The 568,255-nt window shown below is 43.5% G+C and overlaps 17 protein-coding genes, 3 long non-coding RNA genes, 29 other non-coding genes and 1 pseudogene across 87 annotated transcripts; 27 read left to right on the top strand and 23 right to left on the bottom strand.

The window, feature by feature from the left end:
• Window positions 1–108: 108 nt before the first annotated feature.
• TRNAN-GUU (transfer RNA asparagine (anticodon GUU)) lies at window positions 109–182 on the top strand. The gene has a single exon. It is a non-coding gene; the product is annotated as a tRNA-Asn (tRNA).
• Window positions 183–22,882: 22,700 nt separating this feature from the next.
• LOC137211260 (neuroblastoma breakpoint family member 6-like protein) lies at window positions 22,883–29,320 on the bottom strand. Its single transcript, XM_067713550.1, has 5 exons — window positions 29,143–29,320; window positions 26,996–27,098; window positions 24,693–24,928; window positions 23,700–23,751; window positions 22,883–22,928 (listed from the first exon to the last, which is right to left on the bottom strand). Exons 1-5 carry the CDS (start codon window positions 29,318–29,320, stop codon window positions 22,883–22,885), a joined length of 615 nt encoding a protein of 204 aa, XP_067569651.1.
• Window positions 29,321–36,861: 7,541 nt separating this feature from the next.
• TRNAV-CAC (transfer RNA valine (anticodon CAC)) lies at window positions 36,862–36,934 on the top strand. The gene has a single exon. It is a non-coding gene; the product is annotated as a tRNA-Val (tRNA).
• Window positions 36,935–42,888: 5,954 nt separating this feature from the next.
• Window positions 42,889–42,962, bottom strand: TRNAN-GUU (transfer RNA asparagine (anticodon GUU)). Its single transcript has one exon. It is a non-coding gene; the product is annotated as a tRNA-Asn (tRNA).
• Window positions 42,963–43,646: 684 nt separating this feature from the next.
• On the top strand, window positions 43,647–43,718 carry TRNAH-GUG (transfer RNA histidin (anticodon GUG)). Its single transcript has one exon. It is a non-coding gene; the product is annotated as a tRNA-His (tRNA).
• Window positions 43,719–58,657: 14,939 nt separating this feature from the next.
• TRNAG-CCC (transfer RNA glycine (anticodon CCC)) lies at window positions 58,658–58,728 on the bottom strand. Its single transcript has one exon. It is a non-coding gene; the product is annotated as a tRNA-Gly (tRNA).
• Window positions 58,729–69,495: 10,767 nt separating this feature from the next.
• On the bottom strand, window positions 69,496–69,567 carry TRNAH-GUG (transfer RNA histidin (anticodon GUG)). The gene has a single exon. It is a non-coding gene; the product is annotated as a tRNA-His (tRNA).
• Window positions 69,568–70,253: 686 nt separating this feature from the next.
• TRNAN-GUU (transfer RNA asparagine (anticodon GUU)) lies at window positions 70,254–70,327 on the top strand. The gene has a single exon. It is a non-coding gene; the product is annotated as a tRNA-Asn (tRNA).
• Window positions 70,328–75,501: 5,174 nt separating this feature from the next.
• On the top strand, window positions 75,502–86,692 carry LOC137211257 (uncharacterized). Its single transcript, XR_010936990.1, has 3 exons — window positions 75,502–75,577; window positions 82,865–82,948; window positions 86,651–86,692. It is a non-coding gene; the product is annotated as an uncharacterized lncRNA (long non-coding RNA).
• Window positions 76,283–76,355, bottom strand: TRNAV-CAC (transfer RNA valine (anticodon CAC)). The gene has a single exon. It is a non-coding gene; the product is annotated as a tRNA-Val (tRNA).
• A 5,377-nt stretch (window positions 86,693–92,069) lies between the features above and the next one.
• On the top strand, window positions 92,070–92,142 carry TRNAV-AAC (transfer RNA valine (anticodon AAC)). The gene has a single exon. It is a non-coding gene; the product is annotated as a tRNA-Val (tRNA).
• Window positions 92,143–97,904: 5,762 nt separating this feature from the next.
• On the bottom strand, window positions 97,905–97,978 carry TRNAN-GUU (transfer RNA asparagine (anticodon GUU)). Its single transcript has one exon. It is a non-coding gene; the product is annotated as a tRNA-Asn (tRNA).
• A 3,671-nt stretch (window positions 97,979–101,649) lies between these two features.
• TRNAH-GUG (transfer RNA histidin (anticodon GUG)) lies at window positions 101,650–101,721 on the bottom strand. Its single transcript has one exon. It is a non-coding gene; the product is annotated as a tRNA-His (tRNA).
• A 7,528-nt stretch (window positions 101,722–109,249) lies between these two features.
• TRNAV-CAC (transfer RNA valine (anticodon CAC)) lies at window positions 109,250–109,322 on the bottom strand. The gene has a single exon. It is a non-coding gene; the product is annotated as a tRNA-Val (tRNA).
• Window positions 109,323–118,507: 9,185 nt separating this feature from the next.
• Window positions 118,508–118,580, bottom strand: TRNAV-CAC (transfer RNA valine (anticodon CAC)). The gene has a single exon. It is a non-coding gene; the product is annotated as a tRNA-Val (tRNA).
• A 4,927-nt stretch (window positions 118,581–123,507) lies between these two features.
• On the bottom strand, window positions 123,508–128,585 carry LOC137219262 (uncharacterized). The gene is made up of 2 exons (XR_010941044.1): window positions 126,596–128,585; window positions 123,508–126,439 (listed from the first exon to the last, which is right to left on the bottom strand). It is a non-coding gene; the product is annotated as an uncharacterized lncRNA (long non-coding RNA).
• TRNAN-GUU (transfer RNA asparagine (anticodon GUU)) lies at window positions 126,477–126,550 on the bottom strand. The gene has a single exon. It is a non-coding gene; the product is annotated as a tRNA-Asn (tRNA).
• Window positions 128,482–128,553, top strand: TRNAQ-CUG (transfer RNA glutamine (anticodon CUG)). The gene has a single exon. It is a non-coding gene; the product is annotated as a tRNA-Gln (tRNA).
• Window positions 128,586–134,049: 5,464 nt separating the features above from the next.
• Window positions 134,050–134,213, bottom strand: LOC137220272 (U1 spliceosomal RNA). The gene has a single exon (XR_010941584.1). It is a non-coding gene; the product is annotated as a U1 spliceosomal RNA (small nuclear RNA).
• A 4,631-nt stretch (window positions 134,214–138,844) lies between these two features.
• LOC137220261 (U1 spliceosomal RNA) lies at window positions 138,845–139,008 on the top strand. The gene has a single exon (XR_010941573.1). It is a non-coding gene; the product is annotated as a U1 spliceosomal RNA (small nuclear RNA).
• A 5,484-nt stretch (window positions 139,009–144,492) lies between these two features.
• Window positions 144,493–144,564, bottom strand: TRNAQ-CUG (transfer RNA glutamine (anticodon CUG)). The gene has a single exon. It is a non-coding gene; the product is annotated as a tRNA-Gln (tRNA).
• A 1,931-nt stretch (window positions 144,565–146,495) lies between these two features.
• TRNAN-GUU (transfer RNA asparagine (anticodon GUU)) lies at window positions 146,496–146,569 on the top strand. The gene has a single exon. It is a non-coding gene; the product is annotated as a tRNA-Asn (tRNA).
• Window positions 146,570–153,761: 7,192 nt separating this feature from the next.
• On the top strand, window positions 153,762–153,834 carry TRNAV-CAC (transfer RNA valine (anticodon CAC)). Its single transcript has one exon. It is a non-coding gene; the product is annotated as a tRNA-Val (tRNA).
• A 9,901-nt stretch (window positions 153,835–163,735) lies between these two features.
• Window positions 163,736–163,808, top strand: TRNAV-CAC (transfer RNA valine (anticodon CAC)). Its single transcript has one exon. It is a non-coding gene; the product is annotated as a tRNA-Val (tRNA).
• Window positions 163,809–173,020: 9,212 nt separating this feature from the next.
• TRNAV-CAC (transfer RNA valine (anticodon CAC)) lies at window positions 173,021–173,093 on the top strand. The gene has a single exon. It is a non-coding gene; the product is annotated as a tRNA-Val (tRNA).
• A 10,573-nt stretch (window positions 173,094–183,666) lies between these two features.
• Window positions 183,667–183,739, top strand: TRNAV-CAC (transfer RNA valine (anticodon CAC)). The gene has a single exon. It is a non-coding gene; the product is annotated as a tRNA-Val (tRNA).
• A 3,545-nt stretch (window positions 183,740–187,284) lies between these two features.
• TRNAV-CAC (transfer RNA valine (anticodon CAC)) lies at window positions 187,285–187,357 on the top strand. The gene has a single exon. It is a non-coding gene; the product is annotated as a tRNA-Val (tRNA).
• Window positions 187,358–197,439: 10,082 nt separating this feature from the next.
• LOC137220341 (U1 spliceosomal RNA) lies at window positions 197,440–197,604 on the top strand. The gene has a single exon (XR_010941643.1). It is a non-coding gene; the product is annotated as a U1 spliceosomal RNA (small nuclear RNA).
• A 1,482-nt stretch (window positions 197,605–199,086) lies between these two features.
• Window positions 199,087–204,524, bottom strand: LOC137219261 (uncharacterized). Its single transcript, XR_010941043.1, has 2 exons — window positions 202,545–204,524; window positions 199,087–202,352 (listed from the first exon to the last, which is right to left on the bottom strand). It is a non-coding gene; the product is annotated as an uncharacterized lncRNA (long non-coding RNA).
• Window positions 203,926–203,999, top strand: TRNAN-GUU (transfer RNA asparagine (anticodon GUU)). The gene has a single exon. It is a non-coding gene; the product is annotated as a tRNA-Asn (tRNA).
• A 6,538-nt stretch (window positions 204,525–211,062) lies between the features above and the next one.
• TRNAK-CUU (transfer RNA lysine (anticodon CUU)) lies at window positions 211,063–211,135 on the bottom strand. The gene has a single exon. It is a non-coding gene; the product is annotated as a tRNA-Lys (tRNA).
• Window positions 211,136–213,008: 1,873 nt separating this feature from the next.
• Window positions 213,009–213,080, bottom strand: TRNAG-UCC (transfer RNA glycine (anticodon UCC)). Its single transcript has one exon. It is a non-coding gene; the product is annotated as a tRNA-Gly (tRNA).
• A 2,276-nt stretch (window positions 213,081–215,356) lies between these two features.
• Window positions 215,357–215,428, bottom strand: TRNAE-CUC (transfer RNA glutamic acid (anticodon CUC)). The gene has a single exon. It is a non-coding gene; the product is annotated as a tRNA-Glu (tRNA).
• Window positions 215,429–230,865: 15,437 nt separating this feature from the next.
• HJV (hemojuvelin BMP co-receptor) lies at window positions 230,866–235,231 on the top strand. 5 transcript variants are annotated; one of them, XM_067727569.1, is made up of 4 exons: window positions 230,866–231,035; window positions 232,306–232,492; window positions 232,907–233,469; window positions 233,970–235,231. In XM_067727569.1, exons 2-4 carry the CDS (start codon window positions 232,396–232,398, stop codon window positions 234,591–234,593), a joined length of 1,284 nt encoding a protein of 427 aa, XP_067583670.1. In that variant the 5' UTR covers window positions 230,866–231,035; window positions 232,306–232,395; the 3' UTR covers window positions 234,594–235,231. The 5 variants fall into 5 exon arrangements, with proteins under 5 accessions (XP_067583670.1, XP_067583671.1, XP_067583674.1 ...); XM_067727570.1 differs by having other exon boundaries at window positions 232,288–232,492; XM_067727571.1 differs by lacking the exon at window positions 232,306–232,492 and having other exon boundaries at window positions 230,872–231,035; window positions 232,907–232,943.
• Window positions 235,232–246,104: 10,873 nt separating this feature from the next.
• Window positions 246,105–250,305, top strand: TXNIP (thioredoxin interacting protein). Its single transcript, XM_067727563.1, has 8 exons — window positions 246,105–246,642; window positions 247,175–247,247; window positions 247,354–247,501; window positions 247,716–247,818; window positions 247,952–248,208; window positions 248,310–248,466; window positions 248,580–248,731; window positions 248,861–250,305. The coding sequence occupies exons 1-8, from the start codon at window positions 246,393–246,395 to the stop codon at window positions 248,894–248,896; spliced, it is 1,176 nt and encodes a 391-aa protein (XP_067583664.1). The 5' UTR covers window positions 246,105–246,392; the 3' UTR covers window positions 248,897–250,305.
• Window positions 249,387–274,817, bottom strand: POLR3GL (RNA polymerase III subunit GL). Of its 4 annotated transcripts, none has more exons than XM_067727566.1 (9): window positions 274,681–274,810; window positions 271,527–271,689; window positions 265,172–265,339; window positions 264,702–264,831; window positions 263,775–263,843; window positions 263,388–263,444; window positions 263,074–263,147; window positions 262,836–262,949; window positions 249,387–253,934 (listed from the first exon to the last, which is right to left on the bottom strand). In XM_067727566.1, exons 1-9 carry the CDS (start codon window positions 274,707–274,709, stop codon window positions 253,881–253,883), a joined length of 858 nt encoding a protein of 285 aa, XP_067583667.1. In that variant the 5' UTR covers window positions 274,710–274,810; the 3' UTR covers window positions 249,387–253,880. The 4 variants fall into 4 exon arrangements, with proteins under 4 accessions (XP_067583667.1, XP_067583669.1, XP_067583666.1 ...); XM_067727568.1 differs by lacking the exon at window positions 249,387–253,934 and adding an exon at window positions 262,026–262,540 and having other exon boundaries at window positions 271,527–271,730; window positions 274,681–274,817; XM_067727565.1 differs by lacking the exon at window positions 249,387–253,934 and adding an exon at window positions 262,026–262,540.
• Window positions 271,704–276,809, top strand: ANKRD34A (ankyrin repeat domain 34A). 3 transcript variants are annotated; one of them, XM_067727562.1, is made up of 4 exons: window positions 271,704–271,779; window positions 272,616–272,664; window positions 273,328–273,453; window positions 274,379–276,809. In XM_067727562.1, exon 4 carries the CDS (start codon window positions 274,495–274,497, stop codon window positions 275,983–275,985), a length of 1,491 nt encoding a protein of 496 aa, XP_067583663.1. In that variant the 5' UTR covers window positions 271,704–271,779; window positions 272,616–272,664; window positions 273,328–273,453; window positions 274,379–274,494; the 3' UTR covers window positions 275,986–276,809. The 3 variants fall into 3 exon arrangements, with proteins under 3 accessions (XP_067583663.1, XP_067583662.1, XP_067583661.1); XM_067727561.1 differs by lacking the exons at window positions 271,704–271,779; window positions 272,616–272,664; window positions 273,328–273,453 and adding exons at window positions 273,490–273,830; window positions 273,934–273,997; XM_067727560.1 differs by lacking the exons at window positions 271,704–271,779; window positions 272,616–272,664; window positions 273,328–273,453 and adding an exon at window positions 273,490–273,830.
• Window positions 276,810–278,277: 1,468 nt separating this feature from the next.
• LIX1L (limb and CNS expressed 1 like) lies at window positions 278,278–297,706 on the top strand. 2 transcript variants are annotated; one of them, XM_067727551.1, is made up of 6 exons: window positions 278,278–278,664; window positions 287,228–287,391; window positions 289,882–290,022; window positions 294,469–294,564; window positions 294,867–294,944; window positions 295,499–297,706. In XM_067727551.1, the coding sequence occupies exons 1-6, from the start codon at window positions 278,373–278,375 to the stop codon at window positions 295,739–295,741; spliced, it is 1,014 nt and encodes a 337-aa protein (XP_067583652.1). In that variant the 5' UTR covers window positions 278,278–278,372; the 3' UTR covers window positions 295,742–297,706. The 2 variants fall into 2 exon arrangements, with proteins under 2 accessions (XP_067583652.1, XP_067583654.1); XM_067727553.1 differs by lacking the exon at window positions 278,278–278,664 and adding an exon at window positions 281,956–282,154.
• Window positions 297,707–300,043: 2,337 nt separating this feature from the next.
• Window positions 300,044–307,922, bottom strand: LOC137219255 (gonadotropin-releasing hormone II receptor-like; annotated as a pseudogene).
• Window positions 300,715–302,470, top strand: RBM8A (RNA binding motif protein 8A). 4 transcript variants are annotated; one of them, XM_067727559.1, is made up of 6 exons: window positions 300,715–300,855; window positions 301,134–301,193; window positions 301,324–301,398; window positions 301,578–301,714; window positions 302,009–302,145; window positions 302,257–302,470. In XM_067727559.1, exons 1-6 carry the CDS (start codon window positions 300,789–300,791, stop codon window positions 302,300–302,302), a joined length of 522 nt encoding a protein of 173 aa, XP_067583660.1. In that variant the 5' UTR covers window positions 300,715–300,788; the 3' UTR covers window positions 302,303–302,470. The 4 variants fall into 4 exon arrangements, with proteins under 4 accessions (XP_067583660.1, XP_067583659.1, XP_067583658.1 ...); XM_067727558.1 differs by having other exon boundaries at window positions 301,321–301,398; XM_067727557.1 differs by having other exon boundaries at window positions 300,736–300,892.
• Window positions 307,923–308,105: 183 nt separating the features above from the next.
• On the top strand, window positions 308,106–313,878 carry PEX11B (peroxisomal biogenesis factor 11 beta). 2 transcript variants are annotated; one of them, XM_067727554.1, is made up of 4 exons: window positions 308,106–308,323; window positions 309,085–309,200; window positions 309,609–309,810; window positions 312,672–313,878. In XM_067727554.1, the coding sequence occupies exons 1-4, from the start codon at window positions 308,106–308,108 to the stop codon at window positions 313,075–313,077; spliced, it is 942 nt and encodes a 313-aa protein (XP_067583655.1). In that variant the 3' UTR covers window positions 313,078–313,878. The 2 variants fall into 2 exon arrangements, with proteins under 2 accessions (XP_067583655.1, XP_067583656.1); XM_067727555.1 differs by having other exon boundaries at window positions 308,169–308,265.
• Window positions 313,879–313,966: 88 nt separating this feature from the next.
• Window positions 313,967–330,534, top strand: ITGA10 (integrin subunit alpha 10). Of its 5 annotated transcripts, none has more exons than XM_067727548.1 (30): window positions 313,967–314,790; window positions 316,318–316,429; window positions 316,629–316,738; window positions 317,334–317,425; window positions 317,652–317,766; window positions 318,479–318,606; window positions 318,765–318,913; window positions 319,564–319,714; window positions 319,917–320,082; window positions 320,221–320,294; window positions 320,525–320,669; window positions 320,898–321,046; window positions 321,268–321,411; window positions 321,551–321,751; window positions 322,052–322,182; window positions 322,918–323,084; window positions 323,181–323,323; window positions 323,753–323,866; window positions 324,063–324,148; window positions 324,303–324,444; window positions 324,594–324,686; window positions 324,837–324,913; window positions 325,073–325,162; window positions 325,597–325,681; window positions 325,852–325,965; window positions 326,226–326,306; window positions 326,453–326,566; window positions 328,138–328,233; window positions 328,510–328,623; window positions 328,934–330,534. In XM_067727548.1, the coding sequence occupies exons 1-30, from the start codon at window positions 314,739–314,741 to the stop codon at window positions 328,997–328,999; spliced, it is 3,501 nt and encodes a 1,166-aa protein (XP_067583649.1). In that variant the 5' UTR covers window positions 313,967–314,738; the 3' UTR covers window positions 329,000–330,534. The 5 variants fall into 5 exon arrangements, 4 of the variants coding, with proteins under 4 accessions (XP_067583649.1, XP_067583650.1, XP_067583651.1 ...); XM_067727549.1 differs by having other exon boundaries at window positions 313,979–314,790; window positions 321,548–321,751; window positions 322,079–322,182; XM_067727547.1 differs by having other exon boundaries at window positions 313,994–314,790; window positions 321,548–321,751.
• Window positions 330,535–332,575: 2,041 nt separating this feature from the next.
• On the top strand, window positions 332,576–350,281 carry ANKRD35 (ankyrin repeat domain 35). 3 transcript variants are annotated; one of them, XM_067727518.1, is made up of 15 exons: window positions 332,576–332,959; window positions 338,281–338,411; window positions 339,193–339,281; window positions 339,653–339,717; window positions 340,539–340,596; window positions 340,789–340,859; window positions 341,178–341,284; window positions 341,945–342,129; window positions 342,756–342,793; window positions 342,959–344,173; window positions 344,216–345,013; window positions 346,716–346,805; window positions 347,055–347,120; window positions 347,696–347,796; window positions 348,337–350,281. In XM_067727518.1, exons 1-14 carry the CDS (start codon window positions 332,921–332,923, stop codon window positions 347,756–347,758), a joined length of 3,015 nt encoding a protein of 1,004 aa, XP_067583619.1. In that variant the 5' UTR covers window positions 332,576–332,920; the 3' UTR covers window positions 347,759–347,796; window positions 348,337–350,281. The 3 variants fall into 3 exon arrangements, with proteins under 3 accessions (XP_067583619.1, XP_067583618.1, XP_067583620.1); XM_067727517.1 differs by having other exon boundaries at window positions 342,959–345,013; XM_067727519.1 differs by lacking the exon at window positions 347,055–347,120 and having other exon boundaries at window positions 342,959–345,013.
• PIAS3 (protein inhibitor of activated STAT 3) lies at window positions 347,778–372,148 on the top strand. 8 transcript variants are annotated; one of them, XR_010941040.1, is made up of 15 exons: window positions 353,247–353,404; window positions 355,358–355,775; window positions 355,935–356,019; window positions 356,256–356,306; window positions 356,543–356,633; window positions 357,106–357,240; window positions 357,460–357,565; window positions 358,139–358,212; window positions 358,347–358,507; window positions 359,495–359,628; window positions 359,709–359,877; window positions 360,026–360,159; window positions 364,960–365,073; window positions 370,025–371,485; window positions 371,859–372,148. XR_010941040.1 is itself a non-coding variant. In XM_067727523.1 (15 exons), the coding sequence occupies exons 3-15, from the start codon at window positions 355,361–355,363 to the stop codon at window positions 361,255–361,257; spliced, it is 1,860 nt and encodes a 619-aa protein (XP_067583624.1). In that variant the 5' UTR covers window positions 353,310–353,404; window positions 354,944–355,056; window positions 355,358–355,360; the 3' UTR covers window positions 361,258–362,182. The 8 variants fall into 8 exon arrangements, 6 of the variants coding, with proteins under 6 accessions (XP_067583627.1, XP_067583623.1, XP_067583621.1 ...); XR_010941039.1 differs by having other exon boundaries at window positions 365,944–371,485; XM_067727523.1 differs by lacking the exons at window positions 364,960–365,073; window positions 370,025–371,485; window positions 371,859–372,148 and adding exons at window positions 354,944–355,056; window positions 360,387–360,424; window positions 360,991–362,182 and having other exon boundaries at window positions 353,310–353,404.
• NUDT17 (nudix hydrolase 17) lies at window positions 359,301–365,003 on the bottom strand. 4 transcript variants are annotated; one of them, XM_067727532.1, is made up of 8 exons: window positions 364,548–365,003; window positions 364,165–364,348; window positions 363,896–363,921; window positions 363,666–363,758; window positions 363,332–363,430; window positions 362,967–363,103; window positions 362,446–362,598; window positions 359,301–359,864 (listed from the first exon to the last, which is right to left on the bottom strand). In XM_067727532.1, the coding sequence occupies exons 1-8, from the start codon at window positions 364,734–364,736 to the stop codon at window positions 359,861–359,863; spliced, it is 885 nt and encodes a 294-aa protein (XP_067583633.1). In that variant the 5' UTR covers window positions 364,737–365,003; the 3' UTR covers window positions 359,301–359,860. The 4 variants fall into 4 exon arrangements, with proteins under 4 accessions (XP_067583633.1, XP_067583635.1, XP_067583637.1 ...); XM_067727534.1 differs by having other exon boundaries at window positions 364,165–364,312; XM_067727536.1 differs by having other exon boundaries at window positions 364,692–365,003.
• POLR3C (RNA polymerase III subunit C) lies at window positions 365,146–381,625 on the bottom strand. Of its 6 annotated transcripts, none has more exons than XR_010941041.1 (15): window positions 381,358–381,625; window positions 380,190–380,356; window positions 379,003–379,258; window positions 378,707–378,892; window positions 377,586–377,674; window positions 373,673–373,999; window positions 371,421–371,501; window positions 371,132–371,183; window positions 370,717–370,777; window positions 370,116–370,266; window positions 369,263–369,364; window positions 369,099–369,148; window positions 368,519–368,668; window positions 366,883–367,022; window positions 365,146–365,331 (listed from the first exon to the last, which is right to left on the bottom strand). XR_010941041.1 is itself a non-coding variant. In XM_067727529.1 (15 exons), the coding sequence occupies exons 2-15, from the start codon at window positions 380,334–380,336 to the stop codon at window positions 366,941–366,943; spliced, it is 1,623 nt and encodes a 540-aa protein (XP_067583630.1). In that variant the 5' UTR covers window positions 380,337–380,356; window positions 381,358–381,625; the 3' UTR covers window positions 366,780–366,940. The 6 variants fall into 6 exon arrangements, 5 of the variants coding, with proteins under 5 accessions (XP_067583630.1, XP_067583631.1, XP_067583632.1 ...); XM_067727529.1 differs by lacking the exon at window positions 365,146–365,331 and having other exon boundaries at window positions 366,780–367,022; window positions 373,673–373,783; window positions 373,895–373,999; XM_067727530.1 differs by lacking the exon at window positions 365,146–365,331 and having other exon boundaries at window positions 366,780–367,022; window positions 373,673–373,765; window positions 373,895–373,999.
• Window positions 381,626–381,650: 25 nt separating this feature from the next.
• On the top strand, window positions 381,651–442,358 carry RNF115 (ring finger protein 115). Of its 3 annotated transcripts, none has more exons than XM_067727539.1 (10): window positions 381,820–381,957; window positions 382,376–382,495; window positions 401,674–401,732; window positions 405,622–405,664; window positions 413,784–413,995; window positions 434,907–434,957; window positions 436,132–436,204; window positions 437,140–437,233; window positions 439,755–439,870; window positions 441,072–442,358. In XM_067727539.1, the coding sequence occupies exons 3-10, from the start codon at window positions 401,716–401,718 to the stop codon at window positions 441,201–441,203; spliced, it is 738 nt and encodes a 245-aa protein (XP_067583640.1). In that variant the 5' UTR covers window positions 381,820–381,957; window positions 382,376–382,495; window positions 401,674–401,715; the 3' UTR covers window positions 441,204–442,358. The 3 variants fall into 3 exon arrangements, with proteins under 3 accessions (XP_067583638.1, XP_067583640.1, XP_067583639.1); XM_067727538.1 differs by lacking the exon at window positions 382,376–382,495 and adding an exon at window positions 402,597–402,648 and having other exon boundaries at window positions 381,885–381,957; XM_067727537.1 differs by lacking the exon at window positions 382,376–382,495 and having other exon boundaries at window positions 381,651–381,957.
• A 7,458-nt stretch (window positions 442,359–449,816) lies between these two features.
• CD160 (CD160 molecule) lies at window positions 449,817–455,581 on the bottom strand. Its single transcript, XM_067710381.1, is given in 6 exon segments — window positions 449,817–449,977; window positions 453,558–453,599; window positions 454,434–454,691; window positions 454,694–454,744; window positions 455,395–455,457; window positions 455,566–455,581. Coding segments are annotated over 6 exon segments (591 nt in total).
• Window positions 455,582–473,434: 17,853 nt separating this feature from the next.
• PDZK1 (PDZ domain containing 1) lies at window positions 473,435–516,028 on the top strand. Of its 2 annotated transcripts, none has more exons than XM_067727512.1 (9): window positions 473,435–473,605; window positions 500,278–500,489; window positions 501,495–501,741; window positions 503,487–503,623; window positions 504,886–505,081; window positions 507,277–507,473; window positions 512,742–512,966; window positions 513,640–513,930; window positions 515,542–516,028. In XM_067727512.1, exons 1-9 carry the CDS (start codon window positions 473,473–473,475, stop codon window positions 515,593–515,595), a joined length of 1,692 nt encoding a protein of 563 aa, XP_067583613.1. In that variant the 5' UTR covers window positions 473,435–473,472; the 3' UTR covers window positions 515,596–516,028. The 2 variants fall into 2 exon arrangements, with proteins under 2 accessions (XP_067583613.1, XP_067583614.1); XM_067727513.1 differs by lacking the exon at window positions 473,435–473,605 and adding an exon at window positions 482,935–483,008.
• On the bottom strand, window positions 514,051–557,039 carry GPR89A (G protein-coupled receptor 89A). The gene is made up of 15 exons (XM_067727514.1): window positions 556,846–557,039; window positions 548,412–548,471; window positions 546,886–546,989; window positions 542,279–542,385; window positions 541,011–541,112; window positions 538,033–538,153; window positions 537,307–537,387; window positions 529,880–529,989; window positions 527,798–527,886; window positions 526,775–526,867; window positions 520,144–520,239; window positions 518,423–518,512; window positions 517,428–517,493; window positions 515,510–517,288; window positions 514,051–514,269 (listed from the first exon to the last, which is right to left on the bottom strand). The coding sequence occupies exons 1-14, from the start codon at window positions 556,885–556,887 to the stop codon at window positions 517,082–517,084; spliced, it is 1,368 nt and encodes a 455-aa protein (XP_067583615.1). The 5' UTR covers window positions 556,888–557,039; the 3' UTR covers window positions 514,051–514,269; window positions 515,510–517,081.
• Between the last annotated feature and the right edge of the window lie 11,216 nt (window positions 557,040–568,255).

Here is a 568,255-nt window from a genome sequence, read left to right as displayed (position 1 = left end):
TTGTCCGAGCCTTCGGAGCCGTCGTCGCTGTCCTGCGAAAGGCGGGTGGCTCCGCCTACCTTGGGACTGCTTACGTTCTACATAGATGAAAGAGGATGTTTCCCCCGCGTCTCTGTGGCGCAACCGGTTAGCGCGTTCGGCTGTTAACCGAAAGGTTGGTGGTTCGAGTCCACCCAGGGACGCCTTCGTGGCCTTTTCAATATGTAATTTAAGGGTTTGCAGTTATTTCTGCCTCGTACATCATTTCTACGTAAACTCAGAAGAAGGCCTCCTTTACTTTTCTTGTCACCCGTGTCTTGTCCACAGCAAGAGAACCTAAGCCAAGATCACTGCTGCTCTTCTGATCCTCACAGAAGACCCCCGAAGGACACAGGTCACCTGGAATCCAGGATTCCTGGAAAGAGGGTAGAGTCATCAGCTCATCGTTACCCTCTGGGTTCCTTTTAACAGTGAAGTTTTATCCATTGTTTGTACTAGTATTTATTGAACCCTTTACATATACCTTTGAAATTAATTTGTTTCTATGCTTTTATTATTACAAACAATTCTGCACTCATCATTCTTGTACACATGTGTATGGGTGGAGTGCCAGAAGGGCAACTGTTCTATAAGAGAGTTTACATGGTTTTACATATGGTTCCATTCTCTCACCTTACTTTGTCTTATTAGCTATAACTCTTTTGTTATTTCAGCGACTACTTTAAGCTTTATAGCATACATTTCTACCTTATCACAGCCTGCCTTCAAGTGATGTCATTCCTCTTCACATTTCTCACCTGCCTGCCTTTACGCTATTGCCCTTATGCATTTTACTTTGCATATATTATAAACTCCAAATCTAAGGTTTTTACTTTTCTTTAAACTGTCCCATGTTTTTGAAGATATTTAATTGATAAGAAATGATCTTATATATTTTCCATGCAGATATCATATCTTTTGTCCTTCATTCCTTTATGTACACCCAGAATTCTATCTGGTGTGAATTTCCTTCTTCCTGGAGGACTCCTTTAACATTTCTTATGGTGTGGATCTCCTGGTGATGAAGTCTTTCAGCATCTGTATGTCTATAAATGTCATTATCACTTTTATTTTTGAAAGATATTTTGTGAGGAAGACACATAGAATTCCATGCTGACTTCTTTTTCCCCTCTCAGTTCTTTAAAGAAGTTGCTCCACTGCCTTTATTTTTGTTTTTTGTATGTAGCATGTCTTATTGTTTTGGCTGCTTTAGTGATTTTTCCTTTTCCTATGGATTTGAGCAGTTTAATAGTAATGTGCTAGGTGTGGCTTTCTTCATATTCTTTGTGCTCAGGGTTCATTTGCCTCCTTGGATCGGTGGCTTTACAATTTTCATTATAATTGGAGTATTTTCTGTCTAGTTTCTTCAAAATTTTATTCTTCAAAAAACTTCTGCAGGTCATTTCAGGGACTTCAAATATTCCCACGATAGGCCTTTTAAAATTGTCCTAGCTAACACAATCATAGTAGGGGACTTTAACACCCCTTTCACCAATGGACAGATCATCCAAAATGAAAATAAATAAGGAAACACAAGCTTTAAATGATACATTAAACAAGATGGACTTAATTGATATTTATAGGACATTCCATCCAAAAACAACAGAATACACTTTCTTCTCAAGTGCTCATGGAACATTCTCCAGGATAGATCATATCTTGGGTCACAAATCAAGCCTTGGTAAATTTAAGAAAATTGAAATCATATCAAGTATCGTTCCTGACCACAATGCTATGAGACTAGATATCAAGTACAGGAAAAAAAATCTGTAAAAAAACACAAACACATGGATGCTAAACAATACACTACTAAATAACCAAGAGATCACTGAAGAAATAAAAGAGGAACTCAAAAAAATACCTAGAAACAAATGACTATGAAACCACGATGACCCAAAACCTATGGAATGCAGCAAAAGCAGTTCTAAGAGGGAAGTTTATAGCACTACAATCCTACCTCAAGAAACAAGAAATATCTCAAATAAACAACCTAACCTTACACTTAAAGCAATAAGAGAAAGAAGAAAAAAAAAAACCCCAAAGTTAGCAGAAGGAAAGAAATCATAAAGATCAGATCAGAAATAAATGAAAAAGAAATGAAGGAAACAATAGCAAAGATCAATAAAACTAAAAGCTGCTTCTTTGAGAAGATAAATAAAATTGATAAACCATTAGCCAGATTCATCAAGAAAAAAAGGGAGAAGACTCAAATCAATAAAATTAGAAATGAAAAAGCAGACGTAACAACTGACTCTGCAGAAATACAAAGGATCATGAGAGATTACTGCAAGCAACTATATGCCAATAAAATAGACAACCTGGAAGAAATGGACAAATTCTTAGAAAAGCACAACGTTCCGAGACTGAATCAGGAAGAAATATAAAATATAAACAGACCAATCACAAGCACTGAAAGCCAGGACCAGATGGCTTCACAGGTGAATTCTATCACACATTTAGAGAAGAGCTAACACCTATCCTTCGCAAACTCTTCCAAAATATAGCAGAGGCAGGAACACACCCAGACTCATTCTACGAGGCCACCATCACCCTGATACCAAAACCAGACAAAGAAAGAAAACTACAGGCCAATATCACTGATGAACACAGATGCAAAAATCCTCAAAAAAATACTAGCAAACAGAATCCAACAGCACAGTAAAAGGATCATACACCATGATCAAGTGGGGTTTATCCCAGGAATGCAAGGATTCTTCAATATACACAAATCAGTCAGTGCGATTAATCATATTAACAAATTGAAGGAGGAAAACCATATGATCATCTCAATAGATGCAGAAAAACTTTTTTTTTTTTTTTTTTGCAGTACACAGGCTTCTCACTGTTGTGGCCTCTCCCGTTGCAGAGCACAGGCTCCGGACGTGCAGGCCCAGCGGCCATGGCTCACGGGCCCAGCCGCTCCGCAGCATGTGGGATCTGCCCGGACCGGACGAACCCGTGTCCCCTGCGTCGGCAGGCGGACTCTCAACCTCTGCGCCACCAGGGAAGCCCAGAAAAACTTTCAACAAAATTCAACACCCAACAACAACCAACAAGAATCCAACAACACACCATACACAATGATCAAGTGGGGTTTATCCTAGGAATGCAAGGATTCTTCAATATATGCAAATCAATCAATGTGATAAACCATATTAACAAATTGAAGGAGAAAAACCATCTCAATAGATGTAGAAAAAGGTTTCAACAAAATTCAACACCGATTTATGATAAAAACCCTCCAGAAAGTATGCATAGAGGGAACTTACCTCAACATAATAAAGGCCATATATGACAAGCCCACAGCCAACATCGTTCTCAATGGTGAAAAACTGAAACCATTTTCACTAAGATCAGGAACAAGACAAGGTTGCCCACTCTCACCACTGTTATTCAACATAGTTTTGGAAGATTTAGCCACAACAATCAGAGAAGAAAAGGAAATAAAAGGAATCCAAATTGGAAAGGAAGAAGAAAAACTGTCACTGTAGATGACACGATACTATACATAGAGAATCCTAAAGATGCCACCAGAAAACTACTAGAGCTAATTAATGCATTTGGTAAAGTAGCAGGATACAAAATTAAGGCACAGAAATCTCTTGCATTCCTATACACTAATGATGAAAAATCTGAAAGAGAAATTAAGGAAACACTCCCGTTTACCATTGCAACAGAAAGAAAAAAATATCTAGGAATAAACCTACCTAAGGAGACAAAAGACCTGTGTGCAGAAAAGTATAAGACACTGATGAAAGAAATTAAAGATGATACAAATAGATGGAGAGAGGGCTTCCCTGGTGGCGCAGTGGTTGAGAGTCCGCCAGTCGAGGACACAGGTTCGTGACCCGGTCCGGGAGGATCCCACATGCCACAGAGCGGCTAGGCCCGTGAGCCATGGCCGCTGAGCCTGCGCGTCCGGAGCCTGTGCTCCACAACGGGAGAGGCCACAACAGTGAGAGGCCCACACCGCAAAAAAAAATAATAATAAAATAAAATACAGCATTGTTTCTCATCATCAAAAAAAAAAAATTAAAAAAAAATAGATGGAGAGATATACCATGTTCTTGTATTGGAAGAATCAACATTGTGAAAATGACTCTACTACCCAAAGCAATCTAAAGATTCAATGTAATCCGTATCAAACTACCACTGGCATTTTTCACAGAACTAGAACAAAAAAACTTCACAATTTGTATGGAAACACAAAAGACCCCGAATAGCCAAAACAATCTTGAGAATGAAAAACAGAGCTGGAGAAATCAGGCTCCCTGACTTCAGACTATACTACAAAGCTACAGTAATCAAGACAGTATGGTACTGGCACAAAAACAGAAATATAGATCAATGGACCAGGATAGAAAGCCCAGAGATAAACCCACACATATATGGTCACCTTATCTTTGATAAAGGAGGCAAGAATATACAGTGGAGAAAAGGCAGCCTCTTCAATAAGTGGTGCTGGGAAAGCTGGACAGGTACATGTAAACATGAAATTAGAACACTCCCTAACAGCATACACAAAAATAAACTCAAAATGAATTAAAGACCTAAATGTAATGCCAGACACTATCAAACTCTTAGAGGAAAACATAGGTAGAACACTCTATGACATCACTCACAGCAAGATCCACCTCCTAGAGAAGGTGGAAATAAAAACAGAAATAAACAAATGGGAACTAATGAAACTTAAAAGCTTTTGCACAGCAAAGGAAACCATAAACAAGACAAAAAGAAACCCTCAGCATGGGATAAAATATTTGCAAACGAAGCAACTGACAAAGGATTAATCTCCAAAATTTACAAGTAGCTCATGCAACTCAATATCAAAAAGACAAACAACCCATTCCAAAAATGGGCCAAAGACCTAAATAGACATTTCTCCAAAGAAGATATATAGATTGCCAAAAACACATGAAAGGATGCTCAACATCACTAACCATTAGAGAAATGCAAATCAAAACTACTATGAGGTGTCACCTCACACCAGTCAGAATGGCCATCATCAAAAAATCTACAAACAATAAATGCTGGAGAGGGTGTGGAGAAAAGGGAACCCTCTTGCACTGTTGGTGGGAATGTAAGTTGATACAGCCACTATGGAGAACAGTATGGAGGTTCCTTAAAAAACTAACAATAGAGTTACCATACAACCCAGCAATCCCACTACTGGGCATATACCCTGAGAAAACCATAATTCAAAAAGAGTCATGTACCACAATGTTCATTGCAGCTCTATTTACAATAGCCAGGACATGGAAGCAACCTAAGTGTCCATCAACAGATGAATGGATAAAGAAGATGTGGCACATATATACAATGGAATATTATTCAGCCAAAAAAAGAAACTAATTGAGTTATTTGTAGTGAGGTGGTTGGATCTAGAGTCTGTCATACAGTGAAGTAAGTCAGAAAAAGAAAAACAAATACTGTATACTAACACATATATATGGAATCTAAAAAAAAAAAAAGGTTTTGAAGAACCTAGAGGCAGGACAGGAATTAAAGACGCAGACGTAGAGAATGGACTTGAGGACACGGGGAGAGGGAAGGGTAAGCTGGGATGAAGTGAGAGAGTGGCATGGACACATATACCCTACCAAATGTAAAATAGATAGCTAGTGGGAAGCAGCCACATAGCACAGGGAGATCAGCTCGATTCTTTGTGTCCACCTAGGGGTGGGATAGGGAGGGTGGGACTGAGAAGCAAGACGGAGGGGATGTGGGGATATATGTTTATGTATAGCTGGTTCACTTTGTTATACAGCAGAAACTAACACACCATTGTAAAGCAATTATACTCCAATAAAGCTGTTTTAAACATTTTTTTAAAAGAAGTTATCGTTTTTCATCTTTAAAGTTTTATTTTGGCCATTTTTATATGTTCCACTTTTCTACAACTCTTTGGAATGTGTAACACAGTCATGATAAATGTTTTAAAGTCCTCTCTGTTGATTTTACCATCATGTCAGTTCTCGTTCAGTTTTGCTTCATTGACTATTGTTCTCCTTATTCATCATGTTTTCCTGCCTCTTTGCATGCCTCACATTCTTTGATTGGATACCAGACATGGCCAAAATTTACTTTCTTGTGTATTGGTTATTTTGGTATTCCTATAAATCTTCTTGAGTTTTGTTCTGGGGTAGAGTTAAGTGACTTGTAAACAGTTTGATCCCTTTGAATCTTGGTTTTATTATTTTTTAGGTAGGTCAGTCTAAGGCTGACTAATCCAACTAGTAAGTCACAACCTTCTTTGGTTGTTCTTCTCCATGGCTTTTATGAGTAGTTCAGTCTGGCTGTGGGGAGAGAGTACAATTGCCTGTACTGTGTGAACACCAGGCACTGTCCCATGATATTTTTCAAAGTTTCTTTTTTTGGTCTCAGACATATCTCCACAAGGATGCTTGTTTCAGAACTCCACTCACTACTTGAAGGAAACCCTTTCCAAATGCCTGGGTTCTCTCTGTTCATCTCTCTCATCACTAAATCTGTCCTATGAACTCTAGCTCCCTTGTTCCCCATGGATACTCAGCTTCATCGCCACAATCCAAGGAGTTGGCCTCAGATCCCCTCCTTGTGCTCAGCCTGGAGACTCTGAAAACAGTAAGCTGGGCCAATGGCAGGGCTCACCATATTTGTTTCTCATCTCTCAGGGATTTCTACCCTTTATTGCCTGATTTCCAGTGTCTTGAAAACTAATATTTTATGCCTTTTGTCTTTTTCTTTTTTTGGGGACAGGGGAGAAGGGTAGGGTCATGTTTCAGGCAGAAAAGTAAATCTCATTTCTGTTACTCCACCTTTACCAGAAGCTGAAGGCTGCTCTTCACGTGTTCCTAGTTTGACTTCAATAGGAGGTGGGCCACTTTATAGACAAATATATTTTTACAACTCAGTGAAAGATCCTTTTTCTTCATAGTCTTTCTAGTACAACAAGCTTTCTATAAATCTATCTGATACTCTTACAACAGGTGCTGGACTCCTGACTCAACTAAGCAGGGAATATGGCAGAAGGACAATGTGGACGTTACCCAGAGGTACCATATTGCATATGTTCAGCTGATAACTTACAAGATGTTTAGAAAGTCTTTCAGTAGTTGTTATGGGTTTTGGTGGTGACCTACTAAATTGGGTCCAGAAAAGATTGACCAAAATGACCCCAGGTTGCTTCCTGCCAAGTAGCTGATCGATTGGAGGGGAATAACCACTGGTCCCAGACATTTATTCATCTTCCCTTCCCTTTGTGAATTGCTGTTTGCCTTCTTGGACACTCACAATCTGTGGACTGGTCACCTTCCTACTCAGAGTTGGGTTAGTAATCCAATAGCTGTCTCTATATGATTCCTTGACAGTGTGTGTCTATTTCTGAAAAAAAAAATGTTCCATTTGAGACAGAACGTTGGAAGCAACAGAATCCTGCACCTGACAATGCTTCTGGTGCAGACCTGGATACCAAGAGTTGTTGGCTCACCCTCTCTTGGTTCTTCTGTTGAATCTCATGAGCACACATGAGCTCCTAGGCTTTTATACTCTAAATCCAGTTCTTGAACATTCTCTCTACTCTCTTTGTGGGTGTTTTTGTCTGTCTGTCTCACTCTGGCCCTCATACTCTAGACTGCCCCAATCCACCCACATTCTTTTCCTCCTCTTCAGCTTTCTAGGACCTTGTGTTAGAATTCCTTCAATCACTGAGCACTTATTAGGTGTTACTAAGTGTCAGGCCCTGGTCCAGGAGAGATGCTGCATCCTGAGCAAACTCAAGGTCTCTGCCTGTGGCGTCCCCTTCTGGAGGCATCAAAAAGTGTGGGAGCATAATTTGTTCAAGCCCTGTAGTTCCTGGCTCCTCTGACCACCTGGGCCTAAGGGCACCAGTGGTGTTCGACACAAAAGAAGCATAAAGAAGAATGGAAAAATGGATGAATCCAGATCTAGAAGGCAGGTAACCAAGAACCAAACAAAAAAAAATTTTTTTTTTAAATAAACAAGCCCTTCATGAAAACAGCTGGTCTTCAGTGACAGCTCCTTACTTCCTGGAGAAGATACTTCATGTGTTTTACATTTCTTCAAGTGACATGATGGCTGTTCTCACCAACATACTCTAAAGGTACTCCCACGTCCTCTTAACCTGTTAACCTATGGCCACTCTGTAATCTATAAAAATACACACCAGCATTATATAAAAACAGGGTTTTGTTATTTCCATCTTAATTAAAAATTCTCCAGGCAAATATTATACTTTAATTAATTTAATATCAGTCTAGGCGCTTAAAGATTATGATAGATCTTAAAAACACAAATTGAGCTGAATCATAATAGAGAAATGAATGTTGGAATCATATATTGAATGATACCTAAAAACATTTACCCCCCAATTGTAAGTGGAATAATTTTTACAATGATTTCTAGAATTATAAGAGTTAATTTCCATTTAAAAGTTATTAAATGGTATATTTAATTTACTGGAACACATAATTTTAAATTTTATAAACTTAAATATTTATTGGAATTAAAGTTCTCTTATTGGACAAGTAAAACCAGTAGAGGAAAATTAGGCAATTCAGTGTCATGAAGATTTAGAAGAGAACATAAATCCAAGGTGTGTATAAACTACTCTGCTACCAATATTTTCTACACTATTAGAAAATCTGAAAGACAGAGTAAAGTAGTTTTTAGACCAAATTTGTTAAACCAGTGTGATGCATAAAAGGAGTTATCTCTAGAAATATGACATGACATAAATATTTTCTATGCTATTATGTCAATTTTTAGAATTCTTTAAAGTCTTTAAAATTATTTGAGATTCATCTTTATTATCAACTTAATTTTTTTTCTTATACCTGGCATGGAGACCACTAATTTATCTAGACCAGTAATTTATCTACTTTTTAATTTCCCCTGATTTACATTTCAGCAAGAAAGAAAGTTCAGGGATCTGTGAAGGAGAATAGAGAGAAAAGGGTCAAAAATGTATTTGAAGAAATTATAGCTGAAAATTTCCCGAACCTGAAGAAGAAAGCAGATATCTAGTTATAGAAAGCACAGAGGGTCCCAAACAAGGTGAACCTAAACAGACCGACACCAAGACATATCATAATTAAAATGGCAAAAGTTAAAGACAAAGACAGAATTATAAAGGGAGCAAGAGAAAAACAATGAGTCATACACAAGGGAACCCCCATATCAGCTGATATTTCTGCAGAATATTTGCAGGCTAGAAGGGAATGGCATGATACATTTAAAAGTGCTGAAAGGGAAAATCTACAACCCAGGATACTCTACCTAGCAAGCTTACCATTTAGAATTGAAGTAGAGATAAGGAATTTTTCAGACAAGAAAGAAAGTTCAAGAAACCGCATGGACACCGTCCACTGGGATCCTAGAAATAGAAGCTCAGTGACTACCCATTTTGGAGAGAGGCACAATGGAATATGTTCTGCAAACCAGGATGCCTCTGTTTGCTTGGACTCAGACTGGACCCGGGACCAGATCAAGGCCAGGACAAGACAAGACTAAGTGCCATTGTTGTCACAGAGCAGCCACTACCACCCCCTCCCCCCCACCCCCACCAGCACTGATGCAGTCAATTCTGGGAAGCTCTTCCAAACTTTCCCCTCCCTTTAACGCATTTCCCATCTGCTCCCCTCATCCTCCTACTACAGGAAACATCCTTCAACTTTCTGTCTGGTCAGAACTCTTTTTGCTCCATACAGGGCACAGAGATCCAGGCAACAGCCAAGGGGCAGCTGCACTTCCCTGAAGGGCCTTTCCCAAGGTAGGCGGTTCCAGCGCTCAGGCTGACCCAAGACCCCACTGCCCGCCAAGGCAACCGGGAAGAGACCGGAGGGCAGCCGGTCCGGGGGGATTTCTGCTAGCACAGAACGTGCCTGGCCTGCAGTTGGGGGAGAGCCGAATAAAACACGACCTAAAGCTTCTCTACAGCCTGAAGAGAACAGATTCCAGGTTCCTGAAGGGGCAAGAGGGGCCTCCTCGCGAGGACAAAGCCTTTCCCTGGTTTTGAAGGATAGGTCCCGCAGAAGCTGGTTTTGAGGGAGATGCCAAAGGAAAGGAGCAACAGCAGCCCCACCAGTGATCTTGAGTTTTAATGTCTGCAAGTTACTCCAAAAGGTGTCACAGTTCATATATATGGAGAGAGAATGAGAAAGCAAACGTGGGAAAATGTTAACTCTGCGCGGTTAGGTACAGAATATACGATGTTAGTATTTCAATTTTTTGGTATGTTTCAAATGTTTTATGTTTTTGTTTTTTACTGTTTTGGGAACTCAAGTTCCAGGTTCTCTTTGGATGAAAAACTCTGAAAGCAAGACATTAAATTCCTGAGATGAAGAGAGAATGAAGGCGAGGGGCAGCTCAGCCCTGGCTGTTCATCACATCTCACCTCCTCCAGCCTGGGCGATGCCGAGAATCCTGAAGCAGGATCTCACTGGAGTTTAGGGACTCAGTGCAGAAGCACTTCTGCATCTGGACCTTGTGGCAAAACACAGCTGTGGGGTTGAAGAGGAAGACTCCTTTGATTGGAGACGCTGAGAAAAGAGCTTCCCTGACCGGGAATCGAACCCGGGCTGGAGCTGTGAAATTGCAGAATCCTAGCCACTAGACCATCAGGGAGCCACACTGGAGCCCGAATTTCGCCTCTCCAGGTGATAACTATGAAAGTAGAGGTTAGGTTTCAGAGATGTAGAATTGGGGGTTCCCAGGGCCCAAGGCTGAAGGCAGCTCTGCAAGTCTCCCAGCCTTTGCCCCACTGCTCATCACCTTTCACCTGTGCTGTGCTGGGCGACGCTTTGGGCACTGAGGTCAGGTCGCAAGGTAACTGGCTGGGTTCCATCCTGGTCTAGCTTTAGCGCTGTGTGCGGCAGAGCCAAAGTCATGCTCTCTTTCTGAGCCTCAGTTTCCTTATGAGTCAGGTGCTGACTTGGTTTTCCGCGGGTGATGAGCAATTCTGTCTGCTTCCTTATCTCTGACCTGGCTCCGGGGCCTCTCCTGATAATGGCATGTATACCGGCTCCTTTTTGTGCTGCGACAACTCAATTCGTGGAGTCTGAAGTTCTTTATCTACCCATCTTTGGCTCCAGCCCCCGGTGCAGAGTTGGGTTCGGTCTCTTTTGTTCTGTCACTCAAATCATATTGTTCCACAAGTGTGCTGAGCTGTGGGAAAGCCAAGTGTGCTTCACAGGGATGAACTCCTTGGTTTTCAGAGACGTGTCAGTGTGTAGAGGAGATTTAGGTGCCAGATGAGATGAGGGGATTTCTGGACATAAAGGTAACCTGAAGTTGGCTTTGTCCTGTGCTGTCCTTAGAGAAACTGTTTGTGGCTTGGTCTCCAAAGTGACTCAGACAAAGGAGGCCTTGTTCGTAGTCCTGAGTAGGCTTTCAGGTGGTAACGGAATTGAAATTGAAATGCATTGAAATGCATTGAAAATGCAGCTGCGTCTGCTGCCTCACCCCATACCCCTAGCCTCCTTTTTGTTTTTAAAATGTGAATGTAACTCGGAAAAATCAAACTGTTTCCGCCCGGTTTGGAATCGGGGACCTTTCGCGTATAAGGCGAACGTGATCATCACTACACTGCGGAAACAAGCCAGATGCGTGAGTTTAACGATACATCTGTGAAAACTGTAGGTCCTGCCACCACTGTTCTGGCCACCAACCTTTTAAACTGAAGAATAAACCTGGAAGCACCAGTGGTCCCTCAAGCAAGGAGACTGCGGCTCCAGACAGGCCCTGGTTAAGGTTCCTCGCCTTCCCGGAAGCGAGGACCATGGGACACTGCACCCCCCCACACAAGTTTGACTTTGGGATGCTGCATCCAACGTAGGGTCTCCAGTTCCACAGCTATGCCCCCGGGTGCAGGAGTCGCCTACGCTGACTCCTCAGCTCCCGGAAGCCGCAGGAGCCGCGGGCTAGGTGCCTCTGAGCCTCAAGCGCCGCCCAGCAGTGTGCACGCCTGATTCCCGGGCTGCGGACTCGAGCTTCGGTGGTTCTTTTCACGGAGCCAGCGGTCAGCGCTCTCGGCTCTTGGAAATGAACCGTGCTTGGAATTCAGGGAACCGTAGGAACGTCTCTCCCCGCCCTCTCCTCTGCTCAGATGCTCCGGATCTTCCCGCTCTTTCCTCTCAAGCCCTTTTGCCTCAGCGCGCTTCTCGGGTTATCCAAGGTGATCTCTCCGGTATCCTCCAGGCGAAAGGGATTCCTCCGGTTTCTATCTCTGTCGCTTAATTCTTTCAATTCAATTTAAGTTCAATATTTTAATCACGCATTTATGTTTTAGCCACTATGTAGCAAAGGCTATGCCTTAGGGCATTTGGCAGTTTTAAAACATGGAATGAACGTATAACATATCAAAACTTGTGCGAAACAGCTTAAATCAGTGCTGAAAGGGAAATTTAAGGCCCTAAAGGTTACATTAGAAAAGAGGTATATAGATGTTTGGATGGAAACAAAGCACTAGAATGAGTTTCCTCTTATAGGTATTAAAAATAGCACTTTTAGGAAACTGATTATTGTAAATGTTTAATTTTGTCTCATATATAGTTGGCATTGGAAGTTTAGCCCTTCCTTGAATGTATACTGCAGATTTTTAAAAAAGCAAGTTATATATTTATTATGTTTAGTGTGGTTTGAAATACCCCCTTTCATATGTTTTAAATAAAGTGAAATTTATGTGAAAAGAAGAGAAAAGAAAAGAGGTATCAAATCAATAACCTAAGGTCCCACATCAAGAAACACGAAAAAGTAAAAGAAATCAAGCAAACAGAAGGAAGAAAATAATACAAAGCAGAAATCAATGACATTAAAAACAAAAAAGCAATAGATAAAATCAATAAAATGAAAGCTGATTCTTTGAAGAGATCAATAAACTTGACAAAGGAAAAAGAGAGAAGACAAGTACCTAGTATCAGGAATGAATAGAGACTACAATCAGTACAGATTTTGCAGATATCAAAAGGATAATAAGGGAATATCATGGAAAACTCTACACAGATAAATTTGACCACGTAGATGAAATGGACAAATTCCTCATAAGTACAAATTACTACAACTCACTCAATATGAAACTGATCATTTGTATAGCTCTATAACTGTTCAGGAAAGTCAATTTGTAATTTAAATATTCCAAGGAAAGCAATCCCAGACCCAGATGGTTGTGCTGGAGAATTCTACCAAAGGATTAAAGAAGAATTAATATCAATTCTATACAATCTCTTCCAGAAAATAGAAGAGTAAAAAACACTTCTCAATTCATTCTATGAAGCCTGTATTACCCTGACACCAAAACCAGGGGGAAAAAAGTTCAAAAAGAAAACTATAGCTATCTTACATAAATATATTAATATCCTACAAATTTCCCTCATGAATATAGATGAAAAATCTTAACAAAATATTAACAAATAGAATTCAGCAATATGTACAAAGAATTACACACCATAACCAAGTGGGGTTTACACCAGAGATACAAGGTAAGCTCAATAGTCAAAGAAAAAAATAGTTTAAATGCTCATAGCTATTATCATACTCAATGGGGAAAAGATGAAATCTTCTTCTCTAAGATTAGGAAAAAGACAAGGATGTCCACTCTACTACTTTTACTCAACATAACATTGGAAGTCCTAGCCAGAGCAATTAGGTAAGGAAAAGAAAGAAAAGAAATCCAAATTGGAAAGGAAAACGTAATACTGTCATTATTTGTAGATGAACTGATATTTTATATAAAAAACCCTAAAGATTCCACAAAAAACTGTTAGAACTAATCAATGAATTCAGTAAAGTTGCAGGATATAATCACAATACAAATAATACAAAAATCTGCTGTTTCTATACACTAATAGCAAAAAATCACAAGGAGAAATTAAGAAAACAATCCCATTTACAACTGTATCAAATATAATAAAATACCTAGGAATAGATTTAACCAAAGAGATGAAAGACCTGTATACTGAAAACTATAAGACACTGATGAGAGAAACTGAAGAAGACACAAAATAAGTGAAAAGATACTCCATGCTCATGGGTTGGAAGAATTTACATTGTTAAAATATCCATACTACCCAAAGAAATCTACAGATTCAATGCAAACCCTATAAAAATTTCAGTGGCATGTTTTACAGAAATAGAACAAACAAACCTAAAATTTGTATGGAACCACAAAAGCTCCCAAATAGTCAAATCAATCTTGAGAAAGAAGAACAAAGCTGGAGGTATCATGCCCTCTGATTTCAAACTATATTACAAAGTTATAGTAATCAAACAGTATGTTATCAGCATAAAAACAGACACCTAAATCAATGAAACAGAATAGAGAGCCCAGAAATAAGCACACAATTAATTTATGACAAAGGAGCCCAGAATATACAACAGAGAAAGGACAGTCTCTTCAAAAATGGTGTTAGGGCTTCCCTGGTGGCACAGTGGTTGAGAGTCCGCCTGCCGATGCAGGGGACACGGGTTCGTGCCCCGGTCCGGGAAGATCCCACATGCCGCGGAGCGGCTGGGCCCGTGAGCCATGGCCGCTGAGCCTGCGCGTCCGGAGCCTGTGCTCCGCAACGGGAGAGGCCACAACAGTGAGAGGCCCGCGTACAGCAAAAAAAAAAAAAAAAAAAAAAAAAAAATGGTGTTAGGAAAACTAGAGAGCCACATGCAAAAGAATGAAACTGGACCACTATCTTACACCATACACAAAAATTAATTCAAAATGGATTAAAGACTTAAAAGTAAGACCCTAAACCATAAAACTCCTTAAAAAAAACACAGATGGTAAGCTCCTTGACATTGACCTTGGCAATGATTTTTTGAATTTGACACAAAAAGCAATGCGAACTCAAGCAAAAATAACAAGTGAAACTACATTAAACTAAAAAGCTTCTGCACAGCCAAGGAAACCATCAATAAAATGAAAAGTTAACTTACCAAATATTTGAAAATCATATATCTGTTGAGAGATTAACAGCCAAAATTCACAAAGAACTTACAGAACTCAATACCAAAAAATCCCCCAAAATTCCAGGTAATAATGGGCAGAGAATCTGAATGGACATTTTGCCAAAGAAGACATGTAGATGGCCAAGAGGTACATGAAAACGTGCTCAATATCACTAATTATCAGAGAAATGCAAATCAAAACCACAATGAGCTATCACTTCACACCTGTTAGAATGGCTTTTATCAAAAAGACAAGAAATAACAAGTGCTGGTGAGGATATGGAGAAAAAGAAATCCTTGTGTCCTGTTGGTGGGAATGTAAATTGGTGCAGCCACTATGGAAAACAGTATAGAGGTTCCTTAAAAACTAAAAATAGAACTACCAGATGATCCAACAATTCCACTCCTGGGTATATGTCCAGTAAAAATGAAAACATTACTTTGAAAAGATATGTGTACCCCCGTGTTCACAGCACCCCCACAGTAGCCAAGACGTGGAAGCAACCCAGGTACGCATCAACAGAGTGTTAGATTAAGAAGATGCAATGTGTATGTGTGTGTGTGTGTGTGTGTGTATATACACACAATGGAATATCACTCAGACTTTAAAAAGAATGAAACTGCCATTTGCAGCAATGTGGTTGGACCTAGAGAATATGATGCTTAGTGAAATAAGTCAGACAGAAAAACATGAACACTACATGATATCACTTATATGTGGAATCTAAAAAAACAAAACAAATGCATATGCAAAACAGAAACACACACAGATACAGAAAACAAACTTGTGGTTACCAAAGGAGAGTGGGAAGAAGGGATGGACAAATTAGGGGTATGGGATTAACAGATACAAACTACTATATAAAATATTTAAGCAACAAAGGTATACTGTATAGCACAGGAAATCATATCCATCATCTTGTAATAACCTATGATGGAGTATAATCTGCAAATATACTAAGTCACTATGCTGTACACCTGAAGCTAACACAACATTGTAAATCAACTATACTGCAATAAAAAAAAAAAAACCTAACAAACCACAAAAACAGAAGTATGGGCGATGGAGATAAGCCGGTGTAGACTAGGGCAAGGTGTTTGATTTTATTTTAAATGCACTAAGCTCATTTCTCCCTAGAAGCCCCACTAATATTTAAAATATCTCAACTAGAAAAAATGGCTATGATGGCACGATTCCTTAGTGGAAGCTACAGACTGCTTGAGAGCAGGCGTTTCACATTTGGGAGTAGCTTCTGAGCATGCTCAGACATGGGGCCCATCCAAGGTTCCCAGTGGCCTGGCTGTAGGTTTGTTCACTGTGGGTTTTCCTTCCCTTCTTCGGATCGCGTTGCGCTGGTAAGTCTTCAGTAAATCATGCTCTGTGGCTGCAAATAACGGTCGCAGTCAGTGCTGGGGTTAAAAGCAAACCCAAAGACTCAGTTCCTGTCAAGATAGATGGCAGACACTGTGGTTTGGATTGAAGGACTACAGGCACAATACAGACTTAACCTTGCTGGTGTGTTTCCTTTAAGATTTTCGACGAAAAGTATTCACACTATTTTGTTGCTTTGTTCTTCGACCACTTGCTTCCTGACAGGATGCAGCAGGAAGCACAAATACTACGTGCTGATCTTTCCAAAAATGTTTAGTTTGATCAGAATGTAGGACACTGAACAAGATAATTAGCCTGTCCTCTTCAGAAATTCAATGCCATCAGAAACAACATAAACAAAGACATCAGGAGAGAGTTCCAGGTAATAAGGACCAAAGTGTAATTTAGAAACTTTAATTAGAACAGGGGAAGATACCAGTACCACAACACACACACTTAATTCTTAATCTCTTGCTCATATATATGTATAATATAGATGCATATATTAAATGCATCTGTATCTACATACAGGCACATGCATATGACATTTTTAAAACAATTGTAAAATTTATACCTGGAGCATATATTAGATAATAGTATTGAATTAGTATTAATGTCCTATGATTTGGTAATTGAATTGTATCTTGGTTACATAGAATGATGCCTTTAACACCAGGAAATACATGCTGAAGTATTTAGAAGTGGGCATTTTGTCTGCATTTATTAAAGCAACATGAATGGGTGGGTGGGTGAGTGCAGACAGAGAAAAGGAGCAAATGAATGTTAATTGTTGTATTTAGATGAGCAGAATAGAGGTGCTCATTGTATGGGTCTTTCAAATTTTCTGTAGGTTTGAAATTTTTCAAAGTAAATAATTGTGGGGGAAAATGATTGTAAAACACAGGAGGCTGTGAAGAGCTGAGTCCTGGACTAAAAATTGGTTCTCAATGTCTCTCTCCCTTGCAGAAGGGTGTGACAGTGCTCAATGCCACCCACTCATACAAAAAAATGTAAGTCAGAAGTGTGCTGTACAAACCCACCTAAAGGATCCCTTCCTGCCACCCAGGATTTGTCCTCCTTACATGAATCAGCTTTCTAACCCAGAAGTCTGGTAAGTTGGAGGCTACTTTATATGTTTCAAAGCTTCTGAATGTGATGTCCTGATGTTATATTTGATAGCAAAAGACAGACAGAGGGTACAAGGAATTTATTTTTAGAAAAAAAAATCCTAATGAGAGTGGAGATATTTGAAAGCTACCAGTTCCATCTAGGTATGTTATTTCTCTCTCTGTGGGCCCTAAACAGAGACCTCTAGGATGGAACTTTTGCTAGAGTGTATCGGAAACACAACAGTGAACAGTAAGCTCTCAGGATCCTTCTCTGGCAGAGATTCTATCACTGCGTCCTTGGGTCCCCCGTTAGGTGGATATGTACGAGACCACGGCTCTGCTTACAGATGCCCAACTGTGGGGGCAGAACTTTTTGTCTGAGTATCTTGGTTCCCAGAGGGTGAGAGAGACACAATTAATATTTTCTTTGTAATAGCAGGTGTACAATAATATTTAATTTTGGAATGAAATGATGCACTCAGACCTGGTTTCTATCACTCTGGGGTATAAATGCAGTGGGCACTTTAAAGTTTGAGTTTCCTGCTTTAAGCTGAAGAAAGAAAGCTTTATAATTTTGATTTGCACAAAAAGATGATAGCCAACAGAATGTATATAAAATAGACTCTATTCTAGGATCTTTATAAACCCCCAACCTTCAAGGAAAAAGGACATGTGCTGAAGAGCTGACGAATGGTCTGCAGTGACACTATTCTGGCTTATTCTTCACCCAAATCCTTGCCATCTTCTTCCAGCTGCTGCTGACTCCAGTTATCCACAGGATGGGGGTGGGAAGGAAAAAGGATTAGGGCTTCTCAAGATTATCTGAGAATCTAGGTATTGGTGTCCCTTAGGCAGTTATCACATTTGCAGGCTGAAGGGCTGTGATTTCTGTAATCAAACTATCCATTTGGAGTAAAAGTCTGGAGTGGCTGTGAAATCTTGCTCTTCCTTTCAGATTTGGACTTTTGCTTGTTTTGTTGTTTTTCTCATCAATTGGGGAAATGTTTGTGACTACGCTTTGTTGAAATAAGACAGAACGTCTCATAGTTCCAGCATTAGTTGTTACCTGAAACAGAAAACGGAAACAAAAACTGAGAATTTTCTATCAGGTTCTGCTGATACTAAACTGAGGTTTGATTGAGAGCTAAGAGAGGAAAGAAGTCACGTGCCACCTGAATGCAGCTGAGTGGATAAGCTATGGTGGTAAGCCTACAGTCTGGAAAGAGAAAGTTGTGCTAGCAGGTTAGAGGGAAAGTCCTCTGAAAGATACTGTCTGCACTGTGGTGTGGAACTTAGGCCCCCACCAGCTCAAAATACTGATAGCCCTGCTCAAAGCTGCTGCACCTTTAAGCAGATTTTAGCTTTAAGCAGCTTTTAGCTAGATCCCTACCACCTCCTCCTCAGTATCAGTTTACTCTCCATTCTACTCTTGTGGAGAAAAATGAAGGCCTTTCACACCTCTCAGGAGAGATGTGCCTAGCTTCAAGCATGCACATTCAGAAACAGGAAAGAGAGGATATTTTGAATGGAAATCTGGCTCCTAAATCCATGTCCGATTCCTTTTAAATAGGAGGGTGGTGCCAAGGGAACAGCCCTGGAATGTGAAACCAGGAGGCTCTCAGACACCACCTGTGTGATGTGATTTATAATAAGAAATGTATATTTGGTCTTCATCTCTGTTTCTGGCATAGAGCTCCTAAAACCCTTGGAATTTCCTAAGTGATGGAGGGATAAAGGTTATTGTGTTATGTTAATGAGGTAACCTTTGGAAAGCAAGGAATGTGGGGGGCTTGTTGCCAGGAAGGTCCACCTTGTGATTAGAGGGTTGGAACTTCCAGTCCCAGCTCCTGACCTCCTGGGAGGGTTTTTAGTGCTGTGAGAGCTTCCGGGTTGGTGAACACATGGAGGTGCTGGGAGAGTGGCTTGCTCTGCGAGGGCGTGGAAGCTCCACACCCTTCCCCGCTGCCTTGCCCTATGCATCTCTTCCATTTGCTGTTCCTGAGTTATATCCTTTCATAATAAACCGGTAATCTATTGATAGTAAGTAAAATGTTTCTCTGAGTTCTGTGAGAAACAATTCTAGGAAATTAATCGAACCTGAGGAGGGGGTGGTGATATCCTCTGATTTCTAGCCAGTCAGTCAGAAGTACAGGTAACAACATGGGCTTTCAACTGCCCTCAGAAATGGACAGGGTATGGGGGTGTGAGGCAGTCCTGAAGGCCTGAATGCTTAACCCTTAACCTGTGGAAGGGGAAATCTCCCTTACCACGTTGGAATTGGTACCAGAACCTATATACCATTCAGGTACAGTTCCTTTGCCCATGAGGAAACAGTAGGTCAAGAGGTTAAGTAGTAACTAAAGCCACATGACCTGTAAATTGAGAAACCTGGGACTGGAATCCAGGCTTCAATAATAGGGTGAATTTTGTAACTAAGTGGTGGATTTCCCAGAGCTACTCATTCCTGGAGCCTGGAGTCTTGGGGACCTGTAGAGGGAGCACCTTTCTAGGTTGAAAAAACTATGAGAATTCTCGGTTGTGAAATAGTTTTGGTCTCCCCATCATCATCTTTTGTTTCGATACCCAGATGTGGCAAGAGAAAAGAGAGATCTGAGAGTGGTCTCACCCTGTGGGTTTTGACCACTTACCTCTGGAATATGACTCAGGTGAGCCAGAAGGCTCTGATTTTCTTTCCTGATGTCTGTTTTCATTGTACAGCTGGGCAGTGGACTCCAAGATCTGCCTGTAGAAGTGAGAAGTGCATCCTGTTCCAGGAAATAATCACAGTTTAGACAAGTTACACACATTTGCTTAAGAGGATGCTTTCTGCAGTTCCTTGTCCTGTGCTTCTGTCTTGGCTCAGAACAAAACCGGCACTCAAGGGTTGGGACTTCAGCGTGATGGGGCAGAAGCTTAACTTTCACATGGCCCTTAACAAATGCCAAAACATTCATACATATTATCACACCTAGCGGCTGCAATTAGAAAGAAACCTTTTCCCATTAAATAGCTGCTGCTTTGGTGTGGGAAGGGGCCAGGTCACTGTCCCAGCACAAGACTGTGGAATGATAGCCTCTGTGTGAATGCAGTCTAAGAGGAGGATGTGGGAACAAGAACCACCTTGGGGACCATGAAGAGTAACCACGACAAAAGGAAGGGGGTGAGGATGGCAGCCGTGGAGACCCTCACTCTGCTTGAAAAAGAGCTCAGAAACCTGAGTTCTGCTGAATGACGATCACACAAGAGGAGAGGAGCAGAAAGTATACAGCACAGGAGTCACAAGAATGGCTTTGGAGGTCAGACAGCTCTAGGATGGAGGCATAGCTCAGCCTTGGGGCAAATCTATCAGAGCCTACTTACTCACCTATCAAGTAAGAATAATGGTACCTGCCTAGCTGGGCCATTTATAAGAAGTAAGTGAAGTAAGGTATATCAAAGCTCTTGAAGTCTGTGAAGCCCTGCACAGGAGACTGGTCCTTAGAGAGATACACATGGCCAGAAGGAGGCAAACTTGGGCCTCCCCTACCATTTCTTTGGTCAGGAATGCTGAGATGATGTTCCAGCTTTTCTGGAAGGCAGACATTGATGAAAAGGATTTCCTTCAGGTGCTGGCACAGGTTCTGGATCTCATCTACTGCAGCCATTCCCCCAGGACATGGAATGATGTAGAAGGTGGGAAATCCTTATCAGTAATGGGGTGGCTGGGGCCTCTCAGCAAGACCCCTGCCTTTCACCATTCTTCTGCCAATTCATCTTCTCATCAGGGAGCGCCAGGTAGCTTCCTTTAAGAGCCCTTAGGCTTTCAAACAAAGCGTGGCCCAGGGCCAAGCTCACTCCATACAGCCACCTCCTACACAAGGATCTGGGAAGTATAAGGGAGGTTGACACAAGGTGGGAAAACACTGAAGGCCTCTGAGTAGGTCTTGTCTAGCACTGGGAAAGGAGTGGCCCCCTCTTCAGTATGACTTTGTGGGTACTAGAAAGGTATTCCTCTCTCCTAAATACCTCTCCCATCTGATTTATGACTGAACATCTTTAAGAGATGGCAAAGACCTCCCTCTGCACCACAGGGTGAAATGGGAAGCAGGAGTGAAGATACCTTTGTAAGGGAGTGGACTGAGTAACAAAAGACACGTACTTATACCCATCTCTGGCAAAAAGACAAAACCTGATGTGGTTTATATTGCTATGAAAAACTCAGTTAACAGTGAGCAAATTAAGATAGTTTCATGCCTAGAAGAGAATATAAAACGTATTGTCCTCTAACAATCCAAACTTTTGTCCCCAAAGGAAAGTCATTCAAGTAGAGGAAAGGAGATGAAAGTTGAGGTCTTAGTGTGCACACACACACCAAGGAGTCTGTTAACCCAGGGGCTCTTACTCATGGAGGAGCTTCACTGGCTAGTTTGGGTTGGTTTTTTGGAAAGGGGCATGCTAGTGGCATTGCTGCTAGATTCAGCCATTTCTCTAGTAGATATGCTAGTTGTTGGTTTAGATTAGAATACTGCACTGAGACTAAACCCACAAACAAACAAAAATAACCCCACCAAATCTTGTGTTGCACAAAGAATGGGAACCCTGGCCATTTACCCAAGTGTTGCCAAGATCAGAGCCTTGGCCTTAGGGACACCACCGATATTCTAGTACTAAGATGGAACCTTATGGGGAGACGAGCCACCCGAGGGGAGATGGACACTGGTGCTTGAACTCAGGAACCATGATAAGTGGGCCCCAAATATGGGCAAGACTGCCAATATTCTTGGACAGCTAGAAAAGCCTAAGGGACACTGTTCCGGAACTATAAATAGCAAGAATAATTCAGAAAAGCTAAGATGCTTCATCTTAAAGAAGGAAGTTTATTAGACAGATTCCGTGCATGTGTTGAAAGGTGGCAGAGAGTTTGCCATGATCCCTTCACTCTCTGCACTCTGGTTTGCCTGGGGTTCCTCAGCTTGCATATGCCAGTGGGGGACAGAGGGACGGAGGTGAGGAGTGGACCAGGAACAATGCAAATGACCAGACTCACCAAGGAGTGAGTAAGTTTTTGTACTTAAACCTTGGACCCAGAACTGTGTTCAGCCTAATCACTTTTTCAAGGTTAGTTTTTAGGGACTGCCTGCAGAGATGATCTCAATCAGCGTAGACAGAGGTGGTGAGCATGTAAAAGCTACCGGAGCTTTATTATTTAGTCTTCTGGTTGTTGGGGGTTATTCTCTTTAATTGGGAGTACTCACTGGCTACATCCACAGCAGAGGTCGCCTCCTGCACATCACACACAAAGGCATTGCTGCTGGGAGGCTGGTGGGAGTCGTGGAGACTGGAATGAGTCAGATACCTTTCATCCAGTGAGTCCTCCAGGACTTCATTCACTTCTTCCTCCTGGAGCCCCCTGCTGAGCCTGGGTGGGGAATGGAGAGGAGGGAGGGTGGAGGGCAGGCGAGACAGGAGATTAAACTAAGGCAACCTGGAACCACAGCCTCCCAGCTGGTCCTGATCTGAAGCTCATGGAAGAGGCACCAGAAACCAAAGGGGCCATCCTCTCAGAGAGAGAAAGCATAACAATCCACTTCTGACTGGGGTTATAGTGTGCCTGGAGTTGGGGTAGGAGAGAGAGCAGCAAGTGTTCAGTGTACTGACTTCATAACGCGGATGAGGAAGTAGACTCAACGACTTCTCTAAAATACACTCTGACACATCGAACACACAGAGACCTGTAATATTGGCTTTAAAATGCTGTGGACAAATTTTATGTAATAGTATATGAAGGAGTCCATTGAATAATGGCTGCTGAGGCAATGTAACCTCCTAGGGCTCTTGCAGCTTTTAGACCTCTTTCTCTCTCTCTCTAAATGTTTGATATGATTGACTTTATTTTTCAAGATATTTCTGGCTATGAAACATCTGCCAACATATCTCAGGAAACTGTGCAGAAACCAGATAGGCATCTCACTTTAGCTTTTAACCATGCAGGTTTTTAGAAAATAGAAACCAGGGATCTCTGGCTGGTTTACCTTTAGGTCAGAATGACTTAGTTAACTTAGCTTGAGGAATTACTAAGAAATGGTAACTAATACAAGAACTGCAAAGAGAACAGAAAACATGGATTAATAGGACGTATCATTGTATGATGAACGAATGAAATAGGTACAATCAGCAGTTTCTGGTTTCTCCTGGATCTGGGACCTTTGGTCTCTGGGTCTCTTGCTTCTGGAATCCTCTCTAGATTTCACCATTCCATTATCAGCCCTTTCATCATTCAGAGTTACCTGGGTGCTAGTGGCTCCTGTCTGTCTTCATCCTTCCTATCATGATGATTTCCTGTGAACCAAAAATAGAGACGGCTAGTAGGAAATTGAGCAGGTCCCATTTCATGCCTTACAAATACAAGGGCCTATCTGACAGAGCCATAATACCCTACATGTTTGTTTTTTGTTGTTTGTTTTTGGGGGGGTTTACTTTATTTATTTTTTTAGAATTTTATTTTTTTTTTTATACCTACATGTTTGTTCATAACGCTCTGAAAGAATTATTCCAGGAGGGCTCAGGTCGTGTCTTTAGAGGAGTAGCCTGGCAGGCTTTCCTGAGCAACAATGAACACTGTTGCTGGTGTGGTGAATCGTCCCCATGATGCGTCCTGTTCCCCAGCACACAGGACACTTGCCCGGCTGTATTCTGTACTTCTTCAGCTGTAACCTTCATTTCCCCCACCAACTTGGTTGAGGCACCATGGTTGTGAGTCCCATTATTCCTCTCACACAGATCCTGCAGCAGCCACTGAGGAGTAAATACTTTAGGAGAAACCACCTGTTTCTAAGCAACTGACTGGACCAGGGGACCTCTGCATGCACAGAACCACAGGCCTGTGCTGTCTCCCTCTCTACCCCTGACCTCACTGGGCGGCCCTGAAGGAGCTGTGTACCCTCCAGGAAGTGTGAGGAATACACCTCATGTTCCTCAAAGTTCCCTGACGGTTGTTGCTGAGGTGTATCTTGCAATCATAATAAGAACCACAAGGGTTGGTCCAGCCATAACACTGGCTCCAAAACGGGAAATGTCTGTGGGGGCTTGCCTCGGGCCCAGGGGAGGACCCCCAGCTTTATCTAGCTGACAGCGTCACTATCCTTTGGCTGAGACTGGCACAAAACAGCAGGGCACCTGGCTAAAAAGTCACACTTAGAGTCGTGGAGGCACGGAGTCTTATGTGAAGCTAGGGCCTTGGGAGGAGCTAAGGGTCCTCAGACACCTGTAAGCCAACTTACCAGTGGTGAGTTTGCTGGCAAGTCTCTCTGCCAGCTGGCTTCCTTGGGCCAGTAGCTCACAGAATCTCTGTCTCTGGTAGTAGGTAACGTCAGTGCTCCTGAGGAGACTCTCAAAAGACTTGACTGTGTCCTTTGCATGCTGCATGAAAAAATAACAGACACCTTTCCCTTCCTGTAGCTTCTGTCGTAAGTGGGTCAGTTCTCGGGCCTGAGCCTGAATTAGGGGATCATATCTCCTAGAGTGGGAAAGAAAAGTAAAAGTGAAAGTCATGAATGATAAGTTATGGGAATTTCAGCAGAGATATCTCTTAGATTACTCGTAAGAAATTCCCCATGTTGAATTCTTGCACAGGTTGTGTCCCTTGCCTGTGACAGAGGGAATGAGTAAAATAACATTGGGTTTGTCTCTTTCTTTTTTATTAATTTTGCTTTAAAAAGAAGCCCTTTCAGTTCCTCACTTCAGTCCACATCCATTTCAAAGTCATATGCAACATCAAGCATTATGCAGAAAGTGTGTGTGGGCGGAAGTCAGGTACAGAAGTATTGGACAGGTACATCTGATACTAATTGAAAGGATGAAAAGAAAAATCAGTGAGAGGGTCAAGATGAAGAGCATTCCTTTGAATGACAAGAAGATAAGCCATAATTAGTAAGGAGGCACTTAAGAGTAACAATTAAAATTCTGAGTAACAATTGCATTACTCTATGCGGGATTTCACAGTTTTCTAATTATTGCACAAATATTTCTCATAGATTCCAATCTAGAATGTGAGCTCTGTGAGGCTGGAGACAGGGCCGTATTACCCAACTTAACAGTACACAGTAGCGTGTATACACCCAAGTAGGCAATCAGTTAATACTTAGAACCACGTAATCCTAATGCTAGACTAGACATTGTCATCTACCCCATCTGATGCCTGAATCTCCTCACCACTAAGTGATCTTCTACAGATTGTCTTTCAAACTCTATTCCTTAGAGTTCCTATAAAGTGTCAGAGGAGGTAAAGGCAGAGACCAGGGAGAAACAGGGCTCCAGACCTAGGCCTCCTTCAATCAAATATCTCTGCTTTAGTGGGTCTTACACAATTGAGCTTCTCAGATTTCATTTTAACCAAGGTTAAAAGACGTCTTAAATGCCACAATCTACCCTATGTTTGAAACTCTCTAAGGATGGGCAATGCTGGTCCTTGCAAATTAATAATTCATTTTGTAGGCAACAGCTGCTCAATTATCTATCTACTCAATGCCCCTCCCAGTTAACACTCCACATTGTCTGATACTTAGAAAAAAAATATCAAAGTTGGGGAGGAGAAACATTATTATCATGAAAGGTACTTCGGAAAACTGGAAATTAGGAGTGTCTTCTTGCCAGCCATGGCCAAGCCCCGGGCCTGTCAAGAGCAGAGGTCCTCGCAGTCCCCAGGCTGCCACCCCCCAGGGGCCTAGTCTTACAGAGGCCCAGCCCTGAGGCTGCATAACCTGGGGCAGCCACCATCAAGAAGCCCCTCTCAGGGGTCAGGACTCCTTTGCCAGCATGGATTCCTTAAGTCGGGACTACATAACTAATAAAAACCAAATCTAGGGCTTCCCTGGTGGCGCAGTGGTTGTGAGTCCGCCTGCCGATGCAGGGGACACGGGTTCATGACCCGGTCTGGGAGGATCCCACGAGCCGCAGAGCAGCTGGGCCCGTGAGCCATGGCCGCTGAGCCTGCGCGTCTGGAGCCTGTGCTCCGCAACGGGATAGCCCACAACAGTGAGAGGCCCGCATACCGCAAAAATTAATTAATTAATTAATTAATTTAAAAAATACCAAATCTAATATTAAAAAAAGATGACAATCACCACACTTATAAAAAGTAAGAACAAGTATAATAATTACAGCAAATATTTGTTGAGAGCTTCACATGTGTGACAGAGGGTTCTAACCACTGGTAATCATGCATTTAATCTTCATAACTCTCTGAGGTAGACACTGTTCGTATTTCCATTTTACAGATGAGGTAGCTGAGGTAACTGAGATGCTGGAAAGTTAAGTACATTTGCCCAAGGTCACACAGCTAGAAGCCACATTGCTAGTATTCCAACCCAGGCATGTGTCTCCATTTGATTCATACAGTATTTGAGGGAGAATCCAGAGGCCTAACTAGTCCACCATCCAGTTCCCACAGCCCCGCAGGCTGTCTTTGTCTAGTTCTGGGCCTGCCGTGTACATTTCTGCCCTTCTCCTTGCACAGATTTGCTCTTTATTCTATCAGCCTGGGCTTCCCCACTTCACACACTTTCCCACACAGCTTCCTCCTTACCCAAGCCTTGCAGCCGGTCTCATCTTCTCTGCCAGCTCCCCCTCCTCAAACAGCACTTCCTCCTCCAGCACAGATTCAATGAGGTCTTTGTACTCTTCACACTCTGGGGAAACAGAGACGCTGCCTCAGGGGAAAGCTGGACAGGCTGCTGGGTCACTCTCTTCAAGGGAGGAGGCAAGGTCCATCCCGGGGACTGATGTAACCTCGGTAGCAGGCTCTACGCAGGGATTTCCACATCTGATTCCTCAGCCTCCCCATGTTAGAGCTGAGGAAAGAGAAGCTCACAGGCAGGTACAATAACTTTCTCAAGATGATTCAACTGGAATGAAGCAAAGTCAGAATTCACATACCCTGAGTTCTGACTCCAAAGCTTTACCAAGCCTTGCAGCCTCTTAAGTAGAATATTAACCTGGGGCATGGAGTAGGAATTTCCCGTGTTTGGGGGAAGGCTCCAAGGACTGTAGGGCTGACAGTTGTCCCACACTGAGAGTTTCCGTAATCCCCCAATATTTCAAAGATTTAAAAAATTTTTTATTTATTCATTTATTTTTGGCTGTGTTGGGTCTTCGTCACTGTGTGCGGGGTTTCTCTAGTTGTAGTGAGCGGGGGCTACGCTTCATTGTGCGGGCTTCTCATTGCGGTGGCTTCTCTCATTGCGGAACATGGGCTCTAGGCCGGCGGGCTCAGTAGTTGTGACACACGGGCTTAGTTGCTCCGCAGCATGTGGGATCTTCCTGGACGAGCGCTCGAACCTGTTCTTAACCACTGCGCCACCAGGGAAGTCCCTCAAAGATTTTAAAGTTTATCTGGAGACAAACTCTGTAAAAATGTGTATGAAGGGGAAAAGTCTGAAAGACACATGCTCAAAAGCTAACGGTGCTGTGTGTTAGTCTGGAGGCAGAACTAATACACAGTGTTTGCCGAGGCCCTGTTCTAGTAGATTTTAGAGAATTATCATCCTGTAATCATCACCACTACCTGAGGAGGTAGACACTAGTCCTATTACCATTACAGATGTGGAAATTGAGGCAGAGAGAAGATAAACAACTTGGGTTTAAATCCAGGAAGTCTGGTGCCAGGGTACATGCTCTTAATCACTGCACTGTGTTACCTTTACACGAAGATGTTGGACAATATCTTTCTTCTTCTGCAGTTTCAAAAAAAGCTGTGTTATTATTATAATAACTGATACTAAAAAACCTAACATTCAAGGCTTCCCTGGTGGCGCAGTGGTTGAGAGTCCGCCTGCCGATGCAGGGGACACGGGTTCGTGCCCCGGTCCGGGAAGATCCCACATGCCGCGGAGCGGCTGGGCCCGTGAGCCATGGACGCTGAGCCTGCGCGTCCGGAGCAACGGGAGAGGCCACAACAGTGAGAGGCCCGCGTACCCAAAAAGCAACAACAACAACAACAAAACTAACATTCCCACACTCCAAAGCTTGCCTTTTCACTTCGTTGACAAGTAGGCTTTAATTTCTACTTTTCGGCCCATGTCAGTAAGTTGGATAGCAAATTTTATCCCCCATTGGTTTATTGAAGAATAATGGTAGAAATTTGAAAGCAAACTCAATTTCAGGGTCAGTAAGAATCCTCCCCTTATATCCCTGTCCCTCTCGTGCCCTCGCTCCCCTGTTCCTCAGTCACTACAGCTCCATCCTCCACTCTCTGTTACTGATGTTCTCATCTCCAGATATCTGTGGTTCACTTGGGAACAGAGAGCTTTAAACTCCTTTAAGGTAGGTGGGGTCTCCTATCACTTCTTTCTCCCTGAGTGCAGCTAGAACTGTGCTTTGCAAATGGGTGCTCATAAAAGTTTGAATTAAATCCTGACATGTTTAAGCCAACAAGGATCTGACACGTATTCCTGGCAGAGAAAAGAAAGTTTAGTGCCTGAACCGAGATCTCAGCCTCTATTCCTCCATACACTCCCACTGCAAACTTTACTCCTTTGTGCCTCAGTGTTTCCATCCTCTGCAAAATGAGGGTAAACTACCCACTTCCACCATTCTAGGAGTATAGTAAGGATGAGATTTATTTGATTTGATTGGATGAAGAAGAGAAAAGAAGGTCTGGAGGGTGTTTAGGTGCTTAGAGGGAAGATGGACAATCACGTATCACTTTGGTGACTGTGAACCCATAGGACTTACTGTATTTCTGCAGCTGTTTGGCCAGGGAGTAGGCAGTAGCTTGGGACATGAGGAATTTCTCTGTGAGGTCTTGAAAGTCCTGTTTGCTTTTTTCCAGCTGGGAGCGCAGATACTGGTTGGTTTCCAGGATGCTCATTTCACTTCTCTGACCAGAGAAAGTGGTGAGAGATACTGCCATGCTGAAGCTTATGGTGGAAGAAGTAGAGCCAAAACCTGGGGAGAAGAAACCCAAACAAATAATAAATTAAAAACAAGTGATGGATTCTGGTGATGGCCCCACTGCCTGGTAAATTACTAAAATCACTGAAGCATACAATTATATTGGGTGAGTTTTATAGTATGTAAATTATACCTCAATAAGGTTTCATTAAGTGAAAAAATGTATTTAAACAGGTGCAAAGAATGCAGATGTAATTCATTACTTAGTTCAGGCCAGACTTTGTCAGCATTCCACAACCGAGAATCCTTAACCACAAAAATAAGGCACAAGATGCCAAAGCTCAGAGGTCAGGCTCTGACAAGAGTGCCCGAGGGAGGACCCAGTGTGCAGGTAACCAAGCGGCGTCACAGTAACAGAAATGGAAGGTGGCGCTGTCATGGAACCTTGGGAGCCCCTGTCTTCTAGTTGCCTAGGCCACACTGAGACTCAAGGCCACCGGGTCTGTTCTGAAGGTCACCCCTGATGCGGACACCCGCTCAGCAGCTACTCTCAGTATCTTGTACTGAAACCACAGGTCTGTCTCTTTCAAAAATTTAATACTATTTTGTACTGTTTATTCTTGCAAGCATAGAAAACACCAAGGAATCGAGATTTTCCCAAATTCTTTCATTGTCTTAAGGACTGTCATGAAGACACTTTTCTTACAGAAAAATTGAAAACTTTTAGTTATATTAAGGGGGTAAATACACAGTCGAAATTATATTATTATTTTTAAAGGAATAAAAATGAAGTATTAGCCTAACTAGCAAGGAAAGGAACAAAAATGTGCAACTTCAAAGAAAGCAGAGAAAAGAAAATAATAAAGCAAAAAAATTTTAAATGATGAATCGAATGGTTGCAAAATGTTGTGAATATACTAAAAATCACTTAACTACATACTGTAAAATGGTGACTTTTTGGTATATGTAAATTATATCTGAAAGCTCTAATAAAAAGAAGGAGTCAGTAAAGAGAAAAGCAGTAGAATGAAATACACTTTAAAATCTGGTTCTTTTGAGAAAAAAATAATGAAATACAGTAAAATTGGCAACGTTCTGGAAAATTTAATCAAAGAAAAAGGAGAGAAAAAGAAACTTTAAAAAGGAAAAGGGATAAAATAAATATGAAAAAAATTTAAATTATAAATGAATACTACCTGTCAACCCTTACACAAATTTTAAAATTTCAAAAAAAGAAAAAGAAAAATTGAAAACTTTTAGATAGTCTTGGTGCTCTTCTTTGATTCTCTAGTTTTCTCCACACCATTTTAATATTGTGGGAAAAAATCCTGAGTATAATACTGTGCTCCGTGTGTGCATAATTAATTTATAAGGATTACCAGCCAGATTGTGTCTTATTTACCTTCTTGCTGGAGACCAGTGTTATGGTGGCTTCTTTTCACTCACTAGGGAAGCATGGTGGCTTCTCATTAAACTTGAAATCAGGTTTGACCTCCCTGCCTCCAGTCCCGCCCTCCTCTTCTCCTGTAGGTTGCTTTGTGTTTTAATCTGTATATAAGATGTCGTGCTTGTCACTTGTAAATGTCGTCCTAGCGCCACAGGGTTTCTTTCCAACTTGTCAAAGTCACTGAAATACTTTTATGTTTCTTTGAAAACATGCAGTGGCCACCTAATTTGGGATGACTTGGAAATGAATGCTGTTCCTTATGCCCAGAGCAGTTTTCATAGAACTCTGACTGATAGTTTGTGTTGACCCAAAGCTATTGACCTGTGGTTGTATTCTCAGCCAGAGCACAGTAAACATCAAGATCATGGGTCTATGGTTGTTGGTGGTGACCACAGCACTCCTGAGCAGTGGGATCTAGTGACATAGAAGCTGAGGTTTTAAAGAGGGGCACAGACAGGCAGGACAGAAAGTGATCTCCTGACCTCTGCTTACTTCCTAGGTATCAATTCGTCCCTGGTTTTGTGAGCCTGAGACTAGGGCAACTCCCCTGAAATATCTCTTCTCGTCAGCTGCCTAGCTTTTCCAGGCTGATGGCCTACACATGTGGGACCACGGCCACCTCCATAAGTTCTACTGAACATTCATGACAAAGTGAAGGAAGGAGGACAGACTACCCAACCCGCTCGCCACCCTGCTTCTAGCCTGTAGTGTTGGTGTGTGAGATGTCCCAAATTGTATATGACTTCAATCCCTGTAAATGTATTTTAGCTTATTTTATGTCTTAGTGTCTAGTCTCCTGGAGAATGTTCTCAGTGCACTTGAGAGAAATTCTATTCTGCTCTTGTTGGGTGAAGTGTCTATAGGTGTCTGTTAGGTCATATTATTTAAATCTTCTGTCTCCTTCTGCTCTTCTGCCTGGTTGTTCTATCCACTGCTGAAAGTGTGGTATTGAAGTCTCCAATAATTATTGTTGAATTGTCTGTTTCTCCCTTTGATTCCGTCAGTTTCTTCTTCATGTATTGTGGGATGCTGTTAGATGCACTGTGTTTAAATCTATTACATCATCCTGATGGATTAATCCTTTTATTGTTATAAAATATCCCTCTTTATCTCTGGTGACATTTTATTGTTGTAAAGTCTCCTATGTATTTTGTCTGGTGTTAGTATAGCCACTCCAGCTTCTTTATGGCCATTATTTGCAGAATTATATTACATTACATGGCAAAAGGCACTTTGCAGAGGTAATACAGTTGACCTTAAAATGGGGAGATTATCCAGGTGGACTGATCTAATCACAGGAACCCTTTAAATCTGGGTCAAGAGGTCAGAACTAGGGAGTTGGAGAGAGTCCAAGCTTGTGAGGGATTCAGTGAGGCTTTGCTGGCTTTGAAGGTTGGGGGAGCCACAGGCAAAGAAACAAATTCCTCAGTCCTACAGCTTCATAATTACTGCTACCTACATACATTCACTGACAACTTTAAAAATGCATTTAGAATGCGTGCTGTACAGATTCAGACGGATTCCCACTGCCTCTGACCACCCTTGTCTTCTTTCAGGTTACTGCATCTGTCGAAATTCGGGGACACAACTGCCAGGGCTTTGTTCAGCCTCTTCTCTTCTCTCACGTGTGTATGGCCCTCTGGAGCCAATGACACTGTTGAGGGCTGGGTGCTGAGCACAGGCTCCTGGTGTGCTTGGAAGCCACAGGCTCCTGATACATCTAGACTCTGAACACCACTCACCTGGAAAGCCCAGTACCCTCCTCTAGCTTCCTGTCAGCAATAAATAGATTAGTACATTCAAGCCTTGCCCTTCTGTGCACCCCTGAGGCCATGGCCTCTAACATCTCAGCCACTTTTGGATGGATATGTCCCACCCCAGGGCTACTCTCCTTCCTGGAGGTTCACTTCCTTCATCCCTACAGCACATTGAGAAGCTACTGGTGACCAGCCCAAGGGCCAGCTTGCAAATCAGGGTTAAACAGTGACCTGAGGATGCTTTGTCTAGATCAGCCAGAGGTGTAGGTGAATATGCCAAGGAGATTAGTTCCAAATGTTCTACACTACAGAAACACCCCAGAACCGACTTCCCATGGAATAGACAACCTGGAGCAGCGGTTGTTTCACCTCAGGCCAAGCACTAATCCCTCCAGGATCACAACCTGGCCCCCAAGGCTGCCAAGCTACTGTTTAGACAAACTCTTGAATATCTTTTATTCCAAAATCACGGCTGGGTTCTCCACAGTTTCTTCAGTTGACAGCATCATTGCTCCTGGCTGCTAGGTCTCTGCATGGAACAGACTTACCTGTGCAATAAACAGTCCAGCAGAGGTAGTAAAAAGGGTGACTCTTCTAATCTTGCATGCACAATGAAGATTCCCACACATGCTCTGCAGAGGCAGAAAATAAACTGTGGCAGAGTGAATGGCAAACACATACCTTGGCCAGGAGTCAACACTGGGTACTGCACATGAAACCGCAGATACTGCCATTGAACTACGGATGTTCTAAATTCAAGGTTGGGTGCAAGCTCATAACACTCCCAATAGTTCACGTTCTGCAACCACCATATCTGGACTTGGGGACACCACAGCTCCCAACTACACTGAGAGCCCCTGTGGTTTGGGAGCGTGGTGTGGAAAGAACCAACTGGACCAGAACTGCAACTAGGATCCTGTTCCTCCTCAAGGCTACAAGTTCCCACCTGGGGTCTGGAATCCAAAGCTGTGCCTGTACAAAGGTCAGGGTGCTCCAATGACACCTCTGAGACTTGACTACTAAGAATTCCCCAAGCCTAAGTTCCATAACGTTCCTCTAGCGAGTTTCCCTAGAGGGATCTTCAGGGGCCTCCATCCCAGCTGCCAGAGAACTGAGTTGAATGAATTCAGAAGTCAGAAGTTCAGGCACATCAGAGGACTGCTGTTGGTCAGTTACTCCTTTGATTAGTGTGGTCCAGATGCTTTCAGGACCTTGGCTGATAGCTGAAAAGCAAACATTCCAGTGGTGCAAACCTTTGGAATTTTGTCTTCCAAAAAAGGAGGCGGGGGACGGGAGGCTCCCAGAGTGAGACCCAGCATCTCCAGTATCATAAAGGACGACGGATGTGGGAACGGGGACGGCCTGGGTGGAAAGGCTTTCTAGGAAGGCCCCAGGGCTCTGAACGAAACTCCGGGTCTTTCCCCTAAAACCTGCGACAATTGCAGCTTTCCCGCCTTAGTTGATGACCCGTATGCTCAGGCCAAACACACATCTCTTTTACGCCGGTCTTTCTCTCACACCACACTTCCAATTTGTCAGAAAATCGTATTTTTTCTTTGATTAATTGAGCACTTTGATCCACACATATTTTTCTTGGTCTGATTTTGGTCCTCGACTCTCCTGAGAAAGGCGTGGAGATCGATTCAACTCGCGACGCTCGGTCAGCCCAGGGTTCAGGGTTTGAGACCTTTAACCTCGGGAGCGTGGGGCCGGGCCGCGCTTGAGACTTTTCTTGGCTCCGCCGGTCCAAATCGGCCTCTTCCGGGCCTGTCCTCGAGGGCCGGGGGCAGGGCCGGGCCGCCTCCGCGGGGCCCCTCTCGCCGGGTCGGGAGCCCCGCACCTCGCGTGGCATCGGAGGAGAAGCTTCGGGCGGCGTGGGTTCATTGGCCAGCGGCCCGCGAGACGCAGGGGCGCGGTGCGCGCGGGCGCACACGGCGACTTTGTGGTTCTCGGGCACCCGCTGCCCTTCCGGCTCCTCTCGTTCTCCTTCGCGGGCAGTAACCTCCGGGCAGGAAGACACAGGTAGTAGAAGGGCAGCCTCTCCTTTAAGTCCTGTCTACTCAGGACCCAAAAACGGTCTTGAAGAGACAGAGGGAGAGGTGGAAACAGATTAAGGGAAAAGAAGAAATCCTATGCGAATTCCTCATCTAAACGCACCCTGAAGATGAGGTCGTCGTCCGCAGGGACCGGGTCGTGCCGGCGCTGGTGAAGGTGAGTCGAGTTCCCCTGAGCAGTTGGCGCCAATGCAGACAACCTTGGCCAGGCGGCCAACGAATAAGCAGCCCCTCCGCCTCCCCAGATGGGCAGCACTTGATGGCAACCCAGATGGGTTGTTATGTGGACTTAATAAGTTCTTGCACAGTAAAGCCCCGAGGAACAGTGCTGGTCACACAGTGAAGCTCCGAGAAATCTGGTATTATTTCCACTTCTAACTGTACCACTGCTGACTTTCAACATTCCCCAGATAAATTAGTGTTTAATGGTTTAACTGATCTCTTCTGCCTCATATTAGTGACCTGAATCTGGAAAAGTGTTTGGTTTTGATGTTGATCTAAGTGGTGATCTAACTGCAATGGGGGACTGGATCCAACTTCATCAGTTTCTTGGACCTTGGACAGGCATGATGATTGTTCAGCTCACGGTAGACAATATTTTGCACATGCTTCCGGCAAGAAATTTCAATATACAGTCAGTTAAGTATTATAAGAAAAGTTCAAGTGTGTACCAGTGACCCAGTCTTTTTGGTTGCTTTTGTTTGTTTGTTTTGTTTGTAAGAAATAAAGGAGGGAAATATAATTTATCTGGAAGTTGTAGAAGATTTCCTCTCTCGGTTATAGTGCAGTGCTTGTAGCAAAGCAGCACTGACCCTGAAAACAACCAAATAAAGGCTGGCTTAAAGAAATTCTGTTTGAGGTCGTTGGAGAAATACCTATGCACCTAGGACCCCCAGGATCAGCGGGAGAGAGAGAGAGAGAGAGAGAGAGAGAGAAGCTTATTGGAATGAAACTGATTCTCTACCTTTTCCTCTTAGCGCATTTGCCAGTTCTCGGCAAGGCACAAGCGACTGGGAAGCTGGGGACAGAGCAGCTGCTGAGGGTCAGGGACAACAGCAACACTCTTAAGTAGTGTCAGAAATCTGGCAATCAAATAAAAGGAGGAGGAGGAGGGCAAGGAAGAAAGGAGGGGTGGAGGAGGGGAGGGGAGGGGGAAAGGGAGGAGGAGAAGATGGGGCAGGAAGAAGGGAAGGGAGATGAGAAGAAGAAGAAGAAAGAAAGTAATGTGGGCTGTCCACGTATTCAGACTTAAGGAGCCAATATCCTGGAGTGGCTTGATGAGTGTGTTGGATGCTTTCTTCAGGATTTCCCCTTAAGACATTTGCAAATTAAGCCATGCGCATGTATGACGCTATGAGGGCAAGCAGAGTGTGGCTGAAAGAGAGTGGAATTTCCACCAGTATCGTGGTACGAAGGAGATAAAAATGGAAGTTCAGAATTCCTCAAGGGGCAGGACCCAAGGAAACACCTCAGGGTCTCAGGTGGGAGCCCTAGCCGTCTAGAGCATGGCACTGTGAGAAAACTAGCCCTGGGCTGAGACTTCCCTGCAAATCAGCTCAGTCAAGGACTGGATTGAGGTGATCTTCCCCTCTGCTGCCTGCTGGGGGAGAGGGTGCACAATCTTCAGAGAAAGATAACATCATGACTCTATCATTTTTCACACAACAGGTTCATCCTTCAGTCACAATATTCTAGGATTATAAAGGAACAGAAGCAAGGAAAGGTGGAAGATGACTCAACAGATGATTGAGATATTGAAGTGAACAGGTAGGAACCTAAAGCGATATGTTTTAACTGTTCAGAAAATAGATGACAGGATCAGTCTTTTTCACCAACGGTAGAGAATCTTTTTTTTTTTTGCGGTACGCGGGTCTCTCACTGCTGTGGCCTCTCCCGTTGCGGAGCACAGGTTCCGGACGCGCAGGCTCAGCGGCCATGGCTCATGGGCTCTTCCCGGACCGGGGCATGAACCCGTATCGCCTACATCAGCAGGCGGACTCGCAACCACTGCACCACCAAGGAAGCCCGGTAGGGAATCTATTTTAAAGAACCAGTGGAAATTCCAGGAGCTGGGGAGTCAGCGGGGGCGACTCCTGCTCTCCGGTGCTTACTTGTGGAACTGGAGACACTGCGTTGGATGCGGGATCCCGAAGTTAAGCGAGGGCCTCTCAGGAGTTAAGTCTTTTCGCTTGAGGGGTCGCTGGTGCTTCCCGGTTTATTGTTCGCTTTAAAACGTTGGTGATCGTGATACTGGTGGCAGGATCTATGGTTTTCATGGATGCAGCTGATAGCTCTCAGCACCGTTTCCGTAGTGTAACGGTTATCACGTTCGCCTCACACGCGAAAGGTCCCCGGTTCAAAACCGGGCGGAAACAAATGTTCTTCCTTTCTGAAACTTGTACCTTCCCTTTCAAAAAAGCAAAACGGCCGAAAGGCAGGGGCTGAGGCAGCGGGCGCAGCTGCATTTTCCATCCCCAAGGGACAGGCCAGGAGTTCCGTTGCTGCCTGAGAGCCTGCTCAGCGCCAGGAGCCAGCCCTCCTTTCTCCGCTCTGAGTCACTGCGGAGTCGAGGCCACAGCCGGCTGACCCAAGTGCGCAAAGGACAAGGCTGACTTCGGCTCATTTTTACATCCGGAAATCCCCTCACCTCCGAAGCAGGCGCCTAAATCTCCTCTACACGCTGACACCTATCATGTCTGAAAACCAAGGAGTTCACTCCTGCGAAGCACCCTTGGCTTTCCCACACCTCAGCACACGCGCGGAGCACGTTGCGTGACAGGCCAAAAGAGCACGAACACGACGCCGCCCCGGGTGCTCGACCAAAAGACACGTAGATGAAGAATGTCACGCTCCACGAACTGAGCGGGTCGGGGAGGCAAAGGAGCCGGTAACGTGCAGTTATCAGGGGAGCCCCCAGAGCAGGGTCACAGATCACGAAGTAGACGGATCCGCTCATCACCCGCTGAGAGCCCAAATGGGCCCCTAATTTAAAAGGAAACTGAGGTTCAGAAAGAGAGCATGTCCTTGCGTCGGCCGCACGTAGAGCTAAAGTTAGACTAGGATGAAACCCAGCCAGTTACCTTGTGGCCTGACCTCAGAGTCCAGAGTCGCCCAGGTCGGGAGAGCTGAAGGGTGATGGGCAGCGGGGCAGCGACTTGGGCGCCGCGCACTACCGCGTTCAGCCTAAGGGGCGCTGGGAATCGCCTTCTTTTCTGCTCGGCCCTTCTCAGAAATTCAACCTTTACTGTCACAATTTTCAAGTGGAGAGGCCAAATTTGAGAATCTGTCTCCTGCGCGGCTCCCTGGTGGTCTAGTGCCTAGGATTCGGCGCTTTCACCGCCGCGGCCGGGTTCGATTCCCGCTCAGGGAAACCTCCTTTCGTGGAAGAAGAATCCGACTCTCTTTTCCTCCTTCATCTCAGAAACCTGATGGTTTCACAGTTTTCATTCAAAGACATCCTGCGATTTGAGTTCCAAAAACTCATTAAGACATTTGAAACATACAGAACACTTGAAATACAAACGTATATTCTGGACCTAACCGCGCAGAGTTAACATTTTCCCACATTTGCTTTCTCACTCTCTCTCCATATATACGAACTGCGACCCCTTTGGAGTAACCTGGAATCCGTTCTCTCCAGGCTTGTAGAGAAGCTTCAGGCGGTGTTTGATTCGGCTGTCCCCCAAGTGCAGGCCAGGCACATTCTGTGCTAGTAGGAATCGCCCCGGACCGGCTGCCCTCTGGTCTCCTCCCGGTTGCCTTGGCGGGCAGTGGGGTCTTGGGTCAGCCTGAGCGCTGGAACCGCCTACCTGGGGAAAGGCCCTTCAGGGAAGTGCAGCTGCCCCTCGGCTGTTGCCCGGCTCCCTGGGCCCTGCAGGGGGCAGAAAGGTGAAGGATCTTCCGTGTGGTGGGAGGATGAAGGGAGCAGGTGGGAACTGCGTTAAAGGGAGGGGGAAAGTTCTCAAGAGCTTCCCAGAATTGTCTGCATGGGTAGACAATTTTGTATGCATCACAAGAGTTTAAGAACTTCTGTCTAAACACTACTTTATGTTGTCTTCCGGATTTTCTAATGATGTGGAAAGCATTGCTGGCACAGTATTCTAGTGTGTACACGTCTTGGATTTATTTTCTCTTCAAAATGCTCATGACACTGAACAGCCTAAATTTCCTCTTCTGGTTTTACTGATCCAATAAGCAAAGTTTAATTCCAATAGCTATTGAAGTTTGTAAAATTTAGGACTATGTGTTCCAGTAAAATACATTTGCCCTAGAATATCTTTTAAATAAAGATTATGTCGCAGAATTCTGTAAAATCATAGTGAATTAATTATGTCAGATACAATTTGGGGGTAAACCGTTTTAGGCGTCACCCAATATATGATTCTAAAATGCACTTCTCTATTAGGATTCGGTTCGAGTTGCCATTTTAAGATCTATTGTTCCCTTTAAGTTCTCTGGCTGATATTAAATTGAGTTAATTACTATATAATCTTTGCCTGGAGAATATCTAATTAAGACAGGAAAAACAAAACACTGTCCAACTCAGTATAATGCAGCCGCATATTTTTATAGACTGCAGAGTGGTCAAAGTTTCACAGGTTAGGAGGAGTTGTGGGCATCTTTAGGGGATGATGGTGAACGCAGCCATCATGTCCCCTGAGGAAGAGTAAAACCCATGGCATAAGTGCTCCAGGAAGTAAGGAGCTGTCACTGGAGACCTGCTGTGTTCCTGAGGTGTTTGTTTACTATTATTATTTTTAAAATTCCCGGTTCTTGGTCACCTGCCTGCTAGAAATGAAGTCATCCATTTTCCCATTCCTTCCTATGCTTCCCGTGTTTCACTCACTGCTCCTGCCCTTAGGCTCTGGCAGGTGGACGAGCCTGACTGTGTTCCCACTGGGCTGCCCCTTTTGGATGCCTCAGGTGCAGGTGCAGTGGCACAGGGACTTTGGGTTTGTTCACAATTCAACATCTCTCCTGGAAAGGGGCCTGGCACCTCATAAGCACCGAATTAAGTGCTTGGCGATTGAAGGCATTCTAATGCAAGGTCCTGACACGCTGAACAGCAGAAGACAGTGGGTAAGATTGGGGGCAGCCTAGAGTATGAGGGACAGAGAGAGACAGAGAGACACAGGCACACCAAGACAGAGAGTGAGTGAGAGCAAGGGGGGTGGGGAGAAAATGTCCTATCAGATTTAGCATGTAAAAGCTGAAGAGCTCGGTTTTCTGCTCATGAGATTCAAGAGAACAACCATGGGAAGGGAAGGGAAGGCAAAAACACTAAGAAGCCAGGTCTGCACAAGATGCATTACCAGGAGCAATATCCTGTGGTTCCAACAGTTTGTCTCAAATAGGATAATTTTTGTACAAATAGCCCAACACTGTCCAGGAATCATATAGAGACAGTCACGGTCATGTTCATGCATGCTGGTGATATAGCAGGGAGGCCAGTCATTAGATTGTGTGCATCCAACGAAAGCAAAAATACAATTCAGAAGATAAGGGAAGAGGAAGAAATGTCTGGGACCAGAGGCTTCTCCCCCCTCCAGTCCATAAGCTGCTTGGCAGGAAGATATCTGGGGTCATTCTCGCCAGTCTACTATGGACCCCAGTAAGTAGGTCACCACCGGAAACAATTACAGTTGTTGGAAGACCTTCTAAACATCTTGGTAGTTTAGGTGCTGAATGTATGCAATAGGGTATCTCTGGGCAGTGCCCACATCGTCCTTCTACTGTACCTCTGGTTTACGTGAGTCAGGAGGGCAGCACTCTGCTTGTGACGTGTCAGTTAGCGATGCAGAAACTTTGTTGTGATGGCAAGAGTATGAAGAAAAGGCTCTTACTCTGCGTTAGAAAAATACATTGGGATACAAATCAGCCCACCTCCTATTTAAGTCAAGCTAGGAACACATAAAGAATGCCTTCAGCTTCTGGCAAAGGCGGAGTGATAGAAATCAGATTTACCTCCTGCCTGAAATCTCACCGCCGCCCAAACCACTATCCCCAAGAAATGAAAAAGATAAAAGACATGAAATACCAGTTTTCCAGACACTGTAAACCAGGCAGCAAAGGACAGCAACCCCTGAGAGATGAGACACAAACAAGGTGAGGCCTGCCACTGGCCCAGCTTACTGCTTTCAGAGAGTTTCCAGGCTGGGTGGGCACCAGGAGGGGCATCTGAGGCCAACTCCTTGGATGGTGGAGATGAAGCTGAGTGTTGGTAGGACAGCAAGGAAGCGAGAGTTCACAGAACAAAGATCCAGTGATAAGAGAGATAGACAGAGAATCCAGGGTTATGAAAGTGTCTCCCTGGAGCACTCCGCAGAGTAATGATTGGGGTATGCTTCTGAAGAAACGGCCTGAGGCCAAGGAAAGAAACTATTAAAAAGATCATGGAAGAGTGCCTGGTGCTCACACAGGACAGGAATTGTACTTGCTTCCCCCAGCCAGACTGGACTTGGACTACTCATAATTCGTGGGTCATTGGGAAGGACATTCAGGAAACTCTTGTTTCAGTAGAGGGAATAATGAGCCCTAGAATGACTGACCCCCAAAATCATGAAAGCAAGATCCAAAGGGATCCAACTGTTTACAAGTCGCTTAACTGTACCCCAGAACAAAACTCAAGAAGATTTAGAGGAATACCATAATAGCCAGTGCCCAAGAAGGGAAACTCTGACAATGTCTGGCATCCAATCAAAGAATGCCAGGCATGCAAAGAGGCAGGAAAACTTGAGGTGTGAGGAGGAGACTAATCAATCAAAACTGAGCCACAACTGACCTGATGTTAAAATTAGCAGAGAGGACGTTAAGACAGTTATCATGACTGTGTCGCATATGTCCCAAGAGTTAAGTAGAAATGTAGAACACATACAAATGGCCAGAATCAAACTGTAGACATGGAAATGATAACATCTGATATTATGTAATTCACCAGATAGAATTAATAGCAGATTAGGCATTGCAGGGGGAATTTTAAAAAAAAGAATAAAAAAGGATCGGGGAACGTAAAGCCATGAACGACTGACGGCATCCTAAAATGAAACTACATACAAAAAATGTTTTTTAATGAACATAGCATCACTGACTGGTGAGGTATGTTTAAAAGGCCCAATATAGGAGTAAGTTGGAGTCCCTGGAAAGACCAGAAGAGAAGGAACAATTTTTGAAGAAACACTGACAGAAAAATTTCCAAAGAGCCAAATGAACACTATGAGTGCAAGAAACACGAAGCAAACCACACTTAGCCACATCGTAATTAAACTGAGCATGACTCCATTGAAATAGAACAATATCTTCAAAGCAGTCAGAGGGGAAAGACACAGTACATACATAAAACAAAAATAAAGACTATGTCAGATTTCTCATCAGGAGCAGTGAGAAGACAGTGGAGCAACATCTTTAAAGAGCATGGAATTCTATGCCTCCTCCCCAAGAAATGTCTTTCAAAAATGAAAGTGAATAATGACATCTACAGACATACAAATGCTGAAAGAATTCATCACCCGCTGACCCACACTATAAGGAATGTTAAAGGAGTCCACTGACACCAGATGGAAATCTGGAGGTACACAAAGGGGCGAAGGACAACAGAAAAGGTATCTGCCTGGGAAAACACGTAAGATTTTTCTTATTATTTAAGTCTCTTTAGAAACATGGGACCGATTTTTCTAAAGTAATAACGGTGGATTGTGGGTTTAGGACACATGCAAAGTAAGATGCATGATGACAATAGCACAATGGCCGGCAGGGAAGAAATGCGAAGAGGTGTGGCATCGCTTGAAGGCAGACTGTGGTAAGTTACAGAAGTCTGTTATAAAGCCTCAAGCAGTCGCTAAAATAAGAAAAGAAAGAGTGAGACCTAATAAGCCAGCAAAGGAGCGGAACTGGAAGCATATACGAACCATGTCAGCACTATGTGATCGAGCAACTGCTTCTCCAGGACTCTTCCCTCTAAGAAGACCTTGTACAAGGGGCCAAAGATACCGTACAAGAAGGATGACTGCAGCATTATTTGTAACCGTGAAATCGTAGAACCAACTTAATTTCAGAAGTATATGGAAAGGGTTAAATAAATACTAGTACGTGCAAATAGGGACGGAAGAAAGTCCATCGTGAAAAGGAATTCATAAACTAACGAAGACAGCCGTACTCTTTCGAGGATTTCCAGGGATCTCTTCCGATCGCACCTTATGTCCTCGTGTTGTGAACACGACACGGGGGACAGAAGGGTAGTAGTGGAGGAACCTTTTTCGACCTTTATGGGAGAGGATGTGCAGAGCAGAAAGAACCATGAAGCCTTTACTTTCTAAAAGAAGCGGAAGAACGGCGTCCCCGGGTGGGCTCGAACCACCAACCTTTCGGTTAACAGCCGAACGCGCTAACCGATTGCGCCACAGGGACACACGTGCAAAATTTCTCTCTCACCTCATAGAAATCAAACACCGCATCCGCGCCAGGCGGAGTCACTCGCCTTTCGCAGGACAGCGACGCCGGCTCCAAAGCCTAGGACAACCGCAGACGTGGAGTCGATTCAGCGCGTTCTTCCCGTGGAAAAGCCGAGCGTCGGGCGATTCCGAAGGCAGAAGGGCAGCCGAGTGTCCCCGCCGCAGATGCCAGCGCCCCGGAAACGTCCCCGGACCTGAGCCGAGGGGTCCCCGAGGGAAGATGAAGGCCAGGTTTGGCTCCGTGACGACTCCCCACTCGCTCCGCGCGCGCCGCCCGCCCTCCGTTCGGCCGCGGTCGTTGGGGCCGAGCCGGAACCAGGGGCTGCGGAGGGTTGGTCCAAAGGGGCAAACGCGAAGACGCGGGAAAGAAGCCGGCGAGGTGGGCACGAGGACAGCTTGACTTCCCAGGAGGCCTGTGCAGAGGCACGTGCCGGATTTGGGGAGATGAGAATTGGGTTTTGGTTTGGTTTGGTTTGATCATCATGTACCAGAATTGAGAGGAAGGGAGTGGAACACGGAGAGCGGGCATGAGAGAAGACTATGAATATCGACATTTGTCCAGGTACAGCGCAGTAATTGGAATGATTTTACGTCAACATCGTAAGAGCAAGAATTCTTGCCGCCGCGGGGACCGTGGCGCGCCGTGATCGTATAGTGGTTAGTACTCTGCGTTGTGGCCGCAGCAACCTCGGTTCGAATCCGAGTCATGGCAACCTCCTCTGTCTCACGCGGCACGGCGGCTCCCCTTTTACTTTGTCTTGAAATTTGCACCGGCCTGGAGGCCAGAGAGCACTGCTTTCCCCAGGCCACCTGGCGGCAGGAGGTCAGGAGAAGGGAAGGAAACCCCACCCAGGCCACTCACCCCGTTTCTGAGCAGAAGGAAACCCAGGCCAGTGGTTTCTCTTCGGTCCTGCTCCAAAATAGGGAAGCCCGACAAGGAGCCTCTTTTGCTGTAACTGGTGAAAAATGTTGTTTCTGTGTTACTCAAAATCTGCAGGATCTTAAAGACCAGATAAAAAATTTTATCAGATAGGCGACTCCCCCTTGCCTAGACCTGTTTTGCTGGTTTAATCTTGGCTCCTGGGAATCTCTGCTCCGAGGACTTTTTCAATCCTTGGCTATTGTTCCCTTTAGAGTCACCGAAGTAACCTCTCTAGTGCCTTTCTATACTCTCAAGGATTTTAAGTGCCTGTCGGCAGCCACTCAAAAGACAAATGGTATCCATCAGGATTGGACAACTGGAAGACCTTAACAGTCACCGCAGAAATGATGATAACGGTGACTACAGCACCCTCCGCCCTGACGACCCAGCTAGTGGACACCAGCGAATATGTGTGATTCTTCTGCCTGACTGCATCAATGCTGGTACCCGAGAGTACCGTTAGACTGAGAGCATGACCAAAAGCGGAGAATTAGTAAAAATCAGACACAAATGGAGATCACACTTGAAACTTCCCTAGGCAGACAAACCCGTTTAGTCATACAAGGAAGAGCTCATTTAGCTTATTTTGCAAAACAAGTGAAACTCACCTTGGGCCACTTCTTGTTTATGCCTCTGAAAATCATAAACAAAGCCTAAAACTGTTCACCAAAATTGATGGGAGGTAACCATTTTAACCAATTCCCTATCACGAGGAAAACTCTAATGTTATAACCTGTCACTGCGAAGGACAAAACAGCCACTGCCCCCTCATGAGATAAGTTGCTTTCTAACAGTGTAGCACCTCTGAGCCTCCTTCCATATTCCGTTGGAGTGCTCCCAGTTCCTGAACGGTAAAGCTTTTTGTGCACAGTAAACCTTCACTAATTACTGTTTCGGTGATCACGGTTGGTTTAACGTCTGCTATATCTGAACTTTGACGGTGCCTCGACATTTTCATCCACCAGATTGGACCAACAAGGGAACTCCACATCATGCTGCTGTTGTCCCATTGCCTGGACTTAGTGACTACCCAGTCAGTCACGCAGAACCATTAAAATCATTGCCATTGTCCTCTGTTTTATTTGTTAACAGTCACTGTCCAGACTCCTTTCACTTTACCTTTGCCTCTTCTAGAATGTCATGGAAATGGGATCATAGTGCACACACTGTTGCCTGCACACCTCTTCATCTTTGCACAACGTCTCTGACTTTATCGATTGTTGAGTACAGCAGATGTCATTCCTCGTTCATTGCTGAGTTGTATTCCATGGCAGTAACATAGCACAGTCTGTTTACCATTCACTCGATAATGAGCATTTGAGCTGTATCCAGTATTGGCTATTGTGAATAAAGCTGCTTTGAAGAGTCTTTCCACAAGAGATCTTGTGGACGTAGGTTTTCATTTCTCTCGGTGAAGAATAGCTGGTACCAGGGAGTAGTATATGCTCCACTTCATAAAAACCACCAAAGCCTTTTCCAAAGCAGTTGTACCATTTTATGTTACCACCAACAATATGACGGTTGTGCTTATTCCACATCTTTGCCAAGATTGTTGGTGTTTCCTCTCCTTATGATTTTAGCCGCGCTACTAAGAGTAGTGGTATCTCAACATGGTTTTAATGTCCGTTTCTGTGACAGCTAAAAATATTGAGGACTCCTGGTATGCGTTTTTGGCCATGTGCATATCTTCCTTTCTGAAGTATCTGTGCATATTTTTTAACCCATCTGAAAAAAAGTGGGGTTTTTGAACTTTGAAAAACTTGTTACTGGGCTGGAGGAGCTCATTATACATTATAATGACAGGCGGTGAGGATTGTCAGCTATGTGTTGTGAATATTTTCTCCCTGTCTCTAGCTTGCTTTTCCATTTTAGTGGCCTCCTTGGATGAGAAGATACGGCTAACATTGATGAACTCTAATTTATCATTTGTCTTTGTTTTATACATTCTTTGGGTCCTGGTTAGTACATCTTTGCCTACCACCAAATCATGAAGAATACTCAAAATGCCTTACACCTTTAACTTTTATGTCTTGGTCTATGATGCACTTCAGATTGACTTTTGTCTCTAGTGTGAGATAGAAATACAGCTGCCCCCCCCTCCCAATATGGAACCTATTTCCTTTCCCCACTGAACTGCTTTTCTTGAAAACTCATTCACTAATTGAGCTATGGGTCGGTTTCAAGTCTCTGAACCCAGTCCATTTTCCAGTTGTGTACCCTGATGCAACTTGCACACTGCTGGTCTATGTTGGGGGGGGCGGTCACAGTAACTCGTAACGTCAGGTAGTGCAAGTCTCCCCATTCCGTTCTTTTCCACACAGAGCGATACATTTTGCAACATGTAATAACTCAGGTTACCATCCCCCAGGTCAAGATATGCATGCCATCACATCATACTTCTCATTTCCTTGGGGGACACAGGCCCTCCCTCCCATGTACTGGCTGCCCCCTTGTGGCCAAAGAGCCTCTATTTTACTCTCTGGAGATAACAAACGCCCAGTTGCCTGCAGGGCAGCTGAACCAAGCCAGAAAGATCTACAAGACTCAAAACAGTCGGCATTTTTGGATGCAGGGCCGGGGGCGGGGGGTGGTGGTGAGGGGGCGGCGGGAAGTTAGCTCACTTTTCAGGCCTTTGGTCTTAGAGAAAGTTTCCTTTAGTCTTTCCTAACTGTGGAAAGTACAAAGCTTTGTGCTGCTTAACATTTCCTCTTCTTTCTAGGCAGAGAGAGTCCCACGGAGCATACCTAATTTGCGAAATTGTTCGCTGGGTGCGATGTTGAAAACTGGAGGCTGAGGGAGAGCTCTATCATGTTTTGTTTTGTGTGAATAAAAGAAAATGAGGAAGAAGCGGAGATACAGAGAGGGGAATAATAGGCTGGATCCTGAAAAGCGATCGTAGGGTCAGGCCCTGGATGTCAGATTTTGGAGAAAGAGAAGACATTGATGAGCATATCCAGGGAAGGACTTCGTTGGAAAGAGCAGACACTTAAGGCTATTTTATGACGTTTTCCATTCGTTTATATGTACTTCTCCTTTCCCATTGTTGTAGGTAAGGCACAGGTGAGCTTGATTCGTTCGTTGCTTTTTGGAATGCATGCTTAAACAAAAGTGACTTCCACACTTCAAATATTCATCTGTGAACCTCCTAGACTCCTCTTAGGCGCCACCACCTGTGCATTAAAAGCAAAATGGGTCCAACCTGGGGACTCTACCTGGGAAAGTGCAATTAATATTAAGGGGGTGGGTGAGAGAGAAATGAGACAGTCTCAACAGTGGTTGCTTCCCTTACTGCAGTGGTTTTCATATATGCTCCACACCCGATCGATCAATCCTTTCCTCAAGTCCTTTCCTCCTTTTCTCAAGCAGTTGAGAAAAAGAATTCAGTGAGTTGCATCCTGGAAATGCATGGATTTCGTGGCTAGGGAAGTTCAAGTATTCCCAAGTGGGAAGATTGGGGACTGCCTACTCACTGGTACCCGGGCCATCGTTGTCTGCTGTGTCCACTTGGACTGGACAAGGGGACTCCACTCGCCTTCGCCAGCCAGGGGTAGGACACGGTTCCAGAGGTGGTCAACTTCATGGTGACTCCAGATCCTGAGGCCTCATAGGATTTTTCTTCACTTTCCCTTTCATGTCTCTTCTGCCTGCCCAATAAGAGAGGATTCACTGCCTTTCTCTCTGTCAGGACCCTTTTGGGGATCCCTTGTGGACAGGACTGAAGTGGGCCTCTGGTTCCCCCTAGGTGTCCCTCCTGGCTTGGGTGTCTCCGGAGCTCAGGCTGGCCCAGTACGGAACCCCCGGCTGGTGGGACCGCGGGCAGCCCAGAAGGCTGCACTAGCGGTGGTGGAGGTGCGAGCCCCAGGTGGCAGGCGCCACAGTCAAACCCTATTCTTCCCTGTGCACCTCCTCCTCGGGGATGCACGGGGCAGCTGGAATAAAGCGGCCCCTAAAACTTCTCTGCCGACTGAATCCAAAGAGGCATGAAGTCCCAGAAGCAGGGAGAGGAACCTCACTGAGCAGACTCAGACTTCTTCCCGGCTGCCTCTCCTGGGCAGGCTCAAAAGAAGCTGATGTCGAGGATGGAGCCAAAGAAAAGGCTTCATGGCAGAAAACCCTGCGATCTCGAGAGACATGAAAGTCTCAAATCCTAACGTCTAGATGAGCAGGGGGCCAAGTTGAAATCCACCCCTGTGCCCTGAACAGGAGAGTCATCTGCATGAGTTCAGAGGCCAGGAACAGGAGCGACTGTGCCCATCTCTGGTTCTCAAACGGGGGCGATTTGGGCTCCCACCCTCACCCCTGGACCCCTCTGTGACACTGGGCCTTGTCTGGACACATTTTTTTATTGTTAAGACTGGGGGAAGGGGGACGGAGAGTTTCCACTTGGCCTCCAGTCAGTAGAAGCCAGGGGTGTCACTAAACATGCTTCGGTCCTCAGGCGGAGCCCTCCCCCACAAAAAATGATCCCGTCCAAAATACCAACACTGTGGAGGTTGAGAAACCCCGGTGTAGATCAATGTCCACACACTTGAGAGACGAGAAAACACGAATTCCTGACTACTGGGATGTGGGGTCTGAGGAAAACTGTGGCATCAGAGAGAACTCCAAGATCGCTGACCTGGGTATAGAGAACGATGGAGTTGGCATGGACTAAGGCGGGCAAACTGCAGGTGCAGCAGGTTGTAAGGGGGAAGATCTGTTATCAAAGGGCACTCGGGTCCTCTGGCCCATCGCACAGCAAAGCCAATCAACGGACACCAGGTAGTGGTAAGGAAAGTACAGCGTTTATTGCAGGGTGCCTGAGCAAGGAGAACGGGCAGCTAAAGCTCAAAAGACCCAAAATCCTGGATGGCTTTCAGGACAGTATATTTAAAGGCAGTGTGAGGGAGAGGGTCTCAGGGTGCATGATCAGCTTCCACACAGTTCTTTGGTTGGTTGATGGTGAGGTAACAAGGTGAAGTTTCGGGAATCAACATCATCAATCTTCTGGCTCTAACTGGTCTGGGGTCTATGTGCTTGTGGTCAGCAGTTTCCATCTGGTGGGGAATCTGGGTTCTGTAAAAACCACTTGGGAATGTGCATCAAACAGTGATATCTATGTTCTTCAGGGAGGAACTACAGGTCCCGTGGCTCTGCTATATGACTGATATATTGTGAAAATTCTTACCAGTTCTCCTGCCCGACTGCTGTTCTTTGTTTCTGCATGTTTTCATTCCTTTAATCATTAATTCTTGGGCCAGACTTTTTGCAACTCAGGGAAGGCTCAGGAGACTGAAGTTTTTCTTTACGGAGAGCTGGGGACACGATGGGATGGGTTAACCGACAAAGCCCATCCGGGGATTGCTCGGCTTTAGATCCGGAATCCAATTTAGCGCCTTGGAGCCTGGCTTAAAAGGGTTTTCCATCCAAGCCGTCTCCGTTGCTGCATCCGCCTGAGTCCTTTTGGACAATGGAGATGCCGGCTCTCGGTGCGTGGCCCCTTCTCACCCCGGGCACATTCCCTCCCGCCTCCTCCCGGCCACCGTGCCCCTCGCACGCTCCCCGGGCCTCGCTGACCTTCTCTCCACACGCGGCCACCTCACAAAGACGCGTCACAAGGCTAGTTCTCAAGGCTAGGTGCGGCCGGGATGAGGCAACTCGCTCGGGACTTGCGGACCCGGCAGGCCCCGCGGGCGTTCGGGCTCCTTTTTTGGAGGAAGCACGGAGGGAACGGCCTTAGGGAACGATTTCTGCAACGACGGATGACCCCTCCGGAAGGCTCAAGGCCTTCCAGAGCAAAGGGAAAAGGTCACTGTAGTCAGCAGCACGAGAAAAGCCATCCACCAGCAGCTCCCTGGTGGTCCTGTGGCTAGGATTCGGCGCTTTCACCGCCGCGACCGGCTCGGGTTCGACTCCCGGTCAGGGAAACCTTTTGGGCAGCTTTCCATCCCCTGAATTGTGTTGCGGCGTGTGCCCCACACCGAGGAAAACCAGAGTGGCCGATTCCCAGGGCACCTAGGTCGTTCTCATCTCCAGGGCAGCCCTACCCCACCCGCGCCCGCACAGCGCCACATCCCCTCATCTCCACCGCACAAGTGGCTTTCCAGGGCCTCCGAGCATCTTGCTCAGGTTTACACAGCCCTGCAGAGGTTCAACTCCCTGTGGGGTGCAAACCCACGCCCGTTGCCACCCGGGGCGCAGGTCATGTTGAGTTCTGAATAACCGAGAGAGGCCAAGCCGAGTCTTGGTGTTAGCATCAATAGATGCCCTGGATGAAATGCTTATTAGGCGCTCGGCAGAGGTGCCTGGAGGCGATATCCACGAGGGTTGAGAGGAAGGTGAGCGCTGGGTCGGATCCTGGTGGTTGTTCCACTTGTAGATTAGGCGGTGTAGGGAGTTAACATCATTTAACTGACGTAACAAAGGCAGCAGGTGAAGTATGCGCAGAATGGAAAATTGTAACACTGCTGCCGTAAGCAGAAGGTAGGAGTAAAAATCAACACCGCTACGTCAAAACGATGCTACCCACCACAATCAAGTCCCACCGTTTCTACAATGGCTGTTGCATTTATACCCTGCACACTCTCCCAGGCACTGGGTGCGTTTTGCCTTTTCCTTTCGACGCTCACTCCGAAGACCTGTTGGGATAAATGTTGCGTCCACTGTAAGGCAACAGGAGAGAGAGCGAGAGCGTGGCAGGTGCTGCGGACGGAGCCCCAGAGGCAGCAGGTGGCGTGTGTAGATGATGAGACAGCGCAATGGCTGCGGGTCGGTGGGTTGGGCGCCACTGCTGAAAGGCGGTCAGTCTTGTAGGCCGGGCAGTGGCATCTCCTGTGTGTTGGGTAGGCGGGAGTGGGCGATCGGTGGCTTTTCGGAGATCGGTTTGGAAGAACAGCGAGGGGAGGGGAGGGGAGGGGAGGGCAGGGTGTTGACCGTGCCTGCGGGGTGCATGCTCATAGTTACCGGGCACGGGAGAGACTGTGGTCACGAAGGTAGTTTTCCCAGGACGAGGCTCGTCTACTGCACTCGGGGCGTGCTGATGTAGGGATTTGTGCTGATGAGAGATTGCGTTCGTGCTCTCCCCTGATACCTCTCGGTTCATGACAGACGACGTCTCTTCCGTGGTGTCTCGCTGCACTCCGCTCCCCGGGCGCAGGGCGAGAGGCGCAGCCCCAGCCAGCGCTCCACAGCTTGGGAAATCGGGTCTGCACCCGCATCTTCCGGGCTTTCCTGTTAAGTGACCTAAGTGTATGGATGGGTCCTATTCTTGAGCCACGCCTCTTGTCTGTTTACAAGTGCGGGACGTGCCTTCTCCTCCAGCCTGCTGCCGACCACGCGCGTGTGTGTGCGCGCGCCGGGACCCGCCCACTGGGCCCTGCTCTGGTCTGGGCAGTTCCCGCAGGCTGGCCGGCAGGCAGGCATCTGCAGGAGAAAGGCCACGCGGCCGCGGTGTTGCGAAAGCGTGGGAACGTCGCCCGAAGGCCTCGCGCTCCACAGTCCCTTGGGGTCCAGATCGGAAGGAGGCACCCCTTCCAGGAACAAGGAGGCCCGAGGCTTGCCTTCGCAAGGAGGCTCCCGGAGCCGGCGCGCAGTATCCTTGCCTAGGCTAGCCAGCCCTTCTGGCCTTCCACCCGGCCTGGCCTTTCGCCTTCTCCTCTTCCGCCCCAGCCGTGTTCCTGCGGAGAGTGAGCGCTCCCTCCACCCGCCCCTCGGCGCCCCCCGCCCACCCCACCCCACCCCACCCCACCCCACCTCATCCCACCTCATCCCACCCCAGCCCTCAGAAATGATCTAGCTGCCTCTCCGGTGCTTACGGCGGGAGTTGGATCAGTGTTTTCCTGCAACGGGAGGAGAGAGAACCTGCGGCGGCAGGAGGCAACCCGTTCCCTTGCTGGTTCTCTGGGCTCAGCCCATCGAGGGGACTAGCTCAGGGGCCTGGGTCTCGCGCGGCCCGAGGAGCCGGCCAAGTTGGCGTCTCTCCCACTGCTCCTCAACGGGAACAGCAGGAATATCCTGTGGGGTCCACTCTTACCCAGAAGAGGCACCCGGGAAATCATCCAACACAAGGCCGGACGCTGCGTGATGGACCACTTGTGAGCAACGCTTCCGTCGGTCTGTCCTTCCCTCCTAGGGCTTTGGGGAGCGGAGAAATCATCTAGGACGACGCGCTCTTCAGCGTCCTGTCTGAGACAAAAGAGGGAAGGAGGGTGTCTTCCTAGAAGGCAGCAGCGCGAAGCCTGTGGTCGCAGAGAGGCTTGTGGAGCAAGCGCGCCCTCACTCGACCAGGGTTATCCAGCTGCTGCGGAAAACTCACCTGGCTGAGGCCTCCTCTTCCCCCTCCTCTCCACCTCCCCCTCCTCCTTCCCCTCCTCCTCCTCCCCTCTTCCCCTCCTCCCCTCCTCCCCTTTCTCCTCCCGTCCCCTCCCCCTCCTCCCCTTCCCCCTCCTTCTCTTTCGTCTTCCCCTCCTCCTCACCCCCTTCGTCTTCCCCCTTCTTTGTTTTCTACCTTACCTTGAGTGCCTACCTTTCCTTGTGTCAGGGGACCTCTCATCTCCACCACAGGTTAAACATTTCCTTGGGTAGTTCTGAGCTTCAAATAAGGAATTGTGTGTAACAGTGCCACGAATGTTCAGTAATGGTGACCTCTTATTTTTATCAGTAACATCATTTGAATCATCAGAATTGTCTCTTTTTTAACAAGTGCGTTTTCATTGTCGGAAAATATTAATATACATTTAAACCTTACATACTTGTTGAATAATAAATTGGTTCTGCCATTTTATTATGAAAAACAGTGTGTGGAGAATATTCTTACGATATATCATTGGCAATTCTGTAGGACACAGACTGTTCTTTTATCCACTCTGTAGCCAATCTGTTGATGTTAAATACCTTTTACAAAACTTTGCCAGCAATCAAACCCCCGGGGGGCGAATTGCCATAGCTCGTTACCATCTCAGTTCAAGGGCTCTGGACAACTGGCATAATACCCCAGATTAGCTGAAACAGAGATTTTTTCCACCCAGTGCTCTATTCTGATCTCTTTGTTTTCTTCTGTTCTTAGGTCACAGCCTCCCAATAAAATGGTTGGCAACACCACTGTTGCTTGGGGAATGTTAATGCTACCATTGTTCACATGCTGGTCTAGCCAATATTGTGGTTGGAGTCAGGGCAGAAGAGATCTGCCATGGGCCCCACTGTGGCCCTCTTCTGGCCGTGCCTTCTTCCATTAGGCAAAGATTATATGGAACCAAGGAGACGTTCCCAAAATGTGCAAAGAATCCCAGAATCCCTTGCCCAAGTGTCTTTTAGTTCATGTGTAAAATTTTTGGATCTTTCTTCTTGGCATTGTCAAACTGAGGGCAAAAGTCACTTGTGTGTGTGGTTTTTTTTTTCCTTTTGTACTCAGACCTAGAGCTTGTGGGCAGTGCAGTGTCAAGAGGCTGCTTTTAGGGAGAGCTAGTGGATATAGCATGGACGTGTTCGAGGTGCAGGACAAAACCTGGTTCCAGCAGGTCAGTAGGCAAGCAGTGGTGGAGGGCCTCACTATGCTTCATTTCTCTGGTGTGTCACTCCAAGAAGTCCAGGAATTCTAAATTCATCCTTGGTGATTATAAAGGTATAGTTTTCAAAGTAAGAGAATACAGTCTACTTCAATTTCAATGAAGAGGGCTTTTTGTTGTTGTTTGTTTGTTTGTTTTTGCGGTACGCGGGCCTCCCACGGCTGCGGCCTCTCCCGCTGCGGAGCACAGGCTCAGGACGCGCAGGCCCAGCGGCCACGGCCCACGGGGCCAGCCGCTCCGCGGCACGCGGGACCCTCCCGGACCGGGGCACGAACCCGCGTCCCCTGCATCGGCAGGCGGACCCCCCAACCACTGCGCCACCAGGGAAGCCCTGTTTCTCTGTTTTTTAAAGCTTCATCAGTAGCTTTAAAAAGCATAGACTCAAGGTAGATGGCAAGCGTGCCACTAACGCTTGCAGGTGCCAGTGCAAAAAAAAAGGAAAAGAAGCCTCAAAGTTGCTTACACTCTGAGGTGAATTGCCAAGAGAGCTTATTTCATCTTCTGTTTGGGCACAAGGAACACAGAAGCCAAGTTTTAATCCCAGGCTAACTTGAGAAGTCTTATAGGAGGTCCTCCCTACATTAAGGTGGGACCCCAAAGTCTTAAGCCCTCAGGGGTAAGGGTCATCCGATCTAGTCCTGCCCCTTCAAATCCCAGGGCTCTTTGGACCAGGCAGGCTTGGTGCCACAAACAGTGTAAAGAATAAGAAAGTTTTAAAGTTCATGAGAAATAGTAGCCACGGACTCAACCTCTAGCGGATTTAGCCTTGAGTACTCGTAGCCTGGGTAGTCTGGGAAACCATAAGACATCAACTTGGTGTGTTGTTTCCCAGCTGCTAACGAACCCCAGGAGTCTATCAGAGGAGACTATATTCAGAGGAAAATATATTCATCCTAGGGCTGTAGAGGTATCCACAAATAACATTTCAAGAGAAGCAATTAGCATCTAGAATTCAGTTTTAACACATAAGAACGAAATCTCATGCATCTGGAATTTTAACAACAATTCTATCAATCCTTGTGATGACATGAAATTTATATTAAAGCAGGTTGAGAAAATTTAAGCATAAAACTCTCTCTCTCTCTCTCTGTCCTCTTGGGCCTCCTCTCTCCCCACTTTCATGTGAAAAGTGCATCTGCATTATACTATAACCAGACCTCCTCAGAGATGTAAAGGCCCCATTGACTGCAGAGATTGTCCCCTCACCCCACCCCCGCCCCCGCCCTCATTTCTTCAGACACTAGCAATGTAACTTCTTAAAAGATTAGCATTCTTTCCCAACTTCGTAAGTGGTCAAGTGACTTCCTGCTTGCTTTGTACATGCTTACCTGGACTATGTATCTTTGGTGAACTTTATGTAAAATGTCAGTATGTCATTTGGATGTATGACCTTTTGTCTCAGTAATGTACATGACTGTGCCTTCCACTTCTAACAGGCAGAACAGTTCTCAGAGCTTCTGAGAGTCTCTCTGCCAGGTTATAATCCTCAGTTTGACTCCAATAAAATCCTCTTTTTTCTTCTTAACTTGATTGTTAATAGAATTTTTGTCGACACTTGTATCAAAGCAGACATGAAAATGAAAATTAGAAAATATTCTGAATCAAACAAAATGGAAAATACTGTGTATACACACAAGGTGCAGCTAAACCGGTCTTTAGAGGACAATACACAGATTTAAATGTAAATTATGAAAATCAGGACTGATCGCTAGTGAGCTAAATCTCCACTTCAAAAAGTTACAAAAAAGGATAACAACAACAACAGAAGCAGATAAGTGCAGAAATTATGTAGAAAACCAGGAATTTAAGAATTAGAAGTAAATTTACAGAAGCGAAAAAGTAAGTGGTTGCCTCTTTGAAAAGACTACTAAAACTGATAAAACTGTTAAGAGACAAGAAGGCTCCCCACACGTGTGCTTCTGAAGACATGTGCAAGAAGGTTCACTGAAGTACTGCATGTACTTATAAAAACATGTAAACTACCCAATGGTCCTCTGAGGGGAAAGGATACATAAACTCTGGTTTATACTTTCCGTGGACTGTTCTACAGCTATTAAGATGAATGAACTAGTTCTATCTATCAATATGGATAAAACTGAAAAACAAAGTTGAGTGAAAAAGATCAAGTGACAAAAGATGACATAGTATGATGGTGTTCATATAAATTCTTAAAACAAAAAAATAGATGGATATATTATATATGTCTTTAATCATTTATTGTCATGTACCAAAACATGTAAAGAGATGTCACACCAGCAACAGGAGGATGGTTATTTCTAGAAGGGAAATGGGAGAATGGGGTAAAGTGATTAAGGAGGTGAGGAGAAGTTCAGCAACATCTGCAATATTTTTAGTTCTTATGAAAATTCTTAAAAGAACATGGCAAAAGGATAACATCACTTAAAATTAGGTGAGGGATGCATATTTATTTTTTGTACTTTTCGTAGTTTTGAAATTTTAAAAATTTTTACAAATATTTTAAAGAAATAATAGCCCAGAGTGGGAGGCGAATGTGGGACTGACACAGGAGAGTGTTTTCTTAAATACTTCCAGTGCCTCTTCTTAGGCATTGTACGGCTCTTAAATGTCAGCAGAGGTCTCCAAAATCCTTGAGAGCTAAAAAAGTTATCTCAAACCCCAATTTCACGGTTTGTGGAAATTCTAAATAAAAAGAAATATACATAGATTTAAAAAAAAGAGAGGAAAGAAGGAAGCCATTACTACTGAACTCGAAGACATAAGGAAATGATAAATGAATATCATAAACACATATATGACAACTGATTAAAAATTTAGAGGAAATGAACATATTCCAATAGTGAGTTTAGGGAAATAAAATGGACTAGTCCTACAAGCATTACATTTTTTAAATCAGAATTTTTAAATCTTCCTTCAAAGAAAGCTCCAGGACCAAAAAAAAGTTCATTAGAAGAAATGACTCCAAAGCAAACAAATTCTAAAAGAATTAAAAGATGGCACATTTCTCCAACTTTTTTTTATGAGTTTATGTTGAAGCCAACAACCCCCCCACAAAGGCAATGTGAAAAATATAAATTACAGACCTGTCTTATTGCTGCAATGTTAAAAAAAATACTGAATCCAGCAATACATTTTTTAATTGTGAAAAATAGGTCTTATCCTGGGAAAACAGTTGATTATCATTAGAGAATAAATTAATCTAACTCACCACATTAACAACATAGAGGAGGGAAATCATAATCACTAAAACAGAAGAGGTATTTGAAAAAATTCACCATTGATTTAACTTTGAAAAAAAAACCCTTTAGCATAATAGGCTAGAAGAGAACAGCACTAATCTGCTAAGGGTAGCTTCCGAAACAAAAACAAACAAGAAACCTTCAGCAAACATTATAGTGGGTAATAAACCCCTGGCTCCCAGCCCCCCACCCCCGTTACCAATCAGGAACCCTCAGGAATCAGACAAATAGGCCTCACTCTGACCACATCTTTTCACCATTGTGATGGAGATCTTAGCCAGTGAGGAAAGGCAAGAAAAGAGAAAAGGTATAAGAAGTGAAAATGAAAAATGACTACTATAATTATTTACATGGATGAAAGGTGAATTACTAGAATTATTAAGAGAATTGAGTTTATTTGGTATATACAAATATTTTAAAATCAGATTAAATTGGAGGATTCAATTGGATTAAATTGAGGATTCAAGAAACAAAGGTATTAAAAACATTTTAAATGTTCAACAATTATACCACACAGTTCAATCACATGCACTGGGGAGGGGACAGGGGAATGAAAGGTGACTCCTACCTCCACAGTAACCAAAATCATTTCAATGTGAAATGAAACCTAAAATGATTTTAGTTGGTGTTATATAGCAGGGTATTTCCATGATCTCAGGGGTAAGCAAGGAGTTTAAAAATAAGATAAAAAGACCAATTCTTCAGTATGGAGTTTCCTTAAAAAACTAAAAATAGAATTGCCACATGACCCAGCAATCCCACTACTGGGCATAAACCCAGAGAAAACCATAATTCAAAAAGACACATGCACCCCAGTGTTCACTGCAGCTCTATCTACAATAGCCAGGTCATGGAAGCAACCTAAATGCCCATGGACAGATGAATGGATAAAGAATGGATATATACAATGGAATATTACTCAGCCATAAAAAGGAACGAAACTGGGTCATTTGTAGAGACGTGGGTGGATCTAGACACTGTCATACAGAGTGAAGTAAGTCAGAAAGAGAAAAACAAATATCGTATATTAACGCATATATGTGGAACCTAGAAAAATGGTACAGATGAACCGGTTTGCAGGGCAGAAATAAGAGACACGGCTGTAGAGAACAAACGTATGGACAGCAAGGGGGGAAAGCGGCAGGGGGTGGGGTGGTGGTGTGATGAATTGGGCGATTGGGATTGACATACATACACTAATGTGTATAATGGATAACTAATAAGAATATATCATAAAATGTAGGAAAAAAAGACCAGTTCTTAACGAAGACTGATCAATTGGACTACATCAAGCATCTCTGTTCATCAAACCACAGACTAAAGAGTAAAAAAGACACGTCACAACTTGAGCGAATGTCCTTGCAGTCAGCATAATCAACTGGTACTGAAGATATTTAATAAATTCTTACAAAACAAGAAAAAAAGACCTGTAGGAAAATCACCAAGGTCTTGGGGGTGGGGATGGGGGTGGGGGAGAACCTATAAGAGAAAATCCAAATGGTTAACAAATATGTAATGGTGCTCAAGTTCATAACGAATAAGGGATATTAGAAGTGAAATCCCAATGAGGGAACATTACAGATGGCGAAGGAGAAAGAGGAGGGGGAGGGAGAGAGAGGGGAAAGGGAAGGAGAAGGAGAGGGGAAGGGAAGAGGGGGATAAGGAGGGGAGGAAGTGGGCCAGGAGAAGGAGGATGAGTAGGAGGTGGAGGACACTTGCAGGTAGAAAGGTACCGACTGGCCAGCGAGGTGGTTGCTGCCGTATCGTACTCCCTCACAGCCCCAGGGCTCTGCAAAGTCCCCATTCAGACGCTCCTTAACGTCTTCCGCTCAGGACTGCCTTCGGGTGTTAATTCTCATCTTCGTACTCCTTGTGGCCAGAACTACGACGTCATTGGACTTGTGTGTGCAGCAGGCAAAAACCAAGGGTGAAAAGTCTGGGCCGGAAAAGAGATCGAGAGGAGACACTCTGCACTGGCCGGGAATCGAACCCGGGTCTCCCGCATGGGAGGCGAGAATTCTACCACTGAACCACCAATGCCCCTTTCCGTGCAAGCCTCTGACGGCTCTCCAGAAAGCATCTCCAGGGCGACCGAGGGACCCGCGGCGGCAAAACAAAGAGGTTCCAAAATGGGCCTACAGCGTTGTCTTTGAAAGACAGAGCTCACAGACCGACAGGCACTCGGAACAAAGCCTTGCGAAAAAGGCCTACAAGCAGGCAACAGCATGAAGTGGGAACATTCAAATGAAAATATCAAAATATCGGCTTCGTCAGCTCACACCACAACTCTGAAAAAGGCTCTTTCTAACCGTACAACAGACCCCTGCCGAAAAAACATCGGAAATTCATCCAGATCCCTTGTTTATGACCCTATACCTGCAACTCTCAACCTCAAACTCTTACCTTAGAGAGTCTGAGAAAATAATCCAACTTGCTAGGTTAGGCAAGTGAAATTCTCATCCAGGCAAGAAATAAGAAACAGAAGCAGAATTAGACTGGAATGAGAAGAAGGAAAGGGCCAGAATCAAAAGAGAGGTAACGAAGAAACACACCGTTGTTTTGTACAAGAATAGTGAGTCATTTTTGTAACCGTTATAACAATAGTATGCGTCTGCTTTTTAAGGTGTTCAAAGCATTTGGAAGGATATGTGATATATCATAATTATTAAAAGGTTAATTACTATTGTTTGCAACCAATGTTTGATTATATGGGAGAATCTAATCTCCCAAACGGGACTCTGTGTTGTGCTGAGTTTTAGCATTCGTGACTCTGAGATGCATGTGGGACGTAGGCTTTGGTGTTTTGGTTATATAAGGAGCAGACTAATTTTTAGAATAGTGTCGAGGTTAACATATTGGTCCTTTGATGAAATTGAAATACAGAGAGATTTCTTTCCCAATTTTTCCTGGGGGAAATTACACTGAAGAAAGGAACCTGGCGGGGGGGCCCCCCCACATGATGGGACTTAGGAACCATTATGACTTTCTGAAAGATAGGAGCTGCAGACGTGCAGTCATGCTTCTCTTGCTGAGAAGCCAAGCTAGGTGGAGGCTGAGTCAGAAACTTGAACTCAACAAGGAAAACGACCATCCCCTTGACCCTGAAGAGCTTTGGCTCTATCTGCCCTCTGCCCAACACCAAAGACACACGCCAGCTCTGGCCATCATGCTTTCATTTACCAACTACATCGGCCAGATCTACATGTATTCCCACACCCCTTTCTAAACTACAAACCTGCACTTTAAACCCACAACTCCTGAATCACAAATCCATGCCCCCTATGCGTCTCAGAGTCACAAATGCGAAAACTCAACACACCAGTGAGTTCCCTGTCAGCATCACACACCACCCTCTGCCTCGACAGGTTTGGGAGGCACCAAGCGATGGGGGGGGGAGCAAAGAGAATGACTGCATCGTCAGTGAGGAAATGAAGCCCGCAGTATTTTGATGTGAAAGCCACAGCTTGATGGTATTGCCTGACGTAAGCCTCCTATGCAAGCTTTTGCTCTGGGTATTTTCTTGTTTGTTCGTTTTTTAGTTTGTTCTGCATGTCTACCAAAGAGGCCTGTTGTTTTCAGAACTCTTTTCAAAGTCCTTCCCGAGCCTCTTCCAGAGGAATCCTAGTCGAGCTGCACAGGTGGAAACGTTGGTGGCTCAAGGGTAGAATTCTCACCTCTCATGCGGTAGAACCGGGTTTGATTCCAGGCCAATGCTTGCTTTTCTTCGGTTGCCTCTCCCCTTTTCCATGGGCAATATCCTTGGCATAGACAGGTCGTTCCTTGTCCTGAATTATACCAAGACCGGTAAACTCAGGCGTACCAAGGTTAGAGGCCCCACTCCGCAACTTCCTGCATCTCCGCACGATTTCCTCCCCAGAAACGTCCCCCTCCCTGGGCCCCTGAGGCCCCTCCCGTCACAGCTACAGTCCTTCAGTGACCTTCATTTCTTCATCCCCACTCCAAGTGCGATATAGCCCAAGAATAGGATAGGAGAAAGGATAATAGTAACAATGGTTTCAGTTTCAAGTATTCCAAACCGCAGAGATTCAGCAGACACACTTGGAGCTTCAAAAACATGCTCTCTTCACGGTATTGGATGGCTGCAAAAAAAAAAAAAAAAAAAAACAAATCCTGTTGAGGGCAACTTGTGTCGTTCTTAGTTTTCACTAGAGGGGACGGCGGTAAAGGGAGGCAAATGGCAAGTGTGCCCATTTAGTTAATTCCCAAGAAGACTTTAAGAAATTGCCCTCAACAGGATATGTTTTTGGTTTTGTTTCTTTGTTTGTTTGTATGTTTTGCAGCCCTCCGGCGGAGGTGAGAGGTCCTCTGGCACAAAGGAAGGTAGGCACTCAAGGAACCCCAGGATAGAAAACAAGACGGGGGAAGAGGAAGGGGGGGAGGAGGAGGGGAAGGCGAAGGAGGGGCGGGCAGAGGAGGCGGAAGATGGGGAGGAGGCGGAGGAGGGGGCCTCAGCCAGGTGAGTTTTCCGCAGCAGCTGGATAACCCTGGTCGAGAGAGGGCGCCCTTGATCCACAGGCCTCTGCGACCACAGGCTTCGGCGCTGCTGCCTTCTTGGAAGACACCCTCCTTCCCTCTTTTGTCTCAGACAGGACGCTGAAGAGCGCGTCGTCCTAGATGATTTCTCCGCTCCCCAAAGCCCTAGGAGGGAAGGACAGACCGACGGAAGCGTTGCTCACAAGTGGTCCATCGCGCAGCGTCCGGCCTTGTGTTGGATGATTTCCCGGGTGCCTCTTCTGGGTAAGAGTGGACCCCACAGGATATTCCTGCTGTTCCCGTTGAGGAGCAGTGGGAGAGACGCCAACTTGGCCGGCTCGTCGGGCCGCGCGAGACCCAGGCCCCTGAGCTAGTCCCCTCGATGGGCTGAGCCCAGAGAACCAGCAAGGGAACGGGTTGCCTCCTGCCGCCGCAGGTTCTCTCTCCTCCCGTTGCAGGAAAACACTGATCCAACTCCCGCCGTAAGCACCGGAGAGGCAGCTAGATCATTTCTGAGGGCTGGGGTGGGATGAGGTGGGGTGGGGTGGGGTGGGCGGGGGGCGCCGAGGGGCGGGTGGAGGGAGCGCTAACTCTCCGCAGGAACACGGCTGGGGCGGAAGAGGAGAAGGAGGAAGGCGAGGCCGGGTGGAAGGCCAGAAGGGCTGGCTAGCCCAGGCAAGGATACTGCGCGCCGGCTCCGGAAGCCTCCTTGCGAAGGCAAGCCTCGGGCCTCCTTGTTCCTGGAAGGGGTGCCTCTTTCCGATCTGGCCCCCAGGGGACTGTGGAGCGCGAGACCTTCGGGCAACGTACCCACGCTTTCGCAACCCCGCGGCCGCGTGGCCTTTCTCCTACAGATGCCTGTCGGCCAGCCTGCGGGAACTGCCCAGACCAGAGCGGGGCCCAGTGGGCGGGTCCCGGCGCGCGCACACACACGCGCGTGGCCGGAAGCGGGCTAGAGGAGAAGGCACGTCCAGCACCTGTGAACAGACAGGAGGCGTGGCTCAAGAATAGGACCCATCCATACACTTAGGTCACTTAACAGGAAAGCCCGGAAGACGCGGGTGCAGACCCGATTTCCCAAGCTGTGGAGCGCTGGCTGGGGCTGCGCCTCTCGCCCTGCGCCCGGGGAGCGGAGTGCAGCGAGACACCACGGAAGAGACGTCGTCTGTCATGAACCGAGAGGTATCAGGGGAGAGCACGAACGCAATCTCTCATTAGCACAAATCCCTACATCAGCACGCCCCAGTGCAGTAGACAAGCCTCGTCCTGGGAAAACTACCTTCGTGACCACAGTCTCTCCCGTGCCCGGTAACTATGAGCATGCACCCCGCAGGCACGGTCAACACCCTGCCCTCCCCTCCCCTCGCTGTTCTTCCAAACCGATCTCCGAAAAGCCACCGATCGCCCACTCCCGCCTACCCAACACACAGAAGATGCCACTGCCCGGCCTGCAAGACTGACCGCCTTTCAGCAGTGGCGCCCAACCCACCGACCCGCAGCCATTGCGCTGTCTCATCATCTACACACGCCACCTGCTGCCTCTGAGGCTCCGTCCGCAGCACCTGCCACGCTCTCGCTCTCTCTCCTGTTGCCTTACAGTGGACGCAACATTTATCCCAACAGGTCTTCGGAGTGAGCGTCGAAAGGAAAAAGCAAAACGCACCCAGTGCCTGGGAGAGTGTGCAGGGTATAAATGCAACAGCCATTGTAGAAACGGTGGGACTTGATTGTGGTGGGTAGCATCGTTTTGACGTAGCGGTGTTGATTTTTACTCCTACCTTCTGCTTACGGCAGCAGTGTTACAATTTTCCATTCTGCGCATACTTCACCTGCTGCCTTTGTTACGTCAGTTAAATGATGTTAACTCCCTACACCGCCTAATCTACAAGTGGAACAACCACCAGGATCCGACCCAGCGCTCACCTTCCTCTCAACCCTCGTGGATATCGCCTCCAGGCACCTCTGCCGAGCGCCTAATAAGCATTTCATCCAGGGCATCTATTGATGCTAACACCAAGACTCGGCTTGGCCTCTCTCGGTTATTCAGAACTCAACATGACCTGCGCCCCGGGTGGCAACGGGCGTGGGTTTGCACCCCACAGGGAGTTGAACCTCTGCAGGGCTGTGTAAACCTGAGCAAGATGCTCGGAGGCCCTGGAAAGCCACTTGTGCGGTGGAGATGAGGGGATGTGGCGCTGTGCGGGCGCGGGTGGGGTAGGGCTGCCCTGGAGATGAGAACGACCTAGGTGCCCTGGGAATCGGCCACTCTGGTTTTCCTCGGTGTGGGGCACACGCCGCAACACAATTCAGGGGATGGAAAGCTGCCCAAAAGGTTTCCCTGACCGGGAGTCGAACCCGAGCCGGTCGCGGCGGTGAAAGCGCCGAATCCTAGCCACAGGACCACCAGGGAGCTGCTGGTGGATGGCTTTTCTCGTGCTGCTGACTACAGTGACCTTTTCCCTTTGCTCTGGAAGGCCTTGAGCCTTCCGGAGGGGTCATCCGTCGTTGCAGAAATCGTTCCCTAAGGCCGTTCCCTCCGTGCTTCCTCCAAAAAAGGAGCCCGAACGCCCGCGGGGCCTGCCGGGTCCGCAAGTCCCGAGCGAGTTGCCTCATCCCGGCCGCACCTAGCCTTGAGAACTAGCCTTGTGACGCGTCTTTGTGAGGTGGCCGCGTGTGGAGAGAAGGTCAGCGAGGCCCGGGGAGCGTGCGAGGGGCACGGTGGCCGGGAGGAGGCGGGAGGGAATGTGCCCGGGGTGAGAAGGGGCCACGCACCGAGAGCCGGCATCTCCATTGTCCAAAAGGACTCAGGCGGATGCAGCAACGGAGACGGCTTGGATGGAAAACCCTTTTAAGCCAGGCTCCAAGGCGCTAAATTGGATTCCGGATCTAAAGCCGAGCAATCCCCGGATGGGCTTTGTCGGTTAACCCATCCCATCGTGTCCCCAGCTCTCCGTAAAGAAAAACTTCAGTCTCCTGAGCCTTCCCTGAGTTGCAAAAAGTCTGGCCCAAGAATTAATGATTAAAGGAATGAAAACATGCAGAAACAAAGAACAGCAGTCGGGCAGGAGAACTGGTAAGAATTTTCACAATATATCAGTCATATAGCAGAGCCACGGGACCTGTAGTTCCTCCCTGAAGAACATAGATATCACTGTTTGATGCACATTCCCAAGTGGTTTTTACAGAACCCAGATTCCCCACCAGATGGAAACTGCTGACCACAAGCACATAGACCCCAGACCAGTTAGAGCCAGAAGATTGATGATGTTGATTCCCGAAACTTCACCTTGTTACCTCACCATCAACCAACCAAAGAACTGTGTGGAAGCTGATCACGCACCCTGAGACCCTCTCCCTCACACTGCCTTTAAATACACTGTCCTGAAAGCCATCCAGGATATTGGGTCTTTTGAGCTTTAGCTGCCCGTTCTCCTTGCTCAGGCACCCTGCAATAAAAGCTGTACTTTCCTTACCACTACCTGGTGTCCGTTGATTGGCTTTGCTGTGCGATGGGCCAGAGGACCCGAGTGCCCTTTGATAACAGATCTTCCCCCTTACAACCTGCTGCACCTGCAGTTTGCCCGCCTTAGTCCATGCCAACTCCATCGTTCTCTATACCCAGGTCAGCGATCTTGGAGTTCTCTCTGATGCCACAGTTTTCCTCAGACCCCACATCCCAGTAGTCAGGAATTCGTGTTTTCTCGTCTCTCAAGTGTGTGGACATTGATCTACACCGGGGTTTCTCAACCTCCACAGTGTTGGTATTTTGGACGGGATCATTTTTTGTGGGGGAGGGCTCCGCCTGAGGACCGAAGCATGTTTAGTGACACCCCTGGCTTCTACTGACTGGATGCCAAGTGGAAACTCTCCGTCCCCCTTCCCCCAGTCTTAACAATAAAAAAATGTGTCCAGACAAGGCCCAGTGTCACAGAGGGGTCCAGGGGTGAGGGTGGGAGCCCAAATCGCCCCCGTTTGAGAACCAGAGATGGGCACAGTCGCTCCTGTTCCTGGCCTCTGAACTCATGCAGATGACTCTCCTGTTCAGGGCACAGGGGTGGATTTCAACTTGGCCCCCTGCTCATCTAGACGTTAGGATTTAAGACTTTCATGTCTCTCGAGATCGCAGGGTTTTCTGCCATGAAGCCTTTTCTTTGGCTCCATCCTCGACATCAGCTTCTTTTGAGCCTGCCCAGGAGAGGCAGCCGGGAAGAAGTCTGAGTCTGCTCAGTGAGGTTCCTCTCCCTGCTTCTGGGACTTCATGCCTCTTTGGATTCAGTCGGCAGAGAAGTTTTAGGGGCCGCTTTATTCCAGCTGCCCCGTGCATCCCCAAGGAGGAGGTGCATGGGGAAGAATAGGGTTTGACTGGCGCCTGCCACCTGGGGCTCACACCTCCACCACCGCTAGTGTAGCCTTCTGGGCTCCCTGCGGTCCCACCTGAGCTCCGGAGACACCCAAGCCAGGAGGGACACCTAGGGGGAACCAGAGGCCCACTTCAGTCCTGTCCACAAGGGATCCCCAAATGGGTCCTGACAGAGAGAAAGGCAGTGAATCCTCTCTTATTGGGCAGGCAGAAGAGACATGAGAGGGAAAGTGAAGAAAAATCCTATGAGGCCTCAGGATCTGGAGTCACCATGAAGTTGACCGCCTCTGGAACCGCGTCCTACCCCTGGCTGGCGAAGGTGAGTGGAGTCCCCTTGTCCAGTCCAGACCAAGTAGACACAGCAGACAACGATGGCCCGGGTACCAGTGAGTAGGCAGTCCCCAATCTTCCCACTTGGGAATACTTGAACTTCCCTAGCCATGAAATCCATGCATTTCCAGGATGCAACTCACTGAATTCTTTTTCTCAACTGCTTGAGAAAAGGAGGAAAGGACTTGAGGAAAGGATTGATCGATCGGGTGTGGAGCATATATGAAAACCACTGCAGTAAGGGAAGCAACCACTGTTGAGACTGTCTCATTTCTCTCTCACCCACCCCCTTAATATTAATTGCACTTTCCCAGGTAGAGTCCCCAGGTTGGACCCATTTTACTTTTAATGCACAGGTGGTGGCGCCTAAGAGGAGTCTAGGAGGTTCACAGATGAATATTTGAAGTGTGGAAGTCACTTTTGTTTAAGCATGCATTCCAAAAAGCAACGAAGAATCAAGCTCACCTGTGCCTTACCTACAACAATGGGAAAGGAGAAGTACATATAAACGAATGGAAAACGTCATAAAATAGCCTTAAGTGTCTGCTCTTTCCAACGAAGTCCTTCCCTGGATATGCTCATCAATGTCTTCTCTTTCTCCAAAATCTGACATCCAGGGCCTGACCCTACGATCGCTTTTCAGGATCCAGCCTATTATTCCCCTCTCTGTATCTCCGCTTCTTCCTCATTTTCTTTTATTCACACAAAACAAAACATGATAGAGCTCTCCCTCAGCCTCCAGTTTTCAACATCGCACCCAGCGAACAATTTCGCAAATTAGGTATGCTCCGTGGGACTCTCTCTGCCTAGAAAGAAGAGGAAATGTTAAGCAGCACAAAGCTTTGTACTTTCCACGGTTAGGAATGACTAAAGGAAACTTTCTCTAAGACCAAAGGCCTGAAAAGTGAGCTAACTTCCCGCCGCCCCCTCACCACCACCCCCCGCCCCCGGCCCTGCATCCAAAAATGCCGACTGTTTTGAGTCTTGTAGATCTTTCTGGCTTGGTTCAGCTGCCCTGCAGGCAACTGGGCGTTTGTTATCTCCAGAGAGTAAAATAGAGGCTCTTTGGCCACAAGGGGGCAGCCAGTACATGGGAGGGAGGGCCTGTGTCCCCCAAGGAAATGAGAAGTATGATGTGATGGCATGCATATCTTGACCTGGGGGATGGTAACCTGAGTTATTACATGTTGCAAAATGTATCGCTCTGTGTGGAAAAGAACGGAATGGGGAGACTTGCACTACCTGACGTTACGAGTTACTGTGACCGCCCCCCCCAACATAGACCAGCAGGGTGCAAGTTGCATCAGGGTACACAACTGGAAAATGGACTGGGTTCAGAGACTTGAAACCGACCCATAGCTCAATCAGTGAATGAGTTTTCAAGAAAAGCAGTTCAGTGGGGAAAGGAAATAGGTTCCATATTGGGGGGGGGCAGCTGTATTTCTATCTCACACTAGAGACAAAAGTCAATCTGAAGTGCATCATAGACCAAGACATAAAAGTTAAAGGTGTAAGGCATTTTGAGTATTCTTCATGATTTGGTGGTAGGCAAAGATGTACTAACCAGGACCCAAAGAATGTATAAAACAAAGACAAATGATAAATTAGAGTTCATCAATGTTAGCCGTATCTTCTCATCCAAGGAGGCCACTAAAATGGAAAAGCAAGCTAGAGACAGGGAGAAAATATTCACAACACATAGCTGACAACCCTCACCGCCTGTCATTATAATGCACATGGCCAAAAAAGCATACCAGGAGTCCTCAATATTTTTAGCTGTCACAGAAACGGACATTAAAACCATGTTGAGATACCACTACTCTTAGTAGTGCGGCTAAAATCATAAGGAGAGGAAACACCAACAATCTTGGCAAAGATGTGGAATAACCACAACCGTCATATTGTTGGTGGTAACATAAAATGGTACAACTGCTTTGGAAAAGGCTTTGGTGGTTTTTATGAAGTGGAGCATATACTACTCCCTGGTACCAGCTATTCTTCACCGAGAGAAATGAAAACCTACGTCCACAAGATCTCTTGTGGAAAGACTCTTCAAAGCAGCTTTATTCACAATAGCCAATACTGGATACAGCTCAAATGCTCATTATCGAGTGAATGGTAAACAGACTGTGCTATGTTACTGCCATGGAATACAACTCAGCAATGAACGAGGAATGACATCTGCTGTACTCAACAATCGATAAAGTCAGAGACGTTGTGCAAAGATGAAGAGGTGTGCAGGCAACAGTGTGTGCACTATGATCCCATTTCCATGACATTCTAGAAGAGGCAAAGGTAAAGTGAAAGGAGTCTGGACAGTGACTGTTAACAAATAAAACAGAGGACAATGGCAATGATTTTAATGGTTCTGCGTGACTGACTGGGTAGTCACTAAGTCCAGGCAATGGGACAACAGCAGCATGATGTGGAGTTCCCTTGTTGGTCCAATCTGGTGGATGAAAATGTCGAGGCACCGTCAAAGTTCAGATATAGCAGACGTTAAACCAACCGTGATCACCGAAACAGTAATTAGTGAAGGTTTACTGTGCACAAAAAGCTTTACCGTTCAGGAACTGGGAGCACTCCAACGGAATATGGAAGGAGGCTCAGAGGTGCTACACTGTTAGAAAGCAACTTATCTCATGAGGGGGCGGTGGCTGTTTTGTCCTTCGCAGTGACTGGTTATAACATTAGAGTTTTCCTCGTGATAGGGAATTGGTTAAAATGGTTACCTCCCATCAATTTTGGCGAACAGTTTTAGGCTTTGTTTATGATTTTCAGAGGCATAAACAAGAAGTGGCCCAAGGTAAGTTTCACTTGTTTTGCAAAATAAGCTAAATGAGCTCTTCCTTATATGACTAAACGGGTTTGTCTGCTCAGGGAAGTTTCAAGTGTGATCTCCATTTGTGTCTGATTTTTACCAACTCTCCGCTTTTGGTCATGCTCTCAGTCTAACGGTACTCTCGGGTACCAGCATTGATGCAGTCAGGCAGAAGAATCACACATATTCGCTGGTGTCCACTAGCTGGGTCGTCAGGGCGGAGGGTGCTGTAGTCACCGTTATCATCATTTCTGCGGTGACTGTTAAGGTCTTCCAGTTGTCCAGTCCTGTTGGATACCATTTGTCTTTTGAGTGGCTGCCGACAGGCACTTAAAATCCTTGAGAGTATAGAAAGGCACTAGAGAGGTTACTTCGGTGACTCTAAAGGGAACAATAGCCAAGGATTGAAAAAGTCCTCGGAGCAGAGATTCCCAGGAGCCAAGATTAAACCAGCAAAACAGGTCTAGGCAGGGGGAGTCGCCTATCTGATAAAATTTTTTATCTGGTCTTTAAGATCCTGCAGATTTTGAGTAACACAGAAACAACATTTTTCACCAGTTACAGCAAAAGAGGCTCCTTGCCGGGCTTCCCTATTTTGGAGCAGGACCGAAGAGAAACCACTGGCCTGGGTTTCCTTCTGCTCAGAAACGGGGTGAGTGGCCTGGGTGGGGTTTCCTTCCCTTCTCCTGACCTCCTGCCGCCAGGTGGCCTGGGGAAAGCAGTGCTCTCTGGCCCCCAGGCCGGTGCAAGTTTCAAGACAAAGTAAAACGGGAGCTGCCGTGCCACGTGAGACAGAGGAGGTTGCCATGACTCGGATTCGAACCGAGGTTGCTGCGGCCACAACGCAGAGTACTAACCACTATACGATCACGGCGCGCCACGGTCCCCGCGGCGGCAAGAATTCTTGCTCTTACGATGTTGACGTAAAATCATTCCAATTACTGCGCTGTGCCTGGACAAATGTCGGTATTCATAGTCTTCTCTCATGCCCGCTCTCCGTGTTCCACTCCCTTCCTCTCAATTCTGGTACATGATGATCAAACCAAACCAAACCAAACCCCAATTCTCATCTCCCCAAATCCGGCACGTGCCTCTGCAAAGGCCTCCTGGGAAGTCAAGCTGTCCTCGTGCCCACCTCGCCGGCTTCTTTCCCGCGTCTTCGCGTTTGCCCCTTTGGACCAACCCTCCGCAGGCCCTGGTTCCGGCTCGCGCCCCGGCGACCGCGGCCGAACGGAGGGCGGGCGGCGCGCGCGGAGCGAATGGGGAGTCGTCACGGAGCCAAACCTGGCCTTCATCTTCCCTCAGGGACCCCTCGGCTCAGGTCCGGGGGCGTTTCCGGGGCGCTGGCATCTGCGGCGGGGACACTCGGCTGCCCTTCTGCCTTCGGAATCGCCCGACGCTCGGCTTTTCCACGGGAAGAACGCGCTGCATCGACTCCACGTCTGCGGTTGTCCTAGGCTTTGGAGCCGGCGTCGCTGTCCTGCGAAAGGCGAGTGACTCCGCCTGGCGCGGATGCGGTGTTTGATCACTACAGGGGTGACAGCGAGGAGTTGCACGTGTGTCTCTGTGGCGCAACCGGTTAGCGCGTTCGGCTGTTAACCGAAAGGTTGGTGGTTCGAGCCCACCCAGGGACGCCTTTCTCTCGCCTCTTTTAGAAAGTAAAGTCTTCGTGGTTCTTTCTGCTCTGCACATCCTTTCCTGTAAAGGTCGAAAAAGGGTCCTCCACTACTACCCTCCTGTCCCCCGTGTCGTGTTCACAACACGAGGACATAAGGTGTGATCGGAAGAGATCCCTGGAAATCCTAGAAAGAGTACGGCTATCATCGTTAGTTTATGAATTCCTTTTCACGATGGACTTTCTTCCGTCCGTTGTTTGCACGTACTAGTATTTATTTAACCCTTTCCATATACTTTTGAAATTAAGTTGGTTCTACGATTTCACGGTTACAAATAATGCTGCAGTCATCCTTCTTGTACAGTATCTTTGGCCCCTTGTACAAGGTCTTCTTAGAGGGAAGAGTCCTGGAGAAGCAGTTGCTCGATCACATAGTGCTGACATGGTTCGTATATGCTTCCAGTTCCGCTCCTTTGCTGGCTTATTAGGTCTCACTCTTTCTTTTCTTATTTTAGCGACTGCTTGAGGCTTTATAACAGACTTCTGTAACTTACCACAGTCTGCCTTCAAGCGATGCCACACCTCTTCGCATTTCTTCCCTGCCGGCCATTGTGCTATTGTCATCATGCATCTTACTTTGCATGTGTCCTAAACCCCACAATCCACCGTTATTACTTTAGAAAAATCGGTCCCATGTTTCTAAAGAGACTTAAATAGTAAGAAAAATCTTACGTGTTTTCCCAGGAAGATACCTTTTCTGTTGTCCTTCGCCCCTTTGTGTACCTCCAGATTTCCATCTGGTGTCAGTGGACTCCTTTAACATTCCTTATAGTGTGGGTCAGCGGGTGACGAATTCTTTCAGCATTTGTATGTCTGTAGATGTCATTATTCACTTTCATTTTTGAAAGACATTTCTTGGGGAGGAGGCATAGAATTCCATGTTCTTTAAAGATGTTGCTCCACTGTCTTCTCACTGCTCCTGATGAGAAATCTGACATAGTCTTTATTTTTGTTTTATGTATATACTGTGTCTTTTCCCTCTGCTTTGAAGATATTGTTCTATTTCAATGGAGTCATGCGCAGTTTAATTATGATGTGGCTAAGTGTGTTTTGCTTCATGTTTCTTGCACTCATAGTGTTCATTTGGCTCTTTGGAAATTTTTCTGTCAATGTTTCTTTAAAAATTGTTCCTTCTCTTCTGGTCTTTTCAGGGACTCCAACTTACTCCTATATTGGGCCTTTTAAACATACCTCACCAGTCAGTGATGCTATGTTCATTAAAAAACTTTTTTTGTATGTAGTTTCATTTTAGGATACCGTCAGTCGTTCATGGCTTTACGTTCCCCGATCCTTTTTTTTTTCTTTTTTTTTAAATTCCCCCTTCAATGTCTAATCTGCTCTTAATTCTATCTGGTGAATTACATAATATCAGATGTTATCATTTCCATGTCTACAGTTTGATTCTGGCCATTTGTATGTGTTCTACATTTCTACTTAACTCTTGGGACATATGCGACACAGTCATGATAACTGTCTTAACGTCCTCTCTGCTAATTTTAACATCAGGTCAGTTGTGGCTCAGTTTTGATTGATTAGTCTCCTCCTCACACCTCAAGTTTTCCTGCCTCTTTGCATGCCTGGCATTCTTTGATTGGATGCCAGACATTGTCAGAGTTTCCCTGCTTGGGCACTGGCTATTGTGGTATTCCTCTAAATCTTCTTGAGTTTTGTTCTGGGGTACAGTTAAGCGACTTGTAAACAGTTGGATCCCTTTGGATCTTGTTTTCATGATTTTGGGGGTCGGTCATTCTAGGGCTCATTATTCCCTCTACTGAAACAAGAGTTTCCTGAATGTCCTTCCCAATGACCCACGAATTATGAGTAGTCCAAGTCCAGTCTGGCTGGGGGAAGCGAGTACAATTGCCTGTCCTGTGTGAGCACCAGGCACTCTTCCATGATCTTTTTAATAGTTTCTTTCCTTGGCCTCAGGCCGTTTCTTCAGAAGCATACCCCAATCATTACTCTGTGGAGTGCTCCAGGGAGACACTTTCATAACCCTGGATTCTCTGTCTATCTCTCTTATCACTGGATCTTTGTTCTGTGAACTCTCGCTTCCTTGCTGTCCTACCAACACTCAGCTTCATCTCCACCATCCAAGGAGTTGGCCTCAGATGCCCCTCCTGGTGCCCACCCAGCCTGGAAACTCTCTGAAAGCAGTAAGCTGGGCCAGTGGCAGGCCTCACCTTGTTTGTGTCTCATCTCTCAGGGGTTGCTGTCCTTTGCTGCCTGGTTTACAGTGTCTGGAAAACTGGTATTTCATGTCTTTTATCTTTTTCATTTCTTGGGGATGGTGGTTTGGGCGGCGGTGAGATTTCAGGCAGGAGGTAAATCTGATTTCTGTCACTCCGCCTTTGCCAGAAGCTGAAGGCATTCTTTATGTGTTCCTAGCTTGACTTAAATAGGAGGTGGGCCGATTTGTATCCCAATGTAGTTTTCTAACGCAGAGTAAGAGCCTTTTCTTCATACTCTTGCCATCACAACAAAGTTTCTGCATCGCTAACTGACACGTCACAAGCAGAGTGCTGCCCTCCTGACTCACGTAAACCAGAGGTACAGTAGAAGGACGATGTGGGCACTGCCCAGAGATACCCTATTGCATACGTTCAGCACCTAAACTACCAAGATGTTTAGAAGGTCTTCCAACAACTGTAATTGTTTCCGGTGGTGACCTACTTAATGGGGTCCAGAGTAGATTGGCGAGAATGACCCCAGATATCTTCCTGCCAAGCAGCTTATGGACTGGAGTGGGGAGAAGCCGCTGGTCCCAGACATTTCTTCCTCTTCCCTTATCTTCTGAATTGTATTTTTGCTTTCGTTGGATGCACACAATCTAATGACTGGCCTCCCTGCTATATCACCAGCGTGCATGAACATGACCGTGACTGTCTCTGTATGATTCCTGGACAGTGTTGGGCTATTTGTACAAAAATTATCCTATTTGAGACAAACTGTTGGAACCACAGGATCTTGCTCCTGGTAATGCATCTTGTGCAGACCTGGGTTCTTAGTGTTTTTGCCTTCCCTTCCCTTCCCATGGTTATTCTGTTGAAGCTCATGAGCAAAAATCCGAGCTGTTCAGCTTTTACATGCTAAATCTGATAGGACATTTTCTCCCCACCCCCCTTGCTCTCACTCACTCTCTGTCTTGGTGTGCCTGTGTCTCTCTGTCTCTCTCTGTCCCTCATACTCTAGGCTGCCCCCAATCTTACCCACTGTCTTCTGCTGTTCAGCGTGTCAGGACCTTGCATTAGAATGCCTTCAATTGCCAAGCACTTAATTCGGTGCTTATGAGGTGCCAGGCCCCTTTCCAGGAGAGATGTTGAATTGTGAACAAACCCAAAGTCCCTGTGCCACTGCACCTGCACCTGAGGCATCCAAAAGGGGCAGCCCAGTGGGAACACAGTCAGGCTCGTCCACCTGCCAGAGCCTAAGGGCAGGAGCAGTGAGTGAAACACGGGAAGCATAGGAAGGAATGGGAAAATGGATGACTTCATTTCTAGCAGGCAGGTGACCAAGAACCAGGAATTTAAAAAATAATAATAGTAAACAAACACCTCAGGAACACAGCAGGTCTCCAGTGACAGCTGCTTACTTCCTGGAGCACTTATGCCATGGGTTTTACTCTTCCTCAGGGGACATGATGGCTGCGTTCACCATCATCCCCTAAAGATGCCCACAACTCCTCCTAACCTGTGAAACTTTGACCACTCTGCAGTCTATAAAAATATGCGGCTGCATTATACCGAGTTGGACAGTGTTTTGTTTTTCCTGTCTTAATTAGATACTCTCCGAGCAAAGATTATACATTAATTAACTCAATTTAATATCAGCCAGAGAATTAAAGGGAACAATAGATCTTAAAATGGCAACTCGAACCGAATCCTAATAGAAAAATGCATGTTAGAATCATATATTGGGTGACGCCTAAAACAGTTTACTCCCAAATTGTAACTGACATAATTAAGTCGCTATGATTTTACAGAATTCTGCGACGTAATCTTTATTTAAAAGATATTCTAGGGCACATGTATTTTACTGGAACACATAGTCCTAAATTTTACGAACTTCAATCGCTATTGGAATTAAACTTTGCTTATTGGATCAGTAAAACCAGAAGAGGAAATTTAGGCCGTTCAGTGCCATAAGCATTTTGAAGAGAAAATATATCCAAGACGTGTACACACTAGAATACTGTGCCAGCAATGCTTTCCACATCATTAGAAAATCCGGAAGACAACATAAAGTAGTGTTTAGACAGAAGTTCTTAAACTCTTGTGATGCATACAAAATTGTCTACCCATGCAGACAATTCTGGGAAGCTCTTGAGAACTTTCCCCCTCCCTTTAACGCAGTTCCCACCTGCTCCTTTCATCCTCCCACCACACGGAAGATCCTTCACCTTTCTGCCCCCTGCAGGGCCCAGGGAGCCGGGCAACAGCCGAGGGGCAGCTGCACTTCCCTGAAGGGCCTTTCCCCAGGTAGGCGGTTCCAGCGCTCAGGCTGATCCAAGACCCCACTGCCCGCCAAGGCAACCGGGAGGAGACCAGAGGGCAGCCGGTCCGGAGGGATTCCTACTAGCACAGAACGTGCCTGGCCTGCACTTGGGGGACAGCCGAATCAAACACCGCCTGAAGCTTCTCTACAAGCCTGGAGAGAACGGATTCCAGGTTACTCCAAAGGCGTCGCAGTTCATATATATGGAGAGAGAGTGAGAAAGCAAACGTGGGAAAATGTTAACTCTGCGCGGTTAGGTCCAGAATATACGTTTGTATTTCAAGTGTTCTGTATGTTTCAAATGTCTTAATGAGTTTTTGGAACTCAAATCGCAGGTTGTCTTTGGATGAAAACTCTGTGAAACCATCAGGTTTCTGAGATGAAGGACGAAAAGAGAGTCGGATTCTTCTTCCACGAAAGGAGGTTTCCCTGAGCGGGAATCGAACCCGGCCGCGGCGGTGAAAGCGCCGAATCCTAGGCACTAGACCACCAGGGAGCCGCGCAGGAGACAGATTCTCAAATTTGGCCTCTCCACTTGAAAATTGTGACAGTAAAGGGTGAATTTCTGAGAAGGGCCGAGCAGAAAAGAAGGCGATTCCCAGCGCCCCTTAGGCTGAACGCGGTAGTGCGCGGCGCCCAAGTCGCTGCCCCGCTGCCCATCACCCTTCAGCTCTCCCGACCTGGGCGACTCTGGACTCTGAGGTCAGGCCACAAGGTAACTGGCTGGGTTTCATCCTAGTCTAACTTTAGCTCTACGTGCGGCCGACGCAAGGACATGCTCTCTTTCTGAACCTCAGTTTCCTTTTAAATTAGGGGCCCATTTGGGCTCTCAGCGGGTGATGAGCGGATCCGTCTACTTCGTGATCTGTGACCCTGCTCTGGGGGCTCCCCTGATAACTGCACGTTACCGGCTCCTTTGCCTCCCCGATCCGCTCAGTTCGTGGAGCGTGACATTCTTCATCTACGTGTCTTTGGGTCGAGCACCCGGGGCGGCGTCGTGTTCGTGCTCTTTTGGCCTGTCACGCAACGTGCTCCGCGCGTGTGCTGAGGTGTGGGAAAGCCAAGGGTGCTTCGCAGGAATGAACTCCTTGGTTTTCAGACATGATAGGTGTCAGCGTGTAGAGGAGATTTAGGCGCCTGCTTCGGAGGTGAGGGGATTTCCGGATGTAAAAATGAGCCGAAGTCAGCCTTGTCCTTTGCGCACTTGGGTCAGCCGGCTGTGGCCTCGACTCCGCAGTGACTCAGAGAGGAGAAAGGAGGGCTGGCTCCTGGCGCTGAGCAGGCTCTCAGGCAGCAACGGAACTCCTGGCCTGTACCTTGGGGATGGAAAATGCAGCTGCGCCCGCTGCCTCAGCCCCTGCCTTTCGGCCGTTTTGCTGTTTTGAAAGGGAAGGTAAACGTTTCAGAAAGGAAGAACATTTGTTTCCGCCTGGTTTCGAACCGGGGACCTTTCGCGTGTGAGGCGAACGTGATAACCGCTACACTACGGAAACGGTGCTGAGGGCTATTAGCTGCACCCATGAAAACCATAGGTCCTGCCACCAGTATCATGATCACCAACGTTTTAAAGCGAACAATAAACCGGGAAGCACCAGCGACCCCTCAAGCGAAAAGACTGAACTCCTGAGAGGCCCTCGCTTAACTTCGGGATCCCGCATCCAACACAGTGTCTCCAGTTCCACAACTAAGCACCTGAGGGCAGGAGTCGCCCCCGCTGACTCCCCAGCTCCTGGAATTTCCACTGGTTCTTTAAAATAGATTCTCTATCGTTGGTGAAAAAGACTGATCCTGTCATCTATTTTCTGAACAGTTAAAACATATCACTTTAGGTTCCTACCTGTTCACTTCAATATCTCAATCATCTGTTGAGTCAACTTCCACGTTTCCTGGCTTCTGTTCCTTTATACTCCTAGAATATTGTGACTGAAGGATGAACCTGTTGTGTGAAAAATGATAGAGTCATGATGTTATCTTTCTCTGAAGATTGTGCACCCTCTCCCCCAGCAGGCAGCAGAGGGGAAGATCACCTCAATCCAGTCCTTGACTGAGCTGATTTGCAGGGAAGTCTCAGCCCAGGGCTAGTTTTCTCACAGTGCCATGCTCTAGATGGCTAGGGCTCCCACCTGAGACCCTGAGGTGTTTCCTTGGGTCCTGCCCCTTGAGGAATTCTGAACTTCCATTTTTATCTCCTTCGTACCACGATACTGGTGGAAATTCCACTCTCTTTCAGCCACACTCAGCTTGCCCTCATAGCGTCATACATGCACATGGCTTAATTTGCAAATATCTTAAGGGGAAATCCTGAAGAAAGCATCCAACACACTCATCAAGCCACTCCAGGATATTGGCTCCTTAAGTCTGAATACGTGGACAGCCCACATTACTTTCTTTCTTCTTCTTCTTCTCATCTCCCTTCCCTTCGTCCTGCCCCATCTTCTCCTCCTCCCTTTCCCCTTCCCTCCCCTCCTCCACCCCTCCTTTCTTCCTGGCCCTCCTCCCACTCCTTTTTTTTTTTTTTACCAGATTTCTGACACTACTTAGAGTGTTGCTGTTGTCCCTGACCCTCAGCAGCTGCCCTGTCCCCAGCTTCCCTGTCACTTGTGCCTTGCCAAGAACTGGCAAATGCGCTAAGAGGAAAAGGTAGAGAATCAGTTTCATTCCAATAAGCTTCTTCTCTCTCTCTCTCTCTCTCTCTCTCTCTCTCTCTCTCTCTCTCTCTCTCTCTCTCTCTCTCTCTCTCTCTCTCGCTATTCCTGGGGGTCCTAGGTGCATAGGTATTTCTCCAACGACCTCAAACAGAATTTCTTTAAGCCAGCCTGCATTTGGTTGTTTTCAGGGTCACTGCTGCTTTGCTACAAGCACTGCACCATAACCGAGAGAGGAAATCTTCTACAACTTCCAGATAAATTGTATTTCCCTCCTTTGATTTCTTACAAACAAAACAAACAAACAAACAAAAGCAACCAAAAAGACTGGGTCACTGGTACATACTTGGACTTTTCTTATAATACTTAACCAACTGTATATTGAAAATTCTTGCTGGAAGCATGTGCAAAATATTGTCTACCATGAGCTAAACAGTCATCATGCCTGTCCAGGGTCCAAGAAACTGATGAAGTTGGATCCAGTCCCCCATTGCAGTTAGATCACCACTTAGATCAACATCAAAACCAACCACTTTTCCAGATGCAGGTCACTAATATGGGGCAGAAGAGATCAGGTAAACCATTAAACACTAATTTATCTGGGGAATGTTGAAAGTCAGCAGTGATACAGGTAGAAGTGGAAATAATACCAGATTTCTCGGAGCTTCACTGTGTGACCAGCACTGTTCCTCGGGGCTTTACTGTGCAAGAACTTATTAAGTCCACATAACAACCCTAAAAGATAATGTAGTATATCACCACCCCCTTGTTGCAGAGGAGAACACTGAGGCACTGAAAAGCTGAGCTAACCTTTTCAGGGTCTCACCCCCGTGACAGTGAGAGCCAGCACTCAGACCCAGGCACTTTGCCTCCAGAGCCCTTCCCCTTGGCCATCATGCTCACGGGTAACTGAGAAAACTTCAGTGAGATTTGCATCCCCTCCTTCTTGTTCAACCTCCAAGATTTCAAAGAGAAAAAGAAGATTGAAAGGAAGGCCTACAAAACACTCAGAACCAATTAATGCAATGAAGAAGAAGAGAGAGACTAAACAGAACCATTTAGTCTTCCCAAAGAAACAGACTCTATGCCTCTGGAGAGGATGCAATCACATCTCCAACCAGATGACTTTACGGGCCTTGATTTTCCTGATCTGAACTAGGGAGTTCCCAGAGGGGCTCCCAGAAAAAGGTGACAGTGCCTTCTGTGTTCAAGTTTAGAGGGAACAGCTAAGCATTCCTGCCTCCTTGACTTCAGGCAAGAGGAAGCGCTCCTCGAGGGAAAAGAGGTAGGGAGCACATCCCATAGAAATCAGACAAAAGCATGCTTTCCTAAGTTCATTAATGAACAGATCACTTTCATATTTAGCCATATCCATGTACCTTTGTCATTGATTACCTGACATTTTTCATGCTTTGATTCACATTTTTATTTGGAAAATTTATTTTTAAAATTAATTACCTCTCACTACCACAACTGAAATACCACTATGAATTGCCACAAGCAGGATGTAATTCTAAAATTAAATAAAAAGAAAACAGGTGTTATTATGGCTTATAGCAGAGTTAATAAGCAAAGCTCATGAGTTTGCACAAACATTCCTTGGAGGTCTGGGCAGGGGCGGCCTTTAGGGCAATCTAGAGCAGCACTGGGGCTGGAGTGACCGATGTGAGAAAACCCTGGTTGTGCCTGGTTTACCACTGCCCTATAGTAGCCCTTAGGGTATGGAATGCTTCTTCTTTTCCAGCCTGGGAACCATTAAGTTCCTCCTCTTAATCAGAGCTCAGAGACCACATAGAGATCAGTATAGACCCAGAAGCTACTGGTACTAGGGATGAACCAAATGGACTAGAATGAATATAATGTTGAGTGAGAAGTCAGGACCTTGAAATTTAAAAATCTTATGTGTACTGACTCGCTAGATGAATGACCTTGATCTGCATTATCTAATACAGTGGCCACTAGACACACGTGGCAACTGAGTGCTTGAAATGCCTGCCACTAGTGAGGAGATATTGAATATTTCTTTTTTTACTTCATAATATGTAATTAATTTAAATTTAAATACTCCCATGTGGCTATTGGCTACACTACAGGGCAGCACAGGTTAGAGAATAACCATTATACCATAATATCATCTGCTTTATTTCCCTGTAGCGATAAACAGATTTCATAAGATCTCACATCTAATAACAATTCTGAATGCCTTTTTCCCTCTGCTGAGATACAGTTGAATGTCAATTCAGCCGCGGGTACTCCAGGGTGGGGCCGGCTGTGCAGCTGACTTTGCTTCCTCATTAGATCCCGACACCTTCACCAAGGGAATAAGAGCCTCAGCCAGTCCTGCTCTCCCACAGAGGGGTCTCAGCTGCCTTGGCTAGTCACACAGCTCTACCCAGGTGGTAGAGCTTTCCTCCTTTCCTTCCACGTTTGATTATTATCGCTGCAGCACGGTGCAGGCGCCTATGCTGTATACTGCAGGGATTTCCTTGTTTTGGAAGGCAGCTGGGACGAGAGTAAGGCAGTCATGTCAGCAATTGCGGGACAGTGGTTGAATTTTTGTCCCATCCCCAGGACACTGCTTTTGATTCCCCAAAATGGAGATTTACTGAATTTTGCAAGGCTGATTTCTCTATTGCACAGACAAGACTGAAGAAATAGTATTATTCCTGAGCAGTCCATTGCAGAGATATTTTCCAATTTCTTTATCATTCTCCCGCTATTGGACATTTGGGTTGTTTCCAGTTTGGGCTCTTATGAATAAGCTTCTATGAACATTCTTATTATACGTGTCTTTGTGAGCACATTCCCCCCCCCAGCCCCCTCGCCCCACTTCCATTTCTGTTGGTTGAATACTTAAAGAAGTAGTTGATGGAACCTAAGAGGCAGGGTGGAGATTTAATTTTATAAGAAACTGCCTAAAGTTTCCAAAGTGGTTGTACCACTTTATAGTTACATCAACATGTATGAGAGCTCTGATTGTTGACACATATTCTCTCCTGGACCAAACTGTAGGTCAGGCTCCTCTGAACTCTCTTCTCAACTAGGTCTTGATTCTCAGACTTCAGGGTTTGTGTTTGCATTGTCCAATTTTAGCAAGAATCCTGCTAAGTCATTTTAAACAGACCCCTGCCATGATAGTCTCCTCCTCCTCCACCCCGGTACCCCAGCTGATGCTTGATCACTTTGGCCGGCATTCAGCAAGAATCCCTTAGCTTGGTTTAGCCATAATCTCCCCTTACTCCTGATGTTTCCTCTTAGTAATGTTCCATTCACTAACCCTCACCGTGCTGCTTGGCTATAAATTCCCACTTTGCTTTGTTGTATTCAGTGTAGAGCCTGATCTCTCTCGCTGTCTTACCACAAAACCGCATTGCAGTCGTCCCCCTCCGACATATAACGCATATTTCAGTGAGTTCCACAAACAATGCGTTGAAAGTAAAATGGGCCCAATCTGGGGGTAACACCTAGCCGGCTGAGGTGCCCCTGAGTGTGTGACATTCTCGGCAGTATATGGTTGTTTTGTCTAGTTTCCCCACACCCAAAAATCCTCACTTTAAAATCTCTGGGCAATCGTTTTCTTTGCTAAAACTTTTAAAGTGGTCTTACGCTAAGTGCATTAAAAAGAAACCTGTTGCATCCTTGGAATCCATCAAAAGCCAACGGAGAGACGTTCAAGTGCTACAAGTTCAAGTGCTGCCCATCTGGGGAAGCGGAGGGGCTGCTTATTCGCTGGCCGCCTGGCCACGGTTGTCTGCGTTGGCGACAACTGCTCAGGGGAACTCGACTCACCTTCACCAGCGCCGGCACGACTCGGTCCCTGCGGACGCTGACCTCATCTTCAGGGTGCGTTTAGATGAGGAATTCGCATAGGATTTCCTCTTTTCCCTTAATCTGTTTCCACCTCTCCCTCTGTCTCTTCAAGACCGTTTTTGGATCCTGAGTGGACAGGACTTAAAGGAGAGGCTGCCCTTCTACTACCTGTGTCTTCCTGTCCGGACGTTACTGCCCGCGAGGGAGAACGAGAGGAGCCGGAAGGGCAGCGGGTGCCCGAGAACCACAAAGTCGCCGTGTGCGCCCGCGCGCACACGCGCCCCTGCGTCTCGCGGGCCGCTGGCCAATGAACCCACGACGCCCGAAGCTTCTCCTCCGGCGCCACGCGAGGTGCGGGGCTCCCGACCCGGCGAGAGGGGCCCCGCGGAGGCGGCCCGGCCCTCGAGGACAGGCCCGGAAGAGGCCGATTTGGACCGGCGGAGCCAAGAAAAGTCTCAAGCGCGGCCCGGCCCCACACTCCCGAGGTTAAAGGTCTCAAACCCTGAACCCTGGGCTGACCGAGCGTCGCGAGTTGAATCGATCTCCACGCCTCTCTCAGGAGAGTCGAGGGCCAAAATCAGACCAAGAAAAATATGTGTGGATCAAAGTGCTCAATTAATCAAAGAAAAAATACGATTTTCTGACAAATTGGAAGTGTGGTGTGAAAGAAAGACCGGCGTAAAAGAGATGTGTGTTTGGCATGAGCATACGGATCACCAACTAAGGCGGGAAAGCTGCCATTGCCGCAGGTTTTAGGGGAAAGACCCGGAGTTTCGTTCAGAGCCCTGGGGCCTTCCTAGAAAGCCTTTCCACCCAGGCCGTCCCCGTTCCCACATCCGTCGTCCTTTATGATACTGGAGATGCTGGGTCTCACTCTGGGAGCCTCCCTTCCCCCGCCTCCTTTTTTGGAAGACAAAATTCCAAAGGTTTGCACCACTCGAATGTTTGCTTTTCAGCTATCAGCCAAGGTCCTGAAAGCATCTGGACCACACTAATCAAAGGAGTAACTGACCAACAGCAGTCCTCTGATGTGCCTGAACTTCTGACTTCTGAATTCATTCAACTCAGTTCTCTGGCAGCTGGGATGGAGGCCCCTGAAGATCCCTCTAGGGAAACTCGCTAGAGGAACGTTATGGAACTTAGGCTTGGGGAATTCTTAGTAGTCAAGTCTCAGAGGTGTCATTGGAGCACCCTGACCTTTGTACAGGCACAGCTTTGGATTCCAGACCCCAGGTGGGAACTTGTAGCCTTGAGGAGGAACAGGATCCTAGTTGCAGTTCTGGTCCAGTTGGTTCTTTCCACACCACGCTCCCAAACCACAGGGGCTCTCAGTGTAGTTGGGAGCTGTGGTGTCCCCAAGTCCAGATATGGTGGTTGCAGAACGTGAACTATTGGGAGTGTTATGAGCTTGCACCCAACCTTGAATTTAGAACATCCGTAGTTCAATGGCAGTATCTGCGGTTTCATGTGCAGTACCCAGTGTTGACTCCTGGCCAAGGTATGTGTTTGCCATTCACTCTGCCACAGTTTATCTTCTGCCTCTGCAGAGCATGTGTGGGAATCTTCATTGTGCATGCAAGATTAGAAGAGTCACCCTTTTTACTACCTCTGCTGGACTGTTTATTGCACAGGTAAGTCTGTTCCATGCAGAGACCTAGCAGCCAGGAGCAATGATGCTGTCAACTGAAGAAACTGTGGAGAACCCAGCCGTGATTTTGGAATAAAAGATATTCAAGAGTTTGTCTAAACAGTAGCTTGGCAGCCTTGGGGGCCAGGTTGTGATCCTGGAGGGATTAGTGCTTGGCCTGAGGTGAAACAACCGCTGCTCCAGGTTGTCTATTCCATGGGAAGTCGGTTCTGGGGTGTTTCTGTAGTGTAGAACATTTGGAACTAATCTCCTTGGCATATTCACCTACACCTCTGGCTGATCTAGACAAAGCATCCTCAGGTCACTGTTTAACCCTGATTTGCAAGCTGGCCCTTGGGCTGGTCACCAGTAGCTTCTCAATGTGCTGTAGGGATGAAGGAAGTGAACCTCCAGGAAGGAGAGTAGCCCTGGGGTGGGACATATCCATCCAAAAGTGGCTGAGATGTTAGAGGCCATGGCCTCAGGGGTGCACAGAAGGGCAAGGCTTGAATGTACTAATCTATTTATTGCTGACAGGAAGCTAGAGGAGGGTACTGGGCTTTCCAGGTGAGTGGTGTTCAGAGTCTAGATGTATCAGGAGCCTGTGGCTTCCAAGCACACCAGGAGCCTGTGCTCAGCACCCCGCCCTCAACAGTGTCATTGGCTCCAGAGAGCCATACACACGTGAGAGAAGAGAAGAGGCTGAACAAAGCCCTGGCAGTTGTGTCCCCGAATTTCGACAGATGCAGTAACCTGAAAGAAGACAAGGGTGGTCAGAGGCAGTGGGAATCCGTCTGAATCTGTACAGCACGCATTCTAAATGCATTTTTAAAGTTGTCAGTGAATGTATGTAGGTAGCAGTAATTATGAAGCTGTAGGACTGAGGAATTTGTTTCTTTGCCTGTGGCTCCCCCAACCTTCAAAGCCAGCAAAGCCTCACTGAATCCCTCACAAGCTTGGACTCTCTCCAACTCCCTAGTTCTGACCTCTTGACCCAGATTTAAAGGGTTCCTGTGATTAGATCAGTCCACCTGGATAATCTCCCCATTTTAAGGTCAACTGTATTACCTCTGCAAAGTGCCTTTTGCCATGTAATGTAATATAATTCTGCAAATAATAGCCATAAAGAAGCTGGAGTGGCTATACTAACACCAGACAAAATAGATAGGAGACTTTACAACAATAAAATGTCACCAGAGATAAAGAGGGATATTTTATAACAATAAAAGGATTAATCCATCAGGATGATGTAATAGATTTAAACACAGTGCATCTAACAGCATCCCACAATACATGAAGAAGAAACTGACGGAATCAAAGGGAGAAACAGACAATTCAACAATAATTATTGGAGACTTCAATACCACACTTTCAGCAGTGGATAGAACAACCAGGCAGAAGAGCAGAAGGAGACAGAAGATTTAAATAATATGACCTAACAGACACCTATAGACACTCCACCCAACAAGAGCAGAATAGAATTTCTCTCAAGTGCACTGAGAACATTCTCCAGGAGACTAGACACTAAGACATAAAATAAGCTAAAATACATTTAAAGGGATGGAAGTCATATACAATTTCGACATGTCACACACCAACACTACAGGCTAGAAGCAGGGTGGCGAGCGGGTTGGGTAGTCTGTCCTCTTTCCTTCACTTTGTCATGAATGTTCAGTAGAACTTATGGAGGTGGCCGTGGTCCCACATGTGTAGGCCATCAGCCTGGAAAAGCTAGGCAGCTGACGAGAAGAGAGAGATATTTCAGGGGAGTTGCCCTAGTCTCAGGCTCACAAAACCAGGGACGAATTGATACCTAGGAAGTAAGCAGAGGTCAGGAGATCACTTTCTGTCCTGCCTGTCTGTGCCCCTCTTTAAAACCTCAGCTTCTATGTCACTAGATCCCACTGCTCAGGAGTGCTGTGGTCACCACCAACAACCATAGACCCATGATCTTGATGTTTACTGTGCTCTGGCTGAGAATACAACCACAGGTCAATAGCTTTGGGTCAACACAAACTATCAGTCAGAGTTCTGTGAACAACTGCTCTGGGCATAAGGAACAGCATTCATTTCCAAGTCACCCCAAATTAGGTGGCCACTGCGTGTTTCAAAGAAACATAAAAAAAGTATTTCAGTGACTTTGACAAGTTGGAAAGAAACCCTGTGGCGCTAGGATGACATTTACAAGTGACAAGCACGACATCTTATATACAGATTAAAACACAAAGCAACCTACAGGAGAAGAAAAGCGTGGGACTGGAGGCAGGGAGGTCAAACCTGATTTCAAGTTTAATGAGAAGCCTCCATGCTTCCCTAGTGAGTGAAAAGAAGCCACCATAACATTGGTCTCCAGCAAGAAGGTAAATAAGACACAAGCTGGCTGGTAATCCTTATATATTAATTATGCACACACGGAGCACAGCATTATACTCAGGATTTTTTCCCCACAATATTAAATTGGTGTGGAGAAAACTAGAGAATCAAAGAAGAGCACCAACACTATCTAAAAGTTTTCAATTTTTCTTTTTCTTTTTTTGAAATTTTAAAATTTGTGTAAGGGTTGACAGGTAGTATTCATTTATAATTTAAGTTTTTTTCGTATTTATTTTATCCCTTTTCCTTTTTAAAGTTTCTTTTTCTCTCCTTTTTCTTTGATTAAATTTTCCAGAACGTTGCCAATTTTACTGTATTTCATTATTTTTTTCTCAAAAGAACCAGATTTTAAAGTGTATTTCATTCTACTGCTTTTCTCTTTACTGACTCCTTTTTATTAGAGCTTTCAGATATAATTTACATATACCAAAAAGTCACCATTTTACAGTATGTAGTTAAGTGATTTTTAGTATATTCACAACATTTTGCAACCATTCGATTCAGCATTTAAAAATTTTTTGCTTTATTATTTTCTTTTCTCTGCTTTCTTTGAAGTTGCACATTTTTGTTCCTTTCCTTGATAGTTAGGCTAATACTTCATTTTTATTCCTTTAAAAATAATAATATAATTTCGACTGTGTATTTACCCCCTTAATATAACTAAAAGTTTTCAATTTTTCTGTAAGAAAAGTGTCTTCATGACAGTCCTTAAGACAATGAAAGAATTTGGGAAAATCTCGATTCCTTGGTGTTTTCTATGCTTGCAAGAATAAACAGTACAAAATAGTATTAAATTTTTGAAAGAGACAGACCTGTGGTTTCAGTACAAGATACTGAGAGTAGCTGCTGAGGGCGTGTCCCCATCAGTGGTGACCTTCAGAACAGACCCGGTGGCCTTGAGTCTCAGTGTGGCCTAGGCAACTAGAAGACAGGGGCTCCCAAGGTTCCATGACAGCGCCACCTTCCATTTCTGTTACTGTGACGCCGCTTGGTTACCTGCACACTGGGTCCTCCCTCGGGCACTCTTGTCAGAGCCTGACCTCTGAGCTTTGGCATCTTGTGCCTTATTTTTGTGGTTAAGGATTCTCAGTTGTGGAATGCTGACAAAGTCTGGCCTGAACTAAGTAATGAATTACATTTGCATTCTTTGCACCTGTTTAAATACATTTTTTCACTTAATGAAATCTTATTGAGGTATAATTCACATACTATAAAACTCACCCAATATAATTGTATGCTTCAGTGATTTTAGTAATTTACCAGGCAGTGCGGCCATCACCAGAATCCATCACTTGTTTTTAATTTATTATTTGTTTGGGTTTCTTCTCCCCAGGTTTTGGCTCTACTTCTTCCACCATAAGCTTCAGCATGGCAGTATCTCTCACCACTTTCTCTGGTCAGAGAAGTGAAATGAGCATCCTGGAAACCAACCAGTACCTGCGCTCCCAGCTGGAAAAAAGCAAACAGGACTTTCAAGACCTCACAGAGAAATTCCTCATGTCCCAAGCTACTGCCTACTCCCTGGCCAAACAGCTGCAGAAATACAGTAAGTCCTATGTGTTCACAGTCACCAAAGTGATAAATGATTGTCCATCTTCCCTCTAAGCACCTAAACACCCTCCAGACTTTCTTTTCTCTTCATCATCCAATCAAATCAAATAAATCTCATCCTTACTATACTCCTAGAATGGTGGAAGTGGGTAGTTTACCCTCATTTTGCAGAGGATGGAAACACTGAGGCACAAAGGAGTAAAGTTTGCAGTGGGAGTGTATGGAGGAATAGAGGCTGAGATCTCGGTTCAGGCGCTAAACTTTCTTTTCTCTGCCAGGAATACATGTCAGATCCTTGTTGGCTTAAACATGTCAGGATTTAATTCAAACTTTTATGAGCACCCATTTGCAAAGCACAGTTCTAGCTGCACTCAGGGAGAAAGAAGTGATAGGAGACCCCACCTACCTTAAAGGAGTTTAAAGCTCTCTGTTCCCAAGTGAACCACAGATATCTGGAGATGAGAACATCAATAACAGAGAGTGGAGGGGTGGAGTTGTAGTGACTGAGGAACAGGGGAGCGAGGGCACGAGAGGGACAGGGATATAAGGGGAGGATTCTTACTGACCCTGAAATTGAGTTTGCTTTCAAATTTCTACCATTATTTTTCAATAAACCAATGGGGGATAAAATTTGCTATCCAACTTACTAACATGGGCTGAAAAGTAGAAATTAAAGCCTACTTGTCAACGATGTGAAAAGACAAGCTTTGAGGTTTGGGAATGTTAGGTTTTTTAGTATCAGTTATTATAATCATAACGCAGCTTTTTTTGAAACTGCAGAAGAAAGATATCATCCAACGTCTTCTTGTAAAGGTAACACAGTGCAGTGATTAAGAGCATGTACCCTGGCGCCAGACTTCCTGGATTTAAACCCAAGTTGTTTATCTTCTCTCTGCCTCAGTTTCCACATCTGTAATGGTAATAGGACTAGTGTCTACCTCCTCAGGTAGTGGTGATGATTACAGGATGATAATTCTCTAAAATCTACTAGAACAAGGCCTCGGCAAACACTGTGTATTAGTTCTGCCTCCAGACTAACACACAGCACCGTTAGCTTTTGAGCATGTGTCTTTCAGACTTTTTCCCTTCATACACATTTTTACAGAGTTTGTCTCCAGATAAACTTTAAAATCTTTGAGGGACTTCCCTGGTGGCACAGTGGTTAAGAACAGGTTCGAGCACTCGTCCAGGAAGATCCCACATGCTGCGGAGCAACTAAGCCCGTGTGTCACAACTACTGAGCCCGCCAGCCTAGAGCCCATGTTCCGCAATGAGAGAAGCCACCGCAATGAGAAACCCGTGCAATGAAGCGTAGCCCCCGCTCACTACAACTAGAGAAACCCCGCACACAGTGACGAAGACCCAACACAGCCAAAAATAAATGAATAAATAATTTTTTTTAAATCTTTGAAATATTGGGGGATTACGGAAACTCTCAGTGTGGGACAACTGTCAGCCCTACAGTCCTTGGAGCCTTCCCCCAAACACGGGAAATTCCTACTCCATGCCCCAGGTTAATATTCTACTTAAGAGGCTGCAAGGCTTGGTAAAGCTTTGGAGTCAGAACTCAGGGTATGTGAATTCTGACTTTGCTTCATTCCAGTTGAATCATCTTGAGAAAGTTATTATACCTGCCTGTGAGCTTCTCTTTCCTCAGCTCTAACATGGGGAGGCTGAGGAATCAGATGTGGAAATCCCTGCGTAGAGCCTGCTACCGAGGTTACATCAGTCCCCGGGATGGACCCTGCCTCCTCCCTTGAAGACAGTGACCCAGCAGCCTGTCCAGCTTTCCCCTGAGGCAGCGTCTCTGTTTCCCCAGAGTGTGAAGAGTACAAAGACCTCATTGAATCTGTGCTGGAGGAGGAAGTGCTGTTTGAGGAGGGGGAGCTGGCAGAGAAGATGAGACCGGCTGCAAGGCTTGGGTAAGGAGGAAGCTGTGTGGGAAAGTGTGTGAAGTGGGGAAGCCCAGGCTGATAGAATAAAGAGCAAATCTGTGCAAGGAGAAGGGCAGAAATGTACACGGCAGGCCCAGAACTAGACAAAGACAGCCTGCGGGGCTGTGGGAACTGGATGGTGGACTAGTTAGGCCTCTGGATTCTCCCTCAAATACTGTATGAATCAAATGGAGACACATGCCTGGGTTGGAATACTAGCAATGTGGCTTCTAGCTGTGTGACCTTGGGCAAATGTACTTAACTTTCCAGTGTCTGAGTTACCTCAGCTACCTCATCTGTAAAATGGGGCGGGGAGGTGGGGTGAGGAACCCTAAAGCTGAGCCTCTCGGGAGCCGCAGTTTCCTCCGCTGAGAGAGCACTGGTGGTTCCAGGTTCATTCTTTAGTTTACAAGGTTGGTGACTAGGATAGTAGTGGCAGGACCTGAGCTTTTCACGGACATAGGTTTGAACCCACACATAGGCGATTGTTTCCATAGTGTAGCGGTTATCACATTCGCCTCATACGCGGGTGGGAACATATTTCTTTTCCCTGACATTTATATTCCCATTCAACAAACTAAAAAGGGGGGCAGAAGGTGTGTGGCAGCGGGCGGACCTGCATTTTCCTTCGCCCAAGATACTTGGGAGGAGTTTCGTTACTACCTGAAAGCCTAATCTGCACTAGGAACCAGCCCTCCTTTCTCTGCTTAGTCATATTGTAGACCAAGCCACAGCCAGTTAATCCAAGGAGGACGCAGGACAAGACGGACTTCGGGGTACCTTTACATTCGGAAATCCCCTCACCTCCTCCTCTGGCGCCTAAATCTCCGCTACACGCTGACACGTATTATGTCTCTGAAAACCAAGTAGTAGTACATCCCTGTGAAGCACACTTGGCTTTCCCTCACCCCAGCACATGTGAGGAACAATTTGATTTGCGTGACAGAACAAAAGAGAACGAATTCAAGTCTGCACCGGGGGCTCGAGCCAAAGACCCAAAGATGAAGAATGTCAGACTCTGCGAACTGAGCTGGCCGAGGAGGAAACGGAGCCGGTAAACGTGCCATTATCAGGAGACCCTCCAGCGTCAGGTCAGAGATCAGCAAGTAGATGGACCCGCTCATCCCCCGCTGAGAACCAAGTCTGCCCCTGACTCATAAAGAATCTGAGGTTCAGAAAGAGAGCATGACCTCTCCCCAGACCTGGATTCCGGGTCTTCCCCTCACTACCTGCGGCGCCTGCCGTTCTCCCGCCTTAGATGACGCCAACTCCAGGTCCTAAGGCTCCGACCAAGAGTTGTCTCTCACGCAGCGTTTTCCTCAGACCCTACATGCAGTTAGTTAGGACCTCGTGTTTGCTTCTCAGTCCAGGTGGACTTTGGCCTTCACAGTCCCTCCTTTTCACGACTCTGGGCTTGGGCAAACGACTCTCATGATAAAGGCGGGGAAATCAGTGTAATGCTCGGCTCCCTCACCCTGAACTTCGGATGGGGGGTGGTGGTGGGCGACACTTGTGTTTTTTCCTGGGCTGCGTCCCTCTTCCGGGTCCGTCCTCGAGGCCAGGGCCGGGGCCGGGTGCCCTCAGCGTGCTCCTCTCGCCGGCTCTGGAGCCCCGCACCTTCCCTTGCGGCTGCAGGGAGGCTCCAGGGGCCACCTGATCGGGTTTGCGGGCCCCAGCAGCGCGGGTGTGTGTTTGTGGTCCCTCGGGGGCCCAATGTCCCTCCTCCCCTGTCGGGGAAAGGACGACCGCCCCCTCGTCCTGTCCACGTGGGACGGCAGCGCGCCGGACGCGACCGAAAGACCGAATCCGTTCCTCTGGCTGCGCGTGGGAGGTGAAAACTGGAACCTGGAGGGGAGGGAAAAGGGGGAAAACCTCATGAAATGTCCTGATCTAAAGCTATTTTCAAGTCCGCCTCTTTGGGGACTCAGCCCTCCAGCGCTGGCGAGGATGCTGCAGTCCGGTCGCACCCTCGACGGCACTTGGAGTCGACGCGCAATAAGGCAGAGCCCCGCGGCTTGGGGGTCAGTGCGCACGCTGCCCGCGCCTTCCTCGGGGTCGCAGCACTTGAACCTCACGTGTGAAGGAAACGCGGTGACCGCCACAACGAGAAAGAAGGAAAACAACGACTGGAGAAAATGACACGTGCTTCCCCACACTTGTAAAGCTTTACTTTGAAAGGAAACCAGACAGGGAGACACAGACACACAGACAGACAACGTTGCATTAAAGTCTTTCAGCAAAAAGAAAGTCGTCTGCCTGCTGGCCGTGTGCTGTGAGGTGAACACGAAACCCCCTCCAGACACCGGCTTTCTGGGAAAACCGCCTTTACCTCTTCGTCTTCCTAGGTTAAAATTCGCTCTCCATGACCTGTTGAACCGGAAAATTGCAAAAGGCAAATAAAAGACGTTCCAGACATTGTAAAAGGTAAAACAAAACTGTTGCTCAAGAAGAATGTCACGTACGCTGAGGGAGGAATGAACAGCCGTGAGATCGGCGTGGACCGCGCCTGCGTCCTCCGCGGCTTTCTGCTGGGCCTGGTCTTCAAACGAAGTCAATACAGGCCGGGAAGCGCAGCTCGGCCTGCGTTGACGTTCGATGTTTTTCCAACATTCAAATGACCTGAGACGTCAGCCTTTGCTACGGTTCCTGCTAAGCGTGAAAGTGTGATTAAAGTATTGGACTTCAGCTAGACGACTAGAATAAGCCACAGCGGCAGGAACCTGAGGAAGCCCGTTTGCCGGGAGACGCCGGAGAAGGGCTGCTACGAAAGGGCTTTCGAAGAAGGAGCAGAGGGGAGGGAGGGGAGGGCGGGTCCTATGGTTCCCGGGTGGATTCGAAGCATCGATCATTTCCGAGAGCCCAGAGCACTGACCGCCTGCGCCGTGAAAAGGGCCACCGAGGCGCGGGTCCGCAGCCTTGGAGTGGTGGTGTCCACGCTGCTGGGATGCGAGGTCGCCTGGGGCTCAGGCTCACCTAACCCCCGGCTCCTGGGGCTTCCGGGAGCTGGAGAGTCCGCGGGGGCGATCCCTGCACTCGGTGCATAGCTGTGTGTTGGATGCGGCATTGGGAAGTGAAGCTGTGGGGGCCCCAGGGACCTCGCTTCGGGGGAGGCGAAGATCCCTAAACGAGGGCCTCTCGGGAGCTTCAGTCTCCTTACCTGAGGGCTCGCCTGTGCTCCCAGGGTCTTTTGCTTTCGAAAATATTTGTGGCCAGTCGTGGCAAGAGATACAGTTCTTGAAAGTGTCCTTAAAAACCTGAGAAAGAGCTGTTTCCGTAGTGTAGTGGTTATCACGTTCGCCTAACACGCGAAAGGTCCCTGGTTCGAAACCAGGCGGAAACATATCCACTTTTTTTCTGAAACTAACATTCACGTTTAAACACCAAAAAACGGGGCGAGTGGGATGGATTGAGGTAGCGCGTGCAGCTGTATTTTTATCCTTCCGAAATACAGGAGGAGTTCCCTTATTGCCTGAAAGCCTGCTCAGCACTAGCAATCATCCCTCCTTTGTCTGCTCTGTGTCACTTTGAAGACAAGGCCACACACAGACCAAGAAGGGCACAGGACAAAGCCAAGTTAAGGTTATCTTTACATTCGGAAATCCCCTCACCTTCTCATGTGGCGCCTAAATCTCCTCTACAGGCTGACACGTATTTTGTCTCTGGAAACAAGAAGTTTATCCCTGTGAAGCTCACTTGCTTACCCCACCTCAGCACACTTGCGGAACACGTTGATTTGCGTGACAGAACAAGAGAGACCGACCCAACTCCGCACCAGGTGCTCGACCCAAAGACACGTAGACGAATTTCAGGCTCCAGAATTGCAGCTGGTAGGGCCACGTAAAGGAGTCCTTACACGTGCCATTATCAGGAGAGCCCCTGTAGTGAGCTCAGAGATCAGGAAGTAGACGGAATCGCTCATCAGCCTCTGAGAGCCAAGTCAGCACCTGACACATAAGGAAACCGAGGTTCAGAAAGAGAGCATGACCTTGGCTCTGCCGCACACAGCGCTAAAGCTAGACCAGGATGGAACCCGGCCAGTTACCTTGCGGCCTGGCCTCAGAGCCCAAAGCGTCACCCAGGAGAGGTGAAAGGTTATGAGCAGCGGCGCAAGGGCTGGGAGCCTTTCACAGCCGCCTTCAGCCGCGGGCCACTGGGAATCACCTCCTTTCCTGCTCTAGGCGTCTCAGGAATTTAATTTTTACTTTCAAAGTTTCCACCTGAAGACACTAAGTTGGACGTTTTGCGTGGCTCCCTGGTGGTCTAATAGTTAGGATTCTGTGCTTTCACCACCATGACCTGGGTTCAATTCCCGCTCAGGGAAGTGTCCTTTTGCTGGCATCCTGATTTTGTAGTTATGTATTCATTCCACTGTGTCACTTCCCAAAGTGGGGCTCTGATAGAGCCTCTATACTTTAAGGATTCCAGTGGATAGCATCCAAGGTGCTTTTTACTGAACTTTCTTTCTGAAATGTAACTCCGAAGAAAAACCAAAAAGTTTAGCTTTACTGTATCATAGAGATAAATTAGTATGTACCCAGTATGCTAGGTACAAGAAAAAAAATTCAAGTTGATAGTAAGGATAAATCTCGAATACTTTTAACACTCTAGAGAATTCTAATAATTAACATATGATTGTACAGAAAATGTTATATTTCTAGAGATGACTCCTTGTATGCATCACAACAGTTTAATAATTTCAGTCTAAAAACTACTTTATGTTGTTTTACAAATATTACAATAATATGGAACATATGGGTAGCATAGTACTCTAGTTTCACAAGTCCTGGATTTATTTATTTTCTTTCCTGGATTTATTTTCTCTTCAAAATTCTAATAACATTGAACTGCCTAAATTTTTATACTGGTTTTACTTGTTTAACAAGAAATTTTTAATCCAATAAATATTTAAGTTTATGAAATTTAAAATCATGTTTTCCAGTAAATTAAATATACCATATAATATATTTTAAATGGAGATTTACTATTATAAGTCTAGAAGTCAGAGTAACTTAATTATTCCACTTACAATTTGGGGTATCATTTACTGTATGATTGCAACATGCATTTCTCTATTATGTGTCAGCTCAACTTTTGATTTTAAGGTCTATTTTTATCTTTAAGTTCTTTGATATTAAATTAATTGATTTGTGGTCTTTGCCTGTATAATTGAGATAGAAATGAGAAACACTGTTCTACTATGACGCTGCCTCGTATTTTTATAGATTAGAGAATGGCCATATGTGAACAGGTTGAGAGGAGGCTCAGGTAACGTTTATGGGAGGTTGGTGACTGTGGCCATCAATGTAATTGCAAGAATTGTAGAACACATGGAATATCTGCTCCAGGAAGTAGGGAGCTGTCACTGAAAGCCTCCTGTTTTCCTAAAGTGCTTGTTTATTTAATAAAACAATGTTTCTGGTTCTAGGTTACCTACCTCTAGGCCTGAAGTCATCCATCTTACTGTTCTTCATTATGCTTCTCTTGTCTCTATCACTTCTAGAGCCCCTAGGCCAAGGTGGGCAGATAAGCCTGGGAAAAACTGCCAGGAACCAATTATGTTCCCGCTGCACTGCCTTTTTCGATGCTTCCAGATGTGGGCTCCACAGAGCAGAGACCTTGAGTTGGCTCATGATGCAGCATCTCTCTCCCCCTCCCCCTAGCAAGGCCTGGCATCTAGTAAGTGCCTAATAAGTGCTCACTGATTGAAGGCAATCTAGTGCAATGTCCTGAAAAGGAGAAGAAAGTAGGTATGTTGGTGGAGGCCTAGAGTATGAGGGACAGAGAAAGACAGACAAAGACACACACTAAGAGAGTAGAGAGAATGTCCAAGAACTAGATTTAGTGTGTAAAAGCCTCATGAGATTCAACAGAAGAACCCAGGGAATGTCGACCAGTAACTCTTGGCATCCAGGTCTGCACAAGATGGACTGTCAGGTGCAGAATCCTGTTTGTCACGGTGATTTGTCTCAAATTGGATAATTTTTGCAGAAACAGCCAAACACTGTCAAGGAATCATATAGAGATAGTCATTAGCATGCTAACACAGCCTTGAATAAGAGGGTGACCAATCATTAGATGTGTGCATCCAAGATGGCAAAAATATATTCATGAAGAAAAGGGAAGAAGAATAAATGTCTGAGACCAGTGTTTTTTCCCCCTCCTATCCATAAACTGTTTAGTATGAAGCAATTGGAAGTCATTCTGGTCAGTCTTCTCTGCACCTGAATAAGTAGGTCACCACCAAAAATAATTACAATTATTGGAAGACTTTCTAAACATCTTGCAAGTTTAGCTGCTGAACATGTGCAATAAGGTATCTCTGAGTAATGTCCACACTGGACTTTTGTTGTACCTCGGGCTTAGTTGAATCAGGAGGGCGCCACTCCCCTTGTCAGAGTATCATATAGATGTATACAAAGTTTGTTGTGATGGCAAGAATATGAAGAAAAAAGCTCTTTCATGGAGCTGGAAAAATAGGAATACAAATTGGCACACCTGCTACTGAAATCAAAGTAGGAACACATAAGGAGATGCCTTCAGCCTCTGACAAAGGTGGAATGACAAAAACCAGGTTTACCCTCCTGCCTGAAATTTCACCCTCCCCTTCTTGCCTGCCCCCAAAGGGGAAAAAGAGGCAAATACATAATGTCAGTTTTCTAGACACAGAAAATCAACAGAGGACAGCAACAGAGGACAGCAATCTCTGAGAGATGAGAAACAAGCTGGGTCCTGCCATTGGCCCACATTAATGCTTTCAGAGAGTTTCCAGGTTGGGCATGAGGAGGGCTATCTGAGACCAACTCCTTAGATTGTGGAGATGAAGCTGAGTGTTGGTGGAGGGCAAAGCATCTAGAGTTCACAGAACAAAGGTCCAGTGATGAGAGAGAGAGAGAGAGAATCCAAGAATATGAAAGTCTCCCTCAAGTACTAAGCAGAGTTCTGACAAGAGCATGCTTGTGAAGAAATGCCTGAGACCAAGAAAAGAAATTTTTGAAAAGATCATGGAACAGTGCTGGTGTTCACACAGGACAGGCAATTGTACTCACCACCAGCAGCCAGACTAGACTACTCATATAATTCATGAGCCTTTGGGAAGAACACTCAGCCCTAGAATAATCAGCCCTAGACTGACCTACCTAAAAAATCATAAAGCAAGATTCAAAGAGATCAGACCATTTACAAGTCACCTAACTGTACTCCAAAACAAAACTCAAGATAATTCATAGGAATACCAAAGTAGTTAGTATCCAGAAGGGAAATTTTGACAATGTCCAGCATCCAAGCAAAAAAATGCAGGGCATGCAAAGAGCCAGGAAAATACGATGCGAAAGGAAGAATGTAATCAATCAAAATTGCACCAGAACTGAAATGATGTAAAAATCAGCAGAGAGGAGTTCAAACAGTTATCATGACTATGTTACATATGTCCAAAGAGTTCATTAGAAGTGTGGAACATACAAAAATGGCAAAAAGCAAACTTTAGAGATGAAAACTATAACATGTGTGAATCAACAACAGATTAGACATTGCAGGAAAAAAGATTAGGGAACACAAAGCCTTGAACAACTGAAAATATCCAAAATGAAACTCCAGTTAAAATTTTTTTTTTTTTTTTTTTTTTTTACTGAACATAGCATAATTGAATCGTAGAGCAACTTTAAAAGGCCTAATATAGGAGTGTTTGGAGTCTCTGAAAATACCAGGAGAAATTTTTTGAAGAAACAATTTTGAAGAAACATGACAGAAAATATTCCAATCATAATGAAAATTATAAACCTGCCAGTCCAGGGTGCCAAATGAACCCTGAGCACAAGGAACATAAAGAAAACCATACCTAGTCACATTATAATTAAACTGCTCAAATCCATTGAAAAAGAAAATGAAATTCCCCAGTGCAGCCAGAGAGAAAAGACACAGTACATACAGAAAACAAAAAGATTATGTCACATTTCTCATCAAAAGCAGTGGAACTGAGAAGACAGTGAAGCAACATTTTTAAAGGACTGAAGGAAAAATAAAGTCAAGGTGGAATTCTGTGCCTCCCCCCCCAAAGAAAACTCTTTGAAAAATGAAGGTGAATGACAACATTTACAGACATACAAATGCTGAAAGACTTCATCACCAGCAAATCCATAATGCAAGAAATGTTAAAGGAGTCCTCCAAGAAGAGAGTTCACATCAGATGGAATTCTGGATGTACACAGAGGAATGAAGTCCTACTCTATAGCACAGGGACCTATATTCAATATCCTGAGATAAACCATAATGGAAAAGAATATGAAAAAGCATATATATATATATTTGTATATATACATATATATGTATATATATATAAACTGAATCACTTTACTGTACAGCAGAAATTAACACAACATTGTAAATCAACCACACTTCAATAAAAAAAAAGTAAATAAAAAAAGCAAAGGAATGAAAGGACAAGAGACATAGTATCTGCATGGGAAAATATATGATTTTTTATTATCAGTTAAATCTCTTTAAAAACATGGGAGAGTTTAAGGAAAAGTAATAACCTTGGATTTGTGGTTCATAACATATGCTAAGTAAAATGCATGACAACAAAAGCTTGAAGGCAGGCTGTGGCAAGTTACAGATATCTGCTCTAAAGCCTAAAGCAATCAATGAAATAACAAGAGAAAGAGTTATAACTAGTAAGCCAACAAAGGCGAGAAAATGGAATATATGCAAAGCCATGTATAAGCTATGATAGAATAATTGCTCTTCCAAGATTCTACCCTATAGCCATGTGTACAAGAATGATGACTATAGCATTACTTGTAATAGGAAAAGCATAGTACCAAATTAATTGCAAAAGTATATGGAAAGGGTTAAATAAAGACTAGTACAAACAGTGTAAGAAACTTCATTGGTAAAAGGAGTTTACAGGGTAAAGATGATGAGTCTACTCTTTCGTGAATTCCGGGATTCCCAGTGCTTTCCTCCAGAGATCCTCTCTGAGGCTCAGTGATTATCTGGACTTAGGTCCTCCTGTGTCAGGGGGCAGGAGCCTAGTAGTGGAGCATGGGAGAGGATGCGCAGACTAGAAACCTTGGTACATCCTTTACATTCTAAAAGGGTGAGACGCGTCCCTGGGTGGGCTTGAACCACCAACCTTTCGGTTAACAGCCGAACGCGCTAACCGATTGCGCCACAGAGACACGAGGAGTCCCTTCTCTTCAGGCTCACAGAGAGCAAGCATGCCTACCAAGCTAGGCGGAGCCTCTCGCCTTTCCCAGGACAGCGGCGCCGGCTCCAAGCCTCGGACAACAGGAGAGGTGGAGTCCACGCAGCGTGTTTGTCCCATGGGGAAGCCGTGCGTTGGGCGATTCCAAAGGCAGAAGGGCAGCCGAGCGTCCCCACTGCGCATTGCTCCACACCCGCAGATGCCAGCGCCCCGGAGACGGCCAGGGCCTGAGCCGAGTGGGGCCCAAGGGAAGCTGAACGCCCGGTGGGCTCTGTAACGGCTCCCGGCTTGCTCCGCCTTCACCCGACCATCTGCCCCGCAGGTTTAGTAGGTGTGCTCGGTATGGCAGCAGCGGGAAAGAGATCAGGTCCAAAGAGAAAAGGTGAAAAGCAGCGAAAGCAAGCAGAGGCATGGATGAGACAGCGAGACCTCCCAGGAAGCCTGTGAGGAGGTTCGGGCCAGATTCTGAGATGAGAGTTGTTTTTATTAAGTAGCAGAATGGGGAGGGAGAATCGGAGAAGAGCATGAAAGAGAGAAAAGCACGAACATCTGTAGGTGTCCAAGAATAAAACAGCAAAAGCAGTGTGAATATATTTATGTCAAGAAAGTCACCTGCAGGCCTGTGGTGCATTGTGATTGTCTAGTGGATAACACTGCATAGTGGCTGCAGCAACCTCAGTTCAAATCCAAGCTATAGCCAGGTAGTGTCTATGACCTGTCTTTCCATTTGCTTTTTTTTTTTAATTGACTATAGTCGATTTACACTGTTGTGTTCATTTCAGGTGTACAGCAAAGTGATTCAGTTATACATACATATCTATTTTTTTCATATTCTTTTTCTTTATAGGTTATTCCAAAATATGGAGTATAGGTCCCTGTGTTATACAGTAGGTCCTTGTTGGTTATCTATTTTATATATAGCACTGTGTATATCCCAAACTCCTATTTATCCCTCCCCCGCTTTCCCCTTTGGTAACCATAAGTTTGTTTTCTACCTCTGTGGGTCTACCTCTGTTTTTTATATAAGTTCATTTGTATCGTTTTTGTTTTGTTTTGTTTAGATTCCACATATAAGCGATATCATATGATGTTTGTCTTTGTCTGGCTTACTTCACTTAGTATGATAATCCCTAGGTCATCCATGCTGCTACAAATGGCAATATCTCCTTTTTTATGGCTGAATAATATTCCATCCATTTGCTTTTAATGCCAGCACCAGCTATGCCCCTTAGCAGTGGTTGGAGAGCAGAGTTTGGCACTGGCCGCAGAGCACGATGCAGTGAGGAGTAAATCCCACAGTGCACAAACCCGCGGGTGCCAGTCAAAGTGAAACCTAGGATGGTTCCTTGTCTCACTGTTGAGCAGAACATATCCCCAAAGTTGAAATACTGCCTCTCAAGGAACCTTGTCTATATCTTGCACTAACGAAATGACATGGTGATTGCCCTCTTTTCCGGTAAAGAATATTTGATATTTCAAATATCAGTGGGATTTTTTACACTAAAGGAGAATGAGTTTTTAATGAGTTTACAATAAAATGCAAACTAGTTGTCATGGTCTACACCAACCTGCCTTCATCCACCATGCACTGATTTTTATGGGAACAGTAAATCATTGAACTATATAGTTCACATAGTGTAAAAAGCACAAATCTTTAGGGCATAGGCACAGTTTATTGAAATTTGGCAAATGTAATCGCCACCCAGATCAAGTTATAGAAAATTGCCATCATCCTAAAAATGTCACTTGAGCCCCTTTCTAGGCAATTCCTACACTAGATCACTTAGTTAATTACTATTCTGAAGTTTATTGCAATAGATTACTATTGCCTGCTCTTGAAATTCAGATGAATGAATGTACATTTTTGGTAACTGACTTTTGTTTCATGCAACATTTTGTTCATTAAACATATTCATATTATATATATCACTTATTAATTTTGGTATTATTGGAGTAATTTTGGTGGGGGGGTGGTGTTAATTAGTGTTCTTGATGAATATTCTTGGTGTTTTGATGAATATTCATATCAATCTTTTTGTATACTTGTGCATTCATAGAAGTGTTGCAACTGCTGGGTCATGGAGTAGGTACAAGATGAACTTTATTAGAAAGTGCCAACAGTATTTTAGAATGATTTCAAACCAGCTATACTACAGATGCAATTGCTCCACACTTGTGTCAGCATTTGGAGCACGAATTCTTTTAAGTTACAGCCATGCTGGAGGGTGTGTAATGATACCTCCTTATAGTGTTAATGCTTATTTCCCTGATGAGTAAAAATGTCAATAATATTTTCTTATAACTTTTGGTCATTAAAATATCTACCTTTGTGATCCAGGAAGATCCCGGCTTAGCCTCAGTAAAAGGAAACAGGGTGGTGTGGTCGGTCGCTGCCATGCAGATGGATCCTCCAAAGCATCTCTCAGAGACAGAGACCCAGGCTCCAGGTGTTCCGAGTAGCAACAGGTTCAGATCCAATGACTGGCCCAGCATCAGCGGACATGCTGGGCCTCCCAGGCCTTTGCCATCTCCATGCACTCGTCAGTTGAGGGAGGGCGGAATATATTTTTTAAATATTCTCTTTCAATCCATTCATTCACATTCATTTCCCTGAGTAATTTGAGTTTCCAATTCATCTCACTACCACAAGGGAAAGCTGTTATCTGCGACATAAGCAGAAGGTAGGTGTAAAAATCAACACCAGAATATCAATAGGATGGTGATCTAGGTAAATGCCCCAACTTCTCCAGCTGCAGTTGTTTTGAATCCCCGTGGTCTCTACCAGGCAATGGGCACGTTTTCCCTTCTCCCTTGGACACTCACTCAGAAGACCTGTTAGGATAAATGTTATGTCCACTGCAAGGCAAGAGGAGGGGGAGCAGGGTGGACCAAGCCAGCAGAGGCAACAGTAGATGAGACAGCACAGTGGCTGCGGGTGTCTGTGATTCTGGAGCCGCTGCCCTAAGGCGGTCAGTCTGGTGGGCGGGCGCGTATGTTCTGCGTGTGTGGGGAGGGGCGGGGGGATTGGGAGATCTTCGCTAGAATTTCTTTGTGGAGAGTGGTTCGGTTCAGGTGGAGGGGAGGATGATGACCCTGAGTGAAAGATGGTGGCCTGTGGGGTATGTACTTAGAGTTACCTAGCAGGAGAAGTACCATGATCTTGAAGGTGCTTTCTCCAGGGCAAAGTCTTGTCCATTGCCTTCATGATGTGCTGACCTCTGTGATTCCCCTACTAGTGAGAAACTCGACTTCAGAATCTCTGCTTGATAATACCTAGATAGTAAAAAGTATATATTCGTTTATGTGAATTTGAAGAAAGAACAAGCTTAACCTGAGGGGTGGACATCAGAATAGTTTCAAGTAGCAGCAGGTGGATAGGCATTACCTGGAAAGTGTGTCCAAGGGCTTCATCCATGTATCAAAGTGTTTCATCCATACTTGGTTGGTAAAAATTTTCTATGTCGTAATCCTCATGATGATTTCACATCAAATAGCTATTCGTTAATGATTTGTGCGTTTCGTTCTGTTAATACACCTAAATAATTTCCTTTTTGGATAAAAATTAGCGGTCACATGTCTGAGAACCCAGTGTAGACCACTACCGGGTGTAAGAAAAGGGAAAGCAGACGCCAGGTGTAAAGGTAATGCCGTGACTCGGATTTGAACCGAGGTTGCTGCGGCCACAACGCAGAGTACTAACCACTATACGATCACGGCGCGCTATATTCCAAGTGACAACAACTACCCTTGATGTATGTCATATGACGTAAAAGGATTCCAGTCACTGCGGCGCTTTATTCTTGGAAATTGCAGGTATTCCTATTCTCTCTCTCATGCCCGAGCACCGGTTTCCCCTCTTTTCCTTTCAATTCTGATACAGGATGATAGAACAAAAGAAAACCAAAAACCAATTCTCATCTCCCTAAATCCGGCACGTGCTTTCTGGGAAGTCTCATTGTCCTCGTCCCCACCTCGCCGGCTTCTTTCCCGCCTCTTGCGTTTGCCCCTTTGGACCAACCCTCCCCACCCCCTGGTTCAGGCTCCCGCCCCACCGATCGCGGCCGAGCGGAGGGAGGGCAGCGCCCCCCGCGCAGAAGATCGGATGAAGGCGGAGCAAAGAACAGAAAGAACCATTACGAGCCCCTCGGGCACTCAGCTTCCCTTGGGCTCCACTCGGCTCAGGCCCGGGGGCGTCTCCGGGGCACTGGCATCTGCGGCGGGGACGTTCGGCTCCCCTTCTGCCTTCAGAATCGCCCGACGCACGGCTTTCCCACGGGACGAACGCGCTGCGGGGACTCCACCTCTCCTGTTGTCCGAGGCTTTGGAGCCGGCACTGCTGTCCTGGAAAGGCGAGAGGCTCCGCCCAGCGCAGAAGGAGTGATTGTTCATCCCGGGGTAAGCGGGGAAAATAATGTTCCTTTGTCTCTGTGGCGCAATGGGTTAGCGTGTCACGGTTAATCGAAAGGCTACTCCTTTTTAGGAAATACTCAAAGGCATTGTGGTTTTTTCCTACACCGAACATACTTTCCGGAAAAGGCTCCGCCACTAGGACTCTCCTGTATGTGTCTGGTGCATAAGAGGCCAAGAGCATCGAAGAAGAGATTGCCAGGACAAGTCACTGGGAGTCCAGAATTTCCTGAAAGAGTGCAACTAGTAACTGTATCTCTTCACATTTCTCTTCTGCCTGTCTTTATGGCTATTGTTGTCATGCATTTTACTTTGCATATGTTATAAACCCCACAATCCATCGTTATTTTAAAAAAATCTGTCCCACGTTTCTAAAGAGATTTAAACAAGAAAAAATCTTATATTTTTCCCATGCTGATACCATTTCTGTTTTCCTTCATCCCTTTGTGCACGTCCAGATTTCCGTCTGGTGTCCGTGTTGTTCTTCCTGGAGGACTCCTTTAACATTTCTTGGGATGTGGGTCTGCTGGTGATGAAGTGTTTCAGCATTTGTATGTCTGTAAATGTCATTATTCACCTTCATTTTGGAAAGACTTTGGGGGGGGGAGTCATAAAATTCCACCTTGCCTTTTTTGCCTTCAGTCCTTTAAAGAGGTTGTTCCACTGTCTTCTCACTTTCATTGCTTCTGATGAGAAATCTGACATTTATTTTTGTTTCTGTATGTACCCTATCTTTTTCCTCTGGTCCCTTTGGGGATTTTATTCTTTTTCAATGGATTTGAGCAATTTAATTATGATGTGACTAGATGTGGTTTTTTCATGTTTCTTGTGCTCATTCATTTTGTTCATTTGGCTCATTGGATCGGTGGGTTTATAATCTTTACTATGACTGGAATTTTCTGATATTGTTTCTTCAAAGATTGTTTCTTCTCCCTATGTATTTTCAGGGACATCAGTCACGCGTGTATCAAGTCTTTTAATGTTGCCCTACCACTCAATGACACTATGTTCATTAAAAACATTTTTTTTGACAGTGAGTTTCATTTTGGATCTTGTCAGTTGTTCATGGCTTTGTGTTCTCTAATCTTTTTTTTTTTCCTGCAATGTCTAATCTGCTGTTCAACCTGGTGAATTTATTGTCTTAGATGTTATAGTTTTCATCTCTAAAGTTTAATTTTGGCCATGTTCCATATTTCTAGTTAACTTTTTGGACATATGTAACAGTCATGATAACTGTTTGAAGTCCTCTCTGCTGATTTTTACATCATGTCAGTTGTGGTTCAGTTTTGATTGATTGATTAGTCTCCTCCTTATGCATCATATTTTCCTGCCTCTTTGCATGCCTGGCATTCTTTGATTGGATACCAGACATTGTCAAAGTTTCCCTTCTTGGGCACTGGCTATTTTGGTATTCCTATAAAACTTCTTGAGTTTTGTTCTGGGGTACAGTTAAGTGACTTGTAAACAGTTTGATCCCTTTGGATCTTGCTTTGATGATTTTTTAGGTAGGTCAGTCCAGGGCTGATTATTCCCACCACTGAAACAAGAGTTTCCTGGGTGTTCTTCCCAATAGCCCATGAATCATGTGTAGTCCAGTCTGGCTGGGGGGAGCAAGTACAATTGCCTGTCCTGAGTAAGCACCAGGCATTGTTCCATGATCTTTTTAAAAGTTTTTTTCCTTAGCCTCATGCAGTATCTTCATAAGTATACCCTGCTCATTACTCTGCTAAGTACTTGAGGGAGACGCTTTCATATCCCTGCTTTCTCTCTCTCCCTCTCTCTCTTATCACTGGATCTTTGTCCCGTGAACTCTAGCTGCCTTGCTCTCCACCAACACTCAGCTTCATCCCCACAGTCCAAGGAATAGACCTCAGATCCCCCTCCTGGGGCCCAGCCTGGAAACTCTCTGAAAGCAGTAAGCTGGGCCAGTGGCAGGACTCATCTTGTTTGTGTCTCATCTCTCAGGGGTTGCTGTCCTTTGCTGCCTGATTTCCAGTGTCTTGAAAACCAGTATTTCATGTCTTTTATCCTTTTTTTCCCTTTAGGGGTGGGGAAAAGGGGGAGAGTGAGATTTAGGCAGGAAGGTAAATCTGATTTCTGTCACTCCACCTTTGTCAGAAGCTGAAGGCATCTCTTTATGTTCTTATTTTTACTGCAATAGGTGGGCTAATTTATATTCCAGTGTATTTTTCCAACTCAGGGAAAGAGCCTTTTTCTTCATAGTCTTGCCATCACAACAAACTTTCTGTACATCTACCTGTTACTCTAACAAGGGGAGTGGTGCCCTACTGACTCAACTAAGTGGGAGGTACAACAGAAGGACAATGTGGGCATTACCCAGAGATACCATATTGCATATGTTCAGCAGCTATATTCTCAAGATGTTTGGAAAGTCTTCCAATAATTATAATTGTTTTCAGTGGTGACCTACTTAACTGAATCCAGAGAAGACCAGCCAGAATGCCTATGGATTGCTTCCTGTCAAGCAGCTTATCAGTTAGAGAGGAAAAAAACAAACAAACAAACAAAAAACGCTGGTCCCAGACATTTATTCCTCTTCCCTTCTCTTTATAAGTTTCATTTCTGCTTTGGTTGGATGCATACGATCTAATGACTGGTCTCCCTCCTATACCAGGGTGCATTTGCATGCCCATGACTGTCTTTATCTGATTTCTTGACAGTATGTGGCTATTTCTGCAAAAATGATCCCATTTGAGACAGATTGTTGCAACCTACAGAATTCTGCACCCAATAATGCCTCTTGTGCAAACCTGGATCCTTAAAGTTATTGGTTCAACTTCCATTGATTCCTCTGTTGAATCTCATGAGCAAACAAGAGCTCTTTGGTTTTCACATACTAAATCTAGGATGTTTCTAGGTTCTAGGATATTTCCCTGTCTCTCTCTTTGAGTGTTTGCCTATCTGTCTCTCTCTGTCCCTTATACTCTAGGCAGCTGTGGATCTTACCCACTTTCTTCTCCTCCTCTTCAGCTTTCCAGGACCTTGCATTAGGTTGCCTTCAATCAGCAAGCACTTATTAGGTGCTTACGGTACCAGACCCCTCTCCAGGAGAGATGCTGCATCAGGAGCAAACTCGAGGTCCCTGCCCCTACTGCATCCATATCTGGATGACTCCACATCTGGAGTCATCAAAAATAAGAATCACAGTGGGACCAAACCCCGTCATGTCTTTCCCAGGCTTATCCACCTTCCAGAGCCTAAGGGCACCAGCAGTGAGTGAAACAAGAGATGCATAGCACAGGGGAAAATGGGTGACTTCAGATCTAGAAGGCAAGTAACCAAGAATCAGGATTTTTAAAAAAATAAACAAGGACCTCAGGTAAACAACAGGTCCTTACTTCCTGGCTTAGATAGTCCATGTGTTTTACACTTCTTCAAGGGACATGATGGCTGCATTCACCAACATCTCCTAAAGGTTCCCACACATCTTAATCTTTTAACCTATGGCCACTCTATAATCTATAAGAATATGAGGCAGCATATTAAAACAGTGTTTTGTTATTTCTACCTTAATTAGAAATTCTCCAGGCAAAGATTACACATTAATTAACCCGATTTAGTATCAGTCAAAGAACTTAAAGATAATGATAGATCTTAAAATCGCAAACTGAGCTGAATTGTAACACAGAAATGCAAGTTGGAATCACATATTAGATGATACCTAAAAACATTTACCCCAAAATTGTAAGTGGAATAATTAAGTCACTATGATTTCTAGAATTATAAGAGTTAATCTTCATTTAAAAGATATTATATGAGGGGCTTCCCTGATGGTGCAGTGGTTGAGAGTCTGCCTGCCGATGCAGGGGACACGGGTTCGTGCCCCCGTCCAGGAAGATCCCACATGCCGTGGAGCAGCTAGGCCTATGAGCCATCACCCCTGAGCCTGTGCGTCCGGAGCGTGTGCTGCGCAACGGGAGAGGCCGCAACAGTGAGAGGACCGCGTACCAAAAAAAAAAAAAAGATATTATATGGTATATTTAATATACTGGAACATAATTTTTTTAAACTTTTATTGGAGTATAGTTGACTTACAATGTTGTGTTAGTTTCAGGTATACAGCAAAATGAATCAGTTATACATATACATATATCCACTCTTTATTAGATTCTTTCCCCATATATGTCATTACACAGTATTGAGTAGAGTGGAACACATAATTTTAAATTTTGAAAACATAAATATTTATTGGAATTAAAGTTTGCTTAAGGGATACTAAAACCAATACAGGAAATTTAGGGAGTTCACTTTCATTAGGATTTTGAATAGAAAATAAATGCAAGACTTATAAAAACTAGAATACTGTACCACCCATATTTTCCACATTGTTAGAAAATCTGGAAGACAACATAAAGTAGATTTTAGACCAAAATTATTAAACCACTGTGATGCATACAAGCAGTTCTCTCTGGAACTATGATAGGACATAAATATTTACTATGCAATTATACATCAATTATTAGAATTCTCTAGAGTGTTAAAAGTATTCGAGATTCATCCTAATTATCAACCTGAATTTGTTTTCTTGTACCTAGCATGGAGAGTACTAATTTATCTAAAGCGAAACCTTTTTTCTTTGCCTGACGTACATTTCAGCAAAACAGAAAGTTCAAGGAAAAAAAAAAACCCATGGTTGCTATCCACTGGGATCCTGGAAATAGAGGTTGGATCACTACCTCACTTTGGAGGGAGGCACAATGGAATATGTACAGTAAACCGAGATGCCTCTGAGCTTGGATTCAGACTGGACCTGGGACTGGGTCAAGGCCAGGACAAGACAGGATTCAGCACTATTATCATAGGGCAGACAACCAGCTGACAGCGGCCATGCAGGCAATTCTGGAAAGCTCTTGAGAATACTCCCCCTCCCTTTGACTCATTTCCCACCTGGTCTTCTCATCCTCCCACCACAGGGAAGGATTTTTCACCTTTGTGTTATGTCAGAAAACTTTACGCCTCCTGCAGGGCAACGAGAGCCAGGCAAGAGCCAGAGGGGCAGCTGCACTTCCCTGAAGGGCCTTTCCCCAGGTAGGCGGTTCCAGCGCTCAGGCTGACCCAACACCCCACTGCCCGCCAAGGCAACCGGGAGGAGTTCGGAGGGCAGCCGGTCCGGGGGGATTCCTACTAGCATAGGGCGTGCCTGGCCTGCACTTGGGGGAGAGCCGAATAAAACACGACCTAAAGCTTCTCTACAGCCTGAAGAGAACAGATTCCAGGTTCCTGAAAGGGCAAGGGGGCGTCCCTGCGAGGACAAAGGCTTCCCCTTGTCTTGGAGGACAAGTCCCGCAGAAGCTGGCTTTGAGAGACACGCCAAACGAAAGGAGCAATCTTGAGTGGAGATATCTGCAAGGAACTCTCATGTGGTGTCGCCATTCTTATATACGGAGAGAGAGTGAGAAACCCAACGTGGGAAAATGTTTACTGTGCACTTACGTATAGAATATAGGATGTTATTACTCTTGCAACTTTTTTGTATGTTTCAAAGGGTTTTGGTTTTGGTTTTTAATGAATTTTTGGAACTCGAGTCCCCGATGCTCTTGGGATGAAAACTCTGTAAATAAGTCTCCGGGTTTGTAACATGCAGGGAGAAAAGAGCCGAGGCGAGAGCTGGCCAGCCCAGGCTGTTCATTACATCTCACCTCCTCCAGCCTGCGCGATGTCAAGGATTCTGATCCAGGACTCACCGGCATTTGGGGACTCAGTGCAGAAGCTCTTCTGCATCTGAACCTTGAAATAAACACAGCTCTGGTCGGGGCAGGAAGAGGAAGACTCCTGCCAGTGGAGATGCTAAAGGGGAAAAAAAGGAAAAAAAGTCTTCCCTGACCGGGAATCGAACCCGGGCCGCAGCGGTGAAAGCGCTGAATCCTAGCCACTAGACCACCAGGGAACCATTGAGGAGTCTCGACTTCGCGTCTCCAAATGAAAATTGTAAAAGTAAAGATTACACTTCAGAGACCCGGATAGCTGGAACGGAGATTTCCCAGAAGCCCAGGGCTGAATGCAGCTGTGCAAGGCTCCCAGCCCTTGCCCGGCTGCTCATCACCCTTCACATCTGCAGTCTTGGGCGACGCTGTGGGCCCTGAGACAGGACACAAGGTCCGTCCTGGTCTAGCTTCAGCGCTGTGTGCTGCGAGCCAAGGTCAAGCTCTCTTTCTGAACCTCGCTTTACTCTTGAGTCAGGTGCCGACTGCGATGTCAGCAGGTGATGGGCGGATCCGTCCACTTCCTGATGTCTGCCCTGGCTCTGGGGGCTCTCCTGGTTAACGGCAACGGTACGGGCTCCTTCCCCTCCGCGACCAGCTCAGTTCGTGGAGCCTGACATTGTTCATTTCCGTGTCTTTGGCTCGAGTCCCCGGTGCACAGTTGGGTTCGGTCTCTTTTGTTTCGTCACGCAAATCAAACTGTTGCGTAAGTGTGGCGAGGTGGGGGAAAGCCAAGTGTGAAGGGATGAACTTGTGTGAAGCCAAGCCAGGAATGAACTCCTTGGTTTCCAGAGACATAACTCGCGTGAACATGTGCAAGAGATTCAGGCGCCTGCTTAGGAGGTGAGGGGATTTCCGGATGTAAAAATGAGCCGAAGTCAGCCTTGTCCTTTGCGCACTTGGGTCAGCTGGCTGTGGCCTGGACTCCGCAGTGACTCAGAGCGGAGAAAGGAGGGCTGGCTCCTAGCGCTGAGCAGGCTCTCAGGCAGCAACGGAACTCCTGGCCTGTACCTTGGGAATGGAAAATGCAGCTGCGCCCGCTGCCTCGGCCCCTGCCTTTTGGCCGTTTTGCTTTTTTGAAAGGGAAGGTAAAAGTTTCAGAAAGGAAGAACGTCTGTTTCCGCCCGGTTTCGAACCGGGGACCTTTCGCGTGTGAGGCGAACGTGATAACCACTACACTACGGAAACACGGCGGGTGCTACAGCTCAGTGACACATCCCTGAAATCCGTACGTCCTGCCACCACTATCCTAGTCGCCAACTTTTTAAACTGAAGAATGAACCTTGACGCCCCAAGACCTCTCAGGCAAGGAGTCTGCGGCTTCCGAGAGGCCCTGCTTTTAGGGTTCCGAGCCTGCCCCGAAGGGAGGACCCCCGAGCCTCCCACAGTCGGCCTTTGGGCTCCCGCACCGACCGCAGAGTCCTCGGATCCACAGCTATGCCCCCGAGTGCATGGGTCGCCCCCGCTGACTCCTCAGCTCCCAGAAGCCGCGGGAGCCGGGGGTTCGCGCAAGTGCCCTTTGGGCCTAAGGGGGAAAAGTAGAGAATTAGGTTCATTCCATTGAGCTTCTCTCTCTTTGGAGCTGATCCTGTGGGTCCTAGCTGCATTTCTCCAAAGCCTTCAAACAGAATTCCTTTAATCCACACTTGACTTTGTCGTTTTCAGGGTGAATGCCAGCTTGCTACAAACACCCCATCAAAACTGAAGGAGGAAATCTACAACTTCCAGGTAAATTCTATTTTCTTCCTTTCATTTCTTCAAACAACAACCAAAGAGACATGTCACTGGTACATACTTGCACTTTTCTTATAATACTAAAGGTATGTCTGACTATCTATGAAAAGCTCTTGCTATAGATACATGTGCAAGAGATTGTCTACCGTCAGCTAAACAATCGTCATGCCTGCCCAGGGTCCAAGAATCTGATGAGCTGGATGCAGTGCCCCACTGCCTTTAGATCACCAGTTAGATCACCATCCAAACCAACCAGTTTTCCAGATGCAGGTCACTAATATGAGGGAGAAGAGGTCAGCTAAACATTTAAACAATCGTAATTTGCTCTGGGGAATGTTGAAGGTCAGCAGTGGTACAGTTAGAAGGGGAAATAAAAGACTTCATAATAAGGATAATAGCAGCTTTCTCGAGCTTTACTGAGTGACCAGCACTGTTCCTCAGTGCTTTACTGTGGAATAACTTACTAAGTCCACATAACAACCCTGGAAGATAGTGTAGGACTTTACCACCCCTTATTGCAAATGAGAACACTGAGGCACTGAAAAGCTGAGCTAACCTTTTCAGGGTCTCACCCCCGTGACAGTGAGAGCCAGCACTCAGACCCAGGCACTTTGCCTCCAGAGCCCTTCCCCTTGGCCACCATGCTCACGGGTAACTGAGGAAACTTCACTGAGATTTGCATCCCTTCCTTGTTCAACCTCCAAGATTTCAAGAGGAAAGAAGTTTGAAAGGTAGGCCTACAAAACTCCCCAAACTAATTAATGAAATGAAGAAGAAGAAGAGGAGAAAGTGGAAACAGGACCTTTGGAGAAGCCACGACGTTAGACGCAGAGAGAATGACGATGAGCTTGTTAAACACATACTAACTGGAAACTATTTAAAGACTAAGAAGGACCTATCTTCCAACAATTGAAGGCCTAAACTTTCCCTTTCCGTTGCAGTCTCCACCCGAGAATACATTTCAAAGCTACCAGTATAGTATATACAGATGTGAATATGAAAATCATACTTCAACATTAGTAGTAAAGAAGATTATTTTTGAATTTTGTTTATTTTTTATACAGCACGTTCTTATTAGTAATGTTATACATATTAGTGTATATATGTCAATCCCAATCTCCCAATTCACCCCACCACCACGAACCCCTCTGCCACTTTCCCCGCATTGGTGTCCGTATGTTTGTTCTCTACAGCTGTGTCTCTCTTTCTGTGCTGCAAACCGGTTCATCTGAACCATTTTTCGAGGTTCCACATATATGCATTAATATACGATATTTGTTTTCCTCTTTCTGACTTACTTCAAGTAGTAAAGAGACTTTGAATGAGTTAGCTCACATGGTTCCTAATAAAAATGGGAAACAGTTATTAGGATGTTGTCATTAAAAAAAGACAGGATTTATAAAAGAGCCAGAAAAGAGAAGAGAGGAAACACACACACACACACACACACACACACACTCACACACACACACACAAAGACTGAGAAAGGGGAGTTTTCCCTTTCCTTGAGGAACAGAGAGCGGAAAGCCATCAAACACCTAGTGTGGACGGGTTAATCTCGTGACGTTCCGAACTAATCAGGTAAAGGGTTTTGGCTATGTGTGGAGGCTCCAAAAATTCTTCAGAGTTTAGTGGTGACGTGAATGTGGCGGCTGTTCTTTGTGGACGACCTGCCAGTGTCCTCCCTTTGGCACCTCTGAGTTACTTAAGCCTATTTGAATTACTTTCCTCATCAAAATTTCTCAATTTCATATACCCTCCCCCTTCCTTGACTCATATTGATTCTTAACAGAGCAAGATTTGATCATGAACACTTGCTTCTCTCTTTGCCGCAGTATGAACAGTGGAATGTCCGCTTAGGGTCATGGTTGTGAGCAACATATAAGTAAGTAGTCAGACATCCGATACTGAAGGGAGCCAGAAATCTGAGGACAACAAAAATATCCCAGTAACTACTTTGAACTTACTTTTCCTCCTAGCCCAGGACAAAGCAGAAGAAAAAGTATCAACATCACTTTAACAATAACCAAGTGGCATTAAACTTTTAAAAACTTAGGCATAATATTCATGAAGTACAAAGAGTGTACAGTTCCCAAAGGATTACCAGTGTACACCAACGTGAATAACTGATGAAGCAACCTGAATAACTAAGGTATGGAAAATTAGCAGACCACAATAGGCTTCCTCATGACTCTTCCCATGCAAGAGCTCAGAGTAATCACACACATACCCCTCCCAACCTCTCTGCCTGTTACTTTCACATAAATTGCATCACAGGGCATGCACTGGGTTTGTGGGCCTGGAGGATCATGGGTCTAACTTCTTTCACTCAACATTCTGTCTATGAAATTTAACCCTATTTTTCACGTAGTTCTTTGTCTCTGTGTGTAGTCCTTGTAAGTATATAACTCTCCATAGTTTTCTACTCTTGGACATTTCAGTTGTTTCCAGTTGAGGATATTCTGAAATGGTACGAACATTTTTTTTTTGTGACTTTTGGTGGACATACTCATTTTTCTACGGCACCCCATTCCAGCAGAATGATGCCAGTGTTAACTTCAAAAATAATACTTCTGGGGGCTTCCCTGGTTGTGCATTGGTTAAGAATCCGCCTGCCAAGGCAGGGGACACGGGTTCGAGCCCTGGTCCGGGAAGATCCCACGTGCTGTGTAACAACTAAGCCCGTGCAGCTCAGCTACTGAGCCTACACTTTAGAGCCCGTGAGCCACAACGACTGAGCCCTCATGCAACAACTACTGATGCCTGCACGACAAGAGCCCATGCTCCGCAACAAGAGAAGCCACCACGATGAAGAGTAGCCCCAACCACTGGAACTAGAGAAAGCCCTCGCCCAGCAATGGAGACCCATCGCAGCCAAAAACAAATAAGCAAATTAAATATAAAAAAATTATAAATATAAAAATATATAAAAGTTGTGGGGGGCTTGTTTTTTGTTTTTTTCCAGCAAAAAGTGTTTCTTCAGGAGTAGTGGAAGAATTGCAATTCAGGACAAGCAAGCTATAGAAAAAGCCATAGGCAAGTCCCACAAACAAAGGACAGGAAAGAACCTTACTTTACAGAGAAAGAGGAGGAGGTTGAGGGAGGTTGTTGTGAACCCAAGCCCATTGGAGAAAAGTGAAAGTTCAGGGTGATGACTGTTTCTCATTGCCAAGTTGCTGATTTCTTGCAGGAGATGCAACGTGCATGTTTTTCTGTTGGGACATGTAATCCATGATTCTTTCCTATTGATGCTGTTTCTTCTTGAATTTGTAATTTAAGCTGACACATGTTGGAACCTGAGAATGTTGGAATCATATATTCATATATATGGAATCACATATTAGATGACACCTAAAAATATTTACCAGAAATTGTAAGCGGAATAATTGATTCATCTGGTGTCTAGAATTACAAGTATTCATTCCTTTTTAAAGATATTAGTATATTTAATGTACTTGACTAGTATATTTAATATACTTCAGCACATAAATTTAAATGATTAAATGTTGAAATCTTACTGAATATGTTTTCTTATTTAACCGGTACAACCAGTATAAGAAATTTAGGAAGACCAACTTAACTCAGATGTTCAAGACAAAATAAAGCCAAGACTTACACACCAGAATGTTATATCACCATTATTTTCTATGTTATAAGATAATCCGAAAATATATATATAGTCGTTTTTAGACCAAAATTATTAAACCAATCTAAGTTTTCCAAGTAACCTCGATAAAAACACACCACAGGACATAAACATTTTAAATGTCATTATATATAAAATGTATAAATTATTTAAATTGCTTAAAAGTATTAAGGGTCGTCTTTGTAATCAATTTCACTTCATTTCTCACTGTTCTTCCCAGTAATCAAGACCATTAATTTAATCTACAGCTAAATCTGTTATAGTTCCTTGTCACCAATTCAACAACAAAATTTTTCCTCATATAAATACCACATTGACAGCATAAGTATTAATGCATTTTTCCCAGAAATTCTTAATTTTCTTATTTTATATTTACATAACTGATTATTACTTTTCTGAAATTAATTGGGAAATTAATTTTTTATTAATTTAAAGTTTTAGAGGCCAAATTTGTCTATTCTATCCCAAGGAATAGAAAGTATATTGTTTTGTTTCTGAGAAAATATATTTAAAGGGAAAAAATTTATCAAACTAGTGCGCATTATTTAAGGTGAAAGCAGAGGCAACAATATGTATTAACAGCAACTGACAGTGAGGGAAACAAAATGAAATAAGTCAGCCACATTAGGTCCTTGAAGGAAGCTCATTAATGAAAATCGGAGTACTTCTGTGATATGCTTTTGAGTCTCCAGGGTATGTATCTGTGCATGACGTCAGTGCTCCTCATCCATCTGTATTAAGGACTGAACTGGCTTACAGTTCTGGAAACTTTAACTCTTGACTTGTAGGGTTGTCACAAGTGCTCATGTTGCTGGCTTTTTTGCTTGTTTTTAATGATATAAATGTCTTTCCTCAGCTTTCTGTAGTCTGATTTAAGTAATCCCTAAAGGACATTTGTTTGAATTTTTTCAGTTATTTAGAAACTTGGGAATACCAATGAAAGAAAGCTGCCTATTCCATGCTAAAAATTCAATATTCTTCCTGTATTAATCCCCTTATTACTGTGGAGCTCCTTATGAGGGAACCATTGCATATTAAGATCATCCTTATTGTAGCTACTACACTTTTGCAGTTATTGACAAGGATTGCCTTGCCCCACGCGGTTTTTACCAAATAGAGGAAAGACAAGAGGTGGACAGCTTCTCACTGCTGCGGTGTCACATACCAGGAAATACCAGAATCCTCAGGAAAAGCGTCAGACAAGAAAGTCTCATGCTCCAGATTAGCTGTCATCTTCTACCTAACAGGGAATAGATCCCTGTAAACCACCCCCCAACAGGGATTATCCCCAGAAGTTCACTTCCTAAAATTAAAACCAGAATCCCGCACTGAGAGGAGAAATTAGTGATGCAAAATTGAGAGGGAGAGAGAGAGAGAGAGAAAAAATACCCTTGTCCAGTAACCACACAGTATGTAAAAGCCAAACTACTCAATTTCTGCACATGAGATTTAACAGAACAGAGGAAACATGAGCTAATAACTCTAAGGGCCCAGGTCTGAAGCAGGAACCTGTGGGGGGGCAGGATTCTGTTGGCTCCCACAATGTGTCTTACATGGGCTAACTTTTATAGTCACAGCCAAAAAACACAGAAACAAACAAACAAACAAAACACTGACAAGGAATAACATAGAAACAATTATTCCCATGCTAATTCCCCTTTTTATACGAGGAAGGACAGGCATTAGATTGTTTTCATCAAATTAAAAGTATAAGCAAAATTTGTAAATAAAAGAGAAAAGGGGAGAAGGAATAAATCTCTGGGTTCAGCGAGATTCTTCTCTTTGGATAAGTTGCTTGGCAGGACGTTATCAAAGAGGTCATTCTGGGTAGTCTTCTCTGGACCCTGTTGACTAGGTCAGCAGAGAGAACAATTACAGTTATTGGAGGATTTTAAAAATATTGAATGTTGAGCTTTCGAACGTATGCAATAGAATATCTCTGTGTAATGCCCACAATGTCCCTCTGTTGTCCTTCCCCTTAGTTATGTCGGGAGGGCACTGCTCCCTTTATTAGTTAGACTATCTTAGAGAGATGTATACAAAGATTGCTGTGTTGGCAAGTAAATGAAGAAAGGGACATTGAAAGACTGGAAAATAAAATAGAATATGATTTAGTCCCAATTCTGTGGAAGGAAAATTTGAAGGATTTACCAACATTAGAAACACTAAAGGTAGCACTTGCACTTCCAGGTCTCTACGCTATGGAAACACCTGCACGAGTGGTCAGAGGTGTGTGTACGATAATGATGGTTGCAGCATATTTGTCATCGTGAAACCATGAAACCAAGTAATACACAACCATGGAAGAAAGGCCTGTATCAAAAATAATGCAGAGGAGAATTATGATGATGAGTTCACTGCTAACATCATTCATAGAACAATTACTAACGTTCACAGATGAAAAGTTTAAGACACATAAAATATGACTTTCTTGTCCAAGTCTATAGACGTGGCCGAATAAAGACTATCCCACCAGACCGTGGATTCCTGGATCTCTTTCAGGAGGCCGTAAGTTAGGCAACTATAGAGTCCAATAGAGACGACAGACAATAGAGCTGGGAAGGGGAGTGTGGCCCAAGACTGGCAGCAGTCGTGAGGTGGACAGGACCCCGAACTGCATTAGGTAAATTTTGTGGGAGCAGCTGTACAGGTAATAATCAGCATGGAACACCGGGAATGGTAATCAACACGGAAAAGGCTGAATGAGTTCTAAAACCTCAACCACCATCCCTGGGTGGGCTCGAACCACAAACGTTCCGATTAACAGCCGAACGCGCTAACCCACTGCGCCACACAGACAGCAGCACGTGACTCTTCTGGACTCTCTGTGGAGTAGACACTTACTAATTCCCAGGATGTGCCGCCTTTCTCGCAGGAAAATTGTACCAGTTCCACAGCCTCAGAAAAACGGACGATTTAGAGCAGTTAATCACACTGGACCTGAGACTGGGTCAAGGTCAGGAAAAGACAACACTAAGCACTATTATCATAGGGCAGCCACCCATGCAGACAATTCGGACAAGCACTTGAGAATACTCCCCCTGCCTTTGACGCATTTCCCATCTGCTCCTCTCATCCTCCCACTCACTACAGGGAAGGATTCGTCACCTTTGTGTCCTATCAGAACACTTTACGCTCCCTGTAGGGCACAGAGATCCAGGCAACAGCCAAGGGGCAGCTGCACTTCCCTGAAGGGCCTTTCCCCAGGTAGGCGGTTCCAGCGCTCAGGCTGACCCAAGACCCCACTGCCCGCCAAGGCAACCGGGAGGAGTTCGGAGGGCAGCCGGTCCGGGGGGATTCCTACTAGCACAGAACGTGCCTGGCCTGCACTTCGGGGGGAGCCGAATAAAACACGACCTAAAGCTTCTCTACAGCCTGAAGAGAACAGATTCCAGGTTCCTGAAAGGGCAAGGGGGCGTCCCCGCGAGGACAAAGGCTTCCCCTGGTCTTGGAGGACAAGTCCTGCAGAAGCTGGCTTTGAGAGACACGCCAAACGAAAGGAGCAATCTTGAGTGGAGATGTCTGCAAGGAACTCTCATGTGGTGTCGCCATTCTTATATACGGAGAGAGAGTGAGAAACCCAACGTGCGAAAATGTTTACTGTGCACTTACGTATAGAATATATGATGTTATTACTCTTGCAACTTTTTTGTATGTTTCAAAGGGTTTTCCTTTTGGTTTTCAATGAACTCGTGTCCCCGATGCTCTTGGGATGAAAACTCTGTGAACAAGTCTTCGGGTTTGTAACATGCAGGGAGAAAAGAGCCGAGGCGAGAGCTGGCCAGCCCAGGCTGTTCATTACATCTCACCTCCTCCAGCCTGCGCGATGTCAAGGATTCTGATCCAGGACCCACCGGCATTTGGGGACTCAATGCAGAAGCTCTTCTGCATCTGAACCTTGAAATAAACACAGCTCTGGTCGGGGCAGGAAGAGGAAGACTCCTGCCAGTGGAGATGCTGAAGGGGAAAAAAAGGAAAAAAAAGGAAAAAGTCTTCCCTGACCGGGAATCGAACCCGGGCCGCAGCGGTGAAAGCGCTGAATCCTAGCCACTAGACCACCAGGGAACCATTGAGGAGCCGCGACTTAGCGTCTCCAGATGAAAGTTGTAAAAGTAACGATTACACTTCAGAGACCCGGAGAGCAGGAACGGAAATTTCCCAGAAGCCCAGGGCTGAATGCAGCTGTGCAAGGCTCCCAGCCCTTGCCCGGCTGCTCATCACCCTTCACATCTGCAGTCTTGGGCGACGCTGTGGGCTCTGACACAGGACACAAGGTCCGTCCTGGTCTAGCTTCAGTGCTCTGTGCTGCCGAGCCAAGGTCATGCTCTCTGAACCTCGGTTTTCTCTTGAGTCAGGTGCCGACTGCGATGTCAGCAGGTGATGGGCGGATCCGTCCACTTCCTGATGTCTGCCCTGGCTCTGGGGGCTCTCCTGGTTAACGGCAACGGTACGGGCTCCTTCCCCTCCGCGACCAGCTCAGTTCGTGGAGCCTGACATTGTTCATTTCCGTGTCTTTGGCTCGAGTCCCCGGTGCACAGTTGGGTTCGGTCTCTTTGGTTTCGTCACGCAAATCAAACTGTTGCGTTAAGTGTGGCGAGGTGGGGGAAAGCCAAGTGTGAAGGGATGAACTTGTGTGAAGCCAAGCCAGGGATGAACTCCTTGGTTTCCAGAGCCATAACTCGCGTGCACATGTGCAAGAGATTTCGGCGCCTGCTTAGGAGGTGAGGGGATTTCCGGATGTAAAAATGAGCCGAAGTCAGCCTTGTCCTTTGCGCACTTGGGTCAGCTGGCTGTGGCCTGGACTCCGCAGTGACTCAGAGCGGAGAAAGGAGGGCTGGCTCCTAGCGCTGAGCAGGCTCTCAGGCAGCAACGGAACTCCTGGCCTGTACCTTGGGGATGGAAAATGCAGTTGCGCCCGCTGCCTCAGCCCCTGCCTTTCGGCCGTTTTGCTTTTTTGAAAGGGAAGGTAAAAGTTTCAGAAAGGAAGAACGTTTGTTTCCGCCCGGTTTCGAACGGGGGACCTTTGACGTGTGAGGCGAACGTGATAACCACTACACTACGGAAACACGGCGGGTGCTACAGCTCAGTGACACATCCCTGAAATGCGTAGGTCGTGCCAGCACTGCCCTACTCGCCAAGTTGTTTAACTGAAGAATGAAACTTGAAGCCCCAAGAACTCTCAGGCAAGGAGACTGCGGCTTCCGAGAGGCCCTGCTTTTAGGGTTCCGAGCCTGCCCCGAAGGGAGGACCCCCCGAGTCTCCCACAGTCGGCCTTTGGGCTCCCGCACCGACCGCAGAGTCCTCGGATCCACAGCTATGCCCCCGAGTGCAGGAGTCGCCCCGCTGACTCCTCAGCTCCCAGAAGCCGCGGGAGCCGGGGGTTCGCGCAAGTGCCCTTTGGGCCTAAGGGGAAAAGGTAGAGAATTAGGTTCATTCCAGTGAACTTTTCTCTCTCTGGAGCTGATCCTGTGGGTCCTAGCTGCATTTCTCCAAAGCCTTCAAACAGAATTCCTTTAATCCACACTTGACTTAGTCGTTTTCAGGGTGAATGCCAGCTTGCTACAAACACTCCATCATAACTGAAGGAGGAAATCTACAACTTCCAGGTAAATTCTATTTTCTTCCTCTGATTTCTTCAAACAACAACAACCAAAAAGACAGGTCACTGGTGCATACTTGCCCTTTTCTTATAATACTTAAGGTATGTCTGACTATCTGTGAAAAGCTCTTGCTATAGAAACATGTGCAAGAGATTGTCTACCGTGAGCTAAACAATTGTCATGCCTGCCCAGGGTCCAAGAAGCTGATGAAGTTGGATCCAGTCCCCCACTGCCTTTAGATCACCAGTTAGATCACCATCCAAACCAACCAGTTTTCCAGATGCACGTCACTAATATGAGGGAGAAGAGGTCAGCTAAACAATCGTAATTTGTTCTGGGGAATGTTGAAGGTCAGCAGTGGTACAGTTAGAAGGGGAAATAAAAGACTTCATAATAAGGATAATAGCAGCTTTCTCGAGCCTTACTGAGTGACCAGCACTGTTCCTCAGTGCTTTACTGTGGAATAACTTATTAAGTCCACATAACAACCCTGGAAGATAGTGTAGGACTTTACCACCCCTTGTTACAGATGATAACACTGAGGCACTGAAAAGCTGAGCTAACCTTTTCAGGGTCTCACCCCCGTGACAGTGAGAGCCAGCACTCAGGCCCAGGCACTTTGCCTCCAGAGCCCTTCCCCTTGGCGACCATGCTCATGAGTAACTGAGAAAACTTCACTGAGATTTGCATCCCTTCCTTGTTCAACCTCCAAGATTTCAAAAGGAAAAGAAAATTGAAAGGTAGGCCTACAAAACTCCCCAAACTAATTAATGAAATGAAGAAGAAGAAGAGGAGAAAGAGGAAACAGGACCTTTGGAGAAGCAACGACGTTAGACGCAGAGAGAATGACGATGAGCTTGTTAAACACATACTAACTGGAAACTGTCTATTTAAAGACTAAGAAGGACCTATTTTTCAACAATTTAAGGCCTAAACTTCCCTTTTCCATGGCAGTCTCCACCCGAGAATACATTTCAAAGCTACCAATATAGTGTATAAAGATGTGAATATAAAAATCATACTTCAACAATAGTTGTAAAGAGATTATTTTTGAATTTTGTTTATTTTTTATACTGCAGGTTCTTATTAGTAATTTTATACATATTAGTGTATATATGTCAATCCCAATCTCCCAATTCACCCCAGCACCACGAACCCCTCTGCCACTTTCCCCGCGTTAGTGTCCATATGTTTGTTCTCTACAGGTGTGTCTCTCTTTCTGCCCTGCAAACCGGTTCATCTGTACCATTTTGCTAGGTTCCACATATATGCGTTAATGTATATTTCTTTCCCTCTTTCTGACTTACTTCAAGTAGTAAAGAGATTTTGAATGAGTTAGCTCACATGATTCCAAATAAAAATGGGAGACAGTTATTAGGATGTTGTCATTAAAAAAGACAGGATTTATAAAAGAGCCAGAAAAGAGAAGAGAGGAAACACACACACACACACACACACACATACACACAAACACACACACACACAAAGACTGAGAAAGGGGAGTTTTCCCTTTCCTTGAGGAACAGAGAGCGGAAAGCCATCAAACACCTAGTGTGGACGGGTTAATCTCGTGACGTTCCGAACTAATCAGGTAAAGGGTTTTGGCTATGTGTGGAGGCTCCAAAAATTCTTCAGAGTTTAGTGGTGACGTGAATGTGGCGGCTGTTCTTTGTGGACGACCTGCCAGTGTCCTCCCTTTGGCACCTCTGAGTTACTTAAGCCTATTTGAACTACTTTCCTCATCAAAATTTCTCAATTTCATATACCCTCCCCCTTCCTTGACTCATATTGATTCTTAACAGAGCAAGATTTGATCATGAACACTTGCTTCTCTCTTTGCCGCAGTATGAACAGTGGAATGTCAGCTTAGGGTCATGGTTGTGAGCAACATATAAGTAAATAGTCAGACATCCGATACTGAAGGGAAGCCAGAAATCTGAGGACAACAAAAATATCCCAGTAACTACTTTGAACTTACTTTTCCTCCTAACCCAGGACAAAGCAGAAGAAAAGTATCAACATCACTTTAACAATTACCAAGTGGCATTAAATTTTTTAAAAATGAGGCATAATATGAATAAAGTACAAAGAGTGTACAGTTCCCCAACCATTACCAGTGTACACCAACGTGAATAACTGATGAAGCAACCTGGATAACTAAGGTATGGAAAACGACCAGACCACAAAAGGCTTCCTCATGACTCTTCCCATGCAAGAGCTCAGAGTATCACGCACATACCCCTCCCAACCTCTCTGCCTGTTACTTTCACATAAATTGGTTCACAGGGCATGCACTGGGTTTGGGGGCCTGGAGGGGCATGGGTCTGACTTCTTTCACTCAACATTATGTCTATGAAATTTAACCCTATTTTTCACGTAGTTCTTTGTCTCTGTGTGTAGTCCTTGTAAGAATATAACTCTCCATAGATTTCTACTGTTGGACATTTCAGTTGTTTCCAGTTGAGGATATTCTGAAAAGGTATGAATATTTTTTTTTGACTTTTGGTGAACATACACATTTTTCTAGGGCACCCCATTCCAGCAGAATAATGCCAGTGTTGACTTTAAAAATAATACATTTAGGGGCTTCCCTGGTTGCACATTGGTTAAGAATCTGCCTGCCAATGCAGGGGACATTGTGTCAAGTCCTGGTCTGGGAAGATCCCACGTGTTGTGGAGCAACTAAGCCCGTGCACCCCAGCCACTGAGCCTACGCTCTAGAGCCCGTGAGCCACAACTATTGAGCTCTCATGCCACAACTACTGATGCCTGCGTGCCGAGATCCCATGCTCCGCCACAAAAGAAGCCACCACGATGAAGAGTAGGCCCCAATCACTGCAACTAGAGAAAGCCATAGCCGAGCAACGGAGACCCAACCCAGCCAAAAACAAAGAAGCAAAATAAATGTAAAAACTTTAGAAATATAAAAATATATAAAAGTTGGGATTTTTTTTTAGTTTTTTCCAGCAAAAAGGGTTTATTCAGGAATAGCGGAAGAATTGCAATTCAGGACAAGCAAACTATAGCAAAAGCCATAGGCAAGTCCCACAAACAGAAAACAGGAAGGAACCTTACTTAACAGAAAGAGGAGGAAGCTGAGGGAGGTTGTTTTGAAACCAAGCCCTTTGAAGGAAAGTGAAAGTTCAGGGTGGTGACGGTTTCTAATTTCCAAGTTGCTGGTTTCCTGCAGGAGATGCAAAGTACATGTTTTTCTGTTGGGGCCTGTAATCCATGATTCTTTCCTATTGATGCTTCTTCTGTCTGGGTCTGTAACTGACGATACTTCCTGTCTTTGAACTTGAGTGGTACCCCATGAGAGCTCCCACTTCTGGTCTCCCGACTTCATTTTAGTGACGTTTCCCTTTATTAGTTTTCAAACCTGTCACAAGGAATTTTGAATTTTCTAGTTTAATCTATTTTAATGTTTTAGGAGACTTACTATATCAAAATATTATCATTACAACCTGTGGCCCTAGCAACTTTCAAGTGTTCAGTAGCTACATGTGGCTTGTCCCTATCATATTGGAGAGCACAGGTCAAAGGTGTAGCACAGCTAAAAGTGCGATTTCTGGGCCACAGCATGTAACTGTGTATGGATGACCCTCAGCTGATGCTGCCAAATTTTCTTCCAACCTGTTGAACTTTTTAATACCCTTTCCAGAAATGAATAAGAATTTCCAGTGCTCTCCATCCTGTCAACATTTGGTTGTGTTTGCCCTTTTTTGTTAAAAGTAAGCTTTATTGAGGTGTAATTTACATAGTAAAATCTGCCAACATTAGATTATCCTACATTTTTTTCAATGATATCATTTCTGTGCAAAGCTGAATTTTGGTGCTTGCTGTGATAAAAAGCAAGGGCCATGCAAAAAATGAATGTGTAACGAGAAGCAAGGAGGCGATTGAGAAGGTTTCAGAGGCTGTGCAGTGCGCAGCATTAAGGTTATGATTCTGCCGTGTCAGAGCAGTGAAAACACAAGCCACGCTACTGAACTCTTGTCAAGGGAACACATAAGAATAGCCACAGCCACAGCCGCAAACCTACAAACTATAGAAATATATGTGAACCCAGAAAACAACAGCATTCCCCAGCGAAAGCGCTGTTGTCAGCCAACCTATCAGGAAATCATGGCAAATGGGAAGCACAAAGACAGAGAGAATTTGCAGGCAACCAAAGATGATTCGTTAATTAAATCAATTTAATGTTAGTCAAAGGATTAAAGTTAACTCTTGAACTTGTAATTTAAGCGGACACATGTTGGAACCTGAAAATGTTGGAATCATATATTCGTATATATGGAATCACATATTAGATGACACCTAAAAATATTTACCAGAAATTGTAAGCAGAATAATTGAGTCGTCTGTTTTCTAGAATTACAAGTATTCATTCCTCTTTAAAGATATTAGTATATTTAATGTACTTGACTAGTATATTTAATATACTTCAACACATAAATTTTAATGATTTTTTCAATGACATTGAAATCTTCCTGAATATGTTTCCTTATTTAACTGGTACAACCAGTATAAGAAATTTAAAAAGTCCAATTTAACTCAGATGTTCAAGCCAAAATAAAGTCAAGACGTACATACCAGAATATTATACCACCATTATTTTCTACATTATAAGATAATCTGAAAAAATATATATAGTCATTTATAGACCAAAATTATTAAACCAATCTAAGTTTTCTGAGTAACCTCGATAAAAACACACCACATGACATAAACATTTTACATGTCATTATATATAAAATGTATAAATTATTTAAATTGCTTAAAAGTATTAACGGTTGTCTTTGTAATCAATTTCATTTCATTTCTCACTGTTCTTCCCAGTAATCAAGACCATTAATTTAATCTACAGCTAAATCTGTTATAGTTCCTAGCCACCAATTCAACAACAAAATTTTTCCTCATATAAATACCACATTGAAAGCATAAGTAGTAATGCATTTTTCCCAGAAATTCTTAATTTTCTTATTTTATATTTACATAAGTGATTATTACTTTTCTGAAATTAATTGGGAAACTAATTTTTAATTAATTTAAAGTTTTAGAGGCCAAATTTGTCTATTCTATCCCAAGGAATAGAAAGTATATTGTTTTGTTTCTGAGAAAATATATTTAAAGGGAAAAAAATTCATCAAACTAGTGCGCATTATTTAAGGTGAAAGCAGAGGCAACGATATGCATTAACAGCAACTAACAGTGAGGGAAACAAAATGAAATAAGTCAGCCACATAGGTCCTTGAAGGAAGTTCATTAGTGAAAATCGGAGTACTTCTGTGATATGCTTTTGAGTTTCCAGGGTATGTATCTGTGCATGACGTCATTGCTCCTCATCCATCTGTATTAAGGACTGAACTGGCTTACAGTTCTGGAAACTTTAACTCTTGACTTGTAGGGTTGTCACAAGTGCTCATGTTGCTGGCTTTGTTGCTTGTTTTTAATGATGTAAATGTCTTTCCTCAGCTTTCTGTAGTCTGATTTAAGTAATCCCTAAAGGACATTTGTTTGACTTTTTTCAGTTATTTAGAATCTTGAGTATACCAATGAAAGAAATCTGCGTATTCCATGCTAAAAATTCAGTATTCTTCCTGTATTAATCCCCTTATTACTGTGGAGCTCCATATGAGGGAAACATTGCATATTAAGATCATCCTTATTGTAGCTACTACACTTTTGCAGTTATTGACAAGGATTGCCTTGGCCCACGCGGTTTTTACCAAATAGAGGAAAGACAAGAGGTGGACAGCTTCTCACTGCTGCGGTGTCACATACCAGGAAATACCAGAATCCTCAGGAAAAGCGTCAGACAAGAAAGTCTCATGGTCCAGATTAGCTGTCATCTTCTACCTAACAGCGAATGGATCCCTGTAAACCACCACCAAACAGGGATTATCCCCAGACGTTCACTTCCTAGAATTAAAACCAGAATCCCGCACTGAGAGGAGAAATTAGTGATGCACAAATGAGACGGAGAGAGAGAAAATCCTTGTCCAGTAACCACACAGTATGAAAAAGCCAAAATGCTCAATTTCTGCACATGAGATTTAACAGAACAGAGGAAACGTGAGCTAATAACTCTAAGGGTCCAGGTCTGAAGCAGGAACCTGTGGGGGGGCAGGATTCTGTTGGCTCCCACGATGTGTCTTAAATGGGCTAACTTTTATAGTCACAGCCAAAAAACACAGAAACAAAGAAACAAACAAAAAACTGACAAGGAATAACACAGAAACACTTATTCCCATGCTAATTCCCCTTTTTATACGAGGAAGGACAGGCATTAGATTGTTTTCATCAAATTAAAAGTATAAGCAAAATTTATAAATAAAAGAGAAAAGGGGAGAAGGAAAAAACCTCTGGGATCAGTGAGATTCTTCTCTTTGGATAAGTTGCTTGGCAGGACGTTATCAAAGAGGTCATTCTGGGTAGTCTTCTCTGGACCCTGTTGACTAGGTCAGCAGAGAAAACAATTACAGTTCTTGGAGGATTTTAAAAATATTGAATGTTGAGCTTTCGAGCGTATGCAATAGAATATCTCTGTGTAATGCCCAAAATGTCCCTCTGTTGTCCTTCCCCTTAGTTATGTCGGGAGGGCACTGCTCCCTTTATTAGTTAGACTATCTTAGAGAGATGTATACAAAGATTGCTGTGTTGGCAAGTAAATGAAGAAAGGGACATTGAAAGACTGGAAAATAAAATGGAATATGATTCAGTCCCACTTCTGTGGAAGGAAAATTTGAAGCATTTACCAACATTAGAAGCATAGAAACACTAAAGGTAGCACTTGCACTTCCAGGTCTCTAAGCTATGGAAACACCTGCACGGGTGCTCAGAGGTGTGTGTACAATAATGATGGTTGCAGCATATTCGTCATCGTGAAACCATGAAACCAAGTAATACACAACCATGGAAGAAAGGCCTTTATCAGAAACAATGCAGAGGAGAATTATGATGATGAGCTCACTTATAACATCATTCACAGAACAAGTACTAACGTTCAGAGATGAAAAATTTGAGGCACATAACATATAACTTTCTTGTCCAAGTCTATAGACTTGGCAGAATAAAGACTTTATCCCACCAGACCGTGGCTTCCTTGATCTCTTTCAGGAGGTCGTGAGTTAGGCGAGTATGGAGTCCAGTAGAGACGACAGACAATAGAGCTGGGAAGTCGGGGTGGCCCAAGACTGGCAGCAGTGGTGAGGTGGACAGGACCCCGAACACAGTTCGGTAAACTTTGTGGAAGCAGATGTACAGGTAATAATCAGCATGGAACACCTGGAATGGTATTCAGCACCGAAAACCCTGAATGGGTTCTGGGGAAAAAGAAAAAAGAAAAGAAAACTCTCCCACCGTCCCTGGGTGGGCTCGAACCACCAACCTTTCGGTTAACAGCCGAACGCGCTAACCGATTGCGCCACAGAGACAACAGCACATGCCTTTTCTGGACTCTCTTTGCAGTAGACACTTACTAATTCCCAGGATGTGCCGCCTGTCCCGCAGGAGAACGGTGCCCGTTCGAAAGCCTCGGAAAAACGGAAAGTTTAGAGCGATGAATGATGTTCTTTATCCTGTTTGAAACTGGTGCCTCAGGTGCCTTATCCGAAACTAAAAGGGCAGCAGAATGGCCTGACCCCGCCTTGCCCCTCACTCGCCTCAGATGCCAGCGCCCCCGGAGACACCCGGAGCCCGGGCCGGGACCCTCCGCGCCTGAACCGAATGGGGTCCAAGGATAGCTGAACTCCCGGTGGGCATCCATGACGGCTCTTCCGGTTTCCTCGCCGACACCCAATGAATGTGACTTTGCCCACCCTTCCGAGAGGCCTCCGGGGGCCCGTGTGGTGTTTTGGTTTCCGGTGTCCGTCACGCGATTTCCACAACGGCAGCAGTCGCCGTGATGGTCGCCCCTGCGTCCCCACGCCCAGAACAGGGTCTGGCACTCAGCAGGACGCTCCGGGTTTCCCGGCCATTCTGTGATCCCTCAACGTCCTTTCCACGGATTTCTTTTCTTCCTGTATCAGCCAGAGACCCCTTGTGGTCCTTGCACTCATAAACCTTGACTGACCTTGAAGTTCTCCTGGAGGAGCGCTTCGTGTTGTTTGTTGCCGCCCAGCTTCTTGATTTTCCAGAAGGAAGTTTCATCTTCTCCTCAGCCCGGTGCTGTGAACTTCCTCCTGGTAACAAGGGCCTCCTTCCTCCTTGAGTCAACTCTTGTCCAGTCCCTGGGACGTCTCCCAGCAACACTGGGCATCTTACTGACTCTGTTTTTTGGCCGACGGCTCTTTTCTTTTAATGCGAATTTTTCTGTTCTGTGTATTGGATAAGGGGAGGAATGGCTTTGGGAGAAAATGAAGAAGTAAAGGGGAAATGAAATAACGCAGATTATTATTTTGAGACATAGTGTGGACTTATACCTATTACACATGTGAATATTTAGTGTGGTGGTATTTTGTGTACATAAATACTGTATACACTGTCAGACAACTCGGATGCACGTGCTCTATGACCCAGCAATGAGTGCTCTTGGGTACCTGGGTATGTGTACACTTCTTTTAAGCCGTGCAACTTCTGGGTCATGATATATTAAGAAATTGGAATGAAACTGACTTGCCCACGCTGTGAGGAAAGAGTCTGTGACTGCCGAAGTGTCATAGCGCTGCCTTGTGGCCTCCACAGCATGTCGTTGATTTTGAGTCACCCCTGGTGAGTATGGCCTGGTTTGTCTCAGTGTTTGGTGTAAACGTTAATTTTTACTTGCGCGGTAAATCTAACAAATCTACAGTGGTAAGAAAAACTTAGCCCCCCTTCATCAGAAGTGTATGAAGAAGAAAAGGAGAGGTCTCCTGCCTCCCATGCCCATTCCACTGCGGACACACTTTATATATTACACGTAGGAGGTGGTGGCAGCTTTGGAGTGTCATCGGTGCTGTGTAGCCAAGGGACCCAGGAAGTCCCAAGTCCTGCCCTGACAATCGTCTGCCCTCTCTGGGCAATGGGAAAAGTGTGAAGGCGAAGAAAAGTAACACTATTATCTGCAGAAATTTTACCTCAGGATGGGACACTCTGGCAAACTGAGGCAGAATATGTGGTTTATGATGGAGACTTTCAGGGGCTCTTCCCTGGCCCGAAGCCCAAAGTGGATTTTACCTCGTTTTCTGAGGTGCAAGTGAACTGAGAGAAGTCAATCAAAGGAGAGGAGCAGAGAGAAAGCAAGACGGAGGACCACCCACGCGGGTCAACTGTATTCAAGTCTTGTCGGGACCGTAGAAGAAATGCCCTGGGATTATCGCTGGGACGCGTGGAGGCTAAATAAGTACTTCCCCATCTCTGGCGGCATAGAGCGAGCACGTTTCGAGCAGGTTCCATGGTGTAATGGTGAGCACTCTGGACTCTGAATCCAGCGATCCGAGTTCAAATCTCGGTGGGACCTTTCTGCTTAGTTAGAAGAAGGACTTTTTTACTCCTCAGATGGGACGTGCTTTCCCGCTCCCGCGTCCCGGAGAGGCGCGGTCCGCGCGGTCCACGCGGACGTGGAGGGCAGGTGAGGGGACGAGCCCGCGGCGTCCCCGCTGGACCCTGGCGACTCTGCCCGTCGCTGGCCACCGGAGGCCCCGGCCCCGCCGCCCAGGGGCGCAGCGACCGAGCCGGTGGCACCCCCTCGTCGGGTCACCCTGGGTCTCGGGGGCAAAAGGCAGAGGCTGCGCCCACTGACTCCTGCCCCGCGAGAGGGGTTCGCACCGCACGTCCTGTAACTAACTGCGCGCTGGTCCCTGTGAGTAAAGGGTCGCGGTGCGGGGCTGTGACGTCGCTGAGCAGCCAGGGTGACAGCGTCTTAGCTTTCGGGTCGAGGGTTCCAGACCTGGATGGGAAGTACTGTATTGTATTCAGGTGCCCTATTTATTATTCCGAATATCAATGGATCCTATCCCAGTTTATACCCACTTTATTCAGAACTGCTCGCTCCTAAGTCTCCGTTGGACACGAAAAGCCGCTGTTAGGCTAAGATTTGAACCTTCACTCCAGGAAACCTCGTCCTTTCTTTCCAAGCTCAGCCAGAAAGGGGAGCCCCGGCCGCGGATTCCGGCGTCTGAGGAGACCCCAAGTCCCTGACCCACGGCCGCCCGGCCCGGCTCCTCCGGGGCCAAAGGTGAGACGAGCCGGGGCCGCTCCGAGTCCGGGACCGGCCGGCGCCCCTTCGTCCTGCCGCGACTCTGCTCCACCGAGAAGACGCCCCAGGACGTGACCGGATGGAAACACTTTTGTCCTCTACTGCTCGGTAGAAACGTATGGATGAGGCTTGTGATGGACTTGAATAGCTAATTAAAACGTTCTCTTCCAGGTGCTAAGGAGCATCTCTCTGAGTTTGAGATTTTGGAACTTTCAGAGGTTACGAAGGACCGAACGACACAGCTGTCTTTGGAGGACTTGACGAGAAAGGTGTGAGGCCGGCGAAAAGATCCGAGGAAGGGCAAGAGCAGGAAAGAGGAGAGAATGACACAGAAGGGAGAAAGGGGCTGGAAGGGAGAGGAGCTGGGCGGGCACTGCAGCGGGGGCAGTCGCTGGGTTTGGGCGACCACAGCTCCTCACTCTGGAGCGCTCCCACCCTTTACCGACCTGCCCGAGAGCCCGGTTCCACCCCAAATCGCCAAGCTGCTTGCCTGGCATTTGTTCTTGCAAAGTTTCCTTCGCCGTTGGGTTTGGAGGGGTGAGGTGGGCTGTGTTGGTGTGCAAGCCAGTGGAAGTCCTGGCGGCTGCCTTGGAGACGACCGGCGGGTAGGGAAACACACAAACTCCACTCTTCCCTTTGCAGGCCGGTCTGCAGGGCCTGGGGTGGGAAACTGGAAAATCAGAGTCTCAATATTTATTTAGAGATAAGGAGATAAATAGCCAAACAGTAGGTCATGTGAGTTGAAAGTGGTTATCCCTGGAAAAAAAGAAATGTGGGATGGGATCAGGGGACTACTGTTTCCCATAACAAGTTTTGGGGCATATGTAACTTTGTACCACATGTATGATATTTTTAAAGTTCATTGCTTGTATTTTGAATATAAATTTTTATGTAGTCATATGTATCACTCTTTTAAAATTCTGGGTCTTGTGTCATGTGTAGAAATGTTTTCCACTGTAAAATCATGATTTTTATTTTTTTTACATTGGGGCATTCTTGAAGCAAGGAATTGGACCATTATTCCCCTTTTGATGAGCTGATCACATGAGCTAATATACTTGCAGATCCTCCCAGCCCAGGAGGTTACTGCTGGTCAGAGAGGATTGCTTTACTCTCTCTAGGAGGGTCCACAGCCACTCAAAAGTATCAGTAACTTAAATAAAATCCCACCGAGTCTTTATGCAGTGCTGTGCCCAAAACACAAGAGCTTACACTCAATGATTACATGTTAGTGCCGTGTGCCCAGGCATAGTCTACAAGTTTTACATGGGTTTACTCATTTGATCCTTTCAACAGGCCTATATCATATCATCGTCCTCACTTCCCACATGAGAAAACTGAGGCGTGGAAAGGTTAAGTAACTTGTCTCATCGCTCAGTCAGTGAGCGGGATTTGAAAGCAGGAATCTGAACGGAAGCCCGCCTGGCTCCACAAGATACGCTCCCAATCAAAGAGGAACAAAAATGGTAAAGATGCTTGACAAGAAATTTAAGTCTGTATATTTCTTTTGAAAAAAACACTAAGGAGGAGTCACGTAACGGGCATAAAACTGTCCTAAATATCCTCATGACCCACCTGCCTCCCAAACATCCTTCTTATCCCAACAGCTGCTCCCCGCACATCTCCAACTTAAACACAATTCCTGCCAGAACTAGGTTTTTCCTTCCCTTTATCTTTTCCTCTCACCTACGCCATACTTCTTCCATAGCTATTCTGTTCCTTCACTTCCAGGTCATTCATTTTCTTTAAATTTAAAAATGTTAAATATATATATATAAAGAAGTAAATAAGCAGCCATCCATAGTCCCACCTCCTGGAATTAACTGCTGGTAACATCTTTACGTATTTTTCTTCGATTCTATTTTTAAGTTACTCTAATTTTTGCAAAAATTATATATGCTTATTATGTAAAATTCAAATGATGCAGAAAATGCAAATATGTAAAATTTTGAAACATCTGAAATTCAAAAATAACCTCTGTTAAGGTAGTTAAATATTGATGGAGTCATTTTGGTATATCTATATCTATATTTGTTTTTATAAAATTGAGCTCTTATAGATTCTAGTTTTATTTTAAAGTATGCAATTTAATAGTGCATAAAGTTAATAGAAGAAAAAGATACAAAAATGAAGAAATTGCTGAAATTTCAATCAAATTGTTTACCACAAGAGAGAGACTTTTCTAAAAGAACCCTCTAAGGCTAATAATAATAATGATAATAATTAAGACATTAAAATTTGGAATGATTCTTCTTATTACTTTTTAAAATCAAATTTCTCGAGTTGTAATTTGAAAATAATACAATGCATCCATTTCAAGTTTGATGACTTTTGACAGATGAATGTACCCACGTAACCACTACCCTGTTCAAGAAGGAAGAACATTTCCAGTACTCCAAAATGTCCTCTGCCGTCGATCCCCCTACCACTTCCTGTCCCAGGAAATCAGTGATCTAGTTCCTGTCACTATGGATTAGTTTTGCCTGTTCTAGAAATTCACATAAAGGGAACCACAGACTATGTACTCTTTTCATCACTCAGCATGATGTTTTCGGGAGTAATGCATATTGGGGCCCTGTATCAGGAATCTGTTTCATTTCATCAAAGAGTAGTTAGTATTCCTTTGAATGAATATATCACAATTATATCCGTTCACCTCGTGCTGGACATTTGCATTGATGAACAAAGTTGCTATAAACAAGTCCCGTTTGTGGGCATATGTTTCATAAATTCCATATAAAATCTTTTCTTCTTTAATACGAATTTATTTTGTGAACGGATGTTACATCCGCAAATACAAAATGTATTCAAATGTTACAAAAACCTGAAGTACAGGCTTAGCTTTGATTGTTTCCTATCAGGACATACTTAATATAAGCCACACACTATGCTAGGTGTGTTATTAGATTATCTCATTTAATCTACACAAGTTCACGAAGTACGTAATATTATTTTCATATGACGCTTGCAAAATCGGCCTAGCAAATCGGAGTTGGCCCAAGCTCCAACAGAAGGCACCAGGACTGAAAAGGAGCCCTCCCCCGGAGCACCCCCCCCCCCCCCGCGAGGTTGGGCTCCTAACCCCAGAGGCAACCCAATGTCTTCGTAATAACCTCGCTATGTCTGATAGGCCTGGAAACCAATATCCAAGCAGTTCCTAGTCCCGGTATTTATTGTTCGGCTTCTTTTGGTCAGAAACTCCTCGATCCGGGATCCAGAGCATAATACTGTGGACAACCTTGAGACTAAGGAAATCTGTTAAAAACTCTAAAAACCCGTTCTCTCATCAGTAGGGCATTGAAAGTTAACTTTCGTCTTGGTTCAGCTATTTTATATTTGAGCAGGGAAAACGCCCGCTGCTGGGGAGAAGAGCACTTTTGTTTTTTACTTTCACTTCCAATGATCTACATACTCGACCTGGGTCCTGTGCTTTTCAGTTAGTTTTCTTTGGACCTAGTTTTCTTCAGACCTACCCTTAAGTATCACCCCTTCCCCCACCTCCATCTCCATCTCCACTCGCCCATCTTCACTCCCCCTCTCCCTGACAGCACCCCCACGGGTCGCAGAGGCTTCCGGAGCTGAGCGGATCTAGGAGTGCCGTCCCCGAGGTAGCCACGCGGGGGCGACAGTCTTTTCGTCCATGGTCCTACCTTGACTGTTTGGCCCAGCAGATTCTGTTTGCCAGGACTTCGTGGATCAGCAGTGACGGTGAAGCAAGGGAATACCACATCCTGGGAAAGGAGTTTGTGAAAAGCCCACAACTGCCAACGCTGGGCCTGGGGTTTTTTCCTAAACTGTAGTTCAATAGGGAAAAAACTAAAACTACTCCTTAGTAAATGAAAAAATGTTATGTACAACTCCTGCGGCTACTTAACGAAAACGGATGTGAAGGTAATTTCTTAACTTGCCAGGCCAGTGAAGCAGGTCTCGTGCAAACTGAAGACTGAAAGAGAACTGCTGTTTTTTGTCTATGCAAGTAAGTAGTGAGAAAAGGACTGAAAAGAAAGGCTAAAGGAAGGAAAAGGAACAGGACTGAGAAATACGAAGAGACTGCTTGAGACGGAAAAAAGGAATGAGTAGGCGGGTACCTACCGAAATCCCCAGCCATGATTGCAAACGATGCAGCTGATCACTTCAGAATATTAGTTCAGAATTACAAAAGCATGGAACCGGTCAGAAGCGCATCTATCTGCTCTTTGGCTTCTCACCACACAAACCGGTAAAAAACCGGTTACGCGGCACCCGATTATTTTCTTCGGGTTCGTTGGCGGAGTGAACGCTGACCTCCCAGTGGAGACCTAAGCTTTAACCACAGTTGCGTTTCACGTCGTTTACACACGAAAAGCGTTCCGCGTACCGCAAAGCACAACCGTGGTTTCGTACGACAACCCGAATTTTCGCCGCTCAGCGGTGAAAAACTCAGTACACCACATACAGGCGAGTCACGCAGGGCGTCGCCCTTTTCAGCGCAGTAACGGTGGGATCGTATTCCAGGGATAACCGCAACTCTCCCGAGACCAAATCGCGTCTTTAGTAACGCAGCTTCCGGCACTGTACAGAACGTACTGCTAACATCTAAACCCAAGCGCTGTCTGCAGCCGGGTCGCACTCACGCGATTCAGCACGTAACCGAACACCATAACTGGCCACACAGGCAAGTATGTCACAGCACCGCCCCGGCAACAACAGTTTATAAACCACGGAACTCGGTACACTCCGCCAGCAATATCCATAACTCTGTTTTTATACCTCAAATATCAGGGGAAAGCGCGAACGCAGTCCCCCACTATCACAAATTTTGCAGTCGAGTTTCCCACATTTGGGGAAATCGCAGGGGTCAGCAAATCCGAAGTGCAATGGATAAGCCTCACCCTGGGAAAACCACCTTCGTGATCATGGTATCTCCTCTGCCAGGTAAGTATGAGCTGAAGTCCCTTCGGCCCTGACACACCCTCAGACGCCTTATACCGTACACACACGGTCACTTTCCTCCCCGCAGCCCCGAGCCTTCCTGCCCCTTCCAGACAGCTGATCCATGCACTTGCAACCAACAGCCCTCGATTCGCTCCCATACCACGGGAGATCATGTGTCTTTCACCACCAGATCACGAACCAGCAGACCCTGCGCTGAGATATCTACATACGACACGCCCCATCCGTCAAGCCAACGGGAATTACCGCTCCCATCCAGCCCACGCCCCGCCCTACTCCGCGCCTCCCTCCTCCCACGCCGTCCAGCCAAGCCTACCAGAGGGCGGGCGCCCTCTGGGGGAAGTGACGTCGACCGCTCGCTCTTTTCCTCCCACCCGCCCCCACCCGCCCCCACCCGTTGGGGCCGTGCGCGCGTGGCTGGCTGCTTAATCTCTGTCCTGCCGAGCACCTGTCTGGCGGCCTGCTGAAGCCTGAGCACCTTTTGGGAACTGTAACGGCTTTCAATGCGCAGAATAGAGAACATTCAGGAGTCCAGGGGAAACCGGTTCCTTTCAAATCCAGTTGTCTTTGTGATGTACTATTGTGTGTACGTCTAGTAAAACGCATTAACCATTATGACTGGCGGTGAACTCTATTCCATTCTTGAAAGTTCAATTTCGTTCATCGGAAATTTCATTCCTTTTATTCCCCGTCTTCAGGTGTTGTTTTGACTCTGTCCTTGAACAGATTTGAACACCTATCTGCTACCCTCTGACTTCGGAGTCAAATACCTTCTTTAACACAGGTTCATTTGTTAATTATTTTAGGTCTAAGTAAAAAGAGAGTCTTTCATTTTGAAATGTCACTTTTCCATAAATTATTGTTTTTCATGTGTGCAGAGAGCATGGCCTAGGGGTCATTAACTTACTGAGCTCACTGGGCAGGATGTGGCTCTCATGCCAGGATTATTTTATTGTTTTGGGGCATATCTCATGCTCTGTTGCATATCTCATGGTTTTGTTGCTAAGCAGGCCTGCTTGGTTTTGTGGTTGAGCAAACCCGCTTTCTTGAGTGATCATTAACTTTCGGGGGTCTCCCATACTTTTTTCTTTACCAACAAACCCCTGGTGGGATTAACTATTTAATTACCTACTTTGTCCCTTTACTCTGTCCCTATCACTATCATATAAGTTAGTTTCAAGTTACCAAAATTTGGAGAGACTATTTAATAGCCTTTCTTTCTTTTTTAAAAAAATTTTATTTATTTTTGGCTGTGTTGGGTCTTTGTTGTTGTATGCGGGCTTTCTCTAGCTGTGGACAGCGGGGGGCTACTCTTCATTGCAGTGTGCGGACTTCTGATTATGGTGGCAAGGGCTCTCGGTTTGCGGGCTTCAGTAGTTGCAGCACTGGGCTCCGTAGTTGTGGCGCATGGGCTCTGTAATTGTGGTGCGCGGGCTCCAGAACGCGTGGGCTCTGTAATTTGTGGCACATGAGCTCTTTCACTGAGGCGCACGAGCTCGGTAGTTGTCGTGTGCAGGCTTAGTTGCCCCATGGCATGTGGGATCCCCTACCAGGCATGAAACCCACATCCCCTGCATTGGAAGGAGGATTCTTTACCACTGGACCACCAGAGAAGTCCCAGATCTGTATTTATTTTTGAAATCTTTTTTTTCACCTTAGGTCAAGGAATAATTGTATCATAGCAACCTACGATTGATTCTATCTGACCAGGTGTTTTAAAACTTTTTGAGATTTTTGACAGACTTCCCAAGTATCAAATTCTAACTAAAGTTCTTTTGACCTCCAGCTAACTTTGGGGTGCTTCAAAGGGCACCTGGAACATCCCAAAGAGAGATCCTAAACATACTGGGTTCATTTGATATGTTAAATTACATGGGAAACATTGTCCAAACTCGCTGTTGCCTGTGTCAGCTGGAATCATCAGGCTCTCCCCAATCTTATTGCAGCTGCCAAACAGATAGGAGAAAGGGTTTTGGGTTCTTTTGCTGTCTAGTCTCTCACCTTACTCTATGTCCAAAAAATCCCCTGTGGGAATACTCCCACCTCTAGGCCTTCGGGTCCTGACCCCTCCGTGACATTTTCCATTGCACCCAACTCCAATTCCTGTAGGAGTTCCTTTTTGCACCTCTAGGACCCTCTTCACTCCAGGCCTTGGCAGCCCATACCTTTACAGACTACCTATTGGGCTCGCCACTTCCAAGCAGCCCACATCCTAGGCTTTATAAATGCTCAATCTCAAGGAATACACCCCAACATAGGGAAACTTGTTATAGGACATAAGCTTTATAGACAACAGATCCTCCTCAAGGAGAGTCCTGGCAATGCACTGGCACTGGTTCAAACGTCCCCTATCGGGGACCCCTCACGCAAGGGACTGGGTCGACCTGAGAATTCTGGTTAGGAATTGATGGGAGAGTAGACGACGCTCAAAATCCCATTAGGTAAGAAGTGTATTCAGAGGACACTCCGACCCGCTTTCAACAGAAGCCTCCTGGTAAAATGTCTCTGGGACGCCAGACTTCATTTCTAGGAGTGCTCTCAGTTGCAGGTTACTCAGCATGGGAGGGTCCTCTTCTAAGCCAGAAGAAATACCTCTGGAATGTATCCTTAAAAACTGGAAAATTTTTTAAATAGATGGGCTGAAAAGGAAAATACTTAAACTCTACCGTAACACGGCCTGGACTTTATATAAGTTGGGGGGGTGGGGGTGGGGATGGAGTTAAATGGCCTGAAAATTGGTCTCTAAATTACAATACCATCTTGCAATTGGATCTTTACTGTCGCAAGATGGGAAAATGGACTGAGATTCCATATATCCAAGCCTTCATAGTCCTTTACCAAAAGCCTGCTCTATGTGACTCCTGTAATCAAAAGCCTGGGGAATCAGAAAGCACTCCTGACATTTTAGATGATCCCCTTCTAAGCTTCCCCAGCTCCCGGGGGTGGGGGTGGGGCGCGGGGAGCCAAGTTTCCCCTGCTTCTCCGGAGGCACCTACTTCTCCAGATCCTCTGACCAATCCCAAACTCCACCTTCCTATGTCCCTTTATATCCGCTGTTACCCCAGGAGGGAGAGACTAGTCACTTCGGAGTAACTCATAGTGGAACTTCCTATCACCCAGGATCGGGAAAAGGATGCCCTCTTAGGGAAGTGGCAAATGGCAAAGGGACAATCGGAGTACATGTGCCCTTTTCTTTAACCGATTTAGCCCAATGCAAACAGAGAACGGGCCGATTTTCTGAACACCCTAGTAAGTTTGTTGAAGGGTTTCAGGCCCTAACTGTGGCCTTCGATTTAACTTGGAAGGATGTCCAAACAGTCCTATCAACTTTCTGTGCCCGTGAGGAAAAACAGAATTGGGCAGCAGCACAGGGGCACACTGACCAGCTTGCCAGGGACCAGCCTGAACATTTTGTTATGGGTGGAGACACAGTCCCAAATCAGAAGCCTTGTTGGAGTTATAATTCCCGGGAGGGAACAGAAGCCAGGAAACACATGATACAGTGTGTATTAGAAGGGATGAGAAAGTGTATCAAAAAGCCAGATAAGGGCTTCCCTGGTGGCGCAGTTGTTGAGAGTCCGCCTGCCGATGCAGGGGACACGGGTTCGTGCCCCAGTCCGGGAAGATCCCACATGCCGCGGAGCGCCTGGGCCCGTGAGCCATGGCCGCTGAGCCTGCGCATCCGGAACCTGTGCTCCGCAACGGGAGAGGCCACAACAGTGAGAGGCCCGCGTACCACAAAATAAATAAATAAATAAATAATAATTAATAAAAATAATTTACAGAGAAAGGTAAAATTATGACTCGCGTAGTGATAACAAATGAACCTGTGTTAAAGAAGGTATTTGACTCCGAAGTCAGAGGGTAGCAGATAGGTGTTCAAATCTGTTCAAGGACAGAGTCAAAACAACACCTGAAGACGGGGAATAAAAGGAATGAAATTTCCGATGAACGAAATTGAACTTTCAAGAATGGAATAGAGTTCACCGCCAGTCATAATGGTTAATGCGTTTTACTAGACGTACACACAATAGTACATCACAAAGACAACTGGATTTGAAAGGAACCGGTTTCCCCTGGACTCCTGAATGTTCTCTATTCTGCGCATTGAAAGCCGTTACAGTTCCCAAAAGGTGCTCAGGCTTCAGCAGGCCGCCAGACAGGTGCTCGGCAGGACAGAGATTAAGCAGCCAGCCACGCGCGCACGGCCCCAACGGGTGGGGGCGGGTGGGGGCGGGTGGGAGGAAAAGAGCGAGCGGTCGACGTCACTTCCCCCAGAGGGCGCCCGCCCTCTGGTAGGCTTGGCTGGACGGCGTGGGAGGAGGGAGGCGCGGAGTAGGGCGGGGCGTGGGCTGGATGGGAGCGGTAATTCCCGTTGGCTTGACGGATGGGGCGTGTCGTATGTAGATATCTCAGCGCAGGGTCTGCTGGTTCGTGATCTGGTGGTGAAAGACACATGATCTCCCGTGGTATGGGAGCGAATCGAGGGCTGTTGGTTGCAAGTGCATGGATCAGCTGTCTGGAAGGGGCAGGAAGGCTCGGGGCTGCGGGGAGGAAAGTGACCGTGTGTGTACGGTATAAGGCGTCTGAGGGTGTGTCAGGGCCGAAGGGACTTCAGCTCATACTTACCTGGCAGAGGAGATACCATGATCACGAAGGTGGTTTTCCCAGGGTGAGGCTTATCCATTGCACTTCGGATTTGCTGACCCCTGCGATTTCCCCAAATGTGGGAAACTCGACTGCAAAATTTGTGATAGTGGGGGACTGCGTTCGCGCTTTCCCCTGATATTTGAGGTATAAAAACAGAGTTATGGATATTGCTGGCGGAGTGTACCGAGTTCCGTGGTTTATAAACTGTTGTTGCCGGGGCGGTGCTGTGACATACTTGCCTGTGTGGCCAGTTATGGTGTTCGGTTACGTGCTGAATCGCGTGAGTGCGACCCGGCTGCAGACAGCGCTTGGGTTTAGATGTTAGCAGTACGTTCTGTACAGTGCCGGAAGCTGCGTTACTAAAGACGCGATTTGGTCTCGGGAGAGTTGCGGTTATCCCTGGAATACGATCCCACCGTTACTGCGCTGAAAAGGGCGACGCCCTGCGTGACTCGCCTGTATGTGGTGTACTGAGTTTTTCACCGCTGAGCGGCGAAAATTCGGGTTGTCGTACGAAACCACGGTTGTGCTTTGCGGTACGCGGAACGCTTTTCGTGTGTAAACGACGTGAAACGCAACTGTGGTTAAAGCTTAGGTCTCCACTGGGAGGTCAGCGTTCACTCCGCCAACGAACCCGAAGAAAATAATCGGGTGCCGCGTAACCGGTTTTTTACCGGTTTGTGTGGTGAGAAGCCAAAGAGCAGATAGATGCGCTTCTGACCGGTTCCATGCTTTTGTAATTCTGAAGTGATCAGCTGCATCGTTTGCAATCATGGCTGGGGATTTCGGTAGGTACCCGCCTACTCATTCCTTTTTTCCGTCTCAAGCAGTCTCTTCGTATTTCTCAGTCCTGTTCCTTTTCCTTCCTTTAGCCTTTCTTTTCAGTCCTTTTCTCACTACTTACTTGCATAGACAAAAAACAGCAGTTCTCTTTCAGTCTTCAGTTTGCACGAGACCTGCTTCACTGGCCTGGCAAGTTAAGAAATTACCTTCACATCCGTTTTCGTTAAGTAGCCGCAGGAGTTGTACATAACATTTTTTCATTTACTAAGGAGTAGTTTTAGTTTTTTCCCTATTGAACTACAGTTTAGGAAAAAACCCCAGGCCCAGCGTTGGCAGTTGTGGGCTTTTCACAAACTCCTTTCCCAGGATGTGGTATTCCCTTGCTTCACCGTCACTGCTGATCCACGAAGTCCTGGCAAACAGAATCTGCTGGGCCAAACAGTCAAGGTAGGACCATGGACGAAAAGACTGTCGCCCCCGCGTGGCTACCTCGGGGACGGCACTCCTAGATCCGCTCAGCTCCGGAAGCCTCTGCGACCCGTGGGGGTGCTGTCAGGGAGAGGGGGAGTGAAGATGGGCGAGTGGAGATGGAGATGGAGGTGGGGGAAGGGGTGATACTTAAGGGTAGGTCTGAAGAAAACTAGGTCCAAAGAAAACTAACTGAAAAGCACAGGACCCAGGTCGAGTATGTAGATCATTGGAAGTGAAAGTAAAAAACAAAAGTGCTCTTCTCCCCAGCAGCGGGCGTTTTCCCTGCTCAAATATAAAATAGCTGAACCAAGACGAAAGTTAACTTTCAATGCCCTACTGATGAGAGAACGGGTTTTTAGAGTTTTTAACAGATTTCCTTAGTCTCAAGGTTGTCCACAGTATTATGCTCTGGATCCCGGATCGAGGAGTTTCTGACCAAAAGAAGCCGAACAATAAATACCGGGACTAGGAACTGCTTGGATATTGGTTTCCAGGCCTATCAGACATAGCGAGGTTATTACGAAGACATTGGGTTGCCTCTGGGGTTAGGAGCCCAACCTCGCGGGGGGGGGGGGGGGTGCTCCGGGGGAGGGCTCCTTTTCAGTCCTGGTGCCTTCTGTTGGAGCTTGGGCCAACTCCGATTTGCTAGGCCGATTTTGCAAGCGTCATATGAAAATAATATTACGTACTTCGTGAACTTGTGTAGATTAAATGAGATAATCTAATAACACACCTAGCATAGTGTGTGGCTTATATTAAGTATGTCCTGATAGGAAACAATCAAAGCTAAGCCTGTACTTCAGGTTTTTGTAACATTTGAATACATTTTGTATTTGCGGATGTAACATCCGTTCACAAAATAAATTCGTATTAAAGAAGAAAAGATTTTATATGGAATTTATGAAACATATGCCCACAAACGGGACTTGTTTATAGCAACTTTGTTCATCAATGCAAATGTCCAGCACGAGGTGAACGGATATAATTGTGATATATTCATTCAAAGGAATACTAACTACTCTTTGATGAAATGAAACAGATTCCTGATACAGGGCCCCAATATGCATTACTCCCGAAAACATCATGCTGAGTGATGAAAAGAGTACATAGTCTGTGGTTCCCTTTATGTGAATTTCTAGAACAGGCAAAACTAATCCATAGTGACAGGAACTAGATCACTGATTTCCTGGGACAGGAAGTGGTAGGGGGATCGACGGCAGAGGACATTTTGGAGTACTGGAAATGTTCTTCCTTCTTGAACAGGGTAGTGGTTACGTGGGTACATTCATCTGTCAAAAGTCATCAAACTTGAAATGGATGCATTGTATTATTTTCAAATTACAACTCGAGAAATTTGATTTTAAAAAGTAATAAGAAGAATCATTCCAAATTTTAATGTCTTAATTATTATCATTATTATTATTAGCCTTAGAGGGTTCTTTTAGAAAAGTCTCTCTCTTGTGGTAAACAATTTGATTGAAATTTCAGCAATTTCTTCATTTTTGTATCTTTTTCTTCTATTAACTTTATGCACTATTAAATTGCATACTTTAAAATAAAACTAGAATCTATAAGAGCTCAATTTTATAAAAACAAATATAGATATAGATATACCAAAATGACTCCATCAATATTTAACTACCTTAACAGAGGTTATTTTTGAATTTCAGATGTTTCAAAATTTTACATATTTGCATTTTCTGCATCATTTGAATTTTACATAATAAGCATATATAATTTTTGCAAAAATTAGAGTAACTTAAAAATAGAATCGAAGAAAAATACGTAAAGATGTTACCAGCAGTTAATTCCAGGAGGTGGGACTATGGATGGCTGCTTATTTACTTCTTTATATATATATATTTAACATTTTTAAATTTAAAGAAAATGAATGACCTGGAAGTGAAGGAACAGAATAGCTATGGAAGAAGTATGGCGTAGGTGAGAGGAAAAGATAAAGGGAAGGAAAAACCTAGTTCTGGCAGGAATTGTGTTTAAGTTGGAGATGTGCGGGGAGCAGCTGTTGGGATAAGAAGGATGTTTGGGAGGCAGGTGGGTCATGAGGATATTTAGGACAGTTTTATGCCCGTTACGTGACTCCTCCTTAGTGTTTTTTTCAAAAGAAATATACAGACTTAAATTTCTTGTCAAGCATCTTTACCATTTTTGTTCCTCTTTGATTGGGAGCGTATCTTGTGGAGCCAGGCGGGCTTCCGTTCAGATTCCTGCTTTCAAATCCCGCTCACTGACTGAGCGATGAGACAAGTTACTTAACCTTTCCACGCCTCAGTTTTCTCATGTGGGAAGTGAGGACGATGATATGATATAGGCCTGTTGAAAGGATCAAATGAGTAAACCCATGTAAAACTTGTAGACTATGCCTGGGCACACGGCACTAACATGTAATCATTGAGTGTAAGCTCTTGTGTTTTGGGCACAGCACTGCATAAAGACTCGGTGGGATTTTATTTAAGTTACTGATACTTTTGAGTGGCTGTGGACCCTCCTAGAGAGAGTAAAGCAATCCTCTCTGACCAGCAGTAACCTCCTGGGCTGGGAGGATCTGCAAGTATATTAGCTCATGTGATCAGCTCATCAAAAGGGGAATAATGGTCCAATTCCTTGCTTCAAGAATGCCCCAATGTAAAAAAAATAAAAATCATGATTTTACAGTGGAAAACATTTCTACACATGACACAAGACCCAGAATTTTAAAAGAGTGATACATATGACTACATAAAAATTTATATTCAAAATACAAGCAATGAACTTTAAAAATATCATACATGTGGTACAAAGTTACATATGCCCCAAAACTTGTTATGGGAAACAGTAGTCCCCTGATCCCATCCCACATTTCTTTTTTTCCAGGGATAACCACTTTCAACTCACATGACCTACTGTTTGGCTATTTATCTCCTTATCTCTAAATAAATATTGAGACTCTGATTTTCCAGTTTCCCACCCCAGGCCCTGCAGACCGGCCTGCAAAGGGAAGAGTGGAGTTTGTGTGTTTCCCTACCCGCCGGTCGTCTCCAAGGCAGCCGCCAGGACTTCCACTGGCTTGCACACCAACACAGCCCACCTCACCCCTCCAAACCCAACGGCGAAGGAAACTTTGCAAGAACAAATGCCAGGCAAGCAGCTTGGCGATTTGGGGTGGAACCGGGCTCTCGGGCAGGTCGGTAAAGGGTGGGAGCGCTCCAGAGTGAGGAGCTGTGGTCGCCCAAACCCAGCGACTGCCCCCGCTGCAGTGCCCGCCCAGCTCCTCTCCCTTCCAGCCCCTTTCTCCCTTCTGTGTCATTCTCTCCTCTTTCCTGCTCTTGCCCTTCCTCGGATCTTTTCGCCGGCCTCACACCTTTCTCGTCAAGTCCTCCAAAGACAGCTGTGTCGTTCGGTCCTTCGTAACCTCTGAAAGTTCCAAAATCTCAAACTCAGAGAGATGCTCCTTAGCACCTGGAAGAGAACGTTTTAATTAGCTATTCAAGTCCATCACAAGCCTCATCCATACGTTTCTACCGAGCAGTAGAGGACAAAAGTGTTTCCATCCGGTCACGTCCTGGGGCGTCTTCTCGGTGGAGCAGAGTCGCGGCAGGACGAAGGGGCGCCGGCCGGTCCCGGACTCGGAGCGGCCCCGGCTCGTCTCACCTTTGGCCCCGGAGGAGCCGGGCCGGGCGGCCGTGGGTCAGGGACTTGGGGTCTCCTCAGACGCCGGAATCCGCGGCCGGGGCTCCCCTTTCTGGCTGAGCTTGGAAAGAAAGGACGAGGTTTCCTGGAGTGAAGGTTCAAATCTTAGCCTAACAGCGGCTTTTCGTGTCCAACGGAGACTTAGGAGCGAGCAGTTCTGAATAAAATGGGTATAAACTGGGATAGGATCCATTGATATTCGGAATAATAAATAGGGCACCTGAATACAATACAGTACTTCCCATCCAGGTCTGGAACCCTCGACCCGAAAGCTAAGACGCTGTCACCCTGGCTGCTCAGCGACGTCACAGCCCCGCACCGCGACCCTTTACTCACAGGGACCAGCGCGCAGTTAGTTACAGGACGTGCGGTGCGAACCCCTCTCGCGGGGCAGGAGTCAGTGGGCGCAGCCTCTGCCTTTTGCCCCCGAGACCCAGGGTGACCCGACGAGGGGGTGCCACCGGCTCGGTCGCTGCGCCCCTGGGCGGCGGGGCCGGGGCCTCCGGTGGCCAGCGACGGGCAGAGTCGCCAGGGTCCAGCGGGGACGCCGCGGGCTCGTCCCCTCACCTGCCCTCCACGTCCGCGTGGACCGCGCGGACCGCGCCTCTCCGGGACGCGGGAGCGGGAAAGCACGTCCCATCTGAGGAGTAAAAAAGTCCTTCTTCTAACTAAGCAGAAAGGTCCCACCGAGATTTGAACTCGGATCGCTGGATTCAGAGTCCAGAGTGCTCACCATTACACCATGGAACCTGCTCGAAACGTGCTCGCTCTATGCCGCCAGAGATGGGGAAGTACTTATTTAGCCTCCACGCGTCCCAGCGATAATCCCAGGGCATTTCTTCTACGGTCCCGACAAGACTTGAATACAGTTGACCCGCGTGGGTGGTCCTCCGTCTTGCTTTCTCTCTGCTCCTCTCCTTTGATTGACTTCTCTCAGTTCACTTGCACCTCAGAAAACGAGGTAAAATCCACTTTGGGCTTCGGGCCAGGGAAGAGCCCCTGAAAGTCTCCATCATAAACCACATATTCTGCCTCAGTTTGCCAGAGTGTCCCATCCTGAGGTAAAATTTCTGCAGATAATAGTGTTACTTTTCTTCGCCTTCACACTTTTCCCATTGCCCAGAGAGGGCAGACGATTGTCAGGGCAGGACTTGGGACTTCCTGGGTCCCTTGGCTACACAGCACCGATGACACTCCAAAGCTGCCACCACCTCCTACGTGTAATATATAAAGTGTGTCCGCAGTGGAATGGGCATGGGAGGCAGGAGACCTCTCCTTTTCTTCTTCATACACTTCTGATGAAGGGGGGCTAAGTTTTTCTTACCACTGTAGATTTGTTAGATTTACCGCGCAAGTAAAAATTAACGTTTACACCAAACACTGAGACAAACCAGGCCATACTCACCAGGGGTGACTCAAAATCAACGACATGCTGTGGAGGCCACAAGGCAGCGCTATGACACTTCGGCAGTCACAGACTCTTTCCTCACAGCGTGGGCAAGTCAGTTTCATTCCAATTTCTTAATATATCATGACCCAGAAGTTGCACGGCTTAAAAGAAGTGTACACATACCCAGGTACCCAAGAGCACTCATTGCTGGGTCATAGAGCACGTGCATCCGAGTTGTCTGACAGTGTATACAGTATTTATGTACACAAAATACCACCACACTAAATATTCACATGTGTAATAGGTATAAGTCCACACTATGTCTCAAAATAATAATCTGCGTTATTTCATTTCCCCTTTACTTCTTCATTTTCTCCCAAAGCCATTCCTCCCCTTATCCAATACACAGAACAGAAAAATTCGCATTAAAAGAAAAGAGCCGTCGGCCAAAAAACAGAGTCAGTAAGATGCCCAGTGTTGCTGGGAGACGTCCCAGGGACTGGACAAGAGTTGACTCAAGGAGGAAGGAGGCCCTTGTTACCAGGAGGAAGTTCACAGCACCGGGCTGAGGAGAAGATGAAACTTCCTTCTGGAAAATCAAGAAGCTGGGCGGCAACAAACAACACGAAGCGCTCCTCCAGGAGAACTTCAAGGTCAGTCAAGGTTTATGAGTGCAAGGACCACAAGGGGTCTCTGGCTGATACAGGAAGAAAAGAAATCCGTGGAAAGGACGTTGAGGGATCACAGAATGGCCGGGAAACCCGGAGCGTCCTGCTGAGTGCCAGACCCTGTTCTGGGCGTGGGGACGCAGGGGCGACCATCACGGCGACTGCTGCCGTTGTGGAAATCGCGTGACGGACACCGGAAACCAAAACACCACACGGGCCCCCGGAGGCCTCTCGGAAGGGTGGGCAAAGTCACATTCATTGGGTGTCGGCGAGGAAACCGGAAGAGCCGTCATGGATGCCCACCGGGAGTTCAGCTATCCTTGGACCCCATTCGGTTCAGGCGCGGAGGGTCCCGGCCCGGGCTCCGGGTGTCTCCGGGGGCGCTGGCATCTGAGGCGAGTGAGGGGCAAGGCGGGGTCAGGCCATTCTGCTGCCCTTTTAGTTTCGGATAAGGCACCTGAGGCACCAGTTTCAAACAGGATAAAGAACATCATTCATCGCTCTAAACTTTCCGTTTTTCCGAGGCTTTCGAACGGGCACCGTTCTCCTGCGGGACAGGCGGCACATCCTGGGAATTAGTAAGTGTCTACTGCAAAGAGAGTCCAGAAAAGGCATGTGCTGTTGTCTCTGTGGCGCAATCGGTTAGCGCGTTCGGCTGTTAACCGAAAGGTTGGTGGTTCGAGCCCACCCAGGGACGGTGGGAGAGTTTTCTTTTCTTTTTTCTTTTTCCCCAGAACCCATTCAGGGTTTTCGGTGCTGAATACCATTCCAGGTGTTCCATGCTGATTATTACCTGTACATCTGCTTCCACAAAGTTTACCGAACTGTGTTCGGGGTCCTGTCCACCTCACCACTGCTGCCAGTCTTGGGCCACCCCGACTTCCCAGCTCTATTGTCTGTCGTCTCTACTGGACTCCATACTCGCCTAACTCACGACCTCCTGAAAGAGATCAAGGAAGCCACGGTCTGGTGGGATAAAGTCTTTATTCTGCCAAGTCTATAGACTTGGACAAGAAAGTTATATGTTATGTGCCTCAAATTTTTCATCTCTGAACGTTAGTACTTGTTCTGTGAATGATGTTATAAGTGAGCTCATCATCATAATTCTCCTCTGCATTGTTTCTGATAAAGGCCTTTCTTCCATGGTTGTGTATTACTTGGTTTCATGGTTTCACGATGACGAATATGCTGCAACCATCATTATTGTACACACACCTCTGAGCACCCGTGCAGGTGTTTCCATAGCTTAGAGACCTGGAAGTGCAAGTGCTACCTTTAGTGTTTCTATGCTTCTAATGTTGGTAAATGCTTCAAATTTTCCTTCCACAGAAGTGGGACTGAATCATATTCCATTTTATTTTCCAGTCTTTCAATGTCCCTTTCTTCATTTACTTGCCAACACAGCAATCTTTGTATACATCTCTCTATGATAGTCTAACTAATAAAGGGAGCAGTGCCCTCCCGACATAACTAAGGGGAAGGACAACAGAGGGACATTTTGGGCATTACACAGAGATATTCTATTGCATACGCTCGAAAGCTCAACATTCAATATTTTTAAAATCCTCCAAGAACTGTAATTGTTTTCTCTGCTGACCTAGTCAACAGGGTCCAGAGAAGACTACCCAGAATGACCTCTTTGATAACGTCCTGCCAAGCAACTTATCCAAAGAGAAGAATCTCACTGATCCCAGAGGTTTTTTCCTTCTCCCCTTTTCTCTTTTATTTATAAATTTTGCTTATACTTTTAATTTGATGAAAACAATCTAATGCCTGTCCTTCCTCGTATAAAAAGGGGAATTAGCATGGGAATAAGTGTTTCTGTGTTATTCCTTGTCAGTTTTTTGTTTGTTTCTTTGTTTCTGTGTTTTTTGGCTGTGACTATAAAAGTTAGCCCATTTAAGACACATCGTGGGAGCCAACAGAATCCTGCCCCCCCCCCACAGGTTCCTGCTTCAGACCTGGACCCTTAGAGTTATTAGCTCATGTTTGCTCTGTTCTGTTAAATCTCATGTGCAGAAATTGAGCATTTTGGCTTTTTCATACTGTGTGGTTACTGAACAAGGATTTTCTCTCTCTCTCTCTCCGTCTCATTTGTGCATCACTAATTTCTCTTCTCAGTGCGGGATTCTGGTTTTAATTCTAGGAAGTGAACTTCTGGGGATAATCCCTGTTGGGTGGTGGTTTACAGGGATCTATTCCCTGTTAGGTAGAAGATGACAGCTAATCTGGACCATGAGTCTTTCTTGTCTGATGCTTGTCCTGAGGATTCTGGTATTTCCTGGTATGTGACACCACAGCAGTGAGAAGCTGTCCACCTCTTGTCTTTCCTCTATTTGGTAAAAACCGCGTGGGCCAAGGCAATCCTTGTCAATAACTGCAAAAGTGTAGTAGCTACAATAAGGATGATCTTAATATGCAATGGTTCCCTCAAAAGGAGCTCCACAGTAATAAGGGGATTAATACAGGAAGAATACTGAACTTTTAGCATGGAATAGGCAGCTTTCTTTCATTGGTATACTCAGGTTTCTAAATAACTGAAAAAAGTCAAACAAATGTCCTTTAGGGATTACTTAAATCAGACTACAGAAAGCTGAGGAAAGACATTTATATCATTAAAAACAAGCAAAAAAGCCAGCAACATGAGCACTTGTGACAACCCTACAAGTCAAGAGTTAAAGTTTCCAGAACTGTAAGCCAGTTCAGTCCTTAATACAGATGGATGAGGAGCAATGACGTCATGCACAGATACATACCCTGGAGACTCAAAAGCATATCACAGAAGCACTCCGATTTTCACTAATGAGCTTCCTTCAAGGACCTAATGTGGCTTACTGATTTCATTTTGTTTCCCTCACTGTTAGTTGCTGTTAATGCATATCGTTGCCTCTGCTTTCACCTTAAATAATGCGCACTAGTTTGATGAATTTTTTCCCCTTTAAATATATTTTCTCAGAAACAAAACAATATACTTTCTATTCCTTAGGATAGAATAGACAAATTTGGCCTCTAAAAATTTAAATGAATTAAAAATTAATTTCCCAATTAATTTCAGAATAGTAATAATCAGTTACGTAAATATAAAATAAGAAAATTAAGAATTTCTGGGAAAAATGCATTACTACTTATGCTTTCAATGTGGTACGTATATGAGGAAAAATTTTGTTGTTGAATTGGTGACAAGGAACTATAACAGATTTAGCTGTAGATTAAATTAATGGTCTTGATTACTGGGAAGAACAGTGAGAAACGAAATGAAATTGATTACAAAGACGACCGTTAATTCTTTTAAGCAATGTAAATAATTTATACGTTTTATATATAATGACATTTAAAATGTTTATGTCATGTGGTGTGTTTTTATCGAGGTTACTCAGAAAACTTAGATTGGTTTAATAATTTTGGTCTATAAATGACTATATATATTTTTTCAGATTATCTTATAATGTAGAAAATAATGGTGGTATAATATTATGGTACGTAAGTCTAGGCTTTAATTTGTCTTGAACATCTGAGTTAAGTTGGACTTCTTAAATTTCGTATACTGGTTGTACCAGTTAAATAAGGAAACATATTCAGGAAGATTTCAATGTCATTGAAAAAATCATTAAAATTTATGTGTTGAAGTATATTAAATATACTAGTCAAGTACATTAAATATACTAATATCTTTAAAGAGGAATGAATACTTGTAATTCTAGAAACCAGACGACTCAATTATTCCGCTTACAATTTCTGGTAAACATTTTTAGGTGTCATCTAATATGTGATTCCATATATACGAATATATGATTCCAACATTCTCAGGTTGCAACATCTGTCAGCTTAAATTACAAATTCAAGATTTACAGTTAACTTTAATCCTTTGACTAACATTAAATTGATTTAATTAACGAATCATCTTTGGTTGCCTGCAAATTCTGTCTGTCTTTGTCCTTCCCGTTTGCCCTGATTTCCTGATAGGTTGGCTGACAACAGCGCTTTCGTTGGGGAATGCTGTTGTTTTCTGGGTTCACATATATTTCTATAGTTTGTAGGTTTGCGGCTGGGGCTGTGGCTATTCTTATGTGTCCGCTTGACAAGAGTTCAGTAGCGTGGCTTGTGTTTTCACTGCTCTGACACGGCAGAATCATAACCTTAATGCTGCGCACTGCACAGCCTCTGAAACCTTCTCAATCGCCTCCTTGCTTCTCGTTACACATTCATTTTCGCATGGCCCTTGCTTTTTATCACAGCAAGCACCAAAATTCAGCTTTGCAGAGAAATGATATCATTGAAAAGAATGTAGGATAATCTAATGTTGGCAGATTTTACTATGTAAATTACACCTCAATAAAGCTTACTTTTAACAAAAAAGGACAAACAAAACCAAATGTAGACAGGATGGAGAGCACTGGAAATTCTTATTCATTTCTGGAAAGGGTATTAAAAAGTTCAACAGGTTGGAAGAAAATTTGGCAGCATCAGCTGAGGGTCATCCATACACAGTTACATGCTGTGGCCCAGAAATCGCACTTTTAGCTGTGCAATACCTTTGACTTGTGCTCTCCAATATGATAGGGACAAGCCACATGTAGCTACTGAACACTTGAAAGTTGCTAGGGCCACAGGGTGTAAGGATACTAGTCTGATGTAGTAAGTCTCCTAAAGCGTTAAAATAGATTAAACTAGAAAAATCAAAATTCCTTGTGACAGGTTTGAAAACTAATAAAGGGAAACGTCACTAAAATGAAGTCGGGAGACCAGAAGTGGGAGCTCTCACGGGGTACCACTCAAGTCCAAAGACAGGAAGTATCGTCAATTACAGACCCAGACAGAAGAAGCATCAATAGGAAATAATCATGGATTACAGGCCCCAACAGAAAAACATGTACATTGCATCTCCTGCAGGAAATCAGCAACTTGGCAATGAGAAAGTCATCACCCTGAACTTTCACTTTTCTTCAAAGGGCTAGGTTTCAAAACAACCTCCCTCAGCTTCCTCCTCTTTCTGTTAAGTAAGGTTCCTTCCTGTCTTTTGTTTGTGGGACTTGCATATGGCTTTTGCTATAGCTTGCTTGTCCTGAATTGCAATTCTTCCGCTATTCCTGAATAAACCCTTTTTGCAGGAAAAAAACAAAAAAAATCCCAACTTTTCTATATTTTTATATTTATAAAGTTTTTACATTTATTTTGCTTCTTTGTTTTTGGCTGGGTTGGGTCTCCTTTGCTCGGCTATGGCTTTCTCTAGTTGCAGTGATTGGGGCCTACTCTTCATCGTGGTGGCCTCTTTTGTGGCGGAGCATGGGAACTCGGCACGCAGGCGTCAGTAGTTGTGGCATGACGGCTCAGTAGTTGTGGCTCACGGGCTCACAACTTCAAGGTTCACGGGAGGAAAAGTAAGTTCAAAGTACTTACTGGGATATTGTTGTTGTCCTCAGATTTTTGGCTTCCCTTCAGTATCGGATGTCTGACTACTTACTTATATGTTGCTCAAGCCATGACCCTAAGCTGACATTCCACTGTTCTTACTGTGGCAAAGAGAGAAGCAAGAGTTCATGATCAAATCTTGCTCTGTTAAGAATCAATATGAGTCAAGGAAGGGGGAGGGTATATGAAATTGAGAAATTCTGATGAGGAAAGTAGTTCAATTAGGCTTAAGTAACTCAGAGGTGCCAAAGGGAGGACACTGGCAGGTCGTCCACAAAGAACAGCCGCCACATTCACGTCACCACTAAACTCTGAAGAATTTTTGGAGCCTCCACACATAGCCAAAACCCTTTACCTGATTAGTTGGGAACATCACGAGATTAACCCGTCCAGACTAGGTGTTTGATGGCTTTCCGCTATCTGTTCCTCAAGGAAAGGGAAAACTCCCCTTTCTCAGGCTTTGTGTGTGTGTGTGTGTTTGTGTGTATGTGTGTGTGTGTGTGTGTGTGTTTCCTCTCTTCTCTTTTCTGGCTCTTTTATAAATCCTGTCTTTTTTAATGACAACATCCTAATAACTGTCTCCCATTTTTATTAGGAACCATGTGAGCTAACTCATTCAAAATCTCTTTACTACTTGAAGTAAGTCAGAAAGAGGGAAAGAAATATCGTACATTAACGCATATATGTGGAACCTAGCAAAATGGTTCAGATGAACCGGTTTGCAGGGCAGAAAGAGAGACACAATTATAGAGAACAAACATATGGACACCAACGTGGGGAAAGTGGCAGACGGGTTCGTGGTGGTGGGATGAATTGGGAGATTGGGATTGACATATATACACTAATATGTATAAAACTGCTAATAAGAACCTGCTGTATAAAAAATAAACAAAATTCAAAAATAATCTCTTTACCACTAATGTTGAAGTATGATTTTCATATTCACATCTGTATACACTATATTGGTAGCTTTGAAATGTATTCTTGGGTGGAGACTGCCACGGAAAGGGAAAGTTTAGGCCTTAAATTGTTGGAAGATAGGTCCTTCTTAGTCTTTAAATAGACAGTTTCCAGTTAGTATGTGTTTAACAAGCTCATCGTCATTCTCTCTGCGTCTAACGTCGTGGCTTCTCCAAAGGTCCTGTTTACTCTTTCTCATCTTCTTCTTCTTCATTTCGTTAATTAGTTTGGGGAGTTTTGTAGGCCTACCTTTCAATCTTCTTTTCCTTTTGAAATCTTGGAGGTTGAACAAGGAAGGGATGCAAATCTCAGTGAAGTTTTCTCAGTTACCCGTGAGCATGGTGGCCAAGGGGAAGGGCTCTGGAGGCAAAGTGCCTGGGTCTGAGTGCTGGCTCTCACTGTCACGGGGGTGAGGCACTGATAAGGTTAGCTCAGCTTTTCAGTGCCTCAGTGTTCTCATCTGCAACAAGGGGTGGTAAAGTCCTACACTGTCCTCCAGGGCTGTTATGTGGACTTAGTAAGTTATTCCACAGTAAAGCACTGAGGAACAGTGCTGGTCACTCAGTAAAGCTCGAGAAAGCTGCTATTATCCTTATTGTGAAGTCTTTTATTTCCCCTTCTAACTGTACCACTGCTGACCTTCAACATTCCCCAGAACAAATTACGATTGTTTAGCTGACCTCTTCTCCCTCATATAAGTGACCTGCATCTGGAAAACTGGTTGGTGTGGATGGTGATCTAACTGGTGATCTAAAGGCAGTGGGGGACTGGATCCAGCTTCATCAGCTTCTTGGACCCTGGGCAGGCATGACGATTGTTTAGCTCATGGTAGACAATCTCTTGCACATGTTTCTATAGCAAGAGCTTTTCATAGATAGTCAGACATACCTTAAGTATTATAAGAAAAGTGCAAGTATGTACCAGTGACATGTCTTTTTGGTTGTTGTTGTTTGAAGAAATCAGAAGAAGAAACTAGAATTTACCTGGAAGTTGTAGATTTCCTCCCTCAGTTATGATGGGGTGTTTGTAGCAAGCTAGCATTCACCCTGAAAACGACTAAGTCAAGTGTGGATTAAACGAATTCTGTTTGAAGCCTTTGGAGAAATGCAGCTGAGACCCACAGGATCAGCTCCAGAGAGAGAGAAGCTCACTGGAATGAACCTAATTCTCTCCCTTTTCCCCTTAGGCCCAAAGGGCACTTGCGCGAACCCCCGGCTCCCGCGACTTCTGGGAGCTGAGTCAGAGGGGGTGACCCCTGCACTCGGGGGCATAGCTGTGGATCCGAGGACTCTGCGGTCGGTGCGGGAGCCCAAAGGCCGACTGTGGGAGGCTCGGGGGTCCTCCCTTCGGGGCAGGCTCGGAACCCTAAAAGCAGGCCCTCTCGGAAGCCGCAGTCTCCTTGCCTGAGAGGTCTTGGGGCTTCAAGGTTCATCCTTCAGTTTAAAAAGTTGGCGAGTAGGGCAGTGCTGGCAGGAACTACGGATTTCAGGGGTGTGTCACTGAGCTGTAGCACACGCCGTGTTTCCGTAGTGTAGTGGTTATCACGTTCGCCTCACACGCGAAAGGTCCCCGGTTCGAAACCGGGCGGAAACAAACGTTCTTCCTTTCTGAAACTTTTACCTTCCCTTTCAAAAAAGCGAAACGGCCGAAAGGCAGGGGCTGAGGCAGCGGGCGCAGCTGCATTTTCCATCCCCAAGGTACAGGCCAGGAGTTCTGTTGCTGCCTGAGAGCCTGCTCAGCGCTAGGAGCCAGCCCTCCTTTCTCCGCTCTGAGTCACTGCGGAGTCCAGGCCACAGCCAGCTGACCCAAGTGCGCAAAGGACAAGGCTGACTTCGGCTCATTTTTACATCCGGAAATCCCCTCACCTCCTAAGCAGGCGCCTAAATCTCTTGCACATGTTCACGGGAGTTATGTCTCTGGAAACCAAGGAGTTCATCCCCGGCTTGGCTTCACACAAGTTCATCCCTTCACACTTGGCTTTCCCCCACCTCGCCACACTTACGCAACAGTTTGATTTGCGTGACGGAACAAAAGAGACCGAACCCAACTGTGCACCGGGGACTCGAGCCAAAGACACGGAAATGAACAATGTCAGGCTCCACGAACTGAGCTGGTCGCGGAAGGGAAGGAGTCCATAGCGGTGCCGTTAACCAGGAGAGCCCCCAGAGCCAGGGCAGACATCAGGAAGTGGACGGATCCGCCCATCACCTATTGACATCCCAGTCGGCACCTGACTCAAGAGAAAACGGAGGTTCACAGAGCATGACCTTGGCTCGGCAGCACACAGCACTGAAGCTAGACCAGGACGGACCTTGTGTCCTGTGTCAGAGCCCACAGCGTCGCCCAAGACTGCAGATGTGAAGGGTGATGAGCAGCCGGGCAAGGGCTGGGAGCCTTGCACAGCTGCATTCAGCCCTGGGCTTCTGGGAGATCTCCGTTCCAGCTCTCCGGGTCTCTGAAGTGTAATCTTTACTTTTACAATTTTCATCTGGAGATGCGAAGTCGCGGCTCCTCAATGGTTCCCTGGTGGTCTAGTGGCTAGGATTCGGCGCTTTCACCGCTGCGGCCCGGGTTCGATTCCCGGTCAGGGAAGCCTTTTTTTCTTTCTTTTTTTTTTTTTCTTTTTTTTCCCCTTCAGCATCTCCACTGGCAGGAGCCTTCCTCTTCCTGCCCCGACCAGAGCTGTGTTTATTTCAAGGTTCAGATGCAGAAGAGCTTCTGCACTGAGTCCCCAAATGCCGGTGAGTCCTGGCCTCAGGGTCCTTGACATCGCGCAGGCTGGAGGAGGGGAGATGTAAAGAACAGCCTGGGCTGGCCAGCTCTCGCCTCCGCTCTTTTCTCCCTGCATGTTACAAACCCGAAGGCTTATTTACAGAGTTTTCATCCCAAGAGCATCGGGGACTCAAGTTCCAAAAATTCATGAAAAACCAAAACCAATACCCTTTGAAACATACAGAAAAGTTGCAAGAGTAATAACATCGTATATTCTATACCTAAGTGCACAGTAAACATTTTCCCACGTTGGGTTTCTCACTCTCTCTCCGTATATAAGAATGGCGACACCACATGAGAGTTCCTTGCAGACATCTCCACTCAAGATTGCTCCTTTCGTTTGGCGTGTCTCTCAAAGCCAGCTTCTGCAGGACTTGTCCTCCAAGACCAGGGGAAGCGTTTGTCCTCGCGGGGACGCCCCCTTGCCCTTTCAGGAACCTGAAATCCGTTCTCTTCAGGCTGTAGAGAAGCTTTAGGAGGAGTTTTATTCAGCTCCCCCCGAAGTGCAGGCCAGACACGTTCTGTGCTGGTAGGAATCCCCCTGGACCGGCTGCCCTCCGGTCTCCTCCCGGTTGCCTTGGCGGGCAGTGGGGTCTTGGGTCAGCCTGAGCGCTGGAACTGCCTACCTCGGGAAAGGCCGTTCAGGGAAGTGCAGCTGCCCCTTGGCTGTTGCCTGGATCTCTGTGCCCTGCAGGGAGCGTAAAGTGTTCTGACAGGACACAAAGGTGACGAATCCTTCCCTGTAGTGAGTGGGAGGATGAGAGGAGCAGATGGGAAATGCGTCAAAGGCAGGGGGAGTATTCTCAAGTGCTTGTCAGAATTGTCTGCATGGGTGGCTGCCCTGTGATACTAGTGCTTAGTGTTGTCTTTTCCTGACCTTGACCCAGTCTAGGTCCAGTGTGATTAAGTGCTCTAAACCGTCCGTTTTTCTGAGGCTGTGGAACTCGTACAATTTTCCTGTGAGAAAGGCAGCACATCCTGGGAATTCGTAAGTGTCTACTCCACAGAGAGTCCAGAAGAGTCACGTGCTGCTGTCTCTGTGGTGCAGTGGGTTAGTGCGATCGCCTGTTAATAGAAGGGTTGGTGGTTCGAGCCCACCCAGGGACGGTGGGAGAGGTTTTAGAACTCATTCAGCATTTTCCGTGTTGATTACCATTCCCGGTGTTCCATGCTGATTATTACCTGTACATTTGCTCCCACAAAATTTACCGAATGCAGTTCGGGGTCCTGTCCACCTCCCGACTGCTGCCAGTCTTGGGCCACACTCCCCTTCCCAGCTCTATTGTCTGTCGTCTCTATTGGACTCTATACTTGCCTAATTTACGGCCTCCTGAAAGAGATCCAGGAATCCACGGTCTGGTGGGATAGTCTTTATTCGGCAAGTCTATAGACTTGGACTGAAAGTCATATTTTATGTGTCTTAAACTTTTCATCTGTGAACGTTAGTAATTGTTCTATGAATGATGTTAGCAGTGAACTCATCATCATAATTCTCCTCTGCATTATTTTTGATAAAGGCCTTTCTTCCATGGTTGTGTATTACTTGCTTTCATGGTTTCACGATGACAAATATGCTGCAACCATCATTATCGTACACACACCTCTGACCACTCATGAAAGTGTTTCCATAGCATAAGGAACTGGAAGTGCAAGTGCTACCTTTAGTGTTTCTAATGTTGGTAAATCCTTCAAATTCTCCTTCCACAGAACTGGGACTAAATCATATTCCATTTTATTTTCCAGTCTTTCAATGTCCCTTTCTTCATTTACTTGCCAACACGGAAATCTTTCTATACATCTCTCTATGATAGTCTAACTAATAAAGGGAGCAGTGCCCTCCTGTCATAACTAAGGGGAAGGACAACAGAGGGACATTGTGGGCATTACACAGAGATATTCTATTGCATATGTTCGAAAGCTCAACATTGAATATTTTTAAAATCCTCCAATAATGTAATTGTTTTCTCTGCTGACCTAGTCAACAGGGTCCAGAGAAGACTGCCCAGAATGACCTCTTTGATAACGTCCTGCCAAGCAACTTATCCAAAGAGAAGAATCTCACTGATCCCAGAGGTTTTTTCCTTCTCCCGTTTTCTCTGTTATTTATAAATTTTGCTTATACTTTTAATTTGATGAAAACAATCTAATGCCTGTCCTTCCCCGTATAAAAAGGGGAATTAGCATGTGAATAAGTGTTTCTATGTTATTCCTTGTCAGTTGTTTGTTTTTTTCTTTGTTTCTGTGTTTTTTGGCTGTGACTATAAAAATTAGCCCTTCTAAGACACATCGTGGGAGCCAACAGAATCCTGCCCCCCCACAGGTTCCTGCTTCAGACCTGGACCCTTAGAGTTATTAGCTCATGTTTCCTCTGTTCTGTTAAATCTCATGTGCAGAAATTGAGTATTTTGGCTTTTACATACTGTGTGGTTACTGGACAAGGGTATTATCTTTCTCTCTCTCTTTCTCTCTCCCTCTCATTTTTGCATCACTAATTTCTCCAAAAGTGTAGTAGCTACAATAAGGATGATCTTAATATGCAATGGTTCCCTCAAATGGAGCTCCAGAGTAATGAGGGGGATTAATACAGAAAGAATATTGAATTTTTAGCATGGAATACACAGCTTTCTTTCATTGGTATACTCAAGATTCTAAATAACTGAAAAAATTCAAACAAATGTCATTTAGGGATTCCTTACATCAGACTACAGAAAGCAGAGGAAAGACACATCATTACAAACAAGCAACCAAGTCAGCAACATGAGCACTTGTGGCAACCCTACAAGTCAAGATTTAAACCTTCCAGAACTGTAAGCCAGTTCAGTCCTTAATACAGATGGATGAGGAGCAATGACGTCATGCACAGATACATACCCTGGAGACTCAAAAGCATATCACAGAAGCACTCCGATTTTCACTGATGAGCTTCCTTCAAGGACCTAATGTGGCTGACTTATTTCATTTTGTTTCCCTCACTGTCAGTTGCTGTTAATACATATCGTTGCCTCTGCTTTCACCTTAAATAATGAGCACTAGTTTGATAAATTTTTTTCCCTTTAAATATATTTTCTCAGAAACAAAACAATATATTTTATATTCCTTGGGATAGAATAGACAAATTGGGCCTCTAAAAGTTTAAATTAATTAAAAATTAATTTCCCAATTAATTTCAGAAAAGTAACAATCACTTAGGTAAATATAAAATAAGAAAATTAAGAATTTCTGGGAAAAATGCATTACTACTTATGCTTTCAATGTGGTATTTATATGAGGAAAATTTTTGTTGTTGAATTGGTGACAAGGAACTATAAGAGATTCAGCTGTAGATTAAATTAATGGTCTTGATTACTGGGAAGAACAGTGAGAAATGAAATGAAATTGATTACAAAGACAACCCTTAATACTTTTAAGCAATTTAAATAATTTATACATTTTATATATAATGACATTTAAAATGTTTATGTCACGTGGTGTGTTTTTATCGACATTACTCAGAACACTTAGATTGGTTTAATAATTTTGGTCTAAAAATAACTATATATATTTTTTCAGATTATCTTATAATGTAGAAAATAATGGTTGTATAATATTCTGGTATGTAAGTCTTGGCTTTATTTTGGCTTAAACATCTGAGTTATGTTGGACTTCTTAAATTTCTTATACTGGTTGTAGCAGCTAAATAAGGAAACATATTCAGGAAGATTTCAATGTCATTGAAAAAATCATTTAAATTTATGTGTTGAAGTATATTAAATATACTAGTGAAGTACATTAAATATACTAATATCTTTAAAGAGGAATGAATACTTGTAATTCTAGAAACCAGATGACTCAATTATTCCGCTTACAATTTCTGGTAAATATTTTTAGGTGTCATCTAATATGTGATTCCATAAATACGAATATATGATTCCAACATTCTCATGTTCCATCATGTGTCAGCTTAAATTACAAATTCAACATCTAGAGTTAAATTTAAATCTTTGACTAACATTAAATTGATTTAATTAACGAATCATCTTTGGTTGCCTGCAAATTCTCTCTGTCTTTGTGCTTCCCATTTGCCCTGATTTCCTGATAGGTTGGCTGACAACAGTGCTTTCGTTGCGGAATGCTGTTGTTTTCTGGGTTCACAGATTTCTGGGTTCACCTATTTTGTAGGTTTGTGGCTGGTGCTGTGGCTATTCTTATGTGTCCGCTTGACAAGAGTTCAGTAGCGTGGCTTCTGTTTTCACTGCTCTGACACGGCAGAATCATAACCTTAATGCTGCGCACTGCACAGCCTCTGAAACCTTCTCAATCGCCTCCTTGCTTCTCGTTACACATTCATTTTCGCATGGCCCTTGCTTTTTATCACAGCAAGCACCAAAATCCAGCTTTGCACAGAAATGATATCATTGAAAAGATTGTAGGATAATCTAATGTTGGCAGATTTTACTATGTAAATTACACCTCAATAAAGCTTACTTTTAACAAAAAAGGACAAACAAAACCAAATGTTGACAGGATGGAGAGCACTGGAAATTCTTATTCATTTCTGGAAAGTGTATAAAAAAGTTCTACAGGTTGGAAGAAAATTTGGCAGCATCAGCTGAGGGTCATCCATACACAGTTACATGCTGTGGCCCAGAAATCGCACTTTTAGCTGTGCTACACCTTTGACCTGTGCTCTCCAATATGATAGGGACAAGCCACATGTAGCTACTGAACACTTGAAAGTTGCTAGGGCCACAGGGTGTAAGGATACTAGTCTGATGTAGTAAGTCTCCTAAAGCGTTAAAATAGATTAAACTAGAAAAATCAAAATTCCTTGTGACAGGTTTGAAAACTAATAAAGGGAAACATCACTAAAATGAAGTCGGGAGACCAGAAGTGGGAGCTCTCATGGGGTACCACTCAAGTTCAAAGACAGGAAGTGTCGTCAATTACAGACCCAGACAGAAGAAGCATCAATAGGAAAGAATCATGGATTACAGGCCCCAACAGAAAAACATGTACCTTGCATCTCCTGCAGGAAACCAGCAACTTGGCAATGAGAAACCATCATCACCCTGAACTTTCACTTTTCTTCAAAGGGCTTGGTTTCAAAACAACCTCCCTCAGCTTCCTCCTCTTTCTGTTAAGTAAGGTTCCTTCCTGTCTTCTGTTTGTGGGACTTGCCTATGGCTTTTGCTATAGCTTGCTTGTCCTGAATTGCAATTCTTCCGCTATTCCTGAATAAACCTTTTTTGCTGGAAAAAAACAAAAAAAATCGCAACTTTTATATTTATAAAGTTTTTACATTTATTTTGCTTCTTTGTTTTTCGCTGCGGTGGGTCTCCGTTGCTCGGCTACCGCTTTCTCTAGTTGCAGTGATTGGGGCCTACTCTTCATCGTGGTGGCTTCTTTTGTGGCAGAGCATGGGATCTCAGCGCACAGGCGTCAGTAGTTGTGGCATGAGGGCTCAGTAGTTGTGGCTCACGGGCTCTAGAGCGTAGGCTCAGTGGCTGGGGTGCACGGGCTTAGTTGCTCCACAACACGTGGGATCTTCCCAGACCAGGGCTTGACGCCCTGTCCCCTGCCTTGGCAGGCGGATTCTTAACCAATGTGCAACCAGGGAAGCCCCCAAAAGTATTATTTTTAAAGTCAGCACTGGCATTATTCTGCTGGAATGGGGTGCCCTAGAAAAATGTGTATTTTAACCAAAAGTCAAAAAAAATGTTCATACCTTTTCAGAATATCCTCAACTGGAAACAAGTGAAATGTCCAACGGTAGAAATCTATGTAGAGTTATATTCTTACAAGGAATACACACAGAGACAAAGAAGTACGTGAAAAATAGGGTTAAATTTCATAGACATAATGTTGAGTGAAAGAAGTCAGACCCATGCCCCTCCAGGCCCCCAAACCCAGTGCACACCCTGTGATCCAATTTATGTGAAAGTAACAGGCAGAGAGGTTGGGAGGGGTATGTGCATGATTCCTCTGAGCTCTTGCATGGGAAGAGTCATGAGGAAGCCTTTTGTGGTCCGGTCATATTCCATACCTTAGTTATTCAGGTTGCTTCATCAGTTATTCACGTTGGTGTACACTGGTAATGCTTTGGGAACTGTACACGCTTTGTACTTTATGCATATTATGCATCAGTTTTTAAAAATTTAATGCCACTTGGTTATTGTTAAAGGGATGTTGATACTTTTTCTTCGGCTTTATCCTGGGCTAGGAGGAAAAGTAGGTTCAAAGTACTTACTGGGATATTTTTGGTGTCCTCAGATTTCTGGCTTCCCTTCAGTATCGGATGTCTGACTACTTACTTGTATGTTGCTCACAACCATGACCCTAAGCTGACATTTCACTGTTAATACTGCGGCAAAGAGAGAAGCAAGAGTTCATGATCAAATCTTGCTCTGTTAAGAATCAACATGAGTCAAGGAAGGGGGAGGGTATATGAAATTGAGAAATTCTGATGAGGAAAGTAGTTCAAATAGCCTTAAGTAACTCAGAGGTGCCAAAGGGAGGACACTGGCAGGTCGTCCACAAAGAACAGCCGCCACATTCACGTCACCACTAAACTCTGAAGAATTTTTGGAGCCTCCACACATAGCCAAAAGCGTTTACCTGATTAGTTCGGAACGTCACGAGATTAACCCGTCCAGACTAGGTGTTTGATGGCTTTCCGCTCTCTGTTCCTCAAGGAAAGGGAAAACTCCCCTTTCTCAGGCGTTGTGTGTGTGTGTGTGCGTGTGCGTGTGTGTGTGTGTGTGTGTGTGTGTGTTTCCTCTCTTCTCTTTTCTGGCTGTTTTATAAATCCTGTCTTTTTTAATGACAACATCCTAATAACTGTCTCCCATTTTTATTAGGAACCATGTGAGCTAACTCAATCAAAATCACTTTACTACTTGAAGTAAGTCAGAAAGAGGGAAAGAAATATCGTATATTAATGCATATATGTGGAACCTAGAAAAATGGTACAGATGAACCGGTTTGCAGAGCAGAAAGAGAGACACAGCTGTAGAGAACAAACATATGGACACCAACGCAGAGAAAGTGGCAGAGGGGTTCGTGGTGCTGGGGTGAATTGGGAGATTGGGATTGACATATATACATTAATATGTATAAAATTGCTAATAAGAACCTGCTGTATAAAAAATAAAGAAAATTCAAAAATAATCTCTTTACCACTAATGTTGAAGTATGATTCTCATGTTCACATCTGTATACACTCTATTGGTAGCTTTGAAATGTATTCTTGGGTGGAGACTGCCATGGAAAGGGAAAGTTTAGGCCTTACATTGTTGGAAGATAGGTCCTTCTTAGTCTTTAAATAGACAGTTTCCAGTTAGTATGTGTTTAACAAGCTCATCGTCATTCTCTCTGCGTCTAACGTCGTGGCTTCTCCAAAGGTCCTGTTTACTCTTTCTCCTCTTCTTCTTCTTCATTTCGTTAATTAGTTTGGGGAGTTTTGTAGGCCTACCTTTCAATCTTCTTTTCCTTTTGAAATCTTGGAGGTTGAACAAGGAAGGGATGCAAATCTCAGTGAAGTTTTCTCAGTTACCCATGAGCATGGTGGCCAAGGGGAAGGGCTCTGGAGGCAAAGTGCCTGGGTCTGAGTGCTGGCTCTCACTGTCACGGGGGTGAGGCACTGATAAGGTTAGCTCAGCTTTTCAGTGCCTCAGTGTTCTCATCTGCAACAAGGGGTGGTAAAGTCCTACACTGTCCTCAGGGCTGTTATGTGGACTTAGTAAGTTATTCCAGAGTAAAGCACTGAGGAACAGTGCTGGTCACTCAGTAAAGCTCGAGAAAGCTGCTATTATCCTTATTGTGAAGTCTTTTATTTCCCCTTCTAACTGTACCACTGCTGACCTTCAACATTCCCCAGAACAAATTACGATTGTTTAGCTGACCTCTTCTCCCTCATATAAGTGACCTGCATCTGGAAAACTGGTTGGTGTGGATGGTGATCTAACTGGTGATCTAAAGGCAGTGGGGGACTGGATCCAGCTTCATCAGCTTCTTGGACCCTGGGCAGGCATGACGAGTGTTTAGCTCATGGTAGACAATCTCTTGCACATGTTTCTATAGCAAGAGCTTTTCATAGATAGTCAGACATACCTTTAGTATTATAAGAAAAGTGCAAGTATGTACCAGTGACCTGTCTTTTTGGTTGTTGTTGTTTGAAGAAATCAGAGGAAGAAAATAGAATTTACCTGGAAGTTGTAGATTTCCTCCTTCAGTTAAGACGGGGTGTTTGTAGCAAGCTAGCATTCACCCTGAAAACAAGTAAGTGAAGTGTGGATTAAAGGAATTCTGTTTGAAGCCTTTGGAGAAATGCAGCTGGGACCCACAGGATCAGCTCCAGAGAGAGAGAAGCTCACTGGAATGAACCTAATTCTCTACTTTTCCCCCTTAGGCCCAAAGGGCACTTGCGCGAACCCCCGGCTCCCGCGGCTTCTGGGAGCTGAGGAGTCAGCGGGGCGACCCCTGCACTCGGGGGCATAGCTGTGGATCCGAGGACTCTGCGGTCGGTGCGGGAGCCCAAAGGCCGACTGTGGGAGGCTCGGGGGTCCTCCCTTCTGGGCAGGCTCGGAACCCTAAAAGCAGGACCTCTTGGAAGCCGCAGACTCCTTGCCTGAGAGGTCTTGGGGCTTCAAGGCCCATTCTTCAGTTTAAAAAGTTGGCGAGTAGGGCAGTGCTGGCAGGACATACGGATTTCAGGGATGTGTCACTAAACTGTAGCACCGGCACTGTTTCCGTAGTGTAGTGGTTATCACGTTCGCCTCACACGCGAAAGGTCCCCGGTTCGAAACCGGGCGGAAACAAACGTTCTTCCTTTCTGAAACTTTTACCTTCCCTTTCAAAAAACAAAACGGCCGAAAGGCAGGGGCTGAGGCAGCGGGCGCAGCTGCATTTTTCCATCCCCAAGGTACAGGCCAGGAGTTCCGTTGTTGCCTGAGAGCCTGCTCAGCGCTAGGAGCCAGCCCTCCTTTCTCCGCTCTGAGTCACTGCGGAGTCCAGGCCACAGCCAGCTGACCCAAGTGCGCAAAGGACAAGGCTGACTTCGGCTCATTTTTACATCCGGAAATCCCCTCACCTCCTAAGCAGGCGCCTAAGTCTCTTGCACATGTTCACGCGAGTTATGGCTCTGGAAACCAAGGAGTTCATCCCCGGCTTGGCTTCACACAAGTTCATCCCTTCACACTTGGCTTTCCCCCACCTCGCCACACTTACGCAACAGTTTGATTTGCGTGACGGAACAAAAGAGACCGAACCCAACTGTGCACCGGGGACTCGAGCCAAAGACACGGAAATGAACAATGTCAGGCTCCACGAACTGAGCTGGTCGCGGAGGGGAAGGAGCCCGTACCGGTGCCGTTAACCAGGAGAGCCCCCAGAGCCAGAGAAGACATCAGGAAGTGAACGGATCCGCCCATCACCTGCTGACATCGCAGTCGGCACCTGACTCAAGAGAAAACCGAGCTTCAGAAAGAGAGCATGACCTTGGCTCAGCAGCACAGAGCACTGAAGCTAGACCAGGACGGACCTTGTGTCCTGTGTCAGAGCCCACAGCGTCGCCCAAGACTGCAGATGTGAAGGGTGAGGAGCAGCCGGGCAAGGGCTGGGAGCCTTGCACAGCTGCATTCAGCCCTGGGCTTCTGGGAGATCTCCGTTCCAGCTCTCCGGGTCTCTGAAGTGTAATCTTTACTTTTACAGTTTTCATCTGGAGACTCGAAGTCGCGGCTCCTCAATGGTTCCCTGGTGGTCTAGTGGCTAGGATTCGGCGCTTTCACCGCTGCGGCCCGGGTTCGATTCCCGGTCAGGGAAGCCTTTTTTTCTTTCTTTTTTTTTTTTTCTTTTTTTTCCCCTTCAGCATCTCCACTGGCAGGAGCCTTCCTCTTCCTGCCCCGACCAGAGCTGTGTTTATTTCAAGGTTCAGATGCAGAAGAGCTTCTGCACTGAGTCCCCAAATGCCGGTGAGTCCTGGCCTCAGGGTCCTTGACATCGCGCAGGCTGGAGGAGGGGAGATGTAAAGAACAGCCTGGGCTGGCCAGCTCTCGCCTCCGCTCTTTTCTCCCTGCATGTTACAAACCCGAAGGCTTATTTACAGAGTTTTCATCCCAAGAGCATCGGGGACTCGAGTTCCAAAAATTCATGAAAAACCAAAACCAATACCCTTTGAAACATACAGAAAAGTTGCAAGAGTAATAACATCGTATATTCTATACCTAAGTGCACAGTAAACATTTTCCCACGTTGGGTTTCTCACTCTCTCTCCGTATATAAGAATGGCGACACCACATGAGAGTTCCTTGCAGACATCTCCACTCAAGATTGCTCCTTTCGTTTGGCGTGTCTCTCAAAGCTAGCTTCTGCGGGACTTGTCCTCCAAGACCAGGGGAAGCGTTTGTCCTCGCGGGGACGCCCCCTTGCCCTTTCAGGAACCTGAAATCCGTTCTCTTCAGGCTGTAGAGAAGCTTTAGGAGGAGTTTTATTCAGCTCCCCCCGAAGTGCAGGCCAGACACGTTCTGTGCTAGTAGGAATCCCCCCGGACCGGTTGCCCTCCGGTCTCCTCCCGGTTGCCTTGGCGGGCAGTGGGGTCTTGGGTCAGCCTGAGCGCTGGAACCGCCTACCTGGGGAAAGGCCCTTCAGGGAAGTGCAGCTGCCCCTTGGCTGTTGCCTGTATCTCTGTGCCCTGCAGGGAGTGTAAAGGGTTCTGACAGGACACAAAGGTGACGAATCCTTCCCTGTAATGAGTGGGAGGATGAGAGGAGCAGATGGGAAATGCATCAAAGGCAGGGGGAGTATTCTCAAGGGCTTGTCAGAATTGTCTGCATGGGTGGCTGCCCTATGATACTAGTGCTTAGTGTTGTCTTTTCCTGACTTTGACCCAGTCTCAGGTCCAGTGTGATTAAGTGCTCTAAACCGTCCGTTTTTCTGAGGCTGTGCAACTGGTACAATTTTCCTGCGAGAAAGACGCACATCCTAGGAATTAGTAAGTGTCTACTCCACAGAGAGTCCAGAAGAGTCACGTGCTGCTGTCTCTGTGGCGCAGTGGGTTAGCGCAATCAGCTGTTAATGGGAAGGTGTGTGGTTCGAGCCCACCCAGGGACGGTGGGAAAGGTGTTAGAACCCATTCAGGGTTTTCCGTGTTGATTACCATTCCCGGTGTTCCATGCTGATTATTACCTGTACATCTGCTCCCAGAAAGTTTACGGAACTGCGTTTGGGGTCCTGTCCACCTCACGACTGCTGCCAGTCTTGGGCCACACTCCCCTTCCCAGCTCTATTGTCTGTCGTCTCTATTGGACTCTATACTTGCCTAACCTACGGCCTCCTGAAAGAGATCCAGGAATCCACGGTCTGGTGGGATAGTCTTTATTCGGCCAAGTCTATATTCTTGGACAAGAAAGTCATATTTTATGTGTCCTAAACTTTTAATCTGTGAACATTAGTAATTGTTCTATGAATGATGTTAGCAGTGAACTCATCATCATAATTCTCCTCTGCATTATTTTTGATAAAGGCCTTTCTTCCATGGTTGTGTATTACTTGGTTTCATGGTTTCACGATGACGAATATGCTGCAACCATCATTATCGTACACACACCTCTGACACTCGTGCAAGTGTTTCTATAGCGTAGAGACCTGGAAGTGCAAGTGGTACCTTTAGTGTTTCTATGCTTCTAATGTTGGTAAATGCTTCAAATTTTCCTTCCACAGAAGTGAGACTGAATCATATTCCATCTTATTTTCCAGTCTTTCAATGTCCCTTTCTTCATTTATTTGCCAACACAGCAATCTTTGTATACATCTCTCTAAGATAGTCTAACTAATAAAGGGAGCAGTGCCCTCCCGACATAACTAAGGGGAAGGACAACAGAGGGACATTGTGGGCATTACACAGAGATGTTCTATTGCATATGTTCGAAAGCTAAACATTCAATATTTTTAAAATCCTCCAATAATTGTAATTGTTCGCTCTGCTGACCTAGTCAACAGGGTCCCGAGAAGACTACCCAGAATGACCTCTTTGATAACGTCCTGCCAAGCAACTTATCCAAAGAGAAGAATCTCGCTGATCCCAGAGGTTTTATCCTTCTCACCTTTTCTCTTTTATTTATAAATTTTGGTTATATTTAATTTGATGAAAACAATGTAATGCCTCTCCTTCCTCGTATAAAATGGGGAATTAGCATGGGAATAAGTGTTTCTATGTTATTCCTTGTCAGTTGTTTGTTTGTTTCTGTGTTTTTTGGCTGTGACTATAAAAATTAGCCCATCTAAGGCACATCGTGGGAGCCAACAGAATCCTGCCCCCCCCACAGGTTCCTGCTTCAGACCTGGACCCTTAGAGTTATTAGCTCATGTTTGCTCTGTTCTGTTAAATCTCATGTGCAGAAATTGAGCATTTTGGCTTTTTCATACTGTGTGTTTACTGGACAAGGATTTTCTCTCTCTCTCTCTCTCTCTCCCTCTCATATGTTCATCATTAATTTCTCCTCTCAGTGCGGGATTCTGGTTTTAATTTTAGGAAGTGAACTTCTGGAGATAATCCCTGTTGGGTGGTGGTTTACAGGGATCTATTCCCTGTTAGGTAGAAGATGACAGCTAATCTGGACCATGAGCCTTTCTTGTCTGACGTTTGTCCTGAGGATTCTGGTACTTCCTGGTATGTGACACCGCAGCAGTGAGAAGCTGTCCACCTCTTGTCTTTCCTCTATTTGGTAAAAACCGCGTGGGCCAAGGCAATCCTTGTCAATAACTGCAAAAGTGTAGTAGCTACAATAAGGATGATCTTTACATGCAATGTTTCCCTCATAAGGAGCTCCACAGTAATAAGGGGATTAATACAGGAAGAATATTGAATTTTTAGCATGGAATAGGCAGCTTTCTTTCATTGGTATTCCCAAGTTTCTAAATAACTGAAAAAATTCAAACAAATGTCCTTTAGAGATTGCTTACATCACACTACAGAAAGCACAGGAAAGACACATCATTACAAACAAGCAACAAAGTCAGCAACATGAGCACTTGTGGCAACCGTACAAGTCAAGATTTAAACCTTCCAGAACTGTAAGCCAGTTCAGTCCTTAATACAGATGGATAAGGAGCAATGATGTCATGCACAGATACATGCCCTGGAGACTCAAAAGCATATCACGGAAGTACTCCGATTTTCATTAATGAGCTTCCTTCAAGGACCTAATGTGGCTGACTTATTTCATTTTGTTTCCCTCACTGTCAGTTGCTGTTAATACATATCGTTGCCTCTGCTTTCACCTTACATAATGGCCACTAGTTTGATGAATTTTTTTCCCCTTTAAATATATTTTCTCAGAAACTAAACAATATACTTTCTATTCCTTGGGAGAGAATAGACAAATTGGGCCTCTAAAATTTTTAATTAATTAAAAATTAATTCCGCAATTAATTTCAGAACAGTAATAATCACTTATATAAATTTAAAATAAGAAAATTAAGAATTTCTGGGAAAAATGCATTACTACTTATGCTTTCAATGTGGTACTTATATAAGGAAAAATTTTGTTGTTGCATTGGTGACAAGGAACAATAACAGATTTAGCTGTAGATTAAATTAATGGTCTTGATTACTTGGAAGAACAGTGAGAAATGAAATGAAATTTTTTACAAAGATGACCCTTAATACTTTTAAGCAATTTAAATAATTTATACATTTTATATATAATGACATTTAAAATGTTTATGTCCTGTGGTATGTTTTTATCGAGGTTACCCAGAAAACTTAGATAGGTTTAATAATTTTGGTCTAAAAACGACTATATATATATTTTCGGATTATCTTATAACGTAGAACATAATGGTGATATAACATTCTGGTGTGTAAGTCTTGGCTTTATTTTGTCTTGAACATCTGAGTTAAGTTGTTCTTCCTAAATTTCTTATACTGGTTGTACCGGTTAAATAAGAAAACATATTCAGTAAGATTTCAACATCTAATCATTTAAATTTATGTGTTGAAGTATATTAAATATACTAGTCAAGTACATTAAATATACTAATGTCTTTAAAGAGGAATGAATACTTGTAATTCTAGACACCAGATGAATCAATTATTCCGCTTACAATTTCTGGTAAATATTTTTAGGTGTCATCTTATATGTGATTCCATATATATGAATATATGATTCCAACATTCTCATGTTCCAACATGTGTCAGCTTAAATTACAAAGAAGAAGAAGCATCAATAGGAAAGAATCATTGATTACAGGTCCCAAAAGAAAAACATGCACGTTGCATCTCCTGCAAGAAATCAGCAACTTGGCAATGAGAAACTGTCATCACCCTGAACTTTCACTTTTCTCCAATGGGCTTGGGTTCACAACAACCTCCCTCAGCTTCCTCCTCTTTCTCTGTAAAGTAAGCTTCTTTCCTGTCCTTTGTTTGTGGGACTTGCCTATGGCTTTTGCTATAGCTTTCTTGTCCTGAATTGCAATTCTTCCGCTCTTCCTGAATAAACCCTTTTGGCTGGAAAAAAACAAAAAACAAGCCCCCCACAACTTTTATATATTTTTATATTTATAAATTTTTTATATTTAATTTGCTTATTTGTTTTTGGCTGCGATGGGTCTCCATTGCTGGGCGAGGGCTTTCTCTAGGTGCAGTGGTTGGGGCTACTCCTCATCGTGGTGGCTTCTCTTGTTTCGGAGCATGGGCTCTTGGCGTGCAGGCGTCAGTAGTTGTTGCATGAGGGCTCAGTCGTTGTGGCTCACGGGCTCTACAGTGTAGGCTCAGTAGCTGGGGTGCACGGGCTTAGTTGTTACACAGCACGTGGGATCTTCCCGGACAAGGGCTCGACCCCGTGTCCCCTGCCTTGGCAGGTGGATTCTTAACCAATGTGCAACCAGGGAAGCCCCCAAAAGTATTATTTTTAAAGTTAACAGTGGCATTATTCTGCTGGAATGGGGTGCCTTAGAAAAATGTGTATGTCCACCAAAATCACAAAGAAATTTTTGTACCATTTCAGAATATCATCAACTGGAAACAACTGAAATGTCCAACAGTAGAAATCTATGGAGAGTTATATTCTTACAAGGACTACACACAGAGACAAAGAACTACGTGAAAAATAGGGTTAAATTTCATAGACATAATGTGGAGTGAAAGAAGTCAGACCCATGCCCCTCCAGGCCCCCAAACCCAGTGCACACCCTGTGATCCAATTTATGTGAAAGTAACAGGCAGAGAGGTTGGGAGGGGTATGTGTGTGATTCCTCTGAGCTCTTGCATGGGAAGAGTCATGAGGAAGCCTTTTGTGGTCTGGTCATTTTCCATACCTTAGTTATTCAGGTTGCTTCATCAGTTATTCACGTTGGTGTACACTGGTAATGCTTTGGGAACTGTACACGCTTTGTACTTTATGCATATTATGCATCAGTTTTTAAAGGTTTAATGCCACTTGGTTATTGTTAAAGTGATGTTGATACTTTTTCGTCAGCTTTGTCCTGGGCTAGGAGGAAAAGTAAGTTCAAAGTACTTACTGGGATATTTTTGCTGTCCTCAGATTTCTGGCTTCCCTTCAGTATCGGATGTCTGACTACTTACTTGTATGTTGCTCACAACCATGACCCTAAGCTGACATTCCACTGTTCATACTGCGGCAAAGAGAGAAGCAAGTGTTCATGATCAAATCTTGCTCTGTTAAGAATCAATATGAGTCAAGGAAGGGGGAGGGTATATGAAATTGAGAAATTCTGATGAGGATAGTAGTTCAATTAGGCTTAAGTAACTCAGAGGTGCCAAAGGGAGGACACTGGCAGGTCGTCCACAAAGAACAGCCGCCACATTCACGTCACCACTAAACTCTGAAGAATTTTTGGAGCCTCCACACATAGCCAAAAGCGTTTACCTTGTTAGTTCAGAACGTCACTAGATTAACCCGTCCAGACTAGGTGTTTGATGGCTTTCAGCTATCTGTTCCTCAAGGAAAGGGAAAACTCCCTTCTCATGTTTTGTGTGTGTGTTTGTGTGTGTGTGTGTGTGTGTGTGTGTGTGTGTGTGCGTGTGTGAGTGTACGTGCTTTCCCTCTCTTCTCTTCTCTGGCTCTTTTATAAATCCTGTCTTTTTTAATGACAACATCCTAATAAGTGTTTCCAATTTTTATTAGGATCCATGTGAGCTAACTCATTCAAAGTCTCTTTACTACTTGAAGTAAGTCAGAAAGAGGAAAACAAATATCGTATATTAATTCATATATGTGGATGCTAGAAAAATGGTTCAGATGAACCAGTTTGCAGGGCAGAGAGAGAGACACAGCTGTAGGGAACAAACTTATGGACACGGGGAAAGTGGCAGAGGGGCTCGTGGTGGTGGGGTGAATTGGGAGATTGGGATTGACATATATATACTAATATGTATAAAATTACTAATAAGAACCTTCAGTATAAAAAATAAACAAAATTCAAAAATAATCTCTTTACAACTATTGTTGAAGTATGATTTTTATATTCACATCTGTACACACTATATTGGTAGCTTTGAAATGTATACCTGGGTGGAGACTGCCATGGAAAGGGAAAGTTTAGGCCTTAAGTTGTTGTAAGATAGGTCCTTCTTAGTCTTTAAATAGACAGTTTCCAGTTAGTATGTGTTTAACAGGCTCATCGTCATTCTCTCTGCTTCTAACGTCGTGGCTTCTCCGAAGGTCCTGTTTACTCTTTCTCCTCTTCTTCTTCTTCATTTCATTAATTAGTTTGGGAGTTTTGTAGGCCTACCTTTCAATCTTCTTTTCCTTTTGAAATCTTGGAGGTTGAACAAGGAAGGGATGCAAATCTCAGTGAAGTTTCCTCAGATACCCGTGAGCATGGTGGCCAAGGGGAAGGGCTCTGGAGGCAAAGTGCCTGGGTCTGAGTGCTGGCTCTCACAGTCACGGGGGTGAGACCCTGAAAAGATTAGCTCAGCGTTTCAGTGCCTCAGTGTTCTCATCTGCAACAAGGGGTGGTAAAGTCCTACACTGTCCTCCAGGGTTGTTATGTGGACTTAGTAAGTTATTTTACAGTAAAGCTCTGGGGAACACTGCTGCTCACTCAGTAAAGCTCGAGAAAGCTGCTGTTATCCTTATATTGTGAAGTCTTTTATTTCCCCTTCTAACTGTACCACTGCTGACCTTCAACATTCCCCAGAAAAAACTACAGTTGTTTAAATGTTTAGCTGACCTCTTCTCCTTCATATTAGTGACCTGCACCTGGAAAACTGGTTGGTTTGGATGGTGATCTAACTGGTGATCTAAAGGCAGTGGGGCACTGAATCCAGCTTCATCAGATTCTTGGACCCTGGGCAGGCATGACGATTGTTTAGCTCATGGTAGACAATCTCTTGCACATGTATCTATAGCAAGAGCTTTTCATAGATAGACATATCTCAAGCATTAGAAGAAAAGTGCAAGTATGTACCAGTGACCTGTCTCTTTGGTTGTTGTTGTTTGAAGAAATCAGAGGAAGAAAATAGAATTTACCTGGAAGTTGCAGATTTCCTCCTTCAGTTATGACGGGGTGTTTCTAGAAAGGTAGCATTCACGTTGAAAACGACTAAGTCAAGTGTGGATTAAAGGAATTCTGTTTGAAGGCTTCGGCGAAATGCAGCTAGGACCCACAGGTTCAGCTCCAGAGAGAGAGAAGCTCACTGGAATGAACCTAATTCTCTACCTTTTCCCCTTAGGCCCAAAGGGCACTTGCGCGAACCCCCGGCTCCCGCGGCTTCTGGGAGCTGAGGAGTCAGCGGGGGCGACCCTGCACTCGGGGGCATAGCTGTGGATCCGAGGACTCTGCGGTCGGTGCGGGAGCCCAAAGGCCGACTGTGGGAGGCTCGGGGGTCCTCCCTTTGGGGCAGGCTCGGAACCCTAAAACCAGGGCCTCTAGGAAGCCGCAGTCTCCTTGCCTGAGAGGTCTTGGGGCTTCAAGGTTCATTCTTCAGTTTGAAAAGTTGGCGACTAGGATAGTGGTGGCAGGACCTACGGATTTCAGGGATGTGTCACTAGGCTGTAGCATCTGCCGTGTTTCCGTAGTGTAGCGGTTATCACGTTCGCCTCACACGCGAAAGGTCCCCGGTTCGAAACCGGGTGGAAACAAACGTTCTTCCTTTCTGAGACTTGTACCTTCCCTTTCAAAAAAGGAAAACAGCCGAAAGGCAGGGGCTGAGGCAGCGGGCGCAGCTGCATTTTCCATCCCCAAAGGACAGGCCAGGAGTTCCGTTGTTGCCTGAGAGCCTGCTCAGCGCCAGGAGCCAGCCCTCCTTTCTCCGCTCTGAGTCACTGCGGAGTCCAGGCCACAGCCAGCTGACCCAAGCGCGCAAAGGACAAGGCTGACTTCGGCTCATTTTTACATCCGGAAATCCCCTCACCTCCTAAGCAGGCGCCTAAATCTCTTGCAAATGTTCACGCGAGTTATGTCTCTGGAAACCAAGGAGTTCATCCCTGGCTTGGCTTCACACAAGTTCATCCCTTCACACTTGGCTTTCCCCCACCTCGGCACACTTACGCAACAGTTTGATTTGCGTGACGGAACAAAAGAGACCGAACCCAACTGTGCACCGGGGACTCGAGCCAAAGACACAGAAATAAACAATGTCAGGCTCCACGAACTGAGCTGGTCGCGGAGGGGAAGGAGCCCGTACCGTTGCCGTTAACCAGGAGAGCCCCCGGAGCCAGGGCAGACATCAGGAAGTGGACGGATCCGCCCATCACCTGTTGACATCCCAGTCGGCACCTGACTCAAGAGAAAACCGAGGTTCAGAGAGCATGACCTTGGCTCGGCAGCACAGAGCACTGAAGCTAGACCAGGACGGACCTTGTGTCCTGTGTCAGAGCCCACAGCGTCGCCCAAGACTGCAGATGTGAAGGGTGATGAGCAGCCAGGCAAGGGCTGGGAGCCTTGCACAGCTGCATTCAGCCCTGGGCTTCTGGGAAATTTCCGTTCCTGCTCTCCGGGTCTCTGAAGTGTAATCTTTACTTTTAAATTTTTCATTTGGAGACGCTAAGTCGAGGCACCTCAGGGGTTCCCTGGTGGTCTAGTGGCTAGGATTCGGCGCTTTCACCGCTGCGGCCCGGGTTCGATTCCCGGTCAGGGAAGCCTTTTTTCTTTTTCTTTTTCTTTTTTTTTTTTTTTGTTTCCTTTTTTTTCCCCTTCAGCATCTCCACTGGCAGGAGTCTTCCTCTTCCTGCCCCGACCAGAGCTGTGTTTTATTTCAAGGTTCAGATGCAGAAGAGCTTCTGCACTGAGTCCCCAAATGCCGGTGAGTCCCGGCCTCAGGGTCCTTGACATCGCGCAGGCTGGAAGAGATGGGATGTAATGAACAGCCTGGGCTGGTCAGCTCTCCCCTCGGCACTTTTCTCCCTGCATGTTACAAACCCGGAGACTTATTTACAGAGTTTTCATCCCAAGAGCATCGGGGACTCGAGTTCATTGAAAACCAAAACGAAAACCCTTTGAAACATACAAAAAAGTTGCAAGAGTAATAACATCCTATATTCTATACGTAAGTGCACAGTAAACATTTTCCCACGTTGGGTTTCTCACTCTCTCTCCGTATATAAGAATGGCGACACCACTTGAGAGTTCCTTGCAGACATCTCCACTCAAGATTGCTCCTTTCGTTTGGCGTGTCTCTCAAAGCCAGCTTCTGCGGGACTTGTCCTCCAAGACCAGGGGAAGCCTTTGTCCTCGTGGGGATGCCCCCTTGCCCTTTCAGGAACCTGAAATCCGTTCTCTTCAGGCTGTAGAGAAGCTTCAGGAGGAGTTTTATTCAGCTCCCCCCGAAGTGCAGGCCAGACACGTTCTGTGCTAGTAGGAATCCCCCCGGACCGGCTGCCCTCCGGACTCCTCCCGGTTGCCTTGGCGGGCAGTGGGGTCTTGGGTCAGCCTGAGCGCTGGAACCGCCTACCTCGGGAAAGGCCCTTCAGGGAAGTGCAGCTGCCCCTTGGCTGTTGCCTGCATCTCTGTGCCCTGCAGGGAGCGTAAAGGGTTCTGACAGGACACAAAGGTGACGAATCCTTCCCTCTAGTGAGTGGGAGGATGAGAGGAGCAGATGGGAAATGCGTCAAAGGCAGGGGGAGTATTCTCAAGGGCTTGTCAGAATTGTCTGCATGGGTGGATGCCCTGTGATAATAGTGCTTAGTGTTGTCTTTTCCTGACCTTGACCCAGTCTCAGGTCCAGTGTGATTAACTCTCCAAACCGTCCGAATTTCCGAGGCTTTGGAATGGGTACCATTTTCCTGTGAGAACGGCGGCACATCCTGGGAATTCGTAAGTGTCTACTCCATAGAGAGTCCTGAAGAGACACGTGCTGCTGTCTCTGTGGCGCAGTGGCTTAGCGCGTTCGGTTGTCAATCGTGAAGGTTGGTGGTTCAAGCCCACCCAAGGACGTTGGGAGAGGTTTTAGAACCCATTCAGCGTTTTCCATGTTGATTACCATTCCCGGTGTTCCATGCTGATTATTACCTGCACATCTGCTCCCACAAAGTTTACCGAATGCAGTTCGGGGTCCTATCCACCTCACGACTATTGCCAGTCTTGGGCCACACTCCCCTTCCCAGCTCTATTGTCTGTCGTCTCTATTGGACTCTATACTTGCCTAATTTATGGCCTCCTGAAAGAGATCCAGGAATCCATGGTCTGGTGGGATAGTCTTTATTCGGCCAATTCTATAGACTTGGACAAGAAAGTCATATTTTATGTGTCTTAAACTTTTCATCTGTGAATGTTAGTAATTGTTCTATGAATGATGTTAGCAGTGAACTCATCATCATAATTCTCCTCTGCATTATTTTTGATAAACGCCTTTCTTCCATGGTTGTGTATTACTTGGTTTCATGGTTTCACGATGACGAATATGCTGCAACCATCATTATTGTACACACACCTCTGACCACTCGTGCAGGTGTTTCCATAGCGTAGAGACCTGGAAGTGCAAGTGCTACCTTTAGTGTTTCTAATGTTGGTAAATCCTTCAAATTTTCCTTCCACAGAATTGGGACTAAATCATATTCTATTTTATTTTCCAGTCTTTCAATGTCCCTTTCTTCATTTACTTGCCAACACAGCAATCTTTGTATACATCTCTCTAAGATAGTCTAACTAATAAAGGGAGCAGTGCCCTCCCGACATAACTAAGGGGAAGGACAACAGAGGGACATTGTGGGCATTACACAGAGATGTTCTATTGCATATGTTCGAAAGCTCAACATTCAATATTTTTAAAATCCTCCAATAACTGTAATTGTTCTCTCTGCTGACCTAGTCAACAGGGTCCAGAGAAGACTGTCCAGAATGACCTCTTTGATAAAGTCCTGCCAAGCAACTTATCCAAAGAGAAGAATCTCACTGATCCCAGAGGTTTTTTCCTTCTCCCCTTTTCTCTTTTATTTATAAATTTTGCTTATACTTTTAATTTGATGAAAACAATCTAATGTGTGCCCTTCCTCATATAAAAAGTGGAATTAGCATGGGAATAAGTGTTTCTATGTTATTCCTTGTCAGTTTTTTGTTTGTTTCTTTGTTTTTTTGGCTGTGACTTTAAAAATTATTCCATCTAAGACACATCGTGGGAGCCAACAGAATCCTGCCCCCCCACAGGTTCCTGCTTCAGACCTGGACCCTTAGAGTTATTAGCACATGTTTGCTCTGTTCTGTTAAATCTCATGTGCAGAAATTGAGTATTTTGGCTTTTTCATACTGTGTGGTTACTGGACAAGGATTTTTTTTCTCTCTCTCTCTGCCTCTCATTTGTGCATCACTAATTTCTCCTCTCAGTGCGGGATTCTGGTTTTAATTCTAGGAAGTGAACTTCTGGGAGTAATCCCTGTTGGGGGGTGGTTTACAGGGATCTATTCCCTGTTAGGTAGAAGGTGACAGCTAATCTGGACCATGAGTCTTTCTTGTCTGATGCTTGTCCTGAGGATTCTGGTATTTCCTGGTATGTGACACCACAGCAGTGAGAAGCTGTCCACCTCTTGTCTTTCCTCTATTTGGTAAAAACCGCCTGGGCCAAGACAATCCTTGTCAATAACTGCAAAAGTGTAGGAGCTACAATAAGGATGATCTTAATATGCAATGGTTCCCTCATAAGTGTAAGGTGGGATCTTAACAAAGGGCAGCACGAAACAGAGGAAAGCTTCAAGTGAGCTTTATTAGGGAGTGCTCCCGGAAGAGGTTCACCGGTCTGAGAGAAAGGGGCCAGAGAAGTCTCACCCGGGCGAGGGTTGGGCAAGATTTTATAGGGGAAGAAGGGAAAGAGGTGTGGTGAAACTGGGAGGGGGCAGGGTATTCCTTATTTGGTGGTCTTTTTGGGTATCCTGGGGGACAGTTTGTCCTGCCCCTCGAAAGGCGGGAAGGCTGGGCTGGGTTCAAAGTCCCCAGATCAGTTCCTGGAACTGGGTGGTCCAGAATGTCTCCAGGGCAGTTTCTGGAACTGCGTGGTTTGGAGAATTTTGATCTGATGCAACCTGTGAATCTGATTGCGTTCCCCTGCCTCGGGCCAGTTGGCCTTACAATAAGGAACTGCACATTAATAAGGGGGATTAATACAGGAAGAATACTGAACTTTTAGCATGGAATAGGCAGCTTTCTTTCATTGGTATACTCAGGTTTCTAAATAACTGAAAAAATTCAAACAAATGTCCTTTAGGGATTCCTTACATCAGACTACAGAAAGCAGAGGAAAGACATTTATACCATTAGAAACAAGCAACAAAATCAGCAACATGAGCACTTGTCGCAACTCTACAAGTCAAGATTTAAACCTTCCAGAACTGTAAGCCATTTCAGTCCTTAATACAGATGGATGAGGAGCAATGACGTCATGCACAGATACATACCCTGGAAACTCAAAAGCATATCACAGAAGTACTCCGATTTTCATTAATGAGCTTCCTTCAAGGACCTAATGTGGCTGACTTATTTCATTTTGTTTCCCTCACTGTCAGTTGCTGTTAATACATATCATTGCTTCTGCTTTCATGTTAAATAATGTCCACTAGTGTGATGAAATTTTTTCCCCTTTAAATATATTTTCTCAGAAACAAAACAATATACTTTCTATTCCTTGGGAGAGAATAGATGAATTTGGCCTCTAAAAATTTAAATTAATTAAAAATTAATTCCACAATTAATTTCAGAAAAGTAATAACCAGTTACATAATTTTAAAATAAGAAAATTAAGAATTACAGGGGAAAATGTTTTACTACTTATGCTTTCAATGTGGTACTTACATAAGGAAAAATTATATTGTTGAATTGGTGACAAGGAACAATAACCGATTAAGCTGTAGATTAAATTAATGGTCTTGATTACTTGGAAGAACAGTGAGAAACGAAATGAAATTGATGATAAAGATGGCCCTTAATACTTTTAAGCAATTTAAATAATTTATACATTTTATATATAATCACATTTAAAATGTTTATGTCATGTGTTGTGTTTTTATCGAGGTTACTTGGAAAACTTAGATTGGTTTAATAATTTTGGTCTAAAAACTACTATATAAACATTTTCATATTGTCTTATAATGTAGAAAATAACGGTGGTATAGTATTCTGGTATGTAAGTCTTGGCTTTACTTTGGCTTGAACATCTGAGATAAGTTGGACTTCCTAAATTTCCTATACTGGTTGTACCGGTTAAATAAGCAACATATCCAATACGTTTTCAACGTCTAAACATTTAAATTTATGTGTTGAAGTATATTAAATATGCTAGTCAAGTACATTAAGTATACTAATTTTTTAAAGAGGAATGAATACTTGTAATTCTAGAAACCAGACGACTCAATTATTCCACTTACAATTTTTGGTAAATATATTTAGGTTTCATCTAATATATGATTCCATATACACCAATATGTGATTCCAACATTCTCATGTTCTAACATGTGTCAGCTTAAATTACAAATTCAAGATTTACAGTTAACTTTAATCCTTTGACTAACATTAAATTGATTTAATTAACGAATCATCTTTGGTTGCCTGCAAATTCTCTCTGTCTTTGTGCTTCCCATTTGCCATGATTTCCTGATAGGTTGGCTGACAACAGCGCTTTCGTTGGGGAATGCTGTTGTTTTCTGGGTTCACATATATTTCTATAGTTTGTAGGTTTGCGGCTGGGGCTGTGGCTATTCTTATGTGTCCGCTTGACAAGAGTTCAGTAGCGTGGCTTGTGTTTTCACTGCTCTGACACGGCAGAATCATAACCTTAATGCTGCGCACTGCACAGCCTCTGAAACCTTCTCAATCGCCTCCTTGCTTCTCGTTACACATTCATTTTCGCATGGCCCTTGCTTTTTATCACAGCAAGCACCAAAATTCAGCTTTGCAGAGAAATGATATCATTGAAAAGAATGTAGGATAATCTAATGTTGGCAGATTTTACTATGTAAATTACACCTCAATAAAGCTTACTTTTAACAAAAAAGGGCAAACACAACCAAATGTTGACAGGATGGAGAGCACTGGAAATTCTTATTCATTTCTGGAAAGGGTATTAAAAAGTTCAACAGGTTGGAAGAAAATTTGGCAGCATCAGCTGAGGGTCATCCATACACAGTTACATGCTGTGGCCCAGATATTGCACTTTTAGCTGTGCTACACCTTTGACCTGTGCTCTCCAATATGATAGGGACAAGCCACATGTAGCTACTGAACACTTGAAAGTTGCTAGGGCCACAGGGTGTAAGGATACTAGTCTGATGTAGTAAGTCTCCTAAAATATTAAAGTAGATTAAACTAGAAAATTCAAAATTCCTTGTGACAGTTTTGAAAACTAAAAAGGGAAACGTCGCTAAAATGAAGTCGGGAGACCAGAAGTGGGAGCTCCCATGGGGTACCACTCAAGTCCAAAGACAGGAAGTATCATCAATTACAGACCCAGACAGAAGAAGCATCAATAGGAAAGAATCATCCATTACAGGCCCCAACAGAAAAACATGTACGTTGCATCTCCTACAAGAAATCAGCAGTTTGGCAAAGAGAAACCGTCATCACCCTGAACTTTCACTTTTCTCCAATGGGCTTGGGTTCACAACAACCTCCCTCAGCTTCCTCCTCTTTCTCTGTAAAGTAAGTTTCCTTCCTGTCCTTTGTTTGTGGGAGTTGCCTATGGCTTTTGCTATAGCTTGCTTGTCCTGAATTGCAATTCTTCCACTATTCCTGAATAAACCCTTTTTGCTGGAAAAAAACAAAAAACAACCCCCGCAACTTTTATATATTTTTATATTTATAAATTTTTTACATTTAATTTGCTTATTTGTTTTTGGCTGCATTCGGTCTCCGTTGCTGGGCGAGTGCTTTCTCTAGTTGCAGTGATTGGGGCCTACTCTTGATCGTGATGGATTCTCTTGTTGTGGAGCATGGGCTCTCTGCACGCAAGCGTCAGTAGTTGTGGCATGAGGGCTCAGTCGTTCTGCCTCACGGGCTCTAGAGCATAGGATCAGTAGCTGGGGTGCATGGGCTTAGTTGCTCCACAACACGTGGGATCTTCCCGGACCAGGGCTCGCACCCGTGTCCCCTGCCTTGGCAGGCGGATTCTTAACCAATGCGCAACCAGGGAAGCCCCCAAAAGTATTAATTTTAAAGTCAACACTGGCATTATTCTGCTGGAATGGGGTGCCTTAGAAAAATGTGTATGTCCACCAAAAGTCACAAAGAAATTTTTGTACCATTTCAGATTATCCTCAACTGGAAACAACTGAAATGTCCAACAGTAGAAATCTATGGAGAGTTATATTCTTACAAGGACTACACACAGAGACAAAGAACTACGTGAAAAATAGGGTTAAATTTCATAGACATAATGTTGAGTGAAAGAAGTCAGACCCATGCCCCTCCAGGCCCCCAAACCCAGTGCATGCCCCGTGATCCAATTTATGTGAAAGTAACAGGCAGAGAGGTTGGGAGGGGTATGTGCATGATTCCTCTGAGCTCTTGCATGGGAAGAGTCATGAGGAAGCCTTTTGTGGTCTGGTCATTTTCCATACCTTAGTTATTCAGGTTGCTTCATCAGTTATTCACGTTGGTGTACACTGGTAATGCTTTGGGAACTGTACACTCTTTGTACTTCATGAATATTATGCCTAAGTTTTTAAAAGTTTAATGCCACTTGGTTATCGTTAAAGTGACGTTGATACTTTTTCTTCAGCTTTGTCCTGGGCTAGGAGGAAAAGTAAGTTCAAAGTAGTTACTGGGATATTTTTGCTGTCCTCAGATTTCTGGCTTCCCTTCAGTATCGGATGTCTGACTACTTACTTGTATGTTGCTCACAACCATGACCCTAAGCTGACATTTCACTGTTTATACTGCGGCAAAGAGAGAAGCAAGAGTTCATGATCAAATCTTGCTCTGTTAAGAATCAATATGAGTCAAGGAAGGGGGAGGGTATATGAAATTGAGAAATTCTGATGAGGATAGTAGTTCAATTAGGCTTAAGTAACTCAGAGGTGCCAAAGGGAGGACACTGGCAGGTCGTCCACAAAGAACAGCCGCCACATTCACGTCACCACTAAACTCTGAAGAATTGTTGGAGCCTCCACACATAGCCAAAAGCGTTTACCTGATTAGTTCGGAACGTCACTAGATTAACCCATCCAGACTAGGTGTTTGATGGCTTTCAGCTATCTGTTCCTCAAGGAAAGGGAAAACTCCCCTTTCTCAGACTTTGTGTGTGTGTTTGTGTGTATGTGCGTGTGTGTGTGTTTCCTCTCTTCTCTTTTCTGGCTCTTTTATAAATCCTGTCTTTTTTAATGACAACATCCTAATAACTGTCTCCCATTTTTATTAGGAACCATGTGAGCTAACTCATTCAAAATCTCTTTACTACTTGAAGTAAGTCAGAAAGAGGAAAACAAATATCATATATCAACGCATATATGTGGAACCTCAAAAATGGTTCATATGAACCGGTTTGCAGGGCAGAAAGAGAGACACAGCTGTAGAGAACAAACATATGGACACCAACGCGGGGAAAGTGGCAAAAGGGTTCGTGGTGGTGGGGTGAATTGGGAAATTGGGATTGACATATATACAATAATATGTATAAAATTACTAATAAGAACCTGCTGTATAAAAAAAATTCAAAAATAATCTCTTTACTACTAATGTTGAAGTATGATTTTCATATTCACATCTCTATACACTGTATTGGTAGCTTTGAAATGTATTCTTGGGTGGAGACTGCCATGGATAGGGAAATTTAGGCCTTTAATTGTTGGAAGATAGGTCCTTCTTAGTCTTTCAATAGTTTCCAGTTAGTATGTGTTTAACAAGCTCATCGTCATTCTCTCTGCGTCTAACGTCGTGGCTTCTCCAAAGGTCCTGTTTCCACTTTCTCCTCTTCTTCTTCTTCATTTCATTAATTAGTTTGGGGAGTTTTGTAGGCCTAACTTTCAAACTTCTTTTCCTTTTGAAATCTTGGAGGTTGAACAAGGAAGGGATGCAAATCTCAGTGAAGTTTCCTCAGTTACCTGTGAGCATGGTGCCAAGGGGAAGGGCTCTGGAGGCAAAGTGCCTGGGTCTGAGTGCTGGCTTTCACTGTCACGGGGGTGAGGCACTGAAAAGGTTAGCTCAGCTTTTCAGTGCCTCAGTGTTCTCATCTGCAACAAGGGGCGGTAAAGTCCTACACTATCTTCCAGGGCTGTTATGTGGACTTAGTAAGTTATTCCACAGTAAACCACTGAGGAACAGTGCTGGTCACTCACTAAAGCTCGAGAAAGCTGCTATTATCCTTATTATGAAGGTTTTTATTTCCTCTTCTAACTATACCAGTGCTGACCTTCAACATTCCCCAGAACAAATTACGATTGTTTAAATGTTTAGCTGACCTCTTCTCCCTCATATTAGTGACCTGCATCTGGAAAGCTGGTTGGTTTGGATGGTCATCTAACTGGTGATCTAAAGGCAGTGGGGCACTGCATCCAGCTTCATCAGATTCTTGGACCCTGGGCAGGCATGACGATTGTTTAGCTCATGGTAGACAATCTCTTGCACATGTATCTATAGCAAGAGCTTTTCATAGATAGACATATCTCAAGCATTAGAAGAAAAGTGCAAGTATGTACCAGTGACCTGTCTCTTTGGTTGTTGTTGTTTGAAGAAATCAGAGGAAGAAAATAGAATTTACCTGGAAGTTGCAGATTTCCTCCTTCAGTTATGACGGGGTGTTTCTAGAAAGGTAGCATTCACGTTGAAAACGACTAAGTCAAGTGTGGATTAAAGGAACTCTGTTTGAAGGCTTTGGAGAAATGCAGCTGGGATCCACAGGATCAGCTCCAGAGAGAAAGAAGCTCACTGGAATGAACCTAATTCTCTCCCTTTTCCCCTTAGGCCCAAAGGGCACTTGCGCGAACCCCCGGCTCCCGCGACTTCTGGGAGCTGAGAAGTCAGCGGGGGCGACCCCTGCACTCGGGGGCAGCTGTGGATCCGAGGACTCTGCGGTCGGTGCGGGAGCCCAAAGGCCGACTGTGGGAGGCTCCGGGGGTCCTCCCTTCGGGGCAGGCTCGGAACCCTAATAGCAGGGCCTCTAGGAAGCCGCAGTCTCCTTGCCTGAGAGGTCTTGGGGCTTCAAGGTTCATTCTTCAGTTTGAAAAGTTGGCGACTAGGATAGTGGTGGCAGGACCTACGGATTTCAGGGATGTGTCACTAGGCTGTAGCATCTGCCGTGTTTCCGTAGTGTAGTGGTTATCACGTTCGCCTCACACGCGAAAGGTCCCCGGTTCGAAACCGGGCGGAAACAAACGTTCTTCCTTTCTGAAACTTTTACCTTCCCTTTCAAAAACTTGAAAATTCAAAATTCCTTGTCACAGGTTTGAAAACTAATAAAGGGAAACGTCACTAAAATGAAGTCGGGAGACCAGAAGTGGGAGCTCTCATGGGGTACCACTCAAGTCCAAAGATAGGAAGTATCGTCAATTACAGACCCAAACAGAAGAAGCATCAATAGGAAAGAATCATGGATTACAGGCCCCAACAGAAAAACATGTACGTTGCATCTCCTGCAAGAAATCAGCAACTTGGCAATGAGAAACCGTCATCACCCTGAATTTTCGCTTTTCCTCAAAGGGCTTGGTTTCAAAACAACCTCCCTCAGCTTTCTCCTCTTTCTCTGTAAAGTAAGGTTCCTTCCTGTCCTTTGTGGGACTTACCTATGGCTTTTGCTATAGCTTGCTTATCCTGAATTGCAATTCTTCCACTATTCCTAAATAAACCCTTTTTGCTGGAAAAAAACAACAAAAAAATCCCCCGAAACTTTTATATATTTTTATATTTATAAAGTTTTTACATTTATTTTGCTTCTTTGTTTTTGGCTGCGTTGGGTCTCCGTTGCCCGGCTATGGCTTTCTCTAGTTGCAGTGATTGGGGCCTACTCTTCATCGTGGTGGCTTCTTTTGTGGCAGAGAATGGGATCTCGGCGTGCAGGCGTCAGTAGTTGTGGCATGAGGGCTCAGTAGTTGTGGCTCACGGGCTCTAGAGCGTAGGCTCAGTGGCTGGGGTGCACGGGCTTAGTTGCACCACAACACATGGGATCTTCCCAGACCAGGGATTGACCCCGTGTCCCCTGCCTTGGCAGGTGGATTCTTAACCAATGTGCAACCAGGGAAGCCCCCAAAAGTATTATTTTTAAAGTCAACACTGGCATTATTCTGCTGGAATGGGGTGCCTTAGAAAAATGTGTATGTCCACCAAAATCACAAAGAAATTTTTGTACCATTTCAGAATATCCTCAACTGGAAACAACTGAAATGTTCAACAGTAGAAATCTATGGAGAGTTATATTCTTACAAGGACTACACACAGAGACAAAGAACTACGTGAAAAATAGGGTTAAATTTCATAGACATAATGTTGAGTGAAAGAAGTCAGACCCATGCCCTTCCAGGCCCCCAACCCCAGAGCACACCCTGTGATCCAATTTATATGAATGTAACAGGCAGAGAGGTTGGGAGGGGTATGTGTGTGATTCCTCTGAGCTCTTGCATGGGAAGAGTCATGAGGAAGCCTTTTGTGGTCTGGTCATTTTCCATACCTTAGTTATTCAGTTTGCTTCATCAGTTATTCACGTTGGTGTACACTGGTAATGGTTTGGGAACTGTACACTCTTTGAACTTTATGCATATTATGCCTCATTTTTAAAAAATTTAATGCCACTTGGTTATTGTTAAAGGGATGTTGATACTTTTTCTTCGGCTTTATCCTGGGCTAGGAGGAAAAGTAGGTTCAAAGTACTTACTGGGATATTTTTGTTGTCCTCAGATTTTTGGCTTCCCTTCCGTATGGCTTTGTGTGTGTGTGTGTGTGTGTGTGTGTGTGTGTTTCCTCTCTTCTCTTTTCTGGCTCTTTTATAAATCCTGTCTTTTTTAATGACAACATCCTAATAACTGTCTCCCATTTTATTAGGAACCATGTGAGTTAACTCATTCAAAATCTCTTTACTAGTTGAAGTAAGTCAGAAAGAGGGAAAGAAATATCGTATATTAACGCATATATGTGGAACCTAGCAAAATGGTACAGATGAACCGGTTTGCAGGGCAGAAAGAGAGACACAGATGTAGAGAACAAACATATGGACACCATCGCGGGGAAAGTGGCAGAGGGGTTCGTGGTGCTGGGGTGAATTGGGAGATTGGGCTTGACATATATACACTAATATGTATAAAATTACTAACAAGAACCTGCTGTATAAAAAATAAACAAAATTCAAAAATAATCTCTTTACCACTAATGTTGAAGTATGATTTTCATGTTCACATCTGTATACACTCTATTGGTAGCTTTGAAATGTATTCTTGGGTGGAGACTGCCATGGAAAAGGAAAGTTTAGGCCTTAAGTTGTTGGAAGATAGGTCCTTCTTAGTCTTTAAATAGACAGTTTCCAGTTAGTATGTGTTTAACAAGCTCATCGTCATTCTCTCTGCGTCTAACGTCGTGGCTTCTCAAAACGTCCCGTTTCCTCTTTCTCCTCTTCCTCTTCTTCATTTCATTAATTAGTTTGGGGAGTTTTGTAGGCCTACCTTTCAAACTTCTTTCCTCTTGAAATCTTGGAGGTTGAACAAGGAAGGGATGCAAATCTCAGTGAAGTTTCCTCAGTTACCCGTGAGCATGGTCGCCAAGGGGAAGGGCTCTGGAGGCAAAGTGCCTGGGTCTGAGCGCAGGCTCTCACTGTCATGGGGGTGAGACCGAGAAAAGGTTAGCTCAGCTTTTCAGTGCCTCAGTGTTCTCATCTGCAACAAGGGGTGGTAAAGTCCTACACTATCTTCCAGGGCTGTTATGTGGACTTAATAAGTTATTCCAGAGTAAAGCACTGAGGAACAGTGCTGGTCACTCAGTAAAGCTCGAGAAAGCTGCTATTATCCTTATTGTGAAGTCTTTTATTTCCCCTTCTAACTGTACCAGAGCTGACCTTCAACATTCCCCAGAACAAATTACGATTGTTTAGCTGACCTCTTCTCCCTCATATAAGTGACCTGCATCTGGAAAACTGGTTGGTGTGGATGGTGATCTAACTGGTGATCTAAAGGCAGTGGGGGACTGGATCCAGCTTCATCAGCTTCTTGGACCCTGGGCAGGCATGACGATTGTTTAGCTCATGGTAGACAATCTCTTGCACATGTTTCTATAGCAAGAGCTTTTCATAGATAGTCAGACATACCTTAAGTATTATAAGAAAAGTGCAAGTATGTACCAGTGACATGTCTTTGGTTGTTGTTGTTTGAAGAAGTCAGAGGAAGAAAATAGAATTTACCTGGAAGTTGTAGATTTCCTCCTTCAGTTATGACGGGGTGTTTGTAGCAAGCTGGCATTCACCCTGAAAACGACTAAGTCAAGTGTGGATTAAAGGAATTCTGTTTGAAGCCTTTGGAGAAATGCAGCTGGGACCCACAGGATCAGCTCCAGAGAGAGAGAAGCTCACTGGAATGAACCTAATTCTCTCCCTTTTCCCCTTAGGCCCAAAGGGCACTTGCGCGAACCCCCGGCTCCCGCGGCTTCTGGGAGCTGAGGAGTCAGCGGGGGCGACCCTGCACTCGGGGGCATAGCTGTGGATCCGAGGACTCTGCGGTCGGTGCGGGAGCCCAAAGGCCGACTGTGGGAGGCTCGGGGGTCCTCCCTTCGGGGCAGGCTCGGAACCCTAAAAGCAGGGCCTCTCGGAAGCCGCAGACTCCTTGCCTGAGAGGTCTTGGGGCTTCAAGGTTCATTCTTCAGTTTAAAAAGTTGGCGAGTAGGGCAGTGCTGGCAGGAACTACGGATTTCAGGGGTGTGTCACTGAGCTGTAGCACACGCCGTGTTTCCGTAGTGTAGTGGTTATCACGTTCGCCTCACACGCGAAAGGTCCCCGGTTCGAAACCGGGCGGAAACAAACGTTCTTCCTTTCTGAAACTTTTACCTTCCCTTTCAAAAAATCGAAACGGCCGAAAGGCAGGGGCTGAGGCAGCGGGCGCAGCTGCATTTTCCATCCCCAAGGTACAGGCCAGGAGTTCTGTTGCTGCCTGAGAGCCTGCTCAGCGCTAGGAGCCAGCCCTCCTTTCTCCGCTCTGAGTCACTGCGGAGTCCAGGCCACAGCCAGCTGACCCAAGTGCGCAAAGGACAAGGCTGACTTCGGCTCATTTTTACATCCGGAAATCCCCTCACCTCCTAAGCAGGCGCCTAAATCTCTTGCACATGTTCACGCGAGTTATGTCTCTGGAAACCAAGGAGTTCATCCCTGGCTTGGCTTCACACAAGTTCATCCCTTCACACTTGGCTTTCCCCCACCTCGCCACACTTACGCAACAGTTTGATTTGCGTGACGGAACAAAAGAGACCGAACCCAACTGTGCACCGGGGACTCGAGCCAAAGACACGGAAATGAACAATGTCAGGCTCCACGAACTGAGCTGGTCGCGGAGGGGAAGGAGCCCGTACCGGTGCCGTTAACCAGGAGAGCCCCCAGAGCCAGAGCAGACATCAGGAAGTGAACGGATCCGCCCATCACCTATTGACACCCCAGTCGGCACCTGACTCAAGAGAAAACCGAGGTTCAGAAAGAGAGCATGACCTTGGCTCGGCAGCACAGAGCACTGAAGCTAGACCAGGACGGACCTTGTGTCCTGTCTCAGAGCCCACAGCGTCGCCCAAGACTGCAGATGTGAAGGGTGATGAGCAGCCGGGCAAGGGCTGGGAGCCTTGCACAGCTGCATTCAGCCCTGGGCTTCTGGGAGATCTCCGTTCCAGCTCTCCGGGTCTCTGAAGTGTAATCTTTACTTTTACAGTTTTCATCTGGAGACTCGAAGTCGCGGCTCCTCAATGGTTCCCTGGTGGTCTAGTGGCTAGGATTCGGCGCTTTCAGCGCTGCGGCCCGGGTTCGATTCCCGGTGAGGGAAGGGTTTTTTTTTTTTTTTCCTTTTTTCCCCCCTTCAGCATCTCCACTGGCAGGAGTCTTCCTCTTCCTGTCCCGACCAGAGCTGTGTTTATTTCAAGGTTCAGATGCAGAAGAGCTTCTGCACTGAGTCCCCAAATGCCGGTGAGTCCTGGATCAGAATCCTTGACATCGCGCAGGCTGGAGGAGGTGAGATGTAATGAACAGCCTGGGCTGGCCAGCTCTCGCCTCGGCTCTTTTCTCCCTGCATGTTACAAACCCGAAGACTTGTTTACAGAGTTTTCATCCCAAGAGCATCGGGGACACGAGTTCATTGAAAACCAAAAGGAAAACTCTTTGAAACATACAAAAAAGTTGCAAGAGTAATAACATCGTATATTCTATACGTAAGTGCACAGTAAACATTTTCCCACGTTGGGTTTCTCACTCTCTCTCCGTATATAAGAATGGCGACACCACATGAGAGTTCCTTGCAGGCATCTCCACTCAAGATTGCTCCTTTCGTTTGGCGTGTCTCTCAAAGCCAGCTTCTGCGGGACTTGTCCTCCAAGACCAGGGGAAGCCTTTGTCCTCGCGGGGACGCCCCCTTGCCCTTTCAGGAACCTGAAATCCGTTCTCTTCAGGCTGTAGAGAAGCTTCAGGAGGAGTTTTATTCAGCTCCCCACGAAGTGCAGGCCAGGCATGTTCTGTGCTAGTAGGAATCCTCCCGGACGGGCTGCCCTCCGGTCTCCTCCCGGTTGCCTTGGCGGGCAGTGGGGTCTTGGGTCAGCCTGAGCGCTGGAACCGCCTACCTGGGGAAAGGCCCTTCAGGGAAGTGCAGCTGCCCCTTGGCTGTTGCCTGGTTCTCTGTGCCCTACAGGGAGCGTAAAGGGTTCTGACAGGACACAAAGGTGACGAATCCTTCCCTGTAGTGAGTTGGAGGATGAGAGGAGCAGATGGGAAATGCGTCAAAGGGAGGGAGAGTATTCTCAAGTGCTTGTCAGAATTGTGTGCATGGGTGGCTGCCCTGTGATAATAGTGCTTAGTGTTGTCTTTTCCTGACCTTGACCCAGTCTCAGGTCCAGTGTGATTAACTGCTCTAAACCGTCCATTCTTCCGAGGCTTTGGAACTGGTATCATTTTCCTGCGAGAAAGGCGGCACATCCTGGGAATTCCTGAGTGTCTACTCCATAGAGAGTCCAGAGGAGTCACGTGCTGCTGTCTGTGGTGCAGTGGGTTAGCGCGTTCGGCTGTTAATCGGAAGGGTTGTGGTTCGAGCCCACCCAGGGACGGTGGGAGAGGTTTTAGAACCAATTCAAGGTTTTCCGCGTTGATTACCATTCCCGGTGTTCCATGCTGATTATTACCTGTACATCTGCTTCCACAAAGTTTACCGAACTGCGTTCGGGGTCCTGTCCACCTCACGACTGCTGCCAGTCTTGGGCCACACTCCCCTTCCCAGCTCTATTGTCTGTCGTCTCTATTGGACTCTATAGTTGCCTAACTTACGGCCTCCTGGAAGAGATCCAGGAATCCACGGTCTGGTGCGATAGTCTTTATTCGGCAAGTCTATATTCTTGGACAAGAAAGTCATATTTTATGTGTCTTAAACTTTTCATCTGTGAATGTTAGTAATTGTTCTATGAATGATGTTAGCAGTGAACTCATCATCATAATTCTCCTCTGCATTATTTTTGATAAAGGGCTTTCTTCCCTGGTTGTGTATTACTTGGTTTCATGGTTTCACGATGATGAATATGCTGCAACCATCATTATTGTACACACACCTCTGACCACTCGTGCAGGTGTTTCCATAGCTTAGAGAACTGGAAGTGCAAGTGCTACCTTTAGTGTTTCTATGCTTCTAATGTTGGTAAATCCTTCAAATTTTCCTTCCACAGAAGTGGGACTGAATCATGTTCTATTTTATTTTCCAGTCTTTCAATGTCCCTTTCTTCATTTAGTTGCCAACACAGCAAACTTTGTATACATCTCTCTAAGATACTCTAACTAATAAAGGGAGCAGTGCCCTCTCGACATAACTAAGGGGAAGGACAACAGAGGGACATTGTGGGCATTACACAGAGATATTCTATTGCATATGTTCAAAAGTTCAACATTCAATATTTTTTAAATCCTCCAATAAATGTAATTGTTTTCTCTGCTGACCTAGTCAACAGGGTCCAGAGAAGACTGCCCAGAATGACCTCTTTGTTAACGTCCTGCCAAGCAACTTATACAAAGAGAAGAATCTCACTGATCCCAGAGGTTTTTTCCTTCTCCCCTTTACTCTTTTATTTATAAATTTTGCTTATACTTTTAATTTGATGAAAACAATCTAATGCCTGTCCTTCCTCGTGTAAAATGGGGAATTAGCATGGGAATAAGTGTTTCTATGTTATTCCTTGTCAGTTTTTTGTTTGTTTGTTTCTGTGTTTTCTGGCTGTGACTATAAAAGTTAGCCCATCTAAGACACATCGTGGGAGCCAACAGAATCCTGCCCCCCCACAGGTTCCTGCTTCAGACTTGGACCCTTAGAGTTATTAGCACATGTTTCCTCTGTTCTGTTAAATCTCATGTGCAGAAATTGAGCATTTTGGCTTTTTCATACTGTGTGGTTACTGGACAAGGATTTTCTCTCTCTCTCTCTCCCTCTCATTTGTGCATCACTAATTTCTCCTCTCAGTGCGGGATTCTGATTTTAATTTTAGGAAGTGAACTTCGGGGATAATCCCTGTTGGGTGGTGGTTTACAGGGATCTATTCCCTGTTAGGTAGACGATGACAGCTAGTCTGGACCATGAGTCTTTTTTGTCTGATGCTTGTCCTGAGGATTCTGGTATTTCCTGGTATGTGACACCGCAACAATGAGAAGCTGTCCACCTCTTGTTTTTCCACTATTATGTAAAAACCACCTGGGCCAAGGCAATCCTTGTCAATAACTGCAAAAGTGTAGGAGCTACAATAAGGATGACCTTAATATGCATTTTTTCCCTCAAGTGGAGCTCCACAGTAATAAGGGGGATTAATACAGGAAGAATATTGAATTTTTAGCATGGAATAGGCAAGTTTCTTTCATTGGTATACCCAAGTTTCTTAAAAACTGAAAAACTTCAAACAAATGTCCTTTAGAAATTGCTTACATCAGACTACAGAAAGCAGAGGAAAGACATTTATATCATTAGAAACAAGCTGCAAAGTCAGCAACGAGCACTTGTGACAACCCTACAACTCAAGATTTAAACCTTCCAGAACTGTAAGCCAGTTCAGTCCTCGATAGAGATGGATGAGGAGCAATGACGTCATGCACAGATACATACCCTGGAGACTCAAAAGCATATCACAGAAGCACTCCGATTTTCACTAATGAGCTTCCTTCAAGAATCTAATGTGGCTGACTTATTTCATTTTGTTTCCCTCACTCTCAGTTGCTGTTAATACATATCGTTGCCTCTGCTTTCACCTTAAATAATGCCCACTAGTTTGATGACTTTTTTCCCCTTTAAATATATTTTCTCAGAAACTAAACAATATACTTTCTCTTCCTGGGAGAGAATAGATAAATCAGGCCTCTAAAATTTTAATTAATTAAAAATTAATTCCCCAATTAATTTCGGGAAAGTAATAACCACTTATATAAATTTAAAATAAGAAAATTAAGAATTTCTGGGAAAAATGCTTAACTACTTATGCTTTCAATGTGGTATTTATATAAGGAAAAATTTTGTTGTTGAACTGGTGACAAGTAACAATAACAGATTTAGCTGTAGATTAAATTAATGGTCTTGATTACTTGGAAGAACAGTGAGAAACGAAATGAAATTGATTACAAAGATGGCCCTTAATACTTTTAAGCAATTTAAATAATTTATACATTTAATATATAATGGCATTTAAAATGTTTGTATCACGTGGTGTGTTTTTATCGAGGTTAGTCAGAAAACTTAGATTGGTTTAATAATTTTTGTCTAAAAACGACTATATATATATTTTCAGGTTATCATATAATGTAGAAAATAATGGTGGTATAGTGTTCTGGTACGTAAGTCTTGCCTTTATTTTGTCTTGAACGTCTGAGTTAAGTTGGACTTCCTAAATTTCCTATACTGGTTGTACCGGTTAAATAAGCAAACATATCCAATAAGTTTTAAACGTCTAAACATTTAAATTTATGTGTTGAAGTATATTAAATATACTAGTCAAGTACATTAAATATACTAATATCTTTAAAGAGGAATGAATACTTGTAATTCTAGAAACCAGACGACTCAATTATTCCACTTACAATTTTTGGTAAATATTTTTAGGTGTCATCTAATATGTGATTCCATATATATGAATATATGATTCCAACATTCTCATGTTCCAACATGTGCCCGCTTAAACTACAAATTCAAGATCTAGAGTTAACTTTAATCCTTTGACTAACATTAAATTGATTTAATTAACGAATCATCTTTGGTTGCCTGCAAATTCTGTCTGTCTTTGTCCTTCCCGTTTGCCCTGATTTCCTGATAGGTTGGCTGACAACAGCGCTTTCGCTGGGGAATGCTGTTGTTTTCTGGGTTCACATATATTTCTATATTTTGTAGGTTTGTGGCTGCTGCTGTGGCTATTCTTATGTGTCCGCTTGACAAAAGTTCAGTAGCGTGGCTTGTGTTTTCACTGCTCTGACACGGCAGAATCATAACCTTAATGCTGCGCACTGCACAGCCTCTGAAACCTTCTCAATCGCCTCCTTGCTTCTCGTTACACATTCATTTTTGCATGGCCCTTGCTTTTTATCACAGCAAGCACCAAAATCCAGCTTTGCACAGAAATGATATCATTGAAAAGATTGTAGGATAATCTAATGTTGGCAGATTTTACTATGTAAATTACACCTCAATAAAGCTTACTTTTAACAAAAAAGGGCAAACACAACCAAATGTTGACAGGATGGAGAGCACTGGAAATTCTTATTCATTTCTGGAAAGGGTATTAAAAAGTTCAACAGGTTGGAAGAAAATTTGGCAGCATCAGCTGAGGGTCATCCATACACAGTTACATGCTGTGGCCCAGATATCGCACTTTTAGCTGTGCTACACCTTTGACCTGTGCTCTCCAATATGATAGGGACAAGCCACATGTAGCTACTGAACACTTGAAAGTTGCTAGGGCCACAGGGTGTAAGGATACTAGTCTGATGTAGTAAGTCTCCTAAAATATTAAAGTAGATTAAACTAGAAAATTCAAAATTCCTTGTGACGGGTTTGAAAACTAATAAAGGGAAACGTCACTAAAATGAAGTCGGGAGACCAGAAGTGGGAGCTCTCACGGGGTACCACTCAAGTTCAAAGACAGGAAGTATCATCAATTATAGACCCAAACAGAAGAAGCATCAATAGGAAAGAATCATGGATTACAGGCCCCAACAGAAAAACATGTACGTTGCATCTCCTGCAAGAAATCAGCAACTTGGCAATGAGAAACCGTCATCACCCTGAACTTTCACTTTTCTCTAATGGGCTTAGGTTCACAACAACCTCCCTCAGCTTCCTCCTCTTTCTCTGTAAGTAAGGTTCCTTCCTGTCCTTTGTTTGTGGGACTTGCCTATGGCTTTTGCTATAGCTTGCTTGTCCTGAATTGCAATTCTTCCGCTATTCCTGAATAAACTGTTTTTGCTGGAGAAAAAAGAAAAAAAACCCACTTTTATATATTTATAAATTTTTTACATTTATTTTGCTTATTTGTTTTGAGCTGCGTTGGGTCTCCGTTGCTGGGCAAGGGCTTTCTCTAGTTGCAGTGACTGGGGCCTACCTTTCATCGTGGTGGCTTCTCTTGTTGCTTCTCTTGTTGCTTCTCTTGTTGCTTCTCTTTTTGCCTGTCGGCACGCAGGAATCAGTAGCTGTGGAATGAGGGCTCAGTAGTTGTGTCTTACGGGCTCTAGAGTGTAGGCTCAGTAGCTGGGGTGCACGGGCTTAGTTGCACCACAACACGTGGGATCTTCCCGGACCAGGGCTCGACCCCGTGGCCCCTGCCTTGGCAGGCGGATTCTTAACCAATGCTCAACCAGGGAAGCCCCCAAAAGTATTATTTTTAAAGTCAACACTGGCATTATTCTGCTGGAATGGGGTGCCTTAGAAAAATGTGTATGTTCAACCAAAGTCACAAAAAAATGTTCGTACGATTTCAGAATATCCTCAACTGGAAACAACTGAAATGTCCAACAGTAGAAATCTACGGAGAGTTATATTCTTACAAGGACTACACACAGAGACAAAGAACTACGTGAAAAATAGGGTTAAATTTCATAGACATAATGTTGAGTGAAAGAAGTCAGACCCATGCCCCTCCAGGCCCCCAAACCCAGTGCACACCCTGTGAACCAATTTATGTGAAAGTAACAGGCAGAGAGGTTGGGAGGGGTATGTGCGTGATTCCTCTGAGCTCTTGCATGGGAAGAGTCATGAGGAACCTTTTGTGGTCTGGTCGTTTTCCATACCTTAGTTATTCAGGTTGCTTCATCAGTTATTCACGTTGCTGTACACTGGTAATGGTTTGGGAACTGTAAACTCTTTGTACTTTATGCATATTATGCCTCAGTTTTAAAAAATTTAATGCCACTTGGTTATTGTTAAAGTGATGTTGACACTTTTTCTTCTGCTTTGTCCTGGGCTAGGAGGAAAAGTAAGTTCAAAGTAGTTACTGGGATATTTTTGCTGTCCTCAGATTTCTGGCTTCCCTTCAGTATCGAATATATGAGTACTTACTTATATGTTGCTCACAACCATGACCCTAAGCTGACATTCCACCGTTCATACTGTGGCAAAGAGAGAAGCAAGAGTTCATGATCAAATCTTGCTCTGTTAAGAATCAATATGAGTCAAGGAAGGGGGAGGGTATATGAAATTGAGAAATTCTGATGAGGAAAGTAGTTCAATTAGGCTTAAGTAACTCAGAGGTGCCAAAGGGAGGACACTGGCAGGTCGTCCACAAAGAAAAGCCGCCACATTCATGTCACCACTAAACTCTGAAGAATTTTTGGAGCCTCCACACATAGCCAAAAGCGTTTACCTGATTAGTTAGTCATCTTCACCAAATTTACCTATCCGGACTAGCTGTTTGATTGTTTTCAGCTTATTTGTTTACCAAGTGTTCTTGGCCTTTCTTAATCAATAGAAATTGATAACAGGCCAGACAAGGAATTCAGGCAAGGCTTTACTGCCATCCCTGATGCAGGAAAACAAATAACAGGTTCCCTTGCTTGGAGGTGGGGGCCGGGGGCAGCGGCCAGCTGGTTCCTTATATGGGGCCAGGATAGGGGTGGGTTCCGGGGTTGGGCTGGGCTGTGGCTTAGGTTTGCCCATCCATTTGGTGGTGTTGTGTGCAGGGGGCATGTGCAGTTCCCTATTTTTGCTACCAGCTCTTCAGAGATGGCAGTTAGGTTTTTGGTCTTTTTGTATCTTGTTGTTCATAATTCTTACCAACGGAGCATGCACGCAGTTATTTTTAGTCTCATATAGTTTCTTTGTATTTTGTTGAAGAAGGAAACGTTTTGATCTCGAGGAGATAGCAGCCAGTGGTGGCTTGAATTGAGATCTTTGTTTCCTGCTCAGGAATTGAACGTGGCTGGCCTGGGTGAAAAGCAAGAATCCTAGCCACCAGTCCACAAGGGGCTAGGGCTAGAAGCAAAGTTGCCCTGGCTCTTGCCCGTATTGAAAAATGAATTTTTCAAGGAGGCAAAAACTGTAAAAACAGGCTCAAAGTTTATTATTAGAGCCACAGCACAAGTGGGAGGGCACACAGAGAAACAGTTTAAGACGGAAGCAAGGCAGAGATACACACCCGGAGATAAAGGGTGTGGCCATCCTCCCTAATGAGGAAGAGCGCACCAGAGAGGTGATTCAAATCACTTATATAGGGCATTTCTTCTGGGTCTTTGTTTACCTTTAGCCAATTATCTCGATTCTTTTTCACACCTAACCTGTCCTAGCGCCCTTCCCGACATGCGTGTGCATCTTTTTGCCAAGATAGATTCTGGCCCAGAGGCCTACGGGGAGGTTGACATCACCTATTATGGGGTGGCTCCCTCCCTCCCTTTTGACCCCAGAGGAACCTTTCTGAGCATGTATAGTTTGGGAGGTCTCCTTGACCTCAAGAATAAGAAATATGTGGTCTCTTGATATTCTATCCAAGTAGGACTCAGCTCCACCTTGCTGCTGCTATTAGCTTTACCTTGGAGTATCTGTCCACAGGGGACGGATTCCAACTGCTCAGCCTGGGGCCCATCTATCTTTGCCCCAGTTTGTCCAGGTGCAAACACTGCAGGAAAGGGTCCCAGGTCCCAGCCTGTCTCAGTAAGACAGAGGGTAGTAGATAGATGTTAAGATCTGTTCGAAGATAGAATCAAAACAACACCTGAAAATGGAAATAAAATGAATGAAATTTCCGATGAATGAAATTGAACTTTCAAGATGGAATAGAGTTCACCGCCAGTCATAATGGTTAATGCGTTTTACTAGACGTACACACAATAGTACATCACAAAGACAACTGGATTTGAAAGGAACCGGTTTCCCCTGGACTCCTAAATGTTCTCTATTCTGCGCATTGAAAGCCGTTACAGTTCAAAAAGGTGCTCAGGCTTCAGCAGGCCGCCAGACAGGTGCTCGGCAGGACAGAGGTTATGCAGCCAGCCACCCGCGCACGGCCCCAACGGGTGGGGGCGGGTGGGGGCGGGTGGGAGGAAAAGAGCGAGCGGTCGACGTCACTTCCCCCAGAGGGCGCCCGCCCTCTGGTAGGCTTGTCTGGACGGCGTGGGAGGAGGGAGGCGCGGAGTAGGGCGGGGCGTGGGCTGGAGGAGAGCGGTAATTCCCGTTGGCTTGACGGATGGGGCGTGTCGTATGTAGATATCTCAGCACAGGGTCTGCTGGTTCGTGATCTGGTGGTGAAAGACGACATGATCTCCCGTAGTGTGGAAGCGAATCGAGGGCTGTTGGTTGCAAGTGCATGGATCAGCTGTCTGGAAGGGGCAGGAAGGCTCGGGGCTGCGGGGAGGAAAGTGACCGTGTCTGTACAGTATAGGGCGCCTGAGGGTGTGTCAGGGCAGAAGATGGTAAACTCATACTTACCTGGCAGAGAAGTTACCATGATCACGAAGGTGGTTTCCTCAGGATAAGGCTTATCCATTGCACTTCGGATTTGCTGACTCTCTGCGATTTCCCCAAATGTGAGAAAGTCGACTGCAAAATTTATGGGGGTGAGGGGCTGCGTTCGCGCTTTCCCCTGCTTATTTTTATATATTAAAAACAGTGTTAGTTTTAGTGGCTTTGGCAGTAGTTGCCGTTGTAATTGCGATTTTTTATCACATAAGATCACCGAGGGTTAACTGTGTGTTTTCAGGTATGACAATTGAAGTACGTGTGTGGAGTATTACTGATTTTTCAGAAATACCTTTTCATTTTATTACTGCAGGAAGATTACTTGTTGTTAGGTAAAATTGAACGAGCCAGGTCAGTGATTGTCAAGGTAGAGGAGAGAGAGCTGCAGATCATTGAAATGCGATTAACAGCCGTGAGTGGAAAGATTCGGTTTTTCTACGAATCTGTGTTCTGTTTCTGGAAGGCAGTAAAGCGCACAGATGCCTGGTAATGCAACGTTTCGCGGCGTGGAAGTTGGAAAAGCGTTTTCGTTCTTGTATGTATGCCGAGTTATTTGTTTTTCTTTTCAGTTTCACTGTGCTTCCTTATTATACCTTAGAATTTAGAAAATTTCAGTTGTTTTACGTTTGTGTCTGGGAATTATTGTTCTTTATCACACAGACTTGTGTGAGATCAGATGCAAGAAAGTTTTTGCAGGATCCTGAGCAGATGCTTCAGGAAACTCAAGGAAGAAATGAAGTTCTCAAGAAAAGAAAAATTGGAGTTCTCGTCGGTCTGTTACTACTTCTAATGTCCAAAGTCTAAAAATTGGAGTGTTACTGCTGTTGGCCGAGAAGAGTGTTTTGTTACTGCTGTTTGCCAGAAGCTAAACACCTTGCTGGGTCAAGGATCCAGAGCAGTAGGAAGAAATGTGAGAGGAGCTCTAGGTTGTTGCAAGCCTGCCTGTTATCAGCTGACAAATTGCATGTGCAAGTAGTAAAAAGCGCTGGTGACTTCTCTAACCTTTTCAGGGTCCAAATGAATGTGGTAGCCACTTCCTTTTCCGTTTTCAAAGTCTCAGCTGATGTCGTCCTATGGTCGAAGTTAACCCAGAACTATGCAGAGAAGGGAGTTCTGGGAGATTTTTTTCTAGCCTAGTAATATTGACACGAATCTTCCACAATACATCTTCTGCACTTGACATCCATATATATGGAGACATCTATATTTATATATCTTTTCCTTTTCCTCCTTTGGTAGCCATTCTTAACTTTCAAACAAAGCCAATAACAAAATTATGCTTACCTCAAACAGTGAAAACATGCCAATCTTTCCACAGAAGAGGGTAAAGTTTGAATGTTTTTTGTTCTTCCAGCAGAGTCACATTCTTTTTACCTTAGATATGCTGTAATAAATACTGCAATTAAAAGTTAACTCCTAGCAACAGATTTTGTTAGCTGGTAGTGGGATGAAAGAGGAAAAGAGAAAAATATTGGTTGATACATATAAAACTATTAGTAATATAATAAGGAAATATTCATACCTGTTATGGACCTCCTTTCTGCAACTGTCAGTGATATCTATAACAACTGTCTTCTTAGCTACTATCAACAAATAAAATTCAGCCAGATAAATGTGAACATCTAGTTGTCTTTATTCAACGATTTAGGGACTGCTGTCATTATCAGGGGCGGAGTTGTTCTCTGCTGTTGACTGTTTGGGCACCACTAGTGATTGTAGCTAGATTAGCCATGATGAGCGGAACCCACGTTGCTGAACCACACATAAAATGCAACCCTGCTTTAAAGTCTGCTAAATCCAACACCTGAGACATCTTGGAGTTCGTTTCTTTTACCTGCTTTGTTTTCCTTTTTAAGAATATGTATTGAACGGGTCACATTTTTCTGTTTCTTTGCGTGTTTAGTATTTTTTATAGTTTACTGGACACTTTGAATGATGCAATGTAGAGACTCTGGATTCTGATATCTTCCTCCAAAGAGTATCAACATTTGTTCTACTACGCACTTTGATTGCTGGCCAGTGACCTTGAACTTGTGTAGGACTGGATTAATGGTTTCTCAGTAGATCTGAGGAAAGTCCAGGGTGTTTCCCAAAGCCCTCTTTGGTGTGACTCAATGTCCAAACCCTGCTCATCTTGTCAGGTCTTGGTTTTATCCTTTTTTAGGGAGGATCAAGAGTAGGCCTCACACTAGGTTGTGGTCTTTACTCCTAAAGCAGCCTTTCTGGAGTATCAACTGGATGCTCAGGGTGGTAAAGAGTCATTAACAAAGCCTGAATTCCAATGTTGCCAGCAGAGACTTCTAAGATCTCTGTTCTGTTTTCCATCCTGTAGCATCTGTTGTCCGGTAAGCCTTGGTAGTAGCTCTCCACACGTGAGCAGCCCAGCACTCAGCAAATGACTGGCAGGAGACCCAGTATGGATTTCTGAAAACTAGCCTGTAAACTGTCTTCTCCTTTCTGGTTCTCTGCAGATTCCAGTTGCTTCAGCTGTCCTCTGATATCTACCTTAGCTCGGTGTGAACACCATGCTCTCCTGGGATTCCAGCTTGCTATATACCACCATCAGGTCATTTCCGCAACCCTCTCTCAGGCAATCATAGTCTTGCACTGCCTCTGTCCAGTGTCTATAACAGGTGCTTCACATATTTTGTCCATTTTTATAGTTGTTTACAGCAAGAAGACTAAACTGGTGGCATTACTATACTATAGCTGTAGGTGGAAGTCCTGGATTCTTTTCAGTGACTTAAAATTAAGTTTTAATCGCACGCATTACTGATGTCTAAATAATTTGAACACTGTTTTCCACATTTAAAATGACCTGGTCCAAGGGTTTTGTTTTTACTTTATTAACAAGTACAACTAAACCAATCTAGGCTTGCTGGATTCACTTTCAGCATGGTGACCCCCCAGCACCACAAGGACATCTGCACTGAGGATCCTGTTCTTTGGCTATATTCCAATGCTTTGACTATATGCCACTCCAAAGTATGCCAATTTGGCATAAGAATTATTTTGAGCTAAAGGCATTTGGAAAACAGCAAGTACAATCATTCTTGTCACCAGAGACAGGAAGTCAAGGCCGAGAGAAATCCACACAGACTTTGTTTAAATAACTTGTATCTTCCTTTAGTCTTCCAATGTGTTTTACTTTTCCATAATCACTTCTCTTTGTTCAACCTAGTATATAAATACTTAGGCCTAGCCACTTCTTTGGGTTTTCATTTTCCTATTGGAGCTCCCATGTACATGTGAAAATCTGGATGCTTTCCTCCTCTTAATCTGTCTTATGTCAATCTAATTCTCAGGCCTAGCTGGAGACCCTAAGAGGGTTGAGGTGAAGTTTGCCTCCCCTACAGGCTGTCCTAGGACCACAAAAGAAAGGATTAGTAAAAGACTATCTGTAAGGGGCCAGAACTGGTCCTGGTAGAGGGGACTTGGTGTAGGCTTGGTAGACCTCATAGGAAATGCTAGAATTCCCAGAATCATATGGGTGGAAGGGTGAGAGGCTACCTTAAAAGACAATGGTTGCCTGGGGAAGCCCAGAGAGACCAGCTGTCATATAACTGGGGACCAGTGAATACATTTCTCCTTTGAATCCATCTCTTTCCTCCCCTTTCCTCTTCCTCCTCCCAGTTCTGCCGTTCTTCCCTCTGAGTCTTCCTTCCCATTTCTACCCTGCCTGTGTTTAGGCTGCACCCGGGGCCTGGGTCTTCGTTCCACCAATGTCTCTCTCCATGTGTTTGGGTTTTTAATCTTTCTTCTACCAAGAACTCCTCTGGTGATCTGCTGAAACCTGCACACCCTTCTCAGAATAATGAATTTTTTAATTAAAAAAGATATTTATCGAACATCTCCTATTTATATCCACTATTCTAGGTCCTGGGGTGAGAATAATGAATTTTAATATGTTGAATCAAATACAGTTTTCTTTGTGAGGCTTCCCCAGTCTGATAGAATGAGCAGGAAGGCTGAGCTTACACAATCAACCTCCCATGCCTCGACCCAAGATGACCCTAGAGTTGAGGTGGTGAAAAATAAGAGATCTTGGGTTCCGCCGGTCTCAGAGGAATTAAAACTACTGGACATCACTATTCTATACTAACCAAACTGAGACAAAGTAGTGGTTCCTGGGACGGAGTTCCAAGGAGAAGGACCACGCGCCCTCTCGTGGCCACTGCGGGGAGCAGTACAGCCCTGCAACTGCGGATACTAATCCAAAAAAAAACCAAATAAAACGCACTGGAAGCTGGGCTATGCTCAGGCCTTTGAAATTAGAAGTCGTGCACGCTACAAACTGAGCTAGCAGGAAGACGAAAAGCCGTGAGCTTCTCTTCTCCCTACCAGCTTGGTATCAGTTGCCCAAATGGAAAATGTCTGCGCCAAGACTGAAGGCAACCACGGCGAGTTGCTGATGAGGAAATAGGTTTGTAGAGAGTTTAATGGATTTCCTCCGGCCCAGGGCTCATCGGCAGTAAGTCACGGACCGGGCCTACGATCGTCCTACTTCCGACTTCAAGGAGGAACCGGGGTAGTGGGTAGAAACTGCTGCGCAGAGGTGGAGTCGGGTTGAGGGAGCGACTCCGCCCTCCTCTGGGACTTTTACAACGGCCTCTCCCTGTGCTCATTTCCGCTCAGATGGAACCCCAGACTTCAATGGAAAGGACGTCCAGGATAAAAGGGTCTTTTCCAATTCATCCCAAGAGGTCCCACCGAGGTTTACCGGATCCACCTCCTTAGTCCACTGGAATTTTCTAACTTTCCACAACAATCGTGAATGCTTTTCTCCAAGGTCTTCAGTCACAAGGGAGAATTCAGGCAGCGCCAAGTGCACTTTCGGTGCTTCAGCCCTGCTCATCCTCCACCTCTTCTGTGGGGCTGTTGGGGAAATAAGAAATCGAGACTCAAAGGAGCACGTATGTTGACCAACTGAGTATTAGCTAAGTTTATTATTGAGAAAAAAAAACCTCAGAGTGCATGCTTGCAGGTAGCCCGCACATGACTACAAAGCTATTGTGGACTTCCAGCTCTATTTATGTGGGATTAAAGCTACAGTTGTCATCATCCTACCTTTAGTAAACAGTCAGCATTACTCAGTCTGCTCCAGGAATGAGATTAAGCTTACTCAGACGTTCTGTTCTTCAGAATTTTTATCAGTATCTCTCTACGGTTGCTTCTGACAGTGCATCTACCCGACAGTACAAGTGGTTGGATAACATTCTTCAGCATTCCTCCGCAAGGCACAGGGCGCAGGGGAAGGGGGAGAGGAGGCGCGCAGCCGACTCCCGGCCTCGGAGGGCTGGGGCGGAGTCGGAGTCCTGTCTCACCCTCCAGCGGTGAGCAGGGGATTGTGCGCCCCCTACGGCGCGGGGCCGGGGGCGCCTCGCCACCTGCTCCGAGGTCTGGACTCCGGTGACATCTCACGGCGTTGCGGTCTTTAACCAAGCATTTCAAAGAGGAACCTCAGTCATTCGGATTCGAGAGCATCCAACAGTACACAATCATGGTCAGCGCGGTGGCCGACAAAGAGGAGGCAGGGGGAGGGTAATCAAAGTTATTTAACGAAAATAGGCATTTTCCGTTTTCTTTTCGCCTTTTCCTTCAGTGGCCAGAGCACTAGCTCGCTCTCTCCCCGTCCGTCACTGGGTTGCCTCCACTCCCACTCGCTTTCTTCTCCTCTTCTTCAGCTTTCCCTATTCAACCCCTCAGGACGGACGACCCCAGACCGAGGCTGAGTCGCAGTCCAGGGTGGGGAACTCAGCTCGGTCCCGGGGCGCACGTGTCCAAAGTCAAGACTTTTGCCTTGTTCTCAGTCAGCTGCGGGAATAAAAGCGCCTCCGGCTTTGAGAAACCTTTCCAGCCTTCCGTTTCCGGAGTTACTCGTAGGCCTAAAAGCTTACAGCACACACTGGAATTCTTGGTTGCCTAGGACCCTGCGGCAGAATGCATCCTTCACCGGGCATTTATTGAGTGCCTACTAGGTGCGAGGCCCTGCCCTGGAGGGCGGGCTGCATCGCGAGCAGTTCTGAGGTCTTGCCGGTCGGAGTCCACATCTAGAGAGAGGCGCAGAACGTGGGCAGCGCAGTGGGGGCACAGCTGGTTCGTGTCCTTCGCACGCGCGCCCACAGGGGACTCACGGCGAGCGAAGCTAAGAAGGGTAACGTGGCCTTCAGCCCGGGAGGCTGCGGTCGTCACCTGGAGCCGGGCGGCTGTTGAGGCGGGGAGCAGGTGGGAAGGCCATTGATCTGGCGTTCGGCAGTCAGAGTCCCCTAGCTGACTCCCAAACGTTCTATCGATGTCCAAACGTGCCCGATGACACCAACTCTTGGCTTCAATGTCTCCCGCGCGCACCCTCGGCTTCCGGAATATGAGAATCTAAGGATGTCCCCAGCCAGAGGTTGAAAAGCAATTTCTTGAATCAGGAAACGAGTTATGGGGAATGTGCTCTCATGTCTCTGTAGCGCAATCGGTTAGCGCGTTCGGCTGTTAACCGAAAGGTTGGTGGTTCAAGCCCACCCAGGGACGTCACCTTTTGCTTCATCGAAGTCCTTGCTAGCTACTTGCAACTTTAGGTTATCTATTCACTTTACAGCCTCTCACAGTTCTGGAGGCTGTAAAGTCCAAGATCAAGGTGCCGACAGAATTCAGTTCTTGTTGAGGGCCTCCTCCCCAGCTTGCAGAAGACCTTGTCACAGCATCCTCACATGGCAGAGAAAGGAAACTCTGGTGTCTCTTCTGTTTTTATAAGTACTAATCCCAGCATGGGGGCTTCATCTTCATGAACTCATTTAAACCTAATTACCTCCCAAAGGCTCCACCTCCTAATACCATTACATTGGGGAGTTAGGGCTTCAACATAGGAATTTGGGACGGACAACAACATTCAGTGCAGAATAGGTGGTAACACAGAGAGACATTCCTCAAGTGTCTAAAATGCCTTTATGGTGACCGGATTGCACAGACTTAACAGTCACATGAAGGTGGGAGAGAACTTGTCCAGCAGTTCTTTTCTTTCTTCCTGGAGGCACTGTGTGTGTGTGTGTGTGTGTGTGTGTGTGTGTGTGTGTGTGTGTGTGAATAGAAAAATCAAGGGATTATAGAAAGGTACATACATTGAGAAAATTCTCACCTCCACTACTCAAGCTCCCAGTTCCCAAAGGCCAAATAATACCAACCTGGTGGTTTTTAATAAACAATTTTATTTTTAATAAAATAAAATAATTTTATTTTCAATAAAGTCAACCGGCATGACTTTATTATTTTTATAACAAAGTAGTCACCTACTTTATAAGTATATATTAAAAACCTCAGACAAACCCAGCTGTAACTCAGACTTGACTATAGGAGGCTGAAGCCACAAGGCAGGCCATTAACCACACTCACAGCCTTTCCTCTGGGAGCTTGGGCAAGTAGCAATCTCTGTGAACTTAAAGCATCATGATCCAGAGGTTCCGAAGGATTTTCTTTTGCTTCTTTCTTCCATTGTCTGCTTGTCTGATCTGAGCTAGAAATTCACAGATATTAATCCAACAAACAAAAACGAAAAGAAAGAAACTAAAACCCCTGCATTTTGAAATTTCATTCACATTACCAGCATTTTTGTGGAAAAGAGACTCTAGCTATGGTATGAAAAACATATACCAGTTATAGAACTTTGCTTTAATGAAGTTGGAAAGCTCTGACAAGAAAATAAGGTTCTGACAAACAATGATTGGAAGAAAATTTAACCTAGGGTTTAAAATGATCAGAGGGAAAAAAGATGGAATCAAATACATACATACATATCTCCAGTCCAGATATCATACAGGTCTAAAGACAACAAACAGATGTCAAATAAATGAAAGAATTCAGGAAATACAAAACCTTTTTTGAAAAACCTAGTTGACACTAAAGCTCACCTCATAATGAGATGCTTTCACAATTAAAATCTCAGGAATAGAACTATGCAACACAAAGCATGAACCCTAATGGAAACTATGCACTTTAGTTAATAATAATGAATCAATATTGGTTCATCAATTGTAACAAATGTACCACACCAATGCAAGATGTTAATAACAGGGGAAGCAGTGTGGGTGGAGGAGAGGGAGTATATGGGATTTTTTTTTTAATCACAAGAATGAAAATTGCTGAGTATTTTGCGTTTGTCCCTCCAGATACATTCTCAACATTTTCCACCCTATTATATGCCCCAGAAAGTTAATCTTTTTGAACTGTGCAAAAGGGCTCCTCTACCCACCGACTTCTTGCTGGCTACAGCCAATGGGATTCACTGACTGGGAATGGGAGTGTAGGAGGAATATGAGGTCAGGGTAATTATTTCCTGCAGGTTGGCAGTAGCTGTGTTCTCCGCCACCCCCCAAGACCACAGTTATTGTTTAGTGGCACTCTACTACAGTTACAGCCTTACCTACAACTATCACTTTCCCAGGTTCCAGGAACAGCTCTCTCCCCTTGCCCAATCAGGTCTAGTAATTGCTCTCCACTGTTGCTAGGCCTGGGATGTTGCACCATCTGTTTAGTGGCTACATCCTCCTCTTAGAGCCCAGGGTTCCTGAGTTGGGAGGTCCCAGGAAACCCTCTCAATCCTCAGCAGGTCTGGGTTTCAGAGAGCCTCGGGGAATGTGCCACAAAGTTATCTGGGAGCTCATTGCATCTCTGTTCAGCTCATAAGCAGAATAATTACACCTTTCTTCCTTCAAAAAATACCCCAAAAAATTTTCAAAAAATTTTTAGTCTTGTAGGGAAAATCCTTTCTAAGCATGACAAAACTCAAAATCCCTAAGGAAAAAGTTTAATACATTTAGCTACATAAAAAGTTTAAGAATTTGTTTAACAAAAAATCAATCAAGCAAGCACTCAACATCTGGCTAAGCCAAGGCCTGAGTGATTCAGCTTGTAAAGCTATAACAAGTCACTTTTAGATTCAGAAAGTTTATTACTTACATAGACAGCAAAAGGAAGAGTAGTTGAAGGTATAGACTTCCTGGGCCTTCAACCCACACATCCAAAGGGATGACACTGAAACAAAAGGGGTCAGTGACTACAATGCAAGTTGTGGGGATACCTGTTATTGAGAAGCCAATTCTAGACTGCAGCTAAGTAGTTTTGCAGTCTGCAGCTGTCCCCAAGGAAGGGATAAGGAGGTGAGCAGAATGCCTTATATGTGATTAGAACCTGAAGGGCAATGAGAAACTGTCCCAGGGTAGACAGGGAGGGGAATGGAAGCTGTCTCCTGGCACTCTTCACAACCCTCCCATCCTCTCTTGCTTTGGGACAATCACAAGGTGCTCTGCCTTGTGGTAAGATTCAGAATAGTTTTAGTTCAAGCCTTGGCTGGTGTGGCCTGTGCAAATACATACAAGGTCACCTGGGTGCCACAGCTGAGCCATTCCCCTACAAAATTCAAAAGACAACAGTTTGGTAAAATACCTGAAAAACTACAACATAGAAAAAGCCTTTTTTATTTAGTATTTATTTTTATCAAGCTTATATATGCACATAGTTTAGAGAGTCAAACTCATAAACTCGGTAATGAAAACCAACAGGCCCCTGAAACTCTCCCCATTTCCTACTCCCTAGAAGTAATTTCTTTAAATTCTTTTAATCAGTGATTTGTTATTCACCTCTGTCTCTGTAGACAAATATTGTTAATTCTTGGGCTTTCCTGGTGGCGCAGTGGTTGCGAGTCCGCCTGCCAATGCAGGGGACACGGGTTCGTGCCCCAGTCCGGGAAGATCCCACATGCCGCCGAGTGGCTGGGCCCGTGAGCCATGGCCCCTGAACCTGCACGTCCAGAGCCTGTGGTCCACAATGGGAGAGGCCACAACAGTGAGAGGCCCACATACCGGAAAAAAAAAATATATTGTTAAATCTTGATTTTCTAGTTTTAGGCACTTTATCTCTCTTTTCCGTACTCCCCCTACACTTACCACTTCACACACACTTTTCCCACTCCTCCATCTTCCCAATTGTGATGGCTAATTTTATGTGTCAACCTGGCTAGGCCATGGTACCCAGATATTTGGTCAAACATCAGTCTAGATGTTTCTGGGAAGGTATTTTTTAGATGAGATTAGCATTTAAATCAGTGGACTCCGAGTAAAGCAGATTACCCTCCATAATGTGAGTAGGCCTCATCCAATCCATTGAAGGCCTTAAGAGAAAAAGACTGAGGTCCCCAGAGGAAGGGAGAGTTCTGCCTCCAGACTCTGCTTTCAGATTAGAGTTACAATATCTGTTCTTCCCTGGCTATCCAGCCTCTTGGCCTACCCTGAAGATTTTAGATTTACCAACCTCCACAACAACATGAGTCCATTCCTTAAACTAAATCTCTATATACATACATGTGTATCTTCTATTGGTTCTGTTTTTCTGGGGAACCCTAATACATCAATATACTTATATCTTAATTTTGATGAGATCAATGCTTATTATTTTTAATATATATACTATTAACAGAGAAGCCACATAATTTAACATGATCACTTTTTTAATATAATCTTCCCTTGGCAGTAACAATTATGTTACTTTTCCATTTGCTTAGTTTTCCATGTATTTATTACTGAATTATAACCAATTTCTGTAAATCTCCCCTCAAGAGCTTCCTTATTCTTTTTTACAGCTAGCTGAACTATATTTCATTGTATGGTTGTACTGTCATTTATTTAGTCACCCCCAAAACTGATGGACATTTAGAGAGTTTACAATCTTTTGCGTAATAAAAAGTGCTCCGTGAATAACTTTGTATACACTTAATTTCACATAAGTATAGGAATATTGTAGGATAAACTTCTAAATGTGGATTACTGAAGTTAAAAAAAAGTTTAAATTTTTGATAGGTATTGTTCAAAACACCCTGTAGAACTTAAACCAATTTACCCTCTCTTTAACAATATTTATTAACTCTCCAACATATTAAACTTTAAAAAATTTACCATATTATAGTTGAAAATATTATCTCAACTTAGTTTTAAATTGCACTACTTTCATTAATAGTAATGTTGAATGTTAAGTATCTTTTCATATGGGCAATAGCCTTTTATATTTTCTATTCTTTATATGTTTGCTACTTTTTATTGGGTTATTGGTTTACTTCTTATTGGCTTATAGTTCTGTAAATATTAGGGAAATTAGCCTTTTGTACATGATGTATGTTCTAAGAATGTAGATGTCTAGCATGGTATGGTAAATTTGGTGCCTCCACAGGAAGGGAAGAGAACCAGAAGAGAAGTTTATTATACTCATAGGTCCCAGAGGGGGTCACCGCGGGCGTGCGCAGGGCCACACAGGAGTCCAACTGGCAGTGTGTTCAAGTGAACAGCTGGGGAGCAGTGAGAGCCAGGACCTGTGGGCCAAAGCCTTCACTGGAGTCCTGAGTGGGGTCTAAGGAAAGCAAACCGAGTTGGGGAAAGAGAGGAAGGAAAGAGGAGGAGGAAGGGGGGCGGGGCCGGGAGAAGAGGATGGAGGAGGGGAAAGTTAGAGTCCAGGGGTTGGGTTGCTTATCAGGGTGTTTCAGCTGTTTTTGAGTGTGCATTCACAATTAGGGCTGTGAGAAGGATGTTGATATGCCAAAGCATTAACTCAAAATGGAGGATTTTTAACACAATGTGAGTTGCAAATACTTCCCCAAATTGTCATTTGTCTTTGGACTTTGCTTATGCAGATTCCACTTGGTTTATATAGTCAAACTCATCAATATTTTCTCTCAGGACTTCTGAGTTTGTGTCATAGTTAGAACAGGCTTTTCCACACACACACACACCCCAAGATAATAAAATAATTGTTTCATGCTTCTACAAGAACTTTTATGTTCCTTTTCATTATTATTTAAATCTTTGATCAATTTGGAATTTACCCTTATGTAAAGGGTATGATATTCATTGACCATTATTTTTTCCCATTATTTTGTCACAGCCCTTCTGTTGACAGCTACCTAGTTATTAAAAAATTGGTCATTAGAATTATTGATTTGAGTCCCTCTTTCTAACGTATTACATTTCTTCATGTATTTTGGTCCATTTCTGGACTCTGTGCTGTCCCATTAATTGTTGTTTACCCATACACGATATTTTACTGCTTTAACCATTATAATTTATGGCATTTTAATATTTCATAGGGTTAATCCTTCTTATTGTTCTTTTAAAAACAAGAATTTCCTGAGTATTACTGCTTATTTTCCATTTAAACTTTAAAATTATATTGTCCAGTTTGAATAAAAAAGAAAAATATTTTTGATATTTTAATGAAAACTATGTTAAATTCAGACACCAAGTTAAAGAGAGGTGTTATCTTTATGACGTTGAGTCTCCTACCCAAGAACATGGTACATCTTGGTTGATAGGAAAGGAAGTTGCCCTAATGCAGTGGTTCCTGAACTCGAGCATTTATCCGAATCACCTGGAGAGCTTAAGTCTCAGATTGTTGGGCCCACCTCCAGAGTTTCTGAATCTGTAGGTCTGAGGTAGGGCTTGAGAATTTGCGTTTCTCAAAAGTTTCCAGATGATGCTGGTGATGTTTGTCCCGGCACAACACCTTGAGAATAATCGGCTAGTGTTTTGATGATTTTGGAGATGGTTGGCGGGATATATAAAGGAGATTAAAGCACATTTAAAAACTTAAAAAAAAAAGTATGACTGGTAAACGATCCTTAGGGAGATGTGGGAAAGACCTGTATGAGGAGTTAAAAGCGAATGTCCGCGTTGTGGTGGAGAAGCCTGATGACTGGGGACAAACTCTGCTTCCACTCACTTTGAAAACCCACTTTACTCACACCACTCATCCCAACGCTGAATGAGAGATTTAGCAGGAACAAATATCAGACAAACAACTTCAGGCCTTCGGGGTAGAGCAGAGTTCTCCGGTCGATCAATAGCTAACTCGAAACGCTTGGGCGCAGCGCTCCAGAGAGTCCGCTTACATCCATCTGACGAGACCGCTGCAATCTCTCCACTTGCCAGCTCCGGGCCGTCGTCCTTGCTCCTCCCTCCCCTTCCTATCGTACTTCCCCCATTCTTTGCTCTTCCGCGTCCCTCCTCCTCAGCTCCATTTCCAGCGGCCTCTCCTCTTTTTCGTTTCGAGATCTTCCTAAACTAGTTGTATTTTACAGCCCTTTGAGGCTGATGAACGTTTCAAAACCTAAAAAGCGAAGGCACGCTCCTTAGCACCTAATGGAGAACATTTTAACTACTTAAGAAGGCCCTTCAACACTTCATCCAAAATTTCCCGCAGACGAGAAGAGAACGAAAGTGTTTCCTTTTGGTCATGTCCTAAGATGTCTTCTCAGTGGAGCAGAGTCGAGGCAGGACGAAGGGGGAGCCCCGCGGGGAGGAGGAGGAGCCTTCTCGGAGGAGCCTGGGTTCGGGCGGCTGTAGATCTGTGACCCCTGATCTCAACCTGAGATGCTGGAGTCGGTAGCTCGGATTCCTCTTCTTTGCTAGATTTGGGGCGAGTAGAGGCGGTTTCTGGAACAATTTACCGAAGTTTAAAACAACAGTGACCACAATGGCTATTTAGAAGCTGCTGGTTCAGTTGGTAGCTAACAAGAGAAGATTCAATTAAACAGAGGTAGGCGGGGAAAAACAAGTACCGCCCAACGTGGGGCTCGAACCCACGACCCTGAGATTAAGAGTCTCATGCTCTACCGACTGAGCTAGCCGGGCGCTGCTTTGCGAGCCTTCTCACAGGAATATAATTTCTTTTGAGGGACAGCTTGCACGGTCAAAGATACACACAGCTTAGTTTGAAAGAGTTCTCTGGCTCCAGGATTTTAAACGCAGCACTAGCTTTTGTCACCGAGAAACTCCAGGCTTCTAGAGTGATGGGACTGCACGGGGCTAGAAGAGCTTGCAAAGGGCGCGGGAATCACTAGTCCTGAAACCTCGACATTTCTTCAAATTCCTTTTAGACAGGTCTTGAGACCTTTTGGACAGCAAATTCTTTTGGAGAACCCGGTTTCTAGGACCCGGAATCCAGAAGAGGAAGCGCGAGGGAATGGGGATGAGAGGCGCAAACTGCCGCGAGAAGTAGGGGGGGCGCGGGGACTTGTGCTCCCGGGACCTTAGTGCTGCAGCCTCGTTCTTCCTTCTTCTCAGTCCGAAACCGTTTCCCCCGCTAAACCGTGACCACCAGGGGATGGGGTGGGGGTGAGGCTGAAAGACGCGTCAGTCGGAAGTTAGGTCCAATTGACTATTCATTTGGGGGCACGATTTTGTTTTTAAATACTAAAATTTTGTGGGACCTGAAGGTCCCACTGAGATTTAAAGTCGGATGGGATTTAGAGTCTCAGGCGTGGGCGCTCGCGGGAGATTTCACTGCACTCTCCAAAACGTTCATTTCTCCAACCTCTGGAAGAGGCGCTGAGTTCCGGAGTCACCAGCGAAGGGCTCTATCCTCTGCTCAGGTGAAGGTAGGCCTTGCTTGCTGCTCCGAGGCGCTCCACACCGCCCTGAAGCAGCTTTGCCAGGGCTGGTTAGATTCGCTTAGGTGGGAGAGCCGCAAATGGAGCTGAGTGGAGACAGTTATTTATCTAATTCGTAGACTGCACTTCTGCGATGCAGCCTTGAGCAAAGACGGATTACAAGCTTTTTTTAACCTTTAAAGGGTTCCAAAAAGGGAGGCCACCAAGGTGAACTACAATCATTTGCCGTGGCTCGGATTCGAACCGAGGTTGCTGCGGCCACAACGCAGAGTACTAACCACTATACGATCACGGCGCGCCACCTCCAAGGCGGCGCACTGCGCTTGGATTTAATGTCTTTACAAACAGGATTGTCTAAGTGGTGCTGCAGCTTTCTTTGCTTACTTCGCGTGATTCGCCTAGGTTAAAATCCCAAACGTTTCCACCCATAACCTCGAAGCCCTGACGCCCGAATCTGGGTCTCAGAATCCCGCCGTGCCCGCGCCATCATCACCCCCTCCGCTGGACGGCGGCGCACCCAGTCCCGACGAGGTCTGAGAGCGTCGCCTGCAGCTCGGGGACCGCGTCCCCAGTCGCCCTCCTCAAGCCACTTCTCTCTTTCCCCTCCAAATAATCAAGCCGCCCCCACTAGGCAACCCGAGGATTTTCCTATTTACATCTCCACCTTGTACCCTGCGAATGTTGGAACCGGCAGAGAAGCGAAGCTGGTGAGCTGCTAAACGGCGTGAGGTCCCCCTTTATTATTTTTCTTGCTTCCCTCACTGCTCCTTGGCGCGCTCTCTCAGGAACTTCGGAGTCTTGGGCTGACTTCCTTATTCTGACTCTTTAGTAAATCTAAGTCGCTTCCGAGTATTCAGGAAAACATATCCGATCAGCCTCCATTTCTGACATTCCCTAAAGACCCCCAAAAGGAGAATTATCGTGAACTGGTGCGAAGCAAGAGACCAAACGCAGCAAATGGGCTTGCCTTGGTAGCTGCATGAAGTCTGGAGGTTCGCTCGCGGTAGAGTCTCCCAGAAGGTTCAGAGTTTGAGGACAGATGGGTGGTCAAAGGTTTTTCTTTATCCCCCTATTTTGCTCTACTCGAGCTTCCGGAGAAAAGAAGATATCAGTAGTGCGTTGGCCGGGAATCGAACCCGGGTCAACTGCTTGGAAGGCAGCTATGCTCACCACTATACCACCAACGCACACGAGAAAACTTTTTGTTTGTATCCTTATTACTAGTTCGTCATGGTTTGCTCCGACCAAAGTCTTTCATATTTAGGGATTCGTGCTAAGAGAACTATTCAACACAAAGCCAAAGGACGAAGAGGAAAAAAGACCTCTAGGATTTTACCTATGATTATATTGATAATGTTGTGGTAGTTTTTCTAGTCGTTTCAGAGGTTTAGGGAAGGAAAATCATCAATTCTAGTTTATTGTCTTTTGAAGGGAGCCTCTGAAATCAAGTGGACGAGTTAAGGCCTTAATGCGAGTGTTATCTCTGTACACATATCGTTACGCATTTGAGAGTACTTCCTCAGCACGAATGCATAAAGGTAAAGTTGCCATTGAAAAAATAACCCACATTTTAAAGCTTTGAATACATATTGCCAAATTGCTGTGTGGAGCAATATCACCAATTTTCACTTTTCAATGAGTATTACCAAATTACCTCAGGCAACTAGATATCATCATTCTTTTTATCTTTACAAAAGTGCAACATAGAAATTTGGAGTCTCATTTTAACTTGCATTTATTGTATTACTATTGAGGTTGATCATTTTTCATAAACTTACTAATTATTTGTATTAGTTTGGGACTTACTAAATCATAAGCTTTGTCGATTTTTGCTATTGGGTAATTTATGTTATATGTATATTACCTACATATTAGTTTGGCATTTGTCTTATATTATTATTTATAGGATTTTCAGATGGGCAGTTTTCTGTTTTTATGTAGTCTAACCTATCAGTTTTATCCTTTATGATTTCTGTGTTTGCTTTTACCTTGAAAAAGTCTTCTCCAGCCCAATAAGATAATTATCCACCGATTTTTTTTATTGTTTCAATTCTTACATTTAATTATTTAACCCATCTAATATATGATATGAAGTGGTAATTCCACTTCTATGAATTTATCCTAAAGCAATCCCTAAGGATATACAAAGATGTATTCACACAGATGTTCATCAAAGTGTTATTTGTAAAACCAAAATTTTAGGGGGGAAAAACCTAAAAGTCCAGAAATACGATTGATGAAATCCATTTTGATGAAAACCCACATTTTTTTTTTTTTATATTGTACATTGCTGGTGGGAGTATAAATTGGCAGGACCTCTAAGGAGGGCATATTGGCACTACCCATCCACAAATGCACATGTCTTTTGAACCAACATTTTAATTCTTGGACATTTATTCTACACACGTACAAAATAACATACGTAGAAGATTATTTTTATGGCCGCAAAGGATTAGAATAACCGAAGTGTCATCAATAGGAAGCTGGTTTGATTAATTATGGAATATCAATATAATGGAATACTATGTGCCATAGAAAAGAATGAGGAAGCTCTTCATGTGTAATCTGCAACTATTTCTAAAATTAAGTGAAAAAGGCAAAGTTCAGAAAAGTGTGTATAGATTGCTATCATTTGTGCGAGGGAGGGGAACGTACTTAAATATATACGTATGTATGCATGTACTTGTATTTACAATCTATTTATATTTTATATTTACAACATACTTATATTACAATATAGTTATGAAACTTACTACTGGCTGCCTTATTAGAAGAAAACTAGATGGCCGAGGTGAAAAGTAGGTTTATCAGTTATGCCTTTTTGGATATTTGAATCCTAAACCATGTAAATATATTACCTTTACAAAAATTAAATAATTAAATTGAAAGAAAATATCATGTTGCTGAAGTGTATTTATTTCTACTGGAAAGTGTTAGAAATATATTAACTTTAAAAATAGCTGGTAAAAACGTAAAATAGGTAGCTAGTGGGAAGCAGCCGCATAGCACAAGGAGATCAGCTCGGTGCTTTGTGACCACCTAGAGGGGTGGGATAGGGAGGGTGGGAGGGAGGGAGACGCAAGAGGGAAGAGATATGGGGACATATGTATATGTATAACTGATTCACTTTGTTATAAAGCAGAAACTAACACACCATTGTAAGGCAATTATACTCTAATAAAGATGTTTTAAAAAAAGCTGATAATTAAATAGTATGTACAGCATTATTCCATTTTCTGTTTCAAAAACTGGATAATAGTTACCGGTGGTTGGTAGAATGGTAAACGATTTTTTCTTTATGTTTTCCTGCATTTCCTGTATTTCAGCTAAGGTCACCCATGTGGCAACTGAGTAGAAGAAACAAAATTAATCATTAAAAGTGTTATATAGGAACTGTCATTAAAAGTATTTTGTAGGAAGAAAAACGAACACAAAGTATTGTGTAGGTAGAAAAAAACACTCTTTCCCTGACCGGGAATCGAACCCGGGCCGCGGCGGTGAGAGCGCCGAATCCTAACCACTAGACCACCAGGGAATGTGGAAAAGTTTTGCGACAGAGAATGTATGAGGCTAATGCAACGTGTGTCTCCACCCTTTTTGTGACACATATTGTTTCAACCACCTAGATTTTGAGATTCTTGACTACTGGGCCTTCCCCACGTCAAAGCTACCTTTTCCTCGTATTTCTTTTTTGGAGTAGAAAACCCTTGAGAGAACTCCTCTGCATGGCTCCCAGAGCTGAGGGAGGATCGTGTACACACGATCGCAGTTCCCAAGACCAGAGACAAATGTCTGGAGAAAAGATAGAAGGACAAATAGGAAACTCTCAGCTTCCTGTAGTTGCAGTGATTTCCTGAATTGGGATCAGCAGAAAAGTAGAGGTCTCCAACTGGGCTTTGCCAAATTGACTAGGAACTTTTCCTTAAGGAATATAAAGGTTGTCGTGTAAGCAACTCTAGGAGATCCTGGTCCTATAGCAGCTTTTTTTTTTTTTTTTTTTTTTTTTCCATCTCGTGTGAATTTAAGCCAAACTCTGTTGGCCAAAACGAGTATTACAGACAAGTGAAAGTGACTCAGCCTACGGGTGCTTGGTGGTCAGCAGGATCTGAGCACAACTCGCTGGTGGGAAACTAAGAGAAAGAGTTTTGGAGCTTCAAAATTTTCAAATATGAAGAAGGAAGAGAGGGAGTGAGGAGAAAGAAAAGAAAACTGGGGTGCATACCTAGACTAAAGGAACCTTGAAAGCCATACCCATCTATGTCTGCAAATTAGCTTTATATGAGACAGAAAAGAAAGCAAATATGGCAAAATGTTAACAATGAATCTAGGTGAAGGGTAATTGAATGCTCAATACTTTATTCTTTTAACTTCTCTGTAGGTTTGAAATTTTTCAAAATAAAAATTTGAGAAAACCAAAAATGAAACAAACAATCAAAAGCCTCCCCTCAGACCTTTTTTTGGTCAGATGACTGCAGTGTGATTAATTCTTTGCACATGAGTTCAAATATAAATTTTAAAAAGCCACCCCCATGCACTAACATCAGAAAACACCTTTGACAATAAGTGAAAACGAGAATTAAAAAATTGAATCATATATGTGTACATATCAGCAGGGCCTGATAGAAAAAATGAGTGATAGGATATGGGGTGTTTCTGGGGGTTTTGTTGTGCTTTCAAAGTATCAATGTTGTTTAAAGAAAGTATTAATTCTCCAGTCATCCAATCTCCACCTTCCTAGGGAGAAGAGTAACTAAATGCTAGACATTTATTTTCACAAAACCCAAGTAATCCTGGTGTCATATGTCACCAAGGAGCCTAACAAAGCCCATTCCTTTTACTCCAGCTCTATTCCCACTGGGCAGCTACCTGTACTCAAAGGCTGATAAAGAGTATCTAACCCTAAGAACAAAATCTTGGGATTGTACCCAGGGTGGGTGCAAGGTAATAGATTTTATTTCCCTGTGTCACAAAGGAAATCAGCCTTCTTATGTTTTGGTGAACAGTCCATTTTCATCAGCTATTCTGCCACCTGCCGGTAATTTTCGGTATCATGAGAAACTAGGAAGTATCAATAGTATTAACAACAACAAAACCTGCTCTCTCTAGCCAAAGGACCAGGGAAGAGGTAGCCTAGCAAAACAGAAAACTTTTAGATAATAACTGCTCTACTTCCAGCCAAATGCCACAGAAAGAATTGTGGCTTACCTCTACCCATACCTAGTAAAGTCTAGGTATATGGGGTACCTAGACTTCCTCTCAGCAGGCCAGTAAAGAAGTGGTCCTCCTCTTCACTGCTGGATTGGTATCAGAGGAAACATGGTAGAGAATCGTACTTTCACGAACACCTGGTGATAGCAAGGTTACTCCTATTTCCCAGTATCAGTGGAGGCCATATGGGGAGGTGGAACTCCTACCCCTGCCCATCAGTAATGAGGAGCCCCTCTTCTCAGGTGTTAATGGAGACTAAATGGGGAACCTGGATTCCGACACCTACCTGGCTGTAACAAGGTACCTTACCCCCACTTCCTCTACTTGATTAGTATCAGAAGAAGCCAACTGAAACAGAAGGTTTAAATATGATCCAGAGTCCCAAATGTCCAGGCTTTAATAAAAAAGCACTCATCATATCAAGAATGAGAAAGACCTTGAACTGAATGAAAACAGACAATACCTAGATGATCAACGCGGTAGAATTATCTGACAAAGATTTTAAAACAGTCATCATAAAAATGTTTCAACAAGCAACTATGAAGATACTTGAAACAAACAAAAAAATAGAAAGTTCCAGCAAAGAAAAGTTTCAGCAAAGAAATAGAAGAATTGAATGGAAATTTTATAACTAAAAAATACAATAACAACAAAACCCCTCAATGGATGGGCTCAACAGCAGAGTGGAGGGGACAGAGGAAAGAATCAGTGACTTGAAAGATAAAACAATGGAAATTACTCAATCTGAACAACAGAGAAAATAGAATGAAAAAAAAAAAAGAACAGAGTCACACGGACTTGTGGGATTATAACAAAAGATCTAACATTTGTGTCATCAGATTCCCAGAGGGAGAAGAGAAAAAGAACAGGACTGAAAAACGTACTAAAAGAAATAATGAGTAAAACTCCCCAAATTTAGCAGATGATAAACCTACAGATTCAAGAAGCTGAGCAAACCCCAAAGAAGATAAACCCAAACAAATTCATGCCAAGACACATCATAGTCAAATTGCAGAAAACTAAAAACAAAGAAAAAAATCTTGAAATCCGTGAAAAATGACACCTTACATACCATGGATAAACAATTTGAATGACAGCACATTTCTCATCAGAGACCATGGAGGCCAGAGAAGTGGCACAAATTTTTCAAGCACTGAAAGAAGACTGTCAACCCAGATTCCTATATCCAGCAAAAATATCCTTTAAGAATGAAGGGGCTACCACTCAACAACAAAAAAGACAAACAACTCAATTAAAAAGTGAGCAAGAGATTTGAATAGAATTTCTCCAAAGAAGATATCTAAATGGTCAGCAAGCACATGGAAAGATGCTCAATGCCATTAGTCATTAGGGAAATGCAAATCAATATCACAGTAAGATACTACTTCACACTTTCCAGAACGGCTGTAATTTTTAAAAATGGAAAATAACAAGTGTGGTGAGGATGAGGTGAAATTGAAACCCTAATACACTGGTGGCAGGAATGTAAAATGTTGCAGCTGCTGTGGAACACAGTTTGGAGGCTCCTCAATATGTTAAACATAGAATACAGTCCAGTAATTTCACTCTAGGTAGATCACAAAGAACTAAAAGCAGGTACTCATACAAATACTTGTACGTGCATACTCATAGCAGCATGATATTCATAATAGCCCAAAGTTGTAAACAACCCAAATGTCCATGGATGAATGAATGGATAAACAAACTGTGGTATATACATACAATGGCATATTATTTGGACATAACAAAGAAGTACTGACGTGCTACACGTTGGATGAACCTCGAAAACATTATGCTAAATGAAATAAGCCAGACACAAAAGGTAACATATCGTATGATTCCGTTTATATGAAATGTACAGAATGGCCAATCCACAGAGACAGAAAGCAGATCAGTCATTGCCAGAGGTTGGGGACTGATTTCACAGTTGGAACAGGGCTTCCTTTTGGGGTGATGAAAACATTCTGGAACTAGATAGTGGGATGGTTGCACAACGTTTCAAAGGTACTAAATGCCACTGAATTGTACACTTTAAAATGGTTAAAATTGTGAACTTTATGTTTTATGTATTTTACCACAATTTAAAACTTAGTAAAGGGGAAATCCTAGCAAGATTTTTTTGTAGATATAGACAAAATTATTCTAAAACTTGCATGGAAAGGCAAAACAACTAGAATAGTTAAAACACGTTTTGAAAAAGAATTAAGTGGGAGGAATCAGTTTATCCATTTTCAAGATTTATTAAAAGGCTACAGTAGTAAAGATGGTATGGTACTGGCAGAAAAATAAATATACAGATCAATGAAACAGAATAGAGAGCCCAGCAGTTGACCCATACAAGTATGCCAACTCATGTTGTTTTTTACAAAGGTGAAAACAATTCCGTGGAGGAAAAAATCGCTTTTTCAATATATATTGCTGAAGAAATTGGACATCCATAAGCAAACAAATAAACAAAACCCCCAACCTAAGTCTCATAACTCCAAAGTGGATCAAGAGCTTAAATGTGAAGTATAAAACATTTAGAAAAAACATAGGAGAAACTCTTCATGGTCTAAGGCTAGACAAAGTTTTGACACCAAAAGCAACCCGTAAAAGGAAAAATCAATAAAGTAGACTTCATCAAAATTAAATGTTTGCTCTGCAAAAGACCCTATTATGAGAATGAAAAACAAGATGCTAGCTGGGAGAAAATATGTGTAAACCACATACCCAACAAAGGACTATTGTCTAGAATATATAAGAACTCTCTAACTCAACAGTATAAAAAACAGTCCAGTGAGGAAACGGTCAAAAGTCAAGAAGGAACATTTCCCCAAGAGGATATACAGACAGCAATAAGCACATGAAAAGATGTTCAGCATCATTAGCCACTGGAGAAATACAAATTAAAACCACAATTAGATATCACTACATACCTATCAGAATGGCTAAAATTAGAAATAATGACAACCTCAAATGCTGGTGAGAATAATGCAGGGAAACGATCACTCATACATTGCTTGTGGGAATGTAGAATGGTACAAGCACTCTGGAAAACAGTTTATTTTTTAAAAAAAGTTTATTAAAAAAACCCCTAAATATGCAATTTTCATAGGAACCAGAATTTGCACTCCTGGGCATTTATCCCAGAGAAATAAAAACTAATGTTCACATAAAAACCTATGCACAAAGCAGTGTAAAGCAATTATACTCCAATAAAGATGTTACCAAAAAAACCTATGCACAAATGTTTATAGCAAATTTATTAATGAAAGCCCAAAACTGGAAACAAGGCAGATGTCCTTCAGCAGGTGAATGGTTAAAGAAACTGTGGTACATCTATAGCATGGAATACTACTCAGCAATAAAAAGGAACAAACTACTGATATACTCACAACTTGGATGAATCCGCAGAAAATTATGCTGAGTAAAAAAAGTTCATCCCCAAACGTTACATACTGTAACCTGTTTATATAACATTCTTAAAATAACAAAATTTTAGAAATGGAGAATGGATTAGTTGTTGCTAGATGTTAATGTGGAGATGGAGATTGGAGGGAAGTGAGTGTGGCTACGTGGGGGATCCTTGTGATGGAAATGTCCTGTATCTTGCTAAAGCAAGGGTAGTCCATACAGTGAAAAGACTTCTGCTAAACCAGTTTAGGTCATGGTAGTGTGAGACCACCTAGGATTAAGAATATCTAGTAGTATTCCTCAACCAGAGTGGTACCACCTCCTGGGAGGCCTTTGGAAATATGTAGGGGCATTAAAAATTTACATTGACTGGGGATGCAGATGGCATTTGACAGGGGACGGGAGACAAGAATGCTAAATGTACTGCACTGGGCAGGACAGCTCCACACACACACAAAATTGTCCCTCCCATAATGTCAATAAGGCCCCACTGAGAAACACTGAAGGCAGCTTTACACTCAAGGTCCCTAAGACACACCTCAATATGTTTTGAACCCTAATCTCTCTTTTTTCATTACTTTCACTGACTACTCTACCTTTTCTCAGTTACTCACATTCACCTTCACATTCAAAAGGATAATCCTTTTTTCAGATGTTAGAAGATCTGCGGCTTCCATAGAGTCCAGGAGCCTCTGGTGGTTGGCTCCATAAAAAATAAATAATGTCTTTTTAATAGTGTGCTAGTGGTCAGGACTTTGCACACACCACAAAAGAAACATGAAACATAAAAACATTTTATGGCAACATGACAGAATTTTCTACCCAAATAGTTAATAGAGAGTTCCCCCTCTATAAGACCTCAAGATAGAAATTAATATGAACCCAAATAAACAAAACAACATCTATGAGGGCATATACTGTAGGGGATATTCTTCAGCAACTTGGGTATTTTTTAGAACTACTTGATGACCATAATAGAATTGCTTCAAAGAGAATGCAAAATACTCTTGGAGCAGGAAGAGCAGAATCTGTTTGCCTATGATTCTATTATTGCTTTGAGCTATGTGTTGACTGACTTACTCAAGTTTGATTTAGCAAGTGTCTACCTTGCTCTTACTGCTATCCACAATAAAGGCTCCCTGCGTAGGTGGTGACTAGGAATCTGTGCTATCACAGTAAAGAGGAGTCATGTCTTATCTATTCTAGCCTTCTAGTAAGAGGCATATATATCCCCGAGAAATTGTGGCTGAAATGTCAAGTGCTCGTACTTGAGCATTCTTCTGAGGACAGGGCCCATATCTCTCATTAGGTTTTCAAAAGGAGTTTGTAACCCAAAAAGTTCAGAACCATTAATTTATAAACTCTCAGTCCCAAGTAATCTCACACGGCCAACCTCCTAATCAGTTCAACAAGAGGAAACTTATCTTTTACTGCGTTGGCAGTCTTAGATTTTAGAAACAATTTATTTTTGGAACTCTCACCTTCATACAGGGAAATGTAAGCACCGCTTTCTTCACCTTTGCAGGAATTGATAAAAACATCAAATGTGTGGGTAAAGGTGGCACAAAGAATACGTCTTTATATAATAGCTCCAAATGAGTAAAATGGCAAAATTCCAAGCTATGAAAAAATGAATGCTTTTTTATTTAATTTAAATTTAAACTCACACTTCCAAAAATATTTGATTTACTTTTACGTTTTGGGAACGTTTTTCCCAAAAGAGATTTGAAGTGAGGTGTTTAAAGTAAACACCTCACTTGTAACCAAATACAGCAAACAGCTAACATAAAAATAGAAGATTCAAAAGCTTTAGAAAAGACAAACTATAGAGCAAAAACCTGAGCTAATATAAATACTGTAATTGAGCACTATATTTACCTCTGGATTTATGAACAGTAAAAAAGAAAAAGAAAATGAGTTATATAATTCCCATCGCTTCTTAAAAGGAAACACATCAAGCTGCCAAAAGAGGCAAACTTTTGTTTTGTTTTGTTTTGGCTGCGTTGGGTCTTCGTTGCTGCACGCGGGCTTTCTCTAGTTGCTGCGAGTGGGGGCTACTCTTCGTTGCGCTGTGTGGGCTTCTCATTGCGGTGGCTTCTTTTGTTGTGGAGCATCGGATCTAGGGCCGCGGGCTTCAGTTGTTGCAGCACGCGGGCTCAGTAGTTGTGGCACACCGGCCCAGCTGCTCCGTGGCACGTGGGACCCTCTCGCACCAGGGATCAAACTCATGTCCCCTCGCACTGACAGGCAGATTCTCAACCACCGCGCCTCCAGGGAAGTCCCGCAAACTTTTACTACAAGGTGAATTTATCAAGTAGGCCCTTATACCCATAACAACTGAACACCATAACCATCACTGGCTTTATCTGAAATGAATTTGAAAAAGTATCTTGTGGGCTTCACTGGTGGCGCAGTGGTTGGGAGTCGGCCTGCCGATACGGGGGGCGCGGGTTCGTGCCCCAGTCCAGGAGAATCCAGCATCCGGCATGTGGCGGGGCGGCTGGGCCTGCGTGTCCGGAGCCTATGCGGCGGGAGAGACCACAGCAGTGAGAGGCCCATATACCGCAAAAAAAAAAAAAAAACACAAAAAAAGTATCTTGTTTCCTTGTTTGTTTTTTTGTTTTGTTTTTTCATTTGACACAAAATAAAGAGGCTATCAAATGATTATCTTTTTTTTTTTAGCATACTGCTATAAGTTAAGGGTTGTAACATAGTTTAAATGAGTCAAAACACAAATTTTGTTGAACTCCTTAGGTATATAAAAGCTGGATGCCAGCCTGTCTCTATTCTTATTATTTACTAATGATAGGCCCATTCTCCGAGCCAGCATTCTAATTTGAAGATCTAGGGATTGTTCTTTCTGTTCTGCCAATACTGTCTCTCACATCCCTGTCTAAATCTGTATCTTTTCTGTTTTCCTTTTCATCCTTTAAACTCAGCCACCTTTGAACCTATAAAAGACATTATAATGCAAAGAGTATTGGCACCTGAGTCAGATAAATCTGGGCTTGAATTAGGTAAACCTTGGGCAAGATGGTCCTTTGAACTTCAGCTTCCATATCTGTAAAATGGGAATAAAATCTACCTTTCAGGGTTGTTGTAAGGATTAGAAATATTATCATGCAGATCACTCAGCATAGCATATGGCACCAGCAGATATTCAGCAATGCTATTATTTAAACTACTTTTATTATTATGGTTACCCTTGTCCAGGTTGGTCTGCTTTACTGTGTCACATGACAATTCTCCCTACCCATTTCTAAGACTACTCCCCTATTGTAAACCCAACATAATACTCTCTGCTGTGTTTCTCCTATCATTTAACCTTGTCTATACTTTCAAAGGTAGCACTACCCTCAGCCACAGCTGGGATGTTTTTTATCCTAGCACAAAGAGGACACAAATTAGTAGCTGTTATCCAGTTCATTCCACTACTTTTCCTGTTGCAGCTTCTTTACAGCTTCCTAACACTGAATGAACATGTAGTAACTTACAACTACAATATAAATGAATCCAAAGGGGTAAAGGAGAAAGGTCTGTAAATGGGATGGGAAAGATCTAAAGGACCTGAACCATGCTCCAAATCATCCTGGGGCGACAATGAGTTAGTGACCATCTTCTAGGAGAGAAGGGAAACTTTTCCTATCAAAAGCCATGGATTTAGAGAAAATAGACTAGTTTAAAGCTTTATAAGGAACAGAATCATGAGAGAAATGATCTACCTTTAAAAATAGACATTGTCAAAAGTAGTAAAAATTAGTCTCAAGAACAATATCTGAGCATCAGCAAGTCCTATAGTTTTACCTGCAAAATATATCCTAAGACTGACCACTTCTCATTGTTTCCTTGGCCACAATCATAGTTCTGAATGGCTGACCCTGCTTCCACTCTTCCCCCACTTCCAAAATCATTTTCTACAGATCAGTGAGAATTACCTGATTTCAAAATTTGGCGTATGATATTATTATGGTGTTTTGATTTATACTTTTTTTCTCCTCTTTCTTATCTTCTTTTGAATTAATCAAGTTTTAGTCTTATTTTGTTATTTTAATTCCCCTTTTTCTCCTCTTGGTTCAGAAATAACACACTATTTTTTCCTATTATTTTGGTACCTACCCTTACAATACATACTTAAATATTCATTAATTAAAATAATTAATTAAAGCATAAATCCAATAAATCTTGACAAACAATATGACAGCTTTAATTACAATTCCTCTCCTGCTTTATGTGTTACTATTGTGTTTTTTTTACTGCCAGAAGCAGTTGTTTTTTGTTTTTGTTTTCTTTTTGATGTAATTTTATTTTATTTATTTTTTTTAACATCTTTATTGGGGTATAATTGCTTTACAATGGTGTGTCAGTTTCTGCTCCATAACAAAGTGAATCAGCTATACACATACACATGTTCCCATATCTCCTCCCTCTTACATCTCCCTCCCTCCCACCCTCCCTATCCCACCCCTCCAGGCGGTCACAAAGCACCGAGCCGATATCCCTGTGCCATGCGGCTGCTTCCCACCAGCTATCTACCTTACGTTTGCTAGTGTATATATGTCCATGCCTCTCTCCCGCCCTGTCACAGCTCACCCTTCCCCCTTCCCATATCCTCAAGTCCGTTCTCCAGTAGGTCTGTGTCTTTATTCCTGTCTTACCCCTAGGCTCTTCATGACATTTTTTTTTTCTTAAATTCCGTATATATGTGTTAGCATAACGGTATTTGTCTTTTTCTTTCTGACTTACTTCACTCTGTATGACAGACTCTAGGTCTATCCACCTCATTACAAATAGCTCAATTTCGGTTTTTTTTATGGCTGAGTAATTTTCCATTGTATATATGTGCCACATCTTCTTTATCCATTCATCCGATGATGGGCACTTAGGTTGTTTCCATCTCCGGGCTATTGTAAATAGAGCTGCAATGAACATTTTGGTACAAGACTCTTCTTGAATTTTGGTTTTCTCAGGGTATATGCCCAGTAGTGGGATTGCTGGGTCATATGGTAGTTCTATTTGTAGTTTTTTAAGGAACCTCCATACTGTTCTCCATAGTGGCTGAACCAATTCACATTCCCACCAGCAGTGCAAGAGTGTTCCCTTTTCTCCACACCCTCTCCAGCATTTATTGTTTCTAGATTTTTTGATGATGGCCATTCTGACTGGTGTGAGATGATATCTCATTGTAGTTTTGATTTGCATTTCTCTAATGATTAATGATGTTGAGCATTCTTTCATGTGTTTGTTGGCAGTCTGTATATCTTCTTTGGAGAAATGTCTATTTAGGTCTTCTGCCCATTTTTGGATTGGGTTGTTTGTTTTTTTGTTATTGAGCTGCATGAGCTGCTTGTAAATTTTGGAGATTAATCCTTTGTCAGTTGCTTCATTTGCCAATATTTTCTCCCATTCTGAGGGTTGTCTTTTGGTCTTGTTTATGGTTTCCTTTGCTGTGCAAAAGCTTTGAAGTTTCATTAGTTCCCATTTGTTTATTTTTGTTTTTATTTCCATTTCTCTAGGAGGTGGGTCAGAAAGGATCTTGCTGTGATTTATGTCATAGAGTGTTCTGCCTATGTTTTCCTCTAAGAGTTTGATAGTTTCTGGCCTTACATTTAGGTCTTTAATCCATTTTGAGCTTATTTTTGTGTATGGTGTTAGGGAGTGATCTAATCTCATACTTTTACATGTACCTGTCCAGTTTTCCCAGCACCACTTATTGAAGAGGCTGTCCTTTCTCCACTGTACATTCCTGCCACCTTTATCAAAGATAAGGTGTCCATATGTGCGTGGGTTTATCTCTGGGCTTTCTATCCTGTTCCATTGATCTATATTTCTGTTTTTGTGCCAGTACCATACTGTCTTGATTACTGTAGCTTTGTAGTATAGTCTGAAGTCAGGGAGCCTGATTCCTCCAGCTCCGTTTTTCGTTCTCAAGATTGCTTTGGCTATTCGGGGTCTTTTGTGTTTCCATACAAATTGTGAAATTTTTTGTTCTAGTTCTGTGAAAAATGCCAGTGGTAGTTTGATAGGGATTGCATTGAATCTATAGATTGCTTTGGGTAGTAGAGTCATTTTCACAATGTTGATTCTTCCAATCCACGAACATGGTATATCTCTCCATCTATTTGTATCATCTTTAATTTCTTTCATCAGTGTCTTATAATTTTCTGCATACAGGTCTTTTGTCTCCTTAGGTAGGTTTATTCCTAGATATTTTATTCTTTTTGTTGCAGGTAAATGGGAGTGTTTTCTTGATTTCACTTTCAGATTTTTCATCATTAGTATATAGGAATGCCAGGGATTTCTGTGCATTAATTTTGTATCCTGCTACTTTACCACATTCATTGATTAGCTCTAGTAGTTTTCTGGTAGCATCTTTAGGATTCTCTATGTATAGTATCATGTCATCTGCAAACAGTGACAGCTTTACTTCTTCTTTTCCGATTTGGATTCCTTTTATTTCCTTTTCTTCTCTGATTGCTGTGGCTAAAACTTCCAAAACTATGTTGAATAAGAGTGGTGAGAGTGGGCAACCTTGTCTTGTTCCTGATCTTAGTGGAAATGCTTTCAGTTTTTCACCATTGAGGATGATGTTGGCTGTGGGCTTGTCATATATGGCCTTTATTATGTTGAGGAAAGTTCCCTCTATGCCTACTTTCAGAAGCAGTTGTTTTTTAAATGCAGTAATTATTATTTAGATTTAGCCACACATTTCTTGGTTTACCAGTTCTTCTCCCATCTAATCCATCTTCTTTGCTCAAATCATCCTTTCTGTAGTAAATCTTTTTAACAGTTTTTTTTTTTAATAGTTCTTTTGACAAGGATATATTAGTGGTAAATTCCTTCAGGTTTCAATTTGTTTGAAATGTTTTACTTATTTTTGATTCTGGAATAATATTTTAGCTGAGTATAGAAGTCAAGGTTGGCAATTATTATCTCTCAGCTTATCGGACCCACATTGCAACTTTGTTTGGAATAAAACAGAGACAAGACCACTCTGCAATTACAAAAATGTGCAAACATCCCCTCTTAACATGCATATTTGCTACTTTTTGTTGTTGTTTTAACCAATTTTAGCTCCAATCCCTCTTTAATCCTTCCATCTCCTAGATAAAAATTTATATACCCAACCATTGAAATACCCCTGCTTCTTGACAATATTCAGTGCAGAATTGGCCCTTATTATTCTAAACTCTAGTTGAGAATCATCCAACAGCAGCCCAGTATCTACAAGAGGCTCCTCCTAACTTCCCCTTACTGAACTGATCCCATAGTCCCACTGCAGCATTCTCTTCCTTGCTGCAGCAAGAAACCCAATTTTTTTTTTTTTTTTGCATTACGCGGGCCTCTCACTGTTGTGGCCTCTCCCGTTGCGGAGCACAGGCTCCGGACGCGAAAGCTCAGCGGCCATGGCTCACGGGCCTAGCCTCTCAGCGTCATGTGGGATCTTTCCGGACCGGGGCACGAACCCATATCCCCTGCATCGGTAGGGGGACTCTCAACCACTGCGCCACCAAGGAAGCCCAAGAAACCCAATTTTTTTGACTTCAGGTTTGCTCCCAGTGGTCTTTGGTCAATGGGCTTTGACAAGGATGTTGGTAAAAATTCTCCAATAATCTCACAGGGCCCACAGATGACTTCTGACTTTAAAATTTTATTATGGAAAATTTCAAACATTTACAAAAAGAAAGAGACTAGTATAACAAATCCCTGTGTATCCATCGCCCAGTTTTAACAATGATCACTTCATGTTTCAATCTTATTTTACCCCCACCCACTTCTCCCCCATCTTGGATTATTTGGAAGCAAACCCCAGCTATCATATCTTTTCACCTGCAACTATTTCAAGATGTATCGCTAAAAGATAAGCACTTTTAAAAAAATGTATCACATCAACAACTTTAATAATAATTCCTTATAAATCATTAAGTATCCAGTAAGTGTTCATCAACATTCAAGTTTCTCCAAATATCTCATAATATTTTTTCTTGAATTAGAATACAATAAAGTCCATACTCTGCAACTGCTTGATGTCTCTTAATTCTCTTTTAGGCTATAGGTTTCCCCTCCATCTTCGTCTTTTTTTTTTTTTCCCCCAATTTATTTGTTGAAGAGCCCAGGTCATTTGTTCTGAAGAGTATGCCCATAGTCTGGATTTGCACCTCTGAGGTATCATTTTATGTCTCCTGTATTCCTTCTAAATAAGTAGTAAGCTAACTACCGGTTGATCAGATTCAGACCGAAGGGGTTGTTTTTTTTTTTGCAGGACTACTTCATAGGTGGAATTGTGTACTCCACCTATGATCAGAAGGACATGCTTGTCTCTCCTTTTGTGATGGATAACAGCTATCATTGATCATTGACTAGATACATTAATTCATTAGGAGTTACAAAATGCTGATATTATAAAATGCCATTCCTTCTTCACTCATTTGCTAGAAAACTTCTATAAAGAGAAAATTTCCCCTCATCTTGTGTTCCCACAGAAAAAATAGGATAAATGCTTACTGCTTTCCAGTTTCAACATAATGAATTAGTTGTTCCCCTAGCATTCTCCAACAATGACCAATGAGTTTGTATGTTTAAGAATCACTGTAAACTCATAGATTTAAACAAACCTGATATGTTTAGATCCACTGCATATAGTATCCATTTTGACACTCAAATTGTCCCATCTTTGGCCAGTGGGTACTGTTCTAGTTGCTTCTGAGTCCTTTTGATAGAATTCTAACCGTTTTTGAAAACTTCCTTGCTTATCTTGGACAATTCCTGCCCCATACCTGAAATTAGCCATTTCTCCAAGGAGTTCCTTTTAGTGTGAAATGGTATTGAGATAGCTCAGATTGGACACCAGGGGTGTTCATTGCTACTGGGTTATTGTTTCTAGGCCTTTTCAGGATAAAGTTAGAATATGTTTCAGGATAAAATACACCATGAGCTCTGTATAACTATGAGTATATACCATGTATAAGAGTATAACTATGAGTTATACTTCCAATTTAAATTCAGAATATAGAATTTTTACTTAACTTCATCCATCATAAATCTGTATCTCTTTATTCTACATCAAAAATCCTGGTTCACAAAGACACTAACATTATTACTCATTTGTTTTATCCCACAATACTTTCAAAATAACAATACCAACACTACCACCAACAATATGACTACCTAAAATGTTTTTGCACTTCTTTTTGTCCTTAGAGCATATCCCACTTGGGATGTCATAGTCAAATTATTGTGTTTTAAAATCATTTGGATAGTTTGGTTGTGGTCACTTTACATTTTTATAATAAAAGTCCTTGTGATACGGCTTCATGTGGTGGAGAGAAAATTTTTCAGATCTATATGTATAAAAAAGAGAAGAGTACTCTGTGGACTTCTAAATTCTGAATTAAATGTAGAGTAACTTAAGATGCTTTAATGACAGTATTTGGAATCAGTCCTTCTGTTAATTTCACTTGGCAAGTACTAAGAGATGATGATCCCTGGTGCCTATGGCTGCAAAAAATACGACATGGCTAAATTCCTTGGTTGCAATATCTTAAAAGGTCACTAGATTATGCTACTTCACAAAAGTATCTTTCTGAATCTCTTTTTCTCTCAGTTTATCTCTCCAAGTTCTTCTTCCCTGTGGATTACTAACCTTCAAAAAATTCTGTCCCCATTCCTTCTTCTTCTCTTTGCCTTTGCTAGCTTCCTCCCCAGAAACTCAGGAGCTTATATGTTTGTGTGTATACTTGGGAAGAGGAATTGCTACATAAACTAGGGAGTGAGAATGGAGGAGGTAGGGGGATAGACAGCTGCAAGGATCTGAGCTGGTAGACTGAAACAAACCCTCATCCTAAACAACTCAGAGCTCAGATTTCTTCTTTAGACAGCTGGCTTTTCTAGTCTCGAAATCTCTACAAAAATGGGGGAGGGGCTGTGAACTACCTCTGCTATGCACCTTATTTAAAGTCAGCTACCTCCTAGATATGTTCTGTAGAAACTAAACGCAATATTCAGTACAGCAGGGATGAGGGTGGTGAATGAAATGCATACAGTTGTCCACTCTAATTTTTAAAGGCCAGGAGCTCATTACTGACAATGCTGAAGGGCTGCCTGCAGTAGGCAGTGACTAGAATCATATAAGCTCGAACTGGATATCTGACTTGCTTGTCATATTTCTGTCCTCCCACCCGCACTTGGCACCCTATACTCCATATTGTTTCTAATCCTACCCTCCCCACTCCCCCCACTCCAACACCCTACCCCCACCAATGCTCCTGGAATCTTGGACTTCGCTATTTTTAAAACAGTCAACTCAGTAGCCACCTCCCTCCCCTGCTCAGCTGTCCAGTACTCCAGCCAGCCATATACTCCCCCTTCCCCCCACACCAGATCTTCTCTGGTTCCCTGACCTCAGTGAGATTGCAGCCGGTCTGGGGACCTAGGGGAGACATGGAGAAAGAGACGGGGGATCCCCTGGCTGGAGCTGACTGACAGTAGACAGTCATGGCTGGAGAATTGGATATCAGACTAATGTTTGACCTCTGGAAACAGTAAGTCAAAATGAAACTGCAATTCCTCTAATAAGCTTTTGGAGTTAGAATTGAAGTTAGAATTTCATAAAATTACAAAATCTACTTGGATGTCTCTGGTCCAAAAGCTAGGATCTCTCCCATACCAAGGTGCCCCAATCTCCATTTCTCCTTCTGTCTTATTTCTTTCTGGCCTCTGGCCATTAGAAATTTAAACCTCCGTCTCTCCTCTGAGAGTCAGCTCTCTTCTTATCTTGTTACCTCAAGACTTCTGATGAAGTCTCCTTTAATATGTGTCCCACATTTCCTATTCTGTGGTTTTCTCACCAAGGCCAAATTTAGCCTGAGATGATTAGCCACTGATACTCTTCTACTCTGCTCCTACACAGCAGTGCCCAAGGCTGGGGGTTACTCCTCATTGTAAATGATTTCTCCCCACAACTCTAGTCCCATCATCCTGTTCTTCCTCCTGCATGACTCTCCCTCAATCGTATCCTTATCCCAGGAGAGGGTAGTTTGGCAAAAGGGAGTTAGCCCCTCCCCAAGCTCTGTTCTCATCAAAAGATTGAGAACTTCTAAACTTGCAAGGTAAGGTTAATGGAAAGAGTGGTTCTTCAGTGAGGTTTGGAAAAATACAAGAAGAAATGTTGACTTACAAACAAATATTTATTTGCATGCTTGGCTTGCATCCCATTATCCCCTGAGAGAGAGGGATTATAATTTTTGCTCTCTAGAGTAGATGAAAGAGACTGGTTCCCTTTTCATTTGAATACTGACGTTCCAGAGAACAGGGATGGTTATACCACCCTTACCCCTTCTCGCTGAAAATTCTGACACAAAGGAGGAAAATAAATGAATGACCTCTGGAGGGTGTCCCCTCCTGATAGGGAAGGGCAAATAAGAGGTATGTTTCTGAAGCATTTTCAGATCCTAATTCTGTTGGGGAGCCCACTAGTATGATTGAGATCTGATCTATCCACATGATTCCTCCTTTTTTGACATTTCTGCTGTTTGGTAGCTCAGAATGGGGCAATACAGTGGACTCTGCCCCCCTGAGTTCACTCAACCTTTCTTCCACCCCCACCTAGGGGTATTGCATAAGGGACCTGAAAGTGGCCACAAGAGCAGGGCACAGAGGCTTAACAGCCTCGCTTTTAGTTCAGGGAGCCCCATTCTCCCCAAACTCCAGTCTGCTCATCTTTTTCCTGATCTCCCGAGATCCTCTTCACACGATTCTGAACAATCTTCAACTCTTCTCTTTCCCCATGCCCAGCCAAATCTCTTTTTTCAGTCCCTTACAGGACGTCCGGTCAAAATTCACTAGGTAGGAGGGTCACCAGCTGGAAAGAACCGGAACCTGGGGGGACCTGGCTGGATAGGTATGGGGGATCCAGGCCAGTCCCCTAGTCCCTGGTGCCCCCATGGCAGTCCCCCAACTCTAAGCATTCTCACTCTCCTGCTGCTCCTCTGTGGACATGGTAAGGAAGGGTTAGATAAGGGTTTGGGGAATCTAGGGGGTAGGCTGCTATGTAAGGGTGGGCATGTGAGCTTGGGTGAGTGAGAAGAGATGGGTGCTGAGGAATTCCAGTCACTCGCCCCACTCTCAGATAGGTATATTTTATTCTCCATTCAACTTGGGGAAGGGCACTGGGAAAGCCCTTGATCCACAGGGAGAATAGATCTAGCAGGGCTTACACATGTTTAGCAAGATTGAAAGAGGACGAGACTAGAAAGCTGGGGGGCTGGGGGCTCGCGGCTGCGCACTGGGGACTGTGGAAGGCTCTCAGTTGGGTTTTAGGACCGGCTGGAATCCCCTGATGAGGTTTGGGAGAGTTATGGTTGAGCGGGGATCTGGGGACCATCTCACAATCCTCTCTCCCTTCCGTCCTCAGCTCATTCTCAGTGCAAGATCCTCCGCTGCAATGCTGAGTATGTATCTTCCACTCTGAGCCTTAGAGGTGGGGGTTCACCAGGAGCCCTTCGAGGAGGAGGCCGGGGTGGAGGGGTGGGCTCCAGCGGCCTCTGCCGAGCCCTCCGCTCCTACGCGCTCTGCACTCGGCGCACGGCCCGCACCTGCCGCGGGGACCTCGCCTTCCATTCTGCTGTGCACGGCATCGAAGACCTGATGATCCAGCACAACTGCTCCCGCCAGGGCCCCACGGCCCCTCCCCCACCCCGGGGCCCAGCCCTTCCAGGCGCAGGCCCGGTGCGCTCCTCTGGTCCCCCAGCCCCGGACCCCTGTGACTATGAAGGCCGGTTTTTCCGGCTGAACGGTCAGCCCCCAGGCTTCTTGCATTGCGCCTCCTTCGGGGACCCTCACGTGCGCAGCTTCCATCACCACTTTCACACGTGCCGTGTCCAAGGAGCTTGGCCCTTGCTGGATAATGACTTCCTTTTTGTCCAGGCCACCAGCTCCCCCGTGGCATCGGGGGCCAACGCCACCACCACCCGGAAGGTCAGGGACACAATTGCTCCTCCAGATCCTCCCAGGGTCACCTCAGGGTACCACTCCCATGCCGTTCCCACTATTTCTCAGCAATGCTCCCTATTCCCTTTCCTCCTCAACCGCTCTCACATCTTGAATCACTCCCTCCTACCAAACACTCGCTCCTGTAAATCACTTTCCCTCAGTGGGAATTTCATGCCAATGCAGAAAACACTGAAGAGAAATTTGGAAAGAGGAAAGTTGAGGAGCCCTGGGTTGAGGAGTTACAGAAAGGAAACTTTTCCTTCTCCTGTGGGAGTTTCCGAGGTTGAGACCAAATAAGAAAGAGAGGGGTTGAGCAGGGATAAAGCAATATTGGAACATAAAGAAGGGATCAAGGAGTGAGAACCATGATAAGCCTTTCATCTCTGCTGGGATCAGATCCCTGACTATGTAATGAGGCCTGACTGGTGGAAGCGGGTAGGATGCACTGAGCCCAAAATAAACTGTTTTCCCTCTTGCCCTCACAGCTCACCATTATATTTAAGAACATGCAGGAATGCATTGATCAGAAGGTCTACCAGGCTGAGGTGGACAATCTTCCCGCAGCCTTTGAAGATGGTTCTATCAATGGAGGTGACCGACCTGGGGGCTCAAGTTTATCCATTCGAACTGCTAACCCTGGGAGCCATGTGGAGATCCGAGCTGCCTACATTGGCACAACTATAATCATTCGGCAGACAGCTGGGCAGCTCTCCTTCTCCATCAAAGTAGCAGAGGATGTGGCCAGGGCCTTCTCAGCTGAGCAGGACTTGCAGCTCTGCGTTGGGGGATGCCCTCCAAGTCAGCGACTCTCACGCTCAGAGCGCAGTCGTCGGGGAGCTATAACCATTGATACTGCCAGACAGCTGTGCAAGGAAGGGCTGCCAGTTGAAGACGCTTACTTCCATTCCTGTGTCTTTGATGTTTTAATCTCTGGTGACCCCAACTTTACTGTGGCAGCGCAGGCAGCTCTGGAGGACGCCCGAGCCTTCCTGCCGGACTTGGAAAAACTGCACCTCTTCCCCTCGGATGCTGGGGTTCCTCTTTCCTCAGCAACCCTCCTAGCCCCACTCCTCTCTGGGGTCTTTGTTCTGTGGCTTTGCATTCAATAACTAGGCCAGCAATCTCATGACTGGTTTAGAAGTGATTTGTGGATAGAGATTGGCAAGGAAGAACGTAAAGAATCACTGAAGGAAATAGTGGGGACTAAGAGACACGTGAAACAATGACATTTATCCAGAGTGAGAGAGGCTGCAGTCCAGGGTTGAAATGATCACAGAGGGAAGATTCTGTGCAAGGTTTCTGCATTCCAGACCTCAGTAGGGGCTCTTCACTAATTTTCCCAGTCTTGTTTATAGTAAGCAAATTGTTCCAGTCCATCTACTCCTGAGATCACCCCTACAAGCTTAGAGGTTATGGGGTCCTGACCATCAGTAGAAAACTTAAGCGTTCAGACTTTTAATAGAGAAGAACTGAAAGAGAAAGAGGTGATCATTACCCATCAGAAACTCAAAATCTAATGATATTTTCTCTTGGAAGGTGGAAAGAGGAGGAAATGATAAGGAGAAGAGTCTATTCGATAAGAATATGTGGGTAAGATGTGTTCTGCTTTCTTGGTTCAGAGATGAAGTGGGGGTTGTCTGGATTTTTGGTGAAGGGAATCTCTGTCTTTGGAGAATAGCACAGATAGGAAAGAAGCTATCATCCCCACCCCTAACTAATCCGTTATTAAAGTTATGAATTCTTCACATTTATTGCCTATGTTGAATCTCTTTACAGACGCTTAAGATGGCATAAAGACAATGTGTTCACTCCACTGAAAGAGGGCTCAGAAGTATCAGATATTGTTTCTGCCCTCAGGAAGTTTACAGGCTATTAGGGAGACAAAACTGATTCACGTGAAGGAGTGATGAGAGTGTAATTATTCACTAAATTCTATGGTACTATGAATCCAAATGGGAAGATGGTTGATGAGAACTCAAGATATAATAAGAGGTAGTAGAGGAGATGGGATTTGAAGTGATCTTTGAAGATCGGGTAGGATTTGAATTAAGAACCTTCTGGGCAATGGACACCCTCTGGATTTATACATAGATTCATGATTCAGTGAGGAAATCAGCAAAACTCAAATGAAGTAGACAAGAAGTAATGGGATAGAAGGGTAGATGGACAGAGGAGAGATATGAAGTGCCTTGAAAGTGGGGCCAAAGAGTTTAAATTCAATTAACAGCTAACATTTATTGAGAGCTTAAAACTTGCCAGGTAATGTTCTAAACACTTTTCTGGTTTTTTTTCAGCCATGCGGCATGGCTTAGTTCCCCAACCAGGGATTGGACCTGGGCCCGTGGCAGTGAAAGCGCCAAGTCTTAACCACTGGACCACCAGTGGTTCCCTAAACACTTTAAAATTATTAATTCATTTAATCCTCACAACTCTCTAAGGAAGGTAATATTCTTATCTCTATTTTTATACAAGGAAACTGAGGTACAGGAAGATTAAGCAACTTGCCCACAGTAATACAGCTAATAAATGGTAGAACTAGAGACTGAACCCAGGCAATTTGGCTCCAGAGACCTAACGAACTCTAAACCACAAAACTATGCTGTCAAGGAAACAGCCATTAAAGATTTTGGTTGTGGAACTTGGCAGGGAAGGGGAGCTGCAGGCAGTGGCTGCCACCACAAAAACTATTCTCTTCTTCTACCATATGAAACCCAAAAGGGAGAGCTGGAAAAGGGTGGGAAAGGCCCCAAATTGAAGGAATCTAGTTTGTAGAAGAAAAGACTGAAAATAGAAGCTGTTCTAGTTCAGGATGTTCGAAAGTAACAGTTCTGTTCTGAACAAAACTATGAAGGAGAGAACATTAACATTCAGTGTTGTCCCCCTGCTTCTGGTCTCAGTCTCCCCTTTAGGCACTCCATTATCTAGGGCCTGCCCTCCCTAACATAATTGTGTATTCACCCTGTCTCCTCCCTCTTCTCTCAGTCTCACCCACCTGACCAAACTCCCCCAGGATACACATACACACCAGCCATTGCTTACCAGACAGGGGGTCCTATCTGGGCTGCCATTTCAAAATTCTTTTGCAATTCTTCATCCTCTATTCCGGTCTCTCCACCTTCTCTAAGGACCATAGCCACTCTGCCATTCCCACAAAGCACAGTCTCTATAATTTTTTTCTATTTTGTTTTGGCCACGCCACGAGGCATGTGGGGTCTTAGTTCCCTGACCAGGGATGGCACCCACGCCCCCAGCAGTGGAAGCAGGAGTCTTAACCACTGGACCGCCAGGGAAGTCCCTATATGACCTTTAGCTAATCTAGAAAACAATCTGTTTTAATGGAAGAAAATTGGAGGAAACACATCCATTGCTGTCTTCACTTACAGATAACTTAGGCATTTTAACTCAAAACATCTTTTTTAGAAACTGCTCCTTATATTGGTTCTCTTAACTCAAAAGAGTACGTAACTTTGTCCCTCAGGTGTGGGAATTTCAAGTAAGTTAAGAAGAATTGCATAGCGAATTGGTGAGTGAGATTCTCTTATGGCACCTGTCATGCAACACTGCTTCCTTTGCCCAAACTTAGGTTAACCCTATTACCAATGGAGTATTTAAAAATGGGTAGCTCAAAATAAGCACATGAAAAGATGCTCAACATCATTACTCATTATGGAAATGCAAATCAAATTTTAAAAAAACAATAAGAAAACACTACACACCCATCAGAATGGCTAAAATTTAAAAGATTGACCATATCAAGTGTTGACAAATTGTGAAGCTCTCACATGCTACTGGTGGGAATGTAAAATAGTACAACTACTTTGTAAAATGGTTTGGCAGTTTTTTTTAAAGCATATACTTACCTTACAATCTAAACATTCCACTTCTAAGTATTGAAAGAAGAGAAATGATAACATGTGTCTGCACAATGACTTGCATACAATATCACTCAGCAATAAAATGAAATAAACTACTGATACACACAACAATATGAATTTCAAAATAAGAATGGAAGTGAAAGAAGCCAAACAACCACAAAAAAGACTACATACTGTATACTTCCATTTATATAAAATTATAGAAAGTGTAAACTAATATATAGTGACAGGAAAAAGATCAATGGTTGCCTGGCGATGGTCGGGGGAGGGAGGGAGGGATGGTTTACAAAGACACATGAAGAAATTTTTTGGAGTAACATGTTCATTATCTTGATTGTGGCAGTGATTTCATTTCAAAAGCCATGAAAATATACACTTCAAATATGTGCAGTTCATCAAACATCCAGTATACCCATTAAATATGTAATTTAAAAAAATAGGTAGCCTGCATTTCCCTCTTCCTTTGGTGGATCAGTCAAAGGCTTAGAATGACCACAGTATAAAAAGGAAGATTAGAACAGAATTTCCTTCTTCTAGGAAAACACAGAAAAGAGGAGGATGATGGGCAAAGAGGAGGATGATGGGGAAAGGAAAGAGAATATTTAAATATTGTACACTCTCTCTTCTACTCCTATCACAAGGACCATATTCCTTCCTCCAGATTGTCTTTCTCCAGGTCAGAGATCACAGAAAGGACATTTTCTGGTTTAAAAACATCAACCCTGTGCCTCAGTTTTGTCTTTCCACTTCATTTCACAGTCAGCAGATAGTACTGATGACTAAAAAGAATTACCCAGTGGGGATGGAGCAAACCTTCAGGAAAAAGAAAATTAATTTCTTAGATTATCTGATCTGTTGACCATTTGAGAGAAAATATTAATAAGTATTTGACAGAATTGGCATTTCAGACATAAACTGAGGATAGGTGCATAATAAACTAAATAAATTGCTTAAATAATTATAACTTCATAACAAACAAAGGGTTGTTCAGGACACAAAACAATCAAAATACACTACTTAGCTCCACAATTGATGCTATTTACACAGTGATGATAATGTAAACAATGACTACTGATTTGGCCCAAACCGTTATATAACTCTATAAGGAGGATGAGGTAGGAGGAACAGGAAGGTAGGGATACAATGCGATGTAAGATGCTTAAAATTTCAAATACTATAACAAAAAAAGAGCGGATATGTCTAATATTTCTAAATTAAGAAACAAAAGAAGAAACATATAATTTAGAAATATGAAGTAAATACCAGATGAAAAAGCTGAAATAATTGAAAGAGACTATCTCAGTGGAGTGAACTGAGGACTGCTGGGTTTTTGCATAAGCATCAAATATTATGTGATTTTTAACTACATTATGTTACATTATTTTGATTTTAAAAAGAGAGGGCATTTCCACCTTGGCCAGTCCTGAGCATTTCCCCTTAGCTTCTTATACTTGTGGATACCTCAACCATTTCTCAGGTCTACCCAACCCCCTTCTTACCCACTTCACTCCACCTTGTATACTTCATGGCAAGTTCCTTCCCACATTTCTTCTCAAGGAAACAGATAATTTCCATGGTCCAGTAATTACACGTTCTCAAAATCAGTGCCAAGGAACTGCACCAGCACTAAGGAAAGGAAGGAAGATAGAACATTAGAAAATAATAGGCCTTCCTCAATTTTTCTGCCTACTCCCACACCAAATTATTCATCATCCTCCTAATAGTTAATAAGAAGAAATAAGTTACATATGTTTTCTGAGGTAAAATTTGTGTGTGAATGGAGGGTGGGCTTTGAGAAAGTGAAAGAGAAATCAGGAAAGATAACTGGATTCTGCCTCCACTGCAGGGCTATTATGGAATCATTCTTTGCTACTGGTTCAATATTTTTAATATCAAAGGTTTTGTGTAATTGGTCTTTGACACAGCATTTCTACTTCTACCTATGAGGAACTAGTTAAGCTGGATTTTTTAAAAATATTAATCAGTCTCTTCATCCTGCCCTCCAACCCTGCCTCACCCCAGTGAAGAATCGAAAGGTCCTTTGCTGAAACTGTAGCACCTGGAACAGAAAATGTTCTGCCACGGTTTAATTTTCTCTTTATGGAGATCACTGTCCTGCATGTACCGCGACCAAGCCTGGGGAGAATACCATCAGTGCTGGAGAAGAAGCCAAAACCAGAAGGATGAGCAATGGGATGGGCTACATATGCTACATATTAGCTGATCAGGCTAAAATAATCCTCTACGGAGTGACTTTTACCCTTATCTAGAATTTTTGAAGCACCGAAACTATGCCAGGCCATAAGACAACATGGTTCCTATCTTTGGGAAACTCAGTTTAGTGGGAAGGAACAGACAAATAAACAGATAAATGATCAATATTCATAATATATATAAGTATGTCCAATATGCTGTTAGGAATACAAAGAAAGTGAAAATTAAATCTGCTTGTAGAAATCAGAGAAATCGTTACAAAGGAGATGACTTTTTTTTTTTAAAGGATAAGAGATGCTCTAGTGGAAAGATTTTTGAGCCATAAATTAGATGAATTTTGTCCTAATTGCATGAAGTTAAAGTCACTTGAGCTCTCTACATTGCAATATTCCTTTCTACAAAATATCTGCCTGCCTATCTAGTGACAATCTAATGCTTGTGCAATTGCTTTATAATGCACATGTATATTTAGCTCTATGTACATTTGTAAAATGCTATTAACATAGAAAGTACTCTTAAATGGATAAAAAACAGAAAACTGTTTTCATATGTAATTTCTTCCTCTCAGTCACGAACATCATATTCCCTCCTCTGCTCCTTTCTCAGGATCAAAGAATCATCTGCGTCACTCAGGGGAGTGGTCTGGGTCAAGTTTCAGGTCTCAGAAAAGCTTCTGTATGGACTAAGGATCTCAATAGTACTTTAATTTATCCACTGGGTGGCAGGGCTGAGCCAACTGGATTACTGAATTGTGTAAGAAAGAATTTCTCAGAAAAGGGGAAGTTGGTTTAAGCACAAAATGTCCCATCTCTCTCATGTTTATAAACATCAACACAGTCCAAATTTCCCTCATAGAGAAATAAACCATCACCCCTCACCACTTCACCACCCTCACCACCCTTGCTCTATACATAATTGGGCCACAGGCCTTGAGGAGGGACTGGTTATGTTCAAGTATAGCAGAAGGAACTGAGATTGAGGTTTCTTATTGTTGATAAGAAACTATACTAGGTTCTGAATTAGTAACATATTCTACTCCAGAGACATATCCCAGTCTACCAATGCAGTTTATACTTAATAACATATTTTCTCTATGAAATGTACTCTGCTAGATGCTATGAAGAATAAAAAAATTAAAAAGACACAGATCCTGCTCTCTAGGAATTCATTACCTAGGAGAGAAAAGAAACTTTACATGTAAGTTCCATATGAGAAATATAAACAATGTGGAATGGAGTATTCAAAGAGAATGAAATCCTATCTGGTTACAAGGTGAGAGATGAGGGGATTTGGGAATCAGGAAAGGTTTCATACAGGAAAAGTCATTTGGCTGTCTACTGAAGAGTGGGTAGGATTTCAAAAAGTAGAGATGGGGAGGAAAGTCAGGCATTCCAGGCAGAGAGAAAAGCATAAACAAATGCGGAGAACGATATATTAGAGGAATACTGAGTACTCAGGTTTGGCTGATATGTAGGGTACATTTCTGAGGAAGTAGAGAGAAATGAGACTGGAAAGTTTTGTTTAGGTCAATTTGTGAAGGCTTTAAATACCAGGTTGAAGCATTTGAATTTGATTCAGTAAGTGGTGGGTTTTGGAGCATCACAGGAACAGATAGGAACTCAATTGTGTTAGATTAAACTAGTCATGGTCTATAGATTATAGCAGAAAGATCAGCTAAAAGCTATTAAAATAATCTAGGCAAAAGTAACAAGGACATGAACCAGAGTGAATGCAGTGGAGTAAGAAATAAGAAATTCTAGAAACACTGGAAAGATGGCCTCTTCAGAATTGGGCAGTTGATTGAACGTGGGGAATGTCAGAGAGGAAGGAATTGAAGACAATTTCAGGACTTTATGCCTTGATAACCAGGGGAATAGATAATGGTCCCATTAAAAGAAACAAGGGTAAGAACTGAGGTTGAGCACGAGGGAAGATTATGAGCTCCATACTAGACAAGCTGAATTTGAGATGCCAACTGGAAATCTCAAAACGGGCTAGAGGTTTCCTTGAGTGATGTACAGATGGGCAAACTGAACAGCAAAGCTTGAAGACAGAAAAGGAGAGGGCCAAGGAGAAAAGCTTTCGGGGAGGTGGGTGGGGGTAGAGAAAAAAGGAATTGCTAACAAGGGAGAAAAAGGATAAAATCCAAAAGTCAAGATGAACGTTTAAATTTTAAAAGATGACAGTTTTCAAATTATATAGGAGTCAAGGGAAATAAGGCCTAAGAAACTACTCTGGTTTCCTCTGGAAAACTTTAAGAAAAGCATTTCAGTGTTAGCAGAAGCGAGACTACAAAGGGACAAGTTTAGCCAACAGAGAAAGCTGGTATAAGTTACTCTCTTAAGAAATTTGACAGTAAAGGAAAGAAAATATATGGGTGATAGCATGAGAGGGGGAAACAATTTTTTTTATATAATAAGGCAACTTTAAGAAATATGTCTGCAGTAGTTCTGAACAAATTAATTTACCTCCTCTCCCCATCTTTCCCTGAAGTTGGACAACTTCTACATCTCCATTCCTTCCTCAACATAGTAGAAAAATAGACTCCAATAAACACGAAATGTGGCTTCCAAATGAGGATTTTTTTTTAATTGAGGTATAATTGCCATACAACATTATGTTAGTTTCAAGTGTACAACATAATGATTGGATATTTGAATATGTTGCAAAATGATCACTACAATTAGTCTAGTTAACATCTGTCACCATATATAGTTACAGAATTTTTTTTCTCGTGATGAGAACTTTTAAGATGTACCCTCTTAGCAACTTGCACATATGCAATACAGCATTATTAACTACGGTTGCCATGCTGTACATTACATCCCCATGACTTATTTATGACTAGAAGTTTATACCTTTTGACTCCCTTCACCCATTTCACCCACCCCCCAACCCCCGGCAACCACCAATCTGTTCAGATGAAGTATTTTTTGATAATTAAAGCTAAACTGAAAAACAAGAACCCTTACAAAGCAAACTAGAGATAACACTCTAGATTAAGTATTAAGAATCCTGGGTTTGGAGAGTGGCTCCACCAGTTACTAGCTGTATGTCCTAGGGCAAGTCACTTAACTAAAATAAGGGAATAGTCTTTTTAAAAAAAGACTGCTAGAGTCCCCTTTAACTCTAACATTTTATGAGTCTTGCTTGAATCCTTTACAGTGAAGATCAAACAGGATACCATGTGTTAAAGCACTGAGAGGCAGGACAACACATTAGAAAGGGTGCCTATAGACAGATGTGGGTTCAACATCTTGCTCTATTTACAAAATCTGTGACTGCAGGCAAATTACTTAACCCTCTGAGCCTGACTTCATCAACCCTGAGTCACAGGGTTATTGTGAGAATTAAATGAAATAATCTACCCTTAAATCCTTTCTGGAACAAGATGACAGATGAACCTATAAATAAAATACTATTGAGCTAATTATGTAAAGGAACTGGTCCATTATAGGTGCTCAATAAATAGCCAAAAAGTCACTTTGAACTCTAAGTTCTCAGTTATCTATGACTTGGAGGCATACGCAAAGTTGGTCAGCCTCAAATGCCACACTCCCTTTATGTGCCTCTAAAATAATATTCCCTAGAGGAGAATGGAAAAGATAAGAGTAAAAGGGAATTTTACAGAGTGGAGATGACAGTAGCAATTAAAAGGAAAAAAGAAGGGGTTATTAGGAAACTTGAGTCTTTAGAGTCCTAAATGTTTATCACACCAGAGGTTAAAGAAAAGAGAAATGCAACCAGCTCCTTGTCTCTGATTGGCAGTTGAGCACTGAGGGCACTTCTCTTCATGAACGATTTGGCTTTACTCAACCATCTCCTGTAAAGCAAACAACAATCACCACTTGGTTTCCTATTGGCGCTGGGATTGAAGAGGGTGGGGAAGGAGCAGGTAAAGATGATCTAATTTGCAAAACTGGACTTAGCCCTCCTTTGCTGTTCCTTACTGGACCTGCCCCTTTTCTCTCTTGCACCCCACAAATGTTTGTACTCTGTTTTCAGGACAGCAGTTTACAAGATTTTTTCTTCTTTGGCACAGGAACTGAGAAAGAAGAATCAGAAGGCACATTTTCCTCAGAGTACCAGGTTATAAGGTGAAAGGTTGTAAACAACTCTGCCAGGGGGGACTCCATTTCAGAACATGCTTTGGCTACAGGCCTGGTAGGCAGCAGCTGCTGCCAAAGTGAAATAGGTTTTTGGCATTTAAGGGAACCCAGTCGTAGCACAGCGCAAACAAGTGGTCTGTACCAAGTTTTGAAAGGGAAAGAAGAAACTGGAGCCCAAGAGAGGAACTTAGAGCAAAAGGGAATGGTATTATGGGGTTTTTTTAAAGTCAGAAGTTCACAGATGTGCCCAAATAAATATCAGCATTCCCTTTTCTCTAAGATGTCCCAAATCAACACCACCCTGGTCTATTACACTCACCTCTCCTCTCAGTCCCTCAAAATTTATGTAGTTACACATCACACACTGTTTAACAATATTGATTCATGTATTTCTTTGTAAACATTTTGATATTTCGTATTTATGTACTTTCATATCTATCAAGCTAAAAATTCTCTCAGAAGCTACAATTCAAAATTTTAAAATTACTTTAATGAGAGTCCCACCTTCCCTGCTCCAGATAACTCAATCAATACTGTTGACTGACTGAAAATAACTCAGGCCTTATTGCTTAACTTTCTTGAACAGGGCGCTGCCTCAAACCCACACACCCTAAGGATCAACATGTTCCCCTTTTTGTTCCTGGGGGTTGGTGCTGTGCGTGTGTGTGTGTTTTCCAGTAGTCTTGATGCCTGATTTTTGAGCTTGCTTGATGGTGGGGTTGAGCTGTAACTTGTTAGCCTTAGAGTGTCAACCCAGTTAGGGTGTGTGAGGAAGGAAAAAGGATATTTCACAGCAATGAATAGCCATCTTTTTGCTGAGAGGGTAGGATTTCTGGATATTCTAATGCTTCTTATTTACTTCCCCATCTCAATCTTGGGAACATTGTCTTTCTCTTTCCAGCACAAGAAATGAAGTCATCTCCTGATTCCCCAACAAATGGGAGGGAATCAGGAATCAAAGCCAAGGGAGAAGAATCCCTGTATCTCTGCACACAAGTTTTTCTTATTGCATTTATGAAAAATTTCTCAGGAGTCGGTTCCTAAGGCATCTCATGGCCAGCTAAGGAAAAGCCCATCTGACAGAGAGACAAATGACAACACAGGATGAAGAGTCAAGGCTTCTTTTAGCATGAATATATAGTGTGCTAGTGATCCTTCTGTTTTCTCTTCCCTTTCTCAACAATTTCTAAACAGCTTAGGGAAAAAAACAAAACACAACAAAATACGAAAAACTTTTCAAAGACAGGGGAATGCTTCTTTCAAACAGGAATACGGCCATCTTTCCTCGGACACTTTGGTTACAAACAAGAGAACTTTCTTGCTTTTAACTAATTTGAAGTCTGTGAGGAACACAGGCAGCAGATTTAGGGATGTACCTTTGATTTCGTAAGTTGGAGAGCAGACGAAGACAAGAAAGAGTTAAAGTAACAGCGGGGGGTAGTGAAAAGAGTGAAGCACCCTTGTTTTTTTTTCCTTTCCTGGAGAAGCGGGGAGTGAGAGATAATTAGAGCCTAAAAACACACTTTACTGAACAGGTAATGAGGTAACTGGCGGAACATAAAGTGTTCCCCAACTTTGCAGTTAGGGACTGAAGAGGTGAGGGGATAAGCAAGAGGATGTGGACACGCCCGCACTGTTTCCGGTCCCAAGAACAGAGTGGAGGGCGCATGGGCTGAAACACACAGCCCCGCGCCCGGGGGCTAGAAAGGGAGTGAGAAGGCGGATCAATCCCACATACTCGCTTTCCTGTGAGCGCTGAAGAGAGGTTAAAATTCTGTGACAAGCTCTTTTCCTTCCCACACATCAGGTTTTTTAGGGGGTGGGGTGAGGTGTTGTTTGTTGGTTTTTAAGAGGTGCGGGGCAACAGAAGGACAAAGGGGATGTTCCTGAACAGTAACAGCGGCACTCCCTGTCCTCCGCCCCGATCCTAAATTATTCTGGAACTCTGGGATTGTTTTTCACACGACTTGCGATTTGTGAGTCGGAAATAAACAGTTGCCTCTAAATTAACTGCATTGGCTGAGGCTAGGCACGAAATTCCCTCATAAGCACATTTTCCTTTTACCTCAAAACATCGCTGGCACCCCAAAAGTATCCTTCGAAGGACTCTGGCCTCGGATAAATTTTACGGGAAGCGAAGCATTCCTTCCTTTGGGCCCAAGGGAAGCCGCCCCACAGCCCCTCCACCCCACAGCCCCTCCGCCCCCTCCTCCTGGCCCTGCAGCGATGCACAACAACTATTTTCCCCGCCAGGAGCACACTGTGTCCACGCGCCGCTGCGACCTCACTGATTGGTCGGGCTCCTGGTAAACAAGGAACGGGCAGCCAATGGGAGGGCTGTGCACGAGGGCAGCACGAGCCTCCAGGCCAGCGCTCGCGTGGCCCTGCCTGCCGGGCTACTATATAGAGCAGTTTCCGGCTGTTAGTTGTAACTCTCCTTTCGTCTTTTCAGGCGGTGTACTTTTAGCTTTTCCGCGGAGATCCGGGGCTCTCTTCCAGCTGTTGGAGGAAAGAAAGAAAAGAAAGGGTTTATTTTTCTCTTGAAATCCCTTGGCCTAAGCCGCAGCTTACAATTTCTGTGGACATCTTATCGAAAATTTAGTAGCGGATTGAAGAGTGAAATAATTTTAACTTATTGCTAAGGGTCCTTTGATTCGGGGTTCTGTTTTTCCTCCCTCGTTTTTAACTCCTAAGCCAACCCAGCCCAATTATGGTGATGTTCAAGAAGATCAAGTCTTTCGAGGTGGTCTTTAACGACCCCGAAAAGGTGTACGGCAGTGGGGAGAAGGTGGCTGGCCGGGTGATAGTGGAGGTGTGTGAAGTCACTGGAGTCAAAGCTGTCAGGATCCTGGCTTGCGGAATGGCCAAGGTCCTGTGGATGCAGGGATCCCAACAGTGCAAACAGACATTGAACTACCTGCGCTACGAAGACACGCTTCTCCTGGACGACCAGCCAACAGGTGAGTGACCCAGCTGATTGCTGGAAGGTGAAAGCTGATTCGAGAAGAGAATTGATACGAATAAATGGAGCCTACAGTGTAGATTCTAAGTTGCTCAGGTTGTGTGGTTTGCATTTTGTGTGGCTTCCTTATCTTTTTTAGTTTTAATTTGCAAACTCCTCCCACCCCCCCAACCCAAAAAAGGGTGATGTGTGCAATTTCTTACGGTGCTGGGTGCTGTGTTCTGTAGGTGATCCTGAGGGACGTTGCCTTAGCTATTGAAAGATTTTCTGTGTGCATAACTTGTTTATTCTGTTTGCTTCCTGTTTGAGATGATAGTAGCTTAACTGTCCTGGTTGAGCCTTTGAGCACTGCAGGGCCTTGCAACTTTTTGGCCCAACGAAATGCATCAGAATCTCTCGTTTAAGAACATAAGGGATGAAAATGGGGGTTCTACAATACTCTTGTATGCTGCCCAAGAATTCCATATTGCACAGATGCATTTTAAGTGTCACAAGAAACCTAATGGCTACTCGCTTTTCTCTGCCTTCAGGTGAGAATGAGATGGTGATCATGAGACCTGGAAACAAATATGAATACAAGTTTGGCTTTGAACTTCCTCAGGGGTATGTATCAGCTAAATGCATCTGTGGACTTATCTTCCCCTCCTTTGATCACTTACTCTTCTTGGAGAGCATTTTTAAATTAATTGTTTCTTTTTTCTTGATAAAGGCCTCTGGGAACATCTTTCAAAGGAAAATATGGGTGTGTAGACTACTGGGTGAAGGCTTTTCTTGATCGCCCCAGCCACCCAACTCAGGAGACAAAGAAAAACTTTGAAGTGATGGATCTAGTGGATGTCAATACCCCTGATTTACTGGTGAGGTTCATTTTAAGATTCTATTCTTCTGGGTTTCAGGGATAAGAAGTCAAGTGTCTAGGGCATTAGAGTGAAGCCCCTCAGGGAATCAAGTCCTAAGTCATCAGGGTGGGAGGGAAAGCTGCCTATTCTAAATTAGCGGTGGAAAGGAAAGAGAAGCAGAGAAAGGATCTCTAGGAATTCTCAAAACGTTTTTTTCCTCCATTCTACATAGGCACCTGTGTCTGCTAAAAAGGAGAAGAAAGTTTCCTGCATGTTTATTCCTGATGGGCGGGTGTCCGTCTCTGCCCAAATAGACAGAAGAGGATTCTGTGAAGGTAAGGATCTAGTGCTTAAAATGGGAGACTATTAAAACAGGAACTGTGGGTTTGGGGGTGAGGGCAGGAGACAGGGACAGATGAAAAGTCATCAACTGTATTAAGCATTAGTTTTCATCTTTCTCATTGCTAGGTGATGAGATTAACATCCATGCTGACTTTGAGAATACGAGTTCCCGCATTGTGGTCCCCAAAGCTGCCATTGTTGCCCGCCACACTTACCTTGCCAATGGCCAAACCAAGATGCTGACGCAGAAGTTGTCATCGGTCAGAGGCAATCATATTATCTCAGGAACTTGCGCATCATGGCGTGGCAAGAGCCTTCGGGTGCAGAAGATCAGGCCTTCTATCCTGGGCTGCAACATCCTTCGAGTTGAATACTCCTTACTGGTGAGTGAGTGGGGCTGGAGAGAGAAATTGTTCATCTGTCAGAACAATAGTGGTGTTTTCTCCAGGTCTCCAGTCTAACAAACCACCGTCTCCTTTTCTAGATCTATGTTAGCGTCCCTGGCTCCAAGAAAGTCATTCTTGACCTGCCCCTGGTAATTGGCAGCAGGTCAGGCCTCAGTAGCCGGACATCCAGCATGGCCAGCCGAACCAGTTCTGAGATGAGTTGGGTAGATCTAAACATCCCCGATACCCCAGAAGGTGAGCTAGACCTAGTATCTGTTCTTCCTCTCTGGTCTGCTTGGGTTTGTAAAATTGGTGATGGTCAAGCATTCCTTGGCCAGGCTTCTTATCCCCATACTTTCTCTCTCTAGCTCCTCCTTGCTATATGGATATCATTCCTGAAGATCACCGATTGGAGAGCCCCACTACTCCTCTGCTAGATGACACAGATGGTTCTCAAGACAGCCCTATTTTTATGTATGCTCCTGAGTTCAAGTTTATGCCACCACCTACTTACACTGAGGTGAGAATTGTCATTTTACCACTACATTTGCCCTAAGCCTACTATAGGAAGTTGACTTGGAGGGATTGCTAAACTGGGTTGTTCTTTTAGTTCTCACCCAAACTAAAATGTTTTCTTTCTTCCTCCCAGGTGGATCCCTGCATCCTCAACAACAATGTGCAGTGAGCATGTGGAAGAAAAGAAGCAGCTGTACCTACTTGTTTCTTTTCATCTCTCCTCCTGGACTCGTACTTTTTTAGAGACTCAGCAGTCTCTACAGTGGGGTACCGGTCCACCCCAGCCTCTGACTCTCCAGTGTAGGAGGTGATCAGCATGCAGTCTCCTGGGCTTTAATGGGTGCACACTCGTCCTCAGCCAGTGAGATGTGATACAGGGTATTTTGCTGGATGGGTTTAAAAACATACTAGAAAAATTCAGGCCAATCCCATTTTCTTAAATCTCTTTGAAAATTGAGGCATTTTCAGTAGTTTTGAATAAGGGGTAGAAATGGTCTCCTGGCATGGTCTTCCCAGTGTTTTATGGAGGGGATTATAGATTGGTATAACAATAGACCTTGAACCTCTGCCATGTAGAGGAGAGCCAATTTAGCAAACCAGGAAAATGAAAAGGAAAAAAATCACGGCCAAAACTTTGGGAAAAGGATGTTCTTAAAATCGTTTGTACACTTATAGAAAAAAAAAAATCCCTCCAGAGCTGATTTGGTTTGGACTTCGGAGTGAGCTTCCCATGTGGATTAAAGGGAAGAAGCTCAAAGGTTGTCTTTGTTCAGAAAGTACTTTAATCAGGTATAAAGCGGTAGTAACTGTACCCCACCAAAGGTCTTAAAAGCCATTTTTAGAGCCTATTGCACTGTGTTCTCCTGTTGGCAAACATTTTCACGTGGGAGAATGTGTTTTTCTTTTCATGTGACTCCTTGGAATTGATTCTGAGGTGATGTTCTTAGCACTTTAGTTTGTGTCAAATTTGGGATTTTTTTCCTTTCTCAAATGTAGGCTAAAACTGGTCTACTATGTCTCTAGGGGTAAGCACAATGACAAAAAAAAAAGTGTTACTGCTTTTGAGACTTTGTCCCAGTGTACAGAATTCTGCAATTCTGACACTCTAATTATATGAGAAGGGTTGCTGCTATCAGCCTTGCCCACTGTGACTTCTCCAAACCCAAGGAGGAACTCTAAATCAAAATGCCCCAACACTGTGATCAGAGCATACAGATGTTGCCATGAGAAACTAGAGGGCAGGTCTTCACAAAAGCTGTGCGGGCTCCCTTCCTGCCCAGTGTTAGGAGACAGGGATGTTGACAGCCCCTCTCTCACTGCAGCCTCTAGCACTTGCTCAGTCTCCCTCAGCCTTAGCACTTTGTTCACTGTCCTGTGTCAGAGCACTGAGCTCTATCTTCCCTTTCCTGAGAAGGTATGTGGGCTGAAGGTGGTTTCATTCTTTTGTTGTTTTTTAATTGTATATCTTTTTGTATGACAAAAACTATATTTTGTACTTAACCAGATATATTTTTTCACCCCAGGTGGGGGTATTCTTTGTAAAAAATAAATAAATAAAGTTTTTTTAATGGCAAAAAAGTTTGTTTTCTTGTCTCTGAGATGGTGTTGAAGACGTTATTAGAAAGAAAATGTGCCCAAAGGAGCTTTCCCCCTACTTCACAATTCACATTGTTGGAAACCTTGTAGAGAAACCATTTCCTATTGACCATAATGAATATAGTCAATGCGGGTTGGTGGGGTGAAGAGGGAAGGAATTTGAGCTACATTGTCTTTTGTCGAATTCACTAAAGAACTGTAGTGGGATCTTCTGGTGGTCCAAGCTAGTTTTCTACATCTATAGTTAATCATTACTAAATTCCTTCAACTTTGGAGTGCATGAAGCTTTGATTTTTGTTTTGTTTAATGAGCTCTTGAAATACAGGGAAATGAAGTTTGTGAGGGGATTTGGAAGGAAAAGGTTATGGGTCTTTTTCATAATTTGGTTTCATCATAGTTTCTTCCCAGTATAAGCCTGGTTTATATGCAGGAAGACATAATACAGGACATAAGGATTTAGTTATGACCATCAAGTTTTTTGTTTTTGTTTTTTTTCTTTTTTGGTACGCGGGCCTCCCACTGTTGTGGCCTCTCCCGTTGCGGAGCACAGGCTCTGGACGCGCAGGCTCAGCGGCCATGGCTCACGGGCCCAGCCACTCCGCGGCATGTGGGATCTTCCCGGACCGGGGCACGAACCCATGTCCCCTGCACCGGCAGGCGGACTCTCAACCACTGCGCCACCAGGGAAGCCCCCGACCATCAAGTTATTTGAATGCAGCTACCGTTTTTTTTTATCTCTGCAGCTCCCATTACAGTTCATATCCAAGTACACGATCATAACGTAGTAAATGTTTGCTGAATATTCAAACCAACCCTCATTCCTTATGATATGCTTCAGCAGTTTCTGTTACTTCCTTGTAGAGTAATAACAGATTGATGGTGCAATTCCACCTCTAATTGAAATGATTTTTATTATTCCGAAAGGAGTGACTAGGAGTGACTAGTGATGAGAAACCCTGAGATGGCAGAGGTTAGAGTACGTTCTGATTTCTGGTTCATTTAAATCTGCAGACAAATCTAGTCCTAGCCCTAGCCCTTATTTGGGGGTTGGCTTTTCTATGGACCTCCACATAGTAACTCCAGACCTCAGGCTCCTGGAAGTTCATAAAATCAATGTAAATTGAACAGAAAGTAGGATTGAAAAGATTCTTTTCCACTTCAATCTTTGTCTGCATCTATCTTTCATTCTCAGCAGCTCTTTTGCTCTCTACTGGCCGTTGTCGTTTTTTTTTTTTACCAAGGTGTCAGTCTCTAGCTCTGCTGCCATGGTGACTGTGACCTTTACTCTCACCTCTGCCTCCTTTTCTTACCTGTTCAAGAATTTAGTGCCTCCGCCCTTTTTCAACTCTGTGACCAGAAAACTAAGTCAAAGTTGATGGAAAAGTTTTTCTGGAGCTTGTTTTGCAGGGATTGGAGGGATAGACCAAGGACAAGAGCAGGCCAGAGGGCAGGACAAAGAGATGGAGAGACCATGGAGCACAAAAGCCTCGTTGTTTGTGTATACAGCCTGGCTACTGGTACGTGATATGAGAAGGGGATGGAGAGGGTAGATAACTTACACCCAAGGTCTGATAGAGATTTGATCCTTGAAGGGCCAGAACATATGCACCTCCTCCTGATACCCTAATACCTCAAATCCAGCACTGGCCAACAGAACTTTCTGTAATGATGGAAACGTTCTATATTTGCCCTAATACGGTAGCCACTATCCACATGTGACTAGTGAGCTCTAAAATGTGGCTACTCTTCCTGATGAACTGAATTTTTATTTCTGTTTATTTTAAATTTAGTTAGCTCCCTGTGACTAGTGACTATCATATTGAACAGCACAGCAAAATCTGAGGGAGGAAGGAAGGAAGCAGCTATAGCTGTTCATCCAGAGGAAACGCATCCCTCCCTTAGAGCACAAAAGTCTCCACTGGACTTCCTTTTGCCTTCGATACACAACTTCTACCCTACCCCAGGACATCTGCACATAGGCTTGCTTAAGTACTCTTCCTTAGGTCCCAGCCCAGCTGTTTCTCCACTTAAGTGGGTGGATACCTTGGGTCTTCCTTTCCTTTGCTCTTCTCATATGACTTTTAATTTTTAAAGAGCTATAACCTACATGTACAGCCATTTGAGGAGATCCAGTTCTTAGTATCATTTATTCATTAGGCCCAATCTGGTATAGGAAGATCTGAGAGAAGACAGAAAGAAAACTAAAGAGAGAAAAGAGCTAGAGAAAGTAAAATTAACAAGGAAACAACAGATACTTCCACAACCAGGATCCTTGGCTACCTTGATAACTCTGAACAGACTGGAAAAACAAGGATATAACTTGGGTTGAGGCATCGGGAGGGAAAAGTATGGAGAGAAGATCTGACCAAACACCTGGTCAACAAAAAACAATCACCTAAGAGCTGAAGGTTATGAAGTGGGGTAAAAGAGTTACTTTTGCCCAGTTCTTTCAGTAGTATACAGACCCCTTCCTAGTATTTTTTCCTCGGACTATCCCTAGGTGATGGAATGCATAAGACGGATAAGGAGAATGTTTTACTGACCCTCTGATGGCCCCTGTCCCAAGCATCCTGACCTCAATAGTTCTGGAGTGGAAAGAAAGAAACTTTTGCCCCATTCTCTGTTCTGACTCTACGTTCACTTCCATTTCCAAAGCTGAAAAACTCCCTCTCAGAGATGACTGCAGAACCAGGGCTGCAGCTCCTGGCCCAATAGGTGAGTCTATAGCCTAGAAGAAGTTCAGGGATCAGTCTCCCTATACCATTAAGGAGAAATAGTATAGTGTGGTAATTAAGCAGAACACCAACTGGAGCTAAACTATCTAAATTCAAATCCTACTTCCACCACTTAACTAGCTGTATGACCTTGCAACTTGTTTAATGTTCTCTGTGCTACAGTTTATCTGTAAAATGGGAAAGAGTAATAGTAACAACCTTAGAAGTGAGGATTTTAAAAATATATGTGGGGAAGGGAGGCACCATGGCGGTGGCGGGAGCACATGTGGCGGCTTCGGGGCCCGCGTGGCGGCTGGCGGGGCTGCGGGAAGAAGACGCTCCCCGCCCGCGCCCCAACCTGTGAAAAGGGGTCATGCACCCTCCTCCGGTCACCGTGCCTTCATTTCCGGCCGCCCCACGCGGTCTATCCCCACCTTCTCAGTGATGATTGAGGCTGGATTTTCATCACTTTCAGTTATTTCCAGAATGCAGCCACTTTTCCCAGTTCTTGGGGAGAACACTGAACCCCACTTCTGGATGTTCCCAGCCACAGACTGTGATCCACATCCAGTGAGGAAACTCCACTCTTTGTGCAACTACTGAGTGGCTACTGACTGGCTTCTGACCAACAGAATACAGCAAGTCATGGGAGGCACTGGAAAGAATGATGCTGACCGAACCAGAATATCCATGATGCTTTAGAGGTCAGTGACCTTTGAAGACGTGTTTGTAGAACTCACCCACAAAGAGTGGGACCTGCTGGACACATTGCAGAGAAATATGTACATAGATGTGATGCTGGAGGACATCCATTGTCTCATCTTCTGGCAAAAATCGTGACCATTAAAAGCAAGAAATAATATCCAGGCAAGTTATTTTCCTGGTGGTCCAATGTAGCTGTAAGAAAATAGTAAAGTTCTTTAAGTGTGAACCCTGGTCATCCACATGTGAAACCTGGGAATGAGGAAAAATGAAAGACATTCTCACACAAAAGCTAAGGAGATCAGTACTATAATACCTACCCTTCAAGAAATGCTAAAGGGAGTACTGGAGGATGCCAGTAACTTGAGGCCATATGAAAATATAAATTTCTCTGATAATGTGTTCCAGGACTGACGCCCTCCTCAACCCCAGCACCTATAACACGGATTTGATTGAACTAACCTGGTGATGCACCTGCTTCCCAACTAGGATGTGACATCTGATTTCTCACTGTCTTCAGCTCCTCTGTTCATGGCTTGCCTCAGCATATTGGAGGCACTTATGTGGTTCCTCAGTGAGTTGGGTGCCTTCCAAGGCCAACCACTTGGTGACAAAAACATAACTTCTTTACTTCTTTTGTGAATACGTGGCCTCACAAAGGCTGAAATATTTAGTGAAAATGTACTAAGGACGTAATTTCTTTTTCACTCCCTGACCTACACTCTCAGTCACTGAGGCATGTGGTAAAACAACAGGGAATCAGAGTCATGGTCATGACTTGGCTGGGTCAAGTTCTAGGCCATGTGGGAAGACTCCTCTCTCCTCTGAGAAGAGACTTCTGCTTCAACCAACAGGGAGACGCTGCTCTTATGGTCTGAACTGAAACCGCATAAATTCATATGTTGAAGTCCAGACCCTAGTACTTCAGAATGTGACTGTATTTGGAAATAGGGCCTTAAGAGAGGTGATGAAGTTAAAATGAGGTCATATGGCTGGGCCCTAATCCAATGTGCTGATGCCCCTATAAGAAGAGAAGATTAGGACACAGACATGCACACTCAGCTCGTAGAGGAAAGTCCATGTGAGGACACAGCAAGAATGTGGACAGGGGCTTCCCTGGTGGTGCAGTGGTTAAGAATCTGTCTGCCAATGCAGGGGACACGGGTTCAAGCCCTGGTCTGGGAACATCCCACATGCCGCGGAGCAACTAAGCCCGTGCGCCACAACTACTGCGCTCTAGAGCCCGTGAGCCACAACTACCGAAGCCCACGCACCTAGAGCCCTTCCTCCGCAATAAGAGAAGCCACTGCAATGAGAAGCCTGCGTGCAGCAACGGAGACCCAACACAGCCTAAAATAAAATAAATTTTTTTAATTAAATGAAAAAACAAAAGAATGTGGCCATCTGCAAGCAAGGGAGGGAGGCCTTAGAAGAAACTAAACCTGTGGACACCTTGATCTTGGACTCAAAGCCTCCAGAACTGTGAGAAAATTAATTAAGCCTCCCAGTCTGTGGCATTTTGTTCTGGCAACCCTAGCAAACTAATACAGCTTTATTTCTCCTAAAAAAAGTGTATATATATATATATATATATATATATATATATATATATATATGAAGAGTTAGAACAATGGCGAAGTTATTTTGCTTGTTATCTAAAATAAAAGAGGAGGCATATTCACCACCACTGCCTTGATTAGCTCACTCCCAGGCATGTCCTCAAATTTGTTCCTCCTCTCTGACCTATCATAAGTAACACCACTCTCTCTTTGCTTCTCTTGATTCCCTTCCTGTGTTGGGGGAGCAAAACAGTCTGAGAAGAGGTCACTGTACAGAGGCTGACTCAACCTGTAGTTAATTTTGTGGTGGGAGAGGTGGCCCACTATTGGGACTCCCACCCCCAGGCCAGGACAGGCCCTCTGCACACCCCCATGCTATAGCTCTGGGACCACTAGAGTTTTCTCTCTCATACTCCCAGCGTGCTTCACAGGCCTCTGGAGTAACTCTATCACCTTCTGGGAATTAATTAATTGAGCTTTCTTAACTTTTCAGTATACAACTCCAGGGGAAAGCTTCCCACCATTTGGAGTGATAAACTGAGAAACAGAGAGTGCTGTTTGTGACACTACAAAGAACTCTCAGACTCCTTATTTGAAGGTATTGCATCTCATTTAATTTATTTCCCTGAGGTGGGCTAGACCGAGTAGCACAAAAGCCAGTGGAGGCCCCACTGATGAGGCCCAATTTAGCCTATTTAGGCTATTCCTGTCTTGTCCTGACCTCTCCCTTGGTGTGACCCTGCTGTACTTTCTATGGAGCCTGTAACAAAAAGGATGGACAGACTGAAGACTGGGATTTTTCTGACTACCAACTGATTGGTCATCTCCAGGCCATGGAGTGATGGAAGAAGGAAGAGGAAAGGCAGAACATGGGGACAGAATTGTGACACCCATGGGCCTTGAGTCCTGGAATGTCAAGCAAGGTCCATTCTCATTCCCTGTTGGGTGATGGAGCTGCTGACCACCTCTCCAAGTCAATCAGATGGTCGGTAAACAGGTTCTTGGAAATGTCTGGCTGGGTACCCAGCTAAGGTATTTTTAACCTCATGGACAGATGGACAGGGGAAGGATTTCAGTTGCTGGGAGGGGAGGCGGGGTTCAGGAGCGTGAGAACTGTGTTTCCCTTATATGGTTCTGTGGCTAAACACCCCTCCCTCTCCAGTTTACCTGTCTAAATTCTGACTTCCTCCTTCATCTATCCAGGCTCACAGCTTCCTTCCTTCATCTCCTGTTCTCCCATTTCTTTCTATGCGTGGGCTTTCATGCTTGTCTCATCTTCCAACTCTGAGGAATCTTTGGTTTCTGTTCCAGACCCCAAGATGTTTTTAGCTCCATATCCCTGAAGATCAGGGAAAAGGTGGTTGGGCAGGGACCAATGGCTCCTTCTCTCCCGCTGGAGAAAGGTGTCACCTGCCATTGGTACCCAAAGGGCTTCTCTTCAGTTCTACCTCCCCAAGCTGTCCTGCCGGAGAGCTCCATTCTCCCCTGTAACCTCATGAAGCTCACTGCCCCCAGCTCTTGGGAACAGAATTTGAGACCTTGGAAGCCCAGATTTGGACCACATACACCTTTGGGAAGTGGAAGAAATGTTGATAGAGGTCAGAGGCAGCAAACCGAGGGCCCATAGGTGGAATCAGCTTGCAGGCATTTAGAAACTTGTATAGCTTCTTCCTAAATATTTGAATTGGTTGTAAACATTAAAAAACCAGATCTCGGGCTTCCCTGGTGGCGCAGTGGTTGAGAGTCCGCCTACCGATGCAGGGGACACGGGTTCGTGCCCCGGTCCGGGAAGATCCCACATGCCGCGGAGCGGCTGGGCCCGTGAGCCATGGCCGCTGAGCCTGCGCGTCCGGAGCCTGTGCTCCGCAACGGGAGAGGCCACAACAGTGAGAGGCCCACATACCGCAAAAAAAAAAAAAAAAACAGATCTCACTAAAATCTATTGTTCTGGCTTCCCTTAAAAAGCAACCACATTTGGTAACACTGAGCCCACATTCCTTCATGGCATCAACCTGCTAGAGCTAAAAGGGTCAGGCAGACTTATATCTGCCAGTTCTCACAACTCCCTATTGCATTACACTCACCTGCTTCACTCCTTTATACCCTTGGCTCTTGTCTGGTGTTAAGGTTTTTGCCTTAGGTTGTCATCTCTGCTCTAAGTAGAGCTTCTTCTCAAATATTTCCTCTGAAGGACCCCTAAGATTAGGCAAACTGAATTTTCCCCCGGGCTTCTGGAACAGTCCAAAGTAGCCTGTCACAAGCCAGAAATGTCTTTGAAGTACCCGTTTTATGTTTAAAAAGTGCAAATTTTGATTCACACTGCATAATATATTTGTGTAATTTTAGTATAAGAATAATTTATCTTCCCCCAGCAACTCTTAAAAGTAAAATTGACATTCTGGAAGGTGTGTAGTCTGCGGCTCCAAATATTCCTCACCACATCACCCATTGATAACCTAATTTAAGTAGCATAATGCTAAAGACATGAGGCAAAGAGAGACATGGAAAGAAAGATGTGGTTAGAGAGTCAGAAAAGGAAAGGAATCTGAAAGACAATAAGAGAGTCTGAGTGACAAGCTCTCTTTCTGGCTCTCAGCCACCCCTCCTGACCTGGCCCAGTCCAGCTCCTGAGAAGTTTATAAACATCCCTGATAGCTCTGGACAGGTGTTAGAATGGTGGCTCGGGATGGAAAGCAAGTCTCAAAACAGGAGCCAAGTAAGGGAGAGGTGAGGGGCCAAGAGCATCCAAGTATGGTCAGACAAGAAAGACTGTCCAAGGGCCAAGAGAGAGGCTTGGAGACAGGAAGCAGAGGGCTGAGAAAAGGACCGGTCAGCATTTGGCCTTCCTTTCACTGACCCCATCTTTGTTTCACATCCTCTTACCATCCCTGCCCACGAAAAATGAGGTAAAAGAGTTACCTTGACCTCCTTAGTTGAGGGAATTTCCCCTCTAGAATAGCTATTTCTCTGGCCATAGCAGAGCATAAGGAGGATGAGTACCAGGGCTTCTTTCCCTGTCCACATGGGATTTCATCTATTCTCTCCAAGATAGGAAATATCCCAGATCTGTGTCCATGACTCAGGTTAGTTTGTCCCCCCAATCCTTTTGGGTAAGGCAAAGACAGGTCTAACCTCCTTCCTATTCTAGCACTATTAAGGCTGCCCTGAGTGTAACAGAGAACATAAGACGCAAGATTTGGATATTTCTCCTTGTCTATTTTATACCAAGGGAAATGGAATTAGAGAATGGAGAAGATTCAAGGAGAGGCGGGGGTCCAAGTCTTGGGAACCTCAGCCCACAGCTGAGAATTCCAGGAGGAGGAGAGGTTTGAGAATGAAGAACAGTCCCAGAGTCAGAGGTCACCGGGGCATAGCCCCTCTCTGCATTGGTCAGGACTGGGTCTGAGGAATCCCTGGCTTCCTTCCCCCCAAATTTTGGGTGCCCAGGGTGATCGCACTTAGCCTCTCAGGTCCTGCAATTAGGGTTGGATCACTGTCTTTCCACTGACTCCCATTAGAGTTGCAGGGGGAACCTCCCTTCCCTCCGGAGTACAATGGCAAATTAAGTCCTGTTGGGAATAAGGCAAATAACTTTCTGAGGCGATACTAGGAAACTAGAACTTGTTATTTCCCACTTTCTGGTCCCAAATGACCTTGGGGAAAAAGTGAGTCTCAGTAGGGGAAAGGTCAGTGGAGAAAGGGTCACCACTGGTCTGGCCAGACTAGCTAACTGAACTATTCCTGTCTAGCTCATTTCTCTTCTCTGTCCTCTGGCCAGACATGCTACATGAGGGGAGATAGGGAGGACCTGCCCCACAGGCCCCTTCCTTAGTCAGAAATTCCTTGGTGGCCTGCTTGATTTGAGTCCTGGCTTGCTGATCGTGACCTTGAACTCTGCTGCAGGGGTGTCTCCTTCCTTGCTAGTTAATGGACTTGCTGATCCTTCTGCTACTCGGGCTGAAGCAGGTTCCTGGAAAGGACTGGCTAGTTGCCTGAGGTATGTTTAGCCTGCCCAACTGAGAATAAGGTGGGGAAATCCAGCAGACGGAATGAATTCAGCAAAAGCTGGACACATCCTGACCTTTGTTCTCAGAACCATCTGGATTCTTGCAGGTGGATCAACGTCAGCTTGAAGGATTTCCTAGTGGACATCTAACTCAAATTCTCTTTCATACATGAGGAATTTGACGCTTGGAGACTACATGACTTTCCCAAGGGTACAAAGCTATGGAGTGGTGAAACTAGGACCATAAACCAGTGCTTTGCCCAGTTGAGATGGCAGCTTTTCCCTTTGGCTTAGTTCTTAAACTAGCCTAGGCCTACAAGCCACCCTTCGTTCCTTTCACAGTTCAAACAGCAATAAAAATGAATTGAGGAAAATACATGTCTTTACCTCACCAACCATGGGTGTCCTGTCCACCCAATACTTGACCCTCCAATTTTCTTTGGTCTCTACTCCCAATCTTCTAAACTGCATGCTATAACCAGGTCTCTCATTCAGCCCTCCCTCAAATCACTTGAGTCCCTGAGCTTAAATTTGCAGACCCCAATCTCAAGCTTCCTGCCCGAGGTGGGAGGGGACCAGTAGGCTAGGGATGGAACATGGGGTATGGAAGGATAGGATTCTTGACTGAGAACCTACCCTGCCTGGGGCCAGAGCAGCCTAGGCGGTGGGCACGGGAGCAATCTATTCAACATAAGCAGGCACGCAGTACAGGGCTGAGCAAGAACCACGTGGGGCCTCTCTAAATGTTTACAAGTAGTGCTTGGACCTCTACCCTTTCAGGTGGTCCTCCGGAGGACTAGCAGCCCTGACTCTATTTACTGAGTCTTAGGCTCCTGCCTCAGCCTGCCCAATAGAACCTATGGAAAGTAGGGGAAAGGTCAATGGAAACAGTCTAGCTCATTCCTGGAACTGTTCCGGAATCTGGGGAAGCTGCTGGGTCCCCTGTCTCTGGCTTTGTTCAGCAAGGTCACCTGCCAGGAAGGGCAGGAGGCCAGATAGGAAAGAGTCCAAGAATGGTCTGGTCTCTCTGACACTTTGTCTTTGAGGAAGTACAACTGATCCCAAGAGGCCACTCTAACCTTTATCCTTCCCCTGTTTCATGGGAAAAGGATGTGTGTGTATAGAGGTGGGGGCAGGGGTGTGTTCAGTTCTCCTCTACTGTCTCTTGTCTAGAATCTTCTTTGTTCCCACTCTTTTGAGTACACATGCTGGCATTAGGTGGGATTTAGGAGGTCAACTGTGCCCCCAACATAGACACAAACATAGTTAACCAGATTAGGTCTGGTATGTGTGTATATGCAGAGGAGAAAGGTAAAGGAGATTTTCCAGGGTCTTTTATTTTTGTTTTCTGCTCATTTCTCCCTAGCTACAATCACAGGCTACAGTGTGACTATGGGAAACCCCAGTGACAGGTCCCCTGGCCCCTCCCCCTACTCCACTCACACAATACCTCAGAGAACTAGAAAAGGGAACACATCAATCATCCAAATTGCTCAATAACTCTGGAATGTTCTATTTCTATTCCTGTTTCCTTCTCTGTTCTCTTGGCTCCTACCTTAACATCTACTACCACACCCAAACCAGGCTTTTAAGGTGCTTTCCCTCAATGGAGTCACAGCCCCTATTCATTCTTTACAATTGGGTCAGAAATATCTAACATTAGACTGCCAGTCTCTATCACTTGATGCCATAGGGAATTCAGTCTGCCTACCTGAATATGGCTGGGGAATTTCTTGAAGATTCTCCTACATCCCATCTTCATGGCTTTCAAATGTTTAGTAAGGTTGCTATGACAGCATCCCAGCTATCTGTTCCTGCCTCCTTATCCAGTCCCTATTCTGGACATGCAGCTTGCCCGTGACTGTTGCATGTCAAGTGGCTGGAACCAATCAGTACATCTAGGGCTTCCTCGGAAGCCAATCAGAGCCCAGGGAAGTGACCTCACCCAAGGGAGAACTGTGTGGGTGAGAATGCACATCTCAGAGCTGAGTGTCCCTAAGTCACCCCCTTCCTCTGCACCCTCCTTACTTCCTGTAAAGCAACACTGCCTGCCCCCTCCCCCTCCCCACAAGAAGGGAGTGAGAGAAAGGCTAACTAAATTCCACAAAGGAAGAACTAAATTCCACAGAAGGGAAACTGCAACTCAGCCACACGGCAGCTTCCGGAAGTGGAGAATAGGATATTTAGGGGGCTCCTGCTTCACAGACACACCTTTCAAAGTGGGGTCTCCAGGGCCTGGAAGAGGGCGAGCGTGCTGAAGAAGAATCGGCACTTCCTCCCTACTCCCTCCCCACACCTGGCTTTCTTGACTCTCCCCACAAAAATAGTTGTAATCATTCCTTGTAAACAAGGACAAGATCAAGGTCAAGCATGGGAAAGTGAGGGCCTGTGTCCCTGTGAACACATGTGAACACACGTGAATCATGTCGTCCCCACTGCCTGAGGACCAGAAGCCCAGAAGCCAGCTGGTCTTCAGGGCGTGGGCTGTATACAACTCTCTCTGCGCAACCCTGCAGATGAGCTCCTGAATGTGCCTTGGCAGAGCTAGATGGGGATTAGGTGTCCCACCATGGGGGTAGGAGGGAAGGGGCAAAGGACAGGAAGGCTGTAACCCCAGCGTGTCACACTGGACTCTTAACAGGTGAGGAGAGAAGAATGGCTTACTAGGCATCCCCTTCATTCCTCCAGCCCTCTCCCACTAGGCTTCACCCTGGACAGAGAGACAGATAAAAACATTTTATTTAAAAATATAAAACTGGCCTTATTCCTCCTAACTGCTTGCACCCCCAATTATCTCCACAAAGAACTATAAATGGGTAGGGGCATGTGCACAGCTGTCTCAGCTCTAATGATTCCAGTCCTTCTTTCGACCCTCCTTTCTCACTTTCATACAATTAAGACATTGGTCCTTTGTCCTTTCCCCAAGATATCAGAGGTGATACAATACCACAGGAGAGAGGGAGGGGAAGGGTAGAAAAGAGAGCTATCTGTGGTCACTCTCTATTCCTATCTCCAGGGACCAAACAGGTTATCTGGATTCTGAGCAAATGATTTGCTTGTCCACAAAACCTAATAATAGGGGACAGCTACTCTCTGTGTCCTAAATCAAGAAAGAGATGAACGTCCAGGGTATTGTTTAGAGTCCTTCTTCAGTATATAGCCTCATCCATATTGTCATCACTGTCACCCCCAAAGTCCTCTCCATTGTCAAAATATGACATGATGTAATCAGTTTCCTGAAATAGAAAGAAAGAAAGGAAGGAAGAAAGGTATGTCGGCATGCTTTCAGCATTCTCCTTCATCCCTGTGTACCAGTCCCCTTCCCTCCCAATCGCAGCATTCCAGGCCTATAGTTCACTCGGCATTCAAGCTGTAGTTCACTCTTGAGAAGAGCCTAGGGACAGGTAAAGTGGAGGGCTCTATCCTTTGGAGGCACTATCTCCTTTGGCCCTCCAGCCTTCAGAAGTTGAGATCCCCAGAGCTTATGAGTGGAAGAAAGGGGGCCTGAGAATGAAAGGAGGTCCCCTTCACCTCTTCATGCTCTTCTTCATCATACTCCTCTTCTTCTTCCTCTTCCTTCTCTTCTTCTTCTTCTTTCTCCTCATCTTCCTCTGAAGTCACTTCTTCTTCCTTCTTCTCCAGGGTCTTATGTGAGGATGAATAGGAAGAGAAACTCAGCTCACAGAAGGGAAAAATTGAGGCACACATGGGCCAAGGAGGAGGAATGAATCTGGGGCCCAGGTGGTCTCTATGCGCATTTCTTCCTTACCTCTAGTTTCTGTATTGTCTCCTCCTTATCTTCTGTGGTCTTAGGGGGCCTCTTGGGGAGTAGAATGGTGGTCCCTGGTGAGAGGATCAAAAGGTGAACCATCAGAGCAAACTTCCTAGATGGCTTTCTACCCCACCCTCTTGCATAGACCATGTCACTCTGCTGCCCTCATGTGGCCACCGTGGCACCCAGCAACAATACTGGGTAGACTGGGTAGGTAGGAATTGGGAGGGCAGGCAAGACCACCAGCAGCCTTGGCCCTACAGCTGATGAAGGAAACCTCTCCTTTCCCTCCTTTTTCCAGATACACTCACGCTCCTTCTGTAGCTTCCGTACTCGGATCTTTAGCTCCCGGGGTAGACGTCGCCAATCTAGGAATAGCGGGAATGAAAAAGTCAGCAAGACTCTGCCCTGGGGTGTCCTATGAATGATGACTCTTTGAAAGGACAGGTAAGGATCAGGGTTAAGGGTGAGGAAGGAAGGGGCTGGGTCAAAGCTGCTTGGAACAAAACTGTGGCTTGGATGCCTCCAGAGGAGTGGGGGCCATTTAATAGGTTTTTAGGTAGAGTCTGGAGCACATCTAAGGCTCCTGAATAGGGTGAAGGTGGAGACAGAGGAGGGTGGATAGGGTGGTGGCTTGTGGCTTGAGGCATCTCAAGCATTTGAAAGAAGGGAGGTCAATGAAAGGGTCCATCACCTACCAGGGTTCCAATCTATGGCGTTGTCAATCGGCCCTGACATCTGATATTTGTCTGAGTAACGCTCCACATCTGAGGGATCAGAGGTCAAGGGTCAAAGTTTTATCCTTTCAGAGCCCTAGAACAGGGTTCTTCCTGAGGTCCAGCCCTCTCAAAACTCAGATATTGCCTTCTTCCTCACCCCAGACCCAGAGCCCAGGGGGTGAGCTTCCATGAGGACCTTCAACACTCTTCTAACCCGTCCTTTTGCCACCTCAAATTACAATGTTTTTGTTATCTCCCTTAATGCAAAGGCATGGCTATATTGACTGGTAGTGTGGTACAGTGGAAAGTATACTAGAGCAAGAAACGAGGGTTTCAGTGTTCCCTTTACTCCTCGTTAATGGGACTAACTTAGGCAATTGTTTCATCTCTCTGAACTTTAGCTTCTAGGGCTTAGGAGGAAAGCACTGGTTGTCAATACATTGAAATACTGTACTTCCACACCAGTTGGTAAATATCCACTGTCCCAGACCTCCTAAGTACATCCTGTACTCCAGTCCCTCCTGGCTCCCTGACCTCTCATGATCCACAAACCAAAGGGGTAATATTTTAATTACAGGGCTTCTCAGAGACCCCTTCTCAAGTTCTTCTGATTGGTTGGTACCTGCAATATCCAGATTGTTAAAAAATTTTAATACATCTCCTCATTTCTATCTGTAAAATGGGCATCTTAATACTTAACCTCCTACTGTCCAAGACTACTGTGAGATTCAAAACAAACCATGGATACCATAATGCATTCCAAATGCAGGGGTAATTACTGTGATCTCCCCAGTTAGGCAGTGAGCTTTCTGTGCCTCTTCTGGCCTCTCTGGGCCCCAGCGGTGCTAAGTATAGGGCACTACTCATGGAAGGCACTCAGAACATGATACTAGCATTCCAACTGACCTCTCTTGGGGACAGCAGGCCGGATGAAGTAGGGGAGCTGCCTCATGGCCCCTCGAAGCTCCTGCTTCAGTGCCAGGACATATTCCCCTTCCTCTCCTGAGGGCAGAGGCACTGGGCGGAACTCCAAGGGCTAAGGAGGCAGAGGCAATGGTCAATTCAGGGAGAACATGCTGGAGTACAAATCTGGGAGGGCCTCTCCTCTCCCCACAATTCAATCCAATGCTCCCACTGAGCAGAGGACCAAGGCAAATGGGTGAAGCAACACAGCATTTTGAAAGCTGAGGAGCTGAGAATGTAAAAAGTGAGGGTAGATACTTCCTTGTCTGGAAAACATCCCATATAAGGTGGGAGTATACAGACAGGGAGGGGCAAGATGAGGATGATTTTATGATGGCTCAGGAGGAATCCAGGATCATACACAGTCAGCCAGGGGCATATGGGAGTCTTGGGAAAGGAGAGCAGACACTCACAGGGAAGAGTGGAGAAGGCTGCAGGGTGGGTGGGGGCAAAGCATCCCCCTTCCCAATGCCCACAGCCTCCATGCTGAAGGTCAACTGGCCACGGCCACGACCCCGGCCCCCACCCCGGCTGGCCATGATGGAGGGGGCCTGGGGATTCAGACATCCAATAGGAAAAACCTGATAAAGACAAAAACACAGAGAAAAAGTACAGTAGAACAGACAGGAAGCCAGGGAGGTACAAGACACTCAATCTTTTCTCCCAGAGACCTGAAAAGCCAGTTTAATTCAACAAATTTTGAGAAGGCATAGTGCCAAGCAAGGTATTTCTAAAAATATAAAATATGGAGGAGACACGGTTCCAACAGGACAGATAATTGCAATATGGTGTGACTGTAGCACAATGAGGAAAGTGACTAGACCCTTGGATAAAACTTTCCTATGCCCCTAAGTTAATTTGATGTTTATCACCATCTGCATATCTACATATGATCTTTGAATTCTTTCTCTCCCTCACTTTCCAAACCCAACCAGGCCTAAACTCAATCTAATGCAATGCATTTCAACAAAACATTTATTAAGCATCTACCATGAAAAAGGTAGCGTGCCAGACACTGGGAGGGAACAGGAATGAGTCATCAGTCTCACTGTCCTTTGATTGGGGGTGGGGATGTATGTGATAAGAGCCATTACAATCAAGTTGATCTTTTTAAACACCACCTGGAAACACAGAATCTTAGAATGGAAGGACCCATGGAGTCTTCTAGCCCAAACACCCTCCCAGTACAGTACTATCCTCTGTAAGTTGTTGGTCATTCAGCTTCTGGTGGCATTTTCCTAAAGAGAGGGTGTCCATTTTCCTCTCCAAGGCAGCCCATTCCACTGTGATGAACTGAAAGTTCCTCCTGCTGCCGTAACTGAACTTTGCCTCTTGTCATTATTTTTGAGAAGCCAGTCAGATAGCATGGGGGATAAAGAAAGTCATCAAATGAAAATGAAACTTGAAGGAAATGAAATCCCAGTAGCAGGGAAGATACCTAGCACCCAGATCTTGGCTCCTAATACCACTTTCCAATAAAAGGAACCAGGGCTTCTTGGAGAAATGGCTGATTCTAGGACTGGGGCAGGAAATATACAAGATGAGACTGAAGCATCTTGTAGTGCCAGAAAGTAAGAAAGTGCTCAAAAACACAACACACACATTGATGGGGCTGTGTCAAGGGCATAAGAGTCGACTGAAAGAGCTCCCAATGGCCAAAGCCTGAACAATTTGAGCAATAAAGTAGTATTGGATTATAACACCAAAGTATAAAATAAATATCCAAGAGACCATACTGATATAAATAAACGTTTGAACAAATTAATACGTGGTAGAGAAAAAACAAATTTCTCATGCAGAATTCCAAATAAATTATGTAGATTCCACCCTAAAAAGGGAGAGTGTAATTCCCCACTCCTTAAGTATGGCCTGTGTATAGGGAATTTTGTCCAAAACAATTTTGGAAAGGTGGGGGGAGTAACTTTACAGTGTAGAAACTGGACAAGCATTACTTCAGTCAGATGACCAAGGTTTCAACATGAACAAAATTAAATCATATTGTTAGTATGTACCCTTAATATGATGTGATATCCTCTTCCCCAAAACTGATAACCCCAGTCTAATCAGGAGAAAAAAGCCAACAAATTCCAACAGAGGAGCATCCTATAATATATCTGACCAGTACTCTTCAAAACTGTCAAGGTCATCAAAAACAAGGAAAGGTCACACTTCCATTGTAAAAGAGAGAGAGCTGTCCTAGCGGTGACCTTCATAAAAACAAAGAAAACCATTCCTTTTGTTTTCTCATTATAGAAGTAGTATATATTTATTCTAGAAAATTTGGAAAAACATAAAGGTATATATAAAAATACCTATTATTTCATGACCATGATGTAGTAATAATCATTATTAGTATTTGCATATGGATCCTCTCAATTTCAGTTATGTATGTATACATACATATACATATATGTTTGTGCATGTAGGTATATGTATGTATAGACATATTCCATACATAACAGGGCCATGATAACTAAATATAATGTGGTATCCTAGATGGGATCCTGGAACAGAAAAAGAGCATTAGGTAAAACTAAGGAACTCCAAATCAAGTATGGACCTTGAATAATTACAATGTATCAATATTTGTTCATTAATTGTAACAAGTATACCATATTAATATATGACATTAATAATAGGGGAAACTGGTGCCAGGGCATATGCAAACTTTCTGTACTATCTGCTCAGTTTTTCTGTAAATCTAAAACTGTTTTAAGAAATAAATTTTCTTAATAAAAAAAAGCAAGAAACTTGAGTAGCAATTCAAAATTCACAGTTTCTCAGACATTCCTTGTCTTTCATTACCCTGACAGTTTTAAGGAGTACTGGTTAGGTGTATTATAGGATGTTCCTCTGTTTGAATTTTTCTGATGTTTTTCTCTTGATTAGACTGGGGTTGTGTGTTTCAGGGAGGAAGATCACAGAGATGAAGAGCCATTTTCATCACATCATATTAAGGGAACATACTAACAATATGTTAGCTATGGAGCAACAAGAGACAATATAGTATAGAATTATGATCTCTTAAATTAGTGATTCATAATATAATTCCTCCCACAGAAAGCTAAGAGGACTGGGATGGTGAGGGGAGGCTTTAGGAATCACAAGGTCTCAAGTTTGGAACAGACCTTAGATATCATGTATTCATTCATTCATTCTTTCAACAAATATTTATTGAGCATCTACTATATGCCAGACATAATGCTAGATAATGGAGATCATATTGAATCCTCTACTTTAGACCTGCATCCCTCCTTTGATAAACCATATTTAGTAAATTGTTATCCACCTTCAATTTAAACTTTTTAGTAAGAGAACTCCCTCTCTCACTTTGCAGGTCATTCCATTTTGGGATATTTGTTCTTCAATCAATATTCAACAAATAAAACAAGAAATACATGGCTCAACAAAATGCACTCCACTAAAGATTAGTTAGGGGGAAAAAAGATTTTAAAATATGTACAAGGTAATCTGTTTTGTCAAACACATACACCCACCCAGATATATGAATTAAAAAGTTGTTCTTGAAGGATATACAACAAAAATTAACATTGGTTAATTGGAGGTGATGGGTTTTGGGGGTTTTTTGATGATGTGTATTTTATGGGTTTTTTTTTTCCTGTACTGAATAGGGGCTGCTTTTGTAATAAGAAAAAATATTCATTAAAAAATTAAAAATATAGTAAAACAGCATAGTAGATGAGATTAATAATATGCAGCAGGAAGGAGAGGTGGGAAAATGTGTGCCTGAGGAATTTGGAAAGTTTCAAGTCCAAGTGCCAAGAAAAATGTCAGGAAAAGATGGCTGTTAGTTAATAGATTAAACTGTGATCTGACTTAAAGAACACATTAGAGGAGAGAGGATGTCTTATGGACACTAGAGAAGTAGTAAGAATTTGCCACCATGTCTTCAAGCCCTTTCAAGGGAAAAGACACTCTAACTAGACAGCTTAGATGTCTTTCCACCTGATAGATACAATTCTAGCAGTGGACACAGGAGCTGTTTTGACTGCAAAGCAATGAGGAGTTAAGAAAAGGCCATGAACTTTCAGGTTAGACAAATCTAACTCCATTTCCACATACTAACCAAGTGACCCTCAAGGATGTGGGGTAAAAAGAAGACAAAACTTCAGTTAATTAAGGCACTAAACTGGTTGGGAAACTGTAAACTATCTGTACCCCACTCAGCTCAGGAATCTACAATGAGTCTCTTCTATTTAAGATTGTGATTGAGTCTAAATTCTTGAAGATGTTTAAGGTTTCCCATCACCTGGTCCCAGACTGCTCCTCCATAAACATCAACCCTCCCTAGTGTTTACCCCTGTACTCTCCTTCCCCTGCAAACAACAACATCTCATGTACATTATACTCATTCCCAATTAAGCATAACTGTGTGATGTGGTAGAAGTTACTATGAAGCAGGTTTCAACAGAACGTACAGCAAAACAATTACATCAAATTTAAGAAAGGCAGTATATGTAGTGGTTAAGAACATGGATTTGAATCCCAGTTCAGTCATTTTCTAGCTATACAACCTTCAGCAATTTATTTAATAACTGTAAACCCATTTCCTTATCTGTAAAATGGGAATAATAATAATTTAAAAACCATCTAAATTCATTCAATGAATACTTACTGAGTTCTTATTAAGTGCCAGGCACTGTTCTAAGTGCTAGGGATGTATCAGTGAGCAAAATGGACAAAAAACTCCTGCACCCATGGAGTTTAAATGGAGCTTACATTCTAGTGGTGTTCTCAGTATACAAATGTTTCAAGCCATGAGACTGGGTGAGATTCCTAAAGGAGTGGATGTGAAGAGAGAAAAGAAGAGATCCAGGGACTGAGGCCTGGAGCACTCTAATGTTTACAGTTTGCTATAATTGTAATAAATAAGACAAGGAGTTAACACTCATATTAGAACTCATGGAAATCCAAACGAAAAAAAATCACCCCAGTAGAATAAATGTGCAAAGAACATGAATAGAATAAATGTGCAAATAGGCAATTAAGGAAAGAATAGCCAATAAAACCATTCTTTACCTATCAAATTGACAAAGATTTAAAAAATAATCAGGCTGCCATGGGTTTTTTTGAGATGGACACTCTCATACCTTACTGGAAGGACTATAAACACAGTCTTTTGGGGGAGCAATTTGACCCCTTGAATCTACAGCCTTTTAAAAGTTTATATCCTCAACCCAGTAATCCCACTTTAAACACTTATCCTAAAGAAATCATCAGATATATAGTCAGAGATATAAGTAAAAGCATGTTTATCAAAGAGCTATCCATGGTAGCACAAATTCTGAAATAACCTAAATGGTCCAACAAAAAAATGAATGGTTAAAAAAAAAATCAAACATCCATCTTAGACCATTATGTAGACATAATAATTATTTCAAATAATATTTAAAGGCAGAAAATGTTCACAATATAATGTAAAGTGGGGGAAGCATGATATAAAGTTGTATTTGTTGTATGGCCCTATGTGTGTAATACATACACAAACACACGGATGTATACATATGTATACAAGCAGAAAATAACTTGAAAGGGTACATATTAAAATAATAACACTATATCACGGTCATGAAATAATAGATATTTTATACCTTTATGTATTTCCAAGTTTTCTAGGATAAATGTATATTACTTCTATAATCAGAAAACAAAAGGGATGATTTTCTTTATCTTTAAGAATGTTACCACTAGGACAGCTCTTCCTCTTTTACAGTGGAAATGTGGATTGCATTTTGTTGAGCCACGTATTTGTTTTATTTGTTAGATACTGATTGAAGAACAAAGTGAGATAGGAAGTTCTTTTACTAAGAAGTCTAAACTGAAGCTGGATAACCATTTACTAAATATGGTTTATCAAAGGAAGAATGCATATCTAAAGTAGAGGATTCACTATGATCCCCATTGTCTAGCATTATGTCTGGCATATAGTAGATGCTCAATAAATATTTGCTTAAAAATGAATGAATGAATGAATACATGATTTCTAAGGTCGGTTCCAAACTTAAGACTTTGTGATTCCTAAAGCCTCCCCTCACCATCCCAGTCCTCTTGGCTTTCTCCCTTCTCTGGACTGTGGGAGCAATTATATTATGAAACACTAATTTAAGAGGTCATAATTATATACTGTATTGTATTTTGTTTTATCTTTTATTAATTTTTCCCTAATTACATCAGGAGTTTAAATTCTTCCTCCCCAATTAATTCCATCCAATTAACCTTTATTGGGCACTGTGTATTAAATATTAGAACCTGCCCTACAAAACCTTATATTCTAAAAAGAATAGAAACATTAAAGAGGGATTGAGCACTAAGTGCTCCAACAGAGGTATGCCTACAATGCTATCCTCAGACTGGGGAACAATTAATTCTGCAAAAAAAGGTGAACCAGGAAAGCTACAGGTAAAGGTAACATTTCATCAGAGTCTTGATAGATAACAGGAGTTTGTCAGGCTCTTAACAGTAATAGATTTAGGGGAAGCTGACCCCATAGCAAAGAGTCAGAGGTACCAGAGTGAGTCTTTCACTTTCTCCTTTAATATAACTCCCCTTTGCGCGAAAGAAAACTACGGTTCTCTGGCATAAAATCAACAGAGCAATGGGAGCCCAGAGGAAAAGGGTAGGGAACTAGAAGCGGGCTGATCCAACAGGCTGCTAGAAAGCGTTGTCTATCTAGCAGCTTGGCCTTGGTGAACTAGTTCGGAAGGTGTGGAACGGAACCAGGTCAGAGCCACCAAGTCGGGGCCTTACCTGCTGCCCCTCCCCCACGCGGAAAACACGCCGCAGCCAACTTGAAATTTGCTGGTCTTCCTCAAGCTGTTGGCGTTCTAGGTCCGCCTCCCAGAGCTCCCCATTGGTGAGTTCTCCCGGCCAATCTTGGAGAAGCCGAGGAGGGAGGTCCGCCCACTTGAAGCTGAGGAGTGGAGGGAGGGAGAGAGTTCGCCGGAACTCAGGCTAGAGAAGCCGGGTGAGGAGAGAGATGGAGTTGCAGAATCAACCAAGGGTCAGTCATTTCACACCTCATCTCAGATGGAGGATCCCCTTGGCTAGCGACAGTTCACAGAGGGAACCTGACTCTCACATCTCACCGAGGGACTCTGTTGAGGGAGCTTACACAGAGAAATAAACCTCTGTGAAACCTGCTTCTTAGGCGTCGTTCTTTTTGTGACTCTGTCTTCACACTGGGCCTCTCCTTCTTTACTCCAACCTTCCCTTCAATCCTGCACTGCCTCCCTCCAGCACCACCAATGAATATTTCTTTTCTAGAAAAATATTTTCCTGTGGATTGCTGCCATGTCTGTGAGAAGATGGAAAGAGGGTTTGGGAAAGGAAGGATTAGGAATCAGATAACCAGAGTTGAGGAGACAGGGAAGGAATCCAGTGTTTCCTGCATTTCCCACTGCCTTCCAGTTCCTCCTAGCCCTTGGTAAAAGGGGGCACGGGAGGAGGAGTCCCACTTCGCAAAAAAAAAAAACAGAGGGAAAGAGTTCAGAGTAGAGATAGAATCTAGGAGTTAGTTAAGAACAATAACCCAGACGTCAGGGAAAATGGCCCTGGGAGTGAAGCCTCTGGACTGGGAAGGCTGTAGGTGGAGTGGCAAGCACAAAGTCTTTGGAATAGGACAGAAACAGAGCTGTGAGGCTTTGGAGAACTTACTTTACTTTACTAAGTCTCAGTTTCTTCATCTATAACAAGAAAATAATTCCTACTTTATAGTGTTGTTGTGAGGATTGGAGATAATGTATGTAAAGTACTTGGCACATGGTTGGTTTCCAATAAATGGCAGCTAGTAAAAATGGGTGGCTTCCCTGCAAATATTTCTCTCTCCCCCTTCTCCAGGAACATTGTATCTTGTGTCTGGTGGCCTCCAGCCTCTGAATTACCTCAGGTGAGTTTTCCAAATCCTTAGGATTTTTTCCTCACTCCCCCTCCCACTCCCCCTGATGCCTTCCAGCTGGACACAAACTCATTCCTAAAATATGCAGATGGAAGCTATGGTAACCATGGAGACAGGGCAGATGGTGAGGAGAGGCAGAGACAGACAGTGAGAGAAACCGACTGCTACAGACAGGGAGAAGAAGACTTTAAGGAGCGATTCAAACAGAGACCTTTAAGTGAGATGGAAAAATAATGATTCTAAGCAAGACTGAGAGTAAAGAGATGCAATGAGAGAGGATGTGTTACAAGGTTCACTCTTCTCTGCCCCTTTTCTATCTCTCTCCTTCCCACCCCTCCAAGAATATGGAGAGGAGACAACTGGGAATGCCCCTTGCTGTATCTAAAAATGATCCCAGATAGCCAACCTCTTCATACTTATCTAAGAGGTCTGTACAAGGGAGCTGAGGTCCAAGTTTATTTGTGGTACATGTTCCGTTTGGGGGGAGGTGGAATGAAGATGTATCGCTGTGTGACTCCAGCTCCCCCTGACATTTAAACTACGAGAAGGCAGCCACAACTCTTGCCTCGCTCTGCACAGTAAGGACCCCGGCTGTGGATCGCCATCGCCTCTCTCCACCCCTCTGCACAGTGTGCCATGTGCTGTGTGTGGCAGGTCAGATCTGGCGCACAGGCGCGCATCAACACACCAAGCTCGGAGAATGGGGATCTGCTGAAGCTCAACGAAGAACTAGGATGGTCCCAGTCTGGGTCGCGGAGGAGTCTCCTAAGGAACACTTAGGTTTGTTGTGACTGAGGGGAGGTCGGCTAAGCAAGGGAAGTCAGGATTGGAGCCTCTAGCTTTTGAGGGTTTATGTGTGCATGAGTGGGGTAACGGTTTGGTGCCCGACGCCCCCACCCTCAGAGACTAGGCTATAAATAGAGAAGCAGAGCTCCGCCCTCCCCCCCCAGCTTCTCTCCTCCCGAGCCGGCGCTGTGCCCGGGGCGCACCGGGAGGAGGGACCAGGATTCTGTGCCCGGTCGCAGATACTGACACCCAGGGAATCCGGGTGCCCACCCCCACGCCATGTGGGCCCCCAGGAACCCGGCTCCGCCACCCCAGCTGCCCCGTGGCCCTGGCCTCAGTCCTGGCCCGGAGGAGATTCTGCGGACTTACAGGTATCTATTTGGGTGCACAGCCTGGGAAGGGGAAAGAGCAAGGAGTGATGGGGAATGTAGCAGGGGCAAAAGAAACCCGCAATTCTCCCCCTACCCGTTTTAGGTCCCAAACGCAAGCTGCCTCCCTCCCCCCATTCAGTTTGTGGGGCTGTGGCAACCTAAAAGAGGTTAGGAATGGGACTGTGTGTGAATGTATGGGTGCATGTGTGTCGGGGGGTGGCGTTCAGCATCCTAGGAAGGGGGATTCCAAGTACGGATAAGAAAAGGGGGATGCTGGAAAGGTCTGATAAGCCGTGGGGTGAGGGTGGCGGTGCGGTATCCCTGCGCGTGCACGTACGCATTTGCACTGGCGCTCGTCCTTCAGTGCGGGTGCACCCTTCCCACCTCCTCAGGCATGCGCTGGGGGGATGGGGGCGGCTCAAGGCAGGAGTTAGAAGAAGGACTGTGTGCAGTGCCTGGGAGATCTCCCCCGCCCCACGCCGATCCTTCCACCAGTGCCTCAGTTTCCCTGCCTGAATCAATAAATAAGATCTTTCTCTTTTTTGCAGGGATTGGCTTCGCCACTGAGCCTTCGGGCCTCTGCCAGCCACCACCCCCACTCCCCTAGCCATCCTCGGCAGGTCCCAGTCCCGGCTCCATCGGTGCTTTCGCCCCAGCGGCAGCTATGCTGCACACCGAGGGCCACGCTCTTCTTCGGGCCGTGGGTCAGGGTAAGCTACGCTTGGCCCGTTTGCTTCTGGAGGGGGGCGCCTACGTGAATGAGGGTGATGCCCAAGGGGAGACTGCGCTAATGGCGGCCTGTCGGGCCCGCTACGACGACCCCCAGAACAAGGCGCGCATGGTACGCTACCTTCTGGAGCAAGGCGCGGACCCCAACATCGCAGATCGCCTAGGGCGCACGGCGCTTATGCACGCCTGCGCTGGCGGCGGGGGCGCAGCGGTGGCCTCCCTGCTCCTTGCCCATGGCGCAGACCCTTCAGTCCGAGATCACGCTGGCGCCTCGGCGCTTGTCCACGCCCTGGACCGCGGGGATCGCGAGACCCTTGCCACGCTGCTGGACGCCTGTAAGGCCAAGGGCACGGAGGTCATCATCATCACCACCGACACCTCGCCCTCGGGCACCAAGAAGACCCGGCAGTATCTCAATTCCCCACCGTCCCCGGGGGTGGAGGACCCCGCTCCCGCTCCTCTTAGCCCGGGGGTCTGCACGTCGCCGTCGGAAATCCAACTGCAGACTGCAGGAGTAGGAGGACAGGGATTGTTATCCCCTCGCACCCAGGAAGAAGAGGAGAAGCGGGACGTATTTGAATTCCCTCTTCCTAAGCCCCCCGATGACCCCTCCCCTTCTGAGCCACTCCCCAAACCACCCCGTCATCCTCCAAAACCACTCAAAAGGCTCAACTCCGAGCCTTGGGGCCTAGTGGCCCCTCCTCAACCGGTTCCTCCTGCCGAAGTGAGGCCGGGGATTGAGCGCCTGACCACCGAATTCAACGGCCTGACCCTGACAGGTCGACCGCGTCTTTCCAGACGTCATAGCACTGAAGGCCCAGAGGACCCGCCCCCGTGGGCGGAGAAAGTGACGGGTGGGGGTCCTCTCTCGCGCCGAAACACAGCGCCAGAAGCTCAGGAGCCTGGCCCCCCTTCAGGGCTGAGGCAGAAACTGAGCCGCATGGAGCCGGTGGAGCTCGATATCCCCGGAAATCTTTGCCCCGACTCGCCGGAGTGCAGCCGCCCGTCCCTGGAGCGCCGCAGATACAGCGCCTCCCCGCTGACCCTCCCTCCAGCCGGCTCTGTTCCCTCCCCGCGCCAGTCCCAGGAGAGTCTGCCTGGGGCTGTGTCTCCGTTGAGCGGGCGGAGGCGGAGTCCAGGGTTGCTGGAGCGGAGGGGCTCGGGGACGTTGCTTCTGGACCACATCGCGCAAACACGGCCTGGTTTCCTGCCCCCGCTCAATGTCAGCCCCCACCCTCCCATCCCTGACATTCGTCCCCAACCCGGAGGTCGGGCGCCTTCGCTGCCCGCCCCTCCCCAGGCGGGGGCGCCAGGCTCTCCCAGGACCAAGCGCAAGTTGGTGAGGCGCCACTCCATGCAGACTGAGCAGATCCGCCTGCTAGGGGGCTTCCAGAGTCTAGGCGGGCCAGGGGAGCCTGGGCGCTGAGAGGAGTGAGAGGAACCAAGGAGGGTGGGGATCAAGACCTTGGGAAGGGTGGAAGAACCAGCTCACACACACACCTCGGACATAGGGGTCTGTTGCATGTGCTCATGGGCTCGGCGCACGCACACATGGGTAAACATGTGTCTACAAGCACAGTACTTGCACTTGCAGGGAAGGGTAAGTACTCTTATTTATTGGTCATATAGACACATGCACTCATGCCCTGGCCACTTCACATGCATATGGGAATTACTCACACACCGGACCATTTGTGCTAGGGCCCCAAAAGGGTCCCAAGCTCACTTGCATTTGTTCAGAAGCGTTAGGGAGCCCCTACTTATGAGTAGTATCCAATCTCTTTGACCTCCTGCAATAGTAACCCCTTGCTTTCCATGTATGCCCTGCAACACAGCCCACTCATGATTTTGGACACTCTACCCTCTTCGTGAATATCCCACCCCCATTCTGCAGGTCTTGCTTCTCTCTCCAGGCTTGGCTCCTTGTTCACACCCTGCTTCCAGCCCTAACCACTTTTCAGGATATCTTCTTCACTCTCCTTGGGAATTTGCTGCAGCAATCCCCAGCCTCAGTTCTGCTGCTGCCCTTCCTGCTCTCAGCTTTACTTCTCAGCTTCCTGTTTTTTCTTCCCATCCTGTTCCCCCAACCAATACAACAGGTTGTCTCATTTTTCCAGGAGGTGGGTCATGGGCTCTAAGCTGCTGTTCTGTCTGTCTGAGCTTATGAACACCCCCACAGGTAGAAGTGGGTAGTAACCCTAAATCACTCCTCTCTCCACTCGACATATCAAATAAATGTGTTCAGAAGTCTCTGTTTGGTCACTTCTGCTGGGGGTGGAGGGTGTGGGGAATGAGGAATAGGGAGGGAGGGTGATGCTAACTATAGCTATAACCATCTAGGGGATACTTCGAGGTTCCAGCCACCTTCTTTCCAGGAGACCAACTGTGGTTGTAGAAGAAAAGGCAAGTGTCCCATGTCCTGAAGGTTTTATGCCATCTGATAGGTTTTCATTTCCCTCAGTCTCCCCTATGTCCATCCTCAAATTCTTTAACTTAAGATTCCTACAAAGAATCCCTCCCTCCACCATCAGCAGATATATCCCAATAGATTAACTGTCCCTCTTTCAAGCTTCCTATGTCTTGACCACTCACAGTTTTTCCTTGGGGGCCTAACTTTTATCTCACCAGGTGCATTTCATTTTCTTCTACTTCTTGCTTCTGTTTTCTGTTTCCGCATCCTTGAGTTCTGAGCCACAGTAGGGTGGAGAGAGAGAGTGAGAGAGGAATCGTATAATCTCGCCTAGGTAAAAATGGTATGATAGTCAACTGACAAACAGGGTGTGTGTGTGTGTGTGTGTGTGCGCGCGCGCGCGCGCGCGCGTGTGCATGTAAGAGTAATTGGAGGAACCCAGCCTGACAGGTACCTGTGAACGAAGGTACCTGTCTTAATCTGTCCCCCTGGACCTTTCAGCTTGCTGGTTTTCTTCCTATAATCTAACTCTCCCTTGCTCTAATGAGAGGTATGGGAGCAACCCATTCTACTCTTCCTTACTCCCTCCCTCAACCTAGAGTAGGTGAAATCAGAAAATGCCCCAACGATGTGGTATAACGAAAAGATTAAAATATTGGGGATCAGAAGATCTATGTCTGAACCCTCCTTTGCCATCTTCTGGCTATTTAATTTTGGACAATTTATCTAGCCTCTCTGTCAGTTTCTTTATCCGTAAAATAATAAAGTCTAGTTAGTGATTGTGACTATTAATGACAGTGCACTAAAGTACATTGTATAGTGTCTGACAAACAGTAAGTATATACTCATTAAATGCCAGTATCTTTCCTTGCTTTAGCTCCACCACCAATTGCATGTGATCTTGGACAAGTCACGTCACTTCTCTGAGCCAGTTTCCTCATCTACATCTGTAAAATGAAGTGGTCGGACAAAGGCTCTCTAAGAATCCTCTCACTCTGTCTACAGTTCTCCCCAGCCATGCATCCAGGCTTTTTTTTTTTTTTTTTTTGCCTCTAGCCTCGGCCCTGGGGTCTGGCCTGCTTTCTAGTACTCCCCGCAGGACTCCCAAAGACGCGCCCAAGCTAAGCCTCTCCAGTACAGAGGATGTCGCTTTTTCTCTTTGTAATTGGTTGCTCAGAACCTCCGCCCTCCTCAGTAATTTGCCTATGGCGGAGCGGCAGCCGGCCAGCTCCCGCCCCCTCTCTGGTGATTGGCATAGGACCTGGCTCACCCCCGCCCCCGCTTGACTGACGGCTGGGCTCCGGCACCTCCTTCAGTCCCTGGGCGCTCGCTGGCGGGGGAGGCTGGGACCGTTAGCTCGCCAGGCTGGCAGGCTCTGGACCGCTACTCCACTGGCGGCCGGGATGGAGACGTTGCGAGCGCAGCGGCTGCAGCCTGGAGTGGGCACCAGCGGGAGGGGCACTCTGCGAGCGCTTCGGCCCGGAGTGACTGGGGCCGCTGCAGCCACCGCCACACCCCAGGCGGGCCCCCCTCCGGCCCCGCCGCCCCCCGCACCGCCCCCGCCGCCTCTGCTCCTGTCTGGGGCCGCCGGGCTGCCGCTGCCCCCCGGCGCCGCCGGCAGCCCCGCAGTGCTGCGGGAGGCCGTGGAGGCCGTGGTGAGGAGCTTCGCCAAACACACGCAGGGCTATGGCCGAGGTGAGTCTGCGGGGTCTGGCCTCCTGTGGGACACCCTCTCTGTAAGGGAGCTTTGCTCCCACAGTCCTTTGGATCGCTTTTCCTGGCGCAGAGCCTTCACATGCATTTCCTTTTGGGGAGTTTCCTTCTGGGCTACACACACACACACACACACACACACACACTCGCACACGCACAGACGCACACATTCATACACACGTTTAAGCCTCCCACCCCTCCCCTTTATTGAGTTACTACTATGTTCTCCAGGGACCCCTTTTTACAGGTATAACCCTCTTTTCTATCCAACCTTTTCTCCTTTAGAAATGGAATCCCTCCTGTAGCTTAATGCCTTAACATCTCTCTGCCTTTAGTCCCCGTTGTGTGGGATCCTATCCTTTATCTCAGATCCAAGACATTTCTCATCCATATCCTCTCAATCTTTCTTCTGTGATCTCAGCAATTCCTGGGCTCCCTGCTAATTTACTCCATCTCCTTAACCTTGACTTTTAAATTCTTTTCTTACTTATGTCACTCTGAGATTTCCAGTGCAACTTCAGATTTGCTGGGGAATTAGGCAGTGCTTTCACAAGTTCGCTATAATTGTGCCTTTAAATCTGGACCCATACCATTGAGCCCACACCAGCTTCCTGTGACTTAATACCTCTTTGGTGTCTTTTTAAGTATGGAGCCTCACGACTCCAGCCTCTCTGTCTGGCTGGCTCTGTTTTCCTGGCCCTTGCCCAGGAACTGAGGATAAATCCCAGGCCTTGGCTCTCTCAATGTTAAATTCAGTGGAAATGAGCCAGGCAGAAACCCTATTTCCATTAGAAATCTTCATCTTAAAGATGTCTAATTTCCAGGGTTTCTGAAAAGGGGGATGTGAGAATTTTCTTTGTTGTTTTTGTTTAACCAGTGCAGAATTTCCTGAGTTTGAGTTCCAGATTTATAGTGTAACAAGAAATATATAGTGAGCGGTGTGGGATACAGCATTCAGGTCTGGAATTTCTGAGACATCACTTCTCTCTGCTTGGCTAGGTCCTGCCTGACCTGGAAGTGACTATCTTTAATTTTCTAGTTTAACATTAATACAGAGAAAGGTTGTGGGGCTTTCTCTGTAGATAGTAATGACTTTTTTTTTTTTTCCTCCCTGAGAAAGTGCAGTGAAAAGAGCACACACACAGACTTTGGAGTAAGACTAGTCTGGATTAAATCCCAGATTAAATCTCTGTCACTTGCCAGCTGTGTCTCTGTGGAAGCAACTTAACCTCGCTGAGCTTCAGTTTCCTCAAGAATTATGATGTGGACTAAATGAGATATTGCACCTGACACATAATGGGTACTTTAAAAAATGACAAATATTCTCTCAAATTTATTGGTTCATATTTCTTTGGGAAGAACACATCATTTTCTCTCATTGTTAAATCCTAACAGTGTAAAACCAATGGTGCCTATGAAAACAGATTTTTAGATCCATTTTGCTTTATATGCGCAATGATACATTTCCCATCAGTTTCCCTTTGTTCTTCAGCATTTTGAACTCCTACCACGGGGGGCAGTCACTCTGCTAGGTGCTGGGAATGCAAATGCACATGATCCTGAAATTCATCATGAGGGAATATAATTGTTTTTCTAGTTTAATTCCTAGACTTAATAGAGCAATGTAATGGAATTGCCATTAGCTATTGTCCTGTTGCTTCAGGTCTCTTTTAAGTCGGGACCAAGGGAAGGTCTTTGCCTCTGGGCATAGGAGTAGCCAGGAGTGGGCGCCCTAAATCTGAAGCCACCTTCTTAGAAACTTATAGGTGTTTATTAAAATTGTAGAGGAGTGGCAGTTTTCTTCTCTGGGTTACCTGGAGAGACTCTTGTCTAAACTGAGCATCCTGTAAAACCTTTTTCATTTCCTTAGAAAGGATGAGGGAACAAGGGGATTGTACTGACCAAGAGCAATCAGTCAGGATTCAGACTCTCCTGCAATTCTCCCCTCCAACCTCCCTACCTCCCACCACAGTCCTTCTCATTATTCTTGAGTTTCTCATTTCCAGTCTGGGTGTCCAGCCAGTACTTTGGGAAAGTTTGGCAGATAGTTTAGCTTCAGGCAAGCGGAATCTCTGCTGATTTGGCTCAGAAGTCCTTCACCACATGGAATCACTTATTCTGCTTCAATTAATAGGTAAAGCTGCCATTGGCATATGTCCACATACCTTTGTGACTGATGGCATGGTATTTGGGGGCTGGCTCTATTCCTCTGAATATAATTTACTTTAGTCATTGCCTAGACCAGTCCTCAATCCAGCAATGCTTTACTGCATCATCTTCAATTCAGATCTTTCATCATCTTCTTCCTGACTGCTCTAAATTTACCTTTGCCAGGCACAGTCTTTAGACCTGACTCATGTAGGATCTCAGCATTTATTTTTTTTAATTCTTCTGCCATTTCACTTGTTTGTCCTATATCTCTCCCCGCAGTCCCTGCCCAAGATACACACCTAGCTCAGTATGCTACAGGATCTTAATCAGTCTATAGGATTTGGAATCAGAGAACCTGGCCCTGTCAAATAATGGCTGTGTGATCTTGGATAAATTACTTTATCTCTCTAGGCCTCATCTGTTCCATTCATTCATTTAACGAATATTTATTAATCACCAGTGGTGAACAAGACAGATACTCAGTCCCTATCTTCATGGAGCTCACAGTCCACTTTATAGAGCCTCTGTGAGGATTAATGGTGCAATAAAACAGGATAGTACAACAGAAAGAGGGTTGGTTTTGGAGGCAAACAAACCTTGGTTCTAAATCCTGGTTCTGCCACTGTGGCTTGTTCCTTAGCTTGTTCACCATTTGTGCAATAGCTATTATAATACCTATCTTAATAGTTCTGCATGGATTAAATGAGATAATGAATGTAAAGCACACAGCACATAGTACTCAATGAGTGGCTGCTATTATTACGCATGTGGATATGCTTTGATAACTGTGCATTTGATAGGTATTGTTAGCATTACCGTTTCCTTTGCCCCTTTTTCCGCGTGGCATATAGACCCCTTCTTCTAACGGCTGACAGCTGGTAGTCTCTAAGCTGGCACGATTGCCTGAATGACCAAGTCACTTTCCTTGCTCTGTAACTTCTGTGTTGCCCTCTTCAAACCTATCTATTTTAAAATTATTGCTGTCCCTTTATATCACAATATGGTTACATGATTGGAAATTCTGCCCAGCTACTCCACTAGACTGAACAAATGAATCTTGTGTGGTATTTTCTGTTTACAGTTTTTCCTTTCCCTCAGAATCACAGACAGCTTCTTTGTTGTGAGTATGTAGTTAAAATGATTGATCTGAATGTTTCTAATTTTTGGAATGTTGGATTAGACCCTGTATTATTTTCCTGTGGCTGCTGTAACAAATTATCACGAAGTTGGCTTAAAACAACAGAAATTTATTCTCTCACAGTTCTGGAGTCCAGAAGTTCAAAATCAGTATCACCGGGCCAAAGTCAAGGTGTCACAGCAGGTCTGTGCTCCCTCCAGAGGCTCTAGGGGAGAATCTGCTTCCTTGCTTCTTCCAGCTTCTGGGGGCTGCCAGCATTCCTTGGCTTGTGACTGCATCATTCCAATTTCTGCCTCCATGTTCATGCTGCCTTCTCCTCTTCTGTGTTTCATCAAGTCTCCTTCCCTAAGGACACCTGTGATTACATTTAGGGCCCACCAAAAATCCATGATAATTTCCCCATCTCAGATCCCTAACTTAATCACGTCTGCAAAATCATTGCCACATAAGGTAACATTTACAGGTTCCAAGGATTAGGACATGGACATCTTGGCAGGGGGCATTATTCAGCTTACCATAGTCCTCTCCCAAAGTCACATCACTTTTCAATCCTTCCCTTCCATCCCTTCCAGAGACTATGCACTGTGGGCTATTCAGGGATACCTTCTACAAATTGAAACAGGAAATGTCAGATGAAGTATTGTTAACCAGCTTCCCTATCTTCATAATAATGTGAATTAAGCCAGGCCAGACTATTCTCATCATCCTGTATGTTCAGAGAGAACCTTCTCACTCACCTCTCAATTCCATTATCTGTTTATTATCTATTTATCCATGCTGCCCCACTACAAGATTGTATTTATTTTTATAAAATTTTTATTATAGTTTCATGTGGTGTTTTTTTTAATTTTTAAAAAAATGTTTATTTATTTAGCTGTGCTGGGTCTTAGTTGCAGCAAGTGGGATCTTCATTGCAGCATGCAGGCTTTTAGTTGCAGCATGCAGGATCTACTTCCCTGACCAGGGATCAAACCCAGGCCCCCTGCCTTGGGAGCATGGAGTCTTAACCACTAGACCACGAGGGAAGTCCCCATGTGTTGTTTTAATGTTTTTACTCTGGTGGGTATACAATCTGTCTGTCTTGCCTCTTAGACATTCCTCTAATATTTTATCTCCTAAGGAAAAAACAAAAGTATTATCTTTTTTGTTGTTGTTCAACATTATGGTACAAGCACTTAAATATTCCTCACTATCTTGGTCTTTCGTGTCCCTTTCAGCCCAGCATCCATCAGTGACTTCCAAAAATTAATTGTAGCTGTCAGATATGTATGTCTCAGTAATTGCTACCCTCCTACCTCACTGTCCCTTTAACCATCCTTACGTAAACCATTATATCCATGATTCCTCACTGAAAATCTGATCAAAACTATGAGCACCCTCCCTACACCCCCACACACACAAATACTCATACGCACACACACACACAGACACACACACATGCTTAATTTTACTTAGAGTGTTAGGGGACTTGTGAACCCCCACAAAGTTCAGCCATGGACTGGACCTTGGGCCCTGGGTTAAGATTCCCAAATTGGAAAAAACATGGGCATCAGAATTTCTACTTTCATGCCCCACTTCTGCCACAGCTATGTGACCTCAACCAAGTCATTTCTTAGCCTGACTTGGACTAGATAATCTCTAAAGTCCCTTTCAGCTCTAGAAGTGAATGAGTCTTATGAGCATTTTCAAACGTAGATCACAATTCATTGCTTTTTTCCTGATCACTTTGCCCAGTTTCTCATTTCATGCTCACATTTCTGAAATAAGACTCCCTGTTTCATTTGGCTTTGAGTAATCATTAAAAAATAGTCCTGTACTCTGTGCCAAAAGGGATTTAACTGGACATGGAATGGACATATGCTTTTTAATAGGACCTTCCCCATTATAGCAGTCTCCTCCCCTTCCTCTTTATTTCAATATTCTCCCTGTTGTTTGCATGTCAGGAGAGCTGTCACCCAGCACATTGTGCTAAATTGTCTCAAAGAGGGAACTGGGCCTGAAAAGAGCTCAATGAAAAGAACAAGAGTGGCTAAGCTTTCTGGGCAGCAGTGACCTCTGAAGAGCCTCTGCTAAAACCAAGGGTGGGAAAAAGAGAGTTTTCTTTTCATGCTGTCTTTTAATGGAAGAATGAATATTTTAAAAAGTCAGTTAAATGTAGAGTATTAGTAAAGAGCTTATGCTGCTTTTCAAACCCTGGCTGGTACATGGAGTGCTTGCTTCAGTTGCAGAGCAGGTAAGATAAGTTATTATTGCCCACTAGCTTTTGAACACCTTCCTGGCAGGGAATGTATGTTATTCATCTTTGCATCTCTAACGCCTAGAATAGAGCTATGCACCTATTAAGTGCTCAAATTTTTGTTTAATGTGTGTGTGGCAGCCATGAAAACGTGTTTAATATCTCCAGCTGCCGGGAGCATAATTGACTGACAGCCTTAAACTGCTGTTCCCTCTGAGTTCATCACCACATTTGCACTGAGGCCACACATCCTGCAGGCTGCTCCCAGTCAATGACTGAGCACAGCAGGGGTCCTAACTCAGGCACATCCTAGTGAGATGTGGGATTCCTTTGGCTTGAGGACTTCCTACTGGCCTGGCCAAGCCTTTCTTGGAACGGTGCTGCAGTCTGAGACTCACATATCCAAACTTCCTGCCTTCCCTTTCTCCTTCCACAGGTGTCAGACCTAGAACATGGTCTGAAGGCTCTCCCTTCTCCTGCTTCCTCCCCAGTAAATCTCTTGCCTGTCTGTCGCATCTTGGTGTCTTCTCCTTGTCAGATCTTAACTAATGTAATACAATAGAATTAATGAGTCCTTGTTGTAACTAAGAGTAGAGAGTGGTCATGTTGGATGATATTGGAGAATGCGTGTGATGAATTTTTATTACGAGGCTTTAGTTAAAGCCATTTGAAATGTTTGGAACCTTAGAGTCAAAAGAGATCCTTTCTAGGCCTTCCCTGGTGGCGCAGTGGTTGAGAATCTGCCTGCCAATGCAGGGGACACGGGTTTGAGCCCTGGTCTGGGAAGATCCCCCATGCCACGGAGCAACTAGGCCCGTGAGCCACAATTACTGAGCCTGCGCGTCTGGAGCCTGTGCTCCGTGACAAGAGAGGCTGCCATAGTGAGAGACCCGCACGTGTAGAGTGGCCGGCCCCTGCTTGCTGCAACTGGAGAAAGCCCTCGCACAGGAACGAGGACCCAACACAGCCATAAATAAATAAATAAAATTAAAAAAAAAAGATCCTTTCCAAAAACAAACTGATTTTATCCCTCCTTCCATTTAAAACTCTTCAAGAGATTTCCATTGCTCCTAGGATAAAGCCACTATTCTAACACGACCCACCAGGTCTGACCTGATCTGGTCCCTGCTTTTTTGTGTGTGTGTGTGTGCAACCTCACCTTGCATTTATACTACCCCTCACTCTCTCTTTTCTGGCCACACTAGTCCCTTTATTCACCATATTTCCTGCTGCTGCAGAGCCATCGTACATGCTATTCCTTCTGCTCAGAGCACTATTCTCTCACCTTTTTGCCTAGGGAATTCATACTTATATCTGAGCTTAAATATTACCTTGTCAGGGTAGCTTTCTTTGACCTTCTTAATTAGTCAGATGCTCCTACATTTACCACCATTTACCACTCCTTTATAGCATTTATCACTGTTGCAATTTTTCATTTGTAAAAATTGTATGGTGTATGTGTATGGTTTTGCTCACTATTGTAACAGCCTAGCACCCAGCACACAGTCTAGCACAGAGTAGGTACTCAATACATATTTGTGGAATAATTGAATCCAAGTATTGAGGGATGAAGGGAACTGTTCTGGAATTTCTGGAATACAGTGTCAAGTCTGGAGTTTGATTTTACCCTATATACAACTAATAACATAGCCGGTTACTGTTTCATGGATGCTGGCAGAAGTCAAGAGACTTCTGGGTCAGAGACAGAGGACTTTATTACTCATAGAACAGCAAGTAGCATGAGCATCCTGTTTGCTTGCATTGGTTTCCCCTGTCTCCCAAGTCTGATGTGGAGGGCTCAGGTGGATGCTTACAGGCCATGGGTTGCATTACAGGAGAGGAACACTGAGCTTGGGGAACCTGCCATTTTATAGCAAACAGTAAGCAAGCTTGTTCTTTGTCCCAGAGGGAGATATTACTTCATCCCTCAAGGTTTCTTGCTGCAAATTAAATCCTGAGAAAGGGCCCAAGTAAGGAGCAGTCAGGGCCTTGAAATCTTGGCATACCTAGCAAGATGGAAAGTAGTGCAGGAGACCTGTGGAGGAGTGTTTCCCAATATACAGTCCTTCCAAAGATCATTTATGCCTAGGGAAAGCCTCAGAATTCATTCCCTTCCTCCCTTCCCTCCTTCCTTCCTTCCTTTCTTTCTTTTTTTCTTTCTTTCTTTCTTTCTTTCTTTCTTTCTTTCTTTCTTTCTTTCTTTCTTTCTTTCTTTCTTTCTCTCTCTCTTCTCTCTCTTTCTCTCTCTCTGTCTCTCTCTGTCTCTCTGTCTCTCTCTCTCATATATATATAGTATACACATAGTATTCCAGAATGGAAAAGGAATCTATTCATGGGTTTGCTCACCAGAAGCACAGCCTTGAAAATGGCTAATAGGGCCATATTTCCTTGAGTGACAGTATTATATAATTGACTCTGGAACATTGACTCTGGAACCAAGACTGCCTGGGTTTGAGTTCTTGCTCTTCTGCTTTCTAGCTGTTATATCCTTGGGCAAGTTATTTAACCTCCCTATGTCTCATTTCCCTCATCTGTAAAATGGGGAAAATAAAAGTACCTGCCTCATAAGATTGTTGTGATCAAATAGGTAAAACGCTTGGAGAAAATGTGACATACAGTAAGTGTTCAGTAAATGTTAGCACTTATGATCATGGTGGTTATTACTCTTCTAGGCCAGCTGACCAATTGTGGAATAATCTACTTCATCAGTCAGTGATAATGGTATGCTGACCTTGGAAACTCTGGCCTCCAATATTTATGCTATTCTCCTTTGGTGTCTAGGACTAATCAAATGTGAACTAGGGAAGTAGCGGAGGAGGGCAGGCATACTCTGGTCTTCCTATGCAAATGGACTTAATCACAGCATAGGCTTATTAATTAAAATGCTTTTAAATGGTAATAGGTAGGGAGCTAAGGGGGCTAGATTCTTAATGTAAGTACAGGTTACAGATACTGCATTGAGGCAGAGCACTGCTTGGAAGCGTTCTTACTGCTGAACTTAACTACTTCTCTTTTTGCAGTGAATGTGGTGGAGGCACTTCAGGAATTCTGGCAGATGAAACAGTCCCGTGGGGCTGACTTGAAGAATGGGGCTCTCGTGGTTTATGAGATGGTTCCCTCCAACAGCCCTCCCTATGTCTGCTATGTCACCCTGCCTGGGGGAAGTTGCTTTGGGAGTTTCCAGGTAAGAGTTCTGAGGCAGCAGTAGCAAAGATAAACGCTTAGGTGCTACTAATGTCTTTATCACTTTGGCCATTAAATCTCTATCCAAAGTCACATATTTGAGGACTTGGACCAATTCTGGGCAAATCATTCTGATAAGCATCTGAGGCTCATTTGAGCAGAAAAAACCTCAGTAGCATGCTTTTCTTTTAACCATACTCAAATTCAAAGTGGGTTTGAGTTTTTGAAGGCTGAAAGAAAAGCAGACTACTAGCATCTAACTCACGTCCTAATCTGGCTTTCCAACTTCCTGCTATCTCTTTTTCAGGATGTAGAATAATACTCATTGCCCCCGGTACTTTTTCTTATCACTATCACTAAGGAAAGCAATGTTTGAGGACTCTAAGAGATCAAAGGAGAGGGACTATATATGGTGGAAATAGTACTCATCTAAGCATTAGGAGATCCAAATTCTTGTTCCCCTGACTGCTAACAGGGCAAGTCGAGTAATTAATCTGGGCCTCAGTTTCCCCATCTATAATATGAAGGAGATAGATTAGATTATTTCTAACCAGTATTTCTGGTACTAGCATTCTACAGTTATATGAAAGTCCTGTAGTATATGATGATGAAAAGCGCTGATGCTATTACAGGGTAACGAGAAATTTGACTAGTGTGAATATTATCATCAAAGATGGATTTTTCACATTGCAGATAGGAAGGTAGCCTCCTGAAATGTCCACTTAGAGCCTGAGTAGGAATTTAGAGAAGAGACTAGACACTTTTGTTCTGTTTTCTGTATGGTTTGTATAACCCTTAGACAAAGTTATACCCTCTGCTCTGTGCTTCCATAGTGCCTTGGACTTCCCCTATCATATCATTTATCAAAACATATCATAATTGACTGTTTCTCTCTCCTAGTGGACTATGCTCCACGGAGGCAGAGGTAGTGTCTGTCTTCTTTCTTGTTCAGTTTTAAATCTCTACCATCAAACTCAGTGCCCAGCAGAGAACAGACACTTAATAAATCTGTTGCATGAAGGAGTGCCATTGTAGCTCAGTTCCTGCCTCAAACGGAAACAGACCTAAGGAAGCTTCATTTCAAATCAGGTGACTAAATTTTTCTCTCAGAACCCCAGCCATTTCGGAGAAATAAACATATGCCCAAGATGACTAATGTTTATCTTTTGCTACTAGAAAATAAGACCTTTCCTTCCTTTTCCCACCTCACCATACTGTTGATTAAAGATTTAATAATTTTATGGGGATGCCCCAAACTGGACCATCAGAGTAATTTGATTTCTGTTATTTCCTGAAAGAGTAGAATTATCTATCTTGGCCCCTTTTAGCTTATATCTTTTATATCCACTTTGGCAGGTGAAATTTCTCCTGGTGGTTTTCTTCATAGATGACTTTTCAGAAAGAGCACTATATAGTAGAAAGAGTAGCAGGCTAATAAATAGTGAGAGAAGTGGAAACAGAGAAACTGAATAAGCAAGAAGACAGGATTAATGCACAAAACTCCATATGTTGTTTCAGAGAGACCTGTCAGCTAAAGGAAACTGGGAATTACTGATATTAAGGATGGTTAAGTAGCAAACATAACCTGGTCTACTTTTTAAAACTATAACATCACTTTCTTCCTTTTCTCTCATCCTAATCACAAGTGACAGAGGGCACAGAGGCCTTTGAGGCAGCCAGTGAAGATGAATTATAAAGGTGGCTAGGGATCTGAAGTTGAGTGATTTAAGACTTTTGAAAATCAGGCTTGTTCTATGATACTACATATGTTGGAAACAATGTAAAAACATGAATTAATTTAAAAATTTTTCTTGTTTTCCTCGGGTCAGCTTTCCTTTCCCTAGCCACCTCTCTTCTCTTTGCTTCTACTGGGAGCGGGTGGGGGAAGACTATAAAATCCTTCCTCAGACCTTAGACTCTGTTCAGGGATAGCTCCGTAGCCCACTACATTATTGGGGAAACTGCCTGCACATAGCTAAAAGAAAAGTCCAAGAATCCCAAATGGGTGCTTCTGATAGAGACTAGAGGGCTCCTCTGCAGAAGCAGCTTAGACATAGCTTTGTTCTAATCTTAGGTTATCTAGAGGGATGAAAAAATTCTTGCCTGTCTGCAGAATAAGAGAACAAGATACAGATTTCTAATAGACTGGCCAGAATCTGGCTTTTGGGTAATTAATTCTCTTGACAGTTTAAACAGGGGTATTTTTCATATCCAGTGATTATATGCTGACCTCAGCAGTCTTCTTCATCCTGCATTCAATTTGGTATGAGCTACAGCTGTCTCCAGTTCCTTAATGACTTCAGGATGTTGAATCAAATTTATGTTTCCAAATGCCCCAACCATTTTACAATAAAAACTTTGGAGGGTGTGTTGAACAAACTGATTTCGCCAAAGAGTATCCAAGTGTCTTCTATCCCAAGTGTTTCCCTCCCACTTTTCCTTCCTCTCTCAGATACACATGCGCACATATTTTCTCTGTCTCCCTGCCTAGTTTTGCCCCACAAAAGCTGAAGCCCGGCGGAGTGCTGCAAAGATTGCGCTAATGAACTCTGTGTTTAATGAACATCCTTCCCGAAGAATCACTGATGAGTTCATTGAGAAGAGTGTCTCTGAGGCCCTGGCATCTTTCAATGTAAGTTACTTGGAGTTGGAAGGGAGGAGAGTGGGGGATGGGAGAATTGGCTGATTGGGAAATCTTGTATATTCCCGGGAAACAGAGCATGAATTCTTGGTTTTCTTTCCTGTCTGCATTTCTGTTCTTTCTGTTTATTTTCTGTCAGTCTTTTGTATTATATGCTCCACATGTCTCAGTCTCTAATTCTATGTGTGTTTTTGTTTTTGTTATTTTGTCTCTTTGGTATCTAGAAACCTTTACTTCAAGATTTATGGAAGTTTAGAGGTATTACAAAATAAAAATTGAGCTTGAATTTCACTTTTCCCAATTTTGGTTTAAGACCTTAGTCCCTTCTTCCTTCACTGTTCTTTTTTTTATGATTGTTTTTATTGTCACTTTGTTTCCTGCCTCCATTACTTCATCATATTAATGAAGAACACTTTATAATACAAGGTCTTGTCTTTTTACCTGTCTAGGAATGGGGAGTGTAATTTATTTACTCCCTTTAAAAAGAACATCTGTTCTTTAAATGATAATGATAATGATGATAACCATAGCTAATCCTAACTGAGTATTTATTTTGTGCCAGGGACTCTTTGAGGGGATTTATATGTATTTTATCTCATTTGATCTTCACAACAATCCTATGAGGTATGAGTACTATTATTACCCCTATTTTACAGATGAGAAAACTAAAAACACAGAAGTGAAGTTTTGCCTAAAATAATATAGCTTGTAAATGGTAGAGCCAAGACTAGAACCCAAGTCAACTTACAGACTTTTCTAGCTTAGAGGTACATCTTAGAAATTAGCACTGCCTTCTTCCTCCCTCTGCACAAGATCATTGATAGGGAGATAAAGTCAGATCAATTTTCTGTTTATGTTTTCTTTGCATTTATGATGTAATTACATATACTAACTCCTTCAGTTATCTGTTTTGTAGATTAGTATTGAACACTCTGAATCATAATCCCTCTGTAGCCTAGGACCCGTCTGTTTTTCTCCTATTACTTTTTGCCCCAGTCAGCAGTATCTGCAAGGAATAAAAACATTTTTATATTAATCAAATCAGTTAAAATTAAGAAAGCACATTTTTCACTCTTAAGTCACCTAGTGTATTATAAAATGAAACATTAGATTGGATTATAGAAAGCAGTGGTTATGAGCATGGGCTCTGAATTCATCGTTTTGAAATTATGGTTCTACTTGTTATGTGACTTTGAACAAGATATTTAATCTGTCTTGGTTTCCTCATCTGTAGAATAGGATAACAATTATACCTATCACATAGGATTATTGGATAAAAGAGAATATGTTCCAGCACTTAGTACATGTTATCTGTTTAGGTGCCTTTAGATGCAAGTAATAGAAAATCTCACTTCAAGTTGACTTAATAAATAGAGGAAGGAAATGTATTATCTAACATGATAAGAAGTCTAGAAGTAGGGCAGATTTCAGGGCTAGATAATTCGATGGATCAAGAATGTCATCATCTAGGATGGCAGCCCCAACCTGGACTTCAAGCCTGAAGACCAGTCCCATTTTGACATAAAGGACGAGTTCTGATGTCCCATCTGTAGGAGCACACCCTTGGGAGGGTCTGGCAGGAAGACACTCAGGTGCAAAATCTCCTGCAAAATTGGCTGCCTGGGCCTCTGGTCACTGGATCTGAATAAAGCAGACATTTAACCTGGGGGGAAAAAAAAGAATGTCATCATCTACTGGCCCAAATTCTTTCCATTTCTCAACTCAGCCATCCTCTAGATATTGGCTTTGCCCTTGGGCTGACTCCCCTCAGGGTACAAGACAGCTACAGAGTTCCTGTTGTTAAATACTGACAAAACTAAACTCAGAGACAGAAAGAGACCATCTTTTCTCGTGTCTCTTTAGTAGTAAGGAATCTTTTCCCAGAAGCTCTCCAGCAGAACTCCCCTCTACCACCCAATGCCCAGAATTCCCACCTTAAAACCAGTCACAGGCAAAAGGGATTAGGATTTACCCACTGGAGTTAGGATAAAATCACTCTTCTCTGAGGCAATTGGGAGATGTATAGGCACTAGAATAAGATTAAGGTTCTTTAGTAAGGAAGAAGGAAATAGATATTGGATAGGTCACCAGCAGTGTCTGCTACAAAGTGTTTAAGAAATGTAAACTATTATTCTTCTCATGCCAGTATTCTTTTTTGATTAACCCCCCAAATTGAGAACTTAATGGATTTCTCATTAATATCCCAATGGAATTCCCATACTCCAGAATAACAATTTTCATTTGGTCTTAGCCATGGGCAAAGAGTGATGTCCACATTCTTTGCTTTTAGCTTTTGTCCTTCAAAAGTCCTGAATCTGATACTATATTATGTCTTTTGACAAATCACCTAGCCTCTGTGGGTCTGAGTTTCCTCATTTGTAAAATAAGTAGGTTAAATTAAAATTAACTCTAATTCCTTTCCAATTATATTCTAATGTTCCTACCACTAATCAAGTATTCTGTGATTAAATGTTTATTGAATAGATGGAGCTCATATATCACCTTGTTAGGTGTAGAAGTGTCATATGTGGTGGAACTTGCCAATGGTGGGTCATTCCACACTGGTGTACTCCAAATAGGTTACAGATGTGCCATGATATTGATCCCCTCAACTCTCAGGGGAATTGAACAAGGCCTAGGGCGGATGGACTCCTCTGCCCCACAGCCTCTGCTGGCAGCTGCTCTGCCAGCAGCCTTCTCTGTATATCCCAGTTGGCTGTACAGATAGGGTCATTATTTTCTTTGGGCCATATCATGGAAAAGTTTGGAGGTACTGAATAAGGTATCGCATTGAACTATTAAAGATAAAAATGAAAACTATTGCTTGCTTTAAAGCCCTAAATCCTCATGGTGAAAATTACCACCATTTTCCTTCCTGCCTCTAGATTTTCACTTCTAAATACAAATTTTGTGATCTTTGCTTCACCAGAAAGATTAACTACATGTGGCATGATTGTTTCTCATGAGCCACAAAACAAGTGGTTGATTTTGAGTAGTTCTGACTTCTTGTTAATTCTAGCACAGTGAAAGCAAATAATAATAATAAACTAGCACTTATGGTATACTTACTAAGTGCCTGGCATTATTTTAGGTGTGATACATGTACAGTACAACCTCATGATAAAGCATCCCACAATAAACTGAATTTGGATATAACTTGATTGGCTTCTGACCCCTATCCAGTCCCCTTGCTCAAAGAGAGCAGAATAAAGTTCTTATCTTGGGAGGTGGGGGTGTGTGTGGAACTGGCTAGAAAGAGCAGGAAACCTCTCAGGAAGCAGGAGGAGAAAGTTGGATCCCTGTGTTCCCAGTAGTCTCCTGGCCTTATTCTTCTAGATCAGGTTGACAAAAGGGTCACTAGTAAACCAGGAGATGCCCTTATTTTGGGAGTCCCTGCAAGACCTAGGATCTGGAATTATCTCCAGTAACATGAAACCACCACCAAATAGCACAAACCAGAGCCAGTACCTGAATGGATTTGGATTGTGTAACTGGACACAGGTCCAGTACAATAATGCACCCAAATTGTATGATTGGAATTGTTAGACTGCATTTATCTCTTTTTAAGTTTAAATTTAAAAACTCTTTAATTCTTAAAACAATCCTGTAAGGTAGATCTATGATTGTTCTCATTTTACAGTTAAGGTAGCTGAGGAACAGAGAGGTTAAATAACTTCACCAAGGCCGCAAGACTAGTAGGAGCTCTAGTCCACGCTCTTAACTTCTATACTGTATTGTTTTTTTGTACACACTAGGCTTGCAGGTAGGACAGTGTATCTTAGTTCTACCCCTGCGGGGTCATGTCGCCAGTAGAAGACACATGAAGCAAATGTCCAGGAGGCCAAACTGCTACCCAGAATTTGCCATGCTTATGACTTTTATTGTTGCCCTTTAAAATGCATTTGTCAATTGTCCTCTAGGCTAGTCCAATCCTGTATGCTGAACTCACTCTGTTATTTTAGCTAAATCAGGACTCTTCTCTATGTTTCAGTGTTCCCCCTTTTGTAAAATAGGGAAAACCAGGTTGACTTTTCTCTGTCACCTAAGTTAAAATGTGTGGTGACTTTGGAGGCCTCTAGGACTGTGCTGACCAGCAGAATAGCCACTAGCCACATATAGCTATTGAGCATTTGAGATGTGGCTAGTATGAATTGAGATGTGCTGTAAGATGAAAGAGATACCAGATTTTGAAAACTTAGTACAAGAAAAAGATGTTTCATTAATAATTTTTATAATGATTATAGTTGAAACAATATTTTGAGTTTATTAGGTTAAATAAAATATGCTATTAAAATTAATATTTATTGTATATTTTTTACTGTAATGTGGCAACTACATTAAACATGTGGCTTACATTATATCCCTCTTGGACAGTGCTCTTTGAGGTGATAATCCTGATTGAAAATCTATTTGTCTTTTCCTTTTCTCTGTTACCAGGGCAACAGGGAAGAAGCTGACAACCCAAATACAGGGATTGGTGCCTTCCGATTCATGTTGGAATCCAACAAGGGCAAGTCAATGTTGGAGTTCCAGGTACTATACTATTCTATCTACTTCCCTGGCTCTAATAACGTGGGTCAGCCTGTATACACACACACACACACACATACACACGTGCGCGCACCTCCTACTAACACTCAATTGGAAAGGAAGGCAGAAAAGGTTATTAGGATATTTTTCAAAATATAAATATCTTCCTTCCCCCAAAGACGTATCAGAGTTGGTATAAGAGATGCTGCCACAACTACATTTTGTGAAAGTTTCCCCATTTAATTCTGATGCAACCCCCCGATATATATGCCACTGTCCTGGCACTTCATATTTTCTTCCTCCAGGAGCTAATGACAGTTTTTCAACTGCTGCACTGGAATGGCAGCCTTAAGGCCATGAGAGAAAGACAGTGCTCTCGGCAGGTAAGAGTTCCTATGGGTGAGGGGAGTCTGGCAGAAGGACTATTTTTTTTTTAATATTTATTTATTTATTTTGGTTGCACCGGGTCTTAGTTGCGGCACATGGGCTCCTTAGTTGTGGCATGTGAACTCCTAGTTGTGGCATGCGAACTCTTAGTTGCAGCATGCACTTGGGATCTAGTTCCCTGACCAGGGATCGAACCCGGGCCCCCTGCATTGAGAGCACACAGTCTTAACCACTGTGCCACCAGGGAAGTCCCAGAAGGACTATTTGGAGGTGGATGTTGTGTTAGAATAAGCAAGTCTACCAGGTTGTGAATCTTGAAAGCCTTACTTAAAGACTTCATTCCCATAATCTTTCCTTTTAAAATCTTAACTGTGATTCTTTTACCTGCCTTGCTTCTCCCACCAGGAAATTCCCCATAAGAATCTCCTCAAAGGACTCCAGTGCTGACTTCAGTTACGACTCAAAGGCTGAGAGTTCCTAGTCCCAGTTGGGTCAATGTGGTATGAACCTTTACTTTGTCCGTGACTTTGACATTCCTCTCCCCCTCCAGGAAGTGTTGGCTCATTATTCACACCGGGCCCTAGACGATGATATTCGCCACCAAATGGCATTGGACTGGGTGAGCCGGGAGCAGAGTGTGCCAGGAGCGCTGTCTAGAGAGCTGGCCTCTACTGAGAGGGAGCTGGATGAAGCCCGGCTGGCAGGCAAGGAGCTGCGCTTCCACAAGGAGAAGAAAGATATTCTCATGCTGGCTGCTGGGCAGTTGGGCAACATGCATTCTTCCAGTTGCTAGGCATCTACCCACATACTCCCCATCCTCTCCAGGCCCGTTTTTTATATGTCCTTTCTAAGACTTAGTGTGATTTCTGTACATACTTTCTCAGTTTTATACTTTAAAATACATATATATATATATATGTATAAATTCTACACCTGGATTCCTATTTGCTGAGAGATCCCTCTTCTTACTTGTAGTTTTTGGATGTAGTTGCTTTTAAAACATCTCCACACCACTTTACAAGAAGAGCAGGCTGTCTTTGGAGCTTTGTTAGCTCTTACACTCCAGTAACTCTGTGTAGTCATTTCAATAGCACAGAGTGATTGACTAATTGTTCATGTCTCCTTCTTTTAAAATAACAGGGAGCTTGAATAAGGACTGTGTGCCTCACCCTCACCCTCATTCCTGCTTTCTCTTGGACCCAACAGGACATGAAAATGAAGACTTCGGCTTTGGTTTCTCTTGAGCTGGGGCTACTTGGTACCAAGTTGTTCCTCCAGTAACTAGATATTTCCTAACCTACACCCCCCGCCTCCACACCACTACCTTACTCCTCCTCTGCCTGCAAATGGTACTTCATTTTGGAGGCTTCCTTACTTTATTATTTGGAAGGAAGTGGAGATCTGGTTTCTTATTTTTAAAATAATTGCTGAGAAACTGCCCAGAAACAAGAGAGGGAGTATAAACACAAGCTGTAGGGGTTTATCACCTACGTTGCTTCTGGGGCATGCATACCATACCATACCATTGTCCAGATTTCCAGTATACTCTACTGAAGGGGTCAGGGCTGAAGTTGCTTACCTTTCAGTATTCTTTTTTTACTCCTCCTCCCCTGCTCACCTAGCTTAGTTAAGCCCTGGCTATAGATCTTCCTGCCTGCAAAGATTGGTAGAAGATAGAGCATATTTCCCTCCTTTTTCTCCTCCCATCGTTTTTCTCTTTGGAAGCATTATCTGTCCAATTTGGTGAGGGCTATGTTCCTCCTACTCCCACGAAGTGGCTGCTGTTTACGACCTTAGATGTATATACCTTAGATTCACATTTGTTTTCCCTCTTTTCTTTCCTCTTCCTCCACATTGATTATTAGAGCATGAGTTGATCAGAAAAATTAGATGAGACTTTGGCATTATGGCACTTCCTAATTGGAACCATGAGAGACTGCAGGAGGGGAAAGAGAATCAATGATCAGCTACCTGTGTTTTTAATACTATTCTCTTCCCCCACCTCTTTCCTGGGTAAAATAGGAGAGAAATGATCTGGAGTACAGCTAAAGCATTTCCCTTTGGGAGAATTTTTTGTAGGTCTCTCTAAGATATATTTTCTCCTTGTTTCTGTAATCACCTTTATACTATATTATAGCTCAGTGCACTTCCTAAACTGAGTTTGGGAAATTAATGTTCCTGCAATTACATTTTCCATTTAACAATTATACACTTTGCTTTTAGAAATGCGTTAGGAAACAGGCTACAGTTTGCTCTTTTGGATCAGATAGGGGAAAGGTGAAAGTCAGCTTTCTTGCTTTTGAAATCATCTTAGTGACCAGTACATATGGGATCAGAAGCAAGGAATCTAGCAACAATTGCATTAGTGCTTGAAAGGGATTTCCTTGAATTCTCCAAGCTCCATCTCTGTATTCCATGAAGCACATGTAGGGTTGGAGCAGAGGCTCCTACATTAAACAATAGGTGTGTCTATTCAATTTTTATTGATATTTATAATCCAGATATCATAAACCCTCATTTCTCCTTTGCTCTTTTCTCTGGGAAGTGTTAAGGGGTGTTGAGTTATGGGAAGAACTTGTCTTTGCACCTCCTGGATTATTTTTCTCAAATACCAACCAGTAAGATCCCAAAGAACTTGAGAAAAATTGTTCCCTGATCTGTCTACTTTTGGTGTTAAAGTTTTACTTACCTTTTAGTACTTTCTATGTATTTTATATGTATAATTTTATACAATTAAAAATAGATTTTTGTCTAGTGAGCCAGATTGATTCTTTCTTGAGACCTATGTGTCAGAGGAGCTCTAAAATGACCCTTTCTTTTACATATATATGAAAAAAGAACTTTTCTTAGTATTTTTTTGGTGGTAGAAATAAGGTTGTACTGCTGGGGGAAGGCATCTGCCTCTGCTTCTCCAGACATTTGAGGAGCCTGAGTTTTGTTCTTGGCCCTTTCTCCTGAAGCTCTACCCATTCCGCTGGCAGTCGCACCCACTATCATACAATGCTCAAAACTATTCCTCTCACCCCAAACTGTTATTTTTCATTTGCGGTACGCGGGCCTCTCACTGTCGTGGCCTCTCCCGTTGCGGAGCACAGGCTCCGGACGTGCAGGCTCAGCGGCCATGGCTCACAGGCCCAGCCGCTCCGCAGCACGTGGGATCTTCCTGGACCGGGGCACGAACCCGTGTCGCCTGCATTGGCAGGTGGACTCTCAACCACTGCGCCACCAGGGAAGCCCCCCAAACTGTTGAGCTTTTACATCTATATTTCCACATATTGGACATTACCACCTGAATGACACAAGCTCTTTGAACTTACATATCTAAAATAAACCATTTCTCCATACGTGCTCCTCTGACTCCCCAGATCTGCTATAGAAATTATTATCTGCCCAGCTACCTAAGCTAGAACCTCAGATCCATCCTCAATGCCTCCCTATTATCACCTAATCAGTCACTCACTGTTGAGTTTACTTTCGGTACAAACTTCCCAATCTGTTTTGTCCATATCTACTGTCTTAGTTCAGTCCTTTATCACCTCGGGGCTGGACCACTGCAGTAGCTTCCTAATTAGTCTCTAACTTCGTTCTTAACATCCTCCACACTACTATCAGATTTCTTTCTAAAATACTTATGACTGTACCACTCCCTTGCTTAAACCATCACTTAGCTATCTGTACCTTCAGCGGCACTTCCCAAATTTTATATGTGAACCCTTGGTATTATCTGAGAAGATTTTAGGTGGTACATGGCCAAACATTTTTCATTTTTACTAGTTATGCTTTTAGCTGAATTTGTAATAGAAAAATATGTTTTCCATTTATGACAGTGATATTTAAATTTAGTGTAAGTTTGTTTAAAACGCCAGTCTATTTAAGGAAAAAACACAAATTGAAAATAGTATGGGGGCTATTTGCAAATGTTAAAAATTATGAATACTAAAATATTGAATTAGAAAAATTTCTTGCCTATAGGATAAGTTCCAAATCCTTAGCATGACATACAGTTTGGCCCTAAACTATATTTCCAGCTTTATTTCCTGATTACACAGCATCAGGCATACGGAATTTCTTGCCATTCTGATATTCATTCAATAATATTTACCAAGTGTCTACTATGAACCAGGCACTGGTCTAAACTTTGAGGATATAGTTGTACATAAGAATCTCTGCCATAAGGATTACATTCTAAGGGGAAAAACAGACGATAAACAAGTTAGAAAGTAAACAAGGTAATTAAGGATTTGGATTTAAGTTCTGTGAAGGAAATAAGAATGAAAGATAGAGTAGAGAAGACCCCTCTGGGTGACAGTAGTATCTCAGGGAGACCTACAGGACGGGGTTGAACTAGCCATGTGAAAAGCTGGAGCAAGAACATCAGGGACAGAGAGTTACAAAAAGTCCAGAGATGGGAAAGAGTAGAACATAGTTGAGGGAAAGTATAGGGAGAGCTTAATGGGTGAAAGGGAAGAATGGTGGTGGAAGAGTTTGGAGACATAGGCAGAGCAGGCTGTGTGAGTCTGAACTTTATTCTAAGTGCAAAAATAAGTCAAGTAAGGGTTTTTAGTAGAGATGTGACCAACTGATTTTTTAAAAGATCACACTACATATTGCAGAGAATGGATTAGTGTATCTTAGTCTCAATACAACTCCTTTGCCTGGAAAAGTACCCAGACTTAAAGGCCAAGTTTAAATGGAAGCCCTCCCTTAAATGCACTCTTACTTCCCATCCTATTAGAAACTTTCTTTTTATTGCCTTAGTGCGTTGTGATGGCAACGATCACTTTCATAATGTTATTATAAAGTGATTGTTGATAATGCAAGTATTTCCCCTTGTCTTGCTAGCACCTCTTCTAATATTAGACACACATATAGGCATTCATAACTGTTTGATTTAAAAATTAATAAATGAGTGAATATGCAGTCCACTATTGTTTGTGTAAGGCCTACGTCGGATTCCAGAATGTGGGGGCAATATTTTCCTTGCCTCAACTCCTGGGTTTTTAAACGTGAAATATCTGTACTATCCTCAAAGAAGCTAAAGCCCCTATTTTGTTTAAATCCATGATATTTTAATTCCCAGAGGCGGTAGGCAGAGTTTGAGAGATTTTTAGTTTTATTTTTTTGGCCGCGCCAGGCAGCTTGCAGGATATTAGTTCCCTGACCAGGGATTGAACCCCGCCTGCAGTGAAAGCGGGAGTCCTAACCACTGGACCACCAGGGAATTACCAGAGAGATTATTTTTTAAAAAAAGAGAAGTTGATATCTGTCTCATCAATCAACACGGACACCCAGGTCTGCTGATTTTCTGAGAGAGAAAGGCCATGCTGCAGTACGTTCCAGAAGCAGCTTTTTGAGGCAGCATTGCTGACCGAACAATTTTTTTTTTTAATGCTTCCATCACAGATCCGACTGCTCCTCGGGAACAGTATAGGCCTGAAAGTTTTTAGAGAAAAAACTTTCTTCAACTTCCATTTCCTGGTATGCAATGAAAAGAGACGAAAAGCAACCCTCTAATAAAATTAGGCTGGGCTCCACTGTCAGTACTGTTTCTCGTTGTCTGCTCTAGGTAAGAGTAAGTCACTAACTCCGCCCACACCCACAGCGTGTCCCACACGGGGTTGCCCCCTTCTGCTCGCGACCCGCTCAAGATGGCTACAGGAGCCCTTCCGGCATCTCCCCCAAGTAGGCCCGCCTCCACTGCGTATTATTACCGCGCCGAGGGCAGGACTTAGAGTTAGTTTTTAATTGGTCAACTTGACTGGAGACCTTTCCCATCCGCGACAGTTTCCCGAGGAGCCAAGTGCTTGAGCGCCACGGACGAGAGTTAGAGCTTAGGCAAGATGGCGGACGTACTGGATCTTCATGAGGCCGGGGGCGAGGATTTCGCCATGGATGAGGATGGGGACGGTGAGGACAGTGGAGGCGGCTGCGGGAAGCGGGGAAGGTGCGAGAGAAGGACGTATTAGGAAAATATAATCTTTCCCCCCAGCAGGGAGGATGGGAGCCGGGGAGGTGGGTTTCGGTTGGTTGGAGACTCCGCCCCCGATGGGAGGAATGGGGGCGGGCCGGGAAGGGACTGAACCTGGAGGTGGTGGGGTCTGGTTTCTGATAATGTCTTGGAAGGAGACTATTGTTGTAAATAACTGTTATCTTTCTCACTTATTCTTTCACTTCTGGGGCTGCAGAGAGCATCCACAAACTGAAAGAAAAAGCGAAGAAACGGAAGGGCCGTGGCTTTGGCTCCGGTGAGTGTTTGTGGGTGGAATGGGGTCTAGAATGGCGAGAGCGACGAGCTTTGGAGTCCCCATAAAGACACATGGTGAACAGTGGGAGGAGGGGGATTTCCGGTGATCTCCTGTGTCTTTCTAATAGAAGAGGGGTCTCGAGCGCGAATGCGTGAGGATTATGACAGCGTGGAGCAGGATGGCGATGAACCCGGACCACAGCGCTGTAAGTAAATGGAACCTGTCTGTCTGTAGAGAATTAGGGGCCAATGAAATAAAACCCAGTAGGAATGGGGTCAGAGGTAGCTTAACCAATCTCTGTGGAGTCTGCACACTCTACTTCTGTGATCTTGCTTGAAGTTTTTCTTTCATGTGCTCAGACAACCTCCCTCCTTTCCCGAACAGCTGTTGAAGGATGGATTCTCTTTGTTACTGGAGTCCATGAGGAAGCCACGGAAGAAGACATCCATGATAAATTTGCAGAGTATGGAGAAATAAAAAACATCCACCTCAACCTGGACAGACGTACAGGATATCTAAAGGTATTCTGAGTGATACTCCATTGCTTCTCTTCACCCATAAACCTTAGACAGCATTGGTAGTTCTCCCATGTTTGCTGTGGTTGGCCAAGAGTAAAGTTGAAATAAAATGACTTTGGGAATTGATTTTGTTAGACATAGCAAAGAGACAGGCAGAAACAGACAGACAAGTTGTATATATAGTAGGGATATGTAATGTACATTTGTTGTTTAGAGTTTATGGATTTTTCTGTTTGAGTAGAAAAAAGCTTGGTGGAATAGGAGAGTTTTGATAATCTGTCTTTTCACTTGTTCCAGGGGTATACTCTAGTTGAGTATGAAACATACAAGGAGGCCCAAGCTGCTATGGAAGGACTCAATGGCCAGGATTTGATGGGACAGCCGATCAGCGTAGACTGGTGTTTTGTTCGGGGTCCACCCAAGGGCAAGAGGAGGTAAAGTGGAGAGGGGAAACACTATCTTAGTGGAGGAAATATGAGCAAAACAGAATAAGGACATGGCATTATGTCCCTCTGATGGACCCTGCCCCTTTTCCTTCTCCCTAGAGGTGGCCGCAGACGCAGCAGGAGTCCAGACCGGAGGCGTCGCTGACCCATCCTCTGTTGTCCAGGTGTCCTCTCCAGAGATTCCGTTTGACTATGCAGCCTTGGAGAAATAGGGCTGGGGTGTAACTCACTGCATCTATACTTAATCTCTTACCCTACCTGCTTAGTGTTTCTTTTGAGTTATGAATAAATGTCCAATTTTTGTTTTCTAAAATTACTTTCCTGTTCTAACATTGCAAGCTCTGAAGCACTATTTACAGTAAGACACTCTGGGTCACTGTGAAGATACTTCTTCCAGGGACTGAATTCTGTGTGAGTTTCTACATTAAATATAGTCTCAAGTCTCACCTAGGGTCAAAGTAGAAACACTGCTCAGTATTTCTTTCTTTCTTTTGGAAGCTAAGGGAGCCAGGAGTACAAGTGAGATGTTCTCATGATACTAGAGAATAATTATTCTGTTCTTAAATATGCTCTCCTGAGCAAATGGATGTCATAGGAATGTCTCTTTTGTTTCTCCTGCCTTTCTTGCTGCCACCTTTGTTTGTACTTTCATCTGTCTAAGGGTCTGAATCTCCTGTTGGGGCGTTCTCCCAGAACCTCCTTCCCTGGAGGAGTCTATACTAAGTTCTTGGTGCCCTCTTCGGCAGCCAAGGGTGAAGGCCCCATAGAGGAGAGGATCCAGAGGAGCACTGAGGAGGCCAAAGAGGAAAAGGATGTGGCTGAGGCTGGGAGGCATTTCAGTTAGCATGGTGGGATAGAACCAGTACCAAAGACCCAGCAGGTTATAAGATGTCTAGCAGAGGACGAAGGTCTGCAAGACAAGCAGGGCCAGTCGCAGACCCTGAAGATGAACATGGGGGCGATTGTCTAAGGAGCGGCAGAGGGCAAATTCACCGGCAGGGGCTGGGAACTTAGAAAATACACTCAAATTCAGAACCACTCAGCTTCTGAGTTGATGGATGGGCAGAAATAGTGAGATGGAGCTCTCCCCTTATAAGGAAGAGAATGGTACAAGCCCTCTTCCCCTTCCCAACCTGGGACTATACGCTCCCCTCCCACCAGAGATTATGACAGACGTGCTGCAAAAAAGGTTTCGATTGAGGTGCTGTTGTGTTACATGAAGCTACAAAGTCTATTTGAAGTCTTGTTGGTGTCCAAGAGCAAAGGAATACTGATCACCCTTCTCCTTAATTCTTGCCCAGCTAACTCCACTTCATAGAATGATGGCTAGTGGCTGGTTAGAATTGAAGGCATTCAATAAAGTTATGTGCAGCATCAGCTGCTAGAGATATGGTTAGCAACTCACTTTTGGTTTGATAGATAGCTATCAAATTTATGAGGCTAGAGGCAATAGTTTTAGGGTATGGGTTAGGGCCTGGGGGTTGGGGTCTCACCATGGTTCCCCTTCCTTGTCTGGGGACTGGACACACTGAGGACAGTGCGGCTATAGCAGACGGTCATGGCAGTCAGTGGCAGCAGGAAGAGGCAGCAGAAGGTGAAGAGGTGGTCTCTTGCCATCAAGCCTTGAAGCTGCTTTTGGTGACACTGAGTGAAGGGGACTGGACCAGCTCAGCGGACGGTGTGGAACAGGAACAGCTGGAGTGGAGTCAAGGACTATTAGAACTGGTCTCCCTTTCCCCTCCCATGCCAACCTACCCACCAGTTCAACAGTATCTCTTCCCAATTCTTTTTTTTTTTTTTTTTTTCGGTACGCGGGCCTCTCACTGCTGTGGCCTCTCCTGTTGCGGAGCACAGGCTCCGGACGCACAGGCCCAGCGGCCATGGCTCACGGGCCCAGCTGCTCTGCGGCATGTGGGATCCTCCCGGACCGGGGCACGAACCTGTGTCCCCTGCATCGGCAGGTGGACTCTCAACCACTGCGCCACCAGGGAAGCCCTTTTTTTTTTTTTTTTTTTTTTTTTTTTAATGAGATTGTTGAGAAAACTTGGGAGCTAATACAGTGCATAATTCCAATTTGTTCTTAATTTCCTGCAGTGCTGAGTATGGTGCCATATTTAAAAGGTTAGGAATGTATCTTGAAAATCCCTGTCTTCCTCTTAGGCTGTTTGTTAAATCTGGGACTTAAAGAACCCTGTCTTCTCAAGTACTGTTCTAACATTGCATTTTATCAAAGGATATCTCTACCACCTCACCAACATTTTTTTTTTTTCCTCACCAACATTTTAAGCTGAACTTATTCCTGATGTGTCTGTGATTCGGTGGAAAAAAGAAATCTTGTGTAAAATGGGTGCTGCTAAAATTTCAGGCCATTTTGCAGTCACTGTGTAAAGTGACCTGTAGTAATAGTCATGTGTACAACTATAATGGTGAAACAACGTTAAATAATAAAATGTAACATTTTCCAAATGTTGTTGGCTGCCCCTTCTCCTTTTTGGTAAACTGCTGGGTTTTTGGTTTGAATCAGTAATGAGTATTTTTCAGTTGAGAGCTTCAGGGTTAGTACCTGAGTTTCAGGTAAGGTAGATTGAGTCACTACTAGTTTGATAAAAGGCAAGCTTAGTAGGTATCAAATTTCTAGATACAAGGAAGGCATTTGGAAAGTGATTTCAGCAGGCATGAGGGACTTTCAGGAAAGGTGAATAGTATGAGCCACAGACATACAATTTTATGAACTGCTTGGAGTTATGATCAGGCTATTCTGAGCTAGTTGGGAAGTGGTCTTTCCTCTTCCCCTATCTTGAGTCCATATGTTTCTGGCCGTTTTCTTGGGGGGTGGGGGTGCGATTTTGCACCATGCCTAGAAATACTTGACAGGTTGTGAGAAGAGGTTTAAAAATAGGCAGGACTTCCCTGGTGTCGTAGAAGACTCCACGCTCCCAGTGCAGGGGGCAGGGTTCGATCCCTGGTCAGGCAACTAGATCCCACATGCATGCCACAATTAAGAGTTCGAATGCCACAACTAAGGGGCCCGCCTGCCGCTACTAAGACCTGGCACAACCAAATTAATTTAAAAAATAGGCAAGTCTCCTGGACTTACGTTTTGGTCCATAGCCCTACCTCTGACTCTCCTTTCCCTATTTTATGTGCAATTTACCTACTGTGGAAGTCTTTACCTCTGATACTTGAAAACTTGAGTCTACAAAAATAATTTCTAACTACACCAATATTCCCTTTACCATACTAACAATTTTTTATTGACACTAATATTTTAAATGCAACATACGGGCAATGCAGAATTTATACAAGAGGTCGCTAATTTAGAGCCCAAAATAACACCTTTTGCACCTGAATCACGTTACCGTCAGTTTGCTATTGAAGCAAATAGACATTGCATTGTTGTCGTTGGATTGTCAGGCTCTAAGAAAGGATGAAATGCATCTCCTATTCCATAATCTTGTGGCCTATATGTTTCAAGTGATTTATCCAAAGTCATCCAGCTAGTTAGTGGTAGAGCCTAGACTCAGGAAAAACAGAGCAAAGTAATACAAACGAACAACAAAAGCAATCCTAATTCTAATTCCCAGTCCACATCTAAAATTTGCTTCATATAAACCCAACTAATTCCTTTTGCACTGAGGAAACATGCTGCTTTTTAAAACTTTGGGTAGCAGAGGTCCTGTTTGCAACATATTGTTGGAAGCAATATTTTTTGTTTGTCTTAGAACTGCAGTCAGACTAACTGTTGTTAGTTATATTTCTAATATTTGAGGATTTAAGGATCAAATCTTAAATCTGACTCTGTAATGCATTATTCCAGAGACTGAAATTTTAGCCCTCTCCCTGACAATCCTAACCCTAGACTCAGAGATGCTGCTTTCAGATGGTGGTAGTGGTTTTGGTTTTTTTGAAGAAATTGCTTCATATTTAGCTTTTTTTTTTCTAGATTTCTAGTTCATTTTCAATATTGAGATTTGATTACTTGGTACTCAAGTTCAGATGCTCCCTTTTGTTCCAGTTTTGACACCCACAATAAAGCTAGAGTAAAAAATACAAATCTGATTATGTCATTCTCCACCTTTTACTTTAGTGTCTCTCCACTGCCCTCAGGATAAAGTACAAGCTTAATATTTGTGATCTGGTTCTTCCTTCCCCTCCAGGCTCATTACTCACCATTTTCTAGTCCTCAACTTTAGCTGCAGCTTCTTTGAGATCATCCACCTTCCACCTTCTCCAGCATTCCTCCTGCTGTAATTTGTCTTAACACCTATCTTTCAAGAATCAAATTGTAACATCTCTGGGAAGTCAGGAATCTTTCCCTGACTGTCCAAGAGTGGGTCTTGGACAGTTCTTTAGCTCCTTATGCTTACCTTTAGCATAATGCTTAACTGCACACTGTATTGTAATTGCGTACTAATTTGACTCTGCACTAGTCTATAAATTTCTTGAAGGCAGGACTTTGTTGCTCTATCCTTGATAGAGCATTTGAACGCACCTGGGGGATGCACAATAGTTTCTGAATTGATGAATGAATGTACCACAAAGTTTTACCCAAAGCCCCTGATTTCACTGTCTTCTTAATGTCTTCCCGTATATGTTTCCACCATGCCCTAGGGTTTTTCTGCAATAATCTGAAGAAGGTGGAACTCGGAGGAGGCAAAGAGGTGGAAGCCAAGTGTAGTAAAAACAAAGGCTCTTAACAGAAGTACAAATTAACATGCAATGATCTTAACTTGCAAGAGAGATAGCAGAGGCCCCACGCTGAGGATTAACGGTGACCACGGCCAAGCACACCCCTTGAATCCGAAGGCTTCTGTTGTGTACCCAAATTCTTGTCCAGTCTAGCCCTGAGTTCCGACAAGTCACTCACCTTCCAGGCAAGCGGGAAAACGAGTACCCAGGCTGCTCCCAGAAGTTTCCTTCCAGTTGAGCGGGGTTCAAGCGGGTGGAGTACGGCTGCCTGGCGGTCGAGCCCAATGACCACAGGCAGGAAAGCTGCGGCATACATGGCCATTAGTTCAGGAACATGAGTGTCCGACATGCGATGTCCCCGGCCAGCCATTGAACAGTGATATTCCTGGTGGCATAACTATATCTATGGTCATAACCACAAAAATGACCAGTAAGTCGGCAGCTGCTAAATGGGCAAAGAGTCGTCTTACCGGAGAGGGGCGGAGCTGGCTGGGTTGCGGCCGTGTCACTGACAACAGCACGGCCACGTTCCTCCAGCCGAAGAAACAAACAGCGCAACACTCACTCCCACTCGGACCTTGGCGGCAGCTGAGAAGGTGAGCAGCTCTGCGCCCTCCACCTCTACTCCTGATCCCGCTGCTGACCCCCAAGGGGTGCCGTTGCCTGCCGACATGGTGACCTGGAAGGGAAAGGGGTAGGGGGATGAAGTGTGGGTTTGAAGAGGTTAGCTGCGTCCACTGTTTCTTCTCTCTCCTTTTAAGGATATGAGTTGGGTATTTTGCGAATTTCGTCCACTAAAGCCTCTGTCTCTGGAGACTCTCCGTCTGTATTCTGGAGGTCACCTGTCCAACTGTCAGGGTCCTGCAGGGAACAGGGATCTGGTGCTGGCTTCTACTTCCATAGACTTCTTTAGCCCCTAGAGCCCTGGATTCGGTCGGAGCGTGCGAGTGAGTGTGTGTGTGTTGGGGGTGTTCTGCTGGAAACACCCCAGGGTTGGGGGCAACCCTATCCTAGCGGCCCTGGCGGGAGCACTGCGGCGCAGTCTCGCTACGCCCGGACTCCTGCAAGCCCCGCCCTTGGTCCAGAATATTTAAAGAAGAATGTGCCTCTGGAGGTGTGCTTAGGAAACAGAGATCATCTGATTAGAGGACAAGGCGACGGAGACACGCACAAAAAACACGCAGGTATAGGCCCAGAGACAAGGGCTTCTCGTTCTGAAGTTCCTCTTCAGGGGCCGGCTCCACTCCCTTTATTTTCTGATGATGTTTGTCCCTCGCGCGGAACCGTTGGGTCGTCCAGGAGGCGTGACTAGGGGCGGGAAGTGGGGCGGGAGCGAAGTTGTGGAGTCGGGGCTGCCGCTGTCATGGACGCCTGGGTCCGCTTCAGCGCTCAGAGCCAGGCCCGGGAGCGGCTGTGTAGGTGCGGCCCGAATAGGAATGGGGGGAGGGCGGGCAGAGAAAGACCTTCTTGAGGCGAGGTCAGTTCACACTACGGGGGTCATAAAGGTTCAGATCGGGCTACGGGGGCCCGGACGGACCGAGAGGGGCTGATTTGAGCCGGCCGTGAGGCCATGGTTCGTTTCTGCTCGCGGGAAAGATGGGGAAACTGAGGCACGAGTGGGCCGGCGGGGAGGCCGCTCAGGGTTACGTGTTCACATAAGACCAGCACTTTCCTCACTGGGCGATGGTGGAATGAGGAGCGTTCGCCCGGTGGCAGATAGCGGCCTGGACTCTTCCCAGAGCGGAGGAGGCACTCCGAAGTTCCCGTGTCCCCTCACCCTACTGTCACCCGCTAGCTCCTCTGCCTCCGCCTTGCCTTCTAGTCTCGATTCATCTCAAGGGCCTGGAAAATCTCTTAGTTCACCTATTTTGAAGAATAACCTGTCCTCCAACCCTCCCCCACTCCCTCACATATCACATACATGCTCACACTGATGTGCTTGTGATGGACCCCCTGCCGCCTTCATTGTCCTCTTCAGGCCTTACATTATCAGATCTCTTATTTCCTCAATTCGAAGTAGTGCTTCCCAACCCCTTCTAGGCTCCTTTTTATTCTTACGCCTGTCTCTTCCCCTGGCCTGGAGGAGAAACAGTGAGATATGGCCATGAAGAGGAGGAAAGGGAATGGTCTCAAACAGGGGAAGGGGGAGTCCATACTTGCCTTTTGAAGTACATTTTTGAGGGGGAGAGGAGGGAGGTCTCCACCTTACCTTACCTCTCTCTCCTCTCTCTCCTCCAGGGCCGCCCAGTATGCTTGCTCCCTTCTTGGCCATGCACTGCAGAAACATGGGGCCAGTTCTGAGTTACAGAAACAGATTCGACAACTGGAGGGTCATCTGAGCCTAGGGAGAAAGCGTAAGTAATTGTGCCTTTCCTTTTATTACGTCAACACTTCCTCCATCCCCAGCTATTCTTCCTTAGTCCCTCCTTCTTGTTTTTGACCTTCTCTGCCGATACTCCCTCATTTGCCTCTACCCATATCCTCTGCAAGCCTCCCGATTGAGGTGAGAGAGCAGGTGTAAGAGTAATGAAGGATTGGAAAGAATGAGGCAAATTTGAGAAAACTAAACTGGGACACAAATTAATAAAAATTGGACGTAAAAAAAATTGAACCATTTCTACTCTTTTTTTAAAAAATTGTTCATTATTGTTTCTATTACTTGCTCGACTTTCACTCTCTTGCTTTCTCTCTTTTTCTGTGTCTTGCTCTCTGTTTGCCTCTCTACTTTCAAATCCTTCCTTTTCTTTGCTAATCCCCACAAGTTCTACGCCTCGGTAACTCAGCAGATGCCCTTGAGTCAGCCAAACGAGCTGTGCACCTATCAGATGTTGTCCTGAGATTCTGCATCACTGTTAGTCACCTCAATAGAGCCTTGTACTTCGCCTGTGACAATGTCCTGTGGGCTGGAAAGTCTGGACTTGCTCCCCGTGTGGATCAGGAGAAGTGGGCCCAGCGTTCATTCAGGTTTGATATCCTTTTATCCTACAAGACCTATCATATTCTCCATACTGCATAGCTTGCCTTCATGAGAGAATGATCTTTTAGGGCCTTCCCATAATATACACATCCTAATCACTTGGCTTGTAACCTTCATTTAGATCTTAAACCATCAGAGAATAATGAATGGGGGCAGATGGAAGACAGATGCTCTTTCATGATGAATGACTAAGATTGGACAAGACTAGATATTCATTACATTGCTTTAATTCCGCTTTTGTCTATACCACAGGTTTATGCCCCTCACTGCTTACTCGTTCATTCATTCATTCTAAAAATACTTAGTAGTTGCTTACTATGAGCCAGGGAATAAAGCAAAGAGCCAAAGAGCTATGGTTCCTGCTCTCATGAAGCTTCTAGTCTAGTAGGGGAGTCAGATATTAAAACAAATAATCACCAAACCAAATATTTGTGGGAAGTACAGGGTGTTATGAGATACATAACAGGGGGAGCTAATTTAGATTGAAAGGTCAGAGAAGAACTCTTAGAGAAAATTAAATTTTATTTCAGACCTGATGTCTGAGTAGAAGTTATACAAAGCAAACAGTAGCAGAGAAGACCATTCCAAACAGAAAATAGCTCATTCTAAGGCCTTGAACCAAGAAAAACTTCATGGAATTAGAGCAGTAGAAAGAAAGCCAATGTGGTGGACGGTATTGAGTAAGGGCATAAGTTCAAACTGGACAGGTAGACATGGGCCAGATCATTCATGCAAGGACTTCTAGGTAATGGTAGGATTTTTTTCATTTAGTTTTGTTTAAATTTTATCCTAAGTACAATGGGTTCTAAGTAGGGGTGTGACATGATTCAAATTGCATTTAAAGAAGATCCCTCTTGCTGTAGTGCGGAAAATGGATTGCAGTAATGCTAAAGAGAAGATGTCCTAATATGGCCAAGAAATGATGTTGGCTTGGACTAAGGAGCAGGCTGTAATGAAGGTGGAAAGGAATATGATTTGGGAATAAAATGATCTCTATATACATATTATTTGTTTCCCTATGATTTGTTTTGTTATTTTATATTATATTAGCATCTTTCCGTCTCCACTTATGTCTCTCTTTTCTTTTCATCTTTCTCAGTGATTACAGTTATAACAAGACTTATGGTGTATGAAGGGTGGGGGCAGAGGCATGGCTGGAGTGGTATGGAAAAGCAACTCCCTAGAAGAGTTTATATGCCATGTTTATACTTTTATTCAGTAAATATTTATTCGGCTCTTACTATGTGCTAGGCACTGGTCTAGACAAAGGGATACAGTGATAAAGACAAACAACATCCCTGCTCCTATGGAGCTTACATTGTCATGGGAGGGGACAAAGAAACAATAAATAAGAAAAACATCAGAGCGTGGTAAGTGCTGTGCAGGAAATTAAAATAGGGTCATGTGATAGACAGTAAATGGTTTGCTACTTTAGAATCGAGGGTCAGAGAAGTCTTCTCTGAAGAGGTGACATGTAAGCTCTGACCTAAAGTGCAAGGAAGAGCCAGCCATTTGAAGATTTTGGAGAGAGATTATTCCAAGTTGAGGGACGAGGTAGTGTAAAGGTCCTAAAGCAGGAACAAGCTTAATGGGATCAAAATATAGAAAGAAACCAGTGTGGCTGGAGCATAGTGATTGAAGGAAAGAATGGTACAAGATGGAATTAGAGAGGCAGGGTCAGATGTTGAGTTCTGTAAGCCTTTCTAAGGTATTTTATTCTAAATGTGATAGGAAGGAAACCATGGAGAGTTTTAAGAAAGGGTATAATGTGATTTACGTTTATGCCAGCTACTATATGAAACTAGATTCTTGGGGGTGGGGGACAAGAGTGGCAGTGGAGAAACCAGTTAAAAGACTAAAGTAGTAGTTCAAGCAAGATATGATGGTAGCTTAGACTGTGGTGGTGGAGTACAATAGATAGATGTGGATTCAGAATATATATTAGAGGTAGGACAGTTATATTGAATACAGACCACTGTTGTCAGAATGGATTAAAAATCAAAAAACGTAGACTGTTCTTAAGGAATTTATAATCTAACACATTTGGCAAGCTTGGCGTCGTTTTTTTGTTTGTTTTCTTTTAACAAAAGTATTGGATTTAAATGGTCTATGTGTTTGAGTCTTTGAAACAACTGAAGGTGTTTTTTTCATAAATTTATTTATTTTATTATTTTATTTTATTTATTTACTGTTTCTGGCTGCGTTGGGTCTTCATTGCTGTGCACGGGATTTTCTCTGGTTGGGGCGAGTGGGGGCTACTCTTCATTGCGGTTCGCGGGCTTCTCATTGCTGTGGCTTCTCTTGTTGCAGAACATGGGCTCTAGGCGCGCGGGCTTCAGTAGTTGTGGCATGTGGGCTCAGTAGTTGTGGCTCGAGGGCTCTAGAGCACAGGCTCAGTAGTTGTGGCACACGGGCTTAGTTACTCCGCGCATGTGGGATCTTCCCGGATCAGGGATCGAACCTGTGTCCCCTGCACTGGCAGGCGGATTCTCAACCACTGCATCACCAGGGAAGTCCTGAAGGTGTTCTTTTAAAAAATTTTGCATAATTGTAGTTCAAATTGAATGTGTGTATGCTAATGGGTTGCCAAGTGGAAAAGTGAAATATGAGGTTGATCTTGGAATATTTTGTGATGCTCATTATTGTAAGCCAGAATCTTAAGGTACACATAAACTCATTAGTTACAGAAAGGTGGAAGGACATTTCTAATAGTGGGTAATAACATTCACTTCTGGTATTCTAATATGTAATCCTTTTGTACTATGGGGGAAAGAAGTTTAAATATTCTGTTGGATATGCTAAGTGGGTATATGTATCTGTACTGACCTTTCTCCCCTGTGTATCCCAGGTACTATCTGTTTTCCCTCATCATGAACTTGAGTCGTGATGCTTATGAGATTCGCCTACTGATGGAACAAGAGTCTTCAGCTTGTAGTCGACGACTGAAGGGTTCTGGAGGAGGAGTCCCAGGAGGAATTGAAACTGGGGGACCTGGGGGTCCAGGGGCTCCAGGAGGAGGTCTGCCTCAGGTGGCTCTGAAGCTTCGGCTCCGAGTCTTGCTCCTGGCTCGGGTCCTTCGAGGTCATCCCCCTCTCCTGCTGGATGTGGTCAGAAATGCCTGTGATCTCTTCATTCCACTGGACAAACTAGGCCTGTGGCGCTGTGGTCCTGGAATTGTGGGACTTTGTGGCCTCGTGTCCTCCATCCTGTCTATTCTCACCCTAATCTGCCCTTGGCTCCAACTCAAGCCCTGATATTCTGGTACAGGATAAGGAGGGGATCTGAATTGGTGAGATGGAATTTTAGATTGTCCCCATGTACCGGCCTCATTCTAACTCCACTCCTTGGTTAAAGCTAAAATCCAGAGATTTGGGAGTAAGAGGGAGGAGCTTTGGGGAAGATGAGGTGAAGAGAGGTGACTTGTGAAGTCACTTGGATGAGTCACTTGTTCAGATCTGCTAGAACTTTTGTTCTTTTCCTCCTTCATTGCATTGTCTGTGTCTCTCTTGACTCTTTTTACTGTCTCTTAAGTCTATTTAAGGTTCTGTCTCTGTATCTCTTTTGTACCTTCTCAGTCCCTGTCATAGGAATTTAATCAGCAGGATTACTTTTTGGTATGGGAGGTAGAAGGTATGGTCTATAAGTTTCTAACTGCCTTCTTCTTTTTCCTCACAAAGGTGACTTGTGGCTGTTATTTTCCCCTTCAGACTCCAGATTTAATTTTGAAGGCTTGATGTCCCAGTGGACTCTTCCCACATGCACCAGAAGTAGTTTCATGCTTCCTTTTCCTCTCTCATGTCTACCTCACCAAGCTTTCTCATGATTTGCCCTTACCTTTCCCTCCACTCACACCTGCAGGTTTCTGCTTACACTTTGATTTCAGGGCCTTGTTCTAGCCTTTCCATACCCCTTCTTTGCCTATCCAGAATGATGCTATGTTTAGCATCTTGTTGTAAATACTGTATAGTGATTCTGTGTAAATAGCTGAGGCCCAAGCCCATGATGGATAGCAAAGCCTTCCAGGTTAGCAAATTAAAGATCAATTTGCTCATTGATGTTTGGTCTGGTCCCATGTGTTCTGGTCATCTGAGGCCCCTGTTTCTGTCACTGTGGTTTGGGTTTTCCATAGGATTAGCCACTGGCATCATTATCCACAGACTTTTATTGAGCATCTACAGTATGTAGGGCATAATACTAAGTGGTAGAGATACAGAAAGCTAAGAGGCTCCATGTTCCCAACTTCAGAAGTTTATAGCTTAGTTGAGGAGATGGGAGTCTAATGTTAAAGTAATAATACTGGTTCCACAAAGCTACCCCATACCAGTTCATGGTTTATAGTTCCTCCAAAAACTATAATGCCATAAGGCAGCATAGGCTAAGAGTCACAAACAGAACTAAGTGGAATGGAGATGGTAAGTCTTGGTTTGTGGGTGGGCTGTGTCTTCACATGTTGGGACTCTGAGTAGGTGGGGAAATGATATCACTGTTATCAGCTCTTTCATTTTCCATATTCCAGGTTGAGATAAATAAGGTTAGGAGGTAAAAAGAATCTGTCTCCCACTCCTACCTTCTATTCCAAACCTGAGGAAAGCATTATTGCTAGGCAACAACAAAGGGTAGAAAAAAGAGGAAGAGAAAGAAAGGACAGAAAGTCAAGAATTGTGTTCTCTTTGGATACTGAGATGATGCCTCCAGGGGGCAGCACCAAGGCAGAGAAATACACTAAAATCGCTCATTCCTCCTTTCCTTGGTCTGGGGCTCCCCACACTTCCCCACCATTACTCCTCCCATTCCTTCCAACTTTATTTTTAGCTGCCAGTGGGAGGGGGCAGGATAGGAGGGGAAGTACAGAAAACAGAGAAGGAGAGGGACAGAGGCACAGAGGACTTCTCACGCAGACAGAGAACATCCAGACATGGAGTTCCCCCTCATCCCCCACCTGTTCTTGCCCCTGATGTTCCTGACAGGTGAGGGAGGTTAACTTCTTGGTTTCTGGTGGGAACGAAAGATATATGGATTGTTTAGCATTGGGATCTTTATGGTTAAAATTCTTTGGGAGTTAGGTTAAGAGGTTAACTGATTCTATGTTTCGTGTGTGTGTGTGTGTGTGTGTGTATGTGTGTGTGTGTGTGTGTGTGTGGTGTGTGCGTACACATGCGCATGGGTTTGCATTCTTTTGCCCACACATATGACTGCCTGGCAAGGGCTGAAGCTGTCCAGTGCCTTGTGTAATATTTGTGTCCAATTAAATAAAACTTTGTCCTAAGCCCTGGAAGAGTGAGGCGACCAAAAAGAAACATGATGTGAACTTCCACATGGCTAGTCTGATTACTATTATCCCCCTCCCTACTTCTCCCTGCCCTTGGTGGTCTCTGGGTTCCTGAGACATAACTGACTAACTGTGTGGTCAGAACTCTGGGTTTATCTAACCAATGTGCTACAGTTCCTGGTCATACAGCCTTGACAGTTTCCTGGATGCAAAAAGGCTCACATACAAAACACTTTTCTGAAAATGAGCTTGGTTTGAGACAGAGCTATAGCCATTGGTGAAAGTGGTGGTGGGGTGGCCTGAGTGGGGGTTACTTGAAGGAGCAAGTCACAGGGAAAGAACCATGGGAGGGACAAGAGGCCTGGAATTTTTCCTCATCAGTGCCCTGTAATCTTCGTTTCCTAAAATACCAGCTCTGATTTTAAACAGATTGGGGTTGGGAGGGAAGAGTCAGCAAGAACATGATTGAGGGGGTCTTTAGAGTGGGCTGAGAGTTAAGGAAGAAATGCAAGTAGGCAGGGGGCAGTTGGGAGGGGGGATGAATTACAAAGGAAGTGGATCGTGAGAAACTTTGGGAGTGATGGCACCCTTGGAAAGGATGTATGGCAAACCATGGATGTAGGCGAGTGGCTCCACCCAGTTAATTACCACTGAGGTTTCCAGGGCTGGAATCAGCCAGAGACCTAGACATTGGAGAAAGAGAGTGAGAGTGTAACAATGATACTGGGAGTCAAGAAGAGACAGGAAGAGAAGAAGAGACCCAGACATGCAGTGTTCACTAACCTCCTCTTGTTTTCCCTATGGTCCTGGGTTTGCGGAGAATTTGTAAGGAATAGTTGTTCTGGGGCTGCAGAAAGGCCTTCTCCCTCTTTTGACCCTCACAGCTTGGAGAGGAGGATGTGTAGGAGGAATGATGTAGAAAAGGGGAACTTGACCCTTCCAGACATGTCTGTAAATGAAATTTGGGGGATAGGAATGGAAATACATCTGTGCAACAGCATGGCAGAGGGCCACAGTTTAGACATCTGGACCCAAACACAGGAAGAAAATCATCCTTGCTTGGAGTATATGACATTCACAGAGTCCAGGGCAGCTTATGAGTAAAAAGAAGGGAGATAGGCTGAGATCAAAAAGTTCCCTCCACGGTTTCTCTCTGGTTGTACCTCTGGGCATTCATTAGGTTCTCTGGCTGATTCCTGCTAACCTTATGATCCTGGCCCCCCAGGTCTCTGCTCCCCCTTTAACCTGGACGTGCATCACCCACGCCTATTTCCAGGGCCACCGGAGGCTGAATTTGGATACAGTGTCTTACAACATGTTGGGGGTGGACGCCGATGGTGAGGAGGAAACCAGGGGGCCGTGGGATTGGGACTGTGATAGAGCTGTTAAGGGGGAGGCAAGGTAGATGGAAATATAAACTAATCTGGTTCTTTGGAAATGGCTGGGGCTCTAGACTTGCCGTCACCATGCCCTTTCCCTCTGGCCTATCTCAAGTGTCATATTTACGCTATGCTTGTATTCATTTCCTCCTCCCAGGATGTTGGTGGGTGCGCCCTGGGATGGGCCTTCAGGCGACCGAAGGGGGGATGTTTATCGCTGCCCTGTAGGGGGCTCCCACAATGCCCCATGTGCCAAGGGCCACTTGGGTAAGAAGACTCCTCACTCTTCCACTCCTAACCCCTAACCTTGATACACTAGTAGCTTTGACCCCTTACACCTCACTTTTTTTTTGTTTTTAAGTTTTTTGGAGCATAGTTGATTTACAATGTTGTGTTAGTTTCAGGTGTACAGCAAAGTGATTCAGTTATACATATACATATATTCATTCTTTTTCAGATTCTTTTCCCATATAGGTTATTACAGAATACTGAGTAGAGTTCCCTGTGCTATACAGTAGGTCCTTGTTGATTATCTATTTTATATATAGTAGTGTGTGTATGTTAATCCCAAGCTCCTAATTTATCCCTCCCACCTCCATGTTTCCCCTTTGGTAGCCATAAGTTTGTTTTCAAAATCTGTGAGTCTGTTTCTGTTTTGTAAATAAGTTCATAGATAACATTAAAAAAAATTAGACTCCACATATGAGTGATATCACACCTTACTTCTTTACCTCCATATCCCACGTACTCCTCTTCCTGACTTGATCCGGACCTCTTCTCATCCTCTTCCAAAATCATCCTGAACTCAGTCACCCCATCTGTGACCCCATGATCTCATGCTCTTCCACTCCACTCCAACCAGGTGACTATCCACTGGGAAATTCATCTCGTCCTGCTGTGAATATGCACCTGGGGATGTCTCTACTGGAGACAGTTGGTGATGGGGGATTCATGGTAAGCTAAGGAAAGGGTGGTGGCGGGGTCTCTGACGGTTTGTGGTAGAGAAAAGGGTGGTATGATAAGGGAAACTGGTCTGTGTGGAGGGGTCAAGGAGTTAAAAACCCTAGAAAGCAAGGAGGGGGGTCTTGGGGAGTGGTCTCAATGCCTCTTTTGACAAAGAGCATGTTCTGAGGATGCCCTCCCAAGCCTGGGAGTAACTGTTTCCTCTACCCATCCCCAGGCTTGTGCCCCTCTCTGGTCTCGTGCTTGTGGCTCATCTGTCTTCAGTTCTGGGATATGTGCCCGTGTAGATGCTTCGTTCCGGCCCCAGGGAAGCCTGGCACCCACTGTACAACGTGAGCCAGGAGAAGGGGCTGAGGACTCAGTCCCTAGAATGGGGTGCAGGGTGGGAAAAAGATGGGGCCACAGGGTATGATGCTTGACAGGGGAACTGCATGGCTTATCCTCACTGCTACCTAACATGTCACAAAAGCTCCATGTTTCCTAACAGATGAGAATTCAGACTCTTTACCAGGTCGTCAAGACTCCATGAACTGATTTAATCAACTTCAAAAACTCAGCTCTCACTATATCCCTTCATACCCTGCACCTTGGCTATAGCCTTCACCTCACCATTCTCCTATGTGTCATCTATTTTTATACCTCCATCTCTTTTTGTTTAAAGTGTTCTCCACCCAAATGCCTTCCTGTTTTGTCTCCTCTCCTCAAACATCTCCAGTCTTCAGTATCTTCTCAGTCGCTGCCTCCTTTGATTCTCCACCATCAGGACTGACCCTCCTTTTTTCTCTCACATCATAGAGTGGTGCTATGTTTCTACTAGCGCTTGATTCCTTCTTCTTTGTTTTTTTAGTCAATTGTATATATGCCCATCTTCTCTTTTATACATTTTTATATTTACCCAGGACCTGGCACACTATCTTCCTTATATGTAAAAGTGCCTAATAAATGTTTGAATTAAATGTGCCCTCCTGTGACCTCTTCCCTTGTTGTCCCCATGCCCAATGTCCTTTACCCCTCTGTTCCCCATCACTATACCCCTCCTCCTAGGCTGTCCCACATACATGGATGTCGTCATTGTGTTGGACGGCTCCAACAGCATCTACCCCTGGTCTGAAGTTCAGACCTTCCTGCGAAGACTAGTAGGGAGATTATTTATTGACCCGGAGCAGATACAGGTAAGAGAAGGCGACATGGATGGGCTTGGAGGGGGAGAGACAGGGAGAGAGGAGATAAATGTAGGTAGCATCTTCAGTAGTATCCAGGTGCTCGTCTCCCCTCCCTCGCATACCTTCTCCACCCCCACACTCCATTAGAGTGCACACTTTATTCTCAGGTGGGACTGGTACAGTATGGGGAGAGCTCTGTACATGAGTGGTCCCTGAGAGATTTCCGAACCAAAGAAGAAGTGGTGAGAGCAGCAAGGAACCTGAGCCGGCGGGAGGGACGAGAAACAAAGACTGCTCAAGCAATAATGATGGCCTGGTGAGGCACTGGGAAGGGGGGTGTGGGAAGCCAGAAGGGTTAGGGGAGGCTTTGGAGTGCAGTGTGTACGTGTACATCCCAAGATGTCTTGCCAGCTTATTTTTTTTTGCACACTAATGTAGGTGGGGGAAGGCTAAATTGGCTGTCATCGCACTCATTGCATTTCTACAAATTGTCTGTGTCTCTCCATGTTTCTGCTTTATTTATCTCTGCAGACAGAATTCTCTCTGTCTATATACCTCCACTCCCACTTTGCTCTTGGCCCTCGGGTTTTCCACCACTCATGTCCTAGCCCATTTTCCAAACGTGACAAAACTCATCTCTGGGAAGACTCCTCTGACCTGACCATTCTCCTTTATTCTACGTTCCCTTAATATTTGTCCTCCTAAATACAATATTTGCTGAATGAATCTATGAGTGAATGGATTTTATACTTACTTGCATTGATGATATGCTGCTCTATATGTTCTATGACATTCAGACATTTGAGCTCTTACTGTATGCCAGTCTCTACGCTAGACAGTTGGGGAGATGGGCTAAAAGGCAAGAGGCCTGGCCTCAGTGAACTGCCGACAGTGTTAAGTACTGTGTGTATGTGTATCTATCTGCACACATCTAATCACACCTCACTCCTTTCTCTCTCTTCTCAGCACAGAAGGATTCAGTCAGTCCCATGGGGGCCGACCAGAGGCTGCCAGGCTACTGGTGGTTGTCACTGATGGAGAGTCACATGATGGAGAGGAACTTCCTGCAGCACTAAAGGCCTGCGAAGCTGGCAGAGTGACACGCTATGGGATTGCGGTGAGAACAGCTCTGGATCTGGAAGGATAGAAGGGATTGGGGAGGGTGACACTGAGGACTGGGAACTTAAGAAAACAGACGTTGACCCCTTCCCAGACATCAGCCGTATTCCCTTTCTTCTCTTTAGTTGGCTGTGTCCTGTACAGCTCTACCGTCTCACAGCACACAGCTAGCAGACCCCACCTTTATCTCCTGACCCCAGGTCCTTGGTCACTACCTCCGGCGGCAGCGAGACCCCAGCGCTTTCCTGCGGGAAATCAGAGCTATTGCCAGTGATCCAGACGAGAGATTCTTCTTCAATGTCACAGATGAAGCAGCACTGACTGACATTGTGGATGCATTAGGGGACCGGATTTTTGGCCTTGAGGGTAATGATTACCCTGGAGAAACAGAGGACAGGGTAGGGGGAGTTCTGGGGTATAGGTGGGCTTCTGGAATAAGTTCAGAAGGTCAAAGGGGAAACTGTCTTCCCTTATATTGCGTCATGATGTTTTCTCACACTCAAGGGTCCCACGGAGAAAATGAAAGCTCCTTTGGGCTGGAAATGTCTCAGATTGGTTTCTCTACTCATCGGCTAAAGGTTGGACAGACTCTGACCCCTCTCAACATCTGACTCCTTCCAGCCTCTAACTCAGACAGCTTCAACCCCAGGGTCTTCCGGATTCCTCCTTTAACCAATGTCCATGCTGACCTTCCCATACCCCACCAACTGACCCCAGCATGCCCTCAGTGACCCTCTCACTCCTGGAGAGCTTTTTCTTCTTATTCCCCACTGTCTTTTCAGCGACCCCATCTGGTTCTGCCCTACAGGATGGGATTCTCTTCGGGATGGTAGGGGCTTATGACTGGGGGGGCTCAGTGTTATGGCTTGAAGAAGGTCGCCGCCTCTTCCCGCCACGGACGGCCCTGGAAGATGAGTTCCCCCCTGCATTGCAGAACCATGCAGCCTACCTGGGTGAGTAGCAGAGAGCTGCAAAGGATTAGATGGTGGAGGGGGAAAAAAAAAATGCTTCCTCAGTGGGGGGTGGGATGGAGGGTATAAGGTACTCACTCTTAACTCATGCAGTTTCTCACTGATCTCCTGCTACCTTCCTTTGGGACCCCCTTCTGTGCCTTTAGGGAAACCTCCTACTCTGACCCCATCTTCTTTCCCTTTCACCTCCGATTCCTTGTCCACTTCTAGGTTACTCAGTTTCCTCCATGCTTTTGCGGGGTGGACGCCGCCTCTTTCTCTCAGGAGCTCCTCGGTTTAGACATCGAGGAAAGGTCATCGCCTTCCAGCTTAAGAAAGATGGGGCTGTGAGGGTCGCCCAGAGCCTCCAGGGGGAGCAGGTAGGGCATCCAAGGGAGGGTGAGACCCTTGGCTCCTGAGGGAGCTTCAGGCTGTGGGGGAAGAGAGTGAAGGGACAAGAGAGGGGCCCTAAAAGTCTGTGTTGAATTCTGGTTGGCAGAGTCTGTCAGGGATGTGAGGACCAGATTGGCAGGTGCTCCCCACTTGTCCATAATCTTGCCTTCCCTTTCCTCTGGGGTCACCACTACCCACCGCTCTCCAGATTGGCTCGTACTTTGGCAGTGAGCTCTGCCCATTGGATACGGATGGGGATGGAACAACTGACGTCTTGCTTGTGGCTGCCCCCATGTTCCTGGGGCCCCAGAACAAGGAGACAGGACGTGTTTATGTGTATCTGGTGGGCCAGGTGAGACTTGCTGGGATACCCTAGAACTTGTCTGTGGGGGGCAAAGGGAGTGAGGGAAGGCACACACATTTGAGGGCTGGCTGAGAGGGTGGGACTGTCAAATCAGCATCTTCTGCCTTCTCCTCACCTCCACCAGCAGTCCTTGCTGACACTCCAGGGAACACTTCAGCCAGAACCCCCACAGGATGCTCGATTTGGCTTTGCCATGGCTGCCCTTCCTGATCTGAACCAAGATGGTTTCGCTGATGTGGCTATGGGAGCGCCCCTGGAGGATGGGCACCGTGGAGCACTGTACCTCTATCACGGGACCCAGAGTGGAGTCAAGCCCTGTCCTGCCCAGGTCAGGAATGCCCCGACGAGGCAGGGGCATGGTGGGAGGAAGGGGAAAGGAGGTGCACCCTTTGGTTATCATTGCTCCCCTGGGCTTGAGACCCAAACTGAACAAGTGCCTTTTTTATCAGTAGTCAAAAAGGTGAGGCGGTGGGGTAGGAAACATGTTGCTCTACTAGAGACTCCTGAACACAGGCAAGTTCCTCTCATTCCTCCTCATGCCTGAGGGGAGAATTAGAAAAAGCCAGGTGGGAGGCCTGGGCAACCAGTTGTGTGAGTCTCTGCTCAGTGTCTCCTCTCTCCCTCTCAGCGGATTGCTGCTGTCTCCATGCCACAGGCCCTCAGCTACTTTGGCCGAAGTGTGGATGGCCGGTTAGATCTGGATGGAGATGACCTGGTAGATGTTGCTGTGGGTGCCCAAGGGGCAGCCATCCTGCTCAGGTGAGTGGTCCCAGCTCAGGTAGCAGTAGACAGCATGGCATAGCAGTTAAAAGCAAGGGCTTTGGAATCACAAAGTTATATTTGGCTTTCTTGATCAACTTACTCTGTGCCTCTGTTTCCTAGTTTATAAAGCGGGAATAATAATCGTACCTGCCTTAGAGGTTTGTTGTGAGGATTAAACGCTATAATCTGTGAAAAGATCTAAACACAGTGCCTAGCACACGGCAAGTGCTGATTAAATGTTAGCTATTGGGACTTGCCTGGTGGTGCAGTGGTTAAGAATCCGCCTGCCAATGCAGGGGACAAGGGTTCGATCCCTGGTACAGGCGGATCCCACATGCCGCGGAGCAACTAAGCCCATGCACCACAACTACTGAGCCCGCGTACCACAACTACTGAAACCCACACACCTAGAACCCATGCTCCGCAATGGGAGAGGCCACCGCAATGAGAAGCCCATGCACCAAGGCCAAGAGTAGTCCCTGCTCGCCGCAGCTAGAGAGAAAGGCCACACGCAGCAGTGAAGACCCAGGCAGCCAAAAATAAAAATAAATTAATTTTTTAAAAAATGTTAACTATTATCTTACTTCTGTCAGAAGGTTCAGGGGAGGCGGACACATGTGTCCCCTAGCTCCTTATTCTTTCCTTTGACCTCAGGGAGGCAAACACTGGGGACTGCCTTTCTCAAAGGGCTTTCTTCCCTCTGCTAGACTTTCTTTCCCACCCTGTTCCCAGCTCCCGGCCCATTGTCCACCTGGCCCCTTCACTGGATGTGACCCCGCCAGCCATCAGTGTGGTTCAGAGGGACTGCAAGCGACGCAGCCAGGAGGCAGCCTGCCTATCCGCAGCCCTTTGCTTCCAAGTGACCTCCCGCACTCCCGGTCGCTGGGATCGCCAATTCTGTGAGTGACTAGAGTGCATGCTAGGCAGCTCTCAACCCCTTGCCTGCCATGATCTTGGGACCCCTCTCCACCTGCACTCTTGCCTGCCCCATTCAGATGTGCGGTTCACAGCATCGCTGGATGAGTGGACAGCTGGAGCCCGTGCAGCGTTTGACGGCTCTGGCCAGAGGCTGTCCCCTCGGCGGCTCCGGCTCAGTGTGGGGACTATCACTTGTGAGCCGCTGCACTTCCATGTGCTGGTGAGGAGGGGGCAGGAACTGCTTTGCATCAGGGCCTGGGAGTGAGAAGAAGGCTGGATCAGAGGGAGGACTTTCTGCTGGATCGGCAAGAAAGCCAGAGTCAGCAAAGTGAGAAAGATCAGACTGTGGAGTCAGGCTGATCTGGGTTTGAATCCTGCTCTGCCGTTTACCACCTGTGAATTCTGGCAACTCATATAACCTGCAAACCTTAGTTTCCTTGCCTGAAAAGGGGGGATAATAATAACAACTACAAAATAGGAGTTAGCTGTCTTAGAATTAAATGTAATAGTATTGATAAAACCTTAGGACAGTGCCCGGCACACAGAAAGTGCTCCGTAAATATCGCCATAATTATCACATTCTGCTAGGATTCCTGGGTCGTATCCCTAATCCTGGCTCCCCATGATCCTTGACTCTGGTTTCTCTTAGGATACATCAGATTACCTCCGGCCAGTGGCCTTGACTGTGACCTTTGCTTTGGACAACACCACAAAACCAGGGCCTGTGCTGGATGAGGGCTCACCTACCTCCATACGAAAGCTGGTCAGAAGTGCCAAGCCCTGCCCTGCCCTGGGTGCCAACACTGCCCTTCTCAGTGAATTCAAGAGAAAGGGGAGGGAGGAGACATGAGATCACAGTGAAATCTAACTTGGGCACCCACTCTTTTCACTTTTCCCTCAATCCCATTCCTTTCTCCCACGCCTTCCTCTCAGCCCTCAGCCCCTTCTCTCTCCTCTAGGTCCCCTTCTCGAAGGACTGTGGCCCTGACAATGAATGTGTCACAGATCTGGTACTTCGAGCTAATATGAACATCAGAGGCTCCAGGTGGGATGGACATGAACTGGCCAAATGGGGGTGACCCGAGACAGATCAGAAGGGACTTGAAGGGAGATGGAGGGTTGTTTCTTGCCCAGGAAGACAGAAGCGAGGCTTCTGGCGCTCCTTCAACTCTGGTCTCTCTTTTATCCACGACTCCTAGGAAGGACCCATTCGTGGTTCGAGGTGGTCGCAGGAAAGTGCTGGTGTCAGCAACTCTGAAGAACAGGAAGGAAAATGCCTACAACACTAGCCTGAGTCTCAGCTTCTCCAGAAACCTTCACCTATCCAGTTTTACTCCTCAGGTGCCCTTGGGGGAGGGAATTTGGGAGGAGGACAATTGGGGTATTGTCTGTGAGGGGCCCTAGGGAAAGGCTTGCAGTGTTTAGAGGCTGCAGGCAGGAGGGCAGTTGCAGCCCCACCTTAGCCTCCACCCCGCTTCCTCTGCTCTCAGGGGGACGGCCCAGTGAAGGTGGAGTGTGCAGCCCCTTCCCCTCATGCCCGCCTCTGCAGCGTGGGGCATCCTGTCTTCCAGGCTGGAGCCAAGGTGAGTTGGGGCCCAGGATGAGAAAGGGCCTCTGAGAGATCAGGGGCTGGAATCTGCAGGGCCTGGGAGTTTAGGAAAGGAGGCACACAAGGGCTCCTGTTCCTCTGTATTGTCCCATGAGGAGAAATCTACCATGTCCCTCTCTCCCAGGTGACCTTTCTGCTAGAGTTTGAGTTTAGCTGCTCCTTCCTCCTGAGCCAGGTCCTTGTGAGGCTGACTGCCACCAGGTGAGAACAATGGGCATTTCCTCCCAGGCCTCTCCTGTTGGGTCTTGGTGGTGGTGGTGTGCGGGTGGGAGCAGGGGTGGAAACAGCGTGACTCCTTTACTCTAGAGAGGGGTGTCTGAGACAGGGCTGGGATGCGAGCCTCTCCCCCTGACCCTACAGCAATAGCCTGGAGAGAAATGGCACGCTTCATGATAACACAGCCCAGACCTCAGCCTACATCCAGTATGAGGCTCACCTCCTATTCTCTAGGTATGGCTCAGCTCCCCACTGAGACCCCATTCTGACCCCAGACTCATACTCTTTATGTTTCCCCCCTCTCCCTCCATGTGCTTCAGTGTTCCCAAACACCAAACCCTTAGGGCTGCTCTTTTTGCCCTCAGTCCCACTCATGCTGAAGCTTCTCTTAAGCATCTTTCTTTCTTAGGTGTAGTACTTATGCATCCTAGTTGTAGGGCTTTGCTGGGCCCTGGGGGTTGGAGCTGGTGTGATGGGATATGGGGTGTGGCCATAAAGTTTGTACCAAGTCTATGTCATGTCTCATTTCTGTCTTCTCTATGTACCCCTATCTCTTTATCCATGTGCTGGCCCTACCTTCCCTGAATCCATGTCTGTGTGCTGATCATGTGCCCCTGTGTCTGTGTCATGGCTGTGACCATGTGCTTCCTGACTTGGTGTCCACGCAGTGAGTCCACTCTGCACCGCTATGAGGTTCACCCATATGGGACCCTCCCAGTGGGCCCCGGCCCTGAATTCAAAACCACTCTTAGGGTGAGAAGCTGGAGGGACCTTGGCATAAGCAGAGGGAGGGGGAGGAGTTCCTGGGCAAAGTATGGGAGGAGTCTCTCTTAGATTTCAGTGGTATTGAGGGTAAAGGGGAACGGATGAGGAAGAGTCTTTCTCTGCCTCTCACCTCTTCCCATTTCCAATCCTCCTCTTAGGTTCAGAACCTTGGCTGCTATGTGGTCAGTGGCCTCATCGTCTCAGCCCTCCTTCCAGCCGTGGCCCATGGGGGCCATTACTTCCTGTCACTGTCTCAAGTCATCACTAACAATGTGAGTCTGGGCTAGGGGCGTGTGGAACCCTGCCCTCTTGATTTGGTGGACTCACCCAGCTCCCAGCGTCCTGGGTCACTGCTCTTAGGGCTCCTCCCTCCCTGGGGGCGCCTTTCTTTCACATACCTCGCTTCGTTGAGAAGAAAGAAAGGGATCACCCAGGGAAGAACTACAAGAGTGTGGGTGGTGTGCTCCTGCTCAGCCTGGAGTGGCCGGCCTCTCACCATCAAGAGGGTCCCTCAAGTTGGATCTTCCTCTAGGCAAGCTGCACAGTGCAGAACCTGACTGAGCCCCCAGAGCCCCCTGTGCATCCAGAGGAGCTCCAGCACACAAGCTGGCTGGTATGAGTCACAAGAGGGCGAAGGAGGTGTACGGAGTGGGAATGCAGGGGGGAGCAGTAGAGTTTGGAGCCTTGGGCTGGAGAGTAGAGTGGGGAGTGAGGGATATTTCCACCCCAGCGTCCTGATGTGTCTCTCTCTTCTGGTAGAATGGGAACAATTCCCGGTGTCAGGTCATGAGGTGCCACCTTGGGCGACTGGCAAAGGGGACTGAGGTCTCTGTTGGACTACTGAGGCTGGTTCACAATGAATTTTTCCGAAGGGTAAACTTTTCCTTTTCCACTGCTTTCCCCTGCTGCTCCTATCTGGGACTTTAGCATAGCCTTTTCCAGTAGACAGACTCGTGTTCAAGTTCGAGCTTTGCCTCCTACTCACAAAGTTATTTAATTTTTCTAAGTTTCTTTCTCGTCATCTCTAAAATGGGGAAGAAAAGACCTACTTCATAGGGTTGTTGTAAAGACTAAGTGAATAATGAGATGAACTCACTAGAAGCTAGTTACTATTCTTGTATTTTCCTCCATTTTATCATATCTTATTGTTATATCAATAATCAACCGACATTATGCGGGCCTCTCACTGTCGTGTCCTCTCCCGTTGCGGAGCACAGGCTCCGGACGCACAGGCTCCGGACGCGCAGGCTCAGCGGCCATGGCTCACGGGCCCAGCCGCTCCGCGGCATGTGGGATCTTCCCGGACTGGGGCACGAACCCGTGTCCCCTGCATCGGCAGGTGGACTCTCAACCACTGCGCCACCAGGGAAGCCCCAACCAACATTTATAGGATACCTAAATTCAATCAACCCATCAAATGCCTGCTATATAAAAAGCCCTCTATTAGGTAGACACTGAGGAGAATATCCCCAACATTTAGCACCATGCCTAACTCATTGTAGTGATTTAATACATTTTTATTAAATGAATGAGTAAATAGTTGATATTACATGCAGGGTAAGCATGGAGGGTAGTGGGAAGTGATATTGTATAGTGAAAGAGATCTAGATTATCAAAGATCTTTAAAGCCAGGAAGATGAAATAGAACCTAATATGATAGGCAGTCAGGAGTCATGTGAGTTCCTGAGCAGGGAAATGACCTCTTAATTATAACAGCTGTTTAGTACTAGGGATTTATATTGTGCTTTCCCGTGTTCTGTATACTTTGAATTACACAAGATCCCTGGGATGTAGGCATCTTTCAGGGAAGTTAAGTCTGACAGGCCATCATTCCCTAAGTCTGGTTCTCTCTTTATCTCTCTTTGGTATCCTTTTTTCATTCATTTATTTATTCTTTTAACAAAGATTTATTGAGAAACTAGGGACACATAAATTACTAACACACAACCCTTGACCTCAAGGATCTTATAGTTCAGAGGTGAAAGACAGAGAAGTAAACAGAATATTATAACCTGATCCAGGGTGATGGGGGTTAGGAGGGAACACTTTCCTACTTCCCAGAGGGGATGACATCTAAAGGAAGGGTAGGCGTTAGCCAAAGAAAGAGGAGTTGAATGCATTTCAGGTAGAGCAAACAGAGTATATGAAGGGCCATAGGCTTTCCATCTGTTACCCTTCTTTTCTTTCCCCATCAGTCTCCAACCTTTTCCTCTGGTTTTGAACATCCTGGAAGTTGTGCCCCTCAGCCTCATCTTTGCCATTAGGGTTCTGAGAGCCTTATCACCTGATGATGGCTCACTTTATTTTTTTTTTGAATTTTTTTGAATTTTATTTATTTTTTTATACAGCAGATTCTTATTAGTTATCCTTTTTATACATATATTAATCAATCCCAATCTCCCAGTTCAGATGATGGCTCACTTTAAATGTCTTTCCATTCACAGGCCAAATTCAAGTCTCTGACAGTGGTCAGCACCTTCGAGCTGGGAACTGAGGAGGGCAGTGTCCTACAGCTGACTGAAGCCTCCCGTTGGAGTGAGGTGGGGCTGGAGACTGAGTCTGAGAACTGTGGAACTAGTAAGGGTGGCAGTGGCCTAAGGGCACCTGTGAGATTTTTCAGAACAGAGGTGTCTTCATTAGGCAGCAGTCAGGGAGTCAGAAGTGATAAATCAGAATGGTGGGGTCCCACTGCCTCCATTCCTACCTCAGTCTCTTTCCTTTTAGTCTTCTATTTTGCGGCTGGCTTTGCTACAATGTTGGGTGAGGCTAGCTGGGCAAAACGGTGCAAACAAAAAACAACTCTCCTTCCTATGCAGAGCCTCCTGGAGGTAATTCAGTCCCGCCCTGTCCTCATCTCCCTGTGGATCCTCATTGGCAGTGTCCTGGGAGGGCTGCTTCTGCTTGCTCTCCTTGTCTTCTGCCTTTGGAAGGTAAGCACTGCTGTCGTGGGGAGTATGGGGCATGGTGCTCATGAATTAAGGAATCCTTGATTATAGCCGGGAGAACCGGATTTGTGCTGGGCAGCTAAGCAGGCTGTGGGTGTCATGCCCAGATCTCCTTCACTGTCCTCCTCACTGTCCTCCACAAATGTTGGTTGAACTAAACTAAGCCAAATAAAAATAAATTTGAATCTCAGTTTTGGAAGCAGAACAAAATTGAAGACTTCAGATACATCTAAGGGCTGTTGGCTGGGTCCCCAGGCAGGGCATTTGGTGAAGACTCTTATCTCTTTCCCTACAGCTTGGCTTCTTTGCCCGTAAGAAAATCCCTGAGGAAGAAAAAAGAGAAGAGAAATTGGAGCAATGAATGTAGAATAAAGCCCTAGAAAGTCCTCCCTGGCAGCTTCTCCAAAAGACTTGCATAACAGCAGAGGTTTGGGGGCTCAGATGGGACAGGAAGAAGCCTCTGGACTATCTCCCCAGACCTGCAGCCTGACTTGACCTTTGAGTCATGAGGATGCTGCTGGCAAGGGATGAGGCCTTACCTCAGACGAGAAGGGCTGGCACTAAACACTCCCACCCTGTGCTTCCCTCCTTACCATCCTGGTTACAGAGCCAACACTGGGACCTTAGTGTAGGGTCCTTTTTTCCCCATCCCCAGGAATTAAGAATTTTTTGCCTAGGTCCCTGACTTCTTTCAGTTTCCCTCTACATCCTCCCTCACAATTTGGAAAGGACGAGGGTTATCTTCCTCCATTTCCCACCTCTCACCTTCCTGCCTTCTCCCCACTCCACAGGAGAGAGCTGACGTTGGCTTGAACGAAGTAAAGTCAACATCTGCTGCTTTCCTGTGGAGTCTGGTGATTCAGAGGGCCGGATGGGGAGAGTCAACAGGAAAAAAGGAGGGAGGAGAAAAAGCCACAAGAGACATTCTGTACAATTCCAAGGAACAGAGAAGCCTTTAGACAGGCAACTGCCATCCCCCTGAAACCTGAGACTTTCGTGGTGCACTCGCCCGCCCTCAGGTGCTGGTGAAACGGAGCTGCCCCAGGCCTTCTGGGCAAGGGTTTCCCAACTCTCCAGCCTTCCCTGGGAGCAAAGCCAGAGCTGGGTGCCCGATTCTCTGGAGCCAGGGGCCCCCACGTGGCTAGAGCTGGAATAACAGAGAAGACTGGATACCCTAGGCAGTCTTCTCCTCTCTCAGGCCTCACACACTCATGAGCCCTCCTTGGAGCCTCCTTATAGAAACTAGAGAGAAGGGAGTTGATGGTGGAACCCTTTCACCTTACTAGACTTGGGAAGCAGCAGCCCCATGGGGTCTGAATTAAGGAAGAAGCTGAAGTAGGTTGCAAAAGGTCTCTGGGAAGCAAGCCCTTACTTACTTGGCACTGTTTATATAGCACAAATATCTCCTAGGAAATGTTTCTGGGGCATCTCCAGTCATACCTTGTAGGGCTTCTCTGGTACAATCAGTTGGACAGCCCTTGCTTGATGTTTACTGGAAATTCTCAAGTTAGTTTCTATCTCTGGACCACCCCACCACCTGACTCCCATTTTTTGGTCATGGCCAGTAAAGAGAAGTGGATTCTCATTGACAACTGGGTAACATACAGTTCTCTGTAATCAAGACTTTGGACACCAAAGTTAGTTACTGGTCTCCAGAGGGCAGCTCTGACAGCCATTTGAAGAATCAGCACCCATTCAGAGCTGAGAAGAGAGGGGACCCGATTGGGCAGTTGACTAGCCGCCACAGACTCTGTCCTCCAGGGCTGTTCTTGAGATCTGGTCACAGTGTTTATTTTGGCATGTCTCTGGCCTTTTGCAGACAGCATTGTCTCTGTTTCCTAGCAGGGTAGACAGTATATCAGATGGTCAGAACAAATAAAGTTCAGTGTCAAATGACTTCTGGCTCTCTTTGAGTTCCCTGGGATATAGACTGCTCACAAACGGTGAGAGGTGGAGTCTCGGTTTACCTTGAGACCTTATACAATTGAGTCCCTGGAAGGCAAGGTTATGAAGTATTGAAATGTTTTCTGTGACTCTCCCACTGGAGATGTACTCTAGCCTCCTGCAATCCTCACCTACTTAAATGAGCGCAGAGTGTAAAATGTGTAGGTTCGGTAAACACATAGGCCTATACTGAAATCCCAGGCCTGCCATTTATGAGCTAAGTGGCTTTGGGCAAGTCATAACTACCCTGAGGCTCAGATAAAAAGCTGTGTAGAGCAGTGGTTAAGAATGAAGACAGACTTGGGTTTAAATCTAAGCTCTACCACTTAAATCCTGCTTGACCTTGAACAGATTTAACTTCTCAATGTCTTGACTTTCTTGACTTTAAACTTATTAGGGTTGTGAGGACTAAATGAGATGATTCAAGTAAAGTGAACATATAGTAAGTACTTAATAAATGGTAACTATTGTTATAGTTACCTGGCCTATTAGGCTGGGACAACCATTCTGTGCCAAGCTGGTGAGTTATTTTGTGGCAGGAGGATCCATGGTGGCCCTTAGTACAATTCATATAGGCTATAGTTTGATCAACATTTATGCAGCACACTTGTTTCTGGGGCAAGGACTGAGGCCATGGTTATGTTGACAGATTTCCCCTCTTTATCCCCAGTCAGCCTGCAAAGGGAGATGGGTATCCTTGAGGACTGGTTCATCTAATTCTCTCTCCACATGATTAAAAAAGCACTCTTAATATTTTTCTCCACCTAAAGATCCCTCTCTTCTCTCTTCCTCAGCGCCAGAATGGGACTTTCTCTAACCCCAACCTGTTCTTCAAAAAGCCTGTTACCTCTTTCTTCCTTTGAAGCAGAGCCAGTTTGAGAAGCAACTGTAGAAACACCAGGCTCTCCTCAGACACACAGGTGTTGCTTTCTTCTCATCGTTGCTCCTTTGTTCCTTTATTCATTCTTTTGTTCATTCACTCATCAGACATTAAGCACCTAATATGTGCTAGGCAATTTGAATAATATAAAATGCAACTCCTACCATCAAAGAGCCCAGTCTAGTAGGGGAAACAAACATGTAAACATATAATGGAAAATACAGAGAGCTGGTCGCTAGACGACATATCAGTATTAGAAATGTGTCGCACACAAGAGGCACACTTTTTTAGGTGAGGTTGGAGGGACTTTAAAAGTTTACAGAAAAAAAAAAAGTCTTGAGGGGCCACCAAGTGTGAGAGGAGGCATTCCAGGGAGGATTAATCACCAGTTGGGAAGGGAACTGTAGTAGATTGGAGCAGCCTGAGCATTAGACTGTTTGTGAAAGTAGTGAGAGATGAGACTTGAACAGGCAGAGTGCAGCTCCTGATGAGCCTAGTAAACTACGTTAAGAACTCTGACCTTTATCCTGTAGGCTTTCACATGCATTTGAGTGTGCTCTCTCTGGCTGAAGGGAGGAGAAAAGAGAGACGGGTAGACTAACTGTTCAAGCACGAATTTCTGAGAATCTGAATTTAAAGGGCAGTGGAAATAATGAAGACGGTTTTGTGCGTATTTTTGTGGAAGGGAATGCTTAGAATAAAAAAAATCGCTCCTCTCCCTGTGCCCTTTACTAACGTAGAGGTGCGCTGGGATATTAGGCCTGGTCCCCTTTCTCCACGTTGCGGTGGGTCGTGCATCATCCACGCTCAGTCCTTTGCTCGGCACTACAATCTCCTCCCGTTTCCAAACTGCTCTCTTCAAATCCTTCTTTGTGCCCGGGTTTTTGGCCGCGGAATGGGGGGACGAAGCAGAGGTAACTAAGTCGGCAAATATCTCTGGATATAATCAAATCTTCGTCACCAGTGGTTAAATGCGACAGTTTCTAAGAGGCGTGCACACCGGGAGACTCCTGCGGCTGCGCTCCGGGGGACGGGGCTGAGGCGGGGCTTGGGGTGGAGCCGCAGCCTGGAACTGCGGGGAGGGGCGGGGCGGGGCGGGACAGGGGGAGGAGTTTTAGCCGGATCCCGGGTCTGGGGACCTGAGGTCCCTTTTACGATTGAGCAGGTTGGAGCTGGGGGCGGGTTCGGTTTGGGAGGGTGAGGTTTTGAGACCAAGCCCAGGCGGAGACTGCAGGATTTTTGTCTCCGCAACGGCCGAGTGAGGCTGGGCCAGGGGCGGAGTGTTAAGACCAGCCCTCGGATTCTTGCCTCTGATTGAACGGGGTGGCCCCCCCTGGGGCGGGTCCCGGTTTGCTTTTGACAGCTCTCTTACACAGCTGCAGACGAGTCCGGTGGGTTCAGGAACCTGTGACCCCGCTCTCCGCGCGTCCCCGTCCCCCCGTGGCCCCGGCCCCGGCCATGAAGCGCATCTTCTCCTGCTCCAGCTCACAGGTGGCGGTATGTGCTACAATGTCTGGGAGGATGGGCATGGGGCTGGGGTCCAAGCCCTGTGGTGACAGAAGTCCTGAGTCCCATCTCCACGCACCGTCGCCTTTTCTCTTTATCGGTCTTTCTAGCTCTTTCGCTCCCGCAGTGCAGCCCTCCCGCCCTGCCTTCCTCAAGACCCTGTCTCCCACAAGGTCCTTTCCCTTGGCCCTTTCTTGTCCTCCAAGCATCTACACCCCCAACTAATGATATGTTTCCGGCAGCCCCTGCCGCCTCCCAAAGGCTATGTTCTCTACTTCTTCTCTGTTTCCCAGTACTGAACTACCTTCAAGTATCTGTCCTATCCCCAGCCCCTGCTCAGCCCCAAGCCCCTTTCTGTCTGCCAAGTACTGCCCCACGCCCCATTTACCAGGCCTGCCTTGTCCTCACAAGCCTGCCCTCCTATATGGCCTAATCCTTGCTCTCAGTCCAGCAAGTACTTCCAGCCCCGTGCTTTCCCCTAGCACTTCCTCATAGAGTCTTCTCTGTCCTTGCCCCCATCTCACCCCATGCCACTTCCACTTCCATTCTCTCATCAGCACCACTGGCTCTCAGACATCACTCCAAACCTCTTTCCAGTCGGTGCTCTGACAGCAGCAGCCTTCTCCTGTTCTCCCCTTCAAGCTCTGCTCCTCTCTGTCCAGTGGCTGTTCAACTCCCCGACCTCCTTCTGCCTGCTCTCTGCGGGTTAATCTTGCAGTCCGGCCTGGCCGGCCCAACAGGCATTGCCAGAGGAGGACAGTTGCCTGGCTGCTCCCCAAGGAATGGGTAAATTGCCTGCAGAATCCACTCTGGCCAGTTCACTGCAGTGCCTGGTCATCATACTGGTTTTTGGGCCACTCAAGGCCTTCTGCCTGCTTCTCCCCATAATCTTCCTTCATTCTAGACCCTCACCCAGTTGTTTAGGGCCTATACTCTCTGCTTCCTTTGACTGAGCCGGGGAACGGTAATGGTGAGAGGCGAAGAGGATAAAATGGATTCACTCTGAGAGTTCCCAGTAGAAGTCACTGTCCTCCCCATGTTCTCCCAGAACAAAACACAGGGAGGAAGACTACGGAAGGGAGTGGCTAAGGGAGGGTATAGCTTCTTCTTCTCTGAAGATCTCTTACAGAGAGACCCCCTATCTAGGGATGAAATTTTGTGTGGAGACTGGGATGACAGTTCATTTTGAAGTGAAGTAGCCAACTACCTGTAGTAATATTGCTTAGCCTAACTTGCCTTTGTGGTGTCATTCATTGAGCAAACGTGAGAAATGCTCAGCTCACCCTGCATGGGCAGGCCACAGAAGCCTGGAAGTGACCTACGAGGCAAGAGTAGGAACTCTGTTGAGGCCTGTTCTCATCCCACTTAATGTTTGCTTCCCCACTTAGTTTCCACACATTAATCAACCAATCAAAAGGCATTTACTGAATGACTACTAAAGGTACCAGAAACTGAGGCTATCCAGAATGTCTTAACTCAGGATGATTTTCTTATTCACATGGACTCTTTCTTAGTTACTGAAAGTCCTCCACATTGCCCTGCCCTTTCAGGTTTGTGGAGTCTGCCTGCTCCTTAGGAATGGGGAAACTATCTCATTCATCCTGATTCTCCAGTTGTTGGTCAATACCTACTTTCCAGGATGCTGGGATGAACAATGGGCTGAATGTTGGAATTCTAAAGCATTCCTCTGTCCTTCCTCATCCCAGCTCTACAGAGGTTTGGCCATGAAGAATTTCTACCCATTCTAAACTCTTCTGAGTACAAGATTATAGGTAGTAAATTAGGTGAATTTAGAACTACTTAGCTGGAAAGAAATGTGTTTCCTCAGTCAGGGTATGGATCCAACGAGATTGAAAATAGACCAGTTTAAGCTGTAAATTGTTTCCTCTTGAAACTTCCCCACACTTCTCATGATAAATTTCTCCACTCCCTGGGTGGCTAACCGCTCTGAACCAGTTTGTCAGAGAAATAGTGTGACAGCCTTCCTGACCACTCCCAAAGCCTGGCTTCCCAGTCATGGCAGAAGATTGCCCCTTTCCATCCCGCTCCCACCCCTGGATCCAGATTGCACCCTCAGATTGAGATAAGGACTGAAGGATCTGTGATCATTTAAAAATTAATCTAAGTCATCCAGAATACATATAGGAAGTTTAAGAAACAAAAAAACAAAAGCCAGCTCCTATAATCTCATTTTGATCTAGTCAAGTAGAGGATACCTTTGAGGGTGTCTTACATAGGCAGCTTACTCTGCGTATGTAGGAAGTAAGTCAGAAAATAGCTTTAAACAGTAGGCACTGGATCAGCTTAGAGGAATGTCAGTTGCATTTTAAAAATTGAGAGACAGCTCCTGGTTCCTCCAGGACAGCATTTCCATTTCCATTCACCTGTCCTACAGAGGTACCCACTCTCTCTGCTGTTTCTCTCTCTACTGTTGGTGTGTTCCACCTTGATAGGACGGTCATAGACACATGGCCAGAGATAAGCAGAGGCTGCAATTACTTCTACAAAGCCACCCCCCCCACCCCCAATCCTACGGGAGATACAAAGCTTATCCTTGTTTTGAGTCTGCTGATTAATTTGGTGATTGCTCCCTTGAGGCTGTGATGAACAATAGACTGGATCTTGAAATTCGGAAGCATCCCTCTGCTCTTTTTTTTTTTTTTTTTTTGTACTTGCCATGTGGCCATGCGGGATCTTAGTTCCCCTACAAGGGATCGAACCCGTGCCCCCTGCATTGGGAGTGTAGAGTTTTAACCACTGGACTGCCAGGGAAGTTCCCCTCTGTTCTTCTTCACCCTAGCTCTGCAGAGGTTTGGCTGTGAAGAATTTCTACCTATACTAAATTCTTCTTGGTATAACAAAATTATAGGAAGTAAATTGGGTGGATTTAGAACTATCTAGCTGGAAAGAGAATTATCTACCTTGCTAAGAAGCACCTTTACTATCTATACAGCTTGACTGTCATACATTACCCGATATGATCAAGATCCCTTCCTCCCACTCCCCTGGATGGAGAATTCTGAGCCCAGGAACACCCAAAATGTGCCAAGCAAGGCTAGGAAGGCTGGGGATTAGGGCTAACATTTATTGTGTACCTTAACTACGTGACAGACAGTTCTAGGTGCTTTATATAGTGTTATTTTATTAGCAAACTGAGGTTCAAAAAAGTTTTACATGCCTCAATTCACAAGGATAGAAAGTGTTAGAATCAGGATTTTAAATAGAGAACTTCAGATTGAGGTCAGCTGATGGTGGCGTCCTGTGGTGGAGGTGTAGTTCTAGCTGTCTGCTTTTTCTGAGGGTGATATGGCCCCCCATGGGGCATTGGATAACGTGTTATTACATCTCAGTCTGTTGGTATGTGGAGCAGTCATTTTGCTTATTATGTCCTTTGAGAATTAACCTGTTTGGAGACTCTTCTCCTTGTACAGAGTAGTGTCTGAAGGTGGGTGGTTTTACCCTGGAGGCGGTCTTAGACTGTTTATTTGAAAATAAGTAAACCTTCCATAGCTCCGTAGTAAATGGCCTGGTGGTGAGAACTAGAATAGGGCATCTGATGGCCTGGGTTCTAATCTCAATTTTACCACTATTTTGTGGTGTGACCCTGGACAGTTATCTAACCTCAGTGTGCTTCAGTTTCTTTTCTGTCAACTAGATAAAATAATATCAGCCCTAACTACTTTCTAGGGGTGTTGAGAGGGTAATTGAAATAGCACTTAAAAGGGCTACGAGGAATTACCTCACGAGTATTACCTCAGAATCCATCTACCTTAGATAATTGTATGGTTTAGGCATTTAAAGTCTTTCCTGTTCTTGATTAATAATTTGCCCTGGCTATGTATCTGAAAATGAGTTGGCTTCCATAGACCCCTTTTTTCCCCACCTTCTCCTATAGCCTCTTCTTGTTGCAATTACACCTCATAAAATGCAATGTGCCGCCACCAGTCCCCCACTGCTTCCTGTTTTTTTATAAGGATGCCATACACTTGTATAGCTTTTTACAGTTTACAGAGAGATTTTATATACGTTAGCTCATTTAATACAGCATGATGAGGTAGTTATTATTTTCCTCATTTTATAGATGAGGAAACAGATTAGAGGTGTTCAATGACTTACTCTAGGTAGCTGAAGTATGTGAATTACTGAAGTAGCTGAACAAGGCCGTGAACTTAGGCCTGCTGACAAATATTCACCTAGGGCCCTTTTCACCATTCCACAGATTTTTGCATCCTTTCTTCCTTTCCTTTCCTTTCCTCTCTGGACCAAACCAGGCTTTTCCGTGCTTTCAGCACTGGGTGTTTTTACACAGCTCTTTCATGTTCTGTGATACTTCAATTATTGTAATTACCCCACCACCTGAAAAAGTCAAGCTGGCATGGTAGAACAATGCGTGCCCAGGTATGGCTGTTGTCTGGGACAGCTGCTCCCTGCCAGGAGAATGAGGACGGAGGGAAGGGTGGAGGAGGGGAGCTGCCTCCTCAAGCCGAGCTAGAAACCTGTCTTTGCCTTTCGGTTGTTGTTGCCATGGAAGGGGAAGAAGGACTAGCCTGAGGGCATAGGCATGAGAAGGGAAAACGAAAACTCTGTACTTCTGCTCCTAGTTTTGGGCTCCAAAGCCAATGGGTAGAGATGCTATGGATAGGTATTTGGACTCCTAGCTATGACCCAAAGCCAGGTGCCTTGATTTCTCAAATATCTGAGAACAAAGAAACAGAGGAGCACGGGGCTTGGGGCATTGAGAGGCAAGGTGAACTCAGTCCAGAGTGGTCAGTTTGGTTCAGTTTGCTCCAGCAAGACTTAAAGAGCAAAAGGGAAAGGAATCATGGCTACGATTGCTAGGAGGTTGTGCACCTAACAACAATAATCATAATGCTGATAAAAAGACACTTGAGGGCCGCGGAGCGGCTGGGCCCGTGAGCCATGGCCGCTGAGTCTGCGCGTCTGGAGCCTGTGCTCCGCAACGGGAGAGGCCACAACAGTGAGAGGCCTGCGTACCGGGAAAAAAAAAAAAAAAGACATTTGAATTACTATGCATTCAGTCCTCAAAAATGATTTTTAATTCAGTAGTCCAAGCACCTTTTGGTCCAGGGCTGGCAAAAACGGGCAGTAGTCCCCAGTGGCATATGAGTTGGTGACTATTTAACTGGCCCACCTAGAAGGACTAAATGATCTAGACTGAGCGACTTGTGGAACACTGAAAGGATCTCAGGGATGTCCCTTTTCCCTTGTTTGGCATCCTAAACACGTTCTTCTTTTCTTTCTCCACTCTACCCCCGCCTCTTATATTCACGCAATCTGTGGCTCTGGACCAGGTGGAGAGATGGAACCGCCGTGATCAGAAGCTTCTGGAGGCAGTGCAGCGGGGGGACATGGGATGTGTGGCTGCCCTGGCCTCCAGGAAATCTGCCCAACCCACCAAGCTAGACTCGAACGGCCAGTCCCCGTAAGTAAGCCTTCTTGATCCTCACCCTTGGTATGTGGCTCTCTTTAAAAACCCAAACCCCAGTATGATGTAAGACCAGGAAATGCCTACAACGTCAGAGCCCTTTTTTGTCTTCATTAGCAAGTATATCAATAAATCTTTGCTACATATCAAGTGCTGCACAAAGTGGGGGAAGAAGATATTGTCCCTGAGGTCCACACACCTCATGACCCACATCAACAAAATTGACCAAAAAAGGACATAAAGCCCATGAAACAAATGGAAAACTGAAACATACACTAAATAGAGTATTTCTTCATTGTACAAATAGGAGGGTGTGTATGCTTGAGAAATTAGGAGTGCAGTGGTGGCCATGAGAGTCATGTGGCTAGAAGGAGTGATTAGAACAAGAGGGATATTAGCCCTTGTCTCTTCCCAAGTCAGCCTGCAAATGTCCAGCCCTCTGCTCTGGCCCACTCTGTAACACTTCCAGTCTGCTAAGTGTCCTGTGCTGAGTTACAGGTAATTATGTGTTCCCTGGACGCCCCTGCAGTACTCTGAGATTGCTTGAGACCTGTAGCTCTTATTCCTACCTTTGCTCCCAGCCTCCTCTGAAGTTTTAACAGTAGGCCATTTATATAGGCTTCTCTTTCTCAGAAAGTCAGGCTACGGGAGCTTCCCTCTCTGCTTTTGGGATTGGCTTCGGGGTGACGGAGCTTAGTAGGCAGTGCTTATTAAGGTTCTCCCATTCCTCATCCCCTGGTCCCTTCATCCTTCTGCCTCTCGGCGTTGATTCTGGCAGGTTTCATCTGGCAGCCTCCAAAGGCCTGACAGAATGTCTGACTGTACTACTTGCAAATGGGGCTGACATCAACAGCAAGAATGAGGATGGTGAGTTAGACTAAAGCACTGGGTCATGCTGCTTGCTTTTCCCTTTACAGCAGCAGTCGGGGGGTGGGCGGCCAGTGCTGGGCCCTGCTGGGGGTTCCAACTGTAGCCCTCCTGCTTCTCTCCTCATAAGTTCTGGCCAGTCTCCTTCCAGGGGTTCCGCTCCCTGCAAGCTGGGCCTACCTCACCCCCATTCCCACCTCCACCGCAGGTACCAGGCACTTGGGGAACAGGAATTTCTGGCCCCATGTGGCTGAGAGCCTCTCTCTCTAATCTCCCTCTGATTATATGTGAGTCTCTTGCCTTCCCTCCCTGTGAGTCATCGGTATGCATGGGGCCACCCACGCTCCCTCTCCCCTTCTTTCGCTTCCCAGGGAGCACCGCCCTGCACTCGGCCACTATTTCCTGCCAGCCACAATGTGTCAAGGTCCTGCTGCAGGTAAGAGCAACCTCTGATACTACTCCTGTGAAAGGAAGAAGAGGACCCGGAGATGCCTTACTCTGTCTTGTACTCACAAGCAATATTTGGTCAAATGTACCCCTCTCATTCCCAATAAGAGAGCTAGTAATCACTTATTCATTAGTTCGCCAACATTTGTTTAACACCTGCTATGTGCAGACACCCTGCTTAATGCTGCCCTTGAGGGCATGTCGTAAAGCAGCGTTGCCAGGGACTGACTGCCAGTCAGTTAATATGCATGTATTGAGCTCAGCCACTGGCAGAGGCACTGCAGAGACTAACTGCTGTGATGATGGGCTGGTGGAAGGATGGCAGAGGTGTTCGCATTAAACCCAAGGCCTGCTGTCTGTTTTGAGGAGTTTGTGGTGTAGGAGTACAAAGAGAAATATACATGTGAAATGACATATGGACAGTTCAGAAATAAGTCTCCCAAAGTTCAAAGGCACAGTTCAACAGGCCACTGTGCAAATGGATGTTCTGCTTTGTTCTTCCTGGCCCTTTCCAAGTTTCCCAGTTATGATCCTAAAATACCAGACATAGACTCAGGTGTCATTTTCCCCAACATGTTTATTTACCTATAATATGATTTTTCTTAGGCGCTAGGTTTATGAACCAGGGCTGAAATTCAAGGCTGCCTATCACCTGCAAGGAATAAATTGGACTTGCCTAGTAGGTAGCCAAAGTCATGGCCCTCCTGCCCCTCCCCACAGTACTGTGAAAGCTGGTGACCCAACAGGGGGTTATGGGATGAGAATGTTAACACCACGCTCCATGCTGCTTCCCTTTGTGGCTGTTTGCAGCATGGTGCCAATGAAGATGCTGTAGATGTGGAAAATCGTACTCCATTACACTGGGCAGGTGTGTGCCAGGGGACTGGTGGGAAACAGGGCTGCAGGGACCAGAGGATGGGGAGGGAGGGGGGGATAACATTTGGCGGGAAGAGCAGGCCAGAGCTGACTGCTGAAATGGTCGGAGGGAATGCTGCGTCATGGTCTGACTAGGTGTCCTTCCTGCTTCCCCTTAACCCGATCATCCCGCAACCCTCCGTAGCCTTCTCTGGCTGTGCCTCAAGTGTGCTCCTCCTGTGTGATCACGAAGCCTTCCTGGATGTCCTGGATAATGTGAGTGTCAGCTGGGCAGCTGGGCAGGGCCCTACATGGGGAGACTGCTGCTTTCTCTGAACTTAATTAGCCAAGTTCCATGACCAGGGGTTGTGTAGCACCACCTCCTCTTCCTTCTCCCCATGCCCTTCCTCCTCTTCCACACAGAGAGGTTAAGGCTTATCTTCTGGAGAGCTTCTAACCCTCTGAGAAGGAGTATTTAGCCCCAGGATTGGGGCTTTTTCCTGGAGAGGTGCGGGAACAGGAGAGTTGGTTGCATTGTGTCAAAGCCCTGGTTCCCCCGGTTCCTCGTGAACCCCCTTCCCACAATCTGTGCAGGATGGACGTACACCCCTGATGATTGCATCGCTGGGTGGTCATGCAGCTATCTGCTCACAGCTACTGCAGAGAGGCGCCCGGGTTAATGTCACTGACAAGAATGACAAGTGAGCCTTCCCCGTCTTCCTACCCCAAATCCCGACCCTGACCAATATAGAAAGGAGCCACTGGGCAAAGTGTGTGTGTGTCTGTGTGTGTGTGTGTGTGTGTGTGTGTGTGTGTGTGTGTGTGTGTGTGTATTGGGGAAGAAGGCAGGTTGGTCTCTGTTTTCTTGGGAACCTCTCTTCTTCGCAGTGGTGGTTCAGAAGAGCACTGCTTGTTGCTTCACTGTTTTCCTCTTGGTGAGTTGAGAACGTTTTCCTTATACTTTCCTATGCTGTTGCTGACACTGCCATCTTCCTAGCATAGGTGACTCTGGAAGTAGAATCAATACCTCTGGATCCACTAGTTTAATTTACTGGTTTTCGAACTATCTTCTAAGCAATGGAATACTTTTTCCCCAGTAAAGAATTTATGCAGAACCTCAATATATAAAGCAGATGGAAGTGGAGCCCTTCCAATTGGCCCCCTGCTTTCTGATGCTACAGCTCCAAGGAATGACATTTGAAAAGTTCTGGTCTGGCCTCATGCTTTGTCACTGGCTGGTGTTGGTCTGTGGTTCTCCTGACCACACTGAGTGAGAGCTGACCTTGTGAGTGGATTTTTTGAAACCAGGACTCCTGGGTTCCATGAGAAAAGCTTATGCTCAGATTTGTCCCAACCCATAGATCGGCTCTGATCCTGGCCTGTGAAAAAGGCAGCACTGAGGTGGCTGAACTGCTCCTGAGCTATGGAGCAGATGCAGGGGCGGTGGACAGCACAGGGCATGATGCTTTGCATTATGCTGTACGCACACAAGACAAGATGCTGTGGAGGCTGCTGCGGCAGACCCTGAACCGGCAGGGACGGGGAGGTAAAGCCAATACCCTTTTGTAACTTCAAGATGCTCCTCGATAGCCTTAGAATCAGAGAAGCGTCTTAGAATCCCATTTGTTTCCATGGCAATAATAATTGTCACTTTAGTTGAGAGTTTACTTATTTACTGCTGCTGCTATGAGATGACTCCAAATTCCCAAAAGCACAGTCACAAAATTCTTCAAAGCAGCCTTGTCTCTCACTGAAGGCAACTCTGGCTAGTACTATTGCTAGCATTTACGAGTTGCAATTGTACATCTATTTATGTGATTTGGTGGTCAATCTCTCTCTCTCCCCTACTAGACTGTAACCCCCTCAGATGACAGGCCATCTCTGTTTTGCTCACCATTGAGGTCCTGGTGCCTATAACAGTGCCTGGCACAGTGTCCAATAAATAAGTGAGTGAATGAAATGAATGAGCTGGCATATCTCTGAGATAGGCAATGAAGGTTGCTGGACAGCTAGGGATCCATCAGATAGGGGTGGCTTTCCCTATTCGACATGTGTGGTAAAGGATTAACACTGAGGGGCCACTCCTTTCAGAGAAAGTCTGAAGGCAGAGTGTGGGCTAGAAGCACGTGGGCCCTGTCTCCTCTCTCATTTTCCCCATGTCTTTTCATACAGGTCAGGAGTTAGTTCAACACCCAGATCTTGCATCCCAGGTAAGACCCTAAGTGCCTTCTCCTTTCGCTTCTGACCCACCCCAGGCTTTCCTGCTGGGATATCTCCCAGGCAGTGATCACCGGGGCATCGAGACAATCTAAGAGAAGAAAGGCCCTCTTGGGCTAGCTGCCTGGGTTTACTTCACTGCTCCTTTTTCTCCATAGGCCTCCCCATCTGAGCCTCAGGTGGGTTCTCCACCTAAGAGCCCATGGAGAGCAGAGCCTGAGGAGGAGCAGGAGGAAGAAGAGGATGAAGATCCCTGTTCAGAGGAGTGGAAGTGGAAGTACGAAGAGGAGCAGAGGAAAGTTTCCCAGTTGGAGCAGGAGCTGCTGCGAAATACGAAAGAGCGTAAGGCTCAATCTGCAGCTTATCTGGGCCTGGAGAGCCAGATTCAAGAACAGGTTCGGGAGCTGGGGCTCCTCCTATCACAAGAGCCCGGAACTCCGGGAGACCTGCGCTCTAGTCTCCGGCCTGGAGGAGATGGCATGGAGCAGGGTTGTACCCTCGACCTGCTGGCTAAGTGCGTACAAGAGCTAAAGAAGCAGCAACAGTCAGCAGCCGCAGCTGCAGCAAAGCCAGTATTAGCTTCCAAGAAGGCTGAGGATTCAGCTGGAGGGGTGATCCAGTATGACGCCCATGGAAGGTCCCAACCAGAACAGGAGCCACCCCACAGCCCAAGGTCTGAGACCATTGGGAGATCCACAGGACAGCAACCGACCGCCAATGGTGGGCAGGCCCTCAGCCCTGATCACACTGACCAACTGCATGCTGGCCAGAAGCCGAGGCCCCAGGCCCCAGGGGCTGAACCAACAGGCACAGTGGCTGAACCACTGCACACAGCAGCCATGAACCAGCTCCTGCTACAGCTGAGGGAGGAACTGGCTGCGGTGTGGCGAGAAAAGGATGCAGCCCGGGGGGCTTTATCAAGACCAGACCTGGAGGGAGCTGTGGGGACGTCCCGGGCTGAGGCTGCAGCAGCAGCCTGGGAGAAGATGGAGGCCAGGTTGGAGCAGGTGCTGGTGAGGCTGGATCGGGCAAAAGCAGGATTACAGATGAAACCTGAGGCCCCTGCCCAGGAGCCCAGAGAGGGATCCCCAAAGGCAGGCCCAGGGGCCATCACCAAAGAGGGTGAAGGGAAGGAGGAAGGGACTCCTGGGGCCTGGGGAGAGCCTCTAGGGATGCCTGGAGGGGAACAGATGCCAGGAGGCCGCCTGGCGGAGGGACAGCTGGAGAAGGAGGTGTCAGCACTGAGGCTGAGCGACAGTAACTTGCTGCAGGAGTTGGGGGAGCTGGGCCAGGAGCGGCAGTGGTTGCAGGGGGAGCTGCCGTCCCTGAGCCAGCGGCTACAACGGGAGTGCATGCCCAAGCCAGAGGCGCAGGTCCAGCTACAGCGGGAGTGCGTGCCCAAGCCAGAGGTGCAGGTCCAGCTACAGCAGTTGCAGTGGAGCATGGGGCTGCTGACAGATGAACTGGCCCTGGAGAAGGAGGCCACCGAGAAGTTGCGGAAGCGCCTGGCCTCCCAGAGCAGAGGCCTCCGGGGACTGTGGGACTGCCTGCCCCCAGACTTGGTGGGCAGGGGGAGCGCACGGTGCCCAGCGGCCGATCGCCTGGAGGAGCTGCAGGCCTGCGTCAGCGCCCTGGTGGCCAGGCACCGCGAGGCCCAGCAGGTGCTGGCTCGGCTAGAAGAGGAAAACCAGCAGCTGCGGGGCTTCCCTGCCCGATGTGGGGAACCGGGCGCCTCCTCAGAGGCCTCAGCGTCCCCCCAAGTTGAAGCTCTGGAGCAAGACCTGGGGAAGCTGGAGGAAGAGCTGCGGGCGGTTCAGGCCACGATGAGCGGGAAGAGCCAGGAGATCAGGAAGCTGAAGCAGCTGCTCTACCAAGCCACGGAGGAAGTGGCTGAGCTGAGGGCCCGGGAGGCGGCCGGTCTGCAGCAGCACGAGCAAACTCGGGGCTCACTGGTGGCCCAGGCCCGGGCTTGGGGCCGGGAGTTAAAGGCCCTGCTGGAAAAGTATAATACGGCCTGCAGGGAGATGGGACGGCTGCGGGAGGCGGTGGCCGAGGAGCGGCACAGGAGCGGGGACCTGGCCGCGCGTGCGGCGGGGCAGGAGCGCCAGGCCAGCGAGCTGCGCGGGCGGTCTGAGCAGTTGGAGAAAACGGCGGAGCTGCTGAAAGAGAAGGTGGAGCATCTCATCGGGGCTGGCCGGGACAAGGAGGCCAAGGTGAGCAGACCGGGTAGCCGAAGGGAGCATCAGGGCAGGTTTGTGTGTTTAGGATTGGCTGACCGGAATCTATCTTTGGTTCGTCCGATTAATACCCCAAACAGAACACCAGTCATTTGCAAGGACTGCAATATGTTCTCCTGGGTCTGAGGGGGTCTGGGATTGAGATTGGAGGTGAGGTAAGTTATAAATACAAGAGAGAAGGGGGTTTAGGTATTAGAATTTGGGACGCAGGGTTCAGAAGCAGTGTGGTCAGGGCTACCACCATTGGGGTACTATGGTTTAGTCGGCATTTTGACTTAGGTAATGTATTAACCTGCGAAGACAGCGGATGCTGTGGTGAGTCGCTGTGGTTTTGCTAGGGTTCTGAGGAGGTGCCTGGGCTAGGGGTTGCTGACGGGTTAAGAGAAGTAGACTAGACTGTAGTTCCTTTCTCCCCTCCCACTTCAGTCAGAGTGGGCTCTACAAAAGATTTCCATTGGCAAAGAGGGTGCCAATGCAGAGAAAAACAAAAGTTTGAAAACCATTGTGTTAGATACCCGAGTTTCCTAATGATTGCTCCAAAGGTGAATGAATATAAGTCTACAGGCTTCCAACAGACATGTTTTACAAATTCAAAAACATCAATTTACAAATGAATTTAGTAATTGTAGAACTACCTGTGCAGTGAGTGAATTCAGACTTATCAAAGTTTGTGTACATGATCAAATTTGGAAGGATTAAAAAATATAGGGAATATATATTTTACAGACTATAAAGGACATAAAAATAGAAGGAATGTTATACAGAATAGGAATCAGTGTGGGGTGGGGCTAATTAAAGAAAGGAATTTTCTGTTGGTGTTGAAGGGGAAGATAAAAGTAGACAAATGAGCAAAAAAAATAGTGTAGTGGGCTCCGAACTGAGGTTGTCTGCATTTGAATTTCAATTTCAAAACGAACTGATTGGGAATTCCCTGGCGGTCCAGTGGTTAGGACTCCTGGCTTCCACTGCAGGTGGCCTGGGTTTGATCCCTGGTCGGGGAACTAAGATCCCACAAGCTGCACGGTGTGGCCAAAAAAAAAAAAAAACAAAAAAACCAAAACTGATTGATCTTGGGTGAGTTATCTAAGCCTCAGTTTTCTCATCTATAAAATGCGGATAATAACAGAGTTGTTGTGAGGATTACATTAAATAAGACATTATATTTAAAATAGGACAATTTTTGGTAAATGGCTGGTACTCAGTAGAAGTTAGCTAGTTTTATTATTCCTACTACCACTATTCCTATTACTGCTGGTTATCATTAACTGCATTTGTACCTCAGTCTCACAAACCACAGAAACTCATCTCCATTTCCCTCAGTGGTCAGTAGGTCAAAGTAGGTCAGGATCCAGTACAGAGTTAAGAGTGTGTCCCATGAATTCAAAGAGATCTTGGTTCAAATTATGATTTCATCACTTATTAGCTGTATGATTTTGACAAATTACTTAACTCAGCCACCTTATCTACAAAATGTGAATAATAATACTTCCCTCAGAGAAGGATTGTTCTTCTCAGAACAGAAGAAGAGCTGTTTTGAGTATTAAGTGGGACAATGTGTGTAAAAGTATCTGGCAGATATTAACTACCCAATAAAAGGAAACTCACCTTGACTTTGGGTGGTGTTGGGGTGGGAAATGACTGGGGCCTCATTGGTTCCTTTTCTTTCCTTTGACCTCAGATCAAGGAATTGTTGAAGAAGCTGGAGCAGCTTTCAGAGGAGATTCTAGTAGTTCGGGGAGAAAATGCTCATCTTGCCCGACAGCTGCAGGTATGTCTGGCTCTCGGAGGAATGGACACTGCTAGAGAAGAGGGTGCACAGTGGAAGTGATGTACCTGTGGGAGAGATTCTGGGGATTCCAGAGGCCTGGCTAGGCAGTGGTCTAGGCTGAGCCAGTGATGGGCCAAGGGAGCCTACCTGGCACAGCTGAGCACTTCACTTCATTGTTCCTCATGCTTGGGGGATGAGGGTGAGTGTGAGAGGCTGGGCACATGACTTCCCATTGATGCTCACTCCCAGGATTCCCAGAAGAACCACGAAGAGATCATCTCCACCTATAGAAATCATCTGCTGAATGCCGCTCAGGTGAGCCTGGGGACAGGTAGAGGCAGAGAGCTGGCCAGGGGGCATTGCATTTGGCATCCCTTCTCTTACCTGCACAGACTCGTCTCTCAGGAAGCTGGACTTTAGATGTCCCAGTACCAGGTTTCTGGATATCATTAGGCAGACTGAGAGAAGTTATGCATGAATGTGAGGGGGAGAGGTGTTTGCCCCTCCTTTTCAATTCCCTGATTGACTGTAAGGCTTTTTCCTGTCCCCTACGCCACTTCTCAGCGTCCTCCTGAGCCAGCTTATCCCTTGCCAAGGAAGAAGAGGTGGGTGGCTCGTTCCTTTATTAGGAACAATAATAACCACAAAGAATCGAACACTTATTGTGTACCCGGTGCTTTGCTCCATAGTCACAGTTGTAACCTTCACAGCAGTTCTAAAAAGATTATCTTCCTTGTGAAGATTAGGAAACAGCTATTGAGAAGTCAGTAGTATAAGTGAGGGCACGTAGTTAGTAAGTAGCATCCTACTCTACCATAGAAACTCTCCCTTTCCTGTCTCTCTCATTTCCTTTTCTTCATCTCCTTTTGTTTCTTTCATGCTGCCTACAGGGCTACATGGAACAGGATGTGTACAGTATCCTACTGCGAATCCTCAGCATCCAGGAGGAGTGAGGCATCCTGTGCCCTGAAGAATATGGGATCTCTCTGTTGTGAGTTGTGGTCTGAGGGTGATGAGGGAAGGAACTTGGGAGAAAGGAGGCTTAAGGATAGAAACTGGAGTCTCCTTTTGCCCCATGTGGTAGCTGACACTAGGGAGTCCTGTGGGGCATAGAGCGTTTGAGGTGAGGTCAATTGAGAAGATATGATATGGGGAATCACTGGGTGGAGTCAGGAATCAGTGAGCAGGTAGACTGAAGGGGTCTGACTTATGAGATGGAGACAGAAAAGAGGAGTTGAATGACTCTCCTAAGGTCTGGGGTAGAGAGATGCCAGTGAAAGATGAGTGATGGTGGGATAGTGGTGCACAGTTGTTTCCTAGTGTGGGACTCTACAGATTCCAGAATCTCTCCTTCACTCCCACACCATTCATTCAAAGTGTAGTCATCCTCCATCCTTCTCCCTGCCCCTATGCAGGCAGCCACCTTCTCCAGTCCAGATAGATGAGGATCATCTTTAGCATCTTGGCATGGGTGGGAGGAGACAGAGGGTATAGAAGTGTGTGCATTTCATCCTTGAATTTCTTCTTTCAGGGAATAGAGCATCCCTGGTTGCCAGAGCCTCCAACAGGCTGTGGCGGGTGGTGGGTTGGCCACTACGGGTGTGTGGGTGGGGCTTCACCTGACGTTATGGACCCCAGACCTGAGAACCTGAACCTTGGACTCAGCGTGGATGAGATCAGAGGAGGTGTGGATGGAAGCCAGCTCTGTGGAGAATAAAGCAGGAGGCAGGATGATATTGGGTGTCGTTTTTTCTGCCTAAAGGGGCATGGGGGAAGGAATCTTTTTCATTCCTTTTTGATCACAAATGGCCCCATAAGTTAGCTGCTTTCACACTTTGATTATGATCCATAGTAACAAATACATTTTACATCCTGTGTGTACATACCTGAAATAATATTTACCCTTACTATTTCTATTCTGTTCTATATTCCATCAAAAAATATTGGTTACAATACATCCACTAATGGGTCAAGACCCAGTTTGAAAAACAGCATTCTCACAGTTTGAAAAACAGCCCTCTGTAAAAATGGAGATTGACATTCTTCCTTTCTCTTTCTCAAATCTGCTTCTTACTGACTGACACACCTCTAATCTTTTTTCTCTACCTTGGGACTCCTCAGTCCACTATCTTTTTTAAGAAGGATAGATGGAGAGACCTAGATTTTCTTCAAGATGTACAATCTAAAATATTCTATCGGGCTTCCCTGGTGGCGTAGTGGTTGAGAGTCCGCCTGCCGATGCAGGGGACGTGGATTCGTGCTCCGGTCCGGGAAGATCCCACATGCCACGGAGCGGCTGGGCCCCTTGAGCCATGGCCGGTGAGCCTGCGCGTCCGGAGCCTGTGCTCCGCAACGGGAGAGGCCGCAACAGTGAGAGGCCCGCGTACCGCAAAAAAAAAAAAAAAAAAAAAAAATTCTATCGTGTTAAACCATGTGTCTAGATTTGAGGTGCATGGTCTTATGTAGTCAGTGTTCTTTGCCCCAGGTGCAAAGAGGGATGAAAAGTCTGATTCCTGGAAGAGGGAAGAAAGGATACTCAGCTTTGGCTTCTTGCCCCCAGTTCTGTTCTCAGACTGAAAAAGTGTATCTCTCTGGTCCACTTCCCCTGGGTCTCCTCCCCTTCCTGCCTCTTCACCAGCCAGATTGCTAGGTGAGAGTGAGGCAACTGAGTTCTTCCAAAATCTGGAATTGCTGTTTGGTGGCCGCCGCACTGATCCCTCCCAGTTCCTTCTCGCAGCCCCCCACCCCCCCGCTGGGTTATGCTGGGTCAGGCAGCAGCGGTTTGGCAGTGGAGACTGACTGGGCTGAGAGAATAGTGGGGAGGGGCCGTTGTGGAAGACAGGGGGCCACTGGAGGGCTGCAGAGCCTCGCTCCAGGGTCTGGCCAGGAAAAGAGCAGCTATGTAGATTAGGTCCTAAAGAAGATGAGGGTCAGCTTCGGGGTTTATGTGGATGGGCACAAGACTGCTTTAAGGTTGGGAGAATGAAGAGAGGAGGAATTGATGGGGAAAAAGAAGGGTGCAGCTGCCAGAAGAGCATCAAAATGTCCAAGTCATTTCTATTAAGGGGAACAGAACCTCTCTTTTCCTTTCTACCCTTAGAGTTACCAAAGAATAGAAAAGGACTGTTACATTCCTTATTATATATGCAGTGTGGGGTGGGAAGAATGAAGAAACTGCTGAGAGAAGGGTCCAGAGAGGGGGAGATCATTTTGCTAAGTTCAAGTATGAGTCAGGAAACAGCTCTGGTAATGGAAGCCAGGCCCTTGGCTTCCTCTGGAGCTCCTGGAAGCTGATCCCAGGATGGCTGAGCTGTGGGAATGGTCAGTGATGTTAATGATAACACAGAAGTGGAACCTTCTCCAGCCCCTGGTCTTCCTAAACAATCTCCCTCTATACAACCCCATAAACTGTTACCCCAACACCCCCAAGCCCTGAAATTTTCCTTGATTTCATAAATAAATCTTTCTTTCTCAAAGTAACTCTAGTCTTAATGTTCCCCTCTTTCCTCCTGGGCTGTCTCTTCAAGTCGGACTTCAGTAGGGACTTACTACTCCTGCTTCACTTCCCCTTCGTGCTCCAGGCTTCAGATGTGAGTGCATGCGTGAGAGGAGGTGAAGCTCGGTGAGCCATGATGCAGTTCAGACCATGTTTTTGAATGCCCTCGATCTGAAACTTGGTTCTGATTTGCAGGTTCCCTCCTTTGTCTGGTAACATTACTTTATTAAACTGATATTTAAAAGGCCTACTAAGTGCCAGGCACTGGGGATAGAGAGAGCTTGCAGGCAGGATCAGACTCAGGCACCCTGGTTGCTAGTTTTATGTTATCCTGTAGGGATGCTAGAACTTATAACTGCAATTAACTCTTTTTTTTTTTTCCTTGTGAATTTGTTTTTATTGGGATATAGGGGATGGGTTGCGAAATATCTCCATGGGTTATGCCCCATCAGAGAAATGTCCATTCTAATCTCCCTGGAATAGCTTTTGGAACTTTTTCTTGGAGCTTCTGCTCTTGCTATCAGCAGCCTCTTTAGGTCCACTGCTGAGCGGCTCCTCCTTGGAAGAGAATTTCCTCTTTTTCTTGGGGACTCAAATTAACTATTAAAGGAGATCCCTCCTTTATGAAGTCACTAGGAATCAAGGTGAGGTTGATTTTTTTTTCTTTACATTTTTACAGCTTTATTTGGGTATAACTGACATACAATAAGCTGCATGTACAGGGTACAGTTCGATAAATTTTGACATATGTATACACCCATAAAACCATCACACCATCAAGATGATGAACATATCCATCACTCCCACAGAGTTCCCCCATCTCTCTCTCTTTTTTTAATCTTCCCTCTTCTCCTTCCCCTGAAAATTCTAGAAGATACAAGCTAGTCCATAGTAACTTTTGATATCGAGGACTTAACAGAACAAAAAATGAGCTCAGGGGGCTTCCCTGGTGGCACAGTGGTTGAGAGTCCACCTCCCGATGCAGGGGACGCGGGTTCATGCCCTGGTCCGGGAAGATCCCACCTGCCGTGGAGCGGCTGGGTCCGTGAGCCATGGCCGCTGAGCCTGTGCGTCCGGAGCCTGTGCTCCTCAACGGGAGAGGCCACAACAGTGAGAGGCCCGCGTACAGCAAAAAAAAAAAAAAAAAAAAAAAAAAGAGCCCAGGGCCTGATGAAGATTCAAGTGTTGGAGGGAGCAGTTGGGATTTAGAACCAAATACCGGAGCTTGAGGTTCCACCATTGCTGGCAGCAGAGCAGCAAGGAAAGAACCTGAGTGTCAGGAGAGGGCAGACATCCTCCCTAGGGACAAAATCCACAAAGTAGTTGGGTATGGTCCAGTTCAACAGGTACCTGGGGATGTTGGTATGCTGGCACCTTCAGTCTTACAGCTGTGGGGTCTCATGGGAAGGATTATACTGAAGGTTTAAGCTAAATGAGAGGATTACTCATATAATTTATTAAAGCACTCTTTTTGTATGCCAATTATTGGTTTAACCATCTTGCTGCTGCTAGACTGAGAACTCCTGCAAGGATTTTATGTCCTCACCACCTAACAATCTTTGAACAGCATTCAAATATTTATTGAACAAATGACATTATCACTTAGGTCCCAGCCGACTAAGTATAAAATGCTATGAATTTTTCCAGTACCTAGTTTGGGTAAACTGCTCTCACGTTGGTACTTTCAAGGGACCTGCCTGCGAGTGATTAGCTTAGTTGAGAATGGGGCCTCTGGAAGGTCTACAGCTTTGGAGGAAGGAGAGCAGGCAGTTCAGAGTGGCAGAAGGGTGCCCTTTTGGGGTGAGAAAACCTCCCCTCTGTTCACTTTCAGCTACTTCAAAGCTGTGGGGTCTCTGGTGACAGTGTATTTGAGGTAGGGGGTAGGGGACCACAGGCAAAGTTAGGGTTTAGGTACACTTTGGATTTTAGCAGCCCATGTTTTCTTACCCTTAGGGAGAGAGACTCTAAGTAGGAACCTCTTTATGCGATCAGATTCCAGTTCCACACCATCTTATTTGCACCATTCTTCCACCTCAAGCGCATACGCGACTTTGCAAGGGTCACAGCGGTAGTGAGAATGGGAGATAAAAGAACTTCTCTCCTGATCCACTCACTAGAGGAGTTAATCCCTCCCGGCCAGGCTCTGAGTCCCTGCCCCTCCCGTCTCAGGCTCCGCCCCCTCCCCACTTCTCCCGCGGTCCTGGCGGGCTTACCCAGGAGGGGGGCGGCCCCAGCCCCAGCGCTGGGCCGGGCGGAGCTCCCGCCCAGGCGGAGCTGCGGCTGCAGCGTCCAGCTGCCGGACCGACCTCCAGCCGGGCAGACTGCGGGAGCGGCGCCGGGCCCCCTCCCCCCACGTCTCCAGCCCACCCTCTGAGCCTCCCGAGCCCCCTCCCGCTCCCTGCAACTGTGCTGGTAAGTCCCACTCTCCGCACCAAACTTTTTTGCTGCCGAGTTTGAGTCCTACCGCCGGACCACGAGATACAATGTAATTGGGGGGGAGGGGGTGAATTGAGAATAGAATGAACTCTTCACGACACCATAGCCTCTCTAAAATGGATCAGATCTCCCCCATTTCCCGAATTAGTAGAACTCTTGAATTTAGATGGTTAAACTTGTAGATAAGGAGCTGAGGGTATTTCCTCCAACTTCGCTACCCCCTCCCCCATTTCTCTGAGATTTAGCCCTTCCCGATACTTTCTCTCCATATTCCAAGTATCTTTGGCTCCCTAAAAGCTCATCCCTTCTCAACCCCGGCGTGGCAAAGCCCCCTCCTCCAGGTGCTTCGGGTCCACGTCCTTTCCCATGCCCCCTGGGACCCCGCGATCCTTCGGGCGGTACACTCCCTCCGGGTCTACCGGTCTGGCACACCGGCTAAAGACGTGCAGGGGCTGGGTTCGGCTGTGGAGGGAGGGGCTGAGGCTGGGTCCAAAACCCGGCGGGCGGGGCCGGGAAGGGGAGGTGTAGGGGGCCGGACTGGGCGGAGCAGGCGGCATTTGCGGCCGGCGCCGGGGTGGAGAGTTGTGCGCCGGTCCCTGGGCCTGAGCTCGGGCTCGGGCTCGGGCGCCTGCGATGTCTCAAGATGGCGGAGCTGGGCGAATTAAAGGTACCGGCCCCCTCCCCCATCCCCATCGGGACTGAGCCCGGCTGTACGCCGAGTCCGGGAAGCGACCGAGACTGGGTGCTGAGGGCTCGGGTGGGGGCCGGAGACGTGGCGGGGACTGGCTGCCGGGGATGGTGAGAAGTGCCTGTGGGCGACGAAGGGGCTGCGGCGGGGCTCCGGGGGCGGGGCCGCGGGGCAGATATAGGGGTGGGGCCGAGGGGAATTGCCGCAGTTGGGGGCCGAGGCGCAGGGGGCGGGGACGCGGGGTAGAAGTCGGATTTGGTAGTAGGGGCAGATGTAGGAGTTGGGCCAGGAGGAAAAGCTGCTGTAGAGGCAAAGGGGGCGAGTCGATCAAGGGCCAGAGATGCGACAGTAGGGGGCAGATGTTGGATGTGACTGGGGGGCAGATTACGGGTAGGCTCCTCGGGGGAAAGGCGCTGAGAGGATAGAGGCTTTGGGGCTGCTATTGGGATCTGAGCCTTGGGAAGTACCAGTAGGCGGCTGAGATCTAGGGGGCGGGGCTGTGCGGGGCTAGATCGAGGGGTGGGGCAGAAGCATCCTGGAGGCTGAGAAGAAGGTCCTGCCTTAGTGAGTCGGTATCTTTGGGCAGAGGAGTGAAACTATGGGATAGAAAGGGAGAAGTTCTTGACAAAGCTAGTGGAGAAATAAAGGCAGGACGGAGGAAATTAGGATGGGGAGAGAGGTAGAGGAGCAAGTTTTTAATCATATTCCTCAAAAGGGGCCCAAAGCCATAATGTCTCCTGTGAGGGGAAGAATTGTGAAGGGCTAGGAAGGCCTGCCCGTGGCAGGGTCTCCTAGAGATTCATAGAAGTGAGTCCTTTAAAGAGAGAGCTTACCACTACCAGAGACTTGAGGATAACCATATCCGAGGACATCTCACAGAACCTTTAAAAACCATGGGGTTCATCCCCCTGTCTCCTGGCTTTATTCTGCCTTTTGAAATGGAGCCATTTTCTTGGGAGGGCCTGAGGTCTAGTTACTGGGTCTAGCTGCCTAGGAGAGCATGCAATTCTGCACCCTGGCTCAGGGGCTGCTCACCTTCTCCTCACCCTCCCAGGGCCTCTGTTTAGAGCTTCCCTCTTCCCTCTTCCACCCCTGTGGGGGAGGGGGAGGATCACTTATTTTCTCTGGGTAGGAGAGAAGCAGGATATTAGTTCCTGGCAGATGGAGTAAATGGGTAAACAGGAAGGATACCTGGATTTCACAATTCGCTGTTAACCTCTCACCCCAAGTTTTGGTCCTGTTTCTCTCCCACAGAAATAGGACTGAGGGGAGGTGGTTATGTAAATGACACTGAGAAAGGATTTGGGGGAGTTATGAGCATTGAACCCTGACCTGAAAACCCTGGCCACAAAAGCTTCAGAGGGTTGGGGAAAATAGCTGAGGTAGATCGAGGTGTTGGGAGGGGTGGGCCGTGGGGCACAATCCTCCAGCCACCTGGCCCCTTTCTTCTCTATGGGGCTGTCTGGCCTGAATCCTCTTCTCCCCCCTCCTTCTCCCTGTCTCCTATCCTCTTCCCAGGAGCTGGGATGGATCTGAGTGTCTGAGAAAGAGCAGGAGAGGAGATAAGCAGCTTACAGGAGGGTCCAGGCTCACCGCAGGGATGGAGGGAAAAGGCTGTAGTGGACTGAGAGGTGTGCTTTGGGGTGGCATGCTGTCTGCACCCTGCCCTCACCTGTTAAACTGCCAGGCACAGGGAGATAGGGCTGCTCAAGCCTGGGGGGCAGTGGTGAGGTGATCTGAGGGTTGCTAAAATGCGACCTAGATGTCCGTTTGGCCAGCTTCGCTGTCTGGCAGTAATCCACTGGCTGCAAAGCACCTTTCTGATTAGTGCTGGAGGGAAAGTGCATTGCCCACCTACTAGCTCAGCCCCAGTGTCTTTGGCAGGACAGCCCTGTGCAAGGTAGGATTCTCACGCTTCTCTGGTCTCCACAGCACATGGTGATGAGTTTCCGGGTGTCTGAGCTCCAGGTGCTCCTCGGCTTCGCTGGCCGGAACAAGAGTGGACGGAAGCACGAGCTCCTGGCCAAGGCCCTGCACCTCCTCAAGTCCAGCTGTGCCCCCAGCGTCCAGATGAAGATCAAAGAGCTTTACCGCCGACGCTTTCCCCGGAAGACCCTGGGGCCCTCCGATCTTTCTCTGCTCTCTCTGCCCCCTGGCACCCCTCCTGTAGGCTCTCCTGGTCCTCTAGCTCCCATCCCCCCAGCCCTCTTGGCCCCTGGCACCCTGCTGGGCCCCAAGCGTGAAGTGGACATGCACCCCCCTCTGCCCCAGCCTGTGCACCCTGATGTCACCATGAAACCATTGCCCTTCTATGAAATCTACGGGGAGCTCATCCGGCCCACCACCCTTGGTATGGCTCTTTGTGATCCCTGGGTCTTCCTGGACTCCATGCCTCTTTCCCAAGCCTTTCTTAGGCTTTAGTCCTGTGGGATCAGCACCCTGGAATAGGGGCAACTTCTGTGGCTGCCTGTGCATGGGCTTGGGAATAACTGCCCCTTTGTGTCCTCAGCATCCACTTCTAGCCAGCGGTTTGAGGAAGCGCACTTCACCTTTGCCCTCACTCCCCAGCAAGTGCAGCAGATTCTCACATCCAGGTACATCTCTTTCAGTCGTCCTGCCTCATCCTTGGGTGGTTACCCTTAGACTCTGCTCTCTGACTTTCTTCTCTTCTGCCCTGCCCTCCTTCCTCTCCATCCTCCTGCACCTGCTTTGTCCCTCATTCTCTTGTATGTCCCTTCTCTATTCTCTGGACATCTAACTTTCTGTGTCTCTTTTCACCCCTGCCCTTCAGGGGCCACATACTGACATCTCTCCTCCCTCCCTCTTCCAGAGAGGTTCTGCCAGGAGCGAAATGTGATTATACCATACAGGTGCAGCTAAGGTGAGTTGATTCTCCCTCCCCTCAGGGCTCCCACTGAGGGTGGGAATGAAGTAAGGGTATGACGGTTACTATTAGGAGGTTACTATTAGGACATGCTCTGCCATGTCCACCCCAGCCCTAGGATTCTTGTTTGGAAGCTGAAGGCTACAGATATCCATGACTGATTTTCTGAGGTTGCCTGCCTCTCTCTGCAAGAACTGCCTCCCACCCTTTCATCTTCTCTCATCTCTTACCAGGTTCTGTCTCTGTGAGACCAGCTGCCCCCAAGAGGATTACTTCCCCCCCAACCTCTTTGTCAAGGTCAATGGGAAACTGTGCCCCCTGCCGGTAAATGCTCTTCCCTTCTTCTGGCAGTAACCCCTTCCCTGTTTTAGTTCCTAAATGTTACATCTTTTATGAAAGAGACATGCCTGACATAGTAGGTGCTCACTTTACTGACTGAATCAATATAATCTAGAGAGTACCAAGATAGGGCTGAACAAGGGTTCTCTCAGAACCCAGAGGGGGGATATTAGTTCAACTCAAAGGTTCAGGAAAGATTCTCAGAAGTGATGACCCTAGAGCTGAGGGTTGGAAGAAGTGGGGTATCCCTACTCTTCCTCTTCAAGAACTCAGTGAGCAGGTTTCTATTTATCTGGTCAGTGAGTAAGTTATCCTTTTTCCCCAGGAATGAACCCTGCTGCCAACCCTAGAGAGTGCCCCAGTTTTTTGTCACTGAATGGGCCCCCGTCTCACTCATCTCAGTGAGTGACCTAAGACAAGGTGTCTTAACCAGGCCCTCCCTCCCTCCCTCCCCCAGGGTTACCTTCCCCCTACCAAGAATGGGGCTGAGCCCAAGAGGCCCAGCCGCCCCATCAACATCACACCCCTGGCTCGACTCTCGGCCACTGTTCCCAACACCATCGTGGTCAACTGGTCGTCTGAGTTTGGACGGGTGAGCGTGGCTGAGGCTGGGGGCCTGGAGAAGCCTGCAGGGAGTGAGAGGGAATCATCCAGTGCATTGGGCTGGGGAAACATCTTTCTCTTCGTGGGTCTCTCTGCATTAACTTGCTGTCTCTGGCCCTCATGTGACAAGGTGGGGGGCTGCTGGTGGTGGTGGTGGTAGTGGTGTACGAAGCAGAGGCTGATTGTCTCCCCCCGCACCTCCAAGTAGAATTACTCCTTGTCTGTGTACCTGGTGAGGCAGCTGACCGCAGGAACCCTTCTACAAAAACTCAGAGCAAAGGGCATCCGGAACCCAGACCATTCCCGGGCACTGAGTGAGTAACATCCCGTCCCTCTTCTCTCTGACCAGTATCCAATTCTTCCTGGCCCTCGAGCCTTTACAGTTAAAACTCATACCCCTCTTAGGACAACTTACTTCACCTCTCACATGAACCCCAACCCGTGCCGTACCCCTGTTACCAATCTTTGTGGTTGAAAAGTGGGGCCACTTCAGGCATTGACACCTTTGCATTCCCAATTATACATCTGCTTTGCACCTCGCAGACCTTAACTCCAGCCCTGTTGGAATTTGGGTTCTCCAGACTAGAAAGTGTCTTTAAGTATCATCAACACTAACCCTCTTGTGCTGCTTCAATTCCCTCTAGGTCATCTCTGCCACAGTGTCACCCAGCTGTATTTAAGCATCTTCAGGGATGGGGAAATCTCTCCCCGCCACCTAGCCTTCGTAATGCAGATCCCAGACCACCCCCATGTGACATCCCATTGGCCCCCAAAGGCGCTCTACCCAGCCGCCTCTCAGCCAGAGCCATCTGCTTCTGGCCTCACCACCTCCCGGGCTTCTCTCCAGCCTTGCTGACCCCATGGCTCTGGCCCCACTCTTGTTTCAGTCAAGGAGAAGCTGACCGCTGACCCGGACAGTGAGGTGGCCACTACAAGTCTCCGGGTGTCACTCATGTGCCCGGTGGGTACAAGGGAGAAGAGAAGGGGGAGGAGTGGTGGGTTAAACCTCTAGACTCAGATGAGGGTTCCTAGGGCTATTAGAGTGAGGCTCTCTGGGACGTGGGGACTCTGACCAGAGAACTCGTCTCTCCTCAGCTAGGGAAGATGCGCTTGACTGTCCCTTGTCGGGCCCTCACCTGCGCCCACCTGCAGAGCTTCGATGCTGCCCTTTATCTACAGATGAATGAGAAGAAGCCAACGTGGACATGTCCTGTGTGTGATAAGAAGGCTCCCTATGAATCTCTTATCATTGATGGGTAGGGCTGTTCTGCATTCAGCTTCCTTTTACCTAGGACATCCACTAGGACTGGCCCCTGCCCCCATATATAAATATGTATCTGTAACTTACTTTCCCTCCCAACTTTTAACATACCTGTCTCTTTTATATAAATATTACCTATCTATTTATCTATCTCTCCCTCCAACATTGAGGACTTCACTACACACCGTACTAAGTACTTTGCATGCCTTATCTCATTGAGTCCTATGAGATGCCAGTAACCCTGTGAGATAGGTACGGTCATTACAGGTGAGGAAGCTGAGACCTAGTATCTTGCTCAAAGTTACAGTGTTAGTAAGTGGCAGAGCCAGTGTATCAAACTGTTACATCAAACAATTACCTGACCTCTTACTGAACATAGCAATAAAGTTCTTTTGATCTAGCGACTCCTAACCTGCTTCCAGAGCCTACATTATGGTTCTTGTTCCCAGTGCCTCTTTTTTTTTTTTTTTTTTTTTTTGCGGTACGCGGGCCTCTCACTGCTGTGGCCTCTCCTGTTGCGGAGCACAGGCTCTGGAAGCGCAGGCTCAGCGGCCACGGCTTACGGGCCCAGCCACTCCGCGGCATGTGGGATCTTCCCAGACCGGGGCACGAACCCACCCGTGTCCCCTGCATCGGCAGGCGGACTCTCAACCACTGCGCCACCAGGGAAGCCCCCAGTGCCTCTTTTTGAGGTAGCTTATAGAGTTCTGTTATTTCTGCTCCTTCTGTTTTGTTCCTAGTACTACATGGAACACGTGCTTAGAATGTATTTATTTTAAAACTCAGCATTTAAAATTTTCAAAGCTCTTTTATGCACCTTACTTTATTTGATGCCAACAACTCAGAGAGGTCAGGAGGGTGGATAACATCCCTAATTTACAGGTGAGGAAACTGAGGTTCAGGAAGGTGAGTCCCAGAACTCCCTGGCTACTGTTGCAGCCATCTCCCAGCCACATGAATTCCTATCTCTCCCCTCCCCTAGTTTATTCATGGAGATTCTTAATTCCTGCTCGGATTGTGATGAGATCCAGTTCATGGAAGATGGATCCTGGTGCCCAATGAAACCCAAGAAGGAGGCATCTGAGGTTTGCCCCCCGCCAGGGTATGGGCTGGATGGTGAGTGACCCCCTGTCCCCCAGTTGAGCTAAGTCTTGTATGGCCTCTTCTCTGAGACACAGTCTTCTTACCAACCACAGGCCTCCAGTATAGCCCAGTCCAAGAGGGCAATCCATCAGAGAATAAGAAGAAGGTTGAAGTTATTGACTTGACAATAGAAAGCTCATCAGACGAGGAGGACCTGCCCCCGACGAAGAAGCACTGTCCTGTCACTTCAGCTGCTATCCCAGCTCTACCTGGAAGCAAAGGGTATGAAGAAATAGGCTGAATCTATAGCAGAAGGGAGAGGAAGAAGTCAGGAACGCTTTCTGATCACTGGGCAAACTCGGGGGCAGAGAGGGGACTTGAGAGGCTGAGCTGGGTGAGGACACCTGTGATTCCTTCTGTCTCCTCACAGAGTCCTGACATCTGGTCACCAGCCATCTTCGGTGCTACGGAGCCCTGCTATGGGCACGCTGGGCGGGGATTTCCTGTCCAGTCTCCCACTACATGAGTACCCACCTGCCTTCCCACTGGGGGCTGATATACAAGGTATGACACTGATCACAAGGTGGGGCCGTGCACTGCCATATCCTCCCCCAAACCAGCTCACAACCCTTGCTCCTTTTCAGCGCTTTTTGGCTGTTTTGCAAAGGGCCACAATCCAAGGAACTTCTTTGATATTGTGTGTGTGTGTGTGTGTGTGCGTGCGTGTGGGTGTGTGTGTGTGGTGAAGGGGTCAGATAGGAGGTTGATTTTAATTTTTCTTCTCCTACCAGGTTTAGATTTATTTTCTTTCCTTCAGACTGAGAGTCAGGTAAGTGGTCCCTTCTCCATCTCAGATTGCTGAAGCCTCCTTTCTAGGTACTGATGGGCCCCCTTACTCTCTCATTTTCCCCGGGGACCTTAATGTGCTTCTCCATGAAGGAAGGAAACTGCGGTACAGGCAGTTTATTTCCCTCCTAGGCCCCACTGGGATTTCTTCGGATTCTCACCCATGTCTTCCTCTGTCCTCTGTTACTTACTGTTCTGTCTCCAGAGTTTTTAGTGTAGTTCTGTGCCTGTCTGCTCACCCCTCCCCACCCCCCCCAAACCCATGTGCACTTGAGCACCATGACTGCCCCAGCCGGACATTCCACACATTTCAGACGCCCACAGGGCCGAGAATCTAGCAAGCTGGTGGGGCTGTCTCCAGGCAGGGAAGAGGGGTGGGGTGTGGGGAAGTAGGGGAAGGAGTCAGAGGGAGGCTCTCCTGCTTCTCAGAGAATACTTTGGGATCCTGAGGGGTTTATTTATCCCATATGATATTTCTGAGATGAGTGACTGGGAGGCGGTTTGTAAAGTCAGGATAAAATCTTAAACCATGCTCTTGATTCCTCCCAGCACTATGGTCCGTCCGTCATCACCTCGCTAGACGAACAGGATGCCCTGGGCCACTTCTTCCAGTACCGAGGAACCCCTTCCCACTTCCTGGGCCCGCTAGGCCCCACGTTGGGGAGCTCTCACCGCAGCACCACTCCGGCACCCCCTCCTGGCCGTGTCAGTAGCATTGTGGCCCCTGGGGGAAACTTAAGGGAGGGGCATGGAGGACCCCTGCCCTCAGGTCCCTCTTTGACTGGCTGTCGGTCAGACATCATTTCCCTGGACTGAGTCCCCTGGATCATGGAGCCTTCACCGCCTCGCAACACTGAGCAAGTATGCTGTGGAGTCTGGAACCCTGGCCCCTCTGACCCATCAGAAGGGCTTTGGTCAAGGCCAGAAAGATCTTCATGGACACCTGTTTTTGGCCTTATCTCTGCCTGACAAGGCTAGCACCCAAAGGGTTAATATTTAACCTCTTTTAAAGGACATTTGGGGTCTGTTTTTGGAAATGTTCTTTGATGTCCAGCCCATTCCTTTGGGTCTGTTAACCTAGGCAGTGGGAGGCAAATGGGATGGGATGTGAGTTGGGGAAAGGGCTGAATCCTCAGCCTTGACTGTCTAAAGCCTCGTGGGGAAGGGGCCCTTCTCGTGTCCCCCAGATGCCCTCTCTTCCCATTCCCCAAAGCCGGCTGTGTTCCTTCCCCATATCCATTGTCTCTTCACGTCCATTCCGTTCTCTTTGGCCAAACAGACAGCTGGAGTAACTGAGATAGGCAGACACATGGACAGAGAACTCTATTTTGGGTTGCATATTTTTTGTGTGTAAACAAGAAAAACCAAAATACTCCAAAGATGACTTTCCCTGCCTCCTGCTTCCCAGTGTGACTGAGGAGGAGATAAGGCCTTAGCCCTGATCCCCAGGGGTTTGGGAGAAGGGCCTGGCCAATCGCCTGGGTCTCTCTATTTATATATTTAAGTAAGTTCACAATGATGCTTATGCTGACCAGCCTGGAGCCTGAGCTTCTAAAGGCCCATGGCCCTGTGGTTAGGTCTGGCTCATTCTGCACCTTTCCTGGGAGGTGGGAGCACCCTTGTGCTCTCTCCAGTCTCCCTTTTCAGGCTCCTCTAGGGCCTAGGATCTATGTTGTAATTTTACTTTCTATTCCCACAGTTGTAGCAAAGTTCTTACCCATAATAAAGGTTGTGGATGTTCTGTGAGTGTCACGGAGGTGGGCTGGGGAGGGGATTAAGCACTTTGCTTTCCAGATCCCTGGTTTGTGGGGGGTGGGATGGGCCACGTTCTGTTCTTCCCTTGCAGGCCCTGGGTCCGAGTGAGCTCCACTTCCACATGGTAGGGGTGTCACACTGAGGATTTCCAAGGGCAGTTCTTTCTTCCTTTCTTTCCCCCACACCCATAAAAACACTAGACCATTCAGCCCAACACTGTGGAGTCCTTAAGTCCTTCCTCATCCTTACCTGCCCAGATGCTGTAGCCAGAGCCTGAGGGCAAACTTGGTCCCAGTGCTGACCCTCTCTTTGCTATCTGCCGTGGCTGGGGTCGTCCGCAGCAGTGTGGACGTGGGCAAGACCAGAGGTCGAGCTCCTCCATTCTCTTCTAGTTCCACCGCACTGCAGAACGACAGCTCCTGTCTGGGCTGTGCCTTGTGGCTTAGCCCACTTCCGTATCCATAAGGTCATCTGATCCTCCCAACCACCACAGGAGAGGGGTGGGTGGGTGTTAACCTCATTTTACAGAAAGAAGAGTTAAATGACTTGCCCCCATGAGAGAGTGGGACTGAAACCCAGGTCTTCAGTGCTAGCCAGTTGGACAGGAACCCTTGGAGTATCATGGGCAATATCTTTGATCTCATGTGCTCTCTTCATTATCAGTTGACCCACTCCCTCCCTAAATCTCCCCCACAGCACAAAATTTCCTCTGAACTTCTCAGTGTGTATGTGTTGGTGTGTTGGAGGGTTAGGGAGAAGCTCCTACTTACAGGACAGAAGGCGGTAGGTCCTGGGGAAGATGTCTGGGTGTCTCTGTCCCATCCTCTGTGGCAGCCACCGCAGCTGCTACATCTGGTCCCAGCCACATAAGGGCGCTCACCTCTCTTGGGTTTGGTTGGATCCGGGCCTGGAGCCAGACATGTTGATCCCTTAGTCATGGCCTCTCTCAGAAGACCTGTTCTGGATCACAGCCCACCCACAGGTGGAGTGGAGAGACTTGGGGCAGGGACAAGGGGAGAGGCTACTGGATTTCTTGGTTATCTCTGACCTTCCCTCTCCCCCTCCTTAGTCATAGTCGGAACCAGTCTGTTTGGTTGTCCTAAGCCGCATTTTCTTCCTCTACTGCCAGCCCTACCTGTAGCTGCTGCTGTGACTCCTGGGAAATGACAAGTAGATAGAGAATGATGTGATGGTATTTGGGGAGACCCCAGCTCAGCCTAGGAGGGTAGGCAGACTAAGAGAGAAGAAAACAAAAATGAGAACTTCCTGTCCCTTTTTGGGGCTTTGTAAATGCAGCTGAGGAAGTGGAGAGTAGAAGTGGTGGAGAAGGGACATGGGTAAGGGTCGTGGGCTTGGGAACTCCAGACCACCCACACTCCATCGGGTCCCATGTGGTCAAGGCAAGTGTGGCTGTTCTCTGGGCTTTGGTGGGTTAGAAGCTGTTAAGGGCTCCCAGGTCCCTGTCTCACCTCCCATAACCCCAGAGGGACCCCAGAGAACTGGCCCTGGGGCAGCTGTAGTCCACTCTCCTCCCAAAGCTCTCGAAGTCCTCCGTCCAGCAGCTGGGAGTGAGGGGGCAAGAGGTCAGAGAGGCCACCGCCTGACTCCTCCAAGTCCTGTGTTTGCCCTTCCCTCAGCCCACACCCAAGGTGGTCCCTCCTTCAGGGCGGGGTGCAGGTTGGGTCAGTGGATTGGCTACCTCTTCATCAGGCTCCACGTGCCCACCTGCAACAACAGTGGGACCAGCAGGTGAATGGTGGTGTTCCTGGTCAGGGACACTCACTCACTGTTTACACCGCCCCCTCCTCCAGTGGGCACAGATGCAGTTGTAGCCCCTTGTGATTATGGGACCTGTTGATACCACATTTCTGGGCCTACTTCTCTGTCATTCTGAGACTGGGAATAGCACTGTTGGGTAAAGGGCAGATTTCTTTCCTGGACTTAGGGCCTTGCCCTCAGACCGCTCACCTGGGGGTACCCAGAGGTTGGGGGAAACGTTGAGAGTTTGTGTCCTTCGGGTCAGCAAGACAGTCTGATCGCTGGACTGCAGAACGACCGCCACAGCCAGATCCACACCTCGATTCGTGGGCAGCTCGGCCCCAGGAGCCCTGGGTTGCTGATCCAGGGCCGAAAAAGGGCAGAAAGGGGGTCGCTGGGGGGAGGGAGCCGCTGGGGTTAATATCTCAGAAGCGAGGCGTGGCTTTCAAAAACTGGGCGACACCCCGATGGGGAAAGAGGCCACGGCAGGCGACTGGCCCCCAGGCCTCTCGCCTCCAGCCCCCACCCGATCCCAGTCCCTACCTTCGGCCCTTCACCCCCCGCCCCCGCCCCGTGCGCCCCCGTCTCCGGACCTGGAGCGGAAGCCTGGCGGAGGCGCCTGGGAACGGCCTGTCCGAGAGGACGAGTTCTCCCCGCTTGAGGCCGCAGTACGTGGGCCACGGCCCGAGCCCCGGCCCGGCGCCCAGGAGGCCACACACGCTCTGCGCGAAGCTCACCGACTCCGGCCGTCCGGACAGGAGAAGCACCCTCGCCGCCGCCATAACGCGGCTCTGGGGTCTCTGCGGCCCACTCCGCGCCCTCTAGTGGCCCAGCGGGCTTCCCCTCGGAGCCTTCCGCCGGGTGGGAAAGAAGCCCGGCTTCCGGGACTTCCCCCGGGAAATTTAGGCAAGACACTTGGGGATGAACCAGGGGTGTGATAGGTAAATGACAAAGGGGAACAACTCTAAATCCTCAGCTCCTCTTTTCCTCCCATCTTCTGTTTAGGAAAATGATCCCCAGACGGAATGATTTCTGGATTCACGTGTCATCTCCCACCAGCCATGGGCGGAACGATAAGCACCCCTCCATGGCACTCTGCACACCTATCTGGTATAGCAGGTAACACCTCCAATTAGTGAATTACATCTGTCTCTTAGCCAGACACCCAAGAAACATTTTTGACACCTTCCCTTTTTTTTTTTTCTCGTTTAATTTATTTATGGTTGTGTGGGGTCTTAGTTGCAGCATGTGGGATCTTTTGTTGCCGCCTGTGGGCTTCTCTATAGTTGTGGCATGCAGGCTCCAGAGCGCCAGGGGCCTAGTTGCCCCAGCATGTGGGATCTTAGTTCCCCAACCAGGGATGGAGCCGGGAGTCCCCTGCATCGGAAGGCGGATTCTTAACAACTGAACACCAGGGAAGTCCCACCTTCCCTTTCTTTTCACTCAAATGGCAACCAAGTGCAGCAGATTCTACTTCCTTAAACTTTCTCAAATCCATGTCTTAATCTCCAGCCACCATTGCCCAGTTCAAGCCTTCCTCATATTCTGCCTGAGATACTATTACGAGTCTTTAAATAGTCCTGCCTCCACCAATTCATTCTCTACAGTGCGGCCAGAGTGATCTTTCTAATACAGATCTGCTCACTTTGCTTCCCACTGCTCTCAGGATAAGATAAGCTACTTAACACAGCATCCTTGCTACACACCCACCAGTCCTTGCCCCTGCCTGTCAATTCTGGCAGGACATATGCCCTGTTTTTCAGTCACATGTTATTCCCTGTTCCCCCAAGAAACAGGCTCTGCTTCCCTCTGGGATCCTTTTTCCCTTCCACCTGGCAAATCCCCATCTTTCAAAATACGGATTGTGTCACCTTCTCTATGCTCCCTTTCCTGCCTGACCCTTTTCCCCTTTGCCTCTGTATGATACTTTCCCACTATAGCCCCCCCCCCCCCAACACTTCCTTGTACTTATCTGTCTCCCTCCACTAGGCTGTATGCTCAAGGCTATTCATCTTTGCATCCCCAAGGCCTGGGGACATACCGGGCACATAACTGGTGCTCAGTAAATGATGGTAAGTGCCTTGAAGGCAGAGATGGTATTGTATTTATCTTTGTATATTATACCTAGTATAGTGGCTGGCAATTAATTGGCATTCAAATGTTTAATGAATTAGAACTAACACTGGTAAGAGGAAACTGAAGAGATTATAAAACAACACCTGCTTTAAATGAAACTGAAGCTGCTGGGACAAATTATGTCAACTAGATTAGTCATCTGGCCATGGTACTAGGAGAGAGAAGTTAGAATTGCCAGTTTTTAGGAACCATGGTGAAGAGGAAGGCAGTGATTTATTGAGTGCTTATCACATGCCAGGCATTGTGCTAAGTGTTTCACATAGATAATTTCAGACGTGTTAGAAGCCCGGAGCTGGCAAATGTAACTTTTATCCATAGATTCTAGTGTGACTGCTTGGGCCAATCCACCTGCTAGCCCTGAAAATAGCTTTTATCCCCCCTCTGTGGTAGTCTTTCACATTCCCTACATTGTGTGTGTTTGTGTGTGTGTGTGTGTGTGTGTGTTTAAGATTACAGTTTAACAAAGTAAAGAACAGGTGTAGCCTTTTGAAAATGGAACGAACAGCTTTGGGAGAAGTTTTTCTCACTGTCAGGGATGTTCAAACACAGCCGTAGCTGACTTCTTGGTGGGAAATGATGCATGTGATAGATGATTAATCTAGTTGATTTAAGGTTCTTTCCCCTGCCAAGATTTGATGAGGGTAGAATATAGTGATGATTCTAAAACAGGATCAGCAAACTTAAAAAAATATGTCAAACTCTTTCTGGTGTATTCTGGGTGGTAGGGATAGAGAGAGGGTTTCAGTACAAGAATCTGGAACTTATCCTACTGCAAAGAATGCATCTAGGCACCTCCTTTATTCTTCCTTCCAATCCCCTCAGATCTTCTGAGGAAGACTCTTCTTCTGGGTCATTGTCTCTTCACGGTGCTCTCGATGTATGACTCCAGCAGGAAGATGGTTTCATCCACCTGGATCTCACAGGCATCCAACCTGAGTGAAAAAGTGAAAGCATTTGCCCACACTGAACATTCATTAGCATATTTAAGATTAGAGGCTGGAGTGTGTGTGGTCATGGAGAATTGCTGGGTTACTCCTGAAAGTACTGGGCGGAAAGCAAGAGAACCAACAGATCATTCCTCCCACTTACTGAGCATCTCTTATGTGCCAGGTACTGTGGAAATTGCTGAGGATTCAAAAGATAAGGCCTCTGTCCCAGGAGAAGTTACATTCTAACTTGCAATGAGGAGGAAGACAGCACATGTTAAAGGCACAGGTGTAAAAGGACCTAGTGTGTTTTAAAATAGAAGCGGAGAGTGGCTAAGGCTTAAAGTGATTAAGAATAGAAGGGAACACTTCATCAACCTGATAAAAGCCATCTAGGAAAAACCCACACCTAGCATCATACTTCGTGGTGAAAGACAAAGCTTTCCTCCTGTGATCAGGAACAAGACAAGATGTCTGCTTTTACTTCCATTCAACATTTTACTGGAAGTTGTAGTCTGGAACTTAGACAAGAAAAACAAATAAAAGGCGTCCAGATTGAAAAGGAAGAAGTAAAGCTATTTCTAATTCACAGATGACATGATCTTATATACAGAAAAAGCTCAAAGGATCCATAAAAAAACCTACCACAGCTAATAAATGAATTTAGCAAAATTATAGGATATAAAATCAAAACACAAAAATCAATTCTATTTCATACACTGGCAATGAACAATTCAAAAATGAAATTTAAGAAAACACTAAAACAATTGTTTAGGAATAAATCTAACAAAAAGGTACAAGACGAATACCAAAAACGACAAAACTCATTGAAAGAGACAAAGGAAGATCTAAGTAAATGGAAAGACCTTCCATGTTCATGAGTTGGAAGATTTAGTATCATTAAGAAAGCAATACTCCACAGAGTGATCTACAGATTCAAAGCAAAATCCCTATGAAGGTCAACGGTGAGCAGTGAAAGGAAATGAGGATGAAGAGATAGGCTGTTATGAGACTGTGAAAGGCCTTATATGTTATGCCAACGAGTCTGGTCTTTATACTGTAAACGAGGAGTCAATATAGCATTTAAAGCAGAAGAGTGATATTGTCAATCACTTTAAAGATACTAACTGTGAAAGCATTATAAGAAATGGTTTGAAGCAGGAGGTGATTTGCAAAGGTCTGGCAAAGAGGTGAGGAGGGCCTGCATGGGAAGCAAGATGAAAGGCCAGATTTGGGACACACTGAAGTAAAATCAGCAGCTTTGGTGAATGAGAGAGTGTGTGTGTGTGGCGGGGGGAGCGGCTGGTGAGCGAGGAGAAGCTGAACATGTCTTCAGAGTTTTTAGCTTAGGGAAATAGGTGGATTAAATTCTGTTAATTGAGGTGGGGAAGAAGAGAGTGAGTTTCGGTTTCCTCACCTTAAGTTGGAGGGGTAGCAGGATATCAAGATGGATTTGTCTGCAAGGTATTTTGAAACATACGTTTGAAGTTTATGATGCTTACTTGTTGACATTACGTTTCAGGGTCTCTAGCTGCTGGCGTTCAGGGGCTGTGATCATCTCCTCTATTTCTTGTAGCTGTGCCTCCTCTGCACCTGTAGCCTGCATAGATGCAATGATGGCTTCTACCCTCTGAGACTTTTCCAGTAGACGCCTGTCAGACAAAGGCAACTCTGAGGCATGTCCTCTAGCCTTGGAGATTCTTTTATCCCATAGCCCTGGGGCATAGCTCCCCCTTTTACCATGTTCCTGGTCAAAGTGGATAATGTCACTCTCTAAGGAAGGACATTTTCTACAAGCTTAATTAGAAATGTGACTTCACTCCTGAAACTCTTGCTGCCTCTCATTTGTACTTAAAGTTTGGTGCCAGTTTATACGTTGCTCATAAATTTAATCTGCAAAATTATTTCACTGGGGACATACAAGAAAAGTGTATACTAATGCATCTTTATGCCAACCTAAGCCAATAATTCAGTGCAACCAGACTGGTTATTGTCTCTGTTGGTTTCCACTTCTATAGGAAATTTCCCCATAAGCCTTTTGGCCTTGTAAAATGTAATTACTCAACTGAAAATGTTACTCACTTGTTTTCTTTGGTTTCAAATTGCCTCCTTTCTATCAAGTTGGCTACACTCTGAGGGGAGAGAAGACAAGAAATGCACACAGTTCTGTTTACGCAGCTCAGGCAAAATGGCTAAAGGAGGCATGAGGGTGAGACATCTCTGTGGATGGACTGGGGAGGAGTTACCTTGTAGCATCTGTGCAGCAACATTCGGGCAGCTGACAGGATGTTCACAGTATATAAATAGAAGGTCCTGGATGGCGCATGGTCTGGTGTTTTGGGAATTTCCTATTTGTCCATAGAAAGAAAAATAAGACTTTATACTTTTCTTCAGAAATGGCAAAGTAAACACCTGTCCCGTCTGGAGCTACTCAGCCCTCTCTTTCACTTATACTTTCACTCTTCCCCAGTCATACAGCATCTGTGTTTATGGTACAATCAGCCACATGGAGGGTTGGGCTGCCCTGTTTTTTCCATTTGACTGTCAACATCCTGAGTGGAGAAGAAAGAGAAGGCACTTAACATTTACTAAGCAACTCTTATGTGCCAGGTAGATTGTATCTGATCTTATAACAAGCCATATTGTCTCTGTTACCACCATCCATCACCATTTTGTAGACAGGAAAAAAGATGGTAGGTAATTTGCTCAGTGTAACTGGGTAAGAGGCAGAGCTGTGATTCTGACTCCAAAATCCATTCTATCTGTTTCCTCGTAGGGTATACTACATGGCTCTGCATGTAGTGATGACCCGATAGAGTTAATCTACAATAAACTTAAGGCTCGAGGAAAGGACAAATCACACGGACTAGGAGTTAAAGAAAAAAGGGAGGGTGATTCTGGGGTAATTTCTTGGCTATGCCTCTTTTTTACTAGGCCGGTTAAAGCTCCACAGTTATCTTTCAAGTGCTTGCTATGTCTTTGTTAATCTTTTTTTTTTTCTGTCTCAGAGCTAGATACAGTTTGTTTGGGGTTCAGAATGTTTGCTTCAGGAGTTCCTCTCATCCTAGGTCAGCTCTGTTGGTTGGTGATTACTGTTACCTGGAGTGATATGAAATTTTCTGAGAGCATTTTATAAAGCATATCCTTTGCCTCCTTTGCTGGAATCATTGCAAAGTCTTCTACCTGTTTCTGCTCCAGGTGTTTCTTTTGTAAAACTAAACGGAATATTCTGGCACAGCGAGACCCAAATCTGTAAAGGAATAAAGAAAGCAAATGGCATGCTGACGTAGATTAGCTTTAGCTCTTAGTCACAGACGGTGCTTGTTCAGTTTCCATGTGTGGAGACAGGACCAGAGAGGAACAGCAATCAGAGAATTCCTTCATAACTCCACAGACTGATGACAATACTGCTAATCATAAGAGTCACCAACTGCTGACTCACCTGAATGCCTCAGTTCCTGCATTTGTAATTAAAGGCTTTAGGAAGGATGGTTCATTGGCCTCACTGGGAATGAAGCAGCAGGGTATTTAGGGTAAAGAGCTGTAGTAGGTGGGACCCACAGCAGTCCAGTGGAAAATGGGGCAGGATGTGCCAAGGTATGTCTATATTGGTTACTGACATAATGACCAAGTCACTTGTTCAAATGGGGTGTGGAAAGGAAGTATCTGACCCCCAACCCAATCAGGGTGACCCCCTTACCTCTCTTGTATGACCGACTCCAGAGTGGCTGTGGCTAGAGATCCTAGAGCCTTATGTAGGTCTTTATGTAGAGGGTTAAGGTTACTCCGTAGTGTTTTGGCCTGGTCATTGTGATCTTAGTTTTATCCCTGAGTCTTTAATTTAAAACTTAAATACTATTTTGTTTTTCACACTAGTCTCACTTATGGTATGTAAGTATTTCGAAACCTTAATTAACTAAGGTGCTTAAGTCAGAGTTTTGCTTAACTAAAGTTTGGTTCGTTAAAAGTCCCTTTCACTTCTTTATCATCAATGTTTTAGTTCAATTTTCTAACTTACTTAGTATACTAAATATCATCAAATCTTTTCTAAGTCACCATTCTGTTTCATGGTTCACGCTGCCTGACTGTAAGGAAATAACCACCCATAAGGATACTGATGACATACATTCCTCCACCACTGTCGCCAGACTTTCCAACAAACTCAAGCTATTAAAAAAAAGGAAAAAAAAAAAAAAAGAGAGCTTGTGTTATTTGAATGGAAAATCCAGTGATCCTGTTTCCAAAAGAGCAAATCTGGCCAAGAGTCTGCAGCAGGAAGCCCTCCTATCAGATGATGGTAGAGAAATTGTCTGAGCTGGCTAGGTAGAGAATGAGGCTACAGAAGACTGATAGCAGGCAAAAATTAATAGTAAATACAGCAGAAAAAAGAAAGAAAAGACTTACTGGATCATCTGCCAGCAGAGTGAGATACTGATCAAGAACTTGCTTAGAGATGTTATAGCCAACAGGTAGGGATCTGAAGATCTGTGGAGCAAAAGATACAGTGAAAATGGGTCTAGGAACTTGTAACTGCTGACATTGCTGAAATAAAGGTGTTCTAATTTTAGATATCACAAGTATAACAATGTCCAAAAGCACAGCAGCATTGTTGGTAAGAGTAAAAAACTAGAAACAATTCGCACGTCCAGTAATAAGGAATTCATTAAAATAAAGTACATCATGGCCATTAAGTGGAATATGATACGGCCATTATAAAGAATGAGGCAGATCTAAAAATACTGACATGAAAAGAAAGTTTACATATACTGTCATATGAAAGAAGCTAGTTTATAACAGTACGTAGAGTATAACCCCATATTTTTTTGTTGTTAAAAAATACAGGGCTTCCCTGGTGGCGCAGTGGTTGAGAATCTGCCTGCCAATGCAGGGGACACGGGTTTGAGCCCTGGTCTGGGAAGATCCCACGTGCTGCGGAACAACTGGGCCTGTGAGCCACAACTACTGAGCCTGCGTGTCTGGAGCCTGTACTCCGCAACAAGAGAGGCCGAGATAGTGAGAGGCCCGCGCACCGCGATGAAGAGTGGCCCCCGCTTGCCACAACTGGAGAAAGCCCTCGCACAGAAACGAAGACCCAACACAGCCATAAATAAATAAATAAATAAATAAATAAATATCTACATTTATGTGAGACTATACATATAAAAAAGTCTGGGGGCTTCCCTGGTGGCGCAGTGATTGAGAGTCCGCCTGCCGATGCAGGGGACACGGGTTCGTGCCCCGGTCTGGGAAGATCCCACATGCCGCGGAGGGGCTGGGCCCGTGAGCCATGGCCGCTGAGCCTGCGCGTCCGGAGCCTGTGCTCCGCAATGGGAGAGGCCACAACAGTTAGAGGCCCGTGTACCGCAAAAAAAAAAAAAAAAACAAAAAAAAACAAAACAAAAAGTCTGAATAAAGATATGTACCAAACTACTGACAAGGATCTCTGGGGCTGGGATTATGCAAAACTATATATTTATTTAAACTGGGGTATGTTACATACAAGAAGCACAGATTTTAAGGGTACAGTTTGATGAGTATTGACAATTGTATATACCCACATAACTACCATCTGCAAGATATAGAACATGCCTGGCATGTCTGAAAGTTTGGGGAACTACAAGTTTAAAAAAATTATACATTTCTATGCTGTTTGAATACAGGTCATGTAATTACTTTTGTCATCAGAAAAAAACTTGTATTTAAATTTTGTTATATAGTAAGTTAAAAAAATTTTAAATAATATAACTATATTTAATGTGGATAAATATTAGTATAATTACAAATAAAACATTTGAAATATTAAAGTTTCAATAAACAAAACAATGAACAAAGCATTTAAAACAAATTTAAAATATACAAAATATATTGAAAAAAACAAATATAAGGGGCCATATAATGTCCTGAGTACTAAGGCTCAGATTCCAAACAGTGGATTCTTGGAACAATTAAGAATAACTTATACTATATACACACACACACACACACACACACACACTAAAATACTACTCAGCCATGGATGGACCTTGAGATTATCATACTAAATGAAGTCAGAAAGACAAATAACATACAGTATCACTTCTATGTGGAATCTAAAATATGACACAAATGAACTTATCTACAAAGTAGAAACAGACTCATAGACATAGAGAACACACTTGTGGTTGCCAAGGGGGAGGTGGGTGGGGGAAGAATGGATTGGAATTTTGGGATTAGCAGATGTAAACTATTATATATAGAATGGATAAACAACAAGGTCCTACTGTATAGCACATGGAACTATATTCAATATCCTGTGATAAACCATAATGGAAAAGAATATGGAAAAGAATGTATATATGTATAACTGAATTACTTTGCTATACAGCAGAAATTAACACAACATTGTAAATCAACTATACTTCAATAAAATAAATTAAAAATAAAAAAAAGAATTACTTATACTTTGACTAAGGTAATGGTTTAGGTTTTTAAAGGTTGAATTCCCAAGAGACCAAATATTTCAGTACCTACCACCTGAGAATAATCCCCGTCCCTCCTCAAATAGCAAAAACCCTTCCTTTCAAGGTTCAGACCTCAACCTAATCGCAGGCTCTATGTATAATAATTATTATATCCAAGAGCCTGTCAGAAAACTAGTACAAGAACATGAAGCTCACCTCGTTGGAAGACAATGGCTGGGTGAAGGGGGCACTAGAGGAAGTGGTAATCTCACTCATCCGGAGCATGGTCCGCACGATCTCGCTGCTTGTCTGGGTTTGAAAAGTGAACTGGAAATCAGAATTCACTCTGCTGTGCTGGCTCTGGCTATATGCCAATGGCCACATCTGCAAATAAGTGAATATTCCTGATAGCCACTGTCCCACCCACTTAGATATCACCTGGTCCATCCTGTTGGCAACTGCACTGACAATGCCTTGGTCACGGAAGTGCTGGTGGAATCTGTCAAGGTTGGCCTGCCAATAAATCCCATCATCTGGAATGGGCTGAGGAGGAGAAAAAGATTAGAAACATTTAGATACAAGGAAGCATTTTCTAGTGAGAAGCTTGGATTTAACTGTTCACCGTTTCTTTTCCTATATAGTAGCAACTAAATTGGTTGGAGGAAAAAACCATTCAACCATGTGGATTTAGTGCCTCCACAATGACAAATTCACAACCCCCAACTTCAAACAGATTCTCTTTGCTTACCTCGAATCTTTGTCTAGTTTAACTCTTTACCAGTATTCTCAAAATCTCCCATTTGCCCCTCCCTTCTCTCTCAGCAGATGACCTTGCTTCTTATTTCAGAGAGCAAATAGAAGCCATTAGGCCAGAACTCATTCAGCGTGGTGCACACATCCCCACCACATTTCTTTATTTAAAAAAAATTTGAGCTTCTCAAAGAGTTGGTCATCCCAGCTGTATCCCCATCCACAGATTTACTCAACCCATTTCCACCGTTACACTGAAATGCCAAAGTTCCTGAGGAACCTGTCGCTAAGTTCAAAGAATACTGTCCAGTTCCAATCTTATTTGATCTTTCTAAAGCATATGACATGGTTGGACATTTTCTCCTTAACTCTATGTGGCCCCTTAGACTTTATGACACCATTCTTTCTTGGTGCTCCTTCTAACCACTCTGGCTACCCTTCCTCAGTCCCCACAGATTCCTTTTCCAGATCCCATCTATAAATACTGGTGTTCCCCAGGGTTCTGTCCACAGCCCTCTTTTCTTTTCACTCTACATATTCTACTTAGGTGATTTAATCTGCTCTCAAGGTTTCAAATGTTCCAAGTCTATTTTAATTCTAGAACTCTCTATTAAGTTCCAGGTGCATAGACTCAACTGCCTACTTCCACCTGTGACTTAAAACTTTTAAGTTTTCAGCTAACTACACTACAACCAACCCAGTTTTTTAAGCTAGAAACTTGAATATCATCCCTAACCCCTTGCTCTCCCTCATCTACTATCCAATTACCCAGTTCTATCTATTCTTTTTTTTTAAATTTATTTTATTTATTTATTTTTGGCTGTGTGGGGTCTTCATTGCTGCAAGTGGGCTTTCTCTAGTTGCGGCGAGTGGGGGCTACTCTTTGTTCAGTGCGTGGGCTTCTCATTGCGGTGGCTTCTCTCGTTGCAGAGCACGGGCTCTAAGCGCGTGGGCTTCAGTAGTTGTGGCTCGCAGGCTCTAGAGTGCAGGCTCAGTAGTTGTGGTGCATGAGCTTATTTGCTCCGTGGCATGTGGGATCTTCCAGGACCAGGGCTTGAACCCATGTCCCCTGCATTGGCAGGTGGATTCTTAACCACTGCGCCACCAGGGAAGCCCCCCATCTATTCTTTATATTAATCAGAAGTCTACTTTTCTTTATCCTGACTGTCATTACCTTATTTCAGGCTCTAATCTTGACTCACCTGGTTACTACAGTAGCCTCCTAACTGGTTTTCATTTTTCTTTTTCATATAGTGGACACTATAAAAAAGGGCAACTGGGTTTTCTGCATTTAATCTTGTTCCTTTTGCATCGTTCTCCCCATTTCTCATAGAGCAGTGCTTCTTTTTACCTCTTGGGCTCACAGTTCCCCTGAAGAAAGCTATGGAGTGCTCTATAGAAAAATGCACATAGTACAGGTGGACTCTCTGAAACGCATCCATGGAGTTGTACAAGTTATAAACCACTGTACTATAGTAATATTTCTAAAATGTAAATCTAGCCAATTCATTCACCTGCCTAAAATTCATCAATGGCTCCCCATTGTCTTCAGGTTGAAGTCCAAACTTCTTAGTCAATCAAGAAATATTTATTGATGTCTTGCAAGTATTCCAGGTGCCAGGGACAAGATACTCTCCTTGAAGAGTTTATAGACTATTAGGAGTACAGAGACAAACACTTGTACAAATAATAAGTAATTTCAGCTACTTATAAATGCTGTGAAGATGAAATGTGAAAATGTGGTAGAGACTGGAGTAGAGGGTGGGCAATGGTGCTTGAGCTCTAAGAAAGTAGCATTTGAACTGAGATCGGAATGATGAAAAAGAGGCAACTACATGAACATCTGAGGGAAAAGTATTTGAAGCAGAAGAAATCCTAAGGGCAAAAGCCTGAAGACTAGAAAGAGTATGATACATTTGAAGGATGGAAAAAATGATAGAAGCTGGAACATAGTGAATGACAGAGTAGGAAGAGCTGAGGTTGGAGAGCCTTGTCTCCAGCAGATCATGTAAAGACCCAGCTCGGGCTTCCTTGGTGGTGCAGTGGTTGAGAATCTGCCTGCCAATGCAGGGGACACGGGTTCGAGCCCTGGTCTGGGAAAATCCCACATGCCACGGAGCAACTAAGCCCGTGCACCACTGCTACTGAGCCTGCGTGTCTGGAGCCGGTGCTCCGCAACAAGAGAAGGCCGCGACAGTGAGAGGCCCGCGCACCGCAATGAAGAGTGGCCCCCGCTCACCGCAACTAGAGAAAGCCCTCGCACAGAAACGAAGATCCAACACGGCCAAAAATAAATAAATAAATTCATTAAAAAAAAAAAAAAAAAGACCCAGCTCATGTAAGGCTTCATAATCCATAGTAAAGAACTGGATTTCGGGCTTCCCTGGTGGCGCAGTGGTTGAGAGTCCGCCTGCCAATGCAGGGGACACGGGTTCGTGCCCCAGTCCGGGAAGATCCCACATGCCACGGAGCGGCTGGGCCCGTGAGCCATGGCCGCTGAGCCTGCGCGTCCGGAGCCTGTGCTCCGCAACGGAAGGGGCCACAGCAGTGAGAGGCCCGCGTACCGCAAAAAAAAGAACTGGATTTCTTCTAAGAGTAATGGGAAGCTATTAAAGGAGTCAAAAATCAGTGATGTGTTGGGAATTTTTAAAAAGAACAATTTAGAAAGTTATTTTGGCTCTTAAGTAGGTATGAATGCAGGCAGGGAGACCACTTAGAGTGTTGGCAAAGTCTTGACTACAGTGATAACGGTTTGGACTAGGGTGATGGCAGTGGAAACGATAAGAAATAGTTGGATTTCAATTATTTTTAGAAATTGGGTTGACAGGTTTTACTGTGAGATCAGATGGCTCCTAGGACTTTGGCCTAAGCAAATGGTGTCCTGGGTGGTTGGCCTTGGTGGTGTCCCTAACTAAGATGAGGAAAGCTTAGGAGGGAGTAGATATCTGGGAGCAGGAAATCAATTACTCTGTTTCAGCCATACTACTTTTGAGATGCTTATCAGATGTTTTTACAGGGATGCTGAGAAGGCATTTGAATATAAGAGCTCAGGCCTATATGTATCTTTCTAAACTCATTTATCACCACTCATCCCCATGGGTCTCTATGGTCCAGTCATACTGACCAATTTAAACTTTTCTAGGCGCTTTTTCTGCCTAATCTATTACCTCTGTCCAATGACTGAAGTAAGTTAAGCCTCAGAAGGGACACAGCAACAGAGTTCACTCTTTGTTAGTCCATCCCTGGCCAATATTTAATGAAGTTCGTAATCCTACTACTTCTCGATCCAAGAACGTTTAAGCTCTTTTGGGGCTTGTCATCTTAGTGCTCTTTCTGGCTTGCCTCAGGGTGAGGACTCCTAACCAAGAAGCCTCATTACCTCTTTGTTATCTGTGGTATGTTTTGGTCTCTTGGCCTTGGGCTCCCCAGTTGCATCTTCGTCAGATGATCTCCTCCTTTTACCTTTCCCTGCCAAACAAAACAGTTACACAGTTAGGCTACACCTCATATGATAACAGGAAATGACCGAAGGTGAAAGCAGGTGTCTCTATCCCAAAGACATCTGTAGCTACCTCTAGGTTAGAGATGTTGAGGAGACTCAGGAACTACAAGAAATTCAAGTTAATGATGAAGTCATCTGAAACTCAACAAGTTCAAAAAGAAATTCATAGTCTTTCTCCCTCAAACTGCTCCTGCTCCAATGCTTCCTTTCACAGTGAACGGTACCATCATCCTCCCACATACTCAAGCCAGACACACAGATGTCATTCTTGATTTCTGTCTTCCTCACCCTTCCTATGTCTAATTTTTCACTGGTTTGTGAAAAATTGCCCCATCCTTTCTACAGACAGAAACATATTTAAAAAATGCAAATCAGATCATGTTACTTCCTTTAAAATCCTTTAGTAGTTTTCCTTTGCTCTTAGGATAAAGAACAGGTGCTTTACGAGGTCTTGCATGATCTAGCCCCTAACCTTAACTTATGGCTCTCTTTCCTTTCCTCACTGTACTTTAACTATACTGATCTTCTTTTACTTTCTCAAATTCCTATTTTTTTCCTCACTACATACTATTCCTTTTGCCAAAAATGCTTATCTTCTGTACCCCTTCATACCTTACTTCACTGGTTGGCTCCTACTTCTGCTTCAAATCTTAGTTCAAATGCCACTTTCTCCAAGAAGCATGTGCCCAAGTCCCCGGGTAAATCTGGTCCCCTGTTATATATTTTCATAACATCCCATATTTTACCTTCATAGTACTTATCGCAGTTTGTTAGTTATATATCCATCAGGCTATTTGATTATTGTAAGCCTCCTATACTAGACTTAAGCCCCATACGGGCAGGGACCATAATGGTTTTTTCATCTCTTTATACCACAGTATCTGGCATAGAGTAAATCCTTGGGAACTGCTTAATTGATTGAGTCATTCATTTAACAATCATTAAGGAAGAATCTACAATTAGGTCAAATCACAGATATAGGGGCCAAAATTCCTTACCTATCAAGCTCAGTTTAGGAACCAGGTACATGTCCTTTTCACTGATGACAAGAGTGGGGGCAGGTGGCGGTGGCCCAGGGTCTGAATTCTCAGTGGCAGGCACCAAGGGGCAACGCTGCACGAAGTGTGTGTCTGCTAGTCGCACAAATGTGTTTGAGACCTCAGCATAGTCCATGGTCTTGCCATCTGTATGACAGGAGGAAAGAGGCAAGTGAGATGGCCTCAGATAGCTAAGGGTCCTCTCCTGCAGCCAGCCAATCTATGCTTTTGCTAACAGTTGTGGATACAGTACTGACCCTCCATAGTCTCTGTGAGCCGATCTGCTACTTTCTTCACGACAGCTGACATTGCCATCTTGCCATTCAACAGGAGCTCCTCAACAATCAGCTCACCAGTGTCACTGTACAGCGTTTTGGCAGTATAGATGTACCGGGGATACCTAAGCATTCGCAACACCCGGCTGCACTGGGCTTCATACTCTACCACACCACGTTTGTGCACCTGATATATCACCAGGTTATGCTGGATGAGGACACAAAGGGCTTTTTTTACCTAGAGAAAACACAGAAGAAAGAGAAGAAAAATCTGAAGATGCAGCTCATTCCTGCTGGCAATTTTTGTCCAACAGTTTCCTAAACATCAGGAGATGGCTAGAATCTCTGTGTGTCTTCCCTCTCTCCATTGGAATAGCTAATAAGAAGCGAATGTCAATGAAAGAAATCAGGAAGAGTCCTTGCTATGATGCTCATATTTCCTCTGATCTTTATCTTTCAAAGTACAATTTACTTCCCCTCTGTTATTCTTTTTTTTTAATTAATTACTTAATTAATTAATTTTTGGCTGCATTGGGTCTTCCTGCTGCACGTGGGCATTCTCTAGTTGCGGTGAGTGGGGGCTACTCTTCGTTGTGGTGTGTGGGCTTCTCATTGTGGTGGCTTCTTTAGTTGCGGGGTGCGGGCTTTAGGCTCATGGGCTTCGGTGGTTGCGGCACGCGGGCTCGGCAGTTGTGGCTCGCGGGGACTAGAGCACAGGCTCAGTAGTTGTGGCGCACAGGCTTCGTTGCTCCGCGGCATGTGGGATCTTCCCGGACCAGGGCTCGAACCCATGTCCCCAGCATTAGCAGGCAGATTCTTAACCACTGCACCACCAGGGAAGTCCCATTCCCTCTATTATTCTTTTTTTTTTCCCTCTATTATTCTTATTCCTTAAACACAGTACTGAAATTAATAGACTCATGAATAAATGAAGTATGGCATACGGCAGAGGAGGAGCAAGATTTGCCTCAGAAGCCACGATGAGCCACTTTGAGAAGCAGAACCCTGGGCACTATGTCTCATCATCTTTCCCCTCCCAAATAACACTATTCTGATCCTAGCACAGACTTTGCTTTCTTTTCCATTTTGTGGGGTGGGGAGTAACAATATTCAAAGGTAGGTTAAAGAAATTAATGAAATGGAAGCAAATTACTGTGATCCAAACATACCTGATCCAACGATGTTCCTGTGTCATGGGCAATAACTCTTAGTGGCTGGCTGCCAGTTCTGATTAGGTGGACTCCAATTTTTTCTACGATCTCTCCAAAATGCTCTTGCAGCAACAAAGAACACAGTTTAATTTCTGCTTGAGTCATTGTGCTGAGGAGTCTCAGAGCTAGGAAAAAAAGAAAAAGATGGTATGATGGGAAGTTTTTCTTTTATGTTGGGAGTAGAGCTGCTGAGTGTAAATTCATGTACTTTCTGGAGAGCAATTTGACAGCAGATATATCAAAAGCCTTAAAATCTTGCATATCTTTGACCTAATACTTTTGTTTTGGATATTCTGTTCCAAGGGAATAATAAAAACATGTCACTTTAGAATACTGATATTCTGGAAACAACCTCATAAGTGATTATTTCAATAAATTATGGTATACTCATATAATGGAATACTATGCCAACATTCACAATAAAGTATAATATGTATTAGTGTAGAAAATTGTTCATTACAAAGCAAAATGTAGAGGAAAGTTCAATTACTGTGGAAATAGCCTCACACGTATGCATGAAAAAAAAGACTGGAAGACTAAATATCAAGTTTATCTTTATGGGATCATGTGTGATTCTAGTTTACTTTAAAGATCGGATGTAGATGGTTTTGCGATCTGTCACAGACCTCAGATTCTATACTTCATTGTTTGGAAGAATTAAGACCACTATTCACAGACTATTGGGACTGAACAGGCAATGACAACTTTGCAAAATAAGAGGTAAATGAGAGCTTCTCAACAAGGTGTTTCAAATAGGGGATGAAGTATGTTGTTGGCAGGGCAGTATTTAATTCTGAAATTTCTATTCCTTGACAAAGTATACACAAAGAGAAACAGACATAGTCCACTGTATAATCACTTCCTTATTATCACAAGTGCTATCAAACACTGGTTTGTTCACTTATTTCTCCCAATTCCTCAGAAGCCAAGACTCTGCCTTTCAGTCTCACTATCCCCATCCACAGGTCTTTGGGGAAGCATCCCCAGACCCTCTGCCATCCCCGGAAAGTATTTCCAAGGAGTCCGGCTCCTGGCTCTTCACTTCTTTACCGCAGGTTCCTGTCCCGGACTGGGTCCCTGGGTCCAGAGACAGGGCCACCTCGTTCAGACCGCATTTTCCACTAACCTCTGGGTCAATGCCACGTAACGCCGCCGACTTCCCCACTGCGGCTTCGTATAGCTCCCGCTAGCCGCCCGGGCAGAGGGGGAGCCCAAGGTCCTTTCGCGCAGGAGCACGGTCACCGAGGAGGACCGGCAAAGTGGCAAAACATGTGCCGCTCTACCCCAGCGTTTCGGTGGTTTCCGGGGACGCTCTTTCTTTCTTCTCGCTGGGAGATTGGAGGACCGGCGAGGGGCTGTTTGAGGAGCCGGCGGGCGGGCCGCGGCTGGCGGACTCTCCTTCCTGCACCTCTTTGGTGCTGGGAGGCGGGCCTCGGGGTCGCTGTCTGCGCCGCCGCCTCTGTGGGCCGGGCGAACTCACGTGACCCGCGCTGGCTCTGGAGCGGCTGGCAGCGCTAAGGAAGCGGCGGCGGCGGCGGCAGAGGCGGCGACAGCAGCTGGGAGGTAGCGACCTGGAGAGCGACCGGCCGGCTGCCCTCTCGGACGGCCGCGGCGAAAGAGAAAAATGGCGGAGGCCTCGGCGGCCGGGGCCGGCGCGGGCGCCGCGGTTGCCGCGCACCGGTTTTTCTGCCACTTTTGCAAGGGCGAGGTCAGCCCCAAACTACCGGTAAGAGCTCTGTGTCCTCTGCGCTCGGGCATCGGCCTGGATTCCTCGCCCCGATATCCCGGAACAGGTCTTAAGCTTCCCGCCCATCCCCGACTCCCCTGACATCGGTCTCCCAAGTACTTGCTGCGTCCCGGTCGCTGGCCCCAAACCTCGGGCGTCCCGGTCCTGGCTCCGTAACTCCCGCTCGCATGCTCCACCTGCCCCTCACTCTCTCTCCCCTCTTGACCGGCCCTCCCCCTCCATTTTTTTTTTTTTTTTTGGTCTTCTTTAGCAAGTTCTCTTCTGACATCCCCTCAGTTTTCTTGCACTCTTCTTCACCTTGTCTCCTTCCCACGATGACCTCTCTTTTTCCCCCACTCGATACTCTTTCCGCTGTTGCTTCTCACCTTTCTCTATTTCCTTTTCCACTTTTCACCAGATCCTCCCCTCCCCCATCCTCATTGAAGCAAAATAGCGGATTGCTGAGGATTGTCCTTATTCGGTTGTCTCTAGGGAAGAAAGGAGGAAGAAAGCACGGAAAGAAAGAGAGGGTTGGAAGGTAACTGGGATGGAGAGGGGGATTTTGCTATTCAGGGGTTTCCAGCGTTCTTGTGAAAGTGAAAACAGCAGTGTACTAATGACTTGCAGACTGCCTGCGCTCCCTATCACTGTTGAAGGAAATGGCTTTAGGAAGAAGGCAGAACATACTGTTTCAACTTGCTTATTTTAGTTGTCATGCTGCCAGTGTCTTTAGCACCACCTGCCTTACCCACCCGTCCTCCCCCGTTCTATCTCTTCACTTAATAGAAAAGATCTAGGACAGAATGCTGGGGACCGCATCATCTGATGTAAAATTGGTTTTCACCACTATCTGCCAGACTGTGTTAGCCCCTAGAGAGGTAGTGCTATGGCTGTGACAAAAAGTGCTGCTGCAGCATGCTAGCCAGCTACAGCACGCCAGTCGCACAGGCTGCTTGGGGTTGGGTTATAGCTACCACAGGGAGACCCACCAGGGTGAGTGTTAATCCTACCTTTGGCCACATCTTTAGAACTAGTTATGTTTGTTCTTTTCCTTAGAAGTATCTGTGTTCAGCCTTAATACAGGGTGCCTGTCTAACAACTTCCCTCAGTGTTTATAGTGCCTCATACAATCTGTAAGAAAGCCTACTAAAGTGTGTCTGTATGTCTTATTTCTTGGAAACACAAACGGAGTCCAGTGAAAAGTGCCCAAAGTTATTTTAGTCTTTTTCACCTAAAGGTTGTGCGTTTTCAGGCTTTTACAGCATTTTCTTTTCTTCTCTTTTTGCCCGACCGCCAACTTCATAGTTGCAGTGTCATCTACATGCTGTTTTAGTTTTGCTTGCTGATTCGGCTGTGTTTGTGTCTGTGTGCTTTTTGCCATACTTCAGTGCTGAGAAGAGCAGGTGCCTTGTTTTTTTGTCAGCGGACATCAGAGCCTCCAGAATGCTCCCTTACTACTGAGAAGGAGTCTGGAATTCAGCCAGTATGTGTGTGACCAGTGACATGTTGAATGTGATGTCCTATTGAACAGTGTGGCCTCAGCTCTTCTGATCTTTAAGTTGCTGTTCACTGTTTGCCTTTAGGAGTGAGGAAACAGTCTAACTTTCCGCAACTTTTTATATCTTTTCTTCTTACCATCTCAAGTCCTCACTTCAAAGTGCTCTTGAAAAGGGATCATTTGAAAGACTTTTTAGGTGTTTTTCTAAGCCTTAGTTTGATACATGGAGGGGAAGTTGTTGATCTTTTTAGACTGATTTATTATCTGTCATGCCTGATTTGTAAATTGAGGCCTAACACTATTAAGTGCAACTGAATACTTCCTGCAGACATACCAGGTTCTCTCAGCTGAATGTCCTGGAGGTGATACTGAGGAGTATGTGGTTTCTGCCCTTAAGCACCTCACAGTTTTGTTGGAAAAAGTAACAGCTAAGGTGAATGAGGATGGATAATAATGTGGTTTAGAATTCAGAGAGGGGGAGACATGGTAGCATTGGTGATGTGAGGTCAGGGAAGACAGATGAGATGGGATTTAAATTGAGTTTTGAAGGATAGGTAGAGTTCAGACTGAGGAGACAGCATAGACTGAGGTAGAAAAGGAAGAGTGAGTTGAGGAAGAAGGGAGAAACATTTAGTAAATCAGTGTTGCTATGCATTTTTAGGAAAGGTGCAGTGAGGTTAGAAATATAGTTTTGATTTGTGGATGAGCCAGTGAGTTTCATGTTTCATGGCCATTTCTGTATCCTTAACCCTAGACTGTCATCTTGAAAATGTTGAGTGTAAGAATGACCAGGTTAGTAAGTGGCTGATTCAGTACAAATCAATCTCTGCTACTGAAAAACCAATTCAGCACTGGTTAGTCAGTAATATTATCATATATATTGGACAACATTGAAGTTTTTTAAAAATAATTTTTTATATAAACTTGGGATTCTCTCACTGTAAGTACTCAGCATTCATTAGGCATGCATTGTTTCTTGAACTGGATCAGTGTTGTGGTAAACCTGAATGTCTTTCTGCAGATAGCCAGAATAAAGTTTTTCTTTGTCTGGGGTTAATTTACATCTCAAGAGGGTACTTTGGTGGTAGTTGGATCACAAGATCCATTACCCAGGAGTGTTGCTCTCTCTGAACACCAGAGGCTGGTATTGAGTTTTACATCAGCCTTTAGTGAGCTATTGCTAGGGAGGTTTCTTCACCCAGTCAGTGGGAGGAACTGCTTCAGAGCCATCTCATCTCTTGCCAATTTATTCACCACATAAAGTCATAATTTTGTTCATTGGGACTAGGTTGCAAGGTTTTACAATTCTTTATTTCTTTTCCCTTCCCCAATCTTTAGGTTATAGCACTTCATGATACATTTGGAAGTATACAGGCAATAGCAATAGCTTGCTCAATGTTCATCCCTGAAACTACCCTTAGGTTTTTATTGTTTTTCTTGTCAGTCCTGCTACTCTGAAAGATTCACAGGCCCAGCTAACTTCAATGGCTGTTTTAAAAGTTTTTTTTTTGGTTATAACTTCTGAGAGAGATTGGAGTGTGTCTAATGCTATGTAGGTTAAGCCACATTTGGTTGAATTAATTTAATTTGATGAAATAACCTCCTTACTCCTAATCCTGATCTATCCATCTCAGCTTTGTGTGTTTTTGATTTGGATCCTCCCAGATAAGAAGACAAAAGTTTCTTTTAGAAATAAGATATTAAGAAATGAGGGGGAAATCATGAAGGGAATTTTAGAATGAAAATACATTCAGTGATATTGTTATCATTAGGTTTCTAAAAAGCCTTTATTCTAGAAGTGAGTAATGATTTAGGAATTTATTTTTTAATTAACAGTGTTTTCCTATTTACAGTGGAAATGGTTTTAGTAAAATTTAGTGAATGTTAAACTTGGATTTTAAAATAAGAGATTTTGATTATATATATGGTCTGAAGCCCTAGTCTTTCAAGTTTATATATATAACTGGGTAAAATGCCATTGTATATTTTTTGGTCATCAGATGACAAAGGAAATACTTAAGTAACTTAAAGTTATTTTGAAAATACAGCAGAAGCTTCTACCTCACCTGACTATCCCATTGAGAGACAATGAAGCCAAGACTGATGGAGTTAACTATGTGACACTTAGGGATGACTGGGTAGTGCCACAGAGGGCTGTGTCATGGAATGTAAAGGTGTCATTCCATCTCCATACTACCTTCCCCCACTTTTAAATCAAGGTCAGGGAATATTACCTTATGAGATTAAATCCTGTAGCGTCATTAAGCAGGTGAGATAAATCATATGCAGAGTAAACTACTTTTGGTATTGATGAAACTAGGGTGATTCTTAAGTGTTTTATGGAGATCAGAGTATCCAAAGCCAGAGAAGAGACCAGTGTAATTAAGGACTGCAAGTGTATTGCTCACCTCTGAGGCTTTGTCTGAAGGAAGTAGCTGGCTTCTCTCCCTCTCACGTCTCCTTATTATATCACCTTTGATCTAATGAAATGTCATCCTTATCAATAAGTAATATTGGTTTGGTTCTTTACCAAGTGCTATACAAGTCATTGTCATTGTGCTGTGCTTGTAATGACTCTAATACAGGAAAACTTTCTAACCACCCCATAAGAGTAGGTAAAAAGTAGACTCCCTAAAGACTTTGTGATTCTTAAAACTCTAAGCTCACTGACCTTGCTTTTTAAAGTTGCATGATTCTTAGAAAGATCCTAGAACGGTGTCTAAGTAATGTTAGTAGTTTTGTTGAGCTGAGGAAACAAATTAGTGATTTGAGCTGGGTTTTAGAGGTTTTAATAATTAGATTTCTTTTTTTAAAATAAATTTATTGTATTTATTTATTTTTGGCTGCGTTGGGTCTTCATTGCTGCGCGCGGGCTTTCTCTAGTTGCGGTGAGCGAGGGCTACTCTTCGTTGCGGTGCATGGGCTTCTCATTGCGGTGGCTTCTCTTGTTGCAGAGCACAGGCTCTAGGGCACATGGGCTTCAGTAGTTGTGGCGCATGGGGTTAGTTTCTCCGTGGCCTGTGGGATCTTCCTGGACCAGGGCTTGAACTCATGTCCCCTGCATTGGCAGGCAGATTCTTAACCACTGCGCCACCAGGGAAGTCCCAATAATTAGATTTCTTAAATTCTGCTACTGGTGACTTCAGTTAAAAAGTGTGCTTGATTATCTAGCATCTTTCTGGTGCTATATAGCAATTGCTTATTAAAAGTCTCTTGAATGATAGTCTCTTGACCCCGTAGTTATATTTAAAAAGTAGTGGTGTTAGTGGTATGAGATCTTTATCTAAAAGGCTTCAGTGGAAGAAAATGCAGGTACTACCATGTGAAGTTTGAACATATAGTGTCAGTAAGTATGTTCCCTGCAAAGATCTAGAAATAAGAAATAGGTATTCTTACGGGTAGAATGCTAGTTCTGGTCTTGAAATTCTACTGATAAATAGACATGTATATCTTGGGTAAATCTGTGGGATTTTTTTCAGTATGAGGAAGAACAAGAATCTTTAAACTCACTGCAGATGAAATTCCTTATATTTTTTGGGGAAGTACGAGCTGATTGCTAACACTTTGTGTTTCTTTATGTTTACGTGGCTTTTTATGATCTTTGCTTACGTCCAGGGAGAGGGTGCTAAGGTCTTTCAGACAGCCATCTTATTAGAAGAGGAAAAAAAAAAGTGGATTGTTTCTTATTCTCTGTAGTCAAATTAGAAGGGGTCTGAGAATAAGAAGCCTTTGGATACTGACTTATTTTTATGTCTCCACAGCTTAATATTGATAAATAAAGGAGATAATGTAGAGTAGTGGCTCTCAACGGGGGGCAGTTTTGCGTTTTAGGAGGAAATTCGGCAACATCTGTAGACATTTTCTACAACTGGGTTGTTGTCACTAATGGGGGAAGGGGAGGGTTGTTTCTGACATCTATTGGATAGAGGCCAAGGATGCTGCTAAACATGCTTCAATGGACAGGACAGCCCCCCACAACGAAGAATTATCGGGCCCAAAATGTCTAGAGCGCTGAGGTTCAGGAGCCCTGGGTATAGAAGGATAAAGGGATAGTCATTGGCTTCTCGTGTCAGTCGTGCTTAAGGTTTTGTCCTGGGTTAGTTTTGATTTCGAATTTTGGGATCCTGTTGAGAATTTTCAGGAAGATAATTGAGACCATATAATTTTAGCCAAAGCCCTGATGGTTGGGATTGTTTAGAACAGGAGTTAAGTGGCTGCTATTCCATTATAGCAGTATCTCTTGGGGTCACTTTCTTTCCTTGTGGTTACTGAGACCAGAGGAATTGGATCACTCCTCTCAAGTTACACACTGTGGGGCAACTTCTAAAAGAAAAGTATCCAAATTTTTTGTCAGTTGGGAATTGAGGTGGTAACAGCACATGTAACTTAGTACGACATCTGGAAATTCCAGTTTGAAAACAAAGCAAAAAGCAGACAAGTCTAACTTAGTTTTTCTATAGCTCATCTTAGCATTAATCAAGTTTTACTTTCTGTGTTTCTTGCTCTTGAAAGTTTTCCTGAGCTTAGGAGATGTTGTGCTTAGACGTTGTTTCTTCAAACTCTTGGTCGAGTGGGTGAATTAAAGTTATCAATTCTTGTTCTAATACTAATTCTTCAAAGGGCTGGAGTTAAGTCATCTGACCCTCTCAGTTTATCTTAGTATATCCCACTGTAAAATACTACTGAGGTGGGGCTTCCCTGGTGGTGCGGTGGTTGAGAGTCCGCCTGCCGGTGCAGGGGACATGGGTTCGTGCCCCGGTCCGGGAGGATCCCGCAGGCCGCGGAGCGGCTGGGCCCGTGAGCCATGGCCGCTGAGCCTGCGCGTCCGGAGCTTGTGCTCCGCAGCGGGAGAGGCCACGACAGTGAGAGGCCCAAGTACCGCTAAAAAAAAAAAAAAAAAAAAATACTACTGAGGTGTGCCTATTGAAAGCTTGAGTGGGTATTCGGAGAAATGGAGCTATGTAATCTTTGATTGAAAGGTTGTGTAGGAATGAGCAGTCCTTATTTGTAGAGAAATAAGGCCTTTACATAGGAGAAACATTTTAGGTAGTTCTTATAGTTTCACATGAAGAAGTTTAGGTTAGATTCTGAAGGATTTTTTTTTTTAATCTTTTAAGTTCATTTGTTAGCAGTTCAAGGTTCCTTAGAAGTCTCCAGATGCATATATAACAAATAGAAGTGGTGATTTTAAACTAGGCACACTTTTCTTGTATGTTAAATAGATTGCCCAGCTTCTTTTCCCAAAATAGGCCAGTTAGTTTTGTTTTCCTTGAAGAGCTGTTAAATTAGATAATCTCTCTCCTTGATGATTTCAACAGTGTCACAAGGAAGTTCTTAGTAGGCAATGTATCCTATATTCACCTCTTTGCCACTCACTTTCATGTTGTGCAGATTTGAATAGACTTAAACCTAGAGGACCGTCTTCCAATAAAGGTTTTATTGTGTTTACTTTTCAGCATGCTTAGAATTTACATTCTCAGAAGAAAGAAAAAATCCCATAGTTATGTGTCCTTTCTTTTCTTTTTCTGGATTGACTAAAACCTATAGGTATTCTACAGTGATGTTGATCTTCTAGCCCGATAGTTCTCATACTTGTCAGACCCAGTGCCCTCTTTTTATAATAAACATTTTGAAACACTACCTTTAATGAAATGAAATTCTTAGGTAATACAATTTCCTTACATATACATTTAAAAAATTCTCTAGATGTAAGGTAAAGGATAAATAAAAAGAAAGTAACTCATGACAAAATAATATGCATTTCAATGTGTAAATACTCAGAGAAGTCCATTATAGGAAGATATATATAATGTAGTAGATATTGGCACCAAACACAAGCATAACAGCTACCCAAGGAGATTAGCTATAAGGGTAATTATACCTTAAATAGCATGAGTGGTAAGCCACCAGAATGGTGAACAATTCTTGATAAAGGTACAAATAAAGTATAATTTTCTCTTGTTTTATTCAGTAGTTGTTTTTCTGGACATACAGTGCATGGTGTTTATATATAGAAAGAGTTGGTGTTTATATATATAATGGAGTTAGATTCTAGGCTTTGGTAATTATAAAGATATTTTTTATCTACTTAACTATCCATAGGAAGTTTAAGAATAGAGACATTTCTTTGTGCTGGAGTTTCTTATGCTTATGGATTCTGCCCATTAAATTAAGTAGCATTTCTTAATTGCTGTGACAACACTTCAGTAGATGTCCAAAATGTCCCACAGATGATTGTATTATCCTCACTGAGAATGACTGCTAGTCACAGGAAAACATTTTCCTGTTTTATCACTCTTCTTTTCTCTTGCTTATTATTCACTACTTTAGTGTAGTACTTTTAACATATTGCAAGATTCAGTCTTTGTCATTTAGACTTGATTTACTTTTCCTTTAGACAATTTCTCCTATATGCCTTTAAATTTCTCATTTCCTCACCACTCTTGTCATCATTTTTGACTAACTTGTTGAATGGAACTTAGCTGCTTCTAGTGAATCTTCTGTAATTTAAGTGGTAGTCAGAGGTACTTTATTCTCAAATGAACTTATGAAGCTGTTAATTCCCTGATTTTATTTTATAGTACCAGTTATTAGGTTCTGATCTGTAATACAGTCACTGCTGAATGGTTAGAGGCATTCGTATTCCTAGTTAAGACAAGTTAGGTGGAGAAATGGAAATTTTGTACCTTAAGCCTGTTGGTTTGAAAAAAAAAATTACTGTTATTTTGATAGTTGACGTAGTGTGAAAACAAATTTATAATGGTACATTTACTTTTTGTTTAATAACATGTAAAAGGCAAATTCAGCAAATTAGCTTTCACTGCTCTCCTTAATTTGCATGTTTTAGATTAAAAAGTGTTTGGAAGTAATATGAACAAGTGAGAATAAGGAAAGTATTTAATTCCCTAAATTTTTCAACTTTGTTTTCCTGATCACTAAAATTATTGGTTTATTATTCTGTGCCAAGTGTAGGTGCTGATTCAGTTAGGGAGTCCTGTTTTAATAATATACTAGCATTCTGGTTCTTTGGGTTTTTAAAAATTTATTTATTTATTTTTATTTATTTTTATTTTTTGGCTGTGTTGGGTCTTCGTTTCTGTGCGAGGGCTTTCTCTAGTTGTGGCAAGCGGGGGCCACTCTTCATCATGGTGCGCGGGCCTCTCACTATGGCGGCCTCTCTTGTTGCTGAGCACAGGCTCCAGGCACGCAGGCTCAGTTGTTGTGGCTCATGGGCCTAGTTGCTCCGCGGCATGTGGGATCTTTCCAGACCAGGGCTCGAACCCATGTCCCCTGCATTGGCAGGCAGATTCTCAACCACTGCGCCACCAGGGAAGCCCCTGGTTCTTTGTTTTTGAAATGCAAAATTTTATTTGAGCCAAATTGAGGATTATAATCCTGGAACATACTCTCAGAAAGCTGTGAGAACTGTTCCCTACTAGCATTCTGTTTTAACATACAATCAGTATTAGATGAGCAGATTCAGAGTTCCCAAGGTTTTTAATAAGGTCAGTAGTGTAACATACGTCTTTCTCATCTTGCAGCACTAGTGTTGTAAAAGGGTTCCAGAAGTATGTCTGTTTCTAATCCTGAGTGTGAATTATTTCTCTGAACTCGAATCTTTAGTGATTGTTTCCCTGGCTGTTAATCAGGAAGAAAACCAGTTTACAAAGACAAACAAAAAAAAAACACCATTAGGCCACAGTTTTTTAGTGTTGTACAAAGATACCTATATAGTTTAAATATTGTTTGGAGAGCTGTGATTCAGTTCCAGGCCAATAGAACTGCCTTTATTTATGGTCTCACTCCCTAAGAATAGTAACATTAACAACCATCATCATTTTTTTCCTTCATTCCAGGCCGTGATTGAACATTGACATTATCAGGGACTCCAAATAGGAATGTATAATCAACCAACCTTCTTTAGTTCATTGTGTAACAAGGCAGAAAATCAGGTCACGAGACAAAGCGTTACTTGATATAAGCTTGATCAGATGGACAAGAAGCCAAATTTTCTAAGAAAAAAAAAAGACTAAACTATAAGAATTATCAGAGAAAAAGTTAACACAACATAGCCAGAAAAGATTTAGTTACAGTGTTCTTTGCTTGCTTACACTAAAGGCAGCAAAAAGGAGAACAACTCAGGGGCATAGATATAAAATGGTAAATGATACTAAAAGGTTGCCCTTAGTTCTGTTGTGTACCATCATAGTTTGGAGGAAAATTTTGTCTTATGTTCAGTTTAGGCTGATAGAATCTTCTTACATAAGCTGACAGCATTCATTCAGCAAATATATTCTAAGCTCAAATTCCAAGCATTGTGCAGAAAGAAAAGCATGCTTGGTGGGGAAAGAAAAATAACCTGGGATTAAAAGTCACTGAAATCATGTACATAGTTTATGTTGTAATAATAAAATCACACTTAGGGAAGTAAAGGCACATAAAACAAACTTCTGTGAATATCCTAATCTTAAGTACTTATCCTCAAAAGAAGAATTGAATGAGTGAGACTTCTTGTTTTCCTGAAGGAGAGTTAGGGGAGACAAGTAAATGAGGACAGCATTTGTGTTCTAGTTTTACAGATGGAGAAACAGGTCTTCCCAAAGACCATGAACTGGTGGAACTGGGAATAGAACTCAGAAATTCTGTTACTGACCTGGGTCCTTGGACTCTTTAATCAATAGAAATTGATAAGAGGCCAGACGAGAAATTCAGGCAAGGCTTTATTGGGACTCCAGCATGAGGGAGTGAAAATAAGAAAACAGGTGCCCTTGCTCGCTTTCTGAGGTGGGGCCTAGCTGGTTCCTTAAATGAGGTGAGTGTAGGGGCGGGTTGGTCTGCCCACAGGTGGTGCCCTGTGTAGAGATCATGTGCTTTTTGTACCCAGCACCTCCAAAGAGTCAGTTGGTTTGTGGCCTTTTTGTATCTTACTGTTGATAATTGCCCCAACTGTGCCTCTGTGCAGTTATTTTTAGTTCCTTAGTTTGTCCAGGTGCAAGCACTCCAGTAAGGGGTTCCAGGTCACAGGTCCCAGCCTATCTCAGTTCTGTTATCTTTGTTTTGGGGCTTACTTGATGCTTTTGAAAAGAGAGGAAGTGCAACCTGGCTTGTAAAGGGATAATCATAGGGGATTATGGAAAAAGTCTCTAGAAAAAAGTAGTGTCTTTGATGTTAGAGATGTGAGTTGGCATGAAATTCATGGTGTGGTGGGTTCTAGCCTAGGTAGGAACTGTGATGTATTTCAAACAGTTTGTGTTCCTAATCCTTCTAGTTAGGAGTTTCTGAACAGTTTTGCCTTGTGATACTCAAAGAGAATATGAACAATAGAACATGACTGACTTAATATTGTGATCTTAGATTTTGACTCTGTCAAATGACACAGGAAATAGGCTTCTCTTTTAGATAAAATTAAAAAAATAGACTTTGATCGTGACTGTATAGAAAAGCAAAGCTATGGAATTAGGAAATAAATAGTAAGCCTTTGTATTTCATATTCTGAATAATCATTGGATATAAATTTGTATAAAGTTCAAGGGTATGTAAATTTCACAGCATGGGACTTCATATAAATAAGTCCTGGCTTATAGGTCATTGTTCTACCAAGACCTCACATTTTGTTATAATTGATCCCTTGAAATATAAGAAGGAAAAGAAAATAATGCATTAAAACCACCCTTTCCCTTTCTCTCTTGTATTCCAAGTGCTTTGTGTCCTCCAGTACTGTTCTTCTAAGTCGGTAAGCATCAGGGCTAAGCTGTACTTAGGGAGTTGTCCCTGATTCAGACTATTAATGGTGAAAGATATTTCTTCCTGTGGGTATTTTTAGGTGAAATAGACAGTGGAACATCTGAAGTAGTTCATTCAAGTGTACCTGCTACTGAGTGTCCTCACTTAGGTTGTATATAGTAAACATTCAGACCCTAGAGGAAAGCAGCTTAGTTTAGTGGAAACAACTGGGTTCCTGTTTCCAGTGATTCTGGGTAAGTAACTTAGGGTTGTTATACTTCTCTTTTACAGATAGGATGATAGAAACGACCTAATGAAATTTTTTGATAAGACTTAGTGACTGTGGGGACTACATACATTGGCAGTATTTGGGGGGAGGGGTTGGTGTGAAGATTTGATATATTCATATTTAAGTAGAGGAGAGATATCCATAGTGCCAGACATATAATGGGCCCTTAATTCACTCTTATCCTTGGTTTTTCCCTCCCCCCCAACCTATATTATGCTTAAAATTTAAAACTCTGTTACCTCAACAGATGAATGGATAAAGAAGATGTGGCACATATATACAATGGAATATCACTCAGCCATAAAAAGAAACGAAATTGAGTTATTTGTAGTGAGGTGGATGGACCTAGAGACTGTCATACAGAGTGAAGTAAGTCAGAAAGAGAAAAACAATACCATATGCTAACACATATATATGGAATCTAAAAAAAAAAAAGGTTCTGAAGAACCTAGGGGCAGGACAGGAATAAAGATGCAGACGTAGAGAATGGACTTGAGGACACGGGGAGGGGGAAGGGTAAGCTGGGACGAAGTGAGAGAGTGGCATGGACATATATATACTACCAAATGTAGAATAGCTAGTGGGAAGCAGCCGCATAGCACAGGGAGATCAGCTGGGTGCTTTGTGTCCACCTAGAGGGGTGGGAGGGAGGAGATATGGGGATATATGTATATGTATAGCTGATTCACTTTGTTATACAGCAGAAACTAACAACCATTGTAAAGCAATTATAGTCCAATAAAGATATTAAAAAAAACAAACAGAACTCTGTTATATGAATATATGAGGATGATCATAAGGCCAAGGCCTGGGTGTGGGAGGAGTGTAGAGTCAGAGAGAGACTGTTTGGTTCTGGTTTGATCTTCTTACAAATTCTCCTTAATTCATGGATGTTCACCCAAATTGAAGTTAATAGTACCTCTGAAGAAAAATTAGGAAAAATTGAAATGCCAAGTTAGCCATCTTTAGAAGTGATCCAAGAGATAAATACTTAAAATCCAATCTTAAAATCCAGTCCAGTCTGGTTGTAATCTCAGTGAAGGGCAGGACTAAATTGTGATTGTAAGTAAGAAAATACAGCCAAGTAATTGTATTATATTCTAACAGGAGAAAGAATTTGTCTATTAGAAGAGGGTGTGGGAATTGTGGGTCAGCAGTGAAAGAATAGAAAAGGAGTCAGAGGCAAACATATGCTGTGTTCTTCTTGCCCAGAGGGAGAGGAAACCCAGATCATTGATTTTTGAGGATGTGGTTTATGTTCATAGTGGGAATGGATATATTAGGCTATCCTAGCATGATGACACAAGCTATATATCCAGTTGCCTACTGCTCTGATTCTCTGCTTATTTAGCAGGTGATTATAATCTGGAATAACTATAATAGCTATATTTATTAAATGTCTACTATCTAATGTGGCAGTCACTGAGTTAAGTATTTTGCAAACATCTTAAACTTTACAGTAATACAGCATCGAAGCAAGCGTCTCCATTTTACAGATGAGGAAATTGAGTCTCAGAAATGTAATGTGACTCTCCCAAGACTTCATATCTAATAGAGACCTGAGATTAGAATTCAGGTCTCTGATTCCAAAAATCTTTCCTCTATGCGTATGCCTCTTTCCTCTATTTAGGTGGATTTATTTATTGAGGAAGACTGTGCTGAATTGTAAAAGTAAATGGGCCACTTGATAACTCTTTTTCATTGAAATTAAGTGGGCATTCTGAGATGGCCTCTGAATTTGGTTTTATGCGACTCTTCCTCTAAGAGACAGATCTTCTCTAGGTGCTAAATTGTATTTCTGAGCTTGTAAGATTGAAGGTTTCAGACCCTGGATGGTATGTTCGTCAGGGTACTGCTCCCCTGTAAGGGAAGGAGGGGGCTGAAAGACTGCTGAACTTCCCAAGTCCTCGTTTGGCCTTGACATAAACGTTTCCATTCAATCCTCAGCAAATTATAGTTCCTGTTCCCTTCTCTAAAAGAATAGTTATTTTCAATCAGTGAAGTGTAATGAAAAGAATATGGAGTTTTGAATTCAAGAAAGACCAAGATTCAAAGCTCTTCTTCATCCTTTGGGCAATTTTCTGGTTTTCTGTTACTGCCTAAAAAATCACCCCAAAATTTAGTGGCTTAAAACAGTATTATCTTTCATGTTCCTCTGGATTTACAGAGTTCAGCTGGTCAGTTCTCACTTGAGATCTTTCATGCATTTGTAGTCATACAGAACCTGGAGAGGGAGCCATCTGAAGGCTCTGTTGGGATGGACCTTCAAGATAGTTTTTCCCTTTTACAATCCAATCCTTCTCTGATGTCTTAGTGCTCCTTTACGCCAACAGAGTAGCCCAGACTTTTGTGGCTGCTCAGGGCTTTAAGAGTCAGGAAGCAGAAACTGTTAGGCAGTTAAGAGCATTGTCTGGAATTGACTCAGTATTCTACAGGTAAAGAAGTCACAGGGCCCTCCCGATTCAAAGAGGGTGGAGTGGAGGGTTACATTGCAGAACAGCATGCGGGTTGGGAGATTTTGTTGGTGCCATCTTTGGAAAATCAAATCTGCCACAGACAACTTATTTCTTTCTTTCTTACAACTTCATGTTCTTATTTGTGTAGTAGAAATAACAGTGTTTTCCTCACAGAGTGGTTAACAGGAATAGCACAATGTCAAGCACGTAGGTGTTTCATAAATCTAAGTACTCTTTCCCCTTAATTCTCTAACATAATAGATTATTTCTAATCTACTTTTACTTTACACAGTTTTTTTTTTTTTTGTGGTACGCGGGCCTCTCACTGTTGTGGCCTCTCCCGTTGTGGAGCACAGGCTCCGGACGCGCAGGCTCAGCAGCCATGGCTCACGGGCCCAGCCGCTCTGTGGCACGTGGGATCTTCCTGGACTGGGGCACGAACGCGTGTCCCCTGCAACGGCAGGCGGACTCTCAACCACTGCGCCACCAGGGAAGCCCCTTTACACAGTTTAGTACATAGTTTGGTTAACACTTTCTTGACCTGTGTTTCTCAGGCTGATGTAACTTAAAACAAAAGAAACCTTTTTCATGGAAAATTTCTAACATATTAAAAGTAGAGAGAGGGACTTCCCTGATGGCACAGTGGTTAAGAATCTGCCTGCCAGTGCAGGGGACACGGGGTCAAGCCCTGGTCCAGGAAGTTCCCACATGCCACGGAGCAACGAAGCTCATGTGCCACAACTACTGAGCCTGCGCTCTAGAGCCCGCGAGCCACAACTACTGAGCCCTCATGCCACAACTACTGAAGCCCATGCACCTAGAGCCCAGGCTCCGCAAAAAGAGAAGCCACCACAATGAGAAGCCTGCGCATCACAATGAAGAGTAGCCCCCGCTCCCCGAAACTAGAGAAAGCCCGTGCACAACAATGAAGACCCAATGCAGCCAAAAATAAATAAATTTATTTTTTTAAAAAAGTAGAATAGTATAAGAAGCCCACATGTACCCAGGTTCAGTAATTATCAACTCATGGCCAGTATTCTTCATTCACCTCCACCCTTACATAACATCCCATCTCCAGATTAGTTTGAAGCAGTTGCTGGAAATCGGGGGGAAATTAGTGTGATTTCAGAAGAAAATGGCGGTAGTAAATACAGTGCTATCAGGCCTTTAGAAAGAAAATCTAGAAACTGGAACTATGGTATCTTCAGAATGTTATTTTTGGGTTTTTAGGCTTCCAAGAGAATGGTTTTCTCAGACCAGACCTTTGTTCTGAGATCAGACTACTGAAGTATGTAGGAGACAAATATGCATTTTTTACTTTGATAATTAGAGAATGACAGGCTTGTGAATCCTGAAAAGTTCTCCTTATTTCCTGTAATGTTGATTTTAAGAGGAATAGTTCATGGCTGAGAGGTTGGTTTGTTCTATAATAAGCTACTTTTATCAAGAATAATTCACAGGGGCTTCCCTGGTGGCGCAGTGTTTGGGAGTCCGCCTGCTGATGCAGGGGATACGGGATCGTGCCCGGGTCTGGGAAGATCCCATATGCCGCGGAGCGGCTGGGCCCATGAGCCATGGCCGCTGAGCCTGCGCGTCCAGAGCCTGTGCTCCGCAATGGGAGGGGCCACAGCAGTGAGAGGCCTGCATACCGCAAAAAAAAAAAAAAAAAAAAAAAAGAATAATTCACAGAGCATTTGGAAGGAATTTTGGTTCTCTTCCCTGTAATCAAAATAGAATTACCTAGAAAGGTTTGATTGTGCTAGTAAATGGAAGGAGTACCTAGTGGCAGGAAGAAACCACTAGGTACTCCTGTAATTATAGTACTTCTGTAATTTGGTTTATGCCTCTGAAGTGTCCTGCTCTGTGAAGGAGCTATCTATGATGGCTGACAGCCTGACTCCTAGAACCATGACTGGGATCATGAAGAGAGGATTTGTACATTTCTCTACTCTAAATCAGTGTGATTCTTGCTTCAAGTCTTTTTTGTCTTCCCAATTGTAATATCTGTCTTTTGAAATTATTTTCTCTCTACCACGGCTCTAAACATTATTGGAAGTTTAGTATCAATGTAGACTACCCTTTAAGTCTAAAGACCTTCATACCTACTCCACTTTAGCCAACTACCCCCATAGCTGTATCTTGGACTTTGTGATCATCCAGAACATTGCTACTTCTGAAATCTTAGGCTTCACTCTCCCATGAGCAGGCCACAACTTCTTAAACTTCCAGCTCTTTTCTTTACTTCCACTCCAACCGTCCTCTAATTGTATTAGATCCTGGTACTTTGACTCCTAGTTGTGAGGTGTGTGGCAAGTAATTTCATGTTTGTTTATTCAATAAATATTTATTGAACACCTTTCTGTCCTAGGGATATAATGGTAAACAAAACTGATCTGGACCCTGCCTTTATGAAACTTAAAACTTATTGAATGGTGACAGACATTAAAAAAGCATTAAACAAATATCTAATTACAAATTGTGATAAGTGCTATAAAGGAATGTAGTGGAATAATTGAGGACATGGAAAGGAGACGTGACCCATGAGCCCCCCCCGCCCCCCCCAGCAAACTGGGAGCTGGCGAATAAGCCAGAACTGCAAACAGTCCTGAATGCTTTGAGCCTCCCCCCGCCCCCCGGCAAACCGGGGGCCTGCGAATAAGCATTGAGTGCTTTGGGCACTGATCCATGAGATGTCCTCAGTATAATCAGAATGGTGGGAACACAAGGAAATGTCCTTGTGCTACTTCAGTGTAATCAAAATAATGGTGGGAACCTTGTGCTGCTTTTGCGCTCAAGGATGAAGCACGGCATGTTTTCAAGAAAGCCCATTATTGCTTGTATAATCAATAGAAGCATATGTTGCTGCTTTGGCACTTCTGGAATGTTAAGAAAATAAGTCTTAAAATGTAAACATAGATAATGCTTTAATAAAAGCTACCACAGCAGGACAGACGGCGCTGTTTTGCCTGAGCGAGCGGCAGCCCTCTACTGCTGTGCTTCGGCACAATTCATCTCGTGTGATGAGCTTACTTTCGGCCCTGTCATAAGATAAACTACAACAAAGGAATGAACAGGGTGCTATAGGAGAAAATAATAAGAGGAAACCACTTTAGATTGGATGATGAAAGAGGGACTTTCTGACATAACCTTAAAATGGAGACCTAAAGAACTAGAAGTCCCTTGCCATGCAAAAAGTTAGGGGAAGTGTTTCAGTCGTAGGAGCAGAATGTATGAAAGCTTGAGGTAGGAATGAGCTTGATGTGTTAGAAGAACTGAAAGGAGGTCCTTGTAGCTGGAATTCACTGAGGAAGGGTAGCCTGAAATGAGGTTGGCAAGTTAAACAGAGACCAGCTGAATTAGGGCCTTGTAAGGCATGTTTAAGAGTTTGATTTTTTTTTTTTTTTTTTTGCGGTACGCGGGCCTCTCACTGTTGTGGCCTCTCCCGTTGCAGAGCACAGGCTCCGGACGCGCAGGCTTAGCGGCCATGGCTCACGGACGGGCCCAGCCGCTCCGCGGCATGTGGGATTTTCCCGGATGGGGGCTCGAACCCGTGTCCCCTGCATCGGCAGGCAGGCTCTCAACCACTGCGCCACCAGGGAAGCCCTAAGAGTTTGATTTTATTCTAAGTGTTTTTGGAAATAGTTGAAAGGTTTTAAGATGGGAAATGATATATGGTCCATTTTATGTTTTAAAAAGATCATTCTGACTTCTTCATGCAGAACAGATGGGAAAAGGCTAGAAGAGAAGCAGGACAACACTTAAGAGGGAAGTTATTCATTGTCTAGAGCCAGTGTTGGCTTGGGTTAAGATAGTAAGGCAGTGGGGCAAGGAGTAGGTTTGAGAAATGTGTTCATGGTAGGAGTGCCAGGATTTGATGGTTGTCTGTGGAAGGTGAGAGGGAGGTGTTAGGAACGACTCCCAGTTTTCTGGTATGAACAAACTGATAATGCCGCCTCTTGAGAGAGAGAGAGAGAGAGAGAGAGAGAGAGAGAGAGAGAGAGAGTGTGTGTGTGTGTGTGTGTGTGTGTGTGTGTGTAAGAGAGAGAAAGAGCATGAGAGAAAATACGTATGAGGATAAATGAATCTGGAATTCAGAAGAGTGGCCTGGGTTAGAGAGAGACATTTGGGAGTTGTTCCACATATGGGATATTTATTTTTTTATTTTTAATTTTTTTCATACAGGGTATTTTAAAGCAATGGGAATGAGTGAGAGAGGAAGAGAAAAGAAAGAGGAGGGCCTGGTACTGGGATGGTGACAAATCACATTTTGTAATTGATATTTTTTTCTTTTTAACTTTAGAATAGATTTAGGGTTAGCCTTCTAAAGTCAATCTCACTTCCTTTCAGATAAACTTTCTTAGTGGGAGAGAAAGGAATGTAGTTACTGCTGCCTGGGAGGGTGGTGGATGAAGGAGTAGAGGGAGGGGCTCAGGGATTCATATCGTCTCCAGATTATTTCATTTCTGGAGTAGTTCACAGTATGCCCATTATGAGTGTTTCTCGTCTTTCATGTGTATAGAGGAGAGAAAAGGTTGAGAGATTTCTAATCCACAGGGTAAAGTTCATGGTAATGTGAAGTTTTCCACAGTCTGGTTCCAGCCTGCCTATTCATACTCATCATACCATTCCCCTCCAGCCTCCATGCATGCTGTATTCTGTTGTTACAGTTTTTAACCCATAATTTCCTTTTTTATTGAGCAAACAGAGTACTGTTTTAAGTCTCTGTTTCAGATAAAGCCTTCCCTGATTCCATCAGGCAGACTTCGATATTTGTTTATATTCCCAGTGTGCACTGATTAAAGAAAGTCTTTTATTAAATTTTACTGTTTCTTGCATTGACTGTCTCCTCACCAAACTAATCTCCTTGACAGAAGGGATTGGTCTTTTTTCTTTATATCTCTTTTAAGAAAGCATTTGAATATTTGAGTTACCATTCTGACTGTCTTTGTTTGAGTAGGCAAATACAGCTTACATTTCCTTCTGATAAGACAAACTTTCAGGTTTAGAAAATATAGAGAGCAAGAAAATAGTTGAAAATGTCTTTCCCAGATCTATTTTAATAGGTAGTTAAAATATACTTTTTTAAAACTATGGTAAGGCAGTCTCTAAATTATATTCTTTCTTATCAGCCCCAAAGCTTGATATTTAAAAGAAATATTTACTTATTTAAAAGAAAGGTTCATGGTAGTTAAGGAAATAGAAGCTGATCTAATGGGATTGTTCTGGTTATTTAAATGATCATTTCTATAGAATACCTGAGAACATTGTTTTATTTGGAACCACTGATAATCAAAAAGCAGATCAGAAATATTGTAAAACTTCACTGTAAATTCCTAGTCTACAAATTGATTTATTCTGTGATTCAGTTTATGTCTCCTGTATGTACATAGTAAAAAAAATACAGCAATTTCTGTGCCCATGAATATTATAATCTTCTACTGCTCTGATATATGTAGTGGAACTTTTTCAGTAGATTTGAATAGAAAATTAGATAATGAATTCATTCCAGTTTAAAAAAAATAAAAAACTTTGACATTCTTCTTTTAGTTCTCAGTGGGAACTGCTTGTGAAGCCATTCTGTAGACATCTCATGGAATTCTTTATTTGCCAGAGTATAACAGAAAAAACTGTCCTGGGCGTCAGCAAGTGCATACTACATTTCACAGCATCAGCTTGTGTACTGCATATTATTCTGAAACTATATGCTTAGTTTTCTGATGCACTTTTATTTGTCTTCCTTTCTTTTATAGGAATATATTTGTCCCAGATGTGAATCAGGGTTTATTGAAGAAATGACAGATGATTCCAGGTATTGTACAAGCTCATGAATAAATCAGGCATTCTGTTATCAAAATTATTTTTCTCAGCATCAACTGAATGAATAGAAGGGAATTTGTTTTATAACATACTCTATTGAGAGAGAGAGAAGAAAAGTGGCAGAGCGAAGGGGAAGAAAAATGGGAAAATTTGGAAAATGATGTGATAGTGGGTGTGATGAGACTACTGTGGCATTCCTTGGAAACCTCTGTATCCATATCATAGTAAATCTGGTAAGTTTTCATATATTTTCTAAGAGTTTGGGGATCTCTTGGATTATTGGTTGGTTTTTAGTGACCACTCTGTGGCCTGAAGGTAAATTTCTGTTATACCTCTTTGGTGGGCTGGTGAGTGACTTCTGACAAAGATATCTAGTAAGATAAACAGGCTGTTCTAGCCAGGGAAACTGAGTTGTTATTCTTGCGGAAGCCTTGGGTCCCTTGTCCTTATTAGGATTATTGCGGTCAAACTTATGCCATCTTGCCACTGTAATATCAGTTTGCTGGTAATGCTTGATATTGGCTCTTGTTGCTTTTACTAATGGTATAAAACCTATAAAAAGGGGACATTATTTCTGAAAGTGACAGTGTTAAGTATTCCTTCTTGGTCAATATGGTTAAAACTATGAAAGCTTAACAAAAAGTAGAATAGTGTTGATAGGAGGGCCTTTTTGGGGTAAATGTAATAACACATTTGTTCTTTTTTGGCTATCTGGTTAAACATTGGTTGGACAACTGAAGAAATACTGACTGGGTAAAAAGAATCTGTAATCTGAAGCTTCTTTTAATCTTGGGATGACTTTGGGGCAGTAAAAAATAATGGCAGTAAATAATTCCTTTACTGTTGCTGTTGGCAGAATATAAAGTTGAAGGTCCCTTCCACAACCAGGAAAAACTACACATTTTACAGTATGTACAATTAGTTTAACTTTATTAATGATCAGTGATTATATATGTGTAAATGAACTGGAGCTTCTAAGGCAATATATGGCATGGGATCTAGTTTGGTACAAACACTTAAGTGTTGATATAATAATCTTGGTTTTAAATAACACAATACCAGTTCTAAATCTATAAAGATTAGCTTGATAGCAAAATTAGCAATTTTGTGTGGATGGCATGCTAACTTGGGATATCTTTTTATTTGTGCTATTATAATTGCATCTAATACTTATTTCAAGCAGGTATGCTCTGCATGCATTGAATGAAGAGCATATTGGTTGTTGGGGGGCGATTTTTTCAAAGTTTTTAAATACTAATCCTGCTTTCTTTAGCCCTGTATACAAAGTATGGTTATAAATGAGGTTTGTGAGTAACTGCAGGATGAATCTTTTCTAGCGGGGAACTATGAATTCTATGGCTCCTGCTCTCATTTGACTTAATTCTTTTCTTTGTGCCTTTGTAAGTCAAAGGTTGTCCTGTACAGGTGCTATTGGTACCAGATACTCAAATGCAAAGATTATGGCTTTTGAAATATCAGTGTTTTAAATAGTTGAAGAAATCTTTGTCTTAGAATCAGTCTTAGAGGTAGCATGGTATTCCCTTCTATAAAGTTCATAAACATTTGCTTATTTGAATACTTAGCAATTACAGTAGTAAGTAGTGGATGGTAAAAATTAATGAGAGCAAGTCCTTATGTAAATACTGGATAATGGGTTCCATTTGCTATTAGACATTTCAGCTAGAGGGGCATCTTGTAAGTTTTCTTAAGCTTTGTAACATTTCTCAGAATGTTGTGGTTGTTATTATGCCTTCTCTATGATTAGCCTTATCATTCTTAAAATGCAAAGGAATTTTAAGGAAAGGGAATGCTGAGGGAGTTTCAGGGGGAGAAGAAGCCCAAAAGATAGAGTTGATAGCTTTAATTACCAAAGATGTTTGAATTCTTGAAACTATATGGTAAAGTCAGGAAAGAGCCCTGGAAGCCTATCTAGGCTTGAGTAATAAAATGGATACAGAGTGGTAGTTCAATTATTTATTTAGCATAGATGTACTGGTACTTTTGGGCTTGTTCTACATTTGAAGTGTTTTTTACAAAAGATGTTTTAACTTCTGAAGCAAATACAGTTGTTAAGTGGTTTCTAATTAGAGAATAAGGCCTGAGAATGATGACGTAGAGAATGGCATTAGCTTCGTTTTTTCAGTTTTGGTTCCAGACTAACTGGAGTGTGTTTGTTTCTTCAATGAGCTGAGTGCAGTGCCTGGATTGGTATTGTAATTCTGAAAATGAAAGTTATTTATAATAGTTTGTGGACTTTATTTCATTGAGGTGAGTGTGTGCATGCTTGTGTGCTAGTGTGTGTACTTTGGTGCACATGTGTGTGTCTCTTGAAGTAAAAGTGATATCCAGCAGTTCTTGTGATACTTTCCATCCCGTTTCCGCCAAAGTGTGTTAGCCAGTTTCCTCTCTTCTTTGCAGATTTCGTGGGGACAGTGGGATCAAATATTTTTCCCCAGTCTTTGGGAATAGGTTTATACATGTGATATTAATTCAACAACTTTTACTTTCCAGTCATCAATATAGGATATGGTAAAGCAGGGTTTTCACAAGTGGTGAGTGCTCTGTATAATGGCTGATACATAATAAACACATATATTTGTGGTATTAATAAAATACAGCCTTTACCCTCTGAATTTATGTTTATGAAAGGAGGGGAACAAGTAGAAATGGATGAGGAAAATTCTAGATATTTTATTTTTTATTTTTTTTGCGGTATGTGGGCCTCTCACTGCTGTGGCCTCTCCCATTGTGGAGCACAGGCTCCGGTCACGCAGGCTCAGCGGCCACGGTTCACGGGCCCAGTTGCTCCGCGGCCTGTGGGATCTTCCCGGACCGGGGCACGAATCCGTGTCCCCTGCATCAGCAGGCGGACTCTCAACCACTGTGCCACCAGGGAAGCCCTAGATATTTATAATAAAAGGTTGAATTTAGAATCAAAGTCGGTGCAGAGGGGTGTGGAGGAGTCTTGTTTGGTTGGTGAGTTTAGAAAAGACTTAATGGAGGATGGGCCCTGAAGGGTGAGTAGGATAATCGTAGAATAGGATAAGCTATCAGAAGAAGAAAAAATATTTATTGAGCCCTTTTGTAAGGTGCTAAATATAGTACCAGACCCCTTGCATTACTACATTTAATCATTCCCAATAGTTTCAAATGTTGTTTTCATCTGGTGGTTAAATGGTTTTTTAATGAAATATTATTTTGAGAATCTTGTTTTATTTCTTAGCTTCTGAGAATAGATGTTTTTCTTCCTTTGCTCAGATTTGAGCTGCATTGCTGGCTGTGGATCCTTCTTCCTTCTCTGTGATAGTCTCTCTCCCCAATTTTTTTTAAAATTTATTTATCTTATTGATTTTTGGCTGGTTGGGTCTTCGTTGCTGTGTGCGGGCTTTCTGTAGTTGCAGCGAGCGGCGGCTACTCTTCGTTGTGGTGTGCGGGCTTCTCATTGCAGTGTCTTCTCTTGTTGCGGAGCATAGGCTCTAGGCGCGCAGGCTTCAGTAGTTGTGGCTCGCGGGCTCTAGAGTGCCGGCTCAGTAGTTGTGGCGCACGGGCTTAGTTGCTCTGCAGCATGTGGGATCTTCCTGGACCAGGGCTCGAACCTGTGTCCCCTGCATTGGCAGGCAGATTTTTAACCACTGCACCACCAGGGAAGCCCTCTCCCCAATTTTTCATTTGGCTTACCCTTGATTTTGTAGTTTGTTATAATATTTTTCATAGATTAATCCACATGCCAGTTCTTCATAATTTCCTTTGAGGGTGTCATGTTGGGATGAGTTATTTTTCCTTATTGGGATTTGCTCTCATTGTACCATTCTATATTTAGCTTCCAGGAGGGAAGCTTGTTCCTGGGAATAGAATCACTACTCATTGCTTTTTCTCTTCAGTTTTTTAGGTGGTGGCAGCAGCACATCAACACATTTTGCAGAGGTAAGTTTCCGTTGGCTGTATGGATTCTTTAGATAGTGGGTGGGTGTTAAAACCATGACAGATTTTCACTTCCCAGTGCAGCAAAACATCAGAATGTATAAGAAAAATATGGGCAAGAGTAGTCTTAGAAAGATTTGTGTTCAATAGTTGGGGCTTTGGCATGTTACTTTTAGTAAACCTTTGATTAGGAGAGAGCTGTGCTATATTTGAAACCTGGTGATGTTTTCAGTTCTGGTTTCTGCTTCTATATTGTGTATATGGTGTGAGAATAAAAAGCTTGTATTGTTTTTTAAATAACAGTGTTGCAGACTCTTAATGGTCTGACAGTCAAGTAAAGAACAGGCCAGGATGAGTTGTAATTGAAGTCACAATGAGGCACAGTCTATGATTTTACACAGAGGTACTGGTTTCTAGAGATTACCTTTAATGATTGTGGTAGTTTGTAATTGGAATTTCAGGGCTAGATTAAGGATAAGATATTTGCTTGCCTTCCAGGTCTCAAGATGGGACCTACAATTAATTTCCAGTTCTTTATATAATGCAGCATCCGTATTTTTTGGGAAAAATAATCTTAACTAGGATTTGAAAATAAGACATTAATCTGTATCCTTGAATACCATTTTAAATTAAACGCAGTAATTTTCTTTTTCATTTAATCCATTGACTTAAAATCTGGTGGTTTTGGACCATTTTAACCATTTTTAAGTGTACAATTTAAGTGTACAATTTTAAGTGGCATTAAGTACTCTTTGTTTATTAGCATTTAGAGACTGTTACCTCACAAGGGACAGACCAGCTCTGCCTACAAAAAACACTGGTTTGCTTTTGCTCCTATTGCCGCACAGCTTGGTTAGCTCTAGAAAGCTAACAGATGCTAAAAGAAAAAAAACCCCTTAAATCCCATAATCAGAATTTCTTTGTGTTTCAGGATCACATTAGCCTTTTTTGGAGATAGTTCAAGTACCTGAAGAACTAGCAAAACTTTTTGGTAGTTATTTGTGTATAAATTAAAACTGTATTTGCTGTGTATTTGAAAACTGGTATTCAATAAGAAACCTATAAAACCCTAAGCTTCTCTCCTTTATCCTCTGAAAATCATCTTAAGACCTGTAGCTCCCAGGTTTTTAAAAAAATTTTTTTGGACTTGCTGCTCAGCTTGCTGGATCTTAGTTCCTCAACCAGGGATTGAACCTGGGCCCTGGCAGTGAAAGCGCCAAGTCCTAACCACTGGACCGCCAGGGAATTCCCAGCTCCCCAGATTTCTCCGTTGTTAGATTTATAGTCAAGAAACTTAATGAAATGTTTGGGTAACAGTCCTGTTTTATTAAGGTATTTTCTTTTACTTATGGTCTGTGGTACTTTTTTTTTTTTTTTTTTGCCATATGCAGGCCTCTCCCTGTTGTGGCCTCTCCCGTTGCGGAGCACAGGCTTTGGACGCGCAGGCTCAGCGGCCATGGCTCACAGGCCCAGCCGCTCCGCGGCATGTGGGATCTTCCCAGACTGGGGCACGAACCCGAGTCCCCTGCATCGGCAGGCGGACTCTCAACCACCGCGCCACCAGGGAAGCCCCTGTGGTACTTCTTAATATCCAGCATTCAGCTTTTTGCTTAACTCTGAACTGCCTTGGTACATGGGTTGATTAGTGTGATTCAAGACAGATTATGTCTTTGAACTCCCACTTTCTCATTTTGGTGGATGGAAAAATATTACTTAAAATTGATTCTGCTAACCAGGCCTGGAAGCCTTTCCGGTTTTAGTAATTTTTTTCCTTGTGTATGCTATTCCTGATTACACAGATTTTCACTTACTGGTTATGCATATGCATCAGAAGAGACTTCATCTGATTTTCCTTAAGTGTTAGTTCTCTTTTAGGAGATGGAAATACATTGGTCTGTCAGTTTTATAGATATGACTCACCAGGAGGAGATGCATTCAGAAGAAAAATAAATATATATAGTCAGTTTCCTAACTTCAGTAATGCTAAATCTGACACTGACTGCATAAGTTATCCTTCAGGTGTTGAAGTAATTTTGCTTAGTCATAGCCTGTGACTTCATGTTCTTAAGGGTTTGTAGCAAGGGCATGATTATGCCCAGTTTTCCCTTGTCATCATGCCTGAATATTTCAGTTTTCTCCTTTTTAAACGATATTTTGCACTTAAAAAATAGAAAAAAAAAGTATTTTCTTTTAATACTGTAGAAGTTGTCAGGGATTTAAAAAAATCATCTAAGAAGTATATGTTTAGTGCACTTCCAGCACTCTGCTAGAAGTAGGAGCAAGAAGCAAATGTTATGGTTGCCTTGCCAGCAAGGAACTTATAATTTATTTGGGGAACAAGTGCAAACATATGAAACAGATATGAAAACAAGTGTGTACAGAGAGTATAATAAACTTATTATGGGGATGTAACAAGTACAGTAGAAGGGAGAGATTAGGTGGGCTGCAGTCTTTGGGAAGACTAAAATCTTTAGGAAAGAGGTCAAATGACATAGTGATATGCACGGATCCAGACTGCCTGAGTTTAAACCCTGGGTCTACTGCTTACTGACTAGGTAACCTGGGCAGAATTACTTAGAATTTCTCTGTGCCTCTATGTTCTCCTTTATAAGTTGGGGAAAATAATAATACCTACCTCAGAGGGTTGTCATGAGGATTAGGTGAGTTGATACATGCCAGGTGTGTGGGCCAGTGTGCCTGCCATATAGTGAGCGCTTAATAAATTTTAGCCATTATTAAGACTTCATGGAGAAGGTAAAACTCCTTCATGGAGAAGGTAAAACAAGGCTTCAAGTACTAGAGCCTTAAAGGGTATGTGGAATTTAGATAAGCAAAGAGGTGAGAAATGCTATCTCAAGATAGTATTCATAGGCCATAAGGTCTTATACCCATGTCCCTGGAGGAAAAACTTAGAAAGAAAATTATGTGTGGAGAGGGCTTCCCTGGTGGCACAGTGGTTAAGAATCCGCCTGCCAATGCAGGGGACATGGGTTCGAGCCCTGGTCCAGGAAGATCCCACATGCCACAGAGCAACTAAGCCCGTGCGCTACAACTACCGAGCCTGCGCTCTAGAGCCCGTGAGCCACAACTACTGAGTCCGTGTGCCACAACTACTGAAGCCCGCGCGCCTATAGCCCGTGGTCTGTAACAAGAGAAGCCACCGCAATAAGAAGCCCACGCACCGCAACGAAGAGTAGCTCCCACTCACCGCAACTAGAAAAAGTCCATGTGCAGCAATGAAGACCCAGTGCAGCCAAAAATCAGTCAATCAATCAATCAGTCAGTCAATAAAAAGAAAATTATGTGTGGAAACGAAAGCTATTTTTCTTTTCTATATTTCAGTTGGTAATTTCAGCAAAGGCTTATGCTCAATTTTGCTCTGTTTTTCTTCAGCCAGAGTTGCTTGTACAATGAAGAGGTTATTTTCTTAATTAGCATTTACTAATAGCTGAATTCTTAAAATACTAGATATATCAGAAGAGGCTTAGTCCAAGCAAAATTTCTCATATAATTGGTATTGATTTTTTTTTCTGAATTGGGTCTGGGGTGGGGGAGATAAGGAGGGTGTATGAGGATGGAGGAGTGTTGCCAGTTAAATGGGAACTATGAGTGATGTGTGAGGGTCAGTGGAGAGTGAATTTAGAAATGTTGCTAGCAGTTTGTATAGAGAGAGGACATAGCTATACTGAGGTTCCTGTTGATAACCTGGGGAATGGAGCCCATGGCTATCTGAGGGGTTTCATTGACTACTTGAAAGCTTCTGACCATGACCTGGTGCCAGTGAGACATCTGATCGGAAGGTCTCAACTTACCTCAGTTTTATCACTTCAGTGCAAGAGCGGCTGTAGCTGCTGCCTCAGATTAGCAGAAAATAAGATAGATGGCTTTCTAGAAAAAGAACTCCCAGGTGTGCAAGAAGGCAGGGTACTCTGAGCAGTCTGATTTATATTTATTTAAATAAAGTTTGTTTTGCTACATATGCAACATTACAATGGGCAATAGAAAAGGTATTAAAAAGCATCTGGAGTCCCGCTCTACTAAGCCCCCTTTCTCCATACATTTCCTTTCAGGTTTTGTCTTGAGGCATAGATACTGAAAAATATTGTAACAACATTAAGAAGATTTTTTAAAAATGAAAAATCTTCCATATTCTCATTACCTTATTTTTACTTTATTTGTTTATTTTTAATACTTTCCATTTCTCACATTCATGCTTCATAACTTTTCAGATATAATCATAGGATATACTGTATTGTATTTCTGATTTTTAAAATTTACTTAGGATTATGTCATAAATCTTTTTTCTTGTCTCTTCATAGTTATAAGAATTATATATTTTATGACTTCGTATTATTTCATGCCTGTGCTATATTAAACTGTTATCCTGTGTTAAAACCTGTCTGGTTATATGTGATGGTTGATAATTGATCATACCTCTTCCCTCCATTTGAGCGTCCAGAACATACTGAGAAATAAAACATAGACGCCAGGCAGATGGAAATAAAGATTTAGTTTTTATTCAGCCAAATGGAGAGCACAGTTGATCTGTGGCCAAATGAACATCCTAAGTCTGCACAGGATGACCCACTTGAGAATTAGAGGCTGCTGAGCAGGCACAAATACTCAGAACCACTTCTTTTGCATTTATGCAGCCTCCTTATAAATGAACTCCATCCATTGGAGAAATGCGAATTAGCAGAACTTTTGCTAATTAGCAAAAACTTTTGCCACTCACCAATCAGATGCATCACTCCTCTGGTAGGGAAGAGTAATGACGAATGAATGAAGAGGTCAGAGGTGAACATGAAAGCTCTGATTCCTCCCTCCTCCCCTTTGGGTTTAGTAATTTAAGTCTATAGTTAGCAGGGGATTGGGACTAGTACCTCTGGTAGTTAGGGGAGGAGATCAGTAGGCTTTGAGGGCAGTTTTACTTCCACCTTCATGAAGGCTCTCTCCATTACCAGCTCATGCTCTTTTGTGTGTGTTCCTGGGACCTGTGGAGAAAGCTCTGAAATAATCAAGAACAACATAAAGTTAAATTAAATTGAACTACAATAAATAAAAGTGTTGATATTCTACTGTTTTTGACCTACAAAGATGGTAATTTTAAATGATTAAACCTAGTGAAAAGAAGTTAAAGATTTCAAACCTTTAACTTTCCTTTACCAAGTAAATCATCCTTTACCTGTTTGCTGTTCTCCCAGTCTCAGCCAGAGGGCTTGTACTCAAATGCCAGGTAGAGTTTGGGTTCTTTGAGCAGCTGCAGCCTGGATGGGATCTTAAAGGTTGAATTAACTCAACCAAATCTTTCATCTGTCTCACTTTTTAGTATGAAGGGTTAAAATAGCTCATTTCACAGTGCTGCCTACTTCACATCCAGTCCATTTGGAAATATCAAGTAAAACTCCTGAGCTCTTCAACAGTTGTTCAAAGAATAACTATGTTTATGTCATTCGTGACTAAGTTCACACCAGTAATACTGTTGCTAAGCAAAGACCATAACATCAACTCAGTGGTAGCTGAAGGAAGAAGAGTGAAACAGAAAACAGTCTTGGTGTCAGCCTTGCCAGTTTTTTGTTCAGTGACTGCCAGTTGACCAGAGTCCATAGCCTCTAAATTTAAACTCATTTGGGAAAAGGTGCCTTTCAAGAGATTGTTTATGGCAGAGTGTTTACATTTTGGGGGGTGGGTGGGCATTGGACATCGTATTTTTTTCTTTGTGAATGACATTTGAATACTCTATTTTTATAAAATTTAGGAATTTGCCATAGTCACCCATAGCCTTTTATAAAAAAATTTATTTATTTAATTTATTTTTGGCTGCGTTGGGTCTTCGTTGCTGTGCGTGGGCTTTCTCTAGTGGCTGCGAGCGGAGGCTACTCTTGGTGGCAGTGCGCGGGCTTCTCATTGCTGTGGCTTCTCTTGTTGCGGAGCATGGGCTCTAGGTGTGTGCGGGCTTCAGTAGTTGTGGCACGTGGACTCAGTAGTTGTGGCTCGCGGGCTCTAGTGCGTAGGCTCAGTAGTTGTGGCACAGGGGCTTAGTTGCTTTGCAGCCTGAGGGATCTTCCTGGACCAGGTCTTGAACCCGGGTCCCCTGCATTGGCAGGCGGATTCTCAACCACCATGCCACCAGGGAAACCCCTCACCCATAGTCTTGAGATTTGTTCTGAGAGTCCTTTCTTTCCCAGCCAGCATATTATAAACCTCTTAATTTCCTTTTATTTTTGAGCCTTATATTCCAGGCATCCGTGAGCTGATTTGAGGATGAGCACTGTTTTTATTTTTCTTTCAATATCCACTGCTCCTGGTAGTCATTCTAGTGCTTCTTATTCTTTTTAAAAAACTATTCTAATTTTCCTTAATTTATTGAACAAATAAATTTATTTTCTAGAGACCCAACGTAGCCAAAAATAAAATGAATAAATAAATAAATTTATTTAAAAAAAAAACTTGTATCCAGGCTATGTAGAGACCTTTTAAAATGGAATAATGAGAAAACAACCCAGTTTCAGAAAATGGCAAAAGATTTGAACAATCTACTTCACCAAAGAAGATATACAGATGGCAAAAAAAAAAAATGCTCAACATCATTAGTCATTAGCGAATTGCAAATTAAAACCACAATGAGGGGATTCTTTGGTGGTCCAGTGGTTAGGACTCTGCTTCCACTGCAGAGGGCATGGGTTCAGTCCCTGGTTGGGGAACTAATATCCCACATGCCGCGTGGCATGGCCAAAAAATAAAAACCACCAAAATGAAATACCACTATACCACTTACAGCATCGTTAAAATTTAAGACTGACAATATTAACTTTTGGTGAGGCTATGGAGCAACTGAAATTGAATGTAAAAATGGTACAACCACTTTAGAAAACAGGCTAGCTGTTTTTTAAAAAAGATAAAAATACATCAGCCATATGATTCAGCCATTCCACTCCTCTAAGATATGTACATAATTGTTCATAGCAACTATTTGTAATAATAAAAAATTAGAAACAACCCAAATGCCTGTCAACAGGTGGATGGATAAACAGATAAATAAAATTTAAATTATTTCAGACGTAATTTGTTTTTTTTTCCATTTACTCTTTGTTTAGTGATTCCTTGGCCAAACCCAACAAACACTCCCCCCACCAAGACCCTTTTAGTAAAAAGTGTGTACAATAGAATGGTCTTATCAGGCATTCTTACACTGCTTTGTCACAGCTTTGCCACAGCTTTCTGATGAACCTTCTGTAAGTTAAGTATTTTATAGACATGTGTCTTCACTTTGTGGTGATGCTGCCTTTTTTTTTACAAGTGTATAAATACATCCATTTTGTTTAATCTTTATTCTATGGTGGAAATGTGGATGTCATTGTTACAAAACACAAGGTTGTAGTGTTGATCTAGATGGTTGACTATGCTTAGGACAGAAGTTCATGATCACCTTTGGCTCAAGTTTTTATTTTTAGTATGGGAAACTGGTCAGAGGCATGTGGATCTGAGCTCAGTGTTAAGGTCCAGACATTGGCTTGTTTCTTTTTTTGTTTTTAAATTAATTAATTTATTTTTGGCAGCGTTGGGTCTTCATTGCTGCGTTGCGGGCTTTATCTAGTTGCGGTGAGCGGCAGCTACTCTTTGTTGCAGTGCGCGGGCTTCTCATTGCAGTGGCTTCTCTTGTTGCGCAGCACGGGCTTTAGGCACACGGGCTTCAGTAGTTGCAGCACGCAGGCTCAGTAGTTGTGGCTCGCGGGCTCTAGAGTGCAGGCTCAGTAGTTGTGGCTCCTGGGCTTAGTTGCTCCGTGGCATGTGGGATCTTCCCAGAGCAGGGCTCGAACCTGTGTCCCCTGCGTTTGCAGGCGGATTCTTAACCACTGCGCCACCAGGGAAGTCCTGGCTTGTTTCTATATGAAGGAAATAGTTTCTTGGTATATAAATTTTTCCCCCTGTGCATATACTTGAAAGACTTCTCTTTTCTCCTCCATGAAATTGGAGAAGCATACATTTCTTTAATTCGGAACTGCTGAATTTTGAAGTGTTAAAAGTTAATCCTCTCTTTTTTCAGTATTTCTTCTTCCTGTTTCCTCTTTCTCCTTTTCTTAAAACCAGTAACATGTGCTTTATTTCTGGTTTTTACTAGTTCTGGGACCATTTGGACCCCACGATGTTTTTCCAAGATTTTAGACCCTTTCTAAGTAGCAGTCTACTGGACCAAGATAATAGAGCCAATGAGAGGGGTCACCAAACTCACACTGACTTCTGGGGACCAAGTCGGCCGCCACGGCTGTCAGTGACTCAAAGATACAGATCTCGAGGAAGTACTCGTCCTGATAGATCCCCTGCTTTTGAAAGGTGAGTGCAAAGTTGTTATTTAAGTTCTTTTAAAGGGTAGTTTCAATGAAGGACATATTGACATAATCTAATCTTTATAAGGTTTTCATACTTATTACCTTTGTAGACAAGATGGGGATATATATACAGAATGAAAATGAAGCTAAATTGAGTGTCTATACTCAACTAGTATAATTTACTGATGATAAACTGACGGATGATAAAACTAATGATATAGGTCTCTGGTTAATATTTTTATTAATATTTCAGATTAATATATCAGTGATATGTTTGTCAAAACTTCAGAAGATACTGAAAGGGATAGCAGATATATTGGATGACATTAGGATTCAAAAAGACCTCAATAGATTAGGGCAATGCACTTAATATGAAATTTAATAATGATATAGTCTTCTGCAAAACATTCATGCAACAAATATTTATTGAGTGTCTTTTATGCTGGGACACTTGTACTGGATACTGGGGATATAATGGTAAGCAAAACAGATGGTGCTACTTGATCTCATGGATCCCTTTTAGTAGGAATAATAAACACTGATTTTTCTAAGTGTTTGCTGTATGCATAGGATTGTGCTTCATGCTTTTTCTCTTATCTCATTTAATCCATATAAAATGGTAGGTATTGTTGCTATTCTCATTTTATATAAGAATAAACTAAGACTCAGAGAAGTAAGGTAACTTGGATCAATGGTGAATCTAGGACTTGAACCCAGGGATATATGCATCTTGTGCTGCACTGAGATAGCAGCTGCTAGCCACATGCGGTTATATCAATTTAAATTAATTAAAAGTTCAAAAGACTCAAAATTCCTCAGTCACACTCACCACTTTTCAAGTGCTCAGTAGCCACAGATATCGAGTAGACACCATATTTCACAGCACAGGTTATAAACATTTCCATCATCTCAGAAAGTCCTATTGGACACTGCTGTTCTAGAGTCTACACTCCCCTCCCCTCTACACACCTAGATTTTACTATTAATATTTTACTATACTTACGTTGTCACATATCTATCCATTGATTTGTCCATTAGTTCGTCTTATATTTTGTAAATTTCAAAGTTAGTTGCAGACAGTCTTTCTTAGGACAATTATAGGCTATGGGAAGTCTGATTTAATGGGATTGTCTAGGACAAAAGCCAATGATATCTTAGACTTTTAATAACTTATGGTGCTCAGAGGTAAATCCATCATTTCCTGTGCCAGTTAAACTGTATCTGTATTACTTTCCCTTTACTACCTGGCTTGGACCCTGTTGTTGAACTCCTCAACTACAGTTCATCTAAACTTTTACATCCTGTGCTTTTTCTCCCACCCGCTAAACTGCCAGTCAGTGCTGTGGTCCACTTTTCCATGCTCCTTTACTTGGCGATGGATAAGTACTGCTGGAGGAAAATCATATAAATGTGCCCACTGGTGCCCCTGCAGCTGGTAAAGGGCATTTAATCTCCATTAAACTGTCAGTGCTTTTAATTTGCATTTCCCTCTGCAAATATTTTGAACGATCACTACATTTCAGTCTCTGAATTTCCTATCTAGTAGATGATTCTCAGCAGCTTATTTGTATTCTTCATTATAAAAATTAGGACTTTAGGCATGAACTCCCCAAATCCCTGTGCCCAATTTCTTTGACATCAGTATTTATTTTTCCTTCCAGTCTCCTGAGATGAGGTATCCTTTCTTTTTTTCAAAGCAACTCCATCAGCCCATGTACCTATTTCTTTTGGGATTTTGTTTCATTCATTTTCTTCTCCCTGTTCTCTTTTCCCCCTTTACTGCTCCCTGCCCCGTCCCCTTATACCCCTCCCTCCTCCTTTAGCTCTGTGGTTTTCAATTTTGGCTATACATTAGTGTCACTGAGGATATTTTTTAGAATACAGATACCTGGGCCATACCCCCAGGGATTCTGATTTAATTATTCTGGGTGAGGTCCAAGCATTTGTAATTTTTAAAAGCTCCTTCGGTTATTCTGATTGTAGCCAGCGTTGAGAACCACTGCTTTAGTTACTGCCTAATCTTATTTCCTTCCCCTTTGAATAAGATTTCTTAAGGGGAGCCTATGTTTATTTTATGTACTTTCTAATCTCTTATTATGCTTCTGCTCCTATAGTCTGGCCCTTTTTTCACTAAAATCCCTGGTGACCTTCTATTCTGGTTACATCCCCAGTGGATACTTTAAAATTTTTATCGCATGGGTCCAATTCACTGAATTCAACATTTTTGGTCTTTTTCTTCCCTCTAGAAATTCTCTACTTCTGTGACTTCCATGATAGTATATTTTCTTGACTTACCTATTTTCTGACTTCTCCTTCTTGTGGATAGTATTTCTGTATATTTGTTTTCCTAAGGTGTTTCCTTCATTTTGGTTTTCTTCTTACCCTTCAACAAGGTTTCTTAACTTTGGGACTGTTGACATTTTGGCTGGATAATTTTGTTCTGTAGGGCTCTCCTGTATGTTGTAGGATGTTTAGGAGCATCCCTGGCCTCTACCTACTACATGCAGTAACCAACCCCCCCTCCCCCAAAGTTATGACAACCAAAAATGTCTCCAGATATTGCCAGATGTTCCCCTGGGGGAGCAAAATTGTCTCTGGTTGAGAATACTGCTCTGTAAGCGTTTTCTGGCCATTATTAGGTTCTCTCACAGTTCTAATAATTACCTGTATACAAACACTCCCAAATCTATATTTCTTTTTGACTTTTCTCCCTAATTTAAGATTTGAATGTATAACCTCTTGTTAGACATTTCTATTTGGATGTTCCATAGGTACTACAAACTCACAAAAATGGAAACCAAACTCTTTTCTTCCAGACCTGATCCTTTTTCTTTATTTCTGATTTTGATTGGAAGTACCACTCTCTACCTAGGCATTAATCTAGAATCTTTTCTTTGTCTCATCCAGCTCATATACACATCCAATCAAACATTAAGTCTTTCTGATTTTTTTTCCTATTTCTCAACTCCCATTTTGTCCAGCCATTTTCCCCCTGGTTCATATCTACATCTTTTCTTGTTTGCCTGCACTATTGCATTAGTCTCCCTCAAAGCTTTATCATTCTTAAATTTACTCCCATATTACCCTTGCAGGATTATGTGCCTCAGTGTTCAGATCCGTATCACTTCCTGCCTTAAAATCCGTTGTCATGGGGTCTATAACTTCATATACAAGGCCCTCTTTATGGAGGTTTTGAACCCTCCCGACTTCTGTAGCCTTGTTTCTGGTCACTTCTTGCTTTTTTTTAATTCTACCAATATGAAACTTGTAGTTTTCTACATATGCCATACTGTTTCATGCTTCTATATGTTTTCTTAATCTGTTTTCTCTGGCAGAAGTACCTCTACTGCTTTTTTAACCCAATTAATCAGTCCTTCACTGAATTTAGGAAGCCTCCCATGACCCCCAGGACTGTATCAAACGCTCTTCTTTTGTGCTTCCCCAAAGCACCTTATGCATTCTTCTATTCATACTTCTAACTACACAAATTGAAGTTATTTTAATACTAGGTAGCATTCATGAAGAATACATACTGTGCCAGGCTTGACATTCATTAGCCCATTTAATGTTCCCAGTAACCCTATGAGGTAGGTATTATTGAGGAAGATTGAGATTCTGCCTTAGTAGAGCCTCTGTTAGTTATCTATTATTGCATAACAAGTTACTCTAAAACTTGGTGACTTAAAACAGTAATAATCATGTATTCTCTCTCACCGTTTCTTTGGGTCAGTAGTTTGGATAGGGTATGGGGAAATAGTTTGTCTTTGCTGTATGATGTCTGGGACCACAGCTAGAAGACTTAAAGCTGAAGACTTGACTGGAATTTGCAGGCTTATTTGCTTACATGTCTGGTGGTTAATGCTTGCTCGTGGCTGGGGGTCTAGTTCGTGCTGCCAGCTGGAAAACCCACACATGACCTTCCTTAGTTTGAAGAGTCAAGACAAGTTTTTTGTTTTTTGGGGTTTTTGCAAGATGTCCATTAATTTGGATTTGTCTGGTTGTTTCTTCATTCAGATTAAATATCTGAGCAAGAATACAAAATAAATGATGTATCCTTCTCGGTGTATCACAACAGAGGGTGCACATGATGTCAGCTTGACCCATCATGGGTGATGTTAAGTTTGACCATTTGGTTAAGGCAGTGCCTGCCAAATTTTTCTTATAAAGGTGCCCTTTCTCTTTTGTAATTAATATATAGTCTGAGGTGATACTTGGAGATTGAGTAAATATCTGGTTCTCTAATAGCTTTTTACCTAATGATATTAGACTCCATTGATGATTCTTGCCTGAATTATTACTATAATGGCTATACAATAATGATTTTCTATTTCTTTGATTCTTTCTACAGCTATTAGACAATCTGTTGTTAAAAAAAAAGTTTTTCTCTCTCCCTGCCCTACCTTATCTGTCTACTTATTTTAGCCCAGACTCATGCATTTTGTTTTGATCATTATTCATTTTGATGATCAGATAATCTTAGTTTGGCCAGAGAAATTGGATCTAAGCATTTTAGGTAGCAGCCCTTGTTCACAGCCCTTAAATTAATAAGAGAGTTGGGACATCTAAGTAAAGTGATCATCCCGTGTTTCTCTGATTATTAGCTGATAATTTCTTGCCAGTTGGACAAATGGAGCTTCTGCTGCGTTTCCTTTAATGGAAATAAAATCTTTCAAGAAGATTTTTTTTTTTAGTTGTCAAATAAGAACAGGGAGATTTACCCTAATTTGTCAGTTGTACCGTTTGAATGCTTAAAAACAATATGAATGCGGTTAGGCAGCCATATGTCCTGTCTGCAATCTACTAGAGACGTAGGTGACTAGCATTTACCAAATGCCTAGGATTTTTTAGGCACTAGGCTGTATACACTCTTCTCACAGAGCCGTTGAGCTGGGCCACGTACAGTTAAAGAAGACAGGGGTCAAATTTTAAAACGTTTTGCTCAAAAATTCCTTGCCAGACTAATAAAATATCAATGTGAAGATATTAGCTTGAATCAGTTCTCCTTGGTTGCTTTGCCTTTTTATACCATGGGAAATTGTGGTCTGTTCTGCTACTACATTGTCTCTTTAACTGATAGTAAGAGTGGGAGAAAGACATGAGCTTCCTTTTCTCACATGTCCTTTACTGATAATCATATTACCTTAGTAACATGCAAGCAACAAATAACCTGATTTAATGATGGCTCAAACAAGCTTTTTTTTTTCTTACACATAACAAGTCTGTAGGTAGGTCACAGCAAATTAGTTCAGTGTGTCAACCGTGTTAGGGTTGGATCTCTGTGATTCTCTTGGTCTTTCCCTCATGCTTACTGCCTTAGGACTTGAGGCAGGAAGAAAGGGGAAAGGGATAGCACCAGTTTATTTGTCCCATATTTTGAAGGAAAGGAAAATCTTTTTCACTGCTCCACTTCCACCTCTTCACTTCCTGCCTGGAAAATTCTATCCCCTGGGCACTTTGTCACATGCTCCCCACACTCAGCTGTAAAGAAAGCTAGGAGAGCATGGATTTAGCTTTTCTGTCCTTTGTAGTAGGAGGTGGCAAGGGAGAAGGCTGTTGAGAATGGATTGGGGTCAGCCTGTCAGTGTCTGCTAATTAGCTATTTTATTAGCTACTTCAGCTAATAGAATAAGTGGCATGTTATTTCATTATTTTATATTAAACGATGTTATAGCAATCTTCTGAAGATTTTAATCCTATTGCTTGTAAAATATATTAACCATGGGCACCCCTCCCTGACCCCTTTTTTGTGGATGTCATGAACTCAGTGATTTTGGCTCTAAATCAGTGTTTTCTGCGTTTTAGTCATTTAAGTACTGTATTGATGAATTTTTTCCTCTCTGTCATCATCATTATTATTATTTAATGTTTTCTTTAAATGGACCTACGTTTTTTTTTTTACCTGTGTTACCAAACTCAGGTTCAGCTGCTTGCCTTTCAAAAGCCAGTACTTGAGAGACCACTGTTGGTAGGAAGGGAAAGGTTGCTTTATTTAGGAGGCTGGCAACCTGGGGAGAAGGCAGACTTGTGTTCAAAGGTCAACTCCCCTGCTTCCGATCAGGGGGCAGGAGCTTTGAAAGGGGAGTTTCAGGGGTGTATAGGTTGAGGGAGGGGCCTATGTGCAGAACAGCACAGTCAGCTCCAACAGTCATCTTGAAGTTGGTCATGTGGTGATCTGATCAGCATCATCTTGATTGTTTTAAGTACAGTTAATCTTCAGTTCCAGGGTTGGTTTATTCCCATTTCCTTGAGGCCAGTTCTCAGAATTGTTAAGATGGAGCAGCTTATGTCATGGCTACAGTCTGGTCATCATGTAGTTAACTTCTTCCACCTGGTATGGGTTTCAGTATCTGCAAAACAGCTCAAAAGCTATGGCTCAGAATATTATCTGTAGCCCTTGAAGAGGAACTAAAGGTCCTTGAGTTTGTTTAACGACTAAACTATTGTTTGGTTTTGTTTGACTGCTTTCCTTTGCTTCTGTATTTTCCCATTTCTCTGATTAATTTTATTCTAAAGTTTTTCTAGAGACAAGAGACAGGCAGAGGACATGGTGGGGTCTGTCCCAGGAAGGCCCCATAGGGTCCTTCTGTTACACTTATTTAGATGTGCTGTGAAAAGAAACTTCACAGTATTATCTGTGTAAACATTATTGACTGTATAGTCATTAGCTGTTTGTTTGGTTTTTTTTTTTCCACTTAAGTAGAGACTACTTCCTGCTGTAGGATCAGAAAATGCCAGATATTACATTTTCATTCTAAGTACACACTTAGGAAGAAAATAGCCAACCATTAGAGATGTGTAAAAATGAATTTTGCTGTGTTTATATGGAAAATAAAAAATCCAATTTACGTACCCGTTTATACCTGTTGTAGTTTTTTCTCACTGCTCCACGGGGGTAGGGACAATATCTAATTAGATATCTTTATTATCTAATTTTCTTCACATAGCAGGATATTTTGTCGAACTTTCCATGTCGTTACTTATAGACCTGCCAGATCTGTCGCATTTAAACACATGAATAGAATTCCATCTTATGAATGTATGGTAATTAATTTAGACAATTCCCTAATGAACATTGGAGAGCTTTTAGATTTTCTTTTTTCATCATTATAAACTATAGTGCATTGAACACTTCTCCTTATTTATATATTTTTGTATGTCTATGAGAATCTATCTTTCCGTATTTTTAATTCTTTTTTTCTCTGTACTTCATTTTGGGTATTTTCTATTGACCCACCTTCAGTATCATTAGTCTTATCTTCTGCTGTTTTTGATCTACTGTTAAACCTATCAAAGGAATTCCTTATTTCAGATATGATGATTTTCATTTCTAAAATTTCAATTTGATTGCTGTATGGATTCAGATTCTTTGGTGATATTCTCCATCTTTATTTGAACATACTAGTCATAGTTAATTTAAAGCCCTTTTTTGGTAACTTCAGTATCTGGATCACCTCTGTGTCTATTTTTTTTTTAACATCTTTATTGGAGTATAATTGCTTTACAATAGTGTGTTAGTTTCTGCTTTATAACAAAGTGAATCAGTTATACATATACATATATCCCCATATCTCCTCCCTTTTGCGTCTCCCTCCCACCCTCCCTACCCCACCCCTCTAGGTGGTCACAAAGCACCCAGCTGATCTCCCTGTGCTATGCGGCTGCTTCCCACTAGCTATCTATTTTACATTTGGTAGTGTGTATATGTCCATGCCACTCTCTTCGTCCCAGCTTACCCTTCCCACTCCCCGTGTCCTCAAGTCCATTCTCTACATCTGCATCTTTATTCCTGTCCTGCCCCTAGGTTCTTCAGAACCTTTTTTTTTTTTTAGATTCCATATATATGTGTTAGCATACTGTATTTGTTTTTCTGTTTCTGACTCACTTCACTCTGTATGACAGACTCTAGGTCCATCCACCTCACTACAAATAACTCAATTTTGTTTCATTTTATGGCTGAGTAATATTCCATTGTATATATGTGCCGCATCTTCTTCATCCATTCATCTGTCGATAGACACTTAGGTTGCTTCCATGTCCTGGCTATTGTAAATAGAGCTGCAATGAACATTGTGGTACATGACTCTTTGAATTATGGTTTTCTCAGGGTATATGCCCACTAGTGGGATTGCTGGGTCATATGGTAGTTCTATTTTTATTTTTTTAAGGAACCTCCATACTGTTCTCCATAGTGGCTGTATCAATTTACATTCCCACTAACAGTGCAAGAGGGTTCCCTTTTCTCCAGATCCTCTCCAGCATTTATTGTTTGTAGATGTTTTGGTGATGGCCATTCTGAGTGGTGTGAGGTGATACTTCATTGTAGTTTTGATTTGCAACGAAGAGTAGCCACCGCTCGCCACTCGCTGCAACTAGAGAAAGCCCGCGCACAGCAACGAAGACCCAATGCAGCCATAAATAAATAAATTAATTAATTAATTCAGTATATATTAAAACCAAGTTGGAAATACTTTGTGTAGAATGGAGTTGAGTTTAGGCTCAGTTAATTATAGACAGATGTTCCCCAAGTGAACGTCCAGGCAGGATGTTTAAAAATTATGCATGCTGGAGGACAGTTCCTTTTTGGTCCTGGCTTTCCTCCCATTTCTTTGCAGGGTGACTAGCACTGCTCTTTCCTTGCTACTAAATACGAATGGTACTACCCTATTTACTGTAACTAGCAAAACCATCTCCTTGGATTCCTAAGTTGCTGTGTAGGGACAATATTAAGAACCACGGATGTAAATTAGATGTTCTTAGATGGATCTAGGTGGTCAATCAGTATGTTATCTTCATCTGTCTCTCTCTTTGTTGGCATCATTATTAGATAGCTCTCCTGTGTAAAATGAAAGGTAGCTGATGGTAGTTCCAAGTTTATAAGAACATTAGAGCATTCATCCCAGAGGATATGTGCGTCTATCAACTCCCAGGGAGGATCTCTGGCTTGGCTTGTGTTTTGTGCCCACACGTCTGGTGGTGAGTGTATTATTCTTGTGTATTTTTTGAGTTAAGGGTCTGTCCCCTCTCATTTATTGAATAATCCACCTGATTCGAAATGTTACCTTTGTTATATATAGAGTTTCATATTCATCTCTATCTGGATTCTCTGTTATGGTCTGATCTTTATTTGTGTACTCCTGTGCCTATGTCTTACTGATTTACTTTCTATAATTTTATAGTATGATTTGATAGCTAGTAGTGAAAGTCCACTTCGTTATTGGTCCTTTGCAAAAATTTTTGGATGCTTTTCTTACATTTACTCTTTCAGATGAATTTTAAATGCAATTTGTCAATCTCTGACCTCTCTCCCATCCCATTGGGATTTTGATTGGAAGTTCATATTAATTTGGGGACAGTTGGTACTTTTTATGATATTGAAACTTCTCATCTAGGCCCATGGCTCATATCTCAATTTGTTTGGTTCTTTTTTTATGTTATTCAGTAAAGTTTTATGATTTCACTTAATTTTAAACTGATTATTAGATAGATTGTTACCCAGCCCCGTGCTACTTAATTGAATTCTCTTATTAGCTCTAATAGTTTTTCATTTTGTTCTCTAAGGTTTCTAGATTAGCAGGTGTATCAGTTGATTGATACAAATATTGCTTGTATTTTTCCCCTATGTTTATGCCTCATTATTTTTTCTTATCTGTTGCATTAACTATATTATCAAAACAAAGTTCTCTAAGTGTAGCCATCTTTATCTTCTTCCTGACTTAAATGAGAGTGAATTAGTGTTTCTTTATTAAGCATATTCACTTTTGGTTCCTAATATGGTTCCTATCACATTAAGAAAGGTTTATTTTATTCCTAATTTATTATGAGCTTTTAATTGAGGATGACTAGTGATTTTATCAAATGACCTTTGCAGTCCTATGAAAATGACCCTTATAGTTTTTCTTCTTTAAACAATTAATGCATTATATTAACTAATTGATTTTATCACGTTGAACCAACAGTTTGAATTCAACAGGCTTCGAATAAAAACTAGTCAAGGAGTGTTAATCTTTTAATACACTATTGGAGTTGATTTCTTCCTAATCTTTTTTAGGATTTTTGCATTGATTCATAAGGGAGCTGGTAATTTTCTTGTGTTATCTTTATCAAGTTTGGGTATCAGGGTTGTATTAGTTTGATAAAATGAACTGGGAAATCTTGCTTTGTTCTTAGGCTTGGGAATAGTTTAAATAAGGAATTATCTATTCCTTAAAGGTTTGGTAAAAGTTACCTGTAATTTCATCTGGACCTAGAATCTTTTGGGGGACCAGATCTGTTACAACCTTTTCAGTTACTTCTAGGGTTAATGGTCTAGGGTGGAATTTCATTTGTTTTTGTATTCCCAGCTTCTAGGTAGTGTCTGTTTTATAGTGGACATTGTATATACTTGTGTTGAATGAATGATTAATTGTAATTATGTTGCTAAGAGGTATGTATGGAACATATGAATCAGTAGTTATAATAGCTAAGAGTTTGTGCCAGGTACTAGTCTAAGTGCTTTTCAGGTATTTATTTAATCTTCACTATATAACTCTCTGGAGAAGTTACTGTGAATATCTCCGTTCTACAGTAGAAACTGAGGCACAGAGAGGTTAGGTAAATTGCCTAAGGGTATGAAGCCAGTTAAATATTGGAGCCAGGATATGGCAAAAATGATGATATTTGTATTTGGTGGGATTATGAATGTTTCAAAATAATTGAAAAATTTTAACAGTATCTTATAGTCTTCCCAATTAAAAAAAAAAAGAATTAAGCATTTTCCTAACTTTCTCAGAAATTTTTCTTCCAAGAGACACATACTAGTGTGTCAGTGAGTAGAACTTGGGAAGTTTTAAATTCAGTTTATTTTCTCTTTTCTTTCACGTAAGTGTAAATGGAACACAACACATCTTTGGGGCACATTACTACTCTGCCTGATTAGCAGGTCTACTCAGATTGTTCTGCATGATTGTTATTACTTTGCAGTAGTTGTCATTATAATGTCACCCAGTGTTTTGAAAACACTTTACAATTTTGTATTTTATAGGGTTTTTTTATTGATTAAATCCTGGCTTGGCTTCTTCCTGATAACAGTTTGTCCTGTTGATTTGAGAAGTAGTATAACTTTATCCTGCTCGTCGGGTTCTCAGCTAGTGGTTTCCATGGGCTACATCTCAGCCTTCTGATCATTCCACCCATTTTACTGTAGACAGAGTACTTTGTCATTTAAGAAATCAGATGTCAGAGATTAGCCTTTGTTATTAATTGTTAATTATTATTGTTTTTGTTATTAGTTATTATTATTAATTATTAATTGTTATTATTAATGTGCCCCTCACACAAATTTAAGGAGCTCTCCTGAAATGAGATGTATTTTCTTTGGCTTTTTCATTGACATGAGTGAAGCCTTTTTTGCTCATATAAAGAAGGGTAAGTCTTCAATTGTTCATCCATTCTGCAAATATTTATTGAGTGTGCCTAAAGTCCTCTAATCTGCAGCTTTCAAATGATAGTTTATCTGGGTGTAATCAGGTCATCTTATCTAACCTTAAATAATTATCTGACCTGTGCCAGAAGAGTAATTTATTAATTTACAACTCGGGGAATTCTACTTCAGTGACTGGAAAACTCATTGCTGCTTATTAGCTTAATAATGTCTTTGAATTTCCTAGATATCAAGAAATCAAAAGCAATCAGATGGTTGCTTGGTGTGTATAGAGTCAGCAAAGGAAATTGCATAGTCTTTTGGAGAAATTTCATTTGGATTGTGATAAGCCTAAGGAATTATTCATATTTCATCTTTTTTAAAAAAATTAATTTTGGGCTTCCCTGGTGGCGCAGTGGTTGAGAGTCCGCCTGCCGATGCAGGGGACACGGGTTCGTGCCCTGGTCTGGGAAGATCCCACATGCCGCGGAGCGGCTGGGCCCGTGAGCCATGGCCGCTGAGCCTGCGCGTCCGGAGCCTGTGCTCCGCAACGGGAGAAGGCCACAACAGTGAGAGGCCCACATACCGCAAAAAAAAAAAAAAAAAAAAAAAAATTACTTTTATCTTTGATTGCATTGGGTCTTCATTGCTGTGCGCAGGCTTTCTTTAGTTGTGGCGAGCAGGGGCTACTCTTCGTCGTGGTACGCAGGCTTCTCATTGTGGTGGCTTGTCTTGTTGCAGAGCATGGGCTCTAGGTGCGCGGGCTTCAATAGTTGTGGCACGTGGGCTCAATGGTTGTGGCTCATGGGCTCTAGAGCTCAAGCTCAGTAGTTGTGGCACATGGGCTTAGTTACTCCACGGCATGTGGCATCTTCCTGGACCAGGGCTCGAACTCGTGTCCCCTGCATTGGCAGGTGGATTCTTAACCACTGCACCACCAGGGAAGTCCTCATATTTCATCTTAATGATTTTTTTTTTAGGATGGAAAAGTATTTATGTTTTTCATTTGTTCCTTTGCTTTGTATTAGATCAACACTAATACATTCATATTTTCCTGGCTTCATAGAGATTACCACCCTTTAGTTTGCACTTATTACATTAAAACCTATCTTTTGTTTCAGTATGGTACTCTTTTTTTTGTTTGTTTGTTTTTGGCGGTATGCGGGCCTCTCACTGTTGTGGCCTCTCTCTTTGTGGAGTACAGGCTCCGGACACGCAGGCTCAGCGGCCATGGCTCACGGGCCTAGCCGCTCCGCGGCATGTGGGATCCTCCTGGACTGGGGCACGAACCTGTGTCCCCTGCATCGCCAGGCAGACTCTCAACTACTGCGCCACCAGGGAAGCCCATCAGTGTGGTACTCTTAACATTTAAGGTTTCCTTCCTTAAGAATATGTTTTCCTGAAGTTAACCCTAGGTTCTGGGACTTAACATTTTCTGACCACTGATCACAACTCAGATTTTGAGAAATGACTTCTTTTCGGTTGTTAACTTTTTTTGTTGCTCTTTAAAAGTAATAGGTTTGTTTTGTTTTTTGTCATGGATTAAAAAAACATTACCCAGAAATAGCCACAGTTATTATACCTTGATATATAATTATGTAGACCTTTTCCCATATATATATGAGATATCTACATCTATATAATTGAAATGGAATCATACTATATCTATTTTATAATCTCCTTTTTTTATCTTAACAGATTATATATGTCTTTCAAGGTCCAATCTGATTGGACCCCATCTTGGGGTCTCTTAAGTCATTCAGTAAACATTTGTGTATTACTATGCCAGGTGCTATTCAGGATGTTGGGCATACAGTAGTGAACAAAACAGTAAAAAAAGATTGCCCTTGTGGAATTTACATAGTAATGGGGGATGACAGACAAGCAAAATAAATTAAATCGATAGAACATTAAGCAGTAGTAAATGCTTTGGGGGAAAAAAGGCAAGGAAGGGAGTTAGGGAGTGTGGGAGAAGTGATGTTACAAAAAGTATAGTCAGCAAAGGCCTTGTTGAGAAGGTTTTTGAATAGACATAAAGGAAGTGAGGGAATGAGCCAAGAATGTGCCAACAGGAGAGTCTAGTGTGGAGCAGAGTAAGAGAGGGGAATAGTAGGAGATGAGGTCACAGAGCAGTTGTTGGGGCTGGGGCTGGGAAGCTGAGTATGAGATCATGTAGAGACTGGTAGCCTGTTATACAGGCTTTTATTCTGAGTGCAGTGGAAATCCAGTAGGAAGTTTAGGGTGGAAGAATGACATGGTCTAACTTATGTCTTAAAATGATCATTCTAACTGCTATGTTGATAATAGAATGGCCAGGGCTATGTGTGTGTACAAGAGGCACAGGGGCAAAGACAGAAGCAGAGAAACTATTTAAGAGGCTGTTGCATTAATCTAAGTTAGAGATACTAGCGGCTTGGATGAGGGTTAGTGCAAAAAAATGGTTGGATTCTAGATAAAGTTTGATAATGGGCATGATAGGATTTGCTGGCAGATTGGATATGAGGTATAACAGAAAGAAGAGTTAAGGATGACAAAAAGGTTTTTGGTCTGAACAACTCGAAAAGTGGAGCCACCATCAGCTGAAATGTGGGATACTAGGGGGAACAGGTTTGGGGGAGAAGATCTAAGAGTTCAGTTTTGGACATAACAGGGTTGAGGTGCTTACTACACATACAAGTGGTGATGTTGAGTAGGCAGAGGTCTTGGCTAGAGATAAAATCTGGAAGTTGTTGCCTCTTTATGATACTTAAAATTATAAACCTGGATGAAATTGCCAAAAGAGTCAAGATAGAAAATAGAAGAGCTCAGAGAATTGAGCTCTGGGCCCTCATTGATTAGAAGTTTGGAAGATAGGAGGAATAAGTAGAGGAGTCTGAGAAGGGAGCTAGGAGGAAAACCTAGAGAGATTACAGCTTTGGAGACTACGTGAATACTCTTATCTGGTCTTAGCATACCCCTCCAGACCCTGTGGATTGATTTTTCTCTTCTGTGGGTTGCTAAAATTAGATACATACACCTCTTCCCCTACCCCTTTTAGCTACCTAGTACTTTAACAAGAAAAAGTTTTTGTTTAAAAAAAAATTCAGTGTAAATACTGTATGTATCAAGTGAAGATAATCTCCTAACAACAGCTCATACACTTACTGGGGTCACCCTGAGCGGTCTCTCTCTGTCACTGCTGAGGTGGAACCAACATCTCATTTCCAGAGGGTAAGCAGCCGATAAAGGGGAAAGCAGCTGATCCATTGAGATGTCCCTGGCAATTCCAAGTATTTGTATAGGGTCAGCTTTAGAGCTTCAAGGAACTAGGCTCTCTCTCAAACTTGATTATTACCATTTACTTATTGGTTAGTTCAAGCATGTGATAAACTGTTCTTCTAATTAGTCATCCCTCAGTATCCATCGGGAGCATTGGTTTCAGGACCCCCCACCCCCACCCCCGCGGATACCAAAATCTGAGGATTCTTACCCCGATATAAAATGGTGTAGTGTTTGCAAACAACCTATGTACATCCTCCTGTATACTTTAAATCATCTTTAGAATACTTGTAACACTTAATACAATGCTATGTAAATAGTTATAAATACAATGTAAATGCTATATAAATAGTTGATGGTGCACGGCAAATTTAAGTTCTGCTTTTTGGAACTTTCTGGAGTTTTTTTCCCCCCCAATATTTTCAGTCTTTGGTTGGTTAAGTTCGTAGATGCAGAACCCGTGGATACAGAGGGCTGATGTACAGCATACCCCATTTTATTGCACTTCACTTTATCGCACCTAGCAGATAGTGCATTTTTTACAAATTGAAGGTTTGTGACAACCCTGCGTCTAGAAAGTCTGTCGGTGCCATTTTTCCAACTGCATTTGCTCACTTCATGTCTCTGTGTCACATTTTCATAATTCTTGTAATATTTTAAACTTTTTCATTATTGTATTTGTTATGGTGAGCTGTGATCAGTGATCTTTGATGTTACTACTACAACTTGCTGAAGGTTCAGATGATGGTTAGCATTTTTAGCAATAAAGTATTTTTAAATTAAGGTTATGTACAATGTTTTAGACATAATGCTATTGCACACTTAGTAGACTACAGTATAGTGTAAACATAACTTTTATATGCACTGGGAAACCAAAAAATTTGTTTATTGCAGTGGTCTGGAACCAAACCTGTGATATCTCTGAGGTATATCTGTACTAGCAAGCAGGGAGGGTATATTAGTTACTTACTGCTGTGTAAACAGGTTATCCCAGAATTTAACAGCTTATAACAACAGACATTTATCATCTCACAGTTTCTGAGGGTCAGGAATTTTGGAGCAGCTTAGCTAGGTGTTTTTGGTAACGGTTTTCATGAGGTTATAATCAAAATGTCTGCTGTGGCTGCAATCCTCTGAACCCTGAACTGGGGCTGGAAGATCCACTTCCAAGATGGGTCAACTAACATTGCTGTTGGCAGGACGCCTCAGTTCCTCACTGTGTGGACTTCTCCATAGGACTTCTTTGGTGTCTTCATGACTTGGCAGCTGGCTTCCCCTAGAGTAAGTGATCCAAGAGAGAGAAAGGAAGAAGGGAAAAACCGTAAAGCCTTTTTATATCCTGATCTTGGAAGCCAAACACTGTCCTTCCAGCCACACTTTATCTGTAAGAAGTGAGTCACTAAGTCCAGTCCACATTCAAGGGGAGGAGAATTAAGCTCTGCCTCTTAAAGGGGAGGAGTATTAAAGAATTTGTGGACATATTTGAAAACTACCACAGTTTAACCTTTGGCCAGAAATCACTTATATTTCTCCCATGTGCAAAATACATTCACCTCCTCCCAAGACCCACCAAAAGTCTTGTCCCTGTACAGCATCAACTTGAAATCCAGGTGGTTGTCATTTACTTAAGTCCAAGTGTGGATGAGGCTCTTTGCGTGTAGTTCCTCAGACATAATTCCTTTTGATGTGGAGATCTATAAACCAAAGAGGCAAGTTTTCTACCCCTCATATATACCCAACATATAGTGATGGGACAGGCGTATAATAAAGAGGTATAGAGATTTCTGTTTAAAAAGGGAGAAGATGAAAGGCACAAAGAAGTCACTGATGCGTAGCTATTTTAATGTTTGTCTGGATAAGTGTTGGACGTTCCTTGATTAGGACTTAGTTCTACTTCTACCCAGGAATGCTTCTCTGTAGCTCTTGTTTCCTCCTTCCTGGCTCTTGATTCCACCCTATGAGTCATTCTTTTCCATAAAAAGTAGTCCAGATTTGCAGCTTCATAGTTTTCTTAGCCTGCTTCTTGCCAGTAGAATTTTGAGGGCCCAAAGGGTCTCTTTTCATTTTGTACTGCCTCTGTACCTTTCAGTTTAAGCTGGCAGTGTTTCTTTTTACTATTATTGAGATTCATGCCATTAACAAAACTTACGTCCACAAATCTTTTTTATATAATCTCTTTTTTACCTTGGGCTTCTGCTGGGATTGCTGAAGGACAATACTTGTAGTGGGATAGAATTATATCCCCCCCACCCCCAAAGAAATGTTCAAGTCCTAACTTCCAGTACCTGTGAATGTGACCTTATTTGGAAATAAAATCTTTTATACATGTAATCAAAATAAGATGAGATCATATTGGGTTAGAGTGGCCCCTAATCCAATGGTGTTTTTATAAGAAGAGAGAAATTTGGATACAGAAGACACAGAGAAGAAAGTCGTTTGACGACCGAGGCAGAGATTGGAATAATGTGTCGCCAAGCTAAGAAACAGCAAGGATTGCTGGAAACCACCAGAAGCTGGGAGAGAGGCATGGAATAGATTCTCTCTTAGAGACTCCAAAAGAAACTAACCCTAACAGCATCTCAGTTTCAGATTTCTGACTTCCAAAACTGTGAGAGAATAAATTCCTGTTGTTTTAAGCTACCCAGTTTGTGGGAATTTGTTACGGCAGCCCTAGGAAACTAATACAACACATTTAAGCTTCTTAGAAGCTCAGTTGTTTAATTGAATAGCTCTCTAGGCACTATGTGAACTTTCTGAGGTCTTTTCTTTTTTTTTTTATTTATTTATTTTTGGCTGCATTGGGTCTTCGTTGCTGCGCACGGGCTTTCTCTAGTTGCGGCAAGTGGGGGCTACTCTTCGTTGCCGTGCGCAGGCTTCTCAGTGCAGTGGCTTCTCTTGTTGCGGAGCACAGGCTCTAGGCACACGGGCTTCAGTAGTCGTGGCGTGTGGGCTCAGTAGTTGTGGCTTGCGGTCTCTAGAGCACAGGCTCAGTGGTTGTGGCGCACGGGCTTAGTTGCTCCGCGGCATGTGGATCTTCCCGGACCAGGGATCGAACCCGTGTTCCCTGCATTGGCAGGCGGATTCTCAACCACTGCGCCACCAGGGAAGCCCCTCTTTCTGAGGTCTTAACAAAGAATTTTTATAGCCACACTCTTGGCTTCCTCTTTAACCATTTTCTTGGCAATGCCCATGATTTGATCTTTGCTCAGAAACCATTTCTTTCTTTTTTTTTAAAGCCATTTCTTAATTTTAGTGTCATTTGCCATCTGGAGAGGCCAGGAATTTTCAGAATTATCTAGTCTTAACTCCTTTTTAACTATTCTTCCTTTAATTTATTCCTCTTCTCTTGCATTTTAATGCAGCAAGAAGAAGTCAAAAGGAACCTTCAACACTCTGGAAATCTTGTTAGCTACATTATCACCCCATTCATGAGCCACAACTTCTACTTTCCATGTTATGTCAGGCAACAGCTTTTGTCACTACATAACAAGGATCCCTTTCCCTCCCATTTCCAAAAAGATTTTTCTCACTTTCCCTTAAGTACTCACCTATAACTTCCTCAAAAGCCATCATGCTTCTACAATTTCTTAAAGGCTCTTCAAACTTTTACTCACTCTGTCCTCAAAGTCCTTCCAACTCTGCCCTCTGCTGTGTTCCAAAGCTACTCCCACATTTTAGGTTTTTGTTACAGCAGTACTCACTTCTAGGTATCAAAATCTGTATTAGTTATCTATTGCTGTATAACAAATTACCCCAGAACTTAGAGGCTTAAACAACAGATATTTATTATCTCATAGGTTCAGTGGGCCAGGAATTTGGGAGCAGCTTAGCTGGGTGGCTCTGGCCCAGGGTCTCATGAGCTTACAGTCAAGACATTGGCCATTGCTGTAGTTATCTGAAGAATCAACTGGGAGTTACTCAACGTCTGGCAGGTTTGTTCTGGCTCTTGTCAGGAGGCCTCAGTTCTTTACCATGTGGGCCTTTGCACAGGACTGCTTGATATGGCACTGTCCCAGAGAAAGTAATCCAAGAGAGGCTGCAAGGAGGAAGCCACAGTGCCTTTTATGAACTAGCCTTGGAAGTCACAGTTATCCCACCATATTCTATTGTTAATAAGTAAGTCACAGTATGGTACTGGCATAAAAACAGACACCTAAATCAATGGACTAGAATAGAGGGTCCAGAAATAAACCTTTGCATATATGGTCAATTAATTTATGACAAAGGAGCCAAGATTATACAGTGGAGAAAGGACAGTCTCTTTAATAAACGGTGTTGGAAAAACTGGACAGCCACAGGCAAAAGAATGAAACTGGACCACTGTCTTACACTATACACAAAAATTAACTCAAAATGGATTAAAGACTTGAACATAAGACCTGAAACCATAAAATCCCTATAAGAAAACAGGCAGTAAACTCTAAGACATCAGTCTTGGTCATGATTTTTTTGGATGACTCCAAAAGCAGAGGCAACAAAAGTAAAAATGAACAAGTGGGACTACATCAAACCATAAAAAGTTTCTGCATGGCAAAGGAAATCAAAATGAAAAGGAAACCTACTGAATGGGAGGAGATATTTGCAAATGCTGTATCCAACAAGCGGTTAATATCCAAAATATACAAAGAACTCATGCAACTCAACAGCAACAAAAACAAACAACCCAATTTAAAAATGTGCAGAGGACTTGAATAGACATTTTTCCAAAGAAGACATTACAGTTGGCCAACAGGCACATGAATAAATGCTCAACATCACTAATCATCAGAGAAATATAAATCAAAACCACAATGAGATATCACCTCATACCTGTTAGAATGGCTATTATCAAAAAGCAAGAAATAACAAGTGTTGATAAGGATGTGGAGAAAAGGAAATGAAACCCTTGTTCACTGTTGGTAGGAATGTAAATTGGTGTAGCCACTATGGAAAACAATATGGAGGTTCCCCAAAAAATTAAAAATAGAACTACCTTGTGATCCAGCAATTCCACTTCTGGATATTCATCTGAAGAAACCAAAAACACAAATTTGAAAAGATATATGCATCCCCCTGTTCATTGCAGCATTGTTTACCATAGCCAAGACATGGAAACAACCTAAGGGTCCACTGATGGATGAATGGGTGAAGAAATTGTGGTACATATATACAGTGGAATGTTATTCAGCCGTGAAAAAGAATGAAATCTTGCCATTTGCAACAACGTGGATGGACCTTGAGGGCATTATGCTAAGTGAAATAGATGAGACAAAGAGAAAGACAAATACTGTATGATCTTATATGTGGAATCTAAAAAAAAGAATTCGGTACCCGAGTTCACAGATATAGAGAATAGATTGGTGAATTGCCAGAGGCAGGGGTTGGGGGGTGGGTGAAATGGATGAAAGGGGTCAAAAGGGACAAATTTTCAGTTATAAAATAAATAATGGGGATATAATGTATAGCACGGTGACTCTATCATCAGGGAAGTGCAAATCAAACCCACAATGAGATACTATAGTTCATTACAGTATTATCATTTTAATACTGTATTGCATATTTGAAAGTTGCTAAGAGAGTAGATCTTAAAAGTTCTCATCACAAGAAAGTAAAATTTTATAACTATGTGTGGTAATGAATGCTAATTAGTCTTATTGTGGTGATCCTTTGCATTATATACAAACATCAAATCATTGTGTTGTACACCTGAAAAAAAATCATATAATGTTATATGTCAGTTATACCTCAGGAAAAAAAAAGTAAGTCATTAAGTCCAACCTACACCCAGAGGAGGAGTATAAAATAACTTGTGAATATATTTTAAAACAAACACATAGTATAGTTAGCTATTGTTGAACTTTTACAAAAGGGCCCTTTAAATAGTATCTTGCACAATGTGCATAACACATAAAAATGGAACTACCCTTGTTGTAGGGAGGTGGGTCCAGAATCTCCCTGGCTTAGCATCCCTTTCAGCCTCTCATTTTGCTGCCAAGTATCCAAGAATCATAGTTTGAAAACTAACCATACAATCAGATTCCTTTCCAGCTTAATGCATAAAAATCTATTAATACATAAAGTAGCAGAGCTCAGGAAGACAGCCATAATAGCAGAGTAGCACTCTACCATGTAGTGGACTGATTTCTGGTGCTCTCTATTGTATAATAGTCAGTGAAAAGCCATTGTGTTTTGGGGAAGGAGTTGGTGATTAGTCAGCCATGGATATCTATAGAGTACTTTCATTAGTCTGTTCTCTTATCTAATTTTTTCCCTTCAACAGAGTACTACAACAAATCATTGCAGGATTCATTCCTGGATCCCCATTTTCTTGGTAAGTAATTAATTGCCTTCTGTCTTACTCTCCTGCAGTAGCATCATTTTAGGTATGGTAGTATCTGTGCCATAGTGAGAAAGAAAGAGCTGTATAGGTGAGTATATAGGTGTAATTGGCAGGCTGTTAAAGACTGCCATTGTCTGCTGAGCCCAAACTTAATCAGAACTTATTCATTATAATTCAGGCTCATGAGGGCTATCCTGGTCCCACAGGATGTCTGGGTACTGGGTGTGTCTGATTCCATTCATATTCAGGTGTGAGGGTTGTGTTGAGGTGGGGAATGAGATGGTCCCTACCAGGCTTGATATCTGATTTGTGTGTTTCTCCTGTAGACATATGGGAAGATTTTATTCCTTAAGAATTTCTGAAATTGAAAAGATAGTGCTTAACTTCCTTTTTTTTAAGTAAGAAGGTTTTTCAGAAGAAATAAGAGTATCAGAGTGACATGTACGGTACGGGTTAAAGATGGAATTTCCTCTTGTCTGGACAGTTATTTGCCATTTCTGACTCTGCCCCAGAAGGCTTCTTTGCTCAAAGGGACCTCAGTCCTTCCACACAGTTACCCTATTTTCCAGCCTCTAGTTTCTTTAAACGTGTTCCAGCCAGAGTCTGGATATCTGTCATCCAGGCTAGTACACCAACAGCTCCAGAAAGAGGTGCTGCCAAGTCCCTTTTGTGATTCCTCTAAGTTGTGATTCAGAGACACTGCTGTGGCTGCTTCTCTATGTGAAAGCTCCTCATTGTCCAGGACCAAAGGCCGAGTCTTAGAATGAGGGAAGTCTGCTGTTGACTTTCGCTGATCACGAAGGGAAAACTCTCCTTAAAAAGCAGCTCCATCTATGTTTAAGTTAAATGGGCACAGAGAAGACAAACTTTTCTTAACCAACAGGCAATGAGTCACTCTTTTTGCTCTGGTTTGTCATGTGGTATTTTAGGTAGCTTCACATTTTATGTTGTATACAGTTAAGCAAAAATTCCTAGAGAATGAGAGACTGCCTCTGGATAATCTGTTTGACCTTGAAATTATTGAGAAATTCTTTGCCACTTGATTCTAGAGAACTGGTGACTTTCCAGCTCTGAGAGAGAACAGGATTCCTCTGCCAGTCTTTCTGTGGTGTAAGGCGGAGCCTGGTCACTCCATCTAATGCTCTGTGTCTCATCTCATGTATAGGAGCGGGATGCTGCACTCCAACCCTGGGGACTATGCCTGGGGTCAGACAGGGCTTGATGCCATTGTAACTCAGGTGAGGAGCTGCCTTTTGAGGGTGTCTGTTCAGTGTGTCTCATGGTTCCACAGGCTTCCTGCTTTCCTTCTGCTACTTTCTGAAACGGCAGTCACTCTGCTTTCCCTAATAGTTTGAGCTTGTGGGTTTCCATTTTACTAAAGGGATAGATGGTTTATGGGTTTAGCTCAGCATCTATGTACTTTCTTGGTCCTAGGGACTTTCTAGAAGATAGCTTCAACTCCAAAGGAAGAAAAGACTTCTGTAACAAACAATATTTTATATTTTTGGCCTCTTGTTCAGTCCTATGAGGATCCTATTAACAAGTACTTCACAAAAAAGAAGGGTCTCCTCATATGTTGAAGCAGGGGTTTCTGCTAGATGGAACAAAGTAGGGGAAGGAAGCAGAGAAAAAGGTATTCCCATGCTATGTATAATTGCTTCCACTTGTTTATGTTTATTTTAATTTAATTGGTTTTTCATTTCCCTTGTGGATTGCTGAGAATAGAAAGCATGTTGTTTATATCTAAGTCTTCTTGTAGGCAGTAATTTACCTATTTCTTGGCTTACTTTGTGCTATTTTCCATACTCAGACCCTTTTCTTCCTTTCAGCAAAATGAAGTTTTTGAACTGGTTAATTATTACGTTTTGTTACGCTGTAGTTTTATTCGTGACATCACAGCCCTTTTGCTGTCTCCGAAGTTGCTTTATGCCCAGAGGTGGGCCCTGCAATGATGGATCTGTCTGTGGGCTTATACTAAGGTCACTCTGAAATTGTAAAGCAATCATGAGTGTTCTGGCAGCAGGAAAGGGAAAACCCAAGCCTCTCATAGCCTTGCAGAAGTAAGAGCAACTAACATTTTTAATATCTGCACTGTTCTCAGCTGGAACAGCTCCCTCCCTAGGGATAGTTAGATGTCTACCACTTCTTCTTTTTCTTTTTTCTTTTTTTGTAGCTTTTAGGACAACTGGAAAACACAGGGCCTCCCCCAGCTGATAAGGAAAAGATCTCATCTCTTCCAACAGTGACAGTAACTCAGGAACAAGTTGGTAGGTTCATTTTCATACGTATTTTGTCATCTTGTTATCTCTGTTCAGAATCTGAGCCATTTCCTGTACTAAAGATCTTCAAGTGAAGCTGTAGCACTCCTAAAATTTATACCTGGGTGCCAGGTATGGAAGGTACCTACCCCTTCATTAGGGTTAGTCAACAGGTAATTCCTGAGCAATTACCATGTTGGTTTTCTAGATGCCAGGCAGGAAATAAAGAGGTACAAAGGTATAGAAGACTTGATTTCTTGAAGAACTTACCAGGGGAAGCAAAACTTACCAAATGATTAGACAATAGTATAAAAAGTGGTTGAGCAGATGATACTGACTTTGGGAGAAAAGGAAGAGAAAAAATGGGAGGCTAGGCATTTGTTTCACATCTACCCTGTACTCAGGTACATTAGACATAGACATTATTTTATTTATAAGCACTAAAAGAACTTAGTGATAAGGGACATTATTTTGGACTGGAGTTTCTTTCCCCATAAATTCCAGTTTAGAGTCAGAAGATTTCAAAGACAGGATGGGCCATATTAGAGAGATTATTCTATATATGGAAAAGTATGAACCAGTGAAGAATGTCAGCATGGACATGGTGTCTGGATCAGGTATAAGGAGTGTAACCTCATTAGACCTGAAATAGAATCTGATTTGGGGAGTAGTGAGAGGTATGACTGGATAGGAAGGGTGGGGCCTTGTTGTAGAGGACCCTGAAACTGGCAGAGTAGTTAGGGCTGGATAGTTTAGGTAGTAGGTAAGTTTTGTAGGTCCACAGATGGAGGAATGAGGGAATTTAAGTGGTCTTTAGGGAAGATTAGTTTGGAGGGTAGTGTCTAAAATAGATGGGAAGGGTGGCGCAGCGGTTAAGAATCCACCTGCCAGTGCAGGGGACCACAGGTTCGAGCCCTGGTCTGGGAAGATCCCACATGCTGCGGAACAACTAAGCCCGTGTGCCACAACTACTGAGCCTGCACTCTAGAGCCCGTGAGCCACAACTACTTAGCCTGCACTCTAGAGCCTGTGAGCCACAACTACTGAGCCCGCGTGCTGCAACTACTGAAGCCTGTGCCTAGAGCCCGTGCTCTGCAACAGTAGAAGACACCGCAGTGACAAGCCCACGAACTGCAGCAAAGAGTAGCCCCCACTCAATGCAACTAGAGAAGCCCACGTGCAGCAACGAAGACCCAACACAGCCAAAAGTAGATAAATAAATAAATTTAAAAAGCAATCATTAAAAAAAAAAAGATTGAAAGAGGGAGGAAGCAGAAACAGAGATTTAAGGGGCTGTTGCAGCATCCTGATGGGGTTCAGGTGACGGTGGCAATGCTAACAGAAAGGAAGGGGTAGACTCAGATCGAAGAAAGCCTTTTATCACTGATTGCATAATGGGATAAAGGAGGGGAAAGGGTGAAAGATGATTCTAAGATTTTGCAACTCTATAACCACAGAGGTGGTGCTGACATCAGGGATGGGGGAATTGTGAGCCGGCTCTGGTTTGGGTAAGGAGGTGATGTGATGTTTTTAATTTTGAATTTGTTGATTTTGAGGTACCAGCTGAGAATCCAAGTGAAGATGAGCTGGGAATTGCTCTGAAGCTGATATTAGGGAAAATTAGCTGGTAGCAAAATATAGGATATATCTGGAAGGCCTGGAGTCAGGGATGCTACATGGGAGGCTGTTACAGTAGAGTAGGCATGAGAAGTAGAAGCTAAAATTAGGGCTCAGGTGATGGGAATGGAGAGGAAGGAGTGAATCTGTTAAGTGGTATTTTACTCCAAATGCCTTGAGTACTGTGGAGCATGTAACATACATAGCCCAGCTACTGAAGAGATAGACTAGCTGGTATTACTAGCCAAACTTGGGAAACTTGGAATTTACTGCCTGGTATCCCCTGTTCAGTTTGTAGCCATTTTCTCTGAAAAGAGGGCTTCCTGTCTCTGGACTTAGAGCCTGAGCTACCCTTGGGCCTTGCAGTTCTGTAGCACTATCTCCTGGTACAGCTTTTAATGAACAGCTTGTAAAAGAGGCTTTAGGGTAACCATGATGAAATAGGATGTGTAATTTAGAAAGTAGTAGGGTAAAAGTGGCTTGAGACACTGAATGGGAGCAGCCAAGATTGCCGAGATGAGTTCTTTGGTTGTGGTGGACAGATTGCCAGTGTTTCCTAAGTAGAAACTGCCAGAAGGCTTTCACACACTTGGGAAGATGTTTTTCCTGTTTCACTTAAAAGATAATCTAAGCCCCAGTTCTTCCAACTCTTTACATTGAAAAGTAGGCCTTATATAGTTCCTGTCTGGGCCTTATTGGAACAGGCCCGTTAATCAGTCCTCCTTCTCATAACCCTGTCTACTACCACCTCTATCCCCAGTTTGAAATAAAATTCATGCTTCCTATCTGCCTTCACCTTGGGTGCACTTTGTCTTTACTTTGTGTATTCCTTTGGCTGTTAAAGACATTGGGCTAGTTTTTTTCTTCCTTCTTTTTGCTTGTTTATTTTAAAAGGCGTTTCCTCCTCCAACAGATAAGGGTTTAGAGTGTCCAGTATGCAAAGAGGATTACACAGTTGAAGAGGAAGTCCGGCAGTTACCCTGCAACCACTTCTTTCACAGCAGTTGTATTGTGCCGTGGTTAGAACTGGTAAGTACAGACAGCTCTCACCTGTGATGGGGCAACTGTGCCAGTCATATCTTCTTGGGGGGATGGTTCACAGTAAGGATGTAGTTAACAGTTAATTGGTACATATATACAATGGAATATTACTCAGCAATAAAAAGGAACGAAATTGGGTCATTTGTACAGACGGCATAGAGTCTGTCACACAGAGTGAAGTAAGTCAGAAAGAGAAAAACAAATATCGTGTATTAACGCATATATGTGGAATCTGAAAAAATTGGTATAGACGATCTTATTTACAAAGCAAAAATAGCGGCACAGACGCAGAGAACAAACGTAAGGATACCAAGGGGGAAAGGGAGGGGTGGGATGAATTGGTAGATTGGGATTGACATGTATACACTATTGATACTATGTATAAAATAGATAACTAATGAGAGCCTACTGTATAGCACAGGGAACTCTCTTCGGTGCTCTGCGGTGACCTAAACGTGAAGGAAATCCAAAAAAGGAGATATATGTATACGTGTAGCTGATTCACTTTGCTGTACGGTAGAAACTAACATAACATTGTAAAGCAACTATACTCCAATAAAAAATTTTTAAAAAACAAACAAAAAAACCAAACAGTTAATAGAGAGCCAGGCAGATCAGATTTTAGTCCCTGGCTAACTCCTAGTAGCACCATTCCTGTGTTTTAGATTATTAATCTGTTTGGAACTTCTCTGACCAGAGGTTAGCAGACTACAGCCTGCAGGTCCCTGTGTCCTGCCACCTATTTTTGTAAATGCAGTTTTATTGGAACACAGCCTTGCCCATTTGTTTACAAATTGTCTATGGCTACTTTTGTGCTACATCAGCAGAGTTGAGTAGTTGCAACATAGGTGGTGTGGCCTGCAATGACTAAAATATTTACTACCTTTTCCTTTACAGGAAAAGTTTGCTGACCCCTGCTCTAGACCATCTCAGGTCATTGTTTCTAGTTAGTTCTGCTTGGTGATATGTGTTAGCTATTGTTAAGTTGCTGCCTAGAATTCTCTGTCAGTTCTGTTGAAATTCTGTTTGGGCGATGTCCTGGTGTTACACATGGAGCCCAGCGTGCACTATGTGAGAATTCATGCCCTTTTGGTTTTTCTACCTGCTAACTCTCAGGGTTTCTTAAGTGTTTAGTTCTTCCAGCTTTCGGGTCAGGCTGTTCATGTAGACTGATATCTTTCTGTTTCAGCACGACGCATGTCCTGTATGTAGGAAGAGCTTAAATGGTGAGGACTCTACTCAGCAAACCCAGACCTCTGGGTCCTCTGCAAGCAACAGATTTAGCAGTGACAGCCAGCTACATGACCGATGGACTTTCTGAAACTAAAGACCGCCTCTGAGCCAGGGCTATGGTAGACCTCTTATCACAGCTGTTAATTGTATCAAAACAAAAAAGTCGTAGGTGAATTTAGGAATCACCTAAGAAACCCCAACCCATAACATTAATTCATTGAGTGTTTTTCTTCTCTAAATTTAAAGTTAGTATCTACAGATGGAATTGTATCTACAACCAAATGCCTCTCATTCTTGAATTCAGAGCGATAATTTTGTAAGTGCGAAACTTAATTATGTGGGTTTCCCCTGCCAGAATAGAATCAGTTCCTTAAAGTCTAGCTAGGGTCCTGCTATCTGTCATGTTACCTTGTGATGGATGTTTCCACCTCTTTTTCCAGCCTCCACCCTATCATAAGTGTACTTTACACTAAATACAGTGGAACCAGAGCCCTAAAGTCCTGCTGATATAAAGTCCTTCTGTTTTAGTTGTACAAAAGCATCTACTTTTGGCCACATTAGCCATGAAGTGAGATCAGATTAATTCAAGAATCTGAGACACTAATGATTCTTGTTTTTTCTTAAATTTTCAGAGAGCAAATCAAAGAAAAATTACAGTGGGAAGGAGAAAGTGGCTTATCATTGTATTCTTTGGTTTTCTCATTTTTATTTTTAAAGACTACTTCACAAGATGCAGCTTCTGCAGAAACCAACCTGACATGTCTTAGGAGTCTTATGTTGGGAGGAATCTGATTCTGGTTCCTTTTTGGGAATGAGTTGGGCAGCATACAGGCACAGAAGGACAGATGTTTGAAATCTTTGGTTCCGAGGTTTTTTAGTGATCCTCAACTCATTGTTTATCCTGGGGACCTTAAAATAATTTCCCTCACAGAAATAGAATTACTTCATTACTGCTTCTACAGCTAAGTCATTGTTTTTTGTAATTCACTGGTCTTCAGGAATTGAGATTTTATGTTGTCCCATTTTAATTTTTTAAGCCCATTTATCATCTCTGAAACCTTTCTGTTTGCTTGGTTCTGTCTGTACTTGGAGTCATACTGATTATTGTGATCATGCCCAAACAACTTGGCCTAGGAGATGTAGGCCTTCTTTTTTCAGCCTAACAGTGTCCCATGCACATGCACATGCTCTTTGGCGCATTTAAGTGTTTAAAGTTGAATAAATGAAGAAGATTAAGAATGTTGTTGGAACTTCAAAGTCTCAAAAATAAATGATGGGGACATGTAACCACTGTTGGTGCACCAAAAAGGGTGACAGAGGGGCAACAGTGGTATGGTCATATCAGCCCTTCATAGTTTGGAATGATCAGAACAAGAAGGCTGCTCTTTGGTGAGTCTCTCTTGGCTAGGAGTCTTTCCTCGGTTTTTGTTGACTTGTTGTACACTGGTTTTGGGGGTGAGGGATGGGGTTAGAGATATCTTTGTAATTTAGTAGAGGACAGAGGAGTAGGAGAGGGAAGAGAGAAAGTGGGAGAGTTTAATTTAATAGCCTACCTCTAAAAATTGTGACCATAAGTTATGATTCAGGTTGGGCCCAGAGAGAATAAAAGATGTTTTTTCATATTTGTGTTATCCTATGTAGAGATTGTTTCTTTGGAGAATGTGAACTATTTACTATGGCTATTGAAATGTAGCCCAGAAATACACACTGGTTTTGAATGGTGAGGGGTGATGAGGCTGAGGGGACGTGGGAGGTATATTGTGAATATTTAATGGCCATTACTTAGATGGAGAATGGCTAGGCTGAAGTTGGAGCACATTGTAGTTTTCAAGTGGAACAATATCAACTGTCTCAGAAAAATGATGCCAGCCTGGAAGTTTTTGTCTGCTTGTTAGTGTCTGGAGATGCCAGAACAGGCAGGTGTATTTTTACTTAACACTAGAGAACTAGAAAGAATCTGAGTAGCTTTTACAAAAGGATGCAAACAAAGTGCTGGACAGGGATTTAACTTTTCAATATACGGAAGAGCAAATCGCATCAGTCTTAAGTTATCTGAAATTTTCTTCACTTTTTTTGTGCTTTTAGATAAGAGTGCATAAATCTGTTTGCTGTTTCTGAGACCCCTCCTACTTAATGAATCTGTAGTGTTTCTTCCTAGAATAGGAGGCATCTCAGACTTCCAGGTTAATTTAGGTAGTGTATTAGTCAGGGTTCTCCAGAGAAACAGAACCAGTAAGGTAGGGGGTGTGTGTGTGTGTGTGTGTGTGTGTGTGTGTGTGTGTGTGTGTGTGTGTGTGTGTGTGTGTGTGTGTGTGTGTGTGTGTGTGTGTGTGTGTGTGTGTGTGCATTTATTATAAGGAATTGGCTCACATGATTATGGAGCCAAACACAGTTTGATATAGTTCCCAAGGCAGAGGACTACATAAGCCAGACTTCTCAGGTGTTCATTCGTTTACAGCTGGAAGGCTTACAGACTCAGAAAACTGGAGCCTTACTAGGAGTCAAGGGAGAGATGATTCAGCTTTCCCTCATTATCAAAGAGAATAGAAAAAAGTTGCCATTTCAAATCTTGGGCCCTTAGACTTGAGGCCTTTAGATTTGTACTAAATGGCCTACCCTTTGAGTTCCATGCATAGATAAACAGATTGTTTTCCCATTCATGAATGTCTTTTTTTCTTATTCTTCCTTTCGTTCATTGTAATTTGAAATAAAAGAGGAAGTAAAACTATGTTAGCACAAAATTAGGAGGGACTTGCTAGAGGTTGGTAGACCTGAAAGTTGAGAGGTTATGTAGGGCAATTCCTTGCTGGCCTCCAAGTGATTATTGCTTCTTGGGTAGTTTCCAGATGGGTTATTCTGGCTGGACAGAACTGGGCAGTTGGGTGGGCAGGGCAGAGTGGTGAACATTTAACCGATATCTCCAACAGAGAGAAGGAATAATCCTTGTATTAAAAATTAATTTTCCTGCAAATTTCCTATTGCCAGTTCTCTGAAGAGTTGGGAAACCTGAAGTTTCCAGATAGCTTCCTTAGTTGTCAATATTTGCTGCATAACAGTTGACCAAGTGCTTGTTAAATGTTTTCCTTGAGCAGTACTCTTCTGGTCCAATAGTTAGTTCTCAAGTTGGAAGGAGGATTTGGGGGCAAGAATTTGTTTCTTCCCCCCGCAACAAGTCTCAGTTGGATTAAATAGTTATTAGGAGAAAAATTCCTTGTTTATGTCTTTGTATTGCACATTTGTATATATGCGTGTGTGTGTGTGTGTGTGTGTGTGTGTGTGTGTATATATGTATATTCATAGACATATGCATATATGCACATTTCACTCTAGAGGAAGAAGGGATATGGTGGGCACCGAAGTAGATAAAGTGAGCAGGGGTACAGCAGAGGACTGGAGCTTTAGTCTGATTCTCTCATTGCATGTGCCTCAGGCCCATGTGTTTCTGTAGTTCTCTGTTATAGGGCACTGTTAGCTTGGGCAGGCACCCCGTTATGTGGTGTGGCAAATGGATTCACTGGAGCTAAAAGTCTGGTCATTTCTGAAGGTTGAGGATAAATGGCTTTGAGGAAAGGGTGTTGGTCATCTCTTGTTTCTGTATTATAATTAATTGAACTAAGACACAGTTATCTATTGCTTTCAAAAAATTTTCTTGATAAGTTATTGATGACAACTTGACTTCTCACATGAACTTCTGCATGCTTCAGTTTCGTTCTTCCTGGTGTCCAAGTCCTATTTCCTCAAGGAATACAGATATATCAGACTTAACAAAAACTAATCAGGAGGGGATCATAGTTTGTCTGTTTTAAACAACAACAAAACAACCCCTGGGGTTTTGGGAGGTGAAGGGTACCTCAGAGTTGGTTCTTAGAGCTCATCTAGGCAGGCCACTGACATCTGTGAAGGAAAACAGATTTTTAGGAGGAGAAGGAACAGGGCTGGTGAATAAATATTTGGATGTTAGGGAATATCCCTCTTTTGTCTCTGTGGTAGAGAGGTGGGAAGATAAAGGTGCTGTTTACAAGAATAAACCAGTGGAGATTTGGGAGTTTGCGGGGGGACTAGCAGGAGAGAGTACTCCTACTGAGAGTTTCCAAAATGAATCTAACATAAGTTCTGATGTAGGGAGTTCGGGGAAAGATTTGGTGGGGTAAACATATCACAGGTGTTTATCCTACAGTGGGAAATTACAGCTTGCAGTAATGTCAGCATCTCAGCACTCAGGCTGGGAACCCCAGGTCTGCGCCATGGGTTTAAAATGGAATGTGTAGAATACAATGAGTACAACTGGAGATCTTTTCCAGGATCGAGACAGGATCAAAATGTCTTAGCTAATGGACATTAAGAGGTTTTGATCTCTCATACCTGCCAGATAAGTGGAATTACAGGCACTCAACTCTCTAATTTTATACATATAAACTTTGTGTTTTGCCAGATTATACTTAGATGGTGTCCACAGAAGTGGAGTCTATATGTTGCCTTTCCTCTTTCACCTGAAACACTTATATCTGTAAATCATGAGATGTAGGCTTGTCGTTCTTTACCTTTTCTAATAAGATATACCATTTTTAAGGTCCCCAAATTATTAGACTCGCTCCCAACAAGATTATAGTTGTGTTTTTAGTATCTTTTGATGGAAAAAACACATAGCAAAAAGCTGCTATGATTTTAGTAATGCTTTTAAATCAGTTTGTCTTTATTAGTCACACCAGAATCTATATCCAGTTGAAGTACAGTATATACATATTTGTAAGATATATTATTTATTCAGACTGAAGATAATGCTTACATAGACCTCTTAAAATAACTACATGGCCTCACAGAGGTTCAAATTCCTTGGGTTGTGAATCACTCATATAGATTGAGGTTAAGATGTGTGTCCAGAAGTCTACCTATTCATGCATGGAAATTTATAGACTTATTTGAAAGGAGTGGTATCAATACACTTTGAAAGCTGAGATATAAGTATTTCAAATTTTTGTTTAACCATCTTGAGATAAGCAGAATAAATAAAATAAATTCTTTAGAAGTGGGACCCTTGACTTGCTGTTGCTTTGTTTATTCTGCTTAGTTCAAGTCAGAGCTAGTAGTCTAATGCTCTTGAATGTCTTGATAAACTTGGCCAGCAATCATGTGTCCTTTCTGCAGATTTTTTATGTAGACTATAATTAGCATAATAGCACAATGGATAAAACCTTTTCTGTAGTTAGACATGGCTTCTGTGTGAGACTTCCAGTGATTGTATAATATTGAGTGGTTTCAGAAGAGTCTTTGAATAGTGAAAAGTAAAAGACATCTCTACTCATGTGAGCTTAAAATTTAGTTAGAAAAACAAAACTAACACATAAAACAGGTAAAGATTAAAGTGAGTGTAGTACAGTGGAGAAAGCTTTGGAGACTTCTGAGTCAGAATTCAAGTGGTTCTGGGTTTAAAATCCAGAATCTCATTTGATTCTCAGAGCAGTCCTGTGGAAACAGAAGATAGAGTAGGAAATACCGCATTTTACAGATAAGTAGCATCTCAAAACTTCATTTGCCCAAGGACATGTAGCTGGTACGTTGCAGGGTCAGAATTTAAATCCAGATCTTCTGACTCCATGCCTAGCTTTCTACCTCCATAAGACACAAAATCCAAAATCCTTAGTTTGAGGTTCAAGACCATCACTAATAAGGGTCTTACCCATCTCTTTCAGCCTTCTGTCTCTCTGGTCCCACAAACCTTAGCTCCCCCATTTGGCAGGTCCTGGCCAAGGATCGCAGGTAAGGTGTCTGTTTCCCTTTGATGGCTTGCCATTTAGCCCCAGTTAAATTGTCTGTGTTTCTACCTCTTTATTCATGTAGTTCCTCCTAGCAGGAATATCCTGCCCCCACCTCTCTGCTTAACTAAGACAAGAGGTTATCTGTCCAAAGAGACAAGAGGATTTATGAATTTAGAGAGAAAAGAAAAGGCTGCAGATAATTGCTTTGACATTTACTTAAAAAAAAAGAGAGAAATGACCAGAGAGATTGACAAGTACTTAGTTGAAGCTAGACAGTTAAGATCTGTGGAGCACCTGGTCTGCACAAATCTTCCTCTTCCTCCAGCACTGTTATATGGATGCCGTTCAACACCAGGGTCTCTTCGTTTCCTCATTTTCTGCCAAGTCAGTTACTGGGTCTGGTGCCCTTCCTCTCCTATCCTACCTGTCTTTGCTTGTTTCCTCTCTCTTCCCTTAACAGTGTCAAATAAAAATTTCTTCCAAAAACATTGGTGTTCTCATTTTATTTGACTCACTTGTTTATTTTACTTTGTTGGAGGGGAGGGAGGAAAAGTTCTTCTTGGGTACAAAAACACACTTATCCAATATTTGAGTGAGAACTGTATACCAGCTGCTTTTGTGAGAGCTGCTTTTTTATTTACTGGTGACTGAGGTAGGAAGAAAGTTAGGTTTGCTCTGGCAGTGAGGAGGGGAGGTCAGGGAACACATTCATTTGCCCATCTTGTGTTCTCCAGATTCCTGGCATATTTAGCATCTCTTCCCCTGTGCCCTGTTATTTCCTTCTCTATGCATATTGTAATGTGAAAGATGCCAAGCTAAAGAGAGTCAGATTTATCTTGCTGTAACTTTTTTAAGACTTTTTTTTTTGATGTGGACCGTTTTTAAAGTCTTTATTGAATTTGTTACAATATTGCTTCTGTTTTATGTTTTGGTGTTTTGGCCACGAGGCATGTGAGATCTTAGCTCCCTGACCAAGGATCAAACCCACACCCCCTACATTGGAAGGCGAAGTCTTAACTATTGGACCACCAGGGAAGTCCCTCTATAACTTTTTTTTTTAAGTTTCTTCTGGCACAAGGCTTACAAAGCTGTAGAAAGAAAAAGCAAAGTTTGTTTTATGCTACAAACTTAGAATAGTAACAAAATACCTGATGTAATTCATCCTGGGATGTGTGTTTGATAGGCCCTTATGACTAGAGGGAATGGAAAAGGAAAGAAGGGGAGGTATTGTATGTGTTGTGTCTACTGCTTAAAGTTGCAGTTGTGATCTTGTGAAACCTACCTGATCCTGATGCAAGTGGGAAAGAAGCCAACCTTTGATCTCTTCTTGCTGGAAGGTAAGACAATCGAAGAAATAGATGCCACTCAACAAGTTCAAGGTTGGTTTTCCATGTATAGCACTGAGTGGCTAGCACAGTGATAGGACAGGGATACTCATTGAAATTAGTTTCATGAGCTGAGGGAGGCATAGAGATCCAGGAAAGTTCCCTCATTTTATCACATGTAAGCATGATAACTTGACCTACATGATTTCTCTGGTCCTGAGAAAATGTGTGTACTTTGGTACTGCTGAACACTACCACTTCCATAATTCTGCTGAGTCTTGAGGTGGGAAGAGTGAGAAAAGGAATGACCTATCAGAAGTTCATTCTCCTCACCTGACTAGAAAAGGGAAAAGAGCTTAGAGATTTTTTTCCTCTCGCATAACTTGGGAGTCAATAGTAGGTTGTATGGCTAGACCCAATCTCCTTTTCTCTTTAGAGTTTTTAATATGTATGAAGAAATAAAATTGATTTTGCCAATGAAATAGCCTAACCATTGAGAAGATTCAGATTCAATAAAGAATTATGTCTGAAGGGTCAGACTGCTTGATGTTCACCAGTTTCTCCCTGAAAACTGGAGTAGGCTTACACTTGTCAGGGGCTTGCCAAGGATCACAGATGTGGTCTTTGTTTTTCTTTGATAGTTTGCAGTTAAGGGGCTGGAATAAGGGAGTGTTAGGTGGTCCTGTTTCTGGAAATGGGAGGAAGCAATCTCAGAATGGGGAGAGTGGTGATGGAGTCGAGAGAGAAAGTGCTTAGCATGTAGTAGATAATCACTGAGAGCATGGATTTTGGAGTGACAAGGTCCTGTATTAATTCCCATGCACTGGGGCAACATTTAACCTCCTTATACCCATTTGCTGGTGAGTAATTGGGGAATATTTACCTGGAAGCATTGCATGAGGTTAGAGTCACCATATGGAAAGCCTAACCTGTCATACAAATTCTTTAAACAAATCTATTAAGAGCCTGCTATGTGCCTGGTACTGTTTTTGGTTGGGGTAAACAAGACAAAGGTTCTGCACGTATAGAGCTCACATTCTGGTGGCACAGTGGTAGTTATTGAATTGAGGAAGGCCTAAATAAGGCTTGGAATTAAGAATGCCAAGGAGAGGCAAAAACCTGCATCAGTTACTGATTATGCAAACGTGTCATTGCAAGTTCCAATATCTTTTTTATCTAATAGGGAAAACTAATTGACATTGATAAACGATGCTCAGAGGACTCAACTACAAGGGTTTTATATACTCAATCTGGCCATCAACCTTTGCTGAAGAGCTGCATTGTTTAAAACCCACCTCCAGACCAAGTCTGTTTCTTGCCTTGCTCAGCACATTATAGCCAAACATCTGTTGCCTCAACTTGTAGCCCTCTGTTCATCCAGTAAGTAGAGGTATTTGTATTTGCTTGCCTCTCCCACAGGCTTTCTTTCCTCATGGGTGTGACCTCCTACCCAATGGAAAGTCTGATTCATCTATCATCCCCTAGTTAGTATGAAGTCTCTAGTCCCTTTGGACCGATTTTGCCCTTATACTGGTGTGATGTTTTCATGTGGACAGCCAGGGCCTAAGGAGCATTTCCCTGTCCCACTCTGGGCTTCCTTTCCACCCTTCTGGAGAGTAATCAAGATGTTACAGGTATAGCACCCTCATTTCTTGGGGTGCTAAAAGCTCTTCTGAACATACCTCGAAGGGCCACTAGGCTGGTGACCAGCATCATCCAGACCTTTTCTTGCAGGAAGCCTGAACTGAGAGCACCTTTACTGTGGCCAAACTTGGGGTGTCCTGTTTCAATCTCATTACTGTGTAGTTCACTCTCTGGTTCAGAAGAGAATCAATGGATCAGGAGAGAGTTTTGGAAATTACTAATACCTCTTTTTGCATAATCTCAGGACATCTTTTTTATGATCCCCAAGGATACCTCTCAGTATAATCCATTGCCCACATAAGTATTTTTTAACATTTGTGGGTGGTGATGATGACGTACATAAGTGGCAATAAATAAATATAGAATCTATGTGTGTCACAGTGGGGATGCAAATAGGCCTACCTTGAAGGAACTCAAGTCTTGCCAGAGAGACAGCTAAAATAGCTTAGTTACCTTGGAGTTGGGTGTCTCCAAGTCTCATTTAAAAACCATCTTCTGGAGTGGGTCAAGCAGTTTAGTCTAAGTTAAAATCGTGGGTTTTGGGCTTCCCTGGTGGCGCAGTGGTTAAGAATCCGCCTGCCAATGCAGGGGACATGGGTTCGAGCCCTGGTCCGGGAAGATCCCACATGCCGCGGAACAACTAAGCCCGTGCGCCACGTGCCACAACTACTGAAGCCCGCGTGCCTGTGCTCCGCAACAAGAGAAGCCACTGCAATGAGAAGCCTGCGCACTGCAACGAAGAGTAGCCCCGCTCGCGGCCACTAGAGAAAGCCTGTGTGCAGCAATAAAGACCCAACACTCAGCCATAAAAAGAAATGAAATTGAGCTATTTGTAATGAGGTGGATAGACCTAGAGTCTGTCATACAGAGTGAAGTAAGTCAGAAAGAGAAAGACAAATACCGTATGCTAACACATATATATGGAATTTAAGAAAAAAAAATGTCATGAAGAACCTAGGGGTAAGACAGGAATAAAGACACAGACCTACTGGAGAATGGACTTGAGGATATGGGGAGGGGGAAGGATGAGCTGTGACAAAGCGAGAGAGAGGCATGGACATATATACACTACCAAACGTAAGGTAGATAGCTAGTGGGAAGCAGCCGCATAGCACAGGGATATCAGCTCGGTGCTTTGTGACCACCTGGAGGGGTGGGATAGGGAGGGAGGGAGGGAGGAAGATGCAAGAGGGAAGAGATATGGGAACATATGTATATGTATAGCTGATTCACTTTGTTATAAAGCAGAAACTAACACACCATTGTAAAGCAATTATACCCCAATAAAGATGTTAAAAAAAAAGACCCAACAGAGCCAAAAATAAATAAATTAATTAAAAATATATAAAATCTTGGGTTTTGTAATAGATATGGATTTTTGTCCATTATTTACTAGCTGAGTGAACTTACACAAATTACTTTGAGCCTGATTGTCACAGGACAAGAATAGTACCTAACTCAAAAGGCCATGAAGATTAAATGAAATAATGTATCACTTAGCACAATGCCTGGCACGCAGTAAACACTCAGTAAATGGTAGACATTGCTTATTGATATTATCTGTTACCTGTTTGGCCTTATTAGTTTCATTTTTGGAAAGGAACCTTATTTCCACATTTGGTGAGTATCCATATTTACTGACTCTAATACTTAAATATGGTGAGAGGATGATAAAGGCTTTCTATCTTAGAACCATCACAAGTAGAAATACTTAAGGTGTATTAGGAGAACATCAATACTGGATTATAAGGGGCAGTAGCTTCGTCATACTCCCATTCTATTCTTCAAGACTTAGCACCGTGCCTGGGATACGCAATCAATAAGTTTAGATGAATGAAAGAGGAGTTTCCATTAGTGAGATCAACTGGGACAGAGTATTCACGTAAGTAGTAGAATGAAATTTTATAGAGATAGAGCGCCTCCAGTGCCAGGCTAAACTAATCACTGTCTCACAGACAGTGAAAAGCCATTAAAACTCTGGGGTGGTATGTACAAATCAGCATTTTAGAAAGATGTCTGGTGGCAGTATGGATTAGAGGCAGAGACAGTATCTAGTTGATGGACCACTTACTAGGCCATAGCTCAGTGCCAGGCTCTGAGGTAGGTGTGGGATGTATAAAGATGAGTAAAACATGGGCAGATTTGAGATCTGGGGCTTACCACTTAGGAGACGGTTGGAATATTTTAAGTGTGAGATGATGAAGACCTGGAAAACACCTTTGGAAAGAAAGGAATGAATGTGGGAAAGAACTAGTAGTACTTAGTAACTGACTGGATGGGGGAAGAGAAAAAAGGAGGAACCAAGGTTTTGACTGAATCATGGACAGAAATATGGTCTCAGGAGGATAGGTTTGATTTTGAGTGATTTGCTTTTTTTTAAGACTTTATTTTTTATTTATTTTTTGACCTGGGCCCACATTGGTGAAAGCACTGAGTCCTAACCACTGGACCACCAGGGCGTTGCCAAGACTTTATTATTTTGTATTTTTAAATTTGTGGGGGGGGGGGCGCTGCGCCACGCGGCATACAGAATCTTAGTTCCCCAACTAGGGTCAGACCCGTGCCCCTTGCATTGGAAGCAGGGAGTCTTAACCACTGGACCACCAGGGAAGTCCCAGGAGGTGCAGATTTAAATCATGAGGGTAGATTAGAAATTGGGAGAGGTAGTAGAGAGAAAAGATTGAAGGAGTGGGGAATGAGTCTTGAGGAATGAATTTTCATGTTTGAGAGGTGGAGGAGGAAACAGACAGAGAAGGAGAGAAAAGAACAGCCAGAAAAGTAGAAAAACCAGGGTGGGACAGAGTCACAGAGCCAATAAAGATGAGAGTTTGATAAGGAAGAGAATGGAAGTGCTGAACGCTAAGCTAGTTAGGTCAGATGGGAAGACACCAGGAAGCAAGGAAGAAAATAGAAATCAACCTAGACTGAAGTAGAAAATTTGGATTAACTGCTAACCGTAGGTGATGATGAAAACATTTGTTAAAAGGCTCTGGGACAGGTTTTTATTTGGGGGTGGGTGGGTGTAATTTACATCTATTTTTCTTAAAGTCAAAAAGATAGTATTTGAAAGTTCATAAAAGGTAATAGCAGTGTCTTTTTATTCTCAGAGACAACCACTATCAACTCTTTGAGGTGTTTTACCATATTCCTACATAAAATGCTAATATTACCACTCTTGATGATAGTTTAGACATTGTCTATTGATTTTCTGTTATAGAAGATGAGGATATGGTTCTCTTAAACCCCTACCCTTCTTTGCATCTTTCAAAAAAATCATTATATTATAAATTTTAGTTTTTACATAATTTGGATTCTGTAAATGTTACTTATTACAGAGCCAAGTTGTGTGCTATGATTATGTTTCCTTTTGTAAAATTTAGTGTTTTCCCTGGAGATGATGATCACCTTAATTTTTTTTAAACAGGCAGAGTTTTCCATATCCATATCTTTAATCCCTCGTCAGATCTGTCATGGGCCATCAGAGAAATGGTCAATTCCATTTTCACCCCCTAGAGATGTTTCAGAGTCCTGTATCTTTTGCTTTCTTCAGGACTAACTGCCCTTTTTGGCCCTTTTTAATTCTAGAATTCTTTTATCCCCTCCCCCTGTTAGATTTCTTGTTTCCTGGATCCCATTTTATCCACTCTACCAATTCACTTTCTTGCTTTACTGAAGCACATCCTCTGGTAGCTCCTTAAGAAAGGTCATATGAAAGGCAATTTTTTTTTTTTTTTTGAGTCACTGTGTGACTGACAGTGTCTTCATTCTTTCCTCATGTTTGATTGGTAGTTTGATTGGGTATAGAATTCTAAGTAGAACATAATTTTCAGTTTTGAAGACTTGCTCCATTGTCTAGGAGTATGAAGAAGTCATATATATATAAAGCTGAGGCTGCAGTGGCCATATTTAGGCTGTGCCAAAGTAGTAACAGAGCAGGGGAGCATGCACAAAATGAGGAAATATGCAGAGATGGGAGGACTTGCTGCCCCAGAGAGGACACAGTGACTGTTTTGGGTTCTTTTGGCTTTCTGGTTTCTGATTCCAGAAACCAGAACTCATGAGGGCTAGCTATACTTCGTTATTATTTTCCCCCCTTTAATCTATGGCAATTTGAGTGGGTTTCTGTTTCTTATGACTAAATGCTCTTTAAGACAACTATCCATTTTATCCATCTTTCTTTCCCAGCCTGAAGGCTCAGTGCCTATATTTAGAAATATAGCCACATCTCTGAGAGACTGAATTGGGAATCAGGAGGCCTAAATTCCAGACCTTTCTGCTTTTACTGGCACTGCTCAGTGAGTGGCTTTGGATAAGTTGCTTTTCCTGCTGTGATTCAATCTCAGTGTCAATAAAAATGGGATGGCTACCTCAGAAGGATTTTTTAAATTAAAGACAAAATGAGATACCTTTGTATCCATGCTTTGAGGAAAGGCAGCATTTGCCAATGGGAGTGATGGAAAAGGATTTGAGTAATGGGAAAGACTCTTCTCCAAGGAAACTGCCTATCCAGGACCTGAAATAACTACTTCTGTCTTTAGCTGTTGACCCTGCTTACTGTCCCACCTGGTGGCACTGGGGATATCGGGAGACCACCTGTGACTCAAACAGAGAAATAATGGCCCTGAAGGCGGATATCCAGCTTCTGGCTTCTGGCACACCACTGGTAGGTCTCACTGTCCAATGCCATGGCTTGGTTTATGGTGAACACCAACTGAGATGATATTTCACTGATACCATCTTTCCCAGGATCCTATTTAAGTCTCAGTTGCTCCAAGCTAGTCTCAGGGGAACAGTCTCAAGACTTGTCCTTGCACAAAAACACCATACCCACCTCAGCCTCTTCTTTTTTAAGCTACACAGTTGCTTCCGCTCCTGGGAAGTTGAACTGAGGATGTGCATTCATCCTGGAATAGGAAGAGAAGTGTTAGCCATGGAAGCCGGGTGTATACATGGTAATCTAAATTCACTCACATATAAATGTTGAGGCAGAGATAAGGGCTGCTCCATAGACATTAAATACCACCCTCTTAGAAGAGTAGCCTACAGGCTATACCCGTATCTGAGGGAGATCTGCAATCCCAGTTCTTCATTAATTCAGAATTGGTTTATATTTTATTTCTACTCTTCAACTGGAATTTCTTTTGTATACATCTCATCTTTGGTATAGCCCTAGCGACAGGTATTATTGTTCCCATTTTACAGTTAAACTGAGGCACAGAGTGGTTAAGTGGGTTGCTAAAGTTGACAAATATTGTAGTATCTAGATGTCAAACCTGGATTTCATACGTTTATAGTGTGTAAGAGCCTGAGGGCCAGATTACCAGGCTTTTTTGCCACATATAGCAGAGGCAGAATGTCTGGTGGGGAGGGCAATAGTATTAGTTCTAACAAAAAAGAAAAAGAAACTATATTTTTCACCCTTTCATTAGTGTCAAGAAGAATGGATCCTTTTCTTCCCCACCAGAAAAATATCATGGGATCCATCCCTCATGAGTTCAGGATTTTCCCTGGTGGCTGTCTCTGCTCTGGGGATCTCGGGATGGGCTGTCCTCACGACCAAGCTTGTTCTCCACAATTGCCAGCAGAATGGCCAGGGCAAAGCAGACTCTGCCAGGTGCTGCATGTTGTCAAGAGCCCCAGGAACTCGAAGCAGATGTTGGCTCTGCTGATGTTCTTGGCCTCACTTTTCTGAAAGCACAAGGGGAACTCCTAGACAAGGCCTTACAGGGATCCAAGACCATCCCCCTGCTTCAGGCAGTAGCCTCGGTTGGCTAGAGTCTGATGGAGATGGAGGAGGGCTTGGACATGAGAGTCAGCTGGCTGGGAAGTAACACAGTTAATTAAATGAGGTGTACTGGAGAGAAGATAGGGGAAAAGAGAGAAGAGGCATAGGGAGACACTAAAGGCTATATTTTCAGATTTTTTTCCCCTAGATTAAGTTGGTTTGCTGGGTCAAAGGATATGAACATTAAAATTTTTTTCTACTATGTTATTGGATTGCTCTCCAAAAAGATGGTTGAGATTCAGATGTTCAGCAAGAATAGTTAATGTACATTTCTTCATGGACTTGCCAATACTGGTTGTTATCTTTTACATTTTTGCCAATCTGATGGATGAAAAATTAGACCTCACTGTTGCTTTGCCTTTGAAACTATGACTAGTGAGGGTGAGGATCTCTTCATACATTTATTGGTCATTAGTATTTCCTCTTCTATGAATTGCCTGTTCATATTCTTTGCATGTTTAAAAAAAATCAACTTCTAGGAACTTTCTCTATATTAGAGATATTAACCTGTTGCCACTTTTTCTTTTTTTTTAACAAGTAGTTTCTTTCACTTCGTTGTCTCTTGACTTTATTTTTTTCCGTAAGGAAAATTTACATTTGTATGTAGTTAAATACAATATACTTCTCTTTCCTAAGTCATTTGTGTTTCCTTTATTGTTTAAGTAAGTTACCCTCAGGCTGAGGTTATAATTTTCTTCCAATATTTTTATTATTTTACCTTTATATTTATATCTTCTAATTTTAGCTAGGAAAAATTATTTTCATGTCAAAAAACCCAAACTGAACAAAAATCAAAACCAAGAAAATACCTGAATTTTCATCAAAAGGGAAATGGTTGAATAAATTTTGATTAATTTACACAATAGAATGTTATATATTAAAAAGAATGAGTTCTATAAATATGAGCCTAAAGGCAGATGTCCATAATATACCATCATGTCAAAAACAGGCAAATTGCAGAGCTATGTATATAAAATAAATATTTTTATTTAAAAAAATCCTCTGTGTAGACGTTAAAAATATATTTAAGCACTTTTGTAGTTTGTAACCAAACTACAATGCGATAGGATTTTTGGATAGGTAATTACATCCACAGGGTTTAAAATTCAAAGAGTAGAGAGGGGTATATAGTTAAAAGTTTTCTTCCTACACCGACTCCCCAGTGATCTATTATTGACCAATGTTGCTTTGTTGTTGTGGACCCTTCTACAGATATTCTGTGCATATATAAGCAATTCCCTATTTTTCCTTTTTTAAAAAACAATAATAACAACAACGAATGATGTTCTACATTTTTCTTTTTTCACTTACCAGTATGTCATGGAGACCATTCCATATCAGTACATAAAGCGCTTTCCCTCTTTAAAAATTGCTGCATAGTATTTATAATTATGTGAATTTATTGACATAGATTTCCATCAGTGAGCATTTTGATTATTTCCAATCTTTTCTTTTCCAAACCCTACCCTGGACATACATCATTTTGCAAATGATGAATCTCTAGAAATGGCATTGCTGGTCAAAGGGTATATGCATTTGCAATTTTGAGAAATGTTGCCATATTTTCCTCCATAGAGGTTGCACCAGCATACCTTTCCACCAGCAACATATGAAATGCTTCCTCATACCCATGCCAACAACATGATGCTAATTTGAGAAGTGAAAAATGGCCTTAATGTAGTTTTAATTTATATTTATCTATCATGACCGAGGTTAAGCACATTTTTACATGTTCAAGAGACATTTGTTTTTCCCTTTCCATAAAGTTGCCCATTTCCTATTGGGTTGATGTCTTTGGTGGTGTTTTCAGATTGATTTGTAGGTGCTCTTTATATACTCAAAAAATTAGTCCTTTGTGATAGGAGGTAGAAATATTTTTCAAGTTTGCCATTCATCTTTCCCTATGGTAGTTTTGTTTTGCAGGAATCTTTTTGTTTTCATATAATTATGTGACATGTATACAGACCATCTCCACCCCAAGACTGAAAAAATTCTCCCATGGTTTCTTCCAGTATTCGTATTTTTTCATGTTTTACGTTACATTTTTTGGTCTTCATGAAATTTATTTTGGTGTAAGGTGTGAGGTACAGAACCAACTTAATTTTTCAAGTTGTCTACCAGTCATTCCAGTACCTTTAGTTGAGTGAAACTTCTTTTCACCGTTGACTTGAAATGCTTTGTCATATATCCAATACATCTGTGTGTATGCATGCCTATTTCTGTACATTCATTCTGTTTATATATGTGCCTGACAAATTTTAGATTTATATTTTAATTCCTAGAAAATAGTAATTTATATATTTGTTAATATTTTTAAATGTCTAATCATTTTTATAGATTTAGAATATTTTAATATTTAGTCCCCCTCTTTTTAAGAATTTTTCTATTAACTTAATTTTCTATCTAATTTTTATAATCTGCTTATCTGGTCTCTCCTTTCCCACCATCTACCAACAAGAAGACCTACTGGTATTTTTAAAATTGGGTTATGTTCTATTTATATTTTAACTTAGAACTGAAATTTTTGTGACATTGAATTTTTTGATCCAAGAACATGATATTCCTTACCGTTTTTAAAGTCTTGTGTTTTGATACGTGTATAGCTCGGCCATGTTTAGAAGTTTTTTCATAAAGGTCTCGTCCATTTCTTAAGCTTATTTCTGAGTATTTAATATTTTATGTCACTGCTGAAAATATTATCGCTTTCGCATTGCATCTTTTTTTCTCCCGTTGCGGAGCAACAGGCTCCGGACGCACAGGCTCAGCGTCCATGGCTCACGGGCCTAGCCGCTCTGCGGCATGTGGGATCTTCCCGGAAGGGGGCACGAACCCGTATCCCCTGCATCGGCAGGCGGACTCTCAACCACTGCGCAACCAGGGAAGCCCCCATTGCATCTTTTATGTTTGTGTGTATCTTTATATCATTTTAATTTATATCATTCATTATATCTTTTAACTCTTCATTGTTTTTCACACCTGAAAGATAACTGATGATTAAATATTAATTTCATACCCAGTTACCTTCTCTTACTCAATTCTGTAATTGTTTTAAATAATTTTTCAGTTGTTTCTCTTGGATTTTCTAGTCATGCAATCATATTATTTGTAAATAATGATAATTACTTCCTTTTCTATTTTTATATCTCTGATTTCTTTCTCCTGTATAATTGTATTGGTTAATATCTCCAGAAAATATTAAATAATAGTGGTGATAATGAGTCCTGTCTTTTTTCTTAGTTTAATGGGAGATTCTTCATTTGTTTCCTTATTAAGCATTGTGCTAGCTTTGGGGATGAGATATATTTTATTATGTTAAGGAATATATATTTACTTCTATTTTATTGAGTTTTTAAGATATCTAGAATAAATACTGAATGCTTTATTAATTGGTTTTTAAACATCAACAAAAATGACCCTATGATTTTTCTTTATTCACATATTAGTATGGTGGTCAATGCTAATAGATTTCCTAAAATTGATGCATCCTTACAATCCTAAAAAACAAAACAAAAACAAAACTAACATTTGGTCTTGGTATATTAGTCTTTTAATATGCTGCTGGCTTCTGTTTCATAATATTTTTAAAAATTTATTGGAGTATAGTTGATTTACAATGTTGTGTTACTTTCTGCTGTACAGCAAAGTGAATCAGTTATACATATACATATATCCACTCTTTTTTAGATTATTTTCCTATATAGGTCATTACAGAATACTGAGTAGAGTTCCCTGTGCTATACAGTAGGTCCTTATTAGTTACCTATTTTATATAGTAGTGGGTGTATATGTCAACCCCAATCTCCTAATTTATCCCTCCTTGCCTTTTTTGCCCCTGGTAACCACAAGTTTGTTTTCTACATCTATGACTATTTCTGTTTTGTAAATAAGTTCATTTGTACCATTTTTTTTAGATTCCACATATAAGGGATATCATATGATGTTTGTCTTTCTCTCTGTGACTCACTTCCCTCAGTATGACAATCTGTAGGTCCATCCATGTTGCTGCATATGGCATTACTTCGTTCTTCTTTAATGGCTGAGTAATATTCCATTGTATATATGTACCACATCTTCTTTATCCACTCCTGTGTTGATGGACATTTAGGTTGCTTCCATGTCTTGGCTATTGTAAATAGTACTGCAGTGAACATTGGGATGCATGTATCTTTTTGAATTATGGTTTTCTCTGGATATATGCCTTGGAGTGGCATTATTGAATCATATGGTAGTTCTATATTTAGTTTTTTTTTAACATCTTTATTGGAGTATAATTGCTTTACAATTGTGTGTTAGTTTCTGCTTTATAACAAAGTGAATCAGTTATACGTACACATATGTTCCCATATCTCTTCCCTCTTGCGTCTCCCTCCCTCCCACCCTCCCTATCCTACCCATCTAGGTGGTCACAAATCACCTAGCTGATCTCCCTGTGCTATGTGGCTGCTTCCCACTAGCTATCTATTTTACGTTTGGTAGTGTATATATGTCCATGCCACTCTCTCACTTTGTCACAGCTTACCCTTCCCCCTCCTCATATCCTCAAGTCCATTCTCTAGTAGGTCTGTGTCTTTATTCCTGTCTTACCCCTAGGTTCTTCATGACATTTTTTTTTCTTAGATTCCATATATATGTGTTAGCATACGGTGTTTGTTTTTCTCTTTCTGACTTACTTCACTCTGTATGACAGACTTTAGGTCTATCCACCTCACTACAAATAACTCAATTTCGTTTCTTTTTATGGCTGAGTAATATTCTATTGTATATATGTGCCACATCTTCTTTATCCATTCATCTGTTGATGGACACTTAGGTTGCTTCCATGTCCTGGCTATTGTAAATAGAGCTGCAATGAACATTTTGGTACATGACTCTTTTTTTTTTTTTTTTTGGCAGTACACGGGCCTCTCACTGTTGTGGCCTCTCCCGTTGTGGAGCACAGGCTCCGGACGCACAGGCTCAGCGGCCATGGCCCACGGGCCCAGCCACTCTGCAGCATGTGGGATCTTCCTGGACCGGGGCACAAACCCGTATCCCCTGCATTGGCAGGTGGACTCTCAACCACTGCGCCACCAGGGAAGCCCGGTACATGACTATTTTTGAATTATGGTTTTCTCAAGATATATGCCCAGTAGTGGGATTGCTGGGTCATATGGTAGTTCTATTTGTAGTTTTTTAAGGAACCTCCATACTGTTCTCCATAGTGGTTGTTATCAATTTACATTCCCACCAACAGTGCAAGAGTGTTTCCTTTTCTCCACACCCTCTCCAGCACTTGCTGTTTCTAGATTTTTTGATGATGGCCATTCTGACTGGTGTGAGGTGATACCTCATTGTGGTTTTGATTTGCATTTCTCTAATGATTAATGATGTTGAGCATTCTTTCATGTGCTTATTGGCTATCTTCTTTGGAGAAATGTCTATTTAGGTCTTCTGCCCATTTTTGGATTGGGTTGTTTGTTTTTTTGTTATTGAGCTGCATGAGCTGCTTATAAATTTTGGAGATTAATCCTTTGTCAGTTGCTTCATTTGCAAATATTTTCTCCCATTCTGAGGGTTGTCTTTTGATCTTGTTTATGGTTTCCTTTGCTATGTAAAAGCTTTTAAGTTTCATTAGGTCCCATTTGTTTATTTTTGTTTCCATTTCTCTAGGAGGTGGGTCAAAAAGGATCTTGCTGTGATTTATGTCATACAGTGTTCTGCCTATGTTTTCCTCTAAGAGTTTTATAGTGTCTGGCCTTACATTTAGGTCTTTAATCCATTTTGAGTTTATTTTTGTATATGGTGTTAGGGAGGGTTCTAATTTCATACTTTTACATGTACCTGTCCAGTTTTCCCAGCACCACTTATTGAAGAGGCTGTCTTTTCTCCACTGTATATTCTTGCCTCCTTTATCAAAGATAAGGTGACCATATGTGCATGGGTTTATCTCTGGGCTTTCTATCCTGTTCCATTGATCTATCTTTCTGTTTTTGTGCCAGTACCATACTGTCTTGATTACTGTAGCCTTGTAGTATAGTCTGAAGTCAGGGAGCCTGATTCCTCCAGCTCCATTTTTCGTTCTCAAGATTGCTTTGGCTATTCGGGGTCTTTTGTGTTTCCATACAAATTGTGAAAATTTTTGTTCTAGTTCTGTGAAAAATGCCAGTGGTAGTTTGATAGGGATTGCATTGAATCTATAGATTGCTTTGGGTAGTAGAGTCATTTTCACAATGTTGATTCCTCCAATCCAATAACATGGTATATCTCTCTGTCTATTTGTATCATCTTTAATTTCTTTCATCAGTGTCTTATAATTTTCTGCATACAGGTCTTTTGTCTCCTTAGGTAGGTTTATTCCTAGATATTTTATTCCTTTTGTTGCAGTGGTAAATGGGAGTGTTTTCTTAATTTATATTTAGTTTTTTAAGGAACCTCCATACTGTTCTGCATAATGGTTGTACCAATTTACATTCCCACCAACAGTGTAGGAGGATTCCCTTTTCTCCCCACCCTCTCCAGCATTTATTGTTTTTAGATTTTTTGTTGATGGCCATTCTGTTGATGGTGTGAGGTGATACCACATTGTAGTTTTGATTTGCATTTCTGTAATGATTAGTGAGGTTGAACATCTTTTCATCTGTTTTTTGTCCGTCTGTTTGTCTTCTTTGGAGAAATGTCTATTTAGATCTTCTGCCCATTTTTGATTGGGTTGTTTGTTTTTTTGATATTGAGCTGCATGAGCTGTTTTGTTTGTATATTTTGGAGATTAATCCCTTGTTGGTTGCTTCATTTGCAAATATTTTCTCCCATTTTGTGGGTTGTATTTTCACTTTGTTTATGATTTCCTTTGCTGTGCAAAAGCTTTTAAGTTTAATTAGGTCATATTTGTTTGTTTTTATTTTTTTTTTCATTGCTCTAGGAGGTGGATCAAAAAAGATATTGCTGCAATTTATGTCAGAGAGTGTTCTGCCTGTGTTTCTCTCTAAGAGTTTTATAGTTTCCGGCCTTATGTTTAGTTCTTTAATCCATTTTAAGTTTATTTTTTTGTATGGTGTTAGTGTTCTGATTTCATTCTTTTACATGTAGCTGTCCAGTTTTCCCAGCACTACTTATTGAAGAGACTGTCTTTTCTCCACTGTATATTCTTGCCTCCTTTGTCATAGATTAGTTGACTGTAAGTGTGTGGGTTTATCTCTGGACTTTCTATCCTGTTCCATTGATCTATATTTTTGTTTTTATGCCAGTGCCATACTGTTTTGATGACTGTAGCTTTGTAGTATAATCTGAAGTCAGGGAGTCTGATTCCTCCAGCTCTGTTTTTCTTTTCCAAGATTGCTTTGGCTATTTGGGATCGTTTGTATGGAAACACAAAAGACCCTGAATAGCCAAAACAATCTTGTTTCATAGTATTTTATTTAAGACTTTTGCTTCAATATTCTTCAGTAAGATTGATTTTTAAAATTTTTTGGTGTTACTTTCATTGGGTTTTGGAATAAATGTTATGCTCACTTCACAAAAAAATTTGGAAACTTCTTTTTTAAGCTCAGGAACAATTTCAATAGCATTGGAATAATCTGTGTTTTAAAGGTTTAGTAGAATTCTCTAGTGACACTAACTGGGCAAATGTTTAGGGGGAAAGTTAGGCCATAATAATTTTTCTCTATTTCTTGTTTGGTAATTATTCTATTTAGTATTTTTTCTTTACTGGAAACAGTTTTTGTGCATTGAAATTGTTTTTTAGAAAAGTATCTGCTTTGTCTATGATTTATATTCATAGAATTGAGAAAAGGGGTTTTTATGGTTCTTTAAATTTCCTCTGCATTCATAGTTCTTTTTTTATTTTTTTATTTTGTGTATTTGTGTTTTCTTTCCCTTTTTTCCTTGATTATATTAGTTAATTATCTATTTTATTGCTTGTTTTTCCTGAATAAACTGCTCAGCTTACTTAATAGTTCTATCATTTTCTATTTTCTTGTTGATTTCCACATTTAACTTGATTCTTTCCTTCTACTTTCCTTAGCTTTATTTATTACAAAATTGATTATGTACTAGCCAATAAAGCAAATATCAAAGAATCTTTGTCAAAAAGATCACATTCTCTGCCATAATGCAATTAACATAGATGTAAAAAATTTTTTTAAATCCTATTTTTCACAAATTGCATCTTCTTTGCCTATCATTCTTTCTTTGTCAGTAAGATGGTATGGGGAGAAATACATAGGTAGAGGATGCTTTTGTTTATGTTCTAAATTTGTGGTTGTGCCATGGGCTCACTGGTGTTAATTATATTGTTATGCTTTAGATTTTTAGATATATGTTACATATTTTGTACATATAAAATAATGTATTAAAAATATATGATAAAATCATATATATACATACCTATGTACATACACACCATGACACCATGCATATAAAATTGAGAACACTGATCTGAGAAGGTTTACCACCCACCCACCATTTATGAAGAAAATTACTCAAGTAGATACTACACAGCCATAAAGGAAGAAAAAACATAGTGTTACTGTAAGATATAAGAAACCCCAGCCACTGAATATGATCTGAAGAATGGAAGACATCTGGAAAGAAATGAAAAGGAAGTCCATTTGACCTTGACATTTGTAACATTCTCTTTTGAGGCAAAGATTTAATTAATGTCATAAGATTATATTTCTTTTTCTTTGGATCCAATCAAACTGCTTGATTTAATTGAATATTTACATAATTGTAATGTTGTTAGTACTCCTTATAGAATAAACCTACAGGCATAACATGGATCAGTTAACTGGTATTACAGAACAAATATAAATGTTACAAACCTTGACAATGTAAAAAGTTTTAAAGTAACTTACAAAAATTAAGTGGGTTAGAGTTAAAGGAGAGTAAGAAAGAAGTCTAACTGGTATTTCCTCAATTTTCAGAGGGGAGTAAAAAAACATGTAAAATTAGTAAAGCAATAAAGATGTAAGTATTTTTAAATTTATGAAGATGACCACTAGAAGGACTAAAACATTTAATATCATTAACAAATATTGGAAAGCAGGAGGTGATGTCAGGGTGTTAAATTCCTCATGGAGGAGGGCCAATAGATACTCTTTGAAGTAACAGAAAATAAAGGTATATAATTAAAAGTATAACCTTAACCATCAAAGGGGTTAAATGAAAAAATGTTAAAGTAGTGAACGTTTTTTTGGGGGGGTGTACTGTGGGTAGGGAGAGAGGTAAGTGTAAGGAAACTTTTTTTCTCACTGTATGTTATTTTGTTTGATTTATTTTACCTTAGGGACATATTACTTTTAATTAAATTTTTTTTCAAGAAAAATAGAGTGTATTGCAAGGACATAACCTACAAAAAGTAATTTTTAGAAATGAAATGGAGGACGAGGAAAAAGCAACTATAATTGTAGGGGCCTATGATATGTCAGGTACTTTATATGCTTTGAATCATTTAATTTTCATAGATATTGTTATCTGCTCTTTTCAGGGAAGGATGCTTGCATTCCTTTCCTCCAGGGTATTTCCTAAACATTCCTAAATCCAGAAAACCAAGAGGAACTCTGATTCCAACTCTTTTTTTAAAGCAAATACTCAATAATTTTATTATAATGAACTAACTTTGAGGCCAGATCCTGAAAACTGGCTTTGTTTGCAGTAAGATATTTGGGAAGTTTATAAACTTTTTGCTATTTGCTACATTAAAATAAACTCTTATACACATTTCTCCAAAGAAGATATACAGATTGCCAGGAAACACATGAAAGAATGCTCAACATCTCTAATCATTAGAGAAATGCAAATCAAAACTACAATGAGGTATCACCTCACACCAGTCAGAATGGCCATCATCAAAAAATCAACAAACAATAAATGCTGGAGAGGGTGTGAAGAAAAGGGAACCCTCTTGCACTGTTGGTGGGAATGTAAATTGATACAGCCACTATGGAGAACAGTATGGAGGTTCCTTAAAAAACTACAAATAGAACTACCATATGACCCAGCAATCCCACTAGTGGGCATATACCCTGAGAAAACCATAATTCAAAAAGAGTCATGTACCACAATGTTCATTGCAGCTCTATTTACAATAGCCAGGACATGGAAGCAACCTAAGTGTCCATCAACAGATGAATGGATAAAGATGTGGCACATGTATACAATGGAATATTACTAAGCCATAAAAAAACGAAATTGAGTTATTTGTAGTGAGGTGGATGGACCTAGAGTCTGTCATACAGAGTGAAGTAAGTCAGAAAGAGAAAAACAAATACCGTATGCTAACATATATATATGGAATCTAAAAAAAAACCAAAAATGGTTCTGAAGAACCTAGGGGCAGGACAGGAATAAAGATGCAGACGTAGAGAATGGACTTGAGGACACAGGGAGGGGGAAGGGTAAGCTGGGACGAAGTGAGGGAGTGGCATGGACTAATATATACTACCAAATGTAAAATAGATAGCTAGTGGGAAGCAGCCGCATAGCACAGGGAGATCAGCTCGGTGCTTTGTGACCACCTAGAGGGGTGGGATAGGGAGGGTGGGAGGGAGACGCAAGAGCGAGGAGATATGGGGATATATGTATATGTATAGCTGATTCACTTTGTTATAAAGCAGAAACTAACACACCATTGTAAAGCAATTATACTCCAATAGTTTAAAAATAAATAAATAAACTCTTTAGTACAATAAATATTTTCAGAATTAAAATGATTCCGAAGGTATTTCAGTTACACACTTCAGAAGGTTGCTCACCAGATATCTGATGAGTGTTGCTGACATTGAATATAGTCTTACATAAATAAATACAGAATATTTGACTCTGTATTTGGACAAATAGTATCTGGACAATAGTTCAAAAGAATCTGGCTTTTTCTTTTGTTTTCATCTTTTTTTTTTACATATATGTATATATCTATTTTCAGATTCTTTTCCCTTATAGGTTATTACAAAATATTGAGTATAGTTCCCTGTGCTATACAGTAGGTCCTTGTTGGTTATCAGTTTTATATAGTGTGTTCATCCCTCCCCCACTTTCCCCTTTGGTAATCATAAGTTTGTTTTCTATGTCTGTGGGTCTATTTCTGTTTTGTAAATAATTTCATTTGTATCATTATTTTTTTTTAGATCTCACATATAAGTGATATCATATGATGTTTTTCTTTCTGTCTTTAACAAGATTTCTGTTAGGACCTATAAGATAAAAACTATAAAGTACTATTAAGGAACACGAAAGAAAATCTAAATGGAGATAATTGTTAATTTTCTTTATATTTACCTATAAATTTGTCACAATCCTAATAAAAAATCCCAGCAGCAACAGCAGCTCAGTGATCTGGCCCCCAGTGCTGCTGCCTTAGCCTCGACCTCTTGTTCCCTCTCCTATGTTTTTACACCGTCGTGCTTCACCATGTCTCCAACAGAATGTCCTGCTGACTTTTGATACAAAACATTGAAAGTTTAGTGATATGCTTTTGTGTCTCACTACAAGCATTATCTGATTTGAAAAGAAAGAGAAAGGATTGCAATTATTCCTTCAGCCAAGGGGTGTGGTTAAAAGCATAGACTCTGGAGCCAGACAGCTTGTGTCCAAGCCCTGGTCCCAAAACTTGGTGACAAGCAAATTTCTTAGGCTCCTGGGACAGGCACTATGCTCAGCCCTTAATAAATGAATGTCTTTGACAAACACTGAGCAACTATGACGTGTCAGGCGACACAGGGCACAGAGAGATAACTAAAACAGGGACAGACTATTTTAGTGGTTAAATGCAGCCTCTAAAATCAGAAAGACAGGTTTGTAATCTGGCTTTGACAATTATTAGCTGTATAATGTTCGGCAAGTGTTTTAACCTCTTTGAAAATCTGCTTATTGATCTATAAAATGGTGATGATAATATTCTCTTCCCAGGGTTGTTGTGTAGGTTACATGAAGCAACCTATGTAAACTACTTAGTGTAGTGCCTGGCATAGAGTCAGGGCTCAGTAAGTGTTAGCCATGATTATTTTTATGGTTCCTCATATTTGAGACAATTTACAGTGTCTCAAGCACATCCACACACATGACTGTGTTTTAGTTCTTATATAAAACACTGAGCTATTATGGTTATTTAAAAATCTGTCATTTGAACTAAGCATATGGAGACTTAGGCATTGTGACCAGCTTAAAATCACAGCTTCTAAGTGTGGGAGCAAGGATTCTAACCCCCAAGTTATGGGGTCTTTCTCTTGGAATTTCCTTTGCCTCTTTTCTCACACCCATCCAGCCATTCAGGAACAGCTGCAACACAAGGAGGACTCTGATAACGATAATAAGGTCATAAAGTATATCAAGGAATAGGGAAGGAGAAATTCTAAATGAGGGATCTGGAAAGGCTGCAAGATGGCAGGGGAGTTAGGCCTTGACAGATGTCTGCTGACTTTGGGGAGCTGGTGCCTTACAGGTACAGCGGTGAGTGTGCTGGGGAGATTTGGCTTCCAGTCCTGGCTCTGTACTAGCTAGCTGTGAGATATTGAGAAGGTCATATGCCTTTTCCCGGCGTGGTTCCTTAGGGACTGGTGCAGCGGGATGGGAGGGGGCAGGGTAGGGACTGCTTCCAAGAAAAGAGTGGCAGACAGGCTGGCCGGCTCGCAGGCGCTGATGCAAAAGTGGCCGGGCTTCGCGGTGCCTAGGGCCGAGCTGAAGCAGAGTGTGTAAGTCTGTCGTGGGCCGTTGTGGAGGGCTGTGGGTAGGTGGGGTCCATGGGACAAGGATGCTCCTGGAATAGGTGACCTTTGTGCTCCGGACCGGGAGCACACTGGTGTGGTGCACAGGGCCCTGCTGGTTCTGCACTCTGACCGCTAGAGGGCGCTGCCTTCCAGTTGAAGCCTTCCTGAGACCAACCTTTGGCCCCCTGAATGCCGGGGCGCAGGGGACATGCGGTCTAGCCAGGGAAAACCTAAACTAGTAGCGGAGGTCTGGGGGTTGCAAGATCGGGTCTGGTGGCTCCTGGGGTCACAGCCTGTACTAGGGCGGCAGCTGGTCCTCACTAGCAGGAAGAGGTGGTGGGGAGGGAAGTCTGGGGACTTTTGGGTCCACCAGGTGCCGGAGGCAGTCTCCTCTGCCTCATAAAATGTGGCCAGTCCCGGAGCGGGCAAGGATGAGGGTGCAGACTAGGTTGGCACCAGGCTGGCACCCTCACCTTTCAGCCTTTTCCCGGGGATTCCTGAACTCCGTTGGCTGCCCAGGGCCTGTGGACTCTCAGTATTGAGAGCTCGCAGCCGCAGCCGACAGGACACGCCCTCCTTTCCCCGACCTTTTAAAGCGGGAGGCACCTGGGTTCAGATCCAAGCTTCGTGTGATTTCGCGCACGTTCGTAAAATTGCTCAGCCACACATTCCTCTTGTGTTTAAAGCTGCCTCGTGGGAATGTTGTGACGATTAAATGACACATGAAGCTGTGCCCAAGGTTTTCTGGTGGGGGCAAGATTGTAAAGGAGAGGCTCCATTCTCTCCTCTACCAAAGCCCAGACCGAGCCTGTTAGAGGAGCTGGAACACTAGCAATCCGCTCCACAAATACCTCTGTTTGCAGATCTCCCACAAAAGTGAAAAAGATGCCTCAGGCCCGGAGATGGGATCTCAGTAATCACCGTAACACCAAATTCCTTAGAGTAGAGCCAGATTTGTATGTAAGCCCAAGTTAGGGTCAGGAGGCCCTTGGAGCGCTTGTCTGCTTTCTCAGGGCTCCGGCTCTGACCCCTCTCAACACACTGGAGGAGGGCTTCTCAACCTTAACATAAATGTGCTGTGGACACTTCTGTTGTCTCGTGAAGCCTGTGGAGCCTGTTCTCAGAATAACATTAAAAAATTCATAAAATAAAATATATAAGATAACAAAAGAAACAAATTATTTCAAAATGGTTGTCCAAACATTAGAAGAATGTGTGATAGAGTAGTATACATGCTTTTTTAGATGTGGCATCAACCTAATAAACTATTGTAATTTCATAATAGTGATGAGCATATAGGACATTTTGAGAAATCTGTAACAACCGTAAGGAGATTTGAAAGTAACTAATTTCTATTGATGGCAAGTTCTAATGTGGTTTGTTGCCTACATCATAGTTGAAGCAAATGCTTTCAACTAGAGACTGGTGAAAATAAAGATGTAATGTTGGGCTTCCCTGGTGGCGCAGTGGTGGCGCAGGCATCCGCCTGCCAATGCAGGGGACACGGGTTCGTGCCCCGGTCCGGGAAGACCCCACATGCCGCGGAGCGGCTGGGCCCATGAGCCATGGCCGCTGAGCCTGCGCGTCCAGAGCCTGTGCTCTGCAACGGGAGAGGCCACAACAGTGAGAGGCCCGCGTACCGAAAAAAAAGTTAAAAAAATATGTAATGTTTCCCCCTGATTCACGATCCCATGGACCCTCAGTTAAGAGCTCCTGCAGGACAGGGTCCTCATTTTGCATGTAGGGAAACTGAGGCAACCAGGTCTCCTGATTCCTAGGTGAAGGTTCTTCCCACTAAAGTGTATAACTCTGGAACTTGGGGAAAACTATCTCCAAACCATTATCTTCACCCTGGAATTCCCAGGTTTACTCTGCCGGAAACATGCCAGTGACCCAAAGTCTCCCTCCCATCACCCCCAGAGCATACATCTGGGATGTGAACTTCCCTCAAGGTGCCTCACACGGTGAGCACCAAGCTCCATGGAGCCCAGTGGCTTTTCCCAGGCCAGGCTTTGAGGGATCCAGAGGAGAGTTTATTCGAACCTTGGTAATTTTCCTCTGGTAACTATCTCCTTTTCATTGATAAGAACAACCATTTGTCATTCATCCCCCATGAAGACTGAAAGTAGCCTGGAGGATTTAAAACAGCACAAGGAATTTAGGCTTTGTCAGGTGCAGTTACTTCAAGGAGTTCACCTGGATTTCCCTCCCATGAACACACAGTGTGGTTCTTTCCCATTTGAGGATATTGTCAGAACAGGCTGTATCCCTGAAAGCCTCCTGGAGAAGAGCGAGCATGCCAGCCCCGTGGGCATGAGGAACACTTCTTTTCCCAGGCTCCCGAGGGCAAAGAACATTTCAAGAAACGGGGTTTTTCAGGGACCTCACTGGAAGCCTGTCCTTGTCTGAGCAGTCCTGTCAACTGTCCCATCCCTGCTCCCAGACCCCAGGTCCCCAGTGGGGCTCTTTACGTCAGGACAGAAATTCTTCTTTCCTGCTCTCAGGCTGGGGGCTCTGGTGAAAGCACTTTGAATGAGCTCTCAGCCCTTGACTTGTTCATTTTTGTTGAAACGCCATCCCCCACTTATGTCATTGCAGGTGCCTTCATTACTGGTAGTTATGGTCTTTGAAAGCCAGAGAATGGGTTCTTTTTTAGCAGTCAGGGGTCTTCCTGCTGTTCTCCTCCTCCACCCTCACTGTGAAAGTTTTTCTCCTCTCTCTCCTCCGCGTCCTCCTTTGCCACTTTATCCTTTTTTTTTTTTGGTTGCATGTTAGAAATAGACTAATGTGCTGAAAGGGCTGAGAAAAACCACTCTTTGAAATTATTTTCTTCACCTTGGGGGAGAAAGCTTTTTCACTTGATAGTTCATAATAAGGATAAGACCGATAATAGAATAACTAGAAGATATAAGGACAGGATGTGCCCTCAAGTATAAAGAAAGGTGCCTAGTCTTTTCTTGAGAGAAGACTTTGCTTAGAAGTAGGACAGAGAACAGAGCTGCTGCAGGATGAAGGGGAAGATGGTCTAGGAGCGATGCAGGGAGGCTGGGGGAGCAGGGGAGATGAGGGGTGAGGGCGGCCAAAATGGTCCTGTACGTACGGGTGAAGGGATGGATGACTGACCTTATTTCTTCACTTGTGACCCCCTCACCCATTTCTGTTCTGTTCTGTTCCTCCTTGGTTGTTGATGGCTGGGGAGATTGCAACGATTATTCCTAAATTCTAGGGTTGTGCACTTTGGTGGAAAGAGCATTGGTCTGAGAATGAGAAGCTTTGGGTTCTAACCTCTGCAAGAGTGGGCCAGGCTCTGTGCCAGAGGGGACCCAGCACAACAGGAAGTCTCCTGGTTCTGCAGCAAACACCTGTCACGATTGCCAACCAGTGCTGTGCTACCCAGGAGGCCAAGTGGGGTTGGGGGAAATTTTTCATGACTAATCTAGAGTCCCTTTCACCCTTGTGTGGACAGGGAATTCCTGTTTTGTAGTTCTCTGTGCCTCCCTGCTCCAAAATTGTAATACGACTTCTGGGGTTTGAGGTCCTTTCACGTGGCCCCATTGAAGCCATCATCCTAAGTGTTGTCAGGTGAGACAGACATCAGGAACACCTCGTTACTCCACCAAAGTATTCAGGTTTCACAGTAGAATGAGTCAATTCCAGGAGCCTGGGGTACAGAAAACCTTGTTGGGGGGGGTCTTTCATCCCATTTCCCTGTCTCTCACCAGCATCCTGGTCACAGGGCCAGTCCACCACAGCCCACAGGACACCTGGCCCTGCAGACATAAGCTGTTAAACTGGGCCTGGTATCTGGTGACCCAGTATCCTTCTTTGCTGTCCTTACACTAGTGGTCTAATTTATGACCTCTCTGTTCTCTAAAAAGGAGTTTTGTCCATGCTTGTCTCTGTGGGATACTTGGAAGGTTGGCTGAGAGGGCATTCAGTATTTCACATCATCCAGGGATTATGCAACGAAGATTGTTACGAACATGAAGAGGAGTTGAAGATAACAGGGCTGTAGCTGCGTGAAGGTGGGGCACCTTCATCCCGGCAGCGCACACATGCATTCACAGTGGTTATTGCAAAAACCTCAAAGTTCTGCAAAGACCTCAGGACTTGAAACTGAATCACAGAGGGCTCCCTTCTCACCCGTCAGGCAGCATCGGTTCATCTTGTAAATAGTTGCATACATCATTTTCCTAAAATGTTGCCTCTGATCCCTCCTCATAGAGCATCATCGTATGGTAGGTGCTGGGGGGCTCACATGACTAAGCGCCAGGAGAACGCCGCTCTGCTGAGAGGCTCCACCCCTGTGAGACGAGGCTGACCGCTCTAGGTGCTGCGAGTTGCCCAGAAGTGAGACAAAACCCAGGAAGGAGAGAGGAAAGGAAGGCTGCCCCGTGCACCAGATACTGTCGGCAACTTTCACGGACAGTGACATTTGAATTGAGCTTTCAGAGAAGGGAGGATTTCAAAAGGTAAGTGTTTTTCAGATAGAGGAACAACAGGAACGAACAAGGAGTGGGGACATTCGGGACTTGTTTGGAAACCCGTGGAGCGACAGGTGGCTAGAATGTAGGCTGCTTCCTGGTCAGGGGTGGGGGGCTGGAGGGGCAGCCCCTTGCCCACAGCCTTCCAAATATTTATTTTGTCAGCCTTGGGATGTCTAAGTTACCTGAGTGTAATCACACAATTTAGCAGCTGATATATTGTTTCCAAGATATTACTAGAATGCGCTCAATGTTAAAAGAAAATCTGGTTAGATGTTAAATCATATTTGTATCTCGCTTCTACAGAACTGTGAGGTCTTAGAGACAGAAGGAACTAACACCGTCAGCTAGCCCAGTCGCTTGCCGGGTGCAGAAACTTCTATGCCGGTGGTTTTCAAACTTGAGCGTGTATCAGAATTACCTGGACGGCTTGTTAAAATACAGGTGTCTGGGCCCAGTCACAGAGTTTCTGATTCAGTAGGGCTGCGGTGGGGTCCAGGGATTTGTACTCCTAGCAAGTTCCCAGATGCTGTTGCTGCCGCTGTAATTCTCCTTGCAAACTGTCTTACGTAACACCTCTTGCCTGCCCTGCTTTCATCTCTCTAGTGGTGTGTAGCTCATGACCACCCAAAGCACCCGCCCACTGTTCTTTGTTGCCTCCAGTTGTTTAAAAAGTCTTTCTCATGTTACCTTCAGATCTGCTTCACTTTCACTTCCAGCCACTGCGTCTCGTTCTGCCAAGGGCTCCACACAGAACATGTCTCTGGATGGTGGTTAAGTCTCAGGCCTGGGCTCATCTGCTGACTCTACCACTAGGTATGTGACCTTGGACAAGACTCTCAACCTCTTCGAATTTTCCTCATCTGTAGAGTGGGAATAATAATAGCACTGATGTTTAGATTAAATGACAAAATGTGTGGTAAATAATTAGCCTGGTGCTTGGCACATAGTAAGTACTCAATAAATGTTGGCTATTGGCATCACCTGGTTTTCCTTTTCTACATGGGGTCTCATCACATCTGTGAAGAAACCTAATCATTCTAGCTAACATTTCTCCCTTCTGAGCTAAATATCCTGTTCCTTCAACTATTCCTTATGGCATAGTGTCAATATTTCCTTCATCCTTGCTACTCTGCTCCGGAGTCTAGTTTGTAAAGTTCCCTTGTCAAGTGTGTGTGGGTCTCAGACCTGCCACCGGCCTCAGCATAGTCAGAGCTTAATATATTCACTGCAGCCAAAGATCACTTTAGCTTTTGTGACTAATTTCCACATTTCACTCCACCAGGTCAGACTTTTAGGCAATGAAGATGTCTGAGACCACACCTGCATGTAGAGGAAATTTTGTTATTCTGGCGTATTTCCCCTTGAAGCTCACCTGGCTGCATCTACACGTGGCTCTTACTGTGTGTGAGTGTGTGGGGTGTTGGGTGGGGAGAGCACCTCTGAACCTTGGTCTGATCTGGGGCTTACACTTGCCTTGTGACGGGCGTGACAGTCGGCAACCTGGGTGACAGGCCATGTGAGGAAGCATGTCAGAGGCTGACAGAGAAAAGGGATCTACTCCCCTTCTCTGCCTTGCCCTCAGCCTTTCCTGGCTCCACGGGCCTGGTGGGAGACCCAGAGTCTCCCTGGGAAAGTGCGAACTGACCCCTCTGGCACAGCCAATAGTTTTCTGGAAGGAAACCAAACCTCAGGGCCAGAGGGCACTTAGAGCAAAGCCGTGTAGGCATTTCAATCCCGCCGCTGTCTCCACTGGCCTCTTGCCCAGAGCCCTTGGTAATATCATATGAGGAGGGAGTCAGGGCTGTTTTATTGCGAGGACGGGGTGGCAGCTTCGGGGGTGTGGGTATCAGGGCGACAGGGTAGGCCCTGAGAACAACACCTCTCAGTTTCAATTCTAACTTCCAGCCTGTAGTGAATGGCTCACTGGGAATATTGACCTCAAGTTCTGTCTTTTAAATAGAAGGCAGAGAAAATCTGTCTGCCCAACTCACTGGGATGAGGGAGAGTCTGTTTTGTCTCTTCCTGGTCACCGAGGACAGCAGTTCCTTTGCAGCCAGCCCTCCCTCCTGCAGAACTGCTGGCTCGGCAGCCCAAACACTGCCACCTGCTCCACACGCAGATCTGTATGGGGATAACCTGAGCTTCTCCAGGACACAGCAGCTTGATGGCAGAAATGGCTGCAGTTGAAGCTCTGTCTGTCTTCTGGGCTGGGATGTCCCCTCACCGCCACCGCAAAGCCACACTGTGCTGTATGAGCAAATAGGAAGATGGTTCCTCTCGGCATCTCCCTGCCTGTTGGAGGCCAATGTCGTGTAGCACGTGGCTCTAGAGCTGCAGATCCCCGTCCTCCTCTGATTATCGCCCCTTGAGAGCTGCCCCACAAGCTGCAGGCTTGTGAGTCCCAGGGCTGAGCTCCTCGCTAAGCCTCCTGCCAAGCTTTGTCTCTGGCCAAGGGAATTGAGGAAAGTAGCCTCACACATCTTGTGACATCTGCACTTCGTCAGCCTTCCCACAGCCGCTAAGAATCCCAGGACTTCCTGATGCCCAAGTCTTTGAATCAGGGACTTCACATTTTGTCCTCTGGAATATTTCCAGTCTGATGTAGGGGAAAGGAAAAGATAGTGTTTAGAAGAGGATCCACTGCTGAGGGTAGGATTTCAGCAGTCCCATGGCTGGCTGAGGCAGATCAGATGGGATCATCCTTAATCTGACTTGGGCTTTTGAGAAGAAGATGTACTGTCTTCAGTGGATAATGAGTATTGTGGGGTTTTTTTTTTTTGTTTTTTCTGGCATGTTAGAATTCTAAGCAATGGGGAAAAACAGGGTGCACATGAATTCCTTTGTTCTCCAAACTAGAGTGTCAGGAAGTCCTGGGACCATCCTGAAGGAGGCAATACTTTGAGGCAGGGGTGTCTTTTATTTTTTAAATTTATTTAAATTTATTTTTTTTAAGGGGTGTCTTTTAAATCATGCCACAGACTTGGGCCCACTAGGCTGTTCCTTGTCTTGATTCTCTCTCACTGGCCTTTCACCCATGGATAGGATGGTCCCCAGTCTCTCTGTGAGGACTGGAGTCAGGCTGAGGCTTTGGCCTTGAGATCCCTGGCACTTTCCTTGCTGTTTTCCTATCCCTAAGCTTGTCCCTTTGGGCTCCCTGAGAAACTGGCTCTTTCAGACAGGGTCCGAACTTCCCAAGGACCATTGATCCTCCATTTCTGTGTCTTTCAGAAAGAGGCAAGTAGAGACCTTAATCCATACTCCGAGAGTGCCCAAACTTTGGTACATTCAGGAACCCAGGACATGGCCTGTTCTCGCTCTGCACGTCAGTTTTTTCCCCCCAGTGGAAAAATACTGTGTATTCTGACCCCTCAGCTGGGAAAAGGAAGAGGGAGGGAATGACTACTAAAGTGTCCTTTGCAGCCAGCTTGCAAGTATTAATAAGTCACAGCTCTCCAGGGGTCCTCAGGCCTGCCCTGACCTGCTACCTGGTTGCTGAAAAAAACTAGAAAGTTTAGATCAGCAGTCATATGGGGCCACAATGTGTGAACCAGCCGAGGACCACGGCTTTGCCCTTCCTCCTGCCCATTGCCTCTCACTGCTGTAAAACATTTATCTCAGTTCTGCATTTGGACCCTGGCCTAATAAATCCCTCCAAAGGTATGCAGACTACACAGACTGCTTCTTCAGGTGTTGGATAAGGCCAGAGTAACACAGGGAATAAAAGGGGAGATTGTCATAAACATTGACTCAGGTCAGGGACAGAAAACCACTGGAGCTTAAAATGTCAGGCTCTGAGTAAGTTAATGAGCTGCTAAAAAGACAAGGATAATCAGATCTGAAGTTGGAGTAAAAATTTGAACATATCAGGGAATATCTCAAGTGTGAAGGGTGGAGGCTAGAATCTTGTACTAAACCAGGCAGACTGGTAGTAGAAAGGGCATAGCCTTGGAATTTTTTTTTTAATTGAACTACAGTTGATTTACAATATTATATTAGTTTCTGGTATACAACATAGTGATTCAATATGTTTATAGATTATATGCCATTTAAAGTTATTATGTGGGGCTTCCTTGGTGGCCCAGTGGTTAAGACTCTGCGCTTCCACTGCAGGGGGCACTGGTTAGATCCCTGGTCAGGGAACTAAGATCCCACGTGCTGCGCCATGCCGCCAAAAGAAAAAAGAAAAACAAATAAAGTTATTACAAAATAATGGCTATCTTGCCCTGTGCTGTATAATATATTCTTTTTTTAAAAAAATAAATTTACTTTTATTTATTTTTGGCTGAGTTGGGTCTTCGTTGCTGCACACCGGCTTTCTCTAGTTGCGGCGAGTGGGGGCTACTCTTCGTTGCGGTAGCTTCTCTTGTTGTGGAGCATGGGCCCTAGGTGCGCGGGCTTCAGTAGTTGTGGCTTGCAGGCTCAGTAGTTGTGGCTCGCGGGCTTAGTTGCTCTGTGGCATGTGGGATCTTCCCGGAGCAGCGCTTGAACCCATGTCCCCTGCATTGGCAGGCAGATTCTTAACCACTGCGCCACCAGGGAAGTCCCTGTACAATATATTCTTGTCACTTATTTATTTTATACATAGTAGTTTGTAACTCTTAAGCCCATACCCCTATCTTGCCCCACTCCCCTTTCCTCTCCCCACTAGTAACCACTAGTTTGTTCTGTATATCTGTGAGTCTGTTTCTGTTTTATTATATTCATTTATTTGTTTTATTTTTTAGATTCCACATATAAGTTATAACATACAGAATTTGTCTTTCTCTGACTTATTTCACGAAGCATAATGGTCTCTAGGTCCATCCACATTGTTGCAAATGTCAGAATTTCATTCTTTTTTATGGCTAAATAATATTCTATTATCTATACTACATCTTCTCTTTTCCTGCATCTGTTGATGGATACTTAGGTTGCTTCCATATCTTGGCTATGTTAATAATGCTGCTATGAACATTGGGGTGCATATATCCTTCAGATTAATGTTTTCATTCTCTTCAAATGTATGCCTAGCAGTGGAATTGCTGTATCATAGGGTAGTTCTATTTTTAGTTTTTTGAGGAACCGCCTACTGTTCTCCATAGTGGCTGTACCAATTTACATTCCCACCAACTGTGTAGAGAGCTCCCTTTTCCCCACACCCTCTTCAGCATTTATTATCTGTAGACTTTTTGATGATGGCCATTCTGACCAGTATGAGGTGGCACCTCATTGTAGTTTTTTTTTTTTTTTTGTGGTAGGTGGGCGTCTCACTGTTGTGGCCTCTCCCGTTGCGGGGCACAGGCTCCGGACGCGCAGGCTCAGCGGCCATGGCTCATGGGCCCAGCCGCTCCGCGGCATGTGGGATCTTCCCGGTCCAGGGCACGAACCTGTGTCCCCCGCCTCGGCAGGCGGACTCTCAAGCACTGCGCCACCAGGGAAGCCCTCATTGTAGTTTTGATTTGCATTTCTCTAGTAATTAGCGATGTTGAGCATCTTTTCATGTGCTTTTTGGCTATCTGTATGTCTTCTTTGGAGAAATGTCTATTTAAATCTTCTGCCCATGTTTTGATTGGGTTGTTCTTTTTTTTTTTTTTTTGATATTGAGCTGTATAAGCTGATGGTATATTTTGGAAATTGAGCTCTTGTCAGTTGCATCATTTGTAAATATTTTCTCCCAGTCTGTAGGTTGTCTTTTCATTTTGTTTATGGTTTCCTTTGCTGTGCAAAAGCTTATAAGTTTGAGTAGGTCCCATTTGTTTATTTTTGCTTTTATTTCTTTTGCTTTGGGAGGCTGACCTAAGAATACATTGCTATGATTTATATCTGAGAATATTTTGCCTATGTTCTCTTCTAGGAATTTTATGGTGTCATGTCTTATATTTAAGTCTTTAAGCCATTTTGAGTTTATTTTTGTGTATGGTGTGAGACTGTGTTCTAACTTCATTGAATTGCGTGCAGCTGTCCTGCTTTCCCAACACCATTTGCTGAAGAGACTGTCTTTTCTCCACTGTATAGTCTTGCCTCCTTTGTTGAAGATTAATTGACCATAGGTGTGTGGGTTATTTCTGGGCTCTCTGGTCTGTTCCATTGATTCGTATGTTTGTTTTTGTGTCAATGCTGTTTTGATTACTGTAGCTTTGTAGTATTGTCTAAAGCTGGAGTTTTGAGAGGAAAAGTAACTGCTAAGCGATAGAATCATTTCTGGAAACATGGCAGACTAGATAATCTGAAAACCCTTTCTCTACAAAGTTCGTAGAAATACTGGGTAAAATATACCAAACTTTTTTTCAAATAGGTAGTTGAACGTGGATGAAAGGAAATAAATCTCTAAGTTCCAGAAGTGAAGAGAAAGCTGAAAACCAGTAACCAAGCAATCTGTTTTGCAGGGTCACTTTGGGACAAGAGAAAAGACCTAGAAACTGAGACCCTGCATGACACCAGAGCCTCAGAAGGCTATACTCTCAGTGAAGGGGTGGGATAAAAAGCAGTCCTGTTGACAAAAGGAGATTCATTTTTCACTCACTCATTCAATTCATTTTTGGAAAGCTTGCTATAAGCTAGGCTTATGTTCCAGGCACTGGGTATACAGTGACAAAACAAGTACAAATCCCTACCCCTGGGGAATTTATATTCTGGTGGGGAAGAGACAGAAAATAATTAATAAACATATAAATATGATAAAAGGAGATATGTTTATGGAAAAAACAGGACAGGGTAAAGCAGATCAGGAATAACAAGGAAACCATCTGTCTTGGCCTGGACTCTGGAGAGAAAAAAGAATCCTCTCTTGCAAATTCCCAACCACAGATCTGCCTTTAGGAGGTGCTAGCGCTTTAACTGACATTAATTATTTTCATGATCTGGGAACACTAAGGCAAATAAGTAACATAAATTGACCCCAGGTTTTTGGTGCCTTTCCTCATCATTCTAGGAGTATGGAGAGGTGCTGCTTGACAAAAACAACAGAAAACCCTCCGCCCAAGCTGTCAAGGTTTCCAGAGATAAAGCCCAGACAAACTTGAGCTCACAATAAAAAATATAAAACTATTAATGGCAGATTTAAGATCTTAAATCTGCCATTAATGGCATCAGCATCTGATGCCAAACCCCATGCTCGTAACTCTTATCTGCATGTCCTCTACCTACACACCAGGGCAGGACTCAACGATGCCATCATGGGCAGGACCCACAGCATTTAGGTTCACAGAACCTTAGAGTTGGAAGCAATCCAAGAAATCTCCTACTCCAGTCTCCTAACAATGCAAGACGTCTTTCTGTAACATGACACAGGTCAGCATCAGCCTCTGCTTGAGTACCTTTTGGGAAGTAGAGCACATTCCTTCCCTGGATAGTGGGAGGGCTTATTGTAGAGGCAAAACAGTACGACCTAAGGAGACAGACAGGCCCTTTAAGGAGCCAGGAGATCTCAGACAGGGTAATTAACCAGATGAATTTAAGCCTTCTTATCTGTTAAATGGGGATATTGTCTCATAAGATCATGCTGAGTGTTAACAGAATAATAGATATAAAGGCTTACCAGACACACAATAGACAATGTTATTTTCCCTTCTGCATTAACCAGATCAGAGCCACTGATCTGGTAAATCTCATTCAGTTCCACATAACGGTGGGAAAGAGTTTTGTCACTAAAAAACAAACAAACAATTGCTCATTTCTATTTAACTTTGAACCAGCACTGTCTCTATATGTCAAGGCCTCTTCTATTCCCAGTTTGAAGGCTTGTGGTTATTTATCCCACCTGGACTGGGGTAAACGGTGAGTTTGAGAAGTCTCTTGATTGGGGACTGAGTGTAAGCTCCACTGTGAAGGCTGCCTTTTTATTTTTTTGACCCCGTGGCATGTGGGATCTTAGTTTCCCGACCAGGGATTGAACCTGTGCCCCCTGCATTGCAAGCACAGAGTCTTAAACACTGGACCACCAGGGAAGTCCTGCCTTTTCTTTTGATCATCCAACTTTTTTCATTTTAGAAGTTTCAAGAATAAATTCTACTGATTTCGCCTCCTTAATTTAAAAATTAAGGCATTATTTAAATGCAATACAATTCATCCATTTTAGGTGTATAGTTTGGTGAAATTTGGTAATCGTAGACAATTGCATAGGCACCCCACACTCAAGATATAGGACAATTCCCTCACTTTCAAGTTTTCCCTTTAGACCTTTGATTTTAGAAGGGACATTGACAAGTTGGCTGGGACCCAGGGCAAGAAGTCTTGAAGTCATGACATAGGCAAACCACCTGAAGGAATGAGGGGCCTCCACTGCTACCCAGAGAAAAGAAGGCTTATGGGGGATACATCAGCCTTCAAATAGTTGAAGGGCTGCTATGTAGAATAAAGAGTAGACTTAGTGTAGCTCAGAGGGAGCCATCAGGACTCAGGGACAGAAATGAGAGATATTTTGATTCAATATAAAAGAGTTTCTAAAAATAATATTATAACAACTATTTACAGATGATGAAGGTAAGTGAGACAGAGTTAAAAATGAATTCTTCAGCAGAAACTGACACAGCAGTATAAAGCAACTATACTCCAATTTAAAAAAACAAAGAATTCCTGTAGATCAAACACTTGGGAAGTGATGGAGTCAAAATTTGAACCCAGGTGTTCACATCTTTTTAAAATATTTGTTTATTTATTTTTGGATGCATTGGGTCTTTGTTGCTGTGTGCAGGTTTTCTCTAGTTGTGGCGAGCGGGGGCTACTCTTCATTGTGGTGTGCGGGCTTCTCATTGCGGTGACTTCTCTTGTTGTGGAGCATGGGCTCTAGGTGTGCGGGCTTCAGTAGTTGTGGCACGTGGGCTCAGTAGTTGTGACTTGCGGGCTCTAGAGCGTAGGCTCAGTAGTTGTGGCGCACGGGCTTAGTTGCTCCGCGGCATGTGGGATCTTCCCGGACCAGGGTTCAGACCCGTGTCCCCTGCATTGGCAGGCGGATTCTTAACCACTGTGCCACCAGGGAAGTCCCCAGGTGTTCAGATCTTAAATCCAAACTTTTCCCCTTCTACCCTCCACTTTGGAAGATATACAGGAGGCCCAGGGAATATAGAGTGAAGGTAGAGGTAATCTGGTATGAGTTAGCTGCTCAGATGTTTGTCATTGACCACCATTTACCCCCTGGCTCCGGCCACGCCTTCACCCCAGGGCAGCCAAGACCCAGCAAAGACAAGAGGCCCTTGGAGCATGGGTGGAGGAGGGCAAGGCTACCCTGCCCTCAGCCTGTGGTTCGCTCTGCTTCGCTGCTTGGAGCAATCTCTTGCCCTGATTTCCAGTGTGGGCTGAGGATCGAGGTCAGTGAGAAGCCCAGCCCTAGGTTTGCCTGTGTGGGTGCTGCTGACGGGGGTCAGCTGCTCGTGTCTGGGACTGAGCACAGGTGCCAGCCTGCTGCCCAGGCACTGGCCCAGGAGTTGCGGCAAGTACCTCCACCTGCCCAGCGGGGCTTGCCTGAGAGGTTCTGAGCGTGGACGGGGAAGGCAACTGTTGGAGAATAGAGACAGAGCACCCTCAGGTGAGAGAGAGAGAAAGAAAGAGGAAAGAGCGTCTGAGAAGAGGAAGGGAGCTGGGAAATAAGAGCAGGAAGGGGCTTTACTGGCTCAACTTCTAGGGAGCATGCAAGTAAGAACTAACAGGCAGGCGGAGGAGGAGGAAGGATGGGTGCGCGAGGGGCTTTGCTCCACTTACTGGGACTCCTTGACCTGCTGGCCTCCTGTGGGGTGGGGGTGACCCAGGTACTGCTCCCCAGGAAGACCTCAGGGCTCGAGGATGGTCAGGTGATGGTCCTCAGCCCTGCCCTCGCCATGGGGGATGGTGGAGGCTCCTGAGGCTTTGGGTGCTGTTTGGGTGTGATTGAGGCATCTGCCAGGGGAGAGAGCCGAGGAAGGCCCCTCCTCCCTAGCTGGCCTCCCCCTCTCCCCTCCTTTTCTCTGGGAGGGAGGGAGCGGGGTGGGGTGGGGACAGCAGGGCGCCCGGCATCACTAGGCAGGTGGGCCGGAGCGTTGGGTCCGGTTTGCTGAGGGTTTTCCAGCTTTGCCCAGCTCAGGGCCCAGCCAGTTGGCAGGAAGCAGGACAGAGGTCACTTGAACTCAGACCACACGTCCCTGTTAAATACATCAGCTTTTAAATCAACCTTTGCTCAAAGTCCAGTGAGTTCCAAGACTAGAGCTCACCAGCAGAGAGAGAATTCCCTGGTGAACCCAGTGGCTCCTCTTCTTCCAGGACCCAGGTAAGAAATGAGTCTGCTTCCCCGTGACGGAGGGCACTGACCACCTGGGCCCAAACCCCCTTCTTTCTCCTTTTCCTTTTCTACACAGTAGCTGGCTGTCCAGGGCAGAAGAGAGGTTGGTGGGGAAGGAGCCAGGTGGTGTTGGGGTTGAGGTGGAGGGATTCTCCACACTCTGAGGTTCTCTCTGCTTGAGACGCCCCGACCCTGGCAGGCTGGGGTCTGCTTCACAAAGGAATTGGTAAACTGATCCTGAGAAAAAGCTTTCCCAGGGTTGCATGGGGGTTCGATGTGCAGCCAAAGGGAGTGAGATAACAGACTTCACAGGTCGCGGGGAGATTCTCTCTCACAGGACCTTCCCACTGTACAAGGGCTTTGGGTAGTAAAGATTTTCTTCTGGAAGCAGCCCTTAAAGGATACAACCTAACAACTTTCTCACTGGATAATAAAAACATGCGTCTCTCCTCTTTTTTATCACATTATAGCGCTGAGAATTGTGGAGAAACCAGTGGATTTCTAGGCTGGCTGAATTTTAAAACATAGATCCCCAGGCTCTGCCTCTTGGAGTGTCTAGTTCTTTGGGTCTTGTGAGGTCCTGAAAAATCTTTTTTCTTTTTTTTCCCCCAACATCTCCCCCACTCCCTCCCCAGATGATTCTTGTGGGCAGGTAGGTTTGGGAACCACTAGTAGCTTATTTCCTAAGCAGAAGTGGTCAAGGGATTTAAATGTGACTGTCTTCTCAGGGCTTCCCAGCTAAGGAGACTCCTGATCTGGGCTGGCTCTGCAGGAACACGTTCCTCTTTAATGATAGTCCCTGCAATGTTGCACCCACGAGCTCTCAGTCCCCTTTCCAAAAGTCACAGGGGCTCTTTGTCTCAGGCCACGGTTGTCTAGTCACCTGGAATCACATGTTCTTTCCTGCAGCAAATAACTCAGGGACTTTGAGTTTGTGTGTTATGACAAAGTGAATTGTTTTTATCTTTGACTCTTTTGTTTGTTCTTTGTATCGTAAACCATGAAGTGGCTAGTAATGATGTCCTGTGTTCATAGACCACTGGCTAGACAGCCGTTTCTCATCCTGGGGAAAGAACATGGGACTGGAATACAAATAACTTGGGTTTTGATTCAGTTGTTTGTGACGGGCCATTAGACAAGTCGCTTCACCAACCAGAGCCTCAATTTTATTGTCTATCAAAGACTCTCATCTTTTCCCCAAGGCTGTATTGAAAATAAAATTATAAATATGTGTTCATGCATAACCACAAGTGTGCTTACATTTCTTTTCTTTAAAATTTATTTATTTAATTTATTTATTTTTGACTGTGTTGGGTCTTTTTGCCGCGCGCGGGCTTTCTCTAGTTGCGGCGACTGGGGGCTACTCTTCGTTGAGGTGCATGGTAGCTTTTGTTGTGGAGCACGGGCTCTAGGTGCGCAGGCTTCAGTAGTTGTGGCACGTGGGCTCAGTAATTGTGGCTTGTGGGCTCTAGAGTGCAGGCTCAGTAGTTGTGGCGCACGGGCTTAGTTGCTCCGCGGCATGTGGGATCTTCCCAGACCAGGGATCAAACCCGTGTTCCCTGAATTGGCAGGCGGATTCTTAACCACTGCACCACCAGGGAGACCCCTGTGCTTACATCTCAAATGTGTCTTTCCAAGGGCTCTGTGGAACAGTGGGGCAGCCTTGCCGTCAGCTGGGGGATCTTGTCTTTTAATCTCATCGAGCCTCTATTTACTCATTTACCAATAAAGAGTTGAGACTAGATGATCACGAATGTCCTTTTCAGCCCACCAAGCACAATAGATCCTGGAGCTTTGAAGGTTGCTCCTGCTTGTCATTTGGGTAGGATGTAAAATGTTACCCCCCCAGGAATGGCTTTTAAATTTAGCTTCCTCCCTCCACCTCACCACTGCATCTCATCATTTGTAGCCTTTATCATCAGAAGTCATCTTCTGCACTTTTTGTCACCTTTGGCAGACGCTAAACTTCAAGAGAGCAGGGGTCTTGTCCTTTGTGTTACCTGCTGTAATACCAGTTCTTAGAACAATACCTGGCGTAGAGTAGATGCTTAGCTATTATGATAAATGGAAGTTAGTGTGGCAGGGAGGGAGCTACAGGCATAGAGTCATGATGTTTGGATAAAATGCTCTTATTAAAGACGAGGCTGAAGAACTCTGATAGTCTCTCAGGCACCTAAGGTCCCGGATCTGATCAGGTGGGAATGGGTGTCTCCGGTCACACCTTGGTTAAATGATTTTCACATTTGTTGCATAGGAGTTCGATGAGAGTAGCAAGGTAGAGCTAGATGTATTTTCCTCGAGATCTCAGCAACTCCTTTCCTTGGCCCATCATGATAATCTCTTTGCCTGGTGGGTATCATGGCTAAATGATTAAAAATCAGAAACCTGAATTCCAGAGCAGATGTATTCTTCCTCTCTTATTTCCTCATCGGTCAAATGGGCGTAATAGAACCTAGTTCTTAATGAGGATGAGATTGGAGAAGCTCATAGTGTCTTGTGCACCTTAAGTGCTACTATCCTGATGATCTTCAGACAGCTTTATGACAGGCATGACCCCAGGGAAGGAAGGAACCCAGGCAGTGGGAAGGAGTTTTGATAAATATGAAAGAGAGCCCCTCATCAACTCAATGGCAGCTGTGGTCTGAGATGGCCAAGCCTCACAGGACATAAACACCGAAGCTCCTCTGTAGTCTATAGAACTGAGTCTACAGTGCATCCCAGTCTAACCTGACCTGCTTCTGACTTTCAACATATGCCTATTCTCTGGGCTTTGGGAACCAGTCACCATCCCTGAACATCCCTGTGCTACTCCTTTTGCCTGGGATGCCTTCCCCCGCCAAGTCTAACTACTTGGGTTCCCTAACACAGCCCTCAAGGTTGGGAGGCTGGGCGGAGGAACCCGAACTCAACTGGGTTTGAATCCAGGTTCTGTTGCTTATTCAAATAGCTATGGGAAACCAACTTATATTTTCAGGGACTTTTTTTCTTGTAAAATGGACCATTAAGATTAAATGAGAACTCATAAAAGGTAACCTAGGCTGGCGCTTGGAGCCTAGCAGGAGCTCAGTAAGTGTGTATGACAATAACAAACATTTTCTTTTCCGTATTCCAGCACCCGTGTTTGGTAGTTGTGTCTATAACTTCCTCCACTTCACTCTGGGCTCTGTGAGGGCAGAGCAGTGACTAATCTGGGTTGGGCCTCGGTAGGAGGTACTCAATGTAAGTTGTTGATTATATAAATGGTACTTGAAATTTAGAGGCTGGAGTGATTCCTTCAGACTGTGGTGGTTGGGGCAGGATTTGTATTTATATGACCTAAAATTTGAACTGAGCCTTGAATAGGTCTTGAATTCATTCACTTGGAAAAAATGTGACCTACTATAAATAAATAATCGGAGGGTGGGGGCAAGTATTTCAGGCAGAGCCTGTGGTGTGAGCGAAGGGCAGGCTGGGTGTGGGTGACCGCACGTGGGCCAGTTTGGTATCGCTGGGGAGCAGAGGGGGATGGAGTCGGGCTGGATTATGTTGAACCTCAAAGCCTGAGAAAGGAGTCTGGACGTTATGTTCTTAAATGTTTTTTTTTTTTTTTTTTTTTTTTGCGGTATGCGGGCCTCTTACTGTTGTGGCCTCTCCCGTTGCGGAGCACACCTCTGGACGCGCAGGCTCAGCGGCCATGGCTCACGGGCCCAGCCGCTGCGCGGCATGTGGGACCTTCCCGGACCGGGGCACGAACCCGTGTCCCCTACATCGGCAGGCGGACTCTCAACCACTGCGCCACTAGGGAAGCCCTTAAATGTTGTTTTTAGAGACTAACATGGTGAGAGTAAGATCAGGAAATTTGTCTTGGGGCAGTGGCTGGGAGAACCTAGAGGCTGGATACATAGGAAAAGAGCGAGGTTGCAGAAATGCAAGTTCAAAGGGTCTTGTAAAACAAGACGCCAGTTTTGGGAGATACTCTTGTTCCAGCCAACCCTCGGCTATTTTCAGGTACCAGTTCTATCAGCAGCACAAGGATATCCTTTCTCCGAGGGCACCTCTGTGTCCACACGATATCGACTTTATCTCTTTCCTAACTTGCAGAACTCTTAGATAAGCAAGTAGAGTGGGGAAGGTCTTGAACTCCAACCAAGAGTCCTACCATGTAGGACAAGGTATCATTCATGATGCGTGGGTAGGGGGAAGCGACATTTAGTACCAGCAGGCCAAATGAACTTCAAGATAAGCAGATTCCATTCCTTATCATAGATGAGAAATAAGAATTACTCACTGGTCCTATGATCACCCTTCTCCATTGGAACACATTTCATTAATTTCCCACACTTGGAATCTATGGCTACCTAAGACCAAACAGTAACCATCACAGTGGGAAAGTATAATTAGCATAAACATATTTTGGAGCCCTACTTATTTTTCTATTTTTGACACTAATCATTTAAAATTAATAAACTTGAGTGTTTGAATTTCCACACCTCTTGCTTTTCTTCTTTTTAAAAATTATTTATTTATTTATTTATTGGCTGCATCAGGTCTTAGTTGCAGCATGCGAGATCTTTGTTTGCAGCGTGTGGGCTCTTTGCTTCGTTGTGGTACAGGCGTGAGCTTCTCTCTAGGAGTGGCACGTGGGCTTAGTTGCCCTGTAGCACGTGGGATCTTAATTCCCGGACCAGGGATCGAACCGGGGTCCCCTGCATTGCAAGAAGGATTCTTAACCACTGGACCACCAGGGAAGTCCCCCATACCTCTTGCTTTTCAAAGGAGGAATCCAGGTGGCTTAAATATAATCTGCAGCAAAGATATTAGATCTGCTCTAGGTAAAATATTTTTGAAGAAGGATGAAATTGAATTGCATTTATCTTCTCCTAACTCAAGACATCTGTCAACACCAGCTGAGCTATACTAGGATTTCTTTTATGCTGTTGGAAGAAACAGTATGTCCCGAGGCTCTGAGGCAGGCTCTGATAGAAGGCAGATATTCCTGACCCAGGGCTGGAACCCCTTGATCAGGGCTGGAACCCCTTGATCAGGGCTGATGGTTGTAGGGAATTCACCATCTACAGTTGCTGACTTAACATCACCAGTCTCCACCAGTTGTATTTTTCCAACAAAAGTCTAGTGATTTCTTTGTCTTACTTATGACATGGATGCATGTAAATGCTGAAGAGGCAGCATTTCTCACAAGGGCACGATGTGCAGACATGCCTGGTCAAGCTTCCTCCTTGCTGAAGTTCAAAGTGTTTTATAAACCAGCATGGAGTTTAGTGCAAAGTGAGTCACATTCAAGTTGAATGTTACCCGAGAGTTCCTGCCCTCTCTTCCCCTCTCTTCATGCCTCAATGAAACAGAAATAATTTACTCTATGGTTACATCCTAGGTTATACAAATATCCTTCCCCAGTTGCAGTCACTAGGATTAAACATTATTCCCCACTGTCTTGCTAAGTCTTCACTGTTTAGTTTTTCATGGCTCAGGTGTGGGTTACATAAGTGCCTTGTGAGGAGAGGCTATGTTTTCTTTGTGGTCTGATAATGACTGCACCATTGATTCCTAACTATTAGATAAGATGGTGGTGGGTCCAGAGTACTCGTGACTAACAGTTGTAGGGTTACTGTATTTATAGAATGATCCGCTACATCCTGGATTTGGGGAAACAAAGAAGACAATATTGGGGCATTTTCTTTCTTGACGGTAGTCATTGCACCTGACTGTCACTGATGACAGTGCCCTTCTGATTTTCCCTCTCTAAGAAGAATGCTGTTTATCCCACATCCTTTCTCTAATCTTTTGGAAATCCAGTGATGTTGTCTGGTGAGTGAACCTGTTCACTCATCACTCCCTGGTGACCATGAGCCACCCATACGTCCGTATATCAGGTGATGCTTCCCTCACTCCATCTTCTCCACGTTTTTCTGTCCCTTGGGTCCCTTGGCTGGTGTATCTTGTACTCACATCTATTAGAGCTCATCTGCTCCAGGTGTTGGGACTCTCTGGTCAGCTTAGTTCTATAAAAGCTCCCTGGAATCTTATACCTCCTCGATATATGGCATTTGGTTCTATTTTTGTAATTCCCTAGCTTTCAGACTTACATGATACTTCTGGGTTTAGGGAAATCTGAGTTTGTTATTTGAGCTTGATTTCACGGAGAACAAAATCTCAGCCCTGACTTTTCAGCAGCTAAAACTAACGTTGCAGAGGTGGTCCAGAGTGAGGAGATAGAGAATCCCTGACCTGACAATCAAGATTCCTGCCCATCCTTAGTGCATCACTCAATCTCTTGACTGCTTCAAAAGGAAAATCAGGAAGATTGCTCAAACGTCCTCACAGGAAATGGGATTCCCATTGACTCAAGACTCTCACCAGAGAGCAGGGAAGATGGGGCACCTGGAGTGGGCTTCTCTGCTCCAGATGCTATGCTTAGATTGCTTTACATGATCCATCTTCAGTAATCTTTGCTGTGTCCATATGCACTTCCTGTTTTAGGAGTATTTCTATCTCCAGCTCAGAATTAAGGAAGTCACGCATGTTCTCACAGCTGGCAAGTGGTGACACCGGAATCCAAAAGTGGGTTTGGCTTTAAAACTCTTGTTCTTTCTAATGTATTTACCCAAACTAGAATGCTGAGGGAAGATGGAAATAAAAATACAAACTCCCTTCACATCAGCTGCATACCTATATGGCCACTTTAGACTTTTTGTTACCTGGAAACTACTCTGTTCTAGACATCATCTTAGAAGACTTTTCCTGTGTCAACCCCTTAATTTGCAAAGCTGCTCCCTCAGCCCCTTCTTCTTCCCTCTCCCCATTCATCCTGCCCAGCCAGTCCCTGCAGCACTTCATCTTTCCCAGGGGACACTTGTGGCTTCTCTTCCTCGAAATTCACACTGGCCCCACTGTCTCACATTCTAATGAGTTCTGGGCTCACTGTGAACACAGAAACCCTCACCTCCTAGCCTTCTGTTTGTAAACATGTCATGCTCCAACTTGGGGTAAAAGTTACCACTTTCTCCTTCTATTCTTGTTAAATATTATAGTGAGAAAAAGCCATGAGAAACCATGCTGATTGTTCTGCTATAAATGCGTGAGATCTGTTTATCTCTCTAATGAAGACATATATTTAGCCTACGTTGTTTCTTAGAAATTTTTATTCAACGTGTTACTCATTATAGTGAAACAATGCTTCGGCTTTGGGTAGCCTTTTTGCCAGGGTTATAACCTGCCCGTCCAGGGATTCAAGTCTGTTACTTTATGTGACGTTTCTTAAAACTTGGAAATAGCTGCCAGATTTTAAAAATGGGGACATTTTGCCTAAATCTAGACTTCCAGGTTCTCTTGAGAGATTGGAAGGTCTGGCACACCGGGCTCTTATTTCCTCATAGCAGCTGTCTTTTGGTGGTAAGTACAGCTAACCCACCATCCTCTCCTGGCCACCTTCATGGATTTATCAGTTTGAGCTCAGTGGAGATTTTGGTCCACATTCTTGAAGTTCCTGATTTTTCTTGGTAACTAGACCTTGTCTTCCTCTTCATCTCATTTTTTCCACTTCTCTCCTGCCTCGGTAGAGGTGTTCCATCTCATCGAGACCAAACCCATTTGCTGTGCTCTCTGTATCATCCCTTGATATACAAACATTAAAAATAAAACCATCCACCAACCCTGCTTTCCCCTTAAGCTGCTATCCCAACGCTCTCATTTATCTGTTTCAAGATGTAACTTTATTCATGGCCTCTGTTATTTACTAGTATTCACTTGCTTCTTAGTCCCTTATCTGTCCTGAACTTGCATTTCCTAAACTTAACGGCATTTTCTGTTTTCATTCTCTTTACCTCTTAGCATCATTTTGCATTGTTAACTATCCTGTCTTGAAATTCTTCTTTTAGCTTGGACTGTAAAATCTTGGCCTTCTGATCATTCCTTCTCAGCTTCGTCTTCTTGTCGCCTAGATGTCGGTATCGTGCAAGGCTTTATCCTCGGCTCTCTTCCTTTCATGTTCTCACTCCCTTGTGTCACCGAGCCCTGCCATGAGGACTCTAGTCCATCGTCTCCTGAGCTCCAGGCCCACACTTCTGTCTACCTGCAGGATGTTCTGCCAAATCCTCTGATGTAAAACGAACTCAAACTGACTTTGCCATCTCATTCCTCATAACTACACCATCTTTTTTTTTTTTTTTTTTTTTTTTTATTAGCGGTACGCGGGCCTCTCACTGTTGTGGCCTCTTCCGTTGCGGAGCACAGGCTCCGGTCGCACAGACTCAGCGGCCATGGCTCACGGGCTTAGCCGCTCCGCGGCATGTGGGATCTTCCCGGACTGGGGCACGAACCCATGTCCCCTGCATCGGCAGGCGGACTCTCAACCACTGCACCACCAGGGAAGCCCACCATCATTTTTTTTTAATTTAATTTTTAATATTTTAAATTTATTTTAATGTTTATTTATTTATTTATTTATTCATTCATTCATTTTATCTGCACTGGGTCGTTGTTGTGGCCTGCGGGATCTTTTAGTTGCAGCATGTGGATTTCTTAGTTGTGGCATGCATGTGAGATCTAGTTCCCTGACCAGGGATCGAACCCAGGCCCCCTGCATTAGGAGCATGGAGTCTTACCCACTGGTCCACCAGGGAAGTCCCAGCACCATCTTTTATCTTTTTATTTATTTATTTATTTATTTATTTATTTATTTATGGCTGTGTTGGGTCTTCGTTGTTGCGCGCGGGCTTTCTCTAGTTGCATCGAGCAGGGACTACTCTTCGTTGTGGTGCGCGGGCTTCTCATTGCGGCGGCTTCTCTTGTAGTGGAGCATGGGCTCTAGGCGCGCAGCCTTCAGTAGTTATGGCACATGGGCTCAGCAGTTGTGTCTCGTGGGCTCTAGAGCACAGGCCCAATAGTTGTGGCTCATGGGCTTAGCTGCTTCGCGGCATGTGGGATCTTCCAGGACCAGGGATTGAACCCGTGTGCCCAGCGTTGGCAGGTGGATTCTTAACCACTGCGCCACCAGGGAAGTCTCCAGCATCATCTTTTAATGGTACAATTTTTATGCCAGTCACCAAGGCATGAATTTGTGGGGTTTTGTGTTTTGGGTTTTTTTTTTACCTCTTCCTTTCTAACACCCAGCCCAAGTGGGCAGCATTACTTGGAAGATGTATTAAGTCTTGATCTGCTGTAACAGAATACCACATGACAGAATAACAGAAGCCCATGTGGCTTAAACAGAAATTTATTTCTTCACAGTTCTAGAGGCTAGAAGTCCAAGATCAAGGTGCCAGCATTGTTGGTTTCTCCTGAGGCCTCTCTCCTTGGTTTGCAGATGGTGGCCTTCTTACTGTGTCTTCACATGGCCTCTTCTCTGTGTACATGCACTTCTGTGTCTTCTTATAAAGATGCCAGGCCCCACCTTTGTGACCTTATTTAGCCTTAACTATCTCTTTATAAGGCTCTATCTCCAAACAGTCATAAGGCTTCAACATAGAAATTTTGGGAGTGACAAAACTGATTCCATACAGAAGGGGAGTCTAGGAAAGGTATCAAGGGCGGTTAGTAGAAAAAACTGAGCAAGGGTAATAAATCCAGGGAAAGTATACCACTTATGGGGAAACAGACAGAATGAAAAGATGGCCACGGAATTAGGGTATCCTGGCAACTCAGAGCTCAGAGGAGCCAAAAGCACAGCTACGTTCACACTGAGTGGTGACCTTAGAAGACTGAATTGTGCATGTACCACTCTGTGCAACAAGGCCTCTTGAACCCACAGCAAAACTGTGCGTGAGTGAGGTAAGCAGTAATTAGGGAGAGGAATAGGGACCTCTTGTATTTCCTGGACACTAGCCACGGTCAGTGTAAATAAATATTTTGGACATCTGTGTTGTACCTGTCCTGTATGAGGCCATCTCTGCATGGAGAAATCTGAGAGGACAGGATTGAAGAGTTAATACCACATGTCACTCAGTCCTCTCTGTAGTTCCTCCACCTCTGTCACCTCCATTCTATTCTCACAGCTGCCGGCTGGGGCAGGCCTTTGTTGCATGTGAGTAGGACCATTACAAGAGCCTCTTTCTTGACTTACCTCCAGTATGTCTTTGCTTCAGGCCAACCCTCTTGGAGCCCAACTCTGATCCTGTCCTTCCTCTGCTTATAACCTTTGTGTGGTCCCTGACCACCAAACTAAGGCCAGATCCCTTGGGCTGGTATTCGAGGCCTTTACAATCTAACTTGTTATCCATAACAAAAGGACATCTTGGCTGTCCCCCTGTTGGCTCTCCTTCAGTCACGTTGAGTTTTAGCTCTTCTTTGACCATACCCAGGAACTTCCCCACTTCCATGGCTGAGATCCACACTATTCTTTGTGGCTAGAATGTTCTCTTCCTACTTCTGTACCTGTTGAAATCCTACCTATCTGTTGTCAATGTCTAAATCAAATCCCACCTAATTAGTGAAGCTTTCCTTAATTTGTCCCATGTTGTAGGTCTCATGGCATTTATACTCTGCTCATAGTGGTAGCTCTTTTTGTCCTAAAACGTTTCCTTCACCCCCATTTAACTATAAAGTCCTTGAGGATGGAGCTGTTGTTTCACTTTATTCCATCAACCACTTAACAGTGTTTTGCGTATAAGTGTGAGGCAAATATCTGTGGCATGGACAAATGAAATTGCATTTGGGGTGATATGTCTTCTTGATGTTCAGTAGAATTTTGAGGGGCCTGTGTGCATGATCCCAAACAATCTGTACCCACTTCCATATGCTAATTGGAGAATCTAATTGATTGGCCTCAGACAGGAGTGGAGCTTGGGTTTCCACCCATAGCGTGATGCAGGAGGAGAAATGGCCTCAGCTCTTTGGGTGGTTAGGTTTGCTGGCCCTCAGACTTAATTCCTTGGACAAAGAGACCACGGGAGCTGTTAAAGGTTGTTTTCAGCTGCTGGATTCTGTTTCCTGGCTCAGAGCTAGAACGTGGGGAGGGAGGCAGGGTCACAGCCTTTAGGTTGCCACAAACTTCCATGCTGTTGGCCGGGCAGGACTGTGGGCAGGGCTGGATCCTGAGGGCCTCTCCTAACCAGGCTGCCACCTTGGTTTCTCAAGTTGAGTAAAGGTGAGCTCAAGGTAGCTGTTCGTTTCACCCAACCTTGACATTCTTCTCTGACCCATGAGGGTGTTATCCCAAGACTGAGGGGAGAGAAGGGAAGCTGGGAGCAGCAAAGGGTGGTTTTGATCACTAGTTTCTTAAACTCGTGGGGATTCTAAAAATGCTTATGTTCAGGTTTCAAGCCTGGATTGAGTCAGTAGATCTGAGGTGGGGTTTAAGCATCTGTTTTTATAAATCTCTGCAGGTGATTCTGTGGGCCCGCTGGGATTGAGATTAAATTTATAAGGTGATTGTGAGGATTAAATGAGATAATGTAGCATGCCTGACATATGGTGAGTTTTTAAACGGTAACGTGATTTATTATTACTGGCATCACTTGATGGTCTATAGATTTACACTGTCAACTAAGTAGATCTGTTCCCTCAGATGAAACCAGCTGCTGACTTTGGGTAGACAGCTCCCAGGGCTGAGGAGATGATCCTCTAATTCTTTCTGACTTCGCTTTTCCAGGAGTTGTCTTTTCCTTCCTCAGAAGAATTTGCTCTTCCCTGGCTTGTGTGTTAGCTGATCTATAGCAATTTCAGGATTCTTTTACAAAATAATACCTGGAAGCTTACAGGAGTTAGACAAATAACTCTGCTTTAGAGCAGGAAATAATTCGGAGAACGCTGTGTTCCATTTTGTATTGGGAGATGCTTTGTGTTCTTGTCAGGTTCCCACTGACCTTGAGACTCTCAAATATTTCTCAGGAGATCATGGATTTTTGATGAGCTAAGTGGCTTTAAGATCCCTTCACTCCTAGCCCTCCCCTGCACTGGAGGGGTACGGGGTGGGGGCTAAAAAGCATTCACGCCCATGGTATTTTTTAATGGGACCTTTCCATTTACAGCACCTATCGTGGAACAGGTGACTCTCTGACGTGCCGGGTGACAAGGCAGGCAAGCTTCACTACAAGTCCCACTGATGTGGGAATCAACTGAAATGGAGTCTCACTCTTTCTCCAACTAGCCCTGCTGAGGAAGGTCCTGTAGGTTCCAGCCCCAAACACACAAACTGAAGGGAAAATGAGGCTTCCTCTCAGCCTGGGCCAATTAAGTTGAACGCTTCTGGCTGTTTGAGTCTCACTTTTGTGGTTGTGTTCCTCTCAGGAACAGCTCCTGCCCGGACTCCTGGCTCTGTGCAGCACCGCTGGGGAGGGTGGGTGTTGACTCGGATCATGTGTGGGTCCATGTCGATGGCTGCCTGGAGCCGGGAGACCTTGGCTACCTTGGCCTTGGGAGAGTCCCCTGGGTCCCACCAGCTATTTTTCTCCTGTGGAAAATAGCCCAGTGGCTTCAGTTCTTTCTTTGGTCACATTCACAGGTCCTACCTACCCTCCTCTGTTGTCATTAGCTAGAGTTCCTAACTTCTAAAATGTACCTACTTTTTCTTCTCGACCTTGGATATATTATTGCCTTTCCTGGTAGCAATAATCGAATCCTTTTAGAAGAAGGTGGGGTCTAAAGGTATGATTAATAATAAAGTTTGATTAAAAAAATCTCTTTGCCTCTCACCACTGAGTCTTTCCTGCCCACCAGCACTTTGTTCTTCTTCCCACAGACAAGCAACTTTGTTGCCAAAAATTGACTTTTTCCCCCAGAGCTCAGAAATGGTTAGAGCTTTCTTCCATTTCCAGTATTTTATTTTGGCTGTTTGAACTGTGGACTAAGGCCTGCTGAGGGTTTGATGGACTCCAGCCTCAATCAGATGATCGCTGATATGATATTACGGAAATCCATAGGCCTTCACTAATTGCATATCTCTCCACCATAGGGTTCTGATCTCTGGATTCTCAAGAAGCAGAAGATGGGGGTGGGGGCTGAAGAAATAGCAAACAGTATCCTTTTTTTTTTTTTTTAAACTATTACCTTACTTATTTTTAATTTTTAAAAATTGAGGTATATTTGATTTATACTATTATGTTAGTTTCAGTATACAACAGTGATTCAAGATTTTTATAGACTGTACTCCATTTAAAGTTATTATAAAATAATGGCTATATTCCCTGTGCTGTACAATATATCCTTGTAGCTTATTTATTTTATACATAGTAGTTTGTACCTCTTAACCCCCTACCCCTATCTTGCCCCTCCCTCCTTCCCTCTCACCACTGGTAACTACTAGTTTGTATCTGTGAGTCTGTTTTAAACAAACAAACAATTCATTTGTTTGTTTTACTTTTTAGATTCCACATATAAGTGATAATATACAGTATTTGTCTTTCTCTGTCTGACTTATTTCACTAAGCACAGTACCCTCCAAGTCCATCCATGTTGTTGCAAATGGCTAAATTTCATTCTTTTTTATGGCTGAGTAGTGTTCCATTGTGTGTGTGTGTGTGTGTGTGTGTGTGTGTGTGTGTATCACGTCTTCTTTATCCATTCATCTGTTGATGGACACTTGTGTTGCTTCCATATCTTGGCTATTGTAAATAATGCTGCTATGAACATTGGGGTGTGTATCTTTTCAAATTAGTGTTTTCATTTTCTTTGGATATATACCTAGGAGTGGAATTGCTGGATCATATGGTAGTTCTATTTTTAATTTTTTGAGGAACCTCCATACTGTTTTCCTTAGTGGCTGCACCCACTTACATTCCCGCTAACAAGTGTACGAGGGTTCCCTTTTCTTCACATCCTCATCAACATTTGTTAATTGTGGTCTTTTTGATGATAGCCATTCTGACAGGTGTGAGGTGAATGATATCTCACTGTGGTTTTGATTTGCAAGAAAAGGAGGAAGAAACAGGAAACAGTATCCTTAAATACAGAGATCCTTCCTAGTTAGGCCCTGTGTTCCAGAGTTCCAGGCATCCTTATCATGGAGCAGTGACAGAGTCTTGCTAAAGTGACTGATGCCAGCCCTGATTTAGGGGCCAGTGTAAACCAGGCTGTGGACTAGACAAACCCAGGACTGGAGCTGGACCAGAGCCCAGCCCTCGTGATTCCTAGTTGAACTGTCTCTCTACAAGATGGCACAGGAAACAAACAGTTTCAGGGCCCTATGTAAGGCCAAGCTTTGGGGGTTTTGATCAGCTTTCTCTATCGGTACAGTTGAAGGTGTTAAATATTTCATCAGTTTGGTGTGGGGGGCAGCATTAATCCTTTAGTGGTTGAATTGTGGCAAGAGCAGACAGGGTGGAAGGATGTAATCTGGGCCTGGGGACAGCAGCTGTTTCCCACCCAGAGTGGTAGCATTTCTATCAGTATTTTTATCGGTGTGAACTGGCTCTAATTCTCTGTGCTTCAACCATAGATGTGAAAAGAAACTCTGACCTCGAACACCTGAGGCTTCAAAGACATAAGTGCAGATCTGAGTGATTACTGTCTGGCTGTTTGAAACTGTAAAGAAAGAAAGACACACACAAACAACTTGAGATTTTGCCCAGAAACAGGGATTTGTGTTTCCTTGTATATCAGACTTTCAGGTCTCTATTGAGATACAGGAAAACTTTGTCTCTTCTCTCCCCAAACACCGGACCGCCCTACGAGCAAGGAGGATTCATCTTCCATCCTTGAGAAAAAGAGTAAGATCCTGTGGTTGCCATTGCAGAGTGTGAGAGGGCTGAATTGTAGGGGTGGGTACCTTAGAAACGAGCATTCATATGCTGATCAGAAACATATTCATCTCTTGATGAAAACATAGCATCTAATGGCCCTTATTTTGAATTTTTTTTTTTTGCGGTACGCGGGCCTCTCACTGTTGTGGCCTCTCCCATTGCAGAGCACAGGCTCCGGACGTGCAGGCTCAGCGGCCATGGCTCACGGGCCCCGCTGCTCTGCGGCATGTGGGATCTTCCCGGACCGGGGCATGAACCCGCATCCCCTGCATCAGCAGGCAGACTCTCAACCACTGCACCACCAGGGAAGCCCAATTTTGAATAGTTTTAAGGACATGTTTCAAATTTTGTAGGATTTGGATGAGGTTTCTCTATAATTATTGATACTTCCAAATTTCAGAGGGCTTTTATTTTTTTTCCCTTCAAGGCTTTTCAGGCCTATGAAATTGAGAGCTGATAGGGATCTAGGGGTAAGTTTGGACATAGATGTGGATTCCAGTTGGAAAATGGAATGCTTGCAGGCTGGATGATCAGTAGAAAGAAAAGTCATGGGTCAGAGTCAGAGGGGCCACACACAGGTTCCTGCATGTGAGGAAGCCCCACTCTGGCGCTGCCCTCTCCGCCCCTAACTCCCTACTTTCCCCCTTTCCTCCCAAAGCAGCATCTTCCTGGTGGTTGGTCATGATAAGACAGAGCTGCAATGCTCTCCCAGATGCGGACGGTGATCGTGGTGACTGTGGTTTCACTTTTCTCTGCCCTTGATCCTCATTGGGGTGGGCTTGGGCCTCAGGCCCTCATAAGAGATCACTTGAAATATTGTCTATTTATTTTTTTATTAAAATTTTTTTTTATTGGAGTATAGTTGATTTACACTGTTGTGTTAGTTTTGGGTATACAACAAAAGTGAATCCGTTTTACATATACATATATCCCCTCTTTTTGTTTGATTCTTTTCCCATATAGGCCACTACAGAGTACTGAGTAGAGCTCCCTGTGCTCTACAGTAGGTTCTTGTCAGTTATCTATTTTATATAGACTAGTGTGGAAACATTGTCCATTCTTGTTTCCTTGGCTTCTTAGTCATTCATGCCCCTGGTGGCTCGGCTGCCAGACCCTGCAATAGCCCAGGGATCGGGCCGTGGGAGGCTTTCTGCTCCATTTGTACTGTATGTTTCTGTGGGCACAGAGTCAGAGGTGGCCACCTCCAATCACCATGGCGTGGCTTCTCGGGAGCCTGGAGCACTTTGCTGTCTCTCCTTCGCCCTCCACCCCCATACCCTGTGCGGTCATCTGCTCCTGTCCCTCCAGGAGAAACGGATGGTTTATTCTGAGTTACTGGAGGGAGCTGTGATGAGGGGAACGTGAGGGCTTGCCATGCAGGCAGATTAACCAGCAGAGTCTAGCCTACTGCTCTCGGGGCTCTGCTCTGCACCAGCAGTTCTTGGCCTCTATTCTCAAGTGCTTAAGCCAGGAGGTGTTGGGGACCCCTGGCAGGAATCTTTTTTTTTTTTTAAATTTTATTGAAGTATAGTTGATTTACAATGTTGTGTTAATTTCTACTGTACAGCAAAGTGATTCAGTTATACATATTTTTCATATTATTTTCCATTATGTTTTATCACAGGATATTGAATATAGTTCCCTGTGCCTAGCAGGAATCTGACCCTTAATGACTGGGTGCCTGTTGGTTTTCACACTTTTCCTTTCCTCCTCCTGTGGCCCAGAGCCTTGCTCTTGCAATGGGGTGAAAGGAGGGGCAGGATGGGTGGAAACGGAAGCGCTTCAGGAGGGAGAGATCTGACATGGCAGCAGGAATCCTCTCTCTGTCGGGCATCCCCACTCTGTTCTGACTAGAACTTCAGCGTCCTAGAAACCACTTTTCTATCTGTTTCCAATGTACCAGGTCAGCTCTCAGGCCTGGCTTCTCTGATTTTTAATTGTTTGAAGTCTTCCTTATCTTGTCTCACCTCACCACTCTTACTAATTCTTCAGCTCTTGGAAAAGTCATTTCTCCAGGAAGCCATCCTTAATTCTTCCCACCCCATTCCCTACTACCAAGACACTCTGTTATATTCTCCCTTATCACGCTATTCTTCCCTAGTAGATCATTCATCACGTGTTTCTGTAGAAACATGTTCTCCCTGATATGAGAGGCAAAGTATAGGTCTGTCTTGTCCACAGATTTATCTTCAATGCCCAGAACTTGGCAAGCTCTTCAAATATTTAAATGAAAGTAGACTTGGATTTTCTTAAAATTTTTAGGTAATATATTTGGAACTAATTTCTTTTGGTCAGGGGACAAAGGGGAATTTTGTTTTGCAGCTATTGAAACGGAAGCATCTCTGTCCAGTACCTAGCCGAATACATGGGTCTGAAATTCACGTGAAAGGTCATCTTTGGGGAGAAATAGATTTAGAAGTCACTAGCAAGTCCTGGAAGGTGGCTTCCTATACCTCGAATGTTGCTACCTGAACAGTCTGGACTTGGTGTGACGGAAGAATAGAGGTATAGGAGATGGAGGACAGATTTCTCACCCCAGTTAGATTTTCTGTCTTGTGGATTTACCCATTTGTTTTTCATCACAGAAATGGCCTCCACCTTCAACCCCCGCGAATGCAAGCTGTCTAAACAGGAAGGGCAAAGCTATGGCTTCTCCCTGCGAATTGAGAAGGACACTGATGGCCACCTGGTCCGGGTGGTTGAGAAGGGTAGCCCAGCAGAGAAGGCAGGTCTCCAGGATGGAGACAGAGTTCTTAGGATCAATGGTGTCTTTGTGGACAAGAAAGAGCATACACAGGTAAATGGGACATTTGGGGTTCTTCTGCTTCTAGGATCTCTTCAGCTCCCACATCTCTGCTGATTCTAGTTTTGGGGGTCAGTGGAGCCTTCCTGGCTGCCACTGGCAAGGCAGGACACCTTTACAGCTATATTCTGCCGGCTAATCAAGTCTCCCATGATTGACCAAGAACTGTAAAAATTATTCCTAGGTTTGAATAGTGTCAGGTCTAATGTGCATTGCATATTTGCTACATGAAAGGAACTATACCAGGCAATTTCATATTCATTATTTTGTTAAATCCCCACCACAACTCATGAGGTTCATATGACTATTTCATAGATGAGGAAGTGGGGGCTCAGTCACCTTAGCTTGCTAATGTGTGCATGTAGTGAACATGGGGGAGGGTCTGACCTTACCCCAATTCTGTCTGCCTCTAAGTGGGTGCTCTTGTCACTGTCCTATGCTGTCTCCATAGACCCAGGAGGACCTGTTGTGCTCTAGGGCAGCATTCGTCCCCGCAAAGAACCAGTCCTAGTAAAAGTCCCCTGGGCTAGGGCTTCCCTGGTGGCGCAGTGGTTGAGCGTCCGCCTGCCGATGCAGGGGACACGGGTTCGTGCCCTGGTCCGGGAAGGTCCCACAAGCCGCCGAGCAGCTGGGCCCGTGAGCCATGGCCGCTGGGCCTGCGCGTCCGGAGCCTGTGCTCTGCAATGGGAGAGGCCACAACAGTGAGAGGCCCGCTACAGCAAAAAAACACAAACAAACAAAAAAGACAAAAGTCCCCTGGGCTAGGGTTGGGCTATTACAGTCGTGCTAGAGGCCCAGCCTAATCTGTATCTGGATCTCGGGAGGGGCCTGGGCAGAGACGGCTGGGGCACAATCGGCTAACTATTCGGGTGTCGGGGTCAGCTAGTAGAATGTCCAGGGCCAGATAATGAGCCAGATGGTGAGCCCTCCCCCGGCCCCCACCCCGGTGGTTGATAGAGGGTTATTGTTAAAGTTAACCTTTTTCTTTCTTCCTCCTAGGTTGTGGATCTGGTCAGAAAAAGTGGCAATTCAGTGATTTTACTGGTCCTGGATGGGGATTCTTATGAGAAAGCTATGAAAAAACAAGTAGATTTGAAAGAGTTGGGTCAAAGTCAGGAGTCGAGTTTGAATGATAAGAAGCTGCCCTCTGTAATGAATGGAGGAGCACAGACTTGGACACAGCCACGGCTCTGCTACCTGGTGAAGGAGGGGAGTAGCTATGGCTTCTCTCTGAAAACTGTCCAAGGTGAGCTTCAGGGTGGGGCAGGGACAAACAGCTTTCCAGAAGAAAGATACTGTTCCCTGTTAATGACTCCTTTGACTAATTTTCAGTTGCTATGGAGATCCAACAGCAGCCTCTCTCTCCCTTTTCCTCCCTGGCCTTTCCCTTGCTTTGCACAGTTGTGCAAAGACACAGCAGCACTGTGTGGGGGACACTGGGCACTCCGGTCCCCCAGTGTTTGTCAGTCTGAGCCTTTGAGGCCAGAGGATTAGAGGGTTGATGCTTCTTCGTGGGTAAAGACGGAGGGGAGAATGGAGAAAAAGAGGCAAGAGAAGGGAGGTTCTCCACGATAGCCACTCTTGAATTAGAATGATATCTCTTTTCATCTCTCAGAATGCCCAGGTAGTCACTTATTCAAAAAATTCTTGAGTACCTATTTATGTATTAGCCGCTCTTACAGTTGCTGAGGACACTGCAAAAATCCCCACCCTCCTGTGGCATTTAAATAGTACCCTCAGCTGTGGCCACGCTCTGACGTGACTTCCTGACCTCTAGCTGAGAGGTACAGTGATTTGAGAAATCCCAACCATCAGAAAACACTAGAAGTTCTGTTTCTAGAATTTCAGAGCTGCAGGCTGACCCACGCTCAGTTGACCATGGTTTTCTAATGATTCCACTGGCATTGAGGTTGGAACCATAGCTGTGTTAGCCTTTTGGTTCCACCTCTAAGGTTGCTCCTTCCCTGTTCTTTCTGGTATTAGAGAGGTACGGATAGTGGGTCATAACTTGGTAAGTGCTAAACAGCAGACCAATAGTAAACATAAAATAGTTTCCAAGGCTTATTTAACCTGTAGCAAGAGAAATAAACTAGCTATAAGAGGTATTTCTCAAGTTTGTCAGTTATTAAAACACAGTGATGTAAGTGGTCAAGGGAAGCTTGGCATTTCTCAGAGGTTGGTTATCAGTAAAATGGTAAAAAAAAAAAAAAAAAAGAAAGAAAAAGAAATTGTAATTCAGACTCTACTCATCTGGCCTTTGTGTAATGTCCATGGTGAATGGTTTAGGTTAGCGTTATGAAGAAAATTTTTTCTTCATGACAAATACATAGCAAGGTAACAGGAGAAATGTTAAGTATTTAAGGAAGCAGAGTTTAAATTACTGTTATTCTTTGCAAACTGTTTATGTAGTCATTATGAAGCTATCCTTTGCCTAGGCTGATATGTTAATATCTTGAAAGAACTGACAGCATTTCTTTAAGAAGCACCTAAATCATACCACCTACTAATACACAATGACTGTGTGGAGGCTTTCCTCTCCTCCTGTGCCTCTGCCCTCTTTAGCCTGCATCAGAGAGATTTATTCACCCCACTGGATGTGGTGGTTGGTGATAGCATTAATTAAACAGGACAGAATGGAGCAGACGACTTCTAATTCTACAAATGCAAAGAAGGGGAGTATGACACAGGGATGCAGTGTGGGCATGGTTTGGTACTTTCTGGCTCAAGAAGCCAGTGCCACCTGAGATTGCTTCTTTGCATTCAGTTGGGCTCAGAAATCCTATTCAAATCAACAAAAGCCAACTGAGTAATGGCTCTGTCAAGCTTTGCGCTATGAGCTCTAATTGTCATTCTAAATCAGAAGCCAAAGTCTATTGGAGTTAGCCCTAAAATTTGAAGTTCTAATATTGTATTATTGGGAGAAAACCCTTTGCTGTTGGACTTTCCGTGTAATGGAGTTGTGACACTTGTTCACCTGTTACCCTCTTTCAGGTAAAAAGGGAGTGTGCATGATTGATATAAAACCTCAAGGTGTGGCTATGAAAGCCGGAGTCCTGGCTGAGGATCACTTGATTGAAGTGAATGGAGAGAATGTAGAGGAGGCCACCCATGAGGAGGTGGTTGAAAAGGTATATCCCAAAGGAGTACTTTTCTTACCGTATCTTTTACTCTGCTCTCATTGGAAGTGACAGGAAGACAGGAATGGTAGTTTATGATGGGAGGACTATAATAATGGGAAGCTAACCCTTTGTATTAAGAGCAAACAGACTCACTAGTGGTATAAAGTGTTAATATAGGGTTTTGGAATAAGGCCTTTGCTAGTTTCACGTTGTCTTGAATAAGGCCTTTGCTAGTTTCATGTTGTCTTGAAGAAAAGTGTTCTAAAGAACCATTAACTTTATCTTTTGGATCTTATTTGTAATTGATTGGAATTAATTCCAATTTAGAGGGGGTTGGAATCCCCCTCTAAATTTATAATAAAGTGAATGTTGAGCCCATGTTACTAAAATGTTTTAATACAAGCTGGAAGATAACCAGTGTGGTGATGAATATTGAGCTACACGTGGGGAGTATTTGAAGACCTGTTATATCCCAAATCTTATGTCTAGCATGGTTCCATGACACATGGAAAACACTCAGAGGATTTTTTAAAATAAATTTATTTACTTATAAAATTTAAAAATAAATTTATTTTTTTATTTTTGGCTGCGTTGAGTCTTCGTTGCTGCGCATGGGCTTTCCCTAGTTGCGCCGACTGGGGGCTACTCTTCGTTGTGGTGTGCGGTGGCTTCTCTTGTTGCGGAGCACTGGCTCTAGGCACGCAGGCTTCAGTAGTTGTGGCTTGGGGGCTCTACAGCACAGGCTCAGTAGTTGTGGCACACGGGCTTAGTTGCTCCGCAGCATGTGGTATCTTCCCGGACCAGGGCTCGAACCCGTGTCCCCTGCAATGGCAGGCAGATGCCTAACCACTGCACCACCAGGGAAGTCTGGCAGAAGTTTTCCTTTGGGGTCATATAGAACCTTGAAAATTGACCAACTTTATCTTCTCTTGGTAGAAGGATCTTTCAAAGTAGACCTTTACTTTCTTTTTCAAACTCCTTTCCTAGTCTTCACCTATATACCTTTCTGGGTACACAGCTTTCACTTGGGTTCAGTTAGCATCTGTGTGGGTGAGGTCATACTTAAGAAGGCGAAAAACAACAACTGTACGAGGGAAGATACATAATACCAGTGAGGTGGTAGAAAACAGTATTACAGCTTAAACTCAGGCCTCACATCTCATATTTCCTATTGAATCTATAGACTGTGTGCCTTGATACAGAAACTTTCCTATTTCCCAGCATCATTCTTGGAGATTGATGTTGGCCCTCACCTGTGTATGTTGTTGCAGGTGAAGAAGTCCGGAAGCCGCGTCATGTTTCTGCTGGTGGACAAGGAAACTGACAAGCACCATAGTGAGCAGAAGATAAAATTCAAGAGAGAAACAGCCAGTTTGAAACTGCTACCCCACCATCCCCGGGTTGTGGAGATGAAGAAGGGAAGCAATGGCTATGGTTTCTATCTGAGGGCAGGCCCAGAACAGAAAGGTAAGGCACTAGAAGAGCAGAAAACCTGGTAGTGTAACCATCCAATTCCTCATCCCAGTCTGACTCCAGAGTTCCTTTAGGCCCCCAACCCCCCACCAGATTCATGAAGGAAGTAGTAAGAAACTAGGAAGCGTAGCTGGGTCAGTTTAACTCCGTGCATATGGGGGCCTGATGATGGGCATCCCTAGGTTTCCACAGCAGAATTATAAGGCAGAATTTTGGATCTGGGCAGTAGTATGCTGGTAAATTGGCTCTCTGGAAAAAAAAAGCCCTAATTTGTAGCATGTGTTGTTTTTTGTGGTGTAAATACTCCCACCATGTCTGATTTCAAGCCACCAACATGCTGTCACCGAATGCAAAGTTGAGAAGTGTTTTCATGAGCTGGTGTGAGGCAGCTCCAACACACCCCTAGGTCTGAGGCAGAGGGTGGGTTGGGATCTGGGACTTGAAGAGAACCAGGAGTCTTTCTGGTTCTTATAATTCAATAAGGAAAGAACTAAGGTCCTCCTACAGAAGCTGAACACATTAAAAAAATGTAGGTTCAGGCCATGTGAACTGTTATTCACCCAGAAGTTGCTATTTTCTTTTAATCATATATTTATATTAATTTATGAAACATTAATTTGGTTCATATAATGTAAAAATGTATTCTCAGGGCCCTTGAGAATATCAAGTGAATCAGACAAGAATTCTTCAGTCAAGAAGCCTCTTGTTTAGTAGAGGAGATAAGACATGTGTGTCCATAACTGAAGGTAGATGGTGAGAAGCACCTTAATACAGGGCAGATAAAATACTGTGGAGATTCAATGTTGGAGCAAGTTTTTCTCACTAAAAATGTACTGGGAGGCCTCTTAGTAAAGGCAGCACTTGAGCTCAGGCTTCGTAGTATGAATACAATTTGGGCAAGCTGATGGAGTGGGGACAGGAAGGCCAGTCCATGAAGACAGGATTGTGTGAATAAAGCAGGAAAACACAGGCACAGTTTTACTGGCATCTAACGTGTAGCACAGAAAACCAAGTTAGAAAGCTTGGTCGGCGAGAAATGATGGACCTTTAGTGCGTGTTGAGGAGTTTGGACTTGTTTCTATAGTCAGTGGGGAGTTAAATGTTTTTTGAAAAGTGTGAGAGAGAAGAAAAATTAAGCCTACAGTGTCTCGGGAGCTTTACACATCTCAATTACTCCTAATAATTCTGCAAGAATTGCTGAAATTGAGGACCTGAAGAAGATAGATAGGATAATTTCTATAAGGTCAAACAGTTAGTTGTGGTACAGCTAGGATCAAATTCAGGTCTGTTTAGTTCCAAAGCCCATGTTCATGCTGTTGCCCTGGGGAGTGACTCGGTCAGACATTGCATCAGGATGAATAGGAGGCAGGTCTGCATTGGAGAAGGGGAGCATTAAGGACAGGGAGAGCAACTGGTAAGGTGGTGTGGCAGTTTAGGTAGAAGTTCAGGTAGAGGATCTAGGACTCGAGAAGAGGAGATGTATAAAAATATTAAGGTAGCACTGAAGGACTTGGCTGATTAGACAGGGGGAGTGGATGCTGAGGAAGAATCAGTTGCGAAGTGTCAGTGCCTGGGGAGATGGTGCTCCCACTAACAGGTGACCAAGATGAGGGAGACGGGCCAAGATGATATTTGGTTTGAATACATTACATTGGAGGAATCTATGAGATATCCAGTTGGAGATGCCAAGCAGCTAGCTGGAAAAGTGAAACTGGAGCTTGTTAAAATTGAACGAAGGACAAAAAAAAAGTGTGAGAGATCTGGAGGCATCCGGTGAAGATAGCTTAAGTCACGAGAATAAGGCTAAAGACACATCCTTGTGGCGTCCACACACAAACGCGTTCACAACTGAATTTGCCCAACTGCTACGAAAATGCCAGCATGCTGAGCATGCTATTTTGTTAAGATTGAATCCCAAACACTTTTAGAGTGTTTTAGTAACAACATTCTTTAAAACCCTTTCATTATTAATGGCTGGGTTTGTTCTTGGAATGAGTTCTGACCAAAGAATGAGGCTGGATAGGATGTGTATAGACATCCTAGGGTGCCAGTGGGAAGGACAGGAGTTGTACTCAGCATGCCTTTTATATCTATTTTATAAGGGCCTTAGGTTCCAGCAGAAATCCCTCAGTTTGTTTTTTAGTGGTCTTTCTGATAATTTTATTAATTTTTTTGGTGGGGGTGAGTAGGTCAAATCGTTAAGGACATAGATTCCGGAAGTCCGGCAGAGAAGGCTGGCTTGAAGAACAATGACCTGGTGGTTGCTGTCAACGGCGAGTCTGTGGAGTCCCTCGATCATGACAGTGTGGTGGAAATGATTAAAAAGGGTGGAGACCAGACTTCACTGTTGGTGGTGGACAAAGAGACGGAAAACATATATAAACTGGTAAGTAATACAAGGCCACATATTCATGAATTAAGGTTGGGTCCATTCAGTCATGCCCTCAAACTTTGGCTAAGTTACCACTTTGATCTTCATACTGGAAGGGGCATAAAATCATCATAAAGGCTGCATTGAAGCTCAAATTGGTAGAGATAAGAGAATGCCAAGTGATTGGTACATGAGTTTTAAGTCCTTAGATTCAAGATTTTGAAAGAATTTGCAAATATAACTGCAGAATCTCTCTTGGTGACCTGGGAAAAACCTATGAACAATAGCCTGGAAATAAGCAGATGTAGCCCTAACTTTCCCAAATAGGGAATAATTGGATTTTAAACTATAGACCAATACATTCTATCAATCCCGTGTAAAAGCCTAGAAAGGATTATTAAACAGTTTATAAGCCCTTAGCAAGGGAGTAGAAACACAGATTCACCAAGACCAACTGGTGTCAAACTAACCTTATTTCCTCTAATCACAACAGCTATTATCTGCACATTTTAAGGTTTTTATAACAGTTTTGTCACAAGAACTGAGGTTCACTCTAGCTTAGCAGACATTTGGGGGCCTCCTAAGGCACCATCTGCCTTGCTGGGTGTTGGTCACAAAAACGAACAAAGATGAACTTGTTCTATGTGATATGCAATAATAGAAGCATCCAAAGGTGTATAAGTGATATAGAGGGAGGAATATTATGAGAGGTGGTGGTAGTACTAGCCTCCTTTTTGTTTATTTATTTATTTATTTTTGCGGTACATGGGCAGGCCTCTTACTGTTGTGGCCTCTCCCGTTGCGGAGCACAGGCTACGGACACGCAGGCTCAGCGGCCGTGGCTCACGGGCCCAGCCGCTCCGAGGCATGTGGGATCTTCCCGGACCGGGGCACGAACCCGTGTCCCCTGAATCAGCAGGCGGACTCTCAACCACTGTGCCACCAGGGAAGCCCCCTAGCCTCCTTTTTAGATGAAAAAAATGGAACTTAGACTAAGTGATGATTGGCGAAAGTCACACAGCTTAGCAGACTGAAGCTGGTGTGTGAATGCAGGTTTTATTATGCCATAAGCCCTCCCAGCACAACATTTTGATTAGATACTTCAAGACACTTGTCTTGATGACACTCTGCCCCTATCCAAAAAATGCAACTTAAGGTTACATTGACACTTAGCTTCTGGAGATGGTAGTATTACTGTACTGAGTTGGTCAGACTATACCTGAAATTACCAGTAATGTAATCTTGGGTAAGTTACCCTCCCTGTGCCTGTTTCTTTCGTTGTAAAATGGGCATAGCTACAGTGAAGGGTGGCTATGAGTGTTAAATGAGTTAATATTTGGAGCATTCAGAATAATGCCTGGCACATATAAATGTTTGTTAAATCAACATTGTGTCCAGTTCTGAGAACCTCACTTTAAGGCCAGTGTCAAGAAAGGTAAACAGGGCAGAGGTTTCGTAAGACACTACGTGAATATTTCGCTTGAATAAGCATAGACTTTGGGGAAGAAAGAACATCTTCAAGAATTTGAAAAGTTAAATGGTAACTATGTAAGGTGATGGATGTGTTAATTTAACTTGATTGTGGTAATCATTTCACAATGTATATGTCTAGCAACTCATCATGTGTACACCTTGAATATATACAATCTGTCAATTATACTTCATTAAAGCTGGGAAAATGTATGAAGCAAAAATTGACAAAATTGAAAAGAGAAATACAGTTCTACAATAATAGTTGGAGACTTCAATATCCCACTCTCAATACTGGATAGAACAACCAGACAGAAGTAAGGAACTAGAGGACTTGAACAACACAAACCAGCTAGATCTAACAGACATACGCTCTATCCAACAACAGAATACACATTCTTCTCAAGTGCACAAGGGATATTCTCCAGAATAGACAACATGTTAGGCCACAAATTAAGTCACAATAGCCAAAAGATGTAATCAACCCGTGTCCACTGACAGATGAATGGATTTAAAAAATGTTATATCTATCTATCTATCTATATCTATCTATCTATCTAATCTATCTAATGAATTTGGAAGGCTATTATGTGCAGGAAGTAGACTTATTTTTGAGGTGTTCTATGGGGCACAGCTTGACCAAATAGAGAAGGCACAGGGAGCTAGCTTTTGGCTTAAGGACAACTGAAGCTGCCAGGAACAAGCTCTGCAGAGCAGGGAGCTCCCAGTTGGTGGAAAAAATCAAGCAGAAGTCAGGTCACTGCTGTAGCTGTTGTAAAGGGAATTCTGGCATCAAGTCCTTGTCAATGCCTCCTAAACTTATGACAGCATGACTGAACTATAATTTTAATGTTTTGGTTAATATGAGAGAAATTGGACCTAAAAAGATGCTTGTTGCCATCTTCTTCCTCCGTCTTCACTACCGCCTCCACCCCAAAGTAAGTTCCATAGATGGGTAGGTGGGAGGTGGTTGGATATCTTTGATATATATCAGTGAATAAAACAAACACCTAAAACAGTTCCTGGAACATACTAGACACCCAAATATTTGAGTGAAGAATGAGTAAAAACTCATTAAGTGTTTAATGTTACTGTCCTCTGCCTCAAGATTAGCTGCTACTGTCAGATACAGTTGATTTGCTTGTTTGGGTAGTGACATCAGTGGTATTTTTGCATGTGATGAGTCACTTTGACAATTTTCCACATTCTATTTTATTTTTTAAATTTATCTTTGGCTGCATTGGGTCTTTGTTGCTGTGCACGGGCTTTCTATAGCTGCGGCGAGCAGGGGCTACTCTTCATTGTGGTGCGCAGGCTTCTCATTGCGGTGGCTTCTCTTGTTGCAGAGCACGGGCTCTAAGCACATGGGCTTCAGTAGTTGTGGCTTGCGGGCTCTAGAAGGCAGGCTCTGTAGTTGCGGCGCATGGGCTTAGTTGTTCCACGGCATGTGGGATCTTCCCGGACCAGGGATTGAACCTATGTCCCCTGCATTGGCAGGCGGATTCTTTTTTTTTTTTTTTTACACATCTTTATTGGAGTATAATTGCTTTACAATGGTGTGTTAGTTTCTGCTTTATAACAAAGTGAATCAGTTATACATATACATATGTTCCCATATCTCTTCCCTCTTGCGTCTCCCTCCCTCCCACCCTCCCTATCCCACCCCTCTAGGTGGTCACAAAGCACGGAGCTGATCTCCCTGTGCTATGCAGCTGCTTCCCACTAGCTGTCTATTTTACGTTTGGTAGTGTATATATGTCCATGTCACTCTCTCACTTTGTTACAGCTTACCCTTCCCCCTCCCCATATCCTCAAGTCCATTCTCTAGTAGGTCTGTGTCTTTATTCCTGTCTTGCCCCTAGGTTCTTCATGACATTTGTTTTCTTAAATTCCATATATGTGTTAGCATACGGTATTTGTCTTTCTCTTTCTGACTTACTTCACTCTGTATGACAGACTCTAGGTCCATCCACCTCATTACAAATAGCTCAATTTCGTTTCTTTTTCTGGCTGAGTAATATTCCATTGTATATATGTGCCACATCTTCTTTATCCATTCATCCGATGATGGACACTTAGGTTGTTTCCATGTCCTGGCTATTGTAAATAGAGCTGCAATGAACATTTTGGTACATGACTCTTTTTGAATTATGGTTTTCTCAGGGTATATGCCCAGTAGTGGGATTGCTGGGTCATATGGTAGTTCTATTTGGCAGGCGGATTCTTAACCACTGTGCCACCAGGGTAGTCCCAATTTTCCACATTTTTTTTAAATTATAAATTTATTTACTTATTTTTATTTTTGGTTGCATTGGGTCTTCATTGCTGCACGTGGGCTTTCTCTAGTTGTGGCCAGCAGGGATACTCTTTGCTGTCGGGCATGGGCTTCTCATTGCGGTGGCTTCTCTTGTCGCAGAGCATGGGCTCTAGGCACGTGGGCTTCAGTAGTCGTGGCACAAGGGCTCAGTAGTTGTGGCGCACGGGCTTAGTTGCTCCGCAGCATGTGGGATCTTCCTGGACCAGAGCTTGAACCCGTGTCCCCTGCATTGGCAGGCAGATTCTTAACCACTGTGCCACCAGGGAAGCCTCCAATTGTCCACATTTTAAAGAGAAAGAAATGTGGGAAGATTTGCAAGTATATCATTGAAAGGTCTGAAGTTAGCTGAATTAGGTAACTAGCAGGTTCTGTGCTGGTGCTTCTCTTGATAAGAAAGGAAGATGTGGTCTTGGGGTTAGTAAGACAGATGATACCAGGACGCCAAATCCAGTTTTATCCAGGTTGCTGAACAGTATGATTTGGGGCAGAGCACATGTACTCACCTTCAATTGCTTGATTTTCTACTCATTGCCTAACAAATGTCCTGGATGCTGTGGGCAATAATTTAACTAAACTACTGATCCAAGATCTTACTATACCCAAATATACCCTTTTAATTCTCTCAACTAAAACCCACACTCAGCTAAACTCTTCATTCTGTAACACAAACCAGTCATATGTTTCCTGTTCTATGCCTCTTTTATATTTGAGACCATCACTGTCTTCTTCACATGGATGGTCTGGGAGTTGAGATGGATTAGAAGTATTTAAAGATAGTGAGGAGTCTGGCTTAACAGAAGTGTCAGCTAATGGTTACAATAATAAATAGTAAAATAAATTGAGTACAGCAGATACAGGAGGGAGGGGGAGGGGGAGAAGCAAGTAGCAAATGGTTGGAATTGGCTTTTGTTACCATATGTGATCACATGATTGCCAACCTCCCCTACCCGCTCCCTCAATTAATTACTGCGTGTAATTCAAATAGTGGTAAAAATGAAGTCTCATGTTTCACTTTCTCTAATGTGTTTAAGGAGCTCTGAAGAGTTCTGAAGACCATCTTATTGAAGGGGAAGGGCCAGGTGAACCTGCTCCGCATGAGGTACTGGGCAAGTCACCCAAGGTCTATAATCTCCTAACAGGGAGATTGCCTATGGTTTGTTCAGTGACTCGCTCACTATCATGGAATCAGAATAAACTGGCAGTTCTGTTAGACTTATTTTTGGATCCTTGTACAACATTCTATACTGCTTTTATTTTATATATATTTACATTTGTTTACACGTTTACACTCATTACTCTATAACCAAGCTCAATCTTCCTTTATACCTTTTCTGTTTGGGGTAGTAGAGAAATTTTACAGCCCACAGCCAGATGTATCTGGAAGAGGAGTGGAACATGGAGGATACCTTATAAATTAAACCAGCACATTTAATAAAGTGTAACTTCCCATACTTACAATTAATGGGGTTTTTTTTTTCCCCCTTTATTTTCAAAAGGCTGGCTTTTCTCCATTACTCTACTATCAAAATCAAGAACTGCCTAATGGGTCTGTCAAGGAGGCTCCAGTTCCTACTCCTGCCCCTCTGGAGGTCTCAAGCCCAGATACTACAGAGGAAGTAGCAGGTCATAAGCCTAAACTCTGCAGGCTGGTCAAGGGTGAAGATGGCTATGGCTTTCACTTAAATGCGATTCGGGGTCAGCCAGGCTCATTCGTCAAAGAGGTATGGTGATCTGGTTCCGGCAGCCCAACAAACAGTCACAATTAGGAGAGTCCCAGTTTCTCCCACTCACTGATGGCTCAGTAAAAAGGTTACATGGAAGGCTTACACTGAGGGTCTCACGTGGGTTCAAATAAATGCTGTTATGGTCTTGTACCCTTTAAGATAGGCACTAGTACATCCTAAGCTCACATCTTTCATTTCTTAAACATCTGTTCCACCTAATTGTCTCTATAGATACTTTCAAATCAAATACTGTAAACAGAGTGAGTTGACATGACTGTGGTGACCGTCACTAATGATTCTGGGAGTGATACTTGTTTGCTTCTGTGCATTTGGCATAATGCCCCTACCCTGCAGGGACTGACAGTGAGGAGGCTATCTCTACAGCTCTCAAGTTGGGAACAAAGAAGGCAGACCTATGCAATCTAATGCCTTCAACCCAGAAGACATGTGATATTCAACCACTGTGACACTACTCATCTGAGTACAGAAGTTGTAGCTTGCATAAGGAGAAAAGCAATAGAGCACCATTCTCAACTTCTCTACCTCAAGGAGAAATAATAACATGATTAAGAATAAATTCTCAATGTCCTCATCACTTCTCTGAAGAATAGCTAGTCTAACATTCTGTTATCTGTGTTTGGAAGTGATAACTCAGAACCTCTGCCCACAGGTACAGAAGGGTGGCCCTGCTGACCTGGCTGGGCTAGAGGATGAGGATGTCATCATTGAAGTGAATGGAGTGAACGTACTGGATGAGCCCTATGAGAAGGTGGTGGACAGAATCCAGAGCAGTGGCAAGAATGTCATATTCTTAGTCTGTGGAAAGAAGGCCTATGATTATTTCCAGGCTAAGAAAATCCCTATCGTTTCCTCCATGGCTAATCCACTGGATGACACCCCTGATCCTGAAGAAGGAACGCCAGAGGAAGCAGAGCAAGACTCGCACACGGCAAAAGAACGAGTGAGTGGTGATGCATTTCTTTTACTGATCTAACTAACCAGAGTCTGGTAAAGTCCTTAATAAGTGCACCATGTGTCTATGTTTACCACAGATTTCCTAAAATACTAGAAAATGACAGTGTAACGAGAACTAGCAAATTTATTTATCGTGGCAGAGAGGAGATGGTATAAGAACAGCGAACATCTTATTTTTCATAGCATGGAGTTGACGGTAACTTATCAAAATTATAATGGGAACCACCAGAAGAAACTGAATCAGACTATTTATGTACAAATTCTGGATCTACCATTTATCAGCCTTGGGTAAATGGATTTATTCTCCGTGCCTCAGTTTCCCCACCTATAAAACAAGGATAATTTGTCAGATTGTTATCAGGATTATATTAATTAAGACTGTTAAAGTGCTTTGAGCAGTGCCTGCTTCATGGTAAGCATGAAAATGAATGGTGGTGGTTAGTGACAGTATTGTTTTTAAAATAATTGGCAGATATTCAAGTTTTATTACTGGGGAAGAGTAAGCATTATTCCGTATGTATTTGGATTAGATAAATTCCTTGGTAAGTCTCAATTTCTTTTCACAGGTGAACTTGAGGTCCAAAAGTAAACTGACCTAAGTTCATAAAGAAAATGTATGGCAAAGCCAAGACTCTAAAAGTTTTATATTCTTTCTGTTACATTATTTCTATTGATTGGTAATATAAAAAACAAATACTCATTTTTTTGGGGTTTTTTTTTTGTGTGTGCGTGGTACGTGGCCACTTGCAGAGCACAGGCTCCCAGACGCGCAGGCTCAGCGGCCATGGCTCACGGGCCCAGCCGCTCTGCGGCATGTGGGATCTTCCCAGACCGGGGCACGAACCCATGTCCCCTGCATCGGCAGGCGGACTCTCAACCACTGCACCACCAGGGAAGCCCAACAAATACTCATTTTTAATGAATACATGCTGTCTTAGTCTGTTTGGGCTGCTAAACAAAATAGCATATACAGGTTGGCTTATAAACAACAGACATTTATTTCTCACAGTTCTCGAGGCTGGGAAGTCCAAGATCACGGCACTGACAGATTCAGTGTCTGGTGAAGGACTTCTTCCAGGTTGCAGACTGCTGACTTTGGCCACGCCTTCACATGGAAGAAGGGGCTGCGGAGTTCCGGGAGGCCTCTTTTATGAGGGCACTAATCTCAAGCATGAGAGATCTGCCCTCATGACCTAATCACCTCCCAAAGGCCCTACCTCCTAATAACATCACCCTGGGGAACAGGATTTCAACTCACCCATTTTAGGGAGATACAGACTTGCAGACCATAGCATACATGATAGCCATTGACCTTGTATTCTAGGTGTCTTTAAAAAATTCTATAATAACTCTATAGGAAGTCATTATAGTACTATGCTAACTTTATAGAAAAGAAATTATATATATATGGACATTAAGAAATATGTTAGTGTCAAACAGCAAACTGGAAACAAAGCCAAGCATAGAATTCAGGTCACCTGGCTTCTAGTGAGTGACTCTACTCCCTGATTTAAGTCATGCAACTCTAGAATAGATCATCCATCTCCTGATGTTCACACTCTTACCACTTATAGATCCTTTGTTTTCTTTTGAACAGGCCCACAGTACAGCCTCTCATTCTTCTTCCAATTCTGAAGATACAGAGATGTGATGAGAACAAGCAATAGCTTTGGCTGATAGCTGTTTCTGGGTATTTAATAGGAATCCTTTCCTAAGGAATGAGCTACCACCGGTTTACTGTCTCTGTTAGAGAAGAACTCCTCTGGAAACCAGTTTGTCAATGTGTGATTGTCTTCTGTTGTCATCTGTTTTAGGGGTGGCTACTGCAGATAGCTTATTTATGGTCAACTTAGGAAAAGTCAAGGCAGAAGCCAGATGCTTTTCATTTGATTTCTTTCAAGCTTCAACTTAACTACATTTCTCTGTATGCTGTTATCTCTTCTGTAGGTTCCTAGAGCACCAAAGATGATTTATAAATTTGTATGTGTGAGAACTGCTAATTAAAGTACCTGAGCAGATAAGCCTATAAAAATTATCCTTTGTAAGAATGTTGTTGTTGCTAAAATAAATGCCATTAAAAATGCCTTTTGAGTATGCTTAAATTTTGCCTGTTAGCTGATGTAACCTTAATAGTGCTTTTGTTTTTGGTAAACTTTTTATGCTTTAACCTTCATGTTGCCTCTAGAAACCCAAAACACAATAAAACTCAGAATAAGATCTTAGTAATAAAAAGAGACTTCCTGGTAATAAAATTCAGGATTTTCTTAAATTGCATATCTGAGTGCTCTACAAATTTTCCAACAGCTTCCTTTTACAGATGAAGAAATTGAGTCGTAGGATAGGAAAGTGACTTATTCCAGTTAACAGTTATTCATTGTTTTACCCCACAGCACGAGGGGCAGATGAAAAGAAAAAATGAGATAGCATCACTGACTTGAATTTAGAGTAATTCACTTTTAAATAATAAGTTGAAAGGAAATCAAGAAAAATGACATACTTTGAAGTCTCTCTTGGTAGACTCTAGTTCAGTTGCAGACCACTCCTTCCCCAGGACAGATAACCTCTTGGTTATTTTAAGGGGACAGGGGCTGGGGAGGAAGGGTGGGATGCCAATTCATATTAGATCACACAAGCATAACTTTTTAACCAAGCTATCCTTGATAAAATGATGCTAAGTCCAAAGTGTTAACAATCTCTGATTTTAATGATAGTCAACCTCAAGGGAACGTTATAACCTTCTCCATGTGATCCTTGACTTGAACAGAATCTCATGTGTTTGGCCCAGCTACCTTAGATCTCTCTCAGCCCAGAATTCCAGTGTATTCTCTCCCCTTAGTTTCTTGGCTCTGTCCAGTCCCACCACCCAGCATACTGCACCAGCCTCAAACCCAAACAGGGTGCTCTTGGCTGAGTACTAGCTTGAGTTACTTCTCTCTCTCATTTCTGTGATCATGAGTAGCTGATGCTACTCATGATTACAGTATCATCTGAGGAGGCAGGTGTAAGCTGGAGGTAGAATAGGCTACCACAACATTTTTTTGTTTAAAAAATGTTAGGCCCCGGTCCCCTCCATTTTTTCCCTCTTATATCCAAATTCTGACACCACTGGCCTGTAGCAGTCTATAATAGGCATGAGTTCAAGGTGTCATATGCTTCTCTGGTGCCTGTTTGTGGGCCAGATAGAGGAAGAGTATGCTGGAGAGAGCACTGACCAGGAAGATGACATCAAACCAACGGTGATAGAAGTTGAACTGTAGCTCTCCAAGGACCTCGGTGACTATGGTGCGGTACTCCAGAGGCATGCTCATTCGGATCAGCAGCACAGAGGAGACGAAGTACATGCCCTGCAAGTCAGATTAATCAAGAAGTCCCTCTGAATGTAGTGACAGACAAGTCCCAGGACACTGTTAAAATATTTAAAAGTATAGAGCATATTTCTGGCATTTTACAGCTGTGCACATAAAGCTAGTTCATTAAACTTACCATTATCTGTGCTAATAGCAGGACAATGACATTGGAGGACTTACTGCTGGATATGGCATAAAAGAACTGTCAAGAAAGGGAGGAGAGATGAATTTATATAGTACTGCTAGATTCCTGTGTCAAAAACATTAAGTAGTACAGTTAACATTTAATTGAAAATGTCTCTTCCATGCCACAATCCTGTATAGAACCATTCATATGATTAAGGCTATAAATAAGATATTTAAATAGACTGCCCCAAAAGGATCCAGTTATACTTTTCCCATATGGGTAAGTTGGTGGTTTCAGGTATTATAACATGAAAGGATTCCACCTTATCAGAAACTATGTGATACATATGATTTTAACATCATTATAAGTCATAAAAACAAATTACTCCAGGCCACTCCAAGCCCTTGAAATTGTTACTAGGCTCCTGAGCTCTTCCTAAAATTGTGCTAGATGCTTGGTGATCCCTTCTTCCCTCCCAGCCTCTTCTCTCCTTTCATTCAAACAATTCTTGGATTTTGAAATCCTTACCTCTTCTGACAGAGAGGATTTACCTTCCAGCTCCATGAAGCCTTCCTATGCTGATCAGAAAACAGCTGAACATTCTGCTTCTCCTACTTCCATATCCTCCTTACAAGCAACTCTCACAGTTATTCTTCTACCCTCAAATACTATCTCATTTATTCATTCCAAATACCTGCTCAGCACCTACCATGTGCCACGTTCTGTTCTAGATGCTGGTGGCATATCAGTGAATGAAACAGACTGTGACCTCATTCTATGACCTTTGGTAACTAACTGTACTTATCTGATTGGTGTATGATGTAAATACATCATCATCAACTCATATATTAGTTTAATTTTTTCTTTTACTCTGTTGTATGTCTTTTAAATATTTGCGACTGTTGTTTAAGATCTCAGAAGGCAGAAATGTTAATTAGGTAAAATCATCTCACAGTGCCACATGTAATTAAATTAGTACTTTAAAACTCTGTGATACAACCTACCTTGGTAAGAGTGATCAGCAGTCCTCTGATAGACGTGACAATGATTATTCCAACCAGAATGAAGGAAATGTGTTGGGACCAGAACTTCACCTGTCAACACAATAGGAAGGAAAAATATTTGTTAAATCTCTGTTCAGAGAGATGGGAAAGCTAAGAAGATGCATTCTTATCACTTACGTAGCTGTGAGAGGGAACTTCATTAGCAAGTAAGTGGCAGCGAAAATATGTACAGGAAGACTGCAGTGGATATCTTAACTAGCAGACTTAAAACTTAAGGCCAGAAGAAAGCAAGTGCAATGAAGTGATGAAAATAACTCTAATAACCAGAAGAAACACAAAGCTAATAACACAGCTTCAAGTGAAAAGCATGAATTAAAAGGAAACTAAATAGCAGCCTGATAATTTTAATACCTGAATGACAGTTCTCTGATCACCCAAAACTATAAGAAACTTTTCTTCTTATAATAAAAGAATATGTAGACATTCTCAGCTATAGTCTAGGAAATAGCTGACCTTCATCTGAATCACATGATGATACTTTCTTCTCCTCTTGGATTGCTTCAGAGTGAGAGGCAGCTGTGATACCCTGTGCTTGATTCAGGGCTGAAAAGCATCTGAGGGGGAGCTGCGTTGCTAACATCTAAGAGATGTTATTCAGAATTATGAAATGTGAAGTACGTATATAGATGAGTTATAGATGGAATACATATACACACACAGCAGCTAGCCTCAAAGCACTGATAAGGGCATTTCTAAAAACTCACCCCAGTAAAAAAGTGTAAAAGAGGAAAACACATGTGAATAAAGAGTGAAGCATACTTTACCGTATAATTTATACACTACTTGAAGGAAAGATGCCATGCTCCTTCACATGAAAAAGATACACTATTGATCTATCATCAAAAAAATGTGTGCTTTGAGCTGTTTCTCAAGGACTGGCGCTCAGTTTGCTCTGGTGTATTTTCATTTTATCCAGCTATGAGGGGCATGTCCAGCTGGGATGGCTGGCTGGGGGTAGCATGCAGTCTGTGGCCAGGATCATAGCACAGCTAAATGGCACTCATAGGGACTAAGAACATGACATTGGTCTTATTATCAAAGTGCTAATCAGCTAGAATCACTGGCTATATATATACCTGGAAAATATACTATTCTACAAATAAAGACATTAAACTTAAATTGGGACAAGAATGTGTTTAATAACAGTAGTATTATAAAACACGTAGAAAGATGATTAAAAAAACCTTTGTGCACAGGTGACAGTTAACACTTTTAGCTCAAAACCCACATGAATTAATTGATACAGTTAATTTTTTATAGCAGAAATCATTTCAGTTCTAACACGAAAACACTAATTAGTATTTAATTTTCTACCAGAGGAATCAAAGGTGAGTTATGTTTGAAGATGTCATCAAGTATCACAGAAAGGAGTATTTGAATATTTGTTACGGAGAAGCTGGTGAGTGGTAGCTGCTAGAGAAGAAGAGGAGGAACTACAGAGATAATCACTATCCATGACAATAATAATTGCCAGTTGTTACTTATGGTTTTATGCCCTTTATGAATTTGCCATAGGAATACACCAAAATATAGAGGAGAGTGAGAATAATGAAAGCAGAAGCAAGTACCTAGAATAAGGAGTTAGAATCTAAAGAATTGTTATTTAGAGCAGATAAAATAGAAAGAAACATAAGAAATAAGGATTTTGATACAACTCTTACATCAAATTGGATGCCCAGATAATTCACAGTGATCTCAATGCCTCTTGTGACTGGATCAGTTTTCCCAACTCGGTCAAAAACGATATTAATGGTTGCCTGCAGAGACACAGACCTTTACATTAGAGTATCTCAATAATCACCATTTAAAAAAATGATTCAAAATAATGAATTAATCACCAAATGTACCTTACAGGTAGATATTCCTAAAAATGCAATTCTACTCTCAATCTAAATCATATATAAGAAATCTATTTTGGCTATTCACACATAGGCAAACAAAAGTCCCTATCTACACTATCTTTCTTTTCTGTAGAGTCTAAAGGGGAATAAGGCTATGACATATACAAATTAATTTAATAGGATCCAGCAAGGAAACATTTTGGTAGACGAACTCAGGGTAAGAGAATCAAGGAATTCCAGGGTAATTCCCTGTGGTTATTTTCTGACAGCTCTAACAGCAATCACTAAAACAACAAAAATAGAGTTATAGCTGACAAGCCAACAAAGAAGATCAAATGGAATTACAAAAAATACCCAATTAATCCAAAAGAAGGAAGAAAAAAAGGAAAAAGGGGAAAAAAGAACACATGAGATGAATAAAAACATACAGCAACATGGTTGTTTTAAACTCAACCATATCAATAATCACATTAAATATAAATGGTCTAAACCAGGGGTTGGCAGACTCTGCCACTGTCATAAAACTGTAGCTACAGACAATATGTAGATAAATGGGCTTGGCTGTGTTCCAATAAAACTTTTAAAATAAAAGCACGTGGTGGCTGGATTTGGCCTGTGGGCTATAGATGGCTGACTCCTGGTCCAAATATGACAATTAAATGGCAGAGAGCACCAGATTAGATAAAAAAGCAAGTTGCTTACAAGAAACCCACTTTAAATATAAAGATACAAATAGGTTAAAAGTAAAAGTATGGAAAAAGATATATTATGCTAACGCTAATCAAAAGAAAGCTGGAATGTCTATATTAATATGAGACAAAGTAGATTTCATAGCAAAAAATAAAAGGGTCATTTCATAAGAATAAAAGAATCATTTCAACAAGGGGCACATAATGACCCTACATGACCTACATGAAGCAAAAAAGTGATAGAATTTAAAAAAAGGCAAATCCACAACAATAGGTGGAAATTTCAACACCCCTCTCTCAGTAATTAAGTAATCAGAAAATCAGTAAGAGTACAGAAAACTTTAACAATACTATCAACCAACTTGACCTAATTGACACTTGCAAGCCATTCCACCCAACAGGAGTAGAATACACATTCTATTCAAGTGTACATAGAACATTAACCATGGTTAGCCATATTCTGGGTCAGAAAACAAGTCTCAATAAATTTAAAAAGATTCAAAGTATATTCGCAGATCACATGAAATTAAATTAGAAAGCAGTTACAGAAAGATATTCAGATGATCCCCAAATATTTTATAACATACTTCTAACCCACAAGTCAAAGAAATCAAAAAGGAAATCAGAAAGTATTTTGAACTGAATGAAAATAAAAATAAACATCAAAAAAGTTGCATTTTGTGAGACGCAACTAAAATAGTGCTTAGCAAGAAATTTATAGCATTAAGACACCTATATTAAAAAAAAGGTTTCAAACCAATGATCTTAGCTTCCACTTTAAGAAATTAGAAAAAGAAGACCCCCCAAAAGCAGAAGAGAAATAATAGTAAAAACCAGAAAAACAACAGAGAAAAATCAATTAACCCAGATGCTGGTTCTTTCAAAAGTTCAATAAGATTGATAAACTTCTATCGAGACTGATCAGAAAAAAAGAGAAAAGACACACATTATCAATATCAAGAATTAGAGCGATATCAATTCACATCCACTAAAATTATTATAATTAAAAAGATAGATAATAAGTGTTGGAGAGGATGTGGAGAAATTGCAACCATCACACATTGCTGGCAGGAATGTAAAGTGGTACAGATGCTTTAGAAAACAGCCTGCTAGTTTGGCAGTTTATTAGAAGGTTAAACATATAGTTAGTGTATAACCCAGCAATTCTACCCCTACAGGTATCTACCTAAGAGAAATGAAACATCTGTCCACATAAAAACTTATACATGAATGCTCACAATAGCATTATTTACAGTGGACAAAAAGTGGAAACAACTCAAATGTCCATCAACTGATAAGTGGATAATTTAAATTAATGTGGTATATCCATATAAGGAAATAAATATTACTCAGTCATAAAAAGGAATGAAGTACTGATAGAGGCTACCACATAGATGAACATTGAAAACATTTTGTGAAGAAGCCAATCACAAAAGATCACATTGTATGATTCCATTTACATGAAATGTCCAGAATAGGGAAATTTATAGAGACAGAAAGTATCAATAGATTAGTGGCTGCCTGAGGCTGGGGGAGAAATAGGGAATGACTGCTAGTGAGTATGGGATTTCTTTTTGGGGTGATAAAAATTGATTGTGTTGATGGTTACACACTTTGTGAATATTAAAAACCATTGAATTGTACACTAAATGGGTGAATTGTATTGCATGTGAATTATATCTCAATAAAGCTGTTAAATAAAAAGAGAATGAGAGGTGACATCATTACAGACTTTATAAATATTAAAAGGATAATAAGAGAATACTATGAACAATCTTATGCCAATAAATTTGACAACTTTAATAAAAATGGATAAATTCTTTGTAAGACACAAGTACAAAAGTTCACTCAAGAAGAAATAGATAACCCTAAATAAACTTTATAAATATTAAAGAAATTATATTTGTAGTTAAAAAACTCTCTGCAAAGAAAACTCCAGGTCTAGATGGCTGATGAAATCCACCAAACATTTAAGAAAGAAATAACAATTCCACGCAAACTCTTCTGCTAATTAGAAGAGAAAGAAATACTTCTCAACTTATTCTCTAAGGTTAGACACCTACACCAAAGACATTAACAAGAAAACTACATTCTGGTATTCCTCATAAACATAGATGCACAAATTCTTAACAAAATTTTAGTAAATTAAATCTAACAAAATATAAAAAGGATAATACATCATGGCCAAGTAAAATTTACTGCAGGAATGCAAGGTCAGTTTAATATTCAAAAAGTAATGTAACACTATATTAGCAGACTAAAAAAGAAAAACCATATGATCATCTCAATAGATGCAGAAAAGCACCTGACAAAATCAAACATGCTTTCATGATTAAAAACACTCAAGAAACTATGAATAAAAGAAAATTCCTCAGCCTGATAAAGGGCACCTAGGAAAAACCAACAGCTAACATCATACTTAATGGTGTAAGACTGGATGCTTTCCCCCTAAGATCAGGATGACTGCTCTATTTCACTCTGTAACTGGAGGCTTTGGTCAGTGCAGTAAGGCTGGGGGAGGAGGATCAGAAGAAAGGTAGGATGGAATTGTTTATGTAGAAAAATCCTACGAAATTTATAAAAAGCTTCTAGAAATAATAAGGGAGTTTAGCGAGGTTGCAGAATATAAGATCAATATACAAGAATCAATTGTATATCTATATACTAGTAACACTTGGAAATTAAAATTATAAAAACATTTTCATTTATAATAGCATCAAAAAATTAAATACTTAAGAGATAAGTCTGATGAAAGTTTTGTACACTAAAAACTATAAGGGCTTCCCTGGTGGTGCAGTGGTTGAGAATCCGCCTGCCAACTCAGGGGACACGGGTTCAAGTCCTGGCCCGGGAAGATCCCACATGCCGCGGAGCAGCCGGGCCCGTTCGCCACAACTACAGACCCTGCGCTCTAGAGCCCACGAGCCACAACTACTGAAGCCCGCGGGCCTGGATCCCATGCTCTGCAACAGGGGAGGCCACTGCAGTGAGAGGCCTGCGCACTGCAACAAGGAGTGGCCCCTGCTTGCCCCAACTAGAGAAAACCCGTGTGCAGCAACGAAGACACAATGCAGCCAAAAATAAATAAATAAAATAAAATAAAAAAAGAGTAATAAAAACTATAAAACACTGTTGAGAGAAACTAAAGAAGATCTAAATAAATGAAGAGTTGTACCATGCTCATGAATTGGAAAACTCATTGATCAAGACAGTGTGGTATGGGCAGAAGTAAATATATAAGATACATATAAATCTCAATAGAAAAAAAGAGAGTACAGAAACAGACCCACACACATATGGTCAATTAGTTTTTGACAAAATTGCAAAATCACCTCAATGGAGAAAGGATACTCTTTTCAACAAATGGTGCTAGAACAATTGGCTATCTATATGAAAAAAATGAACTTGGATTCATACTCCAATATCATATTAGAAAATTAACTCAAGATGGATCATAGACCTAAATGTAAAACCTAAAACTATAAAATTTCTAGAAGAAAACATAAGAAAAAAATCTTCGTGACAAATCTTTAGACAAATATTTCTTTTTTTTTTTTTTTTTTTTGCGGTATGCGGGCCTCTCACTGTTGCGGCCTCTCCTGTTGCGGAGCACAGGCTCCAGACGCGCAGGCTCAGCGGCCATGGCTCACGGGCCCAGCCGCTCCGCGGCATGTGGGATCTTCCCGGACCGGACACAAACCCGTGTCCCCTGCATCGGCAGGCAGACTCTCAACCACTGCACCACCGGGGAAGCCCTAGACAAAGATTTCTTAGATACAACACCAAAAGCATAATCCATAGTAGGAAAAAAAAGATAAATAGGACTTCATCAAAGTGAAGAATTTCTGGTTTTCGAAAGATACTGCTAAGAGAATGAAAAGCCAAGCCACTGACTGGGAGAAAATATCTGAAAATCACATATTTGATAAAAGGCTTCCAGACTATATTGAAAAACTCTCAAACCCAATAAAAAGAAAACAACCTAATTAAAAAATTGGCAAAAAAATTTGAATAGATACATTGCCAGAGAGGATATACAGGTGGCAAAAAGGCACATAAAAAGTTGTTCAACCTCATTAGACATTAGGAAAATGCAAATTAAAATGATTCAATACCACCTCATACTTATTAAAACATCTAATGTTGGTGAGGATGTGGAATAACTGAAACCCTCAAACACTGCAGGTGGGAATATAAAATGGTGCAACCTCCTTGGAAAAGTTTGGCTGTTTCTTCAAAAGTCAAACATACATCTGCCATATGATCCAGCCATTCTACACTTAAATGCTTTCTCCCAAGAGAAAAGAGAGCATATGTCCAAATACAGACTTGTACATAAATGTTCACAGCAGCTTTATTGTAACATCCCCAAATTGAAAACAAACAAATATCGATCAGCAGGCGAACAGATAAACAAATTGTGGCACATCCATACAATGGAACACTACTCATCAATAAAAAGGAATAGAGGGCTTCCCTGGTGGCGCAGTGGTTGAGAGTCCGCCTGCCGATGCAGGGGACACGGGTTCGTGCCCCAGTCCGGGAAGATCCCACATGCCACGGAGCGGCTGGGCCCATGAGCCATGGCCGCTAAGCCTGTGCATCTGGAGCCTGTGCTCCGCAACGGCAGAGGCCCCAACAGTGAGAGGCCCGCGTACCGCAAAAAAAAAAAAAAAAAAAAAAAAAAAAGTAATAGAGAGGCATTACAAAGGGGCCTGAGGAAACTTTTGGAAGTGATGATGGATGTGTTCTCTATCCTGATTGTGGTGATGACTGTTGCACAGGTATATATATATATATATATATATATATATATATATATATATATATATATATATAAAAATTTACCAAATTGTATACTTTAAATATGTACAGTTTGTTGAATGTCAATTACATCTCAATAAAGCTGTTAAAAATGTTATGCTCTCCTAAAGGCTGCATCTCAGGAAAAGCCTTTAGTAGCTTAGTTAATTGAATACACTATCTTCATTTATCCTCTCCCACTGAATGAATCAAGATTTAAAAATGTCATCTGAATGGGTATTAGCATCAATTTATTATAACATTAGATCTGTTAAATCCAGAATCCTCCATTCATCTACACTGATCAAAATTAACTAACAAGCTGACAAAGCTCCTCTTTGTGCAAGCACAGCCCCAGTGGGAAAGTCACCGAACTAGAACGTCAAATCAGCCTTTTCTATAATCACACTGAAATCCATTAATACCTGCAGATGAATCACAAGTAAAGACAAATAATGCAGTACATAAAATGCACATAAAGAATAGAGCGTTAAGGGAGAGCCACAAAAGAATAAGAGCTGTAAGCACAGAAGATGAATTTATCTGTAGAAATATGTTTTAGAATTTACTTTTTTGGGTATATACAGATTATTAAAAAGGACAGGTGGTTTCTATTCTGAGCTGAAGGTAGGAATTGCGTTATATACAATCACGTACTCATGCGTAATATGGAAAGCAGGGTGTAAAATAAGAAACTTCAATATTCACTCTTCATATATTTCATAATCTAAGAACTTATTCATGATTTCTGACAGAAGAAAAATGCAACCTCCCTCTTCTAGGTGACCCAAAAAGGAGAGGATGAAAAAATGAGGCTCAAAGATGTGAAAGATCACATTTTCTATTGACTCAACTGGATTTGGAGTTTAGTTCAATGCCTCAACCGAACTCAGTTTTCTCTCTCTGCCATTACCAGGGAAAATCACCTAAATCGTGACAATTAAAAATAAAATACTTACCATGAAAATTTTCCAAACACAGTAAATAGAGAAAAAGTAACCCAGAAAATTAAAATATTTCCCCTTGAAAGTTTTGGAGTATTCTATTCTCTCCTGAGGGAAAACAAACACAAAACATGGTTAGTCTCAGCAAAATTACATTTATATTCCACAAAATTCCTGCCTCTATGAATCACTGTTCAGGCTAAGAATTAAAACCACACATGATAATAATATTAAAATAACAGTAATAGTAATAGTGGGAAAAATTTATTGAATGATTACTTTAAGCCAGAAATTAGGATAAACACCTTACATGCATTATCTACTTTAATCTTCATAACAACTCTTATGAGATCTGTTCTCTTTAATTTTACAGATGAGAAAACAGAGGCTTAGAGAGGTTAAATAACTTGCTTAAGGTTGCAGAGCTAGTGAGTAAGGGAAGTTAGGCTCAGGTCTATCTGTCTTCAAAGCCTATGTTCACCTCTATCCTACATGGCTATTCCTGTGAAGTAATCCTCAAAAAGGAGTAAAATAGTTTGAACAACCTTAACTAATAGATTTTGCATATTTAAATTACATTGCATTTTAGGTGTACAAAGGAAAGTTACTTCTTGTAGTTAGGTCCCTTCTTGATCTGGATCCTTTAAAATAGGGCTAGACCATGGCAGATGGGTGTCTTACTGCTCTTACACTATTATTAACTTGCAAGAGAACAAAAAACAGAGGAGTTACCATAGGAGCTACCCTCTTGATCCTGGATCATCAGTAGGAAGTGGTGTGTGCCACCTTCCTAGATGACTAAAAGCCTCTTCTGACTATCCCACTAATTTCTATTTTTGAGAGTGTTCCATTAAGGGTTTTGCTACTGGTAGGAGCAATGTCACAAAGAGTGCAGCCATCAGTGCTTCGTGGCTGATATTGAAGTTATGAGGTGCCTCTTACATGGCTTGGCCATAGAGGATGCTAAAAAGCTATTTAGTCTTGTTCTCTCTTCTATCATATTAGTAAAAACCACACTTCAGGTTCCTTGCTCTGTACCTTGGTAGCATATAGATCAGCCGTTTCCAGAAAAAGCTGTCTGCTTAGTTCTTCCAAAGCATCCACTTCCTGTTGAATAAGAGTAAGATCTGGCACAAAATGGGCATCAAGGTTTAAATCACATAGAAGTTTCAAGGAACAGCAATAAAGAAAGCATATGCTTTTGGTTTCTTCTACAGTGGGTCCTAGGAACTGCCCATAGTTTCAATTTCCTGCTTATAGCCAGCAGTACTACTTTAGAACAATTTTTCCAACCTCAGACACAGGTGTATAAAAGCTTTTCCATCAAGAGCGTCACCACCAAACACCTACCACTCAGTTTCTCACTAGCTCAAGTGGCTCAGAGAGATGGTTCTGTTTATTTTTGCTTTATCTAGTTAGATTAAGTCAAATGTAATCTTTGGAATCTCAAAAGGTTACATAGTAAGAAAAACACCTATAATATAGCAAAGTTTTCTCCTGAAATATCTGAATAAATACAAAGTTACATAGTAAGAAAAACACCTATAATATAGCAAAGTTTTCTCCTGAAATATCTGAATAAATACAATGTTAGGGAAGGGAACTAATGTTTACTGAGTTCTAATACAGGCTGGGATTTATAGACATTACCTTCTTTAGTTCTTTACGATATTATCTTCTATTATTTACAACAATCCCATGAGATAGGTGTTATTATCCATTTTGCAGATAAGGAAAGTAAAGCTCAGAGAGTCAAATAACTTGCTCAAAGTCACACAGCTGATAGGCATGGAAGCAAAGTCAGATCTGCCTTACTCCAAGGCCTGCTCTTTCCATTACGCTATGCCACTTTCGAAGAACTCAGTGAGGTCGTGTGATTATCCTCTCCATTTAGGAAAGGACTCAGAGATCTTAAATAATCCCGATACTTCTTTGACTTGACTTAGTGTTGCTAAGATAGCTTAAACCTAAACTTTGGCTTTTATGAATTTTTAAGTAATAAAAATAGTAAAGACAGCCCTTTCTAAAACAGAAGCATTGGCTTTAATCCAAATCCTCCCTCCTCTCTGTGAGTTTTCCACTATTACCCAAATCAGCAAATGCCCTTCAGCTCCTTCCTCAGTACTGGCTGCTGTTGGCATGGTCCGGGCCACTGAATAATGTGGTTTAATGAGTTACACGTTTGGCTCTTCCATGATTAGGCAGTAAGCTCCTTGAGGAGAGAGGCTATCCTCTGCTCATCATTTTATCCCTTAGCACTCTGCTGGAAATAGGAGATGAGAAATGAATTTAAAGTCATCTTTTTTTTCTCTCTCCTGTGGTCATCCTGCTTTTTTTTCTTTTTCTTTTTCCAATTCTTACCTGCATTTCACACCAGAAAGATATATCATAATTTATAGCAAGAATAGGTTACATTCTTTTTCTCCAATTGAGGCACAGGGGAATCTGTTCTTCCTCAGGCCAGAGAATGAAGCAGGAATATGCTATTTTACCTCTAGTCCCCCACCCCAAATTCCAGCTTAATAACCTGGTAGCCACAAAGACATCTGGTTACTCAATTTGGGAATCAGTTTAACACTGCAACCAGCTGGGCCAAGACAAGTCCATTATCCCAATCTCCTTGATTCTTTAAACCAAAAAGTCACTGGAGATACAGAGCTGCTTAAAATTTGTTTGTTTCTAAAACTGACTGCTTTAGAAATGGGCCCTTACAATCTCATATACAAACCATCCATCTGGGGGAGGCATTGTTTTGTGGTGGTGTTTCAGAGGTGGGAAATACAATAGTGTAGTGGAAAGAACTGAGGAGACCACAGTTCTGGTCTTATCTTTGCCACAAGCCACTGTGTGACAACTTCTCTGGGTCTATTTTCTCATCTGTAAAATGGAAAGACTGACATGTTAGGACCCCTTCAGTTCAAAGACAATGGTTTTATTATTTTATGATCTTCTATGGCTGTTGGGAAGATGACTGTACACATTGTATTTCCTAAGCCCAGCCCTGGCCAGCTGAACTCTGTTGCAGTCAGGTATCTTAGAAGAGAATATCCAAATACTATTTTTTCTTCTGCCCTTGGTCCAGAGTTGAGAAAAAGAATCAAGCAGAGGGATAAAGGATACTTTCACTTCCTGGTGCTGAAGTGGTAACACTCTTTATCATTCCCCAGAATCCTGATGGTTTGTTATGCACCTCCCCCTTCTGGAACATAGTCCTCCGTGTCATTGCCATCCTGAAATAAAATATAAAACCTCAGCAAGGAAGCATGGACCCTTGTACTCCATTCTCATCTGCTTTCCAGTCTCATAACTGCTCCTTTCATTTGCTGAGCTGTTCAGGGAAGGATTCAAATTCTGGAGTCCCACTTTTCCACCGCTTACAACTGAGGGAAAAGCATACACTCCCAGAAGGAATGTGGAATAGGTGAAGGAGCACAGAATTGGAGTAGGCAATAAATTTGAGGACTGCCTCTACAACTTGGAAACTGTGAGACCTTAGAGTTTTCATTTCCTCATCTCTGGATGATTGTGAAGATCAATGAAATAATATATTTAATTATTACCATTATCATTTAAAAACAAAATAAAACAATAGCTAACATGCCTAGCTAAAGGATCAGGTACAGGGCAGGAACTCAATAAATGTTTTTTTCTTTCCTTTTTAAAAGCAGACAAAAGAAAAACAAACAAACAAACAAAAACCTCGGAAAATCACATAAACCTGGCCTCTTCTAAAACACCATTCTCCCTTTAATGACAGTCTCCCCCTACTACCGAATAAATCAATGGAAAACTTGTCCTTCCTCTTGTCCTGTCAGTCTGTGGAAGGACCTACCGCCTCAGTGGTGGCTGCTGGCATGTTCCAGCCCACCACATAGAATAGGGTCCTTGTGAGGAAAAATAGAGCATTTGTGCATAAATGGCTTCTTGAAGAGTACAATAGGCCAAGGCCTACAGGCTTAAAGTAAACCAGAATGAGTCTAATAAAAAGAGTTGTAGAACTAAAGAAAACTTTAACTCAAGGTTAACCTCAAAAGGATGACAAGAGATAGAAGTGGTAAGGATAAAGAAGCAGCATTGGTATTCATGGTTAGGACCAATACAAATGGAACCAATGGTACCAAATACCAAATGGTATTTTTGTGGGCTAAATTCTTTAAGCCATTGGCTAAAATGATATTAACAATAAAGAATATTAAGTGTGTTAGCCACACTGACTTAATTGTTTCCTCCTTAAAATGACCTTTACCGCGATACTGAGTAAATGGAATATAGCTCCCAAGTTGTATTAGCTCCTTCTGCGTTTTCCTTTAATTACGCATGTGCACCGTAACTCAGCATTATTGGAAGATGTAGAACAGCCAAGAAGAGGCTCAGACCTAGGGAGATTTTGACTTGGCGAGACTCATAAGTCTTAGTTTTCCTATTTTCATAGTTGGGAAAGCTGGAGCAAAAGGGAAGAGGTTCTATCCCACTCATTTACATCAACCTACCATGCTGAATTAAAGGAAGGCAGAGGGAGATAGGGCGCACAGAAGCGCATTTCTGTTGTCCTTAGTTTCAATGTCTATAATACAATAAACATAATGACTGGCTGTGGAGTGGAACCTCTTGAACATGTAAAGATGACAGACACTGCATTGTGGCCCCACAACAGGCAAAGAGGTAATCACTAGAAGAAGTATGTACTTGGTAGCAGTTTGCACGTAAAGAAGCTGAAAAATGTCTACTATGGTTTAAATACTCCATTCTACCGTTTTCTGGTATCCATCGCTTCTGGTTGGAAGTCAGCAATTACTTTTTTAATTAAACATTTTCTTTTGAGATAACTGTAAATCCACATGGGGTTATAAAAAAAATACAGAGATACCATGTACCCTTTACCCACCTTTCCCCAATGGAAATCTTGTGGGTACAATATCACAACCAGGATACTGACACTTATAGAGTCAAAATACAGAACATTTCCATTACTACAAGGATTCCTCATGTTGCCCTTGTATAGCCCACTTCCCTCCTCCCACCCCCAGGTCTTCTTTAACCCCTGGCAACCACGAATCTGTTTCCACTTCCATTTTGTCATTAAAAAAATGTTATATAAATAGAATCATACCGTATGCACCCTTTGTGAATTGGCTTTTTTACTCAGCATAATTTTCTGGAGATTCATACAGGTTGTTGCATCTATCAGTAGTTCATAACTTCTTATCACTCAGCAGTATTCTGTGGTATGGATAAACCACACTTTAACTATTTATCCATTAAAGGATATCTGGATTATTTCCATTTCTGGCTAATATGAATAAAACTGCTATAAACATTAAGGCACAAATTTTTGTGTGAAGATAAGTCTTCATTCCTCTGGAAAAAGTACCCAGGAGTGCAACTGCTATGTTGTGTAATAGTTGCATGTTTAGTTTTTTTAAGAAACTGCTAAACTGTGTTCCAGAGTTACTATACTATTCCACATTCTAACCAGCAATGTATGAGTGATCCAGTTTCTCTGCATCCTTACTAGCATTTGTTGTTGTCACTAATTTTTATTTTAGTCATTCTAATAGGTATGTAGTAATAGCTCATAGTTTTAATTGCATTTCTCTAACGGCTAATGATGTTAAAAAGCCTTTTCATGTGCTTAATTGCCATTTATACAACGTGTACAGTGAGTGTCTGTGCAGGTCTTTTGCCCAACTTCTAACTGGACTGTTTTTTTTTTTTTCTCTAACTTGTGAAAGTTAGTTCTTTCTCAGATATGTGGTTTGCAAATACTCTCTCCCAGTCTGTAATTTTTCTTTTCATCCTCTTAGCAGGGTTTTTCACAGAGTGAAATTTTTTCATTTTGATGAAGTCCAATTTATCAATTTTTCCTTTTATAAATTGTGCTTTTGGTGCCAAGTCTAAGAACTCTTGTGTAGCCCTAGATTTCAAATATTTCTCCTATTTTCTACCAAGTTTTATAGTTTTACATTTTGAATTAATTTTTGTATAAGGTGTGAGACTTACACTGAGATTCATTTTAAAAAAATCTATGGATGTCCAATTGTTCAAGCACCATTTGTTGAAAAGGCTATCTTTCCTCCACTGAATTGATTTTGCAAATTTGTAAACAAATTAGTTGGGCATTTTTCTGTTGGTCTGAGTCCTCTATTCTGCTCCATTGGTCTATGTGTCTATACCTCTGCCAATATAATCCTTGATTATAGCTGTATAATAAGTTTTGAAATCAGATAGACTGATACTGTTCATTTTACTTTTTCAAAATTGTTTTAGCTATTTTGAAAAAGTGTCTAGTACTTTTGTGTCTCCATATAAACTTTAGAATAATTTTGTGTGTATCTACAAAAAATCTTGCTGGGATTTTGAAATGCCTTACATTAAACGTGTACATCAATGTGGGAAGAATTAACATCTTTACTACGTTGAGTCTTCCAATCTATTAAACATGGTATGTTTCTCTATTTAGACCTTTGATTTCTTTCATCGGCACTTCATAGTTTTCAGCATATAAGTCCTGTACGTGTTGTGTTAGATTTATACCTAAGTATTTCTTTTTTTTTGAGTGACTGTAATTTGTACTGTATTTTTAATTTCTAGTAATATAAAAATACAATTAATTTTTGTATGTTTACTTTGTATTCTACAACCTTGTTCAGCAACCATTACTTTTTTTGTTGTTCCCCTATATTTATCATTTTTCTCTTGATGCTTTCAAGATTTTTTCTTTATCTTTTAGCAATTTGACTATATAAACCTAGGTGTAGTTTTGTGGTTCCCCTACTTAAGCCTCTTAGATCTGTAAATTAATGTTTTCCACCAAATTTGGAAGGCTTTTGGCCATTATTTTTTCAACTACTTTTTTGGCCCCTTTCTCCTTCTTCTAGGACTCCAACTACAAGTATTTAGACTGCTTGATATTGCTTCATCCTGAGATTTTGTTCAGTTTTCTTCCATCTTTGATTTCTCTATTCTTCAGACTGAATAATTTCTATTGATCTGCCTTCAAGTTCACTGATTCTTTCTTCTGCCATCTCAATTCTGCTAAGTCTACATAGTAAACTTTTCATTTCAGTTACTGTAGTTTTCAGGTTTGAATTTTCTTTTGTTTCTTTTTTAAAATATAGTTTCTATTTCTCTTTTGAGACTCCTTTTCTGTTCACTAATTAATATTATGCTTCCTTCATTTCTTTGAATGTATTTATAATAGCTGTTTTCAAGTCTGTTTGCTAAATCTGTTATCTCGGCCCCCCTGGAGTTGTGTCTATTAGTTGCTTTTTATCTTGAATATGGGTTGCACAGTTCTGTTTCTTTGTATGTCTAGTAAGTTCTGATTGAAAACTTGACATTGTAGATATTATGTTTTAGTGGCTTTGGAATCTGTTTTATTTTTCTGAGGACTGCTCTTTTTTTGTTCTAGTAAGCAGTTAATTTACCTGGACTCGAAATGTGAAACTGTCATACTTACTGTGTGCAGTAACTAACGTTTCTGCTCAGCTTTTCAACTCTTAGCAGCTCTTTCTTTAGCCTGACTCTCTGGTGGTTTCCTCTGAGCCTGAGCAGGTTAGTGGTCAACAAAGAATTTGGGCAGATTTTATAATCAGATTTTAGGCCTTGCTTACCCTCTCTGTGGTCCCTTTGTTTCTAGGGATTCCTCCTAAATTTCTAATTGCTTTGCCAGTCCTGAGTTGTACCTTCTGACACCTCAAGCCAAGTAAGAATTTCACTTTCTGTCATCCAACTTGTCTAACTTACATACCTGTCACTTTCTGTCATCCAACAATGTCTAACTTACATACTGTTCAGACAATGCACTCAGTCAAAGACACAACAAACTTGCAAATCTCATTAAGAGGCAATGCTGTCTTTCAAGGGTAGACCCCTTTCTAGTTTCCGCCTACTTCTCAGCTCTCTGGTATTTCCTCTACACATGCATAGTTTAGTGATGAGGCAGGGATTTGGGCAGAGTTTATATGTAGATTGTAGATCTCAGTCCTTCTGAATCTCTCTTGCTTTCAAAATTTTCCCTTTAAATTTTCCAGTTACTCTGCTGATTTGAACTCTATCAATCTGTATACTTGAGTGGGCAGTGGTTGAAGAGCACTCCGAGGCAAGAAAACCACAAACATGCAGTTACCTGACACTCTTCAAATTTCTACCTGTCTCTGTTCATTTTCCATTGCCTTTGAATATTTGTTTTTAACAATTTTTCCTGTTTCTAATTCAAGGGTAGGGATAAGGTTTTTCCTCATAGTAATAGCTTGCATTAACTTTTACATACTCTATGTACTCTAGGTTTTTTGTTTTTGTATGTCATAAGCTGTGTGAAAAAGTATAAATTCAGAATTTGTGGGTTGAAAGGGATCCTAGAGACCCTTTAGTTAACCCCACCATTTTACAAATGAGAAAACTGAGATAGTTTAGTATTTGCTCAAGATGACTTAACAAGTTTCTTGTAAAGTGATTGTCTAGTTCAAGTTCTTTTCCTTATACCATGGTGTGTAGTTGCATAACTGTATTTTTTATCTTCTACAAAACTACAATTTCAAAACTAATATTGTTTGTGAAAAAAGACTGTACTTCAGTTATATCATAGATCTCAAAACAAAAGCTTTAAAATCTAAGTCAACAGAAAAATAAAACAAAATAACAGGTCACTTAATTCTCTCAAACTGAAAAAAGCTGAAAGGCTTTGATCACTAACTCAGCATATTTATACTACCTGAACTAGGTTTTTGATGAATATTTTCCAAATACTATAAACCTTATCCTCTATTCAGTGTTCCAAGTGAGAAGACAGTATGCCTCTTTCCTGCCCCCATTTTCAACCATTAACTTTTCTGTACATAACAGATACTATTTTTCGTGTATGTCATCTCACTAGGGCCCTCTGCTGTTAAATTGAAAGATGTTTTCTGGTCACTACTCTTCTGCAGCTATGAGTGTTTCTGGAAACATTTTTTCAATATTTTGGTAAATAGCAAGGACATTGTATGAACCTCAAAGGTCGCAGTGTTGTCATGTTAGCTGTCTATCTGCCCTGTTAGCTCCACTGGGTAAAGAACTGTGATAATTAGGTTAAGTTGGGAGGCTGATTCTTCTGAGAGCCACTCAAATTAGTAAGACCTACGGCAGGACCACAAACCATCCCAGACCCTGACTTAACAAGGTCTATAGGGGTACATGTATAGATCAGAGCCAATTCCTCAGCATGACTAGTGATGAAATGGCTTAAAAGTGCACATCCACAATGACATGGGTCATGACTTTGTATTCATCTCTCTATATAAATAAAATAAATATAGTACAAGGGAGAATGATCATGGGAATCAAAATAGTATGTTCCTATACAAGTATCTTTTAATATTGAACAATGTTGCTCTTGTTGTTATATTCTAAACATCTACATTCATATTCATTCATGTAAAATAAACTGTAGAGCATGAATGTGAACAAAACATATATAAGTAAACAAATGTATACACATGTGTATCTACTTCCACTCCCTTAGTAAAGATGTATACAAATGGAGATAAATAATTAGTTGGTGAATCTGGACCTCTTTATCATTCTAATGTCTATTGTTATCTCTTATATTAAGTCTTCTTTGACTTGATTATGTATCTTACTACAGTAAAGTGTTGAAAGAAGAAACATGAAATGGAAAAACTCATGCAATTTAAAACTTCTATGACATCATTTTTATATGAGTACTAATAACTCTAATAAAAACAGTAGACCAATAAGCTTCATGAAGGTAGGAACTGATTACCTCGTTCATCATTCTATCTCTATGTAGTATTCAGCATTTAGTACAGTGCCTCGCATAAAGTAGGCTTTCTATATAATTATTAAGTGAATGACTATATGAATGAATAAATAAAGGTAAAGTATTAAAACCAAATGATTCTCCTGCTGAGATTATTAATAAGTTAGATAGTTTTCCTTGGCTATGTATAGTTCACTGTTCTAAGAACTCTACATGTTAGTCAACTCATTATTATTATTTCCATTTTACAGATAAGGAAACCAAGACATAAAGAAATAAAGCAACTAGCTCAAAGTCACACTGTGAGTTGTAGGCCAAAGATTCAGATTCAGATAGTATGAATCTAGAGCCTATGCTTCTACCCGCTGTGATACAGATTTCTAGAAATGTCACCTCAAAAACATACACTTTAAAAGTAGTTTTTAAATAATAAAAACAACAACAATAGCCGGAAGACTTGAAGGATTTTTTAAAGTAGTTGGAGAAAGGGAAGTTGAAATAAGGCATGAAAAAGTTTGTAAAAATGCAGCACAATAGACTTTTAAAACATCCAGTGTAGAATACCCTCAAATATAAAAGTTATTCTAAAATTTATCTCAAGAGAATTTATCTAAAGTTAGGAACTAAGGTTGAATTTGAAAATTTTCTTTCACATAAGATTAGACACTAAGTCTTTGATGGTTCCCTAACTTAAAAATGAAATGAGATGAAATTCCCTGTTAGCACCAATTCATGTCAAATTTCCTTGTTGAGAAATTCTAACAGCATTAATGTGCTGATATCTTACCTTTTCTTTTTGCTTATGATCATATCCATGGTTTGGAGTAGTCGCCGTTCCAGGGCTACAATATCTGTGTCAGTCACATTCCTATAATAAGCACAAGCTGTTAGCAAAGTTTTGGGTTCCATCCCTGGGCATAATACAAGGCAGCTGGAGAAACACATAAACCTCAATTGTTACCCTATAATTCAAGGAACTGTATTTTTTCTGAGGAATATTAAAATAACTATAATAAGCAAAAATGTTTTTGTTGTCATTTTTTAATAGCTAATTCTTCTGGGGCCTCAGGGAAGTGGAAGGTAACTAGCTCTCTTATAGACTTGCTTAACTTTGATCCAGTGACATTTAGGATATACGTGTATACACAGTTTTAACTTGGCATTGTCATCTACTGTTCTACTTTTGGGAGGAACTGATTTGCTGAAGTTGAGACTAGCTCACATTGCTGTCCACTAAAAATGTGTCTTTAAAAAGTGGGGGTGAAAAGGGGGTGGAGAAGGTCAGATTGAAATTGCCATTTTAAAAATAAATAAATGTAGGACAAATAACAAGGGCAAGCAATATAAGTGATAAGATTTATTTGAAAGATTCCTAGGTCAATGCCCATGAGGACAGAGAAGAGTAAAAAGGCAGTGTCATAGATCTAATATTTAAGTATTAATGATGGTGGCACGATATGACATATGTATTCAATAAGTAATGGGAAAAAAGAAGAGACAAAACTCTTGTTACCTGAGGAAGTAGGACAGGTAAGTGTATGGGCAGTTGACAGCACCAAATCCAGAAAGAAGAGCCATGAGAGTCACCCCAATCACACCTACCCGGCTGATGAGTTGTTCTATGGACAAGATCCCTAAAAATATCAAAGCACATTAATGCCAGGTGATACAGGTAAAACGGCTTTCACCTGCACAGCAGAAGGAACCATCACTGAAAACAGCAACCATTACTCTTAGCTAACTTACATAAGCTAAATTTTAATTATTAATATGTAGATTTTTCTCTAATAAATATGTCTATTGATTTTCTTCTTATCTCAAATGCTTCCAGAATCATTCTATTCTTGGGTAATGGTAATAGTAAAATAATAATAATAACAACAGTTATAAGTAACACTTATTGTCTATTTATTCAAGGTAGTGTGAACTCTAACAAAGTAAGGTAGTACTTTTAGTAAAAGGTTTGGCAAAAAAATTAGGAAAGCAAATCTGCTGGAAAAGTATAAATAGCAGATACTACTTCTTACTATAGTTAACTTCAATCTATACATTTTCCCCTAATGTCATAAGCTCTTTACCTACCTTTGTCTTATTCATTTTTGCCATCAATACACACATAATGCATCTAATAAATGGGCTGAATTTATAGAATGAGTAATTCAAATGTAAGTACGTGAGTTTTTGATACTCAGTTGTATTCTAATTATCAACTGTTTCCTATTATTTGAGAAGGCTGAAAATCAACTTGGTAGTTAAAATAAATGCTATTGTTGATGTATTGGGGATACATGAGAGAAAGCAATGCTAAGAATAACTCAGGAAGTTTAGTGTCACAGGAAAAAACTAGTTTAGGTTTGTTTTCACTTCCTATTTCTAGGATAGAATCACTTCAGCCAACCACTCCTAAGGCCTAATGCCAGAGCTGCCGTTCAGGAATTCTACTAGCTTTGAAGCTGAACTTCCAATATTTGAGTCCTCTTGTGCCTGTATTTCCACTACACCATTTTAGAGGTCATTATGACTGCTGGTCTCTAATCTTTTGCCTCCTCCAAGCTTCCATTTCCTTCTTTGCTGAGCTTGGACTCCAAGCTTGTTTGCTTTAACTTCTCTCTCCAGGACTTTCAGTCCTCTACTCTTCTCCTGAAGCACTGATCCTGCAAACTCCCAACTCTGGATCAGTCTAACACTCTGCCTTCCCTGTGCCCATGACTGAGCTGCCCCAAACTGCTAGAATGCATACTGACACTGATGCCATTACAGGTGTATGGTCTCCAGTCTTAACAGAAATCACACACTACTAAGGAATCCTTTTCTCGCCCTTGGTCAGCCATTTCTCCCCCTACCCCTCAGCAGATACTCTTTAACTCATTTTTCCAATCTGTTCTTTTTAGCTAATGTGCTTATTATATAAGAAAGAAGTTATTAGACATAAACTACCTTCATTCTACTATAAATATTTACATCTGTAATCATCCTTCCAACTTGCCCCCCTCAGAACAAGATGGTGTCCGAAGCTAAGACTTCTCTACCTGTGCTTTTGATCTAATTTCCCTTCCACCTCCTCCAAAATCTTGTTCCATTTCCTGTCCTCTTATCTCTCGTATCTTCAATCTTTCCTCCTTTGCTGGTTATTTCCTTTCAGTTTCAAGTCTCTTTCCTAAGAAAAAGTCTGTCCTTGGCCTTGAGTTTACATCTAGTTACCAATCCTCTCTATCTACCCCTTAATAGCCAAGCTTCTTTCACCTCCATTTATTCTTCAATTGGCTGCAATTCAGCTTTTAACCCATTCTTCTTCACCAATGAAAAGTATTTTCATTAATAATTGTAATGACAATAGAATAGGTAACACTCACCAAGCACCTGTTATATAACAGGTACTGTTTTAAGTATTCTACTTACAATTAATTTAATCCTCATAACAACCCTATGAGGTGGATATTATTGAATATCACATTTTACAGATGAGGAAATGGAGGCACAGAGAGGTCAAGTAACTTAGTCAAGGCCACACAGCTAACAAGGGGCAGAGTCAGGATTAAAACCCAAACAGTCTAGCTCTAGAGCTTGGACTCTTAGCCATTATTATAATATGGTCACAAATTTTCTTCTGGTTGCAAAATTCAACAACATTTTCCAATCCTTGTTTTATTTAATCATTTATGACACTGAATCATTCCTATTTAAAATTATTTTCCTTTCTTGGCTTTCATACCACAATTTCCCTTGGTTTTCCCATTTCCTTCTCTACTTGCTTTTTCTTGGTTTTTTTTTTTTTTTGCTCTGCATGGGCCAGAATTCCTTCTTTCATTTCTGTCTATATATTTTCCTTGGGTGATCTTGCCTGTTTCCCCAGTCTCACCTAATGGCATTTAGCTGACGTCTAACTTTTCAGATTCCTGAAATTATCTCCAAGAGGACAGATAAATCCATACCTTTTTCCTAAGTTCCTGACTTGTGTATCCAATTACCTACTGAATATCACTTAGATGCACACAGGCAAATCAAATTCAACATATTCGAAACTAAAATTATCTTCCTTCTTCTGTATTACTTATCTCAGCAAATGACATCACCAGCTATCTAGTCACCCAAATAAAAAATCTATACCACTAGTCTCCATTCTGTCTCTTACTCACTCTTGAATACACCAGTCTTTTTTTACCTTAGGGCTTTACATGATGTTTCCTGTGCCTTCCTGCTGGGTCTACCTTTGATCTTGTCCTTTAAATCTCAGTTTGAATACCACCTCCTCAGAAAGGTTGACGCTAAGGCCTTGCATTAAATTTGATATCCTTATCTGCATTATTCTCTATCATAGCAACCTGTTTGCTCCGTGATGATAATAATCACAATTGGCAACTATGTGTTTATATATTTACTATATATTTACTATGTGTATATATATTTGATATTTATAACTCAAAATTGATTTTTTTCAAATTAGAAAATTATAAACAACACTTTCCCTCTCCCCACCACATATACACTCACCATGTTTTGGGCTGAGAATGGGAAATGGATCTCCTAGTTTCCAGAAGAAATACATAAAGGTCAACCATAAGAGACAGGAAAAAAGCAGTCGCTGTTTATGCACTAAGAAAGAGGAGACAAGGTGAAATAGATATATGATAAAGAGCTTTCTCTACATAAGTTTATGGGATCATTCTAATTAATATTTGGTTGGCTTGCTCACTTGGCAAATGAATGATGGAACAATATAAGTTTTAGAAATTGTTTTCTAAACCTCTTACCATCATAAGAGAAATTTGGCTGAAATTAAGATGTGGGTTGAGTTAGGGGAGACATTTCTTTTTTTTTAAGAATGCAAGAATTCTTGGGTTTCCCTGGTGGCGCAGTGGTTAAGAATCTGCCTGCCAATGCAGGAGACACGGGCTTGAGCCCTGGTCCAGGAAGATCCCACATGCTGTGAAGCAACTAAGCCTGTGTGCCACAACTACTGAGCCTGTGCTCTAGAGCCCATGAGCCACAACTACTGAGCCCTTGCGCTGCAGCTACTGAAGCCCGCACGCCCTAGAGTCTGTGCTCTGCAACAAGGGAAGCCACCGCACTGAGAAGCCCCTGCACCACAACAAAGAGTAGCCCTCTCTCCCCGCAACTAGAGAAAGCCTGCGTGCAGCAATGAGGACCCAATGCAGCCAAAAATAAATAAATAAATAAATTAAAGAAAAAGAATGCAAGAAGTCTTTTAAAATGACAGTTAAAGGGGGGAAAAAGGTCATTTTCTGATAAAGTACTAATAACAATTCCCAGTACAAATCAGAAAGTACAAATAGTACCCTGCATTGGAAAAATGAAAGGAAAGATATTATAGTAGAAACAAATAAAGCTGTGGCAGGACAAATAACCTAATCATTCATTCAGTATTTATTTTGTACCAATCTTTTTTTTTTTTTTTTTTTTTGTGGTACGTGGGCCTCTCACTGTTGTGGCCTCTCCCATCGTGGAGCACAGGCTCCAGACGCGCAGGCTCAGCGGCCATGGCTCATGGGCCTAGCCGCTCTGCGGCATGTGGGATCTTCCCAGACCAGGGCACGAACCCGTGTCCCCTGCATCGGCAGGCGAACTCTCAATCACTGTGCCACGAGGGAAGCCCCTTGTACCAATCTTTTAAAGATGCTGTGTATGAGGTGCCCTCAAACAACAGTAGCTACTGAAAGTAATATAGAAATGAAACTCTCTACACCCTCAATCCCTAAGAATACTCATCTTATGTGCTGACACGAGGGTAAAATACTCACATAGTCGGATGTTGCTCACAATAAAATAGCCAATGTAAAAAGGCACCATGAAAACCAGGATCAACAGAATTACACACAGGTTCATTTTCCAGTGAAAATAACGGGAGCTGAAACAAATGTCAAAGAATATCACTAAGAGGGGAAGAGGGCAGCTACTTTCACTCTCTTTAGTCTTCCAAAGGATCTCTTGCTCTTTGAACTCAATACTGAATATATCCCATCTAATTAGTCAACTAGGTTGTTACTATCTGCTCATTTATAGAGATTAAAAATTACAAAGTTCTGAAAGGTATATATGGCCATCTTAACCTCCTAAGAATTTTACTTATTAAATTGAGACTGTTAATGCTCTAGTCATATTCATAGACAATGTATAATAACATTTACCAATATATATTATTGGTAGAATGACTTGTTTCACTTACCACTGGGAGTCCTATTTCAATATGAGTTAAAAGAAAATAAATGTTAATATGTGTTATAAAGACACATAAATACTTCTTCTGTACTCTCAGTATAAACATCTGATTTGCATGACCACTTTTACTACTGCTTATAAAATATATTTTACTTATTGATTAAAATATTTTAGGACTTCTTTTTATAACAATTTATTGAGACATAATTCACATGTTTAAAGTGTACAGTATAATGGTTTTTAGTATAGTCACATCATTGTGCAACCATCACTACAATCAATTTTAGAACATTTTTCTCACTCCATGATGAAACCCAGTACCCATTAGCAATCACTCCCCTTTCCTTTCAACCTCCCCAGCCCTAGGAAACCACCAATATACTCTCTGTCTCTATGGACTTACATATTCTGGACATCTCATATATGTGGAATCATGTAATATGTGATCTTTTGTGACTGACTTCTTTAACTTAGCAAAATGTTTTCAAGGTTCAACAATGTGTAGCATCTATTGATACTTCATTCCTTTTTATGGCTGAATAATATTCATACTATTATATGAATATACCACATCTTGTTTATCCATTCATTAGTTGGTGAACATTTGGGTTGTTCTACTTTTTAGCTATTATAAATAGCAATGCTATAAATATTCATATAGGAGTTTTTTGTGTAGACATGTTTTAATTTCTCTTTAGGTATCTACCAGGGAGTGGAATTGCTGGGTCATATAATAACTATATTTAATTTTTTGAAGACTGCCATTATTTTGCAAAGTGGCTGTATCATTTACCTTTTACCCATAGCAAATGAGGGTTCCAATTTCTCCACAGCCTTGTCAACACTTGTTATTGTCTTTTTGGTTATAGCCATCCTAGTGGGTGTCAAGTGGTATTACATTGTGGTTTTGATTTGCATTTCCCTGATGGCTAAAGATGTTGAGCATCTTTTCATGTGTTTATTGTCCATTTGCATATCTTATTTGGAGAAATGCCTATTCAGATCCTTTGTCCATTTTTTAATTGTGATATTTGTCTTTTTATTATTGAGTTGTAAGAGTTCTTTATATATTCTAGATTGAAGTCCCATAGCAGATTCATGATTTACAAAAATTTTCTCCAATTTGTGGGATATCTGTTCACTTTCTCGATGGTGTCAAGTTTATTGATTTTAAACTTACTTAAAACTAGGCCTTGTTTCAAAAAAGGTTAAGTGGTTAAGTGGTTTATGAGTACATATAAAATACAGGATGATGAAATAAACTATAAGGAAATAAGAAAGGAAGGAAAAACAGTGGCAAAATATAGGTAGAATATCAGGGCAGGCCTGATGGTTATTATGAAAATGCTCACCATAAAGTTCTAGAAACTTGCTACAGGTGGGTCATAAATTTAGCTTTACGTTTTCTAATAGTCAATGTAAAATAGAAAAATTGATCAGTTAGATAAATCATAGTGTATGTAAGAAAAACAAATTACATAAAGTAAGCATAATTACTACTGATTTATTATTACTGAATTATTACCACGATCATATTGAAATTTCTCCAAAGATTTCATAAAGAAGAAAATATGAGGGCAATTAACAATGTTCTTCACAACATCCTTTCAAGAGAAACACTGATGAGTTTCAGAGGGCTATTTCTTCTGCTTACTCCTTAGTGTAGATGGCAGGAATCATAAAATAAAGAGCTATTCAGTAAAGGCTACCCTACAGAGAGCCAATACCATTTGGTTTAGATAAACTGACAGCTTTTGCTCATCTGGATTACCCACTTTTGAGCATATGGAGAAACAAACAATATGCACATCCTCCAGGCAATCATACTTAGTATTTCAGCTAAGTTTCTGAAAGATATTGGGAGGCAGTGGGTTTGAAATGACACGTGTAATCCATATTGCCAATTAAAAGCAAACCATATATTTTAACTGTCATTTGAGCTGAGGGTAAAATGACATTCTCTTGAGAAAATTAAGGATACCAACAAGATTACATATTTGAATAGGAGGCTATACCACTTCTGTTTAGAGAGGAGCCAAAAGAATACTCTTGGTCAGGTCCAAGATTTTCCTTTGAAAAGTATTCTGAATAGTCAATGCACAGGTAATAATATATGATCACGGTCCATAATTCTGTTACATAGTAGGACCAAATGTTAGTATGAAAAAATAGGTATAACTGAAGACATGTCTCAGCCTACCCAATCCCCCAAAAAAGCACCTAAAGAAGAACGAGATTTTAGCAATGCTACTTCCATACTCTTTAAGATAAGCTATTTGAGGAATATAAATCCAAGTAACTGAGTGAGGTGTCTTACTATATGGGATTGTTAATTATAAATGAGTCAAAAGTTGGGGGACATCAGCTACCAAAAACAATAATTTTGGTTTTAGACTATCTGAGTCATAGTCCTTTCTACACTTCTTAGATCGCTACTTATGGCCAGCCAGGCACCTGTTTTTATAAATGAAGTTTTACTGGAACACAGTCACACCCATTTGACTACATATTGCCTGTGGCTGCTTTGGCTCTACAACAGCAGAGCTGAGTAGTTGCAATAGAAACGGTGTGGCCCACAAAGTCTAAAATATTTACTATCTGGCTCTTTACAGGAAAGGTTGCTGACCTCTGCTTAGATATCAGTAAAACTTCCAGGTTGTGATAATAAATTTTATTTTCTAGTTTTATCGAGAAATAACTAACATAGACCACTGTATAAGCTTAAGGTGTCTAGAATGATGGTTTGACTTACACATGCTGCGAAATTATTACAAAAGGTTTAGTTAACATCATTCTCTCGTATAGATACAAAAAAAAAATCTCCTTGTGTTGAGATCTCTTAGGATTTACTCTCTTAAATTTCCTATATATCACACAGCAGTGTTCTAGAACTTATTTACCTTATAACTGGAAATTTGTACCTTTTGACCACCTTCCTCCAATTCCCCCTCCTCAAACACCCCGCCTCTCGCAACTACCAATCTGATCTCTTTTTCTATGAGTTTGGTGTTCTTATTTTTGTTTTTAGGTTCCACATATAAGTGAAATCATACGGTATTTGTCTTTCTCTGTCTGACTTATTTCACTTAGCATAATGCCTTCAAGGTCCATCTGTGTTATCACAAATGGTAGGATTTCTTCATTTTTTGTGATTGAATAATATTCCATTGTATATACATTCCACACTTTATCCATTCAACCTTTGATGGACACTTAGGTTTTTTCCCTATCTTGGCTATTGTAAATAATGTTGTTATGAACATGGGGTGCAGATACTCTTTCGAGTCAGTGTTTTAATTTCCTTTGGATATATTTCCAGAAGTGGAATTGCTGGATCATATGGTAGTTCTATTTTCAGTTTTTTGAGGAGCCTCCACACTGTTTTCCATGGTGGCTATATCAATTTACAATCCCATCAGCAGTGCACAAGGGTTCCCTTTTCTCCACATCCACACCACTATTTGTTATCTTTTGTCTTTTTTTAATTTTTTGAAAAATTTATTTATTTATTTATTTTGGCTGTGTTGGGTCTTTGCTGCTGCGTGTGGGCTTTCTCTAGTTGTGGTGAGAGGGGGCTACTCTTCATTGCAGTGCGTGGACTTCTCATTGCAGTGGCTTCTCTTGTTGCGGAGCATGGGCTCTAGGCACACAGGCTTCAGTAGTTGTGGCGTGCAGGCTCATTAGTTGTGGCTCACAGGCTCTAGAGCGCAGGCTCAGTAGTTGTGGTGCACTGGCTTAGTTGCTCCATGGCATGTGGGATCTTCCTAGACCAGGGCTCAAACCCGTGTCCCCTGTATTGGCAGGCGGATTCTTAACCACTGTACCACCAGGGAAGCCCTCTTTTGTCTTTTTGATGTAGCCACTCTAACGGATCTGAGGTGTGGTTTTACTGTTTTCATTGTGATTTTAATTTGCATCTCCCTAATGACTGGTAACGTTGAGCATTTTCTCATGTACCTGTTGGCCTGTAAATCTTCTTTGGAAAAATGTCTATTCAGGTCCTTTGCCCATTTTTAAATTGGATTATTTGGTTTTCTTGCTATTGAGTTATATGAGTCGTTTATATGCTTTGGATATTAACCCCATATCAGACACATTTTTTCAGGTATGGGATCCCAGTAAATCTTGCACCATAAAGAAAGTAACATAGGTCTCTTTAAGAGGATAGCGAATTAGTACTCTTACTCACCTGCTATTCAATACTCCTAAGATTTCAAAGATGATGAGCTCAAACATGGTGCAAGAAAATGCAAAAGTCACAGAGAAGATCACCTGTACCACATACTGACGCACCTGTTAAAAGTCAAATAGAGACTAAAAGTCATTGCCTTACGTGAAATATTGAGTTGATAACCTTCTGGTTACAAGTCAGAAAACTTATGTTAAGGAAATTCTCAAGTTATTAGAAACAGGGCCATGACAGTAACTAGTCTGGAGCTAAAGGAATAGATGAAAGTAGGTAGTACTTCTAATTCATGGGTCACTATTATCATCCTCCTCCTGTGGATGAAAAATTTAAAGCACAAGAAGATGAAGTGACAGGGTCAGAAGTAGCATTTAGAATTCCTGATGCACACTGACAAAAAAAATTACAGATTTATATATACAGGTTAGTGCTAAAAGGGTTACTTCAACATTCTGCAGACCTTGAACCAGTTTTAGAACCTTCCCTAGGAGGCCTTAAAGTATTGAGCAGAACAGAATCTCTGGAATTCTGGGCTATTTCAGACAATAACTCAAACTCCCTGGGGAAGTTTAATGGAGAACATACTAGAAATGACCCCAGATAGTCCATAACCATTGAGCTTATTACTAAATGAGAAAGATTAATTAGGAAATGTCCAGTGTAGGCTGTTGTCTTTCTGAATTCAAGGCTTAAGATACGAATCGAACCAACCTTAGAATTTGGTATTAACTTAGGATGTACGATTGGTAATTAACACTGAAGGCCAGATACCAAATGAATGAGCACATTTATGAGACATTATAAGTTAAATTCTCTCCCAAAGAATAACTGTCTGCTATTGGTATATATACTGATATGACTAAGGCGTGATATTTCTTGATCCTGGCTCCTGGGCTATACACGATTTGCCTAAAAAAAAAAAAATCAACTAAGCTTGATTATATTCTCCAATTTAAGAATTATATAGTGGCAAAAACTTCCCATCTTGGGAGTAAACGTGATTTTTCTTTTTTTTTCTTGACCATCACAGGTCATGGAAGTTCAAGCATAACTCATTTTGTTTTTAATTGAAGTATAGCTGATTTACAATGTTTCATGTGTACAGCTGATTCAGATATATATATATATATATTTATATATATATATACGTTTTCAGATTCCTTTCCATTATAGGTTATTACAAGATACTGACTACAGTTCCCTGTGCTCTACAGTAGGTCCTTGTTGTTTATCTACTTTATATATAGTAGTGTGTATGTCTGTTAAAACCAAACTCCCAGTTTACCCCCCCCAATCCCCCACTTTCCCCTTTGGTAACTGTGAGTTTGTTTTCTACGTCTGTGAGTCTACTTCTGTTTTGTAAATAAGTTCACTTGTATCATTTTCTTTAGATTTCACATATAAGTGATATCATATGATATTTGTCTTTCTCGAACATGATTTTTCTTTAATGGAGGTATTTTTCTTGTCTCATTTAAAACAATCTAAATTCATATAATATTAGCATAATCAAAATGATCTCTTCTCACCTCGTAGTCCTTAAACAGTTGTCGCATGAAAAAAAGCCACCCAAATCCAAAGAAAAATATCTGGGGGAGAAAGAAGATAGAAGGTCAATATACATAATCTTTTGAGAAATGTCTTCTACAGACTATTTTACGATAAAAGGTCGCCTAACTAAATAGCTTATTTCAGAGATTAAAGACGACATCCACCCATATAAGATCTACTTATTAAAGTCCTCAACACTGGGACTAGATGTTAAAAGGCTCTTCAATTTTTGAAATTATCCTTGTTTAAGTTAGACAAAAAATTAAAGTATATATTTTTCCTGTAATCTTATGATAGTCATTTTATGAGCCAGAGAAATTAGCAAATAAAAAAGGAGTCACTGAAACTTGCTTCTTACAGATGATTCTTGCTTACAAGTATTTAGAAAAACAAAACAACTTCAAGGAAAAGGAGTTATTTTTAAGATTTTTTTTAAAAAAGGAAAGTAGTGGGGCTTCCCTGGTGGCACAATGGTTGAGAGTCCGCCTGCCGATGCAGGGGACGCGGGTTCGTGCCCCGGTCCGGGAAGATCCCACATGCCGCGGAGCGGCTAGACCCGTGAGCTATGGCCGCTGAGCCTGCGCGTCCGGAGCCTGTGCTCTGCAAACAACAGTGAGAGGCCCACGTACCGCAAAAAAAAAAAGGAAAGTAGTAGACAGAGTGATATTTTCTATATGTTTTCCTTCATGGACCTTTCTCTGATTCTCCACCGTCTTGCCTAATCCACTAAAGTGGTTTCCATCTCAGTATAAAGCCAAAAGATTGCAGGATCTCACGTTGTCAGTTTTGGTTCAAGCTGGCATCAGAGACAGTAGCCACATGACAGCTCTGTTCAGCTTTCTAAAGCTCATTTGTTTTCCACTGGTAAATAGAACTTTCTCTACATACACACACTCTGACACAACTCCTCTTTTCTTCTTATATTGGCTAGGAACTTTATTGAAGAATAACATTTTTTAAAAAAATTATAGTTGCTTTACAATGGTGTGTTAGTTTCTGGTGTACAGCAAAATGGTTCAGTTACACATATATATACATATTCTTTTTCATATTCTTTTCCATTATGGCTTATTACAGAATATTGAATATGGTTCCTTGTGCTATCCAGTAGGACCTTGTTTATTTTATATATATAGTAGTTTGTATCTGTTAATCCCAAACTCCTAATTTATCCCTCCCCCACCCCTTTTCCCCTTTGGTAACCATAAATTTGTTTTCTATGTCTGTGAGTCTGTTTCTGTTTCATAAAAAAGTTCATTTGCATCATATTTTAGATTCCACATATAAGTGATATCATATGGTATTTGTCTTTCTCTTTCTGACTTACTTCACTTAGTATGATAATCTCTAGGCCCATCCACTTTGCTGCAAATGGCATTATTTCAGTAAAAAAAATCTTTTATGCCTTCCCACTGACTTTAGGAGCAAGTGTGAACTTTTGAGCATGGTTTAGCAGACTCCTCCTCCTCTTGTTGTGTCCCTCCTACCCACCAAATTCATATTTTCAGCCACATGGAACTGCTTTTGCTTCTTTAGATACAACATTCTTTCATACCAAGACCTTGGCAGATGTTATCCTCTGATGGGAACTTCTCTCCAGTCCCCTCCCTACTTATCCTACAGATAGCAACTTAATTATTACTACCTCTTGAAGGCCTTCTCTGGTCTCCCAAATACAGGTAACTTGCTCTTTTTATATAATCCTATTCTACCCTGTATTTCCCTTACAAAAGCACTCACCACACAGTTTTTTAATGTCTAATTTAAATACACGCTTTTTTTTTTTTTTTTTTTTGCGGTACGCGGGCCTCTCACTGCCGCGGCCTCTCCCGCTGCGGAGCACAGGCTCCGGACGCGCAGGCTCAGCGGTCATGGCTCATGGGCCCAGCTGCTCCGCGACATGTGGGATCCTCCTGCACCGGGGCACGAACCCGTGTTCCCTGCATCGGCAGGCGGACTCCCAACCACTGCACCACCAGGAAAGTCCAAATACATGCTTTTTAAAAAGGCATTAGACTGTAAGTTCTGTGAGGATAAGGATCATGTTTGTCTTGTTAATCTTTGTATCTTCAGCACCCAGCACAATGCCTGGCACATAGCAGGCTCTCCATAAATGTTTGCTGAATGGATAAATGGTCCACAGTGAAAGATGTTTTGTTCTTCAGGAACATTCAATCTCAATTTTTTGGTAATAACTTCTATGTGCTGTGCTAGGTGCTGGGGACAAAAAGATGAGTAAGATAGTTACTACCTCAAGGAGGTATAGTATAGTGGCAAAGACACTAAATAATCATAATGTGAGACATGCACATGATATTGTAAAAGAATATGAAAGAGGGAAACTAAACCAATCTGGCAGGGGGTTAGGACACATTTTTCTGGGGATGATAATACCTTAGATGAAGGAGGATTTAATTTAGGGTTAAAACCTGATATCATGTGCAAATTTGGGAGTTATATGCTATATGCATTTCTCTAGAGAGAGGTTCCAAGGTATTCACCACACACTCAAAGGTTTCCACCATCCCTAAAATATTAAACAAACAAACACTCTTAAAAGATGAAAAAGAATTAGGCAGGTAAAAGACAGGTAGTGGGGGTAGAAGGACAGGGCTTTCTTTTCAGACAGCAAAGAGCATGAGTAAAGGCACAAAGGTAAGAAATATTGGGTTGGCCCAGAAGTTCGTGCGGGTTTTTCCATAAGATGTTATGTTACGGAAAGACCTGAACGAACTTTTGGGCCAACCCGATAGTACGGTATATACTGGTAACTACACACGGTTTGGTGCTGCTGGAAGATAAAATTCAAAGAAAGAAGTGGTTAAAAATAAGGCTAAGAGAGGAGGAACAGAAAACTAATGACTGAAAGCCCTGGAGGCCACTGTAAAGAGCTTGGATCATAGGCTGTAGGTGATGAGGAGTTATTTAAATACAGAAAAGACATGGCTGGGTTTATTTTGTATAGAGCATTATGGTAGCTATTTGAGGGAAACAACACTATAGAAAAAGAATCATGATAGGAGGTTGTTGCAGCAGTCCCGATGAAAGATGATAAAGGCCTGAATTAAGACATCGGTGGTTAGAGAGGAGGCAACAGATCTGAGTACTTAGAAGGTAAAATCAGCAGGGAGGAATCAAAGGTGACTAGTTTGGGATACAGGATGAAGAGTGAGGCCACCCACTTTACACAAAGACTACTGCAAGAAAACAAAGGTTTGGGAATGAGGGTGGGAGATAGGACTATGATGGATTCACTTTTAGATGTGCTAAGTGCTTGAGGGCAATCCAAATTGACATAAAAGACAGATTAGGAAGGCAGGGCTGAGATGCACCTAAGAGCTGAAACCACCAAAGAATATGAGATCACCCAGGAATAGTATGTAGAGTGAAGAAGGCAATATGCCAGGAAGAAAACAGTAGAGGGAAGGAATGGGAAGAAGAGACCAGGAAGGAGACAGAGGAGGAATGGTCAGAGAAATAATAGGCACCAGGACACCGTTGTATCCTGAAACCAAGGAAATAGAGTTTAAAGGAGTGTTAAATGAAGCAGAGACGGGCAATAGAACCAGGACTGAAAATGCTCAAAGGACTTGGTAACTTGTAGGTCAACGCTGACCTTTGGAAAACAGTTTGAGTAGTGAGGTGGAGGCAGCAACCAGACTCTAGTGGGCTGGGGATGCCCGTGGTGGGGAGGGGGGCGGGTAAGGCAGTAGAGACAATAAGCACAAATCACCCAAGGGACAGTCAAGAATGAGACAGAGAGAAAACATTAGAGAGTAGCCCAAGGAAGCATGTGGGGTAAAGAGAAACATTTACAGGCCAAGGGGAAGAAAGCAGTAAAGAGATAAACAAATATGAGAAGGAACTGATAGAACACTGGAGGTGAGTTGATGATGTTATTAATTTATTATTATTAGCAACAGCTACCTTTTACTGACCATGTGGTATATTCCAGGAACTCTAAGTGCTTAGCCTTGCAATCTCATTAATCATGAAAAACAGATAAGGTAGGTTTGATTGTCTTCATTATAGAGAAGGCTGAGGCTTAACAGAAGTTGACCCACTTATAGTAAGTTTCGGAATCAGGATTCAAGCTGAAGTCTGGGTGGCTGACTCCAAAGCTTGTGCTTTTAACCACTTCCCAATAAGCTGCTCCATGATCAAAGGCACAGGTGGAAAACATTGCCTTAAACAGGAGTAAGGGGCACCTTATTTTCTCACATGGGAGGAAAGGAATTGGGAATGGTTGCGGATATAAATAACTGCTTAGATTAAGATATAGGAAATAGAAGGAGCTCATACCTCTTGGCCTCAGTTTTGTTGATAAAGTAGGAGGCAAGGTGGTCTGCTAAGGGTAGGAGAGGTGAAAATGGAAAAGGGAGCTTTGAAAAGAGTGATAAAGACTCAGAGAAATTATGAGGGGAAGGGAACAAGCAGCTGATTAAAGTCAAGAAAAAAAATGATTCAGTGAGCTAACGGTGTCCATAAACTTATGGCATTGGCAATCTGCACAGTTGTATGATTTTCTACAGAAGACTTTAGGCCCGAGTTAGTAGTAGACAAACTATAGCAGTGATCCGAGCGTGGACTTTTATATGTAGGTAAAGAAACAAGAGGGTATGAGAAAGTAGCTTGGATCCATGAATCCAGACCGAGTAGAAAAGGAAGAGGGTGAATAGATTAGAAGAAAATACCCCTAGACTACCTGGGAGATCCTTTGGCTATTATAAATCATTACCAGGGGCTTCCCTGGTGGCGCAGTGGTTGAGAATCTGCCTGCTAATGCAGGGGACACAGGTTCGAGCCCTAGGTCTGGGAGGATCTCACATGCCGCGGAGCAACTAGGCCCGTGAGCCACAACTACTGAGCCTGCGCATCTGGAGCCTGTGCTCCGCAACAAGAGAGGCCGTGATAGTGAGAGGCCCACGCATCGCGATGAAGAGTAGCCCCCGCTTGCCACAACTAGAGAAAGCCCTCGCACAGAAACGAAGACCCAACACAGCAAAAATAAATAAATTTAATAAACTCCTACCCCCAACATCTTAAAAAAAGAAAAACATTACCAGTGGAGACATTTAAATTTATAGTTTAGAGGCCATATTTAAATGACTTCTGAAGTCATGACTGCAGATGGAGAAGTTAGAAATTTAGGGAGTAGTGTATATGGTGGAGATGGATGAAAAAAGAATAAAATATTTCACTAAGAGCACTCTGAAATGGGATTTAGACAAGGAAAAGAAAACAAGTGAAATTGATAAGTCTATATGAGGGGGTGGGAAACGGAAGAAAAAGAGAAAGAGATACATACCTTTATATTTCATTGTGGGCTCCTTTCACATTGAAGAAACACTTAAAAAGAGTTTTATACAACTAATATAAAAAAAATAGAGAATTCAAGAAGTCCAAGATTAATATGAATTCTGGCAAGATTACAGAGGATCTAAAAAGCATGCAAAAGGTAAAAGTGATTTCAAACATTTTTGCAAATAAAATAGAAAGTGCACAGCTCTTATTCAAAAAGAATATTTTTGAAATTGTGCAGAGTCTTGACCTTGGGACTTAAGAGTGTACTTTGGAACTGATAAGTCTTACGACTGTAGAGAAGGCTGAAGACAGAGGTTAGATAACAGTTGCTTTTACAAAAAATAACTCTTACATTGAAAATTAGCTACAGATTTGAAAAAAATAGATGGCCATTGGCAGGACAGTTATTAAAGAACTGACAATAAAAGATCCCTTTCTTGGATCATTTATTTACACTTTTATTTATTTAACAAATATTTATTAGTGTCTAATACGTGCCAGGCCCTAGGGGTAGAATGGCAAACAAGAGAGCATGGGCACTGCCTTAAGGAATTTATAATCTACGGAGGAGATAGACAAGTAATTATGAAACAATGTGATAGTGCTGTTATAAGTGAAGTGGGCAAAGGGTACTAGGAAAACATGTATAGGGACATCTAGTCCAGTCTGGAAGAGGTTTTTTGGATATCCATGTTGAGATCTGAAGGCTGAATAGGAGTTAGCCAGGAGAAAGAAGTGGAGGGATATGGGGAAAAGGTCCAGAAAGAGAACAGACTGGTGGAAACCTGGAGGCATGGTAGCATGGCCAGGTTAAGGAACGAAAAGAAGTTTAGTAAGGCTAGTGTGTTATAAATTGAAGTGAGAAATGGTGAGGGCCAAGGCTGAAGTGAAGAGGTAAGAGCTGGGTCTCATCATAAGAGACCCCATAAGCCACATTAAGGATGTGAACTTTATCCTGTGACAATCTCTACACCAGGATGTTGCCTGAGGCAGACCAGCTTCAATATGTGACCTCTGATTTCAGATTTCGTTTCAAATAAATCTTTCAGTTCATACAAAACAGGAAAAATGAGGGGAAGGTGTTTCTAAGGTACTCACACCTCTCCAGAAAGGTGCTTTTTATTAAATATTTACTAGAACTACTATGTGCCAGAAACTGATCTAGATGCTGGGGAATACAGCAGAAACAAGACCGAGAGTATCCTGGACCTCATGGAGTTTACATCTAATGAACACAAACAAACAAGTGATAGATATGAAGAAGAAACTAAAACTGGGACATGAGACAGAAGGTGGTTGGAATGGAGGCTACCTTGACTGGGGGTAGGGCGTCAGGTAAAGCCTCCCCGAAGTGACATTTTTACTGATACCTAAATGATGATGAAGTAGCCACATAAATATATGGACAGAGAACAATTCCACACAAAGGATTCTTCGGGTCTTAATTCCTCACTTGTAAAGAGTAGGCTTGAGAATTAAATTTAATATTGCATGTGAATGCATGTGTGAAAGTTAAAGTATTATATGGCATACAAGATCAGAAAGCCACTTTCTTGGTTCAACTTGTCAATCAATTATATCCATGTTAAAAATGTTTATAACCATCTTAGTGTTATAATGTAATGCCAATTTCCTCACTGACATTCTTATTTTTATTCTGAGTGAAAAAAATGCTACTTAAATATTGTCATTTTTCTTGAGTTGGTACTAGGGCTAAAAATAACCCTGAGTTGTCATAAAGGGCAACAGGAAGCCTTGGAAAAGTTAGAAAAGCAAGAGAATTACATGTCCAGATTTTTGTACATTGATGTATTTGAATATTATGCAGCCAATAAAAACTATAGTTATGAAAACTTATAAAGAATGGTAATTTTAAAAACAAAAAATTTATCGTATCAGGATGTTCCTTGTTTCATGCTCTCTAAAATGTTTTAATAAAAGGATTTCAAGAAACAAGGACAATGCTCCACTCCGAAGACAGAAGCATTAGGATAAAGCAATACAAAAACAGAAAAAAAAACCCCCTAAGATTTAGTTTACTTTAAACCCCCAGAAGGAACTGTTTCTGTCATGTGCCACTTGAAAAAAAGGAACAATTAAGAAAGAATACTTTAAACTACTGGAAAAATGGGGGTGGGGTGGAGGGGAGATCAGTAATTAGGTAGTCTGAGCTTCTACAAATTTTATCAGTTGGCCAACAAATATTTATTGAGTGCTTGCACTTGGAGGGAGGATAGAGCTATGAAGAATTTATCTCAAAAAATAAATTCATAAACAAATACATAAATATCAGTGCTATGATAAATGCTGTGAAGAAAATAAAACAGAGTAACTCAATGAACTGACATGGCAAAAGCAAAAGGCTCACTAGATGAAGTTTCTATAGAGCAGGGACAAGTCTGTCTTATTTTAGGTTTGTATCCTCAGAACTTTATATAATGCTCGATAAAAGTTTGCTGACTGTACGAATGAATGAAGGTGGCCAATCGGGAAGGAAAGAGGGTTAGAAAAAGATCCGAAAGCGTGGGCAGCAAATAGAGGATGAAGGATGGAGGTGTTACTGTACAAACGAAACCTGATACTTATTAGATCTCTCAAGTGACAGCGGCAAATTTCTCCGCATCCGGATTCAGGATTTGACAGCTAAACCAGCAAAGCCCTCACGTGTCCCCAGGAGCCAGCAGGGATTGGCGAGTCACTCCCTCCGCGCCCGCACCACACTCTTCCCTAATCCATGAATCAGCGGCGCAGTCCAGAGCTTCGGCGCGCTTTGGGGGCAGCTTCCTTCTCACGGCACCCGCTCTGAGAGCTAAGGCCACCTGACCTCTCCCAAAAGTGAACGGAAAACCTGGGGGTGGGGTGGGGTGAGGAGGTATGGAGGCTGGGCGGGGAGCGCGGACCGCCGCAGGACGCCTCCTGACAGCTAGGTGGCAGGGAACCGGATGCAGCAAATCCCACACCCTCCCCGAGCTCTGGGCACGGGTGAGGCAGGCACTGGCCGCGGGCGAGAAGACCGAGACTCCGGGCCAGCCCGCATCGCTGAGGCCCGGAGGAGACGACTCGGGAAAGGGAGGCTGAGGAGTCCTGGGGCGGAACGCGGTGGCTCACCTGGGAGGTAATCATGATGCTGGAGTCGATCAGGAAACTCATGGCGAAGTATAAGGAGGGCTCGTACCTCCACTTCCCACTCCCCAAGGCCACGGCACGCTCTGACCACGGGCCCCCTCACACTGGCAGCTGTCGCCCGCGGGCCACTGCCAGGACCTCCGCTCGCCAGCCCGACGCCATCAAGCTGCGCCCCAGCCAGCCAATCAGCAGCTACGTCCAGCGTTTCCCGCCTCGGGCTAGGAGTGGGCGGGTGCTGAGGAGCTGAGGGCCAGGGGAGGGGCCAGGGAGGGGCCGCTCTGGGGGCGGGCCTTAATTAGAGGTGGCCTGGCTAAAAGGGGCGGGATACAACAATGTGGTCTGAAAATTCAAAGGCAGATGTATTGCAAGGTAGTATTTCCATTTCTGAGGCTAAAGGAGGTGGGGCCTGAGCTAACATTTTAAGTGGTAATTTTATTTTATAATGGTCATAGCTAATAAGATGAAGTTAATAATAATGATTATTATTATATTGAGTTAGACCATTAAAAAAAATGAGTTAGACCATAAATCAGGCATTGTGTTCTAGATGTTACAACTTATACTTGGCTCCACAAACAACTGCATAAAGAGGGAAGAGTGGAAAGGCAGGTTTTAGCAAATATAGCTAACCCAGTAAATTTCTGATGTGATAACAACAATAAAAGCACACCATCTTTAACAAGGGAGTGATCCATCTCATTGTACTTGATGCCCATCAGACCACACCTGGAGTATTGCATTCTTTTACCACGGTTTTAACAGGCAAGTAGATGTATTGGAGAATGCTCAGAGGTGAGCCACCAGATGAGGACAGATGAAAGGAATCGAAGAAAGAAGACTCAGGAACATTGACAGCTGTCTTCATTTGAAAGAATGGATAGACTTGATATGGCGCCAAGAGATATTTGTAGGGCAAAGGACTGGAAGTTAAATGAAGATAGATTTCATTCAAAACAAGGAATAATTCTTTAAGAGTCTGAAGATGAGTTATTTTAGGAAATAATCTCCCCCACCCCCTCCACCCATGTTGGAATTGCTCACATGTAGACTGAATCACTACTTTATCCATTCAATACTCATTGTGTGAAGGCTTAATGCACTGCTGTAGGGCTTATCCTTTCCCACCAGGACTCTACCTATTCCTTGTAGTCCCTGTAGTCTTGTCCTGAAGCCGGCTCCAGCTGAGGGCAATCACCCAGTGTGGGATTCAAGGCTGCAGTCAATACTGGAAGCACAGCCTTGAGTGGACCTGCATCTTCGACCAGAGTGCTTAGATTACTGCAATCTGAGTAACTGAGACTCAGATTTATTACACACAAGGGAATGTGTCTTTCTTTCTTAGACTTGAACTCCACTCATACTAAGCAGCCCAAACTACCTATCAGATGTCCAATCCCCAATCCCGAAGGCGAGGGAGCAGTGGAGGCAGCCCTACTAAGGGAGAGTCTTCAACCAGAGAACTTTGTGTCCCTGGCTACATCTATCAGGGAAGCAGTAGCATCTGTGTAGGCATATGATGAGTTAAGACTGTCATCTATCAAGACTGTGGGATAGTGCAGAATGCTGGGTTAGCCTATCAAGGCAAACAGTTTACCTTGGTGGCTTACTGGAGTGCATGGTGGGGATCAGGGTCTCAATGAATCTGGCAGCAGAAAAAGGTATGCAATCTCATTGGCCCCAGGGCCGTGTAAAACCCTGAAAGACACCATTCAGGATTCTCCCTATCGTTAACAACTGTGTCCAGGTCAAGGACAGGCATGGGTGACCCAAAGAACCACTGCCCCCTGCTTTTGATGGAATGTCTCCAGAAAACCTTCACACTAGATTAACGTCCAATTGACTGTCCTTTCAAAGCAGGTCTCTTTCCTGGTGGTGGTGGACTCCGTCACCAAGATGGCTTGTCCTCTTACCCTTACCTCAGTACTGTTCTCCCAATTCACTCTAGCTGCTACAGTCCTGTTCAACAGTGAGATCTGCTTCTGCCTCCATGGACTGTCAAGCCACCTGGGCTCTAACTGAGCCCCCTGTTTGTATCCATTTTCCAAGGATGCTTTCCAAAATAGTTCATGTTCATAGTTGCTGGCCATTGTTTACCATTCATCTAGAGATTGACAGCCAGCCAGCCACATAGATCTACTCTCAAAGAGTCTGCTGACAGCATGACCAATCTGTGTCCCTTGGACCAGTGTTTGTTCACATCAATTTTTTGCACTCTTTTTCATAGAAGCTACAGCACCTATCTTCTCACACCGTCCAGCACTATCCACATCCTGACAGCTAACTATATTCCCCTCTTCCTCCAAATTCATACAAAAGACTGAGCCTAGGAGCTGACACAAACACTAGATCCTTGGGAAACATCCTAGCACCTCTTCTCCTGCCCATGCCAGTGGCTGGATGACTTCTGTTAGGAATTTTCATTTTAAACTTTTTGTTGTGATATAGTAGTAGATTCACATGCAGTTGTATTAAACGTACAAATGGATTTTTGAGATACATGACATCACCAATTCCATGGCATCCTACTCCAGTTGTCTCCCTCCATGTATAGCCATCCTACCATGTAGCTTTCCTTGCTATGTCAGGTTCACTGAGACCTTGAACCCCACTCTATACCCCAGTAATCCACCAAGGTAGGCTGGCCAGGAAACCCCAAATATTCAGAGAGGAGACACTTCCTTCCCAGTGGTCCCACGGACAGCATCTATACTTGGTACCTAAAAAGTGTATAGGTGCAGTTTTCTCAAAGTGTGGTGCTGTAGCTGCTTGGGAAGCTTGTTTAAAATGTAGATTCATAGGCCCTAAGGCAGACCTGTGGACTCAGGATTTCTGAGGGTGGCTCCCAGGAATCTGCATTTTTAACAGCTTCCATACACACTGACAGACTGGGGGACTGGTTGTGAGACTCTGCTTCCCACCTCAAAGCCCTTCTTCAGTGGGGAAAGGTCAGCTCTGATTTGCCTGGAGAAAGGGGACCGAGGGCCAGAGTGTTTTTTGTGTGTGTGTGTTTTTAAATTGATTTATCTTATTTTTGGCTGTGTTGGGTCTTCTTTGCTGCACGCGGGCTTTCTCTAGTTGTGGTGAGTGGGGGCTACTCTTCGTTGCGGTTCGTGGGCTTCTCATTGCGGTGGCTTCTCTTGTTGTGGAGCACGGACTCTAGGCACGTGGACTTTAGTAGTTGTGGCACACGGGCTCAGTAGCTGTGGCTCACAGGCTCAGTAGTTGTGGTTCGCGGACTCTAGAGCGCAGGCTCAGTAGCTGTGGCGCACGGGCTTAGTTGCTCCGGGCATGTGGGATCTTCCCGGACCAGGGATTGAATCCGTGTCCCCTGCATTGGCAGGCAGATTCTTAACCACTGAGCCACCAGGGAAGCCCCTACTCATTATTATTATAATGAATTTACATTCACAGTTTTCCTTCATTATTACTCTGTTTAAACATATATTTAAAATTTCTGGTTGCCAATTATTGCTGTTGGATTGAAAAGACTGATGATTGTATATCTGCCAAATTTGGAAAGACTCAGAGGCATTATTTAAAATATATAACATTAAATCTTTTCCCATTTATTAAAGCTAATTTGGGGATTCCTTATTAATATAATTATAATGCAGAGTTAATTTGATCCATGTAATTTGTGAATAAAAGGGAAGAATATACAGAGAGGAAATTTAAAATTGAATATATAAATTGGAATTCACAAAAAAAAGTATAAGATGTGCATGCTTTTCCCATAAGAACTGTTGTGAACTTCTCCACACTTAAATTTGGGTTTCCTGTCCTCTGGGCCTGCACAGAGCAGAAAGCTTTCCTTATCTCCCCACCACTTCCTGCTCCAGGACTAACTTCTTCTCTGGATGACTAACAACAAGAACATTCCCTCATTTTAGAGAAGGCCCCCCCTTTCTCACTGGATTGTGATTTACCATCAGGACTTTGGAAAGACAAGTACCAAGGAGCTTAATCCTGGCATATTTCCAAAGTCTGAGATATTCAGTCTTATTCTTGGTTACTCTGTTATATGCCCACACTTATGCAGGTATAATTTTTCAGTTTTCCCACAATGGATACAATGAGCATGATATTTTGTTATATACTTTTTCCACTTAGAAATATATCATGAACATATTTTCTCATGCCAAAGATTTTACATTTTTCATTGATTCAATAACGTTCCAATCATCTGATTACGCCATGATTTATTTAACCAGTATGCTTTTTTGTTTTTGTTTTTGTTTGTTTTCTGTAATAAGATAATAATGTGGTGAAGAATTTGGCCCACAAGAAACACTTACCCAAGCCCTCAAGTTTCCCTGGGCAAAGGGCAGTCACCATGTCTGTGACTCAGCAGATTTGGGGCCACACACATTAGCTCCTCCAAGGTTGGCTCCTGTGGCAGCCTGAGGCGGACCTGCAAACTTCTGAAGATTAGTAGGTGGCTAATGACTAGTAAGATGTCAGGCTTCCCTCCAAGCAGGTGTTTCCCAGAAAAAACTCAGAGGTTTTCCTTGAACGCTTATTTGGAGGGGATGGGAGGGGACACATTGCAGCTGTTTATTTTCATCTGACCACTCTCTTCAAAGAATGCCTTCACAATTAAACCTTATCATTCTCTTAAATAATCTAGAGCAGATGGTGGATTAAGGGTTGCAAGACCATTTGGGGGGGGCACCTTTTTTTTTTTTAATAGCAGTTCTGGAATGTTTTTGCTTTGTTTCACTCTTCAGAACGTATAGGCACTGAGCATTCATCGTCCTTGGTTCTGCAGCCTTGGCTGAAACTCTAAGACATAGGAAATATTCCATTTAACATTCTGTTACATATCCACTAAGTCGGACTTGTAAATTATATTCAGGTCCTCTATATTTTTGTGTTCTATTTATTTGTCAAGAACGGAAGGAGGCATGTTAAAGTCTCTAACTACTACTATTTTTCTGTCTATATCTCCTTGTATTTCTGAGGACTTCTTACAGATGTCGTATTTTACAGTGCAAAATGATCCGTACTATGTCTTTGTTCCATGTTATATTTTATATCGATACAAATAAATATTTGGTTTGGTTTAATGATTCTGCCTTCTTGTTTTGTGTGTCTGTTGTTAATTTTTCTTTTTTCTGTTCTCTCTTTTTTTCTGTATGGACTATGTGTTCCTTAATTTTTTCCCCTGGTACTTTGGAAGGCATACATTTTGTTTTAAAATAACACACGCAAGCCTATATTTTTCTAACTGCTAAAATAGAGAATAAAATAATATCTTTGTAAGTAAAAAATATCAGGGCACTCTACTTCCTCATATTTCTCCTTCTCCTTTACTCCTTCCACCTCACACAGTTCCCAAGTTTATGTTGGTATAAGCTGGGATTTTAAGCCTTACCGTTAAAAAATTACTATGTGTTAAGAATTATTTATGACATTTGTATTCTGTTTTGTAACTATTCTTACTACAGTTACATTTAATTTATTTTATGTTTAATGTCTTCAGTATTCATCACCAGCCTCTTTCATACTTGGCCTTCTTAAATTCTTTTTAAAAATTCTTTCTCTTTTGGCTTGAGTGAATCGTGAGATAAATTTTTCTTTAAAGAAGGGTTTGCAGGAATTTTGAGTTTTGGCATAATTGAGAATGCCTTTCAATTGCCTTTACTCAGGAATGCCATTTGGCTTATTGTGGGGTTCCTGGCTTAAACTTTTCATCCTCAATATTTTACAGATGTTCTTTTCTGAAATTTAATATGTTATGGAGAAGAATGAAGCCAGCCTGATATTTTCTTCCTTTTTAGCTAACTTAATAAATATCCTGTTAATCAAAGTTGGCTCCAGAGGGACTAACTCCACATTGGGAGGGATGAGATGGCTACAGTTGAGAGCCAAGAGTTTTGCTTTCTTGTCCTCACCCTAGCTTCTCTTTTCCTTTAGAGCTATCACTGATCCCCATGGCCAACAGTGGTCTCTGAGAGAGAGGGGAGATTTCTCCTTCTTATCCCTCTAGACCAAGTGCACAAACCCTTCTCTTAAATCTCTGTATCCCAGTTGAGTCTAAGGTGTATCATTTAATAATAACACTATACTAAATGACAGTAATTAATCACATAGAAATAATATTTATGATAATGATAATAGCTAATACTTAGCAAGTGCTTACTATGAGCCAGGTAATGTTCTATGATCTTGACAAGGACTAAATCACTAACTCCCTAATTTAGTCCCTGACTTGCTTCTATATGGCACACGCCATTGTTCCTTTATCTGTTAGAAGTATATTGAGCACGTTGGAACTCTTCGGAGTCCAGGCTTAAGAGAATGAGGGTCAGGCAGAGAAAGGAATTCCCTCTTCTTCGTATTTAAGGCTCACCTTCCAAGTCCTCTTTTCTCAACCAAGATCTTTCCCTTTCCAGGATTATACATTGAAATATATATTTTCTTCACAGGAAGCCTCAGCTCCTATTGACAAGTTGTGATCCTACTCTATGTTCACAACTGGGCAAGAATGTGAAAACTTAACTGTTCATTAGCAGTACACAAACCACAGCAGAAGTTGTTTCTTATATTTCTAAAATTGTAGAATTATCTCTTTATACTTTCAGATCACAATTTATCTAGTTTTTTTTTCTGGGTACATGGTGAATTCCTTCCAATTTGTGGTTTCAGGTCTTTTATCAGCTCAAGGAAGTTTCCTCCCATTATGTCTTTGATGATTGTGGTTCTCTTGTCCTGACTCTCCTTCAGGAGAACCAATATCTATGTATTGGATTTCTATTGCCTTCTCTCCATATTGTTTATCTCCTCTCCAATAACTTTCATCTCTTTGTTCTTCCCCTTGGCATTATGGGAGAATTTCTGATGTTGACACTTTACAAAACTGATTTGGCTTTATGTGCTGTTAATTCTGCTCTTTATTCTTCTTAAATTCTACCATGACATAGTTTGCTAACTCTGCCAGCTCCTTTTCCAATCAGTTTGTTATCTTATTATCTTGTGTTTCATCTCTTGTTTTATGGAGCCCAGGTTTTCTTTACATCTTTTTGAGAGCATAAAATAGATTTCAAGATTATTTTTGTTTTCTTAAGTAAATATCTTTTGAAATTACTATATTCTTTTATTCTTGGTGACTGCTCTTTTCTTCTCATGTCTCCTATAGCTTTCATAGATTCTAGGCTGTTAGCTGTCTCTTTGTTGTTGTTTTCTTTGTCTGTTACTCATCTGTAAAGATGAGAGTCTCATCTGTCCCGGTCTATGTATAGGACCTAACTAGACACAGTAATTAGGTCAACAGGATTTTTTACAAGTCAAGAAGGGTCTTTGACTACTGGATAAGTATATAAAAAATATTTAAAGGGAGGACAAATAGTCTGTAATTCATGAAAGATAGAATTGTCCTGGAAATTATTGCTTCATTCTGATACAATCATGAAAAAAGAAATTGGAGAAAGTTGAGGTTCTGGTCTGAGAGACATTAGAGATGTCCCTATTTGTTGTAATGTCATAAGAATGTCCCTTGTCATAATGTCTGCCTTAAAAATGTAATTGGGGGCTTTGTTGTTGTTGTTGTTACATTATATTCTGCTGGTTTAGCTCACTTGTGTTTATTTGATCTCATCCATTTTCTGCTGGTTTTATTAGCCTAACTCAATTCCAGAGGTGCCTTGTTCTTTCTTCCATCTACAGATCTAGCCAGTGAGGAGATGACAACTGTAGCAAGTGAGAAAGATAGAAAAATGCATTTGGAAAACTTAGATGAATTAGAAAATCTGAACAGTTTTCAGGAAAGCTGAACGTTAGAGAAGAACAGAAGCTGGAGGGGGAAAAAAAGAACTCAAAACTCTGTCCTGGCCAAAAACATTATCCTTGGCTGAGGACTTCCCTGATGGTGGCAATTGTACTGTGGTCTGGGATTTGCATTATAGTTATCATTTATGATTCTGATCCTGCCTATTTCCAAGAAGCATTTGGAGACGATTACAATACATATCATATGTACAAGGAAATCATTAAAACAGAGAAAAAGGAGCCAAAATTGGCATCTTTATCTCAAATCTTGCTCCTCTCTCGTTTATTCTCTGTACAGTAATTGGAGCAGTCTGAGGGAAAGTGACTAATAAAATGCAGTGAAACTGATGGTATGTGACTTCCAAGCTTAGGTCATAAAAGGCATTGAAGCATTTGCCTTGATCTCCTGATTCAGTCGCTCTGGGGGAAACCAGACACCAGGTCATGAGGACACTCAAGCAGACCCATGGAGAGGCCCAAGTAGAGAGACACCAACATGCCAGCACCAACCTTCCGGTCAAGTAACCACGTGAGTGTGTGGATCCTACCACCTCAGTCAAGCCTCGGATGACTGCAGGCCCTGTCAAAATCTGACTGCAACCTCATGAGAGACCCCAAGCTGCTCCAGAATTCCTAACCCTCAGAAACTACGAGAGATAATACACGCTTATTGTTGTTTCAAGCCATTAAGTTTTGGAGTGATATGTTACCAAGCAATAGACAACTAATACACAAATCATCACAGGTGACATTTGTACTAAATATTTGCATGGTATAGCCTGAGGCTCTATCCTTGTAACCTTTGATTTTCATTTCTTCACCACTCACTGTTCAACTGTTAAACCAAAGCCACATAGTTTATGTTATAGCCACACCTAGCCTCAATTTCTGTCAACAGATGAGATAATGCTAGATCCTGTAACAGAGAAATCTTGAGAGCTCAGAAGATTAATACAATAAAAGTTTAGTTTTTGTTTCATGTAAAGTCCAAAAGTGCAATTAGTGGGAATCGGTAGGGGTGTCGGTGGGAGGGGGGGCTGGTCCTCTAGTCTACAGTCATTCAAAGGCTCTGACTGCCATTGTCAACATATGGCTTCCAAGGCTTCTCTGGGAGATGACATCCAGCAACTCATGTGAAAATTTCCCTGCCTTCCTTTATTTATGATAAAGCAAGCCTGCCTGCCTTCAGCCTGGAACTCTTGGGACCTTCATGGAACCTCTTCCTCAGATATATTGCTATGTAGTATCAGCCTGCTATGGTGCTGGGGAGTGCTTAGCCAATTATCTCCTTCCTGCTCTGGGAGATGTCTGAGTAGTGTTCATTCATTCACCAAACATTGCTATGTTCTAGGCACTGTGCTTAGTACCGAATATTCAGAGATATATAGTATGAAATCTCTTTTTGAAATCACTTTTTTTTTTTTGCGGTACGCGGGCCTCTCACTGTTGTGGTCTCTCCCGTTGCGGAGCACAGGCTACGGACGTGCAGGCTCAGCGGCCATGGCTCACGGGCCCAGCCGCTCCGCGGCATGTGGGATCTTCCCGGACCGGGGCACGAACCCATGTCCCTTGCATCGGCAGGCAGACTCTCAACCACTGCGCCACCAAGGAAGCCCTGAAATCACTTTTGATAAGTGCTATGATAGAAGTGTACACAAATACTGAGAGATCACAAAGGAGGGAGCAACTCACTTTGTATAGGGAAGTTTGTGAAATTTCATAAAGAAGACAACTGAGCTGAATCTTGAAGGATGAGAAAGAGCTGATTACAGAAAAAAGGCAGGACAGGGCAGAGTCCTGAAATGCCATGGAATTTCTTCATCACTAAGTGCCAGGCTTGTCCATATTTGGGGACCAGCCATTTTTTAAGGCTGGGACACATGCATATGTGGATGGATGTGGGAGACGAGGCTAGAAAGGTGGTGTACCTACCAGTCAGAGGCTTGTAATTAATAGAGACAATTTTGGCAACATTAAATTAAAAAAAAAAAAAGGAACTCTGGGCTGGCTTAGAGAACTGAAGGAAGGCCGATGAACCATGATCTGAAGAAAGAGGAACTAAGCATCTCCCAGAAATCTAGGTAAGCAGGAACTAACTGTGAGTCTCTTTAAGGGCTTCTGTCAAGACAAATGAATCTCAACCAAGTTTCGGTCCCTCGGTTACTCCACTCAAGATTCACATTCCAGGGAGTGAGTGTATGGTTGGCCCATTTGAGTTAAAAATAAAAAACAAAAAATAAAAACAAACAAGAAGACCTGACTCTTGACCACGGGAAGTCAGGGTAAACATTACTAAGAGTCCCACCAAGACTATATCCAAATGAGGAAGAGTATTTCCCAATAGAAGATGTTATTATAGAAGAAGGGAGAATAGATTCTGGGCAATTAAAAATAGACCTCCTCTCTAGGTGGGTTGCAATCAGTTATAAAGGCTTTGTAAGTCATGTTAAGGAATTTAGAATTTCGGGGTAAGCAATTGAGTCATTGAAGGATTTTAAGCAGAGAAGTGACATGATAAATCTCAGGCAGAATCTAATCTCAGGCTAATTTTATTTTATCTATTTTTATCTGTAATGAATAACTTTAACTCTTTCTACAGTTCTCAGTGACATGGAAGAGAACAAATCCTATTATTTTGTCCCTTCCCAAAGCACCAAAGAAGTATACTTCAATTTTTCCTGAGATTTGTGTAGAGAAAGAGAGGGGACAAACTGACCAAACCTCAATTGATAAGGAGAGTTTCATGTTCTTTCTAAATCAGATTCTCCTCCATTCCACCCAGCTGTGTGCTGGAGCTGGCTCGTACTGGCTCGTAAGAGCCATTTGCTAAATTTCTTGGAATTTTGTGAGGCAGTTTTAAGTGTACAGTCATTATTAACAATTAAACTACGTAAACTTAAAAATGAAACAAAGGTAATGCACAGAGTTCAATCACTTCTTAATTATTTTACTATTATCTGTGCTCTTGAGGTTATTTATGTCTATTGTATGGTGGAAATATTTATAATTTTATGCTACTGTACATCTCTTCTCATCTCTGTGTCTAGTGACATTATGTTGGTGGGTTGAAATTGGTGATGGTGGGAGAATTTATAGCAAGGAAATTGGCAAACACTACAAACCAGGGCCTCTTTACCCTGGAAAGATCTGGTTGTTACACGTTTACCAGCATATCACTGCCCCTCCCGGTCCCCCAGTGCTCTTGTCCCTCAACCCCTTAATTTCAAAGGAAGAACACCAGAAACTGCTCTTCACAGGGTAGCATGGCTGACAGGTCAAAAGAAAAAACAAAGATGGTGAAAAGTCAAGTTAGTTTTATTGTTTTGTAACAGTCTAACATGTAACTATTAGCTCTGACATAAAGATGTGGAAGGTTGGAGAATTCAGGACACAATCCCAATAATGCCTTTGCCAGAGATTTTCCCCAAGAAGTTTGTTGTGAACATATTTCTTAGCTGAGTCTTTACTAATCCTGTTTCATAGATGGAAAATCTGCAGAAAAAGGCAGTGACGCCATCTACTTTTCCCTCCAGGAGACTTTATGAATTCTTCCATAACATACTTTGTCTGCCTGGGAGAACTTCCAGAATGCGTGGGGCTGGAGGCTACAGTATATCCCATCGCT

Source organism: Pseudorca crassidens, chromosome 2 (assembly GCF_039906515.1).
Source record: "Pseudorca crassidens isolate mPseCra1 chromosome 2, mPseCra1.hap1, whole genome shotgun sequence".
Lineage (NCBI taxonomy): Eukaryota > Metazoa > Chordata > Mammalia > Artiodactyla > Delphinidae > Pseudorca > Pseudorca crassidens.
Note: the sequence above shows the minus strand (reverse complement) of the source record. Positions and strands in the feature narration are given on the sequence as shown.

Bases quoted from the DNA above. Each gene is read 5' to 3' on its own strand.
- PDZK1 (XM_067727512.1), top strand. From the start codon at position 473,473: ATGTTACCTTCAGATCTGCTTCACTTTCACTTCCAGCCACTGCGTCTC. The intron at 507,474-512,741 runs GTAAGTAATACA...TATTTTCAAAAG, and splicing joins CGGAAAACATATATAAACTG to GCTGGCTTTTCTCCATTACT. The intron at 513,931-515,541 runs GTGAGTGGTGAT...TCTTTTGAACAG, and splicing joins CGCACACGGCAAAAGAACGA to GCCCACAGTACAGCCTCTCA.
- RNF115 (XM_067727537.1), top strand. From the start codon at position 381,856: ATGGCGGAGGCCTCGGCGGCCGGGGCCGGCGCGGGCGCCGCGGTTGCC. The intron at 405,665-413,783 runs GTAAGTTTCCGT...GGTTTTTACTAG, and splicing joins CATCAACACATTTTGCAGAG to TTCTGGGACCATTTGGACCC. The intron at 436,205-437,139 runs GTGAGGAGCTGC...CTTTTTTTGTAG, and splicing joins TTGATGCCATTGTAACTCAG to CTTTTAGGACAACTGGAAAA.
- PEX11B (XM_067727554.1), top strand. From the start codon at position 308,106: ATGATGTTTGTCCCTCGCGCGGAACCGTTGGGTCGTCCAGGAGGCGTG. The intron at 309,201-309,608 runs GTAAGTAATTGT...AATCCCCACAAG, and splicing joins TCTGAGCCTAGGGAGAAAGC to TTCTACGCCTCGGTAACTCA. The intron at 309,811-312,671 runs GTTTGATATCCT...TGTGTATCCCAG, and splicing joins TGGGCCCAGCGTTCATTCAG to GTACTATCTGTTTTCCCTCA.
- ANKRD34A (XM_067727562.1), top strand. From the start codon at position 274,495: ATGCTGCACACCGAGGGCCACGCTCTTCTTCGGGCCGTGGGTCAGGGT.
- NUDT17 (XM_067727532.1), bottom strand. From the start codon at position 364,736: ATGGCGGCGGCGAGGGTGCTTCTCCTGTCCGGACGGCCGGAGTCGGTG. The intron at 363,922-364,164 runs GTGAGCGGTCTG...CTGTTGTTGCAG, and splicing joins CAACCTCTGGGTACCCCCAG to GTGGGCACGTGGAGCCTGAT. The intron at 363,104-363,331 runs GTAGGGCTGGCA...GTCTGGCTCCAG, and splicing joins AGTCACAGCAGCAGCTACAG to GCCCGGATCCAACCAAACCC.
- POLR3GL (XM_067727565.1), bottom strand. From the start codon at position 274,709: ATGTTGGGGTCCGCGCCTTGCTCCAGAAG. The intron at 264,832-265,171 runs GTGAGTGTCTGC...CTGCCTCCTTAG, and splicing joins AGCCTTCTCCACTCTTCCCT to CCCTTGGAGTTCCGCCCAGT. The intron at 262,950-263,073 runs GTAAGGAAGAAA...TCCTCACATAAG, and splicing joins AGACAATACAGAAACTAGAG to ACCCTGGAGAAGAAGGAAGA.
- LIX1L (XM_067727551.1), top strand. From the start codon at position 278,373: ATGGAGACGTTGCGAGCGCAGCGGCTGCAGCCTGGAGTGGGCACCAGC. The intron at 278,665-287,227 runs GTGAGTCTGCGG...CTCTTTTTGCAG, and splicing joins CACGCAGGGCTATGGCCGAG to TGAATGTGGTGGAGGCACTT. The intron at 290,023-294,468 runs GTAAGTTACTTG...CTCTGTTACCAG, and splicing joins AGGCCCTGGCATCTTTCAAT to GGCAACAGGGAAGAAGCTGA.
- TXNIP (XM_067727563.1), top strand. From the start codon at position 246,393: ATGGTGATGTTCAAGAAGATCAAGTCTTTCGAGGTGGTCTTTAACGAC. The intron at 246,643-247,174 runs GTGAGTGACCCA...CTCTGCCTTCAG, and splicing joins CCTGGACGACCAGCCAACAG to GTGAGAATGAGATGGTGATC. The intron at 247,248-247,353 runs GTATGTATCAGC...TTCTTGATAAAG, and splicing joins GGCTTTGAACTTCCTCAGGG to GCCTCTGGGAACATCTTTCA.
- LOC137211260 (XM_067713550.1), bottom strand. From the start codon at position 29,320: ATGGCAGTATCTCTCACCACTTTCTCTGGTCAGAGAAGTGAAATGAGC. The intron at 24,929-26,995 runs GTAAGGAGGAAG...TTCCCACTCTAG, and splicing joins AGACCGGCTGCAAGGCTTGG to GAGATATGATCCCCTAATTC. The intron at 23,752-24,692 runs GTAAGTTGGCTT...TTTGGTTCACAG, and splicing joins TGCCAGCAAACTCACCACTG to GAAATCATCATGATAGGAAG.
- ANKRD35 (XM_067727517.1), top strand. From the start codon at position 332,921: ATGAAGCGCATCTTCTCCTGCTCCAGCTCACAGGTGGCG. The intron at 332,960-338,280 runs GTATGTGCTACA...GCTCTGGACCAG, and splicing joins GCTCCAGCTCACAGGTGGCG to GTGGAGAGATGGAACCGCCG. The intron at 346,806-347,054 runs GTATGTCTGGCT...GCTCACTCCCAG, and splicing joins ATCTTGCCCGACAGCTGCAG to GATTCCCAGAAGAACCACGA.
- HJV (XM_067727569.1), top strand. From the start codon at position 232,396: ATGGGGGATCCAGGCCAGTCCCCTAGTCCCTGGTGCCCCCATGGCAGT. The intron at 232,493-232,906 runs GTAAGGAAGGGT...TTCCGTCCTCAG, and splicing joins GCTGCTCCTCTGTGGACATG to CTCATTCTCAGTGCAAGATC. The intron at 233,470-233,969 runs GTCAGGGACACA...TTGCCCTCACAG, and splicing joins ACGCCACCACCACCCGGAAG to CTCACCATTATATTTAAGAA.
- ITGA10 (XM_067727547.1), top strand. From the start codon at position 314,739: ATGGAGTTCCCCCTCATCCCCCACCTGTTCTTGCCCCTGATGTTCCTG. The intron at 322,183-322,917 runs GTGAGTGGTCCC...CCCTGTTCCCAG, and splicing joins GGGGCAGCCATCCTGCTCAG to CTCCCGGCCCATTGTCCACC. The intron at 325,966-326,225 runs GTGAGTCTGGGC...ATCTTCCTCTAG, and splicing joins CTCAAGTCATCACTAACAAT to GCAAGCTGCACAGTGCAGAA.
- RBM8A (XM_067727556.1), top strand. From the start codon at position 300,811: ATGAGGCCGGGGGCGAGGATTTCGCCATGGATGAGGATGGGGACGGTG. The intron at 301,399-301,577 runs GTAAGTAAATGG...TTTCCCGAACAG, and splicing joins TGAACCCGGACCACAGCGCT to CTGTTGAAGGATGGATTCTC. The intron at 302,146-302,256 runs GTAAAGTGGAGA...CCTTCTCCCTAG, and splicing joins CCACCCAAGGGCAAGAGGAG to AGGTGGCCGCAGACGCAGCA.
- PIAS3 (XM_067727520.1), top strand. From the start codon at position 353,381: ATGGCGGAGCTGGGCGAATTAAAG. The intron at 356,020-356,255 runs GTACATCTCTTT...TCCCTCTTCCAG, and splicing joins CAGCAGATTCTCACATCCAG to AGAGGTTCTGCCAGGAGCGA. The intron at 357,566-358,138 runs GTGAGTAACATC...CTCTTGTTTCAG, and splicing joins AGACCATTCCCGGGCACTGA to TCAAGGAGAAGCTGACCGCT.
- POLR3C (XM_067727528.1), bottom strand. From the start codon at position 380,336: ATGACTCAAGCAGAAATTAAACTGTGTTCTTTGTTGCTGCAAGAGCAT. The intron at 374,000-377,585 runs GTAATGAGGCTT...TCTCCTCCTCAG, and splicing joins ATACCACAGATAACAAAGAG to CCCATTCCAGATGATGGGAT. The intron at 369,149-369,262 runs GTAACTCCTCCC...CTCTCCCCTCAG, and splicing joins TGCTGCACAGATGCTACAAG to AGTGTAGCCAACTTGATAGA.
- GPR89A (XM_067727514.1), bottom strand. From the start codon at position 556,887: ATGAGTTTCCTGATCGACTCCAGCATCATGATTACCTCCCAG. The intron at 541,113-542,278 runs GTGAGTATTTTA...CCTCTTTCTTAG, and splicing joins TGTGAGCAACATCCGACTAT to TGCATAAACAGCGACTGCTT. The intron at 517,494-518,422 runs GTAGGTTGTATC...CTTTCTTGACAG, and splicing joins TGCTGATCACTCTTACCAAG to TTCTTTTATGCCATATCCAG.